Source organism: Primulina eburnea, chromosome 8 (genome assembly GCF_022965805.1).
Source record: "Primulina eburnea isolate SZY01 chromosome 8, ASM2296580v1, whole genome shotgun sequence".
Classification (NCBI taxonomy): domain Eukaryota; kingdom Viridiplantae; phylum Streptophyta; class Magnoliopsida; order Lamiales; family Gesneriaceae; genus Primulina; species Primulina eburnea.
In genome coordinates, this window is record NC_133108.1 from 18,240,080 (window position 1) to 18,816,795 (window position 576,716).

General features: G+C 39.4%; 2 protein-coding genes and 1 non-coding gene across 3 annotated transcripts; 1 reads left to right on the forward strand and 2 right to left on the reverse strand.

The window, feature by feature from the left end:
- Positions 1–341,110: 341,110 nt before the first annotated feature.
- LOC140840300 (small nucleolar RNA R71) lies at positions 341,111–341,216 on the reverse strand. Its single transcript, XR_012119886.1, has one exon. It is a non-coding gene; the product is annotated as a small nucleolar RNA R71 (small nucleolar RNA).
- Positions 341,217–438,614: 97,398 nt separating this feature from the next.
- On the reverse strand, positions 438,615–439,694 carry LOC140839069 (uncharacterized). The gene has a single exon (XM_073205702.1). The coding sequence runs from the start codon at positions 439,692–439,694 to the stop codon at positions 438,615–438,617; it is 1,080 nt and encodes a 359-aa protein (XP_073061803.1).
- A 96,542-nt stretch (positions 439,695–536,236) lies between these two features.
- LOC140837818 (rho GDP-dissociation inhibitor 1-like) lies at positions 536,237–541,966 on the forward strand. The gene is made up of 5 exons (XM_073203918.1): positions 536,237–536,575; positions 536,661–536,727; positions 541,053–541,271; positions 541,367–541,491; positions 541,608–541,966. Exons 1-5 carry the CDS (start codon positions 536,345–536,347, stop codon positions 541,683–541,685), a joined length of 720 nt encoding a protein of 239 aa, XP_073060019.1. The 5' UTR covers positions 536,237–536,344; the 3' UTR covers positions 541,686–541,966.
- The last annotated feature ends 34,750 nt before the right edge of the window (positions 541,967–576,716 follow it).

The window sequence follows — 576,716 nt, forward strand, 5'->3', positions numbered from 1 at the left end:
CAAAGTTCTATTGAGAACTTAAGTTTGTCCATCCGTTTTAGGATGACAAGTAGTAGAAAACAACAATTTTGTGCCAAGTTTAGCCCATAAAGTCTTCCAAAAGTAACTCAAGAATTTAACATCGCGACCAGAAACAATAGTCCTAGGCATGCCATGCAACCTAACGACTTCTCTAAAGAACAAATCCGCAATGTTTGAAGCATCATCGGTTTTATGACAAGCTATAAAATGTGCCATCTTAGAGAATCTATCCACAACAACAAAAATAGAATCCCTCCCCTTCTTAGTCCTAGGCAACCCCAAAATAAAGTCCATAGAAATGTCAATCCAAGTTCTTTTTAAGAATAGCACGCAAAAGTGTTCCCAAAGTTCTATTGACAACTAAAGTTTGTCCATCCGTTTGAGGATGACAAGTAGTAGAGAACAACAATTTTGTGCCAAGTTTAGCCCATAAAGTCTTCCAAAAGTAACTCAAGAATTTAACATCGCGACCATAAACAATAGTCCTAGGCATGCCATGCAACCTAACGACTTCTCTAAAGAACAAATCCGCAATGTTTGAAGCATCATCGGTTTTATGACAAGCTATAAAATGTGCCATCTTAGAGAATCTATCCACAACAACAAAAATAGAATCCCTCCCCTTCTTAGTCCTAGGCAACCCCAAAATAAAGTCCATAGAAATGTCAATCCAAGTTCTTTTAAAGAATAGCACGCAAAAGTGTTCCCAAAGTTCTATTGACAACTTAAGTTTGTCCATCCGTTTGAGGATGACAAGTAGTAGAAAACAACAATTTTGTGCCAAGTTTAGCCCATAAAGTCTTCCAAAAGTAACTCAAGAATTTAACATCGCGACCAGAAACAATAGTCCTAGGCATGCCATGCAACCTAACGACTTCTCTAAAGAACAAATCCGCAATGTTTGAAGCATCATCGGTTTTATGACAAGCTATAAAATGTGCCATCTTAGAGAATCTATCCACAACAACAAAAATAGAATCCCTCCCCTTCTTAGTCCTAGGCAACCCCAAAATAAAGTCCATAGAAATGTCAATCCAAGTTCTTTTTAAGAATAGCACGCAAAAGTGTTCCCAAAGTTCTATTGACAACTAAAGTTTGTCCATCCGTTTGAGGATGACAAGTAGTAGAAAACAACAATTTTGTGCCAAGTTTAGCCCATAAAGTCTTCCAAAAGTAACTCAAGAATTTAACATCGCGACCAGAAACAATAGTCCTAGGCATGCCATGCAACCTAACGACTTCTCTAAAGAACAAATCCGCAATGTTTGAAGCATCATCGGTTTTATGACAAGCTATAAAATGTGCCATCTTAGAGAATCTATCCACAACAACAAAAATAGAATCCCTCCCCTTCTTAGTCCTAGGCAACCCCAAAATAAAGTCCATAGAAATGTCAATCCAAGTTCTTTTAAAGAATAGCACGCAAAAGTGTTCCCAAAGTTCTATTGACAACTTCAAGTTTGTCCATCCGTTTGAGGATGACAAGTAGTAGAAAACAACAATTTTGTGCCAAGTTTAGCCCATAAAGTCTTCCAAAAGTAACGCAAGAATTTAACATCGCGACCAGAAACAATAGTCCTAGGCATGCCATGCAACCTAACGACTTCTCTAAAGAACAAATCCGCAATGTTTGAAGCATCATCGGTTTAATGACAAGCTATAAAATGTGCCATCTTAGAGAATCTATCCACAACAACAAAAATAGAATCCCTCCCCTTCTTAGTCCTAGGCAACTCCAAAATAAAGTCCATAGAAATGTCAATCCAAGTTCTTTTTAAGAATAGCACGCAAAAGTGTTCCCAAAGTTCTAGTTGAGAACTTCAGTTTGTCCATCCGTTTGAGGATGACAAGTAGTAGAAAACAACAATTTTGTGCCAAGTTTAGCCCATAAAGTCTTCCAAAAGTAACGCAAGAATTTAACATCGCGACCATAAACAATAGTCCTAGGCATGCCATGCAACCTAACGACTTCTCTAAAGAACAAATCCGCAATGTTTGAAGCATCATCGGTTTTATGACAAGCTATAAAATGTGGCATCTTAGAGAATCTATCCACAACAACAAAAATAGAATCCCTCCCCTTCTTAGTCCTAGGCAACCCCAAAATAAAGTCCATAGAAATGTCAATCCAAGTTCTTTTAAGAATAGCACGCAAAAGTGTTCCCAAAGTTCTATTGACAACTAAAGTTTGTCCATCCGTTTGAGGATGACAAGTAGTAGAAAACAACAATTTTGTGCCAAGTTTAGCCCATAAAGTCTTCCAAAAGTAACTCAAGAATTTAACATCGCGACCAGAAACAATAGTCCTAGGCATGCCATGCAACCTAACGACTTCTCTAAAGAACAAATCCGCAATGTTTGAAGCATCATCGGTTTTATGACAAGCTATAAAATGTGCCATCTTAGAGAATCTATCCACAACAACAAAAATAGAATCCCTCCCCTTCTTAGTCCTAGGCAACCCCAAAATAAAGTCCATAGAAATGTCAATCCAAGTTCTTTTAAAGAATAGCACGCAAAAGTGTTCCCAAAGTTCTATTGACAACTTCAAGTTTGTCCATCCGTTTGAGGATGACAAGTAGTAGAAAACAACAATTTTGTGCCAAGTTTAGCCCATAAAGTCTTCCAAAAGTAACGCAAGAATTTAACATCGCGACCAGAAACAAGTAGTCCTAGGCATGCCATGCAACCTAACGACTTCTCTAAAGAACAAATCCGCAATGTTTGAAGCATCATCGGTTTTATGACAAGCTATAAAATGTGCCATCTTAGAGAATCTATCCACAACAACAAAAATAGAATCCCTCCCCTTCTTAGTCCTAGGCAACCCCAAAATAAAGTCCATAGAAATGTCAATCCAAGTTCTTTTAAGAATAGCACGCAAAAGTGTTCCCAAAGTTCTATTGACAACTAAAGTTTGTCCATCCGTTTGAGGATGACAAGTAGTAGAAAACAACAATTTTGTGCCAAGTTTAGCCCATAAAGTCTTCCAAAAGTAACTCAAGAATTTAACATCGCGACCAGAAACAATAGTCCTAGGCATGCCATGCAACCTAACGACTTCTCTAAAGAACAAATCCGCAATGTTTGAAGCATCATCGGTTTTATGACAAGTTATAAAATGTGCCATCTTAGAGAATCTATCCACAACAACAAAAATAGAATCCCTCCCCTTCTTAGTCCTAGGCAACCCCAAAATAAAGTCCATAGAAATGTCAATCCAAGTTCTTTTAAGAATAGCACGCAAAAGTGTTCCCAAAGTTCTATTGACAACTTAAGTTTGTCCATCCGTTTGAGGATGACAAGTAGTAGAAAACAACAATTTTGTGCCAAGTTTAGCCCATAAAGTCTTCCAAAAGTAACTCAAGAATTTAACATCGCGACCAGAAACAATAGTCCTAGGCATGCCATGCAACCTAACGACTTCTCTAAAGAACAAATCCGCAATGTTTGAAGCATCATCGGTTTTATGACAAGCTATAAAATGTGCCATCTTAGAGAATCTATCCACAACAACAAAAATAGAATCCCTCCCCTTCTTAGTCCTAGGCAACCTGTAACGACCCATTACAGGCCCAGTGGACCGCCCATACGGCCCACTGCCAACCGACCCAAGGCTATCCCGATCTTGGGCTCCCTCTATGGGGCCTTTGTCCCTCACGGGCTTTCCATAGGCGTCGTATCGTTACTCATAGGACTCTCCACACCAGGTTGGTGGAGTGATACCTCCCCAAGTCTCGAACCCATGACCTCCTGGCTTAAGTACATTGTTCAAAGAGACTTGGTACCAATTGAGCTAGTAGCTCAATTGGTACCAGGATTGTGCCAAGTATCTATATATCCATGTGATCTTGGGTTCGATCCTGGGGAGGCACAAACTTAAGTTCATGGGCTTAAGAGTTCTATGAGTAACCCATACGACGCCTATGGAAAGCCCGTGAGTGACACCACAGGGTGGGCAAGCCCACTGGGCCTACGGGCCAAGTCACAAGATCGGGATAGCCTTGGGTCGATTGGGGCAGTGGGCCGTATGGGCGGTCCACTGGGCCTGTAATGGGTCGTTACAATAAAAGGCGCCTTTTATTGTAACGACCCATTACAGGCCCAGTGGACCGCCCATACGGCCCACTGCCCCAATCGACCCAAGGCTATCCCGATCTTGTGACTTGGCCCGTGGGCCCAGTGGGCTTGCCCACCCTGTGGTGTCACTCACGGGCTTTCCATAGGCGTCGTATGGGTTACTCATAGAACTCTTAAGCCCATGAACTTAAGTTTGTGCCTCCCCAGGATCGAACCCAAGATCACATGGATATATAGATACTTGGCACAATCCTGGTACCAATTGAGCTAGATCCTGGGGAGGCACAAACTTAAGTTCATGGGCTTAAGAGTTCTATGAGTAACCCATACGACGCCTATGGAAAGCCCGTGAGTGACACCACAGGGTGGGCAAGCCCACTGGGCCCACGGGCCAAGTCACAAGATCGGGATAGCCTTGGGTCGATTGGGGCAGTGGGCCGTATGGGCGGTCCACTGGGCCTGTAATGGGTCGTTACACAAATCGCGTCACAGCCCCGGGATAATCGAGGTAACTTCGTCACGAAATCCATGGAAATGTGATCCCATTTCCATTCAAGAATAGCTAAACTCTGAAGTAGACCTCCAGGCTTCTTTCTCTCGGCCTTCACCTGTTGGCAATTCAAGCACTTAGACACAAATTCGGCAATATCTGACTTCATCTTTAACGACCCAAGGCTATCCCGATCTTGGGCTCTGCTCTATGGGCCTTAGCCCCTCTGGAACTCTTCCCTCACGGGCTTTCCATAGGCATCGTTACTCATAAGCTACTCCAGCCCATGCACTGGAGTTTGTACCTCCCCAGGATCGAACCTAAGACCACATGGATATATAGGTACTTAGCACAATCCTGGTACCAATTGAGCTACTAGAGCAGAGCGCAAGATCGGGATAGCCTTGGGTCGTTACATCATCTGTTTCCACCAGAACTGTGTCTTCAAGTCATTGTACATCTTTCTGCCACCAGGATGAATGCTGAACCGACTACAGTGCGCTTCTGCCAAAATCTGATGTCTCAAGTCTGAAACATCTGGCACTACGAGACGGTTATTCACATACAGAACATAATCATGTACCTGATATTCAGACTGATGTCCTGATCTGACCATCTGAATTGACTTCTGTACATTCTGATATGTTCTTTGAGCTTCTTTGATTTTCATAATCAAATCTGGCTCAACTTGAATCGTGGCAAGTCTTAATGGTCTACTATCTGTGTCAAATGCTAAACCAAAAAAACAACAATCTTCAACTAAATTTGAAACACCTATCGTCGATAAGGATAGGGCACATACCTTTCGACTCAAGGCATCTGCTGCTGCATTTGACTTCCCTGGATAGTACTTGATCTTGCAATCAAAGTCTTTCAATAAATCGAGCCATCTGCGCTGTCTCATGTTCAATTCTTACTGAGAAAATAGGTACTTTAGGCTTTTATGATCCGAGTAGATCTCAAATTTCTCGCCATAAAGATAATGACGCCAAATCTTTAATGCAAATACGATAGCCGCCAATTCAAGATCATGAATGGGGTATCGAATCTCGTGTGGCTTCAGCTGTCTAGAGGCATATGCGATCACATGACCCCGCTGCATAAGAACACACCCCAGCCCTTTGTGAGATGCATCACAATATACAACGAAATCGCCAGTACCTGAAGGAATCATCAAGAGAGGTGCACTGGTCAGCCTCTTCTTGAATTCTAAGAAGCTAGACTCACAATCCTTAGACCACACAAATGGCGTATTCTTCTGTGTCAACTGGGTAATTGGCTTCGCAATGCTGGAGAAATCTTTGATGAATCGTCGATAATATCCTGCCAGACCCATGAAACTGCGTATCTCAGGCACAGAAGTCGTTCTAGGCCAACCGATCACAGCTTCAACTTTACTTGGATCTACTGTAATACCATCTCCAGATATGATATGACCCAAGAAGACAACATGTCTCAGCCAAAACTCACACTTTGACAGTTTCGCATATAATCTTTCATTTCTTAGTGTTTGCAACACAATTCTCAAATGATGGGCATGCTCATTCAGATTCTTAGAGTACACCAAAATATCATCAATAAAAACAATCACAAATTCATCTAAATACCTCTGAAAGACACGGTTCATTAGTCCCATGAACACTGCTAGCGCATTCGTTAAACCAAAAGGCAGGACAACAAACTCGTAATGTCCATACCTGGTTCGGAATGCCGTCTTCGGTATATCAACATCTCGAACTCTGAGTTGGTGATATCCCGATCGCAAATCAATCTTGGAATAGATAGATGATCCCTGCAACTGATCAAATAAGTCGTCGATACGAGGTAAAGGATATTTGTTCTTTATCGTTGCCTTGTTCAGTTGCCTGTAATCTATACAAAATCTGATAGAACCGTCTTTCTTTCGCACAAATAGCACTGGTGCGCCCCAAGGAGATACACTAGGTCTGATATATCCCTTGGCTAGAAGATGTTCTAGCTGTGCTTTCAATTCTTTCAGCTCTATCGGCGCCATTCTTTACGGAGTTCTCGAAATAGGAACGGTACCTGGAATCAGATCAATGCTAAAATCTACCTCTCGAGCTGGAGGTAACCCTGGAATCTCGTCTGGAATACATCTGCAAATTCCCGTACTACTGGCAAATCTGCCAATGCTGGGCTCGATTTCTGTAGGTCTACAGAATAAACAAGGAACCCGTCTGTTCCTTTCTGCAATAATCTACTCATAGTCAGAGCAGATACCAAGGGAATCCGAGATCTGGAACCCTTGCCGTAGAATTTCCACTCTTCTGTCATTTCAGGTCTGAATTTGACTATCTTGTGAAAACAGTCTACGGTGGCTCTGTACTTAGTCAACATGTCAATCCCAACAATACAATCAAAATCAGATAAACCAAGTACAACACAATCTAATTCAATCTCATGTCCCTCAAACTGTAGTATGCAATGTCTAACTGAAGTCACCGATATCAACCCACTTCCCAACGGAGAAGAAATAGACACTATAGTCGACAATGACTCAACAGGTAATGAATGCAATAATGCAAAACGTTCAGAGATGAATGTATGCAATGCACCTGTGTCTATCAACACATATGCAGGATAACCGCAAAGAAAACAGTTACCTGCAATAACATCATCTGGCGCATCCTGGGCTTGCTCCTTGGTCAGTGCAAACACCCTAGCCTGCTGTCTAGGAGGTTGAATCATAGTCTGGCTACCTACTGATCTCTGCTGGGACTGTGCAGATGGCGGCTGGAATGAATGTACGGACGTCTGTCTCTCAATCTGGGGCACTGATGCAGATTACCCTGTACTCCGGGATCGCTGTGCACCTCTTTGGGGACAAACTCTGGCAAAGTGTCCCTGTTGCCTGCATATGTTACATCTGCCCATCACTCCCTGAGACTGCTCAGTGGCATGCCTACCACCATAAGAACTGCAATAAACACCTGTATAATCGGTACTCTGGCCAGGAACCCTCTGTCTTGACCCACTGGAGCTCGACGAACTGCTCCCTGATTTCTTGAACTGCTTGCCCTTGGCTTTCAGAAATTCCTTCTTCCCACTACTACTGCTTCCATTATCAAATCGAGGAGGAGGTGATGGAAACTGTGTGGCAAGCGGTGGCCGTCTCTGACCTTGAACACTATAGGAAGCTCCTCGCTGCCTAATGAAGCCAGCCTCTGCTCCCTTCGCTCGATTCAGCGCCTCAGAAAAAGTGTTGGGTCGCCCCGTGTTCACTAGGGTGAAGATATCCGGATTCAAACCATTTATGAACTGATCGGCAACTGCCTCATCATTCCCTGCTACATGAGTTGCAATTCGAAGCAAGGACGAGAATTTGGCAACATACTCCTCTATCTTCCACTGGCCCTGTCTCAAGTTGGCGAATTCTGCCCCTTTATCTTTTTGGTAAGACACTGGAATGTAACGTTGATAAAATTCATCTTTAAATTAAATACCTTCCAAGTAATATCAATACCTCGATGATCTAGGGCTCGTTTTGTCGTTAGCCACCAACTCTTGGCCACTTCTTGCAATTGATGTCCAATCAGCTTCACTCTATGTTCATCTGTATAGGCAAGTGATTCAGATAACATCTGTATATCATCCAGCCAGCTTTCGCAATCCGCTGCATTCTCAGTGCCTTTCAAAGTCGGGGGTCGGAATGACTGAAACCGCTTCAACAGAATCTCCATCGGGGTAGCGGTTACGTCCATCTGGTCACCTGACGTACTCCCCTGTTCTGGCACTTGTCTTGCAGCTGGTTGCGGTATCTGTGACACCTCGACCTAATTTAATAAAATAGCAGCGGAAATTAAATTTTTCTTTGAAGGGAGGAAGGATTCAAATTACATTTCCATAAAATATTTATAATCAAAAGTAATTACATGATCATTCAAATGATATAACAAAAATACAAAATATCATTCCTATGATCATGTCCAAAATACCAACAAAATAATCATCTTCCTTCCAACTTGGTATGCATATGAGTCCGGCCCACAATCAAAGTCCTGGTCCGTCGCTCTTATCTGCATCACATGAATAAACTGAAATGAGTATAAAACTCAGCAAGTGGAACTCTTACATAGCAATGACTATAACATACTCTGTAAAACATAGCTTTGAAATCAATAAATACCATCAACTCTGAAACATGAATAATATAGCAATTGCATAAAATGAGATGGTATTTCTCTTTTCTCTGGTGGATTGATATCAATAGTATCTCTGTCTCTGTACCTATATCCCATCGATATAAATCGATAACTCTGAGGGATATAAGCCTATGGTCGTTGATCAACTAATTGCATGCAATCTCTGACTATGTATCTATCAATCCATAAATCAATTTGAATTCTCTCTTTGGCATTTAAACAAACACTTTGCAAACTCTATTCTCTTGTATTCTCTTTTTCAATAATTGAGACATAAAATGCCTCCAATATATATATAACAAGTTAATCAATACATAACCATGAATCAAATGAAGGGAATAGCACTTTAAAACCATTGAAATACCATACATATAGTATCATGTGAGCACAAAGGATGAAATTCCACTTACAACCACTTGAAACCTCCAATCTATACTCTTGGTTGAAATCCTACAACAATAAACCATAATTCACACCATCAATAACCCAATAACCAAGAACCCATGCCAATTAATCCATAAAACCAACAATATCAACAAACCCATATCACATCTCCTCCAAAACCAAGAATAAACAACACCAAAAGCTTACCTTAGCTTCCTAGCACCAAGTAGAATCTTGATCTCTCAACAATTAACCACCAAGATGCAAGAATCAAAGGTAGGAAATGAAAGAAATGAGGGAAACCCTATTCTTTAAGGAGAGAAATCGAAAATGGGAAGAAAGGAAATGAGTAAAGTGAACCAACTTATCCATTATATCACTTAAAATCTCGAAACACGTTTCTGCTGTGCGTGACCGCGGGTGCACTCTAACCTCTACAGCGGGTGCGCTAAGCTCACGGCATCACAACCAAAATTCTGAAAATGACGACCGCGGGTGCGGTCCTAACTTTACCGCGGGTGCGGTGCTAATCCACCGCGGGTGCGGTGTGTCTACGGCATTTCTACAAAAAATGATGCAATCAAGACTGCGGGTGCGCTGCTGCAAGGACCGCGGGTGCGGTGATGTCACGGCCAAAAACAACTCTTAAGCAACTAAAATCGAACCGAAACGCTGATACTAAACATCTACCAACAACCACTAGCAACAACACCACAAAACAATAATAACCAACAATACTAAAACCAATAAACACGACTCTTAACATCTAAACCAAATAACCCAATAAACATACGAAGACTTAAACCGTACCGTACACCGGGCTTGGCTATTACAGTATCCTTCTAGGCGGAATATCTGGTTATCAAACAAATTAGTACACAGGCTATACAATCTGTCTCAGCCCTCCTCTCATCATATACCTTTGATCCAGAATCGGTTCTGATTCAGTCTTGGTAATTATATGATGTAAATCAACTCAGATACAATACAACATATAATAAGGAAAGCAATAAATCATGCTAGCACATCAAAAGCAAGGAAGAAAACTCGATCTACCCCACTCATTCTATTCTCTCTCAGTCTACAGAACCTACTGCTCTGATACCACCTGTTGTGGGAACCCGGGCTCTAACTCAGTTCTTTTCAGGATTTCTCGGATCATTGTTCAAAAATACGGGTCAAAATTTTGCTTTTAACATTAAATCAGATGTTTATAACTTAAGCAAAAGATAATTCTATATTTATTTCATTACAACAAACATAATATACATGTCTTATTTTATCCATATTCTACAAACCAGTATTTAAGTAGAGTACATGTCAAAAGTACAACTACTAGTTCATCTGCTACGCCCGTGATCACCATGCTATATCCATCTCTCATCTATGTCGCGACCCTGATCCTGCCCCACCTGTTGTTATGCACACATACAGACATAACAACAGCCGGAAACTCCGGTGAGAACAAATCCCAGTATAAAACATGTATGCATGCTGATACATAATCATAAATCATGAATGAAAGAAATAATAATGGGCTCCATAGTCTATGAAACCAATCTATATCAACATGCAATTCAAATCAAATCATGTCTTGACTCGACTTGACTGTACTCTAGGGATCCCGGTGTGAATAAGACGTCACTGTCTGTCACCTACCCTCCCAATCGGGGTAATTGTACGTCTTATTCCTAGACTTCAGTCATGTCTGTATCGAATGTCTACAATCGGAGGATGTCTGCTCCTATGCGTCGATAACACCGAACGTCTAGAAGTTTGGCAAATCTGCCAATGACTTTCCTATCTCAAATGCATGAATATAAATCTATAAATGCTTAATCATATCAAACGATTTGAATATAATCTATAAACAAATCATAATCATATCAAAAGATAAACAACTAATCTAGTATGTGATTTTGTTGGGAAACTCAAACTGAATCTCATTTGAGTTGTGTCTTTCCCAAACAAAACATGAATTATACCTTCGTTGTAGTATAATCGTCGTCGTAGTCGAAGTCTTGTTCCCAAATTTACCAATACAAATCTGAAATGGCATAATCAATGTGTATTCTATCAAACTTCTACTCAATTCAACACATATATGAATTGATAATAAATCTCGATACAAATCGACGGTACAACGGCATAATCCTGCGATACCGATCAACTCACATATCAATATGCAATAACAATAACAATAACTCCTACTCTTCATCATATACATATATCGATTCTGATATTTGCATATTCCCAATTCTATACATGTTGAAAATAATATCAATAGCATAACATATCCGTTCTTCGATTCGTTTACAATTCTACGATCCTCATAATCATGGGAACACATATCTGCTGAAGAATGAAGGAAGTAAAGACACATATATGTGAATGCATGGCAAGGGACAAGTGTTATTATTTTTCAGTAAACACGTAAGACCGCGGGTGCGGTGGCTTCATCAACGTGGGTGCGCTCAACTCACGGCCTGTCTTTTAATTTTCTAAAATTGCCGACCGCGGGTGCGGTGTCATTTCTGTAATTAATTTCCAACTCTCTATGAAAGGGGATCGGTTACGGTGACCGGAAGCGCAACGGAAGTTTAAAAAATCAAATTTTTCATGTAATTTTCGGCCACCCCTCATTTCATGTAGCAAATACAAAAACACAACTATGTCATACATAGGGTGTAAGAAAATCGTACCTATCAACCTCTTGAGGTTGATGATGGCTCCAACTTAGTTGATAAACAACTAAGCTCTTCAAGGATGACAACTATCTTCAAGCTTTCCAAGTTCTTGAATCTTTCCTTCAAATTAGGCCCATCACCAACTAGGTAGATCCCCTCACATTTTGCACTAGAAAAATATGAGGATTTTTCAAAGAGAAGATAGTGTTTTCTCCAACAAATTGAAGAACACAAAATTGAAGAAAAATGGAGAGAAAAAGCTTGAGAATTTCGGCCATAGTGATGTGAGAGTGAAGTGGGAAGACTTGTCTTGGTAGTGGAAAACGTTGAGGCATAAAGTTGCATGCCATGCCTTGAAAACTCAAAAAGTAGTCTCCCAACCTTTCACCTCCCATGCATGCATATTATATGGTTTTTTAACAAATTAAAAACATGGACTAAATTTAATTATCTCAAACATATTTGAGACTAATTAAACATTACTTGAATTTACCCAAGTCCCACTAGTTAAATAATTAATTTAAATTGAGCTCTACAAGACTCAATATAATTTAATTAATTCAACACTTGAATTAATTTAATTATTTGGACTCTACTAGGTCCACTAGTGTTTAATTAATTCAACACTTAAATTAATTTAATTTATTCCATAATAATGTTTATGAACATCACAATTTTCAAATATATTATTCACTTGGCCAAATTTTAATTTAGGAACACTTCCATAAATTAAAATTTACATTTCTCTCATAGAAGTCATACTTCTATTTTTTCTTTACGCTTATAAACTCATTTATAAGCCGTTCAACACATTGAACTATTTTCTCCTTTATAGAAGTCATACTTCTAATTTTCCTTACGCTTATAAACTCCTTTATAAAACGTTCAACACATTGAACTATTTTTACTTCTCAACGGGATCTAGAAAGCTAGTACTTGTGTGGCCCTCAATGGTTCATTGATACAACTAGCCGTGGGTTCACATCTCCATGTGATTCGGACTAAACATGTCCTTATATGAGTATACCCCAATTTCTCCATTCTTACTTATCAACTCCTTGATAATAAGAACGTCAGAACTCAAGTCTGATAGTACCCAACCAATCATGTTAAACGCCTAGCAGCATCGCTTACATGATTCCCTAGGTATCAAAGGATAGTGCCTGCAAGAACCATTCAATTATGGTTAGCGTACAGTACGGTCCCTTCAACTCTTATATCCCGACCGATTCGACAACCATTGGTATATCGAGAGTTGTCAATGAATCGATACTATGTGTCATGTCGTAGTTGCATCGATGGTGTAATCTATGAAACCCCTTTCATAATTACCACCATACTCTGTCCAGAGATTTCAACCTATATACACATGAAAACACATAGGATATCCATACCCGAAGGTAAGCGGTGAATCCCCGACTACAATGAATCGACTCCTATGTGTTTCAACAGAACACCCAACCTTGCCACCTGATGACCCCATGAGAGTCGGTAAACAAGTCAAAGTGTAAATCTAGCACATAGAGTCTCAATGTTGTCCCGGGTCATAAGGACTAATGGTGTACAACCATAAACCAGGACTTTTCCACTCGATAAGTGAGAACCACTTGGAAAGTCCTTTTATGGAGGGTTGTTCAGTGCACTCTACAAGGAGCACCTATCTGCATGTTCGGACATCACAATGTCCCCTACCAATGAAACATGGTACTCACATCGCAGATACTAGTCTCGAACTCGAGCGGCCTATATCCTTCTTAGTGGCGGCTGAATCGACTAGAAACCGTTTAGAATATACAGTATTCCAAATATGAGTTTCATGATACTCATCATATGAGCATCTCATATTCTTTCTACTATTTGTATATTCAAGGGCTTTATCTATGCAACTAGCATGGGTACACAGATAAAGATTTGCCAAAATAATAATTTCAAATATTATTAAAATAAATATTGATTATACATAGAGTTTCATTGTGAACACTCGGCCAACACTTGGCTCGACGGGCACCTACTCTAACACTCTGTCCATCAACCGCGGGTGAAGTCTCTCTGGACCGCGGGTGCGGTGACCCTTCGGCATCACCTTCAAAATTTTAGAATTAATGACCGCGGGTGCAGTCCTTTTGTAGGCGCGGGTGCGGTCTTCCTTTCTTCAAAAACTCTCATTTCATGTCATGCATACTCATATCTTCCGAGTCTCATATCAATGAAGACTAATAAATCTCAAGCCTTACATTCCATTTCTATGCTTGATAAAAATGGATATTCTTGTTTATTTAGCAAATGTGTTTGCAACATTTACAAGAATGAATGTTTAATTGGTACTAGAGAACTTGAAAACGATCTCTATAACTTAAAATTGAAAGATATTCCAATAAACAATGTCCAAGCAATAACAACAACAAACAAGCGAAAGCAAGATACTCTTAATACGACACAATTATGGCATGCTCGATTAAGACATTTTTCCCTAAGAAGGATGAACAAGTTAGTGGGAGTGGGAATGTTTGATATGTCTGATATTAATGCTCTCACGACTTGTGAATCCTGTCTAAAAGGAAAGATGAACAAAATTCCCTTTAAGTGCCATGTGGAGCTAGCCAAAGGGTTATTGGATTTGATCCATACCGATGTGTGCGGTCCGCTTAGCATCACCACTAAGCATGGACATGCCTACTTCATCACCTTTACCGATGACTTTTTGAGGTATGGGTATGTGTATTTGATGAAATACAAGTCTGAAGCCTTTGAAAGGTTCAAAAAATTCAGAAGTGAAGTAGAGAAACAGTTGTAACGAAGCATCAAGTCACTTCGATCGGATCGAGGTGGTGACTATTTGAGTGCCGAGTTCCAAGAGTTTCTTAGGGAGAATGGGATTCTCTTGCAGTGGACTTCGCCTGCTACACCACAGTTGAATGGTGTTTCGGAGCGTTGTAACCGGACTTTGATGGACATGGTTCGGTTTATGATGGGGTTCACGGAGTTGCCGTCATCCTTTTGGGGATATGCGCTTGATACAGCGTCACTGTTGTTGAACAATGTCCATTCAAAGGCAGTTGACAAGACACAATATGAGATATGGATGGGTAACCCTCCCAAGTATTCTTATCTTAGAATATGGGGGTGCCCTGCTTATGTGAAGCAGGTAGTGGGAGATAAATTGGATAGTCGATCCATTTTATGTTACTTTGTGGGATATCCAAAGAATTCGGTTGGATACTACTTCTATCATCCCCAAGAAACAAAGTTGTTTTTTTCTAGGAATGCAACCTTTTTGGAAAAGAAATTTCTATTGGATAGAAAATGGGAGATGATAGAACTCGAAGAGGTTCGAGAGACACCCACAATTATAGAACCCACACTCGAAGAGCCAAGAGAGGAGATAGAAGCTCCTAGAAGATCCGAGAGAGTCTCGAGACCACCTATGAGGTATGGTCTGCTTCTTGAAGAGGGCCATGATGAGCCTAACCACGGATGTGATCCAAGGACCTTCAAGGAAGCGTTATCTGATGCCGATTCATCCAAGTGGCTTGAAGCAATGGAATTTGAGATGAATTCCATGCATTCAAACCAAGTTTGGAATCTCGTGGATCCACCTGAGGGAATTGTTCCCATAGGGTGTAAATGGATATACAAGAGGAAACTTGGGGCGGATGGGAAGGTATTCACCTTCAAAGCGCGATTGGTGGCAAAAGGATATACTCAAAGACAAGGAGTTGACTTTGAAGAAACCTTTTCTCCAGTTGCAATGTTCAAGTCCATAAGGATATTGTTAGCCATAGCTGCATGGTATGACTATGAGATATGGCAGATGGATATCAAGACAGCCTTTCTTAATGGGGATATTAAGGAAGATATTTACATGTCTCAACCTGAAGGGTTTACATCTATTGGAAGTGAGCATATGGTATGCAAACTTCAGAGATCTATTTATGGTCTAAAGCAGGCATTTAGGAGTTGGAACCTTAGATTCAAAAGTACAATCAAAGAGTTTGGTTTTACTAAGAATCCTGAGGAACCCTGTGTCTATAAGAAGGTCAGTAGGAGTGCTGTGACATTCCTGGTGTTGTATGTTGATGACATTCTACTCATTGGGAATGATGTAGGAATGTTGCAATCAACTAAGATATGGTTAGCGAATAAGTTCTCGATGCAGGACCTGGGTGAAGCATCTTTTGTATTGGGAATACAGATCTATAGAGATAGATCAAAAAGATTGATTGGTCTCACCCAATCCACATACATTGATACCATTGTGAAGCGTTTCTAGATGGATAAGTCCAAGAAAGGACATCTACCAATGTGTCATGGCGTGTCCCTATCCAACTCTATGTCTCCCAAGACTGATGCAGAGATAGCGGTGATGACAAGCATTCCTTATGCATCTGAAATTGGTAGAATCATGTATGGCATGATATCTACACGTCCTGACGTGGCTTTCGCACTAAGTGTAGTGAGTAGATATCGGTCGAACCCTGGCCTTCCACATTGGAAAGCTGTGAAAGACATCCTCAAGTATTTGAGAAGGACCAATAAGTTGTTCTTGGTCTATGGGGTGGAGAACTGAAATTGGAAGGCTATACCGACTCTAGCTTCTAAAGCGATATCGATGACTCGAAGTCAACCTCTGGGTTCGTATTCATGATCAATGGTGTTGCTGTCTCTTGGAAGAGTTCCAAGCAAGACAGTACTGCGGATTCAGTCACTGAGGCCAAATACATTGCTGCATCAGATGCAACAAAGGAGGCTGTTTGGATAAGGAATTTTGTCCAAGAGTTGGACGTCATTACTAATAGAGTTGCTCCTGTCCCCGTGTTGTGTGAAAACACGGGAGCTATAGCTCAAGCAAAGGAGCCAAGGTCTCATCAGAAATCCAAACATGTATTGAGAAAGTACCACATCCTCCGAGAGATTGTGGAAAGAAGAGAAGTGTCGATCGACAAAGTCGGCTCCGCAGATAATGTTGCTGATCCACTAACTAAGCCTTAACCTGGACCATTATTCAAGAAGAATCGCGAATCGTTGGGTTTGAAGTATATGGGTAGTTGGCTCTAGTTCGTGGGAGATTGTTAGAGTAGGTGCCCGTCGAGCCAAGTGTTGGCCGAGTGTTCACAATGAAACTCTATGCATAAACGATCTTTATTTTAATAATATTTGAAATTATTTTGGCACATCTTTATCTATATACCCATGCTTGTTGCATAGATAAAGCCCTTGAATATACAAATAATAGAATGGATATGAGATGCTCATATGATGAGTATCATGAAACTCATATTTGGAATACTGTATATTCTAAACAGTTCCTAGTCGATTCAGCCGCTGCTAAGAAGGATATAGTCCGCTCGAGTTCGAGACTAGTATCTGCGATGTGAGTACCATGTTTCATTGGTAGGGGACATTGTGATGTCCGAGCATGCAGATATGTGCTCCTTGTAGATGTTAGAGTAGGTGCACGTCGAGCCAAGTGTTGGCCGACTGTTCACGATGAAACTCTTTGTATTAAACGATCTTTATTTTAATAATATTTGAATTTATTAATTTGGCGCATCTTTATCTTTATACCCATGCGAGTTCCATAGATAAAGTTCTTGAATATACATATAGTAGAAAGAATATGAGATGCTCATATGATGAGTATCATAAAACTCATATTTGTAATACTGTATATTCTAAACGGTTCCTAGTCGATTCAGCCGCCACAAAGAAGGATATAGGCCGCTCGAGTTAGAGACTAGTATCTGCGATGTGAGTACCATGTTTCATTGGTAGGGGACATTGTGATGTCCGAGCATGCAGATAGGTGCTCCTGGTAGAGTGCACTGAACAACCCTCTATAAAGGACCTTCCAAGTGGTTCTCACTTATCGAGTGACCCGGGACAACATTGAGACTCTATGTGCTAGCGTTTCACTTTGACTTGTTTACCGACTCTTATGGGTTCATCAAGTGGCAAGGTTGGGTGTTACGGCGAAACATATAGGAGTCGATGCATTGTAGCCGGGGATTCACCGCTTACCTACGGGTATGGATATCCTATGTGTTTTTCATGTATGTGTGGGTTGAAATCTCTGATCAGAGTATGGTGGTAATTATGAAAGGGGTTTCATAGATTACACCATCGATGCAACCACAACATGACACATAGTATCGATTCATTGACAACTCTCGATAAACCAATAGTTGTCGAATCGGTCGGGATATATGAGTTGAAGGGACCGTACTGTACGCTAACCATAATTGAATGGTTCTTGCAGGCACTATCATGTGATACCTAGGGAATCACGTAAGCGATGCTGCTAGGCGTTTAACGTGATTGGTTGGGTACTATCAGACTTGAGTTCTGACGTTCTTACTATCAAGGAGTTGATAAGTAAGAATGGAGCAATTGGGGTATGCTCGAATAAGGACATGTTTAGTCCGAATCACATAGAGATGTGAACCCACGGCTAGTTGTATCAATGAACCATTGAGGGCCACACAAGTATTAGCTTTGTAAATCCCGATGAGAAGTAAAATAGTTCAATGTGTTGAACGGCTTATAAATGTGTTTATAAGTGTAAAGAAAAATAGAAGTATGACTTCTATGAGAGAAATATAAATTTTAATTTAGGGAAGTGTTCCTTAGATTAAAATTTGGCCAAGTAAATAATGTAGTTGAAAATTGTGATTTTCATAAACATTATTGAGGACTAAATTAAATTAATTCAAGTGTTGAATTAATTAAACACTAGTGGACCTAGTAGAGTCTAAATAATTAAATAATTCAAGTGTTGAATTAATTAAATTATATTGAGTCTTGTAGAGCTCAATTAAATAATTATTTAACTAGTGGGACTTGAATAAATTCAAGTAGTATTTAATTAATCTCAAATGTGTTTGAGATAATTAAAATTTAGTCCATGGTTTTTAATGTGTTAAAAATCATATTATATATGCATGATATTATAGGGTTTGCATGCTTGGGAGGTGAAGAGGTGTGGATTACTTTTTATTAAAAAATTCAAAGGCATGCAACTTTTGAGAGACAACTTTTCACAAAACCAAGGCTAGTCTCCCACACACTCCCATTCCCTCACTTGGCCGAAATTTCCCTTCCATTTTCTCTCCCATTTTTCTTTCATTTTTGTTCTTCATTTCTTGGAGAATAAAATCTTCTCTTTGAAAAATCCTTAAGTTTTTCTAGTGCAAAACTTGAGGGGGTTTGCCTTGCTAGTGGTGGGCCTTATTTCTTGAAGGAAAGAAGGAGGAGCTTGTAGATTTGCCTACCAAAGAAGAGCTTTGTTGTTTACTGTGGGGACCCGGGCTCTAAATCTTTTTCTTGGGATTAAATGGATTGTTATTCTAAAATGTGGTTCAATTTTTCGCTTTTATATTTAAATCAAAATGTACTAGACAAGCACAAGTTCTTTATTTAATTTACAACATACAAACATAAAATCTATGTCCTGTTCCGTATGTCCTCAACTAACCAGTAATAAAATACAGTACATAACAAAAGACAACTACTGGTCCGTCTGCTAGGCCCGAGATCTCCACGCTAACACGATCATCTCTGTCTCGACCCAAATCCTGCCCCACCTGTTGTTATGCACACATACAGACATAACAACAGCCGGAAAACCGGTGAGAACACATCCTAGTATAAACATGTGAACATGCATATAAATACTATAAAACATGAAACATGCTGATATGAATGTCATTCATATAAAATCATGAAATGCGAGCCTAATCATGTCTAGATGCGACTCGACTAAAACTCTAGGGATCCCGGTGTGAATAAGACGATCTATCACCTACCCTCCCAATCGGGGTGACGGTACGTCTTATTCCTAGACTTCGGCCTGATCTGTATCCACGTCTACAAAGGGGCGGTGATCTTCCCCTAAGCTGGGATAGAACCGAACATCTAGAAGTCTGCCTGATCTCCAGACTGTCCTATCTTAATGCATGAATACAAAATCTGTAAACAAGCATAATCATCTAATGCAATGTAACATGATCTGTAAACAAAGCATAATAAGAATTGAATACAAGTTCTAATAAACATCTAATGCAATGTAACATGATCTGTAAACAAAGCATAATAAGAATTGAATACAAGTTCTAATAAACATCTAATGCAATGTAACATGATCTGTAAACAAAGCATAGCGAGATTTGCATACAAGATCTATAAACAATTCTATAATAATAATACCTATATCAAGATATAAACAATAAAACTCGTATGTGGTTTTGGTTGGGAAACTCAAATGTGATCTCATTTGAGTCGTGATTCCCCAAAACAAAACATGTATTATACCTTTTCGTCGTAGAATTGCTGTTACAGTCGTGAAGATGAATCTGCAATAGAATGTCTAACACTTTCTAGGAAATGTTTCTTTAACACTTACTAATCAAATGAAATCTCGCGCCTCTATTTATAGACAATGATCGGAAGATCCGATCCACTTCGGACGCTCCGATCTGACACACTTCGGACGCTCCGAACTCACTTCGGACGTTCCGAATCCTGCATGTCTTCCACGTCTCTAGCCAACTGTCTCGGATGATCCGAACTACGATCGGTCGATCCGAACTCTGCATGCCATCCATGTGTCCAGCCACCTGGCTCGGACGCTCCGAACGCCGAACGGACGATCCGAACGCATCGGACGATCCGATCCTGGTTCGGTCCTTCCGTTCTCACCGAAATATAAATAATCCAACATTCTCGATATCGGTCAATCTAATCTCAATAGATATCATTTCTTATTTCTTATGGTTATGTACAATCTTCACAACATATCTATGAATTCGTACATGTCAATCATTGCTCTGGGCATTACATTTCTCCCCCTCTAAGACAGAAGTTCGTCCTCGAACTGAAGTAACCATACAAAGTATCTAAAACAGTTTGATAATCTAAAACTGAATACATACTCATATCATATAAATAACTCGGGGTGTTTCTGCCTCATGTTTTCTTCCGTTTCCCACGTCGCTTCCTCAATGCCATGTCGACTCCACTGAACTTTCACAAGTGGAATGGTCTTCGTTCTGAGCTGTTTGTCCTTTCGATCAAGAATCTGTATCGGTCGTTCTATATAGCTCAAGGTTTGATCAAGTTCAGCTTCGTTCGGTTGAATAACATGAGAAACATCTGGCATATATCTGCGTAACATTGATACATGAAATACGTCATGTATTCCGGATAAAGAAGGAGGAAGAGCAAGTCGATAAGCTCGATCGCCAATCTTTTCAAGAATCTCGTACGGACCAATGTATCGAGGAGATAGCTTCCCACGTTTGCCAAATCGCACAACGCCTCTAAAAGGAGAAATTTTCAAGAATACCCTATCTCCTACCTCAAATACTAACGGTCTACGTCTGATATTGGCGTACTTTGCTTGCCTATCCTGTGCTGTCTTCATTCTTTTCTGAATAACCTTTACCTTCTCAGTCATGTCACGACTCATATCTGGCCCAAGTTCTGGTACTTCTGAAACATCATCCCAATATAGCGGAGATCTGCACCTCTTGCCATACAAAGCTTCAAACGGTGCCATCTCAATGCTCGTCTGATAGCTATTATTGTACGAGAATTCGCAAAGAGGTAGGGAATCTTGCCAACTAATGCCAAAATCTAGCACGACGGCTCTCAACATATCCTCTAATGTCTGGATAGTCCGTTCTGACTGTCCGTCTGTCTGAGGATGGTAAGCAGTGCTAAGGTGTAAGGTCGTACCTAACGCCTGCTGTAAACTGTGCCAGAAGTGTGAAGTGAATCGTGGATCACGATCTGATACGATAGACTTCGGCACTCCATGCAATCTGACTACCTCACGAATATAAATCTCCGCCATCTGATCCTGTCTATACGTCATTCTATAAGGGATGAAACAAGCAGATTTGGTCAATCTGTCAATAATGACCCAAATCGCATCGCAACCTCTGGATGATCGAGGTAACTTCGTCACGAAATCCATGGAAATGTGGTCCCATTTCCATTCTGGAATGGATAAACTCTGAAGTAAACCCCCCGGCTTCTTCCTCTCGGCCTTCACCTGTTGGCAGTTCAAGCATTTAGACACAAATTCGGCAATGTCTGACTTCATTTGTTTCCACCAGAATTGGGTCTTCAAGTCATTGTACATCTTCCTGCCACCAGGATGAATGCTGAACCGACTACAATGTGCCTCTGTCAGAATCTGCTGCCTCAAATCTGCAACATCTGGCACAACTAGACGGTTATTCACGTACAACACATGATCTCGTACCTGATATTCTGATACATGCCCTGATCTGACCATTTGGATTGATCTTTGCACATTCTGATCAGTTTTTTGTGCTTCCTTAATCCTCATAATCAAATTGGGCTCAACTTGGATCGTAAAGAGTCGTAGTGGCTTACTATCTGTATCAAATTCTAATCCAGACATACAGCAATTTTCAACTAACTTGTTAACACCTATCGTCGATAAGGACAATGAACATACCTTACGACTCAAGGCATCTGCTGCTGCATTTGACTTACCTGGATAATATTTGATTTCACAGTCAAAGTCTTTCAGAAGATCTAGCCATCTTCGCTGTCGCATATTCAGTTCTGATTGCGAAAATAGGTACTTCAGGCTCTTGTGATCTGAAAATATTTCAAATTTTTCGCCATAGAGATAATGACGCCAAATCTTTAATGCAAATACGATAGCCGCCAATTCAAGATCATGAATGGGGTATCGAACTTCATGTGGCTTCAATTGTCTCGAGGCGTATGCGATCACATGACCTCGCTGCATAAGAACACATCCCAAACCTCTATGAGAAGCATCACAATATACAACAAAATCACCTGTACCTGAAGGTATCGTCAATACTGGAGCACTGGTCAGCCTTTTCTTCAATTCAACAAAGCTAGACTCACACTCCTCTGACCAAACAAATGGTGCATTCTTTTGTGTTAATTGAGTTATTGGTTTTGCAATACTGGAGAAATCTTTGATAAATCTTCTGTAGTATCCGGCTAAGCCCATGAAACTGCGTATTTCTGGTACAGAAGTCGGTCTCGACCAACTAATCACAGCTTCCACTTTACTCGGATCAACAGAAATACCATCTCCAGAAATGATATGTCCTAAGAAGACAACTCTATTCAACCAAAACTCACACTTTGACAATTTAGCATACAGTCGCTCGTTTCTCAACGTCTGCAAAACAATTCTGAGATGCTCTGCATGCTCATTTCTGTTCTTCGAATACACCAAAATGTCATCAATGAAGACAATCACAAATTCATCTAGATATCTCTGAAACACTTGGTTCATCAAGCCCATAAATACCGCAGGAGCATTTGTTAAACCAAAAGGCATGACAATAAATTCGTAATGTCCATACCTGGTTCGAAACGCTGTCTTTGGTATGTCTATATCTCGAACTCTGAGCTGATGATAACCAGAACGTAAATCAATCTTAGAATAGACCGAGGATCCCTGCAACTGATCAAATAGGTCATCGATCCTAGGCAAAGGATATTTATTCTTGATCGTTGCCTTGTTCAACTGCCGGTAATCGATACACAACCGCATCGACCCATCTTTCTTTCGCACGAACAGCACCGGAGCGCCCCAAGGAGATACACTAGGTCTGATATATCCCTTGGCTAGAAGATCTTCTAATTGTGCTTTCAATTCTTTGAGTTCGATGGGTGCCATCCTATATGGAGCTCTCGAAATAGGTACGGTACCTGGCGCAAGTTCAATGCTGAAATCTACCTCACGAACCGGAGGTAATCCTGGGATCTCATCTGGAAAAATATCTGGAAATTCCCGTACTACTGGCAGATCTGCCAATGCCGGGCTCGACTTCTGCATATCTACAGCATAAACAAAGAAACCATCCGCTCCTTTCTGTAACAGTCTGTTCATAGTAAGAGCCGAAATCAAGGGAATCCGAGATCTGGAACCCTTCCCGTAGAATTTCCACTCGTCTGTCATCTCGGGTCTGAATCTGACAATCTTGTGGAAACAATCCACGGTGGCTCTGTACTTCGTTAGCATGTCAATACCGACTATACAATCAAAATCAGCTAGACCCAACACTATACAATCTAGGTCAATCTCATGCCCCTCAAACTGTAGAATGCAATGTCTAACCGTAGTTACAGATATTAATCCACTTCCCAACGGAGAATTAATAGACACAACGTCTAACAAAGACTCAACAGGCAATGAATGCAACAATGCAAATCGTTCTGAGATGAATGTATGCGATGCACCTGTATCTATCAAGATATAAGCAGGATAACCATAAAGGAGACAGTTACCTGCTATAACATCATCTGGTGCATCTTGTGCTTGCTCCTCTGTCAACGCAAACACTTGGGCCTGTTGCCTCGGAGGTTGAGTCACAGTCTGACTACCTCGGCCTCTGGGTGGAGTCGGTGCTGGTGGAGGCTGAAAAGAGTGAACCGACGATGCCTGCCGCTCAAACTGAGGTACTGAACCGGATGCTCTTCCACTCTGGCCTTGCTGTACACCTCTCTGTGGACAGACTTTGGCAAAATGCCCCGGTTGCCTACAAATGTTGCATCGGCCTGTAACTCCTTGGCACTGTTCAGTCGCATGCCTACCTCCACAATTATTGCAATATACACCTGAAGTCCTTGAACTTTGATCAAAACCAGTCTGTCTTGATCCGCTGGAGCTGGATGAACTGCTCCCAGGTCGCTTAAACTGCTTCCCCTTCGCCTTCAACTGTTCTTTGCGTCCACTACCACTACCACCACTTTCGAATCGAGGAGGAGGAACTTGGGATGGAGGTAGTGGCGGTCTCGGACTCGGTGCAACATACGGAGCACTCCGTTGTCTAAGCAATCCTGCTTCAGCTCCTTTGGCACGATTCAATGCATCCGAGAAGTTATCGGGTCTCCAGTATTGACCAACGTAAAGATATCTGGATTCAGGCCATTTATAAACTGATCCGCCATGGCCTCGTCATTTCCTGAAACATGGGGTGCAAAACGAAGCAAAGAAGAGAATTTAGCAACGTACTCCTCAATGTTCAATGGCCCTTGCCTCAGGTTTGCGAATTCAGCGCCTTTATCTTTACGGTAGGATACAGGGAAGAATCGTTGATAAAACTCGGTCTTGAATACCTTCCAAGAAATTTCGGTACCCCGTTGCTCTAAAGCTCTCCTAATGTTCAACCACCAATTCTTTGCTATATCTTGCAATTGATGGCCAATTAGCTTGATCCTCTTCTCATCACTGTACTCCAACGAGTCGAATAGCATCTCAATATCTTCAAGCCAACTTTCGCACTCGATGGCATTCTCGGTACCTTTTAAAGTGGGAGGTCGAAAGGATTGGAATCGCTTCAGCAACGTCTCCATAGGGGTCGCCGTAACATCCATAGGATCTCCGGATGTACTCCCCTGCTCTGGCGCTGCTGGTCGTAGAGGTACGGCTGCTCTTCTAGGAGGCATATCTAATAATCCAACTGATTAGTAAACAAGATATACAACTGTCTCAGCCATCATCTAGTCAGTTACCTCTGATCTAGAATCGGTTCTGATTCAGTCAATCACATGCTGAAATTAATCAAATACCAAACAACATGTAATAAGAAAGCAATAAGCATGCTAGCACATCATCAAGCAAGGAAGAAGACTCGATCTACCCCGCTCATTCTATCCTATTTCAGTCTAACGGAACTATCGGCTCTGATACCACCTGTTGTGGGGACCCGGGCTCTAAATCTTTTTCTTGGGATTAAATGGATTGTTATTCTAAAATGTGGTTCAATTTTTCGCTTTTATATTTAAATCAAAATGTACTAGACAAGCACAAGTTCTTTATTTAATTTACAACATACAAACATAAAATCTATGTCCTGTTCCGTATGTCCTCAACTAACCAGTAATAAAATACAGTACATAACAAAAGACAACTACTGGTCCGTCTGCTAGGCCCGAGATCTCCACGCTAACACGATCATCTCTGTCTCGACCCAAATCCTGCCCCACCTGTTGTTATGCACACATACAGACATAACAACAGCCGGAAAACCGGTGAGAACACATCCCAGTATAAACATGTGAACATGCATATAAATACTATAAAACATGAAACATGCTGATATGAATGTCATTCATATAAAATCATGAAATGCGAGCCTAATCATGTCTAGATGCGACTCGACTAAAACTCTAGGGATCCCGGTGTGAATAAGACGATCTATCACCTACCCTCCCAATCGGGGTGACGGTACGTCTTATTCCTAGACTTCGGCCTGATCTGTATCCACGTCTACAAAGGGGCGGTGATCTTCCCCTAAGCTGGGATAGAACCGAACATCTAGAAGTCTGCCTGATCTCCAGACTGTCCTATCTTAATGCATGAATACAAAATCTGTAAACAAGCATAATCATCTAATGCAATGTAACATGATCTGTAAACAAAGCATAATAAGAATTGAATACAAGTTCTAATAAACATCTAATGCAATGTAACATGATCTGTAAACAAAGCATAATAAGAATTGAATACAAGTTCTAATAAACATCTAATGCAATGTAACATGATCTGTAAACAAAGCATAGCGAGATTTGCATACAAGATCTATAAACAATTCTATAATAATAATACCTATATCAAGATATAAACAATAAAACTCGTATGTGGTTTTGGTTGGGAAACTCAAATGTGATCTCATTTGAGTCGTGATTCCCCAAAACAAAACATGTATTATACCTTTTCGTCGTAGAATTGCTGTTACAGTCGTGAAGATGAATCTGCAATAGAATGTCTAACACTTTCTAGGAAATGTTTCTTTAACACTTACTAATCAAATGAAATCTCGCGCCTCTATTTATAGACAATGATCGGAAGATCCGATCCACTTTGGACGCTCCGATCTGACACACTTCGGACGCTCCGAACTCACTTCGGACGTTCCGAATCCTGCATGTCTTCCACGTCTCTAGCCAACTGTCTCGGATGATCCGAACTACGATCGGTCGATCCGAACTCTGCATGCCATCCATGTGTCCAGCCACCTGGCTCGGACGCTCCGAACGCCGAACGGACGATCCGAACGCATCGGACGATCCGATCCTGGTTCGGTCCTTCCGTTCTCACCGAAATATAAATAATCCAACATTCTCGATATCGGTCAATCTAATCTCAATAGATATCATTTCTTATTTCTTATGGTTATGTACAATCTTCACAACATATCTATGAATTCGTACATGTCAATCATTGCTCTGGGCATTACATTTACAACAAAGTTGGTGCCATTCATCAACCTTGTGAGGTTGATAGGTAAATCACTTTCTAACACCCTATGAATGAGTTCTTAGTGTTTATTGTATTTTTGCTACACAAATGTATAGGGGCCGAAAATTTTAAATTTTTATGCTTCCGTTGCTTGTTTTCGGGCTCCCTAAATCGTTCCTTACCAGTGGTATCAAGAGCTATGGTTACCATTTTGTGTAGCATAATACAATAATATTATGTTGAGATCGATTTCTAACCGCTTGAGAATTTTTGTGCATGAAAATCCATAAGGCCGAAAATTTTTGGAATCAAAACAAAAAAAAAAAATATTTTTTCGGGCAGCATGTTGCTGCCCGAGGGCTGCCCGAGCTTCCCAGAAATTTCGGGCAGCAAAGGGCAGCCCCTAAAAGTGCAGTTTTAAAATAAAAAAAAAAAATTTTTTGTTGCTGGGATCTGGCGACAGAGCTCCGGCGACGGCGATGACGGCTAGGGTTTCCAAAAGTGTTTTGGAGAATCTTAGTGTCATGGGCTTTGAGATGTTGGGTCATTGGATGGACAACATAATTTGTGAAATTTAAATGGGCCCAAATATTTTTGGTGAAAAATGGTTTTTTGGGCCCTTAAGTTTAAATATACAATTGTTGCACATATTTTCTCATAAAATAAATAATTGAAGTTGGACTTTAATTATTTATAGTAAATTGTGATTTACAAGAAATTCGATTATAAATAAATTAATTTGAAAGTAGACAAAGGAGTTTGTATACTTTGTTAATTTAATTTATAATTGTGGCGTTTAGTGATTGGATCAAGATATATAATATTGGATCAATTAATTATAGTGATAATTAATTGATGGTGTATGATATGTGATATTATGCATGAAGGATGATCAAAAGCCCAAGCCCAATTTGCTAGGTGTATGCTAGGATATTTGTGTTGAATGATTGTAATAATTATCAATTTAAAGTGGGCTTGGTTTATGGCCCGTTCCCACCCCATGAGATGTATCCCTATGTGCCATGGATATTTAATTGTAAATATTAGAATAGTGGAATATCAAGATTGGAAGATGGTGGCCTTGGTGATTATGAAGATCGAAGACATGTAATATTGGATGCTAATGTAATAATGTAGTTGCATTTGCATCCCTTGCATTTACCCTAGGATTAGACCTAGGCCCGTGTTTAGCTCACACGGGCCATTAGTATTGGGGCAATTGATCATCCTTGTACTGTTTTCTATTTATAATATATGCATGATATGTTATAAATAATGAGTATGTGCGTTATTATTATGATAATAACAAAATTGCATGAATCCGGCAAACATACGATCAAACATGGCGAGCTTTTAAAATAAAATTAATGATGAGACCTTTCAAAATTAAAAACCCTCATTTTGAATAAGATTCAAAATTAATATCAAGTCCGAAAAGGGGAATTATAAATTTGTTTATAATTTCCTTGTCTTCCATCGACAATGGATGCATGATGAACGCTACCCGTAGTCGGGGCTCGGCTCATATTATTGAGGGGGCCCTGGGTGCTGGAAAGCTGTGACATCCATTGACATAGTGATGTGAACTACGTGGAACTCCCATGATTTCGGCTCATATTATTGAGGGAACTCATGGCGACCGTCCATTAAGGTTCAATATCGATGGGTTAGGCTTGACACGTAAAGATGAACGACGTCATATTATTGGGTCCTAATCAAACGTGAGACAAAAGTATACGTAGAGGGTTGCATAGCGATGCAATTGGAAACTACCTTTTAGGAATTGTGATTGGCCGATATTATTCGGGATCACAATTCGCTAATTGGACCTTACGTACCTACTGAGGAAAGTGTTTCCCGTTTTCACTAGAGGGTAGTGAAAATGTCAAAACAGTGGGAGCGATAATTTATAAAGTAAAAGTCCAAACTTTATATCTTATTAAATATTTTAAAATAGTCATTAACATTTATCTGTTTTACTTTTCAGTACAAATCTGTGACATTGTCATCAATTCGCAACCCGTTTTCGGTTATTCTCGAAAAACACATTCTAACCGGACATAACTATATCACTTGGCTAAGAAATCTAAAGATTGTCTTAAACTCGGAGAAAATCGCATACACACTGACTGAGTCGCCCCCTGCTGAGGCTCCGACCAGCTGCACTCTTGAGGAATTGCAGACCTACAAGGATTGGTGCGACCATGACTTGAAGGCGAGGTGTTATATGCAGGCTTCGATGAACGATGAGCTGCAAAGGCGATTCGAGGATGCTAAGAATGCTGCTGACATTCATATGCACCTCAAGGAGCTCTTCGGTGAGCAAACTCGGCCTTTGAGGCATGCCACAGTAAAGGAGCTCATCACTTTACGCATGCGAGATGGGACTTCGGTCCATGAGCATGGCCTAAAGTTGATTGGGCTCGTGGACAAGCTTGTTGGCATGGATTTGATCTTTCCATCGGAGTTGACCACGGATGTGCTGCTGTTGTCGCTGCCTAGCTCTTTCGATCCTTTTGTCGTGAACTTCAATATGAACAAGCTCGAGCCCAGCCTTGAAGAGTTGGTGAACATGCTTGTGACTTTTGAGTCCACCATCAAGAAGGAGAAGCCGGTTCTTTATATGGGCTCTTCATCTGGCACGAAGACCGGTCCACCTGGGAAGGGAAAGAAGCGTTCTTTCAAGCGCCCCAAGAAGAGCGAGCCCTTGAAGAGGCAGACTCCGAGTCCCGTAGTGGCAGCCACGCCAGCCAAGGCTGAGAAGACAGTTGACATCTGTCATCACTGCAAGAAGCCTGAACATTGGAGGCGTAACTGCAGGGAATATCTTGCGCAGAAGGGTTCTGGCAAGGGTATGTTCTATATTGAAGTAAATATCTCGATTAATTCTACTTCTTGGGTATTAGATACCGGCTGTGGCTCACATCTCTGTAATGATTTGCAGGTGATGGGAAGAAGTAGGAGGCTCCGAGAGGGTGAGACCTTCCTGAGGATGGGCAATGGAGCAAGGGTTGCTGCCAAAGTCGTAGGAGATGTTTATTTAATATTGAACAATGATTTTAAGCTTGTTTTGAGAGATGTTTTGTATGTACCAGACTTGGTTAAAAACATTATTTCCATTTCTATACTTGATATTGATGGATTTTCTTGTTTATTTGGCAAAGGTGTTTGCAATATTTACAAGAATGAATGTTTAGTTGGTACGGGTGAACTTGAAAACAATCTCTACACCTTAAAATTAAAAGATATTCCATTTAACAATGTCCAAACGATAACAACAACAAATAAGCGCAAACAAGATACTCTTAATTCGGCACAATTATGGCATGCTCGATTAGGTCATATTTCCTTAAGAAGGATGAACAAGCTAGTGGGAGTTGGCATGTTTGATATGTCCGATATTAATGCTCTCACGACTTGTGAATCCTGTCTAAAAGGAAAGATGACCAAAATTCCCTTTAAGGGCCATACGGAGCGAGCCAAAGGGTTATTGAATTTGATCCATACCGACGTGTGCGGTCCACTTAGCATCACCACTAAGCATGGACATTCCTACTTCATCACCTTTACCGATGACTTTTCGAGGTATGGGTATGTGTATTTGATGAAATACAAGTCTGAAGCCTTTGAAAGGTTCAAAGAATTCAGAAGTGAAGTAGAGAAACAATTGGGACGAAGCATCAAGACACTTCGATCGGATCGAGGTGGTGAGTACTTGAGTGCCGAGTTCCAAGAGTATCTTAGAGAGAATGGGATTCTCTCGCAGTGGACTCCGCCCGCTACACCGCAGTTGAATGGTGTTTCGGAGCGTCGTAACCGGACTTTGATGGACATGGTTCGGTCTATGATGGGGTTCACGGAGTTGCCGCCATCCTTTTGGGGATATGCGCTTGAAACAGCGGCACTGTTGTTGAACAATGTCCATACAAAGGCAGTTGACAAGACTCCATATGAGATATGGATGGGTAAGCCTCCCAAGTATTCTTATCTTAGAATATGGGGGTGTCCTGCTTATGTGAAGCAGGCAGTGGGAGATAAATTGGATAGTCGATCCATTTTATGCTACTTTGTGGGATATCCAAGGAATTCAGTTGGATATTACTTCTATCATCCCCAGAAACAAAGGTGTTTGTTTCTAGGAACGCAACCTTTTTGGAAAAGGAATTTCTATTGGATAGAAAAGGCGAGATTATAGAACTCGAAGAGGTTCGAGAGACACCCACAGTTGTAGAACCCACACCCAATGAGCTAATTAAGGAGATACAAGCTCCTAGAAGATCCGAGAGGGTCTCGAGACCACCTGTGAGGTATGGTCTGCTTCTTGAAGAGGGCCATGATGAGCCTAATCTTGGATGTGATCCAAGGACCTTCAAGGAAGCGCTATCGGATGCCGATTCATCCAAGTGGCTTGAAGCAATGGAATCTGAGATGAATTCCATGCATTCAAACCAAGTGTGGAATCTTGTGAATCCACCTGAGGGAACTGTTCCCATAGGGTGTAAATGGATTTACAAGAGGAAACTTGGGGCGGATGGGAAGGTATTGACCTTCAAAGCGCGATTGGTAGCAAAAAGGTATACTCAAAGGCAAGGTGTTGACTATGAGGAAACCGTTTCTCCAGTTGCGATGTTCAAGTCCATTAGGATATTGCTAGCCATAGCTGCATGGTATGACTATGAGATATGGCAGATGGATGTGAAGACAGCCTTCCTTAATGGGGATATTAAGGAAGAAATTTACATGTCTCAACCTGAAGGGTTTATATCCATCGGAAGTGAGCATATGGTATGCAAACTTCAAAGATCTATTTATGGTCTTAAGCAGGCCTCGAGTAGCTGTAACCTCAGATTCGATAATACAATCAAAGAGTTTGGTTTTACTAAGAATCCTGAGGAACCCTGTGTGTATAAGAAGGTCAGTGGGAGTGCTGTGACATTCCTTGTTCTTTATGTTGATGACATTCTACTCATTGGGAATGATGTAGGAATGTTGCAATCAACAAAGATATGGTTAGCAAGTAAGTTCTCAATGCAGGACTTGGGTGAAGCATCTTTTGTATTGGGAATACAGATCTATAGAGATAGATCAAGAAGATTGCTTGGTCTCACCCAGTCCACATACATTGATACCATCGTGAAGCGGTTCTCGATGGATGAGTCCAAGAGAGGACATCTACCAATGTGTCATGGCGTGTCCCTATCCAAGTCTATGTCTCCCAAGACTGATGCAGAGATAGCGGCGATGACACGAATTCCGTATGCTTCGGCTATTGGTAGTATCATGTATGGGATGATATCTACACGTCCTGACGTGGCATTTGCACTAAGTGTAGTGAGTAGATATCAATCCAACCCTGGTCTTCCACACTTTGGTAGTATCATGTATGGGATGATATCTACACGTCCTGACGTGGCATTTGCACTAAGTGTAGTGAGTAGATATCAATCCAACCCTGGTCTTCCACACTGGAAAGCTGTGAAAGACATCCTCAAGTATTTGAGAAGGACCAATAAGTTGTTTTTGGTCTATGGGGGTGGAGAACTAAAATTGGAAGGCTATACCGACTCTAGCTTCCAAAGCGATGTTGATGACTCGAAGTCAACCTCCGGATTCATATTCATGCTCAATGGTGGTTTTGTCTCTTGGAAGAGTTCCAAGCAAGACAGTACTGCGGATTCCACCACTGAGGTAGAATACATTGCTGCATCGGCTGCAGCAAAGGAGGCTGTTTGGATTAGGAATTTCTTCCAAGAGTTGGGCGTCATTCCAAATGGAGTTGCTCCTATCCCGGTGATGTGCGACAACACGGGAGCCATAGCTCAGGCGAAGGAGCCAAGGTCTCATCAGAAGTCCAAACACGTATTGAGAAAGTACCACATCCTCAGAGAGATCGTGGAACGATGAGAAGTGTCGATCGACAAAGTCGGCTCCGCAGATAATGTTGCTGATCCACTAACTAAGCCTTTACCAGGACCATCATTCGAGAAGCATCGCGAATCAATGGGTCTTAAGTATATGGGTAGTTGGCTCTAGTGCAAGTGGGAGATTGTTAGAGTAGGTGCACGTCGAGCCAAGTGTTGGCCGACTGTTCACGATTGGTGGCAAAAGGATATACTCAAAGACAAGGAGTTGACTTTGAAGAAACCTTTTCTCCAGTTGCAATGTTCAAGTCCATAAGGATATTGTTAGCCATAGCTGCATGGTATGACTATGAGATATGGCAGATGGATATCAAGACAGCCTTTCTTAATGGGGATATTAAGGAAGATATTTACATGTCTCAACCTGAAGGGTTTACATCTATTGGAAGTGAGCATATGGTATGCAAACTTCAGAGATCTATTTATGGTCTAAAGCAGGCATTTAGGAGTTGGAACCTTAGATTCAAAAGTACAATCAAAGAGTTTGGTTTTACTAAGAATCCTGAGGAACCCTGTGTCTATAAGAAGGTCAGTAGGAGTGCTGTGACATTCCTGGTGTTGTATGTTGATGACATTCTACTCATTGGAAATGATGTAGGAATGTTGCAATCAACTAAGATATAGTTAGCGAATAAGTTCTCGATGCAGGACTTGGGTGAAGCATCTTTTGTATTGGGAATACAGATCTATAGAGATAGATCAAAAAGATTGATTGGTCTCACCCAATCCACATACATTGATACCATTGTGAAGCGTTTCTAGATGGATAAGTACAAGAAAGGACATCTACCAATGTGTCATGGCGTGTCCCTATCCAACTCTATGTCTCCCAAGACTGATTCAGAGATAGCGGTGATGACAAGCATTCCTTATGCATCTGAAATTGGTAGAATCATGTATGGCATGATATCTACACGTCCTGACGTGGCTTTCGCACTAAGTGTAGTGAGTAGATATCGGTCGAACCCTGGCCTTCCACATTGGAAAGCTGTGAAAGACATCCTCAAGTATTTGAGAAGGACCAATAAGTTGTTCTTGGTCTATGGGGTGGAGAACTGAAATTGGAAGGCTATACCGACTCTAGCTTCTAAAGCGATATCGATGACTCGAAGTCAACCTCTGGGTTCGTATTCATGATCAATGGTGTTGCTGTCTCTTGGAAGAGTTCCAAGCAAGACAGAACTGCGGATTCAGTCACTGAGGCCAAATACATTGCTGCATCAGATGCAGCAAAGGAGGCTGTTTGGATAAGGAATTTTGTCCAAGAGTTGGACGTCATTCCTAATAGAGTTGCTCCTGTCCCCGTGTTGTGTGAAAACACGGGAGCTATAGCTCAAGCAAAGGAGCCAAGGTCTCATCAGAAATCCAAACATGTATTGAGAAAGTACCACATCCTCCGAGAGATTGTGGAAAGAAGAGAAGTGTCGATCGACAAAGTCTGCTCCGCAGATAATGTTGCTGATCCACTGACTAAGCCTTAACCTGGACCATTATTCAAGAAGAATCGCGAATCGTTGGGTTTGAAGTATATGGGTAGTTGGCTCTAGTTCGTGGGAGATTGTTAGAGTAGGTGCCCGTCGAGCCAAGTGTTGGCCGAGTGTTCACAATGAAACTCTATGCATAAACGATCTTTATTTTAATAATATTTGAAATTATTGTTTTGGCACATCTTTATCTATATACCCATGCTTGTTGCATAGATAAAGCCCTTGAATATACAAATAATAGAATGAATATGAGATGCTCATATGATGAGTATCATGAAACTCATATTTGGAATACTGTATATTCTAAACAGTTCCTAGTCGATTCAGCCGCTGCTAAGAAGGATATAGTCCGCTCGAGTTCGAGACTAGTATCTGCGATGTGAGTACCATGTTTCATTGGTAGGGGACATTGTGATGTCCGAGCATGCAGATAGGTGCTCCTTGTAGATGTTAGAGTAGGTGCACGTCGAGCCAAGTGTTGGCCGACTGTTCACGATGAAACTCATTGTATTAAACGATCTTTATTTTAATAATATTTGAATTTATTAATTTGGCGCATCTTTATCTTTATACCCATTCGAGTTGCATAGATAAAGTCCTTGAATATACATATAGTAGAAAGAATATGAGATGCTCATATGATGAGTATCATGAAACTCATATTTGTAATACTGTATATTCTAAACGGTTCCTAGTCGATTCAGCCGCCACAAAGAAGGATATAGGCCGCTCGAGTTAGAGACTAGTATCTGCGATGTGAGTACCATGTTTCATTGGTAGGGGACATTGTGATGTCCGAGCATGCAGATAGGTGCTCCTGGTAGAGTGCACTGAACAACCCTCTATAAAGTACCTTCCAAGTGGTTCTCACTTATCGAGTGGAAAAGTCCTAGTTTATGGTTGTACACCATTAGTCCTTATGACCCGGGACAACATTGAGACTCTATGTGCTAGCGTTTCACTTTGACTTGTTTACCGACTCTTATGGGGTCATCAGGTGGCAAGGTTGGGTGTTACGGCGAAACATATAGGAGTCGATGCATTGTAGCCGGGGATTCACCGCTTACCTACGGGTATGGATATCCTATGTGTTTTTCATGTATGTGTGGGTTGAAATCTCTGATCAGAGTATGGTGGTAATTATGAAAGGGGTTTCATAGATTACACAACCGATGCAACCACAACATGACACATAGTATCGATTCATTGACAACTCTCGATAAACCAATAGTTGTCGAATCGGTCGGGATATATGAGTTGAAGGGACCGTACTGTACGCTAACCATAATTGAATGGTTCTTGCAGGCACTATCATGTGATACCTAGGGAATCACGTAAGCGATGCTGCTATCATACTTGAGTTCTGACGTTCTTACTATCAAGGAGTTGATAAGTAAGAATGGAGCAATTGGGGTATGCTCGAATAAGGACATGTTTAGTCCGAATCACATAGAGATGTGAACCCACGGCTAGTTGTATCAATGAACCATTGAGGGCCACACAAGTATTAGCTTTGTAAATCCCGATGAGAAGTAAAATAGTTCAATGTGTTGAACGGCTTATAAATGTGTTTATAAGTGTAAAGAAAAATAGAAGTATGACTTCTATGAGAGAAATATAAATTTTAATTTAGGGAAGTGTTCCTTAGATTAAAATTTGGCCAAGTAAATAATGTAGTTGAAAATTGTGATTTTCATAAACATTATTGAGGACTAAATTAAATTAATTCAAGTGTTGAATTAATTAAACACTAGTGGACCTAGTAGAGTCTAAATAATTAAATAATTCAAGTGTTGAATTAATTAAATTATATTGAGTCTTGTAGAGCTCAATTAAATAATTATTTAACTAGTGGGACTTGAATAAATTCAAGTAGTATTTAATTAATCTCAAATGTGTTTGAGATAATTAAAATTTAGTCCATGGTTTTTAATGTGTTAAAAACCATATTATATATGCATGACATGCTAGGGTTTGCATGCTTGGGAGGTGAAGAGGTGTGGATTACTTTTTATTAAAAAATTCAAAGGCATGCAACTTTTGAGAGACAACTTTTCACAAAACCAAGGCTAGTCTCCCACACACTCCCATTCCCTCACTTGGCCGAAATTTCCCTTCCATTTTCTCTCCCATTTTTCTTTCATTTTTGTTCTTCATTTCTTGGAGAATAAAATCTTCTCTTTGAAAAATCCTTAAGTTTTTCTAGTGCAAAACTTGAGGGGGTTTGCCTTGCTAGTGGTGGGCCTTATTTCTTGAAGGAAAGAAGGAGGAGCTTGTAGATTTGCCTACCAAATAAGAGCTTTGTTGTTTACAACAAAGTTGGTGCCATTCATCAACCTTGTGAGGTTGATAGGTAAATCACTTTCTAACACCCTATGAATGAGTTCTTGGTGTTTATTGTATTTTTGCTACACAAATGTATAGGGGCCGAAAATTTTAAATTTTTATGCTTCCGTTGCTTGTTTTCGGGCTCCCTAAATCGTTCCTTACAGTAGAGTGCACGGAACAACCCTCCATAAAGGACTTTCCAAGTTGTTCTCACTTATCGAGTGGAAAAGTCCTAGTTTATGGTTGTACACCATTAGTACTTATGACCCGGGACAACATTGAGACTCTATGTGCTAGAATTACACTTTCACTTGTTTACCGACTCTCATGGGGTCATCAGGTGGCAAGGTTGGGTGTTCTGTCGAAACATAAAGGATTCGATGAATTGTAGTCGGGGATTCACCGTTTACCTTCGGGTATGGATATCCTATGTGTTCTCATGTGTATGTAGGTTGAAATCTCTGATCAGAGTATGGTGGTAATTATGAAAAAGGTTTCATAGATTACACCATCGATGCAACTAGAACATGACACATAGTAACGATTCATTGAAAACTCTCGATAAACCAATGGTTGTCGAATCGGTCGGGATATATGAGTTGAAGGGACCGTACTGTACGCTAACCATAATTGAATGGTTCTTGCAGGCACTATCATTTGATATCTAGGAAATCATGTAAGCGATGCTGCTAGGCGTTTAACATGATTGGTTGGGTACTATCAGAATTGACTTCTGACGTTCTTATTATCAAGGAGTTGATAAGCGAAAATGGAGCAATTGGGGTATGCTCGTATAAGTACATGTTTAGTCCGAATCACATGGAGATGTGAACCCACGGCTATTTGTATCAATGAACCATTGAGTGTCACACAAGTGCTATCTTTCTAGATCCCATTGAGAAGTAAAATAGTTCAATGTGTTGAACGGCTTGTAAAGGAGTTTATAAGCGTAAATAAAATAGAAGTATGACTTCTATAAGGAGAGTGTAACTTTTAATTTAAGGAAGTGTTCCAAAATTAAAAGTTGGCCAAACGAGTAATGTATTTGAAAATTGTGATTTTCATATACATTATTATGGACTAAATTAAATTAATTCAAGTGTTGAATTAATTAAACACTAGTGGACCTAATAGAGTCCAAATAATTAAATTAATTCAAGTGTTGGATTAATTAAACAACATTGGACCTTGTAAAGCCCAATTAGAAATAATTATTCAACTAGTGGGCTTGAGTAAAATCAATTAAAGTTTTAAATGGACTCAAATGCGTTTGAGACATTTAAATAAAGTCCATGGGCCTTGTAATTGTTATAAGCACAAATAGAATGTGCATGGGGAGGTGAAGAGTTCGGAGACAACTTTTTCCATGTCCAAGACATGGCATGCTTTTGGGACACCACAATCTTTTTGCAAAACCAAGAAAAGTCTCCCTTCTCTCCCTTGGACCATGTTGGACGAAATTTTTGCCATATTCTCTCCATTTTTGCTTCTTCAATTGTTGAGGAAACAATACACTTCTCAAAGAAAAATACTCTAATTTTTCTAGTGCAAAATTAGAGTGGTTCTAGCTAGTTGGTGGTGGGCTTAATATTTGAGCAAGGTGGGCTCAAAGGGAAGCTTGAAGATTGTCTTGCCATTCAAGAGCTAAGGTGTTCACACCTTAGTTGGAGCCATCATCAATCTTTTATGATTGATAGGTACATTTCTATAAACACCCTATGTATGACATTTTGGTGTTTTTGTATATGCTACATCCTAGTACAAGAGGTGCTCGAATTTTTGCCTCAAAAAAATATGATTTTTCGAAAACTTTGTACCTTCTGTTGCGCTTTCGGGCACCCTAAAATCGATCCCTTTCAGTGATTTGGGGAGGAAATCGTATCTCAGGGGGGGAGAAATGTAATGCCCGAGATTTTTTTATCTATTAATCTGTGATTATTGATTTATAATTTGACGTGACTATAGATAGAAAGGATCGGACCAAGGAAAGACGAGGAAATACAAGAAGTGATGTGTGAGGACAGTACCATTCACGCACATGCGCGACATACGCACGGAAGGAGGGCGCGCAGATACGGGAGCTGCCGAGAAATTCAAGGTTGACACCAGTAGGTCTCGCGCATATGCGCCGAGGAGAGTCGCGAATATGCGCGAGGCGTGCAGCACCTAGACTTAACCCCTTGGACTTCACATGCAATATAATATGTAAATCCTTTTCATTCCTTGGAAATTGACAGAGGAAGAACGAAAATCTCTGGAGAGAAAGCTTAAGTCCTTCGAACAAGGAATTTAAAGATTACGCAAAATTCCCCTGTCTGATCTTGAATCCGAGTTCAGCACCGTGTTTCTAACGACGAGAACTTCAACTGGACGTAAGTTTTGTTATGTTCTGATATGATTTGGAAATATGATATTGAAAGAATCAGTTATGACTGATATATGGTGTTATTGATATATTAAACATCGTATAACCGAAACCAGATTGAAGAACAGATACCGTATGGAATTGTAATGATTTTCAGAGTTGATTTTATGAGATTTGATATCTAATTGTATTGTTATAGATTATGAGATGTAGAGATTGATATCTGACTTATATTGTATTGCTGGGTATATTGAGTTAGATTCAGATTGATCAGATTCGGTATTGAATTGAGCAGTATATTGATATTGTACTTCTTGATATTGTCATTGCCAGATTGAGTATTGACAGACTTTGAATTCTAGACTTGAACGTTGTCAGAACTACAACTAAAGAAAGGTATAAGTCAACGTCGAACCGGGAGAATGACTCGAGTGTTAAATACTTGAGTTTTCCTAACCACATACTTATTGTTATTGTGTGAATTTATTTGGATTGATATGCTTGTTTTATTGATTTATAGAAAGCATGTAATAGACGATTGGTCTTGTGACAGAAGGGCCAGATGGTGATGGAATCGTCACTGATCCATTGCACATTGTCACAAAATAGTGAATGGCGGAGGTGCCAATGTCTTTGATGGATAGGTCAAGACACTGGATGTTTGGTTTATATCGATGTTTGATTAGAAGTGGATTTACTTCTATTACTGAGATTCGATATAGTATGCCAATGTCTGGGAATTGGGACCTCTAAACTAGGAATGAGTCTAGTCTGAAATGTGGAATCACGAGTTCATTGACAGTGATATATTGATTATGTTTTAAGATTTTGATACATATTACTGATATGTGTTTCATGCTTTATATTGATTATATGATTACATGTTTCGTTGATTTATACTGGGATGTATTTCTCACCGGAGTTATCCGGCTGTTTTCGTGTTTGTATGTGTGCATGGAAACAGGTGGGCGGGATCAGGGTCGAGGAGATGAAGAGAGATCGTGTTTAGAGTGGAGACCACGGACTTTGTTTATAAATAGGGTCTGAGCACTTGATATGTAGTTGTTGAACCTTAGTGGTAAATGATTGTATATGGTACAAGACTTGTACTTTTCTTTTGATATGTATATCAAAATAGATTCCATTACGTTCCGCACTTGACAATTATATTTTTTAAAAAAATTAGACCCTGTTTATTATAATTGATTAAATTATTCCCAAAGATGATTAAGAAATGAATTAGAGTCCGGGTCCTCACATACTACGAGCATGTGTTATTGATTTCCAAGGTAGCTGGGAACCAAAATTACCTCTAGTGGAGTTCACCTACAACAATAGTTTCCAATCATCTATCGGGATAGCTCCTTTTGAGGCACTTTATGGAAGAAAATTTAGATCTCCTATTCATTGGGACGAGGTTGGGGAAAGAAAGGATATTGGTCCGGATGTGATTGAAGAGACTTCCGAGCTTGTAGTCAAAATTCGTGAGAGAATGAAGACTGCACAAAGCCGACAAAGAGTTATGCGGACAAAAGACGAAGGGACTTAGAGTTTGAAGTCGGCGACCATGTATATGTGAAAATAGCACCCATGAAGGGTGTTATGGAGTGTAAGGGGGAAGGACGGGATGTTGCCGAGCTTGTATGATGCGATCGTGGTAGCCTTGCATGGGAGTGTGAGCAAAGAAGATGGATTTACGTGCGAGGAGCAAAGTGGTGGAGGGCTCGTGATGCATGGGAGTGCGTGTGGAGGCCAAAGGAACATGATTCAAACATTGTGTGCATCGGCCGAGTCTGCACGGACCCCGACACGGGGTCCGTGCCCTTTACACCCCGAGATGAGCAACTACAGAGCCTACACGGACCTGAAGACGGACCCAGGCACGGGGTCCGTGCCTTGTGTTATAGGCAAAGACAGTGTCTACACGGACCCGTACACGGAGGCGAGCACGGGGTCCGTGTCCCTTGTTCCAGCTGAAATTCAGTCCCGAGTGTACACGGACCCGGACACGGAGGCACACACGGGGTCCGTGTCCTAGAGTTTTGACCGAGAAAAATTACCTTATTTAGAGTTTTGTTTTGTTAGGAAACTAGATTTCTTGATATCTTTTGATATATAGACTATGTTGAACGAATTTTTAGAAGACAATACACATATTATTTTGAGTTTATCAAATTTGTGAGATTTTTCTCTCAACTTTTCAAGGCTTTAGCTTTGTTAAATCAAATCAAACTTATCAAAGTTTATAACTTTGTGGCGTTTGTCGATCGTTCTTGTGTGGATTGTCGTAGGCGTCGTTCTTCGAAGGTTCGTATCAAATTTCGATTGTTATTCTCGTGTTTATTTGTTGCTAAACTTTTATAGTTTAGAGGTGAATAACACAACCTTACTTGATTCAAAAGATCGGGAAAAACACACGAATCTTATTATCGTAATTGAATAGAGGGTGCGATTTATTTTTAATCGTTTTTGCTATTTATTCGTACAAAAATTCACATCATTGTAGCAATTAAAATCAATTATTTATAGGTCCGTTTGAGATTTTGGAGAGGATTGGGACACTAGCTTATAGAGTGGCTTTGCCACCAACACGTTCTGGAGTTCAAAATGTGTTCCATGTTTCTATGCTGCGGAAGTACGTGTCAAACCCATTACATGTACTAAATTATGAACCACTTCAATTAACTCCAAATATGACATATGAAGAAAGGCATGTCCAGATCTTAGCAAGGCAAGAAAGAAGATTGCGAAACAAAGCCATTCCAATGGTCATGGTCAAGTGGCTGAATCACTCGGAAGATAAAGCTACTTGGGAAACCGAGAGGGACTTGAAGAGTCGCTATCCAGAATTATTCGGTAAGTTCTAATTTCGAGGACGAAATTTTATTTAAGGGGGGAGGAATTATAAGGTCCAAAATTTAAAAGACGTAATCCAACTGCATGCAAATTTAGGAAACATGAAAAATGGCTAAATAATTGATTTTAATTGCTAATTGATTATGTGACATATATGCTTATATGTTAAATAGGATTTTATTGTCATCATGCATAAATTGTATTTTTAAGGATTATCCAAGTTGCGATCGAGGAACGGAGATCGAGGGATGAAAAACGTAAAATGTTTTTATTAAATAATTATTTTTAATTGTTTAAAATATAGTTGATGGTTTTTATATTTTTTGAAAATAAGGAGTTTTTAGGTGATTTTATACGCCGGGACTTAAATTTTATCGGTGTTGGTTTTCAACAAAAATACGAACTTTTTAGTAACCCTCTTATTAAATTCACAAACTTATTTTATCAAAACCATTTTAATGATTTATTTAAATCCTAATTATGAATAATGGGCCTAAACTTTTGCTTATTAGGCCTAAAGCCTTGTTAGTAATTTAATTAGAATAAATAATATATAAAACACCCCAAAACCCTACCATGTTCGTGCCTCTCACTCTTTAAAAATTCAGAAACTCCCTCCCCTAATCTCACAGCACACACGACATCACACTTAGCATATTCAAGGAATTTTTGAAGGGTGCAAGGTAGAATCAAGCTAAGTTTTTGCTCCGTTCGTCAATGTTAATTCGTGCGTATAAAACGCAAAGCACGCCATACATCTCCTTTTCTCATCCATCATGTAGTAATTATGTTTTGAATATTTTGTGCATGAAAAGCATGAAGTTAGTTTCTGTATTTTCGGATTATTGCACTTATAAGCGTCAAAGTCATGATTTTGGATCCAATAAATTGTTCTATTCATCCAAGGGGCTGCCATGATGTTAGGATATGATCAAGAGATGTTTATACATGATTTTAAAAGGATCCTCAACTCACAAAACATGCTGCACAACAAGCAGATGGTGGAATTGGTTTTTTTGTTGTCTTAGGGTCTTTGTGAACGACTTTGATGTTTTAAGAGGAGGGCAGGCCTAGGCTTGGGTTCAGGGCTAGCCTAGGTTCTGGTTGAGTCTAGGGGAGAGTCCTAACCAAGCTAGGACTCGGCTTAGAAGGGCTGGGAGGAGTCCTTGTTTACCCCGAGAACATGAGGCAGGTTTTGCGTAGGGGTCGCGCGGCTTGCAGGGAGGGAAGGGCTCCGTCCAAGGCTCAAGGGCTGGGCTAGGGCAAGTCCTTAGGGTCCTAGGTAGGTGTACTAGATGGTGGTTTGGGTGCTGGAGTGTTGGCGTGGTCCATAAGTTCACAAATTTAGAATCCATGCAAAATAAAACTCTCGGCCAGCATAGGTGGGGAGTGGGGGGCTTCGTTTATGGTCTTGGTGTGGTTTCTAAGTGAGCTAAGGGTCCAGTATGGTACTTTAGTGGGTTGGTAAGAGTTTGGTTCGACATGGTTTGGGGGTGACTCGAGAAAATCGAAAAATGGCTCGGGGTCGAAGTTTATGTGTCATAATAAGGTTTCTAAACTAAAATAAATTGAAAAATGGCTCACGGGTTCGAGTCGTGGTTCATGGGGGCTAAAATAATATAAAAATACTAGATTTTGAATTTAGGATATTTATATTAAAGTTTGAGATTTTTCGGGATTAAAACACCGTCAAAACAATTAATTAAAGAAAAATGAAAAATTTTATTATTTAATCTAAATAAAATTATGGGAAAATTATTTTAAGGTTAAATAATTATCTTTGACATGGTAGAGTCGATGAATTCAAGAAAGGTCATAATCGAGGAATTTTACGTCTAGGGTAAAACAGTCTTTTTACATCTAAAATTAGTAAACGTCATGGCAGTGCTCTAAATGTTGTTTTTATGATATTATGATTATTTTTTAAATGTTTATGAAATTTCATAATTAAATTATGATTTTTAAATGTCTATGGTGTGACACCTCTGACCCGTTTAATTAAAATACAGAGGAATTTAAAATTTTCTTGAAGGGAGGAAGGTTTCAAAAATACATTTCCATAAAACATTTACATTCAAAATGAATACATGATCATTCAAATGATATAACAAAAATACAAAATATCATTCCTATGATCATGCCCAAAATGCCATCAAAATATCTTCTTCCTTCCTTCTCTATATGCATATGACTCCGGCCCACAATCAACGATCCGGCCCGTCGCTCTTATCTGCATCACATGAAATAACTGAAATGAGTATAAAACTCAGCAAGTGGAACTCTTACATAGCAATAGACATAGCATACTCTAAAAATCATAGCTTTAAAAACGTAAATACCATCAACTCTGAAATGTGGATAATAAAGCATAGCATAACAATAAGATGGTATTTCTCTTTTCTCTGTATTGGATTGATATCTATATAGTATCTCTGTCTCTGTACCTATATCCCATCGATATAAATCGACAACTCTGAAGGATATAAGCCTATGGTCGTTGATCAACTAATTGCATGCAATCTCTGACTATGTATCTATCAATCCATAAATCCATTTGAATTCTCTCTTTGGCATTTAAACAAACACTTTGCAGACTCTTTTCTCTTGTATTCCCTTTTCAATAATTGAGACATAAAATGCCTCAAATATACATAATAAGTGTATCAATACATAAACATGAATCGAATGAAGGGAATAACACATTAAAACCATTAAAAAGCAATACATATAGTATCATGTGAGCACAATAAATGAGATTCCACTTACAACCACTTGAAACCTTGGTTCTAAACTATTGGTTGAAATCCTACAACAATAAACCATAAATAACACAATCAACATCTCAATAATCAAAAATCCATGTCAATTAATCCATAAAACTAACACATCCATCAAACCCATATCACATCTCCCCCAAAACCAAGAATAAACAACACCAAAAGCTTACCTTAGCTTCCTAGAACAAAGAAGAACTTAGATCTCAACACAACAATCAGCCAAGATCCAAGAATCAAATGTAGGAAATCAAAGAAAATGAGAAAACCCTAGCTCCAAGGAGAGAAATATCGAAAAAAAGGGGAAAGAAGTGAGGGAAATGAAGCCAACTCATCCAATATATCACTTAAAATTTTGAAACACGCTTTTGCTGTGCGCGACCGCGGGTGCGCTCCAAACCTTACCGCGGGGGCGGTGAGCTCTCGGCATCCCACCAAATTTCTGAAAAATTACGACCGCGGGTGCGGTGCTAACATTACCGCGTGTGCGGTGCCTTCACTGCGAGTGCGGTACCAACTACACCGCGGGTGCGGTGTCTCTACGGCAATTCTACTCAAAATGCTAAAATCAAGACCGCGGGTGCGCTGCTGCAAGGACCGCGGGTGCGGTGATTTCACGGCCAAAAACAACTTCTAAAGCAACTAAAATCGAACCGAAACGCTGATACAAAACAACCACCATCAGTGAACATCAACAACACCCCAAAACAATGATAACCAACCATACTATAACCCATAATCACAACTCTTAACATCTAAATCAAATAACCAAATAACATACGAAACTTAAATCGTAGCGTACACCGGGCTAGGCTATTACAATCTCCCTTCCTTAAGGGAATTTCGTCCTCGAAATTGACGTCACTGCACGAACAACTCAGGATACTTCTCTCTCATCTCATCCTCTGATTCCCACGTGGCCTCTTCTCGATCAAATGATTCCTCCAAAGGAGTTTAACAATGCCGATCTCTTTGTTTCTCAAGACTCTAACTCTGCGGTACAAAATCTGGACTGGAATCTCTTGGTAGGTCAAATTCGGCGTCAAATCCAATGGCTCGTGGCGAAGAACATGGGAAGGATTCGCAATATACTTCCTGAGCATTGACACATAAAAAACATTATGAACTCTGTCAAGATCTGTCGGTAGGGCTAACATGTAAGCTCGAACACCAACTCTGTCCAAAATCTCAAATGGTCCAATAAACCTTGGACTCAACTTACCCTTCTTGCCAAACCGCATCACACCCTTGAGAGGTGCTATCTTCAAAAACACAAGGTCGCCAACCTCAAACTGCAACGGTCTGCGAAGCACATCTACATAGCTCTTCTGTCTCGACTGCGCTGTCTTCATCCTCTCTCGAATAACAGCGACAACATCAGCTGTCTGTTGGACCAACTCTGGACCCAACATCTTCCTCTCACCAATTTCATCCCAATACAAGGGCGATCTACACTTTCTACCATAAAGTGCTTCACACGGTGCCATGCCAATCGTCGCTTGGTAACTGTTGTTGTACGTGAACTCAACCAAAGGCAACTTAGAATCCCAGCTACCAGGATAATCGATAGTACAAGTTCTGAGCATATCCTCTAGAATCTGAATAACTCTCTCTGATTGACCGTCGCTCTAGGGATGATATGCTGTACTAAATGCTAACCGTGAACCCATAGCTCTGTGTAAACTCATCCAAAACTCTGAAGTAAATCTAGGGTCGCGATCAGACACGATCGACACAGGAACACCATGAAGTCTAACAATCTCTGCTATGTACTCCTCGGCATACTGGTTCATGGAATACGTCGTCTTGACTGGGAGAAAATGCGCTGACATTGTCAATCGATCGACAATAACCCAAATAGAGTTAAAACCCTTATGCGTTCTGGGAAGACCAGTCACGAAATCCATCGTAATATGCTCCCACTTCCATTGAGGAATCGGCAATGACAGCAATGTCCCAGCAGGTCTCTGGTGCTCAATCTTCACCTGCTGACAAGTTAGGCACTGAGAAATAAACAAAGCAATATCTTTCTTCATACCTGGCCACCAATAGAGTCTACGAAGATCCTGATACATCTTGGTGCTGCCTGGATGTATCGAATATGGCGCGGTATGTGCCTCTGTCAAAATATCTCGCCGAATATCATCACCAATAGGAACGCAAATACGGCCTCTGAAAGTCGTCAAACCATCACCATTCACTCCAAACTCTGAATTACCTCTCTCCTTTGCGCTAGCTCTCATCTCTGTCAACTGAACATCAATGGCCTGCTCTCTATGGATCCTATCCGACAAAGTAGCCCGAATAACCAACGCTGAAAAATGAGCAATGGTCCCCGGAACCATCAAAGCTATCTCCTCTCTCTGCAAGTCTAACAACAACGGCTGCTGAATCATCGAACTCAAAGAAGAACTCGACTTACGGCTCAAAGCATCCGCTACAACATTCGCTTTCCCTGGGTGGTAACTGATCGTCACATCATAGTCTTTGACAAGCGCTAACCACCGTCTCTGTCGCATGTTGAGCTCTTTCTGAGAGAACAAATACTTCAAATTCTTGTTGTCCGTGAAAATTTCACACTTTTCGCCGTACAAATAATGTCTCCAGATCTTCAGGGCGAAAACCACAACTACCAGTTCCAAATCGTGCGTAGGATAATTCTTCTCGTAGTCCTTCAACTGGCGAGAAGCATAGGCTATGACCTTTCCACGTTGCATCAGCACTGCACCAAGACCCTTCTTCGACGCATCAGTAAAAACAACAAAATCCTCAGAGCCATTGGGCAATGCAAGAACAGGAGCTGTCGTCAACTTATCCTTCAACTCTTGAAATCCACTCTGGCAATCATTGGATCACTCGAACTTCACATTCTTCCTCGTCAGATTGGTTAACGACAGGGCAATCTTGGAGAAATCTGAAATGAAACGACGATAATAACCCGCCAAACCAAGGAAACTGCGTACCTCTGATACAATGGTAGGAATAGGCCACCTCTGAATCGCCTCCATCTTCGTCGGATCAACAGCTATGCCATCCTTCGAAACAACATGGCCTAGAAAAGAAATCCGCTCCAACCAGAACTCACACTTCTTCAACTTAGCATACAGCCTCTTCTCTCGCAACAACTGAAGAACCACTCTGAGGTGCTCTGCATGAAGCTCTCTGGTCTTGGAATAGATCAAAATGTCGTCGATGAAAACAATGACGAAGCTATCCAAATACGGCTTAAACACACGGTTCATCAGATTCATGAAGACTGAAGGAGCATTGGTCAGACCAAAAGACATCACAAGAAATTCATAATGACCGTACCTGGTCCGGAACGCCGTCTTAGGGATATCAGACTCCCTAACCTTCAACTGATAATAGCCAGATCGCAGATCGATCTTCGAAAACATTGTAGCCCCATGCAGCTGATCGAACAAATCATCTATCCGTGGGAACGGATATTTATTCTTGATAGTCACTTTGTTGATCTCTCTGTAGTCGATGCAAAGACGTAATGATCCATCTTTCTTCTTGACGAAAAGAACCGGAGCTCCCCAAGGCGAAGAACTCGGCCGAATGAAACCTTTATCTAAAGATCTTGCAACTGCGTCTTCAACTCCTTCATCTCTGTTGGGGCCATTCTGTACGGAGCCTTGGAAATAGGAACCGTACCCGGAACTAGATCAATCACAAACTCCACATCTCTCTTCGGCGGCAAACCCGGCACATCATCCTCAAACACATCAGAGAACTCTCTCACAACATCAATATCATCAATATTCAACTTCAAAATCTTATCCACATCAACAATAGAAGCCAAGAACCCATCACATCCTCTAAACAACAACTTCTTAGCCTCAAGACACGAAATAAAAGGAAGGACCAGCGAAGTACCTGCACTGGCGAGCATACCTTCCCTATTGCCATCATCTGCAAATGTCACCGTCTTAGCAACGCAATCAATCACTGCACGATAGGTTGAAAGCCAATCCATACCAAGAATAATATCAAATGCAACCATTGGAATAACAATCAAGTCGACATAAACCACTCGCTCATCAATTTGAACAGAGCACGCATACACAATAGATGACGGGCACAACACATCCCCCGAAGGCAAAACAACATTGAACTGGAGGGGAAGAACAGAAGGAACTATACCCAAAGATCTCCAAAACAATTCAGACATAAAAGAATGAGTATCACCTGTATCATTAAACGTCGTAGCTACTCTGCCTGAAATTAAAATAGTGCTAGAGATCACAGAAGAATCATGGTTTATACCTTCCTTCGTCATGGTAAAGATGCGACCCTAAACCTTCTCCTTACTTGCTCCTCTTGGACAGTCTTTGGCAATATGACCTGCAGTGCCACAACGGTAACAAGTATGAGTACCAAATCTGCACTCTCCTCTATGATGTCGACTGCACTTGGGACACAAAGGCTTCTCGGGAACAAATGGGACTTCCGGTGGTTTAGGACTCGGCTCTATCTTGCGTTTCCCTTTGAAACGATCTTTTCCTCTTTGGTTCGAACCCTGGCCTCTCTGAGCAATGGACTGCTGTCTCGCTTGCCTCTCTCTGGCAATATCTTTCTCGTCCTGCTCGGCCAACAAAGCCTTAGACACAATTTCCTTGAACGTCACAGCCTTCTACATGTTGATATCTCTTCTGATCTCCGCTCGAAGACCTCTGATGAAATGAGCACCTTCTTTGTCTTTTTTGTTGGAGGCAATGTACGGGGCAAACAGACAGCCCTCCTCGAACTTCAAGATGTACTCATCAACGTTCATGCCTCCCTGACGAAGCTCCAAGAACTCAGTCACCTTACGGGCTCGAAGTGCATCAGGGAAGTACTTATCGTAGAAAAGATCGGTGAACTCTTGCCACTTCAAAGCCGGTAGATCAACACTAACCTTGGTCGCATTCCACCAAATACGTGCAGCCTTGACTAACATGAACACTGCAAAACTGATTCTGTCCTTGTCCTCGTAGTTGAGATGATCAAAGATAGCCTCGAGTGCCTTGATCCACTCTACGGCCACTAACGGATCAGTGCTTCCTGCAAATTCTGGCGGATCCATCCTCTTGAAAGCAGTAAAGATGCCATCGGTACCAACTGCTTGAGCTACTTGGCCTCTCACTTGACCTCTGCCTTGGCCTGCACCTTGCATACGAAGCAACTGCTGGATCTGCTCACTATGGACCTTGGCTTGCTCTTTCAACAACTTGCCGAACTCATCGACAACTCTAGAGGAAGAACTATCCTCACCCTCTACAGCTTTTCTCTTAGGAGGCATACTCTACAATGTGCTCACAAAATACAAATCAAAAGATAACAATGAATAGATGTAGAAGAAGACATACCCGGACAGTTGAAAGTAGACGAAGTCATATGCATTGGTCCGAAGAACGGTGCTTTGATACCACTAAATGTGACACCTCTCACCCGTTTAATTAAAATACAGCGGAATTTAAAATTTTCTTGAAGGGAGGAAGGCTTCAAAAATACATTTCCATAAAACATTTACATCCAAAATGAATACATGATCATTCAAATGATATAACAAAAATACAAAATATCATTCCTATGATCATGCCCAAAATGCCATCAAAATATCTTCTTCCTTCCTTCTCTATATGCATATGACTCTGGCCCACAATCAACGATCCGGCCCGTCGCTCTTATTTGCATCACATGAAATAACTGAAATGAGTATAAAACTCAGCAAGTGGAACTCTTACATAGCAATAGACATAGCATACTCTGAAAATAATAGTTTTAAAAACGTAAATACCATCAACTCTGAAATGTAAATAATAAAGCATAGCATAACAATAAGATGGTATTTCTCTTTTCGCTGTATTGGATTGATATCTATATAGTATCTCTGTCTCTGTACCTATATCCCATCGATATAAATCGACAACTCTGTGGGATATAAGCCTATGGTCGTTGATCAACTAATTGCATGCAATCTCTGACTATGTATCTATCAATCCATAAATCCATTTGAATTCTCTCTTTGGCATTTAAACAAACACTTTGCAGACTCTTTTCTCTTGTATTCCCTTTTCAATAATTGAGACATAAAATGTCTCCAATATACATAATAAGTGTATCAATACATAAACATGAATCGAATGAAGGGAATAACACATTAAAACCATTAAAAAGCAATACATATAGTATCATGTGAGCACAATAAATGAGATTCCACTTACAACCACTTGAAACCTTGGTTTTAAACTATTGGTTGAAATCCTACAATAAACCATAAATAACACCATCAACATCTCAATAATCAAAAACCCATGTCAATTAATCCATAAAACTAACACATCCATCAAACCCATATCACATCTCCCACAAAACCAAGAATAAACAACACCAAAAGCTTACCTTAGCTTCCTAGAACCAAGAAGAACTTAGATCTCAACACAACAATCCCCCAAGATCCAAGAATCAAAGGTATGAAATCAAAGAAAATGAGAAAACCCTAGCTCCAAGGAGAGAAATATCGAAAAAGAGGGGAAAGAAGTGAGGGAAATGAAGCCAACTCATCCAATATATCACTTAAAATCTCGAAACACGCTTTTGCTGTGCGCGACCGCGGGTGCGCTCCAAACCTTACCGCGGGTGCGGTGAGCTCTCGGCATCCCACCAAATTTCTGAAAAATTATGACCGCGGGTTCGGTGCTAACATTACCGCGGGTGCGGTACCAACTACACCGCGGGTGCGGTGTCTCTACAGCAATTCTACTCAAAATGCTAAAATCAAGACCGCGGGTGCGCTGCTGCAAGGACCGCGGGTGCGGTGATGTCACGGCCAAAAACAACCTCTAAAGCAACTAAAATTGAACCGAAACGCTGATACAAAACAACCACCATCAGTGAACATCAACAACACCACAAAACAATGATAACCAACCATAATATAACCCATAATCACAACTCTTAACATCTAAATCAAATAACCCAATAACATACGAAACTTAAATCATACCGTACACCGGGCTAGGCTATTACATATAGTATTTTTATGATTTAAGGAAGACATTTAAAAGACATGTTGCATGCTTGGTTTCAAAAACAAAGTTTTTGTTATGTTATGCATGATTTTATAAAGTGATGAAAATGTAAAACGTAGAAGAAAGTGAAGTAGTTGTGACTATAATGATGTTACATTGGAGATATCATGAGGGTTATGGCCCCAGTGGGAGCTCGACGATCGTATTTCCAGTGACACCATTGAGGATATGAGGTTTGAGGTAAGAATGAGAATATCGTGAGGGGAGAAGGCCCCAGAGGGAGCACATTTATGGGAAAAGGCCCCAGAGGGAGCCCCGACGATCGTATTTCCGTTCGATCAAGATAGGCCAAAGCTCAGTTGACGGGTGAGAGTGTCGCTAATTTCCCTGCTGTCCAGTACTGTGGTTACATGTAAATGGATCCATCGACTTTTAAGGTTTGATGAAAGTCACAATTAACGATCTGAATTCAGAAAAGAAAAAGGAAAATGTTATGATCATGAGAAAAGGTTTTATGTTATGTTTTGAGAAAAAGGAAAAGGTTAAGGTTTAGGTTATAAATGTTTAAGCTTAAAGTAGATGCATCATTATGAAAATGTTTCTATTTAAAGTTCATGCATCATAAAAAGGTTTACGAAAATATTCATGTTTGAAGTTTATGCATCTTCATGAAAATGATATTTTAAGTACAAGTATTTTCACTGTTGCATGTGGTTTTATACGTATTATTTCTTTAAAAGATTATGACGTGTTGAGTCTTTAGACTCACTAGGTGTGATGGATGCATGTGAGTTTGAGGAGGTCTTGATGGATGATTTGACTTGACTGAAGGTGCACACAACCCGAGGACCAGTGCATCCACTTTTTCCGCATTTATGATTCATGATTTAATTTAAAGATTTTAAAACTATTTATTTATACTTTTGAGATATTTTTGAGAGGTTTAGTATGGGCTATACTTTTCAAACTTATTTCTTTTTAGGTTTGGTAAAACATTTGACGATGCCCAACCAGCCCCGACCACACTCGAACCAACCTCTCATAGACCACAACCAAACCTTCCTGCACTGCCCTAGCCATGACCTTCACTAGTATACCACTGCTTCATTGCCATATCATATCAATGTAGATGATCAATGTGGTTCAACATCAGTTGAGTCCATTTTGAGTCAGCTCGACCAGTTATCCAGCACAGAGACCAAGTCCAAGGCAAATTAGCTGCTCTTCTAGCAAAGAAAACTCAAGATCGATGCAGCATTATAAAGCTTTCAAGGAAACTAGTTATTGGTATAATCATTTCTATCATGTATAAATTGACTGATACTTGATGTTGTTTAAAATGTGCTATTTTAGTAACAATTTCCCTTACACATGTTGGTGTGCTTAATGTATAATACATGGGACGCCTATTTGATAAAATAAACATTTTTTTTTATCTAGCTGATTTTTATGTGACTTAACTTTTATCTCAAGATTTGTTGCCTAAACTGCTTGAATGATACAAGATGCTAAAACATCATTAAATCGCATAAATGATTATATTTTTAAGGTGGAGCTTTTAATTCAGTTTTTGAGGGGGAGCTGTCTTATTCGTCAAACTGAAAAATGTTTTAAACTCATTTTCTAATTCAGTTTTTGAGAAGAAGTTTCCATTAATTATCCCTCGAACTGAAATATTTTTAAATGTTTTTTATTCACACAGTGGGAGAGTCCGTTTATAGAATTTTAATTATAAAAATCGCTTTAATGGTAAACCGATTTATAGGCTTTATTTCTCAACTGCTTCACATTGAGTTCATCAACAATTAATAGGCTTTACATCCAACGGTCACAATGAATGTATTGAATGACTCATATCCATAGATTTGTCCTTTCTGAATAAGTCTACATTCTTCTAACAATAGTACAATGTTGCAGTCTGATATGCAACGTTCCTACTGTTAGTTACAGTCTGCTATGTACGATTTTTCGGTTGTTGAGATAGCTGATGACGTGTCAAACTGATCAGAAGTTCTATTACTTAGACTGACAATATGAAAGATCGATCTGTAGGACTGACTTAATGCGTCCTATTCAGTTCTAACTGATAGATCAGTTGATTTTACTCATTCAATTATCTTTTTTCAGTTCGATTTTATCCGATCAATTAATTTATTAATCTTCGGTTCGGATGACTTCAGTTTTAGTTACTTCATTATATGACCTCAGTTCAGTTGGCTTCAGTTCAGCTAATCAGTTCTGCAAATTTGTCAAACTTTACACCTTTAATTATAACAATTTCCCCCTTTTTGATGTTTGACAAAAAATAGAATCCAAGAACTGATAGAATTCATTATAGATAAAGTAAAAGAACTCTTTGTAGATAAAAAAAAGTCAATGTACAGATTTGTACAAAATAAAATAAGATCTAATTGAACTGATTGCACTTCACTTCTTATCTCTTTCGTCAGCAGGTCTTTGATCAGTTGATTGACTAGTTCTTTTCTTTGACTTATCTGATTGCTCTTCTTCCCCTTTTTGTCATCACCAGTGGCAAAATTCAGAGCTAACTTGGGACAGAGCATTCAGCATATGTTCCTACATCGAATCCATCTACTATGACAAACTTGCGTGCACGAAGTGAATTCGGTTGACAAGCATGACCCGTGTCTGGAAAAGCCAGAACTATCACTCTATCTTTCTTCAGCTGATCAACAAGGTGATATCCTTTGTAACCTGCTTAATGTTCTTCATAGTATTTGTTAGAGTAGGTGCCCGTCGAGCCAAGTGTTGGCCGAGTGTTCACAATGAAACTCTATGTATAAGCAATCTTTATTTTAGTAATATTTGATATTATTATTTTGGCACATCTTTATCTGTATAACCATGCTAGTTGCATAGATAAAGCCCCTGAATATACAAATTGTAGAAAGAATATGAGATGCTCATATGATGAGTATCATGAAACTCATATTTGTAATACTGTATATTCTAAACGGTTCCTAGTCGATTCAGCCGCCACTAAGAAGGATATAGGCCGCTCGAGTTCGAGACTAGTATCTGCGATGTGAGTACCATGTTTCATTGGTAGGGGACATTGTGATGTCCGAGCATGCAGATAGGTGCTCCTGGTAGAGTGCACTGAACAACCCTCCATTAAAGGACTTTCCAAGTGGTTCTCACTTATCGAGTGGAAACATCCTAGTTTATGGTTGTACACCATTAGTCCTTATGACCCGGGACAACATTGAGACTCTATGTGCTAGAATTACACTTTGACTTGTTTACCGACTCTCATGAGGTCATCAGGTGGCAAGGTTGGGTGTTCTGTCAAAACACATAGGAGTCGATGCATTGTAGTCGGGGATTCACCGCTTACCTTCGGGTATGGATATCCTATGTGTTATCATGTGTATGTAGGTTGAAATCTGTGGCCAGAGTATGGTTGTAATTATGATAGTGGTTTCATAGATTACACCATCGATGCAACTACGACATGACACATAGTATCGATTCATTGACAACTCTCGATATACCAATGGTTGTCGAATCGGTCGGGATATATGAGTTGAAGTGACCGTACTGTACGCTAACCATAATTGAATGGTTCTTGCAGGCACTATCATTTGATACCTAGGGAATCATGTAAGCGATGCTGCTAGGCGTTTAACATGATTGGTTGGGTACTATCAGACTTGAGTTCTGACGTTCTTATTATCAAGGAGTTGATAAGTAAGAATTGAGCAATTGGGGTATGCTCATATAAGGACATGTTTAGTCCGAATCACGTGGAGATGTGAACCCACGGCTAGTTGTATCAATGAACCATTGAGGGCCACACAAGTACTAGCTTTCTAGATCCCGTTGAGAAGTAAAAATAGTTCAATGTGTTGAACGGCTTATAAAGGAGTTTATAAGCGTAAGGAAAATTAGAAGTATGACTTCTATAAAGGAGAAAATAGTTCAATGTGTTGAACGGCTTATAAATGAGTTTATAAGCGTAAAGAAAAATAGAAGTATGACTGCTATGAAAGAAATGTAAATTTTAATTTATGGAAGTGTTCCTAAATTAAAATTTGGCCAAGTGAATAATGTATTTGAAAATTGTGATTTTCATAAACATTATTATGGACTAAATTAAATTAATTCAAGTGTTGAATTAATTAAACACTAGTGGACCTAGTAGAGTCCAAATAATTAAATTAATTCAAGTGTTGAATTAATTAAATTATATTGAGTCTTGTAGAGCTCAATTTAAATTAATTATTTAACTAGTGGGACTTGGGTAAATTCAAGTAATGTTTAATTAGTCTCAAATATGTTTGAGATAATTAAATTTAGTCCATGGTTTTTATTTTGATAAAAAACCATATAATAGGCATGCATTGGAGGTGAAAGGTTGGGAGACTACTTTTTGAGTTTTCAAGGTATGGCATGCAACTTTTTGGAACACTTTTTCCCACAACCAAGGCTAGTCTCCCTTCCCCCATTCATTCATCTCCTTGGCCGAAACTTCAAGGATTTTTCTCTCAAAAATTTTCTTCTTTTGTTCTTCAATTGTTGGAGATCAAAAACACTTCTCTTTGAAAAATCCTCTTAATTTTCTAGTGCAAATTAAGAGGGGATTTACCTAGTTGGTGGTGGGCCTAATTTGAAGGAAAGATTTCAAGAACAAGGAAAGCTTGTAGAGGGTCTTGCCATTCAAGAGCTTAGTTGTTTGACAACTAAGTTGGAGCCATAATCAATCTCTTGAGATTGATAGGTATATTTCTTTAAAACACCCTATGTATGACATTTTTGTGTTTTATTGTATTTGTTGCACAAAATCTTGAGGTGGCCGAAAATGCTTGTCAAAAATTCGATTTTTAAACTTCCGTTGCGCTTCCGGCCACCGTAACCGATCCCCTTTCAAGTGGTATCCGAGCTATGGTTACGATTTTGTATAGCAAATACAAGATATTATATTGAGATTGATTTCTAAACGCATGAGAATGAAATTTGCAACAAAAATCAAGGCATGACAATGGGGAAATTCGGGCAGCATGTTGCTGCCCGTGTCGGGCAGCTCGGGCTGCCCGAGCGGCTGCCCGTTTCGGGCAGCAAGGGCAGCCCGAGGGGCTGCCCGAACAACCCCATCAATTTAATAAAAAAAAAAATTTTGTTGCCGGAATCCGGCGACGGCGATGACGACTAGGGTTTCAAAAAGTGTTTTGGATTATCAAAGTGTCATGCGCCTTGAGTTGTTGGGCCATTGGATGACTAACATATTTGTGAATTTTAAATGGGCCAAAAATGTTTGGTGAAAAATGAGTTTTTGGGCCCTTAAGTTTAAAAATTACAAAAGTTGCAAATATTTTCTCATGAAATAAATATTTTAAGTTGGACTTTAAATATTTATAGTAAATGGTGATTTACAAGAAATTCGGTTATAAATAAATTAATTGGAAAGTAGACAAAGGTGTTTGTATACTTTGTTAATTTAGTTTATAATCGTGGCGGTTAGTGATTGGATCAAGATTGTGACACCTCTACCCCGTAACATTAAAAATACGCAGCGGAAATTAAAAATTTTACTTTAAATATGGAAGGAGTTTCAAAATACACTTCTTTAAACATTTACATCCAAAATAAATACATGATCATTTAAATGACATAACAAAAACAAAACATCATTCCTATGATCATGCCATCAAAATCATCCTTCCATCGGTGTATGCATATGACCCCTGTCTCGCAGTCAACGTCCCGGGCCACCACTCTGATATGCATCACATGAAATAACTGAAATGAGAATAAATCTCAGCAAGTGGAACTCTTACATAGCAATGAACAATAAAATCTGTAAAACATAGCTTTGAAATCATAAATACCATCAACTCTGGACTGTAAACTCTGAACATGAATATCATATCAATAGCAATAGCAATAGCAATGAGATGGTATTTATCGTTACTATGGGGATTGATATCAATAGTATCTCTGTCTGTGGGTTGCTCGTATCCCAAATCGATATAAATACCGATAACTCTGAGGGATAAAAGCCTATGGACGTTGATCAACTAATATTGCATGCAATCTCTGACTATGTATTTATCAATCCGGAAACATTTGAATTCTCTGACATTTAAACATGAACTTTGAAACTCTATATTTCTCTTGTATTCCCTTTTTCAATATATATATATATGAGACAACAAATGCCCCAATAAATATAACAATTGAATCAATACATACAATGGTTCAAATGGAAGGGAATATCACATAAAACCTTTTAAACACAATACATATAACATCATGTGAGCAAAAAGGAAGGAATTCCACTTACAACCCACAAGAACACCACAAACTTAGTTCTTGATCACCACCTACAACAATAATCCAAATATAACACCAATATCAACTCCAAATCCAAGAAACCAAGCTAATAATCCATAAATCCACAAGAATAACAAACCCAACACAACTCTCAACTCGAAACCTTAAAAGAATCGCACCAAAAACTTACCTAAGCTTCCTAGCACCACGGAGAACGTTGATCTCAAGTCGAATCGCCAAATAAACGCTTGAATCGAAGATAGGAAGTGAAAGAAATGAAGAAAACCCTAAGAAATGAGAGGATTTCGAAATGAAAAGAGGAAAGAATGAAGTCAAATCCATCAAAAAGGTACTATAAATCTCGACCATACATCTACTGTTCATCACCGCGGGTGCGCCAACACAAAGGCCGCGGGTGCGCTGAGCTTTCGGCAGTCCACAAAATTCCTGAACCACAGACACCGCGGGTGCGGTCCCTGCATCACCGCGGGTGCGGTGATGCTACGGCCCTCCAACACAAAAACTGGAATAGTCGACCGCGGGTGCACTCCTTGCACTACCGTGGGTGCACTAAGGTCACGGCCAAGATCACCTCCAATGCAACTAAAATCGATCCGGAACTCTGAAACGAACAACCAACAACAACTAACACCTCAAGAACAATATACTAAACATACTATAGCCCATAAACACAACTCTAAACCTCTAATCAAATAACTCAAATGAACATACGAAACTTAAATCGTACCGTACACCGGTTTCGGCTATTACAATCTCCCCTCCTTAGAGGAATTTCGTCCGCGAAATTGACATCACTGCTCGAACAACTCAGGATACTTCTTTCTCATCTCTACCTCTGGTTCCCACGTAGCCTCTTCTATCAAATGATTCCTCCAAAGGACTTTAACGATGCCGATCTCTTTGTTCCTCAATACTCTGACTGTGCGATCCAGAATCTGAATCGGAATCTCTTGGTACGTCAAATTCAGCGTCAAGTCCAATGGCTCATGGTGAAGAACATGGGAAGGATTCGCAATATACTTCCTGAGCATCGATACGTGAAACACATTACGAACTCTGTCAAGATCTGGTGGTAGGGCTAATCTGTAGGCTCGATCACCAACTCTGTCCAATATCTCAAATGGACCAATAAACCTCGGACTCAGCTTGCCCTTCTTACCAAACCTCATCACACCCTTGAGAGGTGCTATCTTTAGAAACACGTGGTCGTCAACCTCGAACTGCAAAGGTCTACGACGAACATCTGCATAGCTCTTCTGCCTGGACTGCGCAGTCTTCATCCTCTCTCGGATCACAGCAACAACATCAGCAGTCTGTTGGACCAACTCTGGTCCCAACATCTTCCTCTCACCAACCTCATCCCAATACAAGGGAGACCTGCACTTCCTGCCATAAAGTGCCTCATACGGTGCCATGCCAATCGTCGCCTGGTAGCTATTATTATAAGTGAACTCAACCAAAGGCAACATAGAATCCCAGCTACCTGGATAGTCAATAGTACAAGCTCTGAGCATATCCTCAAGAATCTGAATGACTCTCTCTGACTGACCGTCGCTCTGAGGGTGATAAGCTGTACTAAACGCTAACCGCGAACCCATAGCTCTGTGCAAACTCTTCCAAAACTCTGAAGTAAACCTGGGGTCACGATCAGACACAATCGACACAGGCACACCATGAAGTCTAACAATCTCTGCGATATAATCCTCGGCATACTGATTCATGGAATACGTCGTCTTGACTGGAAGAAAGTGCGCTGACTTGGTCAAGCGATCAACGATAACCCAAATAGAATTGAATCCTTTCTGCACTCTGGGAAGACCAGTCACGAAATCCATTGTAATATGCTCCCACTTCCACTGAGGAATCGGCAATGATAGCAATGTCCCAGCAGGTCTCTGATGCTCGATCTTCACCTGCTGACAAGTAAGGCACTGAGAAATGAACAAAGCAACATCTTTCTTCATACCTGGCCACCAATAGAGTCGACGAAGATCCTGATACATCTTCGTACTGCCTGGATGAATCGAATATGGTGCGGTATGAGCCTCTGTCAAAATTTCCCGTCGAATATCATCGCCAACAGGAACACAAATACGGCCTCTGAAAATCACCAAACCATCACCATTCAGCCCAAACTCTGAATTCCCTCTCTCCTCTACTCTAGCTCTCAACTCTGTCAACTGGACATCGTCAGTCTGCTCTCTACGGATCCTGTCCGTCAATGTAGCCCGAATGACCAACGCTGAAAGACGAGCAATGGTCCCCGGAACCACCAATGAAATCTCCTCTCTCTGCAAATCCATCAACAACGGTCTCTGAAGCAAAGAACTCAAGGAAGAACTCGACTTGCGACTCAACGCATCTGCCACAACATTGGCCTTCCCTGGGTGATAACTAATCGTCACATCATAATCTTTGACAAGCTCTAACCACCTCCTCTGCCGCATGTTGAGCTCTCTCTGAGAAAACAAGTACTTCAAACTCTTGTGGTCTGTGAAGATCTCACACTTTTCGCCATACAAGTAATGTCTCCAAATCTTCAGGGCGAAAACCACAGCTGCCAGCTCTAAATCATGCGTCGGATAATTCCTCTCGTAATCCTTCAACTGGCGAGAAGCATAGGCAATGACCTTGCCTCGCTGCATCAGCACTGCACCAAGACCCTTCTTCGACGCATCGGTAAAGACAACAAAATCCTCTGAACCACTGGGCAATGAAAGAATAGGAGCTGTCGTCAATCTATCCTTCAACTCCTGAAATGCACTCTGGCAATCAATGGACCACTCGAACTTCACAGTCTTCCTCGTCAGATTGGACAATGGCAGGGCAATCTTGGAAAAATCTGAGATGAAACGACGATAGTAACCTGCCAAACCAAGGAAACTGCGAACCTCTGAAACAGTAGTAGGAATAGGCCACTTCTGAATCGCCTCAATCTTCGCTGGATCAATAGCAATACCATCCTTCGAAACGACATGGCCTAGAAAAGAAATCTGATCCAACCAAAACTCACACTTCTTCAACTTAGCAAACAGCCTCCTCTCTCTCAACAACTGAAGCACAACTCTGAGATGCTCTGAATGAAGCTCTCTGGTCTTGGAATAGATCAGGATATCATCGATGAAAACAATGACGAAACTATCCAAATATGGCTTGAACACTCGGTTCATCAGATCCATGAAAACTGAAGGGGCATTGGTCAGACCAAAAGACATCACGAGAAACTCATAATGACCATACCTGGTCCTGAACGCCGTCTTAGGGATATCAGACTCCCTAACCTTCAACTGATAATAGCCAGACCGAAGATCAATCTTCGAAAATACTGTAGCACCATGAAGCTTATCAAACAGATCATCTATCCGTGGCAACGGATACTTGTTCTTGACAGTCACTTTGTTAAGCTCCCTGTAGTCGATACACAGCCGCAACGACCCATCCTTCTTCTTAACGAAAAGAACCGGAGATCCCCAAGGCGAAGAACTCGGACGAATAAAACCCTTATCCAAAAGATCCTGCAACTGCGTCTTCAACTCTTTCATCTCGGTAGGGGCCATCCTGTACGGAGCCTTAGAAATAGGAACCGTACCTGGAGCTAGATCAATAACGAACTCCACATCTCTGTCCGGCGGCAAACTCGGAACATCATCCTCAAACACATCGGCAAACTCCCTCACAACATCAATATCATCAATATTTAACTTAACCATACCATCCACATCCACAATAGAAGCAAGAAACCCATCGCAACCTCTACACAATAATCTCTCAGCCTCAAGACATGAAATAAAAGGAAGGACCAGCGAAGTACCTGCACTGGCGAGCATACCTCCCCTCTGGCTATCATCTGCAAAAGTCACCGTCTTAGCAACGCAATCAATCACTGCACGATAAGTCGATAGCCAATCCATGCCAAGAATAACATCAAAGGCAACCATCGGGATGACAATCAAATCAGCAAAGACCTCACGCTCGACAATACGAACAGGGCATGCATACACAATCGATGTCGGGCACAAGACATCTCCCGAAGGCAAAACAACACTAAGATGAAGGGGAAGAACAGAAGGAACTATACCCAAAGATCTCAAAAACAATTCAGACATAAAAGAATGAGTAGCACCAGTATCAATCAAAGTAGTAGCTACCCTGCCTGAAATTAAAATAGAACTAGAGATCACAGAAGAATCATGATTAATACCTTCCTTCGTCATCGCAAAGATGCGACCCTGCACCTTCTCCTGGCTAGCTCCCTTAGGACAATCTTTGGCAATGTGGCCTGCCGTGCCACAACGATAACAAGTATTAGTGCCAAATCTGCACTCTCCACGATGAGATCTACAACACTTAGGACATAGAGGTCTCTCTGGATCATATGAAGCAACTGGAACTGACGGTGGTCTAGGACTCGAGTCCACCTTGCCTTTCCCTTTGAACCGATCTCTGCCCCTCTGACTCGAACCCTGGCCTCTCTGAGTAAAAGCCTGATGTCTCGCTTGCCTCTCTCGGTAAATGTCCTTCTCGTCCTGCTCAGCCAACAATGCCTTGGACACGATCTCCTTGAAAGTAACAGCCTTGGACATGTTGATATCTCGTCGAATCTCTGCTCTAAGGCCTCGTATGAAATGAGCGCCTTTATCTCTGTCATTGGATGCGATGTAAGGAGCAAATAGGCAACCCTCCTCGAACTTCAGAATGTACTCGCCAACATCCAAGCTCCCCTGTTGAAGCTCCAAGAACTCTGTCACCTTCCTCGCTCGAAGTGCGTCAGGGAAGTACTTGTCATAGAAAAGATCGGTAAACTCAGACCACTTCAAAGTAGAGACATCAACTCCAACTTTGGTCGCATTCCACCAAATGCGAGCAGCTTTAACCAACATGAATACAGCACAGCTGATACGGTCTCTGTCTGAATAACTGAGATGATCGAAGATCGCCTCTAAAACCTTGACCCACTCGACCGCAACTAACGGATCAGTGCTACCTGAAAACTCTGGTGGATCCATCCTCTTGAACGCAGAAAATATGGCATCAGTGCCAACAGCCTGAGCAACTTGACCTATCACTTGCCCTCTACCCTGACCTGCTCCCTGCAATCAGAGCAACTGCTGGATCTGCTCACTATGAACCTTGGCCTGCTCCTTAAGCAACTTGCCGAACTCGTCGACAACTCGGGAGGAAGAACTATCCTCACCCTCTACAGCTTTCCTCTTAGGTGGCATCTCTACTCTACAATAGCTCACAAGATACATATCAATATATATAACAATGGATAGATGCAAGAAAACATACCCGGACAGTTGACAGTAGACGAAGTCATATGCATTGGTCCGAAGAACGGGTGCTCTGATACCACTAAATGTGACACCTCTAACCCGTAACATTAAAAATACGCAGCGAAAATTAAAAATTTTACTTTAAATATGGAAGGAGTTTCAAAATACACTTCTTTAAACATTTACATCCAAAATAAATACATGATCATTTAAATGACATAACAAAAACAAAACATCATTCCTATGATCATGCCATCAAAATCATCCTTCCATCGGTGTATGCATATGACCCCTGTCTCGCAGTCAACGTCCCGGGCCACCACTCTGATATGCATCACATGAAATAACTGAAATGAGAATAAATCTCAGCAAGTGGAACTCTTACATAGCAATGAACAATAAAATCTGTAAAACATAGCTTTGAAATCATAAATACCATCAACTCTGGACTGTAAACTCTGAACATGAATATCATATCAATAGCAATAGCAATAGCAATGAGATGGTATTTATCGTTACTATGGGGATTGATATCAATAGTATCTCTGTCTGTGGGTTGCTCGTATCCCAAATCGATATAAATACCGATAACTCTGAGGGATAAAAGCCTATGGACGTTGATCAACTAATATTGCATGCAATCTCTGACTATGTATTTATCAATCCGGAAACATTTGAATTCTCTGACATTTAAACATGAACTTTGAAACTCTATATTTCTCTTGTATTCCCTTTTTCAATATATATATATATGAGACAACAAATGCCCCAATAAATATAACAATTGAATCAATACATACAATGGTTCAAATGGAAGGGAATATCACATAAAACCTTTTAAAGACAATACATATAACATCATGTGAGCAAAAAGGAAGGAATTCCACTTACAACCCACAAGAACACCACAAACTTAGTTCTTGATCACCACCTACAACAATAATCCAAATATAACACCAATATCAACTCCAAATCGAAGAAACCAAGCTAATAATCCATAAATCCACAAGAATAACAAACCCAACACAACTCTCAACTCGAAACCTTAAAATAATCGCACCAAAAACTTACCTAAGCTTCCTAGCACCACGGAGAACGTTGATCTCAAGTCGAATCGCCAAATAAACGCTTGAATCGAAGATAGGAAGTGAAAGAAATGAAGAAAACCCTAAGAAATGAGAGGATTTCGAAATGAAAAGAGGAAAGAATGAAGTCAAATCCATCAAAAAGGTACTATAAATCTCGACCATACCTCTACTGTTCATCACCGCGGGTGCGCCAACACAAAGGCCGCGGGTGCGCTGAGCTTTCGGCAGTCCACAAAATTCCTGAACCACAGACACCGCGGGTGCGGCACTGCAAGCACCGCGGGTGCGCTACACACCGCGGGTGCGGTCCCTGCATCACCGCGGGTGCGGTGATGCTACGGCCCTCCAACACAAAAACTGGAACAGTCGACCGCGGGTGCACTCCTTGCACTACCGCGGGTGCACTAAGGTCACGGCCAAGATCACCTCCAATGCAACTAAAATCGATCCGGAACTCTGAAACGAACAACCAACAACAACTAACACCTCAAGAACAATATACTAAACATACTATAGCCCATAAACACAACTCTAAACCTCTAATCAAATAACTCAAATGAACATACGAAACATAAATCGTACCGTACACCGGTTTCGGCTATTACAAAGATATATAATATTGGATCAATTAATTATTGTGATAATTAATTGATGGTGTATGATATGTGATATTATGCATGAAGGATGATCAAAAGCCCAAGCCCAATTTGTTAGGTGTATGCTAGGATATTTTGTGTTGAATGATTGTAATAATTATCAATTTATAAAGTGGGCTTGGTTTATGGTCCGTTCCCACCCCATGAGATGTATCCCTATTTTCCATGGATATTTATTTGTAAATATTAGTATAGTGGATGATCAAGATTGGAAGATGGTGGCCATGATGATTATGAAGATCGAAGACATGTAAATATTGGAAGCTTATGTAATAGTTGCATTTGCATCCCGTGCATTTCCCTAGGATTGGACCTAGGCCCGTGTTTAGCTCACACGGTCCGTTAGTATTGGGGCGATTGATCATCCTTGTTTTGTTTACTGTTTATAATATATGCATGATATGTTATAAATAATGAGTATGTGCTTTATTATTATGATAATAACAAAGTTGCATGAATCCGGCAAACATACGATCAAACATGGCGAGCTTTTTAAATAAAATTAATGATGAGACCTTTCAAAATTAAAAACCCTCATTTTGAATAAGATTCAAAATTAAAATCAAGCCCGAAAAGGGGAATTATAAATTTGTTTATAATTTCCTTGTCTTCCATCGACAATGGGTGCATGATGAACGCTACCCGTACTCGGGGCTCGGCTCATATTATTGGGGGAGCTTTGGGTGCCGGAAAGCTGTGACATCCATTGACATGGTGATGTGAACTACGTGGAACTCCCATGATTTCGGCTCATATTATTGGGGGAACTCATGGAGACCGTCCATTAAGGTTCAACATCGATGGGAAAGGCTTGACACGTGAAGATGAACGACGTCATATTATTGGGTCCTAATCAAACGTGAGACAAAAGGTTACGTAGAGGGTTGCATTGTGATGCAATTGGAAACTACCTTTTAGGAATTGTGATTGGCTGATATTATTCGGGATCATAATTCGCTAATTGGACCTTACGTACCTACTGAGGAAAGGAGTTTCCCATTTTCACTAGAGGGTAGTGAAAGATGTCAAAACAGTGGGAGCAAATATTTATAAAGTAAAGTCAAAACTTCATATCTTACTAAATATTTTAAAATAGTCATCAACATTTATCTGTTTTTACTTTTCAGTACAAATTGACAATGTCATCGATTCGCAATCCGATATCCGTAATACTCGACAAACACATATTAACTGGACCTAATTACCTCACTTGGCTAAGAAACCTGAAAATCGTCTTGAAATCGGAAAGGGTAGCATATACACTGACTGAGTCGCCCCCTGTTGAGGCTCCGACTGACTGCAATCCTGAGGAATTGCAGGCTTACAAGGAATGGTGTGACCATGACTTGATAGCCAGGTGTTATATGCTGACTTCTATGAATGATGAGCTGCAGAGGCGTTTTGAGGATGCAAAGAATGCTGTTGACATTCATAAGCACCTCAAAGAGCTCTTTGGTGAGCAAACACGGCCTCTTAGGTATGCTACCGTCAAGGAGCTGATCACTTTGCGCATGCGAGATGGGGCCTCGGTCCATGAGCATGGCTTAAAGATGATCGGGCTCGTGGACAAGCTCGTTGGCATGGATCTGATCCTGCCTTCGGAGTTGACCACCGACGTGTTGCTCTTATCGCTGCCTAGCTCATTTGATCCTTTTTTGGTGAACTTCAACATGAACAAGATGGAGCCGACCCTTGAGGAGTTGGTGAATATGCTTGTTACGTTTGAATCAACCATCAAGAAAGAGAAGTTGGTTCTTTATGTGGGTTCTTCATCTGGTACGAAGATTGATCCACATGGGAAGGGAAAGAAGAGTTCTTTCCAACGTCCCAAGAAGAACGTGCCCTTGTTGAGGCAATCTCCGAATCCCGTTGAGGCAGCCAGACCAGTTAAGGCTGACAAGACTGATGATGTATGTCATCACTGCAAGAATCCTGGACATTGGAGGCGTAACTGCAGGGAATATCTTGCCCAGAAAAGTTCTGGAAACGGTATGTTCTAAATTGAAGTAAACATTTCAATTAACTCTACTTCTTGGGTATTGGATACCGGATGTGGATCACATCTCTGTAATGTGTTACAGGAGATGGGAAGAAGTAGAAATCTTAAGGAAGGTGTGACCTTCTAGAGGATGGGCAATGGAGCAAGAGTTGCTGCCAAGGCTATTGAAGATGTTTACTTATTGTTGAACAATAGTTTTAAGTTAATTTTATGAGATGTTTTGTTTGTACCTAATTTTGTAAAAAACATTGTTTCCATTTCTATGCTGATAAAAATGGATATTCTTGTTTATTTTGCAAAAGTGTTTGCAACATTTACATGAATGAATGTTTGATTGGTACTGGTGAACTTGAAAACGATCTCTATAACTTAAAATTAAAAGATATTCCACTAAATGTCCATTCAAAGACATACACCATATGAGATATGGATGGGTAAGCCTCCTAAGTATTCTTATCTTAGAATATGGGGGTGCCCTGCTTATGAAGCAGGTAGTGGGAGATAAATTGGATTGTCGATCCATTTTATGGTACTTTGTGGGATATCCACGGAATTCAGTTGGGTATCATTTCTATCATCCCCAAGAAACAAAGGTGTTTGTTTCTTGGAATGCAACCTTTTTGGAAAAGGAATTTCTATTAGATAGAAAAGGCGAGATGATAGAACTCGAAGAGGTTCGAGAGACACCCACAATTATAGAACCCACACCCGAAGAGCCAAGAGAGGAGATACAAGCTCCTAGAAAATCCGAGAGAGTCTCGAGACCACCTATGAGGTATGGTCAGCTTCTTGAAGAGGGCCATGATGAGCCTAACCATGGATGTGATCCAAGGACCTTCAAGGAAGCGTTATCTGATGCCGATTCATCCAAATGACTTGAAGCTATGGAATCTGAGATGAATTCCATGCATCCGAACCAAGTGTGGGATCTTATAGATCCACCTAAGGGAACGGTTCCCATAGGGACTTGGGGCGGATGGGAAGGTATTGACCTTCAAGGCGCGATTGGTGGCAAAAGGATATACTCAAAGACAAGGAGTTGACTTTGAGGAAACCTTTTCACCAGTTGCAATGTTCAAGTCTATAAGGATATTGCTAGCCATAGCTGCATAATATGACTATGAGATATGGCAGATGGATGTCAAGACAGCCTTTCTTAATGGGATATTAAGGAAGAGATTTACATGTCTCAACCCAAAGGGTTTACATCTGTCAGAAGTGAGCATATGGTATGCAGACTTCATAGATCTATTTATGGTCTAAAGAAGGCATCTACGAGCTGGAACCTCATATACGACAGTACAATCAAAGAGTTTGATTTTACAAAAGAATTCTGAGGAACCCTGTGTATATAAGAAGGTCAGCGGGAGTATGGTGACATTCCTCGTGCTTTATGTTGATGACATTCTACTCATTGGGAATGATGTAGGAATGTTGCAATCAACTAAGATATGGTTAGCGAGTAAGTTCTCGATGCGGGACTTGGGTGAAGCATCTTTTGTATTGGGATTACAGATCTATTGAGAAAGATCGAAAAGATGGCTTGGTCTTACCCAGTCCACATACATTGATACCATCGTGAAGCGGTTCTCGATGGATGAGTCCATGAGAGGACATCTACCAATGTGTCATGGCATGTCCCTATCCAAGTCTGTCTCCCAAGACTGATGCAGAGATAGTGGCGATGACACGCATTCCGTATGCTTCGGCAATTGGTAGCATCATGTATGGGATGATATCTACACGTCCTGACGTGGCTTTCACACTAATTGTAGTGAGTAGATATCAATCGAACCCTGGTCTTCCACAATGGAAAGCTGTGAAAGACATCCTCAAGTAGTTGAGAAGGACCAATAAATTGTTCATGGTCTATGGGGTGGAGAACTAGAATTGGAAGGCTATACCGACTCTAGCTTCCAAAGCGATATCGATGACTCGAAGTCAACCTCTGGGTTTGTATTCATGCTCAATGGTGCTGCTATCTCTTGGAAGAGTTCCAAGCAAGACAATACTGTGGATTCCAGCACAGAGGCCGAATACATTGCTGCATCAGATGCAGCAAGGGAGGCTGTTTGGATAAGGAATTTCGTCTAAGAGTTGGACGTCATTCCTAATGGAGTTGCTCCTGTCCCGGTGTTGTGTGACAACACGGAAGATTTAGCTCAAGCAAAGGAGCCAAGGACTCATCAGAAGTCCAAACATGTATTGAGAAAGTACCACATCCTCTGTAATAGCCGAGCCCGGTGTACGGTACGGTTTAAGCTTTATTGTGTTAATTGGGTTATGTGATTAGATGATTATAGTTGTGTTTTGGGCTATAGTATTATTGGTTATTATTTATTTGAGGTGTTAGTTGGTGTTGATTGTTCGTTTCAGCGTTTCGAATCGATTTTTAGTTGTTTTGTTACTGTTCATTGCCGTGAGTAGAGTGCACCCGCGCTCTTGGAGGGCCGTGGCATCACCGCACCCGCGGCAGTGCAAGGACCGCACCCGCGGTGAGACCGCACCCGCGGTAATTGTAGCACCGCACCCGCGGTGTTCGTGCATTTGATTTATTTTGGTTGCCGTGAGCTTAGCGCACCCGCGGTGCTTGTGTGACCGCACCCGCGGTGTAAGTATGGGCGAGTTTTTAAGTCACTTTTTGTGCAGTGACCCGTTCCAGAATCACCTACTAGGCAAGAACTAAGCATGCAATTAACCTAATAACAATAATCAGAGATAACAGCGGAAAAAGTCAACAAAATAATGGTTATACAACCCAATCGAAGTCTAGAATAACTCAAAATAAAATATCCAATACAACCATATCGAATCAAAACAATACCGATAAACTAAACCAACCAGCTACTCAACGTCCTCCTCCTGCTCCTCCCGAGCTGTCCAACCTGAGGCCTGCCCCGTTGGAATGGGGTGTCCAAGAATAAACAAAACCGAGGACGTGAGCGATAAGAACGCCCAGTACAAAAGTATGAGTATACAGACCTATATGAAATGCACATGCTATGATCATGATACCGGGGTAGTCAAGAAACAGGAGTCACAAAAGGATCTCAACAATGCTCAGTCTAGAGGCGCCAAGTGGATAGTGTCGCGCGGTACACCTCTGGGTCACTGCATCCACTACAAGACAGACGTGGACCTAAAATGTCCCGGACCACCGAAGCCCTCCCGACCCGTCGGCCACTGTGTACTCTCGGTGTCCATGCGTCCACAAGACAGGGCTGAGCGGCCCCAAGATATAGCTTATCTCGAAAGAGATACAGCTCAACAGTAAAGGCTATCTCGAAGGAGATACGGCTCAACATGAAATGCAACGTGCAGTAATAACCGTGACATAATAACATGCATCATATGACATATAACAATGCAGCAAATACTCATGCAACACATATATGAATGTATACTCAACCAGGATATCTCGGATAGTACTTTCGTACCTCTATCACAGCAATCCTAGCCTTACGGAACACCGCTAATCAGGTCTAGAACAAGCCTACGCATCAAAAGCATACCCAATGAACAATACTACCATGCTCAACTAGCAAAACCAGCACTCCCTAGTACTACCAAAGGTTTAGGGTTTACCTTCGTCCGTCGACAGCCCTTTGATGTCGATTGCCTCGTAACTCAGGCGCCGCTACGCTACTACTCCTGGCAGCTCTTGGCTATCGCTCGATCAACAACTAACCCTAGAAACCTTCCAAACTCTCCAAAATGAGAGAAAACTCAAGAAATTGGCAAGTCAAAAATGAGAAATCCGAGCACTATTTATAGGCCATGTTCGGATCCTCCGAACAACACTTCGGAACGTCCGAACGCTACGTGTCCATTGGCTCTTGACAGCTCATGATCGGATCCTCCGATCATACACTTCGGACCGTCCGAACATGCACGTGTCCAGCTGCTCTTGACACCTCATGATCGGATCCACCGAACCCCCTTCGGACCTTCCGAACTCTTCGGTGCTTCCGAACCATCTTCGGTTCGTCCGATCATGACTCGGTCAAAATTACACATTAAACCTTCTTAATCACCATTACTCCGTTAATTACCCAATTTGGAATTCGGGCTACTACATTCTCCCCCCCTTAAAAAGATTTCGTCCTCGAAATCTAGGCAAGAGAATAAAACACCATTGTAATACACTGCAAATATTCTTCATTACAACTGTATAACAATTACATCCCAGGCTGATCCTGGTTCAGCGCAAAAACCTGACCTTGGGCACGAGGTCGAAGATTCGAACTACCCACTGCCTGACCCTGTCTCCTCTGCTGAACAGTCGTCTGGGATCCAGAACCAGATCCTACTCCACCTCGCAGCTGAGGACAATTCTTCTTGAGATGACCCATCTCTCCGCACTGAAAACAAGCTCCTGCTGCTAATCGGCATTGCTCCGATGGATGGTTCTTCCCACAATGCGCACAAGAATCCTTCTTCTCACCAAAGCGAACAACACCGCTAGACCTTGATCCAGATTCAGAAGAAGAAGAACCAGATTTCTTGAAAGACTGAGGTCGAGGGCTCAAAACACTCGGAGGTCTAGAAGAAAGAATAGCCCTACCACGCTGGAGACTGATCTCTGCTTGACGACACCGGTTCACCAACCCATCGTACGAAGTAGGATTATCACAGACAGTGACTCGATCAAAGATCTCCTGGTTAAGGCCCTGAAGGAAATGATCGTACTTGGCTTCAGAACTGCCACTGATATGAGGCGCAAAGGGTAACAACTCGAAGAATTTCTGCTGATACTCATCAACAGACATACTCCCCTGCTTAAGGTTCAGGAGCTCAATCGTCTTGGCCTGGCGAAGGGCTGGAGGAAAGTACAGCTGCATGAACGCTGCACGGAAATCGACCCAAGTCGCTCTACCCTGGGACTGGACTATCGGCGCAGAAGTCGATCGCCACCACTTGCGAGCACGGCCCTCGAGGAGAAAACTAAGAGTCTCCATCTTCTGCTCATCGGTGCACTGGAATGCGCGGAAACAACTCTCCATGCGCTCTAACCAATCCTCCGCATCATCGGGAGTCTCACCGCCAACTAAAGGCTTAGGCCCCATCTGAATGAAACGATGCATATCGAAACGTCTAGGACCATCCCGACGATGACGATGTTCACGGTCACGATGACGCCTACTATCGTCCTGATCACCCCATCGACCTACACTCCCCTGACTACTCCCGTCACCAAAGTGGTCAGCCATCGCTACAACATAGAATGGGGAAACTAGTAAATTGGTCAACGGAAATCCCAAAACAGAATCTATATCCCAAAATCATACGCATGCTCTGATACCATAAATGTAGTGACCCGTTCCAGAATCACCTACTAGGCAAGAACTAAGCATGCAATTAACCTAATAACAATAATCAGAGATAACAGCGGAAAAAGTCAACAAAATAATGGTTATACAACCCAATCGAAGTCTAGAATAACTCAAAATAAAATATCCAATACAACCATATCGAATCAAAACAATACCGATAAACTAAACCAACCAGCTACTCAACGTCCTCCTCCTGCTCCTCCCGAGCTGTCCAACCTGAGGCCTGCCCCGTGGGAATGGGGTGTCCAAGAATAAACAAAACCGAGGACGTGAGCGATAAGAACGCCCAGTACAAAAGTATGAGTATACAGACCTATATGAAATGCACATGCTATGATCATGATACCGGGGTAGTCAAGAAACAGGAGTCACAAAAGGATCTCAACAATGCTCAGTCTAGAGGCGCCAAGTGGATAGTGCCGCGCGGTACACCTCTGGGTCACTGCATCCACTACAAGACAGACGTGGACCTAAAATGTCCCGGACCACCGAAGCCCTCCCGACCCGTCGGCCACTGTGTACTCTCGGTGTCCATGCGTCCACAAGACAGGGCTGAGCGGCCCCAAGATATAGCTTATCTCGAAAGAGATACAGCTCAACAGTAAAGGCTATCTCGAAGGAGATACGGCTCAACATGAAATGCAACGTGCAGTAATAACCGTGACATAATAACATGCATCATATGACATATAACAATGCAGCAAATACTCATGCAACACATATATGAATGTATACTCAACCAGGATATCTCGGATAGTACTTTCGTACCTCTATCACAGCAATCCTAGCCTTACGCAACACCGCTAATCAGGTCTAGAACAAGCCTACGCATCAAAAGCATACCCAATGAACAATACTACCATGCTCAACTAGCAAAACCAGCACTCCCTAGTACTACCAAAGGTTTAGGGTTTACCTTCGTCCGTCGACAGCCCTTTGATGTCGATTGCCTCGTAACTCAGGCGCCGCTACGCTACTACTCCTGGCAGCTCTTGGCTATCGCTCGATCAACAACTAACCCTAGAAACCTTCCAAACTCTCCAAAATGAGAGAAAACTCAAGAAATTGGCAAGTCAAAAATGAGAAATCCGAGCACTATTTATAGGCCATGTTCGGATCCTCCGAACAACACTTCGGAACGTCCGAACGCTACGTGTCCATTGGCTCTTGACAGCTCATGATCGGATCCTCCGATCATACACTTCGGACCGTCCGAACATGCACGTGTCCAGCTGCTCTTGACACCTCATGATCGGATCCACCGAACCCCCTTCGGACCTTCCGAACTCTTCGGTGCTTCCGAACCATCTTCGGTCCGTCCGATCATGACTCGGTCAAAATTACACATTAAACCTTCTTAATCACCATTACTCCGTTAATTACCCAATTTGGAATTCGGGCTACTACATTTTGGGAGTTGTTGGCCATACCTTATCCTATTCCTTCTCTTCTTTACCGATTTTCCCTCCATTGGCAAGGGTTTTCATCCATTTCTTTAGCTTCCTACCTTTGATTCTTGGAGTTATTTGGATTTCCGACTTGAGATCATCGTTCTCCGTGGTATAAGGAAGCTTAGGTAAGTTTTTGGTGCGATTCTAATGAGGTTTCGAGTTAAGGGTTATTTTGGATTTGATGTTTTGATGGTTCTATGGATTATTTAGCATGGACTCTTGGATTTAGTCTTGATATTGGTGTTATTTATGGATTATTGTTGTAGGTGGTGTACCAAGAGTATAGTTGGAGGTGTTCTATTGGTTTGTAAGTGGAATTTCATCCTTTTTGCTCACATGATATTATATGTATTGTGTTTTAAAGGTTTCAAAGTGTTATTCCCTTCCATTGATCCATTGCTATGTATTCGTTTCATTGATTATCTATTGGAGGCATTGTATGTCTCACCATTGTTATAAAGGGAATACAAGATATATTATGAGATTGCGAAACGACGGCCTTAAATGCTATTGAGAATTCAAATGTTTTATTGGATTGATTAATCATAGCCATAGCATTGCATGCAATTAGATGATCATCGACCATAGGCTTTTATCCCCTCACAGTTATCGATTTATATCGATGGGATATTGGCAACCACAGTCACAGATACTATTGATATCAATCCAACCATAGAAAAGAGAAATACCATCGTTTTGCTATCTATTGCCATTGCTATTGCTACAGTTATTGCTACAGTATTCATGTTTCAGAGTCGATGGTATTTATGATTTAAAAGTCATGTTTTACAGTGTATACTATGTATCATTGCTATGTAAGAGTTCCACTTGCTGAGATTTATTCTCATTTCAGTTATTTTCATTTGATGCAGATAAGAGCGACGGACCGGGACGTTGACTGTGGATGGGGGTCATATGCATACGAAGATTGGAAGGATGATTATTTTGTACCATTTTGTAACATGATCACACTAATGATATTTTGTATTTTGTTATGTCATTGGAATGATCATGTTGTTATTTTGTAAACACTTTTATAAAATGTATCTTGAAACTCCTTCCATGTTTGAAAGAAAATTTTAAATTCCGCTGTATTTTAATTGTATCGGGTCAGGGTGTCACATTTAGTGGTATCAGAGCGGTGTTCTTCGGACCAATGCATATGACTTCGTCTACTTTCAACTGTCCGGGTATGTTTTCTTGCATCTATCTATTGTTATATATATTGATTGGTGTCTTGTGAGCAATTGTAGAGTATGCCTCCTAAGCGTAAGGCGGCAGAGGGTGAGGATAGTTCTTCCTCGAGAGTTGTCGATGAGTTCGGCAAGTTGCTTAAGGAGCAGGCTAAGGTGCATAGCGATCAGATTCAACAGTTGCTCCGATTGCAAGGAGCAGGACAGGGTCGAGGCCAAGTGAGAGGTCAAGTTGCTCAGGCTGTTGGCACTGATGCCGTCTTTTCTTCTTTTAAGAGAATGGATCCACCGGAATTCGCAGGTAGCACCGATCCTCTAGTTGCTGTCGAGTGGGTCAAGGCGCTTGAAGCTATCTTCGATCATCTCCAGTATGAGGACAAAGACAGGATTAGCTGTGCAGTGTTCATGTTGGTTAAGGCTGCCCGCATTTGGTGGAATGCTACGAAAGTTGGAGTTGATGTTGCGACACTGAAGTGGTCAGAGTTCACTGACTTGTTCTACGACAAGTATTTCCCCGACGCACTTCAAGCGAGGAAGGTTACGGAGTTCTTGGAACTTAGACAGGGGAGCTTGGATGTTGGCCAGTATATTCTGAAGTTTGAGGAAGGTTGCCTATTTGCTCCGTATATTGCTTCGAACGACAAGGACAAGGGCGCTCATTTCATTCGAGGCCTTAGAGCGGAGATTCGTCGTGATATCAACATGTCCAAAGCTGTTACTTTCAAGGAGATTGTGTCCAAAGCATTGTTGGCCGAGCAAGACGAGAAGGACATCGCCAGGGAGAGGCAAGAGAGGCACCAGGCCATTGCTCAGAGAGGCCAGGGTTCGAATCAGAGGGGCAGGGATCGTTTCAAGGGCAAGGGCAAGATGGAGCCGAGTTCTAGACCACCGCCAGTTCCATTTGATCCCGAGAAGCCACTGTGTCCAAAGTGTGGTAAGCATCATCGAGGAGAGTGCAGATTGGGCACTCATACTTGTTTTCGTTGTGGCGCGGCGGGTCACGTTGCTAGGAATTGCCCGAGGGGAGATAGCCAAGGGAAGGTGCAGGGTCGTATCTTTGCGATGACCAAGGAAGGTATTAATCGTGATTCTTCATTGATCTCTAGTACTATTTTGATTTCAGGCAGAGTAGCTACTACTTTGATTGATACTGGTGCTACTCATTCTTTTATGTCTGAATTATTTTTGAGATCTTTGGGTATAGTTCCTTCTGTTCTTCCCATTCAGCTTAATGTTGTTTTACCTTCGGGGGATGTCTTGTGCCCGACATCAATTGTCTTTGCATGCCCTGTTCGTATTGAGGAGCGAGTTGTATTCGCTGATTTGATTGTTATCCCTATGGTTGCCTTCGATGTTATTCTTGGCATGGATTGGCTTTCGACTTACCGTGCAGTTATCGATTGTGTTGCTAAGAAGGTGACTTTTGCAGATGATGGCCAGGGAGGAGCGTTCGCCAGCACAGGTACTTCGCTGGTCCTTCCTTTTATTTCTTGCTTTGAGGCTGAGAGATTGTTGTGTAGAGGTTGCGATGGGTTTCTTGCTTCTATTGTGGATGTTGATAGATTGATTAAGTTGAATGTAGATGATATTGATGTGGTGAGAGAGTTTGCTGATGTGTTTGAGGATGATGTTCCGGGTTTGCCGCCGGATAGAGATGTTGAGTTTGTGATCGATTTAGCTCCAGGTACGGTTCCTATTTCTAAGGCTCCGTACCGAATGGCCCCTACTGAGATGAAGGAGTTGAAGACTCAGTTGCAGGATCTTTTAGACAAGGGCTTTATTCGTCCGAGTTCTTCGCCTTGGGGAGCTCCGGTTCTATTTGTCAAGAAGAAGGATGGTTCTTTGCGACTGTGTATTGACTACAGGGAGCTTAACAAAGTAACTGTCAAGAACAAGTATCCGTTGCCTCGGATAGATGATTTGTTTGATCAGCTCCATGGTGCTACTGTGTTCTCGAAGATTGATCTTCGGTCTGGCTACTATCAGTTGAAGGTTAGGGAGTCTGATATCCCTAAGACAGCTTTCCGGACCAGGTACGGTCACTATGAGTTTCTTGTCATGTCTTTTGGGTTGACCAATGCCCCTTCAGTCTTCATGGATCTGATGAACCGTGTGTTCAAGCCTTATCTGGATAGCTTCGTTATTGTTTTCATCGACGATATCCTGATCTATTCCAAATCCAGAGAGCTTCATGCAGAGCATCTCAGAGTGGTGCTTCAGTTGTTGCGAGAGAAGAGGTTGTTTGCCAAGTTGAAGAAGTGTGAGTTTTGGCTAGATCAGATTTCTTTTCTAGGCCATGTGGTTTCGAGAGATGGCATTGCTGTTGATCCGTTGAAGATAGAGGCGATTCGGAGTTGGCCTATTCCTACCACTGTTTCTGAGGTACGCAGTTTCCTCGGTTTGGCGGGTTACTATCGTCGTTTCATTTCAGGTTTCTCCAAGATTGCCCTGCCATTGCCCAATCTGACGAGGAAGACTGTGAAGTTCGAGTGGTCTATCGATTGCCAGAGTGCATTTCAGGAGTTGAAGGACAGATTGACGACAGCTCCTGTTCTTTCTTTGCCCAGTGGTTCTGAGGATTTTGTGGTCTATACCGATGCGTCGAAGAGAGGCCTTGGTGCAGTGTTGATGCAGCGAGGTAAGGTCATTGCCTATGCGTCTCGCCAGTTGAAGGATTATGAGAAGAATTATCCGACGCACGATTTGGAGCTTGCAGCTGTGGTTTTCGCCCTTAAGATTTGGAGACATTATCTGTATGGCGAAAAGTGTGAGATCTTCACAGACCACAAGAGTTTGAAGTATCTGTTCTCGCAGAAAGAGCTCAATATGCGACAGAGGAGGTGGTTAGAGCTTGTCAAGGATTACGATGTGACGATCAGTTATCACCCAGGGAAGGCGAATGTTGTGGCTGATGCTTTGAGCCGCAAGTCGAGTGCTTCATTGAGTTCTTTGATTCAGAGACCATTGTTTATGGATTTGCAGAGAGAGGAGATTGATCTGGTGATTCCAGGGACCATTGCTCGCTTTTCAGCGTTAGTCATTCGATCTACTTTGACGGACAGGATCCGTAGAGAGCAGTCGACTGATGTTCAGTTGGCAGAGTTGAGAGCTAGAGCTGAGGCTAGAGGGAATTCAGAGTTTAGTCTGAATGGTGATGATTTGGTAACTTTCAGAGGCCGCATTTGTGTTCCTTCTGGCGACGATATTCGTAGAGACGTCTTGACAGAGGCTCATACCGCACCTTATTCGATTCATCCAGGCAGTACGAAGATGTATCAGGATCTTCGTCGACTCTACTGGTGGCCAGGTATGAAGAGAGATATTGCTTTGTTCATTTCTCAGTGCCTTACTTGTCAGCAGGTAAAGATTGAGCACCAGAGACCTGCTGGGACATTGCTTTCTTTGCCGATTCCTCAGTGGAAGTGGGAGCATATCACTATGGATTTCGTGACTGGTTTACCCAGGACGCAGAAGGGTTTCAATTCCATTTGGGTTATTGTTGATAGATTGACCAAGTCAGCGCATTTTCTCCCAGTCAAGACGACGTATTCGATGTCTCAGTATGCCGAGGATTACATTGCAGAGATTGTTAGACTTCATGGTGTGCCCGTGTCGATTGTGTCTGATCGTGACCCTAGATTTACCTCAGAGTTCTGGAAGAGTTTGCACAGAGCTATGGGTTCTCGATTAGCTTTCAGTACAGCTTATCATCCTCAGAGCGACGGTCAGTCAGAGAGAGTCATTCAGATTCTGGAGGATATGCTCAGAGCTTGTACTATTGACTATTCTGGTAGCTGGGATTCCAAGTTGCCTCTTGTGGAGTTCACGTACAACAATAGCTACCAGGCGACGATTGGCATGGCACCGTATGAGGCACTTTATGGCAGGAAGTGTAGATCCCCTTTGTTTTGGGATGAGGTTGGAGAGAGGAAGATGTTGGGTCCCGAGTTGGTCCAACAGACTGCCGATGTTGTTGCAGTTATCAGAGAGAGGATGAAGACTGCTCAGTCCAGACAGAAGAGCTATGCAGACGTTCGTCGTAGACCTTTGCAGTTCGAGGTTGGCGATCATGTTTTTCTGAAGATAGCACCTCTCAAGGGTGTGATGCGATTTGGCAAGAAGGGCAAGTTGAGCCCTAGATTTATTGGTCCATTCGAGATATTGGACAGAGTGGGTGACCGAGCCTACAGATTAGCCCTACCGCCCGATCTTGACAGAGTCCATAATGTGTTTCACGTATCGATGCTCAGGAAGTATGTTGCAGATCCTTCCCATGTTCTTCGCCATGAGCCATTGGACTTGACGCCGAGTCTGACTTACCATGAGATTCCGATTCAGATTCTGGATCGCACAGTTAGAGTTCTGAGGAACAAAGAGATCGGCATCGTTAAAGTCCTTTGGAGGAACCATTTGATTGAGGAGGCTACGTGGGAACCAGAGACTGAGATGAGAGAGAGGTATCCTGAGTTGTTCGTGCCATGACGTCAATTTCGAGGACGAAATTCCTCTAAGGAGGGGAGATTGTAATAGCCGAGCCCGGTGTACGGTACGGTTTAAGCTTTATTGTGTTAATTGGGTTATGTGATTAGATGATTATAGTTGTGTTTTGGGCTATAGTATTATTGGTTATTATTTATTTGAGGTGTTAGTTGGTGTTGATTGTTCGTTTCAGCGTTTCGAATCGATTTTTAGTTGTTTTGTTACTGTTCATTGCCGTGAGTAGAGTGCACCCGCGCTCTTAGATGAGTGCCCCCGCGGTGTACTATTCATGATTTTGGTTTTGGAGGGCCGTGGCATCACCGCACCCGCGGCAGTGCAAGGACCGCACCCGCGGTGAGACCGCACCCGCGGTAATTGTAGCACCGCACCCGCGGTGTTCGTGCATTTGATTTATTTTGGTTGCCGTGAGCTTAGCGCACCCGCGGTGCTTGTGTGACCGCACCCGCGGTGTAAGTATGGGCGAGTTTTTAAGTCACTTTTTGGGAGTTGTTGGCCATACCTTATCCTATTCCTTCTCTTCTTTACCGATTTTCCCTCCATTGGCAAGGGTTTTCATCCATTTCTTTAGCTTCCTACCTTTGATTCTTGGAGTTATTTGGATTTCCGACTTGAGATCATCGTTCTCCGTGGTATAAGGAAGCTTAGGTAAGTTTTTGGTGCGATTCTAATGAGGTTTCGAGTTAAGGGTTATTTTGGATTTGATGTTTTGATGGTTCTATGGATTATTTAGCATGGACTCTTGGATTTAGTCTTGATATTGGTGTTATTTATGGATTATTGTTGTAGGTGGTGTACCAAGAGTATAGTTGGAGGTGTTCTATTGGTTTGTAAGTGGAATTTCATCCTTTTTGCTCACATGATATTATATGTATTGTGTTTTAAAGGTTTCAAAGTGTTATTCCCTTCCATTGATCCATTGCTATGTATTCGTTTCATTGATTATCTATTGGAGGCATTGTATGTCTCACCATTGTTATAAAGGGAATACAAGATATATTATGAGATTGCGAAACGACGGCCTTAAATGCTATTGAGAATTCAAATGTTTTATTGGATTGATTAATCATAGCCATAGCATTGCATGCAATTAGATGATCATCGACCATAGGCTTTTATCCCCTCACAGTTATCGATTTATATCGATGGGATATTGGCAACCACAGTCACAGATACTATTGATATCAATCCAACCATAGAAAAGAGAAATACCATCGTTTTGCTATCTATTGCCATTGCTATTGCTACAGTTATTGCTACAGTATTCATGTTTCAGAGTCGATGGTATTTATGATTTAAAAGCCATGTTTTACAGTGTATACTATGTATCATTGCTATGTAAGAGTTCCACTTGCTGAGATTTATTCTCATTTCAGTTATTTTCATGTGATGCAGATAAGAGCGACGGACCGGGACGTTGACTGTGGATGGGGGTCATATGCATACGAAGATTGGAAGGATGATTATTTTGTACCATTTTGTAACATGATCACACTAATGATATTTTGTATTTTGTTATGTCATTGGAATGATCATGTTGTTATTTTGTAAACACTTTTATAAAATGTATCTTGAAACTCCTTCCATGTTTGAAAGAAAATTTTAAATTCCGCTGTATTTTAATTGTATCGGGTCAGGGTGTCACATCCTCGGAGAGATTGTGGAAAGTAGAGAAGTGTCTTTTGACATAGTCGGCTCCGCAGATAATGTTGCTGATCCACTAGCTAAGCCTTTACCTGGACCATTATTCGACAAGCATCGCGAATCAATGGGTTTAAAGCATATGGGTAGTTGGCTCTAGTGCAAGTGGGAGATTGTTAGAGTAGGTGCCCGTCGAGCCAAGTGTTGGCCGAGTGTTCACAATGAAACTCTATGTATAAGCAATCTTTATTTTAGTAATATTTGATATTATTATTTTGACACATCTTTATCTGTATACCCATGCTAATTGCATAGATAAAGCCCTTGAATATACAAATTGTAGAAACAATATGAGATGCTCATATGATGAGTATCATGAAACTCATATTTGTAATACTGTATATTCTAAACGGTTCCTAGTCGATTCAGCCGCCACTAAGAAGGATATAGGCCGCTCGAGTTAGAGACTAGTATCTGCGATGTGAGTACCATGTTTCATTGGTAAGGGCCATTGTGATGTCCGAGCATGCAGATAGGTGCTCTTGGTAGAGTGCACTGAACAACCCTCCATTAAAGGACTTTCCAAGTGGTTCTCACTTATCGAGCGGAAACGTCCTAGTTTATGGTTGTACACCATTAGTCCTTATGACCCGGGACAACATTGAGACTCTATGTGCTAGAATTACACTTTGACTTGTTTACCGACTCTCATGGGGTCATCAGGTGGCAAGGTTGGGTGTTCTGTCAAAACACATAGGAGTCGATGCATTGTAGTCGGGAATTCACTGCTTACCTTCAGGTATGGATATCCTATGTGTTATCATGTGTATGTAGGTTGAAATCTGTGGCCAGAGTATGGTTGTAATTATGAAAGGGGTTTCATAGATTACACCATCGATGCAACTACGACATGACACATAGTATCGATTCATTGACAACTCTCGATATACCAATGGTTGTCGAATCGGTCGGGATATATGAGTTGAAGGGACCGTACTGTACGCTAACCATAATTGAATGGTTCTTGCAGGCACTATCATTTGATACCTAGGGAATCATGTAAGCGATGCTGTTAGGCGTTTAACATGATTGGTTTGGTACTATCAGACTTGAGTTCTGACGTTCTTATTATCAAGGAGTTGATAAATAAGAATGGAGCAATTGGGGTATGCTCATATAAGGACATGTTTAGTCCGAATCACATGGAGATGTGAACCCACGGCTAGTTGTATCAATGAACCATTGAGGGCCACACAAGTACTAGCTTTCTAGATCCCGTTGAGAAGTAAAAATAGTTCAATGTGTTGAACGGCTTATAAAGGAGTTTATAAGCGTAAAGAAAATTAGAAGTATGACTTCTATAAAGGAGAAAATAGTTCAATGTGTTGAACGGCTTATAAATGAGTTTATAAGCGTAAAGAAAAATAGAAGTATGACTTCTATAAGAGAAATGTAAATTTTAATTTATGGAAGTGTTCCTAAATTAAAATTTGGCCAAGTGAATAATGTATTTGAAAATTGTGATTTTCATAAACATTATTATGGACTAAATTAAATTAATTCAAGTGTTGAATTAATTAAACACTAGTGGACCTAGTAGAGTCCAAATAATTAAATTAATTCAAGTGTTGAATTAATTAAATTATATTGAGTCTTGTAGAGCTCAATTTAAATTAATTATTTAACTAGTGGGACTTGGGTAAATTCAAGTAATGTTTAATTAGTCTCAAATATGTTTGAGATAATTAAATTTAGTCCCTGGTTTTTATTTTGATAAAAAACCATATAATATGCATGCATGGGAGGTGAAAGGTTGGGAGACTACTTTTTGAGTTTTCAAGGCATGGCATGCAACTTTTTGGAACACTTTTTCCCACAACCAAGGCTAGTCTCCCTTCCCCCATTCATTCATCTCCTTGGCCGAAACTTCAAGGATTTTTCTCTCAAAAATTTTCTTCTTTTGTTCTTCAATTGTTGGAGATCAAAAACACTTTTCTTTGAAAAATCCTCTTAATTTTCTAGTGCAAATTAAGAGGGGATTTACCTAGTTGGTGGTGGGCCTAATTTGAAGGAAAGATTTCAAGAACAAGGAAAGCTTGTAGAGGGTCTTGCCATTCAAGAGCTTAGTTGTTTGACAACTAAGTTGGAGCCATAATCAATCTCTTGAGATTGATAGGTATATTTCTTTAAAACACCCTATGTATGACATTTTTGTGTTTTATTGTATTTGTTGCACAAAATCTTGAGGTGGCCGAAAATTCTTGTCAAAAATTTGATTTTTAAACTTCCGTTGCGCTTGCGGCCACCGTAACTGTGAGGCCCGGAGCCGAAGAGGGCGGGGGGTGAACGCCGGTGCCATCAGTTGCACGGACAATGAGCGGCTCCTGGCAGGCTTCTAGGTGGAGGGAACATGAATGAACCGACCCACACGGGAATGAGAGGGATTCCGAGACTGTTCAATGTAATGGACTGTACAGTTGAAGAGGGCTTAAAAGATTTGATTGGTACTACTCATATCACGAAGGTGCATCTTCTTTTCAGTAGCTCATCACATAAGAACTCCAAAGTTAAGCGTGCTTGACTTGGGGCAATTTTGGGATGGGTGACCTCCTGGGAAATTTCCTAGGTGCGTGTGAGTGAGGACATAAGCACGCTGGAAAGACTCGTCTTGATACAGTGAGGACAGTCGTCGAATCTGGGGCGTTACAAGTGGTATCAGAGCCGACCTCTCTTAGTACGGTGTGGTTCGGGGACGAACCAAGCGGAAGCTGGTGGGCATGTGAGGCCCGGAGCCGAAGAGGGCGGGGGGTGAACGCCGGTGCCATCAGTTGCACGGACAATGAGCGGCTCCTGACAGGCTTCTAGGTGGAGGGAACATGAATGAACCGACCCACACGGGAATGAGAGGGATTCCGAGACTGTTCAATGTAATGGACTGTACAGTTGAAGAGGGCTTAAAAGATTTGATTGGTACTACTCATATCACGAAGGTGCATCTTCTTTTCGGTAGCTCATCACATAAGAACTCCAAAGTTAAGCGTGCTTGACTTGGGGCAATTTTGGGATGGGTGACCTCCTGGGAAATTTCCTAGGGTGCGTGTGAGTGAGGACATAAGCACGCTAGAAAGACTCGTCTTGATACAGTGAGGACAGTCGTCGAATCTGGGGTGTTACAGTAACCGATCCCCTTTCAGTATTCTCTTTGAGGAAGTCACATTTGAGCATATGCATCAGACGAGTTGATTTGATTTTAGAGACCGCTCCAGTAAAATTGTGTAGATTGGACTGAATACCTTCGATCATAATATCAGTATCAATTGGTACTTCAGGAGATAAGGATTCGGATATTTCAGGAGCTTTGCCTTTGTCCTTCTCACTGAAAGTCACCATGGCTAGGGCTTGGGATTCAGGCTCAACCTGTTGTTCCAATTCATTAATGAAGTCTTCAACTGCTTCTTCTTGAACGTCTGGAACTGAAGTGTTGAGCTAGGGAGCAGCTGAACCGGACGGCACATCAGTTTTCTTTTCCATATCAAATATTTGTTCAGAATGAACTGGGCTATGTCAGTTTATTGTTCAATCATGAAAACTGACTGAACTTCATCCTCAATATATTTCAACATAGACTCTAATGCTATTTGTGAAGAGCTTGGCTCCGCCTCCTGCTCAGCTGGTTTTGTTGATTCAAAGTTCGGCTGTATATCTGAGGCAACTGATTTGATTACTTCATCAACGTTGGCCAAAGATAATTCAGCGTCTGTATAAAGAGATTGTCCACCTGGAGAAGATCTCATAGGAGCAGATGAAGTTGAGGGTTGGGTATCTTGAGGAACATGATCTATCACTGGCTTAGAGCTTTGTTCAGCAACTTGCTCTTTGAGTTATTCTAACTGAGCTTCAGTTGTCTGAGCCTGAGCTGCTGATTTGGACTTTGGGAGTCAATTGTTATGTACAGTTGTTGATCCATCTCCCATACTTTGATCTTCATTTGCAGTGATATTTAATCTGATTCCAGCTGCTGAAATATTGCTTTGTCATCATAAGCTGTTGGACTGCTTGGATTGTAATTAAATTTTAGTTATGTGGTCACTTCAGCTAGCCTTTTCATCCATATTAAATCAAAGAAATATTCTCTTCGTTCCAAAGCTTGTGTGATTGTGATAGCTTTGACAGTCTTTAAGGCCATTGTCTCGAGAGTTATAAATTCCTTCAGAACTGACTTGTTCTTCAGCCGTCTAGCAAAGACTGCAGTTCAAAATTTTTGAAAGTCATTAAGAAACTTGGGATTAAGTGGATATATAGGATGGAATTATGTTGTCTAAGACTATATGGGTTGTGTAAGTTTGAATTACAAGGGATAGGTGTTTATACGAAAATGTTGGGTGAATTAAAAACAAAAAAGGAATTTTTTGTGTTCAATATATGTTATCAATGAACAAATATTAAGATATTTTTATTGAGTAAATAATCTAAAATCTTGATATGTTGATTTTAGAATTCAACGTATTTTAAAGGAAGTCGAATTATTAGAGTTAGTCTAACGCTAACCTGGGATAACTTATTATGTTTTATATATTATAATATTTAAGCATTAAGAATACATCATAATGCAACATTCATTTCAATGAGGAAAGTCCAATTGTCTTAGGCCTCAACAAAATCGTAAATGTGTAGAAAATAGTTATTCATGTTATTAATGCTAGAAGGGGTTTTATTATATAGGTAGACAGTCTGTTAGGATCGGTTTGAAGGGTTTAAGTATTTAGAAGGTGGTTGAATAAACACTTAGATTTTGACTCTTCTTCGAAATAATGAATCAGTTTTGTGACATACTTATATCAAGAATCTTGCTGTCAATATCAGTCATTTACTAGTTTAAGTGCGGAAATAAACTAACTAATATATTGAATACTTAAAGAATAACTGAAATAATAAACACAAGGACTTTATGGATGATCGGAGACTTCAAATGCTCTTTCGTCACCCCTTCTATCACAAGGATATGTTTCACTAAAAGACTTTGATTGATTACAGAAAATGTAAAGACCAACTTCAGTTCGGACTTAAACACTTCTAAACTGAAACTCTTAGTTTCTTACAGCTTATCAGCATACAAACTGATTATTTTTCGTAGGAAAACTGATCTTAAAAGATCGAATACAACAATGTAATGTGCTAGTATTTTTTGCTCAAATGATAGTCTGAAAGCTATGAATATATCTTTGAAGTGATAGCTTCTGTATGAATATCGTAAGTGATCGTATATAACTCAATTTCTCATTTTTTTGCAAAATTGTGGAATCTCTCTCAACTGCTTCACATTGAGTTCATCAATAATTTATATGCTTTACTTCCAACAATCATATTGAATGTATTAAATGACTCATATCCATAGATTTGTCCTTTCTGAATGAGTCTACATTCTTCTAACAATAGTACAATGTTTCAGTTTGATATGCAACGCTCCTACTGTTAGTTACAGTCTGCTGTGTATGATTTGTCGGTTGTTGAGATAATTGATGACGTGTCAAACTGATCAGATGTTCGATTAGTTAGACTGACAATATGACCGATCTGTTGGACTGACTTAATGTGTCCTATTCAATTCTATCTAATATATCAGTTGACTTTACTGATTCAATTAACTTTTTTCAATTCGATTTTATCCGATCATTTAATTTATTAATCTTCAGTTCGTATGACTTCAGCGTTAGTTACTTCAGTTATATGACCTCAGTTCAGCTAATCAGTTCTGCAAATTTGTCAAAATTTAAAACTTTAATTCTAACAATTTCCCCCATTTTGATGTTTGACAAAACATAGAATCTAAGAACTGATATAATTCATTATAGATAAAGTAAAAGAACTCTTTGTAGATAAAAAAAAAGTCAATGTACAAATTCGTACAAAATAAAATAAGATCTAATTGAACTGATTGCTCTTCACTTCTTAGCTCTTTCTTCAGCAGGTCTTTGATCAGTTGATTGACTAGTTCTTTTCTTTGACTTATCTGATTGCTCTTCTTCCCTCTTTTTTCATCAACAGTGGCAGACTTCATACTAACTTGGGATATAGCATTCAGCCTATGTTCCTACATCAAATCCATCTACTATGACAAACTTGCGTGCACGAAGTGAGTTTGGTTGACAAGCATGTCCCGATTCTGGAAAAAGCCGGAACTGTCACTCTATCTTTCTTCAGCTGATAAACAAGGAGAAATAATGTGGTGATATCCTTTGTAACCTGCTTGAGGTTCTTCATAGTATTCTCTTTGTGGAAGTCTCATTTGAGCATATGCATCAAATGAGTCAATTTGATTTCAGAGACCGCTCCAATCAAATTCTGTAGATTGGACTGAATACCTTCGATCATAATATTAGTATCAATGGATACTTCAGGAGATAAGGATTCAGATATTTCAGGAGCTTTGCCTTTGTCCTTCTCACTGAAAGTCACCATGGCTAGGTGATGTGAATCTCGATACGAATAAATAGCAAACACGATTAAACAATCGCACCCTCTATTTAATTACGATAATAAGACTCGTTTGTTTTCCCGATCTTTTGAATCAAGTAATTTGATGTGTTATTCACCTTTAAACTAGAAAAGTTTAGCAACAAATAAACACGAGAATAACAATCGAAATTTGATACGAACATTCGAAGAACGATGCCTACGACAATCCGCACAAACACGATCGACAAACGCCACCAAGTTATAAACTTTGATAAGTTTGATTTAATTTGAAAAGCTAAAGCCTTGAAAAGTTAAGAGAAAAATCTCACAAGTTTGATAAAACTCAAAATAATATGTATATTGTGTGTAATTTTTCGTCCAAATACATTATAATAAAGAAAAGATATCAAAAATCTAGTCTCCCAAAATAATAAAACTCTAGAAAAGGAAACAAATCCGCACAGAAAACATAGGACACGGACCCCGTGCAGACATCCGTAGACGGGTCCGTGTACTCTCGGGTAACAGACTTCAGCTGGAAACAATAGACACGGACCCCGTGCTTACCTCCGTGTACGGGTCCGTGTAGACACGGCCTTCGCCAATATAGTAGGGCACGGACTCCGTGCCTGGGTCCGTCTTCAGGTCCGTGCAGACACTGGTCTCGCGCATCTCCGGATGTAAAGGGCACGGACCCCATGTGCAGGTCCGTGTAAAGGTCCGTGAAGACTCGGTTGATGAAATTAATGCTTGAATCCTATTCCTTTGGCCTTCCAACATACTCCCATGCATCACGAGCCCTCCACCACTTTGCTCCTCGCACGTAAATCTATCTTCTGTGCTCATACGCCCGTTCAAGGCTACCACGATCGCATCATCCTCCCCTTCTTGAAAAGGATTTGTCCTCAAATCTTGCCCCCTTGCACAAAAACGAAGCAAGTTAGTAATAACAAGGATGATATTATCAACATACTTACCTTTAAGCTCAAGTTTGTAGGTGTTATCATTTGCTTGCTCCAATTGCACTGGAAATTTCGACACCATCGTCGCTTTTCCTAGAAACTCAACTTCACCACATAACAAATAATAAATAACACCGAATGATAAAATATCACCAAGTATCACAAATATAAGATTCCTCCCCTTCTTAGACCTAGTCAACACCAAAATAATATCCATACACATGTACGACCATAGCTCACTAGGAATAAGAAAGACTTCAATCAACTTATAGAAATCAAGCTCAGGTGCTCTCGCCCTATAGGCAACGCATTCTTTGCTATACCATTTAACATACCTCTTCATATGCACCCAACACATATAATCATGCAATTAAAAACATAACAATACGCCTCACTAACAATTATTTCATAAAATGAGCATAACAAGAACAACTAAATCTCCTTAAAATTATATTCATCATGAACATAAAAATTCTTATATTCAATCATCATCTTTCCAAATACATCATCAATCAAGTATGAATCATGCAAATAGGACACATTAAATGTACTATCCATGTATTCATTTAACTCACCACATGAATTTAATTCTAATGCACATAGGTCATTGCCATGACAAAGTGTCAATTGGACAATCTTTGAACACTCAAAAGCAGTAACATTTAAATCTAATTCATGCAATACATCTCCATCCTCAATTCTATGACACTTAGGCAACAAGATTAACTCACATTCACATCTCCTAAACATCACATTTTCAAGTTGTCCCCATAATTCTTGAAAACAAAACAACAATGAATTAAGGTAAAGAAGAAAATCATACCTCATAGTTGTTGTAGTGGCAAATAACCTTACCTCGTCGTGATTGCACTTGCATCCTCGAGGCTCAAACTTTTGGGTTCTCCCTTTGACAGGATTCACTTGTCTCCTTGTCATGATAACTCCACGATCCTGCAAATAAGAAATAGCAATGCTCGGGATTGAACCAGCGATTTCATCACAATATGGGTAAACCACTTTGTACAAAGGTACATGTAATGGTTTATGCAATAATAAACAACTCTCAACCTCACTCTTTTCACTCCTTTGGGCCATCAAATTATTTTTCTTTTCTTTTTCTTTGGCCTCTTTTTCTCTCTCTTTTTTCTTTTCTATGGTCATCTCACTCTTTTGTTCACTCTTTCTTTCGACCATATATTTTTCTTTTTCTTTTTCTAAGGCCATCTCACTCTTTTGGACACTCTTTTTTTCGGCCTCATCTCTTTTTTTCTTTTTCAATTGGTCCTCAAGTATTTGTTTTGGTGACAAAGGTAGTAATACAATTGGTTCTTTGTTTAGGACAAATGAGTACCTATTCTTGAAACCATCATGTGTTACCTTCCGATCGAATTGCCATGGTCTACCCAACAAGATATGACAAGCATGCATAGGCACCACGTCACACAAAACCTCATCCACATACTTCCCAATAGAAAAGGACACTAGAACTTGCCTATTTACTTTCACTTCCGCACAATCATTCAACCATTGAAGTCTATATGGTTGAGGGTGCTTTAGAGTAGGCAAACTCAACTTCTCCACCATCTCACAACTAGCTACGTTGGTGCAACTTCCCCCATCTATAATAACGTTGCAAACCTTTTCGTTCACAAAGCACCTAGTATGGAACAAGTTCCCCCTTTGATTGGTCTCCTCCTCCTCGACTTGGCCAATCATGATACGCCTAGTCACCAATGATTCTCCTACAACCGCCTCATATCCCTCATCGGGATCCTCCAATGCAGGAATATCATCATCACTACCCTCGCTTTGGGACTCATACTTACCATAAGCATTCAAAACCATCACCCTCTTATTAGGACATTCACTAGCAATATGACCCAACCCTTGACATCTAAAGCATTTAGTATCCCTAGAACGTTTAGAAGTAGTTTCAGATTTACCTTGGACTCCTTGCTTAGGTGTTTCTTGCTTTGTCTCAATCTTAGGCTTGGTCACCACTTTGCTATCATCACGCTTTGCTACATTTGGTCGCCAAGAAGAAGACGTACCTCCAGTTTGGTTGGTGCGGCCAACTCCACGCCTTTTGAGTTGTTGTTCCACCTTTATGGCCATTTGCACCATCTCGTCAAGGTCCAAGTAGTGCCTAAGCTCCACTTGATCTTGAATCTCCCTGTTCAAGCCACAAAGAAAACGAGTAATGGTTGCCTCACTATCCTCCTCAATATTGGCCCTAATCATGACTACCTCCATCTCCTTATAGTAGTCCTCAACACTCTTTGACCCTTGCCTCAAAGTTTGTAGCCTCTTAAACATCTCCCTATAGTAGTGATTAGGCACAAACCGCTTCCTCATGACCCTCTTCATCTCATCCCAAGACTCAATGGGTCTCTCATTATACCTCCTTCTAGTGGTCACTAATTGATCCCACCAAATGAGAGCATAGTCTAAGAATTCAACCACCGCCAACCTCACCTTCTTTTGTTCGGAGCAGTGGTGACATTCAAATACGAACTCTACCCTCTTTTCCCACTCTAGGTATGCTTCCGGGTCAGATTTCCCATGGAACGATGGAATTTTCATCTTAATGCTACCCATGTGACCATCTTCCCTAGTCTCCTCATATCTACCACGCATGGCTTCCCTTTTTCCTCTACCAAATCCTCTACCTCCTCCATTCCTACCCCAATTCTCATTTTGACTCTCATCGCCTCCCCCAGATCATACTCCTCATCATCTCTACCCAAATCCCTAGGCTTAGGTTTACCCCCACTAACACTAACCTCAAGTTTATCCAACCTCTCATGCAACGACTCCATTTGGGTCGTCATCACCCTACTAAAATCCCCAAACAACGCATCTATTTGGGCATTAGACAACCCCGAATTCGAACTACCTCCTACCTCCCTCTCCATTTAATGTCAAATTTGTACCTGCAAGAAAAGGTTAGTAGAAATAAAATAATCCTCACCCAAATGCTCACGGTCACTCCAAAGAAATTCACTCGTCTTTTCTCACAATTTTGTTTGCTCACAACAAATACTCACCGTTCACTCCAAAGAAAAGTCACTCACACTCAAGTGTATCACTCAAATTTTGAAAGCTCTCTTGGAAGTGCTCAAGCTTTGTATTCTGGGTATATCAAACAATCAAGGTTCAAACTTGTGAACAAATGCGACCGACTCACTTGGACTGTGTAGACAAGAAATTCGAATATAGGGAATATTTTTTTTTTTTGACTGTGAGAGACAATTGAATATGACTCTCTAAAGGGAATAGAACAATATACCAAAACAATTGTGTAGGCAAATTTTCGAAATTTTGTAATTTTTTTTTTTAGGCTGAGTACAACTCGAAAATCCCAAAAAAAACTGAAGAAAATCGACCTAATTTTTGAGAAACACTGTTTCACGAAAATTGAATAACGATAGAACGAAACATATCTGAAAACGATGGAAAAAAAACACAGATCTGAAATTTAACAAGATACCTTACTTGATTTCAATAAACCTATGCTCTGATACCAAATGATGTGAATCTCGATACGAATAAATAGCAAACACGATTAAACAATCGCACCCTCTATTTAATTACGATAATAAGACTCGTGTGTTTTCCCGATCTTTAGAATCAAGTAATTTGATGTGTTATTCACCTCTAAACTAGAAAAGTTTAGCAACAAATAAACAAGAGAATAACAATCGGAATTTGATACGAACCTTCGAAGAACGATGCCTACGACAATCCGCACAAGCACGATCGACAAACGCCACAAAGTTAAAAACTTTGATAAGTTTGATTTAATTTGACAAAGCTAAAGCCTTGAAAAGTTGAGAGAAAAATCTCACAAGTTTGATAAAACTCAAAATAATATGTATATTGTGTGTAATTTTTCGTCCAAATACATTATAATAAAGAAAAGATATCAAAAATCTAGTCTCTCAAAATAATAAAACTCTAGAAAAGGAAACAAATCCGCGCAGAAAACATAGGACACGGACCCCGTGCAGACATCCGCAGACGGGTCCGTGTACTCTCGGGTAACAGACTTCAGCTGGAAACAATAGACACGGACCCCGTGCTTACCTCCGTGTACGGGTCCGTGTAGACACAGCCTTCGCCAATATAGTAGGGCTCGAACTCCGTGCCTGGGTCCGTCTTCAGGTCCGTGCAGACACTGGTCTCGCGCATCTCCGGATGTAAAGGGCACGGACCCCGTGTTCAGGTCCGTGTAAAGGTCCGTGAAGACTCGGTTGATGAAATTAATGCTTGAATCTTATTCCTTTGGCCTTCTAACATACTCCCATGCATCACGAGCCCTCCACCACTTTGCTCCTCGCACGTAAATCCATCTTCTGTGCTCATACGCCCATTCAAGGCTACCACGATCGCATCACTAGGGCTTGGGATTCAGGCTCAGCTTGTTGTTCCAATTCATTAATGAAGTCTTCAACTGCTTCTTCTTGAACGTCTGGAACTAAAGTGTTGAGCTAAGGAGCAGCTGAACTGGACGGAACATCAGTTGTCTTTTCCATATCAAATATTTGTTCAGAATGAAACTGGGCTATGTCAGTTTGTTGTTCAATCATGAAAACTGACTGAACTTCATCCTCAATATATTTCAACATAGACTCTAATGCTATTTGTGAAGAGCTTGGCTCTGCCTCCTGCACAACTGGTATTGTTGATTCAAAGTTCAGCTGTATATCTGAGGCAACTGATTTGATTACTTCATCAACGTTGGCCAAAGATAATTCAACGTCTATATATAGAGATTGTCCACCTGGCAAAGATCTCATAGGAGCAGATGAAGTTGAGGGTTGGGTATCCTGAGGAACATGATCTATCACTGGCTTAGAGCTTTGTTCAGCAACTTGCTCTTAGGTTGTTCTAACTGAGCTTCAGTTGTCTGAGCCTGAGCTGCTGATTTGGACTTTGGGTGTCAATTGGTATGTACAATTGTTGATCCATCTCCCGTACTTTTATCTTCGTTTGCAGTGTTATTAGATCTGATTCCAGCTGCTGAAATACTGCCTTGTCATCATAAGTAGTTGGTCTGGTTGGATTGTAATTCAATTTCAATTATGTGGTCACTTCAGCTAGCCTTTTCATCTTTATTAAATCAAAGAAATATTCTCTTCGTCCCAAAGCTTGTGTGATTGTGATAGCTCTGACTGTCTTCAAGATCATTTTCTAGAGAAAGATAAATTCCTTTAGAACTGACTTCTTCTTCACCCGTCTAGCAAAAACTGCAGTTCAGAATTTTACCCATTCATCAAAGTCCTCTATTTTGGACTCAGCAAACTCATTTATATCACTCCATATAAGGTCGATGTGAGTCTGAATTGTGTTGGTTGGACTAGGCTCTTTAATCACCTTGTCCTATCCTTTTTAATCAGTCAAGGCATGAGAGATACTCAGCCCTGTGGTAGTTGTATCCATTCTTTCCCAAATAACCACACCTTTTGGTCATGCAACTGGTAGAACTCTCGGTCAACTGACGATGGTAGGAGGTGCACGAAAACCAATAGGCTTAAACACTTCATCAGATTCGGTGTTGATCTTTGGTGGGTGGTCAGTTGGTTTCTTCAGTTGGAGCTTTTCAGTTGATGGTGCAGTAGGAACTGATTGAATTAGTTTGGCAGCTATGGGTGTTTCAGAAATATCCATTACTCATTTCTATTAAAAATTACAATAATTTTTTTTCTTTTCTTTCTACTTCATTTGGCCGAAACACAAGCATCTAAAATATGCATATTTTGCACCATTTAAAAATAAACCAACCAACTATTATTTGAAAATCCAAAAGAATGTATTTCAAAGCATAAAGTCGTAAAACGTCAACCAACCTAAACTAACATTATTTCAAAAATAAATTTAACTATAATATACTCTTAAAACCTTTCAAAAGCATCATAAGTCATAAAATCTTTAAAGTAGCTTAAATCTTAAACATAATTTTGCGGAAAACTAGCAACGGTCTTCAGGTTGTGTGCACCTTCAGTCCAGCAAGATCAACCATCAAGACCTCCATTATTATCAAGCTCACCTGCATCAATCACACCTAGTGAGTCCATTGACAAAGAAAAACTTAATGATGATAACAAGTAATACATATATATTCACAGGAAACAGTGAAAATACTTTTACTTAAAATAGCTTTTCATGAACATAAACTTTAACGTTTACCTTTAATCATATCCTTCATATTTTCTTTCATCATATACGTATACGTTTCCATTTTTATTGAATTCAGATCATCAATTGTGACTTTAGTATTAGCTGAAAGTCGATCGATCCATCTACGTACTTGTAACGCCCCGAAAATTTAAAGGTCCACGCGAACCACATGCATATAAAATAATAAATTCTCCTGTATTTTTAATTAAATGTTTTTTTTGCATGAATTAATTATTGTTGTGCATAATTTTATGTTAAAAATATATTTTCTACATTGTTGCATTAAAATGTATTTTTAAAGGTTATTCGAGTTGCGATCGAGGAATGAAGACCGAGAGCTGAAAAATAGAAAACGTTTTTATTAAATAATATTTTTTAATTATTTAAAATATGGTTGTTGCTTTTTATTATTTTTGAAAATAAGGGGTTTTGAGGTGATTTTATACGTCGGGACGTAAATTTTATCGGTGTTGGTTTTTCCACAAAAATACGAGCTTCTTGGCAACCCGGCTATTAAATTCACAAACTTATTTACCAAAGTTATTTTTAATATCCTAATTAATACTAATGGGCCTAATTGGTTAGCTTAATAAGCCTAAGTCCTAATTAGTGAATTGATTAGTATTTAAAGTTTTAAATCACCAAAAACCCTACACGTTGCACCAAGGAAAGAATCGGCCACATCCTATTTTATTTTCTGAAAACACTCCCCTCTCCCTCACTCACGGCACACACAACACAGCTTGTAGAAGGAAAATTCGTAGGGGCAGGGAGATTCAAGCCTTGGTTTCGATCCGTTCTTCGACGTCAACGATATTCGAGCGTAGTTAACGCAAAGGCACACCTTAATCTTCCTTTTCTCATCCATCATATCATATTATGTTTTGAATTAGTGAGTGCATGAAGATCATGTTTAGTTTTTCCAGAATTTTGAATTTCAGCACTTGTAGCCTTCGAGTTCATGATTTATGATGCATAAAAAATTGTTTAAGCATGTAGGGGGCTGCTATGATGTCTAGATATGAGTAAGGAAGGCTTTTTAAGTGAATTTAATTCCTACACTCTAACACAATACACGCTGAAACCAAAAGAGAAACAAGAACAGGCTGAACCCGAGAACCTGCTGTCATGGTTTTTGGTGTTCGGTTTTCCTGAGGGAAAGGGGCGGCTTGGTCTTGGCCTGGTCTAGCACTCTGCCAAGGTCCGTCATGGGTCATGGGAAGAGTCCTAGCCAAGCAAGGACTTGAGTTAAGGGCTGGGGAAGAGTCCTAGCCATGCTAGGACTCTACCCGAGAAACATGCAGCAGGGCGTGCTGGGGTGCGCGGCTTGCAGGAAAGGGAAGGAAGGTTACAGGGCTCGTGAGTTAGGCTAGGGTGACTCAAAAGGGTCCTAGGAAGGGGCACTGGGGGTTGGCTCGGGTGCTAGGTGGACGGCTAGGTTCCTAAGGGTTCAAAACATAGAGTCCATGCAGGTGTAAAGTCTCGGCCAACATGGGGGCAAGTAGGATCTTCTCGTTTTCATGGTTTGGGGTGATGTCATGGCACACTTAGGGTCCATTAGGTTACTTTGGGATGTTAGGCAAGTTTTTGCTCGACATGGTCCAGGGGTAACTCGTAAAAATCGAAAGTTGGCTAGGGGTCGAAGATTAGGTGTCAAAATAGGGTTTCCAAAACAATGAAAATTGGAAAACGTCTCACGGGGGTCGAGTCATGGTCCATAAGGGCTAAAATAATATAAAATGAATAAATTTTGAATTTAGGAATTTTAAATTAAAGTTTGGGATTTTTCGGGATTAAAACACCGTTAAAACAATTAAGTAAAGATAATTGAAAAAGTCTAAGTTTCAAGGCAAATAAAATTATGAAAAATTTTTATGTAGGCTTAAATAATTATTTGGGACATTCTAGAGTCATAAAATCAAGAAAAAAGTCGTAATCGTAAAATGTCGAGTCTAGGGGTAAAACGGTCTTTTTACACCTAGAAATTTGTAACGGTCATGGCAGTGCCCTATGAAAGGGGATCGGTTACGGTGACCGGAAGCGCAACAGAAGTTTAAAAATCGAATTTTTATCAAAATTTTCGGCCACCACTTATAATGTGTAGCAAATACAATAAAACACAAAAATGACATTCATAGTGTGTTGAGAAATGTACCTATCAATCACAAGGATTGATGTATGGCTCCAACTAAGGTGTAAACACCTTAGCTCTTCAATGGTAGAAACTATCTTCAAGCTTCCTTTGAGCACTCCTTGCTCAATTATTAAGCCCACCACCAAACTTAAAAGATCCACCTTACACTTGCACTAGAAAATGTAGGGCATTTTTCTTTGAAAGAGATTTCTTTCCTCAACACTTGAAGAAGAAAAATGAGAGAAAAATTGGAGGAGAGAACCACAAAATTTCGGCCATAGTAGTGTAAAATGAGGGGGAAGGGAGACTAGTCTTGGTCTTGCAAAAAGCAAAAGCAAAAGTAGCATGCCAAGCCATGATATTTGAAAAAGTTGTCTCCAACCCTTCACCTCCCATGCATGCATATATTATATGGTTTTTGACAAATTAAAAACCCATGGACTTAATTTAATTATCTCAAACATTTTTGAGATAAATTAAACATTACTTGAATTTAATCAAGTCCACTAGTTAAATAATTTATTTAAATTGAGCTCTACAAGACTCAATATAATTTAATTAATTCAACACTTGAATTTATTTAACTATTTGGACTCTACTAGGTCCACTAGTGTTTAATTAATTCAACACTTGAATTAATTTAATTTAGTCCATAATAATGTTTATGAAAATCACAATTTTCAAATACATTATTCACTTAACCAACTTTTAATTTAGGAACACTTCCATAAATTAAAATTTACATTTCTCTCATAGAAGTCATACTTCTATTTTTCATTACGCTTATAAACTCATTTATAAGCCGTTCAACACATTGAACTATTTTTACTTTATAGAAGTCATACTTCTAATTTTCCTTACGCTTATAAACTCCTTTATAAGCCGTTCAACACATTGAACTATTTCTCTTCTCAACGGGATCTAGAAAGCTAGTACTTGTGTGGCCCTCAATGGTTCATTGATACGACTAGCCGTGGGTTCACATCTCCATGTGATTCGGACTAAACATGTCCTTATATGAGCATACCCCAATTGCTCCATTCTTACTTATCAACACCTTGATAACAAGAACGTCAGAACTCAAGTCTGATAGTACCCAACCAATCATGTTAAACGCCTAGCAGCATCGCTTACATGATTCCCTAGGTATCAAATGATAGTGCCTGCAAGAACCATTCAATTATGGTTAGCGTACAGTACGGTCCCTTCAACTCATATATCCCGACCGATTCGACAACCATTGGTTTATCGAGAGTTGTCAATTATTCGATACTATGTGTCATGTTGTAGTTGCATCGATGGTGTAATCTATGAAACCCCTTTCATAATTACCACCATACTCTGATCAGAGATTTCATAATACATACACATAGGATATCCATACCCGAAGGTAAGCGGTGAATCCCTACTACAATACATCGACTCCTATATGTTTCGACAAAACACCCAACCTTGCCACCTGATGACCCCTTGAGAGTCGGTAAACAAGTCAAAGTGTAATGCTAGCACATAGAGTCTCAATGTTGTCCCGGGTCATAAGGACTAATGGTGTACAACCATAAACTAGGACTTTTCCACTCGATAAGTGAGAACCACTTGGAAAGTCCTTTTATGGAGGGTTGTTCAGTGCACTTGTTGCGACTTTGATTGTTGCACTCCCAAGAGCAGGTTGTCCACAAGTAATATAATTCGGTGAGTCCGAATATCGTATCCACAGGGAAGCAAAGGTAATTACAAGTCCACTACAATGTCTTTTTGTTTTGTTTTTGTTTTTGTTTCTTTTTAATTTTAATTGTTTGAATATTTAATGGGTAAATTTTAATTGTTCAAATTTTAATTTAAGTAGTTGAGATTAAAGGATCCACTCTTAGTATTTTAATAAAGTTAACATTAACGAACAATATTGAAATTCACTTAATAAAATGGTTCCAATATATTAAATAATCATATTTATATTATGTTATATATTATTATCTTATAAGTATATAATATATACCAAAACTTATAAATGTGGCCAAGTATTTATTGTGCTATATATATATTTGTAAACACTAAATCAAGGTTCCCACTTTAAATAGTTGGTAAAACCAAACTAACATTTAAATGGTACCAAGAAAATATTATTATGATATATTTATATTGTGGGGACCCGGACGCTAATCAAGTTCTTAATCATCTTTGGGACTAATTAATCAATTATAAAACAGGGTCTAAAAATTTTTTTTTTGAAATGCGGAACGTAGTGAAATCAAACCATAAAATTTTTTTTTTAAAATGCGGAACGTAGTGAAATCAAACCATATACACATATCAGTATATAACATACACGTCCTGTATCACAAACATTTATTCAAACTAGGGTTTGACAACTACTATCAAGTGTTCAACCCTATCTCTAGTCCAAGTCCGGTGCCACCACTCTAACCACGATCTTTCTTCATCTCCTCAACCCTGTACCTGTCCCACCTGTTGTCATGTACACATACAGACAAGACAACAGCCGGATAATTCCGGTGAGAATATAATCCCAGTATAAATCAACGAAACATGCAATCATATAAACAATATAGAGCATGTAATCAGGTAACATGAATATGTATCAAAATCTGAAACATAAACAATATCTAATGAAACTGTCGACATTACTCATAATTCAGACTAGACTCAATCCTAGTCTAGGGATCCCGATTTCCAGATGTGGTATTCCTATATCGAATTCCGTAAAGGATGGAACCATAATATCTATTACTCGATATAACCAGTGCCCTGGTATTCGTATATCGAATTCCGTAATAGAAGAATTCCAATACCCTTTACTCGATATAACCAAATATGGTGTTCCTATATCGAATTTCGTAATAGATTCCATTACTCGATATAACCAAACATCCAGTGTCCTGACCTAACAGTCAAGGACTGTAGCTCTATCACTAGCATCCTATCTTGAGACATAGTGCAATGTGCCGTGGTGATACCACCACTATCCGGCACTTCTGTCACAAGATAACTTGTCTAATACCTGTCATCTAAATACAAGAGAACAAGTACATTAATCAATGTAATGCAAATATCCATGCAATAAATTAAAGTATGTGATTTAGGGAAACCCAAGTCTAAACCGACTTAAGTCCATCTCCCAATACCACATTGACTTATACCTTTCGTTGCAGTCTCGGTTTCCTGCTCAGTCGAAGTCCTGAATTCACAGTCTGTGTCGTAATCACAATATCAATAATCTCATATCAATATACCTCCCAAATCGATAACAATCTGATCAATCTGAATTTAGTTCAAAATCAACGGCATAACAGTATCATTTCACTATTCCCGTCAATACCATCTCAACATCTATCAATTACAATCTATAACCCATATCCAATATAAACTGTAATCGATTCATAATCCAAATCTGTCCGGTATAAATCAATATACCCTAAAATTCATAACAATTCCATAATCAGTCCGTTTCTTAATCTGACTTCGATTCTATGATGTCTATGATGTCAAGAACGTCATATATGAATCCCATTCAATTCTGACAATAGCATAATTTCAAAGCATGTCAAAACGTAGTAAAACTTACGTCAAGTTGTAGCCTACGTCGCTAGGAACTCGGTACCGAAGTCGGATTCAAAATCAGACGGACGGATTTCTCATAAAAGGCGTAAGGATTTTTCACTCTTTTCCCCTGACCCTTTTTCTCGATTCCTTCTTTGTTTTCTTATCAAAGAACAAACGTATATATGTATATATATACTTACGTTGCATGTTTCAGCAACGTGTCACCTTTCCATGAATCTCGGCTGGCGCTCGAGCGGTAATAAACTACCGCTCGAGCGCGGCAGTTTCTGTCCGATTACTTTCGGATTACACATTTGGCGCTCGGGCGGTCAAAAACTACCGCCCGGGCGCCACTTCTTCTGTCCAAGATGTGTTCCTATTGGACTTTGGCGCTCGAGCGGTCATTTCTTACCGCTCGGGCGCCAATGTTTCTGTCCAACAATTGCACCCTTCAAATATAATTTTATTTCGTGTCCCGATTAATCCTTTCGTAATCATATCAAATTATAAATCAATAATTACCGATTACTAGGATTAAGTTTCCGGGCATTACATTTCTCCCCCCCTAAGATACGATTTCGTCCTCGAAATCACAAGCCATCTATCATATCAACAAGGAGTATATACAGAAATGTATACGAAATTTACATCAGTGAAATAATGCTGGGAATTCTTGTCTCATATCAGACTCAGTCTCCCACGTAGCTTCTTCAACACCATGACGAGTCCATTGAACTTTCACAAGAGGAATCATCTTTGTTCTGAGCTGTTTTTCTTTACGATCGATAATCCGGATCGGCTTCTCGACATAACTCAATGTCTCATCCAGCTCAGTCTCGTCTGGTTGAATAACATGGGAATCATCAGGGAGATATTTCCGCAGCATTGATACATGAAAAACATCATGTATTCCAGATAATGAAGGCGGTAATGCTAGTCGATAGGCACGGTCTCCTATCTTCTCGAGAATCTCATAGGACCCACGTATCGTGGAGACAATTTCCCTTTCTTCCCAAATCGCACAACACCCCTGAAAGGAGAAATCTTCAGGAATACTCGGTCTCCTGCCTCAAATACCAACGGTCGTCGTCTGAGGTTGGCATATTTGGCTTGTCGGTCCTGAGCTGCCCTCATTTTGTTCTGAATCAACTTTACTTTTTCATTCATATCTCTGATCATGTCAGGTCCCGTCTCAGGAACTTCAGAGATATCATCCCAGTAAAGAGGCGATCGACATTTCTTTCCGTACAACGCTTCGAATGGAGCCATCTCAATACTTTTTTGATAGCTATTGTTGTACGAAAACTCGCAAAGAGGCAATGCATCTTGCCAATTAGTGCTAAAATCCAGCACTACAGCTCTCAGCATATCTTCTAATGTCTGGATCGTACGTTCTGACTGTCCGTCAGTTTGTGGATGATATGCGGTACTCAAATGCAACTTCGTACCAAGAGCTTGCTGTAAACTTTGCCAGAAGTGCGAAGTAAATCGAGGATCACGGTCTGAAACAATCGACTTCGGCACTCCGTGCAATCTTACCACTTCCTTGACATAGATATCGGCCATCTGATCATATCTATATGTCATCTTGTATGGAATAAAACATGCTGATTTGGTCAATCGATCAATCACGACCCAAATCGCATCACAACCTCTGGAGGATCTCGGTAGCTGTGTCACGAAATCCATGGAAATGTGATCCCATTTCCATTCAGGAATGGACAAACTCTGTAACAATCCTCCTGGTTTCTTCCTCTCAGCTTTCACCTGTTGGCAATTCAGACACTTTGATACAAATGTAGCAACGTCTGCTTTCATTTGTTTCCACCAATATTGTGTCTTCAAATCATTATACATTTTCCTGCCACCAGGATGAATGCTAAATCGACTGTTGTGTGCTTCTGTCAGTATCCGCTGTCTCAATTCTGAAACATTTGGCACAACAATACGATTATTCACATACAAGACATTGTCACGAACCTGATATTCTGACCGATGTCCAGCTTTGACCAAAGCAATCGACTTCTGCACATTCTGATCAACTCTTTGAGCCGCTTTAATTTTCAAAATCAGCTCTGGTTCCGCTTGAATAGTATATAACCTCATTGGTCTCTGATCTGTCTCAAATACTAATCCAGACAAACAGCAGTCTTCAATCAAATTCGATACACCAATCGTCGATAAGGATAGTGCACATACCTTTCGACTCAACGCATCTGCTGCTGCATTGGACTTCCCTGGATAATATTTAATCTCACAATCAAAGTCTTTCAATAAATCCAGCCATCTTCGCTGTCTCATATTCAGCTCTGATTGCGAAAACAGATATTTCAAGCTTTTGTGATCAGAATATATCTAAAATTTCTCACCGTACAGGTAATGTCGCCATATCTTTAGTGCAAAGACTATGGCTGCCAATTCAAGATCGTGAATTGGGTAACGGATCTCATGTGGTTTCAATTGTCTAGAGGCATAGGCAATGACATGCCCTCGCTGCATCAGTATACATCCCAACCCTCTATGAGATGCATCACAATAAACCACAAAATCACCAGTACTTGAAGGAATCGTCAACACAGGCGCACTGGTCAATCTCTTCTTTAACTCAAGAAAACTGGTCTCACATTCCTCAGACCAATTAAACGGAGCATTCTTCTGAGTCAACTGCGTAATCGGTTTGGCAATACTCGAAAAATCTTTAATGAATCGACGATAATATCCTGCCAAACCCATAAAACTGCGAATTTCCGGCACAGATGTAGGTCTCGGCCAAGAAATCACTGCCTCAACCTTACTGGGATCAACTGATATACCGTCTCCCGATATAATGTGACCCAAAAACACAACCTGTTTCAGCCAAAACTCGCATTTCGACAATTTAGCATACAGTTTCTCTGCCCTCAAAATTCTCAACACAGTCCTCAGATGATTAGCATGCTCAATCATATTCTTTGAATAAATCAATATATCATCAATGAATATGATAACAAAATCATCCAAGTATTTCTGAAATACGCGGTTCATCAATCCCATAAATACTGCCGGGGCATTCGTCAAACCAAATGGCATGACAATAAATTCATAATGTCCATACCTGGTTCTGAATGCTATCTTTGAGATATCAGAATCCCTGACTCTCAGTTGATGGTATCCAGATCTCAAGTCGATCTTGGAATACACAGATGAACCTTGCAACTGATCAAACAGATCATCAATACGAGGCAATGGATATTTATTCTTTACCGTTGCCTTGTTCAGTTGTCGATAGTCGATACAAAGTCTCATCGACCCATCCTTCTTTCTCACGAACAGTACTGGAGCACCCCAAGGAGATACACTCGGTCTGATGTATCCCTTGGCCAGTAAATCCTCCAACTGTTCTTTCAATTCTTTCAATTCGATTGGTGCCATCCGGTATGGAGCTCTCGAAATCGGAACTGTTCCTGGCATTAACTCTATGCTGAAGTCTATCTCCCGAATCGTAGGCAATCCAGGAATCTCGTCTGGAAAGACATCAGCAAATTCGCACACCACTGGCAAATCCGCCAATGATGGGCTCGTCTTCAGTAAATCAACTGAATATACCAGGAATCCATCCGCTCCCTTCTGCAATAATCGAGTCATATTCATTGCAGATATCAAAGGAATTCTAGCACGAGAACCCTTACCATAAAATTTCCACTCCTCAACCATCTCAGGTCTGAATCGAACTATCTTGTGGAAACAATCGACTGTAGCTCGGTACTTGGTCAACATGTCGATGCCGACAATACAATCAAAATCGGATAAACCAAGCACAATACAGTCTAATTCAATCGTATGCCCATCGTACTGCAGTATACATGATTGAACAGATTTCACTGATATCAATCCTGTCCCTAACGGAGACGTGACAGATACTACCGTAGCTAAGGACTCAACAGGCAATGAATGCATTAAAGCAAATCGCTCAGACATAAAAGTATGTGATGCACCAGTATCAATCAATACGTAAGCAGGATAACCAGAAATAAAACAGTTACCTGCAACTACATCATCGGGTGCATCCTGTGCCTGCTCCTCGGTCAAAGCAAAAACTCTGGCCTGCTGTCTCGGAGGCTGGCTCACAATCTGGCCCCCTCCTGGCCTCTGCTGTGACAGAGTAGACGGTGCTGGCTGAAAGGAATGAACGGCAGAAGATCGTCTCCCTGCCTGAGCCACGGATCCCGATGACTCAGCTGCCTGTGATCCCTGGGCACCCCTCTGGGGACACACTCGGGCAAAGTGTCCCTGCTGTTTACAGATACGACAGCTGCCAACTACTCCTCGGCACTGATCTGTGGAATGTCTCCCTCCACAAGTACCACAGTATGGTCCAGTATAACTTTGGCTCTGACCGATCTGTCTCGAGCCACTCGAACTGGACGAGGTAGTCCCTGATTTCTTGAATTGCTTTCCTCTAGCCTTCAAGAAATCCTTCTTCCCGGTACTACTGCTGCTGCCACCTTCAAATCGAGGAGATGGTTGTTGTCCCGATACTGGAACCACAAACGAAGCCTCTTTCTGCCTCATCAGGCCTGCCTCGGCTCCCTTGGCTCTGTTTAGGGCATCGGTGAAGTTGTTGGGCCTCCCAGTATTCACCAGAGTAAAAATTTCAGGATTTAGACCATTTATGAACTGGTCTGCTACGGCCTCATCATGTTCAGCTACGTGGGGAGCAAATCGGAGCAATGTCGAAAACTTAGCCACATAATCCTCAATGTTCAACTGGCCTTGTTTCAGGTTTGCAAACTCGGCTCCCTTGTCCTTCCTATAAGAAACTGGAAAGAACCGTAGATAGAATTCAGTCTTAAACACATTCCAGGTAATGGCCGTACCTCTCTGTTCCAACGCCCTTCTAGTCGTAATCCACCAGTGTTTAGCAACGTCATGCAACTGGTGTATTATCAGTTTCACCCTCTTTTCCTCAGTATACTCCAAAGAGTCAAACAGTGATTCAATGTCGTCCAACCAACTTTCACATTCCACGGAGTTCTCCGTTCCTTTCAAAGTCGGTAGATGAAATGACTGGAATCTTTTCAGCAATTTCTCCATTGCTGTAGGTGTCACATCCATGGGAGGATTCGAGGTACTCCCCTGTTCTGGCATTCTCCTCGGAGGCATATCTGATAACCAAAAGGGTTAGCAGTTCCAACAATAATCCTATTTCAAGCCTCCCTGGATCATCTTACAGCTGATCCATTCCAATAATACACAATACCATATCAATAGCAGATAAGTCAGGTAACATGTATTAAAGCAATAAACATGCTAGCAATCAAAAGCAAGGAAAGAAAATCTCATTCTACCCCGCTCACTAGCTCCTATCTCAATCTCACGGATCTATCGCTCTGATACCACCTGTTGTGGGGACCCGGACGCTAATCAAGTTCTTAATCATCTTTGGGACTAATTAATCAATTATAAAACAGGGTCTAAAAAATTTTTTTTAAAATGCGGAACGTAGTGAAATCAAACCATAAAATTTTTTTTTTAAAATGCGGAACGTAGTGAAATCAAACCATATACACATATCAGTATATAACATACACGTCCTGTATCACAAACATTTATTCAAACTAGGGTTTGACAACTACTATCAAGTGTTCAACCCTATCTCTAGTCCAAGTCCGGTGCCACCACTCTAATCACGATCTTTCTTCATCTCCTCAACCCTGTACCTGTCCCACCTGTTGTCATGTACACATATAGACAAGACAACAGCCGGATAATTCCGGTGAGAATATAATCCCAGTATAAATCAACGAAACATGCAATCATATAAACAATATAGAGCATGTAATCAGGTAACATGAATATGTATCAAAATCTGAAACATAAACAATATCAAATGAAACTGTCGACATTACTCATAATTCAGACTAGACTCAATCCTAGTCTAGGGATCCCGATTTCCAGATGTGGTATTCCTATATCGAATTCCGTAAAGGATGGAACCATAATATCTATTACTCGATATAACCAGTGCCCTGGTATTCGTATATCGAATTCCGTAATAGAAGAATTCCAATACCCTTTACTCGATATAACCAAATATGGTGTTCCTATATCGAATTCCGTAATAGATTCCATTACTCGATATAACCAAACATCCAGTGTCCTGACCTAACCGTCAAGGACTGTAGCTCTATCACTAGCATCCTATCTTGATACATAGTGCAATGTGCCGTGGTGATACCACCACTATCCGGCACTTCTGTCACAAGATAACTTGTCTAATACCTGTCATCTAAATACAAGAGAACAAGTACATTAATCAATGTAATGCAAATATCCATGCAATAAATTAAAGTATGTGATTTAGGGAAACCCAAGTCTAAACCGACTTAAGTCCATCTCCCAATACCACATTGACTTATACCTTTCGTTGCAGTCTCGGTTTCCTGCTCAGTCGAAGTCCTGAATTCACAGTCTGTGTCGTAATCACAATATCAATAATCTCATATCAATATACCTCCCAAATCGATAACAATCTGATCAATCTGAATTTAGTTCAAAATCAACGGCATAACAGTATCATTTCACTATTCCCGTCAATACCATCTCAACATCTATCAATTACAATCTATAACCCATATCCAATATAAACTGTAATCGATTCATAATCCAAATCTGTCCGGTATAAATCAATATACCCTAAAAATTCATAACAATTCCATAATCAGTCCGTTTCTTAATCTGACTTCGATTCTATGATGTCTATGATGTCAAGAACGTCATATATGAATCCCATTCAATTCTGACAATAGCATAATTTCAAAGCATGTCAAAACGTAGTAAAACTTACGTCAAGTTGTAGCCTACGTCGCTAGGAACTCGGTACCGAAGTCGGATTCAAAATCAGACGGACGGATTTCTCATAAAAGGCGTAAGGATTTTTCACTCTTTTCCCCTGACCCTTTTTCTCGATTCCTTCTTTGTTTTCTTATCAAAGAACAAACGTATATATGTATATATATACTTACGTTGCATGTTTCAGCAACGTGTCACCTTTCCATGAATCTCGGCTGGCGCTCGAGCGGTAATAAACTACCGCTCGAGCGCGGCAGTTTCTGTCCGATTACTTTCGGATTACACATTTGGCGCTCGGGCGGTCAAAAACTACCGCCCGGGCGCCACTTCTTCTGTCCAAGATGTGTTCCTATTGGACTTTGGCGCTCGAGCGGTCATTTCTTACCGCTCGGGCGCCAATGTTTCTGTCCAACAATTGCACCCTTCAAATATAATTTTATTTCGTGTCCCGATTAATCCTTTCGTAATCATATCAAATTATAAATCAATAATTACCGATTACTAGGATTAAGTTTCCGGGCATTACATTTCTCCCCCCCTAAGATACGATTTCGTCCTCGAAATCACAAGCCATCTATCATATCAACAAGGAGTATATACAGAAATGTATACGAAATTTACATCAGTGAAATAATGCTGGGAATTCTTGTCTCATATCAGACTCAGTCTCCCACGTAGCTTCTTCAACACCATGACGAGTCCATTGAACTTTCACAAGAGGAATCATCTTTGTTCTGAGCTGTTTTTCTTTACGATCGATAATCCGGATCGGCTTCTCGACATAACTCAATGTCTCATCCAGCTCAGTCTCGTCTGGTTGAATAACATGGGAATCATCAGGGAGATATTTCCGCAGCATTGATACATGAAAAACATCATGTATTCCAGATAATGAAGGCGGTAATGCTAGTCGATAGGCACGGTCTCCTATCTTCTCGAGAATCTCATAGGACCCACGTATCGTGGAGACAATTTCCCTTTCTTCCCAAATCGCACAACACCCCTGAAAGGAGAAATCTTCAGGAATACTCGGTCTCCTGCCTCAAATACCAACGGTCGTCGTCTGAGGTTGGCATATTTGGCTTGTCGGTCCTGAGCTGCCCTCATTTTGTTCTGAATCAACTTTACTTTTTCATTCATATCTCTGATCATGTCAGGTCCCGTCTCAGGAACTTCAGAGATATCATCCCAGTAAAGAGGCGATCGACATTTCTTTCCGTACAACGCTTCGAATGGAGCCATCTCAATACTTTTTTGATAGCTATTGTTGTACGAAAACTCGCAAAGAGGCAATGCATCTTGCCAATTAGTGCTAAAATCCAGCACTACAGCTCTCAGCATATCTTCTAATGTCTGGATCGTACGTTCTGACTGTCCGTCAGTTTGTGGATGATATGCGGTACTCAAATGCAACTTCGTACCAAGAGCTTGCTGTAAACTTTGCCAGAAGTGCGAAGTAAATCGAGGATCACGGTCTGAAACAATCGACTTCGGCACTCCGTGCAATCTTACCACTTCCTTGACATAGATATCGGCCATCTGATCATATCTATATGTCATCTTGTATGGAATAAAACATGCTGATTTGGTCAATCGATCAATCACGACCCAAATCGCATCACAACCTCTGGAGGATCTCGGTAGCTGTGTCACGAAATCCATGGAAATGTGATCCCATTTCCATTCAGGAATGGACAAACTCTGTAACAATCCTCCTGGTTTCTTCCTCTCAGCTTTCACCTGTTGGCAATTCAGACACTTTGATACAAATGTAGCAACGTCTGCTTTCATTTGTTTCCACCAATATTGTGTCTTCAAATCATTATACATTTTCCTGCCACCAGGATGAATGCTAAATCGACTGTTGTGTGCTTCTGTCAGTATCCGCTGTCTCAATTCTGAAACATTTGGCACAACAATACGATTATTCACATACAAGACATTGTCACGAACCTGATATTCTGACCGATGTCCAGCTTTGACCAAAGCAATCGACTTCTGCACATTCTGATCAACTCTTTGAGCCGCTTTAATTTTCAAAATCAGCTCTGGTTCCGCTTGAATAGTATATAACCTCATTGGTCTCTGATCTGTCTCAAATACTAATCCAGACAAACAGCAGTCTTCAATCAAATTCGATACACCAATCGTCGATAAGGATAGTGCACATACCTTTCGACTCAACGCATCTGCTGCTGCATTGGACTTCCCTGGATAATATTTAATCTCACAATCAAAGTCTTTCAATAAATCCAGCCATCTTCGCTGTCTCATATTCAGCTCTGATTGCGAAAACAGATATTTCAAGCTTTTGTGATCAGAATATATCTAAAATTTCTCACCGTACAGGTAATGTCGCCATATCTTTAGTGCAAAGACTATGGCTGCCAATTCAAGATCGTGAATTGGGTAACGGATCTCATGTGGTTTCAATTGTCTAGAGGCATAGGCAATGACATGCCCTCGCTGCATCAGTATACATCCCAACCCTCTATGAGATGCATCACAATAAACCACAAAATCACCAGTACTTGAAGGAATCGTCAACACAGGCGCACTGGTCAATCTCTTCTTTAACTCAAGAAAACTGGTCTCACATTCCTCAGACCAATTAAACGGAGCATTCTTCTGAGTCAACTGCGTAATCGGTTTGGCAATACTCGAAAAATCTTTAATGAATCGACGATAATATCCTGCCAAACCCATAAAACTGCGAATTTCCGGCACAGATGTAGGTCTCGGCCAAGAAATCACTGCCTCAACCTTACTGGGATCAACTGATATACCGTCTCCCGATATAATGTGACCCAAAAACACAACCTGTTTCAGCCAAAACTCGCATTTCGACAATTTAGCATACAGTTTCTCTGCCCTCAAAATTCTCAACACAGTCCTCAGATGATTAGCATGCTCAATCATATTCTTTGAATAAATCAATATATCATCAATGAATATGATAACAAAATCATCCAAGTATTTCTGAAATACGCGGTTCATCAATCCCATAAATACTGCCGGGGCATTCGTCAAACCAAATGGCATGACAATAAATTCATAATGTCCATACCTGGTTCTGAATGCTATCTTTGAGATATCAGAATCCCTGACTCTCAGTTGATGGTATCCAGATCTCAAGTCGATCTTGGAATACACAGATGAACCTTGCAACTGATCAAACAGATCATCAATACGAGGCAATGGATATTTATTCTTTACCGTTGCCTTGTTCAGTTGTCGATAGTCGATACAAAGTCTCATCGACCCATCCTTCTTTCTCACGAACAGTACTGGAGCACCCCAAGGAGATACACTCGGTCTGATGTATCCCTTGGCCAGTAAATCCTCCAACTGTTCTTTCAATTCTTTCAATTCGATTGGTGCCATCCGGTATGGAGCTCTCGAAATCGGAACTGTTCCTGGCATTAACTCTATGCTGAAGTCTATCTCCCGAATCGTAGGCAATCCAGGAATCTCGTCTGGAAAGACATCAGCAAATTCGCACACCACTGGCAAATCCGCCAATGATGGGCTCGTCTTCAGTAAATCAACTGAATATACCAGGAATCCATCCGCTCCCTTCTGCAATAATCGAGTCATATTCATTGCAGATATCAAAGGAATTCTAGCACGAGAACCCTTACCATAAAATTTCCACTCCTCAACCATCTCAGGTCTGAATCGAACTATCTTGTGGAAACAATCGACTGTAGCTCGGTACTTGGTCAACATGTCGATGCCGACAATACAATCAAAATCGGATAAACCAAGCACAATACAGTCTAATTCAATCGTATGCCCATCGTACTGCAGTATACATGATTGAACAGATTTCACTGATATCAATCCTGTCCCTAACGGAGACGTGACAGATACTACCGTAGCTAAGGACTCAACAGGCAATGAATGCATTAAAGCAAATCGCTCAGACATAAAAGTATGTGATGCACCAGTATCAATCAATACGTAAGCAGGATAACCAGAAATAAAACAGTTACCTGCAACTACATCATCGGGTGCATCCTGTGCCTGCTCCTCGGTCAAAGCAAAAACTCTGGCCTGCTGTCTCGGAGGCTGGCTCACAATCTGGCCCCCTCCTGGCCTCTGCTGTGACAGAGTAGACGGTGCTGGCTGAAAGGAATGAACGGCAGAAGATCGTCTCCCTGCCTGAGCCACGGATCCCGATGACTCAGCTGCCTGTGATCCCTGGGCACCCCTCTGGGGACACACTCGGGCAAAGTGTCCCTGCTGTTTACAGATACGACAGCTGCCAACTACTCCTCGGCACTGATCTGTGGAATGTCTCCCTCCACAAGTACCACAGTATGGTCCAGTATAACTTTGGCTCTGACCGATCTGTCTCGAGCCACTCGAACTGGACGAGGTAGTCCCTGATTTCTTGAATTGCTTTCCTCTAGCCTTCAAGAAATCCTTCTTCCCGGTACTACTGCTGCTGCCACCTTCAAATCGAGGAGATGGTTGTTGTCCCGATACTGGAACCACAAACGAAGCCTCTTTCTGCCTCATCAGGCCTGCCTCGGCTCCCTTGGCTCTGTTTAGGGCATCGGTGAAGTTGTTGGGCCTCCCAGTATTCACCAGAGTAAAAATTTCAGGATTTAGACCATTTATGAACTGGTCTGCTACGGCCTCATCATGTTCAGCTACGTGGGGAGCAAATCGGAGCAATGTCGAAAACTTAGCCACATAATCCTCAATGTTCAACTGGCCTTGTTTCAGGTTTGCAAACTCGGCTCCCTTGTCCTTCCTATAAGAAACTGGAAAGAACCGTAGATAGAATTCAGTCTTAAACACATTCCAGGTAATGGCCGTACCTCTCTGTTCCAACGCCCTTCTAGTCGTAATCCACCAGTGTTTAGCAACGTCATGCAACTGGTGTATTATCAGTTTCACCCTCTTTTCCTCAGTATACTCCAAAGAGTCAAACAGTGATTCAATGTCGTCCAACCAACTTTCACATTCCACGGAGTTCTCCGTTCCTTTCAAAGTCGGTAGATGAAATGACTGGAATCTTTTCAGCAATTTCTCCATTGCTGTAGGTGTCACATCCATGGGAGGATTCGAGGTACTCCCCTGTTCTGGCATTCTCCTCGGAGGCATATCTGATAACCAAAAGGGTTAGCAGTTCCAACAATAATCCTATTTCAAGCCTCCCTGGATCATCTTACAGCTGATCCATTCCAATAATACACAATACCATATCAATAGCAGATAAGTCAGGTAACATGTATTAAAGCAATAAACATGCTAGCAATCAAAAGCAAGGAAAGAAAATCTCATTCTACCCCGCTCACTAGCTCCTATCTCAATCTCACGGATCTATCGCTCTGATACCACCTGTTGTGGGGACCCGGACGCTAATCAAGTTCTTAATCATCTTTGGGACTAATTAATCAATTATAAAACAGGGTCTAAAAAATTTTTTTTAAAATGCGGAACGTAGTGAAATCAAACCATAAAATTTTTTTTTTAAAATGCGGAACGTAGTGAAATCAAACCATATACACATATCAGTATATAACATACACGTCCTGTATCACAAACATTTATTCAAACTAGGGTTTGACAACTACTATCAAGTGTTCAACCCTATCTCTAGTCCAAGTCCGGTGCCACCACTCTAATCACGATCTTTCTTCATCTCCTCAACCCTGTACCTGTCCCACCTGTTGTCATGTACACATATAGACAAGACAACAGCCGGATAATTCCGGTGAGAATATAATCCCAGTATAAATCAACGAAACATGCAATCATATAAACAATATAGAGCATGTAATCAGGTAACATGAATATGTATCAAAATCTGAAACATAAACAATATCAAATGAAACTGTCGACATTACTCATAATTCAGACTAGACTCAATCCTAGTCTAGGGATCCCGATTTCCAGATGTGGTATTCCTATATCGAATTCCGTAAAGGATGGAACCATAATATCTATTACTCGATATAACCAGTGCCCTGGTATTCGTATATCGAATTCCGTAATAGAAGAATTCCAATACCCTTTACTCGATATAACCAAATATGGTGTTCCTATATCGAATTCCGTAATAGATTCCATTACTCGATATAACCAAACATCCAGTGTCCTGACCTAACCGTCAAGGACTGTAGCTCTATCACTAGCATCCTATCTTGATACATAGTGCAATGTGCCGTGGTGATACCACCACTATCCGGCACTTCTGTCACAAGATAACTTGTCTAATACCTGTCATCTAAATACAAGAGAACAAGTACATTAATCAATGTAATGCAAATATCCATGCAATAAATTAAAGTATGTGATTTAGGGAAACCCAAGTCTAAACCGACTTAAGTCCATCTCCCAATACCACATTGACTTATACCTTTCGTTGCAGTCTCGGTTTCCTGCTCAGTCGAAGTCCTGAATTCACAGTCTGTGTCGTAATCACAATATCAATAATCTCATATCAATATACCTCCCAAATCGATAACAATCTGATCAATCTGAATTTAGTTCAAAATCAACGGCATAACAGTATCATTTCACTATTCCCGTCAATACCATCTCAACATCTATCAATTACAATCTATAACCCATATCCAATATAAACTGTAATCGATTCATAATCCAAATCTGTCCGGTATAAATCAATATACCCTAAAAATTCATAACAATTCCATAATCAGTCCGTTTCTTAATCTGACTTCGATTCTATGATGTCTATGATGTCAAGAACGTCATATATGAATCCCATTCAATTCTGACAATAGCATAATTTCAAAGCATGTCAAAACGTAGTAAAACTTACGTCAAGTTGTAGCCTACGTCGCTAGGAACTCGGTACCGAAGTCGGATTCAAAATCAGACGGACGGATTTCTCATAAAAGGCGTAAGGATTTTTCACTCTTTTCCCCTGACCCTTTTTCTCGATTCCTTCTTTGTTTTCTTATCAAAGAACAAACGTATATATGTATATATATACTTACGTTGCATGTTTCAGCAACGTGTCACCTTTCCATGAATCTCGGCTGGCGCTCGAGCGGTAATAAACTACCGCTCGAGCGCGGCAGTTTCTGTCCGATTACTTTCGGATTACACATTTGGCGCTCGGGCGGTCAAAAACTACCGCCCGGGCGCCACTTCTTCTGTCCAAGATGTGTTCCTATTGGACTTTGGTGCTCGAGCGGTCATTTCTTACCGCTCGGGCGCCAATGTTTCTGTCCAACAATTGCACCCTTCAAATATAATTTTATTTCGTGTCCCGATTAATCCTTTCGTAATCATATCAAATTATAAATCAATAATTACCGATTACTAGGATTAAGTTTCCGGGCATTACATATATATAGTAAATCAAGGAATCCAAGTTAAATGGTTGGTAAAACCAAACTAACATTTAAATGGTTCCAAGAATTTAATATTATAATATATTTATATATAATAACTCAAGGCATCCACTTTAAATGGTTGGTAATACCAAACTAACATTTAAATGGTTCCAAGAATTTAGTGTAACATATAGCAACAATAAATCAAAACTCCCACTTATAAGTAGGGTATAAAAATACTTAAAGAAATAAATATAACATAAACAATAAATAATGATTAAATAATATAAAGCATAGATTCTTACCTTATAATAACCTTATTATCATGCCAAGAGTTTCACCTTATCATCTCAACTTTAGGAAGTTAGCTATTCATTATTCAAAGTGTAAAACTTTGAATATGAAATTAACATGCTAATTATATTTAAATGAAGAAATAAAAGAAAAATATAGAGAGAAATATTATGAACTCAAAGATTTGTTCATAGAATGAGGGATATCTCAATACATTACAATGCACCCCTATTTATAGCCAAATTTGGGGAGACAACCACAAATAAAATATTATTTTTTACACATAAGTCTTCATTGGTGTTCCAAGAAATTAATATTATATTACACATCACTTTTGAAAATCTTCTTCTCCGAATTTGCTTCTTCACATAAAATGAAACATGTGGATAATTGAGTTGTCTAGTTGTGGTATTTTTTTCAGAATATTTGACCAAGTAATTTGAGAGATATGGTCAAAATACTAGAGCATGGTAAAACTGCCACTCCTTTGGTAACTTTAATTGTTGCTTAATTTGATCCCACTTGTGAGAGGATTTTTATCTCATGCTTGGCAACAATATTGTAGATCTTATAATCAACTTTCTACAGGTCCAAGAATCATCTTAATCCCATTTGCAACGCCAAGGTTATTCTTGTTTTATCGAACCTGTAAAAATAGTAAAAACTTATAATTACACCACAACTTATATTTTATACAATTTATTATAAAACATATAATATTTAAACATTTAATAAAACAAAAACTATATATTTATATTATAAAACATTTAATTAATGTACAATTTTTATGTTTATCACACCTCCCAACCAGCTTATTGCTAGTCCCTAGCAATTTAAGCGTTAATAGCAATACAAAACATATTGATTAATTTAAATAGAAATGTAATCAGAACTATCTAAGTGTTTAAATTAAATTTGAAAACTGTCAAAGTTATATCAAGATCATCATAATTATAATTTATGAAATAATTTGAGATGATTAATTCAAAGCTTATTTCAGGTAGTTAAATGTATACGGCCTTTAGAAATTCCTAGTAAGAGTCTCAACTCCAAATCCTCACAGGTTAATAAATGTTTCAATTTATGGCAACGATTTCTCTCATGGAGTTGGAATACAGATAAATGCTCAGAAAAATGGTTTACAGAATGCAGACAGACAAACGAGCCAAACTAATCAAAAGATAGGAAATCCATTGATTTAAAATCCAGTTGTTCTTATTATATATATTTTTTTTCCTGATTTTTTTTTTTTACATCATGGAATCAAACTAAGTTTATGCTTCTTGACCACATATTTATTTAATTTGTACAATGTATTTATCTTTCTCTTTCTTTTTTTTTTTTTTGTATTTTTATGAGAGAAAAATGGGTCGCAGCATATAACTTAAATTACATAAATCTTCAACATCTTTCTTCTTTTTTTTTTCGCTTCTTTTTTTTTTTTTTTCAGGAAATAACAATTTTTTTTTATTTTTTTTTTCTAAATAAGAACTCAAGATCTAAACAATTGATAGCCTCTCCGATGATCAATAAAGGCTCGCAAGCTGTTTTCTCAATCCTCTCCACTCACTCACAAAATATGTGTGAGTTCAAAAATTTTAGGCACTCTTATAAGGTATATCTTGGGCCATATACTTTAATACCTAATTTTATCACAATGGTTAATCACTCAAAAAGATTTCATAAATCATATTTTTATATTGATCAGAATATTAAAAATGACCTTTTTTCAAATAAAAATTTAAACATTCTTAAATAGATTAATGCATGTTCTAATTTAAATCTTTCAAATATGTAATGTATGAAATTTTTGCAAAAATTACTAAGGTACAAACAATAAACATGGTTTTATTTTAAAATAATATTTAATTTATTTTTTTAAAATTTGTTTTTTTTTTCAAATGTGTTCTCCCCCCAATCAGAATATGACATTGTCCCTAATGTCAAAATAGATATTAATAAAGAGTACATAATGAAAGAGATATCACCTGGAATTTTATTGAAGATAACAAACTGAAACAAACGCAAACCAATCCACGACTTTTGAATCAATGATCCAACTTCCTTTTCTTACTGCTTGATTGTGACCAATTGAGCTTTGTTATCATCGGATCAGGCTTATGAACAAAAGCTTCCAAATCATCAATTAATTGATTGGCAGTCGAAGCACAGATGAGCATCCGTCGTGAATTTTCTGAAATGAAATTCTGTTCCACAGCTTTATCAAGAAATGTCAATAAACTGTCATAATAATAATTGATATTCAACAAGCCCACAGGTTTATTATGGATATTAAGTTGTGCCCAAGAAACAGTGTGAAAAATTTCTTCTAATGTACCAAAACCACCTGGTAGTGCGATAAAAGCATCAGAATTTTCAATCATTTGAGTGATTCTTTCATACATAGAAGAAACTTTTAATTCCTCCCCAATCGTAACACCTGTAATATTTCCTTCAGCTAAAGCTATAGGAATAATACCCAAAACCTGACTACCTCCAAGATGAGCAGATGTTGAAACAGATCCCATGAACCCAATATTACCTCCCCCATATACCAAGTGAATTTTTCTCTCCGCCAATATCTTTCCAAGATTATTCGCTGCTTCTACAAACACTTCATTTTTTCCAGGACTCGACCCACAAAATACACAAATATTTTTCAATGTTTGTGTAGAGGATCCAGCCATGTTTTTACCTTTTTTTTTTCTGCGAAAATAGAGAGACAGATGAGAGATTTTGTAGGGGTAATATGTTATCATGACAAAACAATGGGTCACAGCTGTAAACAGAATAATAGTAAAAACAATAATGACACACATGCATATGAACAGTAGTGTGATTGTGGCTCACAATTTTCCTCTGGTTTTACGTCCAGAAACGGCTTCAACGCCTTCTATGAGTCGAGGATATGCTTCCCATCCAATTTTCTTATAAATTGGCAAACAGGGTCTTTTTTAGTCAGATTCCCAAGACTATGACGCTCATCTTGAAATTGTTTCCATAAACGGAGAAGTTCAATATGCACATGTCCACTAGAATGCGTCTCAAGAGTCAATAAGATGTTATCTAAAGACTCCTTACTCAGCCCATTCTTAATGAAATCAATTTTATCTTCTTTGTTATTGGAAACACATCCCAAAGATCTGCATCGTTTGTCACAAGTCCATCTTGCACACTTATGACAAACCCCTAAACTGTTTGCCCTTCGTTTTTTCGCATAAGTGCTTTTTCCTAATCCAGGCAAATACCGAATGAGCAATGATTGTGGAACTTCTCCTCCTAATCGGACCTTAGCTTCAATTACAAGACGAATATCTTCTGGAATTCCTTTTTGCATTAGCAATCTCAATCTTTCACACCTTCCTGCATAAATTTTTCTTAGAACATTTTCAGAAACAGAGGGAAAATATTTACAAATTTTTGAGAGAATTTCATCCATTTTGAAAAGAAAAGAAATGATTTTTTTTTTATTTTTGTATCAGCAATTGTGGGAAACTGATTTAACCGACTATGAGAGTCACGGAGTACCGTTATCCGCCATTTAACCGGGAAAATAAAAAGATTAAGGAAACCTGAAATAAAAACAAACAAAATTAAATGCAACATAAAAATTTAAGGATCAGAAAGGGAAATAAACTCTTCTTGAAAGATTTCATTTTCCAAAAATGGTTTAAGCCTTTGTCCATTCACTTTGAAAACATCACCATTTTTAGGATTTTCAATATCCACAGCTCCATAAGGATATACATGCTTTACAATATATGGGCCTGTCCGTCTTGATCGTAATTTTCCTGGGAATATGTGAAGTCGAGAATTATAAAGCAAAACTTTTTTACCAATCTCAAAAGATTTTCTAAGAATTGTTTTATCATGAAATGATTTGATTTTTGCTTTATAAATCCTCGAATGCTCATACGCGTCATTTCTGAGTTCATCAAGTTCATTAAGTTGCAATTTACGCAATTTGTTGGCATCATCCATGCTTGAATTTAAAGTTTTGATCGCCCAATAAGCTTTATGTTCCAATTCCACAGGCAAATGACAATGTTTTCCATAAACCAACCTATAGGGAGACATATTCAATGATGTTTTAAAAGATGTTCGATATGCCCACAGTGCATCATTAAGTCGCAGAGACCAATCTTTTCTATTTGAGTTAACAGTTTTTTCCAAAATTTGCTTTATCTCCCTATTAGCTAATTCAACTTGTCCATTTGTTTGAGGATGATAAGGAGTTGTTACTTTGTGAGTAATACCATATTTTTTCATTAATGAAGCAAATGGTTTATTAACAAAGTGAGTTCCCCCATCACTTATCATAGCTCGAGGAATTCCGAATCTACTAAAAATATTTTCTTTCAAAAATTTGATGACGATTTTATGATCATTTGTTCGACATGGAATTGCCTCTATCCATTTGGAAACATAATCAACTGCAATTAAAATATACAAGTATCCAAACGACGGTGGAAAAGGTCCCATAAAATCAATTCCCCAACAGTCATAGATTTCAATTTCAATGATAGGATTCAAAGGCATCATGTTTCTTTTTGAAATTGCACCCAATTTTTGACAATTTTCACAGATCTTGCAGATTTCGTGGGTGTCTTTAAACAAAGTGGGCCAATAAAATCCACACTGCAAAATTTTTGCAGCCGTTTTCTTTGAAGAAAAATGTCCTCCGCATGCTTCTGAATGACAAAATTTAATGACACTACTTACCTCATTGTCGGGTATGCAACGTCGAAAAATTTGATCTGGACAGTACTTGAACAGATACGGATCATCCCAATAAAAGTTTTTTACCTCATTCAAAAATTTTCTCTTATCTTGGAAACTCCATTGCGGTGGCATTTTTCCTGTCACAAGAAAATTTACTATGTTAGCAAACCAAGGTGTAGTAGTAACTGAAAATAGATGTTCATCAGGAAAATTATCGTTAATTGGCGTCATTTCAAAAGATGATCCTGTTACTAGTCTCGATAAATGATCGGCTACGACATTCTCGGTTCCTTTTTTATCTTTGATCACAATGTCAAATTCTTGGAGCAACAAAATCCATCGTATCAGTCGTGGCTTTGCATCCTGTTTCGTCAACAAATATCTAATAGCAGAATGATCAGTAAACACAATAGACGTTGATCCAATCAAATAAGAACGAAATTTATCTAATGCAAATATTACAGCAAATAGTTCTTTTTCAGTTGTGGAGTAATTCATTTGAGCATTGTTTAAAGTTCTACTTGCATAATATATCACATAAGGCTTACCGTTTCTTCTTTGACCCAGTACTGCACCGACTGCATAATCACTCGCGTCGCACATGATTTCAAATGGTAAAGACCAATCAGGAGGTTGCATGATAGGAGCTGATGTTAAATGTCGAATGATTTTATCAAAAGCATTTTGACATTCTTGAGTCCACTCAAATGCAGTGTCTTTTTTTAAGAGGTTACAAATGGGTTTAGAGATTAAACTAAAGTCCTTTATAAACCTCCTATAAAATACAGCATGTCCCAAAAATGAGCGAATTTCTTTAATGGTTTTTGGAGGGGGTAAATTGGCAATGACATCAACTTTTGCTTTATCAACTTCTATTCCATGAGATGACACGACATGTCCCAAAACAATTCCAGAAGTAATCATGTAATGACATTTTTCCCAATTTAAAATAAGACCTTTTTCCTCGCATCTTTTTAAAACTTTTTCCAAATTTTCAAGACAATTATCAAATGTATTCCCAAAGACAGTTAAATCATCCATGAAAATTTCCAAACAATTTTCAACCATGTCGCAAAAAATGCTTAGCATACATCTTTGATATGTTGCTAGGGCATTGCATAATCCAAATGGCATCCTTCTAAATGCAAATGTTCCAAAAGGACATGTGAATGTAGTTTTCTCTTGATCTTCGAGTGCAATGGGAATTTGATAATAGCCTGAATATCCGTCAAGAAAACAGTAGTAGGGATGACCAGCTACTCTTTCTAAAATTTGATCCAAAAATGGTAATGGAAAATGATCTTTTCTAGTGGCATCATTTAATTTTCTATAGTCAATACACATCCGCCAACTAGATGGGACTCTACTTGTTAACAATTCACCTTTTTCATTTTTTATCACTGTGATGCCAGATTTTTTTGGAACTACTTGTTTTGGACTTACCCACTTACTATCAGAAATAGGGTAGATAATCCCAACATCAAGTAGTTTGAGAACTTCAGTTTTCACAACATCTTTCATGTGTGGATTTAATCTCCTTTGTGGTTGTTGAGATGTTTTAGAATTTTCTTCTAAATGAATTTTGTGTGTGCAAATTAGTGGATTAATGCCCTTGAGATCTTTCAGTGTCCAACTAATTGCATTTTTATGTCTTTTAAGCATATCAACTAATTTACCTTCTTGATCACTTTCTAGTTTGGAAGAAATTACCACTGGATATGTTTCATCTTCTCCAAGAAATGCATACTTCAATTCTTCTGGCAAGGGTTTTAACTCCAATATGGGTGGTTCGTCTTTGTTCTCATATTTTGCATCAAATTCTTTCTCTGATCCTGGTAATGAGTGATACCTGATAAAATCCTCAAGATCAATTTCAATATTTTCTTTAACAGTTTCAATTGAACAAATATCTAATTGATCACGAGTACTCCCTTCTTGAATGTTTTCTTCCACAAGAGTTTCAATAAGATTTTCATCTTCACTTTCATCTCCTTTGTCATGTGGTTGCTTACAAAGATTAAAAACATTGAGCTCCAAGGTCATGTTACCAAATGACAACTTCATTATTCCATTCCTGCAATTTATAAGAGCATTAGAAGTTGCTAAAAATGGACGACCCAAAATTACAGGAATTGCATTACAAGCTTCGATAGATTGTGTATCTAAAACTATGAAATCGACAGGATATACAAAGTTATCAACTTGGACCAACACGTCTTCTACCATACCTCTTGGCACTTTAACAGATCTATCGGCAAGTAAAAGTGTTACCGAAGTAGGTTTTAACTCGCCTAGATTGAGTTCTTGATAAACTGAATATGGAAGTAAATTCACACTAGCTCCAAGATCAAGCAAGGCTTTTTTAATCTTTCGTTCTCCAATAATACATGAAATAGTAGGACAATCAGGGTCTTTGTATTTCAAAGTATTATTATTTTGAATGATTGCACTTACTTGTTCGGCTAAAAATACTTTCTTTTTCACATTCAATTTTCTTTTCACAGTGCACAAGTCTTTCAAAAATTTGGCATATGATGGTACCTGTTTTATTGCATCTAATAAAGGAATATTAACTTTTACTTGTTTAAAAACATCATATATATCAGAATTCAAATTTGATTTTTTTGTATTTTTCAATGCATGAGGGAATAGTGGTGACACTGTCTGTTGAACCTCCTCTTCGCAAGTTATGGGTTCCACTTCCTTACCCTTTGGAGTTGATTTATCATCATCTTCACAAGGTTCAAGAATGGATTTTTCCACAACCTTACCACTTCGAAGGGTAATAACAGATTTTACCTGATCCATCGGTTGAGTTCCAGAAGTTCCAGTTTGTGAATGATGATCCTTGGGATTAGGCAGAGGTTGTGAAGGAAATTTACCTTTCTCATGAACATTAAGTGCAGATGCAAATTTAGCAAGAGTATCTTTCAAATCTGTCATGGTTTGAGCAGTTTGAGTATTGATAGACTCTTGCTTTGCAATGAAAGAATTCAATGTATCTTCCAAATTTCTTTTCGGCGGAGGAACATAAGGTGCATAATTTTGAAAATTTTGTTGATTTTGAAAATGTGGTTGTGAAAACTGTGCAGCATTATCATTCCTCCAACTAAAATTTGGATGATTTCACCAACCTGGATTGTAATTTTGAGAAAATGGTTCAAAATTTGGCCTTTTGAAACTGTTCAAAACATTGGCTTGTTCATGGAGACATTCTTTAAAAGAGGGCAAAGTGGAACAATCTTTTGTAAAATGATCACTTGTGTCACAGATGTGACACACAATTTCTTGAACAGATTTTAATTGACCATTCTTTTTCAATTCAAGTGCCTCAACTTTTCTTGCCAAAGAGGTAAATCTAGCTTGAAGATCATGTTCATCTTTGAGAGTGTACATACCTCCACCAGATGTAGGAGATTGAATCTTGTTTGATGGTTCGATAGTACCTATAGTGTCCCAATTTTGAGCATTTGCAGCTAATGAATCGAGATACTCAATTGCCTCATTTGGATCTTTATCTTCAAATGTTCCATTACACATAAATTCAACCATTTGCCTATCTTTAGGTGTTAAGCCTTCATAAAATTGAGAAACAACTCTCCAAATTTCAAAACCATGATGTGGACAAAGATTAAGCAATTCTTTGTATCTATCCCAACACTGATAAAAAGTTTCTCCTTGTTTTTGAGTGAAAGTGATGATTTGCTTTTGAAAGAATTTGTTCTATGAGATGGAAAAAACTTTTTCAAAAATTGTTGTTGCAATTCATCCCAAGTTCGAATGGATCCCGATCTAAGATTTTGTATCCAAGTTTTAGCTTTATCTTTTAAAGAAAAAGGAAAAAGCTTAAGTCTAATGGTGTTCATGCTACAATTTAGATCATTATATGTGTTGCACACTTCTTCAAACTCTCGTAAATGCATGTATGGATTTTCAGAATCTAAGCCATGAAAGTTGGGTAAAAGTTGGATAATACCAGGCTTAAAATTGAAATGAGATGCATCAGGGGGAAAAACTAGACATGAAGGTGCACTAGTACGTGTAGGATTCATGTGATCTCTAAGTGTTCTTCGTCTATCATGATCATGGAGATTGAATTTCATCTTCATTTTCTTGGATGGGTTCTTCCGCCATGTTTTGTAAAAATAAAGGGTTATTTCGAATGAGTCGACCACTAAGTGTACGTGACCAAATGCTCATGCAAATGCAAAAGAAAAAGAAAAAAAAACACACAAAAGCAATAAAAATTCAAATAAAGAAAAATAAACCATAAACAAAATTAAATAGACTTGAAATTAAATTATACTTCCCCGGCAACGGCGCCAAAAACTTGTTCCGACTTTGATTGTTGCACTCCCAAGAGCAGGTTGTCCACAAGTAATATAATTCGGCGAGTCCAAATATCGTATCCACAGGGAAGCAAAGGGTATTACAAGTCCACTACAATGTCTTTTTGTTTTGTTTTTGTTTTTGTTTCTTTTTAATTTTAATTGTTTGAATATTTAATGGGTAAATTTTAATTGTTCAAATTTTAATTTAAGTAGTTGAGATTAAAGGATCCACTCTTGGTATTTCAATAAAGTTAACATTAACGAACAATATTGAAATCCACTTAATAAAATGGTTCCAATATATTAAATAATCATATTTATATTATGTTATATATTATTATCTTATAAGTATATAATATATACCAAAACTTATAAATGTGGTCAAGTATTTATTGTGCTATATATATATTTGTAAACACTAAATCAAGGTTCCCACTTTAAATGGTTGGTAAAACCAAACTAACATTTAAATGGTACCAAGAAAATATTATTATGATATATTTATATATAGTAAATCAAGGAATCCAAGTTAAATGGTTGGTAAAACCAAACTAACATTTAAATGGTTCCAAGAATTTAATATTATAATATATTTATATATAATAACTCAAGGCATCCACTTTAAATGGTTGGTAATACCAAACTAACATTTAAATGGCTCCAAGAATTTAGTGTAACATATAGCAACAATAAATCAAAACTCCCACTTATAAGTAGGGTATAAAAATACTTAAAGAAATAAATATAACATAAACAATAAATAATGATTAAATAATATAAAACATAGATTCTTACCTTATAATAACCTTATTATCATGCCAAGAGTTTCACCTTATCATCTCAACTTTAGGAAGTTAGCTATTCATTATTCAAAGTGTAAAACTTTGAATATGAAATTAACATGCTAATTATATTTAAATGAAGAAATAAAAGAAAAATATAGAGAGAAATATTATGAACTCAAAGATTTGTTCATAGAATGAGGGATATCTCAATACATTACAATGCATCCCTATTTATAGCCAAATTTGGGGAGACAACCACAAATAAAATATTATTTTTTACACATAAGTCTTCATTGGTGTTCCAAGAAATTAATATTATATTACACATCACTTTTGAAATTCTTCTTCTCCGAATTTGCTTCTTCACATAAAATGAAACATGTGGATAATTGAGTTGTCTAGTTGTGGTATTTTTTTCAGAATATTTGACCAAGTAATTTGAGAGATATGGTCAAAATACTAGAGCATGGTAAAACTGCCACTCCTTTGGTAACTTAAATTGTTGCTTAATTTGATCCCACTTGTGAGAGGATTTTTATCTCATGCTTGGCAACAATATTGTAGATCTTATAATCAACTTTCTACAGGTCCAAGAATCATCTTAATCTCATTTGCAACGCCAAGGTTATTCTTGTTTTATCGAACCTGTAAAAATAGTAAAAACTTATAATTACACCACATATTATATTTTATACAATTTATTATAAAACATATAATATTTAAACATTTAATAAAACAAAAACTATATATTTATATTATAAAACATTTAATTAATGTACAATTTTTATGTTTATCAGCACTCTACAAGGAGCACCTATCTGCATGTTCGGACATCACAATGTCCCCTACCAATGAAACATGGTACTCACATCGCAGATACTAGTCTCGAACTCTAGCGGCCTATATCCTTCTTAGCGGCGGCTGAATCGACTTGGAACTGTTTAGAATATACAGTATTCCAAATATGAATTTCATGATACTCATCATATGAGCATCTCATATTCTTTCTACTATTTGTATATTCAAGGTCTTTATCTATGCAACTAGCATGGGTATACAGATAAGATTTACCAAAACAATAATTTCAAATATTATTAAAATAAAGATTGCTTATACATAGAGTTTCATTGTGAACACTCGGCCAACACTTGGCTCGACGGGCACCTACTCTAACAATCTCCCACTTGCACTAGAGCCAACTACCCATATGCTTCAAACCCATTGATTCGCGATGCATCTCGAATAATGGTCCAGGTAAAGGTTTAGCTACTGGATCAGCAACATTATCTACGGAGCCGACTATGTCAAAAGACACTTCTTCCTCTTTCCACAATCTCTCCGAGGATGTGCTACTTTCTGAATACATGTTTGGACTTCTGATGAGACCTGGGCTCCTTTGCTTGAGCTATAACTCCTGTGTTGTCACACAACACCGGGACAGGAGCAACTCCATTAGGAATGACGTCCAACTCTTAGACGAAATTCCTTATCCAAACAGCCTCCCTTGCTACATCTGATGCAGCAATGTATTCGACCTCTGTTCTGGAATCCGCAGTATTGTCTTGCTTGGAACTCTTCCAAGAGACAACAGTACCATTGAGCATGAATACAAACCCAGAGGTTGACTTCGAGTCATCGATATCGCTTTGGAAGCTAGAGTCGGTATAGCCTTCCAATTTCAGTTCTCCACCCCATAGACCAAGAACAATTTATTGGTCCTTCTCAGATACTTGAGGATGTCTTTCACAGCTTTCCAGTGTGGAAGAACAGGGTTCGATTGATATATACTCACTACACTTAGTGCGAAAGCCACGTCAGGACGTGTAGATATCATCTCATACATGAAGCTACCAATCGCAGATGCATAAGAAATGCTTGTCATCGCCGCTATCTCTGCATCAGTCTTGGGAGACATAGACTTGGATAGGGACACGCCATGACACATTGGTAGATGTCCTCTCTTGGACTCATCCATCGAGAACCGCTTCACGATGGTATCAATGTATGTGGACTGGGTGAGACCAAGCAATCTTTTTGATCTATCTCTATAGATCTGTATTCCTAATACAAAAGATGCTTCACCCAAGTCCTGCATCGAGAACTTACTTGCTAACCATATCTTAGTTGATTGCAACATTCCTACATCATTCCCAATGAGTAGAATGTCATCAACATACAACACCAAGAATGTCACAGCACTCCCACTGACCTTCTTATACACACAGGGTTCCTCAGGATTCTTAGCAAAACCAAACTCTTTGATTGTACTGTCAAATCTGAGGTTCCAACTCCTAGATGCCTGCTTTAGACCATAAATATATCTTTGAAGTTTGCATACCATATGCTCACTTCCGATAGATGAAACCCTTCGGGTTGAGACATTTAAATCTCTTCCTTAATATCACCATTAAGAAAGGCTGTCTTAACATCCATCTGCCATATCTCATAGTCATATCATGCAGCTATGGCTAGCAAAATCTTTATGGACTTGAACATTGCAACTTGAGAAAAGGTTTTCTCAAAGTCAACTTCTTGTCTTTGAGTTATATCCTTTTGCCACCAATCGCGCCGTGAAGGTCAATACCTTCCCATCTGCCCCAAGTTTCCTCTTGTAAATCCATTTACACCCTATGGGAACAATTCCCTCAGGTGGATCCACGAGATTCCACACTTGGTTCGAATGCATGGAATTCATCTCAGATTCCATCGCTTCAAGCCACTTGAATGAATCGGCATCAGATAATGCTTTCTTGAAGGTCCTTGGATCATATCCATGGTTAGGCTCATCATGGCCCTCTTCAAGAAGCAGACCATACCTCATAGGTGGTCTCGAGACTCTCTCGGATCTTCTAGGAGCTTGTATCTCCTCTCTTGGCTTTTCGGGTGTGGGTTCTACAATTGTGGGTGTCTCTCGAACCTCTTCGAGCTCTATCATCTCCCATTTTCTATCTAATAGAAATTCCTTTTCCTAAAAGGTTGCATTCCTAGAAACAAACACCTTTGTTTCTTGGGGATGATAGAAGTAGTATCCAACCGAATTTTTTGGATATCCCACAAAGTAACATAAAATGGATCAACTATCCAATTTATCTCCAACTACATGCTTCACATAAGCAGGGCTCCCCATATTCTAAGATAAGAATATTTGGGAGGCTTACCCATCCATATCTCATAAGGTGTGTGCCTTTGAATGGACATTTAATGGAATATCTTTCAATTTTAAGTTATAGAGATCGTTAACAAGTTCACTAGTACCAATCAAACATTCATTCATGTAAATGTTGCAAACACCTTTGCTAAATAAACAAGAATATCCATCTTTATCAACATAGAAATGGAAACAATATTTTTCACCAAATCCGGTACAAACAAAACATCTCTTAAAATTAACTTAAAATCATTGTTCATAAGCAAGTAATGTTAGAGTAGGTGCCCGTCGAGCCAAGTGTTGGCCGAGTGTTCACAATGAAACTCTATGTATAAGCAATCTTTATTTTAATAATGTTTGAGATTATTATTATGGCACATCTTTATCTGTATACCCATGCTAGTTGCATAGATAAAGCCCTTGAATATACAAATAGTAGAAAGAATATGAGATGCTCATATGATGAGTATCATGAAACTCATATTTGTAATACTGTATATTCTAAACGGTTCCTAGTCGATTCAGCCGCCACTAAGAAGGATATAGGCCGCTAGAGTTCGAGACTAGTATCTGCGATGTGAGTACCATGTTTCATTGGTAGGGGACATTGTGATGACCGAACATGCAGATAGGTGCTCCTTGTAGAGTGCACTGAACAACCCTCCATAAAAGGACTTTCCAAGTGGTTCTCACTTATCGAGTGGAAATGTCCTAGTTTATGGTTGTACAGAATTAGTCCTTATGACCCGGGACAACATTGAGACTCTATGTGCTAGAATTACACTTTGACTTGTTTACCGACTCTCATGGGGTCATCAGGTGGCAAGGTTGGGTGTTCTGTCGAAACACATAGGAGTCGATGCATTGTAGTCGGGGATTCACCGCTTACCTTCGGGTATGGATATCCTATGTGTTATCATGTGTATGTAGGTTGAAATCTCTGGCCAGAGTATGGTGGTAACTATGAAAGGGTTTCATAGATTACACCATCGATGCAACTACGACATGACACATAGTATCGATTCATTCACAACTCTCGATAAACAAATGGTTGTCGAATCGATCGGGATATACGAGTTGAAGGGACCGTACTGTACGCTAACCATAATAGAATGGTTCTTGCAGGCACTATCATTTGATACCTAGGGAATCATGTAAGCGATGCTGCTAGGCGTTTAACATGATTGGTTGGGTACTATCAGACTTGAGTTCTGACGTTCTTATTATCAAGGAGTTGATAAGTAAGAATGGAGCAATTGGGGTATGCTCATATAAGGACATGTTTAGTCCGAATCACATGGAGATGTGAACCCACGGCTAGTTGTATCAATGAACCATTGAGGGCCACACAAGTACTAGCTTTCTAGATCCCGTTGAGAAGTAAAAATAGTTCAATGTGTTGAACGGCTTATAAAGGAGTTTATAAGCGTAAGGAAAATTAGAAGTATGACTTCTATAAAGGAGAAAAATAGTTCAATGTGTTGAACGACTTATAAATGAGTTTATAAGTGTAAAGAAAAATAGAAGTATGACTTCTATGAGAGAAATGTAAATTTTAATTTAAGGAAGTGTTCCTAAATTAAAATTGGCCAAGTGAATAATGTAATTGAAAATTGTGATTTTCATAAACATTATTATGGACTAAATTAAATTAATTCAAGTGTTGAATTAATTAAACACTAGTGGACCTAGTAGAGTCCAAATAATTAAATTAATTCAAGTGTTGAATTAATTAAATTATATTGAGTCTTGTAGAGCTCAATTTAAATTAATTATTTAACTAGTGGGACTTGGGTGAATTCAAGTAATGTTTAATTAGTCTCAAATATGTTTGAGATAATTAAAATTTAGTCCAAGGTTTTTAATTTGATTAAAAACCATATAATATGCATGCATGGGAGGTGAAAGGTTGGGAGACTACTTTTTGTGTTTTCAATGCATGGCATGCAACTTTTTGGAACATTTTTTCCCACAACCAAGGCTAGTCTTCCTTCCCTCCTCCCACACTCCTCATGGCCGAAATTTCTCACTAGATTTCTCTCCATTTTTCTTCATTTTGTGTTCTTCAATTGTTGGAGAAAAACACTCACTTCTCAAAGAAAAATGCCATACATTTTCTAGTGCAAGTGTAAGGTGGATCTACCTAGTTGGTGGTGGGCTTGATTGGAAGAAAGGAGTCCAAAAGAAAGGTGAAGCTTGTAGATTGTCTACCTTCAAGAGCTAATGTGTTTACACCTTAGTTGAAGCCATCATCAACCTCAAGAGGTTGATAATAAACGATTTTCTTACACCCTATGTTTGACATATTTGGTGTTTGTTGTATTTGTTGCACAAGATATCATGGTGGCCGAAATTTTTGAACAAAAATCGAAATTTTTGAACTTCCGTTGCGCTTCCGGTCACCGTAACCGATCCCCTTTCAAGTGGTATCAGAGCTATTGTTACGTTTTTGTGTAGCAAATACAAGATATTATGTTGAGATTGATTTCTAACCGCTTGAGATTTTTTTTGTATCAAAAATCGAGGCCATCTTGGAGCAAAATTTCGGCAGCAACATGCTGCCCATTTGGGCGCCTCGGGCTGCCCGAGGGGCTGCCCGAAACGGGCAGCAAGGGCAGCCCGAGGGGCTGCCCGAAACCCCCTCTCAAAATATATAAAAAAAAAAAATTTTTTTTTGTTGGCCGGATTGTTGGCCGGAATCCGGCGACGGAGCTCCGGCGACGGCGATGACGACTAGGGTTTTCAAAAGGTGTTTTGGAATATCAAAGTGTCATGGGCCTTGAGTTGTTGGGCCATTGGATGGCCAACACATTTGTGATTTTAAATGGGCCAAAATGTTTTTGGTGAAAAATGAGTTTTTGGGCCCTTAAGTTTAAAATTACAAAAGTTGCAAATTTTTCTCATGAAATAAATAATTTAAGTTGGACTTTAATTATTTATAGTAAATGGTGATTTACAAGAAATTCGGTTATAAATAAATTAATTTGAAAGTAGACAAAGGTGTTTGTATACTTTGTTAATTTACTTTATAATCGTGGCGGTTAGTGATTGGATCAAGATATATAATATGGGATCAATTAATTATTGTGATAATTAATTGATGGTGTATGATATGTGATATTATGCATGAAGGATGATCAAAAGCCCAAGCCCAATTTGCTAGGTGTATGCTAGGATATTTTGTGTTGAATGATTGTAATAATTATCAATTTAAAGTGGGCTTGGTTTATGGCCCGTTCCCACCCCCCATGAGATGTATCCCTATGTGCCATGGATGTTTAATTGTAAATATTAGTATAGTGGATGATCAAGATTGGAAGATGGTGGCCATGATGATTATGAAGATCGAAGACATGTAAATATTGGAAGCTTATGTAAATGTTGCATTTGCATCCCATGCATTTCCCTAGGATTGGACCTAGGCCCGTGTTTAGCTCACACGGGCCATTAGTATTGGGGCGATTGATCATCCTTGTTTGTTTACTGTTTATAATATATGCATGATATGTTATAAATAATGAGTATGTGCGTTATTATTATGATAATAACAAAGTTGCATGAATCCGGCAAACATACGATCAAACATGGCGAGCTTTTAAATAAAAAATTAATGATGAGACCTTTCAAAACTAAAAACCCTCATTTTGAATAAGATTCAAAATTAATATCAAGCCCGAAAAGTGGAATTATAAAATTGGTTATAATTTCCTTGTCTTCCATCGACAATGGGTGCATGATGAACGCTACCCGTACTCGGGGCTCGGCTCATATTATTGGGGGGGCCTTGGGTGCCGGAAAGCTGTGACATCCATTGACATGGTGATGTGAACTACGTGGAACTCCCATGACTTCGGCTCAGATAATTGGGGGAACTCATGGCGACCGTCCATTAAGGTTCAACATCGATGGGTAAGGCTTGACACGTAAAGATGAATGACGTCTATAATGGGTCCTAATCAAACGTGAGACAAAAGTTTACGTTAAGGGTTGCATTGTGATGCAATTGGGAAACTACCTTTTAGGAATTGTGATTGGCTGTATAATCGGGATCATAATTCGTTAATTGGACCTTACGTACCTACTGAGGAAAGGAGTTTCCCGTTTTCACTAGAGGGTAGTGAAAGATGTCAAAACAGTGGGAGCAAATATTTATGAAGTAAAAGTCCAAACTTCATATCTTACTAAATATTTTAAAATAGTCATCAACATTTATCTGTTTTTACTTTTCAGTACAAATTGACGATGTCATCGCTTCGCAATCCAATATCCGTAATACTCGACAAAAACATATTAACTGGACCTAATTACCTCACTTGGCTAAGAAATTTGAAAATAGTCTTGAATTCGGAAAGGGTAGCATATACACTGACTGAGTCGCCCCCTGTTGAGGCTCCGACTCACTGCAATCCTGAGGAATTGCAGGCTTACAAGGAATGGTGTGACCATGACTTGATAGCCATGTGTTATATGCTGACTTCTATGAATGATGAGCTGCAGAGGCGTTTTGAGGATGCAAAGAGTGCTGCTGACATTCTTTTGCATCTCAAGGAGCTCTTTGGTGAGCAAACACGGCCTCTTAGGCATGCTACCGTCAAGGAGCTGATCACTATGCGCATGCGAGATGGGGCCTCGGTCCATGAGCATGGCCTGAAGTTGATTGGGCTCGTGGACAAGCTCGTTGGCATGGATATGATCTTGCCTTCGGAGTTGACCACCGACGTGTTGCTGTTATCGCTGCCTAGCTCATTTGATCCTTTTGTGGTGAACTTCAACATGAACAAGCTAGAACCGACCCTTGAGGAGTTGGTGAATATGCTTGTTACGTTTGAATCCATCATCAAGAAAGAGAAGTTGGTTCTTTATGTGGGTTCTTCATCTGGTACGAAGATTGATCCACATGGAAATGGAAAGAAGCGTTCTTTCCAACGTCCCAAGAAGAACGTACCCTTGTTGAGGCAATCTCCGAATCCCGTTGTGGCAGCCACACCAGTTAGGGCTGACAAGACTAGTGATGTTTGTCATCACTGCAAGATGCCTGGACATTGGAGGCGAAATTGCAAAGAATATCTGGCCCAGAAGAGTTCTGGAAACGGTATGTTCTAAATTGAAGTAAACATTTCAAATAACTCTACTTCTTGGGTATTAGATACCGGTTATGACTCACATCTCTATATTGAGTTATAGGTGATGGGAAGAAGTAGAATGCTTAAGGAAGGTGTGACCTTCTAGAGGATGGCTATGGAGCAAGAGTTGCTGCCAAGACCTTAAGAAATGTTTACTTATTGTTGAACAATGATTTTAAGTTAATTTTAAGAGATGTTTTGTTTGTACCTTTTTGGTGAAAACATTATTTCCATTTCTATTGTGATAAAGATGGATATTCTTGTTTATTTAGCAAAGGTGTTTGCAACATTTACAAGAATGAATGTTTGATTGGTACTTGAGAACTTGAAAACGATCTCTATAACTTAAAATTGAAAGATATTCAATTAAATGTCCATTCAAAGGCAGACACCATATGAGATATGGATGGGTAAGCCTCCCAAATATTCTTATCTTAAAATATGGGAGCCCTGCTTATGTGAAGCAGGTAGTGGGAGATAAATTGGATAGTTGATCCATTTTATGTTACTTTGTGGGATATCCAAGGATTTTAGTTGGATATCACTTCTATCATCCCCAAGAAACAAAGGTGTTTGTTTCTAGGAATGCAACCTTTTTGGAAAAGGAATTTTCTATTGGATGGAAAAGGAATTTTCTATTGGATAGAAAAGGGGAGATGATAGAACTCGAAGAGGTTCGAGATACACCCACAATTATAGAACCCACACCCGAAGAGCCAAGAGAGGAGATACAGACTCCTAGAAGATCCGAGAGAGTCTCGAGACCACCTATGAGATATGGTCTGCTTCTTGAAGAGGGCCATGATGAGCCTAACCATGGATTTGATCCAAGGACCTTCAAGGAAGCGTTATCTGATGCCGATTCATCCAAATGGCTTGAAGCTATGGAATCTGAGATGAATTCCATGCATTCGAACCAAGTGTGGGATCTTATAGATCCACCTGAGGGAAAGGTTCCCATAGGGACTTGGGACGGATGGGAAGGTATTGACCTTCAAGGCGCGATTGGTGGCAAAAGGATATACTCAAAGACAAGGAGTTGACTTTGAGGAAACCTTTTCTCCAATTGCAATGTTCAAGTCCATAAGGATTTTGCTAGCCATAGCTGCATGGTATGACTATGAGATATGGCAGATGGATGTCAAGACAGACTTTCTTAATTGGGATTTTAAGAAAGTTATTTACATGTCTAAACCTGGAGGGTTTACATCTATCGGAAGTGAGCATATGGTATGCAAACTTCAGAGATCTATTTATGGTCTAAAGCAGGCATCTAGGAGTTGGAACCTTAGATTCGATAGTACAATCAAAGAGTTGATTTACTAAGAATCCTGAGGAACCCTATGTGTATAAGAAGGTCAGTGGGAGTGTTGTGACATTCCTGGTGTTATATGTTGATGACATTCAACTCCTTGGGAATGATGTAGGAATGTTGCAATCAACTAAGATATGGTTAGCGAGTAAGTTCTCGATGCAGGACTTGGGTGAAGCATCTTTTGTATTGGGAATACAGATCTATAGAGATAGATCGAGAAGATTGCTTGGTCTCACCCAGTCCACATACATTGATACGATCGTGGAGCCGTTCTCGATGGATGAGTCCAAGGGAGGACATCTACCAATGTGTCATGGTGTGTCCCTATCCAAGTCTGTCTCCCAAGACTGATGCAGAGATAGTGGCGATGACACGCATTCCGTATGCTTCGGCAATTGGTAGCATCATGTATGGGATGATATCTACACGTCTTGACGTGGCTTTCGCACTAAATGTAGTGAGTAGATATCAATCGAACCCTGGTCTTCCACACTGGAAAGCTGTGAAAGACATCCTCAAGTAGTTGAGAAGGACCAATAAATTGTTCTTGGTCTATGGGGTGGAGAACTAAAATTGGAAGGCTATAACGACTCTAGCTTCCAAAGCGATATCGATGACTCGAAGTCAACCTCTGGTTTTGTATTCATGCTCAATGGTGATGCTGTCTCTTGGAAGAGTTCCAAGCAAGACAATATTACGGATTCCAGCACAGAGGCCGAATACATTGCTGCATCAGATGCAGCAAGGGAGGCTGTTTGGATAAGGAATTTCGTCTAAGAGTTGGACGTCATTCCTAATGGAGTTGTTCCTGTCCCGGTGTTGTGTGACAACAAGGGAGCTATAGCTCAAGCAAAGGAGCCAAGGTCTCATCAGAAATCCAAACTAGTATTGAGAAAGTACCACATCCTCGGAGAGATTGTGGAAAGAGGAGAAGTGTCTTTTGACAAAGTCGGCTCCGCCGATAATGTTGTTGATCCACTAGCTATGCCTTTACCTGGACCATTATTCGACAAGCATCGCGAATCAATGGGTTTAAAGCATATGGGTAGTTGGCTCTAGTGCAAGTGGGAGATTGTTAGAGTAGGTGCCCGTCGAGCCAAGTGTTGGCCGAGTGTTCACAATGAAACTCTATGTATAAGCAATCTTTATTTTAATAATGTTTGAGATTATTATTATGGCACATCTTTATCTGTATACCCATGCTAGTTGCATAGATAAAGCCCTTGAATATACAAATAGTAGAAAGAATATGAGATGCTCATATGATGAGTATCATGAAACTCATATTTGTAATACTGTATATTCTAAACGGTTCCTAGTCGATTCAGCCGCCACTAAGAAGGATATAGGCCGCTAGAGTTCGAGACTAGTATCTGCGATGTGAGTACCATGTTTCATTGGTAGGGGACATTGTGATGTCCGAAAATGCAGATAGGTGCTCCTTGTAGAGTGCACTGAACAACCCTCCATAAAAGGACTTTCCAAGTGGTTCTCACTTATCGAGTGGAAATGTCCTAGTTTATGGTTGTACAGAATTAGTCCTTATGACCCGGGACAACATTGAGACTCTATGTGCTAGAATTACACTTTGACTTGTTTACCGACTCTCATGGGGTCATCAGGTGGCAAGGTTGGGTGTTCTGTCGAAACACAAAGGAGTCGATGCATTGTAGTCGGGGATTCATCGCTTACCTTCGGGTATGGATATCCTATGTGTTATCATGTGTATGTAGGTTGAAATCTCTGGCCAGAGTATGGTGGTAACTATGAAAGGGTTTCATAGATTACACCATCGATGCAACTACGACATGACACATAGTATCGATTCATTCACAACTCTCGATAAACCAATAGTTGTCTAATCGATCGGGATATACGAGTTGAAGGGACCGTACTGTACGCTAACCATAATAGAATGGTTCTTGCAGGCACTATCATTTGATACCTAGGGAATCATGTAAGCGATGCTGCTAGGCGTTTAACATGATTGGTTGGGTACTATCAGACTTGAGTTCTGACGTTCTTATTATCAAGGAGTTGATAAGTAAGAATGGAGCAATTGGGGTATGCTCATATAAGGACATGTTTAGTCCGAATCACATGGAGATGTGAACCCACGGCTAGTTGTATCAATGAACCATTGAGGGCCACACAAGTACTAGCTTTCTAGATCCCGTTGAGAAGTAAAAATAGTTCAATGTGTTGAACGGATTATAAAGGAGTTTATAAGCGTAAGGAAAATTAGAAGTATGACTTCTATAAAGGAGAAAAATAGTTCAATGTGTTGAACGACTTATAAATGAGTTTATAAGTGTAAAGAAAAATAGAAGTATGACTTCTATGAGAGAAATGTAAATTTTAATTTAAGGAAGTGTTCCTAAATTAAAATTGGCCAAGTAAATAATGTAATTGAAAATTGTAATTTTCATAAACATTATTATGGACTAAATTAAATTAATTCAAGTGTTGAATTAATTAAACACTAGTGGACCTAGTAGAGTCCAAATAATTAAATTAATTCAAGTGTTGAATTAATTAAATTATATTGAGTCTTGTAGAGCTCAATTTAAATTAATTATTTAACTAGTGGGACTTGGGTAAATTCAAGTAATGTTTAATTAGTCTCAAATATGTTTGAGATAATTAAAATTTAGTCCAAGGTTTTTAATTTGATTAAAAACCATATAATATGCATGCATGGGAGGTGAAAGGTTGGGAGACTACTTTTTGTGTTTTCAAGGCATGGCATGCAACTTTTTGGAACATTTTTTCCCACAACCAAGGCTAGTCTTCCTTCCCTCCTCCCACACTCCTCATGGCCGAAATTTCTCACTAGATTTCTCTCCATTTTTCTTCATTTTGTGTTCTTCAATTGTTTGAGAAAAACACTCACTTCTCAAAGAAAAATGCCATACATTTTCTAGTGCAAGTGTAAGGTGGATCTACCTAGTTGGTGGTGGGCTTGATTGGAAGAAAGGAGTCCAAAAGAAAGGTGAAGCTTGTAGATTGTCTACCTTCAAGAGCTAAGGTGTTTACACCTTAGTTGGAGCCATCATCAACCTCAAGAGGTTGATAGGTAACGATTTTCTTACACCCTATGTTTGACATATTTGGTGTTTGTTGTATTTGTTGCACAAGATATCATGGTGGCCGAAATTTTTGAACAAAAATCGAAATTTTTGAACTTCCATTGCGCTTCCGGTCACCGTAACCGATCCCCTTTCAAGTAAACATCTCCTTTGGCCTTGGCAGCAACTCTTGCTCCATTGCCCATCTTCAAGAATGTCTCACCTTCCCTAAGCCTCCTACTTCTTCCCATCACCTGTAACTCGTTACTGAGATGTGAGCCATAACCGATATCCAATACCTAAGAAGTAGAGTTAATTGAAATGTTTACTTCAATGTAGAACATACCGTTTCCAGAACTCTTCTGGGCAAGATATTATCTGCAGTTACGCATCCAATGTCCAGGCTTCTAGCAGTGATGACATACATCAACTGTGTTGTCAGCCTTAACTGGTGTGGCTGCCTCAACGGGATTCGGAGATTGACTCATCAAGGGCACGTTCTTCTTGGGACGTTGGAAGGAACGCTTCTTTCCCTTCCCATGTGGATCAATCTTCATACCAGATGAAGAACCCACATAAAGAACCAACTTCTCTTTCTTGATGGTTGATTCAAACGTAACAAGCATATTCAACAACTCCTCAAGGGTCGGCTCCATCTTGTTCATGTTGAAGTTTACCATAAAAGGATTAAATGAGCTAGGCAATGATAACAGCAACAGGTTGGTGGTCAACTCCAAGGCAAGATCAGATCCATGCCAACGAGCTTGTCCACGAGCCCAATCAACTTCAGGCCATGCTCATGGAACGAGGCCCCATCTCGCATGCGCATAGTGATCAGCTCCTTGACGGTAGCATGCCTAAGAGGTCAAGTCTGCTCACCAAAGAGCTCCTTGAGATGCAAATTAATGTCAGCAGCACTCTTTGCATCCTCAAAACGCCTCTGCAGCTCATCATTCATAGAAGTCAGAATATAACACCTGGCTATCAAGTCATGGTCAGACCATTCCTTGTAAGCCTGCAATTCCTCAGGAGTGCAGTCAGTCGGAGCCTCAACAGGGGGCGACTCAGTCAGTGTATATGCTATCATAAATATTTGCTCCCACTGTTTTGACATCTTTCACTACCCTCTAGTGAAAACGGGAAACTCCTTTCCTCAGTAGGTACATAAGGTCCAATTAGTGAATTATGATCCCGAATAATATCAGCTAATCACAATTCCTAGAAGGTAGTTTCCAATTGCATCACAATGCAACCCTCTACGTAAACTTTTGTCTCACATTTGATTAGGACCGTATAATATGACGTCGATCATCTTCACGTGTCAAGCCTTACCCATCGATGTTGAACCTTAATGGACGGTCGCCATGAGTTCCCCCAATAATATGAGCCGAAATCATGGGAGTTCCACGTAGTTCACATCACCATGTCAATGGATGTCACAGCTTTCCGGCACCCAGGGCCCCCCCAATAATATGAGCTTAGCCCCGAGTACGGGTAGCTTTCATCATGCACCCATTGTCGATGGAAGACATGGAAATTATAAACAAATTTATAATTCCCCTTTTTGGGCTTTATATTAATTTTGAATCTTATTCAAAATTAGGGTTTTAATTTTGAAAGGTCTCATCATTAATTTTATTTTAAAAGCTCGCCATGTTTGATTGTATGTTTGCCGGATTCATGCAACTTTGTTATTATCATAATAATAACGCACATACTCATTATTTATAACATATCATGCATATATTATAAACAGTAAACAAAACAAGGATGATCAATCGCCCCAATACTAATGGCCCGTGTGAGCTAAACACGGGCCTAGGTCCAATCCTAGGGAAATGCATGGGATGCAAATGCAACTATTACATTAGCTTCCAATATTTACATGTCTTCGATCTTCATAATCATCATGGCCATCATCTTCCAATCTTGATCATCAACTATACTAATATTTACAAATAAATATCACTACAACAATAAATGGCTATTATGACACTTTTTTGTAGACACTTTTAATTAAATGTTGTTATAAATACTTAATAATGATACTTGTAAAAAATTAATAATGTGTAAAATAAAAAAAAACATATTAGATTAGTTATCATGACATTTTTAATTGATGTCATCTATTATATGGAGGGAAAAAATTACTTTCCCACATCGTAAATAATCGTTAAAAAACTAAAAAAATTCACTATAAATAAGGGTGAGAATATTTAGTTTAGATAAATATTGGAGGAGGGAAAATAATCGTCTCCCTCCATATAAAAAATGACACAATTAAAAATGTCAGAATAACTAATCTAATATGTTTTTTTATTCTCACATTTATTTTATCTAATTTCCCTCATCCTATATTTATCCAACCCAAATATTCTCACATTTGTTATTGTCACTATAAATAACATACACAACACTTTTAGTTGTCATTATAAATGATTTTAACTGACATATAAATTTGTCATTATTAATATAATAACAAGGCATCTATAAATGTATTTAAATATGAGTTTTTCTGACATTTAAAATTGTCATTATATGAATTATTAGAACACGTATGAAGTTGTCATTAACATCTTATAATGATATTAAAAAATGTCAGTAAGTTTAAGACGACGTTGGAATAGATGACATTTGTTGGAGGTGTCACTAAAACTTAAATGTCACTAAATATTGAATATGATGACATTTATGAATGTCACCATAAGCATTTTTTCTTGTAGTGTATCCATGGCAAATAGGGATACATCTCATGGGGGTGGGAACGGGACATAAACCAAGCCCACTTTATAAATTGATAATAATTACAATCATTCGACACCAAATATCCTAGCATACACCTAGCAAATTGGGCTTGGACTTTTGATCATCCTTCATGCATAATATCACATATCATACACCATCAATTAATTATCACAATAATTAATTGATCCAATATTATATATCTTGATCCAATCACGAACCGCCACGATTATAAACTAAATTAACAAAGTATACAAACACCTTTGTCTACTTTCCAATTAATTAATTTATAACCGAATTTCTTATAAATCACAATTTACTATAAATAATTAAAGTCCAACTTTAATTATTTATTTTATGAGAAAATATTTGCAACTTTTGTAATTTTAAACTTAAGGGCCCAAAAACTTATTTTTCACCAAAAACATTTTGGCCCATTTAAAATTTACAAATATGTTAGCCATCTAATGGCCCAACAACTCAAGGCCCATGACACTTTGATAATCCAAAACACTTTTGGAAACCCTAGTCGTCATCGCCGTCGCCGGAGCTCCGTCGTCGGATTCCGGCTACAAAAAATAATTTTTTTTTATTTTAAAAAGGGGGGTTTCGGGCAGCCCCTTGGGCTGCCCTTGCTGCCCGTTTCGGGCAGCCCCTCGGGCATATTGGGCTGCCCCATATGGGCAGCAACAAGCTGCCGAAATGTGCCCCAAGGTGGCCTTTATTTTATTGCAAAATTTTGTTCTCATGCGGTTATAAATCGATCTCAACATAATATCTTGTAAATGCTACACAAAATCGTAACCATAGCTCGGATACCACTTGAAAGGGGATCGGTTACAGTGACCGGAAGCGCAACGGAAGTTTAAAAATCGAATTTTTATCAAAATTTTCGGCCACCCCTTATAATGTGTAGCAAATACAAAAAAACACAAAAATGTCATTCATAGTATGTTAAGAAAGGTACATATCAATCACAAGGATTGATGTATGGCTCCAACTAAGGTGTAAACACCTTAGCTCTTCAATGGTAGAAACTATCTTCAAGCTTCCTTTGAGCACTCCTTGCTCAACTATTAAGCCCACCACCAAACTTAAAAGATCCACCTTACACTTGCACTAGAAAATGTAGGGCATTTTTCTTTGAGAAGAGATTTCTTTCCTCAACACTTGAAGAAGAAAAATGAGAGAAAAATTGGAGGAGAGAACCACAAAATTTCGGCCATAGTAGTGTAAAATGAGGGGGAAGGGAGACTTGTCTTGGTCTTGTAAAAAGCAAAAGCAAAAGTAGCATGCCAAGTCTTGATATTTGAAAAAGTTGTCTCCAACCCTTCACATCTCATGCATGCATATATTATATGGTTTTTAACAAATTAAAAACCCATGGAATTAATTTATTTATCTCAAACATTTTTTAGATTAATTAAACATTACTTGAATTTACTCAAGTCCACTAGTTAAATAATTTATTTAAATTGAGCTCTACAAGACTCAATATAATTTAATTAATTCAACACTTGAATTAATTTAATTATTTGGACTCTACTAGGTCCACTAGTGTTTAATTAATTCAACACTTGAATTAATTTAATTTAGTCCATAATAATGTTTATGAAATTACAATTTTCAAATACATTATTCACTTGGCCAACTTTTAATTTAGGAACACTTCCATAAATTAAAATTTACATTTCTCTCGTAGAAGTCATACATCTATTTTTCTTTATGCTTATAAACTCATTTATAAGCCGTTCAACACATTGAACTATTTTTACTTTATAGAAGTCATACTTCTAATTTTCCTTACGCTTATAAACTCCTTTATAAGTCGTTCAACACATTGAACTATTTCTCTTCACTACGGGATCTAGAAAGCTAGTACTTGTGTGGCCCTCAATGATTCATTGATACGACTAGCCGTGGGTTCACATTTTCATGTGATTCGGACTAAACATGTCCTTATATGAGCATACCCCAAATGCTCCATTCTTACTTATCAACACCTTGATAACAAGAACGTCAGAACTCAAGTCTGATAGTACCCAACCAATCATGTTAAACGCCTAGCAGCATCGCTTACATGATTCCCTAGGTATCAAATGATAGTGCCTGCAAGAACCATTCAATTATGGTTAGCGTACAGTACGGTCCCTTCAACTAATAGATCTCGACCGATTCGACAACCATTAGTTTATCGAGAGTTGTCAATGAATCGATACTATGTGTCATGTCGTAGTTGCATCGATGGTGTAATCTATGAAACCCCTTTCATAATTACAACCATACTCTGGCCAGAGATTTTAACCTACATACACATGATAACACATAGGATATCCATACCCGAAGGTAAGCGGTGAATCCCCGACTACAATGCATCGACTCCTATGTGTTTCGACAAAACACCCAACCTTGCCACCTGATGACTCCATGAGAGTCGGTAAACAAGTCAAAGTGTAATTCTAGCACATAGAGTCTCAATGTTGTCCCGGGTCATAAGGACTAATGGTGTACAACGATAACTAGGACTTTTCCACTCGATAGGTGAGAACCACTTGGAAAGTCCTTTTATGGAGGGTTGTTCAGTGCACTCTACAAGGAGCACCTATCTGCATGTTCGGACATCACAATGTCCCCTACCAATGAAACATGGTACTCATATCGCTGATACTAATCTCGAACTCTAGCGGCCTATATCCTTCTTAGCGGCGGCTGAATCGACTAAGAACTGTTTAGAATATACAGTATTCCAAATATGAATTTCATGATACTCATCATATGAGCATCTCATATTCTTTCTACTATTTGTATATTCAAGGTCTTTATCTATGCAACTAGCATGGGTATACAGATAAGATTTACCAAAACAATAATTTCAAATATTATTAAAATAAAGATTGCTTATACATAGAGTTTCATTGTGAACACTCGGCCAACACTTGGCTCAACGGGCACCTACTCTAACACCCTAATTGCTGTTTTTATGAAAATATGATTATTTTTAAGTGTTTATGTATTGTTCATGATTAAAATATGATTTTTAAATGTCTAAGGAATTTTTTTTATTTAAAGAAGACCTTTAAAAGAGATGTTGCATGCTTGGTTTCAAAAACAAAATGTTATGTTATGCATAATTTTTATAAAGTGATGAGAATGTAAATGTTGAATGAATTGAAGTGATTGTGACTAATTCGTTAATGTTGGCGACATCGTGAGGGTTATGGTCCCAGTGGGAGCCCGACGATCGTGTTTCCATCATTGCGAATATGTGGTAATGGTTATGTGGTAACGGTTTTGTGGTAACGGTAAGAATGGGAATGTCGTGAGGGGAAAAGTCCCCAGAGGGCCATCTATGGGAAAAGGCCCTCGAGGGAACCCATACGATCGTATTTCTATTCGATCATGATAGGCCAAGTCTCAGTTGACCGGTGAGAGTGTCGCTGATGTCCCTGCCGCCCAGTACTGTGGTTATCTGTAGATGGATCCATCGATTTTCATGGCATGTTGAGGAAAGTCACAATCAATTCACATCCCTCAAAATATTTTTCCTTTTCTTTTAAAATATAAAATATCATAGATTTCCAAAAATAGCATTTTAACAGAAAAAATTGCACAGTTTTCCCATAAATCATAAAATATCATATTTTTAACAAAATCATCATAAAATATAATTTAAATCATTTAACATGCATTATGATCCTTTGGGACGCTGCCAAGCTTTTTCGTATTTCTCAAGTGCAAAATGACCGTTTTGCTCCTAGACGTAAAAATTCTCGATTTTATCTTTTTATTACTTTTAGTGACATGGGCTTATCACAAATAATTATTTTAGCTTAAATCTAATTTTCCATAATTTTTATTCAGCTAAATCTAGGCTTTCTAATTAATTCTTTAATTAACGATTCGTGAGGCGTTTAATTCCCAAATAAATTTAAAACTTAATATTTTCTTTCTAAACTTTAAACATTACCTAAACTACCCTTGTGAGCCATGAACCACATCCTTGAACCAATGGTTCCCATTTTTCTTGTTAAATTAGAAATAATAACCCTTAGCTAAACACAGCGAGCCATCTCCCTATTTACTCGAGCCACACCCAATCCACCTCGAGCCAAACCCAAGCCAACCCATCTAGGCATCCTCCTGACCAACATTGACCCTTAGAACCTAACCTAGCTTGCGCACAAGCCCAGCAACCGAGCACCAAATTCTGCGCACAAGCTCTCCCACGTGACTAGGACTCCTAGTGACCTAGGGCTCTCCTAGTCGAGCCACCATCGAGCCCACCTGAGCCTCACCAACCTTGGACAACGCCTAGAACCAACCAAGCCAAGCCCAAGACCCTGAACCCACGCACCAAGCCGCTGCAAGGAGATACAAGCTGTGCGCACTTGATGCTTCTTCCCTAGGACTCTTGTCGAACCAAGACTCCTCTAGCCCCTTAACCAGGGATCACCTCGGACCCTCACTAACCCTGGACCACCCTGGGCCATATCCTAGATGACCTAGCCCAGCCATTAACTTAGCCGCGAGTCCCTTTCCAGTAACCTCCCTTGAGCATGAATGAGGGGAGTCGTAGCTCATGAGGACTCTTCCCCAGCAACTGCGCTCGAGTCCTAGCCATGCTAGGACTCTTCCCAACCCCTAACCACGTCCAGCATGACCCCTGCCCAAGCCCTGGTTGTAATATCCCAACCTTGTATCATGTTATTGTTTATCATGTTATTATTTGGTTTGAGTGTTTAAGGAATATGGTTATTGGATATTCATGGTTTATTATGGAAATGGATATTTTATATGGTTTGATGGTTGATATTATGTGGAATGGTTATGGATTATGGTTATGTTTATTCGAATGGTAATAGAATGTTTATTGTTTTTGGTGTTATAGTTCATGATGGTTATGGAGGGGAATGAGTCATTGTTTTGATGGTTTTATGGATGATTTGAGTATGTATTTGGATGTTTAATTTCATTGTTATTGTATGGCATTGGAAGATGATGGAGTTTATGTGGATTGGTGATGGTTTTTAGGTACAGAGGCAGTTCCGAGCAGCGATTCTGGTGGCCAAGAGCGGCCCTGGCACCGCAGCGCCAACAAGGTGGCGCCGCGGCGCTAGTCGGTGTAAGTTGCTACACGGAAATGCGATTTTCATGGATGGAAAGGCTTATTTATTGATTAGTCTAGAGTCTTCTACTCAATTCCTTCTCTTTCTTCATTTCTCCATCGGTTCTTGCTATTCCTCCCTCAAATTTTCTCTCCTTCATTTCTCCACTCCAAGGTCAAGGATTTTAATGAAATTTTTAGCTTCTCCTACTAAGCTTCCAAGTTCCAGGTAAGGATTCTATCTTATGAGTTATTAAAGGTTTGAGAAGTTGAAGGTTTTTGTTGGTTTTGTTGATTCCTCAGAGTTATGGTGATGATTAATTGTTGAATTCATGTATATTGTTGTAGGAATTCTTTCAAGATCATTTTAGCAACCAAGTGCTTGTGGGTTGTAAGTAGTGGCCATCCTTTGTGCTCACATGAATTATATATGTACAAAAGTCATGTTTATTGATGTCTAGCTCCTTCCATTGTTATGTTTTTGACATATTTGTTGATATATATTCATTGATCAAAGGATTACCATTGAATTTATTGAAAAAGGAGCTAGAAGTTATTGTTGCCTACCAAGTGTTTGTCCAACGGCCTCAATAAAGTTCATTTGATTAAAGCCAATGATTGATAATAATTGCATGCATGTTATTTTCCAATTTCATGATTAAGAGTATCTCTCACAGTTTTGATATTTATATCAAAGAGATACATATCACAGGTCACAGGTCATAGAGCTATCAATTCCTTTCTTTAATTCGTGTCACGAGATACCATCTATATTGCCTTGATATTTATTGTTCATTGAAGATGGTATTATTCAGTTTTCATTGTCATTGCCATAGTTATGTTTCAAGCCAAGTCTATGTATATGTATTTGTTATTTACAGCTTTCTACTTACTGAATTATATCTCATTCTAGTTAATATCATGTGATGCAGGTGATAAGAAGGAACAAAATGGATTGTCCAAGAGAGAAGAAGTCATATTACATGATAAGGGGTAAACACTTTTGAATTGTAACACTATTTTTGGATGATGAACAATAGGTATCATGTATTTTGTACCAAATTAATCACATTTTGGTGGTGACTTTTGAATATGGTGATGATATTTTGCAAATTAATATGCTAAAGTTTGAAAATCTTTTTGTGTTAATAGTATTTAGTTTTTCCCCTTTTCAATGAAATTCTTCCGCGGATGCTATTTCTTTTAAATCTAAATGTCATGGAAAGGGGTTATTTCAATAGGTATCAGAGCAAAGTTTCTTCGGACCACATATGACTTCTTCTACTGAGGACAATCCGGTATGTTTTCGATCCCGCATCTATTGATTTTAACATTGATAAATGATTCTATTTCATTGCCATTGATATATAGTTGCTTCCTAGCTATGTTAAAATGAGCCCATGTGTAGGAAATGCCTCCCAAACAAAAAAGTACCGAAGGGGGTGATAGGACCCCTCCCACTGATAAGATTGTGAAAGTTGTTGACGAATTCAATAAGTTATTTTAAAGGACAAGCGAAGGTCCATGGCGAACATATTCAAAAGTTATTGAGCATGCAGATTCCGACCCAGAGTCGTGGACAAGGAAGAGGTCAAGGTAGAATGGAAAGCACTGAAGGTGGTTCTTATGAGTTGTTTAGGCGAATGAACCCTCCTGAATTTATTGGTGGTCCTGATCCACTAATGGCTCTTTAATGGGTCAAGTCATTGGAGGCTATCATTGATTATTTGAAGTTTAATGATAAATATAAAGTGAGTTGTGTTGTTTTTATGTAGGATAAAGCTGCTCGTATTTGGTGGGAAACTACCAAAGTTACAGTTAATGTTCGAGAACTAAAGTGGAACGAGTTCAAGGAATTATTCTATGCCAAATATTTTTCAAAGGAAGTCAAAGCCAAGGAGGTGAAATAATTTCTTGAATTGAGACAAGACTCCATGACTGTCACTGAGTACACTCTGAAATTTGAAGAAGGATGTGTTTGTTTCCTTTATTTCCGAGAATGATAAAGATAAGGGTGAACACTTTCTTCATGGTTTGAAGCCAGATATTAGAAGAGGTGTTCACATGTCAAAATTGGTCACATACCAAGACATTGTTGAGAGAGCCTTGCTTGCCGAGCATGATGAACAAGAGATTGAGAAGTAGCAACAGTTAAGAAGGCAAGATTTCCAAGAAAGATGTCAAGGGGCAAGTGCTAATGTTCGAGGTGGGCACAAGAGAAAGGGCAAGATGGAGCCGTGTGGCAAGGCTCCATTGTCTTCAGCTGATTCTGAGAGACCATTGTATCCTAAGTGTGGCAAGCCACACAAAGGAGAATGTTTGGTTGGAAGTGTCCGATGTTACAGTTGCAAGGAAATGGGGCACACAGCACAAAAGTGTCCTCTTTCTTCTACTCAAGGTAGAATTTTTGCAATGACAAAAGAAAGTGCTAATCCTCATTATTCGGTAATATCTGGTATATTTTAGTATCCGGAAAGGAAGCACTTACATTGATACCGGTGAAACTCATTCTTTTATTTCTGAAGTATTTATGAACTATTTATCTGTTGAGCCTACTGTCGTGCCTTTACAATTCAATATTGTGTTGTCTTCTGGAGATGAAATTTGTCCAACTAGTTTCCTTAAGGCATGTCCTGTACAGATGAGTACGAGATTATTGTTTGCTGATCTAACTGTTATTCCGATGATTGCTTTTGATGTTATATTGGGTATGGATTGGTTGTCTGTGAAAGGGGATCGGTTAAGGTGACCGGAAGCGCAACGGAAGTTTGAAAAACGAATTTTTGCAAGAAAATTTTCGGCCACCATGATATTGTGTGTAGCAAATACAATAAAACACCAAAATGTCATACATAGGGTGTTTAGAAATAGTTACCTATCAACCTCTTGAGGTTGATGATGGCTCCAACTTAGTTGATAAACAACTAAGATCTTCAAGGATGACAATATACAAGCTTCCCTTTGAGTCCACCTTGCTCAAATATTAAGCCCACCACCAACTAGCTAGACCCACTCTAATTTTGCACTAGAAAAATTAGAGCATTTTTCTTTGAGAAGTGTATTGTTTCCTCAAAAATTGAAGAAGAAAAAAATGGAGAGAATATCATGAAAATTTCGTTCATGGCGAGGGGAGGAGAGAAGGAGGAGAGTTTTTCCTAGTTGTGGAAAAAGTTGTGGCAAAAAATTGCATGCCAAGCCTTGGTTGTTGCAAAAGTTGTCTCACAACTCTTCACCTCCCCATGCACATTCTATTTGGGCTTGTAACAATTACAAGGCCCATGGACTTTATTTAAATGTCTCAAACACATTTGAGTCCATTTAAAACTTTACTTGATTTTACTCAAGCCCACTAGTTTAATAATTATTTCTAATTGGGCTCTATAAGGTCCAATGTTGTTTAATTGATCCAACACTTGAATTAATTTAATTATTTGGACTCTACTAGGTCCACTAGTGTTTAATTAATTCAACACTTGAATTAATTTAATTTAGTCCATAATAATGTTTATGAAAATCACAATTTTCAAATACATTACTCGTTTGGCCAACTTTTAATTTAGGAACACTTCCTCAAATTAAAAGTTACATTCTCCTTATAGAAGTCATACTTCTATTTTATTTACGCTTATAAACTCCTTTTTAAGCCGTTCAACACATTGAACTAGTTTAACTTCTCAACGGGATCTAGAAAGCTAGCACTTGTGTGGCCCTCAATGGTTCATTGGTACAACTAGCCGTGGGTCCACATCTTTATGTGATTCAGACTAAACATGTCCTTATACGAGCATACCCCAATTGCTCCATTCTTAGTTATCAACTCCTTGATAACAAGAACGTCAGAACTCAAGTCTGATAGTACCCAACCAATCATGTTAAGCGCCTAGCAGCATCGCTTACATGATTCCCTGGGTATCAAATGATAGTGCCTGCAAGAACCATTCAATTATGGTTAGTGTACAGTACGTTCCCTTCAACTCATATATCCCGACCGATTCAACAACCATTGGTATATCGAGAGTTGTCAATGAATCGATACTATGTGTCATGTTGTAGTTGCATCAATGGTGTAATCTATGAAACCCCTTTCATAATTACCACCATACTCTGATCAGAGATTTCAACCTACATACACATGAGAACAGATAGGATATCCATACCCGAAGGTAAGCGGTGAATCCCCGACTACAATGCATCGACTCCTATATGTTTCGACAAAACACCCAACCTTGCCACCTGATGACCCCTTGAGAGTCGGTAAACAAGTCAAAGTGTAACGCTAGCACATAGAGTCTCAATGTTGTCCCGGGTCGTAAGGACTAATGGTGTACAACCATAAACTAGGACTTTTCCACTCGATAAGTGAGAACCACTTGGAAAGTCCTTTATGGAGGGTTGTTCAGTGCACTCTACCAGGAGCACCTATCTGCATGCTCGGACATCACAATGTCCCCTACCAATGAAACATGGTACTCACATCGCAGATACTAGTCTCAAACTCAAGCGGCGTGTATCCTTCTTAGCGGCGGCTGAATCGACTAGGAACTGTTTAGAATATACAGTATTCCAAATATGAGTTTCATGATACTCATCATATGAGCATCTCATATTCTTTCTACTATTTGTATATTCAAGGTCTTTATCTATGCAACTAGCATGGGTATACAGATAAAAATTTGTCAAAACAATAATTTCAAATATTATTAAAATAAAGATTGCTTATACATAGAGTTTCATTGTGAACACTCGGCCAACACTTGGCTCGACGGGCACCTACTCTAACAGTCTGCCTATCATATAGTGATTGACTGTGTGGGAAAGACGGTGAAGTTTTTAACCGATGACCATGAGAGTGATACATTTGTTTGTGTAGGGTCTTCGCTGAGTATCGATGTGGTTCAGGATTATCCCGACGTATTTGCTGATGATGTGCCTGGATTACCACCTGATCGAGAGGTAGAGTTTGCTATTGAACTGATTCCAGGTACATCCCCAATTTCTAAGGCTCCGTACAGAATGGCTCCGACTGAGATGAAAGAATTGAAGGATCAATTGCAGGAACTATTAAAAAACGTGCATTTGCATTTAAAATGCTTGAATATTCAATCATCGGCGAGGGAGCGAATTTAGACGACCGGACGACGAAGAATCCTAGCTTTTCTTCCTTCCCTTAATTTCTAAAATCCTAGTGTGTGAAGAGTGTGTTTTCGGTTGATGGGGGTGGATTATGGGGTGAAAACACTTAGTTTACTTATTTATAATTTTTAATTAACATGTTAATGGGCTTGAGTTTTGGGCTTGCAAGCGTAGGAGCAATTGAGCCTACTCAATTTAGTTAAATTGAGCTCAATAACACTTTCTTATTAAATACTAAAAGTTTATAAAAATTACTTTTCAAAAATAATGCATTTGATATTTTAAAAGTCCCTTAGTTGCCCAAAACCAGCTTTCCGGGTAAAAATCAAGCTCAGCTCGTAAACACAATTCGAATTCCAACATTTTTACAAAAATTAAATCATTTTTAATCATATTTGGAAGCCTTGCAATTATTTAATGGAAAATAAATATTCTTGTCTTGGTCGTCCCTGTGTTAGAGTAGGTGCACGTCGAGCCAAGTGTTGGCCGATTGTTAACAATGAAACTCTATGTATAAACAGTCTTTATTTTAATAATATTTGAAATTATTATTTTGGCACATCTTTATCTTTATACCCATGCTAGTTGCATAGATAAAGCCCTTTAATATAAAAATAGTATAAAGAATATGAGATGCTCATATGATGAGTATCATTAAACTCATATTTGGAATACTGTATATTCTAAACAGTTCCTAGTCGATTCAGCCACCGCAAAGAAGGATATAGGCCGCTCGAGTTCGAGACTAGTATCTGCGATGTGAGTACCATGTTTCATTGGTAGGGGACATTGTGATGTCCGAGCATGCAGATAGGTGCTCCTAGTAAACTGCACTGAACAACACTCCATAAAGGACTTTCTAAGTGGTTCTCACTTATCGAGTGGAAACGTCCTAGTTTATGGTTGTACACCATTAGTCCTTATGACCCGGGACAGCATTGAGACTTTATGTGCTAGCATTACACTTTGACTTGTTTACCGACTCTCAAGGGGTCATCAGGTTCAATGAATCGATACTATGTGTCATGTCGTAGTTGCATCGATGGTGTAATCTATGAAACCCCTTTCATAATTACCACCAGACTCTGATCAGAGATTTCTACCTACATACACATGAGAACACATAGGATATCCATACCCGAAGGTAAGCGGTGAATACCCGACTACAATGCATCAACTCTTACATGTTTCGACAGAACACCAAATGTTGTCCCGGGTCATAAGGACTAATGTTGTCCCGGGTCATAAGAACTAATGGTGTACAACCATAAACTAGGACTTTTCCACTCGATAAGTGAGAACCACTTGGAAAGTCCTTTATGGAGGGTTCTTCAGTGCACTCTACCAGGAGCACCTATCTGCATGCTCGGACATCACAATGTCCCCTATCAATGAAACATGGTACTCACATCGCAGATACTAGTCTCGAACTCAAGCGGCCTATATCCTTCTTAGCGGCGGCTGAATCGACTAGGAACTGTTTAGAATATACAGTATTCCAAATATGAGTTTCATGATACTCATCATATGAGCATTTCATATTCTTTCTACTATTTGTATATTCAAGGACTTTATCTATGCAACTAGCATGGGTATACAGATAAAGATGTGCCAAGACAATAAATTCAAATATTATTAAAATAAAAACTGTTTTTACATAGAGTTTAATCATGAACCCTCGGCCAACACTTGGCTCGACGGGAACCTACTCTAACAATCTCCCACTTGCACTAGAGCCAACTACCCATATGCTTCAAACCCATCGATTCGCGATGCTTCTCGAACAATGGTCTAGGTAAAGGCTTAGTTAGCGGATCAGCAACATTATCTGCGGAGTCGACTTTGTCAATCATGACATCTCCTCTTTCCAAGATCTCTCTGAGGATGTGGTACTTTCTCAATACGTGTGTGGACTTCTGATGAGACCTCGGCTCCTTTTCTTGAGCAATGGATCCCGTGTTGTCACACAACACAGGGACAAGAGCAACTCAACTAGGAATGACGTCCAACTCTTGGACGAAATTCCTTATCCAAACAGCTTCCTTTTCTGTATCTGATGCAGCAACATATTCGGCCTTAGTGGTGGAATCCGCAGTACTGTCTTGCTTGGAACCCTTCCAAGAGAGAGCGGCACCATTGAGCATGAATACGAACCTAGAGGTTGACTTCGAGTCATCGATATCGCTTTGGAAGCTAGAGTCGGTATAGCCTTCCAATTTCAGTTCTCCACCCCATAGACCAAGAACAACTTATTGGTCCTTCTCAAATACTTGAGGATGTCTTTCACAGCTTTCCATTGTGGAAGACCAGGGTTCGATTGATATATACTCACTACACTTAGTGCGAAAGCCACGTTAGGACGTGTAGATATCATCCAATACATGGTGCTACCAATCGTAGATGCATAAAGAATGCTTGTCATCGCCGCTATCCCTGCATCAGTCTTGGGAGACAGACTTGGATAGGGACACGCCATGACACATTGGTAGATGTCCTCTCTTGGACTTATCCATCGAGAACCGCTTCACGATGGTATCAATGTATGTGGACTAGGTGAGACAAAGCAATCTTCTTGATCTATCTCTATAGATCTGTATTCCCAATACAAAAGATGCTTCACCCAAGTCCTGTATCGAGAACTTACTTGCTAACCATATCTTAGTTGATTGCAACATTCCTACATCATTCCCAATGAGTAGAATGTCATCAACATACAGCACCAGGAATGTCACAGCACTCCCACTGACCTTCTTATACACACAGGGCTCCTCAGGATTCTTAGTAAAACCAAACTCATTGATTGTACTATCGAATCTAAGGTTCCAACTCCAAGATGCCTGCTTTAGACCATAAATAGATCATTGAAGTTTGCATACCATATGCTCACTTCCGATAGATGTAAACCCTTTGGGTTGAGACATGTAAATCTCTTCATTAATATCCCCATTAAGAAATGTTGTCTTGACATCCATCTGCCATATCTCATAGTCATACCATGCAGCTATGGCTAACAATATCCTTATAGACTTTAACATTGCAACTGGAGAAAAGGTTTCCTCAAAGTCAACTCCTTGTCTTTGAGTATATCCTTTTGCCACCAATCGCGCCTTGAAGGTCATTACCTTCCCATCCGCCCCAAGTTTTCTTTTGTAAATCCATTTACACCCTATGGGAACAATTCCCTCAGGTGGATTCACGAGATTCCACACTTGGTTCGAATGCATGGAATTCATCTTAGATTCCATTGCTTCAAGCCACTTGGATGAATCGGCATCAGATAATGCTTTCTTGAAGGTCCTTGGATCACATCCATGGATAGGCTCATCATGGCCCTCTTCAAGAAGCAGACCATACCTCATTGGTGGTTTCGAGACTCTCTTGGATCTTCTAGGATCTTGTATCTCCTATCTTGGCTCTTCGGGTGTGGATTCTATAATGGTGGGTGTCTCTCGAACCTCTTCGAGTTCTATCATATCCCCTTTTCTATCCAATAGAAATTCCTTTTCCAAAAAGGTCACATTCCTAGAAACAAACACCTTTGTTTCTTGGGGATGATAGAAGTAATATCCAACAGAATTCTTTGGATATCCCACAAAGTAACATAAAATGGATTGACTATCCAATTTATCTCCCACTACCTGCTTCACATAAGCAGGGCACCACCATATTCTAAGATAAGAATATTTGGATGCTTACCCATCCATATCTCATATGGAGTATTGTCAACTGCTTTTGAATGGACATTGTTCAACAACAGTGCCGTTGTCTCAAGCGCATATCCCAAAAAGGATGGTGGCAACTCCCTGACCCCTTCATAGACCGAACCATGTCCATCAAAGTCCGGTTACGATGCTCCGAAACACCATTCAACTGTGGTGTAGCTGGCGGAGTCCACTGTGAGAGAATCCAATTCTCCCTAAGATACTCTTGGAACTCGTCACTCAAGTACTCACCACCTCGATCCGATCGAATTGTCTTGATGCTTCGTCCCAATTGCTTTTCTACTTCACTTCTGAATTCTTTGAACCTTTCAAAGGCTTCAGACTTGTATTTCATCAAATACACATACCCATACCTCGAAAAGTCATCGGTAAAGGTGATGAAGTAGGCATGTCCATGCTTAGTGGTGATGCTAAGCAGACCGCACACATCGGTATGGATCAAATCCAATAACCCTTTGGCTCGCTCCACATGGCCCTTAAACGAAATTTTGGTCATCTTTCCTTTTAGACAGGATTCACAAGTCGTGAGATCATTAATATAAGACATATAAAAAATGCCCAATCCCACTAGCTTGTTCATCCTTCTTAGGGAAATATGTCCTAATCGAGCATGCTATAATTGTGCCGAATTTAGAGTATCTTGTTTGCGCTTGTTTGTTGTTGTTATAGCTTGGACATTGTTAAGTGGAATATCTTTTAATTTTAAGGTGTAGAGATCGTTTTCAAGTTCTCGGGTACCAATTAAACATTCGTTCTTGTAAATGTTGCAAACACCTTTGTTAAATAAACAAGAAAGTCCATCTTTATCCAGCATAGAAATGGAAATAATGTTTTTCACCAAGTCTGGTACAAACAAGGTACAAACAAAACATCTCTTAAAACAAACTTAAAATCATTGTTCAAATGCAAGTAAACATCTCCTACAGGCATGGCAGCAACCCTTGCTCCATTGCCCATCCTCAAGAAGGTCTCACCTTCCCTGAGCCTCCTACTTCTTCCCATCACCTGCAAATCATTACAGAGATGTGAGCCACAGCCGGTATCCAATACCCAAGAAGTAGAGTTAATTGAAATGTTTACTTCAATGTAGAACATATCGCTTCCAGAACTCTTCTGGGCAAGATATTCCCTGCAGTTACGCCTCCAAAGTCCAGGCTTCTTGCAGTGATGACAGATGTCAACAGTCTTGTCAGCCTTCACTGGTGTGGCTGCCACAACGGGACCCGGAGTCTGCCTCTTCAAGGGCACGTTCTTCTTGGGACGTTGGAAAGAACGCTTCTTTCTCTTCCTACGTGGATCGGTCTTCGTACCAGATGAAGAACCCACATAAAGAACCGACTTCTCTTTCTTGATGGGGAACTCAAAAGTCATAAGCATGTTCACCTACTCCTCAAGGGTCGGCTCCATCTCGTTCATATGGAAATTCACCACAAAAGGATCAAACGAGCTAGGCAGTAACAAAAGCAACACGTCGGTGGTCAACTCCGAAGGCAACATCAAATCCTTGCCAACGAGCATGTCCACGAGCCCAATCAACTTTAGTCCATGCTCATGGACCGAGGCCCCATCTCGCATTCATAAAGTGATCAGCTCCTTGACCGTAGCATGCATAAGAGGCCAAGTCTGCTCACCAAAGAGCTCCTTGAGGTGCAAATGAATGTCAGCAACACACTTTGCACCCTCAAAACCCCTCTGCAGCTCATCATTCATAGAAGCCTGCATATAACACTTGGCCTTCAAGTCATGGTCACACAAATCCTTGTAGGTCTGCAATTCCTCAGGAGTGCAGTCAGTCGGAGCCTTATTAGGGGGCGACTCAGTCAGTGTATACGCAATCTTTTCCGAGTTCAAGACGATTTTCAGATTTCTTAGCCAAGTGAAGTAATTAGGTCCGGTTACTACGTGTTTTTCGAGTATGGCAGAAAGCGGATTGCGAATTGAAGACATTGTCAAATAGTACTGAAAAGTAAAAAGATAAATGTTAATGACTATTTTAAAATATTTCGTAAGATATAAAGTATGGACTTTTACTTTATAAATTTTTGCTCCCACTGTTTTGACATGTTCACTACCCTCTAGTGAAAACGAGAAACTCCTTTCCTCAGTAGGTACGTAAAGTCCAATTAGCGAATTATGATCCCGAATAATATCAGCCAATCACAATTCCTAAAAGGTAGTTTCCAATTGCATCTCAATGCAACCCTCTACGTAAAATTTTGTCTCACATTTGATTAGGACCCAATAATATGACGTCGTTCATCTTCACGTGTCAAGCCTTACCCATCGATGTTGAACCTTAATGGACGATTGCCATGAGTTCCCCCAATAATATGAGCCGAAATCATGGGAGTTCCACGTAGTTCACATCACCATGTCAATGAATGTCACAGCTTTCCGGCACCTAGGGTGTGGGGACCCGGAAGCTAATCAAGTTCTTAATCATCATTGTGACTAATTAATCAATTATAAAACAGGGTCTAAAATTTTTTTCTTTTAAAATGCGGAACGTAGTGACATAAAACATACATATATACTTCTCAGTATATAAAAGTACAAATCCTGTACCACATACATTTATTCAACTAAGGTTTAAATAGCTAATGTCAAGTGTCCAACCCTATCTCTATTCCAAGTCCGGAGCCTCCACTCTAATCACGATCTTTCCTCATCTCCTGGACCCTGATCCTGTCCCTCCTGTTGTCATGTACACATACAGACAAGACAACAGCCGGATAACTCCGGTGAGAATAAATCCCAGTATAAATCAACGAAACATGCAATCATATAAACAAATATAAAGCATGTAATCAGGTAACAGATATATGTATCAAAATCTGAAACATAAACAATCATATACTGTCGACAATGCTCATAACTCTATCATTCAGACTAGACTCAATCCTAGTCTAGGGATCCCGGTTTCCAAATGTGGTGTTCATATATCGAATTCCGTAATAGAAAGAACTCTAATCCTCTTACTCGATATAACCAAATATGGTGTTCCTATATCGAATTCCGTAATAGAAGAAATTACAATTCTATTTACTCGATATAACCAAACATCCGGTGTCCTGACCTAACCGTCATGGACTGTATCTCTATCGCTAATATCCTATCTTGAGACATCGTGCAATGTGCCCGTGGCGATCCCGCCACTGTCCGGCACTTCCGTCACAAGATTTCCACACTATCCTGTGACATCGTGCAATGTGCCCGTGGCGATCCCACCACTATCAGGCACTTCTGTCACAAGATTACTCGTCTGATATCCGCTATCTATAAATCAAGAATACAAGTATATCAGTCCAATCAATGCAAATATCAATGCAATAAAGTAAAGTATGTGATTTAGGGAAACTCAAGTCTAAACCGACTCAAGTCGATCTCCCAATATCACATTGACTTATACCTTTCTTTCATCGGTTTCTGGCTCAGTCGAATTCCTGAATTCACAGTCTGTCTGGCAATGACAATATCAATAATCTCATGTCAATATATCTTTCAAATCAATAACAATCTGATCAATCTGGATTTAATTCAAAATCAACGGCATAACGGTACAATTTCAATATCCCCGTGAATACAATATCCTCAGATCACAGTTACAATCCATAACCCATATCCAATACAATCCGTAATCAAATCACAATTCAAATCTGTCTGGTATAAATCAATATACCCCAGAAAATTCATAACAATTCTATAATCAGTCCGTTTCTCAATCTGACTTCGATTCTACGATGTCTAACATATCAAGAACATCATATGTGAATCCTATTCAATTCTGACAATATCATAATTCCAAAACATGTCAAAACGTAGTAAAACTTACGTCCAGTTGTACGAAAACTCACAAAGAGCCAATGCATCTTGCCAATTATTGCTAAAATCGAGCACCATGGCTCTCAGCATATCCTCCAGTGTCTGAATCATCCGTTCTGACTGTCCATCAGTCTGAGGATGATATGCGGTACTCAGATGTAGCTTTGTACCGAGAGCTTGCTGTAAACTTTGCCATAAGTGAGAAGTAAACCGAGGATCACGGTCTGAAACAATCGATTTCGGCACTCCATGCAATCTAACCACTTCTCGGACATAGATATCGGCCATCTGATCATATCTATACGTCATTTTGTATGGAATAAAACATGCAGATTTGGTTAATCGATCAATCATGACCCAAATCGCATCACAACCTCTGGAGGATCTCGGTTACTGTGTCACAAAATCCATGGAAATGTTATCCCATTTCCATTCAGGAATGGACAAACTCTGCAATAATCCTCCGGGTTTCTTTCTTTCAGCTTTCACCTGTTGGCAATTTAGACACCTGGCTACAAATTCAGTAACATCAGATTTCATTTGCTTCCACCAATACTGTGTATTTAAATCATTATACATTTTTCTGCCACCAGGATGAATGCTAAAACGACTGTTGTGCGCTTCTGTCAGTATTCGCTGTCTCAATTTTGAAATATTCGGCACAACAATACGATTATTCACAGACAAAACACTATTCCGAACCTGATATTCCGATTGATGACCAGCTCTGACCATTGCAATCGAATTCTGTACGTTCTGATCAACTTTCTATGCCTCTTTGATTTTCAATATCAACTCTGGTTCAATTTGAATCGAATATAATCTCAGAGGCTGACAATCTGTTTCAAAAGCTAACCCAGACAAACAGCAGTCTTGTATCAAATTCGAGACACCTATCGTCGATAAGGATAGTGCACATACCTTTTGACTCAGCGCATCTGCTGCTGCATTGGACTTTCCCGGATAGTATTTAATCTCACAATCAAAATCTTTCAATAAATCCAGCCATCTTCGTTGTCTCATATTCAACTCTGATTGCGAAAACAGATATTTCAAGCTTTTATGATCAGAATATATCTCAAATTTCTCGCCGTACAGATAATGCCGCCATATCTTCAATGCAAAGACTATGGCTGCCAATTCAAGATCATGAATTGGATAACGAGATTCATGGGGTTTCAGCTGTCTCGAGGCATAAGCAATCACATGCCCCCGCTGCATCAAAACACAACCCAATCCTCGGTGAGATGCATCACAATAAACGACAAAATCACCAGTACCTGAAGGAATCGTCAACACAGGCGCACTGTTCAATCTCTTCTTTAATTCAAGAAAGCTAGTCTCACATTCTTTAGACCAAACAAACGGAGCGTTTTTCTGAGTCAACTGTGTAATTGGTTTGGCAATACTCGAAAAATCTTTAATGAATCGGCGATAATATCCTGCCAAACCCATAAAACTGCGAATCTCCGGCACAGATGTAGGTCTCGGCCAACTCATCACGGCTTCAACCTTACTGGGATCAACTGATATACCGTCTCCCGATATAATGTGACCCAAAAACACAATTTTGTTTCAGCCAAAACTCGCATTTCGACAATTTAGCATACAGTTTCTCTGCCCTCAAAATCCTCAACACAGTCCTCAGATGATTAGCATGCTCAATCATATTCTTTGAATAAATCAATATATCATCAATGAATATGATAACAAAATCATCCAAATATTTCTGAAAGACGCGCTTAATCAATCCCATAAATACCGCCGGTGCATTCGTCAAACCAAATGACATGACAATAAATTCATAGTGTCCATACCTGGTTCTGAATGCTGTCTTAGAGATATCAGAGTCCCTGACTCTCAGTTGATGATATCCCGATCTCAAATCGATCTTGGAGTATACAGATGAACCCTGCAACTGATCAAACAAATCATCAATACGAGGCAATGGATATTTATTCTTTACCGTTGCCTTGTTCAGCTGCCGATAGTCGATACAAAGTCTCATCGACCCGTCTTTCTTCCTCACGAACAGTACTGGAGCACCCCAAGGAGATACACTCGGTCTGATATACCCCTTGGCCAGTAAATCCTCCAACTGTTCTTTCAACTCTTTCAACTCGATCGGTGCCATCCTGTATGGAGTCCTAGAAATGGGAACTGTTCCTGGCACTAACTCAATGCAGAAGTCTATCTCTCGAATCGGAGGCAATCCAGGAATCTCATCTGGAAAGACATCAGCAAACTCACACACCACTGGCAAATCCGCCAATGATGGGCTCGACTTCAGTAAATCAACTGAATATACCAGGAATCCATTCGCTCCCTTCTGCAATAATCGAGTCATATTCATTGCAGATATCAAAGGAATTCTAGCACGAGAACCCTTACCATAAAATTTCCACTCCTCAGTCATTTTAGGTCTGAATCGAAATATCTTATGGAAGCAATCGACTGTAGCTCGGTACTTGGTTAGCATATCGATACCGACAATACAATCAAAATCAGATAAACCAAGCACAATACAGTCTAACTCAATCATATTCCCATCGTACTGCAGTATACAAGATTTCACAGATTTTACTGATATCAAACATGTTCCTAACGGAGACGTGACCGATACTCGAGTGGCTAATGACTCAACAGGAAATGTGTGCATTAATGCAAATCTCTCCAAAATAAAGGTATGAGATGCACCAGTATCAATCAATACATATGCAGGATAACCAGAAATAAAACAGTTACCTGCAACTACATCGTCAGGTGCATCCTGTGCCTGCTCCTCAGTCAATGCAAAAACTCGGGCCTGCTGTCTCGGAGGCTGGCTCGCTGTCTGGCCCCCTCCTGGCCTCTGCTGTGACTGAGTAGACTGTGCTGGCTGAAAAGTATGAACGGCATATTGTCGTCTACCTGCCTGAGCCACTGATCCCGATGACTCAGCTGCCTGTGATCCTTGGGCATTCCTCTGGGGACACACTCGAGCAAAGTGTCCATGCTGTCTACAGATACGACAGCTGCCAACCACTCCTCGGCACTGCTCTGTGGAATGCCTCCCTCCACAAGCGCTACAGTACGGTCCTGTATAACTCTGGCCCTGACCGGTCTGTCTAGAGCCACTCGAACTGGACGAGCTAGTTCCAGATTTCTTGAATTGCTTCCCTCTAGCCCTCAAGAAATCCTTCTTCCTACTACTGCTGCTACCACCTTCAAATCGAGGAGGTGGTTGTTGTTCTCCCGGTACTGGAAGCACAAACGAAGCCTCTCTCTGTCTCATCAGACGTGCTTCGGCCCCCTTGGCTCTGTTCAAGGCATCGGTGAAATTGTTTGGCCTCCCGGTATTCACCAAGGTAAATATTTCTGGATTTAGGCCATTATGAACTGGTCCGCAACGGCCTCATCATGTTCAGCTACGTGGGGACCAAATCGGAGCAGTGTAGAGAACTTAGCCACATAGTTCTCAACGTTTAATTGGCCTTGTCTCAAGTTTGCAAACTCGGCTCCCTTGTCCTTCCTATAAGATACTGGAAAGAACCGTAGATAAAATTCAGACTTAAACACATTCCAGTTAATGGCCGTACCTCGTTGTTCCAATGCCCGTTTCATCGTGATCTACCAGTGTTTAGCAACATCATGCAACTGGTGTCCGATCAATTTCACCCTCTTTTCCTCAGTATATTCCAAAGATTCAAACATCGCTTCAATATCGTCCAACCAACTTTCACATTCCACGGAATTCTCCGTACCTTTCAAAGTCGGTGGATGAAATGACTTAAACCTTTTCAACAGTTTCTCCATCGGTGTAGGAGTCACATCCATGGGAGGATTCGATGTACTCCCCTGTTCTGGTATTCTTCTCGGAGGCATATCTGAAATCAAAAGGATTAGTAACCCCAAACCAAAGTTCTATTTCAGTCCTCCTCCGATCATCTTACTGCTGATCCAGAATCGGCTCTGATTCGTTCTCAATAACACATGTCTTCAAATCAAGTCAGATAAACATGTACTATAAAGCAGTAAATCATGCTAGCTATCAAAAGCAGGAAAGAAAACACATTCTACCCCGCTCACTAGCTCCTATCTCAATCTCAAGGATCTATCGCTCTGATACCACCTGTTGTGGGGACCAGACGCTAATCAAGTTCTTAATCATCATTGGGACTAATTAATCAATTATAAAACAGGGTCTAAAATTTTTTTCTTTTAAAATGCGGAACGTAGTGACATAAAACATACATATACTTCTTAGTATATAAAAGTACAAATCCTGTACCACATACATTTATTCAACTAAGGTTTAAACAGCTAATGTCAAGTGTCCAACCCTATCTCTAATCCAAGTCCGGAGCCTCCACTCTAATCACGATCTTTCCTCATCTCCTGGACCCTGATCCTGTCCCACCTGTTGTCATGTACACATACAGACAAGACAACAGCCGGATAACTCCGGTGAGAATAAATCCCAGTATAAATCAACGAAACATGCAATCATATAAACAAATATAAAGCATGTAATCAGGTAACAGATATATGTATCAAAATCTGAAACATAAACAATCATATACTGTCGACAATGCTCATAACTCTATCATTCAGACTAGACTCAATCCTAGTCTAGGGATCCCGGTTTCCAAATGTGGTGTTCATATATCGAATTCCGTAATAGAAAGAACTCTAATCCTCTTACTCGATATAACCAAATATGGTGTTCCTATATCGAATTCCGTAATAGAAGAAATTCCAATTCTATTTACTCGATATAACCAAACATCCGGTGTCCTGACCTAACCGTCATGGACTGTAGCTCTATCGCTAATATCCTATCTTGAGACATCGTGCAATGTGCCCGTGGCGATCCCGCCACTGTCCGGCACTTCCGTCCCAAGATTTCCACACTATCCTGTGACATCGTGCAATGTGCCCGTGGCGATCCCACCACTATCAGGCACTTCTGTCACAAGATTACTCGTCTGATACCCGCTATCTATAAATCAAGAAGACCAGTATATCAGTCTAATCAATGCAAATATCAATGCAATAAAGTAAATTAAGTGATTTAGGGAAACTCAAGTCTAAACCGACTCAAGTCGATCTCCCAATATCACATTGACTTATACCTTTCTTTCATCGGTTTCTGACTCAGTCGAAGTCCTGAATTCACAGTCTGTCTGGCAATGACAATATCAATAATCTCATGTCAATATATCTTTCAAATCAATAACAATCTGATCAATCTGGATTTAATTCAAAATCAACGGCATAACGGTACAATTTCAATATCCACGTCAATACAATATCCTCAGATCACAGTTACAATCCATAACCCATATCCAATACAATCCGTAATCAAATCACAATTCAAATCTATCTGGTATAAATCAATATACCCCAGAAAATTCATAACAATTCTATAATCAGTCCGTTTCTCAATCTGACTTCGATTCTACGATGTCTAACATATCAAGAATATCATATGTGAATCCTATTCAATTCTGACAATATCATAATTCCAAAACATGTCAAAACGTAGTAAAACTTACGTCCAGTTGTAGCCTACGTCGATAGGATTACAGTACTGAAGTCGGATTACAATTTGGACGGACGGATTTCGAACGATAATAATTTGAATTCCAAAAGCTAAGTTTTCCTCTCGGCTTTCGATTTCTGTTTCTGAGGAATAAATTGCATGTATTTATATATATATATATATATATATATATATATATATATATATATATACCTCGGGAATGCATCATGGCAAATGGCGCACTTTACGCGCAACACGTCTCGCGCCCGGGAGGACATAAAGTTCCGCCCGGGCGCGAAACTCTCGGCCCTGGCATTCTGTTCACTCGCGCTCGGGCGGATATAATTTACCGCCCGGGCGCGAGGTGCTCGGGTTCTTCCCTCACCCAATGGCGCTCGGGCGGTCAAAGACTTCCGCTCGGGCGCCAACCCTTCGGCCCACAATTAAATCTTCCATGTATTTTGTCCAATTCGATCTCGGAATGGCCCGGCTATTATCACACTAATTCATACTCAGTAAATTCAGATTACCATGATATAAAATCTCGGGCATTACATAGGGCCCCCCCAATAATATGAGCCGAGTCCCGAGTACAGATAGCGTTCATCATGCACCCATTGTCGATGGAAGACATGAAAATTATAAACAAATTTATAATTCCCCTTTTCGGGCTTGATATTAATTTTGAATCTTATTCAAAATGAGGGTTTTTATTTTTGAAAGGTCTCATCATTAATTTTATTTTAAAAGCTCGCCATGTTTGATCGCATGTTTGTCGGATTCATGCAACTTTGTTATTATCATAATAATAACGCACATACTCATTATTTATAAAATATCATGCATATATTATAAATAGTAAACAAAACAAAGATGATCAATCGCCCCAATACTAATGGCCCATGTGAGCTAAGCACGGGCCTAGGTCCAATCCTAGGGAAATACAAGGGATGCAAATGCAACTATTACATTAGCTTCAAAATTTACATGTCTTCGATCTTCATAATCATCATGGCCACCATCTTCCAATCTTGATCATCCACTATACTAATATTTACAAATAAATATCCATGGCAAATAGGGATACATCTCATGGGGTGGGAACGGGCTATAAATCAAGCCCACTTTAAATTTGATAATTATTACAATCATTCAACACAAAATATCCTAGCATACATCTAGGAAATAGGGCTTGGGCTTTTGATCATCCTTCATGCATAATATCACATATCATACACCATCAATTATTTATCACAATATTTAATTGATCCAATATTATATATCTTGATCCAATCACGAACCGCCACGATTATAAACTAAATTAACAAAGTATACAAACACCTTTGTCTACTTTCCAATTAATTTATTTATAACCGAATTTCTTGTAAATCACCATTTAATATAAATAATTAAAGTCCAACTTCAATTATTTATTTCATGAGAAAAATCTGCAACTTTTGTAATTTTAAACTTAAGGGCCCAAAAACCCATTTTTCTCCAAAAACATTTTGGCCCATTAAAATTCACAAATATGTTTGCCATCCAATGGCCCAACAACTCAAGGCCCATGACACTTAGATATTTCAAAACACCTTTTGAAAAACCCTAGTCGTCATCGCCGTCGCCGGAGCTCCGTCGGCGGATTCCGACAACAAATTTTTTATTATTATTTTTAAATTGGGTTGTTCGGGCAACCCCTTGGGCTACCGTTGCTGCCCGTTTCGGGCAGCCCCAAGCTGCCCGAAATGGGCAGCAACAAGCTGCCGAAATATGCACCAAAAAGCCTTGATATTGTTGCAAAATTTTGTTCTCATGCGGTTAGAAATTGCCGTCAAGATAATATTATGTATATGCTACACAAAAACTAATTCCCTTAGCTGTGATATCACTTGAAAGGGATCGATTTTAGGTGACCGAAAGCGCAACGGAAGTTCAAAATATTGATTTTCAACAAGAAAATTTCGGCCACCTATGTACTAGTGTTGTAGCTTATACAAAAACACAAACTATGACATACATAGGGTGTTTTAAAGATTTACCTATCAATCTTAGAAGATTGATGATGGCTCCAACTACGGTGTAAACACCTTAGCTCTTGAATGGCAAGACAATCTTCAAGCTTCCCACCACCAACAAGCTAGAACCACTCTATTTTTGCACTAGAAAAATTAGAGCATTTTTCTTTGAGAAGTATATTGTTTCCTCTACCAAAATGAAGAGAAAAATTGAGAGAATTGTTTATCTCATTTTCGGCCATTGCAAGGTGTATATGGGGGGAAGGGAGACTAGCCTTGGTAGGGTAAAAAGTTGTTGTTGGCATGTGTGACACATGTCTTGATTATTGAGAAAGTTGTCTCCCCAACTCTTCACCTCCCCATGCATGCTATTTATTTGATTTTTAACAATTAAAAATACATGGACTTATTTTAATTATCTCAAACATATTTGAGACTAATTAAACATTACTTGAATTCACTCAAGTCACTAGTTGAATAATTATTTTACTATTAGGCTCTACAAGACCCAATATGATTTAATTAATTCAACACTTGAATTAATTTAATTATTTGGACTCTACTAGGCCCACTAATGTTAAATTAATTCAACACTTGATTTAATTTAATTTAGTCCATAATAATGTTTATGAAAATCACAATTTTCAAATACATTATTTATTTGGCCAACTTTTAATTTAGGAACACTTCCACAAATTAAAAGTTACATTTCCCTCATAGAATTCATAGTTCTATTTTTCCTTACACTTATAAACTCATTTATATGCCGTTCAACGTTCTGAACTATTTTAACTTCTCTACGGGATCTAGAAAGCTAGTACTTGTGTGGCCCTTAATGGTTCATTCATACAACTAGCCGTGGGTTCACATCTCCATGTGATTCGAACTAAACATGTCCTTATATGAGCATACCCCAATTGCTTCATTCTTAATTATCAACTCCTTGATAATAAGAACGTCAGAACTCAAGTCTGATAGTACCCAACAAATCATGTTAAATGCCTAGCAGCATCGCTTACATGATTCCCTAGGTATCACATGATAGTGCCTGCAAGAACCATTCAATTATGGTTAGCGTACAGTACGGTCCCTTCAACTCATATATCCCGACCGATTCGACAATTATTGGTTTATCGAGAGTTGTCAATGAATCGATACTATGTGTCATGTCTTAGTTGCATCGATGGTGTAATCTATGAAACCCCTTTCATAATTACCACCATACTCTGATCAGAGATTTCAACCTACATACACATGAGAACACATAGGATATCCATACCCGAAGGTAAGCGATGAATCCCCGACTACAATGCAATGACTCCTATATGTTTCGACAGAACACCCAATCTTGCCACCTGGTGATCCCATGAGAGTCGATAAACAAGTCAAAGTGTAATTCTAGCACATAGAGTCTCAATGTTGTCCCGGGTCATAAGGACTAATGGTCTACAACCATAAACTAGGACTTTTCGACTCGATAAGTGAGAACCACTTGGAAAGTCCTTTATGGAGGGTTGTTCAGTGCATTCTACCAGAAGCACCTATCTGCATGCTCAGACATCACAATGTCCCCTACCAATGAAACATGGTACTCACATCGCAGATACTAGTCTCTAACTCGAGCGGCCTATATCCTTCTTAGCGGTGGCTGAATCGACTAGGAACTGTTTAGAATATAAAGTATTCCAAATATGAGTTTCATGATACTCATCATATGAGGATCTCATATTCTTTCTACTATTTGTAAATTTAAGGACTTTATCTATGCAACTAGCATGGGTATATAGATAAAGAAGTGCCAAGACAATAAATTCAAATATTATTAAAATAAAGACTGTTTTTACATAGAGTTTAATAATGAATCCTCGGCCAACACTTGGCTCGACGGGCACCTACTCTAACACAATTCTCCTCCAATTTTTGTTCTTCAATGGTTGAGGAAACAAAACACTTCTCAAAGAAAAATGCTCTAACTTTTCTAGTGCAAAATTAGAGTGGTTCTAGCTAGTTGGTCGTGAGCTTAATATTTGAGCAAGGTGGGCCCAAAGAGAAGCTTGAAGATTGTCTTGCCATTCAAAAGCTAAGGTGTTTACACCTTAGTTGGAGCCATCATCAATCTTTTAAAATTGATAGGTACATTTCTATAAACATCCTATGTATGAAATTTTTGGTGTTTTTGTATTTGCTACACACTAGAATTGAGATGCTCGAATTTTTTCCTTTAAAAATCGAAAATTTTGTTGCTTCCGTTGCGAATTCGAACACCTTAAAACCGATCCCTTTCACCCTGATCTCCTTTCCCTGCCTATTATCGAATATCCTGGAAAAATCCTCAATTTCATGAAACCATGCCATATAATCATTTAATCATGCAATCATACCTTTAATCATTTAATAAAAATCATGCAAGCATTTAAAATAAATTAAATAAAACAATTAAGCAATTTAAATAATCTTGCATGCATGTGGTTTACGTAGGTTCAGTTTTGCGGACGTTACATAGACGTACATCCCGGTTTTGACTTGTATGGATTTGAAACTTAACCAAACATTACTAAACTTGAACAAAAGCTTATTAACACCTCGCTAAACCCTTTTCATCCCAAATCAATCCATCTAAAACCCTCATAATTGCCATGAAAGACAACTGAATTTCTGCCCTATTTTCGAAAAACCTAATCTAACTTGCCATGCATCCCTTCGCTCCTAGGCCCCAGCCATTGTGACCAATCCCTAACCAGCAATCCTTGGACCTAAACGAAACTCATGGCAAGCTACTGGATAGAACCTAACAAGCCTAGAGGCCACAGCCACCTAAAGCTGATCGCCCCTAACCAAACGCACAAGCCTCACGTCCCGATCTCCCTTGTCTTCGACCCAGCCATCGTGCAGCCACCCTAGCCCTCAGACCACCTTCCTAGGACCGTGATTCAATCCTATGGACCCTACTGGACCGATCTTGAAGGACCTAGAACCCACAGCCCGTCAACCCGACCCCAAGGCATGCACAGCTCCCCAACCTCACGCGATCGCCCTAGCCTTCGTGCCTTTGCCATTCGCCGTTGAACCAGCCATCATGAATCCTATATAGAACCATGGCTCAGCCCTCTTAAGACCCCTATACATGCCCTAACCACAGCTTGCAGCCGCAAGCACCTAGGAAGCAAACCGCACCCTAGCTGAACCCTAGGACTCTAGGTACCCGATTTCATTCAAGCCATCAACCTTACATGTGCAGCCCTTATTTATACATCTATGTAGCCTTTAAAGTGTTACAAAAATGTCCCTTCAAGTACCCCTACCATGGAAGCCCTTTTGTGCGTCATTAGGAAGGGTTTAAAAAAATAAAACATTAGTTTTTGCATGCATAGCCATAAAAACGAAAATATAAGTAGTTCATTATATTTTCATGCAAGGATAATTAAATTCACATAATATGGTGTGAAAGATGCTTGAAGGAAAATTAAGGCGTGCCTTTGCGTTTATTACGCACGAAAACCGGCTTGCGATACGAGGAACGTTGGCGGAGATGGACCCTTGCTGATTTTCTTCAAGAAAACATGATTCCTACTTCAACTTTTCTTGTGTGTGTTTGTGTCTTGGCTGCTAGGAAGAGTCCTTGTGCTTGTGTGTGTGGTGTGCGTGAGTTGTGAGGGTTTGGGGGTGGGTTTAGGCCCCATATCCTGCTAGATTTTCACAAACATTGCTGGGGAGATGTCCAGCATTGTTTTGACTGGTTGAACAATCTTTTCATTGAAGACCTTGAAATTTGACATCTTCTCTGTTGAGTTGTTGATAAGACCAGAGCTTTTCAGCAAATAGTCGAGATGCAGTGCGAAACCATTCAAATGCTTCGTTGTTTGAACCATGTTCTTCAGGATGTTTAATAGAATTGTTGACCACTTCAAGCTTGTGCCCTTCATTATCGCAGTCATGATTTGATATTGTTCTAGTGTAAGGGTTGGGAATGATCCTGCTTTGGCGAGAATGCCTTTTGCAATGATGTCCGCCAGTAACTGGATCTCTGGCTTCAGTTCCTTCTTGGGGTCAGACACCTTAATTTTCTTACCATCAACAGATAGCAGAGTCTGCTTCTCTTCAATGTCAGCTATTGCGACCTCAAAGAAATGAGATTGACCCTTAGTTTGAAGTTGTAAGAGGGTGTTAAAGAGTTCTTCATCCACAGTCAGCATTTGGTTGTTGACGGTCATGAGAATCTGGCCATCATCAAAAACAGTGTTGTTGGCATAAACTTCTTGAATCTCCTTCGGGTAAATGACTTGGATGCCATTCCCTAAAATTTATTCATACCAACATCTTCGGTTTTCAAGAATATGTTTCGAACAGATTCATCTGAAATAGTGAGAACTGATTCGAAATCAATGGCCATAGCGTTGAGATTGAAAGAAGGGGTTTGTCTTGCCATTTGCGTAGATTCTGCCAAAAAAATGCTATGATTGTTTGAATTCTTGAGAGTTTAGAATAAAATGTAGTGAACTGAATGTAGGAGGCACGAATATATATGTTTGTCACTGTTAAAGTTTGGACATGTGGCAGTCCGAGATTATTTTGAATAAATAGCATTAACTTCATATGTAAATATAGAAAGTAAGTCAATTGAACTACTTGTAACCGAATTTCCAGTAATATTCAATGAATAATATAATTAATGAAGTAATCTTGAAAGTGACATAGCTTATTGTGGAATTTTAACTGAATGGATAATCAGTTAACATGTATGATAAGGTCATTGGGTCGAGAACTTAATGATCAGTTGGAAACGAAATCAGTTCAGTTCAAGACTAATTGATAATTGTATTGTCAATTAACTAACTATAATTCGAAGTTCCTCCTAAATTAAGAATTAAAATAAATCAATAAGCCCAAAATATTTCTGAAGTAAGAAAACTTAGTCTCGGTCAGTGGTTTCATGAAGATATCCGCTGTTTGTTGTTCTGTTGAAATGTATTCCAGTCTGATCTCCATCTTGAGAGCATGATCTCTGATAAAGTGATGTCTGACATCAATATGCTTCATCCTGGAGTGAAGAACTAGATTATATGTAATAACAATTGTCCTGGTGTTGTAAAAAAAGATTGGAGAATCATCTGCAATGACACCATAATCTCTCAAAAAAAAGATTGGAGAATCTCATCTGCGATGACACCATAATCTCTCAATTGTTATTGAATCCAGAGCAGCTGGGCACAACAGCTAGATACTCTGCTTCAGTTGTGGAGTTGCTATGAATGTTTGCTTCTTGCTGAACCAGGATATCAGTCTGTCTCTCAGAAAAACTGACATGATCCACTAGTACTTTTTTTATAAAGTTTATATCTTGCATAATCTGCATATGAATAGCCAACTAGATTGAAAGATGAGTCCTTAGCATACCATAAGCCCAAATTTTGTGTGCCTGTAAGATATGTCAATATAAGTTTGGCAGCTGAAAAATGCGATTGTTTAGGATCTTCTTGAAATCTAGCACACATGCAAACAACAAACACAATATTAAGACGAATAGCAGTTAGGTAAAGGAATGAACCTATTAAACATCTATAGATTGTCATCTCGACTGATATTCTCTCTGCATCTTTATCTAATTTAATTGATGTGCTCATGGGAGTATTTGCAGTAGAACATGTTTCCATAACAAATTTCTTAAGCCGCTCCTTCGTATATTTAGTTTGACTGATAAATTTAATCGTTTCCAATTTCTTAACTTGTAGACCAAGCAAGAATGTCATTTCACCAATCATACTCATCTCGAATTTATCCTGCATCAACTTAGAAATTTTTTCGCATAATTTAGGATTAGTTGACCCAAAAACAATGTCATCAACATAAATCTGTACAAGTATGATCTTTCTTTGTAAATTTGAACAGTGTTTTATCAACTGTTCCAACAGTAAAATCATGATCAATTAATAATTTTGATAATGTCTCATACCAAGCTCGGGGAGCTTGTTTGAGGCCATAAAATGTTTTGTTGAGATGATAAACATGATCGGAAAATAAGTGAATTACAAAACCTGGTGTGTGACACCCTGACCCGATACAATTAAAATACAGCGGAATTAAAAATTTTCTTTCAAACATGGAAGGAGTTTCAAAATACATTTTATAAAAGTGTTTACAAAATAACAACATGATCATTCCAATGACATAACAAAATACAAAATATCATTAGTGTGATCATGTTACAAAGTGGTACAAAATAATCATCCTTCCAATCTTCGTATGCATATGACCCCCATCCACAGTCAACGTCCCGGTCCGTCGCTCTTATCTGCATCACATGAAAATAACTGAAATGAGAATAAATCTCAGCAAGTGGAACTCTTACATAGCAATGATACATAGTATACACTGTAAAACATGGCTTTTAAATCATAAATACCATCGACTCTGAAACATGAATAACGTAGCAATAACTGTAGCAATAGCAATGGCAATAGATAGCAAAACGATGGTATTTCTCTTTTCTATGGTTGGATTGATATCAATAGTATCTGTGACTGTGGTTGCCAATATCCCATCGATATAAATCGATAACTGTGAGGGGATAAAAGCCTATGGTCGATGATCATCTAATTGCATGCAATGCTATGGCTATGATTAATCAATCCAATAAAACATTTGAATTCTCAATAGCATTTAAGGCCGTCGTTTCGCAATCTCATAATATTTCTTGTATTCCCTTTTTAACAATAGTGAGACATCAATGCCTCCAATAGATAATCAATGAAATCAATACATAAAAATGGATCAATGGAAGGGAATAACACTTTGAAACCTTTAAAACACAATACATATAATATCATGTGAGCAAAAAGGATGAAATTCCACTTACTACCAATAGAACACCTCAAATAAGCTCTTGGTACACCACCTACAACAATAATCCATAAATAACACCAATATCAACTCTAGATCCACAAGTACAAGCCAAATAATCCATTAAACAACTCAAACATCAAATCCAAAATAACCCTTAACTCAAAACCTCGTTAGAATCGCACCAAAAACTTACCTAAGCTTCCTTATACCACGGAGAACGATGATCTCAAGTCGGAAATCCAAATAACTCCAAGAATCAAAGGTAGGAAGCTAAAGAAATGGATGAAAACCCTTGCCAATGGAGAGAAAATCGGTAAAGAAGAGAAGGAATAGGATAAGGTATGGCCAACAACTCCCAAAAAGTGACTTAAAAACTCGCCCATACTTACACCGCGGGTGCGCCAACACAAGCACCGCGGGTGCGCCATGCTCTCGGCATACCAAAATAATTCTCATGCACGATCACCGCGGGTGCGGTGCTACAATTACCGCGGGTGCGGTGCACACCGCGGGTGCGGTCCTTGCACTGCCGCGGGTGCGGTCATGCCACGGCCCTCAAAATGCAAAATGATGAATAGTACACCGCGGGGGCACTCATCTAAGAGCGCGGGTGCACTCTACTCACGGCAATGAACAGTAACAAAACAACTAAAATCGATTCGAAACGCTGAAACGAACAATCAACACCAACTAACACCTCAAATAAATAATAACCAATAATACTATAGCCCAAAACACAACTATAAACGACTAATCATAAACCCAATTAACACAATAAAGCTTAAACCGTACCGTACACCGGGCTCGGCTATTACAATCTCCCCTCCTTAGAGGAATTTCGTCCTCGAAATTGACGTCACGGCACGAACAACTCAGGATACCTCTCTCTCATCTCAGTCTCTGGTTCCCACGTAGCCTCCTCGATCAAATGGTTCCTCCAAAGGACTTTAACGATGTCGATCTCTTTGTTCCTCAATACTCTGACAGTGCGATCCAAAATCTGGACCGGAATCTCTTGGTAAGTCAAATTCGGCGTCAAGTCCAATGGCTCGTGGCGAAGAACATGGGAAGGATCTGCAATATACTTCCTGAGCATCGATACGTGAAACACATTATGGACTCTGTCAAGATCGGGCGGTAGGGCTAATCTGTAGGCTCGGTCACCAACTCTGTCCAATATCTCGAATGGACCAATGAATCTAGGGCTCAACTTGCCCTTCTTGCCAAATCGCATCACACCCTTGAGAGGTGCTATCTTCAGAAAAACATGATCGCCAACCTCGAACTTCAAAGGTCTGCGACGAACATCTGCATAACTCTTCTGCCTCGACTGAGCAGTCTTCATCCTCTCTCTGATAACTGCAACAACATCGGCAGTCTGCTGGACCAACTCGGGACCCAACATCTTCCTCTCTCCAACCTCATCCCAAAACAAAGGGGATCTGCACTTCCTGCCATAAAGTGCCTCATACGGTGCCATGCCAATCGTCGCCTGGTAGCTATTGTTGTACGTGAACTCCACAAGTGGCAGCTTAGAATCCCAACTACCAGAATAGTCAATAGTACAAGCTCTGAGCATATCCTCCAGAATCTGAATGACTCTCTCTGACTGACCGTCGCTCTGAGGATGATAAGCTGTACTGAAAGCTAATCGAGAACCCAAAGCTCTGTGAAGACTCTTCCAAAACTCGGAGGTAAATCTAGGATCACGATCAGACACAATCGACACGGGCACACCATGAAGTCTAACAATCTCGGCAATGTAGTCCTCGGCATACTGAGACATCGAATACGTCGTCTTGACTGGGAGAAAATGAGCCGACTTGGTCAATCTATCAACAATGACCCAAATGGAATTATAACCCCTCTGAACTCTGGGCAGACCAGTCACGAAATCCATGGTGATGTGCTCCCACTTCCACTGAGGAATCGGCAAAGATAGCAATGTCCCAGCAGGTCTCTGATGCTCAATCTTAACCTGCTGACAAGTAAGGCACTGAGAAATGAACAAAGCAATATCTTTCTTCATACCTGGCCACCAGTAAAGTCGACGAAGATCCTGATACATCTTCGTACTGCCTGGATGAATCGAATAAGGTGCGGTATGAGCCTCTGTCAAGACGTCTCTACGAATATCGTCGCCAGAAGGAACACAAATACGGCCTCTGAAAGTCATCAAACCATCACCATTCAGACTAAACTCTGAATTCCCTCTAGCCTCAGCTCTAGCTCTCAACTCTGTCAACTGAACATCAGTCGACTGCTCTCTACGGATCCTGTCCGTCAAAGTAGATCGAATGACCAACGCTGAAAAGCGAGCAATGGTACCTGGAATCACTAGATCAATCTCCTCTCTCTGCAAATCCATCAACAATGGTCTCTGAATCAAAGAACTCAAAGAAGCACTCGATTTGCGGCTCAAAGCATCAGCCACCACATTCGCCTTCCCTGGGTGATAGCTGATGGTCACATCATAATCCTTGACCAGCTCTAACCACCTCCTCTGCCTCATGTTGAGCTCTTTCTGCGAGAACAAATACTTCAAACTCTTGTGGTCTGTAAAGATCTCACACTTTTCGCCATACAGATAATGTCTCCAAATCTTCAGGGCGAAAACCACAGCTGCGAGCTCCAAATCATGCGTCGGATAATTCTTCTCATAATCCTTCAACTGGCGAGACGCATAGGCAATGACCTTACCTCGCTGCATCAACACTGCACCAAGGCCTCTCTTCGACGCATCGGTATAGACAACAAAGTCCTCTGAACCACTGGGCAAAGGAAGAACAGGAGCTGTCGTCAATCTGTCCTTCAACTCCTGAAATGCACTCTGGCAATCAATAGACCACTCGAACTTCACAGTCTTCCTCGTCAGATTGGACAATGGCAGGGCAATCTTGGAGAAACCTGAAATGAAACGACGATAGTAACCTGCCAAACCAAGGAAACTGCGAACCTCTGAAACAGTGGTAGGAATAGGCCAACTCTGAATCGCCTCTATCTTCAATGGATCAACAGCAATGCCATCTCTCGAAACAACATGGCCTAGAAAAGAAATCTGATCCAGCCAAAACTCACACTTCTTCAGCTTGGCAAACAACCTCTTCTCTCGCAACAACTGAAGAACAACTCTGAGATGCTCGGCATGAAGCTCTCTGGTCTTGGAATAGATCAAGATATCGTCAATGAAGACAATGACGAAGCTATCCAGATAAGGCTTGAACACACGGTTCATCAGGTCCATGAAGACTGAAGGGGCATTGGTCAAACCAAAAGACATCACAAGAAACTCATAGTGACCATACCTGGTCCGGAAAGCTGTCTTAGGGATATCAGACTCCCTAACCTTCAACTGATAGTAGCCAGACCGAAGATCAATCTTCGAGAACACAGTGGCACCATGGAGCTGATCAAACAAATCATATATCCGAGGCAACGGATACTTGTTCTTGACAGTCACTTTGTTGAGCTCCCTGTAGTCGATACACAGCCGCAAGGAACCATCCTTCTTCTTGACAAACAGAACCGGAGCTCCCCAAGGCGAAGAACTCGGACGAATAAAGCCTTTGTCTAAAAGATCCTGCAACTGAGTCTTCAACTCCTTCATCTCGGTAGGGGCCATCCTGTACGGAGCCTTAGAGATAGGAACCGTACCTGGAGCTAAATCGATCATAAACTCAACATCCCTATCCGGCGGCAAACCCGGAACATCATCCTCAAACACATCAGCAAACTCCCTCACCACATCAATATCATCTACATTCAACTTAATCAATCTATCAACATCCACAATAGAAGCAAGAAATCCATCGCAACCTCTACACAACAATCTCTCAGCCTCAAGACAAGAAATAAAAGGAAGGACCAGCGAAGTACCTGCACTGGCGAGCGCTCCTCCCTGGCCATCATCTGCAAAAGTCACCTTCTTAGCAACACAATCGATAACTGCACGGTAAGTCGAAAGCCAATCCATGCCAAGAATAACGTCGAAAGCAACCATAGGGATAACAATCAAATCAGCGAAGACAACTCGCTCCTCAATACGAACAGGGCACGCAAAGACAATCGATGTCGGGCACAACACGTCCCCCGAAGGCAAAACAACATTAAGATGAAGGGGAAGAATAGAAGGAACTATACCCAAAGATCTCAAAAATAATTCAGACATAAAAGAATGAGTAGCACCAGTATCAATCAAAGTAGTAGCTACTCTGCCTGAAATCAAAATAGTACTAAGGATCAATGAAGATTCACGATTAATACCTTCCTTCGTCATGGAAAAGATACGACCCTGCACCTTCCCTTGGCTATCTCCCCTCGGGCAATTCCTGGCAACGTGGCCTGCCGCGCCACAACGAAAACAAGTATGAGTGCCCAATCTGCACTCTCCTCGATGATGCTTACCACACTTTGGACACTGCGGCTTCTCAGGATCATATGGAACTGGAACTGGCGGAGGTCTAGGACTCGACTCCATCTTGCCCTTGCCCTTGAAACGATCCCTGCCCCTCTGATTAGAACCCTGGCCTCTCTGAGCAATGGCCTGGTGTCTCTCTTGCCTCTCCCGGGCAATGTCCTTCTCATCCTGCTCGGCCAACAAAGCTTTGGATACAATCTCCTTGAAAGTAACAGCTTTGGACATGTTGATATCACGACGAATCTCCGCTCTAAGGCCTCGAATGAAATGAGCGCCCTTGTCCTTGTCGTTCGAAGCAATATACGGAGCAAATAGGCAACCTTCCTCAAACTTCAGAATATACTGGCCAACATCCAAGCTCCCCTGTCTAAGTTCCAAGAACTCCGTAACCTTCCTCGCTCGAAGTGCGTCGGGGAAATACTTGTCGTAGAACAAGTCAGTGAACTCTGACCACTTCAGTGTCGCAACATCAACTCCAACTTTCGTAGCATTCCACCAAATGCGGGCAGCCTTAACCAACATGAACACTGCACAGCTAATCCTGTCTTTATCCTCGTACTGGAGATGATCGAAGATAGCTTCAAGCGCCTTGACCCACTCGACAGCAACTAGAGGATCGGTGCTACCTGCGAATTCCGGTGGATCCATTCTCTTGAAAGTAGAAAAGACGGCATCAGTGCCAACGGCCTGAGCAACTTGACCTCTCACTTGGCCTCGACCCTGACCTGCTCCTTGCAATCGGAGCAACTGCTGAATCTGATCGCTATGCACCTTAGCCTGCTCCTTAAGCAACTTGCCGAACTCGTCGACAACTCTCGAGGAAGAACTATCCTCACCCTCTGCCGCCTTACGCTTAGGAGGCATACTCTACAATTGCTCACAAGACACCAATCAATAAATATAACAATGGATAGATGCAAGAAAACATACCCGGACAGTTGAAAGTAGACGAAGTCATATGCATTGGTCCGAAGAACACCGCTCTGATACCACTAAATGTGACACCCTGACCCGATACAATTAAAATACAGCGGAATTAAAAATTTTCTTTCAAACATGGAAGGAGTTTCAAAATACATTTTATAAAAGTGTTTACAAAATAACAACATGATCATTCCAATGACATAACAAAATACAAAATATCATTAGTGTGATCATGTTACAAAGTGGTACAAAATAATCATCCTTCCAATCTTCGTATGCATATGACCCCCATCCACAGTCAACGTCCCGGTCCGTCGCTCTTATCTGCATCACATGAAAATAACTGAAATGAGAATAAATCTCAGCAAGTGGAACTCTTACATAGCAATGATACATAGTATACACTGTAAAACATGGCTTTTAAATCATAAATACCATCGACTCTGAAACATGAATAACGTAGCAATAACTGTAGCAATAGCAATGACAATAGATAGCAAAACGATGGTATTTCTCTTTTCTATGGTTGGATTGATATCAATAGTATCTGTGACTGTGGTTGCCAATATCCCATCGATATAAATCGATAACTGTGAGGGGATAAAAGCCTATGGTCGATGATCATCTAATTGCATGCAATGCTATGGCTATGATTAATCAATCCAATAAAACATTTGAATTCTCAATAGCATTTAAGGCCGTCGTTTCGCAATCTCATAATATTTCTTGTATTCCCTTTTTAACAATAGTGAGACATCAATGCCTCCAATAGATAATCAATGAAATCAATACATAAAAATGGATCAATGGAAGGGAATAACACTTTGAAACCTTTAAAACACAATACATATAATATCATGTGAGCAAAAAGGATGAAATTCCACTTACTACCAATAGAACACCTCAAATAAGCTCTTGGTACACCACCTACAACAATAATCCATAAATAACACCAATATCAACTCTAGATCCACAAGTACAAGCCAAATAATCCATTAAACAACTCAAACATCAAATCCAAAATAACCCTTAACTCAAAACCTCGTTAGAATCGCACCAAAAACTTACCTAAGCTTCCTTATACCACGGAGAACGATGATCTCAAGTCGGAAATCCAAATAACTCCAAGAATCAAAGGTAGGAAGCTAAAGAAATGGATGAAAACCCTTGCCAATGGAGAGAAAATCGGTAAAGAAGAGAAGGAATAGGATAAGGTATGGCCAACAACTCCCAAAAAGTGACTTAAAAACTCGCCCATACTTACACCGCGGGTGCGCCAACACAAGCACCGCGGGTGCGCCATGCTCTCGGCATACCAAAATAATTCTCATGCACGATCACCGCGGGTGCGGTGCTACAATTACCGCGGGTGCGGTGCACACCGCGGGTGCGGTCCTTGCACTGCCGCGGGTGCGGTCATGCCACGGCCCTCAAAATGCAAAATGATGAATAGTACACCGCGGGGGCACTCATCTAAGAGCGCGGGTGCACTCTACTCACGGCAATGAACAGTAACAAAACAACTAAAATCGATTCGAAACGCTGAAACGAACAATCAACACCAACTAACACCTCAAATAAATAATAACCAATAATACTATAGCCCAAAACACAACTATAAACGACTAATCATAAACCCAATTAACACAATAAAGCTTAAACCGTACCGTACACCGGGCTCGGCTATTACATGGTGGTTGTTTGATATAAACTTCTTCTTGCAGCTGACCATTTAGGAATGCACTTTGACATCCATCTGATAGACTTTGAAAGTCTTGAAAGAGGTGTAGGCTATAAATATTATTATTTCTTCCAGTCGAGCAACTGGTGCATAAGTTTCATCATAATCAATTCCTTCCTCTTGTCTATATCCTTGTGCAGCCAACCTATCTTTGTTGCGCACAACCGAGCCATCCTCGTTTAGTTTGTTTCTGTAAATCCATTTGGTACCTATAATTTATTTCAAAAGAGGTCTTGCAACTAAACTCCAGATGTTGTTATGGGTAAACTGATTCAGCTACTCTTGCATAGCTTTTATCTAGTTTGAATCAGTTAGAGCTCCATCAGTTTTCTTTTGTTCAAATTGAGAAACAAATTCGGAGTGTAAAAATAAATAAAAAATTTGATTTCTGGTTCTTATCAAATCACATAGTTTACCGATAATCAAATCTTGTGGATTTGATTTACTCTATCTATAGTTGGAACTTGTTGGATCAGTTTGTGTCACTGTTTTAGTTTGTGACCGAACATTTATTTCAATTTAATTTGCGGCAGTTTCAATTGGTATTTGAATATCATCGCGTTATTCCACCAACTTCTTGTTAGGAACATCTTCATGTTCAACTGTTTGTGCCACGATTTCAGGTTCTGGTATTTGAAGGATTTTTCGATTAATGTGAACTTCTTCTTCACGGTCATCCTCCAACCTAATATCTGTTAAGCGATCAGTAAGCTCAACTGAATCAGTTACCAAATTCATCAAATACAACATGAATTGATTCTTATACATTTAAAGTACGCTGATTATACACTCTGCAAGCTTTGCTAACTGAAGAGCAACCAAGAAATATTCCTTCATCAGATTTAGCATCAAATGTTTTCAGGTAATTTTTGCCATTATTGTGAATAAATAATTTGCAAGCAAATATTTTGAAGTAGGACACCACGCTTTTCTGTCCATGCCAGTTCTCATACGGTGTTTTTAAATTATTTTTATTATTTATTTATCTATTCTGAGTATAACACGTAGTGTTTACCGTTTCTCCCAAAAATGTTGAGATATACCGAAATCAACAAGCATTGTTCTAGCTACTTTTTTAAATGTTCAATTTCTTCTATGAGCTACACCATTTCGCTGAGTTGTTCTAGTTGCTGAGAAATCTTGCTTAATTCCAGTATTTTCTAAAAATTGAGAAAGATGTTTATTGACAAATTCAGTCCCTTTATCTAACCTTAATTTGTTAATTCAAACTGATTTCTCATTTAGAAGTCTTTTGAAAAGCTTAATTTGTTGTTGAGTTGGATGGTTTTTTGATTTGAGAAAAATGACAAAGTAAATCTTGAAAAATTATCAACAACTACCGAGTTGTATTTAATTTTTCTAAACTCATGACAGGTATAGGATTAAACAGATCCATATGCATCAGTTTAAGCATCTGGAGGAAGATTTACTCCCTTTGTTTTTAAAAGAAGATCTTACTTGTTTACGAAACTGACATGCTGAAGAAATTTTATCTTTTGAATTATCGATCTTAGGCAGACCAGTTACAAGATCATGATTACTCAGATGAGCGATGCATTTGAAATTCAAGTGGTTTAACCTTTTATGCCATAACCAGTTCTTGGATGAATAAGAAGATACAAAACAAATTGGCTCATTTGGTTGAATAGTCCTACTTACTTTGTAAGTATTACCACATCGATTTCCTATCATAATGATATTATCAGTTGAGTTATTGACTATGCAAGTGTTCTTGTTGAACTGAACTGAGAAATTATTATCACATAAATGACTAAGGCTAATCAAGTTGTATTTTAAATTATCAACTAGTAGAATATCATCAATAATAATGTTACCATAGATAAGCTTACCCTCACCCGCAATTTTATCTTTTGAGTTGTCTCCAAAACTGATTTTTGGACCATAATACATAATCAGTTGGGATAACAAATCAGCATCTTTTGTCATGTGTCTTGAGCATCCCTGTCCAGATAACAATTTGAATCTTTTGTTGATGTACCTGTCACCTTCAATCACACAATGAATAACTTTGGTACCCACATCTATTTGAGTCCTAAATTGATTATTCCTTAGACTTGGACCAGTCTAACTGACTTTTCAATTGTTGTGTTCTGGATAGTTCTTCTCGACTTATGTGTGCTTGATGTGTTGTGTGAAGATGAAACCATGTGTGTTTTAACCTTGTTCAATTGGTTGTTTATCCGATATCTTTTTTGAACATGCTTACTGTTATAAAAATTGAAATAGCCACTCTTAGAGTTCTTGTTTTCATAGATGAACCATTTAGGTGACCAGCTTCGCAAATCATTTGAACTTGTAGGGCTATGTCTGATTCCATACTTATAATGGCCCGAAAATTCGTCTTTGAAAATTTGCGCAAAAATTAAATTTTTTTTTATTTAAAATAATTAAAATGTCTGATTCACGAAATAAACCGATAAATCAAGTTTAATGTTTAAAAATAGCAGCGGAAGAAATTATTGCTCACAAAATAACAATTTAAGAATAATCCAACAACTGATAAAATGTTTGAGCATAAAAAAATGGCAAGTGCTATAAATGAGGTCCTCGGGTTCCACTACTGCCGACCCAAGCTAGCTCACTGGTCCCCGCCCTCGGCCCCGACATCATCAGTACCTACAACAATCAAGTCTAGTGAGCCTAAAGACTCAGCATGCATATATCGTAAATAACGAGTAAATAATATAGTAAAATTGCATGGGAGTAAAATATCATGTCATGAGGCATAATGTGAAAATAACTTATCATGAGCAATTATAATACGTGCATAACTGAACTGAAAATCACAGTGAAAATGTTTGCTCCATGGAGCTCTGTAATAAAATAGCATGTCATAAATTTTCTGTGGAGATTATGGTCTACGCAAGTGGCCCTTGCACTGAACTGAACTGAACTGACCGGTAACTGGCGACCGGGTGAAATAATGAACGTCTGATCAGACTAATGCCACAGTATACTGGATGGAACTGAACTTTTCGGTAACTGGCGACCGGATAATACAATGCTCCCATGATAGTGAAATGGACACAAGCAATATCGCATAAATCTCAAAAATGAATATCTTATATTTTTATGCGCGTAATATAATTAAATGAAATAATGAAATGTCCTGTATTATTTTACCACATGGATTGGATCGTTCCCAAGCTCGCTGCGACCTAAATTTATCGTGAAAAATATATGCAAATGGTTTTGTTGACCAAACTTTGTAATTGAATCCAAAAAACGAGACAATTACGTCCAACGACTTCGTATTTAATCATGACTCCGTGCCAACTCGAACCAACACCGAACCCTCATTTAGTCATGATTAAAATACACTTAATATGATGAAGTATTGCTCCAAAAATGATAAGGCCGAAATTTTGGTGAATGGAGGCCAAACCATGAAACGCTCTTTCGAGAGTCAATTTGGCACAACGAACCGTAATTATTCGTACGCCTTCAAAAATTATCCAAATCACAAACAGCCAAAACACATGACCTTTCCAACTTGATGAGGCACTGTTCAGTCCAAGGCCATAGGCTAAAACCCAGCCAAGAACTCGAACGGGCCACTGAAATGAAGCAGCAAGTTGTTGTAACAAAAATACAGTAGCTGTGCTTTGGTTTCCTTGCGTCGTTTGCAAGGCTAATGGCCATTTGGGCTTGAACCACCGACCAGAACATCTTACCAACATCCTAAGGAATGATTTCAACCATGGATAAGGGCCCTAGGCCAGCCACAATTCGAATCACACCAGAAACAAACCATATGTCCCAACCGAGTACTAATTCTGCGCGTGGGATGTTGTTGTGGTTCTTGCTGTCATGGACCATTCCAGTGGCCATTTGGTTGACCATGGCATGATCTAGACATCCATAGGTAGGGTGTGAACCGTGGATAAGGGCCATAGGCCAACCAAGATCCACACCATTCCACAAAACCCGAAACACACTTGTTGTAAAATGAGAAGGGCCGAAAGGGAAAGGGGTTGTTCTTGTCTGTTGATTTAAAAACGATGCAACCATGGAGCAAGCCTCAAAAGGGCAACTTTGTCAAGTCTTAGACATTCTAGGTAGGTGTTCTAACCATGGCTATATGCCCCTAGGTCAGCCAAGATCAGACACTTCCCCTTGACAGAAACATGACAGAAAATCGAACACAATATGACACTCATGGGGAAGTTGCTGTCATTTCTGGATTCCTGTTGGTATGGGGCTAGAACCAATGGACAAATGTGTTCCTAAAATGTCCTAGTACATGCCTGGGAGCAGCCTTGGGAGCCTGGACACGAGCCATCCATCTGAAACACCAAAAACAAGCAAACCGTGAGGAGCACAAGGAAGGGCCGAAAATCTGCATCTTTTATTTTCAAAGTTCTTGATACATTTCGTTTATGACATGGAAATGATGATCATATAATGTTTAAAAAATTTAATATGACTTGATTGAAGAGCAAGGAAAAATATAAACATGCCTGGTTTCGTTTTGAAAAGAAAACAAACGAAACGCAACGACGCGGCACGGAGGAGACGGAGCGCTTTGCTACCTTGTTTCTTTCTCGGTTTTCTATCCTATTTCTTGCTATGAGGCTCATGTTTTTCTCTAAAAAATGGCTCTGAATTTCGGTGATGGGGGAGAGGAAATGATGGTTAGAAGAGTGAGGGGAACGGTTGCAATATAAAAAGGATGGCAAGACCAAGTCTACCTCTCATTTGAATTTGAATTGGTTTGCTATCAAAATGATTTATTGGAGAGGGAAATGGATAGGGTGTGACCGATTCTACATGTCCTCACAAGGCTAAGATAATGATCTTATATTAAATAAATGGTGGTTAATAAATGAAAGGATTATCATGCCAAGAAATAATAAAGAAAGTGTCAAAGGTGAGTTGTCAAAGAATTGTTTACTCAACTAAGGGGTGGCCGAAAATTAAATGGAGGGGGAAATATTGCTTAGATAGTAATTTTTTAAACCTTAGAGCCTTACCTATCCTTTAAATAATTTAAGGAATTAACACCTTAATTATGGGATCTAATTGAACTTATTTCCTACTTACTTCAAGTTACTAAAATAATTCCTTAAACCTCCTTTTAACTTAAATTAACTTACTAGCTAGCTAAAATAAACTTTGGGAATGATATCTTACTATTAAATTTTATCTCAAAACTCCAACTCCAGTCCGGCCTCACTGAATTAACTGAAAAGATAAAAATTAAACTACTGCATAAAATAATTAACTTTAAAGAAAAGCATTTAAATACTCATGCAATAAAATCATTTTAATTTAAAATACTAGAATTATGCATGGCTTATACGTAGTCTAATTTACGGGTTCTACAATACTTCTTAGCCTTGTTTTTATTTTCAATCGGTTGCTCAACTAGTTTACTTTGTTCTGAATGTTTATGTACCATAGATGATTTTACAAAGTGAATATACTTCTCTTTGCACATACACATCTTCGGCTTAGTATCACTGGTAGAAGATTCATCTTGGCTGTTAAAGCTTAAAAATTTTTTTATCAGTAATTGATTTCTGTAAATAATGCATTTTAGTCAATGCGACTGATGACTTATTCCAAGCTTGAATCAGATCAGTTTGTATTGAATTTTAAAGTGTTAACTGTTGAATCGCAGATTGCTTCTTACTCGTGTCAACTTTCAGCTCACCAATCTCCTTTTTAAGACTCAATAGTTCAACTGATTTATCAGTTTCAGTTTTATTGTCTTGGGGATCTGTTTGTTTTGCTTTAGGCTTCCCGTGTGAATTCAGATGAACTGAAATCAAATACCTGCTCACTGTTTGATTCTAGTTATGTATCATCAGCCATCGGACAATTTATTTCTTCTTCATCACTCGAGCTACTCGAGCTCTCTGGTTCTGAGTCATCACTATCTTTTTCTGTCCTCTTGGACTTGCTATCTTCAGCTTATAAAACTTCATGCTTCTTTTTGGATAATCTCTTATCGTCTTTAGTTCTTTTTCTCTGCTCAAAATGACTTCTTTCCTCTCTCTAATGAATGTCGACTGTCCTTATTTGGTTTAGTACAATCAACAATGAAGTGTCAAGTTCTGCAATAGTTGTAACATGCATTTGGTTCTTCCTTGGAAATATTCTTGTGAAAATGCCTTTGGAACGAGCCCTGATTATTTTTCATGAATCTCCCAAACTTCTTGATGAAAAATTACATGGCATCATTGCTCAGCTGCTTTACAGATTTCTCAGATGGACCAGTTGATTCAAGTTTCATGGTACTGAGAGCAGTTTTAACTGGTGGAGTTGATGGTTCTCCTTCTCTCGTCAGTAGTTCCAACTCCTAAGCTTTGAGATCAGCAAATAAATCGTGTAGTTCCACCTTATTCAGTTCTTTGGATTCTCTCATTGACATTGTCGTAACATCTTATTCTTTGGGAAGAGCACGAACAAATTTCAATGAAATTTCTCTATTTGAATACACTTTCCCAAGTGCATTCAGTTCATTGATGATATTGCTAACTCGTTCATCATATCCATTCATGGATTCTCCAGTCTTCATCTTGATATTATCATATTCTTGTACAGCAACTGAGAGTTTTTTCTCCTTTGTTCGCTCGTTTCCCTCACATAATTGAATCAATTTTTCTCAAATTTCTTTGGTTGTTCTGCACATCTTGATTTCTGCATCAACCTCGTCATATTATGTGTTGTGTTATTTTTATGCGTAAAACTTTATGTGTGACGTTCGTCGTTTGAGCAGAAAATGGTTTGGAACAGTTTTGAAATAATTTTTAGATATGAAAACTCGTTTTTGCTGTCTTTTTAAATATTGTGATTTTTTGGTCGTGATTCTGAGAAAACTTTCAACACAAAAATTGCAGAACTTTTTGTTACCTTCGATTGGACAGTAAATTCGAAATATTTGGATAAAAATTGAGCGAGTTATGGTGTTTTTCGTGGGACTGCTCAAGCTTTTCAGAAATAATATGTATTGATAAGTTCTTGATGTTATTTTTTGCAGGCTTCGTTGGGATCGACGGGTGATCGTTGATGCATCTAGGTATGTTTAGTATGATGTTGGGTTGGCATTTCGGTTGTCGTTTAGTGTCGATAGGCACTCGAATCCATTAGAAGTCGTAGGAAACGATTTGGTGTCAATTGTCGTGTTTCGAATTGTATGTGTCGTAGAGTGGACGTCGTGCTTTGGCGTGTTTTTACGAATTTGATTCGATGTTATGGCATACTAATATGGGTCTTGGGGTGTCGGTTCATGGTCCGTACAATCGAGTCTAGAATGATAAGCATTGCATGTATTGAATTTTCGTAGGTTTACAAGTCGCGCAGGTACACGGACCGGGACACGGACCATGGCACGGGGTCCGTGCCTTCGTTTTCTTCTTGGTGTCATTTTTGCGATCCAACACGGACCCCACACGGACCAGGGCACGGGGTCCGTGCCTTCCCTTTCCTGAACGACAAATTTCACCGCACCTACTCGGACCCGGAGCCGGACCTGGGCAAGGGGTCCGTGTCCCTTCTACTTCCCGAGTATTTCATTTGCGCACCTACATGGACCATACACGGACCCAGGCACGGGGAAATTGTACTACATATTTTTTTGGGAAACTTTATTGTGTCTTTGGAGTTTCATGTCTTGGTTTAGTATAACGATTTAAATGAGCCCAATTCCCGAATGTTTTAGAATGTCTTAAGTTTTTATGGAATTCGGTGGTGAGCATGCGTACCTACGTCTAAGTTATGCAAGTTAAGTTTTTAATTTCATGTTAGTATGTGCAGCAGTGGCCCCAAACGAAACCCAACGAATCCCTCAATGCCAAGTAAGTATCTTGACGTGCAAGAAAATATTTTCAAGTTTTTGAGGTATGCTAAATGTCTTGTGACCAATTTATGTATGAGGTTGGAAAGCGTTAATCATGAACGGGGACCAACCCACCCCGTTACATTATGAACGGGTTTAGATCGAGATTGGAAAGCGTTAAATCATGAACGGGGACCAATCTGCCCGTTAAATTATGAATGGGGATCTCATGTATGTGGCAGTGAATTTTTTCCTGTCAGCCCAGTACTATGGTTTAGTCTGATTAGACGATTTTTGTTATGTGTCACTTGCTTTGAAATATGCCTCTACGCAAAATGATGAAATTATGCATGTTAAAGTATGCTAGCATGTTTAAGAAAAGTTTATGTTGATGGCACGTCTAAGTATGTATGTACGTATATCGAGGTTTTGATATGCAAGTTCAGGTTTCAAGTATGTATGTTCTATTTTAAAGTTGCATGTGGTTTTATTACGTATTACTTGTTACTTCCAGTTATACGTGTTGAGTCTTTAGACTTACTAGACTTGATCGATGCTGGCGTGGATGTTTATGAGTGTGACACCCTAAAAACAAAGGTGCATAAATGCATTTTTAATAGTATAAATTTTATTATTTTCACTTTTAACATTTTATCATATTATTTTTCGGTACAAATTTTATTTGTCCAAAGTATCTAGAAATACATTAAAATACATCACAATACACTTAAAAATTCATCAAGCACTATAAGGTTCCCATTCCAAAATCAAATACCCAAAATATAATAAAATATTATAATTAAACTCAACATATATGTTAAGTAATTAATTACAATAATTATTAAGTTCAATATAAGATAATTAGGTTCAATGATTAGATACACGAATATAATAATATTAAATCTGGATAAACATGAGATTTTTCTATTTAATAAATAAATAAATAAAATAATAATATTAATAACGATAAACTTAAAACTCACGGCTATATATAATGCACTTCTAACCAAAAGAAAATGAAGAAAGAGAGAGAGAGCCGAGAAGAACGAAAGAAAGGGAGAGGGAAGGAGAAGAAAAGAAAAAGAGAGGAAGAAATAGAAGAAAAAGCTATACCCCTTTCCGAAAAATCCCGATAAATCACCAACTATTCACCTCATATCATAAAACAATATAGCGCTGGAGGTGACGTAAGAGGATCGACCGAAAACAAGGAAATCCAACAAAGATATTCCGCAAATCGGCAACGGTATACCGTATTCAAGCTAGGTACTTTTCGCTCATTTCTCTTATAGCTACACACCAAACTAGAGGTCGGCTTGAATAACAAAGTTGTACCTCTTGTTGCATAGATGAGGTACATACCGCCCGTCATCCAAAAATATTGCCGGAACTAAGATTTTCAGAATGCCAGAGTACCTCCGTTAGCCATACGATGATATTTAAATCTGGTATCGTTCGGTTAGGAATTTGACAAAACTTTCAATAAGAGAATTCAAGATCATAAAAATTTACACATGCTGGAAAAAAACGGGCCGCGCGTGGCCACCGGAAGGCCAGCCACGCGCCGGCACCATCGGCGCGTGTACCCCACGCGCCGCCGGAACGGCGAGTTTCCGGCAGCCGAACATTCCTGAGTATATTTTCGACTTTTTGGCCAACTTTCGTAATGTTTGGATATACCTTCTAATTAATATGAATTTTTGAAACTTAATTAAAATCAACCGGATTAAATTTTGAAAAAAAAATAATCTGAAAATGATCAGCTAGTTACTTAAAAAACTCTAACATATAAATATCATTCATAATATATTTTTAGGACTTGCTCCAGCAACTCGGATTATTAATCAAGCCTAAACTGTAAGTTAACAGGTGAGGAAATTACTATTCATTCTTCTATTAAAGCCTTTGGCATTTGGCCTGAAAATTTCAACAGCATTTATTTAATGTTCAAATATCATCCACTGTTCATTTCAATTACTGATATATTTTCTTGCATATTTATGAATGGATTGATATATCATGAATGAATGGAGTCATGGACAGCGGATTTCGGTCCGGAAATTAAGTCCACTGGACAACGTGGCTTCGGCCCGGAAAATGAGTCCAATGAACAACAGGTCAAAAGTCTCGGGTATATGTTTCATCTGAACAACGCGCACCGAATATTTCGGTCCGGAGAATGGTTCACCCGGCTCGTAAAAAGTGCTCAATTAGAGCCACCAATGTTAATTTATGGAATTTTCATTTATCTATTATTTCATTGCATATCATTCATAATATCTAAATTTTTATTCCTATTATTTCATGTATAATTATGATGAAGTGTTATTTAAAAGCCATATATTGATTTAAACTCACTAAGTCCTCAAAGACTTAACCCTCTGTTTCTTTTCGTCTATTGTAATTTCCAGACACAGGAACCCTCGAATTGGAACAACATGAGCATTTGAGAGTTGGAATGATATGTTTATAAAAGAATGTTAAACTTCCGCTGTAACATAATTGTACATATGAATGTTAAACTTCCGCTGTAAAATAATTATACATATTTGAAATAAGAATGTAAATATTTGTAGATAATCTTTAAATTATAGTAGAAAGTAATTAAATTTTTATCTACAATATCTTTCTAATAATAATAATGGTAAAAATAAAAATAGAATTTCAATAAAGAAAGATTGAAGGTAAATGTGGCACTTAGTAAGGGAATAATTATGAATTCCTAAACCGGGCGCCACAGAGGTGGTATCAGAGCCTAGGTTTCTTATAGACTAGAGTCTAGAGACAGGATCCTTAAGTTTATTATAATGTCATACATTAATTTTTATGTTTTCCTCATAATTGAAATGTCTCTTTTCCGGATGACTTAGTTTGCTTGTTCTGTTTTTATTTTTCTTGGGTATTGTAAATATTTGAAACATGTCTTGTTTATAAATAAAACTGACTGTTTACCCTCTGACATAACTATGTACATTCATTACAAGATATGTTCATATTTTATATTTATATGTTTAGAATGACGTCTTCACAAAATAGTGAAAGGGGATCGGTTACGGTGACCGGAAGCGCAACGAAAGTTTAAATTTTTGGTTTTTCATAAGAAATTTTCGGCCACCTTGATTTAATGTGTAGCAAACACAATAACAAAAAATATGACATTCATATTGTGTTTAGAAATTACCTATCAATCTCTTGAGATTGATGATGGCTCCAACTTAGTTGATATATAACTAAGCTCTTGATGGCAAGACAATCTACAAGCTTCACCTTGTTCTTGAATCTTTCCTTCAAAATTAGGCCCACCACCAACTAGCTAGAACCAATCTAATTTTGCATTAGAAAAATTAGAGTATTTTACATTGAGAAGTGTAGGCTTTCCTCAACAATTGAAGAAAGAAAAAAAAAGAGGGAGAATGAATAGTAATTTTGGCCACTATTCATGCTAGGAGAGAAGGAGAGACATTTTTTTGGTTGTGGGAAAAGTTAAAGTAAAAAGGTTGCATGCCATGCCTAGATAATAGAAAAATTTGTCTCCCAACCTTTCAACTCCCTCGCATGCCTTTCTATTTGGGTTTGTAACAATTACAAAGTCCATGGACATTTATTTAAATGTCCCAAACACATTTGAGACCATTTAACCATTGCTTGATTTTACTCAAGCCTACTAGTCTAATAATTATTTCTAATTGGGCTCTACAATTCGCAATATTGTTTAATTAATTCAACACTTGAATTAATTTAATTATTTGGACTCTACTAGGCCCACTAGTGTTTAATTAGTTCAACACTTGAATTAATTTAATTTAGTCCATAATAATGTTTATGAAAATCACAATTTTCAAATACATTATTTGTTTGGCCAACTTTTAATTTAGGAACACTTCCATAAATTAAAATTTACATTTCTCTCATAGAATTCATACTTCTAATTTTCGTTACGCTTATAAACTCCTTTATAAGCCATTCAACACATTGAACTATTTCTCTTCTCAACGGGATCTAGAAAGCTAGTACTTGTGTGGCTCTCAATGGTTCATTGATACAACTAGCCGTGGGTTCACATCTCCATGTGATTCGAACTAAACATGTCCTTATATGAGCATACCCCAATTGCTTCATTCTTAATTATCAACTCCTTGATAACAAGAACGTCAGAACTGAAGTCTGATAGTACCCAACCAATCATGTTAAACGCCTAGCAGCATCGCTTACATGATTCCCTAGGTATCAAATGATGGTGCCTGCAAGAACCATTCAATTATGGTTAGCGTACAGTACGGTCCCTTCAACTCATATATCCCGATCGATTCGACAACCATTGGTTTATCGAGAGTTGTCAATGAATCGATACTATGTGTCATGTCGTAGTTGCATCGATGGTGTAATCTATGAAATTCCTTTCATAATTACCACCATACTCTGATCAGAGATTTCAACCTACATACACATGAGAACACATAGGATATCCATACCCGAAGGTAAGCGGTGAATCTCCGACTACAATGCATCGACTCCTATATGTTTCGACAAATCACCCAATCTTGCCACCTGATGACCCCTTGAGAGTCGGTAAACAAGTCAAAGTGTAATGCTAGCACATAGAGTCTCAATGTTGTCCCGGGTCGTAAGGACTAATGGTGTACAACCATAAACCAGGACGTTTCCATTCGATAAGTGAGAACCACTTGGAAAGTCCTTTATGGAAGGTTGTTCAGTGCACTCTACCAGGAGCACCTATCTGCATGCTCGGACATCACAATGTCCCCTACCAATGAAACATGGTACTCACATCGCAGATACTAGTCTCGAACTCTAGCGGCCTATATCCTTCTTAACGACGGCTGAATCGACTAGGAACTGTTTAGAATATACAGTATTCCAAATATGAGTTTCATGATACTCATCATATGAGCATCTCATATTCTTTATACTATTTTTATATTCAAGGTCTTTATCTATGCAACTAGCATGGGTATACAGATAAAGATTTGCCAAAACAATAATTTCAAATATTATTAAAATAAAGATTGCTTATACATAGAGTTTCATTGTGAACACTCGGCCAACACTTGACTCGACGGGCACCTACTCTAACAATCTCCCACTTGCACTAGAGCCAACTACCCATATGCTTCAAACCCATTGATTCGAGCGATGCATCTCGAATAATGGTCCAGGTAAAGGCTTAGCTAGTGGATCAGCAACATTATCTGCGGAACCGACTATGTCAAAAGACACTTCTTCCTCTTTCCACAATCTCTCCGAGGATGTGGTACTTTCTCAATACATGTTTGGACTTCTCATGAGACCTTGGCTCATTTGTTTGAGCTAAAGCTCCCGTATTATCACACAACACCGGGAGAGGAGCAACTCCATTAGGAATGACGTCCAACACTTAGACGAAATTCCTTATCCAAACAGCCTCCCTCTCTTATACATTGCTGCATCTGATGCAGCAATGTATTCGGCCTCCGTGCTGGAATCCGTAGTATTGTCTTGCTTGGAACTCTTCCAAGAGACAGCAGCACCATTGATCATGAATACAAACCCAGAGGTTGACTTCGAGTCATCGATATCGCTTTGGAAGCTAGAGTCGGTATAGCCTTCCAATTTCAGTTCTCCACCCCATAGACCAAGAACAATTTATTGGTCCTTCTCACCTACTTGAGGATGTCTTTCACAGCTTTCCAATGTGGAAGACCAAGGTTCGATTGATATCTACTCACTATACTTAGTGCGAAAGCCATGTCAGGACGTGTAGATATCATAACATACATGATGCTACCAATCGCAGATGCATAAGGAATGCTTGTCATCGCCGCTATCTCTGCATCAGTCTTGAAAGAAAGACTTGGATAGGGACACTCCATGACACATTGGTAGATGTCCTCTCTTGGACTCGTCCATCGAGAACCGCTTCACGATGGTATCAATGTATGTGGACTGGGTGAGACCAAGCAATCTTCTCGATCTATCTCTATTGATCTGTATTCCCAATACAAAAGATGCTTCACCCAAGTCCTATATCGAGAACTTACTTGCTAACCATATTTTATTTGATTGCAACATTCCTACATCATTCCCAATGATTAGAATGTCATCAACATAAAACACCACAACACTCCCACTGACCTTCTTATACACACAGGGTTCCTCAGGATTCTTATCAAAACCAAACTCTTTGATTGTACTATCGAATCTGAGGTTCCAACTCCTAGATGCCTGCTTTAGACCATAAATAGATCTTTGAAGTTTGCATACCATATGGTCACTTCTGATAGATGTAAACCATCCAGGTTTGAGACATGTAAATCTCTTCCTTAATATCCCCATTAAGAAAGGCTGTCTTAACATCCATCTGCCATATCCAATAGTCATACCATGCAGCTATGGCTAGCAATATCCTTATAGACTTGAACATTGTAACTGGAGAAAAGGTTTCCTCAAAGTCAACTCCTTGTCTCTGATTATATCTTTTTGCCACCAATCGCGCTTTGAAGGTCAATACATTCCCATCCTCCCCAAGTTCCCTTTTGTAAATCCATTTACACCCTATGGGAACAATTCCCTCAGGTGGTTCCACGAGATTCCACACTTGGTTCGAATGCATGGAATTCATCTCAGATTCCATTGCTTCAAGCCACTTTGGATGAATCGGCATCAGATAATGCTTCCTTAAAGGTCCTTGGATCACATCCATGGATAGGCTCATCATGGCCCTCTTCAAGAAGCAGACCATACCTCATAGGTGGTCTCGAGACTCTCTCGGATCTTCTAGGAGCTTGTATCTTCTCACTTGGCTCTTCGGGTGTGGGTTCTATAATTGTGGGTGTCTCTCGAACCTCTTCGAGTTCTATCATCTCCCCTTTTCTATCCAATAGAAATTCCTTTTCCAAAAAGGATGCATTCCTAGAAACAAACACCTTTGTTTCTTGGGGATGATAGAAATAAAATCCAATAGAATTCCTTGGATATCCCACAAAGTAACATAAAATGGATCGACTATCTAATTTATCTCCCACTACCTGCTTCACATAAGCAGGGCTCCTTATATTCTAAGATAAGAATATTTGGGAGGCTTACCCATCCATATCTCATATGGTGTCTGCCTTTAAATGTACATTTAGTGGAATATCTTTCAATTTTAAGTTATAGAGATCGTTTTCAAGTTCACCAGTACCAATCAAACATTCATTCTTGTAAATATTGCAAACACCTTAGCAAAAGAAACAAGAATATCCATCTTTATCAACACAGAAATGGAAATAATGTTTTTTACCAATTCAGGTACAAACAAAACATCTCTTAAAATTAACTTAAAATCATTGTTCAACAGCAAGTAACATCTCCTATGGCCTTGGTAGCAACTCTTGCTCCATTGCCAACCCTCAAGAAGGTCTCACATTCCCTAAGCCTCCTACTTCTTCCCATCACCTGTAACTCATTACAGAGATGTGAGCTACAACCGCTATCCAATACCCAAGAAGTAGAGTTAATTGAAATGTTTACTTCAATATAGAACATACTAGTTCCAGAACCTTTCTGGGCAAAATATTCTCTGCAGTTACGCCTCCAATGTCCAGGCTTCTTGCAGTGATGACATTCATCAGCAGTCTTGTCAGCCTTAACTGGTATGGCTGCCACAACGGGATACAGAGATTGCCTCAACAAGGGCACGTTCTTCTTGGGACGTTGGAAAGAACGCTTCTTTCCCTTCCCATGTGGATCAATCTTCGTACCAGCTGAAGAACCCACATAAAGAACCAACTTCTCTTTCTTGATGGTTGATTCAAACGTAACAAGCATATTCACCAAATCCTCAAGGGTCGGCTCCATCTTGTTCATGTTGAAGTTCACCACAAAAGGATCAAATGAGCTAGGCAATGATAACAGCAACACGTCGCTGGTCAACTCCGAAGGCAAGATCAGATCCATGCCAACGAGCTTGTCCACTTGCCCAATCAACTTCAGGCCATGCTCATGAACCGCGGCCCCATCTCGCATGCGCAAAGTGATCAGCTCCTTGACGGTAGCATGCCTAAGAGGTCGTGTTTGCTCACCAAAGATCTCCTTGAGATGCAAATGAATGTCAGCAGCACTCTTTGCATCGTCAAAACGCCTCTGCAGCTCATCATTCATAGAAGTCAGCATATAACACCTGGCTATCAAGTCATGGTCACACCATTTCTGTAAGCATGCAATTCCTCAGGAGTGCAGTCAGTCGGAGCCTCAACAGGGGGCGACTCAGTCAGTGTATATTCTACCCTTTCCGAATTCAAGACGATTTTTAGGTTTCTTAGCCAAGTGAGGTAATTAGGTCCAGTTAATATGTGTTTTTCGAGTATTGCAGATATCGGATTGCGAATCGAAGACATTGTCAATTTGTACTGAAAAGTAAAAACAGATAAATGTTGATGACTATTTTAAAATATTTAGTAAGATATGAAGTTTGGACTTTTACTTCATAAATATTTGCTCCCACTGTTTTGACATCTTTCACTACCCTCTAGTGAAAACAGGAAACTCCTTTCCTCAGTAGTGATAAACATAAAAATTGTACATTAATTAAATGTTTTATAATATAAATATATAGTTTTTGTTTTATTAAATGTTTAAATATTATATGTTTTATAATAAATTGTATAAAATATAAGTTGTGGTGTAATTATAAGTTTTTACTATTTTTACAGGTTCGATAAAACAAGAATAACCTTGGCGTTGCAAATGGGATTAAGATGATTCTTGGACCTGTAGAAAGTTGATTATAAGATCTACAATATTGTTGCCAAGCATGAGATAAAAATCCTCTCACAAGTGGGATCAAATTAAGCAACAATTAAAGTTACCAAAGGAGTGTCAGTTTTACCATGCTCTAGTATTTTGACCATATCTCTCAAATTACTTGGTCAAATATTCTGAAAAAAATACCACAACTAGACAACTCAATTATCCACATGTTTCATTTTATGTGAAGAAGCAAATTCGGAGAAGAAGATTTTGAAAAGTGATGTGTAATATAATATTAATTTCTTGGAACACCAATGAAGACTTATGTGTAAAAAATAATATTTTATTTGTGGTTGTCTCCCCAAATTTGGCTATAAATAGGGGTGCATTGTAATGTATTGAGATATCCCTCATTCTATGAACAAATCTGTGAGTTCATAATATTTCTCTCTATATTTTTCTTTTATTTCTTCATTTAAATATAATTAGCATGTTAATTTCATATTCAAAGTTTTACACTTTGAATAATGAATAGCTAACTTCCTAAAGTTGAGATGATAAGGTGAAACTCTTGGCATGATAATAAGGTAATTATAAGGTAAGAATCTATGTTTTATATTATTTAATCATTATTTATTGTTTATGTTATATTTATTTCTTTAAGTATTTTTATACCCTACTTATAAGTGGGAGTTTTGATTTATTGTTGCTATATGTTACACTAAATTCTTGGAACCATTTAAATGTTAGTTTGGTATTACCAACCATTTAAAGTGGATGCCTTGAGTTATTATATATAAATATATTATAATATTAAATTCTTGGAACCATTTAAATGTTAGTTTGGTTTTACCAACCATTTAACTTGGATTCCTTGATTTACTATATATAAATATATCATAATAATATTTTCTTGGTACCATTTAAATGTTAGTTTGGTTTTACCAACCATTTAAAGTGGGAACCCTTGATTTAGTGTTTACAAATATATATATAGCACAATAAATACTTGACCACATTTATAAGTTTTGGTATATATTATATACTTATAAGATAATAATATATAACATAATATAAATATGATTATTTAATATATTGGAACCATTTTATTAAGTGGATTTCAATATTGTTCATTAATGTTAATTTTATTAAAATGCCAAGAGTGGATCCTTTAATCTCAACTACTTAAATTAAAATTTGAACAATTAAAATTTACCCATTAAAGATCCAATTAAAATTAAAAAGAAACAAAAACAAAAACAAAAACAAAAACAAAAAGACATTATAGTGGACTTGTAATTACCTTTGCTTCCCTGTGGATACGATATTCGGACTCACCGAATTATAATACTTGTGGACAAACCTGCTCTTGGGAGTGTAACAATCAAAGTCGCAACAAGTTTTTGGCGCCGTTGCCGGGGAAGTATAATTTAATTTCAAGTCTATTTAATTTTGTTTATGGTTTATTTTTCTTTATTTGAATTTTTATTGCTTTTGTGTTTTTTTTTCTTTTTCTTTTGCATTTGCATGAGCATTTGGTCACGTACACTTAGTGGTCGACTCATTCGAAATAACCCTTTATTTTTACAAAACATGGCGGAAGAACCCATCCAAGAAAATGAAGATGAAATTCAATCTCAACATGATCATGATAGACGAAGAACTCTTAGAGATCACATGAATCCTACACGTACTAGTGCACCTTCATGTCTAGTTTTTCCCCCTGATGCATCTCATTTCAATTTTAAGCCTGGTATTATCCAACTTTTACCCAACTTTCATGGCTTAGATTCTGAAAATCCATACATGCATTTACGAGAGTTTGAAGAAGTGTGCAACACATATAATGATCTAAATTGTAGCATGAACACCATTCGACTTAAGCTTTTTCCTTTTTCTTTAAAAGATAAAGCTAAAACTTGGCTACAAAATCTTAGATCGGGATCCATTCGAACTTGGGATGAATTGCAACAACAATTTTTGAAAAAGATTTTTCCATCTCATAGAACAAATTCTTTCAAAAGGCAAATCATCACTTTCACTCAAAAACAAGGAGAAACTTTTTATCAGTGTTGGGATAGATACAAAGAATTGCTTAATCTTTGTCCACATCATGGTTTTGAAATTTGGAGAGTTGTTTCTCAATTTTATGAAGGCTTAACACCTAAAGATAGGCAAATGGTTGAATTTATGTGTAATGGAACATTTGAAGATAAAGATCCAAACGAGGCAATTGAGTATCTCGATTCATTAGCTGAAAATGCTCAAAATTGGGACACTATAGGTACAATCGAACCATCAAACAAGATTCAATCTCCTACATCTGGTGGAGGTATGTACACTCTCAAAGATGAACATGATCTTCAAGCTAGATTTACCTCTTTGGCAAGAAAAGTTGAAGCACTTGAATTGAAAAAGAATGGTCAATTAAAATCTGTTCAAGTACTGTCCAGATCAAATTTTTCGACGTTGCATACCCGACAATGAGGTAAGTAGTGTCATTAAATTTTGTCATTCAGAAGCATGCGGAGGACATTTTTCTTCAAAGAAAACGGCTGCAAAAATTTTGCAGTGTGGATTTTATTGGCCCACTTTGTTTAAAGACACCCACGAAATCTGCAAGATCTGTGAAAATTGTCAAAAATTGGGTGCAATTTCAAAAAGAAACATGATGCCTTTGAATCCTATCATTGAAATTGAAATATTTGACTGTTGGGGAATTGATTTTATGGGACCTTTTCCACCGTCGTTTGGATACTTGTATATTTTAGTTGCAGTTGATTATGTTTCCAAATGGATAAAGGCAATTCCATGTCGAACAAATGATCATAAAATCGTCATCAAATTTTTGAAAGAAAATATTTTTAGTAGATTCGGAATTCCTCGAGCTATGATAAGTGATGGGGGAACTCACTTTGTTAATAAACCATTTGCTTCATTAATGAAAAAATATGGTATTACTCACAAAGTAACAACTCCTTATCATCCTCAAACAAATGAACAAGTTGAATTAGCTAATAGGGAGATAAAGCAAATTTTGGAAAAAACTGTTAACTCAAATAGAAAAGATTGGTCTCTGCGACTTAATGATGCACTTTGGGCATATCGAACAGCTTTTAAAACATCATTGAATATGTCTCCCTATAGGTTGGTTTATGAAAAACATTGTCATTTGCCTGTAGAATTGGAACATAAAGCTTATTGGGCGATCAAAACTTTAAATTCAAGCATGGATGATGCCAACAAATTGCGTAAATTGCAACTTAATGAACTTGATGAACTCAGAAATGATGCGTATGAGAATTCAAGGATTTATAAAGCAAAAATCAAATCATTTCATGATAAAACAATTCTTAGAAAATCTTTTGAGATTGGTAAAAAAGTTTTGCTTTATAATTCTCGACTTCACATATTCCCAGGAAAATTACGATCAAGATGGACAAGCCCATATGTTGTAAAGCATATGTATCCTTATGGAGCTGTGGATATTGAAAATCCTAAAAATGGTGATGTTTAAAGTGAATGGACAAAGGCTTAAACCATTTTTGGAAAATGAAATCTTTCAAGAAGAGTTTATTTCCCTTTCTGATCCTTAAATATTTATGTTGCATTTAATTTTGTTTGTTTTTATTTCAGGTTTCCTTAATCTTTTTATTTTCCCGGTTAAATGGCGGATAACGGTACTCCGTGACTCTCATAGTCGGTTAAATCAGTTTCCCACAATTGCTGATACAAAAATAAAAAAAAAATCATTTCTTTTCAAAATGGATGAAATTCTCTAAAAAATTTGTAAATATTTTCCCTCTGTTTCTGAAAATGTTCTAAGAAAAATTTATGCAGGAAGGTGTGAAAGATTGAGATTGCTAATGCAAAAAGGAATTCCAGAAGATATTCGTCTTGTAATTGAAGCTAAGGTCCGATTAGGAGGAGAAGTTCCACAATCATTGCTCATTCGGTATTTGCCTGGATTAGGAAAAAGCACTTATGCGAAAAAACGAAGGGCAAAAAGTTTAGGGGTTTGTCATAAGTGTGCAAGATGGACTTGTGACAAACGATGCAGATCTTTGGGATGTGTTTCCAATAACAGAGAAGATAAAATTGATTTCATTAAGAATGGGCTGAGTAAGGAGTCTTTAGATAACATCTTATTGACTCTTGAGACGCATTCTAGTGGACATGTGCATATTGAACTTCTCCGTTTATGGAAACAATTCCAAGATGAGCGTCATAGTCTTGGGAATCTGACTAAAAAAGACCATGTTTGCCAATTTATAAGAAAATTGGATGAGAAGCATATCCTCGACTCATAGAAGGCGTTGAAGCCGTTTCTGGACGTAAAACCAGAGGAAAATTGTGAGCCACAATCACACTACTGTTTATATGCATGTGTGTCATTATTGTTTTTACTATTTATTCTGTTTACAGCTGTGACCCATAGTTTTGTCATGATAACATATTACCCCTATAAAATCTCTCATCTTACTCTCTATTTTCGCAGAAAAAAAAAAGAAAGTAAAAACATGGCTGGATCCTCTGCACAAACATTTAAAAATATTTGTGTATTTTTGTAATGCCCATAACACTGAGTGATCATTCTGAATTGATAGATATGCTAGGAGCAATGTGCATAGAGATAAGAAATAAGAGATGAAGAAGTTTGGCTTGAAATGTAGAATTATTCCATTGTAATTCGAAGTCACAGTGCACCCGCAGTGCTGGTAGACACCGCACCCGCGGTACATGGACAATAGGTTGGCCAAAAAATTCCGTAGCTTCACCGCACCTGCGGTAGTATAAGACCGCACCCGTGGTGCTGAGACCGCACCCGCGGTATTTACATGACCGCACCCGCGGTCATCACTTGTAAAAAATAAAAATGCTGTCGAAGCCATAGCGCACCCGCGCTCCTTACATTACCACACCCGCGGTGATACTTCCGAGAAATCCACTCTCCTTCTAAACGTGACATGTGGCATAGTATATATACATAAAGATGCTGAGTCGACTTATTCTTCATTTCCAGCTTTCAGAAACGAGATTTCCTCCCATAAGCTTCAAGGTTTTCACGCTTTCAAGTTAGATATCTCAAGATTTAGCCATCCAAATTGTATTCCGAGTGGAGATTATTGTTTCTTGCAGCGAAAGCTTCAAAAGGGTATACTTTGTATTCAGTTCTAACATGTTTTAAGAATTTCATGTAAGGGAAATGCTATTATGATTGTAGATAGTTGTTCTGGTGAAGATTATGAGTTTGTAATCGCAAACGGAACAAAGAAATGATATCGTATGCATTTCCTATGAATTTCAGCATGTTTAGATGTAAGCGGTACCGATTGTGAGTATGGTTTTGTGTATATGATTGAGAATAAGATAGTGTTGATATTGGTTGAGATTTGGATTGACCGGTATTAAGAATATACGTCGTTATGCCGTTAAAGTCTATACCGAGATTGATTATTGATAGTGTAGGTATTGACTAGAGTTAGTAATTGATTTTGTATTTAATTATGCATTTCTATTTCAGATTCGTATTGTCAACCGTGACAGCAACTGTACGACGAAAGGTATAGTACATGTTTTGTTTGGGGAATCACGACTCAAATGAGATCACATTTGAGTTTCCCAACCAAAATCACATACTTGTTTTATTGTTTATATCTGAATATGATTATGATTGTTTATAGATTTGTTTATAGAACTTGTATGCAGATCTTGCTATGCTTTGTTTACAGATCATGTAGCATTGCATTATGCTTGTTTACAGATTTTGTATTCATGCATTAAGATAGGGCAGTCTGGAGATCAGGCAGACTACTAGATGTTCGGCGATATCTCAGCTTAGGGGAAGATCACCGCCCCTTTGTAGACGTGGATACAGATCAGGCCGAAGTCTAGGAATAAGACGTACAGCACCTCGATTGGTAGGGTAGGTGACAGCCTGTGACGTCTTATTCACAACGGGATCCCTAGAGTTCTAGTCGAGTCGAGTCTAGACATGATTAGATTCACATTGCATGATTTTATATGAATGACATTCATATTAGCATGTTTCATGTTTAGATTGTTTATATGCATGTTACATGTTTATACTGGGATTTGTTCTCACCGGTTTTCCGGCTGTTGTTATGTCTGTATGTGTGCATAACAACAGGTGGGGCAGGATCTGGGTCACGACAGAGATGAGCGATGGACATAGCGTGGTGATCTCGGGCACAGCAGAGGACTAGCGGTCTTTTATTAGTTTCGAACTATCTTTTGTTTATAGATGGTAGTAAACACTAGTTGTATATAGAATAAGACATGTATATTATGTTTGTATGTTGTAAATGAAATAAAGATGGTTGCTTGTTTAATTACATTTGATTAACTGTAAAAGCGAAAAATTGACCCACATTGTAGAATAATGATCCATTTAATCCCAAGAGAAAGAATCAGAGCCCGGGTCCCCACAACAGGTGGTATCAGAGCCGAGAGTTCCTTTAGACTGAGATAGGATAGAATGAGCGGGGTAGATTGAGTCTTCTTCCTTGCTTGATGACGTGCTAGCATGATTATTGCTTTTCTTATTACATGTTGTTGTTATTTGATTTCTTTCAGCATGTGAATGACTGAATCAGAACTGATTCTAGATCAGAGGTAACTGACTAGAGGATGGCTGAGACAGTTGTATATCTTGTATACTAATCCTTTGGGTTATTAGATATGCCTCCTAGAAGAGCAGCCGTACCTCTACGACCAGCAGCGCCAGAACAGGGGAGCACATCCGGAGATCCTATGGATGTTACGGCGACCCCTATGGAGAGTTGCTGAAGCGATTCCAATCCTTTCGACCTCCCACATTAAAAGGTACCGAGAATGCCATCGAGTGTGAAAGCTGGCTTGAGGATATTGAAATGCTATTCGATTCTTTGGAGTACAGTGACGAGAAGAGAATAAAGCTAATTGGCCATCAATTGCAAGATATATCCAAGAATTGGTGGTTGAACATTAGGAGAGCTTTAGAGCAGCGGGGTACCGAGATTACTTGGAAAGTATTCAAGACATAGTTTTATCAGCGATTCTTTCTTGTATCCTACCGTAAAGATAAAGGCGCTGAATTTGCAAACCTGAGGCAAGGGCAATTGAACATTGAAGAGTACGTTGCTAAATTTTCTTCTTTGCTTCGTTTTGCACCCCATGTTTCAGGAAATGATGAGGCCATGGCAGATCAGTTTATAAATGGCCTGAATCCAGATATCTTTACGTTGGTCAATACTGGGAGACCCGATAATTTCTCGGATGCACTGAATCGAGCCAAGGGTGCAGAAGCAGGATTGTTGAGGCAGCGGAGTGCTCCGTATGTTGCACCGAGTCCGAGACCGCCACTACCTCCATCCCAAGTTCCTCCTCCTCGATTCGAAAGCGGTGGTAGTAGTAGTGGACGCAAAGAACAGCTGAAGGCGAAGGGGAAACAGTTTAAGCGACCGGGGAGCAGTTCGTCCAGCTCCAGCGGATCAAGACAGACTGGTTTTGATCAAAGTTCAAGGACTTCAGGTGTCTACTGCAATTCTTGTGGAGGTAGGCATGCGACTGAACAGTTTGTAGGCAACCGGGGCATTTTGCCAAAGTCTGTCCCCAGAGGAGTGTACAGCAAGGCCAGAGTGGAAGAGCATCCGGTTCCGTACCTCAGTTTGAGCGGCAGGCATCATCAGTTCACTCTTTTCAGCCTCCACCGGCACAGACTCAATCCAGAGGCCGAGGTAGTCAGACTGTGACTCAACCTCCGAGGCAACAGGCCCAAGTGTTTGCATTGACAGAAGAGCAAGCACAAGATGCACCAGATGATGTTATAGCAGGTAACTGCTCTCTTTATGGTTATCCTGCTTATATTTTGATAGATACAGGTGCATCGCATACATTCATTTCAGAGCGATTTGCATTGTTGCATTCTTTGCCTGTTGAGTCTTTGCTAGATGTTGTGTCTATTAATTCTCCGTTGGGAAGTGGATTGATATCTGTAACTACGGTTAGACATTGCATTCTACAGTTTGAGGGGCATGAAATTGACCTAGAGTGTATAGTGTTGGGTCTAGCTGATTTTGACTGTATAGTCGGTATTGACATGCTAACAAAGTACAGAGCTACTGTGGATTGTTTCCACAAGATTGTCAGATTCAGACCCGAGATGACAGACGAGTGGAAATTCTACGGGAAGGGTTCCAGATCTCGGATTCCCTTGATTTCGGCTCTTACTATGAACAGATTGTTACAGAAAGGAGCGGATGGTTTCTTTATTTATGCTGTAGACATGCAGAAGACGAGCCCGACATTGGTAGATATACCAGTAGTGCGGGAATTTCCAGATATTTTTCCAGATGAAATCCCAGGATTACCTCCGGTTCGTGAAGTAGATTTCAGTATTGATCTTACACCAGGTACCGTCCCTATTTCGAGAGCTCCGTATAGGATGGCACCCATCGAACTAAAAGAATTGAAAGCACAATTAGAAGATCTTCTGGCCAAGGGATATATCAGACCTAGTGTATCTCCTTGGGGCGCTCCGGTGCTATTTGTGCGAAAGAAAGATGGTTCGATGCGATTGTGTATAGATTACAGGCAACTGAACAAGGCAACGATCAAGAATAAATATCCTTTGCCTAGGATTGATGATTTATTTGATCAGTTGCAGGGATCCTCTGTGTATTCGAAGATTGATTTACGTTCTGGGTATCATCAGCTCAGAGTTCGAGATGTAGACATACCGAAGACAGCATTTCGAACCAGGTATGGACATTACGAATTTATTGTCATGCCTTTTGGTTTAACAAATGCTCCTGCGGTATTTATGGGCCTGATGAACCAAGTGTTTCAGAGATATTTAGATGAATTTGTGATTGTCTTCATTGATGACATTTTGGTGTATTCGAAGAATAGGAATGAGCATGCAGAACATCTCAGGATTGTGTTGCAGACACTGAGAAATGAGAGATTGTATGCTAAATTGTCAAAGTGTGAGTTTTGGTTGAATCGAGTTGTCTTTTTGGGACACATTATATCTGGAGATGGTATTTCTGTGGATCTGAGTAAAGTTGAAGCTGTGATCAGTTGGTCAAGACCGACTTCTGTACCCGGAATTCGCAGTTTCATGGGCTTAGCTGGATACTACAGAAGATTTATCAAAGATTTCTCCAGCATTGCAAAGCCAATAACTCAATTGACGCAAAAGAATGCACCATTTGTTTGGTCAGAGGAGTGCGAGTCTAGCTTTCTAGAGTTGAAGAAAAGGCTGACCAGTGCTCCAGTACTGACGATACCTTCAGGTACAGGTGATTTCGTTGTATATTGTGATGCTTCTCATAGAGGTTTGGGATGTGTTCTTATGCAGCGAGGCCATGTGATCGCATACGCCTCGAGACAATTGAAGCCACACGAGATCCGATACCCCATTCATGATCTGGAATTGGCGGCTATCGTATTTGCATTAAAGATTTGGCGTCATTATCTCTACGGCGAAAAATTTGAGATCTTCTCCGATCACAAGAGCCTAAAGTACCTATTTTCTCAATCAGAACTGAACATGAGGCAGCGTAGATGGCTTGATCTTTTGAAAGATTTTGACTGTGAAATCAAATATTATCCAGGGAAGTCAAATGCAGCAGCAGATGCCTTGAGTCGTAAGGTATGTTCCTTGTCCTTATCGACGATAGGTGTTAACAAGTTAGTTGAAAATTGCTGTACATCTGGATTAGAATTTGATACAGATAGTAAGCCACTGCGACTTTTTACGATCCAAGTTGAGCCCAATTTGATTATGAGGATCAATGAAGCACAAAGAACCGATCAGAATGTGCAGAGATCGATTCAAGTGGTCAGATCAGGGCATGTATCAGAATATCAGGTACGTGATCATGTACTATACGTGAATAACCGTCTAGTTGTGCCAGATGTTGCAGCTTTGAGACAGCAGATTCTGACAGAGGCACATTGTAGTCGGTTCAGCATTCATCCGGGTGGCAGGAAGATGTACCATGACTTGAAGACACAGTTCTGGTGGAAGCAAATGAAGTCAGACATTGCCGAATTTGTGTCTAAGTGTTTGAACTGCCAACAGGTAAAAGCCGAAAGGAAGAAGCCCGGAGGTTTACTTCAGAGCTTAACCATTCCAGAATGGAAATGGGATCACATTTCCATGGATTTCGAGACGAAGTTACCTAGATCATCCAGAGGCTGTGATGCGATTTGGGTTATTATTGACAGATTGACCAAATCCGCTTGTTTCATTCCATACAGAATGACGTATAGACAGGATCAGATGGCGGAGATTTATATTCGAGAGGTAGTCAGATTACATGGAGTGCCGAAGTCTATCGTATCAGATCGTGATCCACGATTCACTTCACACTTCTGGCACAGTTTACAGCAGGCCTTAGGTACGACATTACACCTGAGTACTGCTTACCATCCTCAGACAGACGGACAGTCAGAACGGACTATCCAGACATTAGAGGATATGTTGAGAGCCGTCGTGCTAGATTTTGGCATTGGTTGGCAAGATTCTCTACCTCTTTGCGAATTCTCTTACAATAATAGCTATCAGACGAGTATCGAGATGGCACCGTTTGAAGCTTTGTATGGCAAGAAGTGCAGATCTCCGCTATACTGGGATGACGTTTCAGAAGTACCAGAACTTGGGCCAGATATGATTCGTGACATGACAGAGAAGGTGAAACTCATTCAGAAGAGGATGAAGACAGCACAAGATCGACACGCAAAGTATGCCAATATCAGACGTAGACCGTTAGTATTTGAGGCGGGAGATAGAGTATTCTTAAAGATCTCTCCATTCAGAGGCGTTGTTCGATTTGGCAAACGCGGGAAACTATCTCCTCGATACATTGGTCCTTACGAGATTCTTGAGAAGATTGGCGATCGAGCTTATCGACTTGCACTTCCTCCTTCTCTATCTGGGATACATGATGTCTTTCATGTATCAATGTTGCGTAAGTATATACTAGATGTTTCTCATGTCATTCAACCTGACGAAGCTGAACTGGATCAGACCTTGAGCTATGTGGAACAACCGATACAGATTCTTGACCGGAAGGATAAGCAGCTCAGAACGAAGATTATTCCACTTGTGAAAGTTCAGTGGAGTCGTCATGGCATCGAAGAAGCGACATGGGAAACAGAAGCGAATATGCGACAGAAACACCCCGAGTTATTTACATAATGTAAGTATTTAGTCAGTTTTTGATTTTAATACTGTCTTAAATACTTTGATTGAATTATTCAGTTCAAGGACGAACTTATATCTTAGAGGGGGAGAAATGTAATGCCCAGAACACTGAGTGATCATTTTGAATTGATAGATATGCTAGGAGCAATGTGCATAGAGATAAGAAATAAGAGATGAAGAAGTTTGGCTTGAAATGTAGAATTATGCCATTGTAATTCGAAGTCACAGTGCACCCGCAGTGCTGGTAGACACCGCACCCGCGGTACATGGACAGTAGGTTGGCCAAAAAATTCCGTAGCTTCACCGCACCTGCGGTAGAATAAGACCGCACCCGCGGTGCTGAGACCGCACCCGCGGTATTTACATGACCGCACCCGCGGTCATCACTTGTAAAAAATAAAAATGCTGTCGAAGCCATAGCGCACCCGCGCTCCTTACATTACCGCACCCGCGGTGATACTTCCGAGAAATCCACTCTCCTTCTAAACGTGACATGTGGCATAGTATATATACATAAAGATGCTGAGTCGACTTATTCTTCATTTCCAGCTTTCAGAAACGAGATTTCCTCCCATAAGCTTCAAGGTTTTCACGCTTTCAAGTTAGATATCTCAAGATTTAGCCATCCAAATTGTATTCCGAGTGGAGATTATTGTTTCTTGCAGCGAAAGCTTCAAAAGGGTATACTTTGTATTCAGTTCTAACATGTTTTAAGAATTTCATGTAAGGAAAATGCTATTATGATTGTAGATAGTTGTTCTGGTGAAGATTATGAGTTTGTAATCGCAAACGGAACAAAGAAATGATATCGTATGCATTTCCTATGAATTTCAGCATGTTTAGATGTAAGCGGTACTGATTGTGAGTATGGTTTTGTGTATATGATTGAGAATAAGATAGTGTTGATATTGGTTGAGATTTGGATTGACCGGTATTAAGAATATACGTCGTTATGCCGTTAAAGTCTATACCGAGATTGATTATTGATAGTGTAGGTATTGACTAGAGTTAGTAATTGATTGTGTATTTAATTATGCATTTCTATTTCAGATTCGTATTGTCAACCGTGACAGCAACTGTACGACGAAAGGTATAGTACATGTTTTGTTTGGGGAATCACGACTCAAATGAGATCACATTTGAGTTTCCCAACCAAAATCACATACTTGTTTTATTGTTTATATCTGAATATGATTATGATTGTTTATAGATTTGTTTATAGAACTTGTATGCAGATCTTGCTATGCTTTGTTTACAGATCATGTAGCATTGCATTATGCTTGTTTACAGATTTTGTATTCATGCATTAAGATAGGGCAGTCTGGAGATCAGGCAGACTACTAGATGTTCGGCGATATCTCAGCTTAGGGGAAGATCACCGCCCCTTTGTAGACGTGGATACAGATCAGGCCGAAGTCTAGGAATAAGACGTACAGCACCTCGATTGGTAGGGTAGGTGACAGCCAGTGACGTCTTATTCACAACGGGATCCCTAGAGTTCTAGTCGAGTCGAGTCTAGACATGATTAGATTCACATTGCATGATTTTATATGAATGACATTCATATTAGCATGTTTCATGTTTAGATTGTTTATATGCATGTTACATGTTTATACTGGGATTTGTTCTCACCGGTTTTCCGGCTGTTGTTATGTCTGTATGTGTGCATAACAACAGGTGGGGGCAGGATCTGGGTCACGACAGAGATGAGCGATGGACATAGCGTGGTGATCTCGGGCGCAGCAGAGGACTAGCGGTCTTTTATTAGTTTCGAACTATCTTTTGTTTATAGATGGTAGTAAACACTAGTTGTATATAGAATAAGACATGTATATTATGTTTGTATGTTGTAAATGAAATAAAGATGGTTGCTTGTTTAATTACATTTGATTAACTGTAAAAGCGAAAAATTGACCCACATTGTAGAATAATGATCCATTTAATCCCAAGAGAAAGAATCAGAGCCCGGGTCCCCACAATTTTGTGGGTCGAGTCCTGGAAAAAATGAAGTGTTTGTAGAAGCAGCGAATAATCTTGGAAAGATATTGGCTGAGAGAAAAATTCACTTGGTATATGGGGGAGGTAATATTGGGTTAATGGGATCTGTTTCAACATCTGCTCATCTTGGAGGTAGTCAGGTTTTGGGTATTATTCCTATAGCTTTAGCTGAAAGAAATATTACAGGTGTTACGATTGGGGAGGAATTAAAAGTTTCTTCTATGTATGAAAGAATCACTCAAATGATTGAAAATTCTGATGCTTTTATCGCACTACCAGGTGGTTTTGGTACATTAGAAGAAATTTTTCACACTGTTTCTTGGGCATAACTTAATATCCATAATAAACCTGTGGGCTTGTTGAATATCAATAATTATTTTGACAGTTTGTTGACATTTCTTGATAAAGCTGTGGAACAGAATTTCATTTCCGAAAATTCACGACGGATGCTCATCTGTGCTTCGACTGCCGATCAATTAATTGATGATTTGGAAGCTTTTGTTCATAAGCCTGATCCGATGATAACAAAGATCAATTGGTCACAATCAAGCAGTAAGAAAAGGAAGTTGGATCATTGATTCAAAAGTCGTGGATTGGTTTGCATTTGTTTCAGTTTGTTATCTTCAATAAAATTCCAGGTGATATCTCTTTCATTATGTACTCTTTATTAATAGCTATTTTGACATTAGGGACAATGTCATATTCTGATTGGGGGGAGAACACATTTTTTAAAAAAAAAAAACAAATTTTTTTTTTAAAAAAAAATTAAATATTATTTTAAAATAAAACCATGTTTATTGTTTGTACCTTAGTAATTTTTGCAAAAATGTCATACATTACATATTTGAAAGATTTAAATTAGAACATGCATTAATCTATTTAAGAATGTTTAAATTTTTATTTGAAAAAAGGTCATTTTTAATATTCTGATCAATATAAAAATATGATTTATGAAATCTTTTTGAGTGATTAACCATTGTGATAAAATTAGGTATTAAAGTATATGGCCCAAGATATACCTTATAAGAGTGCCTAAAATTTTTGAACTCACACATATTTTGTGAGTGAGTGGAGAGGATTGTGAAAACAGCTTGCGAGCCTTTATTGATCATCGAAGAGGCTATCAATTGTTTAGATCTTGAGTTCTTATTTTGAAAAAAAAAATTGATATTTCCTGAAAAAAAAAAAAAAAATAAAGAAGCGAAGAAAAAAAAAAGAAAGAAAGATGTTGAAGATTTATGTAATTTAAGTTATATGCTGCGACCCATTTTTCTCTCATAAAAATACAAAAAAAAAAAAAAAAAGAAAGAGAAAGATAAATACATTGTACAAATTAAATAAATATGTGGTCAAGAAGCATAAACTTAGTTTGATTCCATGATGTAAAAAAAAAAAAATCAGGAAAAAAAATATATATAATAAGAACAACTGGATTTTAAATCAATGGATTTCCTATCTTTTGATTAGTTTGGCTCGTTTGTCTGTCTGCATTCTGTAAACCATTTTTCTGAGCATTTATCTGTATTCCAACTCCATGAGAGAAATCGTTGCCATAAATTGAAACATTTATTAACCTGTGAGGATATGGAGTTGAGACTCTTACTAGGAATTTCTGAAGGCCGTGTACATTTAACTACCTGAAATAAGCTTTGAATTAATCATCTCAAATTATTTCATAAATTATAATTATGATGATCTTGATATAACTTTGACAATTTTCAAATTTAATTTAAACACTTAGATAGTTCTGATTACATTTCTATTTAAATTAATCAATATGTTTTGTATTGCTATTAACGCTTAAATTGCTAGGGACTAGCAATAAGCTGGTTGGGAGGTGTGATAAACATAAAAATTGTACATTAATTAAATGTTTTATAATATAAATATATAGTTTTTGTTTTATTAAATGTTTAAATATTATATGTTTTATAATAAATTGTATAAAATATAAGTTGTGGTGTAATTATAAGTTTTTACTATTTTTACAGGTTCGATAAAACAAGAATAACCTTGGCGTTGCAAATGGGATTAAGATGATTTTTGGACCTGTAGAAAGTTGATTATAAGATCTACAATATTGTTGCCAAGCATGAGATAAAAATCCTCTCACAAGTGGGATCAAATTAAGCAACAATTAAAGTTACCAAAGGAGTGACAGTTTTACCATGCTCTAGTATTTTGACCATATCTCTCAAATTACTTGGTCAAATATTCTGAAAAAAATACCACAACTAGACAACTCAATTATCCACATGTTTCATTTTATGTGAAGAAGCAAATTCGGAGAAGAAGATTTTGAAAAGTGATGTGTAATATAATATTAATTTCTTGGAACACCAATGAAGACTTATGTGTAAAAAATAATATTTTATTTGTGGTTGTCTCCCCAAATTTGGCTATAAATAGGGGTGCATTGTAATGTATTGAGATATCCCTCATTCTATGAACAAATCTTTGAGTTCATAATATTTCTCTCTATATTTTTCTTATATTTCTTCATTTAAATATAATTAGCATGTTAATTTCATATTCAAAGTTTTACACTTTGAATAATGAATAGCTAACTTCCTAAAGTTGAGATGATAAGGTGAAACTCTTGGCATGATAATAAGGTTATTATAAGGTAAGAATCTATGTTTTATATTATTTAATCATTATTTATTGTTTATGTTATATTTATTTTTTAAGTATTTTTATACCCTACTTATAAGTGAGAGTTTTGATTTATTGTTGCTATATGTTACACTAAATTCTTGGAACAATTTAAATGTTAGTTTGGTATTACCAACCATTTAAAGTGGATGCCTTGAGTTATTATATATAAATATATTATAATATTAAATTCTTGGAACCATTTAAATGTTAGTTTGGTTTTACCAACCATTTAACTTGGATTCCTTGATTTACTATATATAAATATATCATAATAATATTTTCTTGGTACCATTTAAATGTTAGTTTGGTTTTACCAACCATTTAAAGTGGGAACCTTGATTTAGTGTTTACAAATATATATATAGCACAATAAATACTTGACCACATTTATAAGTTTTGGTATATATTATATACTTATAAGATAATAATATATAACATAATATAAATATGATTATTTAATATATTGGAACCATTTTATTAAGTGGATTTCAATATTGTTCATTAATGTTAATTTTATTAAAATGCCAAGAGTGGATCCTTTAATCTCAACTACTTAAATTAAAATTTGAACAATTAAAATTTACCCATTAAAGATCCAATTAAAATTAAAAAGAAACAAAAACAAAAACAAAAACAAAAACAAAAAGACATTATAGTGGACTTGTAATTACCTTTGCTTCCCTGTGGATACGATATTCGGACTCACCGAATTATAATACTTGTGGACAAACCTGCTCTTGGGAGTGTAACAATCAAAGTCGCAACAAGTAGGTACGTAAGGTCAAATTAGCGAATTATGATCCCGAATAATATCAGCAAATCACAATTCCTAAAAGGTAGTTTCCAATTGCATCTCCATGCAACCCTCTACGTAAACTTTTGTCTCACGTTTGATTAGGACCCAATAATATGACGTCGTTCATCACGTGTCAAGCCTTACCTATCGATGTTGAACCTTAATGGACGGTCGCCATGAGTTCCCCCAATAATATGAGCCGAAATCATGGGAGTTCCACGTAGTTCACATCACCATGTCAATGGATGTCACAGATTTCCGGCACCCAGAGCCCCCCCAATAATATGAGCCGGGCCCCGAGTACGGGTAGCGTTCATCATGCACCCATTGTCGATGGAAGACATGGAAATTATAATCAAATTTATAATTCCCCTTTTCGGGCTTGATATTAATTTTGAATCTTATTCAAAATGAGGGTTTTTAATTTTGAAAGGTCTCATCATTAATTTTATTTAAAAGCTCGCCATGTTTGTGAAAGGGGATCGGTTACGGTGACCGGAAGCGCAAAGGAAGTTTAAAAATCAAAATTTTCATCAAGAAATTTCGGCCACCTCATATCTTGTGTAGCAAATACAAAAACACAAAAATGACATTCATAGTGTGTTTAGAAATGTACCTATCAATCTTAAAAGATTGATGATGGCTCCAAATTAGTTGATATACAACTAAGCTCTTCAATGTCAAGACAATCTTCAAGCTTCCTTTGAGCCCACCTTGCTCAAATATTAAGCCCACCATCAACTAGCTAGAACCACTCAAATTTTGCACTAGAAAAATTAGAGCATTTTTCTTTGAGAAGTGTATTGTTTCTCCAACAATTGAAGAACAAAAATTGGAGAGAAAAATGAGGGAGATTTCGGCCATATGGTGTATAGAGTGAAGGGGAGACTTTTCTTGGTTGTGGAAAAAGTTATTGTGTTGTCCCAAAAGCATGCCATGCCTTGGACAATGAAAAAGTTGTCTCCCAACTCTTCACCTCCCCATGCACATTCTACTTGGGCTTGTAACAATTACAAGGCCCATGGACTTGTATTTAAATGTCTCAAACACATTTGAGTCCATTTAAAGTTTACTTGATTTTACTCAAGCTCACTAGTTGAATAATTATTTCAAATTGGGCTCTACAAGGCCAATGTAGTTTAATTAATCCAACACTTGAATTAATTTAATTACTTGGACTCTACTAGGCCCACTAGTGTCTAATTAATTCAACACTTGAATTAATTTAATTTGGTCCATAATAATGTTTATGAAAATCACAATTCTCAAATACATTATTTATTTGGCCAACTTTTAATTTAGGAACACTTCCATAAATTAAAAGTTACATTTCTCTCATAGAAGTCATACTTCTATTTTTCTTTACGCTTATAAACTCATTTATAAGCCGTTCAACACATTGAACTAATTTCTCCTTTATAGAAGTCATACTTCTAATTTTCCTTTACGCTTATAAACTCATTTATAAGCCGTTCAACACATTGAACTATTTTTACTTCTCAACGGGATCTAGAAAGCCAACACTTGTGTGGCCCTCAATGGTTCATTGATACAACTAGCCGTGGGTTCACATCTCCATGTGATTCGGACTAAACATGTCCTTATATGAGCATACCCCAATTGCTCCATTCTTATTTATCAACCCCTTGATAACAAGAACGTCAGAACTCAAGTCTGATAGTACCCAACCAACCATGTTAAACGCCTAACAACATCGCTTACATGATTCCCTAGGTATCAAATGATAATGCCTGCAAGAACCATTCAATTATGGTTAGCGTACAGTACGGTCCATTCAACTCATATATCCCGACCGATTCGACAACCATTGGTTTATCGAGAGTTGTCAATGAATCGATACTATGTGTCATGTCGTAGTTGCATCGATGGTGTAATCTATGAAACCACTGTCATAATTACCACCATACTCTGGCCAGAGATTTCAACCTACATACACATGATAACACATAGGATATCCATACCCGAAGGTAAGCGGTGAATCCCCGACTACAATGCATCGACTCCTATATGTTTCGACATGACACCCAACCTTGCCACCTGATGACCCCATAAGAGTCGGTAAACAAGTTAAAGTGAAATGCTAGCACATAGAGTCTCAATGTTGTCCCGGGTCATAAGGACTAATGGTGTACAACCAAAAACTAGGACGTTTCCACTCGATAACTGAGAACCACTTGGAAAGTCCTTTAATGGAGGGTTGTTCAGTGCACTCTACCAGGAGCACCTATCTGCATGCTCGGACATCACAATGTCCCCTACCAATGAAACATGGTACTCACATCGCAGATACTAGTCTCTAACTCGAGCGGCCTATATCCTTCTTAGTGGCGGCTGAATCGACTAGGAACCGTTTAGAATATACAGTATTACAAATATGAGTTTCATGATACTCATCATATGAGCATCTCATATTCTTTCTACTATTTGTATATTCAAGGGCTTTATCTATGCAACTAGCATGGGTATACAGATAAAGATGTGCCAAAATAATAATTTCAAACATTACTAAAATAAAGTATGCTTATACATAGAGTTTCATTGTGAACACTCGCCCAACACTTGGCTCGACGGGCACCTACTCTAACAGTTTGATCGTATGTTTGCCGGATTCATGCAACTTTGTTATTATCATAATAACGCACATACTCATTATTTATAACATATCATGCATATATTATAAACAGTAACAAAACAAGGATGATCAATCGCCCCAATACTAATGGACCGTGTGAGCTAAACACAGGCCTAGGTTCAATCCTAGGGAAATGCACGAGATGCAAATGCAACTATTACATAAGCTTCCAATATTTACATGTCTTCGATCTTCATAATCATCATGGCCACCATCTTCCAATCTTGATCATCCACTATACTATATTTACAAATAAATATCCATGGCAAATAGGGATACATCTCATGGGGGTGGGAACGGGCCATAAACCAAGCGCACTTTATAAATTAATAATTATTACAATCATTCCACACAAAATATCCTAGCATACATCTAGCAAATTGGGCTTGGGCTTTTCATCATCCTTCATGCATAATATCACATATCATACACCATTAATTAATTATCACAATAATTAATTGATCCAATATTATATATCTTGATCCAATCACTAACCGCCATGATTATAAACTAAATTAACAAAGTGTGGGGACCCGGACTCTAATCATGTTCTTAATCATCTTTTTGGGATTTCATTATCAATTAAGATAAAACAGGGTCTAAAATTTTTTCTTTTTAAAATGTATCTGCGGAAGGTAATGGAATCATGCTATTATACAAATCTGTATAATAATACAAATCCTGTACAACATGCATCTAGTTCGACTAAGGTTTAACTACTACAATCAAGTAATGAAATCTATCTATATCCAAGTCCGGAATCACCACGCTAAACTCGTCTTCTCTCATCATCTTCTCGACCCCGATCTTGTCCCACCTGTTGTCATGCACACATACAAAACAAGACAACAGCAGGATACTCTGGTGAGAATAAATCCCAGTATAAAACATGGTAAGCATGTATAGAAACAATCTAAATCATAAAACATGCTATCATGATCATATTCAAAAGTAATAGATTTCATAATCTATGAAATCAAATCAAAATAAGCATGCAACTCAATTCAGATAAACATGCAATTTAAATCAAATCATATAAACATGCTATCATAACTGAAAGCAATAAACATGGGCTTCATAGTCTATGAAACCACATCTATAAACACATGCAGTTCTAGTCAAATCATGTCTAGACTCGACTCGACTAGAACTCTAGGGATCCCGGTGTGAATAAGACGTCAATGGCCGTCACCTACCCTCCCAATCGAGGTGACTGTAAATCTTATTCCTAGACTTCGGTCTGAGCTGTAACGAGTAATCTACAATAGGAGGGTGTCTGCTCCTACGTAACGATACACCGAACGTCTAGAAGTCTGACTATTTGTCAAACTTTCCTATCTCAAATGCAATGTATGACAACCTGTAAACAAAGCATGCTCATTTCAAAAGATTTGAATATAAAGTCTATAAACAAATCATAATCATATCAGAGGATAAACACTAATCCAGTATGTGATTTTATTGGGAAACTCAAATGAGATCTGGTTTGAGTTATATCTTCCCAGATATCACATGAATTATACCTTTGTCGTCCCGGTCTGACGAAGACGAAGTCTCGAAGTCAAATCTGTCCATATCAATCTGATAATGACAAATCACATAAATACAATATCAGTATATATCTCAATTCCGAATCTGTTCTGATCAATACTCAACTCGGTATTCAATCTGATCCAAGTCAACAATATAACAATGAATCTCAATCAATATCATATCTGATCAATCTAAATCAATATTGATGCTTCGACGGCATAACAATACAATCTGAATAACCCCGTCAATCTGAATATCCTAGATATAATACCAGAACTCATAATCTCAATATCGGTATATTCAAAATCAATAATATACAATTCTGATATCAAAATCTCAGTAAATATCTTTCGAAAATCATAACAATTACAGAAACAGTCTGTTCTTTAATCTGACTTCAATTCTACAATGTCTACGGTAGTAGAAACACCATATCTGAATCATATTCGATTCTAGCAACACCATAATTTCAAAACATCTCAAAACGTAACAAAACTTACGTCCTTGTGTAGCTCGTAGCGAAAGGAGCACGATACTGCTTTCGGATTCAAAATCTAGCGGACGGATTGAAATATGAAGGCGTAAGGATTTCTCGTAGTTTCCCAAGAGCTCTTCTCGTGTCTTGCAATTAAATTCTGAAGAATTGCAAAGTTTCATCCGTATATATATATCCCTTTGCATGGAATTGAAACGTGGCTGATTTCCACAAAACTTCAGCGGCGCTCGAGCGGTAATAAATCACCGCTCGGGCGCGGGACCTTCTGTCCGAGCTTAGCTAGTTATCCAATGGCGCTCGGGCGGTAAGATTCTACCGCTCGGGCGCCATACGTTCTGCCCAAATTCTATAATTATGGTGCATTGGCGCTCGGGCAGTTCTTTTCTACCGCTCGGGCGCCAGATGTTCTGTCCAACATTTTAGCTTATAATGTACCGACGCCCGGCTTCACCACTCATGTCTTATTTGGCTCCTGTGATATTTGCTAATCACAATTCTGACAACTAATCAACGTCTGATTACAGTAATTAAATCTCGGGCCTTGCACAAAGTATACAAACACCTTTGTATACTTTCCAATTAATTTATTTATAACCAAATTTCTTATAAATCACAATTTACTATAAATAATTCAAGTCCAACTTCAATTATTTATTTTATGAGAAAAATTTGCAACTTTTGTAATTTTAAACTTAAGGGCCCAAAACTTATTTTTCACCAAAAACATTTTGGCCCATTTAAAATTCACAAATATGTTAGCCATCCAATGGCCCAACAACTCAAGGCCCATGACACTTTGATATTCCAAAACACTTTTGGAAACCCTAGTCGTCATCGTCGTCGCCGGAGCTCCGTCGCCGGATTCCGGCAAAAAAAATATTTTTTTTTAAAATGTAAGGGCTGTTCGGGCAGCCCAAGGGGCTGCTCTAGCTGCCCATTTCGGGCAGCCCCTCGGTCAGCCCAAACTGCCCGAAATGGGCAGCAACTAGATGGCCCAAATCCCCCGAACCTGCCTTGATTCCATGCAAAATTTTGTTCTCATGCGGTTAGAAATCGATCTCAACATAATATCTTTTAATTGCTACACAAAATCGTAACCATAGCTCGGATACCACTTGAAAGGGGATCGGTTACGGTGACCGAAAGCGCAACGAAAGTTTAAAATTTTTGGTTTTTCATAAGAAATTTTCGGCCTCCTTGATTTAATGTGTAACAAACACAATAACACAAAATATGACATTCATATTGTGTTTAGAAATTACCTATCAATCTCTTGAGATTGATGTTGGCTCCAACTTAGTTGATATATAACTAAGCTCTTGATGGCAAGACAATCTACAACCTTCACCTTGTTCTTGAATCTTTCCTTCAAAATTAGGCCCACCACCAACTAGCTAGAACCACTCTAATTTTGCATTAGAAAAATTAGAATATTTATCATTGAGAAGTGTAGGCTTTCCTCAACAATTGAAGAAAGAAAAAAAATGAGGGAGAATGAATAGTAATTTCGGCCACTATTCATGCTAGGAGAGAAGGAGATACATTTTTTTGGTTGTGGGAAAAGTTAAAGTAAAAAGGTTGCATGTCATGCCTTGATAATAGAAAAATTTGTCTCCCAACCTTTCAACTCCCTCGCATGCCTTTCTATTTGGGTTTGTAACAATTACAAAGTCCATGGACATTTATTTAAATGTCCCAAACACATTTGAGACCATTTAACCATTGCTTGATTTTAATCAAGCCCACTAGTCTAATAATTATTTCTAATTGGGCTCTACAATTCCCAATATTGTTTAATTAATTCAACACTTGAATTAATTTAATTATTTGGACTCTACTAGGCCCACTAGTGTTTAATTAGTTCAACACTTGAATTAATTTAATTTAGTCCATAATAATGTTTATGAAAATCACAATTTTCAAATACATTATTTGTTTGGCCAAATTTTAATTTAGAAACACTTCCATAAATTAAAATTTACATTTCTCTCATAGAAGTCATACTTCTAATTTTCCTTACGCTTATAAACTCCTTTATAAGCCGTTCAACACATTGAATGTGGGGACCCGGACGCTAATCATCTTCTTAATCATCTTTTTGGGATTTAATTATCAATTAAGATAAAACAGGGTCTAAAAATTTTTCTTTTTAAATTATAACTGCGGAAGGTAATGGACTCTAAATACTATACATGTCTGTATATAAAAATACAAATTCAGTATTAAAATACAATAATGTACAACCTTCTAATATAAGGTTCACTACTAAAGTTCTAGTAGTAAAATCCAATCTACTGTAAGTCCGGAAAAACCACGCTAAACTCGTCTTCTCTTGTCATCTTCTCGACCCTGATCCAGCCCCACCTGTTTTCATGCACACATACAAAACACGACAACAGCCGGATAACTCCGGTGAGAATAAATCCCAGTATAAAACATGGTAAGCATGTATATAAACAAACTAATTCATAAAACATGCGATCATGTATAAACACAATATATTTCATAATCTATGAAATTAAGCATGCAGCTCAAATCAGATAAACATGCATATAAACAATCTAAATCATAAAACATGCTAGCACAACTGAAAGCAATAACGATGGGTCCCATGATCTAGGAGCCACATCCATATAAGCATGAAGTCCTAATCAAATCATGTCTAGACTTGACTCGATCTATAACTCTAGGGATCCCGGGGTGAATAAGACGATCTATCACCTACTCTCCAATTGGGGTGACGGTACGTCTTATTCCTAGACTTCGGCCTGATCTGTATCCGCATCTACAGTAGGGGCGGTGATCTTCCCCTAAGCTGTGATATCGCCGAACGTCTAGAAGTCTGGATGATCTCGCAGACTTTCCTATCTTAATGCATGAATACACAATCTGTAAACAAGCATAATCATCTTAATGCAATGCAACATGATCTGTAAACAAAGCATAGCAAGATTTGCATACAAGTTCTATAAACAAATCTATAAACAAGAATATAGTATGTGATTTATTGGGCAACTCAAGTGGTGATCTCAATTGAGTTGATTCTTCCCGAATATCACATGAATTATACCTTTGTCGTCCACGTCTGAGGAAGACGAAGTCTCGAAGTTCAGTCTGTCCATAAACGATCTGAAATGACAATATAAATACACTGTATCAATGTGTAACTCAAAACACAATCTGTTCTGATCAATACTCAACTCAGTACAAAATCTGATCAATATCTGAACAAAATACAATCTGATTCATATCAACAATATCACGATATAATCGAAATCATTTCTGAATCTAATCAATCTGAATCAGCTGATGTTTCAACGGTACAACAATACAATCTTGATAAACCCGTCGATGTCAACATCACAAATATCATATCAGAACTCGTAATCAATATCATATTATCATTCTTCTAATTCCAGCATATCAATATCTATCAAATGCAACTCAAGATATGCTGAGATTCATAACATAGGCATACGGTATGATTTCTTCGATCTGACTTCCCATATATACTGAATAATCTATCCAGAACACATAAAAATAATCATCTCTCTATTCTTCAATCAAGAACAATACAAATCTAGTGTTTAATCTCAATCAATATCTTCTGAAAATCATAACAGTTGTATAAAAAGTCTGTTCTTAAATCTGACGTCGATTATACAATACCTACTGTAGCAGAAACACCATATCTGAATCATATTCAATTCTGACAACACCATATTTTCAAAACACTGCAAAACGTAATAAAACTTACGTCCTTGTGTAGCTCTAGTCGAGAGGAGTTCAGAACTAAAGTCGGATATGAATTCTGATACACGAATTCTTCGAAATCACGAATTCTAGGCTTGAAGAATTTCCTCCTTCATTTTCCTTTTTCTGATTTCGTTGCTGAGGAATAGAAATCGGTTGACACCTTATATATATCTTGCATGTTAATAGACAAGTGTCCTTATTTTTCAAACCACACGTATGACCGCGGGTGCGGTAGTGCAAGGAGCGCGGGTGCGCTCATGCTTCGGCACTATCTTCATTTTCTGAATTTTGACGACCGCGGGTGCGCTATGTACAAGACCGCGGGTGCGGTGTCTTCACCGCGGGTGCGCTCTGGCTAGCACCGCGGGCGCGGTGATACTTCGGAATTTCTTGCCAACTTACTGTCCATGCACCGCGGGTGCGGTCTTGGTCGCACCGCGGGTGCGATGATGCTTCGGACTCACCTTCAAAATTTCCATTTTTAACCCTTGTAACATCTCATAATCTTATCTGCTGAATTCTACAAGTCTTGGGCATTACATTAATCTTGTCTGATCAATTCTACGACAATTCTGGGGCATTACATTTATCCCCCTCTTAGATCTGAGTTCGTCCCCGAACTCATGACAATTCAATCAAATATATTAGAAGAAATATATAACAGAGTTTAACATCCAAACTCGTTTTACTAACATCATTCTGAGGTATTTTTCGTTGATCAAACTCTGATTCTGGTCAGGAATCAGAAGTCAAGGATTATAATATCATAATCCTTCTTCAACTCGTTCTAGTCGAATCAATCCCGCATTACTGGCTATACAACACCCGTATATACCAACCTGTAATCTATAACAAAACAATACCATCTGTAGTTGTTATCCTATCTGTTTATCCCAATCCTGGACATATTCAATCTTCATCTTCCAATACCAATCGTCATCATCCGACATTGGTTTCTTAAATCTATCCACTCTGAACTATCTTGATAGCTATTGTCATACAGTAAGTTACACAATGACAATAATCTATATCAACTAGTACTAACATCCAATACCAAAGCTCTACAATTATCTGTCAATATCTGGTAATATACTCTGACTATCTGTCAATCTGTAATAAATCTGCACAAGAGAGCTTATGATATAATCTATCACAAGTACAACTTCGTCAAAATCATAATCTGATATCATCTAATTCTTGCATTCTCGTCAATCTGACTATTTCTTTGACATTGATCTATGCCATCTGGTTCTGTTTGTACGTAATCTGGTACAAACTGATAGATATAGATTGAATAATCTGTCAATCATAATCATATCATATCATAATTTAAAGAAAATGGCGGTAATTTCATTACGAAAGCCATAGAAATGTACTCCCATTTCTATTCAGAAATATACAAATTCTGTAATAATCTTCTGATTTCTATCTTTCTGGCTTCTTCTGTTAGCAATTTAGAATTGTCCGTACAATTTCTGCCAACATTTCTATACACATTCTGTTATAACTTATCTGATATGTTTATATCACGACTGTCTGTTCGAATATCATACATTCTCAACTATCTGAATGAAAACTGAATCCATAACTGTTCGGTTCTGACGTTATCGGTGAATTCAGATTCGAACCATTCTGTATAAACAAATCAGTGCATAATTATAAATTAAAGAAGAAATACCTACCTGGTATTCGGCTCTGACTACAGATATCAAAATCTGTAACCAATTCTGAAACATCTGATATCATAAAATAATAAATCTGATACAACACAAAATCACATATCTGTTAATCTGATTAATGTTCTGTTCTGGTTAGCAAAATACAATTCTGAACCCTCTGATTTCTGAACTGATGTACACTCAACTGGTTACAATAAACTGTATCAACACTGATTCACAATAACAGTAATATTACACAGATGCAGATCAGAAAGAACCTACACAGATCTAGTGAGTTTAAGAAAACTCATAAAATAACAAAATCAAGCAACTGTAAATTCTGGTTATCTGACTAATCCTCATACTGCCCAGATCAACTGCTATATCTCATCTGCAAATAAAATATGCTCCCAACAATATAAGATATCACAAATACTGATGTAGAACAATAACAGTACTCAGCAGATATATAACAATAATCGAATAAGATAATCTGTCAAATCAGACAATATACATTTCTGACATTCCTGATCTTTCTGATATCGGTGTCTTTAACTGATCACAATCTCAACTGTATGAAAATCAATCTGTATACTAACTTCAGATATCGCATATTCCGAATACAATCTGTTTCAAGCAATATTCTTATCTGAACAATTTCTGTATACAATCATTACAGTTCTCAGAATATTCAATACAATCTTCAAATATTCTATTCAGTCAATCAGATGCTACATTTATATTAAAATCTCATAGATATAACAAGCATAGAATCATCAGAACATCTCTGAACATAAAATCTATCAATTTAGAAACAGAACGGAAATATCTTCCAGAGAAATACTCAATCAACTGGATTTCTCAGCTAAGGTTCTTTTATCTGTCAATTATATCAATTCTGTCAGTCATTCTGTACTATGTTCTAATATACCAGCAATACTCGGTATTGATTCAATTCTGAAATCTACCTTTCTGATATCAAACACATCTGAAATCTTATCTAGGCAAACACCAGTCAACTATTATATTACTAGCAACTCTGTCACTGCTAGATTCGATTTCAATGGATCTATTGAATACATAAGGATACCATCTGTTCCTTTTTGTAATAATCGAGTCATAAACAGTATAATGAGCTAAGGAATTCTGGATCTAGAATCCTTACCGGAAAATCTCCGTTTATTCAGCCAGATCTGGTCTGAATCTTACCGTTTCTGGCACACATTCTACGATATTTCTGTATTTGTTTAGCATATACATGTCAATAATGCAATCCGAATCATATAACACAAGTACCTCACAATCTAGTTCAATCTCATTCTTATCTAACCGTAGTATATCATATGTCACAGACATTTCTGATATCAACATATTCCTCAACAACCAAGGAATCAATACTACAGTATACACAGATCTAACAAATATAGCATTGTTAGAGTAGGTGCACGTCGAGCCAAGTGTTGGCCGACTGTTCACAATGAAACTCTTTGTATAAACGATCTTTATTTTAATAATATTTCAATTTATTAATTTGGCGCATCTTTATCTTTATACCCATGCTTGTTGCATAGATAAAGTCCTTGAATATACAAATAGTAGAAAGAATATGAGATGCTCATATGATGATTATCATGAAACTCATATTTGGAATACTGTATATTCTAAACCGTTCCTAGTCGATTCAGCCGCCACTAAGAAGGATAAAGGCCGCTCGACTTAGAGACTAGTATCTGCGATGTGAGTACCATGTTTCATTGGTAGGGGACATTGTGATGTCCGAGCATGCAGATAGGTGCTCCTGGTAGAGTGCACTGAACAACCCTCTATAAAGGACTTTCCAAGTGGTTCTCACTTATCGAGTGGAAAAGTCCTAGTTTATGGTTGTACACCATTAGTCCTTATGACCCGGGACAACATTGAGACTCTATATGCTAGCGTTTCACTTTGACTTGTTTACCGACTCTTATGGGGTCATCAGGTGGCAAGGTTGGGTGTTACGGCGAAACATATAGGAGTCGATGCATTGTAGTCGGGGATTCACCGCTTACCTACGGGTATGGATATCCTATGTGTTTTTCATGTATGTGTGGGTTGAAATCTCTGATCAGAGTATGGTGGTAATTATGAAAGGGGTTTCATAAATTACACCATCGATGCAACCACAACATGACACATAGTATCGATTCATTGACAACTCTCGATAAACCAATAGTTGTCGAATCGGTCGGGATATATGAGTTGAAGGGACCGTACTGTACGCTAACCATAATTGAATGGTTCTTGCAGGCACTATCATGTGATACCTAGGGAATCATGTAAGAGATGCTGCTAGGCGTTTAACGTGATTGGTTGGGTACTATCAGACTTGAGTTCTGACGTTCTTACTATCAAGGAGTTGATAAGTAAGAATGGAGCAATTGGGGTATGCTCGAATAAGGACATGCTTAGTCCGAATCACATAGAGATGTGAAACCACGGCTAGTTGTATCAATGAACCATTGAGGGCCACACAAGTACTGGCTTTGTAAATCCCGATGAGAAGTAAAATAGTTCAATGTGTTGAACGGCTTATAAATGTGTTTATAAGCGTTAAGAAAAATAGAAGTATGACTTCTAAGAGAGAAATATAAATTTTAATTTATGGAAGTGTTCCTAAGATTAAAATTTGGCCAAGTAAATAATGTAGTTGAAAATTGTGATTTTCATAAACATTATTGTGGACTAAATAAAATTAATTCAAGTGTTGAATTAATTAAACACTAGTAGACCTAGTAGAGTCTAAATAATTAAATTAATTCAAGTGTTGAATTAATTAAATAATATTGAGTCTTGTAGAGCTCAATTAAAATAATTATTTAACTAGTGGGACTTGAATAAATTCAAGTAGTATTTAATTAATCTCAAATGTGTTTGAGATAATTAAAATTTAGTCTAAGGTTTTCAATGTGTTAAAAACTATATTGTATGCATGTCATTCTAGGGTTTGCATGCTTTGGGGAGGTGAAGGGTTGGAGACTAGGCATGCAACTTTTTGTTGCTTTTGAGAGTTGCTTTTCTCACAACCTAGACTAAACTTCTCTCCCTCATTGATACTCTACCTTGGCCGAAAAATTGGGGCTTTTTCTCTCAAATATTTTTCTTCTTTGTTCTTCATTTTTGTTGGAGAAACAAAAATCTTTTCATTGAAAAATCTTCTAGTTTTTCTAGTGCAAAACTAGAAGGGGTTTACCTAGCTTGTGGTGGGCCTTATTTTGGAAGGAAAGGAGGTTGAGCTTGTAGACTTGTCTTCCATTTGAAGAGCTTTGTTGTTCACAACAAAGTTGGTGCCATCATCAACTCTAAGGAGTTGATAGGTAAATTTCTACAAACATCCTATGCATGTTTTTGATTTCTTGTAAATATTGCACAAAATATATGAGGGGGCCGAAATATATGCTCTAAAATTTTAATTTTTCGCTTCCGTTGCGTTTCCGGCCTCCGTAACCGGTCCGCTTTCGAGTGGTATCCGAGCTAAGGTTACGGTTTTTGTGCTATATTTACGTAATATTGTATTGAGATCGATTTCTAACCGCTTGAGAATTTTTGGGTGCAAGATTTGAAAGGGCCGAAAATATTTTACAAAAAAAAAAAAAAAAATTTTCGGGCAGCCGAGGGGCAGCCCAAGGGGCTGCCCGAAATGTACAGATTTTAAAATAAAAAAAAAAAAAATTTTTTTTGTTGCCGGAATCCGGCGACGGCGATGACGGCTAGGGTTTCCAAAAGTGTTTTGGACAATCTTAGTGTCATGGGCCTTGAGTTGTTGGGCCATTAGATGGTCAACATAATTTTGTGAAATTTAAATGGGCCAAGCTATTTTTGGTGAAAAATGAGTTTTGGGCCCTTAAGTTTAAATTTACAATTGTTGCACATATTTTCTCATAAAATAAATAATTGAAGTAGGACTTTAATTATTTATAGTAAATTGTGATTTACAAGAAATTCGATTATAAATAAATTAATTTGAAAGTACACAAAGGTGTTTGTATACTTTGTTGATTTAATTTATAATTGTGGCGGTTAGTGATTGGATCAAGATATATAATATTGGATCAATTAATTATAGTGATAATTGATTGATGGTGTATGATATGTGATATTATGCATGAAGGATGATCAAAAGCCCAAGCCCAATTTGCTAGGTGTATGCTAGGATATTTGTGTTGTATGATTGTAATAATTATCAATTTATAAAGTGGGCTTGGTTTATGGCCCGTTCCCACCCCATGAGATGTATCCCTATGTGCCATGGATATTTAATTGTAAATATTAGAATAGGGGAAGATCAAGATTGGAAGATGGTGGCCTTGGTGATTATGAAGATCGAAGACATGTAATATTGGATGCTAATGTAATAATTTAGTTGCATTGCATCCCTGCATTTACCCTAGGATTGGACCTAGGCCCGTGTTTGGCTCACACAGGCCATTAGTTTTGGGGCGATTGATCATCCTTGTACTGTTTTCTATTTATAATATATGCATGATATGTTATAAATAATGAGTATGTGCGTTATTATTATTATAATAACAAAGTTGCATGAATCCGGCAAACAAACGATCAAACATGGCGAGCTTTTAAAATAAAATTAATGATGAGACCTTTCAAAATTAAAAACCCTCATTTTGAATAAGATTCAAAATTAATATCAAGTCCGAAAAGGGGAATTATAAATTTGTTTATAATTTCCTTGTCTTCCATCGACAATGGATGCATGATGAACGCTACCCGTACTCGGGGCTCGGCTCATATTATTGAGGGGGCCCTGGGTGCCGGAAAGCTGTGACATCCATTGACATGGTGATGTGAACTACGTGGAACTCCCATGATTTCGGCTCATATTATTGAGGGAACTCATGGCGACCGTCCATTAAGGTTCAATATCGATGGGTTAGGCTTGACACGTAAAGATGAACGACGTCATATTATTGGGTCCTAATCAAACGTGAGACAAAAGAATACGTAGAGGGTTGCATAGCGATGCAATTGGAAACTACCTTTTAGGAGTTGTGATGGCCGATATTATTCGGGATCACAATTCGCTAATTGGACCTTACGTACCTACTGAGGAAAGTGTTTCCCGTTTTCACTAGAGGGTAGTGAAAATGTCAAAACAGTGGGAGCGATTATTTATAAATTAAAAGTCCAAACTTTATATCTTATTAAATATTTTAAAATAGTCATTAACATTTATCTGTTTTACTTTTCAGTACAATCTTTGACATGTCATCAATTCGCAACCCGTTTTCGGTCATTCTCGAAAAACACATTCTAACCGGACCAAACTATATCACTTGGCTAAGAAATTTAAAGATTGTCCTAAACTCGGAGAAGATCGCATATACACTTACTGAGGCGCCCCCTGCTGAGGCTCCTATAGGCTGCACTCCTGAGGAATTGCAGACCTACAAGGATTGGTGCGACCATGACTTGAAGGCGAAGTGTTATATGCAGGCTTCGATGAACGATGAGCTGCAAAGGCGATTCGAGGATGCTAAGAATGCTGCTGACATTCATATGCACCTCAAGGAGCTCTTCGGTGAGCAGACTCGGCCTTTGAGGCATGCCACAGTGAAGGAGCTCATCACTTTACGCATGCGAGATGGGACTTCGGTCCATGAGCATGGCCTAAAGTTGATTGGGCTCGTGGACAAGCTCGTAGGCATGGATTTGATCTTGCCATCGGAGTTGACCACGGATGTGTTGCTGTTGTCACTGCCCAGCTCTTTCGATCCTTTTGTCGTGAACTTCAACATGAACAAGCTTGAGCCCAGCCTTGAAGAGTTGGTGAACATGCTTGTGACCTTTGAGTCCACGATCAAGAAGGAGAAGCAGGTTCTTTTTGTGGGCTCTTCATCTGGCACGAAGACCGGTCCACCTGGGAAGGGAAAGAAGCGTTCTTTCCAGCGTACCAAGAAGAGCGAGCCCTTGAAGAGGCAGACTTCGAGTCCCGTAGTGGCAGCCGCGCCAGTGAAGGCTGAAAAGACTGTTGACATCTGTCACCACTGCAAGAAGCCTGGACATTGGAGGCGTAACTGCAGGGAATATCTTGCGCAGAAGGGTTCTGCCAAAGGTATGTTCTTTATTGAAGTAAATATCTCGATTAACTCTACTTCTTGGGTATTGGATACCGGCTGTGGCTCACATCTCTGTAACGATTTGCAGGTGATGGGAAGAAGTAGAAGGCTCCGAGAGGGTGAGACCTTCTTAAGGATGGGCAATGGAGCAAGAGTTGCTGCCAAGGCCATAGGAGATGTTTGTTTAATTTTGAACAATGATTTTAAGTTTGTATTAAGAGATGTTTTATTTGTACCAGACTTGATTAAAAACATTATTTCCATTCCTATGCTTGATATTGATGGATATTCTTGTTTATTTGGCAAAGGTGTTTGCAATATTTACAAGAATGAATGTTTAGTTGGTACCGGTGAACTTGAAAACAATCTCTACACCTTAAAATTAAAAGATATTCCACTTAACAATGTCCAAACGATAACAACAACAAATAAGCGCAAACAAGATACTCTTAATTCGGCACAATTATGGCATGCTCGATTAGGTCATATATCCCTAAGAAGGATGAACAAGTTAGTGGGAGTTGGCATGTTTGATATGTCCGATATTAATGCTCTCACGACTTGTGAATCCTGTCTAAAAGGAAAGATGACCAAAATTCCCTTTAAGGGCCATGCGGAGCGAGCCAAAGGGTTATTGGATTTGATCCATACCGATGTGTGCGGTCCGCTTAGCATCACCACTAAGCATGGACATGCCTACTTCATCACCTTTACCGATGACCATTCGAGGTATGGGTATGTGTATTTGATGAAATACAAGTCTGAAGCCTTTGAAAGGTTCAAAGAATTCAGAAGTGAAGTAGAGAATCAATTGGGACGAAGCATCAAGACACTTCGATCGGATCGAGGTGGTGAGTACTTGAGTGCCGAGTTCCAAGAGTATCTTAGAGAGAATGGGATTCTCTCGCAGTGGACTCCGCCCGCTACACCACAGTTGAATGGTGTTTCGGAGCGTCGTAACCGGACTTTGATGGACATGGTTCGGTCTATGATGGGGTTCACGGAGTTGCCGCCATCCTTTTGGGGATATGCGCTTGAAACAGCGGCAATGTTGTTGAACAATGTCCATACAAAGGCAGTTGACAAGACTCCATATGAGATATGGATGGGTAAGCCTCCCAAGTATTCTTATCTTAGAATATGGGGGTGTCCTGCTTATGTGAAGCAGAGAGTGGGAGATAAATTGGATAGTCGATCCATTTTATGCTACTTTGTGGGATATCCAAGGAATTCAATTGGATATTACTTCTATCATCCCCAAGAAGCAAAGGTGTTTGTTTCTAGGAACGCAACTTTTTTGGAAAAGGAATTTCTATTAGATAGAAAAGGCGAGATGATAGAACTCGAAGAGGTTCGAGAGACACCCACAGTTGTAGAACCCACACCCGAGAAGCCAAGTGAGGAGATACAAGCTCCTAGAAGAACCGAGAGAGTCTCGAGACCACCTGTGAGGTATGGTCTGCTTCTTGAAGAGGGCCATGATGAGCCTAACCTTGGATGTGATCCAAGGACTTTCAAGGAAGCGTTATCGGATGCCGATTCATCCAAGTGGCTTGAAGCAATGGAATCTGAGATGAATTCCATGCATTCGAACCAAGTGTGGAATCTCGTGGATCCACCTGAGGGAATTGTTCCCATAGGGTGTAAATGGATTTACAAGAGGAAACTTGGGGCGGATGGGAAGGTATTGACCTTCAAGGCGCGATTGGTAGCAAAAAGGTATACTCAAAGGCAAGGTGTTGACTATGAGGAAACCTTTTCTCCAGTTGCGATGTTCAAGTCCATTAGGATATTGCTAGCCATAGCTGCATGGTATGACTATGAGATATGGCAGATGGATGTTAAGACAGCCTTCCTTAATGGGGATATTAAGGAAGAAATTTACATGTCTCAACCTGAGGGTTTCACATCTATCGGAAGTGAGCATATGGTATGCAAACTTCAAAGATCTATTTATGGTCTTAAGCAGGCATCGAGGAGTTGGAACCTCAGATTCGATAGTACAATCAAAGAGTTTGGTTTTACTAAGAATCCTGAGGAACCCTGTGTGTATAAGAAGGTCAGTGGGAGTGCTGTGACATTCCTTGTTCTTTATGTTGATGACATTCTACTCATTGGGAATGATGTAGGAATGTTGCAATCAACAAAGATATGGTTAGCAAGTAAGTTCTCAATGCAGGACTTGGGTGAAGCATCTTTTGTATTGGGAATACAGATCTATAGAGATAGATCAAGAAGATTGCTTGGTCTCACCCAGTCCACATACATTGATACCATCGTGAAGCGGTTCTCGATGGATGAGTCCAAGAGAGGACATCTACCAATGTGTCATGGCGTGTCCCTATCCAAGTCTATGTCTCCCAAGACTGATTCAGAGATAGCGGCGATGACACGAATTCCGTATGCTTCGGCTATTGGTAGTATTATGTATGGGATGATATCTACACGTCCTGACGTGGCATTTGCACTAAGTGTAGTGAGTAGATATCAATCCAACCCTGGTCTTCCACACTGGAAAGCTGTGAAAGACATCCTCAAGTATTTGAGAAGGACCAATAAGTTGTTTTTGGTCTATGGGGGTGGAGAACTAAAATTGGAAGGCTATACCGACTCTAGCTTCCAAAGCGATGTTGATGACTCGAAGTCAACCTCCGGATTCATATTCATGCTCAATGGTGGTGCTGTCTCTTGGAAGAGTTCCAAGCAAGACAGTACTGCGGATTCCACCACTGAGGCAGAATACATTGCTGCATCGGCTGCAGCAAAGGAGGCTGTTTGGATTAGGAATTTCGTCCAAGAGTTGGGCGTCATTCCAAATGGAGTTGCTCCTATCCCGGTGATGTGCGACAACACGGGAGCCATAGCTCAGGCGAAGGAGCCAAGGTCTCATCAGAAGTCCAAACACGTATTGAGAGAGTACCACATCCTCAGAGAGATCGTGGAAAGAGGAGATGTCGTGATTGACAAAGTCGGCTCCGCAGAAAATGTTGCTGATCCACTAACTAAGCCTTTACCAGGACCATCGTTCGAGAAGCATCTCGAATCAATGGGTCTAAAGCATATAGGTAGTTGGCTCTAGTGCAAGTGGGAGATTGTTAGAGTAGGTGCACGTCGAGCCAAGTGTTGGCCGACTGTTCACAATGAAACTCTTTGTATAAACGATCTTTATTTTAATAATATTTCAATTTATTAATTTGGCGCATCTTTATCTTTATACCCATGCTTGTTGCATAGATAAAGTCCTTGAATATACAAATAGTAGAAAGAATATGAGATGCTCATATGATGAGTATCATGAAACTCATATTTGGAATACTGTATATTCTAAACCGTTCCTAGTCGATTCAGCCGCCACTAAGAAGGATAAAGGCCGCTCGAGTTAGAGACTAGTATCTGCGATGTGAGTACCATGTTTCATTGGTAGGGGACATTGTGATGTCCGAGCATGCAGATAGGTGCTCCTGGTAGAGTGCACTGAACAACCCTCTATAAAGGACTTTCCAAGTGGTTCTCACTTATCGAGTGGAAAAGTCCTAGTTTATGGTTGTACACCATTAGTCCTTATGACCCGGGACAACATTGAGACTCTATATGCTAGCGTTTCACTTTGACTTGTTTACCGACTCTTATGGGGTCATCAGGTGGCAAGGTTGGGTGTTACGGCGAAACATATAGGAGTCGATGCATTGTAGTCGGGGATTCACCGCTTACCTACGGGTATGGATATCCTATGTGTTTTTCATGTATGTGTGGGTTGAAATCTCTGATCAGAGTATGGTGGTAATTATGAAAGGGGTTTCATAAATTACACCATCGATGCAACCACAACATGACACATAGTATCGATTCATTGACAACTCTCGATAAACCAATAGTTGTCGAATCGGTCGGGATATATGAGTTGAAGGGACCGTACTGTACGCTAACCATAATTGAATGGTTCTTGCAGGCACTATCATGTGATACCTAGGGAATCACGTAAGCGATGCTGCTAGGCGTTTAACGTGATTGGTTGGGTACTATCAGACTTGAGTTCTGACGTTCTTACTATCAAGGAGTTAATAAGTAAGAATGGAGCAATTGGGGTATGCTCGAATAAGGACATGCTTAGTCCGAATCACATAGAGATGTGAACCCACGGCTAGTTGTATCAATGAACTATTGAGGGCCACACAAGTACTGGCTTTGTAAATCCCGATGAGAAGTAAAATAGTTCAATGTGTTGAACGGCTTATAAATGTGTTTATAAGCGTTAAGAAAAATAGAAGTATGACTTCTAAGAGAGAAATATAAATTTTAATTTATGGAAGTGTTCCTAAGATTAAAATTTGGCCAAGTAAATAATGTAGTTGAAAATTGTGATTTTCATAAACATTATTGTGGACTAAATAAAATTAATTCAAGTGTTGAATTAATTAAACACTAGTAGACCTAGTAGAGTCTAAATAATTAAATTAATTCAAGTGTTGAATTAATTAAATAATATTGAGTCTTGTAGAGCTCAATTAAAATAATTATTTAACTAGTGGGACTTGAATAAATTCAAGTAGTATTTAATTAATCTCAAATGTGTTTGAGATAATTAAAATTTAGTCTAAGGTTTTTAATGTGTTAAAAACTATATTGTATGCATGTCATTCTAGGGTTTGCATGCTTTGGGGAGGTGAAGGGTTGGAGACTAGGCATGCAACTTTTTGTTGCTTTTGAGAGTTGCTTTTCTCACAACCTAGACTAAACTTCTCTCCCTCATTGATACTCTACCTTGGCCGAAAAATTGGGGCTTTTTCTCTCAAATATTTTTCTTCTTTGTTCTTCATTTTTGTTGGAGAAACAAAAATCTTTTCATTGAAAAATCTTCTAGTTTTTCTAGTGCAAAACTAGAAGGGGTTTACCTAGCTTGTGGTGGGCCTTATTTTGGAAGGAAAGGAGGTTGAGCTTGTAGACTTGTCTTCCATTTGAAAAGCTTTGTTGTTCACAACAAAGTTGGTGCCATCATCAACTCTAAGGAGTTGATAGGTAAATTTCTACAAACATCCTATGCATGTTTTTGATTTCTTGTAAATATTGCACAAAATATATGAGGGGGCCGAAATATATGCTCTAAAATTTTAATTTTTCGCTTCCGTTGCGTTTCCGGCCTCCGTAACCGGTCCGCTTTCGAGTGCACGTCGAGCCAAGTGTTGGCCGACTGTTCACAATGAAACTCTTTGTATAAACGATCTTTATTTTAATAATATTTCAATTTATTAATTTGGCGCATCTTTATCTTTATACCCATGCTTGTTGCATAGATAAAGTCCTTGAATATACAAATAGTAGAAAGAATATGAGATGCTCATATGATGAGTATCATGAAACTCATATTTGGAATACTGTATATTCTAAACCGTTCCTAGTCGATTTAGCCGCCACTAAGAAGGATAAAGGCCGCTCGAGTTAGAGACTAGTATCTGCGATGTGAGTACCATGTTTCATTGGTAGGGGACATTGTGATGTCCGAGCATGCAGATAGGTGCTCCTGGTAGAGTGCACTGAACAACCCTCTATAAAGGACTTTCCAAGTGGTTCTCACTTATCGAGTGGAAAAGTCCTAGTTTATGGTTGTACACCATTAGTCCTTATGACCCGGGACAACATTGAGACTCTATATGCTAGCGTTTCACTTTGACTTGTTTACCGACTCTTATGGGGTCATCAGGTGGCAAGGTTGGGTGTTACGGCGAAACATATAGGAGTCAATGCATTGTAGTCGGGGATTCACCGCTTACCTACGGGTATGGATATCCTATGTGTTTTTCATGTATGTGTGGGTTGAAATCTCTGATCAGAGTATGGTGGTAATTATGAAAGGGGTTTCATAAATTACACCATCGATGCAACCACAACATGACACATAGTATCGATTCATTGACAACTCTCGATAAACCAATAGTTGTCGAATCGGTCGGGATATATGAGTTGAAGGGACCGTACTGTACGCTAACCATAATTGAATGGTTCTTGCAGGCACTATCATGTGATACCTAGGGAATCACGTAAGCGATGCTGCTAGGCGTTTAACGTGATTGGTTGGGTACTATCAGACTTGAGTTCTGACGTTCTTACTATCAAGGAGTTGATAAGTAAGAATGGAGCAATTGGGGTATGCTCGAATAAGGACATGCTTAGTCCGAATCACATAGAGATGTGAACCCACGGCTAGTTGTATCAATGAACCATTGAGGGCCACACAAGTACTGGCTTTGTAAATCCCGATGAGAAGTAAAATAGTTCAATGTGTTGAACGGCTTATAAATGTGTTTATAAGCGTTAAGAAAAATAGAAGTATGACTTCTAAGAGAGAAATATAAATTTTAATTTATGGAAGTGTTCCTAAGATTAAAATTTGGCCAAGTAAATAATGTAGTTGAAAATTGTGATTTTCATAAACATTATTGTGGACTAAATAAAATTAATTCAAGTGTTGAATTAATTAAACACTAGTAGACCTAGTAGAGTCTAAATAATTAAATTAATTCAAGTGTTGAATTAATTAAATAATATTGAGTCTTGTAGAGCTCAATTAAAATAATTATTTAACTAGTGGGACTTGAATAAATTCAAGTAGTATTTAATTAATCTCAAATGTGTTTGAGATAATTAAAATTTAGTCTAAGGTTTTTAATGTGTTAAAAACTATATTGTATGCATGTCATTCTAGGGTTTGCATGCTTTGGGGAGGTGAAGGGTTGGAGACTAGGCATGCAACTTTTTGTTGCTTTTGAGAGTTGCTTTTCTCACAACCTAGACTCAACTTCTCTCCCTCATTTGATACTCTACCTTGGCCGAAAAATTGGGGCTTTTTCTCTCAAATATTTTTCTTCTTTGTTCTTCATTTTTTTTGGAGAAACAAAAATCTTTTCATTGAAAAATCTTCTAGTTTTTCTAGTGCAAAACTAGAAGGGGTTTACCTAGCTTGTGGTGGGCCTTATTTTGGAAGGAAAGGAGGTTGAGCTTGTAGACTTGTCTTCCATTTGAAGAGCTTTGTTGTTCACAACAAAGTTGGTGCCATCATCAACTCTAAGGAGTTGATAGGTAAATTTCTACAAACATCCTATGCATGTTTTGATTTCTTGTAAATATTGCACAAAATATATGAGGGGGCCGAAATATATGCTCTAAAATTTTAATTTTTCGCTTCCGTTGCGTTTCCGGCCTCCGTAACCGGTCCGCTTTCAAGTGGTATCCGAGCTAAGGTTACGGTTTTTGTGCTATATTTACGTAATATTGTATTGAGATCGATTTCTAACCGCTTGAGAATTTTTGGGTGCAAGATTTGAAAGGGCCGAAAATATTTTACAAAAAAAAAAAAAAATTTTTCGGGCAGCCGAGGGGCTGCCCGAATGGGCTGCCCGAAAATTTCGGGCAGCCGAGGGGCAGCCCAAGGGGCTGCCCGAAATGTACAGATTTTAAAATAAAAAAAAAAAAAAAATTTTTTTGTTGCCGGAATCCGGCGACGGAGCTCCGGCGACGGCGATGACGGCTAGGGTTTCCAAAAGTGTTTTGGACAATCTTAGTGTCATGGGCCTTGAGTTGTTGGGCCATTAGATGGTCAACATAATTTTGTGAAATTTAAATAGGCCAAGCTATTTTTGGTGAAAAATGAGTTTTGGGCCCTTAAGTTTAAATTTACAATTGTTGTACATATTTTCTCATAAAATAAATAATTGAAGTAGGACTTTAATTATTTATAGTAAATTGTGATTTACAAGAAATTCGATTATAAATAAATTAATTTGAAAGTACACAAAGGTGTTTGTATACTTTGTTGATTTAATTTATAATTGTGGCGGTTAGTGATTGGATCAAGATATATAATATTGGATCAATTAATTATAGTGATAATTGATTGATGGTGTATGATATGTGATATTATGCATGAAGGATGATCAAAAGCCCAAGCCCAATTTGCTAGGTGTATGCTAGGATATTTGTGTTGTATGATTGTAATAATTATCAATTTATAAAGTGGGCTTGGTTTATGGCCCGTTCCCACCCCATGAGATGTATCCCTATGTGCCATGGATATTTAATTGTAAATATTAGAATAGGGGAAGATCAAGATTGGAAGATGGTGGCCTTGGTGATTATGAAGATCGAAGATATGTAATATTGGATGCTAATGTAATAATTTAGTTGCATTGCATCCCTGCATTTACCCTAGGATTGGACCTAGGCCCGTGTTTGGCTCACACGGGCCATTAGTTTTGGGGCGATTGATCATCCTTGTACTGTTTTCTATTTATAATATATGCATGATATGTTATAAATAATGAATATGTGCGTTATTATTATTATAATAACAAAGTTGCATGAATCCGGCAAACATACGATCAAACATGGCGAGCTTTTAAAATAAAATTAATGATGAGACCTTTCAAAATTAAAAACCCTCATTTTGAATAAGATTCAAAATTAATATCAAGTCCGAAAAGGGGAATTATAAATTTGTTTATAATTTCCTTGTCTTCCATCGACAATGGATGCATGATGAACGCTACCCGTACTCGGGGCTCGGCTCATATTATTGAGGGGGCCCTGGGTGCCGGAAAGCTGTGACATCCATTGACATGGTGATGTGAACTACGTGGAACTCCCATGATTTCGGCTCATATTATTGAGGGAACTCATGGCAACCGTCCATTAAGGTTCAATATCGATGGGTTAGGCTTGACACGTAAAGATGAACGACGTCATATTATTGGGTCCTAATCAAACGTGAGACAAAAGAATACGTAGAGGATTGCATAGCGATGCAATTGGAAACTACCTTTTAGGAGTTGTGATGGCCGATATTATTCGGGATCACAATTCGCTAATTGGACCTTACGTACCTACTGAGGAAAGTGTTTCCCGTTTTCACTAGAGGGTAGTGAAAATGTCAAAACAGTGGGAGCGATTATTTATAAAGTAAAAGTCCAAACTTTATATCTTATTAAATATTTTAAAATAGTCATTAACATTTATCTGTTTTACTTTTCAGTACAATCTTTGACATGTCATCAATTCGCAACCCGTTTTCGGTCATTCTCGAAAAACACATTCTAACCGGACCAAACTATATCACTTGGCTAAGAAATTTAAAGATTGTCCTAAACTCGGAGAAGATCGCATATACACTTACTGAGGCGCCCCCTGCTGAGGCTCCTATAGGCTGCACTCCTGAGGAATTGCAGACCTACAAGGATTGGTGCGACCATGACTTGAAGGCGAAGTGTTATATGCAGGCTTCGATGAACGATGAGCTGCAAAGGCGATTCGAGGATGCTAAGAATGCTGCTGACATTCATATGCACCTCAAGGAGCTCTTCGGTGAGCAGACTCGGCCTTTGAGGCATGCCACAGTGAAGGAGCTCATCACTTTACGCATGCGAGATGGGACTTCGGTCCATGAGCATGGCCTAAAGTTGATTGGGCTCGTGGACAAGCTCGTAGGCATGGATTTGATCTTGCCATCGGAGTTGACCACGGATGTGTTGCTGTTGTCACTGCCCAGCTCTTTCGATCCTTTTGTCGTGAACTTCAACATGAACAAGCTTGAGCCCAGCCTTGAAGAGTTGGTGAACATGCTTGTGACCTTTGAGTCCACGATCAAGAAGGAGAAGCAGGTTCTTTTTGTGGGCTCTTCATCTGGCACGAAGACCGGTCCACCTGGGAAGGGAAAGAAGCGTTCTTTCCAGCGTACCAAGAAGAGCGAGCCCTTGAAGAGGCAGACTTCGAGTCCCGTAGTGGCAGCCGCGCCAGTGAAGGCTGAAAAGACTGTTGACATCTGTCACCACTGCAAGAAGCCTGGACATTGGAGGCGTAACTGCAGGGAATATCTTGCGCAGAAGGGTTCTGCCAAAGGTATGTTCTTTATTGAAGTAAATATCTCGATTAACTCTACTTCTTGGGTATTGGATACCGGCTGTGGCTCACATCTCTGTAACGATTTGCAGGTGATGGGAAGAAGTAGAAGGCTCCGAGAGGGTGAGACCTTCTTAAGGATGGGCAATGGAGCAAGAGTTGCTGCCAAGGCCATAGGAGATGTTTGTTTAATTTTGAACAATGATTTTAAGTTTGTATTAAGAGATGTTTTATTTGTACCAGACTTGATTAAAAACATTATTTCCATTCCTATGCTTGATATTGATGGATATTCTTGTTTATTTGGCAAAGGTGTTTGCAATATTTACAAGAATGAATGTTTAGTTGGTACCGGTGAACTTGAAAACAATCTCTACACCTTAAAATTAAAAGATATTCCACTTAACAATGTCCAAACGATAACAACAACAAATAAGCGCAAACAAGATACTCTTAATTCGGCACAATTATGGCATGCTCGATTAGGTCATATATCCCTAAGAAGGATGAACAAGTTAGTGGGAGTTGGCATGTTTGATATGTCCGATATTAATGCTCTCACGACTTGTGAATCCTGTCTAAAAGGAAAGATGACCAAAATTCCCTTTAAGGGCCATGCGGAGCGAGCCAAAGGGTTATTGGATTTGATCCATACCGATGTGTGCGGTCCGCTTAGCATCACCACTAAGCATGGACATGCCTACTTCATCACCTTTACCGATGACCATTCGAGGTATGGGTATGTGTATTTGATGAAATACAAGTCTGAAGCCTTTGAAAGGTTCAAAGAATTCAGAAGTGAAGTAGAGAATCAATTGGGACGAAGCATCAAGACACTTCGATCGGATCGAGGTGGTGAGTACTTGAGTGCCGAGTTCCAAGAGTATCTTAGAGAGAATGGGATTCTCTCGCAGTGGACTCCGCCCGCTACACCACAGTTGAATGGTGTTTCGGAGCGTCGTAACCGGACTTTGATGGACATGGTTCGGTCTATGATGGGGTTCACGGAGTTGCCGCCATCCTTTTGGGGATATGCGCTTGAAACAGCGGCAATGTTGTTGAACAATGTCCATACAAAGGCAGTTGACAAGACTCCATATGAGATATGGATGGGTAAGCCTCCCAAGTATTCTTATCTTAGAATATGGGGGTGTCCTGCTTATGTGAAGCAGACAGTGGGAGATAAATTGGATAGTCGATCCATTTTATGCTACTTTGTGGGATATCCAAGGAATTCAATTGGATATTACTTCTATCATCCCCAAGAAGCAAAGGTGTTTGTTTCTAGGAACGCAACTTTTTTGGAAAAGGAATTTCTATTAGATAGAAAAGGCGAGATGATAGAACTCGAAGAGGTTCGAGAGACACCCACAGTTGTAGAACCCACACCCGAGAAGCCAAGTGAGGAGATACAAGCTCCTAGAAGAACCGAGAGAGTCTCGAGACCACCTGTGAGGTATGGTCTGCTTCTTGAAGAGGGCCATGATGAGCCTAACCTTGGATGTGATCCAAGGACTTTCAAGGAAGCGTTATCGGATGCCGATTCATCCAAGTGGCTTGAAGCAATGGAATCTGAGATGAATTCCATGCATTCGAACCAAGTGTGGAATCTCGTGGATCCACCTGAGGGAATTGTTCCCATAGGGTGTAAATGGATTTACAAGAGGAAACTTGGGGCGGATGGGAAGGTATTGACCTTCAAGGCGCGATTGGTAGCAAAAGGGTATACTCAAAGGCAAGGTGTTGACTATGAGGAAACCTTTTCTCCAGTTGCGATGTTCAAGTCCATTAGGATATTGCTAGCCATAGCTGCATGGTATGACTATGAGATATGGCAGATGGATGTTAAGACAGCCTTCCTTAATGGGGATATTAAGGAAGAAATTTACATGTCTCAACCTGAGGGTTTCACATCTATCGGAAGTGAGCATATGGTATGCAAACTTCAAAGATCTATTTATGGTCTTAAGCAGGCATCGAGGAGTTGGAACCTCAGATTCGATAGTACAATCAAAGAGTTTGGTTTTACTAAGAATCCTGAGGAACCCTGTGTGTATAAGAAGGTCAGTGGGAGTGCTGTGACATTCCTTGTTCTTTATGTTGATGACATTCTACTCATTGGGAATGATGTAGGAATGTTGCAATCAACAAAGATATGGTTAGCAAGTAAGTTCTCAATGCAGGACTTGGGTGAAGCATCTTTTGTATTGGGAATACAGATCTATAGAGATAGATCAAGAAGATTGCTTGGTCTCACCCAGTCCACATACATTGATACCATCGTGAAGCGGTTCTCGATGGATGAGTCCAAGAGAGGACATCTACCAATGTGTCATGGCGTGTCCCTATCCAAGTCTATGTCTCCCAAGACTGATTCAGAGATAGCGGCGATGACACGAATTCCGTATGCTTCGGCTATTGGTAGTATTATGTATGGGATGATATCTACACGTCCTGACGTGGCATTTGCACTAAGTGTAGTGAGTAGATATCAATCCAACCCTGGTCTTCCACACTGGAAAGCTGTGAAAGACATCCTCAAGTATTTGAGAAGGACCAATAAGTTGTTTTTGGTCTATGGGGGTGGAGAACTAAAATTGGAAGGCTATACCGACTCTAGCTTCCAAAGCGATGTTGATGACTCGAAGTCAACCTCCGGATTCATATTCATGCTCAATGGTGGTGCTGTCTCTTGGAAGAGTTCCAAGCAAGACAGTACTGCGGATTCCACCACTGAGGCAGAATACATTGCTGCATCGGCTGCAGCAAAGGAGGCTGTTTGGATTAGGAATTTCGTCCAAGAGTTGGGCGTCATTCCAAATGGAGTTGCTCCTATCCCGGTGATGTGCGACAACACGGGAGCCATAGCTCAGGCGAAGGAGCCAAGGTCTCATCAGAAGTCCAAACACGTATTGAGAGAGTACCACATCCTCAGAGAGATCGTGGAAAGAGGAGATGTCGTGATTGACAAAGTCGGCTCTGCAGAAAATGTTGCTGATCCACTAACTAAGCCTTTACCAGGACCATCGTTCGAGAAGCATCGCGAATCAATGGGTCTAAAGCATATAGGTAGTTGGCTCTAGTGCAAGTGGGAGATTGTTAGAGTAGGTGCACGTCGAGCCAAGTGTTGGCCGACTGTTCACAATGAAACTCTTTGTATAAACGATCTTTATTTTAATAATATTTCAATTTATTAATTTGGCGCATCTTTATCTTTATACCCATGCTTGTTGCATAGATAAAGTCCTTGAATATACAAATAGTAGAAAGAATATGAGATGCTCATATGATGAGTATCATGAAACTCATATTTGGAATACTGTATATTCTAAACCGTTCCTAGTCGATTCAGCCGCCACTAAGAAGGATAAAGGCCGCTCGAGTTAGAGACTAGTATCTGCGATGTGAGTACCATGTTTCATTGGTAGGGGACATTGTGATGTCCGAGCATGCAGATAGGTGCTCCTGGTAGAGTGCACTGAACAACCCTCTATAAAGGACTTTCCAAGTGGTTCTCACTTATCGAGTGGAAAAGTCCTAGTTTATGGTTGTACACCATTAGTCCTTATGACCCGGGACAACATTGAGACTCTATATGCTAGCGTTTCACTTTGACTTGTTTACCGACTCTTATGGGGTCATCAGGTGGCAAGGTTGGGTGTTACGGCGAAACATATAGGAGTCGATGCATTGTAGTCGGGGATTCACCGCTTACCTACGGGTATGGATATCCTATGTGTTTTTCATGTATGTGTGGGTTGAAATCTCTGATCAGAGTATGGTGGTAATTATGAAAGGGGTTTCATAAATTACACCATCGATGCAACCACAACATGACACATAGTATCGATTCATTGACAACTCTCGATAAACCAATAGTTGTCGAATCGGTCGGGATATATGAGTTGAAGGGACCGTACTGTACGCTAACCATAATTGAATGGTTCTTGCAGGCACTATCATGTGATACCTAGGGAATCACGTAAGCGATGCTGCTAGGCGTTTAACGTGATTGGTTGGGTACTATCAGACTTGAGTTCTGACGTTCTTACTATCAAGGAGTTGATAAGTAAGAATGGAGCAATTGGGGTATGCTCGAATAAGGACATGCTTAGTCCGAATCACATAGAGATGTGAACCCACGGCTAGTTGTATCAATGAACCATTGAGGGCCACACAAGTACTGGCTTTGTAAATCCCGATGAGAAGTAAAATAGTTCAATGTGTTGAACGGCTTATAAATGTGTTTATAAGCGTTAAGAAAAATAGAAGTATGACTTCTAAGAGAGAAATATAAATTTTAATTTATGGAAGTGTTCCTAAGATTAAAATTTGGCCAAGTAAATAATGTAGTTGAAAATTGTGATTTTCATAAACATTATTGTGGACTAAATAAAATTAATTCAAGTGTTGAATTAATTAAACACTAGTAGACCTAGTAGAGTCTAAATAATTAAATTAATTCAAGTGTTGAATTAATTAAATAATATTGAGTCTTGTAGAGCTCAATTAAAATAATTATTTAACTAGTGGGACTTGAATAAATTCAAGTAGTATTTAATTAATCTCAAATGTGTTTGAGATAATTAAAATTTAGTCTAAGATTTTTAATGTGTTAAAAACTATATTGTATGCATGTCATTCTAGGGTTTGCATGCTTTGGGGAGGTGAAGGGTTGGAGACTAGGCATGCAACTTTTTGTTGCTTTTGAGAGTTGCTTTTCTCACAACCTAGACTAAACTTCTCTCCCTCATTGATACTCTACCTTGGCCGAAAAATTGGGGCTTTTTCTCTCAAATATTTTTCTTCTTTGTTCTTCATTTTTTTTGGAGAAACAAAAATCTTTTCATTGAAAAATCTTCTAGTTTTTCTAGTGCAAAACTAGAAGGGGTTTACCTAGCTTGTGGTGGGCCTTATTTTGGAAGGAAAGGAGGTTGAGCTTGTAGACTTGTCTTCCATTTGAAGAGCTTTGTTGTTCACAACAAAGTTGGTGCCATCATCAACTCTAAGGAGTTGATAGGTAAATTTCTACAAACATCCTATGCATGTTTTGATTTCTTGTAAATATTGCACAAAATATATGAGGGGGCCGAAATATATGCTCTAAAATTTTAATTTTTCGCTTCCGTTGCGTTTCCGGCCTCCGTAACCGGTCCGCTTTCAAGTATTGTTAGAGTAGGTGCACATCGAGCCAAGTGTTGGCCGACTGTTCACAATGAAACTCTTTGTATAAACGATCTTTATTTTAATAATATTTCAATTTATTAATTTGGCGCATCTTTATCTTTATACCCATGCTTGTTGCATAGATAAAGTCCTTGAATATACAAATAGTAGAAAGAATATGAGATGCTCATATGATGAGTATCATGAAACTCATATTTGGAATACTGTATATTCTAAACCGTTCCTAGTCGATTCAGCCGCCACTAAGAAGGATAAAGGCCGCTCGAGTTAGAGACTAGTATCTGCGATGTGAGTACCATGTTTCATTGGTAGGGGACATTGTGATGTCCGAGCATGCAGATAGGTGCTCCTGGTAGAGTGCACTGAACAACCCTCTATAAAGGACTTTCCAAGTGGTTCTCACTTATCGAGTGGAAAAGTCCTAGTTTATGGTTGTACACCATTAGTCCTTATGACCCGGGACAACATTGAGACTCTATATGCTAGCGTTTCACTTTGACTTGTTTACCGACTCTTATGGGGTCATCAGGTGGCAAGGTTGGGTGTTACGGCGAAACATATAGGAGTCGATGCATTGTAGTCGGGGATTCACCGCTTACCTACGGGTATGGATATCCTATGTGTTTTTCATGTATGTGTGGGTTGAAATCTCTGATCAGAGTATGGTGGTAATTATGAAAGGGGTTTCATAAATTACACCATCGATGCAACCACAACATGACACATAGTATCGATTCATTGACAACTCTCGATAAACCAATAGTTGTCGAATCGGTCGGGATATATGAGTTGAAGGGACCGTACTGTACGCTAACCATAATTGAATGGTTCTTGCAGGCACTATCATGTGATACCTAGGGAATCACGTAAGCGATGCTGCTAGGCGTTTAACGTGATTGGTTGGGTACTATCAGACTTGAGTTCTGACGTTCTTACTATCAAGGAGTTGATAAGTAAGAATGGAGCAATTGGGGTATGCTCGAATAAGGACATGCTTAGTCCGAATCACATAGAGATGTGAACCCACGGCTAGTTGTATCAATGAACCATTGAGGGCCACACAAGTACTGGCTTTGTAAATCCCGATGAGAAGTAAAATAGTTCAATGTGTTGAACGGCTTATAAATGTGTTTATAAGCGTTAAGAAAAATAGAAGTATGACTTCTAAGAGAGAAATATAAATTTTAATTTATGGAAGTGTTCCTAAGATTAAAATTTGGCCAAGTAAATAATGTAGTTGAAAATTGTGATTTTCATAAACATTATTGTGGACTAAATAAAATTAATTCAAGTGTTGAATTAATTAAACACTAGTAGACCTAGTAGAGTCTAAATAATTAAATTAATTCAAGTGTTGAATTAATTAAATAATATTGAGTCTTGTAGAGCTCAATTAAAATAATTATTTAACTAGTGGGACTTGAATAAATTCAAGTAGTATTTAATTAATCTCAAATGTGTTTGAGATAATTAAAATTTAGTCTAAGGTTTTTAATGTGTTAAAAACTATATTGTATGCATGTCATTCTAGGGTTTGCATGCTTTGGGGAGGTGAAGGGTTGGAGACTAGGCATGCAACTTTTTGTTGCTTTTGAGAGTTGCTTTTCTCACAACCTAGACTAAACTTCTCTCCCTCATTGATACTCTACCTTGGCCGAAAAATTGGGGCTTTTTCTCTCAAATATTTTTCTTCTTTGTTCTTCATTTTTGTTGGAGAAACAAAAATCTTTTCATTGAAAAATCTTCTAGTTTTTCTAGTGCAAAACTAGAAGGGGTTTACCTAGCTTGTGGTGGGCCTTATTTTGGAAGGAAAGGAGGTTGAGCTCGTAGACTTGTCTTCCATTTGAAGAGCTTTGTTGTTCACAACAAAGTTGGTGCCATCATCAACTCTAAGGAGTTGATAGGTAAATTTCTACAAACATCCTATGCATGTTTTTGATTTCTTGTAAATATTGCACAAAATATATGAGGGGGCCGAAATATATGCTCTAAAATTTTAATTTTTCGCTTCCGTTGCGTTTCCGGCCTCCGTAACCGGTCCGCTTTCGAGTGGTATCCGAGCTAAGGTTACGGTTTTTGTGCTATATTTACGTAATATTGTATTGAGATCGATTTCTAACCGCTTGAGAATTTTTGGGTGCAAGATTTGAAAGGGCCGAAAATATTTTACAAAAAAAAAAAAATTTTTTCGGGCAGCCGAGGGGCTGCCCGAATGGGCTGCCCGAAAATTTCGGGCAGCCGAGGGGCAGCCCAAGGGGCTGCCCGAAATGTACAGATTTTAAAATAAAAAAAAAAAAAATTTTTTTGTTGCCGGAATCCGGCGACGGAGCTCCGGCGACGGCGATGACGGCTAGGGTTTCCAAAAGTGTTTTGGACAATCTTAGTGTCATGGGCCTTGAGTTGTTGGGCCATTAGATGGTCAACATAATTTTGTGAAATTTAAATGGGCCAAGCTATTTTTGGTGAAAAATGAGTTTTGGGCCCTTAAGTTTAAATTTACAATTGTTGCACATATTTTCTCATAAAATAAATAATTGAAGTAGGACTTTAATTATTTATAGTAAATTGTGATTTACAAGAAATTCGATTATAAATAAATTAATTTGAAAGTACACAAAGGTGTTTGTATACTTTGTTGATTTAATTTATAATTGTGGCGGTTAGTGATTGGATCAAGAAATATAATATTGGATCAATTAATTATAGTGATAATTGATTGATGGTGTATGATATGTGATATTATGCATGAAGGATGATCAAAAGCCCAAGCCCAATTTGCTAGGTGTATGCTAGGATATTTGTGTTGTATGATTGTAATAATTATCAATTTATAAAGTGGGCTTGGTTTATGGCCCGTTCCCACCCCCATGAGATGTATCCCTATGTGCCATGGATATTTAATTGTAAATATTAGAATAGGGGAAGATCAAGATTGGAATATGGTGGCCTTGGTGATTATGAAGATCGAAGACATGTAATATTGGATGCTAATGTAATAATTTAGTTGCATTGCATCCCTGCATTTACCCTAGGATTGGACCTAGGCCCGTGTTTGGCTCACTCGGGCCATTAGTTTTGGGGCGATTGATCATCCTTGTACTGTTTTCTATTTATAATATATGCATGATATGTTATAAATAATGAGTATGTGCGTTATTATTATTATAATAACAAAGTTGCATGAATCCGGCAAACATACGATCAAACATGGCGAGCTTTTAAAATAAAATTAATGATGAGACCTTTCAAAATTAAAAACCCTCATTTTGAATAAGATTCAAAATTAATATCAAGTCCGAAAAGGGGAATTATAAATTTGTTTATAATTTCCTTGTCTTCCATCGACAATGGATGCATGATGAACGCTACCCGTACTCGGGGCTCGGCTCATATTATTGAGGGGGCCCTGGGTGCCGGAAAGCTGTGACATCCATTGACATGGTGATGTGAACTACGTGGAACTCCCATGATTTCGGCTCATATTATTGAGGGAACTCATGGCGACCGTCCATTAAGGTTCAATATCGATGGGTTAGGCTTGACACGTAAAGATGAACGACGTCATATTATTGGGTCCTAATCAAACGTGAGACAAAAGAATACGTAGAGGGTTGCATAGCGATGCAATTGGAAACTACCTTTTAGGAGTTGTGATGGCCGATATTATTCGGGATCACAATTCGCTAATTGGACCTTACGTACCTACTGAGGAAAGTGTTTCCCGTTTTCACTAGAGGGTAGTGAAAATGTCAAAACAGTGGGAGCGATTATTTATAAAGTAAAAGTCCAAACTTTATATCTTATTAAATATTTTAAAATAGTCATTAACATTTATCTGTTTTACTTTTCAGTACAATCTTTGACATGTCATCAATTCGCAACCCGTTTTCGGTCATTCTCGAAAAACACATTCTAACCGGACCAAACTATATCACTTGGCTAAGAAATTTAAAGATTGTCCTAAACTCGGAGAAGATCGCATATACACTTACTGAGGCGCCCCCTGCTGAGGCTCCTATAGGCTGCACTCCTGAGGAATTGCAGACCTACAAGGATTGGTGCGACCATGACTTGAAGGCGAAGTGTTATATGCAGGCTTCGATGAACGATGAGCTGCAAAGGCGATTCGAGGATGCTAAGAATGCTGCTGACATTCATATGCACCTCAAGGAGCTCTTCGGTGAGCAGACTCGGCCTTTGAGGCATGCCACAGTGAAGGAGCTCATCACTTTACGCATGCGAGATGGGACTTCGGTCCATGAGCATGGCCTAAAGTTGATTGGGCTCGTGGACAAGCTCGTAGGCATGGATTTGATCTTGCCATCGGAGTTGACCACGGATGTGTTGCTGTTGTCACTGCCCAGCTCTTTCGATCCTTTTGTCGTGAACTTCAACATGAACAAGCTTGAGCCCAGCCTTGAAGAGTTGGTGAACATGCTTCTGACCTTTGAGTCCACGATCAAGAAGGAGAAGCAGGTTCTTTTTGTGGGCTCTTCATCTGGCACGAAGACCGGTCCACCTGGGAAGGGAAAGAAGCGTTCTTTCCAGCGTACCAAGAAGAGCGAGCCCTTGAAGAGGCAGACTTCGAGTCCCGTAGTGGCAGCCGCGCCAGTGAAGGCTGAAAAGACTGTTGACATCTGTCACCACTGCAAGAAGCCTGGACATTGGAGGCGTAACTGCAGGGAATATCTTGCGCAGAAGGGTTCTGCCAAAGGTATGTTCTTTATTGAAGTAAATATCTCGATTAACTCTACTTCTTGGGTATTGGATACCGGCTGTGGCTCACATCTCTGTAACGATTGCAGGTGATGGGAAGAAGTAGAAGGCTCCGAGAGGGTGAGACCTTCTTAAGGATGGGCAATGGAGCAAGAGTTGCTGCCAAGGCCATAGGAGATGTTTGTTTAATTTTGAACAATGATTTTAAGTTTGTATTAAGAGATGTTTTATTTGTACCAGACTTGATTAAAAACATTATTTCCATTCCTATGCTTGATATTGATGGATATTCTTGTTTATTTGGCAAAGGTGTTTGCAATATTTACAAGAATGAATGTTTAGTTGGTACCGGTGAACTTGAAAACAATCTCTACACCTTAAAATTAAAAGATATTCCACTTAACAATGTCCAAACGATAACAACAACAAATAAGCGCAAACAAGATACTCTTAATTCGGCACAATTATGGCATGCTCGATTAGGTCATATATCCCTAAGAAGGATGAACAAGTTAGTGGGAGTTGGCATGTTTGATATGTCCGATATTAATGCTCTCACGACTTGTGAATCCTGTCTAAAAGGAAAGATGACCAAAATTCCCTTTAAGGGCCATGCGGAGCGAGCCAAAGGGTTATTGGATTTGATCCATACCGATGTGTGCGGTCCGCTTAGCATCACCACTAAGCATGGACATGCCTACTTCATCACCTTTACCGATGACCATTCGAGGTATGGGTATGTGTATTTGATGAAATACAAGTCTGAAGCCTTTGAAAGGTTCAAAGAATTCAGAAGTGAAGTAGAGAATCAATTGGGACGAAGCATCAAGACACTTCGATCGGATCGAGGTGGTGAGTACTTGAGTGCCGAGTTCCAAGAGTATCTTAGAGAGAATGGGATTCTCTCGCAGTGGACTCCGCCCGCTACACCACAGTTGAATGGTGTTTCGGAGCGTCGTAACCGGACTTTGATGGACATGGTTCGGTCTATGATGGGGTTCACGGAGTTGCCGCCATCCTTTTGGGGATATGCGCTTGAAACAGCGGCAATGTTGTTGAACAATGTCCATACAAAGGCAGTTGACAAGACTCCATATGAGATATGGATGGGTAAGCCTCCCAAGTATTCTTATCTTAGAATATGGGGGTGTCCTGCTTATGTGAAGCAGACAGTGGGAGATAAATTGGATAGTCGATCCATTTTATGCTACTTTGTGGGATATCCAAGGAATTCAATTGGATATTACTTCTATCATCCCCAAGAAGCAAAGGTGTTTGTTTCTAGGAACGCAACCTTTTTGGAAAAGGAATTTCTATTAGATAGAAAAGGCGAGATGATAGAACTCGAAGAGGTTCGAGAGACACCCACAGTTGTAGAACCCACACCCGAGAAGCCAAGTGAGGAGATACAAGCTCCTAGAAGAACCGAGAGAGTCTCGAGACCACCTGTGAGGTATGGTCTGCTTCTTGAAGAGGGCCATGATGAGCCTAACCTTGGATGTGATCCAAGGACTTTCAAGGAAGCGTTATCGGATGCCGATTCATCCAAGTGGCTTGAAGCAATGGAATCTGAGATGAATTCCATGCATTCGAACCAAGTGTGGAATCTCGTGGATCCACCTGAGGGAATTGTTCCCATAGGGTGTAAATGGATTTACAAGAGGAAACTTGGGGCGGATGGGAAGGTATTGACCTTCAAGGCGCGATTGGTAGCAAAAGGGTATACTCAAAGGCAAGGTGTTGACTATGAGGAAACCTTTTCTCCAGTTGCGATGTTCAAGTCCATTAGGATATTGCTAGCCATAGCTGCATGGTATGACTATGAGATATGGCAGATGGATGTTAAGACAGCCTTCCTTAATGGGGATATTAAGGAAGAAATTTACATGTCTCAACCTGAGGGTTTCACATCTATCGGAAGTGAGCATATGGTATGCAAACTTCAAAGATCTATTTATGGTCTTAAGCAGGCATCGAGGAGTTGGAACCTCAGATTCGATAGTACAATCAAAGAGTTTGGTTTTACTAAGAATCCTGAGGAACCCTGTGTGTATAAGAAGGTCAGTGGGAGTGCTGTGACATTCCTTGTTCTTTATGTTGATGACATTCTACTCATTGGGAATGATGTAGGAATGTTGCAATCAACAAAGATATGGTTAGCAAGTAAGTTCTCAATGCAGGACTTGGGTGAAGCATCTTTTGTATTGGGAATACAGATCTATAGAGATAGATCAAGAAGATTGCTTGGTCTCACCCAGTCCACATACATTGATACCATCGTGAAGCGGTTCTCGATGGATGAGTCCAAGAGAGGACATCTACCAATGTGTCATGGCGTGTCCCTATCCAAGTCTATGTCTCCCAAGACTGATTCAGAGATAGCGGCGATGACACGAATTCCGTATGCTTCGGCTATTGGTAGTATTATGTATGGGATGATATCTACACGTCCTGACGTGGCATTTGCACTAAGTGTAGTGAGTAGATATCAATCCAACCCTGGTCTTCCACACTGGAAAGCTGTGAAAGACATCCTCAAGTATTTGAGAAGGACCAATAAGTTGTTTTTGGTCTATGGGGGTGGAGAACTAAAATTGGAAGGCTATACCGACTCTAGCTTCCAAAGCGATGTTGATGACTCGAAGTCAACCTCCGGATTCATATTCATGCTCAATGGTGGTGCTGTCTCTTGGAAGAGTTCCAAGCAAGACAGTACTGCGGATTCCACCACTGAGGCAGAATACATTGCTGCATCGGATGCAGCAAAGGAGGCTGTTTGGATTAGGAATTTCGTCCAAGAATTGGGCGTCATTCCAAATGGAGTTGCTCCTATCCCGGTGATGTGCGACAACACGGGAGCCATAGCTCAGGCGAAGGAGCCAAGGTCTCATCAGAAGTCCAAACACGTATTGAGAAAGTACCACATCCTCAGAGAGATCGTGGAAAGAGGAGATGTCGTGATTGACAAAGTCGGCTCCGCAGAAAATGTTGCTGATCCACTAACTAAGCCTTTACCAGGACCATCGTTCGAGAAGCATCGCGAATCAATGGGTCTAAAGCATATAGGTAGTTGGCTCTAGTGCAAGTGGGAGATTGTTAGAGTAGGTGCACGTCGAGCCAAGTGTTGGCCGACTGTTCACAATGAAACTCTTTGTATAAACGATCTTTATTTTAATAATATTTCAATTTATTAATTTGGCGCATCTTTATCTTTATACCCATGCTTGTTGCATAGATAAAGTCCTTGAATATACAAATAGTAGAAAGAATATGAGATGCTCATATGATGAGTATCATGAAACTCATATTTGGAATACTGTATATTCTAAACCGTTCCTAGTCGATTCAGCCGCCACTAAGAAGGATAAAGGCCGCTCGAGTTAGAGACTAGTATCTGCGATGTGAGTACCATGTTTCATTGGTAGGGGACATTGTGATGTCCGAGCATGCAGATAGGTGCTCCTGGTAGGGTGCACTGAACAACCCTCTATAAAGGACTTTCCAAGTGGTTCTCACTTATCGAGTGGAAAAGTCCTAGTTTATGGTTGTACACCATTAGTCCTTATGACCCGGGACAACATTGAGACTCTATATGCTAGCGTTTCACTTTGACTTGTTTACCGACTCTTATGGGGTCATCAGGTGGCAAGGTTGGGTGTTACGGCGAAACATATAGGAGTCGATGCATTGTAGTCGGGGATTCACCGCTTACCTACGGGTATGGATATCCTATGTGTTTTTCATGTATGTGTGGGTTGAAATCTCTGATCAGAGTATGGTGGTAATTATGAAAGGGGTTTCATAAATTACACCATCGATGCAACCACAACATGACACATAGTATCGATTCATTGACAACTCTCGATAAACCAATAGTTGTCGAATCGGTCGGGATATATGAGTTGAAGGGACCGTACTGTACGCTAACCATAATTGAATGGTTCTTGCAGGCACTATCATGTGATACCTAGGGAATCACGTAAGCGATGCTGCTAGGCGTTTAACGTGATTGGTTGGGTACTATCAGACTTGAGTTCTGACGTTCTTACTATCAAGGAGTTGATAAGTAAGAATGGAGCAATTGGGGTATGCTCGAATAAGGACATGCTTAGTCCGAATCACATAGAGATGTGAACCCACGGCTAGTTGTATCAATGAACCATTGAGGGCCACACAAGTACTGGCTTTGTAAATCCCGATGAGAAGTAAAATAGTTCAATGTGTTGAACGGCTTATAAATGTGTTTATAAGCGTTAAGAAAAATAGAAGTATGACTTCTAAGAGAGAAATATAAATTTTAATTTATGGAAGTGTTCCTAAGATTAAAATTTGGCCAAGTAAATAATGTAGTTGAAAATTGTGATTTTCATAAACATTATTGTGGACTAAATAAAATTAATTCAAGTGTTGAATTAATTAAACACTAGTAGACCTAGTAGAGTCTAAATAATTAAATTAATTCAAGTGTTGAATTAATTAAATAATATTGAGTCTTGTAGAGCTCAATTAAAATAATTATTTAACTAGTGGGACTTGAATAAATTCAAGTAGTATTTAATTAATCTCAAATGTGTTTGAGATAATTAAAATTTAGTCTAAGGTTTTTAATGTGTTAAAAACTATATTGTATGCATGTCATTCTAGGGTTTGCATGCTTTGGGGAGGTGAAGGGTTGGAGACTAGGCATGCAACTTTTTGTTGCTTTTGAGAGTTGCTTTTCTCACAACCTAGACTAAACTTCTCTCCCTCATTGATACTCTACCTTGGCCGAAAAATTGGGGCTTTTTCTCTCAAATATTTTTCTTCTTTGTTCTTCATTTTTGTTGGAGAAACAAAAATCTTTTCATTGAAAAATCTTCTAGTTTTTCTAGTGCAAAACTAGAAGGGGTTTACCTAGCTTGTGGTGGGCCTTATTTTGGAAGGAAAGGAGGTTGAGCTTGTAGACTTGTCTTCCATTTGAAGAGCTTTGTTGTTCACAACAAAGTTGGTGCCATCATCAACTCTAAGGAGTTGATAGGTAAATTTCTACAAACATCCTATGCATGTTTTTGATTTCTTGTAAATATTGCACAAAATATATGAGGGGGCCGAAATATATGCTCTAAAATTTTAATTTTTCGCTTCCGTTGCGTTTCCGGCCTCCGTAACCGGTCCGCTTTCGAGTGGTATCCGAGCTAAGGTTACGGTTTTTGTGCTATATTTACGTAATATTGTATTGAGATCGATTTCTAACCGCTTGAGAATTTTTGGGTGCAAGATTTGAAAGGGCCGAAAATATTTTACAAAAAAAAAAAAATTTTTTCGGGCAGCCGAGGGGCTGCCCGAATGGGCTGCCCGAAAATTTCGGGCAGCCGAGGGGAAGCCCAAGGGGCTGCCCGAAATGTACAGATTTTAAAATAAAAAAAAAAAAAATTTTTTTTGTTGCCGGAATCCGGCGACGGAGCTCCGGCGACGGCGATGACGGCTAGGGTTTCCAAAAGTGTTTTGGACAATCTTAGTGTCATGGGCCTTGAGTTGTTGGGCCATTAGATGGTCAACATAATTTTGTGAAATTTAAATGGGCCAAGCTATTTTTGGTGAAAAATGAGTTTTCGGCCCTTAAGTTTAAATTTACAATTGTTGCACATATTTTCTCATAAAATAAATAATTGAAGTAGGACTTTAATTATTTATAGTAAATTGTGATTTACAAGAAATTCGATTATAAATAAATTAATTTGAAAGTACACAAAGGTGTTTGTATACTTTGTTGATTTAATTTATAATTGTGGCGGTTAGTGATTGGATCAAGATATATAATATTGGATCAATTAATTATAGTGATAATTGATTGATGGTGTATGATATGTGATATTATGCATGAAGGATGATCAAAAGCCCAAGCCCAATTTGCTAGGTGTATGCTAGGATATTTGTGTTGTATGATTGTAATAATTATCAATTTATAAAGTGGGCTTGGTTTATGGCCCGTTCCCACCCCATGAGATGTATCCCTATGTGCCATGGATATTTAATTGTAAATATTAGAATAGGGGAAGATCAAGATTGGAAGATGGTGGCCTTGGTGATTATGAAGATCGAAGACATGTAATATTGGATGCTAATGTAATAATTTAGTATCCCTGCATTTACCCTAGGATTGGACCTAGGCCCGTGTTTGGCTCACACGGGCCATTAGTTTTGGGGCGATTGATCATCCTTGTACTGTTTTCTATTTATAATATATGCATGATATGTTATAAATAATGAGTATGTGCGTTATTATAATTATAATAACAAAGTTGCATGAATCCGGCAAACATACGATCAAACATGGCGAGCTTTTAAAATAAAATTAATGATGAGACCTTTCAAAATTAAAAACCCTCATTTTGAATAAGATTCAAAATTAATATCAAGTCCGAAAAGGGGAATTATAAATTTGTTTATAATTTCCTTGTCTTCCATCGACAATGGATGCATGATGAACGCTACCCGTACTCGGGGCTCGGCTCATATTATTGAGGGGGCCCTGGGTGCCGGAAAGCTGTGACATCCATTGACATGGTGATGTGAACTACGTGGAACTCCCATGATTTCGGCTCATATTATTGAGGGAACTCATGGCGACCGTCCATTAAGGTTCAATATCGATGGGTTAGGCTTGACACGTAAAGATGAACGACGTCATATTATTGGGTCCTAATCAAACGTGAGACAAAAGAATACGTAGAGGGTTGCATAGCGATGCAATTGGAAACTACCTTTTAGGAGTTGTGATGGCCGATATTATTCGGGATCACAATTCGCTAATTGGACCTTACGTACCTACTGAGGAAAGTGTTTCCCGTTTTCACTAGAGGGTAGTGAAAATGTCAAAACAGTGGGAGCGATTATTTATAAAGTAAAAGTCCAAACTTTATATCTTATTAAATATTTTAAAATAGTCATTAACATTTATCTGTTTTACTTTTCAGTACAATCTTTGACATGTCATCAATTCGCAACCCGTTTTCGGTCATTCTCGAAAAACACATTCTAACCGGACCAAACTATATCACTTGGCTAAGAAATTTAAAGATTGTCCTAAACTCGGAGAAGATCGCATATACACTTACTGAGGCGCCCCCTGCTGAGGCTCCTATAGGCTGCACTCCTGAGGAATTGCAGACCTACAAGGATTGGTGCGACCATGACTTGAAGGCGAAGTGTTATATGCAGGCTTCGATGAACGATGAGCTGCAAAGGCGATTCGAGGATGCTAAGAATGCTGCTGACATTCATATGCACCTCAAGGAGCTCTTCGGTGAGCAGACTCGGCCTTTGAGGCATGCCACAGTGAAGGAGCTCATCACTTTACGCATGCGAGATGGGACTTCGGTCCATGAGCATGGCCTAAAGTTGATTGGGCTCGTGGACAAGCTCGTAGGCATGGATTTGATCTTGCCATCGGAGTTGACCACGGATGTGTTGCTGTTGTCACTGCCCAGCTCTTTCGATCCTTTTGTCGTGAACTTCAACATGAACAAGCTTGAGCCCAGCCTTGAAGAGTTGGTGAACATGCTTGTGACCTTTGAGTCCACGATCAAGAAGGAGAAGCAGGTTCTTTTTGTGGGTTCTTCATCTGGCACGAAGACCGGTCCACCTGGGAAGGGAAAGAAGCGTTCTTTCCAGCGTACCAAGAAGAGCGAGCCCTTGAAGAGGCAGACTTCGAGTCCCGTAGTGGCAGCCGCGCCAGTGAAGGCTGAAAAGACTGTTGACATCTGTCACCACTGCAAGAAGCCTGGACATTGGAGGCGTAACTGCAGGGAATATCTTGCGCAGAAGGGTTCTGCCAAAGGTATGTTCTTTATTGAAGTAAATATCTCGATTAACTCTACTTCTTGGGTATTGGATACCGGCTGTGGCTCACATCTCTGTAACGATTTGCAGGTGATGGGAAGAAGTAGAAGGCTCCGAGAGGGTGAGACCTTCTTAAGGATGGGCAATGGAGCAAGAGTTGCTGCCAAGGCCATAGGAGATGTTTGTTTAATTTTGAACAATGATTTTAAGTTTGTATTAAGAGATGTTTTATTTGTACCAGACTTGATTAAAAACATTATTTCCATTCCTATGCTTGATATTGATGGATATTCTTGTTTATTTGGCAAAGGTGTTTGCAATATTTACAAGAATGAATGTTTAGTTGGTACCGGTGAACTTGAAAACAATCTCTACACCTTAAAATTAAAAGATATTCCACTTAACAATGTCCAAACGATAACAACAACAAATAAGCGCAAACAAGATACTCTTAATTCGGCACAATTATGGCATGCTCGATTAGGTCATATATCCCTAAGAAGGATGAACAAGTTAGTGGGAGTTGGCATGTTTGATATGTCCGATATTAATGCTCTCACGACTTGTGAATCCTGTCTAAAAGGAAAGATGACCAAAATTCCCTTTAAGGGCCATGCGGAGCGAGCCAAAGGGTTATTGGATTTGATCCATACCGATGTGTGCGGTCCGCTTAGCATCACCACTAAGCATGGACATGCCTACTTCATCACCTTTACCGATGACCATTCGAGGTATGGGTATGTGTATTTGATGAAATACAAGTCTGAAGCCTTTGAAAGGTTCAAAGAATTCAGAAGTGAAGTAGAGAATCAATTGGGACGAAGCATCAAGACACTTCGATCGGATCGAGGTGGTGAGTACTTGAGTGCCGAGTTCCAAGAGTATCTTAGAGAGAATGGGATTCTCTCGCAGTGGACTCCGCCCGCTACACCACAGTTGAATGGTGTTTCGGAGCGTCGTAACCGGACTTTGATGGACATGGTTCGGTCTATGATGGGGTTCACGGAGTTGCCGCCATCCTTTTGGGGATATGCGCTTGAAACAGCGGCAATGTTGTTGAACAATGTCCATACAAAGGCAGTTGACAAGACTCCATATGAGATATGGATGGGTAAGCCTCCCAAGTATTCTTATCTTAGAATATGGGGGTGTCCTGCTTATGTGAAGCAGACAGTGGGAGATAAATTGGATAGTCGATCCATTTTATGCTACTTTGTGGGATATCCAAGGAATTCAATTGGATATTACTTCTATCATCCCCAAGAAGCAAAGGTGTTTGTTTCTAGAACGCAACTTTTTTGGAAAAGGAATTTCTATTAGATAGAAAAGGCGAGATGATAGAACTCGAAGAGGTTCGAGAGACACCCACAGTTGTAGAACCCACACCCGAGAAGCCAAGTGAGGAGATACAAGCTCCTAGAAGAACCGAGAGAGTCTCGAGACCACCTGTGAGGTATGGTCTGCTTCTTGAAGAGGGCCATGATGAGCCTAACCTTGGATGTGATCCAAGGACTTTCAAGGAAGCGTTATCGGATGCCGATTCATCCAAGTGGCTTGAAGCAATGGAATCTGAGATGAATTCCATGCATTCGAACCAAGTGTGGAATCTCGTGGATCCACCTGAGGGAATTGTTCCCATAGGGTGTAAATGGATTTACAAGAGGAAACTTGGGGCGGATGGGAAGGTATTGACCTTCAAGGCGCGATTGGTAGCAAAAGGGTATACTCAAAGGCAAGGTGTTGACTATGAGGAAACCTTTTCTCCAGTTGCGATGTTCAAGTCCATTAGGATATTGCTAGCCATAGCTGCATGGTATGACTATGAGATATGGCAGATGGATGTTAAGACAGCCTTCCTTAATGGGGATATTAAGGAAGAAATTTACATGTCTCAACCTGAGGGTTTCACATCTATCGGAAGTGAGCATATGGTATGCAAACTTCAAAGATCTATTTATGGTCTTAAGCAGGCATCGAGGAGTTGGAACCTCAGATTCGATAGTACAATCAAAGAGTTTGGTTTTACAAAGAATCCTGAGGAACCCTGTGTGTATAAGAAGGTCAGTGGGAGTGCTGTGACATTCCTTGTTCTTTATGTTGATGACATTCTACTCATTGGGAATGATGTAGGAATGTTGCAATCAACAAAGATATGGTTAGCAAGTAAGTTCTCAATGCAGGACTTGGGTGAAGCATCTTTTGTATTGGGAATACAGATCTATAGAGATAGATCAAGAAGATTGCTTGGTCTCACCCAGTCCACATACATTGATACCATCGTGAAGCGGTTCTCGATGGATGAGTCCAAGAGAGGACATCTACCAATGTGTCATGGCGTGTCCCTATCCAAGTCTATGTCTCCCAAGACTGATTCAGAGATAGCGGCGATGACACGAATTCCGTATGCTTCGGCTATTGGTAGTATTATGTATGGGATGATATCTACACGTCCTGACGTGGCATTTGCACTAAGTGTAGTGAGTAGATATCAATCCAACCCTGGTCTTCCACACTGGAAAGCTGTGAAAGACATCCTCAAGTATTTGAGAAGGACCAATAAGTTGTTTTTGGTCTATGGGGGTGGAGAACTAAAATTGGAAGGCTATACCGACTCTAGCTTCCAAAGCGATGTTGATGACTCGAAGTCAACCTCCGGATTCATATTCATGCTCAATGGTGGTGCTGTCTCTTGGAAGAGTTCCAAGCAAGACAGTACTGCGGATTCCACCACTGAGGCAGAATACATTGCTGCATCGGCTGCAGCAAAGGAGGCTGTTTGGATTAGGAATTTCGTCCAAGAGTTGGGCGTCATTCCAAATGGAGTTGCTCCTATCCCGGTGATGTGCGACAACACGGGAGCCATAGCTCAGGCGAAGGAGCCAAGGTCTCATCAGAAGTCCAAACACGTATTGAGAAAGTACCACATCCTCAGAGAGATCGTGGAAAGAGGAGATGTCGTGATTGACAAAGTCGGCTCCGCAGAAAATGTTGCTGATCCACTAACTAAGCCTTTACCAGGACCATCGTTCGAGAAGCATCGCGAATCAATGGGTCTAAAGCATATAGGTAGTTGGCTCTAGTGCAAGTGGGAGATTGTTAGAGTAGGTGCACGTCGAGCCAAGTGTTGGCCGACTGTTCACAATGAAACTCTTTGTATAAACGATCTTTATTTTAATAATATTTCAATTTATTAATTTGGCGCATCTTTATCTTTATACCCATGCTTGTTGCATAGATAAAGTCCTTGAATATACAAATAGTAGAAAGAATATGAGATGCTCATATGATGAGTATCATGAAACTCATATTTGGAATACTGTATATTCTAAACCGTTCCTAGTCGATTCAGCCGCCACTAAGAAGGATAAAGGCCGCTCGAGTTAGAGACTAGTATCTGCGATGTGAGTACCATGTTTCATTGGTAGGGGACATTGTGATGTCCGAGCATGCAGATAGGTGCTCCTGGTAGGGTGCACTGAACAACCCTCTATAAAGGACTTTCCAAGTGGTTCTCACTTATCGAGTGGAAAAGTCCTAGTTTATGGTTGTACACCATTAGTCCTTATGACCCGGGACAACATTGAGACTCTATATGCTAGCGTTTCACTTTGACTTGTTTACCGACTCTTATGGGGTCATCAGGTGGCAAGGTTGGGTGTTACGGCGAAACATATAGGAGTCGATGCATTGTAGTCGGGGATTCACCGCTTACCTACGGGTATGGATATCCTATGTGTTTTTCATGTATGTGTGGGTTGAAATCTCTGATCAGAGTATGGTGGTAATTATGAAAGGGGTTTCATAAATTACACCATCGATGCAACCACAACATGACACATAGTATCGATTCATTGACAACTCTCGATAAACCAATAGTTGTCGAATCGGTCTGGATATATGAGTTGAAGGGACCGTACTGTACGCTAACCATAATTGAATGGTTCTTGCAGGCACTATCATGTGATACCTAGGGAATCACGTAAGCGATGCTGCTAGGCGTTTAACGTGATTGGTTGGGTACTATCAGACTTGAGTTCTGACGTTCTTACTATCAAGGAGTTGATAAGTAAGAATGGAGCAATTGGGGTATGCTCGAATAAGGACATGCTTAGTCCGAATCACATAGAGATGTGAACCCACGGCTAGTTGTATCAATGAACCATTGAGGGCCACACAAGTACTGGCTTTGTAAATCCCGATGAGAAGTAAAATAGTTCAATGTGTTGAACGGCTTATAAATGTGTTTATAAGCTTTAAGAAAAATAGAAGTATGACTTCTAAGAGAGAAATATAAATTTTAATTTATGGAAGTGTTCCTAAGATTAAAATTTGGCCAAGTAAATAATGTAGTTGAAAATTGTGATTTTCATAAACATTATTGTGGACTAAATAAAATTAATTCAAGTGTTGAATTAATTAAACACTAGTAGACCTAGTAGAGTCTAAATAATTAAATTTATTCAAGTGTTGAATTAATTAAATAATATTGAGTCTTGTAAAGCTCAATTAAAATAATTATTTAACTAGTGGGACTTGAATAAATTCAAGTAGTATTTAATTAATCTCAAATGTGTTTGAGATAATTAAAATTTAGTCTAAGGTTTTTAATGTGTTAAAAACTATATTGTATGCATGTCATTCTAGGGTTTGCATGCTTTGGGGAGGTGAAGGGTTGGAGACTAGGCATGCAACTTTTTGTTGCTTTTGAGAGTTGCTTTTCTCACAACCTAGACTAAACTTCTCTCCCTCATTGATACTCTACCTTGGCCGAAAAATTGGGGCTTTTTCTCTCAAATATTTTTCTTCTTTGTTCTTCATTTTTGTTGGAGAAACAAAAATCTTTTCATTGAAAAATCTTCTAGTTTTTCTAGTGCAAAACTAGAAGGGGTTTACCTAGCTTGTGGTGGGCCTTATTTTGGAAGGAAAGGAGGTTGAGCTTGTAGACTTGTCTTCCATTTGAAGAGCTTTGTTGTTCACAACAAAGTTGGTGCCATCATCAACTCTAAGGAGTTGATAAGTAAATTTCTACAAACATCCTATGCATGTTTTTGATTTCTTGTAAATATTGCACAAAATATATGAGGGGGCCGAAATATATGCTCTAAAATTTTAATTTTTCGCTTCCGTTGCGTTTCCGGCCTCCGTAACCGGTCCGCTTTCGAGTATCTCCATGCTACTCAATCAAAGATACTCATAAATAATGCATTAGTACATATCAATACCTATGCATATAATCATACAAGAAATAGTACATGTTGTGAATTATGAGTTTGTTTCTCAAATAAACGATGTTCCCTAAGATCTTCGAGACCATCTCTGGGGACAAACTTTAGAAAAATGCCCCGGCTGTTTACAGATATTGCATCTACCAAGCACTCCTTGGCATTGCTCTGAGGAATGTCTCCCTCCGCAAGTCCTACAATAGACATCAGTATGGCTTGGACTCGAACCACTTGAGCTAGAGGAGCCACTTCCCAACTTCTTGAATGGCTTCTTACGAGTTTTCAGCAAATCTTGTTTCCCACTCGTACTGCCACGCTCATATCGAAGAGGGGATTGCTGTGTCTGGGGTTGCTTCACACACAGCCGTGTAAATTGTCTAATCAGACTTGCCTCAGCTCTCTTCGCTCTACTCAAGATATCCGCAAAATGGTAAGGTCGCTGCAGATTCATAAATGCAACTACCTCCGAATTCAACCCTCTGATGAACTGATTCACTATAGCTTCATCATTTCAAGCTATCTGAGGAGCAAAATGCAGTAGAGCAGCGAATTTGGCAATATATTCATCAATATTCAATTGACCTTGGCTTAAATTCTCAAACTCTGCTTTCTTGTCCTCTCGGTACGAGACTGAGAAAAATCGTCGATAAAATTCAGTTCTGAATATTTCCCACGAAATCACTGTACCTCTCTGTTCCCACATTCGTCTACTGGTAATCCACCAATTCCTGGCGGCTTCTCGTAACTGATAAGGTACCATTTTAACTCTCTGTTCATCCGTACAATCAAGTAAATCAAACAAAATCTCTATATCATCAAACCAGTTCTGACAATCTTCGGATGTCTCGGTACCACTCAGAATCGGCGGCTGCAATAATTGAAATTCTTTCATTTTTTCTTCTAGCTGGGTTTCGAATGCATACATCTGTTCAGAAGAAGTACTGCCCTTTTCTGAAAGTCTTCGAGGCGGTATATCTGATAATCAAACAGATTAGTACATAATCTATACAATCTGTCTCAGCCCTCCTCTGATCATATACCTCTGATCCAGACTCAGTTCTGATTCAGGCTTAACAATTACATGCTGCAATCAATTCAGATACAGACAACATGTAATAGGGAAAGCAATAAATCATGCTAGCACACATCATGCAAATCAACATTGACGTAAATCTCATGCTAGCAATCACATGCAAGGAAGAAAATTCAATCTACCCCGCTCATTCTCTTCTATTTCAATCTAAAGAATCTATCAGTTCTGACTATCTCAATCTAAAGGATCTATCGCTAAAGGACCCTTCAGTTCTGGAACCTAAAGCTCTGATTATCTCATCCTAAAGGATCTATCGCTCTGATACCACCTGTTGTGGGGACCCGGACGCTAATCATCTTCTTAATCAACTTTTTGGGATTTAATTATCAATTAAGATAAAACAGGGTCTAAAAATTTTTCTTTTTAAATTATAACTGCGGAAGGTAATGGACTCTAAATACTATACATGTCTGTATATAAAAATACAAATTCAGTATTAAAATACAATAATGTACAACCTTCTAATCTAAGGTTCACTACTAAAGTTCTAGTAGTAAAATCCAATCTACTGTAAGTCCGGAATCACCACGCTAAACTCGTCTTCTCTCGTCATCTTCTCGACCCTGATCCAGCCCCACCTGTTGTCCTGCACACATACAAAACACGTCAACAGCCGCATAACTCCGGTGAGAATAAATCCCAGTATAAAACATGGTAAGCATGTATATAAACAAACTAATTCATAAAACATGCGATCATGTATAAACACAATATATTTCATAATCTATGAAATTAAGCATGCAGCTCAAATCAGATACACATGCATATAAACAATCTAAATCATAAAACATGCTAGCACAACTGAAAGCAATAACGATGGGTCCCATGATCTAGGAGCCACATCCATATAAGCATGAAGTCCTAATCAAATCATGTCTAGACTTGACTCGATCTATAACTCTAGAGATCCCGGGGTGAATAAGACGATCTATCACCTACTCTCCAATCGGGGTGACGGTACGTCTTATTCCTAGACTTCGGCCTGATCTGTATCCGCATCTACAATAGGGGCGGTGATCTTCCCCTAAGCTGTGATATCGCCGAACGTCTAGAAGTCTGGATGATCTCGCAGACTTTCCTATCTTAACGCATGAATACACAATCTGTAAACAAGCATAATCATCTTAATGCAATGCAACATGATCTGTAAACAAAGCATAGCAAGATTTGCATACAAGTTCTATAAACAAATCTATCAACAAGAATATAATATGTGATTTATTGGGCAACTCAAGTGATGATCTCAATTGAGTTGTTTCTTCCCGAATATCACATGAATTATACCTTTGTCGTCCCCGTCTGAGGAAGACGAAGTCTCGAAGTTCAGTCTGTCCATATCCGATCTGAAATGACAATATAAATACACTGTATCAATGTGTAACTCAAAACACAATCTGTTCTGATCAATACTCAACTCAGTACAAAATCTGATCAATATCTGAACAAAATACAATCTGATTCATATCGACAATATCGCGATATAATCGAAATCATTTCTGAATCTAATCAATCTGAATCAGCTGATGTTTCAACGGTACAACAATACAATCTTGATAAACCCGTCGATGTCAACATCACAAATATCATATCAGAACTCGTAATCAATACCATATTATCATTCTTCTAATTCCAGCATATCAATATCTATCAAATGCAACTCAAGATATGCTGAGATTCATAACATAGGCATACGGTATGATTTCTTCGATCTGACTTCCCATATATACTGAATAATCTATCCAGAACACATAAAAATAATCATCTCTCTATTCTTCAATCAAGAACAATACAAATCTAGTGTTTAATCTCAATCAATATCTTCTGAAAATCATAACAATTGTATAAACAGTCTGTTCTTAAATCTGACGTCGATTATACAATACCTACTGTAGCAGAAACACCATATCTAAATCATATTCAATTCTGACAACACCATATTTTCAAAACACTGCAAAACGTAATAAAACTTACGTCCTTGTGTAGCTCTAGTCTAGAGGAGTTCAGAACTAAAGTCGGATATGAATTCTGATACACGAATTCTAGGCTTGAAGAATTTCCTCCTTCATTTTCCTTTTTCTGATTTCGTTGCTGAGGAATAGAAATCGGTTGACACCTTATATATATCTTGCATGTTAATAGACAAGTGTCCTTATTTTTCAAACCACACGTATGACCGCGGGTGCGGTAGTGCAAGGAGCGCGGGTGCGCTCATGCTTCGGCACTATCTTCATTTTCTGAATTTTGACGATCGCAGGTGCGCTATGTACAAGACCGCGGGTGCGGTGTCTTCACCGCGGGTGCGCTCTGGCTAGCACCGCGGGTGCGGTGATACTTCGGAATTTGTTGCCAACTTACAGTCCATGCACCGCGGGTGCGGTCTTGGTTGCACCGCGGGTGCGATGATGCTTCGGCCTCACCTTCGAAATTTCCATTTTTAACCCTTGTAACATCTCATAATCTTATCTGCTGAATTCTACAAGTCTTGGGCATTACATTAATCTTGTCTGATCAATTCTACGACAATTCTGGGGCATTACATTGAACTATTTCTCTTCTAAACGGGATCTAGAAAGCTAGTACTTGTGTGGCCCTCAATGGTTCATTGATACAACTAGCCGTGCGTTCACATCTCCATGTGATTCGGACTAAACATGTCCTTATATGAGCATACCCCAATTGCTCCATTCTTACTTATCAACTCCTTGATAACAAGAACGTCAGAACTCAAGTTTGATAATACCCAACCAATCATGTTAAACGCCTAGCAGCATCGCTTACATGATTCCCTAGGTATCAAATGATGGTGCCTGCAAGAACCATTCAATTATGGTTAGCGTACAGTACGGTCCCTTCAACTCATATATCACGATCGATTCGACAACTATTGGTTTATCGAGAGTTGTCAATGAATCGATACTATGTGTCATGTCGTAGTTGCATCGATGGTGTAATCTATGAAACCCCTTTCATAATTACCACCATACTCTGAAAAGAGATTTCAACCTACATACACATGAGAACATATAGGATATCCCGAAGGTAAGCGGTGAATCCCTAACTACAATGCATCGACTCCTTATGTTTAGACAAATCACCCAATCTTGCCACCTGATGACCCCTTGAGAGTTGGTAAATAAGTCAAAGTGTAATGCTAGCACATAGAGTCTCAATGTTGTCCCGGGTCATAAGGACTAATGGTGTACAACCATAAACCAGGACGTTTCCACTCGATAAGTGACAACCACTTGGAAAGTCCTTTATGGAGGGTTATTCAGTGCACTCTACCAGGAGCACTTATCTGCATGCTCGGACATCACAATGTCCCCTACCAATGAAACATGGTACTCACATTGCAGATACTAGTCTCGAACTCCAGCGGCCTATATCCTTCTTAACGGCGGCTGAATCGACAAGGAACTGTTTAGAATATACAATATTCCAAATATGAGTTTCATGATACTCATCATATGAGCATCTCATATTCTTTATACTATTTGTATATTCAAGGGCTTTATCTATGCAACTAGCATGGGAATACAGATAAAGATTTGCCAAAACAATAATTTCAAATATTATTAAAATAAAGATTGCTTATACATAGAGTTTCATTGTGAACATTCGGCCAACACTTGGCTCGACGGGCACCTACTCTAACAATAGTACTCAAGCCAGAATCGGACAAGACATCCCCCCTCAAGATGACCACAACTCGGCAACTGGTGGAAATTCCAGAAACGCTCAGCACAATCCCCCCCAAGAACAAAACATACAAAATATGTTTGAAATAATGCATCAATTTGTGCAGTTTTGTCAGCAAAATCAACCACGACCTCATGATCAAGCTCAAGAACATCACCTTGAGGCAAATGATCGAGCTCTTGAGAGATTTTTGAGATTCAAACAGCCAAAGTTTGAAGGAAAACCAGATGCTCGTCAAGCAGAATCTTGGCTAAGCAAAATCAACAAAATATTCTATATTCTCAAATATCCTGATGTGGGGACCCGGACGCTAATCATCTTCTTAATCATCTTTTTGGGGTTTAATTATCAATTAAGATAAAACAGGGTCTAAAAATTTTTCTTTTTAAATTATAACTGCGGAAGGTAAGGGACTCTAATTACTATACATGTCTGTATATAAAAATACAAATTCAGTATTAAAATACAATAATGTACAACCTTCTAATCTAAGTTTCACTACTAAAGTTCTAGTAGTAAAATCCAATCTACTGTAAGTCCAGAATCACCACGCTAAACTCGTCTTCTCTCGTCATCTTCTCGACCCTGATCCAGCCCCACCTGTTGTCATGCACACTTACAAAACACGACAACAGCCGGATAACTCCGGTGAGAATAAATCCCAGTATAAAATATGGTAAGCATGTATATAAACAAACTAATTCATAAAACATGCGATCATGTATAAACACAATATATTTCATAATCTATGAAATTAAGCATGCAGCTCAAATCAGATAAACATGCATATAAACAATCTAAATCATAAAACATGCTAGCACAACTGAAAGCAATAACGATGGTCCTATGATCTAGGAGCCACATCCATATAAGCATGAAGTCCTAATCAAATCATGTCTAGACTTGACTCGATCTATAACTCTAGGGATCCCGGGGTGAATAAGACGATCTATCACCTACTCTCCAATCGGGGTGACGGTACGTTTTATTCCTAGAATTCGGCCTGATCTGTATCCGCATCTACAATAGGGGCGGTGATCTTCCCCTAAGCTGTGATATCGCCGAACGTCTAGAAGTCTGGATGATCTCGCAGACTTTCCTATCTTAATGCATGAATACACAATCTGTAAACAAGCATAATCATCTTAATGCAATGCAACATGATCTGTAAACAAAGCATAGCAAGATTTGCATACAAGTTCTATAAACAAATCTATACACAAGAATATAGTATGTGATTTATTGGGCAACTCAAATGGTGATCTTAAATTGAGTTGTTTCTTCCCGAATATCACATGAATTATACCTTTGTCGTCTCCGTCTGACGAAGACGAAGTCTCGAAGTCCAGTCTGTCCATATCAAATCTGAAATGACAATATCAAATACACTGTATCAATATGTAACTCATTTCACAATCTGTTCTGATCAATACTCAACTCAGTATACAATCTGATCAATGTCTGAATAAGATACAATCCGAGTCATAACAATAATATCATAATCTAATCGAAATCATATCTGAATCTGATCAATCTAAATCAACTGATGTTTCGACGGTATAACCATACAATCTGAATAACCCCGTCAATCTGAACATCACATATATAATACTGGAACTCATAATCTGTGTCAATACAATTCATCATCTGAATACTAACACAATTCTGATATAGAATCTCAGTCAATATCTTTCAAAAATCATAACAATTATAGAAACAGTCTGTTCTTTAATCTGACTTCAATTCTATAATGTCTACGGTAATATAAACGTCATATCTGAATCACATGCAATTCTAGCAACATCATATTTTCAAAACACTGCAAAACGTAATAAAACTTACGTCCTTGTGCAGCTCTAGTCGAGCGGAGTTCAGAACTAAAGTCGGATTCGAATTCTGCTACACGGTTTCTTCACAAATCAACTTAGAAGCTCACGGAGTAAAAGTTCTCTCCACTTTCGATTTCAGTCTGAATAAAATGAAGGAAAACGAGCTGCACACGTATATATATAGTGCATGCAAAGTACAAAAACGTGGCATATTTTCCGCATTGCACATCACACCGCGGGTGCGGTCCCTGCAGCACCGCGGGTGCGCTTCAGTCTCGGCAATTCTATCTAAAATGCACAATTCATGACCGCGGGTGCGGCTCTTCCAATACCGCGGGTGCGGTCTGGCACCGCGGGTGCGGTGTATGCAAGACCGCGGGTGCGGTCTTGCTTCGCCCAAAATTCCTACCCTACTGGACTTACACCCCGGGTGCGGTGTAAACAAGGGCGCGGGTGCGGTCTTGCACGTTCTGAAAAATTATATTTTGCACCGAGCAACATCCCATAATCTTATCTGATCAATTCTACAAGTCTTGGGATATTTCATTAATCTTGTCTGATCAATTCTACGACAATTCTAGGGCATTACATTTCTCCCCCTCTTAGATCTGAGTTCGTCCCCGAACTCATGACAATTCAATCAAATATATTAGAAGAAATATATAACAGAGTTTAACATCCAAACTCGTTTTACTAACATCATTCTGAGGTATTTTTTTTTGATCAAACTCTGATTCTGGTCTGGAATCAGAAGTCAAGAATTATAATATCATTATCCTTCTTCAACTCGTTCTAGTCGAATCAATCCCGCATTACTGGCTATACAACACCCGTATATACCAACCTGTAATCTATAACAAAACAATATCATCTGTAGTTGTTATCCTATCTGTTTATCCCAATCCTGGACATATTCAATCTTCATCTTCCAATACCAATCGTCATCATCCGACATGGGTTTCTTAAATCTATCCACTCTGAACTATCTTGATAGCTATTGTCCTACAGAAAGTTACACAATGACAATAATCTATATCAACTAGTACTAACATCCAGTACCAAAGCTCTACAATTATCTGTCAATATCTGGAAATATACTCTGACTATCTGTCAATCTGTAATAAATCTGCACAAGATAGCTTATGATATAATCTATCACAAGTACAACTCCGTCAAAATCACAATCTGATATCATCTAATTCTTGCATTCTCGTCAATCTGACTATTTCTTTGACATTGATCTATGCCATCTGGTTCTGTTTGTACGTAATCTGATACAACCTGATAGATATAGATTGAATAATCTGTCACTCATAATCATATCATATCATAATCTACAGAAACTGACGGTAATTTCATTACGAAAGCCATAGAAATGTACTCCCATTTCTATTCAGAAATATACAAATTCTGTAATAATCTTCTGATTTCTATCTTTCTGGCTTCTTCTGTTAGCAATTTAGAATTGTCCGTACAATTTCTGCCAACATTTCTATACACATTCTGTTATAACTTATCTGATATGTTTATATCACGACTGTCTGTTCGAATATCATACATTCTCAACTATCTGAATGAAAACTGAATCCATAACTGTTCGGTTCTGACGTTATCGGTGAATTCAGATTCGAACCATTCTGTCTAAACAAATCAGTGCATAATTATAAATTAAAGAAGAAATACCTACCTGGTATTCGGCTCTGACTACAGATATCAAAATCTGTAACCAATTCTGAAACATCTGATATCATAAAATAATCAATCTGATACAACACAAAATCACATATCTGTTAATCTGATTAATGTTCTGTTCTGATTAGCAAAATACAATTCTGAACCCTCTGATTTCTGAACTGATGTACACTCAACTGGTTACAATAAATTGTAACAACACTGATTCACAATAACAGTAATATTACATCAGAGTCAGAATAGAAAGAACCTATACAGATCTAGTGAGTTTAAGAAAACTCATAAAATAACAAAATCAAGCAACTGTAAATTCTGGCTATCTGACCAATCCTCATACTGCCCATATCAACTGCTATATCTTATCTGCAAATAACATATGCTCCCAACAATTTAAGATATCGCACAAATACTGATGTAGAACAATAACAATACTCAACAGATATATAACAATGAGAGAATAAAATAATCAGAATAAGATAATCTGCAGATAATAAATTTCTGACATTCTGGAATTCCTGATCTTTCTGTCTTAACTATCTAAATCAATCGATCTTCAGATACTGCATATTCTGAATAAACACTGTATCCATAACTGCATACTGGATTCATACCTGACCCATTTCTGTATACAATGATCACAGTTCTCTGAATATTCAATACAATCTTCAAATATTCTATTTAGTCAATCAGATGCTACAATTATATTAAAATCTCATAGATATAACAAGCATAGAATCATCAGAACATCTCTAACTATACTGACACATGCCAAAGAGAAACACTAAATCATATGTAACTCCTGGTCAATATTCTTCTACTGATCTTTCAATTCATTCTGTATCATTCTGTACACTCAATATCATTCTGTACTGAATTCTAAAACAACATTCAGTATCTGATCTGAATTCAATTTTGAAATCTATCTTTCTGATATCAAGCAAATCTGAAATCTTATCTAGGCAAACATCAGCCAATTCGTATCTTATTGGCAAATCTGCCAATGCTAGGCTCGATGTAATAGCCGAGCCCGGTGTACTGTACGGTTTAAGCTTTATTGTGTTAATTGGGTTATGTGATTAGATGATTATAGTTGTGTTTTGGGCTATAGTATTATTGGTTATTATTTATTTGAGGTGTTAGTTGGTGTTGATTGTTCGTTTCAGCGTTTCGAATCGATTTTTAGTTGTTTTGTTACTGTTCATTGCCGTGAGTAGAGTGCACCCGCGCTCTTAGATGAGTGCCCCCGCGGTGTACTATTCATGATTTTGGTTTTGGAGGGCCGTGGCATCACCGCACCCGCGGCAGTGTAAGGACCGCACCCGCGGTGAGACCGCACCCGCGGTAATTGTAGCACCGCACCCGCGGTGTTCGTGCATGGGATTTATTTTGGTTGCCGTGAGCTTAGCGCACCCGCGGTGCTTGTGTGACCGCACCCGCGGTGTAAGTATGGGCGAGATATTTAGTACCTTTTTGATTGAGTTGACTTCATTCCATACCTTATCTTATCTTCTTTTCGAGATTTTCTCTCTTTTGGCAAGGGTTTTCATCCATTTCTTTAGCTTCCTACCTTTGATTCTTGGATCTAGTTCGATTTCCGACTTGAGATCATCGTTCTCCGTGGTATAAGGAAGCTTAGGTAAGTTTTTGGTGCGATTCTAATGAGGTTTCGAGTTAAGGGTTATTTTGGATTTGATGTTTTGATGGTTCTATGGATTATTTAGCATGGACTCTTGGATTTAGTCTTGATATTGGTGTTATTTATGGATTATTGTTGTAGGTGGTGTACCAAGAGTGTAGTTGGAGGTGTTCTATTGGTTTGTAAGTGGAATTTCATCCCTTGTGCTCACATGATATTATATGTATTGTGTTTTAAAGGTTTCAAAGTGTTATTCCCTTCCATTGATCCATTGTTATGTATTGATTTCATTGATTATCTATTGGAGGCATTGATGTCTCACTATTGTTAAAAAGAGAATACAAGAGATATTATGAGATTGCGAAACGACAGCCTTAAATGCTATTGAGAATTCAAATGTTTTATTGGATTGATTAATCATAGCCATAGCATTGCATGCAATTAGATGATCATCGACCATAGGCTTTTATCCCCTCACAGTTATCGATTTATATCGATGGGATATTGGCAACCACAGTCACAGATACTATTGATATCAATCCAACCATAGAAAAGAGAAATACCATCGTTTTGCTATCTATTGCCATTGCTATTGCTACAGTTATTACTACGTTATTCATGTTTCAGAGTCGATGGTATTTACGATTTAAAAGCCATGTTTTACAGTGTATACTATGTATCATTGCTATGTAAGAGTTCCACTTGCTGAGATTTATTCTCATTTCAGTTATTTTCATGTGATGCAGATAAGAGTGACGGACCGGGACGTTGACTGTGGATGGGGGTCATATGCATACGAAGATTGGAAGGATGATTATTTTGTACCATTTTGTAACATGATCACACTAATGATATTTTGTATTTTGTTATGTCATTGGAATGATCATGTTGTTATTTTGTAAACACTTTTATAAAATGTATTTTGAAACTCCTTCCATGTTTGAAAGAAAATTTTAAATTCCGCTGTATTTTAATTGTATCGGGTCAGGGTGTCACATTTAGTGGTATCAGAGCGGTGTTCTTCGGACCAATGCATATGACTTCGTCTACTTTCAACTGTCCGGGTATGTTTTCTTGCATCTATCCATTGTTATATTTATTGATTGGTGTCTTGTGAGCAATTGTAGAGTATGCCTCCTAAGCGTAAGGCGGCAGAGGGTGAGGATAGTTCTTCCTCGAGAGTTGTCGACGAGTTCGGCAAGTTGCTTAAGGAGCAGGCTAAGGTGCATAGCGATCAGATTCAGCAGTTGCTCCGATTGCAAGGAGCAGGACAGGGTCGAGGCCAAGTGAGAGGTCAAGTTGCTCAGGCTGTTGGCACTGATGCCGTCTTTTCTTCTTTTAAGAGAATGGATCCACCGGAATTCGCAGGTAGCACCGATCCTCTAGTTGCTGTCGAGTGGGTCAAGGCGCTTGAAGCTATCTTCGATCATCTCCAGTATGAGGACAAAGACAGGATTAGCTGTGCAGTGTTCATGTTGGTTAAGGCTGCCCGCATTTGGTGGAATGCTACGAAAGTTGGAGTTGATGTTGCGACACTGAAGTGGTCAGAGTTCACTGACTTGTTCTACGACAAGTATTTCCCCGACGCACTTCGAGCGAGGAAGGTTACGGAGTTCTTGGAACTTCGACAGGGGAGCTTGGATGTTGGCCAGTATATCCTGAAGTTTGAGGAGGGTTGCCTATTTGCTCCGTATATTGCTTCGAACGACAAGGACAAGGGCGCTCATTTCATTCGAGGTCTTAGAGCGGAGATTCGTCGTGATATCAACATGTCCAAAGCTGTTACTTTCAAGGAGATTGTGTCCAAAGCATTGTTGGCCGAGCAAGACGAGAAGGACATCGCTAGGGAGAGGCAGGAGAGACACCAGGCCATTGCTCAGAGAGGCCAGGGTTCGAATCAGAGGGGCAGGGATCGTTTCAAGGGCAAGGGCAAGATGGAGCCGAGTTCTAGACCACCGCCAGTTCCATTTGATCCCGAGAAGCCACTGTGTCCAAAGTGTGGTAAGCATCATCAAGGAGAGTGCAGATTGGGCACTCATACTTGTTTTCGTTGTGGCGCGGCGGGTCACGTTGCTAGGAATTGCCCGAGGGGAGATAGCCAAGGGAAGGTGCAGGGTCGTATCTTTGCGATGACCAAGGAAGGTATTAATCGTGATTCTTCATTGATCTCTAGTACTATTTTGATTTCAGGCAGAGTAGCTACTACTTTGATTGATACTGGTGCTACTCATTCTTTTATGTCTGAATTATTTTTGAGATCTTTGGGTATAGTTCCTTCTGTTCTTCCCATTCAGCTTAATGTTGTTTTACCTTCGGGGGATGTCTTGTGCCCGACATCAATTGTCTTTGCGTGCCCTGTTCGTATTGAGGAGCGAGTTGTATTCGCTGATTTGATTGTTATCCCTATGGTTGCCTTCGATGTTATTCTTGGCATGGATTGGCTTTCGACTTACCGTGCAGTTATCGATTGTGTTGCTAAGAAGGTGACTTTTGCAGATGATGGCCAGGGAGGAGCGCTCGCCAGCACAGGTACTTCGCTGGTCCTTCCTTTTATTTCTTGCTTTGAGGCTAAGAGATTGTTGTGTAGAGGTTGCGATGGGTTTCTTGCTTCTATTGTGGATGTTGATAGATTGATTAAGTTGAATGTAGATGATATTGATGTGGTGAGAGAGTTTGCTGATGTGTTTGAGGATGATGTTCCGGGTTTGCCGCCGGATAGAGATGTTGAGTTTGTGATCGATTTAGCTCCAGGTACGGTTCCTATTTCTAAGGCTCCGTACCGAATGGCCCCTACCGAGATGAAGGAGTTGAAGACTCAGTTGCAGGATCTTTTAGTCAAGGGCTTTATTCGTCCGAGTTCTTCTCCTTGGGGAGCTCCGGTTCTATTTGTCAAGAAGAAGGATGGTTCTTTGCGACTGTGTATCGACTACAGGGAGCTTAACAAAGTAACTGTCAAGAACAAGTATCCGTTGCCTCAGATAGATGATTTGTTTGATCAGCTCCATGGTGCTACTGTGTTCTCGAAGATTGATCTTCGGTCTGGCTACTATCAGTTGAAGGTTAGGGAGTCTGATATCCCTAAGACAGCTTTCCGGACCAGGTATGGTCACTATGAGTTTCTTGTCATGTCTTTTGGGTTGACCAATGCCCCTTCAGTCTTCATGGATCTGATGAACCGTGTGTTCAAGCCTTATCTGGATAGCTTCGTTATTGTTTTCATCGACGATATCCTGATCTATTCCAAATCCAGAGAGCTTCATGCAGAGCATCTCAGAGTGGTGCTTCAGTTGTTGCGAGAGAAGTTGTTGTTTGCCAAGTTGAAGAAGTGTGAGTTTTGGCTAGATCAGATTTCTTTCTAGGCCATGTGGTTTCGAGAGATGGCATTGCTGTTGATCCGTTGAAGATAGAGGCGATTCGGAGTTGGCCTATTCCTACCACTGTTTCTGAGGTACGCAGTTTCCTCGGTTTGGCGGGTTACTATCGTCGTTTCATTTCAGGTTTCACCAAGATTGCCCTGCCATTGTCCAATCTGACGAGGAAGACTGTGAAGTTCGAGTGGTCTATCGATTGCCAGAGTGCATTTCAGGAGTTGAAGGACAGATTGACGACAGCTCCTGTTCTTTCTTTGCCCAGTGGTTCAGAGGATTTTGTGGTCTATACCGATGCGTCGAAGAGAGGCCTTGGTGCAGTGTTGATGCAGCGAGGTAAGGTCATTGCCTATGCGTCTCGCCAGTTGAAGGATTATGAGAAGAATTATCCGACGCACGATTTGGAGCTTGCAGCTGTGGTTTTCGCCCTTAAGATTTGGAGACATTATCTGTATGGCGAAAAGTGTGAGATCTTCACAGACCACAAGAGTTTGAAGTATCTGTTCTCGCAGAAAGAGCTCAATATGCGACAGAGGAGGTGGTTAGAGCTTGTCAAGGATTACGATGTGACGATCAGTTATCACCCAGGGAAGGCGAATGTTGTGGCTGATGCTTTGAGCCGCAAGTCGAGTGCTTCATTGAGTTCTTTGATTCAGAGACCATTGTTGATGGATTTGCAGAGAGAGGAGATTGATCTGGTGATTCCAGGGACCATTGCTCGCTTTTCAGCGTTGGTCATTCGATCTACATTGACGGACAGGATCCGTAGAGAGCAGTCGACTGATGTTCAGTTGGCAGAGTTGAGAGCTAGAGCCGAGGCTAGAGGGAATTCAGAGTTTAGTCTGAATGGTGATGATTTGGTAACTTTCAGAGGCCGCATTTGTGTTCCTTCTGGCGACGATATTCGTAGAGACGTCTTGACAGAGGCTCATACCTCACCTTATTCGATTCATCCAGGCAGTACGAAGATGTATCAGGATCTTCGTCGACTCTACTGGTGGCCAGGTATGAAGAGAGATATTGCTTTGTTCATTTCTCAGTGCCTTACTTGTCAGCAGGTAAAGATTGAGCACCAGAGACCTGCTGGGACATTGATTTCTTTGCCGATTCCTCAGTGGAAGTGGGAGCATATCACTATGGATTTCGTGACTGGTTTACCCAGGACGCAGAAGGGTTTCAATTCCATTTGGGTTATTGTTGATAGATTGACCAAGTCAGCGCACTTTCTCCCAGTCAAGACGACGTATTCGATGTCTCAGTATGCCGAGGATTACATTGCAGAGATTGTTAGACTTCATGGTGTGCCCGTGTCGATTGTGTCTGATCGTGACCCTAGATTTACCTCAGAGTTCTGGAAGAGTTTGCACAGAGCTATGGGTTCTCGATTAGCTTTCAGTACAGCTTATCATCCTCAGAGCGACGGTCAGTCAGAGAGAGTCATTCAGATTCTGGAGGATATGCTCAGAGCTTGTACTATTGACTATTCTGGTAGCTGGGATTCCAAGTTGCCTCTTGTGGAATTCACGTACAACAATAGCTACCAGGCGACGATTGGCATGGCACCGTATGAGGCACTTTATGGCAGGAAGTGCAGATCCCCTTTGTTTTGGGATGAGGTTGGAGAGAGGAAGATGTTGGGTCCCGAGTTGGTCCAACAGACTGCCGATATTGTTGCAGTTATCAGAGAGAGGATGAAGACTGCTCAGTCCAGACAGAAGAGCTATGCAGACGTTCGTCGTAGACCTTTGCAGTTCGAGGTTGGCGATCATGTTTTTCTGAAGATAGCACCTCTCAAGGGTGTGATGCGATTTGGCAAGAAGGGCAAGTTGAGCCCTAGATTCATTGGTCCATTTGAGATATTGGACAGAGTGGGTGACCGAGCCTACAGATTAGCCCTACCGCCCGATCTTGACAGAGTCCATAATGTGTTTCACGTATCGATGCTCAGGAAGTATATTGCAGATCCTTCCCATGTTCTTCGCCATGAGCCATTGGACTTGACGCCGAGTCTGACTTACCATGAGATTCCGATTCAGATTCTGGATCGCACAGTTAGAGTTCTGAGGAACAAAGAGATCGGCATCGTTAAAGTCCTTTGGAGGAACCATTTGATTGAGGAGGCTACATGGGAACCAGAGACTGAGATGAGAGAGAGGTATCCTGAGTTGTTCGTGCCGTGACGTCAATTTCGAGGACGAAATTCCTCTAAGGAGGGGAGATTGTAATAGCCGAGCTCGGTGTACGGTACGGTTTAAGCTTTATTGTGTTAATTGGGTTATGTGATTAGATGATTATAGTTGTGTTTTGGGCTATAGTATTATTGGTTATTATTTATTTGAGGTGTTAGTTGGTGTTGATTGTTCGTTTCAGCGTTTCGAATCGATTTTTAGTTGTTTTGTTACTGTTCATTGCCGTGAGTAGAGTGCACCCGCGCTCTTAGATGAGTGCCCCCGCGGTGTACTATTCATGATTTTGGTTTTGGAGGGCCGTGGCATCACCGCACCCGCGGCAGTGTAAGGACCGCACCCGCGGTGAGACCGCACCCGCGGTAATTGTAGCACCGCACCCGCGGTGTTCGTGCATGGGATTTATTTTGGTTGCCGTGAGCTTAGCGCACCCGCGGTGCTTGTGTGACCGCACCCGCGGTGTAAGTATGGGCGAGATATTTAGTACCTTTTTGATTGAGTTGACTTCATTCCATACCTTATCTTATCTTCTTTTCGAGATTTTCTCTCTTTTGGCAAGGGTTTTCATCCATTTCTTTAGCTTCCTACCTTTGATTCTTGGATCTAGTTCGATTTCCGACTTGAGATCATCGTTCTCCGTGGTATAAGGAAGCTTAGGTAAGTTTTTGGTGCGATTCTAATGAGGTTTCGAGTTAAGGGTTATTTTGGATTTGATGTTTTGATGGTTCTATGGATTATTTAGCATGGACTCTTGGATTTAGTCTTGATATTGGTGTTATTTATGGATTATTGTTGTAGGTGGTGTACCAAGAGTATAGTTGGAGGTGTTCTATTGGTTTGTAAGTGGAATTTCATCCCTTGTGCTCACATGATATTATATGTATTGTGTTTTAAAGGTTTCAAAGTGTTATTCCCTTCCATTGATCCATTGTTATGTATTGATTTCATTGATTATCTATTGGAGGCATTGATGTCTCACTATTGTTAAAAAGGGAATACAAGAGATATTATGAGATTGCGAAACGACAGCCTTAAATGCTATTGAGAATTCAAATGTTTTATTGGATTGATTAATCATAGCCATAGCATTGCATGCAATTAGATGATCATCGACCATAGGCTTTTATCCCCTCACAGTTATCGATTTATATCGATGGGATATTGGCAACCACAGTCACAGATACTATTGATATCAATCCAACCATAGAAAAGAGAAATACCATCGTTTTGCTATCTATTGCCATTGCTATTGCTACAGTTATTACTACGTTATTCATGTTTCAGAGTCGATGGTATTTACGATTTAAAAGCCATGTTTTACAGTGTATACTATGTATCATTGCTATGTAAGAGTTCCACTTGCTGAGATTTATTCTCATTTCAGTTATTTTCATGTGATGCAGATAAGAGTGACGGACCGGACGTTGACTGTGGATGGGGGTCATATGCATACGAAGATTGGAAGGATGATTATTTTGTACCATTTTGTAACATGATCACACTAATGATATTTTGTATTTTGTTATGTCATTGGAATGATCATGTTGTTATTTTGTAAACACTTTTATAAAATGTATTTTGAAACTCCTTCCATGTTTGAAAGAAAATTTTAAATTCCGCTGTATTTTAATTGTATCGGGTCAGGGTGTCACACTCGATTTCAGTAGGTCTACTGAATACATAGGGATGCAATCTGCTCCTTTCTGTATTAATCGAGTCCTATACAACACAGATATCAAAGGAATTCGAAATCTAGAATCCTTACTGTGAAATCTATACACATCAGCCATATCTGGTCTGAATCTAGTACTTTCCTGACTGGAATCTATAATAGTTCTGTACTTGTTTAGCATATTAATATCAATAATGCAGTCAAATCAGAAACACAAGCACACCATACTCTATCTCTATCTCATTCTCATCTTACTGTAGTATACAATATTCTACAGAAATTTCTGATATCAACATTTCCTCAACAAGTAAGGAGATCAATACTACAGTACATACAAACCCCACAGATACATCATATATCAATGCAATTCAGTCTAAGATACTCGTAGGGAATGCAGTAGTATATATCAATACATATGCAATCGAATTATAAAGAATAGTACATGTTGTGGATTCTGGGTCTGTTTCTCAAATAAACGATGTTCCCTAAGATCTTCGAGACCATCTCTGGGGACAAACTTTAGCAAAATGCCCCAGCTGTTTACAAATATTGCATCTACCAAGCACTCCTTGGCATTGCTCTGAAGAATGTCTCCCTCCGCAAGTCCTACAATAGACATCAGTATGGCTTGTGCTGGAACCACTTGAACTGGAGGAACCACTTCCCAACTTTTTGAGTGGCTTCTTACGAGATTTCAGCAAATCTTGTTTCCCACTCGTACTGCCACGCTCATATCGAAGAGGGGATTGCTGTGTCTGGGGTTGATTCACACACAGCCGTGTCAATTGTCTAATCAGACTTGCCTCAGCTCTCTTCGCTCTACTCAAGATATCCGCAAAATGGTAAGGTCGCTGCAGATTCATAAATGCAACTACCTCCGAATTCAACCCTCTGATGAACTGATTCACTATAGCTTCATCATTTCCAGCTAAATGAGGAGCAAAATGCAGTAGAGTAGAGAATTTAGCAATATATTCATCAATATTCAATTGACCTTGGCTTAAATTCTCAAACTCTGCTTTCTTGTCCTCTCGGTACGAGACTGAGAAAAATCGTCGATAAAATTCAGTTCTGAATATTTCCCACGAAATCACTGTACCTCTCTGTTCCCACATTCTTCTACTGGTAATCCACCAATTCCTGGCGGCTTCTCGTAACTGATAAGGTACCATTTTAACTCTCTGTTCATCCGTACAATCAAGTAAATCAAACAAAATCTCTATATCATCAAACCAATTCTGACAATCTTCGGATGTCTCGGTACCCCTCAGAATCGGCGGCTGCAATAACTGAAATTCTTTCATCTTTTCTTCTAGCTGGGTTTCGAATGCATCCATCTGTTCAGAAGAAGTACTGCCCTTTTCTGAAATTCTTCGAGGCGGTATATCTAAATATCAAACAAATCAATACACAATCTATATAATCTGTCTCAGCCCTCCTCTGATAATATACCTCTGATTCAGACTCGGTTCTGATTCAGTCTTGGTAATTACACGCTGTAGCCAACTCAGATAACAAACAACATGTAATAGGGAAAGCAATAAATCATGCTAGCACACACAATGTAATTCAACATTGAAATAATTCTCATGCTAGCAATCACATGCAAGGAAAGAAAATCCAATCTACCCCGCTCATTCTCTTCTATCTCAGTCTAAAGGATCTATGGCTCTAATTATCTCATCCTAAAGGATCTATCGCTCTGATACCACCTGTTTTGGGGACCCGGACGCTAATCATCTTCTTAATCATCTTTTTGGGGTTTAATTATCAATTAAGATAAAACAGGGTCTAAAAATTTTTCTTTTTAAATTATAACTGCGGAAGGTAAGGGACTCTAATTACTATATATGTCTGTATATAAAAATTCAAATTCAGTATTAAAATACAATAATGTACAACCTTCTAATCTAAGGTTCACTACTAAAGTTCTAGTAGTAAAATCCAATCTACTGTAAGTCCGGAATCACCACGCTAAACTCGTCTTCTCTCGTCATCTTCTCGACCCTGATCCAGCCCCACCTGTTGTCATGCACACTTACAAAACACGACAACAGCCGGATAACTCCGGTGAGAATAAATCCCAGTATAAAACATGGTAAGCATGTATATAAACAAACTAATTCATAAAACATGCGATCATGTATAAACACAATATATTTCATAATCTATGAAATTAAGCATGCAGCTCAAATCAGATAAACATGCATATAAACAATCTAAATCATAAAACATGCTAGCACAACTGAAAGCAATAACGATGGTCCTATGATCTAGGAGCCACATCCATATAAGCATGAAGTCCTAATCAAATCATGTCTAGACTTGACTCGATCTATAACTCTAGGGATCCCGGGGTGAATAAGACGATCTATCACCTACTCTCCAATCGGGGTGACGGTACGTTTTATTCCTAGAATTCGGCCTGATCTGTATCCGCATCTACAATAGGGGCGGTGATCTTCCCCTAAGCTGTGATATCGCCGAACGTCTATAAGTCTGGATGATCTCGCAGACTTTCCTATCTTAATGCATGAATACACAATCTGTAAACAAGCATAATCATCTTAATGCAATGCAACATGATTTGTAAACAAAGCATAGCAAGATTTGCATACAAGTTCTATAAACAAATCTATACACAAGAATATAGTATGTGATTTATTGGGCAACTCAAATGGTGATCTTAAATTGAGTTGTTTCTTCCTGAATATCACATGAATTATACCTTTGTCGTCTCCGTCTGACGAAGACGAAGTCTCGAAGTCCAGTCTGTCCATATCAAATCTGAAATGACAATATCAAATACACTGTATCAATGTGTAACTCAATTCACAATCTGTTCTGATCAATACTCAACTCAGTATACAATCTGATCAATGTCTGAATAAGATACAATCCGAGTCATAACAATAATATCATAATCTAATCGAAATCATATCTGAATCTGATCAATCTAAATCAACTGATGTTTCGACGGTATAACCATACAATCTGAATAACCCCGTCAATCTGAACATCACATATATAATACTGGAACTCATAATCTGTGTCAATACAATTCATCATCTGAATACTAACACAATTCTGATATAGAATCTCAGTCAATATCTTTCACAAATCATAACAATTATAGAAACAGTCTGTTCTTTAATCTGACTTCAATTCTATAATGTCTACGGTAATATAAACGTCATATCTGAATCACATGCAATTCTAGCAACATCATATTTTCAAAACACTGCAAAACGTAATAAAACTTACGTCCTTGTGCAGCTCTAGTCGAGCGGAGTTCAGAACTAAAGTCGGATTCGAATTCTGCTACACGGTTTCTTCACAAATCAACTTAGAAGCTCACGGAGTAAAAGTTCTCTCCACTTTCGATTTCAGTCTGAATAAAATGAAGGAAAACGAGCTGCACACGTATATATATATAGTGCATGCAAAGTACAAAAACGTGGTATATTTTCCGCATTGCACATCAAACCGCGGGTGCGGTCCCTGCAGCACCGCGGGTGCGCTTCAGTCTCGGCAATTCTATCTAAAATGCACAATTCATGACCGCGGGTGCGGCTCTTCCAATACCGCGGGTGCGGTCTGGCACCGCGGGTGCGGTGTATGCAAGACCGCGGGTGCGGTCTTGCTTCGCTCAAAATTCCTACCGTACTAGACTTACACCGCGGGTGCGGTGTAAACAAGGGCACGGGTGCGGTCTTGCACGTTCTGAAAAATTATATTTTGCTCCGAGCAACATCCCATAATCTTATCTGATCAATTCTACAAGTCTTGGGATATTTCATTAATCTTGTCTGATCAATTCTACGACAATTCTGGGGCATTACACCTGAAGAACAAAAGGTGAATTTTTCCACTTACTTATTTGAAGAAGCAGCTCATAACTGGTGGCGACATTGGAACATAGGTGGACAAAGAATCACACCCCAAAAACGTGGGAAAATTTTCTGCAAGAGTTCGAAGGTAAATATATAATCCAAGTTATATTAAATACCCGAGAACGGGAATTTATGGATTTAGTCCAAGGTGACATGACCGTAGCTCAATATGAGGCAGAATTCCACCGTCTTGTACATTATTGTGGGGACCCGGACGCTAATCATCTTCTTAATCCTCTTTGGGGTTTAATTATCAGTTAAGATAAACAGGGTCTAAAAATTTTTCTTTTAAAATGCAGAAGGTAATGGAATCATGCTATTATACAAACCAGTATAATAATAAAAATCATGTACAACATGCATCTAGTTCAACTAAGGTTTAACTACTACAATCAAGTAACGAAACCTATCTATATCCAAGTCCGGAATCACCACTCTAATCTCGATCTCTCATCTTCTTTTTGACCCTGATCCTGCTTCATCTTTTGTCATGCACACATACAAAACAAGACAACAGCCGGATAACTCCGGTGAGATATAAATATCCCAGTATAAACAATGTATACACACAATTAACTAAATTAACATAAAGCATGAATTATATCTTATCACATGTAGCATAATAAAACAACATGTATCAATACCGGTCTGTAAATAAAACATGAATCATAATCTATGAAACATAAATTAATACGGATCTGTAAATCAAACTCTAGTCTCAATATCTAAGACTCGACTCATCTCTCATTCTAATCTAGGGATCCCGATCTAAGTTAGACTTTTGGTATGCTGTATCGAGTGTCTACAATAGACGTCGATCTACATCTAAGCTCATCGATACACCGTAAGTCTATTGTCTGAGCAGTTCTAAAAAAGACTTAGACTTGGGCATGCTATATCGAGTGTCTACAATAGAATTCGATCTACATCTAAGCTCATCGATATACCACAAGTCTAGGGTCTTAGCAGTTCTGTCCAAGACTTGGAGGTTCTGCCCTAGCTAGGCTGATCTGTCCTAGATTCAAACTCTGGCTCTGCTATCATTCAATAGACTAAACATATCAATCTGATAATCTGCAAATATCAATGCAATAACATAAAAAGTATGTGATTTAGGGAAACTCAAGTCAAACCTAACTCGAGTTGTGCAGTCCCGAATCAACATTTATTTATACCTTTGTCTTCCCGGTCTGACGAAGACGAAGTCTTGGATTCTGATATGTCCATACCCAATCTGGCAATGACAATCGTATAATTATAAAATAAGTATATAACTCAGTTCAGAATCTGTTTTGACTAATATTCAACTCAATACATAATCTGATCAATATCAATGACATAACAATGCAATCTCAATTAATATCAAATCTGATCAGATGTCAATCTGCTGATATTTCGACGGCATAAAAATACAGTCTGAATAACCCCGTCAATCTCAACATCACAGATATAATACCAGAACTCATAATCAATACTGGTATAACTCATAATCTCAACGATAACACAAATCTGATATCGAATCTCAGTCAAATCAACACCACAAATCATATGATTTCAATTATACGATGTCTACTGTATCAGAAACACCATATATGATTCCTATTCAATTCTGACAAAGTCATAATTTCAAATCATGTCTAAACGTAACAAAACATACGTCCAGTTGTAGCCTGCGTTGAAAGGAACACAGTACTGAAGTCGGATTTAAAATCTGACGGGCGGATCGTTCGTAAATCTCAAATCTCTAAGCGAAAAGGCGTAAGGATTTTCTTGAAGAATTCTCGATCATCGTTTATGCCTTCTGAGGGGATTAAGGCTTGTAATGTATATATATATATATATATATATATATATATATATATATATATATATATATATATATGTATATATACGCGTTGCATGTCAAGCTACGTGTCATCTTTTCCACTATTTTCAAGCGGCGCTCGAGCGGTAATAAATCACCGCTCGGGCGCGGGACCTTCTGTCCGAGCTTAGCTTGTTATCCAATGGCGCTCGGGCGGTAACATTCTACCGCTCGGGCGCCATACGTTCTTCCCAAACTCTATAATTATGGTGCATTGGCGCTCGGGCGGTTCTTTTCTACCGCTCGGGCGCCAGATGTTCTGTCCAACATCTTAGCTTATAATGTACCGACGCCCGGCTTCACCTCTCATGTCTTATTTGGCTCCTGTGATATTTGCTAATCACAATTTTGACAATTAATCAACGTCTGATTACAGTAATTAAATCGCGGGCATTACATTTCTCGCCCTCTTAGATCTGAGTTCGTCCTCGAACTCGCAAGTAATCAATTCAGATGTATCAGGAGAAATGTATACAGAGTTCAAATTAGAAGTTTATCTCAATGAACTATTCTGGAATCTCAATCTCATATCAGTTTCTATCTCTAAACATAGCTCTGATAAAGTCAATCTTGCAATACTGGCTATACAACATCCATATATACCAAACCACAGCTCATAACAATTCCATATCATCATCTGCTACCAAGTCTGTTTATTCCATTCAAGGATATATTAAATCTTCAACCTCGAATAACAATCGTCATCATCCGACGTTGGCATATTATGTCTATCTGATCTGAATTATCTTCATTTTTTTCTGAATTAGCTACCTTTTCTTGGTCATATCTCTGACCGTATCAGATCCTATCTTAGGTATCTCCGAGATATTATTCTTATACAAAGGAAATCTGCAGTACTCACTGTGCAATGTCTCGTTTGTAACTATCTCATTACTCACCTGATGACTATCCTTGTACCATAATTCATAAAATGACAATATATCATATCAATTAGTGCTAGCATCCAGCACTGCAGCTCTCTGGATATCTTCCAATATCTGGATAGTATCCTCTGGCTATCAATCAGTCGATGGATAATATAGGAATGAGTTCATGGTATATTTTACCACAAGTACAAACTCAAGCAAAATCACACTCTGATATATTCTACTTCTGCATTCTAGTTATTCTGACCACTTTTCTGACATCGATCTGTGTCATTTGGTCATGTTTGTATGTTATCTGGTACAAACTAATAGATATAGATTGAACAATCTGTCAGTCACAATCATATCATATCTCAATCCGGAAAGTATTACAGTGATCTCATTACGAAATTCACTGAAACATACTTCATATGTCTAGTCAGAAATATACAAATTCTGTAATAAATCTTCTGATCTCTATCTTTCTATCTTCATTTATTGGCAATTCAGATATTTCAATACAAATTCTGCCAATATTTCAGTATAAATTCTGTCATAGCTGATTTAATCTGTCTATATCACAACTATCTGTTCGAATATCATACATTCACAGTTATCAACTGAAAACTGAATTCACTACTGTGCGTTTCTGACACTATCTGTCATTTCAAATTCGAACCATTTGATATAAACAAATCAGTTAATAATATAAATGAAAGAAAAATACCTACCTGATATTCGGTTCTGACTATCAATATCAATTTCTGATGTACAATTCTGCAACATTTGACATCGCCAAATACTCATTTTCATACAGCACGAATCATGTATCTGTCACTCTGATCAATGCTCTGTTCTGGTTATCGAAACCTAGTTCTGAACATTTTGATCACATTTCTGAATCACTGAAATTCTCTAATTCAACTCTGATTCGGATTGACCTGTATATAATCTCAACGGTTCACAATGATTTGTATCAAATACGGCTGTGGAAATATAACAATACTCAAGAAAACACAGAACAACAATCGTATAAGATAACCTGCCAACTCAGACAAAAGTAAATTTCTAACATTTCTGACATTTCTGAAATTTCTGATACTTATGATCTTTCTGATATTGGTATCATTCTCAGCCACTGATCACAATCTCAACTGTGTCAAAATCAAGCAGTATACTAACTTCAGATATCGTTTATTCTGAATACAATCTGTTTCAAGCAAGATTTCTAACTGAATAATTTTCTGTATACAATGATCCCAGTTCTCAGATTATTCAATACAATCTTCAGATATTCTATTTAATCAATCAGATGCTTCCAATATATCAAAATATCATAGATACAACGAGCATGAAATCATCATAATATCTCTGAACATACTGAAACATGCCAAAGAGAAACACTAAATCAGCTGTAACTCTTGGTCGGTATTCTTCTACTGATCTTTCAATTCTTTCAATTCATTCTGTATCATTCTGTACTGAATTCTAAAACACAAACAGTACCTAGTATCGATTCAATTCTGAAATTTTATATGGACAATCATCAGCCAACTCGTACATCACTGGCAAATTTGCCAATGCTAGGCTCGATTTCAGTACGTCTACTGTATACATAAGGATACCATCTGCTCCTTTCTGTATCAATCGAGTCATAGACAATACAAATATCAAAGGAATTCTAGATCAAGAATTCTTACCAGGGAATCTCCGTTTGTCAGCCATATCTGGTCTGAATCTTACCAACTCTGAAATAATTCTACAATATCTCTGTACTTGATCATCATATCGATGTCAGTAATGCAACCAAAATTAGATAACAGTACAGCACAATCTAACTCAATCTTATTCTTATCTTACTGCGGTACATATAATATTTCACAGAAATCTCTGATATCAACATTTTTCCCAACAACCAAGGAAATCAATACTACAGTACGAACAAACCCAGCAGATACAGCATATCTCCATGCAACTCAGTCACAGATAATTATAAAGAATTCATTATTATATATCAACACATATGCGATGTACTCAAAAAAAATAGTACATGTGGTGTGTTCTGGGTCTGTTCCTCAGTCGTTGTCCTCAGACAATTCTGTTCCCTAAAATCTTCGAGAACCATTCTGGGGACAGACTCTAGCAAAGTGTCCCGGCTGTTTACAAATATTGCATCTACCAGTAACTCCCTGGCATTGCTATGTGGAATGTCTCCCTCCACAAGTCCTGCAATATACTCCAGTATAGCTCGGGCTAGAACCACTGGAGCTAGACGAGCCACTTCCTAACTTCTTGAACTGTTTCTTTTGAATTTTCAATGGTTCTTTCTTTTTACCACTGCGGCTGCCAATCTCAACTCTAGAATGCAGTTGCTGTGGATTTGGTACTGGAAGATCATACGATGCTCCCTGTTGTCCCATCAGAACTATTTCTGCTCTTTTGGCCCTATTTAATGTATCAGCAAAACTAATCGATCGTTTCACATTCACCAATGTACGTATCTCTGGATTCAATCCCTGAATGAACCGACTAGATATAGCATCATCATTTCTAGCCACAAGAGGGGCAAAACGTAGCAAGGTGAAGAACTGTGCCAAGTACTCATCAATACTCATCTGACCCTGTCTCAGGTTTGAAAACTCTTCACTTCTGTCCTCTCTATACGATACGGGGAAAAATCTTTGATAGAATTCAACCTTGAAAATTTTCCACGTAATCACTGAACAACTCTGTTCTAAGGCTCCTATGGTTAGTAACCACCATCTTCTTGCAGTCTCTTGCAACTGATTCTCAATCAACTTGATTCTACAATCATCTGTGAAATCAAGAAATTCAAATAACATTTATGTGTCCTCAAGCCAATTCTCACAATCTGCTGACGTCTCAGTACCATTCAGAATCGGCGGTTGAAACGACTGAAACCTCTTCAACTGTGTTTCCATCTGAGTTTCGGACATATCTGTCTGTTCAATTGAAGTACTACCTCTTTCCGGAATTCTTCGGGGAGGTATATCTGATTACCAAAAGCATTAGTAACCCAATACAACAAATCTGTTCTAATCTTTCTCTGATCATCTTACTGCTGATCAAGAATCAAATCTGATTCATATTCAGTGATACATAATACCAATTCCAATCAAATAATCAGGTAAACATGTATCTCAAAGCAGTAACACATAGTCTCATGCTAGCACACATGTAAGTCAACGCGATAATAAATCACATGCTAGCAATCACATGCAAGGAAAGAAATCTCATCTACCCCGCTCATTCTCTTCTATCTCAATCTAACTCAGTCTAAAGGATCTATCGCTCTGATACCACCTGTTGTGGGGACCCGGACGCTAATCATCTTCTTAATCCTCTTTGGCGTTTAATTATCAGTTAAGATAAACAGGGTCTAAAAATTTTTCTTTTAAAATGCGTAAGGTAATGGAATCATGCTATTATACAAACCAGTATAATAATACAAATCATGTACAACATGCATCTAGTTCAACTAAGGTTTAACTACTACAATCAAGTAACGAAACCTATCTATATCCAAGTCCGGAATCACCACTCTAATCTCGATCTCTCGTCTTCTTTTTGACCCTGATCCTGCCCCACCTGTTGTCATGCACACATACAAAACAAGACAACAGCCGGATAACTCCGGTGAGATATAAATATCCCAGTATAAACAATGTATACACGCAGTTAACTAAATTAACTTAAAGCATGAATTATATCTTATCACATGTAGCATAATCAAACAACATGTATCAATACCGGTCTATAAATAAAACATGAATCGTAATCTACGAAACATAAATTAATACGGATCTGTAAATCAAACTCTAGTCTCAATATCTAAGACTCGACTCATCTCTCATTCTAATCTAGGGATCCCGATCTAAGTTAGACTTTTGGTATGCTGTATCGAGTGTCTACAATAGACGTCGATCTACATCTAAGCTCATCGATACACCGTAAGTCTAGGGTCTGAGCAGTTCTGAAAAAGACTTAGACTTGGGCATGCTATATCGAGTGTCTACAATAGAATTCGATCTACATCTAAGCTCATCGATATACCACAAGTCTAGGGTCTTAGCAGTTCTGTCCAAGACTTGGCGGTTCTGCCCTAGCTAGGCTGATCTGTCCTAGATTCAAACTCTGGCTCTGCTATCATTCAATAGACTAAACATATCAATCTGATAATCTGCAAATATCAATGCAATAACATAAAAAGTATGTGATTTAGGGAAACTCAAGTCAAACCTAGCTCGAGTTGTGCAGTCCCGAATCAACATTTATTTATACTTTTGTCTTCCCGGTCTGACGAAGACGAAGTCTTGGATTCTGATATGTCCATACCCAATCTGGCAATGAAAATCGTATAATTATAAAATAAGTATATAACTCAGTTCAGAATCTGTTCTGACTAATATTCAACTCAATACATAATCTGATCAATATCAATGACATAACAATGCAATCTCAATTAATATCAAATCTGATCAGATGTCAATCTGCTGATATTTCGACGGCATAAAAATACAGTCTGAATAACCCCGTCAATCTCAACATCACAGATATAATACCAGAACTCATAATCAATACTGGTATAACTCATAATCTCAACGATAACACAAATCTGATATCGAATCTCAGTCAAATCAACACCACAAATCATAACAATTACAGAAACAATCTGTTCTTCGATCTGATTTCAATTATACGATGTCTATTGTATCAGAAACACCATATATGATTCCTATTCAATTCTGACAATGTCATAATTTCAAATCATGTCTAAACGTAACAAAACTTACGTCCAGGTGTAGCCTGCGTTGATAGGAACACAGTATTGAAGTCGGATTTAAAATCTGACGGGCGGATCGTTCGCAAATCTCAAATCTCCAGGCGAAAAGGCGTAAGGATTTTCTTGAAGAATTCTCGATCTTCGTTTATGCCTTCTGAGGGGATTTAGGCTGGTAATGTATATATATATATATACATTGTATGTCAAGCTACGTGTCATCTTTTCCACTATTTTCAAGCGGCGCTCGAGCGGTAATAAATCACCGATCGGGCGCGGGACCTTCTGTCCGAGCTTAGCTTGTTATCCAATGGCGCTCGGGCGGTAACATTCTATCGCTCGGGCGCCATACGTTCTGCCCAAATTCTATAATTATGGTGCATTGGCTCTCGGGCGGTTCTTTTCTACTGCTCGGGCGCTAGATGTTCTGTCCAACATGTTAGCTTATAATGTACCGACGCCCGGCTTCACCTCTCATGTCTTATTCGGCTCCTGTGATATTCGTTAATCACAATTTTGACAATTAATCAATGTCTGATTACAGTAATTAAATCGCGGGCATTACAATTATGCACCACATTACATGGAAGATGAGGTAAGAAAAAGAAAAAAAAATTGTTCAAGGATTAAAGCTCGATATTCGTTGGGCAACACTGTCCACAGAAGTTACTAGTTATGTTTCTACTGTTAATCAAGCCCTACGAGTGGAAGAAGACATCAAGACACTTCTTAAAAAAGAGGAAGAAGAAAAGAAAATCAGGAAGCCCGACCTTTTTGAGGATAATAACCGGAAAAGAAAATTTGAAAAGAAAACACTACCAGTCAGGCAAGGAGAAGCTGTCAAAGGAAAAGTTCCAAGAAACAACAATAAAAAGTGTGGATATTGTGGACTACCAAATCATGAAGAAGAAAAGTGCTGGAGAAAAGGTGGGAAATGTCTTATTTGCGGAAGTGAGCAACACCGTATTCAAGATTGTCCAAAAAGAACGCAAAAGACTCAACCCACAACAAAGCCAAAGATACCTGCTCGAGCCTATGCCCTCTTAGGAAACCAAGAGGAGGAAGTTGACCCCACAGCAGTCGTAGAAGGTACTGTTACCATATTATCCAGTTCTGAAAAAACTTTATTTGATCCAGGAGCTACGCATTCTTTTATCTCAACAGTTTTTGTGCATAAATTACCACTGTTACCGGAGCAGCTACCATATAGCTTTGAAATTAGCTCACCTTTAGGGACAACAATGATTACTGACATCATTTACAAAAATTGTCCCTTAAACTTCCAAGAAAAAGAAGATCTAGCAGATTTGATTGAATTACCTATCAAGAACTATGATATTATTCTTGGAATGGACTGGTTATTTAGACACCAAGCCCAGCTCAATTGCTACACAAAAGAAGTTTATTTTCAAACTTCTCATCCAATCATTTCGAAACCTAACCATACCATGGGAATAGTGTCAACAGCAGAAGCTAGGGCTCTACTAAAAGAAAATGGACAAGGATTTCTAGCTTATTTGATAAATAAGCCAAAAGATCAACTGAAGATCTCAGAAATCTCAGTTGTACAAGAATTCCCAGAGGTTTTTCCTGAAGAGATCAATACTTTACCTCCTCAGAGAGACGTAGAGTTTTCCATTGATCTAATACCTGGAGCACAACCCAGATCTAAAACTCCATACAGAATGGCACCTTCAGAGTTAAAAGAATTAAAACTTCAATTACAAGAGCTCATGGACAAAAAATACGCCCGACCTAGTACCTCGCCATGGGGTGCTCCTGTATTATTTGTCAAAAAGAAAGATGGAACTCTAAGGATGTGCATTGATTATCGAGAACTTAACAACGTTACCATCAAAAACAAATATCCTCTCCCCCATATCGAAGAATTGTTTGATGTTTTACAAGGATCTCAAGTATATTCAAAACTTGATTTGCGGAAAGGATATTACCAATTGAAGATTAAGGAGGATGACATCTCCAAAACGGCTTTTAATACCCGTTATGGACACTATGAGTTTGTGGTAATGCCATTCGGATTAACCAACGCTCCTGCAGCTTTCATGGATATGATGCATCGAATATTTCAACCATTCTTGGACAAATTCGTTGTCATATTCATAGATGACATTTAGATATTTTCAAGAAGTCATGAGGAACATGCTCAACATCTACGATTGATTCTCAAAACTTTCAAATAGCATCAATTGTATGCCAAATTCAGTAAGTGTGAATTTTGGCTAGAAAAAGTGTCATTTCTTGGCCACTTTATCTCTAAGAAAGGACTAGAAGTAGATCCTGCAAAAATAGAAGCCATATCTCGTTTGAAACAACCAATCAACATCACAGAAATCAGAAGTTTTCTCGGCTTAGCAGGATACTACCGAAGATTCATTAAAGATTTTGCGAAAATTGCTGTTCCCCTGACACAGCTAACTCGCAAAGACAACCCTTTCTTGTGGAATGATGAGTGTGAGAAAAGTTTTTGCAAATTAAAAGAAATGCTTACCAGTGCACCTGTATTAGCTTTACCAGAAGGAACAGAAGGATTTGTGGTTTACACAGATGCCTCAAAAGAAGGCTTTGGATGTGTACTGATGCAAAACGAAAAAGTTATTGCATATGCATCTAGAAAATTAAAGAATCACGAGTTAAATTATCCCACTCATGATCTGGAATTAGGAGCAATAGTGTTTGCATTAGCAAAATGGAGACACTACTTGTACAGTTCCACTTTTGATATTTATACAGACCACAAAAGCTTGAAGTATTTGTTTACTCAAAAATAGCTGAACATGAGGAAAAGAAGATGGATTGAATTTTTGGAAGATTACGATTGTTCCATTCTTTATCAATCAGGTAAAGCTAATGTAGTGGCTGATGCTTTAAGTAGAAAGATCAACATGGCTTGTTTGGGAATGAAAGAAGAAAGAGAATGGGTACACATCCATTCTCGTGGGCATTTGGCCGGATTAAGAATCGAACCTGAATTTCATACCAGAATTAAGCAAAATCAAAATTGGACCAAGAAGTTTCAAACGTACTGATACCAATTTCATCACCAATTCACAAGGAATACTATGCTATCATGACCATATTTGTGTGCCTAGCTCAATGAAAAAGGAAATAATGGAAAAATCACATCAGTCTCGGATCAGCATTCATCCAGGAGGATCTAAGATGTATCAAGAGATTACAAAACACTTCTGCTGGAAAGGAATGAAACGAGATATTGCAGATTTCATTTCACACTGCCTATCTTGCCAAATGATAAAGGCTGAACATCAAAGACCATCAGGTCTTTTGCAACCACTTCCTATACCAGAATGGAAATGAGATCAAATAACTATGGACTTTGTGATCGGATTACCCCAGATCCCAGGAGGTTTTAATAGTATATGGGTAATCGTTGATCGCTTGACCAAGTCAGCACATTTCATACCCATAAGTCACAAATATGGGGTAGAAAAACTGGCTGAACTCTATCAGAAGGAAATTATACGGTTACATGTTATTCCCACTACCATAGTATCTGATAGAGATCCGAAGTTTACGTCAAGATTATGGAAAAAACTTCAAGAATGCCTTGGTACCAAATTAAATTTTAGCACAGTAGCACATCCGCAAACCGATGGTCAGTCTGAACGAACCATTCAAATATTGGAAGACATGCTTCGCGCATGTGTGCTGGATTTTGGGGCAAACAGGGTAAAACATTTGCCTCTAGTTGAATTTTCATATAACAATAGTTATCTATCCTCAATAAAAATGGCGCCATATGAAACATTATATGGAAGAAAGTGTCGCTCTCCTCTTAACTGGGATATGGATGAATGGAGAGGCACAAAGAATGGACAAGAACGAGCAATGAGGCCTGACATTATACAAGAAGCTATCGACAAAATACAACTTATCAGGCAACAAATACAAATAGCTCAAAGTCGACAGAAGAGTTATGCAGATAAGAGGCAGAAAGATTTGAAATTTGAAGTCGGAGATTACGTATTACTAAAAGTATCACCAAGAAAAGGAATCAAGCGTACTGGAAAGAAGGGAAAGTTGCATCCTCGATTTGTTGGACCCTTTGAAGTGATAGAACGAATAGGCACTGTGGCTTATTGTCTATCTTTACAAGAAATTATCTCTGGTATACATAACGTATTCCACGTATCACAATTAAGGAAATGCAAAGTAGACTCAGCCCAATTAGTTGACCACCAACAGATAGATCTGGAGGAAAATCTAACATATGAAGAACAACCAGTGAAGATTTTGGACCAAAGAATAAAGGAACTTCGTGGTCGACCAATTCAGTTGATAAAAGTCTTGTAAAAAAACCACAACATTGAAGAAGCAACGTGGGAAACAGAGAAAGATATGAGATGTCAATATCCTCATTTATTCCAATAACTCCTAAATCTGGGGACTAGATTTTTAAAAGGAGGAAATATTGTGACACCCTAAAAACAAAGGTGCATAAATGCATTTTTAATAGTATAAATTTTATTATTTTCACTTTTAACATTTTATCACATTATTTTTCGGTACAAATTTTATTTGTCCAAAGTATCTAGAAATAAATTAAAATACATCACAATACACTTAAAATTCATCAAGCACTATGAGGTTCCCATTCCAAAATCAAATACCCAAAATATAATAAAATATTATAATTAAACTCAACATATATGTTAAGTAATTAATTACAATAATTATGTGGGGACCCGGGCTCTAATACTTTTCTTTGGGATTAAAACGGATCATTAATATAAAAAGTGGGTCAAATTTTTTGCTTTTAACATTAATGCTAATGTTATATACCTCAAGCATACACCATAGATATTAACAACATAATCTATAACAAAAGATACAAATATGTCTGGTTCCAAACCATATTCGACAACTAGTAATTAAATACAGTACATGCCAAAAGTACAACTACTAGTTCTTCTGCTATGCCCGAGATCACCACGCTATGTCCATCTCTCATCCTCTGCGTGACCCAGATCCTGCCCCACCTGTTGTTATGCACACATACAGACATAACAACAGCCGGAAAACCGGTGAGAACAAATCCCAGTATAAACATGTATACATGCATATAATCAATTAAACATGAAACATGCTATCATGAATGACATCATATGCACATGCAATGCAATGCGAATCAAACCATGTCTGGACTCGACTAGAACTCTAGGGATCCCGGTGTGAATAAGACGTCACTACCTACCCTCCAATCGGGGTAATGAACGTCTCATTCCTAGACTTCGGTCTGAGCTATATCAACGACGGCAATAAGAGTAATACCTACTCCTATGCTGAGATACACCGAAACGTCTAGCTATTTGACAATGCCTGTCAAAGACTCTCCTATCTTAGATGCAATGAATATCAATATGTAAACAAAGTATAATCATATTCATATCTGAATATCACACTGATCATGCATGCTTGAATACAATTCTGAAATCAAAGCATAAACATGTTAAAAGATTGAATATAATGCTATACACAATTCATAAACATGTTACAATATATCTAATAATACTAGTATGTGATTTTGGTTGGGAAACTCAAATAATATCTTATTTGAGTTACATCTCCCCAAACAAAACATGACTTATACCTTTCTTTGCTAAACCTTTAACGATGTCGAGGTCTCGATGTCGAAGTGAGGTAAGATGAATCTGAAATGGAATGTTGATACACAATTTATCAATTACTAATCCAAATCAACACCTATACTATCAATTCACTAGTACATTTCAACACCATCGACGGCATAACGGCGTATTTCTCGATACCGGTCAATCCAATTCTCACTAATCAACATTGTATCATTCTAAACTCATGATTATTCTCATAAACATAAGATAATACTCAGATCTTGTATAATCTTAGCTCTAAACATGCTGGAAAAGAGTAATAATCGCATCCAACATTCGTTATTCGATCCGGTTGCGTTTCTACGGTGTCAATAACTACAAGAACACATTATAACTATCACATCTTAATTTCTCCAACACATAAAATCTGAATCATGTTGGAATTCAAAGCTACTTACATCCTTTCAAAGCCTTTGATGAGAGGAACAAGAATCTCCACTTGTATCAAAGTTTGGATGTATAAATCTTGTAAAATCTAAGTTCTAAAAGGATTGAAGCTTGGAGAGGATTTCTGAGAGTTATACTTTCTTTCCTCGTTGCATCTACTGAATGAAGACATTCTATATATATATATTGTATGATTTGATACACATGGCTCATCCTTTGAAGTACACGTCTCGCGCATATGCGCGGCATTACTCGCACATGTGCGCGAGACCTACTGTCTCGACAACTTGGCAGAAATTCACACTCGCGCATATGCGCCATTAAACTCGCGCATATGCGCCAATGGTTCTGGACGCTCCGCGCATATGCGCCACTACTCTCGCGCATATGCGCCAAGGCTGCTGTACATGTCGCGCATATGCGCCACTCTTTCCGCACATATGCGCCAATGCTACTGGAATTCTCATGCATATGCGCGCATTCCTTCGCGCATATGCGCCATAGCTTCGGCCTTACTTATTCTTTTGACTATCTTTCACATCTTTATTATACATTTCCCTTTCTTTTCTAGTCCAATGAAATACATCTACAATCATCTTAATTATCAACGAATCCATCTGATTATGATAACTAAATCTTCGAGCCTTACATTTCTCCCCCTCTAAGAAATGATTTCGCCCTCGAAATCGCCCATCATTCTATCAATGAAAGCATCAAAAGTAATAGTATCAAAGTTAGATCAATACTTACATTATTGAAATAATTCGGGGTGTTTCTGTCGCATGTTGGCTTCTGTCTCCCATGTCGCTTCCTCAATGCCATGACGACTCCACTGAACTTTCACGAGTGGAATATTCTTCGTTCTGAGCTTCTTTTCTTTCCGATCAAGAATCTCGTCAGGTTGAATGACATGAGAAACATCTGGCATATACTTACGCAACATCGATACATGAAAGACATCATGTATCCCAGATAGAGAAGGAGGAAGTGCAAGTCGATAAGCTCGATCGCCAATCTTTTCAAGAATCTCGTAAGGACCAATGTATCGAGGAGATAATTTCCCGCGTTTGCCAAATCGAACAACGCCTCTGAACGGAGAAATTTTCAAGAATACTCTATCTCCCGCCTCAAATACTAACGGTCTACGTCTGATATTGGCGTACTTTGCTTGTCGATCTTGTGCTGTCTTCATCCTCTTCTGAATGAGTTTCACCTTCTCTGTCATGTCACGAATCATATCTGGCCCAAGTTCTGGTACTTCTGAAACGTCATCCCAGTATAGCGGAGATCTGCACTTCTTGCCATACAAAGCTTCAAACGGTGCCATCTCGATACTCGTCTGATAGCTATTATTGTAAGAGAATTCGCAAAGAGGTAGGGAATCTTGCCAACTAATGCCAAAATCTAGCACTACGGCTCTCAACATATCCTCTAAAGTCTGGATAGTCCGCTCTGACTGTCCGTCTGTCTGAGGATGGTAAGCAGTACTCAGGTGTAATGTCTGGAATGGCTAAACTTTGAAGTAATCCACCAGGCTTCTTTCTCTCAGCTTTCACCTGTTGGCAGTTCAAACACTTAGACACAAATTCAGCAATGTCCGACTTCATTTGCTTCCACCAGAACTGTGTCTTCAAGTCATTATACATCTTTCTGCCACCAGGATGGATGCTGAACCGACTACAATGTGCCTCTGTCAGAATCTGCTGTCTCAAATCTGCAACATCTGGCACAACTAGACGGTTATTCACGTACAACACATGATCTCGTACCTGATATTCTGATACATGCCCTGATCTGACCATTTGGATTGATTTCTGCACATTCTGATCGGTTCTTTGTGCTTTCTTGATCCTCATGATCAAATTGGGCTCAACTTGGATTGTAAAAAGTCGCAGTGGCTTACTATCTGTATCAAATTCTAATCCAGATGTACAACAATTTTCAACTAACTTGTTAACACCTATCGTCGATAAGGACAAAGAACATACCTTACGACTCAAGGCATCTGCTGCTGCATTTGACTTCCCTGGATAATATTTGATTTCACAGTCAAAATCTTTCAAAAGATCAAGCCATCTACGCTGCCTCATGTTCAGTTCTGATTGAGAAAATAGGTACTTTAGGCTCTTGTGATCGGAGAAGATCTCAAATTTTTCGCCGTAGAGATAATGACGCCAAATCTTTAATGCAAATACGATAGCCGCCAATTCCAGATCATGAATGGGGTATCGGATCTCGTGTGGCTTCAATTGTCTCGAGGCGTATGCGATCACATGGCCTCGCTGCATAAGAACACATCCCAAACCTCTATGAGAAGCATCACAATATACAACGAAATCACCCGTACCTGAAGGTATCGTCAGTACTGGAGCACTGGTCAGCCTTTTCTTCAACTCTAGAAAGCTAGACTCGCACTCCTCTGACCAAACAAATGGTGCATTCTTTTGCGTCAATTGAGTTATTGGCTTTGCAATACTGGAGAAATCTTTGATAAATCTTCTGTAGTATCCGGCTAAGCCCATGAAACTGCGTATTTCTGGTACAGAAGTCGGTCTCGACCAACTGATCACAGCTTCCACTTTACTGGGATCTACAGAAATACCATCTCCAGATATGATATGCCCCAAGAATACAACTCGATTCAACCAAAACTCACACTTTGACAATTTTGCATACAGTCGCTCGTTTCTCAGTGTCTGCAACACAATCCTGAGATGTTCTGCATGCTCATTCCTATTCATCGAATACACCAAAATATCATCGATGAAGACAATAACAAATTCATCCAGATACCTCTGAAACACTTGGTTCATCAAGCCCATAAATACCGCAGGAGCATTGGTTAAACCAAAAGGCATGACAATAAATTCGTAATGTCCATACCTGGTTCGAAATGCTGTCTTCGGTATATCTACATCTCGAACTCTGAGCTGATGATACCCAGAACGTAAATCAATCTTCGAATACACAGAGGATCCCTGCAACTGATCAAATAAGTCATCGATCCTAGGCAAAGGATATTTATTCTTGATCGTTGCCTTGTTCAATTGCCGGTAGTCTATACACAATCGCATCGAACCATCTTTCTTTCGCACGAACAGCACCGGAGCGCCCCAAGGAGATACACTAGGTCGGATATATCCCTTGGCCAGAAGATCTTATAATTGTGCTTTCAATTCTTTTAGTTCGATGGGTGCCATCCTATACGGAGTTCTCGAAATAGGGACGGTACCTGGTACAAGTTCAATGCTAAAATCTACCTCTCGAACCGGAGGTAATCCTGGGATTTCATCTAGAAAAATATCTGGAAATTCCCGTACTACTGGTATATCTGCCAACGCCGGGCTCGACTTCTGCACATCTACAGCATAAATAAAGAAACCATCTGCTCCTTTTTGTAACAATCTGTTCATAGTAAGAGCCGAAATCAAGGGAATCCGAGATCTGGAACCCTTCCCGTAGAATTTCCACTCGTCTGTCATCTCGGGTCTGAATCTGACAATCTTGTGGAAACAATCCACGGTAGCTCTGTACTTTGTTAGCATGTCAATACCAACTATACAGTCAAAATCAGCTAGACCCAATACTATACAATCTAGGTCAATCTCATGCCCCTCAAACCGTAAGATGCAACGTCTAACCGTAGTCACCGATATCAATCCACTTCCTAACGGAGAAGTAATAGACACGACATCCAGTAACGACTCAACAGGCAGAGAATGCAATAATGCAAATCGTTCTGATATGAATGTATGCGATGCACCCGTATCTATCAATATATAAGCAGGATAACCGCAAAGGAAACAGTTACCTGCAATGACATCATCTGGGGCATCCTGTGCTTGCTCTTCAGTCAAGGCAAACACCTGAGCATGTTGTCTCTGAGGCTGACTCCCTGGCTGGCCACCTCTGGCTCGAGGCTGGGTCTGTGCTGGTGGCGGCTGAAATGAGTGAACAGATGAAGCTTGCCTCTCAGGCTGAGTCACGGAGGCAGACGATCCTGCAGCCTGAAATCTCGATGCACCACTCCTCTGAGGACAGACCTTGGCATAATGCCCCTGTTGTTTGCATACGTTACACCTGCCCACTACACCTTGACATTGTTCTGTGGCATGCTTACCTCCACAAGTACTGCAATATCCACTTGCCACCTCTAGACTCTGGCCAAAACCTTTCTGTCTTGACCCACTGGAGCTCGAAGAACTGCTCCCTGCCCTCTTAAACTGTTTACCCTTTGCTTTCAACTGGTCTTTGCGTCCACTGCTGCTACCACCACTTTCGAATCGAGGAGGAGGTTGTACTGGAGGTAATGGCGGTCTTGGACTCGGAGCCACATACGGAACACTCCGTTGTCTCAGCAACCCTGCTTCAGCTCCTTTGGCACGATTCAATGCTTCAGCGAAATTATTAGGTCTCCCAGTATTGATCAGTGTAAAGACATCAGGATTTAAGCCATTTATAAACTGATCCGCCATGGCCTCATCACTACCTGAAACGTGAGGTGCAAAGCGAAGCAAAGAAGAAAATTTAGCAACGTACTCTTCAATGTTCAATTGCCCTTGCCTCAGGTTTGCAAATTCAGCGCCTTTATCTTTACGGTAGGATACAGGAAAGAATCGCTGATAGAACTCGGTCTTGAATGCTTTCCATGTAACCTCGGTGCCCCGCTGTTCTAGTACTCTCCTTATATTCACCCACCAATACTTAGCCACATCTTGTGTAATGCCCGAGAATGTAATTACCGTAATCTGGAATGATTTGGATATGATTACTGTAATCAAAGATTACTCTGAAATGATTTATAGAATTAATCGAGATGATTATAGACGGAACGGATCGGATTAGAACACATGTGAAAGGTGTAAATTGTGTGTGTAACTTAATGTGTTGGCGGACATGCGCGATCAAAATTGGCGCACATGCGCGAGAATCACAGTAGAGTTGGCGCACATGCGCGAAGACAGGCGCGCATATGCGCGACACCTACAGAAGCCTTGGCGCATATGCGCGAGTTGAGTGGCGCATATGCGCGGGAGGGCCAGAAGGGGTGGCGCATATGCGCGGAAAGAATGGCGCATATGCACGAGTAGTACTTTCGCCGAGACAGGAGGTCTCGCGCATATGCGCGAGTAGTGACCGCGCATATGCGCGAGACGTGTTGCGCGAAGGACGAGCCATGTGCTTTGCTGCATGTGAGTGTAAGTATATATATATATATATATAGCTCGTTTTCCTTCAAATTTCAGAAGAGAAATCGAGAATTGAAGGGAAAGCTTCGTTCTTAATTTTCGAAATTGATTTGCGAGCGAACCGTCTATCCAAATTGAAATCCGACTTCGGTACTGTGTTCATATCAACGCAGGCTACAACTGGACGTAAGTTTATTACGTTTAGACAAGATTTGATTTTATGATATTGTCAGAATTGCATATGATTCAGATATGGTGTTTCTGCTACCGTAGATATTGTAGAATCGAAGTCAGATTTAGAAACAGATTGTTTATGGAATTGTTATGAATTTTAGAGTCGATTTGATTGAGATTGCTATCAGAATTATGCTGTTATTCATGTTAAAGTGTACAGATACTGAAGTTATAGATTGTACTGAGATTTATTAGGAATTCTGGTATTATAATTGTGATGTTAAGACTGACGGGGTTACAAGACTGTATTGTTATGCCGTTGAAACATCAGTTGGTACAGATTAATCAGATTCAGTATTGGTTTCTGTTATCTTGTGATATGGTTGATATGAATCAGATTGTAGCTTATTCAGATATTGACCAGACAGATTTTGAATTGGATTATACATTGATACAGTGTATTGATTATTGTCATTTCAGATCAGATATGGACAAATTCGACTTCGAGACTTCGTCTTCATCGGACGGGGACGACAAAGGTATAATTCATGTGATATTTGGGAAGAACAACTCAATTGAGATCGAGTTGAGTTGCCCACTAAATCACATACTATACTCTTGTTATGTTTTTATATGATTATGCTATGATTATAGATTGTTATTCATGCATTAAGATAGGACAGTCTGGAGATCAGGCAGACTCTAGACGTTCGGCGATATCTCAGCTCTGGGGAAGATCACCGCCCCTTTGTAGATGCGGATACAGATCAGGCCGAAGTCTAGGAATAAGACGTACAGCACCTCGATTGGTAGGGTAGGTGACAGCCAGTGACGTCTTATTCACCCCGGGATCCCTAGAGTTTCAGATCGAGTCAAGTCTAGACATGATTTATTTAGGACTGCATGCTTATATAGATGTGGCTCCTAGATCATGGGACCCATCGTTATTGCTTCCAGTTGTGCTAGCATGTTTTTATGATTTAGATGGGTTATATGTATGTTTAGCTGATTTGAAGTGCATGCTTGTTGTGATTAGATTTCATAGCTTATGAAATCTAATATTTTGATTTGAGTCGTGACAGCATGTTTCATGAATTATTTTATGTATATACATGTTTACCATGTTTTATACTGAGATTTATTTCTCACCGGAGTTATCCGGCTGTCGTCTTGTTTTGTATGTGTGCATGACGACAGGTGGGGCAGGATCAGGGTCAAGAAGACAATGAGAGAAGACGAGTATAGCGTGGTGATTCCGGACTTACAGTAGACGTGATTTTATTACTTGACTTTAGTCGTGGAACTTTAGATTAGATTATTGTACTTTTAATACTGAACTGTAGTTTTATACAGATATGTATATAGTTTAAATTCCATTACCTTCCGCAGTTTTTATTTAAAACGAAAAATTTTTAGACCCTGTTTTATCTTAATTGATAATTAAATCCCAACTATGATTAAGAAAATGATTAGCGTCCGGGTCCCCACAACAGGTGGTATCAGAGCATTAGGTTCTAGAGCTGAAGGTTCCTAGAGCTGATAGTTCCTTTAGCTATAGATTCTTTAGCGATAGATCTTTTAGAGATAGAAAAGATTGAGCGGGTTAGATGAATTTTCTTTCTTTCCTTGCATGTGTGTGCTAGCATGAGATTGATTCTAATGTTAATTGACATTGTGTGCTAGCATGAGACTATGTGTTACTGCTTTAAGATACATGGCTACCTGACTATTTGATTTAAATTGGTATTATGTATTCTTGAGTATGAATCAGATCGGATTCATGATCAGCAGTAAGATGATCATGATCAGAAAAAGATTGGCACAGATTTGCAGTATTGGGTTACTAATGTTTGTGGTAATCAGATATACCTCCCCGAAGGAGTTTGGAAACAGGCAGTACATCGTATGAGCAGCCATATATACCAGAACCGCAGATAGATGTGTCAGCGACTCCGATGGAAACCAAGTTGGCAGAATTTCAGTTATTTCAGCCGCCGATTCTGAGTGGTACAGAGACGCCTGAAACATGTCAGCACTGGGTTGAGGACATAGAGATATTGTTTGATCTATTGGATTGTACAGATGACCAAAGAGTTAAATTGGTATTTCACCAATTACAAGAGGCTGCCAGAAGTTGGTGGATTACAATCAAAAGAGTATTAGCACTACGTGGTACTGTGATCACGTGGGAAGTCTTCAAGACTGAATTCTATCAAAGATTTTTCTCTGCCTCATACCGAGAAGACAAGAAAGCAGAATTTGAGAATTTAAGTCAAGGTCAATTGAATATTGATGATTATGCTGCTAAATTTTCTACTCTGTTACGTTTTGCTCCTCATATGGCTAGGAATGATGAAGCTGTAGTGAATCAATTCATTAGAGGATTGAATTCGGAGATAGTTGCATTCATGAATCTACAGCGACCCTATCACTTTGCTGATGTCTTGAGTAAAGCGAAGAGAGCAGAAGAGAGTCTGATTCGACAATTAGCAAGGTTGTGTGTGAAGCAACCCCAGACACCACAATCCCCTTCGACATTCGAACGTGGCAGTACGAGTGGAAAGCAAGATTTGCTGAAAGCTCGGAAGAAACAGTTCAAGAAGTTAGGCAGTGGTTCCTCCAGTTCCAGTGGTTCCAGTCCGAGTTATACTGGAGTCTATTGCGCTAGGTGTGGAGGGAGACATCCCACCGAACAATGCCAGGGAGTGACTGGTAGATGCAATATCTGCGGACAGCATGGGCATTTTGCTAGAGTGTGTCCTCAGAAGGGTTCCCAAAGATTCTGGGGAGCAGGACCATCGGGTGGCAATGCGTGAAAAACAGACCCAGTAGTTACAACAGGTACCCTTCTTTATGATTATATTGCATACGTATTGATATATACTAATGCAGTTGTTATGAGTATCTGTGAATAAGTAGTATGAAGATATGTTGTATCTGTTGGGTCTGTGTATACTGTAGTATTGATTCCTTGGTTGTTGAGGAATATGTTGATATCAGAGATTTCTGTGACATGATATATACTACAGTGAGGTGAACCCGGGATTGGGTTAGATTATGATGTACTTGTGTTATATGATTTCGATCTCAGTATGGATATATAATGCTAAACAAGTACTGAAATGTCGTAGCATGTGTTCCAGAAATAGTAAAAGTACGACCAGATTTAGTTGATAAATGAGGATTTTAGATTCAGAAGTCCTTAGAAAAGTTTAGGATTTAGGACTCGATTAGTACAGAAAGGAACAGATGGTATCCTTATGTATTCAGTAGATCCACTGAAATCGAGCCTAAAATTTGATAGTAATATCATAATTGACTGGTGTTTGCTTAGATAAGATGTCAGATGGGTTCTCTATCAGAAAAGAATTGAAAGAATTGACAGATTAAAGTATGGGCTAAAGAATCCAGTTGATTGTGTATTTCTTTTGAAGACATTTTAGTTCTGTTTCTAGATTGACAGATTATATGTTCAGGGGTATTTTGAAGAATTATGCTTGTTATATCTATGATTCCGGGATATATCCACAGCATCTGATTGTTTATATTGAATATTTGAAGACCGAGTTAAATATTCCGAGAACTGTGATTATTGTATACAACAATGGGTCAGGTATGGATCCGAATGCAGTTATTGATACAGGTTTATATTCAGACTATGTGGTATCAGGAATGTCAGAATTAGCAGAATGTCAGATATGTCAGAACTTTTTATCTGAATTGACAAATTATTTTATTCTGATTATCTTCTTCTTGTGTTGATTTACATCTGCTGAGTATTGTTATGATTCTAAATCAGTATTTGAGACATCTTATATTGGTTGGGAGTATATTCTATTTGCAGATAAGATATAGCAGTTGATCTGGGCAGTATGAAGATTAGTCAGCCAGCCAGAATCTATTATGTTATGAGTTTTCTTAAACTCACTAGATCTGTATAGGTTCTTTCTATTCAGAATTTGATGTTATTGGAAGTCAGAAATGTAATCAGAATGTTCAGAACTGTATTTTGTTGATCAGATCAGTATAACGGCTATGTAATTTGTGTTTTGTATAAGACCGATTATCGTGTTATATCAGAATGTTTCAGAATTGTTACAGCTTTTGGTATTGATAGTCAGAGCCGAATACCAGGTAGGTATTTCTTATTTATTTTATGTTATTAACTGGTTGTTTATACCAGATAGTTCGAAGCTGAAGCCACAGGTAGTGTCAGAAATGCACAGTAAGGGATTCAGTTTCATTCAGATGGTTCTGAATGTATGATATTCGAACAGATAGTGTTGGTATAGACAGATGAGATCAGTTTGGGGCAGCAATTTATGTTGTAAGGTTGGTAGAAATGGTACTGATATGTCAGAATAGCTAACAAAAGAAGTCAGAAAGCTAGGAATTAGAAGCTTATTACCGACTTAGTATATTTCTGAATAAGAAATGGGAGTATGGCTTTCGTTATGAAAGTACCGTCATTTCTACAGCTTATGATATAATATGACTAGGATTGACAGATTTCTCAATCTATATCTATCAAGTTGTACCAGATTACGTACAAACAGAACTAGCGGACATAGGTTGATGTTCAAGAACTAATCAGATGGATTAGAATACTGCCTTAGAGGATATCAGATTGTGCTTGTGGTGAAGTTTGCACTTGTGGTAGATTATATCATAAGTTTTTGTTTCTCTCAGACTTGTTACAGATTGACAGGTAGTCAGCGTGTAGTAGTCAGATATTGAAAGATATTGATAGAACTCTAGTGCAGAATGAATTAGGAAACCAATGTCGGATGATGACGATTGGTATTTGGAGCCGAAGATGGAATATGTCCTAATTGGAATAAACAGATGGAATAACAACTACAGGTGGTATTGCTTTGTTATGGATTGCAATTGGCATATACGGGTATTGTATAGCCAGCATATGGGTATTGTATAGCCAGTAATATAGGATTGATTCGGCTAGTGAAATGAGTTTGGATGTTAAACTCTGTTCTACAGTTCTTCTGATAGATTTGGTTTGATGATTGGTGAGTTCGGGGACGAACTCAGATCTAAGAGGGGGAGAAATGTAATGCCCGAGAATGTAATTACCGTAATCTGGAATGATTTGAATATGATTACTGTAATCAAAGATTACTCTGAAATGATTTATAGAATTAATCGAGATGATTATAGACGGAACTGATCGGATTAGAACACATGTGAAAGGTGTAAATTGTGTGTGTAACTTAATGTGTTGGCGCACATGCGCGATCAAAATTGGCGCACATGCGCGAGAATCACAGTAGAGTTGGCGCACATGCGCGAAGACAGGCGCGCATATGCGCGACACCTACAGAAGCCTTGGCGCATATGCGCGAGTTGAGTGGCGCATATGCGCGGGAGGGCCAGAAGGGGTGGCGCATATGCGCGGAAAGAATGGCGCATATGCGCGAGTAGTACTTTCACCGAGACAGGAGGTCTCGCGCATATGCGCGAGTAGTGACCGCGCATATGCGCGAGACGTGTTGCGCGAAGGACGAGCCATGTGCTTTGCTGCATGTGAGTGTAAGTATATATATATATATATATATATATATATATATATAGCTCGTTTTCCTTCAAATTTCAGAAGAGAAATCGAGAATTGAAGGGAAAGCTTCGTTCTTAATTTTCGAAATTGATTTTCGAGCGAACCGTCTATCCAAATTGAAATCCGACTTCGGTACTGTGTTCATATCAACGCAGGCTACAACTGGACGTAAGTTTATTACGTTTAGACAAGATTTGATTTTATGATATTGTCAGAATTGCATATGATTCAGATATGGTGTTTCTGCTACCGTAGATATTGTAGAATCGAAGTCAGATTTAGAAACAGATTGTTTATGGAATTTTTATGAATTTTAGAGTCGATTTGATTGAGATTGCTATCAGAATTATGCTGTTATTCATGTTAAAGTGTACAGATACTGAAGTTATAGATTGTACTGAGATTTATTAGGAATTCTGGTATTATAATTGTGATGTTAAGACTGACGGGGTTACAAGACTGTATTGTTATGCCGTTGAAACATCAGTTGGTACAGATTAATCAGATTCAGTATTGGTTTCTGTTATCTTGTGATATGGTTGATATGAATCAGATTGTAGCTTATTCAGATATTGACCAGACAGATTTTGAATTGGATTATACATTGATACAGTGTATTGATTATTGTCATTTCAGATCAGATATGGACAAATTCGACTTCGAGACTTCGTCTTCATCGGACGGGGACGACAAAGGTATAATTCATGTGATATTTGGGAAGAACAACTCAATTGAGATCGAGTTGAGTTGCCCACTAAATCACATACTATACTCTTGTTATGTTTTTATATGATTATGCTATGATTATAGATTGTTATTCATGCATTAAGATAGGACAGTCTGGAGATCAGGCAGACTCTAGACGTTCGGCGATATCTCAGCTCTGGGGAAGATCACCGCCCCTTTGTAGATGCGGATACAGATCAGGCCGAAGTCTAGGAATAAGACGTACAGCACCTCGATTGGTAGGGTAGGTGACAGCCAGTGACGTCTTATTCACCCCGGGATCCCTAGAGTTTCAGATCGAGTCAAGTCTAGACATGATTTATTTAGGACTGCATGCTTATATAGATGTGGCTCCTAGATCATGGGACCCATCGTTATTGCTTCCAGTTGTGCTAGCATGTTTTTATGATTTAGATGGGTTATATGTATGTTTAGCTGATTTGAAGTGCATGCTTGTTGTGATTAGATTTCATAGCTTATGAAATCTAATATTTTGATTTGAGTCGTGACAGCATGTTTCATGAATTATTTTATGTATATACATGTTTACCATGTTTTATACTGGGATTTATTTCTCACCGGAGTTATCCGGCTGTCGTCTTGTTTTGTATGTGTGCATGACGACAGGTGGGGCAGGATCAGGGTCAAGAAGACAATGAGAGAAGACGAGTATAGCGTGGTGATTCCGGACTTACAGTAGACGTGGTTTTATTACTTTACTTTAGTAGTGGAACTTTAGATTAGATTATTGTACTTTTAATATTGAACTGTAGTTTTATACAGATATGTATATAGTTTAAATTCCATTACCTTCCGCAGTTTTTATTTAAAACGAAAAATTTTTAGACCCTGTTTTATCTTAATTGATAATTAAATCCCAACTATGATTAAGAAAATGATTAGCGTCCGGGTCCCCACATCTTGCAGTTGATGGCCAATGAGTTTCACTCGTTTCTCGTCACTATATTCCAGAGACTCGAATAACATCTCAATGTCCTCAAGCCAACTTTCACACTCGATGGCATTCTCGGTACCTTTTAGTGTGGGAGGTCGAAAGGATTGGAATCGCTTCAGCAACGTCTCCATAGGGGTCGCCGTAACATCCATAGGATCTCCGGATGTGCTCCCCTGTTCTGGCGCTGCTGGTCGTAGAGGTACGGCTGCTCTTCTAGGAGGCATATCTAATAATCCCAAGGATTAGTATACAAGATATACAACTGTCTCAATCCTCCTCTAGTCAGTTACCTCTGATCTAGAATCGGTTCTGATTCAGTTAATCACATATTATAATCAATCAGATAACAAATAACATGTCATAAAGAAAGCAATAAACATGCTAGCACATCATAGAGCAAGGAAGAAGACTCGATCTACCCCGCTCATTCTATTCTATCTCAATCTATAGAACCTATGGCTCTGATACCACCTGTTGTGGGGACCCGGGCTCTAATACTTTTCTTTGGGATTAAAACGGATCATTAATATAAAAAGTGGGTCAAATTTTTTGCTTTTAACATTAATGCTAATGTTATATACCTCAAGCATACACCATAGATATTAACAACATAATCTATAACAAAAGATACAAATATGTCTGGTTCCAAACCATATTCGACAACTAGTAATTAAATACAGTACATGCCAAAAGTACAACTACTAGTTCTTCTGCTATGCCCGAGATCACCACGCTATGTCCATCTCTCATCCTCTGCGTGACCCAGATCCTGCCCCACCTGTTGTTATGCACACATACAGACATAACAACAGCCGGAAAACCGGTGAGAACAAATCCCAGTATAAACATGTATACATGCATATAATCAATTAAACATGAAACATGCTATCATGAATGACATCATATGCACATGCAATGCAATGCGAATCAAACCATGTCTGGACTCGACTCGACTAGAACTCTAGGGATCCCGGTGTGAATAAGACGTCACTACCTACCCTCCAATCGGGGTAATGAACGTCTCATTCCTAGACTTCGGTCTGAGCTGTATCAACGGCGGCAATAAGAGTAATACCTACTCCTATGCTGAGATACACCGAAACGTCTAGCTATTTGACAATGCCTGTCCAAGACTCTCCTATCTTAGATGCAATGAATATCAATATGTAAACAAAGTATAATCATATTCATATCTGAATATCACACTGATCATGCATGCTTGAATACAATTCTGAAATCAAAGCATAAACATGTTAAAAGATTGAATATAATGCTATACACAATTCATAAACATGTTACAATATATCTAATAATACTAGTATGTGATTTTGGTTGGGAAACTCAAATAATATCTTATTTGAGTTACATCTCCCCAAACAAAACATGACTTATACCTTTCTTTGCTAAACCTTTAACGATGTCGAGGTCTCGATGTCGAAGTGAGGTAAGATGAATCTGAAATGGAATGTTGATACACAATTTATCAATTACTAATCCAAATCAACACCTATACTATCAATTCACTAGTACATTTCAACACCATCGACGGCATAACGGCGTATTTCTCGATACCGGTCAATCCAATTCTCACTAATCAACATTGTATCATTCTAAATCATGATTATTCTCATAAACATAAGATATACTCAGATCTTGTATAATCTTAGCTCTAAACATGCTGGAAAAGAGTAATAATCGCATCCAACATCCGTTATTCGATCTGGTTGCGTTTCTACGGTGTCAATAACTACAAGAACACATTATAACTATCACATCTTAATTTCTCCAACACATAAAATCTGAATCATGTTGGAATTCAAAGCTACTTACATCCTTTCAAAGCCTTTGATGAGAGGAACAAGAATCTCCACTTGTATCAAAGTTTGGATGTATAAATCTTGTAAAATCTAAGTTCTAAAAGGATTGAAGCTTGGAGAGGATTTCTGAGAGTTATACTTTCTTTCCTCGTTGCATCTACTGAATGAAGACATTCTATATATATATTGCATGATTTGATACACATGGCTCATCCTTTGAAGTACACGTCTCGCGCATATGCGCGGCATTACTCGCGCATGTGCGCGAGACCTACTGTCTCGACAACTTGGCAGAAATTCACACTCGAGCATATGCGCCATTAAACTCGCGCATATGCGCCAATGGTTCTGGACACTCCGCGCATATGCGCCACTACTCTCGCGCATATGCGCCAAGGCTGCTGTACATGTCGCGCATATGCGCCACTCTTTCCGCGCATATGCGCCAATGCTACTGGAATTCTCATGCATATGCGCGCATTCCTTCGCGCATATGCGCCATAGCTTCGGCCTTACTTATTCTTTTGACTATCTTTCACATCTTTATTATACATTTCCCTTTCTTTTCTAGTCCAATGAAATACATCTACAATCATCTTAATTATCAACGAATCCATCTGATTATGATAACTAAATCTTCGAGCCTTACAAATTATTAAGTTCAATATGAGATAATTAGGTTCAATAATTAGATACACGAATATAATAATATTAAATCTGGATAAACATGAGATTTTTTCTATTTAATAATAAATAAATAAATAAAATAATAATATTAATAACGAGAAACTTAAAACTCACGGCTATGTATACTGCACTTCTAACCAAAAGAAAATGAAGAAAGAGAGAGAGAGATCCGAGAAGAAGGAAAGAAAGGGAGAGGGAAGGAGAAGAAAAGAAAAAGAGAGGAAGAAATAGAAGAAAAAGCTATACCCCTTTCCGAAAAATCCCGATATATCACCAACTATTCACCTCATATCATAAAACAATATAGCGCTGGAGGTGACGTAAGAGGATCGACCGAAAACAAGGAAATCCAACAAAGATATTCCGCAAATCGGCAACGGTATACCGTATTCAAGCTAGGTATTTTTCGCTCATTTCTCTTATAGCTACACACCAAACTAGAGGTCGGCTTGAATAACAAAGTTGTACCTCTTGTTGCATAGATGAGGTACATACCGCCCGTCATCCCAAACTATTGCTTAACTAAGATTTCCGGAATGCCGGAGTACCTCCGTTAGCCGTACGACGATATTTAAATCTGGTATCGTTCGGTTAGGAATTTCACAAAACTTTCAATAAGATAATTCAATATCATAAAAATTTACACGTGCTAGAAAAAAACGGGCCGCGCGTGGCCACCGGACGGCCAGCCACGCGCCGGCACCATCGGCGCGTGTACCCCACGCGCAGCTGGAACGGCGAGTTTCCGGCAGCCGAACATTCCTGAGTATATTTTCGACTTTTTGGCCAACTTTCGTAATGTTTGGATATACCTTCTAATTAATATGAATTTTTGAAACTTAATTAAAATCAACCGGATTAAATTTTGAAAAAAAAATAATCTGAAAATGATCAGCTAGTTACTTAAAAAACTCTAACATATAAATATCATTCATAATATATTTTTAGGACTTGCTCCAGCAACTCGGATTATTAATCAAGCCTAAACTGTAAGTTAACAGGTGAGAAAATTACTATTCATTCTTCTATTAAAGCCTTTGGCATTTGGCCTGGAAATTTCAATAGCATTTATTTAATGTTCAAATATCATCCACTGTTTATTTCGATTAGTGATATATTTTCTTGCATATTTATGAATTGATTGATATATCATGAATGAATGGAGTCATGGACAACGGATTTCGGTCTGGAAATTGAGTCCACTAGACAACGTGGCTTCGGCCCGGAAAATGAGTCCAATGAACAACAGGTCAAAAATCCCGGGTATATGGTTCATCTGAACAACGCGCACCGAATATTTCGGTCTGGAGAATGGTTCACCCGGCTCGTAAAAAGTGCTCAATTAGAGCCACCAATGTTAATTTATGGAATTTTCATTTATCTATTATTTCATTGCATATCATTCATAATATCTAAATTTTTATTCCTATTTTTTCATGTATAATTTTGATGAAGTGTTATTTAAAAGCCATATATTGATTTAAACTCACTAAGTCCTCAAAGACTTAACCCTCTGTTTCTTTTCGTCTATTGTAATTTCCAGACACAGGAACCCCCGAATTGGAACAACAGGAAAATAACTGAAGCTGTAATAAGAGCATTTGAGAGTTGGGATGATCTGTTTATAAATGAATGTTAAACTTCCGCTGTAACATAATTGTACATATTAATGTTAAACTTACGCTGTAAAATAATTGTACATATTTGAAATAAGAATGTAAATATTTGTAGATAATCTTTAAATTATAGTAGAAAGTAATTAAATTTTTATCTACAATAACTTTCTAATAATAATAATGGTAAAAATAAAAAAAGAATTTCAATAAAGAAAGATTGAAGGTAAATGTGGCACTTAGTAAGGGAATAATTATGAATTCCTAAACCGGGCGCCACAATGAGGAGGCTAGAGGTGGGGACCAAGGAGCAGGCTTGGATTGAGCTGGAGGTTAAACCCGAGGATGCCATGTTTTAAGTTTTATGAAAACATTCAATACTTTTGTCAAACTTTAAATTTCAAATATTTTTTTGCGACAACTTGGAGACGTACAATTTATTTCTTTTGTCGATTTTTGAATTTTTACGTTTTAATTAAGAAAATTTTTAATTCTTCCGCAAATTTTTATGTAGTAAAAAGTACGATACGTTACAATTGGTATCAGAGCCGTGTTCTTGTAAAGGGTTATGCCTACTACTAGTTGCAAGAAGCTCACGAAGTCACACCTCAAGTCTGTAAGTTTTAAAGTTTTGAATTATGTTACATAGTAAGCATTGAGTCATGATTTCAGAATGTTCACATTTTTTTTAGTTCAAAGTACGTGTATCTTATGATACTATTATTATGTTCTTGCTTGTGGGGTTTACGTGTTGGGTAAATTGTTGGAACAGTATGTCTCCTAGACGGGTGATTGACCGGGAAGAAAGGGAAGAGGGCCAAGAGCCTCGAGTTGAGGAGAGAGCCAATCCCCCACTTCCACCACCAGATATGCAGGCTTAGATGCTTGCTGGGATGACTCAATTATTCGCACAATTTGTGGGGAACCAGGCTGCAGTTGATGCAGGGGCGAAGCCCGACCTGAGTCTGTGTATGAAAGATTTAGGAGGATGAATCCGAAGTAGTTTTCGGGTACCACTGACCCGATGACAGCGGAGGGATGGATTAAGTCCATCGAGGTAATCTTTGATTTTATGGAACTGAACAATGCAGATAGGGTCAGGTGTGCCACGTTCCTTCTGACAGGGGATGCCAGACTATGGTGGGAGAGTGCGTCAATGGCAGTCAACTTGTTGGTGTTGCCTTGTAATAGATTTAAGGAGGTATTCTACTCTAAGTACTTCACTGAAGAAGTACGTTCCCGTCTAACTAGGGAGTTCATGTCGCTGCGGCGGGGAGACGACAACGTGGCAGACTTTGTCAGGAAGTTTGAGAGGGGGTGTCACTTTGTACCCCTGATAGCTAATGATTCCAAGAGTAAGCTGAGGCCTTTTTTGACACCTCGACCCGTTTACAATAAAATAGCAGCGGAATTTAAATTTTATTTTTTTTTTCAAATGGAAGGAGTTTCAAAATACATTACCATATAATGTTTAAAGGTAACTACATGATCATTCAAATGATATAAAAAAAATACAAAATATCATTCCTATGATCATGTTCCAAAATGCTTGCAAAAATAACATCTTCCTTCCAACTTCGTATGCATATGACTCCGAGCCACAATCAACGTCCTGGTCCGTCGATGTTATCTGCATCACATGAAATAACTGAAATGAGTATAAAACTCAGCAAGTGGAACTCTTACATAGCAATGATACATAGTATACTCTGTAAAACATGGCTTTGAAAACATTAAATACCATCAACTCTGAAACATGAATATCATAGCAATAACATAACAATGAGATGGTATTTCTCTTTACTATGGTGGATTGATATCAATAGTAACTCTGTCTGTGGTGCTCGTATCCCATCGATATAAATCGACAACTCTAAGGGATATAAGCCTATGGTCGTTGATCAACTAATTGCATGCAATCTCTGACTATGTATCTATCAATCCATAAAACATTTAAACTCTTTCTTTGGGACATTTCATCAAACACTTTGATATTCTTTCTCTTTTGTATTCCCTTCTCATAGTTGAGATATCAATTGCCTCCACAATATACAACAAAGGTATCAATACATAATAGTGAATCAAATGAAGGGAATAACACAATAAAACCTTTGAAACACAATACATATATAATCATGTGAGCAAAAGGGATGAAATTCCACTTACAAACCACTAGAACACCTTCACTAATCTCTTGGTTGAAATCCTACAACAATAATCCATAAATAAAACCATCAACATCTTAATAATCAAACACCCATGCTAATTAATCCATAAAACAAACATAAACAACAAACCCATATCATCTCTCCTCCAAAACCATGAAATAACTATACCAAAAGCTTACCTTAACTTCTTAGAGCAACCAAGAACCTCGATCTCAACTCGAAAATCCAACTAGAAGCTTGAATCAAAGATAGGAAGTGAAAGAAAATGAAGAAACCCTAATCTCTAGAGAGAAGAAACGAGAAGAAAGAGGAAAGAAATGAATAAAGTGAGTCAAAACATCACTTAAAATCTCGAACAGTTTACTGAAATGCGCGACCGCGGGTGCGCTCCAACCCATACCGCGGGTGCGCTAAGCTCACGGCAATCCCACCAAATTTCAGAAAATGACGACCGCGGGTGCGGTACAAACTTGACCGCGGGTGCGGTGCCTACACCGCAGGTGCGGTACACTTAACACCGTGGGTGCGGTGAGTCCACGGCATTCCTACCCAAAATGCTGAAGTCAAGACCGAGGGTGCGGTGCTGCAAGGACCGCGGGTGCGGTCTGGTCACGACCAAGAACGATACTAATGCAACTAAAATCGATCCGAAACACTGATAAAAAACAACCAACACCAACTAACAACATCAACCATGCCACAAAACAATAATACCAACTATACTATAACCCATAAACACAACTCTAAACATCTAAATCACATAACCCAATAAACATACAAAACTTAAACCGTACCGTACACCAGGCTCGGCTATTACACATTTCATGGATGGATGGCGGCCGATCTTGCGCCGTGATGTCCGAGTTGCTGGTCCTACTACTTATGCAGTCGCCGTATCTAGGGAATTGGCGGTAGAGCAGGATTTGAGGGATATCGAGTTGGACAGGCATGTCAAGAGGCCCTATCAGGCACCACTGCAACACCAGCAGCATCAGTATCAGAGACCCCAGTTTAAGAAACCGTATCAGGGGCCGCCGGGGAAGAAACCTTATCAGGGACCACCAAGAGGCAAGGGTCTGATTCAGTAGCAGGGAGCGCCTCAGAAGCTCGGAAATTTGCCGGTATGCCCTAAGTGCAACCACCAGCATTCGGCCAGTGCTTATATGGGTCAGGCAAGTGTTTTAAATGTGGAGCTATTGACCACATGCTAAAAGAGTGTCCACAGTGGAAGCAGCCAACTCAAGGCAGAGTGTTCGCCATGCATGCACAAGAGGCGAACCTAGACACGACTTTACTGACCGGTAAACTTTTCTACCTAAGCCCAGTATAACTTTGCCTTGCATGTGGAAGTTTATTTGGGATTATTAATGTGCTAGCGATATTTTGAGTAACTTGGAATATTGATTTCTTCTATGCTTAAGGTTAATGTTACTAATTTGGCATATAAGTTTGTTTTGTGCTAACGTCTCTCAGGAAATATTTTCATTAAGAGAATAGCCACTCAGGCCTTGATAGATTCAGGAGCCACCTATTCATTTATTTCGGAAACGTTCGCTAGCCACTTGGATATCAAGACCATTGGACTCGACGTGAATTATTCAATGACAGTCTCATCTGGGGAAGAATTATCAGCTACTAGTGTGGTTAGAGACATAGATCTGGAATTACACATCCACCTAGTGTATGCCGACTTGATCGTCTTACTAATGCCAGAGTTTGATATCATTCTGGGAATGGAGTGGCTAACGAGGAACAGAGTCTTGATTGATTTTCAGAAGAGATCCGTTTTAGTTAGGCTGGTGGGCATGGAGCAGTTTCTGTTTGAACCAGCCAGATGGAGAAGTTTCCCTCGCATGATATCTTATATGCAGGCTCGGAGACTTATTTCTAAGGGTTTCAGGCCTTCTTGGCCAACGTTATTTCTGTACCTGACGTGCCCACTCGGTCGGTATCAGATGTGCCAGTAGTCAGAGACTTCCCAGACATCTTTCCTGACGATGTCACAGGTCTTAAACCAGAGAGAGGTGGTGTTTGCAATTGTGCTCATGCCAGGCACAACGCCAATCTCTACGGTACCGTACCTATTAGCTCCAGCTGAGATGTTAGAACTCAAGCAATAGATTCAAGAGCTTCTTGACAAGGAATTCATCAGCCCCAGTTTCTCACCGTGGGGTGCACGAGTACTTTTTGTAAAGAAGAAGGATGGGAGTATGAGGCTGTGCATCGATTACCTAGAGTTGAACAAGGTAACGATAAAGAACAAGCACCCACTTCCTAGGATCGAAGACTTGTTTAATCAGTTGCAGGGAGCCACGGTGTTCTCTAAAATAGATCTTCAATCAGGGTATCACCAAATGAAGGTGAAATATGCAGATGTGCACAAGACATCCTTCAGGACCACGTATGGGCATTACGAGTTCTTAGTGATGCCATTCGGATTGACGAATGCTCCAGCAATTTTCATGGAACTCATGAACCGAGTATTTCAACCTTACCTTGACCAGTTCGTCATAGTGTTCATTGACGATAATCTTATTTACTCGAAAATTCACGAGGAGCACAGTCTGCACTTGATGACAGTTTCGCAGACCTTGCAGAGTCGCAAGTTATTTGCGAAGATCAGTTAGTGCGAGTTTTTGTTGGAGAAGGTGGGGTTTTTGGGTCACATTATATCTAGCGATGGGATTGAAGGGGATCCAGCAAAGGTGCCAGCAGTTAGAGATTGAGTTGAACCGAAGAATGCATCAGAGATCCGTAGTTTTCTGGGCTTAGTCGGTTACCACCGTCAATTCATTCAGGGGTTTTCTTCGATAGCACACTCACTTCACTGACGAAGAAGAATGCTAAGTTTGTTTGGAGTGATGAATGCTAGAAGAGCTTTGATACTTTGAAACAAGCTCTTATTTCGGCGCCGGTGTTAGCCATGCCAATAGGGCAAGGTGATTTTGTGCTATACACCGATGCATCTAAGCTAGGGTTAGGCGCAGTATTGATGCAGCAGGGTCGGGTTGTAGCTTATGGAAGGTGCATGACAAGAACTACCCAACTCATGACCTTGAGTTAGCAGCTGTGGTCTTCGCGTTGAAGATTTGGAAACACTACTTGTATGGCGAGAAGTGTCAGATATTCACTGATCACAAGAGTCTAAAATATTTCTTCACACAGAAAGAACTGAATATGAGACATAAACGGTGGTCGGAGTTAGTGAAATACTACGACTGCGAAATTAGCTACCACTTGGGAAAAACTAACGTTGTGGCAGATGCCTTGAGCAGAAAAGTCGCAGTTGTAGCACAGTTGTCAGCACAGAGACCACTTCAGTCTGAGATTCAGAGGTTTGGGTTAGAAGTTTATCGCAAGGGGAGAGCTCCGAGGCTGTCTAATCTGACATTCCAATCTTCCTTACTTGACTGTATTCGTACAGGTCAGCCTTCACATGAGCAGTTATAGAAATGGAGGATGAAGGATAAAGCCAAGGGTAATGTACTCTACACAGTGTCAGATGGTTTGGTGAGATACAGAGGTAGAATGTGGGTACCTAGTGTTGATTCGATGAGAGACGATATTCTGACAGAGGCACATGCATCTTCGTATTCCATCCACCCATGAGGGACCAAAATGTACAAAGACTTTCAAGTTTTGTATTGGTGGCCAGGGATGAAGAGAGACATCCGCAGATTTGTGTCTGAATGCCTCACTTGTCAACAGGTGAAGGCAGAGCATCAGGGGCCAGGAGGCATGCTTAAGCCACTCCCCATCCCAGAGTGGAAATGGGAGAATAATACAATGGACTTTGTGGTTGGTTTTCCAAAGTCATTCAAAGGGTTCAATGCCATTTGGGTTATAGTGGACCGATTCACCAAGTCGGCATTCTTGCCAGTGAAGACGACTTTCTCCACGACGTAGTATGCGGAGCTCTATATCAGGGAGATAGTTCGTTTGCACGGAATTCCAGTTACTATTGTGTCCTATAGGGACCCGAGAGCATGTATGATCGATTTCTAGGAGACTTGGGAATCGAAGATACCTCTAGTAGAGTTTACGTTCAACAACAGTTTCCAATCATCCATTGGTATGGCTCCCTACGAGGCATTGTATGGAAGGAAGTGCAGATCACAAATTCATTGGGATGAGGTTAGTGAGAGAGTAGAACTTTGTCCAGAAATAGTTCAGCAGACTGCAGATGTGGTGGTCAAGATTCGAGACAGAATGAAGACCGGCCAGAGTCGTCAGAAGAGCTATGCTGATAAGAGAAGGAGGGACCTCGAGTTTGACGTAAGTGAACACGTTTTTGTAAAGATAGCACCCATGAAGGGTGTTATGAGATTTTGGAAAAGAGGAAAGCTCAATCCGAGGTTTATTGGGCCTTTCGAGATTTTTGACAGAGTTGGGACACTAGCTTATCGTGTTGCCCTTCCGCCGAATTTGGCCGGGGTACACAATTGTTCCACGTCTCAATGCTGAGGAAGTACCTAGCGAATCCTTCACACGTGTTGAGCTACGAACCGTTGCAATTGGCTCCAAACCTGTCTTCTGAGGAGAGACCTGTCCAAATCCTAGACAGACATGAGCGGAGACTTCGGAATAAAGTGACCAAGTTGGTCAAAGTCCGGTGGCTAAATCAATCAGTAGAGGAGGTCACTTGGGAAGCCGAAGCAGACATGAGATTTCGCTACCCGGAGTTGTTTGGTAAGATTTAATTTCGAGCACGAAATTTTTATAAGTGGGGGAGGAACTGTAGTGCCCGAATTCAGTACACGTATAACCCATGCATTTATTTAATTATCAAAGCATTTATTTAAGTTTAAATTTTTTAGCCATGCATGATTTATTTAAATGCATTGTTTATAATTATTTATGTTTATGAGATGCACGTTAAAATGTTTTTTTTCGAGTTTCATGTTTCAGGTGATTATTCGAGGCGGGATCGGGGAATAGAGACCGGTGACGAGTTTGGCAATTTTTAAATGTGGTATTTTATTTTAAATTGAAGATGGAGCATTTTAAATGATATACTAAGATTTAGTTGTAAGGCCTGAGATTTTATCATTTTAATCCGAGCTTATTTAATTTATGAATTATGCAATGTGGAGTCATATTCCATGGTTTTATTATTCCATAGGATTGAAATTGAATTAAAAAGAGTTGTAAAGACCAAAATGCAAATAGTGAAGACTTCAGGGTTTAAAGTGCAATTATGGGATTTGAGGACACTTGTCTTCTCATGCACTTGGATATATATAATCTTCATTCTCTTCAGATTTTAAGAAAGAAAGAGCCGAAACCTCCAGAGAGATATCCTCAAAATACCTCAAGCCTCATTTGATAATAGAAATTCGATTTTGCAAGTACCGGCGATCCGATTTTTAATCCGAGCACAGTTTTGAAATCCCCTCGTCAACAGCTACAACTGGACGTAAGTTTTATTGAGTTTTGGTATCATTTGAAAATATGATTTTGTAGGAATTTGATATGATTCATATATGATGTTCTTGACATGTTAGACGTCATAGAATCGAAGTCAGATTGAGAAACGGACTGATTATGGAATTATTATGATTTTTTAGGGTATATTGAGTTATACCGGACAAAATTGAATTTCGATGGGATTACGGATTGTATTGATATTGGTTATGAATTGTAACTGTTATCTGGTGATGTTGTATTGACGGGGATATTGAGATTGTACCGTTATACCGTTGATTTTGAATTAAATCCAGATTAACCAGATTCAGTATTGAATTGAGAATGGAATATTGATATTAGTATTCCCGGTATGTCCTTTCAGATTTACAAAGACAGTCTTGAGTTCAGAACTGAGATTGTTTCAGACCGTGACTACAAACGAAAGGTATAAGTCAATGTGGTATTGGGAGATCGACTTGAGTCAGCTTGGACTTGAGTTTCCCTAAATGACATACTTTATTTTATTGCATTGATATTTGCATATATTGATTGATATACTTGTTCTCTTGATATAAAGATAGCAGGTATTAAAGTACTTGTTCTCTTGATATAGAGACAGCAGGTATTAGTCGAGTAATCTTATAACAGAAGTGCCTGTTAGTGGCGGGATCGCCACGGGCACATTGCACGATGTTACAGGATAGTATATTGGCGAAAGAGCCAAAGTCTGTCACCGGAGGATTGGCTATCGATGTGGATATAATTTGGGTTTCTTCTATTACTGTTGATCGATATCGTATCGGTGTGGATAGAATTGGAGCATCTTCTATTACTGGTGATCGATATTATATCGGTGTGGATAGAATTAGAGTTTCTTCTATTACTGGTGATCGATACCATATCGGTGTGGATAAAATCAGACCTTTTTCTATTTCTGGTGATCGATACCTTATCGACGTGGATAGAACTGGTGTCTTTTCTATTACTGTTGGTCGATATAGGGATGCCAACTTCTGGAAACCGGGATCCCTAGACTAGGATTGAGTCTAGTCTAAATTATGTAGCTACGAGTATTGTCGAAAGTTTGATATTAGTTATGTTTCAGATTTTGATACATATTGCTGTTACCTGTTACATGCTTTATATTTGTGTATATGATTGCATGTTTCATTGATTTATACTGGGATTATATTCTCACCGGAATTATCCGGCTGTTGTCTTGTCTGTATGTGTACATGACAACAGGTGGGACAGGTTCAGGGTCACGAAGATGAAGAGAGAGATCGTGATTAGAGTGGAGGCTCCGGACTTGGATTAGAGATAGGGTTGAACACTTGACATTAGATGTTAAACCTTAGTTGAATAAATTTATGTGGTACAGGACTTGTACTTTTATATACTGAGATGTATATATGTTTTTATGTCACTACGTTCCGCATTATTTTAAAAAAAAATTAGACCCTGTTTATTATAATTGATTAATTAATCTCAATGATGATTAAGAACATGATTAGCGTCCGGGTTCCCACAACAGGTGGTATCAGAGCGATAGATCCTTTAGACTGAGATAGGAGCTAGTGAGCGGGGTAGAATGTGTTTTCTTTCCTACTTTTGATTGCTAGCATGAATTCCTGTTTTAATTCATGTTTGCCTGAATATCTGATTTTGATATAGTATTGTGTATTATTTGCAATGGATCAGCTGTAAAATGATCCGAGGAAGATTGAAACTGATATGTGGTAGTTGGGGTTACTAATCTGTTTGATTATCAGATATGCCTCCGAGAAGAGTGCCTGAACATGGTAGTACTTCAAATCCTCTCATGGAGAAATTGTTGAAAAGGCTTCAGTCATTCCATCCACTGACTTTGAAGGGTACGGAGAGTTCCGTGGAATGTGAGAGTTGGTTGGACGATATTGAAATGATGTTCGAATCTTTGGAGTATACTGATGAGAAGAGGGTGAAACTGATCGGACATCAGTTGCATGACGTTGCCAAAAACTGGTGGATCACGACAAAACGAGCATTGGAACAATGAGGTACGGCCATTACCTGGAATATGTTTAGAACTGAATTTTATCAACGGTTCTTTCCAGTTTCATATAGGAAGGACAAGGGAGCCGAGTTCGCCAACTTGAGACAGGGCCAACTAAATATCGAGGAATACGTGGCCAAGTTCTCTACTCTGCTCCAATTTGCTCCTCATGTGGCTGAACATGATGAGACCGTTGCGGATCAGTTCATAAATGGCCTAAATCCTGAAATCTTTACCTTGGTGATACCGGGAGGCCAAACAATTTCACCGATGCCTTGAACCGAGCCAAGTGAGCCGAAGCCAGTTTAATGAGACAGAGAGAGGCTTTGTTTGTGTCTTCAGCACCGAGATCACAGCTGCCTCCACCAGCTCCCCGATTTGAGAGCGGCAGTGGTAGTGGGAAGAAAGACTTCCTGAAAGCTAAGGGGAAGAAATTCAAGAAAGCTGGAAGTAGCTCATCCAGTTCGAGTGGCTCTAGACAGACTGGTCAGGTCCAGAGTTATACAGGACCCTACTGTAGCACTTGTGGAGGGAAACATTCCACCGAGCAGTTCCGAGGAGTGTTCGGCAACTGCCGAATTTGTAAGCAGCAGGGACACTTTGCCCGAGTGTGTCCTCAGGGATCCCAAGCCGCTGAGTCGTCTGGATCAGTGGCTCCAACAGGAAGACGATATTCTGCTGTTCATTCCTTCCAGCCAGCACCGTCTACTCAGTCACAGCAGAGGCCAGGAGGGAGCCAGACAGCGAGCCAGCCTCCTAGACAGCAGGCCCAACTATTTGCTTTGACTGAGGAGCAGGCATAGGATGCACCTGATGATGTCGTGGCAGGTAACTGTTTTATTTCTGGTTATCCTGCATATGTATTGATTGATACTGGTGCATCGCATACTTTTATTTCTGAGAGATTTGCATTGAGTCATGCGTTACCTATTGAGTCATTGTCTGCGGTAGTGTCTGTCTCTTCTCCGTTAGGGACAAGTTTGATGTCAGTGAAATCTGTTAAATCTAGTATGCTGCAGTACGATGGACATACGATTGAGTTGGACTCTATTGTGCTTGGGATATCTGACTTTGATGGTATTATCGGTATCGATACGTCAACCAAGTACAGGGCTACAGTCGATTGTTTCCACAAGATTGTCCGATTCAGACCTGAAATGGCTGAGGAGTGGAAATTTTATGGTAAGGGTTCTCGTGCCAGAATTCCTTTGATATCTGCCATGAATATGACTCGATTGTTGCAAAAAGAAGAGGATGGATTCCTGGTTTATTCAGTTGATTTACTGAAATCGAGTCCATGATTGGCGGATTTGCCAGTGGTGTGTGAGTTTGCTGATGTCTTTCCAGATGAGATTCCTAGATTGCCTCCGATGCGAGAGATCGATTTCAGTATTGAATTGATGCCAGGAACAGTTCCGATTTCGAGAGCTCCATACCGAATGGCACCGATCGAGCTGAAAGAGTTGAAAGAACAGTTGGAGGATTTACTGGCCAAGGGGTATATCAGACCGAGTGTATCCCCTTGGGGTGCTCTAGTACTGTTCTAAGAAAGAAAGACGGGTCGATGAGACTTTGTATCGACTACCGGCAACTGAACAAGGCAACGGTAAAGAATAAATATCCATTGCCTCGTATTGATGATCTGTTTGATCAGTTGCAAGGTTCATCTTTGTATTCCAAGATCGATCTGAGATCTGGATACCATCAACTGAGAGTCAGGGAGTCTGATATCTCAAAGACAACATTCAGAACCAGGTATGGACACTATGAATTTATTGTCATGCCATTTGGTTTGACGAATGCACCAGCGGTATTTATGGGATTAATGAATCGAGTCTTTCACAAATATCTCGATGATTTCGTGATTATCTTCATCGATGATATTTTGATCTATTCAAAGAATGTGATGGAGCATGCCGAGCATTTAAAAACTGTGTTTAGAATTTTTAGGGCGGAGAAACTGTATGCTAAACTGTCGAAATGCGAGTTCTGGTTGAAACATGTGGTATTTCTGGGGCATATTATATCCGGAGACAGGATATCCGTTGATCCCATTAAGGTTGAGGCAGTGATTTCTTGGCCGAGACCGACATCTGTACCAGAAATACGCAGCTTTATGGGTTTGGCAGGATATTATCGCCGATTCATTAAAGATTTTTCGAGTATTGCCAAACCGATTACACAGTTGACACAGAAGAATGCTCCATTTGTTTGGTCTGAGGAATGTGAACCAGTTTTTTCTTGAATTGAAGAAAAGATTGACCAGTGCTCCTGTGTTGACGATTCCTTCAGGCACTGGTGATTTTGTTGTTTATTGTCATGCATCTCACCGAGGATTGGGCTGTGTGTTGATGCAGCGAGAACATGTTATCGCATATGCCTCGAGACAACAGAAACCACATGAATCTCGTTACCCAATTCATGATCTTGAATTGGCAGCCATAGTCTTTTCTTTGAAGATATGGCGACATTATTTGTACGGTGAGAAGTTTGAAATCTATTCTGATCATAAAATCTTGAAATATCTGTTTTCACAATCCGAGTTGAATATGAGACAGCGAAGATGGCTTGATTTATTGAAAGATTTTGATTGTGAAATCAAATACTACCCAGGAAAATCTAATGAAGCAGCTGATGCATTGAGTCGAAAGGTATGTTCTCTATCCTTATCGACTATGGGCGTTTCAAATTTAATAGAAGACTGCTGTTTGTCTGGATTAGTATTTGAGACAGATCGGAGACCTATGAGATTATATACTATGCAAGCTGAACCAGAGCTGATTTTGAAAATTAAAGCAGCTCAGAAAGTTGGTCAGAATATACAGAAGTCGATTGCTATAGTTAAAGCTGGACATCGATCGGAATATCAGGTTCAGAATGGTATTTTGTATGTGAATAATCGCCTTGTGGTGCTGAATGTTTCGGATTTAAGACAACGAATACTATCAGAAACGCACAACAGTCGTTTTAGCATTCATCCTGGTGGTAGGAAAATGTATAATGATTTGAAGACACAATATTGGTGGAAACAAATGAAATCAGATGTCACTGAATTTGTAGTCAAGTGTCGGAATTGCCAACAGGTGAAAGCTGATAGGAAGATGAAAGGGGATCGGTTACGGTGGCCGGAAACGCAACGGAAGCACAAAAATTTTCGATTTTAGCATATAAATTTCGGCCACCATGATTTTGTGTAGGAAATACAATAAAACACCAAAATGACATTCATAGTGTGTTTAGAATTAGTTACCTATCAACCTCTTAAGGTTGATGATGGCTCCAACCAAGTTGTGAACAACTTGGCTCTTGAATGGAATGAAGATCTACAAGCTTCCTTGGACTCCTTTCTTTCCTTCAAAATTAGGCCCACCACTAGCAAACTAGAACCCCTCTTATTTTGCACTAGAAAAATAAAAGGATTTTTCAAAGAGAAGTATTTTTCTTCCTCAACACTTGAAGAGAAAAATTGAGAGAAAACTTGAGAGAATGATGCTTCAATATTTCGGCCATTGTGAGCTAGAATGGGGGAAGGGAGACTTGTCTTGGACTTGCAAAAAGTAGAGACAAAAGTAGCATGCCAAGCCTTGATATTTGAAAAAGTTGTCTCCAACCCTTCACCTCCCATGCATGCATATTATATGGTTTTTTTATCAAAATAAAAAACCATGGACTAAATTTAATTATCTCAAACATATTTTAGACTAATTAAACATTACTTGAATTTACCTAAGTCCCACTAGTTAAATAATTAATTTAAATTGAGCTCTACAAGACTCAATATAATTTAATTAATTCAACACTTGAATTAATATAATTATTTGGACTCTACTAGGTCCACTAGTGTTTAATTAATTCAACACTTGAATTAATTTAATTTAGTCCATAATAATGTTTATGAAAATCACAATTTTCAAATACATTATTCAATTGGCCAACTTTTAATTTAGGAACACTTCCATAAATTAAAATTTACATTTCTCTCATAGAAGTCATACTTCTATTTTTCTTTACACTTATAAACTCATTTATAAGTTGTTCAACACATTGAACTAGTTTCTCCTTCTCAACGGGATCTAGAAAGCCAGCACTTGTGTGGCCCTCAATGGTTCATTGATACAACTAGCCGTGGGTTCACATCTCCATGTGATTCGGACTAAACATGTCCTTATATGAGCATACCCCAATTGCTCCATTCTTACTTATCAACTCCTTGATAACAAGAACGTCAGAACTCAAGTCTGATAGTACCCAACCAATCATGTTAAACGCCTAGCAGCATCGCTTACATGATTCCCTAGGTATCAAATGATAGTGCCTGCAAGAACCATTCAATTATGGTTAGCGTACAGTACGGTCCCTTCAACTCATATATCCCGACCGATTCGACAACCATTGGTTTATCGAGAGTTGTCAATGAATCGATACTATGTGTCATGCCGTAGTTGCATCGATGGTATAATCTATGAAACTCCTTTCATAATTACCACCATACTCTGATCAGAGATTTCACACTACATATACATGAAAACACATAGGATATCCATACCCGAAGGTAAGCGGTGAATCCCCGACTACAATGCATCGACTCCTATATGTTTCGACAGAACACCCAACCTTGCCACCTGATGACCCCTTGAGAGTCGGTAAACAAGTCAAAGTGCAATGCTAGCACATAGAGTCTAAATGTTGTCCCGGGTCATAAGGACTAATGGTGTACAACCATAAACTAGGACGTTTCCACTCGATAAGTGAGAACCACTTGGAAAGTCCTTTAATGGAGGGTTGTTCAGTGCACTCTTCCAGGAGCACCTATCTGCATGCTTGGACATCACAATGTGCCCTACCAATGAAACATGGTACTCACATCGTAGATACTAGTCTCTAACTCGAGCGGCCTATATCCTTCTTAGCGGCGGCAGAATCGACTAGGAACTGTTTAGAATATACAGTATTCCAAATATGAGTTTCATGATACTCATCACATGAGCATCTCATATTCTTTCTACTATTTGTATATTCAAGGACTTTATCTATGCAACTAGCATGGGTATACAGATAAAGATGTGCCAAAATAATAATTTCAAATATAATTAAAATAAAGATCGTTTATACATAGAGTTTAATTGTGAACACTCGGCCAACACTTGGCTCGACGGACACCTACTCTAACAATCTCCCACTTGCACTAGAGCCAACTACCCATATGCTTTAAACCCATTGATTCGCGATGCTTCTCGAATAATGGTCCAGGTAAAGGCTTAGTTAGTGGATCAGCAACATTATCTGCGGAGTCGACTTTGTCAATCATGACATCTCCTCTTTCCACGATCTCTCTGAGGATGTGGTACTTTCTCAATACGAGTTTGGACTTCTGATGAGACCTCGGCTCATTTGCTTGAGCAATGGCTCCCGTGTTGTCACAAAACACCGGGACAGGAGCAACTCCATTAGAAATTACGCCCAACTCTTGGACGAAATTCCTTATCCAAACTGCCTCCTTTGCTGCAGCTGATGCAGCAATGTATTCTGCCTCAGTGGTGGAATCCGCTGTACTGTCTTGCTTGGAACTCTTCCAAGAGACAGCAGCACCATTGAGCATGAATATGAATCCAGAGGTTGACTTTGAGTCATCAATATCGCTTTGGAAGCTAGAGTCGGTATAGCCTTCCAATTTTAGTTCTCCACCCCCATAGACCAAGAACAATTTATTGGTCCTCCTCAAGTACTTGAGGATGTCTTTCACAGCTTTCCAATGTGGAAGACCAGGGTTCGATTGATATCTACTCACTACACTTAGTGCAAAAGCCACGTCAGGACGTGTGGATATCATTCCATACATGATGCTACCAATTGCCGAAGCATACGGAATGTGTGTCATCGCCGCTATCTCCGCATCAGTCTTGGGAGACATAGACTTGGATAGGGTCACGCCATGACACATTGGTAGATGTCCTCTCTTGGACTCATCCATCGAGAATCGCTTCAGGATGGTATCAATGTATGTGGACTGGGTGAGACCAAGCAATCTCTTTGATCTATCTCTATAGATTTGTATTCCCAATACAAAAGATGCTTCACCCAAGTCTTGCATCGAGAACTTGCTTGCTAACCATATCTTGGTTGATTGCAACATTCCTACATCATTCCCAATGAGTAGAATGTCATCAACATACAGCACCAAGAATGTCACAGCACTCCCACTGACCTTCTTATACACACAGGGTTCCTCAGGATTCTTCGTAAAATCAAACTCTTTGATTGTACTATCGAATCTAAGGTTCCAACTCCTAGATGCCTGTTTTAGACCATAAATAGATCTCTGAAGTTTGCATACCATATGCTCACTTCCGACAGATGTAAACCCTTCGGGTTGAGACATGTAAATTTCTTCCTTAATATCCCCATTAAGAAATGCTGTCTTAACATCCATCTGCCATATCTCATAGTCATACCATGCAGCTATGGCTAGCAAAATCCTTATGGACTTGAACATTGCGACTGGAGAAAAGGTTTCTTCAAAGTCAACTCCTTGTCTTTGAGTATATCCTTTTGCTACCAATCGCGCTTTGAAGGTCAATACCTTCCCATCCGCCCCAAGTTTCCTCTTGTAAATCCATTTACACCCTATGGGAACAGTTTCCTCTGGTGGATCCACAAGATTCCACACTTGGTTCGAATACATGGAATTCATCTCAGATTCCATTGCTACAAGCCACTTGGATGAATCGGCATCAGATAACGCTTCCTTGAAGGTCCTTGGATCACATCCAAGGTTAGGCTCATCACGGCCCTCTTCAAGAAGCAGACCATACCTTATAGGTGGTCTCGAGACTCTCTCGGATCTTCTAGGAGCTTGTATCTCCTCCCTTGGCTCTTCGGGTGTGGGTTCTACAATTGTGGGTGTCCCTCGAACTTCTTCGATTTCTATCATCTCTCCTTTTCTATTCAATAGAAATTCCCTTTCCAAAAAGGTTGCATTCGTAGAAACAAATACCTTTGTTTCTTGGGGATGATAGAAGTCATATCCAACAGAATTCTTTGGATATCCCACAAAGTAACATAAAATGGATCGACTATCCAATTTATCTCCCACTACCTGCTTCACATAAGCAGGGCACCCCCATATTCTAAAATATGAATATTTGGGTGGCTTACCCATCCATATCTCATATGGTGTCTTATCAACTGCTTTTGTATGGACATTGTTCAACAACAGTGCCGCTGTCTCAAGCGCATATCCCCAAAAGGATGGCGGCAACTCCGTGAACCCCATCATAGACCGAACCATGTCCATCAAAGTCCGGTTACGACGCTCCGAAACACCATTCAACTGTGGTGTAGCGGGCGGAGTCCACTGCGAGAGAATCCCATTCTCCCTTAGATACTCTTGGAACTCGGCACTCAAGTACTCACCACCCCGATCCGATCGAAGTGTCTTGATGCTTCGTCCCAACTGATTCTCTACTTCACTTCTGAATTCTTTGAACCTTTCAAAAGCTTCAGATTTGTATTTCATCAAATACACATACCCATACCTCGAGAAATCATCGGTAAAGGGGATGAAGTAGGCATGTCCATGCTTAGTGGTGATGCTAAGCGGACCGCACACATCGGTATGGATCAAATCCAATAACCCTTTGGCTCGCTCCACATGGCCCTTAAATGGAATTTTGGTCATCTTTCCTTTTAGACAGGATTCACAAGTCGTGAGAGCATTAATATCAGACATATCAAACATGCCAACTCCCACTAGCTTGTTCATCCTTCTTAAGGAAATATGTCCTAATCGAGCATGCCATAATTGTGCCGAATTTAGAGTATCTTGTTTTCTCTTGTTTGTTGTTGTTATCGCTTGGACATTGTTTAGTGGAATATCTTTCAATTTTAAGTTATAGAGATCGTTTTCAAGTTCCCCGGTACCAACTAAACATTCATTCTTGTAAATGTTGCAAACACCTTTGCTAAATAAACAAGAAAATCCATCTTTGTCCAACATAGAAATGGAAATAATGTTTTTCACCAAGCCGGGTACAAACAAAACATCTCTCAAAATTAACTTAAAATCATTGTTCAAAAGCAAGTAAACATCTCCTACGGCCTTGGCAGCAACCCTTGCTCCATTGCCCATCCTCAAAAAGGTCTCACCTTTTCTAAGCCTTCTACTTCTTCCCATCACCTGCAAATCATTACAGAGATGTGAGCCACAGCCGGTATCCAATACCCAAGAAGTAGAGTTAATTGAAATGTTTACTTCAATATAGAACATACATTTTCCAGAACCCTTCTGGGCAAGATATTCCCTGCAGTTACGCCTCCAATGTCCAGGCTTCTTGCAGTAATGACAAACGTCAACAGTCTTGTTAGCCTTCACTGGTGTGGCTACCATAACAGGACTCGGAGCTTGCCTCTTCGAGGGCACATTCTTCTTGGGACGTTGGAAAGAACGCTTCTTTCCATTCCCACGTGGATCGGTCTTCGTACCAGATGAAGAACCCACATAAAGAACCGACTTCTCTTTCTTGATAGTGGACTCAAAAGTCACAAGCATATTCACCAACTCCTCAAGGGTCGGCTCCATCTTGTTCATATTGAAATTCACCACAAAAGGATCAAATGAGCTAGGCAGCGATAACAGCAACACGTCGGTGGTCAACTCCGAAGGCAATATCAAATCCATGCCAACAAGCTTGTCCACGAGTCCAATCATCTTTAGGCCATGCTCATGGACCGAGGCCCCATCTCGCATGCGCAAAGTGATTAGCTCCTTGACGGTAGCATGCCTAAGAGGCCGAGTCTGCTCACCAAAGAGCTCCTTGAGGTGCAAATGAATGTCAGCAGCACTCTTTGCACCCTCAAAACGCCTCTGCAGCTCATCATTCATAGAAGCCTGCATATAACACTTGGTCTTCAAGTCATGGTCACACCAATCCTTGTAGGTCTGCAATTCCTCAGGAGTGCAGTCAGTCGGAGCCTTATCAGGGGGCGACTCAGTCAGTGTATATGCAATCTTTTCCGAGTTCAAGACGATTTTCAGGTTTCTTAGCCAAGTGAGGTAGTTAGGTCCGGTTAACACATGTTTTTCGAGTATGGCAGAAAGCGGATTGCGAATTGAAGACATCGTTAAATAGTACTGAAAAGTAAACAGATAAATGTTAATGACTATTTTAAAATATTTAGTAAGATATAAAGTATGGACTTTAACTTTATAAATGTTTACTCCCACTGTTTTGACATCTTTCACTACCCTCTAGTGAAAACAGGAAACTCCTTTCCTCAGTAGGTACGTAAGGTCCAATTAGCGAATTATGATCCCGAATAATATCAGCCAATCACAATTCCTAAAATACCCCTTCCTAACTTAAAATAAAAATACCGCATTATAAAATCGCCTAAATCGTCGCCGGTCTCATTTCCTCGATCCCGCCTCGAATAATCGCCTGAGACATAAAACTCAAGGAAAACATTTTAACGTGAATCAACTAAACATATTATAATTTAAAATAATGCAAATTCATAAATCATGAATTAAAACCCAATTTAATGAAATAAACATGCATTAAAACCATTTAGAAAAATACATAAGGAATTTAATAACTTGCACACACGTGGTTCATGTGGACCTCAAATTTTCGGGACGTCACAGAATAAGACGTCACAGTCTGCCACCTACCCTCCCAATCGGGGTGACGGTATGTCTTATTCCTAGACTTCGGTCCTATCTGTATCGAATTTCTACAATCGGAGTCAATCTGCTCCTATGCGTCGATATCACCGAACATCTAGAAATTTGGCAAATTTGCCAATGACTCTCCTATCTTAGTGCTTGAATATAAATCTATAAACAAAGCATAAGCATAACAAAATATAAACAACAATCTAGTATGTGATTTTGGGAAACTCAAATCAAATCTAATTCGAGTTGTATCTTCCCGAATTCACATGAATTATACCTTCTTTTTGTTGGAATAAATCGAAGTCTCGAAGTCGGGATATCCACTCTGTCAATCTTAATCTGAAATGACAATGTATAGACGTATTCTATCAAAATACAACTCAAAGCAAGTCTTGTACAAATCATTATTAAATCTCGGTACATTTTGACGGCATAACGGCGTGATCTCGCGATACCGATCAATTCAAATCTCAACATATATCAACAAGTCATAATCTTCAACTCATAATCAGCACAATATACTCATTATCATCTTAAAATCTGCATATCTCAACTCAATACATGCTGAAAATCATAACAATGTCATATGCTATCATTTTCTGGATCCGTTTACGTTTCTATGATGTCTATGATCTCAAGAACACATAATTACAAGCATATCAGAATTTCCCCAACATTTAAACTTCCAAACATGCTAAAACTTAAAGATACTTACATCCTTTTGAAGCTTATGATGCAAGGAGCAAGAATCTATACTCGGATGGATAGATCTTGAGTAATCTCACTTCAAAGCCATGAAGAACTTGAGGATTTCTGAACTCTTTCTCGGTCCATGCTGCTGAAGTCTAAAGGAAATGAAGACACATACATATTATATTGCATGGCTGAGAGCAAGTGGCTTATTTTTCTTCCAACAAGTCACACCGCGGGTGCGCTCGGTCTTTGGCCGTGTGTGCGCTAGGCATATTTATCCATACTCAAAAATTCCAGAACAACGACCGCGGGGGCACTCTATTACACCGCGGGTGCCGTCAGCTCAGGCATCCTCTTCCAAATTTCCAAAACCGACGACCGCGGGTGCGGTCCTGTTTTCACCGCGGGTGCGCTCACCCTACTGTATCATATCTCAAATTTCAAGAGCGTCGATCGTGGGTGCGCTACATCGGGGACCGCAGGTGCGGTGAAGCTACTGTAAATCTTCCATATTTCATGAGCCAAAACCGCAGGTGCGGTCTTGTTTGAGGCGCGGGTGCGGTGCCTCCTTCATGCAACACTTCATATTTTCGTTTTATCAACCTACAATCTCGGGCATTAAACATTGTGTGCAAGAATTGTGTTGATCGGATGTCAGAAATGGAAGTCGTTGTACCGGCAAGGTTGGTTTGAATATTGGTAATTTCTTCAAACAGAGACTCAGTTTCTATAGTAATGCCAGGAGACATGGCTTCGGAAGTTTCTGGTTGCTCTCTGTTTTCTTCATTGAAGATGACCAGTGCCCCTTCAGTTGTTTCAGTTGTAGTATTGACAATTTCTGAAGTCTCTTCTGGTAAGACATCCTGTTGAGGTTGTGGAGGAGAAGTTGTCTTAGTAGCAGGGTCTGATGATGCATCAAGCGGATGATCAGTTGAGACAACAGTAACTTATGGGATATAATGCTCAACTGATGTTTCGGTTGGCTGAATGATAGAAGGCTGATCAGCTGGCACTTCTTCAGTAGCAATTGAGTGCAGCTGAGCCTCTTTATTTGGTTCAAAAACTTGTTCAGTCAAGGCGGATGACTAAAATGCTTATTCAGTTTGTTTCAAAACTGCCAGTTCAGTCACAACAACTGACTGTACTGGCTCTTCAGTTCTCAAAATTTCGTGTTCGGTTTTGGAGGGAAACTGAACTGGTTCTTCACGAGGTTGATCTGGGGCTTGAAAAACTGGTTCTTCAGCTGAGAACAACTCTTCAACTTCTTCAGTAGTGGACAGTTGAACGTTAGAGACAACTAATTTGATTACTTCATCAATGTTGGCCAATGATATTTCAACGTCTGTGTAGAGCGAAGCTTCAACAGTTGAAGACTTAGGAACATCAGTTGAATTTGATGTATCTTTAGAATCAGTCATCTGTTAAGCAGATCCTGCACTTGGATCCTTGAATGGCTGATCTGTTTGAGCTGATTCATCAGCTAGCTCATCTGAAGAAAGATCTTGGGAATTATCTCTAATAATAAGTTCTTGATCCATTTTCCATTTCTTGACATCCATTTGCAGAGATAACAAGTCCATGTCCAATTGGTCATGAACTGCGTTATCATTAAGAGCAGTTGGGCTTGTTGGATCATAGTTCTTACACGGCTGACTGATCAACTAACTCAGTTTCTTTGCCCGTATCTGATCAAAGAAATATTTCTTCCTCTCAAGTGCTTGAACCACTGTGGAAGCTTTGACCAATTTCAGAATAAGTGTTTCCAAGGCAATGAATTTCTTTAAAACTGACTTCTTTTGTAATTGCCTGGCAAACACAACAGTTCTAAATTTTACCCATTCTTCATAAGTTTTGAGTTTACCTTCAGAAAATTCGTTGACTTCCTTCCAAATGAGGTCAGTGTGCGTCTGAATGGTATTGGTTGGTCTGGTCTCTTCAACCATTTTCCCTTTGCCCTTAGAGTCAGTTAGAACATGAGAAATGCTCAGTCCTGATCTTGTCGCATCCACCTGTTCTCGAATCACTACTCCTTTAGGTCTTGCCATCGGCAGAGGAGTAGGTCTGGTGCTAGTTATAAGTGGAGCTTTAACTCTAATAAGCTTCCTCTTTCCACCAGATTCGGTGATAGACTTGTTGAGAATTGCAGACAGTGGTAACTGATCATCAGTTGACGGCTCAACTGGTATAGTTCTAAGTGGAGTAGCCTTGATAGACTGATCAGTTGCAGATTGGATTATCCTATCAGATGGGATAGTGCTCACAACTATCACCGATTTAGACTTTTTGGGCCTGGGTTACTTGGAAATTTTGGGAGATGGAGTCTCCTCAGAATCACTTTTACTGATAATAAGTTTACGTTTAAGCATCTTTTTCTGAGTCTCCATCCGAACTTTCTTAACTGATTTGGGAGCTCCTTCCATCCCAATCTCCTTCTTCACTTGAATAAACTTCTCAGGATTCATATCCAGTTTTTGCTTGGGTGGCTGGAAATTCTTGGCATTGAAGATTTTCATCTTTGATAGCTTTTCAGAATCATTAGTCACCAGTCCTTTAACTTTCAGCAAATAGCTGAGCTGCACTGCATAACCTTTGGATTGCTTAGCCGATTGAACCATATTCTTCATGATATTGAAGATAATGTTCCTCCAGTTCATCTTTCTTCTAGACATAATAGCATTCATGGCCTGAAACTTCTCAAGAGTCAGTGCGGGAAAAGATCATGCCTTTGCCAAGAGCCCCTTTGCTACAATATCATCTAGCAATTGTACTTCTAGCTTCAGTTCTTTCTTGGGATGAGATACTTTGATTTTCTGACCATCAGCAGATAGAGTAGTTTGCATCTCCTCAATATCAGATGCATTAACTTCATATAAGTTGACTAGCCCATCAATAGGCAGTTGGAAAAGGTTGCAGAAGAACTCCTCCTCAATGATCAGCAGCCGACCGTTGATAGTAGCTGCAAAAGTGCCAGCTGTAGTGACATATTCATTTGCATAGAGTTCCTGGATATCTGTGACATAGATTTCCTGGGAAGATAATCCCATAAATTGTTTCAATCCAGCTGCTTCTAGTTTTAGAAAAACATTCTTGACTCTTTCGTCTAGACTGAATCAAAGTCAATCGCCATAGCATTCATGACATGTGCTGGGATTTGGTTTGCCATTTGATTGAATAAAATCTGCGAAAAAGAGTATGCTTTGAGTAGAAATTTGCTCTGAATGCTTGAATATGTGCGTAAGAAGAAAAACTGAATTGAAGCGGGTATAGTACTGATGTAAGTGACTCATCAAATTATGGGACACGTGTTAGTCCAGGAAAATTTGAATTGAAAACATGTGTACGTGTGATAAAAACATGTATAGAATATGAATGGATTATGTGGTTCTACGTTTCAAAATATTATTCAATGAAAGACAACAATTAATGCTTCGACAGACAGTCACATCATTTAATTTAGAATATTATCCGATTTATCCATTAACTTATGGGAGAAGATCCGTTAGATCAGCAGCTGAATGACCAGTTGAAAACTTAGTCAGTTCAGTTGAAGACCAATTGACTATTGTCTTCTCAGTTAACTTCTCAAATCGATATTATCCCTCAATAAATGAAAATAAATAAGGGTAAGAGAAACTTATTCTGAATCAGTTTAGGCCAGATGACTCTTTGTCTTCCTCTTGTCTCTTCAAGTCTTGTCTATAAATTAAGATCATTTTCAGTTGGTAATGACACCTGAACTCCAATGGATTGTGAAAGTAGGACACATGTCCCTCATCCTTCATGGACGCCTCACCAAATTCAGGGATTTAAAAGTGACGCTGAAGAATACGTCTTTAGAGAGATTATGTCTGTTTCGACTACCGCTCACTACATTTAATCAAACAATGCTGGAGAGTTCCCTGCTTCTGCTAAGCACAGATCTCCTACAAGGAAGCTTAAGAGACGTGCACATGTTGATCATATATCCGAGCTAGTCAAGGATGATGTGCTGATCCACATGATGTAGTTGAAGGCATGACACACTTGCTTCAAAGAATAGAAAATGTCGAAGCCTTCAAAAATATTAGGAGTCATGACTTGTATAATTGGTTGATGTTATGGCAAGATGCCGTATGGAGTTGACTGAATGATGTTGTATGGTATCGACTTCATTCTTAATGAAATCTTGATATGTATTATTGTTTTTGTCTCTTTATCTTTTCTGCAAAACTTAACTTTCGTTAGTTGATAAATAGTTAACAAACTGAATATAAGAACTGATAAATGATTAACTGAAATCAGTTGACTTACAGTTAACAAACTGAGCATAATAACTGATAAATGATTAACTGACATCAGTTGATAAGAAAAAAAAATGACAAACTGAATGAACAACAACTGACAAAGCAGCAATACAACTGATTAAAATATATCAATTAAACCAAGTATATTGTGAAAGTGAGAAAACTTAGTCTCTGGCAATGGTTTGGTGAAGATGTCAGTAGCTTGTTGTTCAATTGACACATATTCCAGTCTGATATCTATCTTCAGAGCATGATCTCTGATGAAGTGATGCCTTACATCAATATGCACTACAAGAAAAATGATTTTCCGCAGCACGTTATCAACAGCAGTGCATTAAAAGCACGCTGCGAATCGTGCTTTTAACGGCGTGCATCAATATGTGCGCTGTTAATATTGTTGCACTTGACAGAAATAATGGCGTGCATCAAAAGCACGCTGCGGAAAGTAATATCTGCAGCGTGCATTTTTGTTTGCTGTAAATATTATATACTTTCCGCAGCGTGCTTTTAATGCGCGCCGTTAATAACATATACATTAACGGCGTGCATTAAAAGCATGCTGCGGAAAGTAATATTATATACTATCCGCAGCGTGCCGTAATGTACGCTATTAATACTCTATGCATTCACGGCTTGCATTGATAGCACGCTATGGAAAATGTTGCGAAATTTTATATTAGCGACGGTTTTAGAGAAACCGTCGCTAATTTAAATATTGCGACGGTTTTTAAAACCGTTGCTATTTAAAACCGTCGCCATTTTAAATCGGCGACGGTATAATAAAACATCGTCGCTTGTAGCGACCGTTTTTAGTAAACTGTCGCTAATTGCCGTAAATCAGCGACAATTATATTTAAACCGTCGCTCATAGTGACGGTTTGTTGGGAAACCGTCGGTAATATGCGCAAATTGTCTTTAAATATCCGATTTCCGTTCCACTTTCCTCCACACTATTTTACAACACTTAAAATTTTTCTTTCTTATACTCGATTTAAGTACATTTTTTTGTTTCAATTTTTGGTTAATTTTTTAAGTGTTTTAATTAAGATCATGAGTTTATTTATCATAGGTGTATTGTATTTTTTTAAAAAATTTACTGAATTATAAAAGTAATTTTTTTTTTACGCAGATTTTAGTGACGGTTTATAAAACCGTCGTTAAATTTAAATACCGTCGTTACAGTTGCACACAGTTGCTAAATTTAAACACCATTAGCGACGGATTTGTCACAAACCGTCGCTAATATTTAGATGTTTTTGAACACTAAAGGCGTAAATTGCACGCTGCAGATAGTATATTAATGGCGTACATATGCACGCTGTCAATAGTTTAACTATTAACAGCATACTTTGCACGCCGTTATTAGACTAAACCACATCGTAAATCGCACGCCGCCAATAGTGTCAAACTTAAGACGGCTTTCAACTTTACAGCGTGCGTCGCAGCGTGCCATGCACGCTGTGGATACCTTTCCGCGGAGCATATTGCACGCCGCGGAAACCCACTTTTCTTGCAGTGATGCTTGGTCCTTGAACGAAGAACTAGATTGTAAGTTAATGAAATCGTGCTAGTATTATCACAAAATATGAGAGATTCTTTAGTATCAACTCCATAATATTTCCACTGTTGCTGAATCCAGAGCAGTTGGGCACAACAGCTTCCAGCAACAAGGTATTCTGCTTCAGTTGTGGAAGTAGCTATGGATGTTTGCTTCTTGCTAAACCAATAGATCAGTCTGTCTCCTAGAAACAGACATGATCCACTGGTGCTTTTACAATCTAGCTTACTAATAGAGGTAATATTTACGTGTTTTTAATACATTTTGTGAGTCTAGTTTGCATCGTTTTAAGTTATTTAGAGTCTACATTCTGTCTATTTCTTCTTATTTTATTACATTGGATCACCGCTCACTTAAGTATGTTAATGTGCAGAAAAAATGGAGAAAAAGCAATTGGAAGAGAAGGATGGGGACAGAACATCTCGTGCTCGGGCGGTGAAAGTTTGACCGCCCCAGCGCGAGAGGTTGCGAAGAACACATCAGGGCAGAAGAATACGTGCTGGGGCGGTGAAACTTGACCGCCCCAGCGCGACTCAACAAGAGAAGTTTCCCATTTTATCTCTTATTCAATTTGGAAGGTGGGAGGCTGAAAGTGGAACCCTAGGCACGAAAATTGGACCATTCAGCAGCCACCAAGGAGCGAAGGAGGAGAGAAAAATCTTGGAGCAAGTGTTTGGATTCCAGAATCGAAGATTTCCGGGCACCGTTCTTCGTGTTTTTCGTCAAATCTAGTATTTCTAATTTAGTTTTATCCTTTAAACATTGTTTTCTTTATTTCTACCATGAAGTCAAGTAGCAAAACTTTATTAGTTGTTTGGGATTTAAGGGGATCCTACCCCGAACTTTGATTTAAATTAATTCACATATTGATTTCTAGTTTATTCTTGATTATACTATTGTTTTATCGTGTTGTTAAAGCATAGCTAACTTTAATAACAATTTTATATTACGAGTTAGTTCGAGAGAATAACTTGTGATAGGAACGAGTAGTATAATCCGTGGGTCTACAATTTACATAGATACATGAAATGGGATACGCGCCGATAGTCATAGTCCGGTAGGGAAAAAACTAGGGGATTTCATAGGTCGACATACAATTCACTCTTGATAAATAATTAAAGACATTTAATTACTTCATTGAGTAGAATTAGTTTGGCATAACTCAAGAAAGTGTGTTCAATTGAATAGAAAATCATGTCGGAAGCATACAATCAATATCGAATGAATTAATTAATTATGAGGGGTAAGTGAACCAATATTCCCAAAAAATTCATCTCTCATTGAGTTTTTAATCAACCATTTTAGATATTAGATTTCATTATTTAATTCCTGAATATTTTTATTTGCATGTTTATTTGATCATAGTAGTAGTAATCAACCAATCAAATTTCGTTGCTAAAGATTTAATAACTGAAAATAATAATTGTCAAATATAGTCCTCAGTGGAACGATACTCGTACTCACATACATTATACTATAACTTGACATCGTGCACTTGCGATTAATTTTTGAGCGTACAAAATCATATTTTTATTAAAGATTCCACAATGCAAGTTTTGCTCGATCAAGTTTTTGGCGTCGTTGTAGGGGACTGTTAATTCACAGTTTTATTTTTAGTTATTTTCTTTAGCATTGTTTCATTTTTATTAAATTAACACTCGATATTCTATTACAGATATTTCTTCCAGTGCATGCCAAAGTCACTTGACGTGGAGTTTGAGCAGTTAGACCCTGAAATTGAAAGAATTTTCCGCAGGAGAAGACAGCAGCAGAGACTGAAAGAACTGATGGAGAGGCAGTTGAATGATCATGAGGAGGAACATCGTGAAGATAGACATGTTGAGATGACGCGCCGCATACCAATGCTGGATTATGCCCAACCCTCTTTGGATGGAGCACGCCCCAGCATTGTGAGGCCTATTGTGCGGGCAAACCACTTCGAAATCAAACCAGCTAAAATTCAAATGATTCAGAACACAGTCCAGTTTGGAGATACTTTTAAATTTAACGGAGTTTCTGATGATGCTGTTAGACTGCGTTTATTTCCTTTCTCCTTACGTGATAAAGCTAAAGCATGATTAAATTTTCTGCCTGTAGGTTCGATCACCACATTGGAGGATATGGCAAAGGCGTTTCTCATCAAATACATTCCTCCATCTAAGACCATGAAGCTGCGGGCAGACATCACCACTTTTTCTCAATTCGAGCAGGAGTCTTTATATGAGGCGTGGGAGCGCTTCAAAGATTTATTAAGAAGATGTCCTCATCACGAACTTCCACTTGGGTTAGTCGTTCAAACCTTTTACTATGGCTTGCTTACTCCTATTCGTACTATGATAGATGCTGCTGCTTGTGGGAACCTGTTGAGAAAAACTGCTGAGGAAGAATACGAGTTAGTGGAGGAGATGGCAGCTAGCAGCTATCACCCTCAATCTGAAAGGAAAAACCAGGGAAGGAGTGCAGGAGTTCACCAGGTAACTGAACTTTCTGCTATTACTGCACAACTTGATGTCTTGAATAGGAAACTGGACGAGTTGAATATGGGTGGCACGGCTATGCGTCTTCAAGGGATATTTTGTGAAAAATACGAAGGATAAAATTATGTTAAGGACTGTCAAGATGGAAATCCATTTTATGTGCCAGAAATGGCACATGTGAATCAAGTAGGAGTCCAAAGCCGTCCTAGGAATGATCCGTATTCGAACACATATAACCCTGGATGGAGGCAACATCCCAACTTCTCATGGGGTGGTCAAAATAGTCATAATCGACCACAAGGAGGATTACCATATGGTAAACAACCGATGTACAGATCTGATCCTCTTAGAGAATAGAAATCAAATTTGGAGCAGATGATGTCTTAGTTCATCTCATCTACCGAAACTAGACTCCAAAACCAGGATGCATTGATAAAGGGGCTAGAAAATCAAATTGGACAGTTAGCGAAGTTGATAGCAAGTAGAGAACCATGCACCTTGCCAAGTAACACAGAGAGAAATCCAAAAGAGCAAGTGAAGGCCATTGAGTTGAAGAGTGGAAAAATTTTAGATTCGAGAGAAAAAGAAAAAAATCAAGTGCCGGATGAACAGACTGAGACATCTTAAGTTAAGTCTTCTAACACTAAACCAGCACCCACCGCACAATATAAAATTGTTATCCCTCCTCCTTTCCCTGCAGCACGGAAAAAAGCAAAACTTGATGCACAATTCGGGAAGTTTCTTGAGGTATTTAAAAAATTGCATATCAATATTCCTTTTGCCGATGATTTGATGCAAATGCCTAGTTATGCTAAATTTTTGAAAGATATATTAGCTAATAAGAGGAAGTTGGAGGATCACATGACGGTAAACTTAACTGAAAATTGATTTGCTTTGGTGCAAAACAAAATCCCACCGAAACAAAAAGACCCAGGGAGTTTTTCTATTCCTTGCATGATTGGTGATGTTGTTTTCCATAAAGCTTTGTGTGATCTAGGAGCATATATTAATCTTATGCCCTTATCTGTATTCAGGAAACTCGGATTAGGAGAGCCTAAGCCAACGAGGATGTCTTTACAACTAGCTCACAGATCTGTTAAGTAACCACGAGGAGTGATTCAGGATGTGCTAGTGAAAGTGGACAAATTTATTTTTCCTGCAGATTTTGTGGTATTTGACATGGAGGAGGATGTAGAGATGCCTTTGATTTTGGGGAGACCATTCCTTGCAACTGGCAAGGCACTAATTGATGTGCAAGAAGGGAAGTTGAGATTGAGAGTGGGAGAATAAGAGATTACTTTTGATGTTTTTAATGCACTTAAGCACACACTGCATTCTGATAGTTGTTATAGAATTGATGCTTTTGATGCACTTGTATCTAATTATGTGCAGGAAGCTCTTAGGGACCCTTTGGAAGTCACTCTCACTACCGAATTGAGAGAAGATGAATTGGATGCAGAGAAAGCCGAAATAGCGGTATACCTCAATGCTAACCAGCCATGGAAGAGGCCAATGAGAACGAGATTAGAGGACTTTGGAGATCGATGAGACTTAATCCCTCGGAAGTCAAGTCTAGAGAAGCCACCGACGCTTGAGCTAAAACCACTGCCTCCACACCTAAAGTACGTATACCTAAGTACCTAGGTGAGAATAACACGTTACATGTCATCATTTCTTTTTATTTGACAGATGTAATGGAGGACAAATTGCTGGAAGTCTTAAAAGCACACAAAAGTGCATTTACTTGGAAGGTAGCGGATATCAAAGGGATCAATCCATCAGTCTGCATGCACCAGATATTGATGGAAGACAAATACTCACCTCTTGTGTAACCTCAGAGAAGACTGAATCCAAAGATGCAAGAGGTGGTAAAAGCAGAAACTATCAAGCTCCTTGATGCAGGTATTATCTATCCTATATCTGATACTGCATGGGTAAGTCCTGTTCAATGTGTGCCAAAAATGGTGGGATTACTATGATCACAAATGAAAAAAATGAATTAATACCCACTAGGACAGTTACAGGATGGCGTGTGTGCATTGATTATAGGAAATTAAATGATGATACCTGAAAAGATCACTTTCCACTGCCCTTCATTTATCAAATGCTTGAGAGGTTAGTGGGTCATGAGTTTTATTAGTTTTTGGATGGGTATTCAGGGTATAACCAAATTATGATTGCGCCTGAGGACCAAGAGAAAACAACTTTCACTAGTCCTTATGGCACTTTTGCTTTTAGACGGATGCCTTTGGTTTGCGTAATGCCCTTGATACATTTCAGCGCTGCATGACTGCTATATTCCATGATATGATTGAAACTTTTCTTGAAATTTTTATGGATGACTTCTTGATATTTGGCTCTTCTTTTGATAACTGTTTGCAGAATTTGAAGGTGGTGTTGATGAGATGCGAGGAGACAAACTTAGTGCTGAATTGGGAAAAGTGCCATTTTATGGTACAAGAAGGCATAGTGTTGGGGCACAAGATATCACGCATGGGATGGAGGTGGATAAGGCAAAAGTGGAAGTTATCAAGAACTTACCACCTCCGACATCCATAAAGGGAGTTAGAAGTTTTCTGGGCCACGCCGGTTTTTATCGGCGTTTATTAAAGATTTTTCTAAAATTGCCAAACCTGTATCTTCCTTACTTATGAAATATGTGTTAGAGTAGATGCCGTGCAAGCCAACGGTTGGCTAGGGAATTTATTGACTCAAGTGAAATAAACAATCTTTATTTTAATATAATTTAACTTTTTACGGTCTTGTTATACTTTATCTGTGTACCCATGCAATCAGCATAAATAAAGTCCTTGATTATGCTTTAATACAAATGAATCGTAATTCGATGTTGAAACTCATTTGTAAACACTGCATATTCTAAATTCGTTCCTAGTCGATTCAGCCGCCTAAAACAGGGATAAAGGCCGCTTGAGCTCGAGACTAGCATCTGTGATGTTTTGTACTGCGTTTCTTGGTAAGGGCATAGAGATGTCCAAACATGCAGATGGGTAGTCATATGATGATTATACCGAACAACCCTCCCTCAAACTTTCCAAGTGGTTATCATTCATCGAGAGGATAAGTCTATGGTTATGATTGTACACCATTAGTCCTTACGACCCGGGACAACACTGAGGCTCTATATGTTAGGGCTGTGCTTTGACTCGTTTACTGGCTCCAGGAGAGTCATCAGGTGGCGAGGTTGGGTATAGTTGCGACACATATAGGAGCCAGTGCATTGTAGTCAGGGATTCACCGCTCACCTACGGGTGTGGATATCCTATTTGATCTGATGAAATAATAGTGCATAGAATCTCTGGCCAGAGTATGAGATGTACATTAGAGAAGGAGTTCTCAAATAGTACACGCGATGCCACTATTATAGTTATCACCTAGTTATCGAATTAATATGCAACCCTCGATGAACCAATGGTTGCAGATTCGATCAGGATATATGAGATGAAGGGACCGTACTGTACGTTAATCATAATCTACTGGTTCTTGCAGGCACTATCAGTGATACCTAGGGGATCATGGGGCGATGCTACTAGACGCTCTTACCATGATCCGATGGGTGCTATCAGAAATGAGTTCTGACATTCTTGATCAAGGTGTTGATGAAAAGAATGAGGCTAACTAGGGTAAGCCCGAATAAAGGATTATGTCCTGGATCACAAAGAGTTGTGAACCCACGGCTAGCTGTATCCCTGAACCGTTGAGGGTCACACATGCACTGGATCGTTTGTTCCCGTTGAGAGAATAAATTCAAGGAGTTGAATTTATTTTATAATATAGTAAATTCAAGGAGTTGAATTTATGATAATTAAATTTTGAGAAAATAAATTGAAGGAATTGAATTTATGAGATATTAAATTCAAGAAGTTGAATTTGTGAAATTTGGAGAGAATGAATTCAAGGAGTTGAATTTATAATTTAAATATTAAATTGAAATGTTGAATTTATAATATATTTAATTTATTAAGCTCAAAGGTTGAGTTTATTAAATATTAAATTATGGAGGTGATAAAATTCAAGGAGTTGAATTTATAATAATAAATACAAATGTTGAATTTATTATGGATTTAATTTATTAAACACAAAAATTGAGTTTATTAAATATTAAATTAAATATGATGGGATATATATTTAATGGGCTTGTAGGAGTACAAGTCCAACATATTAAATGATTAAAGTTCTTAATAGACTTTAATATAATTAATTAAACTAGTTTGACTAGTCCATTTAATTAACAAAGCCCATTGGATTTAATTAGGGAACCTAAATCCATAATTATGGAATTTAGGTTAAAAGTTTTTTTTTTAATATAAAAAGAAAAAAAAAAGGTAGCCTCCATGGATACCCATTGTCATTCACGTGAATGAAAATTCAAATTCCTCCAAAATAGTTTTACCATTTTTTCAAGAAAAGAGATTTGAGTCTCTCTCAAATTTTAATCTCAACGTAAAAACTTCTTTCAAATATTCTGGTGCTATTTGAAAGAGGAACAAAACTTTTGGTCGTGGACTTGATAGGAGGATCAAAGAAAGCAGATCTGAAGAAAATTCGTAGGGAATTCACCAAGAGCTATCTCCGCTAACCCCGGAATAGTTGGAGCCGTGTGAATCGTTCACCAAAAGTATAAACTCTAACGCCCTATGAATGTTTTGTTAAAATCATACGAGCGCCCAAAGCAAAACATATTTTGATTGTCAAAATAAAATAAAATTTTTAAAACTTCCGCTGTGTTTTGGGCACGTAGAAACCGAGATCCAACAGTGGTATCAGAGCCAAGGTTTTTCAAAATCGTATGATTTTGATATTGAATAATTTATTTCAAACCACACAAGAAAATTTTTCAGAAAATTAAGCACCACGAAAATTTATTTTTTCCAGATTTTGGAAAAAAAAAATTAAATCTGCCCGGAAATGTTTCGGGCAGTCCGTGCGCGCAGGGCCGCGCACGGCAGGCGCTCGCGCGCAGGCGCCGGATGCCTGCGCGCACAGAGCTAGCGCAAGCGCCGGACGCCTGCACGCGGCGTCGGCGCGCCTGTGCGCGTTCTGCGCGCACAGTGCCGCTGCCCGAAACGTTCGGGCAATGGGCGGGCGGCTGCCCGGGAGCGTTTCGGGAAGCGCGCTGAATAATGGGCGTGAATTGTTTGGGCCTAAGGTGCGATTTTCTGATTTTTCAAATTTTTGGGTAAAATTGATATTTTTGAAAATTGGTTCAATTTTTATTTTGGAAATTAATTTTTCGAAAATTAATAATTTTCTTGTGAAATAAATAATTAGAATTTGATTTTAATTATTTATGATAAAAATGAGTTTTCACAAGAAATCAATTATTATTGATTTAATTGGAAATTAAATAAAGGAGTTTATTACTTTATTAAATCTTTTAATTATTGTGGTGGTTAGTGATAAAATTATTAGATATATGATTTATCAATTAATTAAATTGTTTAATTAAATTGATGTTAATATTTGATATTAAATACATGAAGGATGATCGAGAGCCTTGACCAATGTGTTAGGTGTATGTTAGGATATTTTACTGTTTTATTCGTTTTTAATATTTGATATTATTAAAGTGGGCCTGGTTTATGGCCCGTTCCCACCCCATGAGATGTATCCCTTATGTGCCATAGCTATTTAAATGTAATTATTAGAAATAGTGGGAGATCAAGACTGGAAGATGGTGGGCCCGATGATCAAGATGAAGACATGTAAAATATTTGAAGCTCTTGTAATAATTGCATTTGCATCTCTGCATTCACCTAGGTTGGACCTGGATCCATGTATGGCTCACATGGATCTAATAGTTTTGGCGATCGATCATCCTTATTTATTGTTGAATGTCATATTATGATATATATGAGATATATAGTAGTATGCATGTATGAATATTATTAGATAATATAGTTGCATGAATTCGGCAAACATACAAACTCATGGCACACGATTTTTGAAATAAAATGATGAGACAATTTTAAAATTAAAATCTCTCATTTTGAATATGATTCAAAATTTATATCAAACCGAATAAATAAAAATTAAAAGAGTTTAATTTTTCCTTGCCTTCCATCAACCGTGGTTGCATGTTGATCGCTACCCGCGGACAGTGTCTGGCTCATATTATTGGGGAGGCCTGGACGCCGGAAAGCTGTGACTTCCACCGGACATATGTTGTGAATTGAGCGAAACTCCCATGACAACGGCTCATATTATTGGGGGAACTCATGGCGACCGTCTTCTACAATTCAACATTGATGGGTTGGTTTGACACGCGAAAATAAACGACGTCATATTATTGGGTCCTTATTAAACGTGAGGCAAAACACGCGGAGGTTGCATAGGGATGCAATTGGACTCTACCTTCTAGAAATCATAATGGGCTGATATTATTTGAGATTATAATTGGCTAATTGGACTCTACGTGCCTACTAAGGAAATACGATTTATCTTTTTCATCAGAGGGTGGTGAAAATGTCAAAATAGTAGGAGGGAGATTTATAAAATAAAATCCATATTTTATATCTTAAAATTATTTTAAAATAATCAGCATTTATTATTCTGTTTCCGTATCAGTATATGTTCGATTTCGTCACGTAATAAATTTTTATTATTAACAAGCTAATTGAATCTAATTTTGAAGACTGGTTGGGAAAATTGTTCTGAATTCAGAGAAAATGGCATATACACTAATGTCAGTCCTATTGAACTGACAAAGCATGCAAGATGGTAGGACCATAGTATACAAGCTAAAGTGTTACATGCTTGTTTCTATGTAAAATGAACTGTAGGGACATTTTGAGGAAATTTTGAATGCTATTGACATTCGAATGCACGTGCAAGAGTTGCATGGTGCATGAAACGATGCACACTATTTTAAAAGCTCATGAATACATGCATGCAAGATGGGGCTCTGGCCCATGAGCGTGGTGTACATATGATTGGGCTTATTGAAAATGTGGTAAGTCTTGAATATGTGATTCCTAACGAGTTAATTGATAACATCAATTTGTTGTCTTTCTCTTCCTCATTTGACGGGGTGATGGTGAACTTAAATTTGAATAAGATAGATGATAGCCTTGATGAGCTAGTCAATACGCTTATAACTTATAAGAAAACCATAAACATGAAATTATTGTTTTTCTTATGGGCATCTCGTCAGACGAAAATGGCCCACAAGGTAAGGGAAAGAAATGTTCTGCCTCTCACAAGAAAAACAATCTCAATAAGAGGCAAACTCTGAAAGACACTTAAAAGGCCTACAAAGCCCGATAAGTCAGAACATATTTATTTCACTGCAAGAAGTCCGGACATAAGAAATTATATGCGCCAGAAATGTTCTGGAAATGATAAGTGAATGTACGAGTAAACATGATTTCAACAACAAACAAAAGAAAGTTAGATGATCCAAATCCACACGAATATGGCACGCTAGACTAGATCATATTTCCCAAAGAAGGATGCACAAGCTAGTGGGAGAAGGCATGTTTGACTTGTCAGACATAAATTCTCTACATGCTTGTAAGTCCTGTCTAAAAGGAAAAATGACTAAGACTCCATTCAATGGAAACGTGGAACGTGCACATGGTCTACTGGATTTGATCCACACAGACGTTTGTGGCCCGCTAAGTGTTAGCACAAATTATGGGCAATCCTACTTCATTACCTTTACTGATGACCATTCGAGGTATGTGTGTGTTTATTTGATAAAACACAAATCTAAAGCATTTGAAAATTTCAAAGAATTCAGATCTAAAGTAGAAAATCAGCAAGAAAGAAGTATTAAGGCACTTCGATCTGATCGAGGTGGATAATACTTAAGTGCTGAATTTTTGGGTTATCTAAAAGAGAATGGGATTCTCTCACAGTGGACTCCACCACCAATACCACAATTGAACGGTGTTTCTGAACGTCATAAGCGAACCTTGTTGGACATGGTTCTATCAATGATGAGATTTACTGAATCGCCTACATCGTTTTGGGGCTTTGCTTTTGAAACTGCGGCAATGTTGTTGAATAATGTCTATACTAAAACAGTGGATAAAACACCATATGAGATATGGATGAGAAAAACTCCCAAATATTCTTACGAGAGAACATGGAGAAGTCTTGCTTACATGAAGCAGACAGTGGGAGAAAAATTGGATAGTAGATCCACTTTGTGCTACTTTGTAGGATATCCAAAGAATTTTGTTGGGTATTGTTTCTATCGTCCCAATGAAGCAAAAGTGTTTGTTTCAAGAAATGCCACCTTTTTGGAAAAGTAATTTCTATTAGATAGAAAAAGGCAAGATGATAGAACTTGAAGAAATTAAAGATACTCCCTCAACTATAGTAGTTGAACCTAATCTCCAACAACCAGTAGTTGAAGTACAAGCTCTTAGGAGGTCTGATAGTGTTATTAGACCACCTGCTAGATATATGCTTCTTCATGAACAAGACCGTGATGAGTCTTGTGTTGGATATGATCCAATGAACTTTAAGGAAGCAATATCTGATACTAATTCAACAAAATGGCTTGAAGCCATGCAGTCAAAAATGGACTCTATGTATTCAAACCAAATCTGGACATTGGTGGATCAACCTGATGGAATCGTTCCTATAGGGTGCAAATGGATCTACAAAAGAAAGCTTGGGGCGAAAGGGAAGGTAGTGACCTTCAAAGCAAGACTGCTTGGAAAAGGTTATACTCAAAGGCAAGGAGTTGTCTATGAGAAAACTTTTTCACCAGTTGTTATGTTTAAGTCCATTAGAATACTACTAGCCATAGCAGCATAGTATGACTATGAGATATGGCAAATGAATGTAAAGACTGCATTCCTCAATGGAGACATAAAAAAAAAAGAAATTTATATGTCTCAACCTGAAGAATACACATCAGTAGGAAGTGAGCATAAGTTATGCAAACTTCAGAGATCAATATATGGTCTCAAGCAGGAGTCAAGGAGTTGGAACCTCAGATTTGATAGCACTATCAAAGAGTTTGGTTTTGCTAAGAATCCTGAGGAACCATGTGTGTACAAGAAAGTTAGTTGGAGTGCAGTGACAGTCCTAGTACTTTACGTTGACGATATCCTGCTCATTGGGAATGATGTAGGATTTCTGAAATCAACTAAAGAATGGTTAGCCAGTAAATTCTCCATGAAAGACATGGGTGAAACATCCTACGTATTGGAAATACAAATCTGTAGAGATAGATCAAAGAGGATGCTCGGACTCACCCAAGCCACCTATATCGATACCATTATAAAACGATTCTCTATGGAAGAGTCCAAGAGAGGATACTTACCAATGTGTCATGGTATTACTCTATCTAAAGCTATGTTTCCCAAAACTGATGAAGAGATAGAGATAATGACACATATTCCATATGTGTCAGCTATTGGTAGTATCATGTATGGTATGATATCGACACGTCCTGATGTTGCTTGCGCTTTGAGTATTACAAGCAGATATCAGGCGAATCCTGGTCCAATGCGTTGGAAGGCCGTGAAAGATATTCTTAAGTACTTGAGAAGGACTAAGAATTTGTTCATGGTCTATGGGGTGGAGAATTGAAATTGAAAGGCTACACTGATTCTATCTTCTAATGTGACGTAGATGATTCGAAATCGGCCTCTAGCTTTGTATTCATTCTATATGGTGCGGCTGTCTCTCGGAAAGGTTCCAAGAAAGACACCGTTGCGGATTCCACCACTGAAGCTGAATATATATTTGAATCTGATATAGCCAAAGAGGCAGTTTGGATGAGGAATTTTGTCCAAGAGTTGGGCGTTATTCCTAATGGAGTTGATCCAGCCCGTCGTACTGCGACAACACTGGTGCCATTGCGCAAGCAAAGGAACCAAGGTCTCATCAGCGATCCAAACATGTACTCAAGAAGTTCCACATCATACGGGAGATTGTGGGAAGAGGAGACATATCAGTCTAAAGAGTCTCATCTGCAGATAATGTTGCTGATCCACTTACATAGCCCTTGCCAGGACCATTGTTTCAGAAGCATCACGACGCAATGAGATTAAAGTTAAGGGTAGTTGGCTCTTGGTCAAGTGGGAGATTGTTAGAGTAGATGCCCTGCAAGCCAATGGTTGGCTAGGAAATTTATTGACTCAAGTGAAATAAACAATCTTTATTTTAATATAATTTAACTTTTTATGGTCTTGTTATACTTTATCTGTATACCCATGCAATCAGCATAGATAAAGTCCTTGATTATGCTTTAATACAAATGAATCGTAATTCGATGTTGAAACTCATTTGTAAACACTGCATATTCTAAATTCGTTCCTAGTCGATTCAGCCGCCTAAAACAGGGATAAAGGTCGCTTGAGCTCGAGACTAGCATCTGTGATGTTGTGTATTGCGTTTCTTGGTAAGGGCACAGAGATGTCCAAACATGCAGATGTGTAGTCATATGATGCTTATACCAAACAACCCTCCCTCGGACTTTCCAAGTGGTTATCATTCGTCGAGAGGATAAGTATGTGGTTATAATTGTACACCATTAGTCCTTACGACCCAGGACAACACTGAGGCTCTATATGTTAGGGATGTGCTTTGACTCGTTTACCGGCTCCAGGAAGTCATCAGGTGGCGAGGTTGGGTACAGTTGCGACACATATAGGAGCCAGTGCATTGTAGTTGGGGATTCACCGCTCACCTACGGGTGTGGATATCCTATGTGATCTGATGAAATAATAGTGCATGAAATCTCTGGCCGGAGTATGAGATGTACATTAGAGAAGGAATTTTCAAATAGTACACGCGATGCCACTATTATAGTTATTACATAGTTATCGAATTAATATTCAACCCTCGATGAACCAATGGTTGCAGATTCGATCGGGATATATGAGATGAAGGGACCGTACTGTACGTTAATCATAATCTACTGGTTCTTGCAAGCACTATCAGTGATACCTAGGGGATCATGGGGCGATGCTACTAGATGCTCTTACCATGATCCAATGGGTGCTATCAGAAATGAGTTCTGACATTTTTGATCAAGGTGTTGATTAAAAGAATGGGGCTAACTAGGGTAAGCCCGAATAAAGGATTATGTCCTGAATCGCAAAGAGTTGTGAACCCACAGCTAGCTGTATCCCTGAACCATTGAGGGTCACACAAGCACTGGATCGTTTGTTCCCGTTGAGAGAATAAATTCAAGGAGTTGAATTTATTTTATAATATAGTAAATTCAAGGAGTTGAATTTATGAGATAGTAAATTCAAGAAGTTGAAGTTGTGAAATTTGGAGAGAATGAATTCAAGGAGTTGAATTTATAATTTAAATTTTAAATTCAAATGTTGAATTTATAATATATTTAATTTATTAAGCTCAAAGGTTGAGTTTATTAAATATTAAATTATAGAGGTGATAAAATTCAAGGAGTTGAATTTATAATAATAAATTCAAATGTTGAATTTTTTATGGATTTAATTTATTAAACTCAAGAGTTGTGTTTATTAAATATTAAATTAAATATGATGGGATATATGTTTAATGGGATTGTAGGAGTAAAAGTCCAACATATTAAATGATTAAATTTTTTAATGGACTTTAATATAATTAATTAAACTAGTTTGACTAGTCCATTTAATTAACAAAGCACATTGGATTTAATTAAGGAACCTAAATCCATAATTATGGAATTTAGGTTAAAAGCTTTTGTTTTTAATATAAAAAGAAAAAAAAAAGGTAGCCTCCATGGATACCCATTGTCATTCACGTGAATGACAATTCAAATTCCTCCAAAATAGTTTTTCCATTTTTTCAAGAAAAGAGATCTGAGTCTCTCTCAAATTTTAATCTCAACGTAAAAACTTCTTTCAAATATTCTGGTGCTATTTGAAAGAGGAACAAATCTTTTGGTCGTAGACTTGATAGGAGGATCAAAGAAAGCAGATCTGAAGAAAGTTCGTAGGGAATTCACCAAGAGCTATCTCCGCTAACCCCGGAATAGTTGGAGGCGTGTGAATCGTTCACCAAAGGTATAAACCCTAACGCCCTATGAATGTTTTGTTAAAATCATACGAGCGCCCAAAGCAAAACATAATTTGATTGTCAAAATAAAATAAAAATTTTAAAACTTCCACTGCGTTTTGGGCACGTAGAAAACCGAGATCCAACAAGATGTGCCCTTTAATTTTAAGTCTGACTGCTTACAGATGTACGAGGATTTGAAGGAGCGCTTGGTGACGGCTCTTGTCTTGGTGGCACCAGATTGGGATCTACCCTTCGAGATCATGTGCGATGCCAGTGATACTGCGGTGGGGGATGTGCTTGGCCAGTGGCAAAACAAGATATTTCATACAATTTACTACGCAAGTAAGACCCTAGATGAGGCTCAATTGAATTATGCAACAACTTAAAAGGAATTACTTGCAGTAGTGTTTGCGCTTGACAAATTTCATGCATATCTTGTTTTGTCCAAAGCCATTATTTACACAGATCACTAAGCACTGAAATATTTACTTTCTAAGAAAAATGCAAAGCCACGCCTAATTCGATGGGTTTTATTGTTGCAAGAATTTGATTTGAAAATAAAAGATAAGAAAGGTGTTGAGAATGTGACTGGAGCTTATTAGTAATGACTGTGTATATCACACTATTAATGATTGGTTTCCTGATGAGCAACTGTTTGAGGTGAAACACTGTCCTTGGTATGCAAATTTCGCTAACTTTTTTGTCCTAGGCACACAACCACCAAATCTATCGTTTCACCAACGAAATAAATTCTTCTCTGACGCCTATAGGCACTACACATATAGGTTGTTGTTTGGTAAAGCATGTCATTTACCTGTAGAGTTAGAGCATCGAGCATACTGGGCCACCAAATTGAACTTTAATTTTATTGATGCAGGTGAACGACGTCTGTTGCAAGTGGATCAGTTGGAAGAATTCCGGAATCTGACATATGATCTCGCACTGTCTTACAAAGAAAAGACAAAGAGGGCTCATGATAGGCGGATCATCGAAAGAGAATTCAAAGAAGGCGAAAATGTGCTACTCTACAACTCCCGGTTGCGATTGTTTCCCGGAAAATTGAAGTCGCGATGGTCTGGTCCATTCGTGATTTCTAAAGTTTACCCATCGGGAGCTGCAGAATTGAATGATGGAAAGGAGGGGACATTTACGGTCAATGCCCATCGACTGAAGCACTACATGGGTGGCACAGTCGAGCCACAACTTGGAATCACACGGTTCCAAGACAATCTGAACAGAAACTGACCGACAGTCAAGCTCTTGACTATAAATTGAGAACTACATCTCTTTCTCTTATCTTGCATTTAATTCGATTTTTAGTTCATTTTATTATTGTTTTACTTAAAAAAATAAAAATTAAAAATTAAAAATTTGCAATAAACAGAGGGTATTGCGCTAGAGCGGTCAAACTTGACCGCCCCAGCGCGAGCCCTTGACATGCTGGGGACAGAAGGTATCGTGTTAGGGCGGTAAAACATGACCGCCCTAGTGCGAGCCCTGTTGATTTTTGCCCGAACGCAACGCGCTTGACCGCCCCAGCGCGCCACGTTATTTAAACGCACCCTCTCCTTTCCCTTTTCATTCTGCGCGCCCCAAATTCTTCCCCACACCAAATTCTCTGAAAAAATCACCACTCACTTTCCAATTTCTCCCTCTTGATTTGCAGGTACTTAAGTTCTTCCCCCCAAAGCACTCGAACCGCCGGTGACTCCATTCTTCACGCAAATTCTAGACAACAACGCGGATTAACCTTGGCATCTCTCCACAACCACGTTCATATATTGCCCCAAAGAAATCAAAGGTAACACACGCCTCTTCCTCCTCGTCGTCTGGTACTCGAGATAAATTTGTTACTGAGGAAGCTCGACAGAGATATGGACATGCCAAAGTTCATAGGCGCCCCATTCCAGAGCGGGGGTTTGAATTATCTTCGAGGTCATTAGGTTTGATGCGTGCTATTGCGAACCGGGGATGGGAATCTTTTTGTGCGCCACCAAAGGCCGCGGTGGTTCCGCTTGTGCGAGAATTCTATGCCAACGCCGCCGAGAGAACTGATGGAGCGGCTATGGTAAGGGGTAAGCTAGTTTCTTTCGACTCAACCACGTTAAATGCATTATTAGCTACCCCTGTAGTTGATGAGTCTGATTTAGAGGCGCTAATCGCCAATCCGAATTTCGAAGTCATTTTGCCATCTATATGTTACCCGGGGGCTAGGTTGAAGTCTCCGAGTTGCTTTCTGGAAAAATATTTGTTGTTCAAACCCGCGATGTGGTATGCATTCCTATCAGAACGATTGATGCCGGTTTCACATACCAGTGACGTTCAAAAATGCCACGCCATCATGGTGTACACATTAATGGAGAGGATTCCCATTAATGTGGGACGAGTGATCTTTTCTCAGATACAGCAGTCCATACAAAGCTCGAGCATCGCCCTATTCTTTCCTACTATTATCACCAAGATGTGTGTACGAGCCGGGGTAGTTGATAATGTGAAGGATGAATTGCTACAACCAATGAGACCCATTGACGACACGTGGGTGAAGACAAAGAGAGGCAAGCATGCTATCGACTTCCCAGAGGTACCTGTGGATGAGGCAGCCGCCAACCACCCACCATTACCCCCACAGCCCCGCCGACGGTCCATTATAGATACGGTTGACGAGTTATGTGCATTTGCGGTCCATCAAGACCATAACAACACTGTCAACAGTGCACACATGGCATCATTGAGTCTCTGTACGCGGGATGGCATCACACATGGGCCTTGACACCACCACTTACCCACCACCACAGGCATTACTGCTTCCATTCCCATTCCAGTATGCTTATCCCCAGGCCGACGATGAGGAGCTTGGCGTTGTACCACCGAGGACGAAGTAGATGAGATGTGATCAGGGGAGTTCACTGTGTCCCCTTATTTTATTTTTTCCTTTGCTACTGCATGTTATTTTTGGTTCTTATTGATTGTTTCCTTCCGTCATTTGTTTTGCATTTGTCTCTATGTTCTGCATTCATAAGTTCGTTTATGCTTTTCGGTTTGTTCTTCTTTGTGCCATAGGGACATGGCACACTCTTAGTATGACGGGGTGGTCACTTAGTTGTGTCGTGCATGTGTATCAACTGATGGTGAAACAAGTAAATTGGTAGCCAATGATGATTTTGGGCTAAATGAACTGCATGTTTTTTAGTCTTATCACTTGTTATGAATCCCCCGATGAATTGAAATTTTTTTATTTATTTTTTAAGCACATTTAGTGGATTTTGATAGTGGTGTCGATGACAGTTAAGTTCAAAATAATCTGTGAGAGGAACTGGAGAATCATAACATGCGAGTAGAACTTGAATGAATATCTGTTGAAATGAGTGATTGACCAGTAGCATGAACTCGAGTAAAAAATCAAAAATATACCTCAAATATGCTTCATCCAATCGTGCATAGGACCTAAAAATTCATCTCTAGGCTAGATAAATAAACATACCCTATATTCCAAGCATAGGGAGTACGCATGAGAAAACTATGCGCCTGAAAAATAAAAAGAAATAAAATAAAAAAAATTATAAAGGGGGATGTAAGGTGTGGGGGAGCCAAAAAGGGATGAAATCCTATCCCAAGGCTAAAAAGATGGAGATATAAGGCGTTGAGGAATGTCAGAGAAAATTTCTGAAAAGTGTATAGTGAAAATGAACTACGTACTCCCAATCTGTTAGAACCACTTGAGCAATTATTGCTATTGACTCCCTACATTTTGTTGTTCAACCGAAACTCTTACCACTTTTTGTGTTTACTGGTTGGTCCCAAATGGAAACAAAACTCAGGAAAGAGAAACTTGCGTTGACTTGTTGATTCGGCGACCCACATGATTTGCGAATAAAAATATCTGAACCACAAGCTAGAAAAATCCACAGCTCACACGACCACATTTTTTGGAAAAATACAAATGTTTTGTGATGTTTTGAATAATTGGATGTGGTTCACAAACCCGCTGAGGCAGGAAATGTCAGTTTGCTACTTCGCCATCCGTCTAGTTATTTTAATATTTCAGTTTGTGTCTGTTTCATGTTTTGTTTGTGGTCTGTAACCAATTTTGCTTGAGGGCAAGCAAAAGGTTAGTATGAGGGGGTTGATAGAGGTAATATTTACATGTTTTTAATACATTGTGTGAGTCTAGTTTTTATTGTTTTAAGTTATTTAGAGTCTACATTCTGTCTATTTCTTCTTATTTTATTACATTGGATCACCGCTCACTTAAGTATGTTAATGTGGAGAAAAAATGGAAAAAAGTAATTGGAAGAGAAGGATGGGGACAGAACATCTCGCGCTAGAGCGGTGAAATTTTACCGCCCCAGCGCGAGAGGCAGAATAGCCGGGACAGAAAACCATGTGCTAGGGCAGTAAATTTTGACTGCGCCAGCGCGAGAGGTTGCGAAGAACACATCAGGGCAGAAGACTACGCGTTGGGGCGGTGATACTTGACCGAAGAATACGTGCTGGGGCGGTGATACTTGACCGCCCCAGCGCGACTCAACAAGGGAAGTTTTCCATTTTATCTCTTATTCAATTTGGAAGGTGGGAGGCTGAAAGAGGAACCCTAGGCACGAAAATTGGACCATTCAGCAGCCACCAAGGAGCGAAGGAGGAGAAAAAAGCTTGGAGCAAGTGTTTGGATTCCAGAATCGAAGATTTCCGGGAACCTTTCTTCGTGTTTTTTGTCAAATCTAGTATTTCTAATTTAGTTTTTATCCTTTAAACATTGTTTTCTTTATTTCTAACATGAATTCAAGTAACTCAACTTTATTATTTGTTTGGGATTTAAGGGGATCCTACCCCGAACTTTGATTTAAATTAATTCACATTTCGATTTCTGGTTTATTCTTGATAATACTATTGTTTTATCGTGTTGTTAAAGCGTAGCTAACTTTAATAACAATTTTGTATTACGCGTGAGTTCGAGAGAATAACTTGTGATAGGAACGAGTAGTATAATCCGTAGGTCTACATGTAACGTACCGTAGTACTTTTCATACTCAAAATTTGCGTAAAAATTAAAAATTTTTTAAACATAAAATAACATTCAAAGTTTGTCAAAAAAAAAAAATATATCTCAACCAAGTCCCCCATAAAAAATGGTTGTTCCAAATAACCACAATAAAAGTTGCTCACGAAAGGTTTGCTTAAAGTATTTCCATCAAAATATGAAATCAGAGTAATTTAACATTTGCGTAAAAACTTAAACTTTGCGGTCCTCGGGTTAGCCACCCGCTCAGTCCAAGCCTGCCCCTTAGTCGCCACCTCCGGTCTCCTCATCAACATACTCACCTGCATCGATCAAGTCTAGTGAGTCTAAAGACTCAACACGTATAAACTAGAATAACGAGTACTACGTAATAAAATCGCATGAAACTTTAAAATAGGACGTACATAACTTGAAACTTGAACTTGCGTAATAAACTTGAACATATATACGTACATAACTAGACGTGCCATCAACATAAAATTTCATAAACATACTGCATACTTGAACATACATAGCTTCATCATTTTGCGTAGAGGATGTTTCAAAGCAAGTGACCCATAACATAATAAATGCTTGATCAGACAAACCACAGTATTGGACTGACAGGGACGTATCCACTGCCACATACATGAGATCCCCGTTCATAATTTAACGGGCTGGTTGGTCCCTGATCATAATTTAACGCTTTCCAACCACGATCTAACCCGTTCATAATTTAACGGGGTGGAGAGGTCCTCGGCCACGTTCACCGACTTCCAAACCCATTCAATTTGGTCACAAGACATTTAGCATACCTCAAAACTTAAAATATTTTATTGCACGTCAAACATACTTACTTGGCGTTGAGGGATTCGTTGGACGTCGATCGGGTCATTGCTGCAACATACTAACCTGACATGCCATACTTAATTTGCATAACTTAGACGTAGAAATCATACTTACTATCAAGCTCAATCTTTCCTTAGGACATTCTACACTTTCCCATGGCTCGACCTTGTAAATCATTGTACTAAACCATGACATCGAACCTCAAACATGTTATAGTACTTTTCCCAAAATATGAAGGACACGGACCCCGTGCCTACATCCGTGTAGGGGTCCGTGTAGACTCGGGTGAAAAGGTTCGGAAAGAAGGGTGGACATGAATTTGGCATAACGATCAAACCCTATGACCACTATTGAATACAAGGGCCTAACGGCGCTAACCAACCCGTTGAATATCAACCCAACATCATAACAATCATACCTAAGAGCAGCAACGAACGCCCGTCGATTCCCAACGAAGCTTGCAACCATAAAACTTGAAGAACACATCAATATCATAAGTTTTCTGAAAATGCAGTTTTAGCAGTCGCGCGAAAAACGCCATGACTCCCTCAATTTTTATCCAAATAACTTGAATTTTATATCAAATCGAAGGCATCGAAAAGTTATACATTTTTCACGTTGAAAGTTTTCTCAAAATCTTGACCCAAAAATCGCAGTATTTGAAAAGACAGCAAAAAACGTGAATTTGGTGATCCAAAAATCGTTTCAAACTTGATCTAAACACGATTGCTCAAACTTCTACGCATCACACATGTATTTTTCGCATAAATAACAACACAACGCATAATATGACAAGATCGATGCATCAAGAACAGAATATACGTGCATTTTGATAATAAACGTTACCGAACCGGCGATATCGAAGCGGAGACGGCGCGAGGCATGATCCGGGACGATGGTGGCTCGATTTTCTTTGAAAGAAACCAACGAAACTTTGCTGGCAATTCATGGGGAGGGGGCGGCTGCTCTAGGGACTAAGAATCCTAATATTTCTCTTCTCAAAAATATAAAAACTGAATTGAAAACTTGTTTTTGTGTGTTGGCCGCTATTTTGTGTGTGTAAAAGTGTGTGTGCGTGGGTTTTTGTGTTTAATTAGGGAATTAAATGGCTTAATTACACAATTAAAAATATTAATTAAAAGTGCTAATAAAAAGGCTAATTGGAATGTTAAACCTCACCACAAGCCAAGCCCCTAATTTAAAATAACAAGCACACTTGCTAAACTTTAAAAGTTTTAAAATTCTAAACTCACTCAAATAAATAACTTAGGCTTTAAAATGCTAAAAGCTAATAAGTTATTTAAAATGCCTCATCCTCAACTTAAAATAAAATACCATCCTTTAAATTGCCGAAAATCATCACCGGGTCTTTTCCTCACTCCTGCCTTGAATAATCGCCTGAAATATGAAACTCGGAATATATTTTAACGCGCATCACCTAAACATAAATAATTTAAAACAATGCATTCAAATAAATCATGCATGGCTTAAAACTCATTTTAAAATGAATTAAATGATTTACGCGTTAAATAAATGCATGGGTTATACGTGTACTGAATTTGGGCACTACAGTTCCTCCCCCACTTATAAAAAATTTCGTCCTCGAAATTAAATCTTATCGAATAACTCCGGGTAGCGAAGTCTCATATCTGCTTCGGCTTCCCAAGTGGCTTCCTCCACTGATTGATTTTGCCACCGGACGTTGACCAACTTGGTCACCTTGTTCCGGAGTCTGCGCTCTTGCTTGTCTAGGATTTGGACTGGTTTCTCCTCATAAGATAGGTCTGGAGCAAGCTGCAACGGCTCATAACTCAGAATATGCGAAGGATTAGCTAGGTATTTCCTTAGCATCGAGACATGGAACACATTGTGCACCCCGGCCAGATTCGGCGGAAGGGGAACACGATAGGCTAGTGTCCCAATTCTGTCCAAAATCTCAAACGGTCCAATAAACCTCGGACTCAGCTTGCCTCTCTTCCCAAATCTCATCACCCCCTTCATAGGTGCTATCTTGACGAAAACGTGATCACCCCCGGCAAACTCGAGATCTCTCCTTCTCTTATCAGCATAACTCTTTTGGCGGCTTTGGGCGGTCTTCATTCTGTCCCGAATCTTGGCTACTACAGCTGTGGTCTGCTGAACTATTTCTGGACCAAGTTCTGCTCTCTCACCAACTTCATCCCAATGAACTGGTGACCTGCACTTCCTTCCATACAACGCCTCATAGGGAGCCATACCAATGGATGCTTGGAAACTGTTGTGGTATGTGAACTCCACTAGAGGTAGCTTAGACTCCCAACTTCCTTGAAAATCAATCATACAGGCCCTTAGCAAATCCTCCAAAATCTGAATCACTCGCTCAGACTGGCCATCTGTCTGCGGGTGAAAGGCTGTACTGAACAGCAACTTTGTCCCCATGGCTGCATGTAAGCTCTTCCAGAAAGACGATGTGAATCTCGGGTCCCTGTCGGACACAATTGAAACTGGGAATCCATGCAAACAGACTATCTACTTGATATAAAGCTCTGCATACTGTGTCATGAAAAAAGTCGTCTTCACTGGAAAAAAGTGCGCTGACTTAGTGAGTTGATCCACTATAACCCAAATAGCATTAAATCCTCTGACTGATCTGGGCAACCCAATGACGAAGTCCATAGTGATGTTCTCCCATTTCAACTCTGGGATGGGGAGTGGCTTAACCAATCCCGCTGGCCTCTTATGTTCTGCCTTCACCTGCTGACAAGTGAGAAATTCAGACACAAACCTGCAGATGTCTCTCTTCATCCCTGGCCACCAATGCAGAATCTCTAGGTCCTTATTTAGTGTGTGTAAAAGTGTGTGTGCGTGGGTTTTTGTGTTTAATTAGGGAATTAAATGGCTTAATTACACAATTAAAAATATTAATTAAAAGTGCTAATAAAAAGAATAATTGGAATGTTAAACCTCACCACAAGCCAAGTCCCTAATTTAAAATAACAAGCACACTTGCTAAACTTTAAAAGTTTTAAAATTCTAAACTCACTCAAATAAATAACTTAGGCTTTAAAATGCTAAAAGCTAATAAGTTATTTAAAATGCCTCATCCTCAACTTAAAATAAAATACCATCCTTTAAATTGCCAAAAATCGTCACCGGGTCTTTTCCACACTCCCGCCTCGAATAATCGCCTGAAATATGAAACTCGGAAGATATTTTAACGCGCATCACCTAAACATAAATAATTTAAAACAATGCATTCAAATAAATCATGCATGGCTTAAAACTCATATTAAAATGAATTAATGATTTACTCGTTAAATAAATGCATGGGTTATACGTGTACTGAATTTGGACACTACACTAGAATTTACATAGATACATGAAATTGGATACCCGTCGATAGTCATAGTCCGGTTGGGCAAAAACTAGGTGATTTTATAGTTCGAAATGCGATTCACTCTTGATAAATAATTAAAGACATTTAATTACTTCATTGAGTAGATATAGTTTGGCATAACTCGAGAGAGTGTTCAATTGAATAGGAAATCCTGTCGGAATCATACAATCAATATCGAACGAATTAATTAATTAACGAGGGGTAGGTGAACCGATATTCCCAACAAATTCATCTCTCATTGAATTTTTAATCAACCATTTTATATATTAGATTTCATTATTTAATTCATGAATATTTTTATTTGATCATAGTAGTAGTAATAAACCAATCAAACTTCGTTGCTAAAGATGTAATAACTGAAAATAATAATGTAAAATACAGTCCTCAGTGGAACGGTACTTGTACTCACGTACATTATACTATTACTTGACATCGTGCACTTGCGATTAATTTTTGACCATCCAAAATCATATTTTTATTAAGTATTCCATAGTGCAAGTTTTGCTCGATCACTTACATCCTGCATAATCTGCATCTGAATATCCAACCAAATTGAAAGAAGAGTTTTTAGCGTACCATAATCCCACATTTTGAGTGCCTTTTAGATATTTTAAAATTATTTTGGCAACAGAAGAATGTGATTGCTTAGGATTTGCTTGAAATCAAGCGCACATGCAAACATCAAATATAATATCAGGACGACTAGAAGTTAGATACAATAATGAACATATTAAACCTCTGTAGAGTGTCATCTCAACTGATATTCCCCCTTGAACATTGTCCAATTTGACTGATGAACTCATTGGAGTGCTTGCAGCTGATGTGGGGACCCGGACGCTAATCATTTTATTAATCATTTTTGGGATTTAATTATCAATTAAGATAACAAGGTCTAAAAATTTTTCTTTTTAAAATTAAATTGCGGAACGTAATAGAATTTAACTAATATACATCTCAGTATAAAAGTACAATAATGTACAACAATCATTCAACTAGACTAAGGTTCAACTACTAGATTTCAAGTGTTAAAACCATATCTACAACAAGTCCGGAATCACCACTCTGACTTGTCCTCTCTCATCGTCTTCTTGACCCCGATCCTGTCCCACCTGTTGTCATGCACACATACAAACAAGACAACATCCGGATAACTCCGGTTATAATAAATCCCAGTATAAATAATGTAGACATGCAATCGTATAACTGATATAAAAGCATGAATTAAATCTTATCACATGTAGCATAATCGAACAACATATATCGTTACGAAACTGTAAATAAAACATGAATCGTAATCTACGAAACATAAATCAATACAGATCTATAAATCAAGTTCTTGACTCGACATATAAGACTCGACTCATCTCTCATTCTAATCTATAGATCCCGGTGAATAAGAACGTAACAAGTCTCCCATCTAATACTACCAGTCGCGGTGGCGGTACGTTCTTATTTCTGGACTTTGGTCTAGTCTATATCGAATAATCTACAATAAGAACAATGTATGTATCTTAAGCATATCGATATACCAAACGTCCAGTGCTGTAATGCCCGGAACACTGATTGATATTTTTGAATTAATAGATATGTTATGAATATTGTATATAGAAATCAGATGTGGGAAATGAAGAAGTTTGGCATGAAACCTAGAATTTTGAAGGAATGGCCGAAGCCATACCGCACCTGCACTGCATTTCCTACCGTCCCCGCGGTGCATGGGCAGAAAATGAGAGTTTTTATTCGAGGCAATACCACACCCGCGGTGCTAGAAGGACCGCACCCGCGGTGCATGACCAGTAGGGTGGCAAGTTTTACAAAATCAAGACCGCACCCGTGTGGGGACCCGGGCTCTAACTCAATTCTATCTGGGATTAAATAGATCTGTGAGAAAATGTGGGTCAAATTTTCGCTTTTTAACATTAAATCAAATATCATTAATAAGCATAATCTTTCTTTATTAATTTACATCATACATAATGTACAAACATGATACACGTGTCTCGTCTTAATACATCAATCCAACTAGTGTATAGTTTAATACAAACCATAAATACAAATACTACAAGTCTAGTAAGAGCCACTAGTCATCATCTGCGCCCGTAGTCACCACGCTATCTCGTACTCATCTCTGTCGTGACCCAGATCCTGCCCCACCTGTTGTTATGCACACATACAGACATAACATGTGAAACCTCTATCCCGTAACAATAAAAATACGCAGCAGAAATAAAATTTTCTTTAAAATATGGAAGGAGTTTCAAAATACATTTCATAAAAATGTTTACAAAATAAATACATGATCATTCAAATGATATACAAAATACAAAATAATCATTCTTATGATCATGTCCCAAAATGATACAAAATAATCTTCCTTCCAACGGTGTATGCATATGACCCCCATCCACGATCACTGTCCTGGTCGGTCACTCTTATCTGCATCACATGAAAATAACTGAAATGAGAATAAATCTCAGCAAGTGGAACTCTAACATAGCAATGATACCATATACTCTGTAAAACATGACTTTGAAATCATAAATACCATCAACTCTGAAACATGAATAATATAGCAATAACTGTAGCAATAGCAATAGATAGCAATACGATGGTTTTTCTCTTTTCTCTGTTTGGATTGATATCAATAGTATCTCTGACTATGGTTGCAAATATCCCATCGATATAAATCGATTACTGTGAGGGATAAAAGCCTATGGTTGTTGATCAACTAATTGCATGCAATGCTCTGACTATGATTCAATCAATCCAATAAAACATTTGAACTCTGAATAGCATTTAAAGCCGTCGTTTCACAATCTCTTATTTTCTATTGTATTCCCTTTTAACAATAGTGAGACATCAATGCCTCCAATAGATAATCAATGGGATCAATACATAACAATGAATCAATTGAAGGGAATATCACTTTAAAATCTTTAAAACACAATACATATAACATCATGTGAGCAAAAGGATGAAATTCCACTTACAAACCAATAGAACACCTCCAAACTATACTCTTGGTACACCACCTACAACAATAATCCATAAATAACACCAATATCAACTCTAAATCCAAAAACTCAAGTCAAACAATCCATTAAACCAACAATAACAACACCCTATAACATCTCATAACCAAAACCATGATAGAACTCAACCAAAAACTTACCTAAGCTTCCTTATACCACGGAGAACCTCGATCTCAAGTCGGAAATCCAAACAAATCCAAGAATCAAAGGTAGGAAGCAATTGAAATGGAAGAAAACCCTTGGAAAAGGAGAGAAAACGAGTTGGAAGGGAAAAGATAAGGGAAAGTATGGCCAACCACTCCCAAAAACTAACTAAATATCTCGCCCATACCTTCACCGCGGGTGCGCTGCCACAAGCACCGCGGGTGCGCTAAGCTCACGGCACAACAAAATAAAATCCATGCACGATGATCGAGGGTGCGGTGCTGCTAATACCGCGGGTGCGGTCTCTACCGCGGGTGCGGTCCTTGCACTGCCGCGGGTGCGGTGATGCTACGGCCTTCCAAATCCAAAATGATGAATAGTACACCGCGGGGGCACTCCTCTAAGAGCGCGGGTGCACTCAAGCCACGGCAATGAACAGTACTCAATCAACAAAAAATCGATCCGAAATGATGAAACGAACAATCAACACCAACTAACACCTCAATAAAACAATAACCAATAATACTATGGCCCAAAACACAACTCTAAACATCTAATCACATAACCCAAATAAACATAAAAAACTTAAACCGTACCGTACACCGGGCTCGGCTATTACAATCTCCCCTCCTTAGAGGAATTTCGTCCGCGAAATTGACGTCACTGCACGAACAACTCAGGATACTTCTCTCTCATCTCATCCTCTGGTTCCCACGTGGCCTCCTCGATCAAATGGTTCCTCCAAAGGACTTTAACAATGCCGATCTCTTTGTTCCTCAATACTCTAACTGTGCGATCCAAAATCTGGACCGGAATCTCTTGGTACGTCAAAATCGGCGTCAAGTCCAATGGCTCGTGGTGAATGACATGGGAAGGATCTGCAATATACTTCCTGAGCATCGATACGTGAAACACATTATGGACTCTGTCAAGATCGGGCGGTAGGGCTAATCTGTAAGCTCTGTCACCAACTCTGTCCAAGATCTCGAATGGACCAATAAACCTCGGACTTAACTTGCCCTTCTTGCCAAACCTCATCACACCCTTGAGAGGTGCAATCTTAAGGAACACATGGTCGCCAACCTCGAACTGCAAAGGTCTACGACGAACATTTGCATAGCTCTTCTGTCTCGACTGCGCAATCTTCATCCTCTCTCGGATCACAGCAACAACATCAGCAGTCTGCTGGACCAACTCTGGTCCCAGCATCTTCCTCTCGCCAACCTCATCCCAAAATAAAGGCGATCTGCACTTCCTGCATAAAGTGCCTCATACGGTGCCATCCCAATCGACGCCTGGTAGCTATTGTTGTACGTGAACTCCACAAGTGGCAATTTAGAATCACAGCTACCAGAATAATCAATAGTACAAGCTCTGAGCATATCCTCAAGAATCTGAATGACTCTCTCTGACTGACCGTCGCTCTGAGGGTGATTTGCTGTACTGAACGCTAACCGTGATCCCATAGCTCTGTGCAAACTCTTCCAAAACTCTGAAGTAAATCTAGGATCACGATCAGACACAATCGACACAGGCACACCATGAAATCTAACAATCTCTGCAATATAATCCTCGGCATACTGATTCATGGAGTACGTCGTCTTGACTGGAAGAAAGTGCGCTGACTTGGTCAACCTATCAACAATGACCCAAATAGAATTATAACCTTTCTGCACTCTGGGAAGGCCAGTCACGAAATCCATCGTAATGTGCTCCCACTTCCACTGAGGAATCGGCAAAGATAGCAATGTCCCAGCAGGTCTCTGGTGCTCAATCTTCACCTGCTGACAAGTAAGGCACTGAGAAATGAACAAAGCAATATCTTTCTTCATACCTGACCACCAGTAGAGTCGACGAAGATCCTGATACATCTTCGTACTGCCTGGATGAATAGAATATGGCGCGGTATGAGCCTCTTTCAGAATGTCTCGTCGAATATCATCGCCAATAGGAACACAAATACGACCTCTGAAGGTCACCAAACCATCAACATTCGAACCAAACTCTGAGTTACCTCTCTCCTCAGCTCTAGCTCTCAACTCTGACAACTGCAAATCAGTCGCCTGCTCTCTACGGATCCTGTCCGTCAAAGTAGTCCGAATGACCAATGCTGAAAGGCGAGCAATGGTTCCCGGAACTACCAAAGAAATATCCTCTCGATGCAAGTCCATCAACAATGGCCTCTGAATCAAAGAATTCAAAGAAGCACTCGATTTACGACTCAACGCATCTGCCACAACGTTCGCCTTCCCTGGGTGGTAACTGATAGTCACATCATAATCTTTGACAAGCTCTAACCACCTCCTCTGTTGCATATTGAGCTCTTTCTGCGAAAACAGATACTTCAAACTCTTGTGGTCTGTGAAGATCTCACACTTTTCGCCATACAAGTAATGTCTCCAAATCTTCAGGGAGAAAACCACAGCTGCTAGCTCCAAATCATGCGTCGGATAATTCTTCTCATAGTCTTTCAACTGGCGAGAAGCATAGGCAATAACCTTACCTCGCTGCATCAGCACTGCACCCAGGCCTCTCTTCGACGCATTGGTAAAGACAACAAAATCCTCAGAACCACTGGGCAATGAAAGAACAGGAGCTGTCGTCAATCTATCCTTCAACTCCTGAAATGCACTCTGGCAATCAAAAGACCACTCGAACTTCACAGTATTCCTCGTCAGATTGGACAATGGCAGGGCAATCTTGGAAAAATCTGAAATGAAACGACGATAGTAACCCGCCAAACCAAGGAAACTGCGTACCTCAGAGACAGTAGTAGGAATAGGCCAATTCTGAATCGCCTCTATGTTCAATGGATCAACAGCAATGCCATCCCTCGAAACAACATGGCCTAGGAAAGAAATCTGATCCAGCCAAAACTCACACTTCTTCAGCTTGGCAAACAACCTCTTCTCTCGCAACAACTGAAGAACCACTCTGAGATGCTCTGCATGAAGCTCTCTGGTCTTGGAATAGATCAAGATATCGTCGATAAAGACAATGACGAAGCTATCAAGATAAGGCTTGAACACACGGTTCATCAGATCCATAAAGACTGAAGGGGCATTGGTCAGACCAAAAGACATAACCATAAACTCATAGTGACCGTACCTGGTCCAGAACGCTGTCTTAGGGATATCGAACTCCCTAACCTTCAACTGATAGTAGCCAGACCTAAGATCAATCTTCGAAAAGACAGTGGCACCATGGAGCTGGTCAAATAGGTCGTCAATCCGTGGCAACGGATACTTGTTCTTGACAGTCACTTTGTTGAGCTCCCTGTAGTCGATACACAGTCGCAAAGAACCATCCTTCTTCTTGACAAAAAGGACTGGAACTCCCCAAGGCGAAGAACTCGGTCGAATGAAACCCTTGTCCACTAGATACTGCAATTGCGCCTTCAACTCCTTCATCCCGGTAGGGGCCATCCTGTACGGAGCCTTAGAAATAGGAACCGTACCTGGAGCTAGATCAATAACGAACTCAACATCTCTGTCCGGCGGCAAACCCGGAACATCATCCTCAAACACATCAGCAAACTCCCTCACAACATCAATATCATCTAAATTCAACTTAACCAGTCTATCCACATCCACAATAGAAGCCAGAAACACATCACAACCTCTACACATCAACTTCTCAGCCTCAAGACAAGAAATAAAAGGAAGGACCAGCGAAGTACCTGTGCTGGCGAGAACTCCTCCCTGGCCATCATCTGCAAAAGTCACCTTCTTAGCAACACAATCGATAACTGCACGGTAAGTCGAAAGCCAATCCATGCCAAGAATAACATCAAAGGCAACCATCGGGATGACAATAAAATCAGCAAAACCCTCCCTATCCACAATACGAACGGGGCAATCAAACACAATCGATGTCGGGCACAACACGTCCCCCGAAGACAAAACAACACTAAGCTGGAGGGGAAGAACAGAAGGAACTATACCCAAAGATCTCAAAAACAATTCAGACATAAAAGAATGAGTAGCACCAGTATCTATCAAAGTCGTAGCTACTCTTCCTGAAATCAAAATAGTACTAGAGATCAATGAAGAATCATGATTAATACCTTCCTTGGTCATCGTAAAGATACGACCCTGCACCTTCCCTTGGCTAGCTCCTCGTGGACAATCTCTGGCAACGTGGCCTGCCGTGCCACAACGATAACAGGAATGAGTGCCATATCTGCACTCTCCTCGATGATGCTTGCCACACTTCGGACACAGTGGCTTCTCGGGATCAACTGGAACTGACGGTGGTCTAGGACTCGACTCTATCTTGCCCTTGCCCTTGAAACGATCCCTGCCCCTCTGATTTGAACTCTGGCCTCTCTGAGTAACAGCTTGGTGCCTCTCCTGCCTCTCTCTGGCGATGTCCTTCTCGTCCTGCTCGGCCAACAAAGCCTTGGACACGATCTCCTTGAAAATAACAGCCTTGGACATGTTGATATCACGACGAATCTCAGCTCTAAGGCCTCGAATGAAATGAGCGCCTTTATCTTTGTCATTGGAAGCAATGTAAGGAGCAAACAAGCAACCCTCCTCAAACTTCAGAATATACTGACCGACATCCAAGCTCCCCTGTCGAAGCTCCAAGAACTCCGTAACCTTCCTCGCTCGAAGTGCATCAGGAAAGTACTTGTCGTAGAACAAGTCTGTGAACTCTGACCACTTCAATGTCGCAACAGTCACACCAACCTTGGTTGCATTCCACCAAATGTGGGCAGCCTTAACCAACATGAAAACGGCACAACTGATCCTGTCTTTGTCCTCGTACTGGAGATGATCGAAGATCGCCTCTAAAGCCTTGACCCACTCGACAGCAACTAAAGGATCGGTGCTACCTGTGAATTCCGGTGGATCCATCCTCTTGAAAGCAGAAAAGACGGCATCAGTGCCAACAACCTGAGCAACTGGAACTCTACCTTGGCCTCTACCCTGTCCAGTACCTTGCATACGAATGAGCTGCTGAATCTGCTCGCTATGCCTCTTAGCCTGCTCCTTAAGCAACTTGCCGAACTCGTCGACAACTCTAGAGGAAGAACTATCATCACCCTCTACTGCTTTCCTCTTAGGTGGCATACTCTACAATTGCTCACAAGACACCAATCAATATATAACAATGAATAGATAGATGCAAAGAAAACATACCCGGACAGTTGAAAGTAGACGAAGTCATATGCATTGGTCCGAAGAACACCGCTCTGATACCACTAAATGTGACACCTCTATCCCGTAACAATAAAAATACGCAGCGGAAATAAAATTTTCTTTAAAATATGGAAGGAGTTTCAAAATACATTTCATAAAAATGTTTACAAAATAAATACATGATCATTCAAATGATATACAAAATACAAAATAATCATTCTTATGATCATGTCCCAAAATGATACAAAATAATCTTCCTTCCAACGGTGTATGCATATGACCCCCATCCACGATCACTGTTCTGGTCGGTCACTCTTATCTGCATCACATGAAAATAACTGAAATGAGAATAAATCTCAGCAAGTGGAACTCTAACATAGAAATGATGCCATATACTCTGTAAAACATGACTTTGAAATCATAAATACCATCAACTCTGAAACATGAATAATATAGCAATAACTGTAGCAATAGCAATAGCAATAGCAATAGATAGCAATACGATGGTATTTCTCTTTTCTCTGTTTGGATTGATATCAATAGTATCTCTGACTGTGGTTGCAAATATCCCATCGATATAAATCGATAACTGTGAGGGATAAAAGCCTATGGTTGTTGATCAACTAATTGCATGCAATGCTCTGACTATGATTCAATCAATCCAATAAAACATTTGAACTCTGAATAGCATTTAAAGTCGTCGTTTCACAATCTCTTATTTTCTATTGTATTCCCTTTTAACAATAGTGAGACATCAATGCCTCCAATAGATAATCAATGGGATCAATACATAACAATGAATCAATTGAAGGGAATATCACTTTAAAATCTTTAAAACACAATACATATAACATCATGTGAGCAAAGGGATGAAATTCCACTTACAAACCAATAGAACACCTCCAAACTATACTCTTGGTACACCACCTACAACAATAATCCATAAATAACACCAATATCAACTCTAAATCCAAAAACTCAAGTCAAACAATCCATTAAACCAACAATAACAACACCCTATAACATCTCATAACCAAAACCATGATAGAACTCAACCAAAAACTTACCTAAGCTTCCTTATACCACGGAGAACCTCGATCTCAAGTCGGAAATCCAAACAAATCCAAGAATCAAAGGTAGGAAGCAATTGAAATGGAAGAAAACCCTTGGAAAAGGAGAGAAAACGAGTTGGAAGGGAAAAGATAAGGGAAAGTATGGCCAACCACTCCCAAAAAGTAACTAAATATCTCGCCCATACCCTCACCGCGGGTGCGCTGGCACAAGCACCACGAGTGCGCTAAGCTCACGGCACAACAAAATAAAATCCATGCACGATGACCGCGGGTGCGGTGCTGCTAATACCGCGGGTGCGGGCCTTGCACTGCCGCGGGTGCGGTGATGCCACGGCCTTCCAAATCCAAAATGATGAATAGTACACCGCGGGGGCACTCCTCTAAGAGCGCGGGTGCACTCAAGCCACGGCAATGAACAGTACTCAATCAACAAAAAATCGATCCGAAATGATGAAACGAACAATCAACACCAACTAACACCTCAATAAAACAATAACCAATAATACTATGGCCCAAAACACAACTCTAAACATCTAATCACATAACCCAAATAAACATACAAAACTTAAACCGTACCGTACACCGGGCTCGGCTATTACATAACAACAGCCGGAAACTCCGGTGAGAACAATCCCAGTATAAAACATGTATACATGCATATGCATACTAAAATCATAAAACACAATATCATGCATGTGATCTAAATCATAGGTTCCATAGTCTATGAAACCAGCATATGTGAGCATGCAATGCAAATCAACTCATGTCTTGACTCTACTCTAGGGATCCCAGGATGAATAAGACGTCACTGTCTGTTACCTACCCTCCTAATCGGGGTAACTGTACGTCTTACTCCTAGACTTCGGTCGTGTCTGTATCGAATGTCTACAATCGGAGAAAGTCTGCTCCTATACGTCGATACCCAGAACGTCTAGTTTTGACAACTCTGTCAATGACTCTCCTATCTCAATGCTTGAATATAAATCTATAGACACAGCATTATCATATCAGGAGATTTCCATATAATCTATAAACAATTCAAAACATATCAAAAACATAAACAATAAATCTAGTATGTGATTTGGTTGGGAAACTCTAATCAAATCTGATTCGAGTCGTGTCTTCCCTACAATCACATGAATTATACCTTTCTTTTAGTTTGTAGAATCTGAGTCTCGTATTCTTGATATCGAATCTGAAATGGCAATGTTGATATACATTTTTCAATCTCTAACTCAATCAAGATATATATACAATCTATAATTAGTCTTGACACAATTGGATAGCATAACGACGTGTTCTCGCGGTACCAACCAATCCAAATCTTAGCATTTATCAATACATCATAATCTTTGATTCATAATCCATATATTCTACTCATTAGCATCACAAAATCTGTAGAAATTCCTATACACATATGCTGGAAATTCATAGCAATAGCGTATGATACCCGATAATCATTCCGTTTGCAAAGATACGATGCTCATAACCTCAAGAACACATATTATACATCATATCAGAATTTCTCCAACACCAAAACTTCAAACCATGCTGGAATTTAAAGAAACTTACATCCTTTGATAGCCCTTGATGCAAGGAGCCCAAATCTCTACTTGGATCAAAGTTTAGATGTATATTTCTTGTACAAGCTCAAGTATAAAATAGAAGAATTCAAGTTCTTCTCTCGGTTCCTTCTGCTGGAATGGAAAGAGAATGAGTCAAGTTCGAACTATATATATATATATATATCATGCCATGTGTCAGCTGAATAAAAGATGGTGGATTTCTCGCATGCAACACCGCGGGTGCGGTCATCTTGCACCGCGGGTGCGCTCATGCTTCGGCAGCTCTTTTATTTTCTAAAATCATCGACCGCGGGTGCGGTCCTTCTCGCACCGCGGGTGTGGTATTGCTTCGAATAAAATTTCCTACCCTACTGGACATCGACCGCGGGTGTGGTCCTGTTCTTACCGCGGGTGCGGTCTTGCTTCGTAAAAATGTGCAACTTTCTGTCCATGCTACCGCGGGTGCGGTGTCTTCCCTTACCGCGGGTGCGGTGTGGTTTTGTCCTCACCTTATTCAAAACTCTCATTTCATGTCATGCATTCTCATATATTCCGAGTCTCACGTCAATAAAGATTAATAAATCAAATCTCAAACCCTATATCATGCATACTCATATTTTCCGAGTATTTTGTCAATGAAGACTATTAATCTCGAGCCTTACATTTCTCCTCCTCTAAGAAATGATTTCGTCCTCGAAATCGCAGGCAATCTATCAAAGCATACATGAAAAAGTAATATAATCATGACTGAAAATTTACTTACATTATGTAAATAACTCGGGATGTTTCTGTCTCATCTCTACTTCTGTCTCCCAAGTCGCTTCTTCGATGCCATGTCGACTCAATTTGACTTTCACTAACGGTATAGTCTTCGTTCTGAGCTTCTTTTCTTTCCGATCAAGAATCTGTATCGGTTGCTCAACATAGCTCAAGGTCTGATCCAGCTCGGCTTCATCAGGGTGAATGACATGAGAGGTATCTGGCATATATCTACGCAGCATCGATACATGAAAGACGTCATGTATCCCGGATAAAGAAGGAGGAAGAGCAAGTCGATAGGCTCGGTCGCCAATTTTCTCAAGAATCTCGTAAGGACCGATATATCTAGGAGACAACTTCCCACGCTTGCCAAATCTGACAACGCCTCTGAAAGGGGAGATCTTCAGGAATACTCTGTCTCCTGCTTCAAATACCAACGTTCTACGTCTGATATTGGCATATTTTGCTTGTCTATCCTGTGCCGTCTTCATTCTTTTCTGAATGATCTTCACCTTTGCAGTCATCTCACGTATCATATCAGGCCCAAGTTCTGGTACCTCAGATATATCATCCCAGTACAACGGAGATCTGCACTTCTTGCCATACAAAGCCTCAAACGGTGCCATCTCGATGCTCGTCTGATAGCTGTTGTTGTATGAGAATTCGCAAAGAGGTAGGGAATATTGCCAACTAGTGCCAAAATCTAGCACTACGGCTCTCAACATATCCTCTAAAGTCTGGATAGTCCGATCTGACTGTCCGTCTGTCTGGGGATGATATGCAGTACTCAATTGTAAAGTCGTACCCAAAGCCTGCTGCAAACTGTGCCAAAAGTGTGAAGTGAATCGTGGATCACGATCTGATACGATAGACTTCGGCACTCCATGTAATTTGACTACCTCTCTGACATACAACTCTGCCATCTGATCATGACCTATGTCGTTTTGTATGGAATAAAGCAAGCTGATTTGGTCAATCGATCAATAATGACCCAAATCGCATCACAGCCCCGGGAAGAACGAGGTAACTTCGTCACGAAATCTATGGAAATGTGATCCCATTTCCATTCTGGAATAGATAAACTCTGAAATAAACCTCCGGGCTTCTTTCTCTCAGCCTTCACCTGTTGGCAATTTAAGCACTTAGACCCATATTCTGCGATATCTGTCTTCATCTGTTTCCACCAGAATTGTGTATTCAAATGGTTGTACATCTTTCTGCCACCAGGATGAATGCTAAACCGACTACAGTGCGCTTCCGACAATATCTGTTGTTTCAAATCTGAAACATCTGGCACTACAAGACGGTTATTCACGTATAGTACATGATCACGTACTTGATATTCTGATATATGCCCTGATCTGACCATATCAGTCGATTTCTGCACGTTTGGATTAATTATTTGTGCTTCTTTGATTCTCATAATCAAATCTGGCTCAACTTGAATCAAAGAAAGTAGCAATGGTCTACTGCCTGTATCAAATGTCAATCCAGACAAACAGCAATTTTCAACTAAATTCGAAACCCCTATCGTCGACAAGGATAAAGCACAAATCTTTCGACTCAAGGCGTCTGCTGCTGCATTTGACTTTCCCGGATAGTACTTGATCTCACAATCAAAGTCTTTCAACAAATCGAGCCATCTGCGCTGTCTCATGTTCAATTCTGATTGAGAGAATAGGTATTTCAAGCTCTTGTGATCGGAGTAGATCTCAAATTTCTCGCCATACAAATAATGACGCCAAATCTTCAGTGCAAATACGATAGCCGCCAATTCAAGATCATGAATTGGGTATCGAGTCTCGTGTGGCTTCAGCTGTCTAGAGGCATATGCTATCACGTGTCCTCGTTGCATAAGAATACATCCCAGCCCTCTGTGTGATGCATCACAATAGACAACGAACTCACCTGTACCTGAAGGAATCATCAAGACAGTTGCACTGGTTAGCCTCTTCTTCAAATCTAGAAAGCTAGACTCGCAATCTTCAGACCACACAAATGGCGCATTCTTTTGTGTCAACTAGGTAATTGGTTTTGCAATACTGGAGAAATCTTTAATAAATCGTCTATAGTATCCTGCTAATCCCATGAAACTGCGTATCTCTGGCACAGAAGTCGGTCTCGGCCAGCTAAAAACAGCTTCAACTTTACTCGGATCAACAGAAATACCATCTCCAGATATGATATGACCCAAGAAGACCACCTGTCTTAGCCAAAACTGTGACACCCTGACCCGTAACGATAAAAATACAGCGGAATTTAAAATTTTCTTTCAAATGGAAGGAGTTTCAAAATACATTTCATAAAAATGTTTACAAAATAAATACATGATGATTCAAATGATATACAAAATGCAAAACAATCATTTCTATGATAATGTCCCAAAATGATAACAAAATAATCTTCCTTCCAAACTTCGTATGCATATGACCTCCGACCACAGTCAACGTCTTGGTCCGTCGCTCTTATCTGCATCACATGAAAATAACTGAAATGAGTATAAAAACTCAGCAAGTTGAACTCTACATAGCAATGATATATAGTATACTCTGTAAAACATGACTTTGAAATCATAAATACCATCAACTCTGAAACATGAATACTATAGCAATAACTGTAGCAATAACATAGCAATAGGATAGTAATACGATGGTATTCTCTTTTCTCTGGTTGGATTGATATCAATAGTATCTCTGACTGTGGTTGCTCGTATCCCAAATCGATTATAAACCGATAACTCTGAGGGATATAAGCCTATGGGCGTTGATCAACTAATTGCATGCAATGCTCTGACTATGATTCAATCAATCCAATAAAACATTTGAATTCTCAATAGCATTTAAACAATCACTTTGGAAACTATATCTTTTCTCTTGTATTCCCTTTTCAATAAATGAGACATACAATGCCTCCAATAGATAATCAATGGAATTAATACATAACAATGAATCAATTGAAGGGAATAACACTTTGAAACCTTTGAAATACAATACATATAACATCATGTGAGCAAAGGGATGAAATTCCACTTACAAACCAATAGAACTCCTCCAAACTATACTCTTGAACACCACCTACAACAATAATCCATAAATAACACCAATATCAACTCTATATCCAAAAATACAAGTCAAATAATCCATTAAACCAACAACAACATCAACCTATAGCATCTCAACTCCAAAAACCATGATAGAACTCAACCAAAAACTTACCTAAGCTTCCCAGCACCAAGGAGAACGTCGATCTCAACTCGAAAATCCAAACAAATCCAAGAATCAAAGGTAGGAAGCAATTGAAATGGGAGAAAACCCTTGCTAGAAGAGATAAATCTCGAAAATGAGGGAAAGATAAGGATAAGGTATGGCCAACAACTCCAAAAAGTAACTTAAAAACTCGCCCATACCTAGACCGCGGGTGCGACAACACAAGGTCCGCGGGTGCGCTGAGCTCACGGCAATCCACAAAAATCCTGAACCACTTACACCGCGGGTGCGGCGCTGCAAGCACCGCGGGTGCGGACCCTGCATCACTGCGGGTGCGGTAATGCTACGGCCCTCCAACTCTAAAATCAAGAACAGTCGACCGCGGGTGCACTCCTTGCACTACTGCGGGTGCACTATGGTCACGGCAATGAACAAAATTCAACCATCCAAAATCGATCCGAAACTCTGAAACGAACAACCAACAACCACTAACACCTCAAGAGCAATAATAACCAATAATACTATGGCCCAAAACACAACTCTAAACATCTAATCATAAAACCCAATAAACACATAAAGCTTAAACCGTACCGTACACCGGGCTCGGCTATTACAATCTCCCCTCCTTAGAGGAATTTCGTCCGCGAAATTGACGTCACTGCACGAACAACTCAGGATACTTCACTCTCATCTCAACCTCTGGTTCCCACGTAGCTTCCTCGATCAAATGGTTCCTCCAAAGGACTTTAACAATGCCGATCTCTTTGTTCCTCAATACTCTAACTGTGCGATCCAAAATCTGGACTGGAATCTCTTGATACGTCAAATTCGGCGTCAAGTCCAATGGCTCGTGGTGAAGAACATGGGAAGGATTCGCAATATACTTCCTGAGCATCGATACATGAAAAAAATTGTGAACTCTGTCAAGATCTGGCGGTAGGGCTAATCTGTAGGCTCTGTCACCAACTCTGTCCAAGATCTCAAAAGGGCCAATAAACCTCGGGCTCAACTTGCCCTTCTTGCCAAATCTCATCACACCCTTGAGAGGTGCTATCTTCAAGAACACGTGATCACCAACCTCGAACTGCAACGGCCTACGCCGAACATCTGCATAGCTCTTCTGTCTCGACTGAGCAATCTTCATTCTCTCACGGATAACAGCAACAACATCAGCTGTCTGTTGGACCAACTCGGGACCCAACATCTTCCTCTCTCCAACCTCATCCCAATACAAAGGAGATCTGCACTTCCTGCCATAAAGTGCCTCATACGGTGCCATCCCAATCGTCGCTTGGTAGCTATTGTTGTACGTGAACTCCACAAGAGGCAATTTAGAATCCCAGCTACCTGGATAATCGATAGTACAAGCTCTGAGCATATCCTCAAAAATCTGAATGACTCTTTCTGACTGACCGTCGCTCTGAGGGTGATAAGCTGTACTGAACGCTAACCGCGAACCCATAGCTCTGTGCAAACTCTTCCAAAACTCTGAAGTAAACCTGGGGTCACGATCAGACACAATCGACACAGGGACACCGTGAAGTCTAACAATCTCTGCTACATACTCCTCAGCATACTGATTCAGGGAGTACGTCGTCTTGACTGGAAGAAAGTGCGCTGACTTGGTCAATCGATCAACGATAACCCAAATGGAGTTAAAACCCTTCTGCGTCCTGGGAAGACCAGTCACGAAATCCATCGTAATATGCTCCCACTTCCACTGAGGAATCGGCAATGACAACAATGTCCCAGCAGGTCTCTGGTGCTCAATCTTCACCTGCTGACAAGTAAGGCACTGAGAAATGAACAAAGCAACATCTTTCTTCATACCTGGCCACCAATAGAGTCGACGAAGATCCTGGAACATCTTCGTACTGCCTGGATGAATAGAATATGGCGCGGTATGAGCCTCTGTCAAGATATCCCGCCGAATACCATCGCCAATAGGAACACAAATACGGCCTCTGAAAGTCACCAAACCATCACCATTCGAACCAAACTCTGAGTTCCCTCTCTCCTCTTCTCTAGCTCTCAACTCTGTCAACTGAACATCAGTCGACTGCTCTCTACGGATCCTGTCCGTCAATGTAGCCCGAATAACCAACGCTGAAAGGCGAGCAATGGTTCCCGGAACTACCAAAGAAATATCCTCTCGATGCAAGTCCATCAACAACGGCCTCTGAATCAAGGAACTCAAGGAAGAACTCGACTTCCGGCTCAAAGCATCAGCCACAACATTCGCCTTCCCTGGGTGGTAACTAATCGTCACATCATAATCTTTGACAAGCTCTAACCACCTCCTCTGTCGCATATTGAGCTCTTTCTGGGAAAACAGATACTTCAAACTCTTGTGGTCTTTGAAGATCTCACACTTTTCGCCATACAAGTAATGTCTCCAAATCTTCAGGGCGAAAACCACAGCTGCCAGCTCTAAATCGCGCGTCGGATAATTCTTCTCATAGTCTTTCAACTGGCGAGAAGCATAGGCAATGACCTTACCTCGCTGCATCAGCACTGCACCAAGGCCTCTCTTCGACGCATCGGTATAGACAACGAAATCCTCTGAACCACTGGGCAATGAAAGAATAGGAGATGTCGTCAATCTATCCTTCAACTCCTGAAATGCACTCTGGCAATCAATGGACCACTCGAACTTCACAGTCTTCCTCGTCAGATTGGACAATGGCAGGGAAATCTTGGAAAAATCTGAAATGAAACGACGATAGTAACCCGCCAAACCAAGGAAACTGCGTACCTCTGAGACAGTGTTTGGAATAGGCCAATTCTGAATCGCCTCTATCTTCAACGGATCAACAGCAATGCCATCCTTCGAAACAACATGGCCTAGAAAAGAAATCTGATCCAGCCAAAACTCACACTTCTTCAACTTGGCAAACAGTCTCTTCTCTCGCAACAACTGAAAACAACTCTGAGATGCTCTGCATGAAGCTCTCTGGTCTTGGAATAGATCAAGATATCATCGATAAAGACAATAACAAAACTATCCAGATAAGGCTTGAACACACGGTTCATCAGATCCATAAAGACTGAAGGAGCATTGGTCAAGCCAAAAGACATAACCATAAACTCAAAATGACCGTACCTGGTCCGGAACGCTGTCTTAGGGATATCAGACTCCCTAACCTTCAACTGATAGTAGCCAGACCGAAGATCAATCTTCGAGAATACAGTAGCACCATGGAGCTGATCAAACAAATCATCTATCCGTGGCAACAGATACTTGTTCTTGACAGTCACTTTGTTGAGCTCCCTGTAGTCGATACACAGTCGCAAAGAACCATCCTTCTTCTTAACGAATAGAACCGGAGCTCCCCAAGGCGAAGAACTCGGACGAATAAAACCCTTGTCTAAAAGATCCTGCAACTGCGTCTTCAACTCCTTCATCTCAGTAGGGGCCATCCTGTACGGAGCCTTAGAAATAGGAACCGTACCTGGAGCTAAATCGATCGAAAAATCAACATCTCTATCCGGCGGCAAACCCGGAACATCATCCTCAAACACATCAGCAAACTCCCTCACAACATCAATATCATCAATATTCAACTTAACCAGTCTATCCACATCCACAATAGAAGCCAGAAACACATCACAACCACTACACATCAACTTCTCAGCCTCAAGACAAGAAATAAAAGGAAGGACCAGCGAAGTACCTGTGCTGGCGAGAACACCTCCCTGGCCATCATCTGCAAAAGTCACCTTCTTAGCAACACAATCGATAACTGCACGGTAAGTCGAAAGCCAATCCATGCCAAGAATAACATCAAAGGCAACCATAGGGATAACAATCAAATCAGCGAAGACAACTCGCTCCTCAATATGAACAGGGCACGCAAACACAATCGATGTCGGGCACAACACGTCCCCCGAAGGCAAAACAACACTAAGCTGGAGGGGAAGAACAGAAGGAACTATACCCAAAGATCTCAAAAACAATTCAGACATAAAAGAATGAGTAGCACCAGTATCTATCAAAGTCGTAGCTACTCTGCCTGAAATCAAAATAGTACTAGAGATCAATGAAGAATCATGATTAATACCTTCCTTAGTCATCGTAAAGATACGACCCTGCACCTTCCCTTGGCTAGCTCCTCGTGGACAATCTCTGGCAACGTGACCTGCTGTGCCACAACGATAGCAAGAATGAGTGCCAAATCTACACTCTCCTCGATGATGCTTGCCACACTTAGGACACAGTGGCTTCTCGGGATCAACTGGAACTGGCGGTGGTCTAGGACTCGACTCCATCTTGCCCTTGCCCCTCTGATTCGAGCCCTGGCCTCTCTGAGCAACAGCTTGGTGTCTCTCTTGCCTCTCTCTAGTGATGTCCTTCTCATCCTGCTCGGCCAACAGTGCCTTAGACACAATCTCCTTGAAAGTCACGGCCTTGGACATGTTGATGTCACGACGAATCTCAGCTCTAAGGCCTCGAATGAAATGAGCGCCTTTATCTTTGTCATTGGAAGCAATGTAAGGAGCAAACACGCAACCCTCCTCAAACTTCAGAATATACTCACCAACATCCAAGCTCCCCTGTCGAAGCTCCAAGAACTCCGTAACCTTCCTCGCTCGAAGTGCATCGGGGAAATACTTGTCATAGAACAAGTCTGTGAACTCTGACCACTTCAATGACGCAACAGTCACACCAACCTTCGTCGCGTTCCACCAAATGCGGGCAGCCTTAACCAACATGAAAACTGCACAACTGATCCTGTCTTTGTCCTCGTACTGGAGATGATCGAATATAGCTTCAAGCGCCTTGACCCACTCGACAGCCACTAAAGGATCAGTGCTACCTGCGAATTCCGGTGGATCCATCCTCTTGAAAGCAGAAAAGACGGCATCAGTGCCAACTGCCTGAGCTACTGGAACTCTACCTTGGCCTCTACCCTGTCCTGTTCCTTGCAATCGAAGCAGCTGCTGAATCTGCTCACTATGAACTTTAGCCTGCTCCTTAAGCAACTTGCCGAACTCATCGACAACTCTAGAGGAAGAACTATCCTCACCCTCTACTGCTTTCCTCTTAGGTGGCATACTCTACAATTGCTCACAAGACACCAATCAATAGATAACAATGAATAAATAGATGCAAAGAAAACATACCCGGACAGTTGAAAGTAGACGAAGTCATATGCATTGGTCCGAAGAACCGGTACTCTGATACCACTAAATGTGACACCCTGACCCGTAACGATAAAAATACAGCGGAATTTAAAATTTTCTTTCAAATGGAAGGAGTTTCAAAATACATTTCATAAAAATGTTTACAAAATAAATACATGATCATTCAAATGATATACAAAATGCAAAACAATCATTTCTAAGATCATGTCCCAAAATTATAACAAAATAATCTTCCTTCCAAACTTCGTATGCATATGACCTCCGACCACAGTCAACGTCTTGGTCCGTCGCTCTTATCTGCATCACATGAAAATAACTGAAATGAGTATAAAAACTCAGCAAGTGGAACTCTACATAGCAATGATATATAGTATACTCTGTAAAACATGACTTTGAAATCATAAATACTCAACTCTGAAACATGATTACTATAGCAATAACTGTAGCAATAACATAGCAATAGGATAGTAATACGATGGTATTCTCTTTTCTCTGGTTGGATTGATATCAATAGTATCTCTGACTGTGGTTGCTCGTATCCCAAATCGATTATAAACCGATAACTCTGAGGGGTATAAGCCTATGGGCGTTGATCAACTAATTGCATGCAATGCTCTTACTATGATTCAATCAATCCAATAAAACATTTGAATTCTCAATAGCATTTAAACAATCACTTTGGAAACTATATCTTTTCTCTTGTATTCCCTTTTCAATAAATGAGACATACAATGCCTCCAATAGATAATCAATGGAATTAATACATAACAATGAATCAATTGAAGGGAATAACACTTTGAAACCTTTGAAATACAATACATATAACATCATGTGAGCAAAAGGATGAAATTCCACTTACAAACCAATAGAACTCCTCCAAACTATACTCTTGAACACCACCTACAACAATAATCCATAAATAACACCAATATCAACTCTATATCCAAAAATACAAGTCAAATAATCCATTAAACCAACAACAACATCAACCTATAGCATCTCAACTCCAAAAACCATGATAGAACTCAACCAAAAACTTACCTAAGCTTCCCAGCACCAAGGAGAACGTCGATCTCAACTCGAAAATCCAAACAAATCCAAGAATCAAAGGTAGGAAGCAATTGAAATGGGAGAAAACCCTTGCTAGAAGAGAGAAATCTCGAAAATGAGGGAAAGATAAGGATAAGGTATGGCCAACAACTCCAAAAAGTTGAAAGCGGACCGGTTACGGTGGCCGGAAAACGCAACGGAAGCAAAAATTCGAAATTTTGAGGCAAATATTTCGGCCACCATGTTTTTCTTGTGCAATATTTACAAAAACAAACCATACATAGGATGTTAGAAATATCATTACCTATCAACCTCTTGAGGTTGATGTATGGCACCAACTTTGTTGTAAACAACAAAGCTCTTCAAGGTTGAAGATCTACAAGCCTCCAACTCCCTTTCCTTCAAAATAAGGCCCACCAACAACTAGATAAATCCCCTCTTAATTTGCACTAGAAAATTAAGAGGATTTTTCAAAGAGAAGTGTGTGTGTTCTTAAACAAATCAAGAACACAAAATGGAGAGAAAAACTTGAGAGAAAAGTGAGAAGAGGTTTCGGCCATGAGCATGTGGAGGGGAGGGAAGAAATGAGTTAATTCCCTTGCCTTGGTTGTGAGAAAAGCAAAAAACAAAAGGTGCATGCCTTGCATTATTTTAATAAAAAGTAATCTCCAATCCTTCACCTCCCATGCATGCATATAATATAGTTTTTAATCAAATTAAAAACTTTGGACTAAATTTAATTATCTCAAACATATTTGAGACTAATTAAACATTACTTGAATTTACCCAAGTCCCACTAGTTAAATAATTATTTTAATTGAGCTCTACAAGACTCAATATTATTTAATTAATCCAACACTTGAATTAATTTAATTATTTGGACTCTACTAGGTCCACTAGTGTCTAATTAATTCAACACATGAATTAATTTAATTTAGTCCATAATAATGTTTATGAAAATCACAATTTTCAAATACATTATCCACTTGGCCAAATTTTAATTTAGGAACACTTCCATAAATTAAAATTTATATTTCTCTCATAGAAGTCATTCTTTTATATTTCTTTACACTTATAAACACATTTATAAGCCGTTCAACACTTTGAACTATTTCTCCTTTATAGAAGTCATACTTCTAATTTTACTTTACGCTTATAAACTCCTTTATAAGCCGTTCAACACATTGAACTATTTTACTTCTCATCGGGATTTACAAAGCTAGCACTTGTGTGGCCCTCAATGGTTCATTGATACAACTAGCCGTGGGTTCACATCTCCATGCGATTCGGACTAAACATGTCCTTATATGAGCATACCCCAATTGCTCCATTCTTACTTATCAACTCCTTGATAGTAAGAACGTCAGAACTCAAGTCTGATAGTACCCAACCAATCACGTTAAACGCCTAGCAGCATCGCTTACGTGATTCCCTAGGTATCACATGATAGTGCCTGCAAGAACCATTCAATTATGGTTAGCGTACAGTACGGTCCCTTCAACTCATATATCCCGATCGATTCGACAACCATTGGTTTATCGAGAGTTGTCAATGAATCGATACTATGTGTCATGTCGTAGTTGCATCAATGGTGTAATCTATGAAACCCCTTTCATAATTACAACCATACTCTGGCCAGAGATTTCAACCTACATACACATGATAACACATAGGATATCCATACCCGAAGGTAAGCGGTGAATCCCCGACTACAATGCATCGACTCCTATGTGTTTCGACAGAACACCCAACCTTGCCACCTGATGACCCCATGAGAGTCGGTAAACAAGTCAAAGTGTAATTCTAGCACATAGAGTCTCAATGTTGTCCCGGGTCATAAGGACTAATTCTGTACAACCATAAACCAGGACTTTTCCACTCGATAAGTGAGAACCACTTGGAAAGTCCTTTTATGGAGGGTTGTTCAGTGCACTCTACAAGGAGCACCTATCTGCATGTTCGGACATCACAATGTCCCCTACCAATGAAACATGGTACTCACATCGCAGATACTAGTCTCTAACTCGAGCGGCCTATATCCTTCTTAGTGGCGGCTGAATCGACTAGGAACCGTTTAGAATATACAGTATTACAAATATGAGTTTCATGATACTCATCATATGAGCATCTCATATTCTTTCTACTATTTGTATATTCAAGGGCTTTATCTATGCAACTAGCATGGGTATACAGATAAAGATTTGCCAAAATAATAATTTCAAATATTATTAAAATAAAGATTGCTTATACATAGAGTTTCATTGTGAACACTCGGCCAACACTTGGCTCGACGGGCACCTACTCTAACAATCTCCCACTTGCACTAGAGCCAACTACCTATATGCTTAAAACCCATTGATTCGCGATGCTTGTCGAATAATGGTCCAGGTAAAGGCTTAGCTAGTGGATCAACAACATAATCTGCGGAGCCGACTTTGTCAATAGACACTTCTCTTCTTTCCACAATCTCTCCGAGGATGTGGTACTTTCTCAATACTAGTTTGGATTTCTGATGAGAACTTGGCTCCTCTGCTTGAGCTAAAGCTCCCGTGTTGTCACACAACACCGGGACAGGAGCAACTCCATTAGGAATGACGTCCAACTCTTAGACGAAATTCCTTATCCAAACAGCCTCTCTTGCTGCTTCTGATGCAGCAATGTATTCGGCCTCTGTGCTGGAATCCGCAGTATTGTCTTGCTTGGAACTCTTCCAAGAGACAGCAGCACCGTTGAGCATGAATACAAAACTAGAGGTTGACTTCGAGTTATCGATATCGCTTTGGAAGCTAGTGTCGGTATAGCCTTCCAATTTCAGTTCTCTACCCCATAGACCAAGAACAACTTATTGGTCCTTCTCAACTACTTGAGGATGTCTTTCACAGCTTTCAGGTGTGGAAGACCAGGGTTCGATTGATATCCTTTCACTACACATAGTGCAAACGCCACGTCAGGACGTGTAGATATCATCTCATACATGATGTTACCAATTGCCGAAGCATACGGAATGCGTGTCATCGCCACTATCTCTGCATCTGTCTTGGGAGACAGACTTGGATAGGGACACGCCATGACACATTGGTAGATGTCCTCTCTTGGACTCATCCATCGAGAACCGCTTCACGATGGTATCAATGTATGTGGACTGGGTGAGACCAAGCCATCTTTTCGATCTATCTCTATAGATCTGTATCCCAATACAAAAGATGCTTCACCCAAGTCCTGCATCGAGAACTTACTCGCTAACCATATCTTAGTTGATTGCAACATTCCTACATCATTCCCAATGAGTAGAATGTCATCAACATAAAGCACCAGGAATGTCACAACACTCCCACTGACCTTCTTATACACACAGGGTTCCTCATGATTCTTAGTAAATCAAACTCTTTGATTGTACTATCGAATCTAAGGTTCCAACTCCTTGATGCCTGCTTTAGATCATAAATAGATCTTTGAAGTTTGCATACGATATGCTCACTTCCGATAGATGTAAACCATTCAGGTTGAGACATGTAAATCACTTTCTTAAAATCCCCATTAAGAAAGACTGTCTTAACATCCATCTGCCATATCTCATAGTCATACCATGCAGCTATGGCTAGCAAAATCCTTATGAACTTGAACATTGCGACTGGGAAAAGGTTTCCTCAAAGTCAACTCCTTGTCTTTGAGTACATCCTTTTGCCACCAATCGCGCCTTGAAGGTCAATACCTTCCCATCCGCCCCAAGTCCCTATGGGAACAGTTCCCTCAGTTGGATCCACAAGATCCTACACTTGGTTCGAATGCATGGAATTCAACTCAGATTCCATTGCTTCAAGCCACTTGGATGAATCGGCATCAGATAACGCTTCCTTGAAGGTCCTTGGATCACATCCATGGTTAGGCTCATCATGGCCTTCTTCAAGAAGCTGACCATACCTCATAGGTGGTCTCGAGACTTTCTCGTATCTGCTAGGAGCTTGTATCTCCTCTCTTGGCTCATCGGGTGTGGGTTCTATAATTGTGGGTTTCTCTCGAACCTCTTCGAGTTCTATCATCTGCCTTTTCTATCCAATAGAAAATCCATTTCCAAAAAGGTTGCATTCCTAGAAACAAACACCTTTGTTTCTTGGGGATGATAGAAATAATATCCAACTTAATTCCTTGGATATCCCACAAAGTAACATAAAATGGATCAACAATCCAATTTATCTCCCACTTACCTGCTTCACATAAGCAGGGCTCCCATATTCTAAGATAAGAATATTTGGGAGGCTTACCCATCCATATCTCATATGGTGTCTGCCTTTGAATGGACATTTAAAGGAATATCTTTCAATTTTAAGTTATAGAGATTGTTTTCAAGTTCTCAAGTACCAATTAAACATTCATTCTTGTAAATGTTGCAAACACCTTTGCTAAATAAACAAGAATATCCATCTTTATCACCATAGAAATGGAAACAATGTTTTTACAAAATTAGGTACAAACAAAACATCTCATAAAATTAACTTAAACTTTTGTTCAATAAATAAGTAAACATCCTCAATAGCCTTGGCAGCAACTCTTGCTCCATTGCCCATCCTCAAGAAGGTCACACCTTCCTTAAGCTTCCTACTTCTTCCCATCACCTATAACCCATTACAGAGATGTGAGTCACAACCGGTATCTAATACCCAAGAAGTAGAGTTAATTGAAATGTTTACTTAAATTTAGAACATACCGTTTCCAGAACACTTCTGGGCCAGATATTCCCTGCAATTTCGCTTCCAATGTCCAGGCTTCTTGCAGTGATGACAAACATCACCAGTCTTGTCAGCCTTAACTGGTCTGGCTGCCACAACGGGATTCGGAGATTGCCTCAACAAGGGCACGTTCTTCTCGGGACGTTGAAAAGAACTCTTCTTTCCCTTCCCATGTGGATCAATCTTCGTACCAGATGAAGAACCCACATAAAGAACCAACTTCTCTTTCTTGATGGTGGATTCAAACGTAACAAGCATGTTCACCAACTCCTCAAGGGTCGGTTCCATCTTGTTCATGTTGAAGTTCACCACAAAAGGATCAAATGAGCTAGGCAACGATAACAGCAATACGTCGGTGGTCAACTCCGAAGGCAAGATCAGATCCATGCCAACGAGCTTGTCCACGAGCCCGATCACCTTTAGGCCATGCTCATGGACCGAGGCCCCATCTCGCATGCGCAAAGTGATCAGCTCCTTGACGGTAGCATGCCTTAGAGGTCGTGTTTGCTCACCAAAGAGCTCTTTGAGATGCAAATGAATGTCAGCAGCACTCTTTGCATCCTCAAAACGCCTCTGTAGCTCATCGTTCATAGAAGTCAGCATATAACACCTGGCTATCAAGTCATGGTCACACCATTCCTTGTAAGCCTGCAATTCCTCAGGAGTGCAGTCAGTCGGAGCCTCAACAGGGGGCGACTGAGTCAGTGTATATGTTACCCTTTCCGAATTCAAGACTATTTTCAAATTTCTTAGCCAAGTGAGGTAATTAGGTCCAGTTAATATGTGTTTGTCGAGTATTACAGATATCGAATTGCGCATCGAAGACATTGTCGATTTGTACTGAAAAGTAAAAAAAATAAATGTTGATGACTATTTTAAATATTTAGTAAGATATGAAGTTTGGACTTTTACTTCATAAATATTTGCTCCCACTGTTTTGACATCTTTCACTACCCTCTAGTGAAAACGGGAAACTCCTTTCCTCAGTAGGTACGTAAGGTCCAATTAGCGAATTGTGATCCCGAATAATATCAGCCAATCACAATTCCTAAAAGGTAGTTTCCAATTGCATCACAATGCAACCCTCTACGTAAACTTTTGTCTCACGTTTGATTAGGACCCAATAATATGACGTCGTTCATCTTTACGTGTCAAGCCTAACCCATCGATATTGAACCTTAATGGACGGTCGCCATGAGTTCCCTCAATAATATGAGCCGAAATCATGGGAGTTCCACGTAGTTCACATCACTATGTCAATGGATGTCACAGCTTTCCGGCACTCGAGGCTCCCCCAATAATATGAGCCGAGCCCCGAGTACGGGTAGCGTTCATCATGCACCCATTGTCGATGGAAGACAAGGAAATTATAAACAAATTTATAATTCCCCTTTTCGGGCTTGATATTTATTTTGAATCTTATTCAAAATGAGGGTTTTTTTAATTTTGAAAGGTCTCATCATTAATTTTATTTTAAAAGCTCGCCATGTTTGATCGTATGTTTGCCGGATTCATGCAACTTTGTTATTATAATAATAACGTACATACTCATTATTTATAACATATCATGCATATATTATAAATAGAAAACAGTACAAGGATGATCAATTGCCCCAACTCTAATGGCCCGTGTGAGCCAAACACGGGCCTAGGTCCAATCCTAGGGTAAATGCACGGGATGCAATGCAACTAAATTATTACATTAGCATCCAATATTACATGTCTTCGATCTTCATAATCACCAAGGCCACCATCTTCCAATCTTGATCTTCACCTATTCTAATATTTACAATTAAATATCCATGGCACATAGGGATACATCTCATGGGGGGTGGGAACGGGCCATAAACCAAGCCCACTTTAAATTGATAATTATTACAATCATACAACACAAATATCCTAGCATACACCTAGCAAATTGGGCTTGGGCTTTTGATCATCCTTCATGCATAATATCACATATCATACACCATCAATTAATTATCACTATAATTAATTGATCCAATATTATATATCTTGATTCAATCACTAACCGCCACAATTAAAAATTAAATTAACAAAGTATACAAACACCTTTGTCTACTTTCAAATTAATTTATTTATAATCGAATTTCTTGTAAATCACAATTTACTATAAATAATTAAAGTCATACTTCAATTATTTATTTTATGAGAAAATATGTGCAACAATTGTAAATTTAAACTTAAGGGCCCAAAACCCATTTTTCACAAAAATACTTTGGCCCATTTAAATTTCACAAATAATGTTGTCCATCCAATGGCCCAACATCTCAAGGCCCATGACACTAAGATTGTCCAAAACACTTTTGGAAACCCTAGCCGTCATCGCCGTCGCCGGAGCTCCGTCGCCGGATTCCGGTAACACAAAAAAATTTTTTTTTTTTTATTTTAAAAACTGCACATTTCGGGCAGCCCCTTGGGCTGCCCCTCGGCTGCCCGAAATTTTCGGGCAGCCCCTTCGGGCAGCCCCTCGGCTGCCCGGAAAAACTATTTTTTTTTTTGTTTCTCAAATTTTCGGCCCTATCATTTTCTTGCACAAAAAATCTCAAACGGTTAGAAATCGATCTCAACATAATATTATGCAAATATTACACAAAAACCATAACCTTAGCTCGGATGCCACTTGAAAGCGGACCGGTTACGGTGGCCGGAAAACGAAACGGAAGAAAAAATTCGAAATTTTGAGGCAAATATTTCGGCCACCATGTTTTTCTTGTGCAATATTTACAAAAACAAACCATACATAGGATGTTAGAAATATCATTACCTATCAACCTCTTGAGGTTGATGTATGGCACCAACTTTGTTGTAAACAACAAAGCTCTTCAAGGTTGAAGATCTACAAGCCTCCAACTCCCTTTCCTTCAAAATAAGGCCCACCACCAACTAGATAAATCCCCTCTTAATTTGCACTAGAAAATTAAGAGGATTTTTCAAAGAGAAGTGTGTGTGTTCTTAAACAAATCAAGAACACAAAATGGAGAGAAAAACTTGAGAGAAAAGTGAGAAGAGGTTTCGGCCATGAGCATGTGGAGGGGAGGGAAGAAATGAGTTAATTCCCTTGCCTTGGTTGTGAGAAAAGCAAAAAACAAAAGGTGCATGCCTTGCATTATTTTAATAAAAAGTAATCTCCAACCCTTCACCTCCCATGCATGCATATAATATAGTTTTTAATCAAATTAAAAACTTTGGACTAAATTTAATTATCTCAAACATATTTGAGACTAATTAAACATTACTTGAATTTACCCAAGTCCCACTAGTTAAATAATTATTTTAATTGAGCTCTACAAGACTCAATATTATTTAATTAATCCAACACTTGAATTAATTTAATTATTTGGACTCTACTAGGTCCACTAGTGTCTAATTAATTCAACACATGAATTAATTTAATTTAGTCCATAATAATGTTTATGAAAATCACAATTTTCAAATACATTATCCACTTGGCCAAATTTTAATTTAGGAACACTTCCATAAATTAAAATTTATATTTCTCTCATAGAAGTCATACTTCTATATTTCTTTACACTTATAAACACATTTATAAGCCGTTCAACACTTTGAACTATTTTATCCTTTATAGAAGTCATACTTCTAATTTTACTTTACGCTTATAAACTCCTTTATAAGCCGTTCAACACATTGAACTATTTTACTTCTCATCGGGATTTACAAAGCTAGCACTTGTGTGGCCCTCAATGGTTCATTGATACAACTAGCCGTGGGTTCACATCTCCATGCGATTCGGACTAAACATGTCCTTATATGAGCATACCCCAATTGCTCCATTCTTACTTATCAACTCCTTGATAGTAAGAACGTCAGAACTCAAGTCTGATAGTACCCAACCAATCACGTTAAACGCCTAGCAGCATCGCTTACGTGATTCCCTAGGTATCACATGATAGTGCCTGCAAGAACCATTCAATTATGGTTAGCGTACAGTACGGTCCCTTCAACTCATATATCCCGATCGATTCGACAACCATTGGTTTATCGAGAGTTGTCAATGAATCGATACTATGTGTCATGTCGTAGTTGCATCAATGGTGTAATCTATGAAACCCCTTTCATAATTACAACCATACTCTGGCCAGAGATTTCAACCTACATACACATGATAACACATAGGATATCCATACCCGAAGGTAAGCGGTGAATCCCCGACTACAATGCATCGACTCCTATGTGTTTCGACAGAACACCCAACCTTGCCACCTGATGACCCCATGAGAGTCGGTAAACAAGTCAAAGTGTAATTCTAGCACATAGAGTCTCAATGTTGTCCCGGGTCATAAGGACTAATTCTGTACAACCATAAACCAGGACTTTTCCACTCGATAAGTGAGAACCACTTGGAAAGTCCTTTTATGGAGGGTTGTTCAGTGCACTCTACAAGGAGCACCTATCTGCATGTTCGGACATCACAATGTCCCCTACCAATGAAACATGGTACTCACATCGCAGATACTAGTCTCTAACTCGAGCGGCCTATATCCTTCTTAGTGGCGGCTGAATCGACTAGGAACCGTTTAGAATATATAGTATTACAAATATGAGTTTCATGATACTCATCATATGAGCATCTCATATTCTTTCTACTATTTGTATATTCAAGGGCTTTATCTATGCAACTAGCATGGGTGTACAGATAAAGATTTGCCAAAATAATAATTTCAAATATTATTAAAATAAAGATTGCTTATACATAGAGTTTCATTGTGAACACTCGGCCAACACTTGGCTCGACGGGCACCTACTCTAACAAAAGTAACTTAAAAACTCGCCCATACCTAGACCGCGGGTGCGACAACACAAGGTCCACTGGTGCGCTGAGCTCACGGCAATCCACAAAAATCCTGAACCACTTACACCGCGGGTGCGGTGTACACCGTGGGTGCGGTCCCTGCATCACCGCGGGTGCGGTCATGCTACGGCCCTCCAACTCTAAAATCAAGAACAGTCGACCGCGGGTGCTGTGGGGACCCGGACGCTAATCAAGTTCTTAATCATCGTTGGAACTAATTAATCAATTATAAAACAGGGTCTAAATTTTTTTTTTAAAATACAAAGCGGAAACGTAATGTAATTTACTCAAATTACATATTAAACATGAATATACATCTCAGTATAAAAGTACAAGTCCGGTATAACACACATTTATTCAACTAGGGTTTAACAGTTAATATCAAGTGTCTAACCCTATTTCTAAACCAAGTCCGGAATCACCACGCTATCTGTCTTCTCTCATCCTCTTCTTGACCCTGAACCTGTCCCACCTGTTGTCATGCACACATACAAAACAAGACAACAGCCGGATAACTCCGGTGAGATATGAATATCCCAGTATAAACAATGTAAACATGCAATCATATAAAAACATATATAAAAGCATATAAGCAATAATCATAACATGTATCAAATCAGAACATGCAGCCATATCAAGAATAACTCTTATTCTAAACATGTACCATCATCAGGAACATAATCAACATCAAATAATATAAATCAATATCAAGCAATGAATCACACTCAGACTCAACCTCAACTCAAACAACGTGTCGTCTCAGACTCGACTCAACTTTAAACTAGGGATCCCGATGTCTGGATATAGGTAATTATATCGAATCTCAGTCGATAGGAATGAATCAATTCCTAAACGGCATTGATATAATTATTATCTCCAGTGTCTGGGCGAATCAGCCGCAGAATTGACGCCTCAGTCAATAACCTGACGAATCAGCCAGTAATTAGACGAATCAGCCAATAACCAGACGAATCAGCCTGTAATTAAGCGAATCAGCTTAAGTTTAGACGAATCAGTCTATAACCCGACGAATCAGCCGGTGACTAGGCGAATCAGCCTATGACTCAACGACTCAGAAATCAATACATACAGTCAGTATCTAAGCAAATCAATCAATGACTAGCGAATCAGCAGTCCTTACATGCAGTGGCTATAAATCAATAGACTACAATCATCAATCTCATCAATTACAAGAATCAATGTAATAAACTACGTATGTGATTTAGGGAAACTCGAGTCAAACCTTCCTCGAGTTGTGCAATCCCAACACAACATTAATTTATACCTTTCTTCCGTCAGTTTCTGGCTCAGTCGAAGTCCTGAATTCAAAGCCTGTCTGGTACTGACAATATCAATAATCTCATATCAATATACTAGTCAATTCCATAAAATCTGATCAATCTGGAATTAATTCAAAATCAACGGTATAACGGTACAATTCCAATATCCCCGTCTATACCAATTCACCAGATAATAGTTACAATCTATAACCCATATCCAATACATTCTATAATCAATCCATAATCCAAATCTGTCCGATATCAACCGATTATAATCAGAAATTCATAACAATTCCATAATCAGTCTATTTCTTAATCTGACTTCGATTCTATGATGTCTATCATGTCAAGAACATCATATATGAATCCTATTTAATTCTGACAATAGCATAATTTCAAAGCATGTCAAAACGTAGCAACACTTATGTCAAGTTGTAGCCTATATCTATAGGATTACCGTACCGAAGTCGGATTACAATTTGGACAGACGGATTGATCGCACGATTGAATTTGAATCACAAAAGCTAAATTCTCCCGAAGATTTCGTTTCCTTCTTCGATTTCCTTTCTGAAGAAATGATTTTGCATGTATATATATATATATTTATATATATATATATATATATATATACACGAACATGCATAAGGCCGAGTGGCACACCCAACGTGCAACACGTCTCGCGCATATGCGCGACATCAACTCGCGCATATGCGCCAGACCTACTGGTCTGCACATCGGCAGCTCGCGCATATGCGCGCTTATTCTCGCGCATGTGCGCCAAACACTCTGGAGGTGTCGCGCATATGCGCGACTCTGACCGCGCATGTGCGCCCAACATGCTGTCTCGGTAATCATGCTACAGGCCTCTTCGCGCATATGCGCGCATTCACCCGCGCATATGCGCGAAACCTACTGCCTGCTGCGCGCATGTGCGCGCATTGGTTCGCGCATGTGCGTGGTAGCTTCTCACACATATACACACTTTTCACACGCACTTTTATTTCGTGTCTCGGTTAATCCTTTCATAATCATATCAAATTATATTTCCATAATTACAGATTACTAGGATTAAATTCTCAGGCATTACAGGTGCACTCCTTGCACTACCGCGGGTGCACTATGGCCACGGCAATGAACAAAATTCAACCATCCAAAATCGATCCGAAACTCTGAAACGAACAACCAACAACCACTAACACCTCAAGAGCAATAATAACCAATAATACTATGGCCCAAAACACAACTCTAAACATCTAATCATAAAACCCAATAAACACATAAAGCTTAAACCGTACCGTACACCGGGCTCGGCTATCACAAAAACTCACACTTGGACAATTTAGCTTATAATCTTTCATTTCTCAGTGTTTGCAACACAATTCTCAAATGATTGGCATGCTCATTTAAATTCTTAGAGTATACCAAGATATCATCAATAAACACAATCACAAACTCATCCAAGTACTTCTGAAAAATGCGGTTCATCAAACTCATAAACACCGCGGGAACATTCGTTAAACCAAAAGGCATGACAACAAACTCATAATGTCCATACCTGGTTCAGAATGTTGTCTTCGGTATATCAACATCTTGAACTCTGAGTTGATGATATCTCGATCGCAAGTCAATCTTGGAATAAATAGATGATCCCTGCAACTGATCAAAGAAGTCGTCTATTCTAGGCAAAGGATATTTGTTCTTTATCGTTGCCTTGTTCAGTTGCCTGTAATCTATACACAATCTCATAGAGCCGTCTTTCTTCCGTACAAATAGCACCGGAGCACCCCAAGGAGACACACTCGGTCTAATTTATCCCTTGGCAAGAAGATCTTCTAACTGTGCTTTCAACTCTTTCAACTCTATCGGTGCCATTCGATGAGGAGCTCTCGAAATAGGGACGGTACCTGGAATCAGATCAATGCTAAAATCTACCTCTCGAGCTAAAGGTAACCCTGGAATCTCATCCGGAAACACATCTGCAAACTCCCACACTACTGGAAAATCTGCCAATGCCGGGCTTGATTTCTGAAGGTCTACAGAATAAATAAGGAACCCTTCTGCTCCTTTCTGTAACAATCTACTCATAGCCAGAGCAGATACTAAGGGAATCCGAGATCTGGAACCCTTACCATAGAATTTCCATTCCTCTGTCATCTCAGGTCTGAATCTGACAATCTTGTGGAAACAGTCTACGGTAGCTCTGTACTTAGTCAACATGTCAATTCCGACAATGCTATCAAAATCAAATAGACCAAGTACAACACAATCTAAATCGATCTCATGCCCCTCAAACTGTAGTATGCAATGTCTTATTGAAGTCACAGATATCAACTCACTTCCCAACGGAGAAGAAATAGATACTACAATAGACATTGACTCAACAGGCAAGGATCGCAACAATGCAAAACGTTCTGATATGAATGTATGTGATGCACCTGTATCTATCAACACATATGCAGGATAACCGCAAAGAAAACAGTTACCTGCAATCACGTCGTCTGGCGCATCTTGTGCCTGCTCCTCTGTCAATGCAAACACCTGAGCCTGTTGTCGGGGAGGTTGGCTCACCGTCTGGCCACCTCTGGCTCTAGGCTGGGACTGTGTAGGCGTGGGCTGGAAGGAATGGACAGACGAAGCTTGCCTCTTGGGTTGAGATACTGAAGCTGATGACCCTGCACTCTGAAATCTCTGGGCACCTTTTTGGGGACAAACTCTGGCGAAGTGTCCCGGCTGTCTGCAATAGTTACATCTGCCCATCACTCCCTGGCACTGCTCCGTGGCATGCCTACCTCCACACGCACTGCAATAAACACCACTGTACTCTGAACTTTGACCCTGACCTCTCTGTCGGGATCCGCTGGAGCTCGACGAACTGCTCCCAGCTCTCTTAAACTGCTTCCCCTTAGCCTTCAAAAACTCTTTCTTGCCATTCCCGCTTCCACTATCATATCGAGGAGGAGGTGGTGGAAACTGTACGGCGGCCGGTGGCGTCGGTCTCTGACCCGAAACACTATAGGAAGCTCCCCGCTGTCTGATCAAACCAGCCTCTGCTCCCTTTGCTCGGTTCAGCGCCTCAGAAAAGGTATTAGGTCGCCCCGTATTCACTAGAGTAAAGATGTCCGGATTCAAACCGTTTATGAATTGATCAGCAACTGCCTCGTCATTCCCTGTTACATGTGGTTCAAATCGAAGCAAGGAAGAGAATTTGGCAACATACTCCTCGATGTTCCATTGCCCCTGTCTTAAATTGGCGAACTCCCCCCTTTGTCTTTTCGGTATGATACTGGAAAGAAACGTTGATAAAATTCATCTTTAAAAACTTTTCAAGTAATATCAATACCTCGATGGTCTAGGGGTCGTTTCGCCATTAGCCACCAACTCTTGGCCACCTCTTGCAATTGATGTCCGATCAGTTTCACTCGACGTTCGTCTGAGTAGGCAAGTGATTCAAAGAGCATTTCTATATCATCCAGCCAACTCTCGCAATCCGCTGCATTCTCAGTGCCTTTCAACGTTGGGGGTCGGAACGACTGAAACCGCTTCAACAGAGTCTGCATTGGTGTAGCGGTCACGTCCATCTGAGTGCCTGAAGTACTCCCCTGTTCTGGCACTTGTCCGGCAGCTGGCTGTGGTACTCTTCTAGGCGGCATATCTGAATATCAAACAAATTAGTGTACAGTCTATACCATCTGTCTCAGTCCTCCTCTGATCATATACCTCTGATCGAGAATCAGTTCTGATCCAGGCTTGACAATTATATGCTGTAAATCAAATCATATAATACAACAACACATAATATAGAAAGCAATAAATCATGCTAGCACATCAAGAGCAAGGAATATGACTCGATCTACCCCGCTTATTCTTGTCTATCTCAGTCTACAAAACCTACAGCTCTGATACCACCTGTTGTGGGGACCTGGGCTCTAACTCAATTCTATCTGGGATTAAATGGATCTGTGAGAAAATGTGGGTCAAATTTTCGCTTTTTAACATTAAATCAAATGTCATTATTAAGCATAATCTTTCTTTATTAATTTACATCATACATAATGTACAAACATGATAAACGTGTCTCGTCTTAATACATCAATCCAACTAGTGTATAGTTTAATACAAACCATAAATACAAATACTACAAGTCTAGTAAGAGCCACTAGTCATCATCTGCGCCCGTAGTCACCACGCTATCTCGTACTCATCTCTGTCGTGACCCAGATCCTGCCCCACCTGTTGTTATGCACACATACACACATAACAACAGCCGGAAACTCCGGTAAGAACACATCCCAGTATAAAACATGTATACATGCATATGCATAATAAAATCATAAAACACAATATCATGCATGTGATCTAAATCATAGGTTCCATAGTCTATGAAACCAACATATATAAGCATGCAATGCAAATCAACTCATGTCTTGACTCTACTCTAGGGATCCCGGGGTGAATAAGACGTCACTGTCTGTTACCTACCCTCCCAATCGGGGTAACTGTACGTCTTACTCCTAGACTTCGGTCGTGTCTATATCGAATGTCTACAATCGGAGAAAGTCTGCTCCTAGGCGTCGATACACCGAACATCTAGTTTTGACAAATCTTTCAATGACTCTCCTATCTCAATGCTTGAATATAAATCTATAAACACAGCATTATCATATCAGGAGATTTCAATATAATCTGTAAACAATTCAAAACATATCAAAACATAAACAATAAATCTAGTATGTGATTTGGTTGGGAAACTCTAATCAAGTCGGATTCGAGTCGTGTCTTCCCTACAATCACATGAATTATACCTTTCTTGTAGTTCGTAGAAGTCTGAGTCTCGTATTCTTGATATCGAATATGAAATGGCAATGTTGATATACATTTTTCAATCTCTCACTCAATCAAGATATATATACAATCTATAATCAGTCTTGACACAATTGGATAGCATAACGACGTGTTCTCGCGGTACCAACCAATCCAAATCTTAGCATTTATCAATACATCATAATCTTTGATTCATAATCCATATATTCTACTCATTAGCATCACAAAATCTGTAGAAATTCCTATACACATATGCTGGATATTCATAGCAATAGCGTATGATACCCGATAATCATTCCGTTTGCAAATATACGATGCTCATAACCTCAAGAACACATATTATACATCATATCAAAATTTCTCCAACACCAAAACTTCAAACCATGCTGGAATTTAAAGAAACTTACATCCTTTGATAGCCCTTGATGCAAGGAGCCCAAATCTCTACTTGGATCAAAGTTTAGATGTAAATTTCTTGTACAAGCTCAAGTATAAAATTGAAGAATTCAAGTTCTTCTCTCGGTTCCTTCTGCTGGAATGGAAAGAGAATGAGTCAAGTTCGAACTATATATATATCATGCCATGTGTCAGCTGAAGAAAAGATGGTGGATTTCTCGCATGCAACACCGCGGGTGCGGTCCTCTTGCACCGCGGGTGCGCTCATGCTTCGGCAGCTCTTTTATTTTCTAAAATCATCGACCGCGGGTGCGGTACATATCAGACCGCGGGTGTGGTCACACCACCGCGGGTGCGGTCCTTCTCGCACCGCGGGTCCTTCTCGCACCGCGGGTGCGGTCTTTCTTCGAATAAAATTTCCTACCCTACTGGACATCGACCGCGGGTGCGGTCCTGTTCTTACCGCGGGTGCGGTCTTGCTTTGTAAAAATGTGCAACTTTCTGTCCATGCTACCGCGGGTGCGGTGTCTTCCCTTACCGCAGGTGCGGTGTGGTTTCGTCCTCACCTTATTCAAAACTCTCATTTCATGTCATGCATTCTTATATATTCCGAGTCTCACGTCAATAAAGATTAATAAATCAAATCTCAAACCCTATATCATGCATACTCATATTTTCCGAGTATTTTGTCAATGAAGACTATTAATCTCGAGCCTTACAAATCTCAGTAATATAATCATATCTGTACGTCTTCATGTACGGGCTAGCACTTGCAGAATGGGTCAGTCTGTCACTCCTAACTCAATCAATGCTCAATCCCGAGAGCAATGCGGTAGCTTCATCACAATATCCCTGGAAATGTAATCCTATTTCCATTCAGGAATCGATAAGCTATACAACCAATCTCATGATTTCTTTCTTTCTGTCTTCACCTGTCGGCAATTCAGACATTTCAATACAAACTTTGCCACATTTGTCTCATCTATTTCTATCAAGATGAATGCTAAATCAATTATTGTGTACTTCTGTAACGTCCCGAAAATTTAAAGGTCCACGCGAACCACATGCATGCAATTATTAAATTCTTTTGTATTTTAATTAAATATTTTAATTGCATGAATTAATTATGTTTGGCGTACTTGCATATTTAAAATATATTTTTCTACATGATTGCATAAAAAATTGTATTTTTAGGAATATTCAAGTGACGATCGAGGAATGGGGACCGAGGGCTGAAAATAGAAAATATTTTTAACTATTTAAAATATGGTCGATGCTTTTTAGTATTTTTGAAAATAAAGGGTTTTGAGGTGATTTTATACGTCGAGACGTAAATTTTATCGGTGTTGGTTTTTCAACTAAAATACGAGCTTTTTGACAACTCGAATAATAAATTCACATATTTAATCAAGAAAAACTTTGTTAATATTTTATTTAAATCTTAATTAGACTAATGGGCCTAATTTAAATGGCTTGTTAGGCCTAAGGCCTACTTAGCAAACAAATTAGTGTTTAATGTATTAATTAAATTGAAAACCCTATTCTAGAAACAAAATCAATCGGCCACCTAGTTTTAAAAATTGAAAACTCTCCCCACCCCTCTCTCAAACCTCACGGCACACACACTCACAATTTGGCAAGGATTTTCGAAGGGTGCAAGCAAGAACAAGCCAAGGTTCGCGTCCCGTTCTTCGTCGTCAACGGATATTCGAGCGTATTTAACGCAAAGGCACGCCATACATCTCCTTTTCTCATCCATCATGTCATATTATAGTTTTAAAAATGGTGTGCATGAAAATCATGAAAGTTGTTTTGTTATTTTCGGGTTACTGCACATGCACGTATCTAATCCATGAATTTTGATCAAAAATCTTGTGCTATTCATGTTAAAGGGTTGCCATGATGTTAGGTATTGTTCAAGTAAAGTTTTACATGATCTAAGAGTCCTAGGGACACACCACGCACACGGAAACCACAACCAAAACAAACTGAATCAGAAAGTTGTTGTCATGGGGTAAGGGGATCGAGTTCCTTGTGGGAGGGGGTTGGAGGGTCACGGCTTGGGCTAGGGCTCTGTCAGGGGATGGTTCGATCAAGGGAAGAGTCCTAGCCACGCTAGGACTCGAGTCAGGAGGGCTGGGGAGGAGTCCTAGCTTGCTAGGACTCCTACCCGAGAAGCACAAGGATTAGCGTAGGTGTTGCTGTGGTGCAGGGAAGAGAGGGGCTCGGCCAGGGGGTCTGGGCTGGGCTAGGTTAGGTCCTTAGAGTCCTAAGATGGTGCTTGATGGACTGGTTCAAGGGGTGGCTCAATAGGTATAGGACTAGCATTAGAAAACGTGAGGAAGGTGCAATGGCAGCAAGGAGTTGCGGGAGGTAGCTGTCAAAACTTCAGAAGTTCGCTGCTGGGTTTGGGGGCTTTGGCTCGTCTGGGTCGAGCCTGGGCGTGGTCCGGGTATGGCTAGGGTCAGGTGGGACTCGGTGGTTAAGGGCTGGAAGGGTCCTAGAGTCACTAGGAGTTTATATATAAGAATTCATCCTTGCTCGCTAGTTTGGGAGGGTTTCCAGAAGATAATTGAGTGGGCTAGGGCTGGTTTTTTCGGGTTTAGCTTGCACAGTAGGGTCCCTAGATGGGTTGGCTAGGTTTTGGCTCAAAGTAGCTCGGGCGTGGCTCGAGTAAATTGAGAGATGGCTCGGTGTGTTCGAGTGAGGGTCATATTTCGAAAATAAGAAGGAAAAGTTGATCCAAGGGTCCACGGGGGTGGCTCACGACTTGGAAGGGTAGGATAAATCATAAAAATGCCATGTTAATAATTTTGGGTCAAAATAACGAGTTTTGGATTTATTCGGAATTTAATCGCCGTACGAAACGTCAATTAGTGAGTTAATTGAAAAGCCTAGTTTTATGCCTTATAAAATTATGAAAAATTAGTGTTAAGCTTAAATAATTATTAGAAGTCTAAGTTTTTAATTTAGGAATTATATATGAAAGTTTGGTTTAATTCGGGATTAAAACACATTAAAACGTTATGTTTAAAGATAAAATTAAAAGTCCTCGATTTAAGCTAAATAAAAATATGAGAAAATTCTTCTAGGCTTACATAATTATTTGGGACATGTTAGAGTCATGAAATCAAGAAAAAAAAGTCGAAAACGTAAAATGTCGAGTCCACGGGTAAAACGGTCTTTTTACACCGAGAAATTAGTAAAGGTCATGGCAGTGCCCGAAATGCTGTTTTTATGATATTATGATTATTTCTAAATGTTTATGAAATGTTCATGATTAAATTATGATTTTTAAATGTCTATTTGATATTTATGATTGAGGGAAGACATTTAAAATACATGTTACATGCTTGGTTTCAAAAATGAAAAATGTTATGTTATTCATGATTTTTATAAAGTGATGCGAATGAAAATGTTGAAGGAAGTGAAATGATTGTGACTAATTCGTTAATGATGGCGACGTCGTGAGGGTTTGGTCCCAGTGGGAGCCCGACGATCGTGTTTGCATTGTTGCGAATATGAGGTTATGAGGTTTGAGGTAAGAATGGGAATGTCGTGAGGGGAGAAAGCCCCAGAGGGAGCCCATTTATGGGAAAAGGCCCCAGAGGGAGCCCCGACGATCATATTTCTATTCGATCATGTTAGGCCAGGGCCCAGTTGACTGGTGAGAGTGTTGCTGGTGTCCCCCGCCGCCCAGTACTGAGGTTTCACGTAGATGGATCCATCGTCATGTCATTTCATGTCAGGAAAGTCACAATTAACGATATGAATTCAACTAAAGATAAAAGAAAATGTTTATGATCATGTTAAATGCTCATGTCACGTTGAGGAAAAAAAAAAGTTAAGGATTTATTTATGCATGTCATGAGAATGTTTATGTTTAAAGTTTTATGCATCATGAAAATGTTTATGAAAATGTTTATGTTTAAACTTATGCATCTTTATGAAAACGATATTTTAAGTACAAGTATTTTTCACCGTTATATGTTGATTGTATTATGTATTACTCGTTATAAAGATTATGGTGTGTTGAGTCTTTAGACTCACTAGGTGTGATGGATGTAGGTGGTTCTGAGGGAGGACTTGACGGGTGATACTACTGGACTGAAGGTGCACACAACCCGAGGACCAGCGCTTCTATTATTCCGCATTTACGACTTTTGACTCATGATTTATGTTAAAGATTTTAAGACTATTTATTTATGCTTTTTGAGAGATATTTGAGAGGTTTAGTATGGGCTATACTTTTCAAATTATTGCTTTTTAGGTTTGGTCAAACAACAGACGTTTATGCTTTGCGAATATTTCACTTGAATTTTTAAATGCTAGTTGGTTGATGTTTTATTTAAAAAGGGCAAAATATTTTATAAAAATATTTTAAGGTGTATATTGAGTTGGCCGAATTATTTAAAAAAAAAAATTCTAGTACTTTTAAAGCAATAATAAGGGCAGGACGTTTCAACTTCTGACAACATCAGTCATTTCAAACTCGAAATATCTGGCACAATCCATCGGTTATTCACACACAATGCAGTATCACATACCTGATATTCTGATCGATACTCTGCTCTGACTACTGATATCAAGTTCTGCCCATTCTGATCAACTTTCTGAACTGTTTTATTCACAAAATCAGCTCTGGTTCGGCTTGGACGGTATTGAATCTCAACTGTATACGATCTGTATCATATGCTGCTCCCAGAAAATAACAATCCTCAATCAGATTTAAACAACAGTCATATATAATAGCCTGCTAAAATCATACAACTTTAAGTTTCTGACACTGATGTCGATCTTGGCCAACTAATCGCGGTCTCAACTGTGCTAGAATCAATCGGTATACTATCTTTGAATATCAACTACCCTGAATACAATCTGTCTCAGTCAAGATGCACAATTCAACAGTTTCTGTATATAACTTTCCAGTCCCCAGAATATTTAATACAATACTCAGATATTCAACAAAATCAGTCATAATCTTCGAATATACCAGAATATTATAGATCAATTAATCAGAAAATCATCAAAATATTCTGAACACAGAGTTTATCAACTCGCCAACATAGCTGATACATCTCTAACGAGAAACACTCAATCAGATGTAACTCTCGGTTAGTAATCTTCTAACTGGTCTTTCAAGTTTTTCCATTCAATCAGTAATATCTGTCCAGCGTTTCAAAAATCAGAATTGTACCTGATACGCAATCAATACTGAAATCTATCTTTCTGACTGGAAGAAATTCTGAAATCCCATCTGAGAAAACATCAGTAATTTCATATACCACTAGCAATTCGGCCATTGATAGGCTCGATTTCAGTAAATCAACTGAATAGACAAGGAATCTCTCCGCTCCTTTTTATAACAATCGAGTCCGCAATCTCACCCATATCCAAGGAATCCTAATCTAAAATCCTTACCGTAAAATTTCTGGTCATCAGCCATATCCGGTCTGAATTCCACTATCTGTTGGAAATAATCAACGGTAATTCTGTACTTGGCCAACATATCAGTCCCCATAATGTAATCACATTCAGATAACCCAAGTACTGTATCATCTAACTCAATCTCATATCCGTCATACTGTAGCATACCATGTCTAACAGATATCACTAATACAAAACCTCTCCCTAACAGAAAAGAGATCAATACTACAGCATATAATAACTCAATACTCAAAGCATATATCAATGCAATTAATTTAAGAATAATCGTATGGAATGCATTAGTATTATCAATACATATGCAAAATAACCATACAATAAATAAGTACCTGCCACTACCTCATCAGGTGTGTCTTGGCCCTGGTTGTGCTTGAGAAGTCGTTGGCGGTTGGAAAGAGTGAACAACAGGTGATTGTCTATCAGGCGGTGCCACTGGTTCAGATGGTTCTGCTCCCTGAGATAGTAAAGTAGAAAATTTTGCCACATTTTCTTCAATATTCATCTGTCCCTGTGTCAAGTTGGCAAAATCTGTACTCTTATCTTGTCGGTACGATACTGGAAGAAATCTTTTATGAAACTCAGCTTTAAAGATTTTCCAAGGCTATTCATCTGTCCCTGTATCCTGCTGTTCCAAGGCTTCCTTGGTTGCGATCCACCAATTCTTTACGACTTCATATAACTAATGCCCAATCATTATAACTCGGCGTTCATCGGGGTAATCAAGTGAATCAAATAGCACTTAAAAATCATTCAACCAACTCTCACAGTCATCAGATGTCTCAGTACGCTTCAGAATCGGCGGTTGAAATGACTGAAACCTCTTCACCATTGATTCCATTGGAGTTTCTTACACATCCATCTGATAAACCGAAGTACCACCTGATTCTGGAATTCTTCGAGGAGGTATATCTGATTACCAAAAGAATTAGTAACCAAATACAACAAACCTGTTTCAGTCCTCCTCTGATCATCTTACTGCTGATCAAGAATCGGTTCTGATTCATTCTCAATAATACATGTGATTAATCAAATCAGATAATCAAATAAACATGTATTTCAAAGCAATAAAACATGCTAGCAATCAAAAGCAGGAAAGAAAACTTGATCTACCCCGCTCACTAGATCCTATCTCAGTCTAAAGGATCTATCGCTCTGATACCACCTGTTGTGGGGACCCGGATGCTAATCATGTTCTTAATCAACATTGGGACAAATTAATCAATTATAATAAACACGGTCTAATTTTTTTTTTAATACAGAATTAATTGCAGAACGTAATGGAATATATTCGTTTATATACATCGAAACCAAAGTACAAATCACGTACCATATACAATCTTTTAACAATAAGGTTTAACAACTATAATTCAAGTGCTCAAACCCTATCTAGTTCCAATTCCGTAGTCTCCACTCTAATCACGATCTCTATTCATTTCCTCGACCCTGAACATGTCCCACCTGTTGTCTTGCACACATACAAACACGACAACAGTCGGATAAATCCGGTGAGAAATAAATCCCAGTATAAATCAACGAAACATGCAGTTATATAAATAATGTAAAAGCATGTAACAAATATCAATAAAATGTAACAAAATCTGAATTATAATCAATATAAAATCGCCAATCAGACTAGTGACTCCACGTCTCAGACTAGACTCAATCCTAGTCTAAGGTTCCCGGTTTCCAGATGTTGGTATTCCTATATCGAACATCAGTAATTGAAGAAAATCCGATTTTATCTACTTCGATATAACCTAACATCCGGTGTCTTGACCTATCCGTCACAGACTTTGGCGCTATCACTAATTCACAATCTTGTGACAATGTGCAATGTGTCAGTGACGATTCCATCACAATCGACACTTATGTCACAAGATCACTCGTCTAATACTCGTCTAATTCCTGCTTTCTATAAATCCATAGAACAAGCATATCAAATCAAATCAATGAACACAATAACAATAAGTATGTGATTTAGGGAAACTCAAGTATATCATACTCGAGTTGATCTCCCGGTACCACATTGACTTATACCTTTGTCTTCTCGACCTGACGAAGTCGAAGTGTCGAAGTCAAATCTGTCCATATCAAATCTGAAATGACAATATCGAATATACTGTGTCAGTATACAACTCAATTCAAGACTTGCTCTGATCAATACTAAAATCAAGACATAATCTGATCAATGTCAACTATACAATGATACAATCTCAATCAAACAAATCTGATTAATATCAATCTTCTGATGTTTCGAAGACATAACAATACAATCTCAATAACCCTGTCAATTTCAACATCACAATATAATTACACGGCTCAGAATCAATATCAGTACAACCCATAATCTTAACAATAACAGATCATAATCTCACATCTGCACAATCTCGCAATACCGGTAATACAATATCGGTATATACAAATCAACAACTCATCTGATCCAAATCTGAATAATATCGATATACCCAGCAATACAGTATAAATCAGATATAGATCCCAACATCTCATAATCAATAACAATACAATTCTGATATCAAATCTCAATTAAATCTACTTTGAAAATCATAACAATTCTATATGGTATATGTTCTTCGATCCGGTTTCGATTATACAATGTCTGATATCGCAAGAACAACATATATGGATCATATCTGATTCTAGCAGTATCATAATTTCAAATAATATCGAAACGTAATAAAACTTACGGCCTGTTGTAGCTGTCGTCGCTAGGAACAGAGTACTGAAGTCAGATTCAAAATCAGGCGGGCGGATCGAAATCTCAAAGCGTAACGATTTCAGAAATTCTTTCTCGGTTCTTTTCTCTGATTCTTCTTTTTCCTTTTGAAAGAATGAATTGTATATAATATATATATATTTATATATAAATATAAATATATATACACACGTTGCATGTAAGGGGCAAGTGGCTTATTTTTCAAACTGCACGTCTCGTGCTCGGGCGGACATAAAGTTCTGCCCAGGCGCGGAACTCTCGGCCCTCGCAATTAAACAATCGCGCTCGGGCGGACATAAAGTTCCGCCTGGGTGCACAAACTTCGGCTCTCTTCTTTAAAACAGGGGCGCTTGGGTGGAAAAACACGTCCGCCCGGGCATGCAACATTCGGCCCAAATCTTGTGCTTTTCATATGCTTTGCCCAAATCTGATCTCGGAATGGCCCGACTATAATCACTTAAATTCATAATCAATAAATCATCTCAGATTAAAATAATCAAATTCTCGGGCATTACAATTACATAGACCGAATGGAATTCGTTTATATGTACATGTCCTATAAGGACATGTAAAAGTGGTTTTCTCCTGATCTTCAGGGTCAATAGGAATTTTCATATAACTCGAATAACCATCCAGGAAACAGTAAAAACAATTTCCAGCTAACCTTTCCAGCATTTGATCAATAAATGGGAGGGGGAAATGGTCTTTACGGGTGGCGTCATTAAGTTTTCTATAATCGACGCAAACACGCCACCCTGTAACAGTCTTGGTAGGAATTAACTCATTGTTTTCATTCTTTAATACAGTGATCCCACCTTTTTTAGGAACAACTTGTACTGGACTTACCCACCTACAATATGAGGCCCGGGGCCGAAGAGGGCAAGGGTGATCGCCAGTGCCATGAGGTGGCACGGACAATGAGCGGCTCCTGGCAGGCTTCTTGGTGGAGGGAATATGACTGAACCGTTCTTACACCGGAAGGAGAGGGATTCCGAGACTGTTCAATGTAATGGTGCAAGGCTCAAGATTCATTAGTCTTCATTAATATGATACTCAAAGATATGAGAATGCATGACATGCAATGAGAGGAGAAAAGGCATGAAAAATTAGAGTTTTGAGTACAAGATAGACCGCAACCGCGCCTAGAGCAGTAGTGCACCCGCGGTCATTAAATAGGAATTTATGAAGGTGAGGCCGAAACCACACCGCACCTGCGGTCCAGGAGCCACCGCACCCGCGGTGCATGGACAGAAAGTTGGGGCAATTTTCCGTAGCATCACCGCACCCGCGGTGCTAGAAGGATCGCACCCGCGGTGCAGATACAGTGGGGTGACCGCACCCGCGGTACAACCAGGACCGCACCCGCGGTCGATGATTTTAGAAAAATAGATGTGCTGCCGAAGCTTGAGCGCACCCGCGCTGCTGGAGCTACCGCACCCGCGGTGCTGCATGCGAGAAACCCACCTTTGCTTCCCAAGACGACACATGGCATGGTATATATATAGAACTCGAAGATGAGTCATTCTTCCTCATTTCTTGCAGCTAGAGAACCGAGAGAGCAAGAGGTTTAATGTCTTCCTTCCATCTTTATCATTTGGTTGTGCAAGATTTAGCCATCCAAACTTGAATCCAAGCGTAGATTATTGCTCCCCTCTTCAAGGGCTACAAGAGGATGTAAGTATCTTTCAGTTTCAGCATGTTTGGAAGATTACATGTTGGGGAAATTCTGATATGCTTGTAAATGTGTGTTCTTGGGCTCATTGACATGGTAGAATCGTAAACGGTTTAATTATCAGATATCGTATGCGATTAATATGAGATTCCAGCATGTACTATGTGAGAATTATACATATTTTAGTATATGTATGGATGTCTTGATGAGATTATGAATTGATTTGGATTTATTATGATGTTATTGAGTTATCGGTATCGAAGAAATACATTGTTATGCTGTCGATTCATACCGAGACTGATTATTGAATTGTACAAGACTTGATGGGAGTTGCTTTGAATGATATATTGATAGAAAACATCATTACATTGTCATTTCAGATTAGAATTAACAGAGTTGACATTCCAACTTCGAGACCTTGACTACGACGACAAGAAAGGTATAATTCATGTGATTGTAGGGAAGATACGACTCGAATCAGATTTGATTGGAGTTTCCCAACAAAATCACATACTAGATTCATTATTATATCTTTTGATACGTTTTGAATTGTTTATAGATTATATTCAAATTTCCTGATATGATAATGCTGTGTTTATAGATTTATATTCAAGCATTGAGATAGGAGAGTCATTGACAGATTTGTCAAAACTAGACGTTCGGTGTATCGACGCATAGGAGCAGACTTCCTCCGATTGTAGACATTTGATACAGACACGACAGAAGTCTAGGAGTAAGACGTACCGTTACCCCGATTGGGAGGGTAGGTAACAGACAGTGACGTCTTATTCACCCCGGGATCCCTAGAGTAGAGTCGAGTTGAGTCAAGACATGATTTGATTTGCATTGTGTGACACCTCTATCCCGTAACAATAAAATAATACAGCGGAATTTAAAATTTTCTTACACTGGAAGGAGTTCAAAATACATTTCATAAAAATGTTTACAAAATAAATAGATGATCATTCAAATGATTTAACAAAAATACAAAACCATCATTCCTATGATCATGTCCCAAAAATACTTGCAAAACAACATCCTTCCAATCTTCGTATGCATATGACCTCTGACCACAGTCAACGTCCTGGTCCGTCGCTCTTATCTGCATCACATGAAAATAACTGAAATGAGTATAAAAACTCAGCAAGTGGAACTCTTACATAGCAATGATATATAGTATACTCTGTAAAACATGACTTTGAAATCATAAATACCATCAACTCTGAAACATGAATACTGTAGCAATAACTGTAGCAATAGCATAGCAATAAGATAGCAATACGATGGTATTTCTCTTTACTCTGGTTGGATTGATATCAATAGTATCTCTGACTGTGGTGCTCGTATCCCAAATCGATTATAAACCGATAACTCTGAGTGATATAAGCCTATGGGCGTTGATCAACTAATTGCATGCAATGCTCTGACTATGATTAAATCAATCCAATAAAACATTTGAATTCTCAATAGCATTTAAACAATCACTTTGGAAACTATATCTTTTCTCTTGTATTCCCTTTTCAATAAATGAGACATACAATGCCTCCAATAGATAATCAATGAAATCAATACATAACAATGGATCAATTGAAGGGAATAACACTTTGAAACCTTTGAAATACAATACATATAACATCATGTGAGCAAAAGGATGAAATTCCACTTACAACCCAATAGAACACCTCAACTTAGCTCTTGATTCACCACCTATAACAATAATCCAAATATAACACCAACATCACTCAATATCCAAGAATCCATGCTAAATAATCCATAAATCCACAAAAACAACAAACCCAAGTCAACTCTTAACTCAAAACCTTAAAAGAATCGCACCAAAAACTTACCTAAGCTTCCCAGCACTAAGGAGAACGTCGATCTCAACTCGAATCGCCAAAAAGAAGCTTGGATTGAAGATAGGAAATGAAAGAAATGGAAGAAAACCCTATAAGGTAGAGAGAAAAGTCGAAATGAAGGGGAAGAAATAAGTAAAGTGATGGCCAACCATTCCAAAAAGCACTAAATATCTCGGCCATACCTCCACCGCAGGTGCGCCAACACAAGGACCGCGGGTGCGCTGAGCTCTCGGCAATCTACAATTATCATGGTACACGAACACCGCGGGTGCGGCGTTGCAAGCACCGCGGGTGCGGTCATCACCGCGGGTGCGGTCCTTGCACTACCGCGGGTGCGGTCCTGCTACGACTTCCCAACTCCAAATTCATGAATAGTACACCGCGGGGGCACTCCTCTAAGAGCGCGGGTGCACTCTTGTCACGGCAATGATCAAAATTCAACCAACCAAAATCGATCTGAAACTCTGAAACGAACAACCAACAACAACTAACACCTCAAGAACAATAATAACCAATAATACTATGGCCCAAAACACAACTCTAAACATCTAATCACATAACCCAAATAAATACGAAACTTAAACCGTACCATACACCGGGCTCGGCTATTACAATCTCCCCTCCTTACAGGAATTTCGTCCGCGAAATTGACGTCACTGCACGAATAACTCAGGATACTTCTCTCTCATCTCATCCTCTGGTTCCCACGTAGCCTCTTCGATCAAATGGTTCCTCCAAAAAACTTTTACAATGTCGATCTCTTTGTTCCTCAAAACTCTGACGGACCGTCACTCTGAGGGTGATAAGCTGTACTAAACGCTAACCGCGAACCCATAGCTCTGTGCAAACTCTTCCAAAACTCTGAAGTAAATCTAGGGTCACGACCAATCACGATCGATACAGGAACAGAAATACGACCTCTGAAAGTCACCAAACCATCACCATACACTCTAAACTCTAAGGTACCTCTCTCCTCTGCTCTAGCTCTCATCTCTATCAACTGAACCTCGTCAGTCTGCTCTCTACGGATCCTGTCCGCCAATGTAGCCCTAATAACCAACGCTGATAAACGAGCAATAGTCCTCGGAACCATCAAAGCAATCACAAACTCCCCATCTCTGTCCGGAGGCAAACCCGGCACATCATTCTCAAACACATCAACAAACTCTTTCACCACATCAATATCATCAATATTCAACTCAACCATACTATCCACATCAACAATAGAAGCCAAAAACCCATCACAACCTCTACACAGCAATCTCTCAGCCTCAAAACATGAAATAAAAGGAAGGACCAGCGAAGTACCTGCACTGGCGAGCATACCTCCCCTATCGTCATCATCTTCCTTGGTCATCGAAAAGATACGACCCTGCACTTTCTCCTGGCTAGCTCCTCGAGGACAATCTCTGGCAACGTGGCCTGCCGTGCCACAACGATAACAAGAATAAGTGCCATATCTGCACTCTCCCCAATGGTGTCTGCCGCACTTGGGACAAAACGGCTTCTCGAGATCAGATGGGACTGTTGGTGGTTTAGGACTCAGATCCATCTTGTCTTTCCCTTTGAATCGATCTCCACCTTGCTGACTCGAACTCTGGCTCCTCTGAGCACTAGCCTGATGTCTCGCTTGCCTCTCCCGGGCAATGTCCTTCTCATCCTGCTCGGCCAACAAAGCCTTGGACACGATCTCCTTGAAAGTCACAGCCTTCGACATGTTGATATCCCGTCTAATCTCCGCTCTAAGGCCTCGAATGAAATGAGCACCTTTATCCTTGTCGTTGGAAGCAACATATGGAGCAAACAAGCAACCCTCCTCAAACTTCAGAATATACTCACCAACATCCATGCTCCCCTGTCGAAGCTCCAAGAACTCTGTCACCTTCCTCGCTCGAAGTGCGTCGGGGAAATACTTGTCATAGAACAACTCTGTAAACTCTGTCCACTTCAGTGTCGAGACATCAACTCCAACTTTGGTCGCATTCCACCAGATGCGAGCAGCTTTAACCAACATGAAAACAGCACAACTGATATGGTCTCTGTCCTCGTAGTGGAGATGATCGAAGATCGCCTCTAAAGCCTTGATCCACTCTACAGCAACTAAAGGATCGGTGCTCCCTGAAAACTCTGGCGGATCCATCCTCTTAAAAGCAGAAAATATGGCATCAGTGCCAACAACCTGAGCAACCTGCCCTCTACCTTGACCTCTGCCCTGACCTGCTCCTTGCAATCGGAGCAACTGCTGAATCTGCTCACTATGGACCTTGGCCTGCTCTCTCAGTAACTTGCCGAACTCATCGACAACTCTCGAGAAAGAACTATCCTCACCCTCTACTGCTTTCCTCTTAGGTGGCATCCTCTACTCTACAATGTGCTCACAAAAGACATATCAATATATAACAATGGATAGATGCAAGAAAACATACCCGGACAGTTGACAGTAGACGAAGTCATATGCATTGGTCCGAAGAACACCGCTCTGATACCACTAAATGTGACACCTCTATCCCGTAACAATAAAATAATACAGCGGAATTTAAAATTTTCTTACACTGGAAGGAGTTCAAAATACATTTCATAAAAATGTTTACAAAATAAATACATGATCATTCAAATGATTTAACAAAAATACAAAACAATCATTCCTATGATCATGTCCCAAAAATACTTGAAAAACAACATCCTTCCAATCTTCGTATGCATATGACCTCTGACCACAGTCAACGTCCTGGTCCGTCGCTCTTATCTGCATCACATGAAAATAACTGAAATGAGTATAAAAAATCAGCAAGTGGAACTCTTACATAGCAATGATACATAGTATACTCTGTAAAACATGACTTTGAAATCATAAATACCATCAACTCTGAAACATGAATACTGTAGCAATAACTGTAGCAATAGCATAGCAATAAGATAGCAATACGATGGTATTTCTCTTTACTCTGGTTGGATTGATATCAATAGTATCTCTGACTGTGGTGCTCGTATCCCAAATCGATTATAAACCGATAACTCTGAGGGATATAAGCCTATGGGCGTTGATCAACTAATTGCATGCAATGCTCTGACTATGATTAAATCAATCCAATAAAACATTTGAATTCTCAATAGCATTTAAACAATCACTTTGGAAACTATATCTTTTCTCTTGTATTCCCTTTTCAATAAATGAGACATACAATGCCTCCAATAGATAATCAATGAAATCAATAATAACAATGGATCAATTGAAGGGAATAACACTTTGAAACCTTTGAAATACAATACATAGAACATCATGTGAGCAAAAGGATGAAATTCCACTTACAACCCAATAGAACACCTCAACTTAGCTCTTGATTCACCACCTATAACAATAATCCAAATATAACACCAACATCAACTCAATATCCAAGAATCCATGCTAAATAATACATAAATCCACAAAAACAACAAACCCAAGTCAACTCTTAACTCAAAACCTTAAAAGAATCGCACCAAAAACTTACCTAAGCTTCCCAGCACTAAGGAGAACGTCGATCTCAACTCGAATCGCCAAAAAGAAGCTTGGATTGAAGATAGGAAATGAAAGAAATGGAAGAAAACCCTATAAGGTAGAGAGAAAAGTCGAAATGAAGGGGAAGAAATAAGTAAAGTGATGGCCAACCACTCCAAAAAGCACTAAATATCTCGGCCATACCTCCACCGCGGGTGCGCCAACACAAGGACCGCGGGTGCGCTGAGCTCTCGGCAATCTACAATTATCATGGTACACGAACACCGCGGGTGCGACGTTGCAAGCACCGCGGGTGCGGTCATCACCGCGGGTGCGGTCCTTGCACTACCGCGGGTGCGGTCCTGCTACGACTTCCCAACTCCAAAATCATGAATAGTACACTGCTGGTGCACTCTTGTCACGGCAATGATCAAAATTCAACCAACCAAAATCGATCCGAAACTCTGAAACGAACAACCAACAACAACTAACACCTCAAGAACAATAATAACCAATAATACTATGGCCCAAAACACAACTCTAAACATCTAATTACATAACCCAAATAAATACGAAACTTAAACCGTACCTTACACCGGGCTCGGCTATTACACATTGCATGCTTATATAGATTGATTTCATAGACTATGGAATCCTTTATTATTGCTTTCATGCATGATTCATGATTTTATGTTAGCATGTATACATGTTTTATACTGGGATTTGTTCTCACCGGAGTTTCCGGCTGTTGTAATGTCTGTATGTGTGCATAACAACAGGTGGGGCAGGATCTGGGTCACGACAGAGATGAGTTCGAGATAGCGTGGTGACTACGGGCGCAGAAGATGACTAGTGGCTGTATTTAGACTTAGACTACTTGTATTTTGGTATTGTGTATTAAACACTAGTTTGGAGTGATATGTTAGGACAAGACTCGTGTATTATGTTTGTACATTATGTGTGTTGTAAATTAATAAAGAAAGATTATGCTTAGTAATAACATTTGATTTAATGTTAAAAAGCGAAAATTTGACGACACATTTTCTCACAGATCCATTTAATCCCAGATAGAATTGAGTTAGAGCTCGGGTCCCCACAACAGGTGGTATCAGAGCAGTAGGTTCTGTAGACTGAGATAGAATAGAATGAGCGGGATAGATCGAGTCATCTTACTTGCTTTTGATGTGCTAGCATGATTTATTGCCTTCCTTATTATGTGTTGTATTGTATCTGAGTTGATTTACAACATATAATTGCCAAGACTGAATCAGAACCGATTCTGGATCAGAGGAATATGATCAGAGGAGGGCTGAGACAGCTTGGATAGACTGTGTACTAACCTGTTTGAATATCAGATATGCCGCCTAGAAGGATACCGCAACCAGCTGTAGGACAAGTGCCAGAACAGGGGAGTACGTCAGGTACTCAGATGGACGTAACCGCTACTCCGATGGTGACTCTGTTGAAGCGGTTTCAGTCGTTCCGAACCCCAACTTTAAAAGGCACTGAGAATGCAGCGGATTGCGAAAGCTGGCTGGATGATATAGAAATGTTATTTGAATCACTTGCCTATTCAGATGAATGCCGAGTAAAGCTGATTGGGCATCAATTGCAAGAGGTGGCCAAGAGTTGGTGGCTAACGGCGAAATGAGCAATAAAACATCGAGGTATTGATATTACTTGGAAAGTTTTTAAAGATGAATTTTATCAACGTTTCTTTCCAGTATCATACCGAAAGGACAAAGGAGCAGAGTTCGCCAATTTGAGGTAGGGCCAGTGGAACATAGAGGAGTATGTCGCCAAATTCAGGTCACGAGGCAGTTGCTTATCAATTCATAAATGGTTTGAATCCGGATATCTTCACCTTGGTGAATACGGGGCCACCTAACACCTTTTCTGAGGCGCTAAACCGAGCAAAGGGAGCAGAGGCTGGTTTGATCAAACAGCGAGGAGCTTCCTATAGTGTTCAGGGTCAGAGACCGACGCCACCGCCGGCCGTACAGTTTCCACTACCTCCTCCTCGATATGATAGTGGAAGCAGTAGTGGCAAGAAGGAGTTTTTGAAGGCTAAGGGTAAACAGTTTAAGAGAACTGGGAGCAGTTCGTCGAGCTCCAGTGGATCCCGTCAGAGAGGTCAGGGTCAGAGTTCAGAGTACAGTGGTGTTTATTGCAGTTCGTGTGGTGGTAGGCATGCCACTGAGCAGTGCCAGGGAGTGATGGGCAGATGTAACTATTGCAGACAGCCAGGACACTTCGCCAGAGTTTGTCCCCAAAAAGGTGCCCAGAGATTTCAGAGTGCAGGGGTCATCAGCTTCAGTAGCTCAGCCCGAGAGGCAAGCTTCGTCTGTCCATTCCTTCCAGCCCACGCCTACACAGTCCCAGCCTAGAGCCAGAGGTGGCCAAACAGTGAGCCAACCTCCCAGACAACAAGCTCAGGTATTTGCATTGACAGAGGAGCAGGCACAGGATGCACCAGATGACGTGATTGCAGGTAACTGTTTTCTTTGCGGTTATTCTGCTTATGTGTTGATAGATACAGGTGCATCGCATACATTTATATCAGAACGTTTAGCATTGACACATGCATTGCCTGTCGAGTCCTTGTCCACTGTAGTGTCCATTTTTTCTCCGTTGGGAAGTGGTCTTAAATCTGTGACTTCAGTTAGACACTGTATACTACAGTTTGAGGGACATGAGATTGATTTGGAATGTGTTGTACTTGGTTTATCTGATTTTGATTGCATTGTCGGAATTGACATGTTGACTAAGTACAGAGCTACCGTGGATTGCTTCCACAAGATTGTCAGATTCAGACCCGAAATGACAGAGGAGCGGAAATTCTATGGTAAGAGTTCCAGATCTCGGATTCCCTTAGTATCTGCTCTGACTATGAGTAGATTGTTGCAGAAAGGAGCAGAAGAGTTCCTTGTTTATTCGGTAGACCTACAGAAATCGAGCCCGGCATTGGCAGATTTGCCAGTAGTACGGGAGTTTGAAGATGTATTCCCAGACGAAATTCCAGGGTTACCTCCAGTTCGAGAGGTTGATTTTAGCATTGATCTGATTCCAGGTACCGTTCCTATTTCGAGAGCTCCGTATAGGATGGCACCGATAGAACTGAAAGAACTGAAAGCACAACTAGAAGATCTTCTAGCCAAGGTATATATTAGACCTAGTGTATCTCCTTCGGGCGCACCAGTGCTGTTTGTGCGAAAGAAAGATGGATCGATGAGATTATGTATCGATTACAGGCAACTGAATAAGGCAACGATAAAGAACAAATATCCTTTGCCTAGAATCGACGATTTATTTGATCAGTTGCAGGGATATTCCATATATTCCAAGATTGATTTGCGATTGAGATATCATCAACTCAGAGTTCGAGATGTTGATATACGGAAGACAGCATTCCGGACCAGGTATGGACACTACAAATTTGTTGTCATGCCTTTTGGTTTAGCGAATGCTCCAGCGGTGTTTATGAGTTTGATGAACCGCATTTTTCAGAGGTACTTGGATGAGTTTGTGATTGTCTTTATTGATGATATTCTGGTGTACTCTAAGAATCTGAATGAGCATGCCAATCATTTGAGAATTGTGTTGCAACACTGAGAAATAAAAAATTATATGCTAAGCTGTCAAAATGTGAGTTTTTGCTGAGACAGGTTGTCTTCTTGGGTCATATTATATCTGGAGATGGTATTTATGTTGATCCGAGTAAAGTTGAGGCTGTGATCAGTTGGCCTAGACCGACTTCTGTGCCAGAGATACACAGTTTCATGGGTCTAGCAGGGTACTATAGAAGATTCATCAAAGATTTCTCCAGTATTGCGAAACCAATTACCCAGTTGACACAGAAGAATACGCCATTTGTGTGGTCTGAAGATTGTGAGTCTAGCTTCTTAGAATTGAAGAAGAGGCTGACCAGTGCACCTGACTTGATGATTCCTTCAGGTACGGGTGATTTCGTTGTATATTGTGATGCATCTCACAGAGGACCGGGTGTGTTCTTATGGAGCGAGGTCATGTGATTGCTTACGCCTCAAGACAGCTGAAGACTCATGAGACTCGATACCCAATTCATGATCTTGAATGGGCGGCTATCGTATTTGCATTAAAGATTTGTCGTCATTATCTGTATGGTGAGAAATTTGAGATCTACTCCGATCACAAGAGCCTAAAATACCTTTTTTTTCAATCTGAGTTGAACATGAGACAGCGTAGATGGCTCGATTTGTTGAAAGATTTTGATTGCGAAATCAAGCACTATCCAGGGAAGTCAAATGCAGCAGCAGACGCCTTGAGTCGAAAGGTTTGTGCTTTATCTTTATCGACGATAGGTGTTTCGAATTTAGTTGAAGATTGCTGTTTGTCTGGATTAGCATTTGATACAGGTAGTAGACCACTACGACTTGCTTCGATTCAAGTTGAGCCAGACTTGATTATGAGGATCAAAGAAGAACAGAGAATTGATCCAAATGTTCAGAAATCGATTGATATGGTCAGATCAGGGCATATATCAGAATATCAGGTACATGATTTTGTACTGTATGTGAATAACCGTCTTGTAGTGCCAGATGTTTCAGAGTTGAAACAACAGATTATGTCAGAAGCGCACTGTAGTCGGTACAGCATTCACCCTGGGGGCAGAAAGATGTACGACTTGAAGACACAGTTCTGGTGGAAACAGATGAAGACAGACATTGCAGAATTTGTGTCTAAGTGCTTAAACTGCCAACAGGTGAAGGCTGAAAGAAAGAAGCCCGGAGGTTTACTTCAAAGTTTGTCCATTCCAGAATGCAAATGGGATCACATTTCCATGGATTTCATGACGAAGTTACCTCGATCATCTCGGGGCTGTGACGCGATTTGGGTCATTATTGACAGATTAAACAAATCAGCGTGTTTTATTCCATACCGAATGACATACCGACACGATCAAATGGCAGATTTGTATGTCAGAGAGGTTGTAAGATTGCATGGTGTGCCGAAGTCTATCGTATCAGATCGTGATTCACGATTCACTTCGTACTTTTAACACAGTTTGCAGCAGGCCTTAGGTACGACTTTACACCTAAGCATTGCTTATCATCCCCAGACAGATGGACAGTCAGAGCGGACTATCCAGACTTTAGAGGACATGCTGAGACATGTAATACTAGATTTTGGTACTAGTTGGCAAGATTCACTGCCACTATGTGAATTCTCGTACAACAACAGCTATCAGACAAGTATCGAGATGGCACCGTTTGAAGCTTTGTATGGCAAGAAGTGAAGATCTCCGTTGTACTGGGATGATGTATCTGAGGTACCAGAACTTGGGCCTGATATGATACGTGAGATGATTGAGAAGTTGAAGATCATTCAGAAAATAATGAAGACGTCACAGGATAGACAAGCCAAATACGCCAATGTTAGACGTAGGTCGTTAGTATTCGAACAAGGAGACAGAGTGTTTCTAAAGATTTCTCCTTTCAGAGGCGTTGTCAGATTTGGCAAGCGTGGAAAGTTGTCTCCGAGATACATCGGTCCTTACGAGATTCTTAAGAAGATTGGCGATCGAGCATATCGACTTGCTCTTCCTCCTTCTTTATCCGGGATACATGACGTTTTTCATGTATCGATGTTGCGTAGATATATGCCAGATATTTCCCATGTCATTCACCCTGACGAAGCTGAGTTGGATCAGACTTTGAGTTATGTTGAACAACCGATACAGATTCTTGATCGGAAAGAGAAACAACTCAGAACGAAGACTATTCCGCTAGTGAAAGTTCAGTGGAGTCGTCATGGCATCGAAGAAGCAACTTGGGAGACAGAATCAGAGATGAGACAGAAACATCCCGATTTATTCATATGATGTAAGTAAATATTCAGTTTTGATTATGTTTCTTATGTTCATGCTTTGATAAATTGCCTGCGATTTCGAGGACAAAATCATTTCTTAGAGGGGGAGAAATGTAAGGCTCGCGATTCATTAGTCTTCATTAATATGATACTCAAAGATATGAGAATGCATGACATGCAATGAGAGGAGAAAAGGCATGAGAAATTAGAGTTTTGAGTACAAGATAGACCGCACCCGCGCCTAGAGCAGGAGTGCACCCGCGGTCATTAAATAGGAATTTATGAAGGTGAGGCCGAAACCACACCGCACCCGCGGTCCAGGAGCCACTGCACCCGCGGTGCATGGACAGAAAGTTGGGGCAATTTTCCGTAGCATCACCGCACCCGCGGTGCTAGAAGGATCGCACCCGCGGTGCAGATACAGTGGGGTGACCGCACCCGCGGTACAACCAGGACCGCACCCGCGGTCGATGATTTTAGAAAAATAAAAGTGCTGCCGAAGCTTGAGCGCACCCGCGCTGCTGGAGCTACCGCAACCGCGGTGCTGCATGCGAGAAACCCACCTTTGCTTCCCAAGACGACACATGGCATGGTATATATATAGAACTCGAAGATGAGTCATTCTTCCTCATTTCTTGCAGCTAGAGAACCGAGAGAGCAAGGGGTTTCAAGTCTTCCTTCCATCTTTATCATTTGGTTGTGCAAGATTTAGCCATCCAAACTTGAATCCAAGCGTAGATTATTGCTCCCCTCTTCAAGGGCTACAAGAGGATGTAAGTATCTTTCAGTTTCAACATGTTTGGAAGATTACATGTTGGGGAAATTCTGATATGCTTGTAAATGTGTGTTCTTGGGCTCATTGACATGGTAGAATCGTAAACGGTTTAATTATTAGATATCGTATGCGATTAATATGAGATTCCAGCATGTACTATGTGAGAATTATACAGATTTTAGTATATGTATGGATGTCTTGATGAGGTTATGAATTGATTTGGATTGATTATGATGTTATTGAGTTATCGGTATCGAAGAAATACACCGTTATTGTTAGAGTAGGTGCCCGTCGAGCCAAGTGTTGGCCGAGTGTTCACAATGAAACTCTATGTATAAACGATCTTTATTTTAATAATATTTGAAATTATTATTTTGGCACTTCTTTATCTGTATACCCATGCTAGTTGCATAGATAAAGTCCTTGAATATACAAATAGTAGAAAGAATATGAGATGCTCATATGATGAGTATCATGAAACTCATATTTGGAATACTGTATATTCTAAACAGTTCCTAGTCGATTCAGCCGCCGCTAAGAAGGATATAGGCCGCTCGAGTTAGAGAATAGTATTTGCGATGTGAGTACCATGTTTCATTGGTAAGCGACATTGTGATGTCCGAACATGCAGATAGGTGCTCCTTGTAAAATGCATTGAACAACCCTCCATAAAGGACTTTCCAAGTGGTTCTCACTTATCGAGTGGAAAAGTCATAGTTTATGGTTGTACACCATTAGTCCTTATGACCCGGGACAACATTGAGACTCTATGTGCTAGAAATACACTTTGGCTTGTTTACCGACTCTCATGGGGTCATCAGGTGGCAAGGTTGGGTGTTCTGTCGAAACATATAGGAGTCGATGCTTTGTAGTCGGGGATTCAGTGCTTACCTTTAGGTATGGATATCCTATGTGTTCTCATGTGTACGTAGATTGAAATCTCTGATCAGAGTATGGTGGTAATTATGAAAGGGGTTTCATAGATTACACCATCGATGCAACTACGACATGACACATAGTATCGATTCATTTACAACTCTCGATAAACCAATGGTTGTCGAATCGGTCGAGATATATGAGTTGAAGGGACCGTACTGTACGCTAACCATAATTGAATGGTTCTTTCAGGCACTATCATTTGATACCTAGGGAATTATGTAAGCGATGTTGCTAGGCGTTTAACATGGTTGGTTGGGTACTATCAGACTTGAGTTCTGACGTTCTTGTTATCAAGGGGTTGATAAGTAAGAATGGAGCAATTGGGGTATGCTCATATAAGGACATGTTTAGTCCGAATCACATGGAGATGTGAACCCACGGCTAGTTGTATCAATGAACCATTGAGGGCCACACAAGTGCTGCCTTCTAGATCCCGTTGAGAAGTAAAAATAGTTCAATGTGTTGAACGGCTTATAAAGGAGTTTATAAGCGTAAGAAAAAAAATGGAAGTATGACTTCTATGAGAGAAATGTAAATTTTAATTTATGGAAGTGTTCCTAGATTAAAAGTTGGCCAAATAAATAATGTATTTGAAAATTGTGATTTTCATAAACATTATTTTGGACTAAATTAAATTAATTCAAGTGTTGAATTAATTAAACACTAGTGGACCTAGTAGAGTCCAAATAATCAAATTAATTCAAGTGTTGAATTAATTAAATCATATTGGGTCTTGTAGAGCCCAATATTAAAATAATTATTCAACTAGTGACTTGAGTAAATTCAAGTAATGTTTAATTAGTCTCAAATATGTTTGAGATAATTAAAAATAAGTCCATGGATTTTTAATTGTTAAAAATCAAATAAGACTTGCATGCATGGGAGGTGAAGAGTTGGGAGACAACTTTCTCAATATTCAAGTCATGTGTCACACATGCCAACAACACCTTTTTACACTACCAAGGCTAGTCTCCCTTCCCCCCATTCAAGACTTGAGATGGCCGAAACATGCAAGAATAATTCTCCAAGTTTTCTCTCAATTTTCTTCTTCAAGAGTTGAGGAAAGAAAACACTTCTCAAAGAAAAATGCTCTAATTTTTCTAGTGCAAAATTAGAGTGGATCTAGCTTGTTGGTGGTGGGCTTAATATTTGAGCAAGGCGGGCTCAAAGGGAAGCTTGTAGAAGTTCAACCTTTCAAGAGCCAAGTTGTTTACATCTTGGTTGGAGCCATCATTGTGGGGACCCAGATGCTAATCAAGTTCTTAATCATTATTGGGACTAATTAATCAATTATAAAACAAGGTCTAAATTTTTTTTTAAAATACAAAGCGGAAACGTAATGTAATTTAATCAAATTACATATTAAACATGAACATACAAATCTTGTGTTATCTACAAGAGTTCAACTAGGTCCAACTACATATCAGTGCTGAATCCTATGTTGCTTCGAAGCCCGGATCTCCACGCTATCTAATCTTCTCTCATCCTCTTCTTGACCCTGATCCAGCCCCACCTGTTGTCATGCACACATACAAAACAAGACAACAGCCGGATAACTCCGGTGAGATATAAATATCCCAGTATAAACAATGTAAACATGCAGTCATATAAAAGCATATACGAAAGCATATAAGAATTATTCATAACATGTCTCAAATCAGAAACATAAATCCATATCAAACATTCTATAATCATGAATGGTATAAACAATGTAATCAACATGTCATATCAGACTCAACTCAATCGACGCGTCGTCTCAGACTCGACTCCACTGACGCGTCGTCTCAGACTCGACTCAACTCTAACCTAGGGATCCCGATGTCTGGATATAGGTAATTATATCGAATCTCAGTCGATAGGAATGAATCAATTCCTAAACGGCATCGATATAATTAATATCTCCAGTGTCTGGGCGAATCAGCCGTAGAATTGACGACTCAGTCAATAACCCGACGAATCAGCCGGTAATTAGGCGAATCAGCCAATAATCAGACAACTCAGCCTGTAATTAAGCGAATCAGCTTAAGTTTAGACGAATCAGTCAATCACCAGACGAATCAGCCGGTGACTAGGCGAATCAGCCTATGACTCAACGACTCAGTAATCAATACATGCAGTCAGTATCTAAGCAAATCAATCAATGACTAGCGAATCAGCTGTCATTACATGCAGTGGCTATAAATCAATAGACAACAATCATAAGTCTCATCAATTGCAAATGTCAATGCAATAAATGAAAGTATGTGATTTAGGGAGACTCGAGTCAAACCTCACTCGAGTTGTGCAATCCCTACACAACATTAATTTATACCTTTCTTTCTGATACCCTGGCTCTGTCGAAGTCTCGAACCCCAAGCCTGTCAATGCTCAGTCTGACAATAATAATATCGAGGGTATGATATCAATACACCACTCAATCAATACTGGATATAATCAGAATTCAATCAAATTCTGTTTCAACAACCTAACGACATAATCTCAATATATCCAGTCATATCATATCAATCAGATATCACTTCCAATATCTCATAATCGATGATAATTACATTCTGATATCAAGTCGACTCCAAAACTATTCCGAAAATCATAACAATTCCATAATCAGTCTGTTTCTTAATCTGACTTCGATTCTATAATGTCTAATATGTCAAGAACAACATAAATGAGTTCCATTCAATTCTGACAATATCATAATTTCAACGCATGTCAAAACGTAGTAACACTTACGTCCAGTTGTAGCCTACGTTGCTAGGAACTCGATACCGAAGTCGGATTCAAAATCAGACGGACGGATTTCTCGCAAAAGGCGTAAGGATTTTCTCCTTTCTTCTTCAGACCCTTTTTCAGATTGTCTAATGCTTTTTCGAAGGGATTCCATGCTATATATATATCAGTGCATGCATATCATGAGGTGTCCTCATTTTCGCACAACACGTCGCACCGCGGGTGCGGTAGGTGTAAGACCGCGGGTGCGCTCAAGCTTCGACAATCTTATCTATTCTGAAATTGAACGACCGCGGGTGCGGTCTTGTTTGCACCGCGGGTGCGGTCCTCCACCGCGGGTGCGGTCTTGTTCGCCCCGCGGGCGCGGTCCTGCTTCGATAAAACTGACCAAGTTTCTGTCCATGCACCGCGGGTGCGGTACATGCAAGGGCGCGGGTGCAGTGTTGCTTCGGCAACACATTCTAAAATTCAGAATAAATGGCCAACCATTATCTTAAATCGTGTCTCAGTTGCCCCTTTCGTAATCACGTTAAATTATACATCAATAATCCTTAATTAACAGTGATTAATTCTCGGGCATTACAATCATCAACCTCAAGAGGTTGATAGGTAACGATTTCTCAACACACTATGTATGACATTTTTGTGTTTTTGTATATGCTACACCTAGTACTAGAGGTGGCCGAAATTTTCCATGTGTTTTTTTCGAAAATTTTGTTGCTTCCGTTGCGTTTTCGGTCACCTAAAATCGATCCCTTTCAGTTATGTTGTCGATTCATACCGAGACTGATTATTGAATTGTACAAGACTTGATGGGAGTTGCTTTGAATGATATATTGATAGAAAGAATCATTACATTGTCATTTCAGATTAGAATTAACAGAGTTGACATTCCGACTTCGAGACCTTGACTACGACGACAAGAAAGGTATAATTCATGTGATTGTAGGGAAGATACGACTCGAATAAGATTTGATTGGAGTTTCCCAGCAAAATCACATACTAGATTCATTATTATATCTTTTGACACTTTTTGAATTGTTTATAGATTATATTCAAATCTCCTGATATGATAATGCTGTGTTTATAGATTTATATTCAAGCATTGAGATAGGAGATTCATTGACAGATTTGTCAAAACTATACGTTCGGTGTATCGACGCATAGGAGCATACTTCCTCCGATTGTAGACATTCGATACAGACACGACCGAAGTCTAGGAGTAAGACGTACCGTTACCCCGATTGGGAGGGTAGGTAACAGACAGTGACGTCTTATTCACCCCGGGATCCCTAGAGTAGAGTCGAGTTGAGTCAAGACATGATTTGATTTGCATTGCATGCTTATATAGATTGATTTCATAGACTATGGAATCCTTTATTATTGCTTTCATGCATGATTCATGATTTTATGTTAGCATGTATACATGTTTGATGCTGGGATTTGTTCTCACCGGAGTTTCCGGTTGTTGTTATGTCTGTATGTGTGCATAACAACAGGTGGGGCAGGATCTGGGTCACGACAGAGATGAGTTCGAGATAGCGTGGTGACTACGGGCGTAGAAGATGACTAGTGGCTGTATTTAGACTTAGACTACTTGTATTTTGGTATTGTGTATTAAACACTAGTTTGGAGTGATATGTTAGGACAAGACTCGTGTATTATGTTTGTACATTATGTGTGTTGTAAATTAATAAAGAAAGATTGTGCTTAGTAATAACATTTGATTTAATGTTAAAAAGCGAAAATTTGACGACACATTTTCTCACAGATCCATTTAATCCCGGATAGAATAGAGTTAGAGTCCGGGTCCCCACAACAGGACTGTACAGTTGAAGAGGGCTTAAAAGATTTGATTGGTACTACTCATATCACGAAGGTGCATCTTCTTTTCGGTAGCTCATCACATAAGAACTCTAAAGTTAAGCGTGCTTGACTTGGGGCAATTTTGGGATGGGTGACCTCCTGGGAAGTTTCCCAGAGTGCGTGAGTGAGGACATAAGCACGCTAGAAAGACCCGTCTTGATACAATGAGGACAGTCATCGAATCTGGGGCGTTACAGTGGTATCAGAGCCGACCTCTCCGAGTATGGTGTGGTTCGGGGACGAACCAAGCGGAAGCTGGTGGGCATGTGAGGCCCGGGGCCGAAGAGGGCGGGGGGTGATCGCCGGTGCCATAAGGTGGCACGGACAATGAGCGGCTCCTGGCAAGCTTCTAGGTGGAGGGAACATGAATGAACCGTTCTTACACCGAAAGGAGAGGGATTCCGAGACTGTTCAATGTAATGGATTGTACAGTTGAAGAGGGCTTAAAAGATTTGATTGGTACTACTCATATCACGAAGGTGCATTTTCTTTTCGGTAGCTCATCACATAAGAACTCTAAAGTTAAGCGTGTTTGACTTGGGGCAATTTTAGTATGGGTGACCTCCTGGGAAGTTTCTCAGGGTGCATGTGAGTGAGGACATAAGCACGCTGGAAAAACCCGTATTGATACAGTGAGGACAGTCATCGAATCTGGGGCGTTACATACTATTAGAAATCGGGTAAATAATACCTGCGTCCGGTAGCTTTATCACCTCTTTCTTTACCACCTCTTGCATAGCTCGGTTCAAACGCCTTTTAGGTTGGGTAGATGTTTTGTGATCAGCCTCCATCAGAATTTTGTGCATGCACATGGAACTGATCCCTTTGATGTCTGTTATACTCCAACCTATGGCTTTGATATTATCTCGCAGAACTCGCAACAGCTTCTCTTCTTCCATACCTGTCAAAGTAGAGGACACTATCACTGGCAATTTATCATTATCAAGCAAAAATAGATATTTTAAGTGCGAAAGAAGAGGTTTCATTTCTAGGATTGGGATTTCTTCGATGGATGACTTTAAAGGTCTTGGGACATGCCCAAGCTCCCCAATCCTAGAGTTTACCGTTTTTGAGATTGGTCTGCCTGCTTCCAAATAATGAATGCATTCGTCCAGCTCTTTATTTCCCAATTCTTGCGGGCATGAATGGGTCAAACAGACCGCTAAAGGATCCTCACCAAGTAGTCCCTGCAAACCATACTCAACAAACTTGTCAGTAGCATCAATTTTAAAATAATCAGATGTATCATTGGGGTATTTGATGGACTGGAAAACATTAAAAACTACACTCTCATCATTCAATCTCAACACCAACTCACCCTTGTGTACATCTATCAGAGCTTTCCCAGTGGTTGAAAATGGTCTTCCTAAAATAAGAGGAATCTCACGATCCTCTTCCATATCCAACACCACAAGGTCTACTGGGAAAATGAACTTGTCAACTTTTACTAAGACATCTTCTACAACTCCCCTAGGATATTTAATAGATCTATCAGCTAATTGTAGGGAAATTGTAGTAAGTCGAACTTCACCAATTCCTAGCTTCTCAAAACATGAATAAGTCATTAAATTAATGCTTGCACCTAAATCACACAAAGCTTTACCAAAAAATGAAGTTCCTATGGTACAAGGGATAGAGAAGCTACCTGGGTCCTTAGCTTTTGGAGGCAACTTATTTTGTAAAATTTCAGAAAATTCCTCCAAAAGCTTCACTGTCTCAAAATCCACTAGTTTCCTCATGTTTGATAAAATTTCCTTAAGAAATTTTGCATAGGAAGGCATTTGAGCTAAAGCCTATGCAAACGGGATATTTATGTGCAGCTTTTTGAAAATTTCCAGGAATTTTGAAAATTGATTATCCAGTTCCAGTTGCTTTGCTCATTGGGGGAACGGGAGTGAATTAATATCAACAGTGGGATTTGAGTTTAGAGGCTTACCTGTTTTCCTTGCCTCCTCGGGCTCTTGCTTGGATGACCCCTTTTCTTTCACATTTTTCTCTACATCAACTATTTTTTGTTTCAGGGGAGATGTCACTGTGACTGCATTGACACCCTTTGGATTCTTTTCCGTGTCACTATGTAGTGAACCCGGAGCTCGTGTAGCTATTTGTGTCGCCAACTGCCCTAGTTGAGTTTCCACTCTTTGCATCATTGCATCATGATTTTGCCATCTCATCTCGTTCCCGGCTATGTACTTGGCAAGCATATCCTCAAGATTCGACTTGCTATCCTGTGGCTTGAAACCGGGTGGCATCGAAGGTCAAGTACCTTGCGGAGGTTTATGAAAGGGATCGATGTTAGGTGACCGAAAGCGCACCGGAAACAACAAAAATTTCGGAAATCTTATTTTCTAGCATGAAATATTCGGCCACCTTGTGTACAAGTGTTTAACATATACAAAAACACAATATGACATTCATAGGGAGTTTTAGAAAATATACCTATCAATCACAATGGATTGATGATGGCTCCAACTTAGTTGTCAAACAACTAAGCTCTTCAAAGGATGACAATCTACAAGCTTCACCTTGTTCTTGAATCTTTCCTTCAAAATTAGGTCCACCACCAACAAGCTAGAACCACTCTAATTTTGCACTAGAAAATTTAGAGCATTTTTCATTGAGAAGTGTAGGCTTTCCTCAACAATTGAAGAAGCAAAAATGGAGAATTTTTTGGCTTCAATTTTCGTCCAACATGGTTGTAGGAGAGACGGAGGAGTGTTTTTCTTTGTTGTGGAAAAAGTAGTCTCAAAAAGTTGCATGCCAAGTCTTGGTTATACAAAAAGTTGTCTCCCAACCTTTCACCTCCCTTGCATGCCTTTCTATTTGGGTTTTGTAACAATTACAAAGCCCATGGACTTTTATTTAAATGTCTCAAACACATTTGAGACCATTTAACATTTACTTGATTTTACTCAAGCCCACTAGTTTAATAATTATTTCTAATTGGGCTCTACAAGAGCCAATATTGTTTAATTAATTCAACACTTGAATTAATTTAATTACTTGGACTCTACTAGGTCCACTAGTGTTTAATTAATTCAACACTTTAATTAATTTAATTTAGTCCATAATAATGTTTATGAAAATCACAATTTTCAAATACATTACTCGTTTGGCCAACTTTTAATTTAGGAACACTTCCTCAAATTAAAAGTTACATTCTCCTTATAGAAGTCATACTTCTATTTTTATTTACGCTTATAAACTCCTTTATAAGTCGTTAAACACATTGAACAATTTTTACTTCTCAGCGGGATCTAGAAAGTTAGCACTTGTATGACCCTCAATGGTTCATTGATACTACTAGCCGTGGGTTCACATCTCCATGTGATTCGGACTAAACATGTCCTTATTTGAGCATACCCCAATTGCTCCATTCTTACTTATCTACTCCTTGATAACAAGAACGTCAGAACTCAAGTCAGATAGTACCCAACCAATCATGTTAAACGCCTAGCAGCATCGCTTACATGATTCCCTAGGTATCAAATGATTGAGCCTGCAAGAACCATTCAATTATGGTTAGCGTACAGTATGGTCCCTTCAACTCATATATCCCGACCGATTCGACAACCATTGGTTTATCGAGAGTTGTCAATGAATCGATACTATGTGTCATGTCGTAGTCGCATCGACGATGTAATCTATGAAACCCCTTTCATAATTACCACCATACTCTGATCAGAGATTTCAACCTACATACACATGAGAACACATAGGATATCCATACCCGAAGGTAAGCGGTGAATCCCCGACTACAATGCATCGACTCCTATATGTTTCTACAAAACACCCAACCTTGCCACCTGATGACCCCATGAGAGTCGGTAAACAAGTCAAAGTGTAATTCTAGCACATAGAGTCTCAATGTTGTCCCGGGTCATAAGGACTAATGGTGTACAACCATAAACCAGGACGTTTCCACTCGATAAGTGAGAAGCACTTGGAAAGTCCTTTATGGAGGGTTGTTCAGTGCACTCCACCAGGACCACCTATCTGCATGCTCGGACATCACAATTTCCCCTACCAATGAAACATGGTAATCACATTGCAGATAGTAGTCTCGAACTCTAGCGGCCTATATCCTTCTTAGCGGCGGCTGAATCGACTAGGAACTGTTTAGAATATAAAGTATTCCAAATATGAGTTTCATGATACTCATCATATGAGCATCTCATATTCTTTCTACTATTCATATATTCAAGGGCTTTATCTATGCAACAAGCATGGGTATACAGATAAAGATTTGCCAAAAAAATAATTTCAAATATTATTAAAATAAAGATTGCTTATACATAGAGTTTCATTGTGAACACTCGGCCAATACTTGGATCGACGGGCACTTACTATAACAATCTCCCACTTGCACTAGATCCAACTACCCATATGCTTCAAACCCATTGATTCGCGATGCATCTCGAATAATGGTCCAGGTAAAGGCTTAGCTAGTGGATCAGCAACATTATCTATGGAGCCGACTATGTCAATCGACACTTCTCCACTTTCCACAATCTCTCGGAGGATGTGGTACTTTCTCAATACATGTTTGGACTTCTGATGATACCTTGGCTCCTTTGCTTGAGCTAGAGCTCCCGTGTTGTCACACAACACTGGGACAGGAGCAACTCCATTCGGAATGACGTCCAACTCTTGGACGAAATTCCTTATCCAAACATCCTCCTTTGCTGCATCTGATGCAGCAATGTATTCGGCCTCTGTGCTGGAATCCATAGTACTGTCTTGCTTGGAACCCTTCCAAAAGACAGCAGCACCATTGAGCATGAATATAAACCCAGAGGTTGACTTCGAGTCATCGATATCGCTTTGGAAGCTAGAGTCAGTATAGCCTTCCAATTTCAGTTCTCCACCCCATAGACCAAGAACAACTTATTGGTCTTTCTCAAATACTTGAGGATGTCTTTCACAGCTATCCAGTGTGGAAGACCAGGGTTCGATTGATATCTACTCACTACACTTAGTGCGAAAGCCACATCAGAACGTGTAGATATCATCCCATACATGATGCTACCAATCGCAGATGCATAAGGAATGCTTGTCATCGCCGCTATCTCTACATCAGTCTTTGGGAGACATAGACTTGGATAGGGACACACCATGACACATTGGTAGATGTCCTCTCTTGGACTCATCCATCGAGAACTGCTTCACGATGGTATCAATGTATGTGGACTAGGTGATACCAAGCAATCCTTTTGATATATCTCTATAGATCTGTATTCACAATACAAAAGATGCTTCACCCAAGTCCTGCATCGAGAACTTACTCGCTAACCATATCTTAGTTGATTGCAACATCCCTACATCATTCCCAATGAGTAGAATGTCATCAACATACAGCACCAGGAATGTCACAACACTCTCACTGACCTTCTTATACACACAGGGTTCCTCAGGATTCTTAGTAAAACCAAACTCTTTGATTGTACTATTGAATCTAAGGTTCCAACTCCTAGATGCCTGCTTTAGACCATAAATAGATCTCTGAAGTTTGCATACCATATGCTCACTTCCGACAGATGTAAACCCTTCGGGTTGAGACATGTAAATCTCTTCTGTAATATCCCCATTAAGAAAGACTGTCTTGGCATCCATCTGCCATATCTCAAAGTCATACCATACAGCAATGGCTAGCAATATCCTTATAGACTTGAACATTGCAATTGGAGAAAAGGTTTCCTCAAAGTCAACTCCTTGTCTTTGAGTATATCCTTTTGCCACCAATCGCGCCTTGAAGGTCAAAACCTTCCCATCCGCCCCAAGTTTCCTCTTGTAAATCCATTTACACCTTATGGGAACAATTCCCTCAGGTGGATCCACGATATTCCACACTGGGTTCGAATGCATGGAATTCATCTTAGATTCCATAGCTTCAAGCCACTTGGATGAATCGGCATCAGATAACGCTTCCTTGAAGGTCCTTGGATCATATCCATGAATAGGCTCATCATGACCCTCTTCAAGAAGCAGACCATACCTCATAGGTGCTCTCGAGATTCTCTCGGATCTTCTAGGAGCTTGTATCTACTCTCTTGGCACCTCGGCTGTGGGTTCTACAACTATGGATGTCTATCGAACCTCTTCGAGTTCTATCATCTCGCCTTTTCTATCTAATAGAAATTCCTTTTCCAAAAAGGTTGCATTCCTAGAAACAAACACCTTTGTTTCTTGGGGACGATAGAAATAAAATCCAACAGAATTCATTGGAAATCCCACAAAGTAACATAAAATAAATCGACTACTTAATTTATCTCCCACTACCTGCTTCACATAAGCAGGGCTCCCCATATTCTAAGATAAGAATATTTGGGAGGCTTCTCCATCCATATCTCATATGGTGTCTGCCTTTGAATGGACATTTAATGGAATATCTTTCAATTTTAAGTTATAGAGATCGTTTTCAAGTTCATCAATACCAATCAAACATTCATTCATGTAAATGTTGCAAACACCTTTGCAAAATAAACAATAATATCCATTTTTATCATCATAGAAATGGAAACAATGTTTTTCACAAAATTGGGTACAAACAAAACATCTCATAAAATTAACTTAAAACTATTGTTCAACAATAAGTAAACATCTTCAATAGCCTTGGCAGCAACACTTGCTCCATTGTCCATCCTCTAGAAGGTCACGCCTTCCTTAAGTCTCCTAGTTCTTCCCATCCCCTGTAACTCATTACAGATATGTGAGTCACAGCCGGTATCCAATACCCAAGAAGTAGAGTTAATTGAAATGTTTACTTCAATTTAGAACATACCGTTTCCAGAACTCTTCTGGGCAAGATATTCCCTGCAGTTACGCCTCCAATGTCAAGGCTTCTTGCAGTGATGACATACATCACTAGTCTTGTCAGCCTTAACTGCTGTGGTTGCCACGACGGGATTTGGAGATTGCCTCATCAAGGGCACGTTCTTGTTGGGACGTTGGAAAGAACTCTTCTTTCCCTTCCCATGTGGATCAATCTTCGTACCAGATGAAGAACCCACATAAAGATCCAGCTTCTCTTTCTTGATGGTGGATTCAAACGTAACAAGCATGTTCACCAACTCCTCAAGGGTCGGTTCCATCTTTTTCATGTTGAAGTTCACCACAAAAGGATCAAATGAGCTAGGCAGCGATAACAGCAACACGTCGGTGGTCAACTCCGAAGGCAAGATCAGATCCATGCCAACGAGCTTGTCCACGAGCCCAATCAACTTCAGGCCATGCTCATGGACCGAGGCCCCATCTCGCATGCGCAAAGTGATCAGCTCCTTGACGGTATCATGCCTAAGAGGTCGTGTTTGCTCACCAAAGAGCTCCTTGAGATGCAAATGAATGTCAGCAGCACTCTTTGCATCCTCAAAACGCCTCTGCAGCTCATCATTCATATAAGTCAGCATATAACACCTGGTTATCAAGTCATGGTCACACCATTCCTTTTAAGCCTCCAATTCCTCAGGAGCGCAGTCAGTAGGAGCCTCAACAGGGGGCGATTCAGTCAGTGTATATGCTACCCTTTCCGAATTCAAGCCGATTTTCTAGTTTCTTAGCCAAGTGAGGTAATTAGGTCCAGTTAATATGTGTTTGTCGAGTATTGCAGATATCGGATTGCGAATCGAAGGCATTGTCAATTTATACTGAAAATTAAAAACAGATAAATTTTGATGACTATTATAAAATATTTAGTAAGATATGAAGTTTGGACTTTTACTTCATAAATATTTGCTCTTAATGTTTTGACATCTTTCACTACCCTCTAGTGAAAACGAAAAACTCCTTTCCTCAGTAGGTACGTAAGGTCCAATTAGCGAATTATGATTACGAATAATATCAGCCAATCGCAATTCCTAAAAGGTAGTTTCTAATTGCATCACAATGCAACCCTCTACGTAAACTTTTGTCTCACGTTTGATTAGGACCCAATAATATGATGTCGTTCATCTTCATGTGTCAAGCCTTACCCATCGATGTTGAACCTTAATGGACGGTCGCCATGAGTTCCCCCAATAATATGAGCCGAAATCATGGGAGTTTCACGTAGTTCACATCACCATGTAAATGGATGTCACAGCTTTCCGGCACCCTAGGCCCCCCCAATAATATGAGCCGAGCCCCGAGTACGGATAGCGTTCATCATGCACCCATTGTCGATGGAAGACATGGAAATTATAAACAAATTTATAATTCCCCTTTTCGGGATTGATATTAATTTTGAATCTTATTCAAAATGAGGGTTTTTAATTTTGAAAGGTCTCGTCATTAATTTTATTTAAAAGCTCGCCATGTTTGATCGTATGTTTGCCGGATTCATGCAACTTTGTTATTATCATAATAATAACGCACATACTCATTATTTATAACATATCATGCATATATTATAAACTGTAAACAAAACAAAGATGATCAATTGCCCCAATACTAATGGCACGTGTGAGCTAAACACGGGCCTAGGTCCAATCCTAGGGTAATGCAAGGGATGCAAATGCAACTATTACATTAGCTTCCAATATTAACATGTCTTCGATATTCATAATCATCATGGCCACCATCTTCCAATCTTGATCATCCACTATACTAATATTTACAAATAAATATCCATGGCAAATAGGGATACATCTCATGGGGGTGGAACGGGCCATAAACCAAGCCCACTTTAAATTTGATAATTATTACAATCATTCAACACAAAATATCCTAGCATACACCTAGCAAATTGAGCTTGGGCTTTTGATCATCCTTCATGCATAATATCACATATCATACACCATCAATTAATTATCACAATAATTAATTGATCCAATAATATATATCTTGATCCAATCACTAAACGCCACGATTATAAACTAAATTAACAAAGTACACAAACACCTTTTCTACTTTCTAATTAATTTATTTGTAACCGAATTTCTTGTAAATCACCATTTACTATAAATAACTAAAGTCCAACTTCAATTATTTATTTTATGAGAAAATATTTGCAACTTTTGTAAATTTAACTTAAGGGCCCAAAAAATCATTTTTCAACAAAAACATTTTGGTTCATTTAAAATTCACAAATATGTTAGCCATCCAATGGCCCAACAACTCAAGGCCCATGACACTTTGATAATCCAAAACACTTTTGGAAACCATAGTCGTCATCGCCGTCGCCGGAGCTCCGTAGCTGGATTCCGGCCAACATGCACAAAAATTTTTTTTTTTATTAAATTTTCGAAGGGGGCTGTTCGGGCAGCCCAGGGCTGCCCTTGCTGCCCCTTTCGGCCAGCCCCTCGGGCAGCCCAATCTGCGCGAAATGGGCAGCAACTTGCTGCCCAAAATCCTCCCCATTTTGGCCTTGAATACGTTGCAACAAATCATCTCATGCGGTTAGAAATCGACCTCAATATAATATTATGTATTTGCTACACCAAAATTTGTAACCATAGCTCGGATACCACTTGAAAGGGATCGATTTTATGTGACCGAAAGCGCAACGGAAGCAACAAAAATTTTGGAAATCTTATTTTCTAGCATGAAATTTTCGGCCACCTTGTGTACTAGTGATTAACGTATAAAAAACACAATATGACATTCATAGGGTGTTTTAGAAAATATACCTATCAATCACAATGGATTGATGATCGCTCCAACTTAGTTGTCAAACAACTAAGCTCTTCAAAGGATGACAATCTACAAGCTTCACCTTGTTCTTGAAACTTTCCTTCAAAATTAGGTCCACCACCAACAAGCTAGAACCACTCTAATTTTGCAATAGAAAATTAGAGCATTTTTCATTGAGAAGTGTAGGATTTCCTTCAACAATTGAAGAAGCAAAAATGGAGAATTTTTTGGCTGCAATTTTCGTCCAACATGGTTGTAGGAGAGAGGGAGGAGTGTTTTTCTTGGTTGTGGAAAAAGTAGTCTCAAAAAGTTGCATGCCAAGCCTTGGTTATACAAAAATTTGTCTCCCAACCTTTCACCTCCCTTGCATGCCTTTCTATTTGAGTTTTGTAACAATTACAAAGCCCATGGACTTTTATTTAAATGTCTCAAACACATTTGAGACCATTTAACATTTACTTGATTTTACTCAAGCCCACTAGTTTAATAATTATTTCTAATTGGGCTCTACAAGAGCCAATATTGTTTAATTAATTCAACACTTGAATTAATTTAATTACTTGGACTCTACTAGGTCCACTAGTGTTTAATTAATTCAACACTTGAATTAATTTAATTTAGTCCATAATAATGTTTATGAAAATCACAATTTTCAAATACATTACTCGTTTGGCCAACTTTTAATTTAGGAAAACTTCCTCAAATTAAAAGTTACATTCTCCTTATAGAAGTCATACTTCTATTTTTATTTACGCTTATAAACTCATTTATAAGCCGTTCAACACATTGAACTATTTTTACTTCTCAGCGGGATCTAGAAAGTTAGCACTTTTGTGACCCTCAATGGTTCATTGATACAACTAGTCATGGGTTCACATCTCCATGTGATTCGGACTAAACATGTCCTTATTTGAGCATACCCCAATTGCTCCATTCTTACTTATCAACTCATTGATAACAAGAACGCCAGAACTCAAGTCCGATAGTACCCAACCAATCATGTTAAACGCCTAGCAGCATCGCTTACATGATTCCATAGGTATCAAATGATAGTGCCTGCAAGAACCATTCAATTATGGTTAGCGTACAGTCATTGGTTTATCGAGAGTTGAAAATGAATCGATACTATGTGTCATGTCGTAGTTGCATCGATTGTGTAATCTATGAAACCCCTTTCATAATTACCACCATACTTTGAACAGAGATTTCAACCTACATACACATGAGAACACATAGGATATCCATACCCGAAGGTAAGCGGTGAATCCCCGACTACAATGCATCGACTCCTATATGTTTCGACAGAACACCCAACCTTGCCACCTAATGACCCCATGAGAGTCGGTAAACAAGTCAAAGTGTAATTCTAGCACATAGAGTCTCAATGTTGTCCCGGGTCATAAGGGCTAATGGTGTACAACCATAAACCAGGACGTTTCCACTTGATCAGTGAGAACCACTTGGAAAGTCCTTAATGGTGGGTTGTTCAGTGCACTCTACCAGGAGCACCTATCTGCATGCTCGGACATCACAATGTCCCCTACCAATGAAACATGGTACTCACATCGCAGATACTAGTCTCGAACTCTAGCGGCCTATATCCTTCTTAGTGGCGGCTGAATCGACTAGGAACTGTTTAAAATATACAGTATTCCAAATATGAGTTTCATGATACTCATCATATGAGCATCTCATATTCTTTCTACTATTTGTATATTCAAGGGCTTTATCTATGCAACTAGCATGGGTATACAGATAAAGATTTGCCAAAACAATAATTTCAAATATTATTAAAATAAAGATTGCTTATACATAGAGTTTCATTGTGAACACTCGGCCAACACTTGGCTGGACGGGCACCTACTCTAACAGTTTAGGTGGTTGCTGAGGAGGTTTTTGCTGTGTAGGATGCTGTGGAGGATTAAAATGTGGTTGCTCAACAGAATGTCTTGATTGCCTCCACCCAAAACTTGGGTGATTCCTCCACCCTGGGTTATATGAGAAACTATATGGGTTATATGGTTGTTGGCCTTGATTCCCCACATAGTTCATTGAGTCCCCTCCAAACCACTGTATTCCCCCGCAAGACATATCTGGCATGAGTTGCATATCGCTAGATGATCCACCAACTGTCTCAGAATTCCCTTGAATTTGATGCACTAGCTTGACTGGTAATGATTTATTTGCTTGTAACTGTGCCATCTGATGTGTCAATCCATCAAGCTTTGTTGTGATCGCTGTCATGGCATCCATCTCAAGTAATCCGACTCTATTCTCCCTTCGATTGTCTTGCCAACCTACATTGCTTTCTGCCATATTAGATATGATTTCAAGCGCTGTGGTTGGCGTTTTCCAGTATAAGCTACCGTTGGCCGCTGCATCAAGCATAGATCTCACAGGTGGATCCACCCCATAGTAAAACGTCTCAACCTGTTGGCCTATCGAAAAACCATGTCTTGGGCACATTCTCAACATCTTTTTAAACCTTTCCCATGCTGAGTTCAACGATTCCCCATCTCTCTGTCTAAATGATGTGATTTCATTTCTCAACTGTGTAATCTTGGTAGGGGGAAAATACCTGTGCATGAAGACCTCGACTAACTCATATCTTTTTGTAATAGTTACGGCTGGCAGGTCTCGAAGCCACTCCATGGCTTCTCCTTGCAAGGAGAATGGAAACAGTCTGAGTCGAATGGCATCAGTACTCACCCCATTGCACTTGATTGTATCACAGATTGACAGAAAGTTCTCAAGATGTGCATCGGGATCTTCAGATGGTGATCCTCCGAATTTCACTTGAATTAGAATCATCTGGATGACGGCTGGCTTCAGTTCAAATGTATTCGCTTGAATTGTAGGGCGGACAATACTAGAACCATAACCTCCAAACGCTGGTCGATGAAGCTCCATCAAAGTACGATTATCCTCTTCCCCGGCCATATCTTAAAATTCTGGTTTAAATTCTATTTCAGATTCTTCCTCAGATTCGAATTCAAGGGCCAAGTTGTTGTTGTTTCGAGCTCTACGGATGCGGCGGAGAGTGCTTTCAATCTCGAGATCAAGTGGTACTAGATTTTCGACGCCTTGAGCACGGCTCATATAACACGAGCTAGACTCCTGCAATCAAAATTCCAGTGCACAATTTAAGCTCCAAAGAAAGCAAAATTTTGAAATAAGATTAATTAAAATGCTCGAAATTTAAAAATTAACAAAAAGAACTAATAAATAAATTCCTAGTCTCAAATAAATAATTTATCCTAATATTAAACAAATAGTCCTCGTGTAAGGCCCGAGATTTTATCATTTTAATCCGAGATTATTTAATTTATGAATTTTGGGAATGTTGAGTCATATTGCATAGTTTTACAATTTCATAGGATTGAAATTGAATTAAAAAGAGTCGTGAGGACCAAATTGCAAATAGTGAAGATTTCAGGGGCTAAAATGCAATTAATGGGATTTGAGTGGGACACTTGTCTTTGCCATGCATTTGGACGTGTATTTCCTCATTCAATTCAGAATTTTCAGCCAAGAAACCGAGACCCTCCATGGCTAACATCCTCAAGCTTCCTTGTATCTTAGAAAATTGGTTGTGCAAGATCCGGCCATCCGATTTTTAATCCGAGCACAGTTTGAGATACCCTCGTCAAGAGCTACACAAGGACGTAAGTTTTATTAAGTTTTATCTTGATTCAAAAATATGATGTTGGAGAAATTGTGATTTGATTATTATTATGTGTTCTGGGAATACTGGTAATCGTAGAAACGAAATCGGATCGAAAAACAGACTGTTTATGCGATTATTATCATTTTTCAGATTATATTTGAATGAAATGATACAGATTTGAGATTGTGGCATTATGATGGTATTGGTTGAGATTGTGAGTTGCTAAGATTGGTTATTGCCGTTATGCCGTCGACATGTACTGAAATTGAGTATTCATCAGATTGAGTTCTGAATTGAAGGAAATGTCGATATTGTTCTTCTCGATTATGTCATTTCAGATTTATATTGACAGCTTTGGATTCAAGACTTCAACTTCGTCAGACCGAGACTACGAACGAAAGGTATAAGTCAATGTCGAACTAGGGAGAATGACTCGAGTTAGATATAACTTGTGTTTCCCTAAACCACATACTTCTTTGCTATTGTTTTCAGTTCCATCAATTCATTGAATTGATATGCTTGTTCTATTGATTTATAGAAAGCATGTATTAGACGAGTTATCTTGTGACATAGGTGCCAGATAGTGATGGAATCGTCACTTGCACATTGCACATTGTCACAGGATAGTGATTTGGCGATAGTGCCAGAGTCTGTAATGGATGTGTCAAGACACTAGATGTTTGGTTATATCGAAGTGGATAGAATTGGAGTTTCTTCTATTACTGATGTTCGATATTGAATACCAACGTCTGGAAACCGGGATCCCTAGACTAGGATTGAGTTTAGTCTGAGACGTGGACTCACGAGTCTGATTGAAAGTTTTATATTGATTATGTTTTCATATTTTGATACATATTACTGTTATCTGTTTCATGCTTTATATTGTTTATATGATTGCATGTTTCATTGATTTATACTGGGACGTATATCTCACCGGAGTTATCCGGCTATTGTCGTGTTTGTATGTGTGCATGGCAATAGGTGGGACAGGTTCAGGGTCAAGGAGATGAAAAGAGATCGTGATTAGAGTGGAGACTACGGACTTTGATTAGAGATAGGGTTTAAACACTTGATATGTAGTCGTTAAACCTTAGTTTTGGAATGATTGTATATAGTACAAGACTTGTACTTTAATACTGATATGTATGTTAGAATGTATTCCATTATGTTCCGCATTGAATATTGTATTTTAAAAATAAAAAAATTTAGACCCCATTTATTATAACTGATAAAATTGTCCCAATGATGATTAAGAACATGATTAGCGTCCCGGGTCCCCACAACAGGTGGTATCAGAGCGATAGATCCTTTAGACTGAGATAGGAGCTAGTGAGCAGGGTAGATTGAGTTTTATTTCCTTTCTTTTGATTACTAGCATGATTTAATGCTTTAATACATGTTTACCTGATTATCTGATTTTGATATGTTAATGTGTATTATTGAGAATGGATCAGAACTGATTCTTGATCAGAGGTAAGATGATCAGAAAGGGACTGAGACAGATTTGTCAATTGTGAATGCTAACCTTTTTGATAATCAGATATGTCTCCCGGAAGAATAGCAGAACCGGGTAGTACTTCGAATCTTCCCATGGATGTGACAGCAACCCCAATGGAAACATTGTTGAAGAGATTTCAGTCATTTCATCCACCTACACTGAAGGGTACTAAGACAGCAGTGGATTGTGAGAGTTGGCTGGAAGACATTGAGATGTTGTTTGAGTCTTTAGATTATACTGATGAGCGGAGAGTGAAACTGATAGGGCACCAGTTGCATGATGTTGCAAAGAACTGGTGGATTACAACCAAGCAAGCATTGGAGCATCGAGGTACTGTTATTACCTAGAATGTGTTTAGAACTGAATTTTATCAAAGTTTCTTTCCAGTTTTGTACAGGAAGGATAAGGGAGCAGAGTTTGCGAACTTGAGAGAGGGTCAGCTGAATATCGAGGAATTTGTGGCCAAGTTCTCTACACTGCTACGATTTTCTCCACATGTGGCCGAAAATGACGAAGATGTTGCGGACCAGTTCATTAATGGCCTGAATCCTGAAATCTTTACCTTGGTAAACACTGGGAGACCGAACAACTTTACTGATGCCTTTAACAGAGCGAAGGGAGTCGAAGCCGGTCTGATGAGACAGAGAGGAGCTTCATTTGTGCCTTCAGCACTGAGACCACAGCAACCACCTGCTCGATTTGAGAGTGGTAGCAGTAGTGATGGAAAGAAGGAATTCCTGAAAGCGAGAGGAAAGTAGTTTAAAAGATCTGGAAGTAGTTAATCTAGTTCTATTGGCTCGAGACAGACCGGTCAGGGCCAGAGTTATACAGGACCTTATTGCAATACTTGTGGAGGGAAGCATTCCACTTAGCAGTTCCGAGGAGTGTTTGGCATGTCGCATTTGTAGACAGCAGGGACACTTTGCTAGAGTTTGTCCCCCAAGAGATTCTCAGAGATCCCAGGGTGCCGATGTAATAGCCAAGCCTTGTGAACGGTACGGTTTAAAATTTCGTATGTTTGTTGACTATTTGGTTAAGTTTAAGTATAGTTTTGATGTTAAGGGTTGTGATTTATGGTTTATAGTATTGTTGGTTGTACTTGTTATGTGGTTTTATTGTAGCGCTGTTGCGATTTTATTCATGGTAATTAGCATGTTGAGCCAATTGGTATGAGGTCAATTGGGGTGGTTAGATAAGACATAGAGGTTCAAATTTCTTGTTGGGAATGTTGTCGAATTGTGAAGAGAAGTGGTGTTGTGATTCGATTTTTATTGCATAGAGTTTGTTGTTGGCTACAGAGGTGACCGCACCCGCGGTCAGATAGCTACCTCCCCCGCGGTACTTGGACAGTGGGGTGACCGCACCCCCGGTCGTTTGAGCACCGCACCCGAGGTGGATTGGCAGAGGCAGCACCGCACCCGCGGTCAGTTTTGTAGCGCACCTGTGGTCGACGTTTTGAGATTTTTGGATGTTGTCCAGTACATGCAGCGCACCCGCGGTCGATGAATAGTGTAAGTGTGTTTCCGAGATTAAGTGTTATAAATGCAAGAATTGGTCTCATTTTTTCTCATTCTCTACTCTCATCTCGGTTTGCAGCTCAAGGGGTGAGCTAGGGTTCAATTTTCTTTCATTTCTTTGATTCAAGCTTGTTGGTGTTTTATTGTGGAGAGAACAAGGTTATTTTGGGTTCAAGAAGCTAAGGTAAGCTTGTGGTTTAATTATTTTTTGGATTTGGTGTTGGGGAGAAATCATGGCTTTGTTGATTATTTTGGTTTTATGGATTAAATGTTATGGGTTTGTGATTATTGAGTTGTTGATGGTGAAATATATGGTTTATTATTGTAGGATTTGTACCAAGGGAATAGAATCAAGCTTTTTGTTGGTAGTAAGTGGAATTCATTTCCTTGTGCTCACATGATAACATATGTATGGTGTTTCAATGGTTTTAACATGTTATTCCCTTCCATTTCATTCACTCTATGTATTAATACACTTTGTTGTATATTAGAGGCAATTCATGTCTCAATTATGTTAAAGGGAATACAAAAGAAAATAGTATGCAAAGTGTTTGGTTTAATGCCTAAAACAGAGTTCAAATGATTTATTGGATTGATAGATACATAATCAGAGATTGCATGCAATTAGTTGATCAAAGACCATAGGCTTATATCCCAATAGAGTATCGATTTATATCGATGGGATATAGGTACAGAGACATAGATACTATCTAGATATCAATCCATCAGAGAAAAGAGAAATAACATCGTTATTTCTATTCATGCTATGATATTTATGTTTCAAGAGTTGATGGTATTCAATGTTTTCAAAGTTATGTTTTTCAGAGTTTGATATGTATTCATTGCTATGTAAGAGTTCCACTTACAGAGTTTTATACTCATTTCAGTTATTTCATGTGATGCAGATAAGAGCGACGAGCCGGGACGTTGATTGGAGCCAGGGTCATATGCATAAGAGAAGGAAGGAAGAAGACTATTTTGATAGCATTTTGGACATGATCACAAAAATGATATTTTGTATTTTGTTGAATCATTTTATTGATCATGTATATACTTTTGAATATATATTAAAGTGTATTTTGAATCCTTCTTCCCTTCAAGTAAAATTTTAAATTCCGCTGTGTTATTTTATTAACCGGTCAGAGGTGTTACATTTAGTGGTATCAGAGCACCATTCTTCGGACCAATGCATATGACTTTGTCTACTTTCAACTGTCCTAGTATGTCTTCTTCTACATCTATTTATTGTTATTGGTTGATATGTATTATGTGAGCACATTGTAGGAGTAATGCCTCCTAAGAGAAAGGCTTCAGAGGGTGAGGGTAGTTCTTCATCAAGAGTTGTCGACGAGTTCGGCAAGTTACTGAAAGAGCAAGCCAAGGTCCATATTGAGCAGATCCAACAGTTGCTACGTTTGCAAGGTACAGGCCAAGGTAGAGGACAAGGGGGAGGCAAAGTGGCACAAGCAGTTGGAACTGATGTGATCTTTACTGCTTTAAAGAGAATGGATCCACCGGAATTTGCAGGAGGTAATGATCCATTGGTGGCCGTAGATTGGATCAAAGCACTTGAAGGCGATTTTCGATCATCTCAACTATGAAGACAAGGTGACTGAGTTTTTAGAGCTTCGTCAAGGAGGTATGAATGTCGACGAGTACATTTTGAAGTTCGAGGAGGGCTGTCTGTTTACCCTGTATATTGCCTCCAATGACAAAGACAAGGGTGCTCACTTCATTAGAGGCCTTTGAGCAGAGATCAGGAGGGACATCAATATGTCTAAGGCGGTGACATATAAAGAGATTGTGGCTAAAGCCTTGTTAGCTGAGCAAGACGAGAAAGACATTTCCAGAGAGAGACAGGCAAGGCAGCAGGCTATTTCTCAAATGGGTCAGGGTTCGAGTCAAAGAGAAAAGGGCAATTTTAAGGGGAAAGGCAAGATGGAACCGAGTTCTAAAGCACCGACAGTTCCATTTGATCCAGAGAAGCCGTTGTGTCCCAAGTGCGGTAGGCATCATCGGGCAGAGTGCAGATTTGGTACTCATAATTGCTATCGATGTGGCACGGCAGGCCATATTGCCAAGGACTGTCCGAGAGGCTCGAGTATAGAGAAGGTGCAGGGTCGCATCTTCACCATGACGATGGAAGGTATAAACCGTGATTCTTCTGTGATCTCTAGCACTATTTTAATTTCAGGCAGAGTAGTTAAGACATTGATTGATACAGGTGCTACTCATTCTTTTATGTCTTAACTATTTTTTATATCTTCAGGTTTAGTTCCTTCTATTCTTCCCCTCCAGTTTAATGTTGTATTGCCTTCGGGAGATGTGTTGTGCCCGACATCTATTGTGTATGCGTGCTCTGTTCAAATTTATGAGCAAGTGGTTTATGCTGATTTGATTGTTATTCCGATGGTTGCGTTTGATATTATACTTGGCATGGATTGGCTATCGACCTATCGTGCAGTGATTGATTGCGTTGCTAAGACGGTGAAATTTACAGATGATGGCAATGGGGAAGATATGCTCGCCAGTGCAGGTACTTCGCTGGTCCTTCCTTTTATTTCGTGTCTTGAGGCTAAGAAGTTGTTGTGTAGAGGTTGTGATGGGTTTTTGGCTTCGATTGTTGATATGGATAGAATGGTTAAGTTGAATATCGATGATATTGATGTGGTAAGAGATTTCCCTGATGTATTTGAGGATGATGTTCCGGGTTTACCGCCGGACAGACATGTAGAGTTTGTGATTGATCTAGTTCCGAGTACGGTTCCTATTTCTAAGGCTCCGTATGGAATGGCCCCTTTAGAGATGAAAGTGTTGAAGACGCGGTTGCAGGATTTATTGGATAAGGGTTTTATTCGACCGAGTTCTTTGCCTTGGGGAGCTCCGGTTCTTTTCGTCAAGAAGAAATATGGGTCTTTGCGGCTTTGCATTGATTATAGAGAGATGAACAAAGTGACTATCAAGAATAAATATCCGTTGCCACAAATAGACGATCTTTTTGATCAACTGCAGGGGGCTACCGTGTTTTCAAAGATTGATCTGCAATCTGGTTATTATCAGTTGAAGGTTAGGGAGTCTGATATCCCTAAGACGGCGTTACGGTCATTATGAATTTCTTGTGATGTCTTTAGGTCTGACTAATGCTCCTTCAGTCTTCATGGATCTTATGAACCGAGTGTTCAAGCCGTATTTGGATAGCTTCGTCATTATTTTCATCGATGACATATTGATTTATTCCAAGACCAGAGAGCTTCATTCAGAGCACCTCAGAGTTGTTCTTCAGTTGCTGAGAGAGAAGAGGTTGTACACTAAGTTGAAGAAATATGATTTTTGGTTGGAGCAGATTTCTTTCTTAGGCCATGTTGTCTCGAAGGATGGTATAGTTGTTGATCCAGTGAAAATAGATGCGATACAGAAGTGGCCTATTCCTACCACTGTATCAGAGGTGCGCAGTTTTCTTGGTTTGACGGGTTATTATCGTCGTTTTATTGCAGACTTTTCTAAGATTGCCCTGCCATTAACCAATCTGACGAGGAAGACTGTGAAGTTTGAGTGGTCCAATGATTGTCAATGTGGATTTCAAGAATTGAAAGATAGGTTGACGACAGCTCCTGTACTTGCATTGCCTAGTGGTTTAGAGGACTTTGTTGTTTACACCGATGCGTCGAAGAAAGGTCTCAGTGCAGTGCTTATGCAACGTGGGAAAGTTATAGCTTATGCTTCTCGCCAGTTGAAAGATTACGAGAAGAATTATCCTACGCATGATCTGGAGCTGGCAGCTGTGGTTTTCCCCCTGAAAATCTGGAGACATTATTTATATGGCGAAATGTGTGAGTTTTTCACGGACCACAAGAGTTTAAAGTACTTGTTTTCTCAGAAAGAACTCAATATGGGCCAGAGACGGTGGTTAGAGCTTGTCAAGGATTATGATGTGACGATTAGTTACCACCCTTGGAAAGCGAATGTTGTAGAAAATGCATTGAGCCGTAAGTCAAGTTCTTCTTTGAGTCCGATGATTCAGCAGCCGTTGTTGTTAGACTTGCAACAAGAGTAGATAGCTTTGGTAGTCCCAGGAACCATTGCTCGTTTTTCAGCGTTGGTCATTCGGGCTACATTGACGGACAGGATCCGTAGAGAGCAGGTCAATGATTTACAGTTGACAGAGTTGAGAGCCAGAGCAGAGGAGAGAGGTTATTCAGAGTTTGGGTTGTATGGAGATGGTTTGATGACATTTAGAGGACGTATATGTATTACTGTTGGTGATGATATTCGGCAAGACGTCTTGACAGAGGCACATACCGCGCCATATTCGATACATCCAAGCAACACCAAGATGTATCAGGATCATCGTAGACTCTATTGATGGCCAGGTATGAAGAAAGATATTGCCATGTTTATTTCTCAGTGCCTAACTTGTCAGCAAGTGAAAATCGAGCACCAGAGACATTGCTATCATTGCCGATTCCTCAATGGAAATGGGAGCATATTACGATGGACTTCGTGACTGGTTTTCCCAGAACACAGAAAGGTTTTAACTCTATTTGGGTTATTGCTGATTGGTTGACCAAGTCAGCGCATTTTCTTCCAGTCAAGACGACGTATTCCATGAACCAGTATGCCGAAGAGTACATAGCAGAGATTGTGAGACTTCATGGTGTTACTATGTCGATCGTGTCTGATCGTGACCCTAGATTTACTTCGGAGTTTTGGAAGAGTTTGCAGAGCTATGGGTTCACGGTTAGCATTCAGTACAGCTTATCACCCCCAGAGCAACGGTCAATCAGAGAGAGTTATTCAGATTTTAGAGGATATGCTCAGAGCTTGTACTATTGATTATCCTGGTAGCTGGGATTCCAAATTGCCTCTTGTTTAGTTCACGTATAATAATAGCTACCAAGCGACGATTGGCATGGCACCGTATAAAGCACTTTATGGGAGAAAGTTTAGATCGCCCTTGTATTGTGACGAGATTGGCGAGAGGAAGATGTTTGGTCCAGAGTTGGTCCAACAGACAGCTGATGTTGCTGCTGTCATTCGAGAGAGGATGAAGATAGTGCAGTCAAGACAGAATAGTTATGTTGATGTGCATCGTAGGCCGTTAAAGTTTGAGGTTGGTGATCATGTGTTTTTGAAGATAGCACCTCTTAAGGGTGTGATGCGGTTTGGCAAGAAGGGAAAGTTGAGTCCGAGATTTATTGGCCCATTTGAGATCTTGGACAGAGTCGGTGATCGAGCTTACAGGTTAGCCCTACCGCCAGATCTTGACAGAGTTCATAATGTTTTTCATGTCTCCATGCTCACGAAGTATATTGCGAATCCTTCCCATGTTCTTCACCACAAGCCATTGGATTTGACGCCGAATTTGACGTACCAAGAGATTCCAGTTCAGATTCTGGATCGCAAAGTTAAAGTATTGAGAAACAAAGAGATCGGCATTGTTAAAGTCCTTTGGAGGAATCATTTGATTGAAGAAGCCACGTGGGAACCAGAGGATAAAATGAAAGAGAAGTATCCTGAGTTGTTTGCGCAGTGACGTCAATTTCAGAGTATTTTGAACTCGCATAAAAATCGTAAAATAACATGGGCGGTCCTCGGGTTTAGCCTGCCGCTCAGTCCAAGCCTGCCCCTTGGTCACCACCTCCTGTCTCCCCAACATAGTCACCTGCATCGATCAAGTCTAGTGAGTCTAAAGACTCAACACGTATAAACTGGAATAACGAGTACTACATAATAAAATCACATGCAACTTTAAAATAGGACATACATAACTTGAAACTTGAACTTGCGTATTAAAACTTGAACATACGTACATACATACTTCGACGTGCCATAACTTAGACTTTTCATAAACATGCTGCATACTTGAACATACTTGCACATACATAACTTCATCATTTTTGCGTAGAGGATGTTTCAAAGCAAGTGACCCATACATAATAAACGCCTGATCAGACAAACCGCAGTACTGGGCTGACAGGGACGTATCCATTGCCACATACATGAGATCCCCGTTCATAATTTAACGGAGTGGGGAGGTCCTCGGACACGTTCACCGACTTCCAAACCCATTCAATTTGGTCACAAGACATTTAGCATACCTCAAAACTTAAAATATTTTCTTGCACGTCAAACATACTTACTTGGCATTGAGGGATTCGTTGGACTTCGACTCGGGCCGTCGCTGCTGCACATACTAACATGAATCTGCATACTTAACTTTCATAGCTTAGACGTATCAATCATACTTACTTACAAGTTCATTCAATTCCTTAGGACGTTCTAAAATTCCCATGACTCGACCTCGTAAATCATTGTACTAAACCATGACGTCAAACCTCAAAGCATACTATAAGATTTTCCCCAAAATATGAAGGACACGGACCCCGTGCCTACATCCGTGTAGGGGTCCGTGTAGACTCGGGTAAAAGGGTTCGGAAAGAAGGGTGGACACGGACCCCGTGCCAGGGTCCGGGTGGAGGTCCGTGTAGACTCTGGAAAAAGGCTCCGAAAAGAATCAAAAGCACGGACCCCGTGTCAGGGTTCGGGTGGAGGTCCGTGTAGACTCTGTAATGGCGCACCAAGAGAAAAACAAAGACACGGACCCCGTGCCAGGGTCCGTGCTTGGGTCCGTGTACCTGCGGGACAAACGAAGCTACGAAAATTCTGTACATGCTTTGCTCAATTTTCTAGACTCGGTTGCACGGACTATGAAACGACACCCCGAGACCCATCCTATCATGCCCTAACATCAAACCATAAACGTACAACCACGCAACGCAACAATGTTCCCCTACGACACATCCAATTCAAAACATATATAGCAATTGACACTAATTCGTTACCTACGACTTCTAATGCGTGTGAGTGCCTATCGACACTAGGCGACGCATCAATTGACATCCTATTATCATAATAATCATACCTAGACGCAGCAACGATCACCCGTCGATCCCCAACGCAGCCTGCAACAAAGAAACTTCAAGAACACAATATTCGTAAAAGTCGCAGTTTGAGCAGTCCCACGAAAAACGCCATAACTCGCTCAATTGTTATCCAAAAATTTCGAATCATATATCAAATCGAAGGTATTGAAAAGTTCTAAAACTTTGTAGTTGAAAGTTTTCTCAAAATTCCAGTAGAAAAATCGCAGTTTTGATACGAACAGAAAAATCAAAAATCCCAGATCTGAAAAGTGTTTCAAAAGTGATTCCAACGTAGTTGCTCAAACTTTTACGCATCATACACATAGTTTTACACAAAAATAACAACGCACGCATAATATGACATGGTCGATGCATCAAGAACAAAATATACGTGCCTTTTCGATATTTAAAAGTACCGTAACGACGACACCGACGCGGGAAAGAAGCGAGGTTGATCCGGGACGACTTGCGGCTCGACTTTCTTGCAATAAAACTCTCGAAAATTTGCTAGAAGATGGAGAGGGAGGGGGCGGCTGCTCTCTAGAAATAACCCTAGGTTTTCACTCTTTCAAAATAATAAAACTGAATGTGTGTGTGTTATACGGTATTTAGTGTGTGTTTGTGTGTGTGAGTGTGGGTGTGTAAACATGTGTGTGTGCGTGTGTTAAAGAGTAGATTAGGGAATGATTTTTGCTTAATTAAAATCATTAGCAATTAATTAAAAATACTATCTATCCTCTCAACTAATAAAAAGCCCTTAGTGAATTGTACAAGTGCTAGACTTTTAAAAGTTTAAAACTCCCAAAATTACTAAATACGTGATTTAAGCTTAAAATGCTAAAACTCAATAAATTATTTAAACGCCCCATTCCTGACTTAAAATAAAGAACCACATAAAATTTCCAAAATCGTCACCGGTCTCTTCCTCGATCCCGCCTCGAATAATCGCCTGAAATATGAAACTCGAAAGACATTTTAACGTGCATCACAATGAACATGAATAATTTAAATAATGCATTTTTCATAATCTATGCATGGCTAAAACTCATTTAAAATTAATTAAATGATTTAACAATTTAAGTAAATGCATGGGTTATACGTGTATTGAATTTGGGCACTACAGTTTCTCTCCCACTTATAAAGATTTCGTCCTCGAAATTAAGTCTTACCGAACAACTCCGGGTAGCGAAGTCTCATGTCGGCCTCTGACTCCCAAGTGGCTTCTTCCACTGATTGGTTTAGCCACCGGACTTTAACCAACTTAGTCGTCTTGTTCTGAAGTCTGCGCTCCTGTCTGTCTAGGATTTGGACTGGTCTCTCCTCATAAGACAGGTCTGAAGCCAACTGCAATGGTTCATAACTTAGAATGTGCGAAGGATTAGCCAAATATTTCTTCAGCATTGAGACGTGGAACACATTGTGTACCCCGGCCAGATTTGGCGGAAGGGCAACACGATAGGCTAGTGTCCCAACTCTGTCCAAAATCTCAAACGGCCCAATAAACCTCGGACTCAACTTGCCTCTCTTTCCAAATCTCATAACACCCTTCATAGGTGCTATCTTAACGAATACGTGATCACCAACGGCAAATTCGAGATCTCTCCTCCTCTTATCAGCATAACTCTTCTGACGACTTTGGGCGGTCTTCATTCTGTCACGAATCTTGGCCACTACGTCTGCAATCTGCTGAACTATTTCTGGACCAAGTTCTGCCCTCTCACCAACTTCATCCCAATGAACTGGTGATCTGCACTTCCTTCCATACAACGCCTCATAGGGGGCCATACCAATAGATGCTTGGAAGCTGTTGTTGTACGTGAACTCCACTAGAGGTAGTCTAGACTCCCAAGTTCCTTGAAAATCAATCATGCACGCTCTCAGCAAATCCTCTAAAATCTGAATCACTCGCTCAGACTGGCCATCTGTCTGCAGGTGAAAAGCTGTACTGAAAAGCAACTTCGTCCCCATGGCTGCATGTAAGCTCTTCCAGAAGGACGATGTGAATCTCGGGTCCCTGTCGGACACAATTGAAACTGGGAACCCATGCAACCGGACTATCTCCCGAATATATAGCTCCACGTACTGCGTCATGGAGAAAGTCGTCTTCACTGGCAAAAAGTGTGCTGTCTTAGTGAGTCGGTAAACTATAACCCAAATAGAATTCGATCCTCGGACTGACCTCGGCAACCCAACCACAAAATCCATAGTAATGTTCTCCCACTTCCACTCAGGGTGGGGAGTGGCTTAACCAATCCTGCTGGCCTCAGATGTTCAGCTTTTACTTGCTGGCAAGTGAGACATTCGGACACGAACCTGCGGATGTCTCGCTTCATCCCTGGCCACCAATACAAAAGCTGGAGATCCTTATACATCTTGGTACCTCCTGGATGGATAGAATACGGAGATGCGTGTGCCTCTGTCAAAATATCTTGTCTATCGAGTCACTACTAGGCACCCACATTCTACCTCTGTACCTCACTATCCCATCTGACACTGTATGAAGAACACTGCCTTTGGCCTCATCTCTCAATCTCCATTTCTGTAGCTGCTCGTCTGAAGACTGTCCTGCCCGGATACGGTCTAGCATATCAGATTTGACTGTCAGATTAGACAGCTTAGGAGCTCTGCCCTCACGATAAATCTCTGGACCAAACTTCTGAATCTCAGATTGAAGAGGTTTCTGCACTGACAACTGAGCTACAACTGCCACTTTCCTGCTCAATGCGTCCGCGACAACATTGGCCTTTCCCGGATGGTAGCTAATTTCGCAGTCGTAATCCTTCACAAGTTCCAACCATCGTCTTTGTCTCATATTCAACTCCTTCTGCGTGAAGAAATATTTGAGACTCTTGTGGTCGGTGAAAATCTGACATTTCTCGCCGTATAGGTAATGTCTCCAAATTTTCAGTGTGAAGACAACAGCGGCTAACTCTAGGTCGTGAGTCGGATAGTTCTTCTCGTGCACTTTCAGTTGCCTGGAAGCATAGGCTATGACCCGACCCTGCTGCATCAATACTGCGCCTAACCCGAGCTTAGATGCATCGGTATATAACACAAAGTCTCCTTGCCCGGATGGCATGGCTAGCACTGGCGCTGAAATAAGAGCTTGCTTCAACGTATCGAAGCTCTTCTGGCATTCGTCGCTCCACACAAATTTAGCATTCTTCTTGGTGAGTGACGTTAGTGGCACCGCTATGGATGAAAATCTTCGAATGAACTTACGGTAGTATCCGGCCAAACCCAGAAAGCTGCGGATTTCTGAAGCGTTCTTAAGTTCAACCCAATCTCTAACCGTTGCTACCTTAGATGGATCCAATTCAATTCCACTGCTAGATACAATATGCCCCAAAAACGCTACCTTCTCCAACCAAAATTCACACTTACTGAACTTCGCATATAACTTGCGACTCTGCAAGGTCTGTAAAACTGTTCTCAAGTGCTGGCTGTGCTCCTCATGGCTCTTCGAGTATATAAGAATATCGTCAATGAATACTATGACGAATTGATCGAGGAATGGCTGAAATACTCGGTTCATGAGATCCATGAAAATTGCTGGAGCATTAGTCAATCCAAACGGCATCACTAAGAATTCATAATGCCCATACCGGGTCCTGAAAGCTGTCTTGTGGACATCTGCATCCTTCACTTTTAGCTGATGGTACCCTGATCGAAGATCTATCTTAGAGAACACCGTAGCTCCCTGTAATTGATCAAAAAAGTCTTCGATTCTAGGCAACGGGTACTTATTCTTGTTCGTTACCTTGTTCAGTTCGCGGTAATCGATGCACAGTCTCAGGCTTCCGTCTTTCTTTTTCACAAAAAGTACCGGTGCGCCCCACGGTGAGAAACTCGGGCGGATAAACTCCTTGTCTAAGAGCTCCTGAATCTGCTGCTTGAGTTCTAACATTTCCGCTGGAGCTAATCTGTACGGTGCCTTAGAGATTGGCCCTGTGCCTGGCATGAGATCAATAGCAAACTCCACCTCTCTATCTGGTGGAAGACCTGAAACATCGTCTGGGAAGACGTCTGGGAATTCACTGACTACTGGCACTTCAGCTAGAGATGGAGTAGGCGCATCAGGTGCTGAAATAATACTAGCCAAGAAGGCCTGGCACCCCTTGGAAATCAGTCTCCTCGCCTGCATGCACGAAATCATGCGAGGGAAACTTCTCCATCTGTCTGGCTCAAAAAGAAACTGCTCCATACCCAACGGTCTGACTAGTACTGATCTCTTCTGAAAGTCGATAAGAACTCTGTTCTTATTCAGCCAGTCCATTCCCAATATGATGTCGAATTCTGGCATCGGCAATAGGATTAAATCTGCATACACTAAGTGGCCATGCAGTTCTAGATCGATATCTCTGACCATACTGGTAGCTAACAGCTCTTCCCCTGATGGGTCTGTCACTGAAAAGTTCACGTCTAGGCCAATGAACTTGAGGTCCAAATGGTTGGCAAAAGTCTCCGATATGAAGGAGTGAGTGGCTCCTGAGTCTATCAGTGCGGTTGTGGATAGTCTCTTAATAAAAATTCTTCCTGAGAAGCGTTAGCACAACACAAACTAACTTATATCCCAAAAATCTTACCAACACTCTCGAGCATAAAAGAACCCAATACTCAAGGTGCACAAAATATTACTAGCATACTAATAATTCCAAACAAAATCCACATGCACGGCAAAGAAATACTGAGCTTAGGTAGAAAAGTTTACCGGTTAGTAATGTTGTGTCTGGGTTCGCCTCTTGTGCATGCATGGCGAACACTCTTCCTTGGGTCGGCTGCTTCCACTGTGGGCACTCTTTCAACATGTGGTCCGTAGCTCCACATTTAAAACATTTTCCGAATCCCCATAAGCACTGTCCGGGATACTGGCGATTGCACTTCTGGCACACTGGAAAGATAGCGGGCTTCTGAGGCGCCCCTTGCTGCTGAATTGGACCCATGCCCTTTGGCGGTCCTGGATAAGGCTTTTTCCCAGGCGGCCCCTGAAACGGCCTCTTAAACTGGGATCTCTGCTGTTGTTGTTGTTGGTGTTGCGGTGGTGCCTGATAGGGCCTCTTGCCCTGTCGGTCCGCCTCTATATCCCTCAGATCCTGTTCTGCCGCCAAAGCCCTAGAAACTGCAACTGCGTATGTAGAGGGTCCAGCTACTCTCACATCGCGGCGTAGGATCGGCTGTAACCCATTCAGAAAATGCCTTAACTTTGCTTGGGCATCGTTTGCAATGAGGGGTACAGAGTAACACCCCCTCTCAAACTTCCTAACAAACTCTGCCACGCTACTACCTCCCTGACGCAGCGTCATAAACTCACTGGTGAGTCTGGATCTTACCTCCTCAGTGAAATATTTGGCGTAGAACGCCTCTTTGAATCCATTCCACGACAGACTCTGCAAGTTTGCTGCCACCGATGCACTCTCCCACCACAGTCTAGCATCCCCTGACAGCAAGAATATAGCACATCTGACCCTGTCAGCGTCCATCAGCTCCATGAAGTCGAATATTACTTCGATGGACTTGATCCATCCCTCAGCTACCATCGGGTCAGGGTTACCCGAAAACTCCTTCGGACTCATCCTCCGGAATCGCTCATATACCGCCTCTGTCCTAGGCCTCTCCTCGGGGCCTGCAGTAGTCTGGTTCCTCGCAAACTGTGCGAAGAACTGCGTCATGCCTGCAAGCATCTGAGCCTGCATGTCTGAAGGTGGTGGTGGCGGATTGGCTCTTTCCTCCTCTCGGTGCTCCATGTCCTCAGTCCTTGCTTCCTGGTTAACCATACGTCTAGGAGGCATACTGTTCCAATAATTTACCCACCACGTAAACCCAACATGCATGAACATAAACCAATATCTTAAGATGCAAGTAATTCAAACTTAAAACATGCACATACTGAAATCATAACTTAATGCTTACTACATAACATAAATTTGAAACTTTAAAACTTACAGACTTGAGGTGTGACTTCCTGAGCTTCTTGCGACTGTCAATAGGCGTAACCCTTTAAAAGAACACCGCTCTGATACCAACTGTAACGAACCGTACTCTTACTACTTAAAATTTGCGGAAGAATTTAAAATTTTCTTTAAACTAAAAGGAATGCGGAAATGAAATCAAATACGGTCGTCACTACATCCTTCGTCAATAAAAATGTTTGAAATCGACATCACCAATAAAATTTGCTAAAAAGAAACACTTGCTCCAAAAGTCTTGAAATGAAACATAACATCAGAGTATTTTGAACTCGCATAAAAATCGTAAAATAACATGGGCGGTCCTCGGGTTTAGCCTGCCGCTCAGTCCAAGCCTGCCCCTTGGTCACCACCTCCTGTCTCCCCAACATAGTCACCTGCATCGATCAAGTCTAGTGAGTCTAAAAACTCAACACGTATAAACTGGAATAACGAGTACTACATAATAAAATCACATGAAACTTTAAAATAGGACATACATAACTTGAAACTTGAACTTGCGTATTAAAACTTGAACATACGTACATACATACTTCGACGTGCCATAACTTAGACTTTTCATAAACATGCTGCATACTTGAACATACTTGCACATACATAACTTCATCATTTTTGCGTAGAGGATGTTTCAAAGCAAGTGACCCATACATAATAAACGCCTGATCAGACAAACCGCAGTACTGGGCTGACAGGGACGTATCTACTGCCACATACATGAGATCCCCGTTCATAATTTAACGGGCTGGTTGGTCCCCGTTCATAATTTAACGCTTTACAACCATGATCTAACCCGTTCATAATTTAACGGGGTGGAGAGGTCCTCGGCCACGTTCACCGACTTCCAAACCCATTCAATTTGGTCACAAGACATTTAGCATACCTCAAAACTTAAAATATTTTCTTGCACGTCAAACATACTTACTTGGCATTGAGAGATTCGTTGGACTTCGACTCGGGCCGTCGCTGCTGCACATACTAACATGAATCTGCATACTTAACTTGCATAGCTTAGACGTATCAATCATACTTACTTACAAGTTCATTCAATTCCTTAGGACGTTCTAAATTTCCCATGACTCGACCTCGTAAATCATTGTACTAAACCATGACGTCAAACCTCAAAACATACTATAAGATTTTCCCCAAAATATGAAGGACACGGACCCCGTGCCTGCATCAGTGTAGGGGTCCGTGTAGACTCGGGTAAAAGGGTTCGGAAAGAAGGGTGGACACGGACCCCGTGCCAGGGTCCGGGTGGAGGTCCGTGTAGACTCTGGAAAAAGGCTCCGAAAAGAATCAAAAGCACGGACCCCATGTCAGGGTCCGGGTGGAGGTCCGTGTAGACTCTGTAATGGCGGACCAAGAGAAAAACAAAGACACGGACCCCGTGCCAGGGTCCGTGCTTGGGTCCGTGTACCTGCGGGACAAACGAAGCTACGAAAAATCTGTACATGCTTTGCTCAAATTTCTAGAATCGGTTGCACGGACTATGAAACGACACCCCGAGACCCATCCTATCATGCCCTAACATCAAACCATAAACGTACAACCACCCAAGGCAACTATGTTCCCCTACGACACATCCAATTCAAAACATAGCAATTGACACCAATTCGTTACCTACGACTTCTAGTGCGTGTGAGTGCCTATTGACACTAGGCGACGCATCAATTGACATCCTATCATCATAATAATCATACCTAGATGCAGCAACGATCACCCGTCGATCCCCAACGCAGCTTGCAACAAAGAAACTTCAAGAACACAATTTTCGTAAAAGTTGCAGTTTGAGCAGTCCCACGAAAAACGCCATAACTCGCTCAATTTTTATCCAAAAATTTCGAATCATATATCAAATCGAAGGTATTGAAAATTTCTACAACTTTGTAGTTGAAAGTTTTCTCAAACTCCCAGTAGAAAAATCGCAGTTTTGATACGAACAGAAAAATCGAAAATCCCAGATCTGAAAAGTGTTTCAAAAGTGATCTCAACGTAGTTGCTCAAACCTTTACGCATCATACACATATTTTTACGCAAAAATAACAACGCACGCATAATATGACATGGTCGATGCATCAAGAACAGAATATACGTGCCTTTTCGATATTTAAAAATACCGTAACGACGACACCGACGCGGGAAAGAAGCGAGGTTGATCCGGGACGACTTGCGGCTCGACTTTCTTGCAATAAAACTCTCGAAAATTTGCTAGAAGATGGAGAGGGAGGGGGCGGCTGCTCTCTAGAAATAACCATAGGTTTTCACTCTTTCAAAATAATAAAACTGAATGTGTGTGTGTTATACGGAATTTAGTGTGTGTTTGTGTGTGTGAGTGTGGGTGTGTAAACATGTGTGTGTGCGTGTGTTAAAGAGTAGATTAGGGAATGATTTTTGCTTAATTAAAATCATTAGCAATTAATTAAAAATACTAACTATCCTCTCAACTAATAAAAAGCCCTTAGTGAATTGTACAAGTGCTAGACTTTTAAAAGTTTAAAACTCCCAAAATTACTAAATACGTGATTTAAGCTTAAAATGCTAAAACTAAATAAATTATTTAAACGCCCCATTCCTGACTTAAAATAAAGTACCACATAAAATTTCCAAAATCTTTACCGGTCTCTTCCTCGATCCCGCCTCGAATAATCGCCTGAAATATGAAACTCGAAAGACATTTTAACGTGCATCACAATGAACATGAATAATTTAAAATAATGCATTTTTCATAATCTATGCATGACTAAAACTCATTTAAAATTAATTAAATGATTTAACAATTTAAGTAAATGCATGGGTTATACGTGTATTTAATTTGGGCACTACAGTAAGCGTGTTTTCGAGATTAAGTGTAATAAATGCAAGAGTTGGTCTCATTTTCTCTCATTCTCTACTCTCATCTCGGTTTGCAGCTCAAGGGGTGAGCTAGGGTTCCATTTTCTTTCTTTCCTTTCTTTGATTCAAGCTTTTTGTTGTTTTATTGTGGAGAGAACATGGTTATTTTGGGTTCAAGAAGCTAAGGTAAGCTTGTGGTTTAGTTATTCTTTGGATTTGGTGTTGGGGAGAAATCATGGGTTTGTTGATTATGTTGGTTTTATGGATTTAGTGTTATGGGTTTGTGATTATTGAGTTGTTGATGGTGCAATATATGGTTTATTGTTGTAGGATTTGTACCAAGGGAATAGAATCAATCTTCTTGTTGGTAGTAAGTGGAATTCATTTCCTTGTGCTCACATGATAATATATGTATGGTGTTTCAATGGTTTAACATGTTATTCCCTTCCATTTCATTCATGCTATGTATTAATACACTTTGTTGTATATTAGAGGAAATTTATGTCTCAATTATGTTAAAGGGAATACAAAAGAAAAGAGTATGCAAAGTGTTTGGTTCAATGCCTAAAATAGAGTTCAAATGATTTATTGGATTGATAGATACATAGTCAGAGATTGCATGCAATTAGTTGATCAACGACCATAGGCTTATATCCCAACAGAGTATCGATTTATATCGATGGGATATAGGTACAGAGACAGAGATACTGTCTAGATATCAATCCATCAGAGAAAAGAGAAATACCATCGTTATTGCTATTCATGCTATTATGTTTCAAGAGTTGATGGTATTCAATGTTTTCAAAGTTATGTTTTTCGGAGTTTGATATGTATTCATTGCTATATAAGAGTTCCACTTGCTGAGTTTTATACTCATTTCAGTTATTTTATGTGATGCAGATAAGTGCGACGAGCCGGGACCTTGATTGGAACCGGGGTCATATGCATAAGAGAAGGAAGGAAGAAGACTATTTTGATAGCATTTTGGACATGATCACAAAAATGATATTTTGTATTTTGTTGAATCATTTTATTGATCATGTATATACTTTTGAATATATATTGAAATGTATTTTGAATCCTTCTTCCCTTCAAGTAAAATTTTAAATTTTGATGTGTTATTTTATTAACCAGTCAGAGGTGTTACAGCCGAGTCATTTGGATCAGTAGCTGAGACTGGTAGACGACCAGCTGCAGTTCATTCATTTCAGCCAGCACCATCACGTCACAGCAGAGACCAGGAGGAAGCCAGGCCAGAGTTTTTGCTTTGACTGAGGAGCAGGCACAGGACGCATCTGATGAAATTGTTGTTGGTAACTGTTTTATTTCTAGTTATCCTACATATGTATTGATAGATACTGGTGCATCGCACACATTCATATCTGAGCGATTTGCATTGAGTCATGCATTGCCTGTGTAGAACCGTAATTAGACTACATATAAGCCATGCATAATTCTAGTATTTTAAATTAAAATGATTTTATTGCATGAATATTTAAATGCTTTTCTTTAAAGTTAATTGTTTTATGCAGTAGTTTAATTTTTATCTTTTCAGTTAATTCAGTGGCCGGACTGGAGTTGGAGTTTTGAGATAAAATTTAAGATTAAGAAATCATTCCCAGAATTTATTTTAGCTAGCAAATAAGTTAATTTAAGTTAAAAGGATGTTTAAGGGATTTTTTTAGTAACTTGAGGTGAGTAGGAAATAAGTTCATTTAGGTTCCATAATTAATGTGTTAATTCACTAAATTATCCCAGGATTGCATGCTCTACTCAGTATTATTTTTGGAAATTTTAGTTAGAAAAACTTTGGGCTCTACATGTATATAAGTTTAGTTCTTGTAACTATTTGGGTTCAACTTAGACTTCCAACTTTCAGGGAGAATCTTTATAGCGGGGTCAGCTACGAAAGCCCTGATAGATTCAGGGGCTACTCATTCCTTTATTTCGGATACCTTCACTAATTTCCACAAGGTCAAGACCGTGGGGCTAGATGTAGCCTATTCAGTAGTATTGTCGTCTGGTGAGGAGATGGCAGCTACCAATGTGATCCGAGACATAGATCTTGAGCTTCATGGCAATCTTGTTTATGCGGATCTTATCGTACTGCCGATGCCAGAGTTTGACATCATTCTAGGGATGGATTGGCTATTGCGGAACAGAGTTTTGATTGACTTCCAGCGGAGATCTGTTCTAGTCCGACCGTCTGGAATGACGCAGTTCTTATTCAAGCCAGACAGGTACTTTCCTCTACCGTGCATTATTCCTTATGTCCAGGCTAGGAAGCTTATGCATAGAGGGTGTCGGGCGTTTCTAGCGACCTTTGTATCTGTCCCCGAGGCACCCAGTCAGTCAGCCGCAGATGTTCCTATTGTTAAAGAATTTCCTAGACGTTTTTCTGTAAGACGTCTCTGGTATACCACCCGAGCGAGAGGTGGAGTTTTCTATTGAGCTTATGCCAGGTACGGCTCCGATCTCCAAAGCGCCGTACCGACTAGCACCGACAGAGATGGCAGAGCTTAAGAAGCAGATTTAGGAACTTCTGGACAAGGAGTTCAGTCGCCCGAGTTTTTCACCATGGGGCGCGTCAGTCTTGTTTGTGAAGAAGAAGGATGGCTCTATGAGGCTTTGCATCGACTATCGGGAGTTGAACAGGGTTACAGTGAAGAAAAAGTACCCACTTCCGCGGATTGAGGATCTATTTGATCAGTTGCAGGGAGCTTCGGTATTCTCCAAGATAGATCTGCGTTCCGGTTATCACCAGTTGAGGGTGAAAGATGCTGATGTTTCCAAGACTGCTTTTAGGACTCGTTATGGTCACTATGAGTTCCTTGTGATGCCGTTCGGTTTGACGAATGCGCCAGCAATCTTCATGGATCTCACGAATCGCGTATTTCAGCCGTATATTGATCAGTTTGTGATAGTATTCATAGACGACGTTCTCGTCTACTCCAAGAATCAGGAGGATCACAGCTGACATCTGACCACAGTGTTGCAGACCTTGCGGAAGCATAAGTTATTCGCAAAGTTCAGTAACTGCGAATTCTGGTTAGAGAAGGTGGCGTTCTTAGGCCACATTGTTTCTAGCAGTGGTATTTAGGTAGACCTAGCGAAAGTTGCCGCAGTCAGAGATTGGGTTGTGCCGCAGAATGCATCAGAGATCCGCAGTTTTCTTGGACTAGCAGAATATTATCGGAAGTTCATTAAGGGATTCTCCTCTATTGCCGTTCCACTCACATCATTGACCAAGAAGAATGCTAAATTTTTGTGGAGCGAGGAGTGTCAGAAGAGCTTCGATACCTTGAAGCAAGCTCTTATCTCAGCACAAGTTTTGGCCATGCCGTCAGGGCCCAGAGATTTTGTGTCGTATACCGATGCTTTGAAGCTCGGTCTTGGCGCAGTATTGATGCAGCATGGGAAGGTTATAGCGTATGCTTCTAGATAGTTGAAAACTCATGAGAAGAATTTCTCTACCCATGATCTAGGGTTGGCTGCCGTAGTTTTTGCCTTGAATATTTGGAGGCATTATCTGGATGGAGAGAAGTGCCAGATCTTTACCAACCACAAGAGCCTCAAGTATTTCTTTACGCAGAAGGAGCTGAACATGCGTCAGAGGCGTTGGTTGGAGCTTGTGAAAGATTATGACTTTGACATTAGCTACCACCCGTGTAAAGCTAATGTAGTTGCGGATGAATTGAGCAGAAATGTCGCAGTGGTGGCTCATTTGACAGTTTCGAGACCTCTTCAGACTGAGATGCAGAGGTTTGGTCAAGAGACTTATCCTCGAGGTAGAATTCCTCGTCTATCTACCTTGACTATTCAGTCCTCTCTTCTAGACCGTATTCGCAGTGGTCAGTCAGCAGATGAGCAGTTGGCAAAGTGGAAGGAGACAGATGAGGCCAAGAGCAGTGTCTTGTATTCAGTCAGCGACAGTATTATGAGATACCGAGACAGGATGTGGGTTCCTAGTAGTGGTTCTATCCGAGCAGATATTCTATCAGAGCCCACATGTCGCCGTACTCTATTCATCCCAGGAGCACGAAGATGTACCAAGATCTTCAGTCATTGTATTGGTGGCCTGGGATTATGAAAGATATCAGACGATTTGTATCCGAGTGTTTGACTTGTCAGTTAGTGAAGGCGGAGCATCAGAGACCAGCAGGTTTGCTCAAGCCTCTTCTCATTCTCGAGTGGAGGTGGGAGAATGTTACCATGGACTTCGTGACCGGTTTCCCGAAGTCAGTCAGAGGATCAAATGCCATCTGGGTGATTTTAGATCGTCTTACCAAATCAGCGCACTTCTTGCCCATTAAGACGACTTTCACCATGATTCAGTATGCAGAGTTGTATATCCGGGAGATAATCAGACTTCATGGTATCCCAGTTTCTATCGTATCTGATAGAGACCCCAGATTCACTTACGCATTCTGGAAGAGTTTGCATTCGGCAGTGGGTACGAAGTTGCTGTTTAGCACAGCTTTCCATCCGCAGACAGATGGGCAGTCAGAGCGAGTTATTCAGATTTTCAAGGATATTCTCCGTGCTTGTGTGATTGATTTCTCTGGGAGTTGGGAGTCGAACTTGCCATTGGTAGAGTTCACCTATAACAACAGCTTCCAGTCGTCTATTGGTATGGCTCCCTATGAAGCACTATATGGCTGCAAGTGTAGATCTTCTGTTCATTGGGATGAAGTAGGAGAGAGATCAGAGTTGGGTCTGGAGATTATTCAGCAGGCTGCCGATGTAGTAGTCAAGATCCGTGATAGGATGAGGACTGCTCAAAGTCGACAAAAAAGTTATGCAGATTAGAAGAGGAGAGACCTAGAGTTTGCCGTTGGCGACCAAGTCTTTGTGAAGGTAGCACCTATGAAGGGTGTCATGCGGTTTGGTAAGAAAGGGAAGCTCAGTCCGAGATTCATTGGACAATTTGAGATCCTCGACAGAGTTGGGATGTTAGGTTATCGTGTGGCTCTTCCGCCGAATCTGGCCAGAGTACACAATGTGTTCCACGTCTCTATGCTGAGGAAGTACATGGCAAATCCTTCGCATGTCTTGAACTTTGAGCCGTTGCAGCTTCTCCGAACCTGTCTTATGAGGAGAGACCAGTGCAGATCTTAGACAGACAGGAGAAGAAGCTTCGGAACAAGCTAGTTAAGCGAGTGAAAGTCAAATGGCTCAATCATTCAGAGGAGGAAGCTACATGGGAGTCTGAGCCAGAGATGAGGAGTCGTTACCCCGAGTTATTCGGTGAGTTTTAATTTCTAGGACAAAATTTCTTTTAAGGAGGGGAGAGTTGTAGAACCGTAATCAGACTACGTATAAGCCATGAATAATTCTAGTATTCTAAATTAAAATGATTTTATTGCATGAGTATTTAAATGCTTTTCTTTAAAGTTAATTGTTTTATGCAGTAGTTTAATTTTTATCTTTTCAGTTAATTCAGTGAGGCCGAACTGGAGTTGGAGTTTGAGATAAAATTTAAGATTAAGAAATCATTCCCAGAAATTTATTTTAGCTAGCAAATAAGTTAATTTAAGTTAAAAGGAGGTTTAAGGGATTTTTTTAGTAATTTGAGGTAAGTAGGAAATAAGTTCATTTAGGTTCCATAATTAATGTGTTAATTCACTAAATTATTTAAAGGATAGGTAAGGCTCTAAAGGTTTAAAAATACACTAACTAAACAATATTTGCCCTCCATTTATTAGAGTAATTTCGACCACCCCCCTTGGTGAGATAACAATTCCTTGACAACACACCACCTTTGACCCTTTCCATGTTATTTATTAGTAGAATAATCCTTTCATTTTGATCACCATTTAATTAATAATCAACCTATATCTAGCCATGTTGAATCGGTCATTTGCACCCCATCTATCCCTCCAAAAATCATTTTGATATCAACCATTTCAAATTCAAAAGAGAGGTAGACTTGGTCTTGCCATCCCTCTTATATTGCAACCCCTTCCCCTCACTCTCCTAACCATCATTTCCTCTCCCCTTGCACCAAAAATTTGAGAGCATTTTCGTGAGCCTCATAGCTTGAGTAAGAGAGAGAATAATTGAGTAGAAGGAAGATCAATTAGATCACTCTGTCTCCTCCGCGCCGCGTCGTCGTTTGTTCGTTTTCTTTTCAAAATGAAACCAAGGCATGTTTATATTTTTCCTTGCTCTTCAATCAAGTAATATTAACATTTTAAACATTATATGATCATCATTTCCATGGCATAACCGAAATATATCAAGAACTTTTCAAAAATAAAAGATGTAGATTTTCGGCCCTTCCTTGTGCTCCTCACGGTTCACTGGTTATTGGTGTTTCAGGTGGATGGCTCGTGTCCAGGCTCCTAAAGCTGCATCTATACATGTACTAGGAAATGTTAGGATCATTTTGGTCCATTAGTTCAAGCCCCATAGAAGCTAGAAATCATAAATGACAGCAACTCCCCAAGCATGCCCTTTATGTGATCGATTTTATCATGTTGCTGTCAAAAGGAAATGGATCTGATCTTGGCTGCCCTAAGGGCTATAGCCATGGTTAGAACCTCTCCTTGTGATGTCTAATATGTGACCAAGTCGCCTTTTCGAGGCTTGGTCCATGGTGGAATCGGTTTTAAATGAAACAAACAAGAACAGCCCCCTTTTCGGCCCTTCATTTTCTTTACAACAAGTGTAGTTCGATCTTGTGTAGTGATGTGGATCTTGGTTGGCCTCTGGCCCTTAGCTACGGTTCACACCCTACCTCTTGATGTCTAGATCGTGCCATGGTCAATCAAATGGCCACTGGAACGACACGAGACAGCAAGCAAAGCAAAACACCACACACACGCTCTCGGGTGGGACTTTTCGGTCGGTTGCATGGCGTGGTTCGAATTGTGGCTGGACTAGGGCCCGCCCTTAGACATGGTTCAAATTATTCTTTAAAATGTGGGGAAGAGGTTTTGGTCTGTGGTTCAAGCCCCAATGGCCGGTAGTCTCGAAAACGACACAAGGAAGCGAAGGCACGGCTGCTGTATTTTTGTGGACAACAGGTGGTGCGTTGGTTCAGAGGCTCGTTCGAGTTCTTGACTGGCTTCTAGCCTATGGCCTTGGACTAGACATTGCCTCATCGAGTTAGGAAGGTCATGTTTTTGGCCATTTGTGATTCGGATCAGTTTTGAGGTCGTACGAGAATTAACGGTTCGATGTGCCAAATTGACTCTCGAAAGAGTGTTTCATGTTTTGGCCTCCATTCACCAAAATTTCGACTTGCATCATTTTAGGAGCATTATTTCATCATTTTAAGTGTATTTTAATCATGACTAAATGATGGTTCGGTGTTGGTTCGGGTTGGCACGGAGTCATGATTAAATACGAAGTCGTTGGGCGTAATTGTCTCGTTCTTTTGGATTCAATCACAAAGTTTGGTCAAGAAATTCATTTGCATATTTTTCATGATAAATTTAGGTCGCAGCGAGCCTGGGAACGATCTAATCCATGTGGTAAAATAACACAGGGTATTTCATTATGCCATTTAATTATATTACGTGCATAAAAATAAAATATTCATTTTTGAGATTTATGCGATATTGCTTGTGGCCATTTCACTATCATGGGATTATTATTTCGTCTGGTCGCCAGTTACCGGTCAGTTCAGTTCTGTTCCACCCAATATATTGTGGCATTAGTCTTATCAGACGTTCATTACTTCACCTGGTCGCCAGTTACCGGTCAGTTCAGTTCAGTTCAGTGCAGGGGCCACTTGCGTAGAACATAATCTCAACAGAAAATTTATGACATGTTATTTTATGACAGGGCTCCAAGGAGCAAACATTTTCACTATGATTTTCATTTCAGTTATGCATGTATTATAATTGCTCATGATAAGATATTTTCACGTTATGCCTCATGATATGATATTTTTACTCATATGCAATTTTATTATATTATTTACTCGTTATTTACGATATATGCATGCTGAGTATTTAGACTCACTATACTTGATTGTTGTATGTACTGATGAGGTCGGGACCGAGGACGGGGACCAGTGAGCTAGCTTGGGTCGGCAGTAGTGGAACTTGAGGACCTCATTTTAGCATTTATCATTTCTATACTCAAAATTTTATTTTTGTTGGATTATTCTTAAATTGTTATTTTGCAACCAAATATTTACTTCCGCTGCTATTTTGAATATTAAACTTTATCTATCAGTTGAACTTTGAATGAGGCATTTTAATTATTTAAAGAAAATTTTAATTTTTTCCGCAAATTTTCAAACACGAATTTTCGGGCCATTATAGCCTGTTGAGTCCCTATCTGCTGTAGTATCTGTCTCTTCTCCTTTGGGGACTGGTTTGATCGTGTATACTACAGTATGATGGTCGTGAGATTGAGTTAGATCGAATTGTACTTGGGTTGTCTGATTTTGACTGTATTATCGGTATTGATATGTTGACCAAGTACAGAGCTACCGTTGACTGTTTCCACAAGATTGTACGATTTAGACCTGACATGGCTGAGGAGTGGAAATTTTATGGTAAGGGTTTCTAGAGATAGAATTCCTTTGATATCTGCTATGAATATGAATCGATTATTGCAGAAAGGAACGGATGGATTCCTTGTCTATTCAGTTGATTTACTGAAATCGAGTCCATCATTGGCGGACTTGCCATTGGTGTGTGAGTTTGCTGATGTCTTCCCAGATGAAATTCTTGGTTTGCCTCCGATTTGAGAGATAGACTTCAGCATTGAGTTGATGCCAGGTACAGTTCCGATTTCGAGGGGTCCGTACAGAATGGCACCGATTGAGTTGAAAGAGTTGAAAGAAAAGTTGGAGGATTTACTGGCCAAGGGTTATATCAGACCAAGTGTGTCTCCTTGGGGTGCTCAAGTCTTGTTTGTGAGAAAGAAATACGGTTCGATGAGAATCTGTATCGACTACCGGCAACTGAACAAAGCAACGGTAAAGAATAAACACCCTTTGCTCCGTATTGATGATTTGTTTGATCAGTTGCAGGGTTCTTCAGTATATTCCAAGATCGATCTGAGATCTGGATATCATCAATTGAGAGTCAGGGATTCCGATATCTCGAAGACAGCATTCCGAACCAGGTATGGACACTATGAATTTATTGTCATGCCATTTTGTTTAACTAATGCTCCAGCTGTGTTTATGTGGTTGATGAGCCGTATATTTCAGAGATATCTGGATGATTTCGTTATCACATTCATTGATGATATTTTGATTTATTCGAAGAATATGATTGAGCACGCAGAGCATTTAAGAACTGTGTTGAGAGTTCTGAGGGCTGAGAAAGTGTATGCTAAACTGTCGAAATGTGAGTTTTGGTTGAGACATGTTGTATTTCTGGGGAATATTATATTCAGAGACGGTATATCAGTGGATCCCAATAAGTTTGAAGCCGTGATTTCTTGGCCGAGACGGATATCAGTGCCGGAGATTCGTAGTTTTATGGGTTTTGCAGGATATTACCGTCAATATATAAAAGATTTTTCTAGCATCGCCAAACCGATTACACAGTTGACTCAAAAGAATGCTCCATTTATATGGTCTGAAGAATGTGAGACCAGCTTTCTTGAATTGAAGAAAAGACTAACTAGTGCACCGATATTGACTATTCCATCAGGTACTGGTGATTTTGTTGTATATTGTGACGCTTGTCACAGAGGATTGGGTTGTGTGTTGTTGCAGCGAGGGCATGTCATTGCCGTTGCTTCGGGACAGTTGAAGCCACATGAGACTCACTATCCAATTCAAGAACTTGAATTGGCGGCCATTGGCTTTGCATTGAAGATTTGGCGACATTACCTGTACGGTGAGAAATTCGAAATCTATTCTGATCATAAAAGCTTGAAATATCTGTTTTCACAAACTGAATTGAATATGAGGCAACGAAGATGTCTTGATTTACTAAAGAATTTCGATTGTGAAATCAAGTATTATCCAGGGAAATCCAATGCAGCAGCTGATGCACTGAGTCGAAAGGTATGTTCTTTATCCTTGTCGACGTTTGGTGCTTCCAATTTGATAGAAGATTGTTGTTTGTCTGGATTAGCCTTTGAAACAGATTGTCAGCCTCTGAGATTGTGTGCTATTCAAGCGGAACCAGAACTGATATTGAGAATCAAAGAGGCACAGAAAATTGATCAGAATGTGCAGAATTCGATTGCCATGGTCAGAGCTGGACATCAATCAGAATATCAGGTTTGTGACGATGTTTTGTATGTGAATAATCGTATTGTTGTGCCGAATGTTTCAGATTGGAGACAGCGGATACTAGCTGAAGTGCACAGCAGTCATTTTTAGCATTCATCCTGGTGGCAGAAAAATGTATAATGATTTGAAGACACAGTACTGGTGGAAACAAATGAAATCTGATGTTACTAAATTTGTAGCCAAGTGTCTGAATTGCCAACAGGTGAAGGCAGAAAGAAAGAAACCAGGAGGATTGTTACAGAGTTTATCCATTCCTGAATGGAAATGGGATCACATTTCCATGGATTTTGTGACGCTGTTACCGAGATCCTCCAGAGGTTGTGATGCGATTTGGGTTGTGATTGACAGATTGACCAAATCAACATGCTTTATTCCATACCAGATGACGTACAGATATGACCAGATGGCTGAGATTTATGTCAGAGAAGTGGTCAGATTGCACAGAGTGCCGAAGTCGATTGTATCAGTGTAATAGCCGAGCCCGGTGTACGGTACGGTTTAAGTTTGTATGTTTATTTGGGTTATTTGATTAGATGTTTAGAGTTGTGTTTATGGGCTATAGTATGTTTGGTTATTATTGTCTTGAGGTGTTAGTTGGTATTGATTGTTCGTTTCAACGTTTCGGATCGATTTTAGTTGCTTGGAAGTTGTTCATTGCCGTGACCACAGTGCACCCGCGCTCTAGTAGGAGTGCCCCCGCGGTGTACTATTCATGATTTTATAGTTGGAGAGCCGTGGCATCACCGCACCCGCGGTGGTGTTGAGACCACACCCGCGGTAGAGACCGCACCCGCGGTGTGTGCAGCGCCGCACCCGCGGTCCGAGTTTTTCAGAAATTGGTGGATTGCCGAGAGCTTAGCGCACCCGCGGTGCTTGTTTGAGCGCACCCGCGGTCATGCATTATTGAGGTATGGGCGAGATATTTAGTAGCTTTTTGGATAAGTTGACTTCACTTTTCCCTTCTTCTTTCCTCTCAATCTCGTTTTTCTCTCTTCAAGAAAGGGTTTTCCTCCATTTCTTTTATTTCCTACCTTTGATTCTTGGTTCTAGTTCGATTTACGAGTAGAGATCGAAGTTCTCCTTGGTGCTAGGAAGCTAAGGTAAGCTTTTGGTTGTGTTATCTCTTGGTTTTGGAGAAGAGATGTTATAGGTTTGATGTATTTGTTGGATTTATGGATTTATTGGCTTGAGTTCTTGGATATGGAGTTGATGTTGGTGTTATTTATGGATTATTGTTGTAGTTGGTGTATCAAGAGCATAGATTGAGGTGTTCTTGTGGTTTGTAAGTGGAATTTCATCCCTTGTGCTCACATGATAGTATATGTATTGTGTTTCAAAGGTTTTATTGTGATATTCCCTTCCATTTGATCCATAGTATGTATTGATTCAATTGTTATATATATTGGAGGCATTTGATATCTCAATTGTTCAAAGGGAATACAAAGAGTATAGACTTCAAAGTTATTGATTAAATGCCAAGAGAGAGTTTCAAATGTTTTATTGGATTGATAGATACATAGTCAGAGATTGCATGCAATTATTTGATCAACGACCATAGGCTTATATCCCTCAGAGTTATCGGTTTATATCGATTGGGATACGAGCACCACAGACAGAGTTACTATTGATATCAATCCAACCAGAGTAAAGAGAAATATCATCTCATTGTTATTGTTATTCTATGATATTCATGTTTCAGAGTTGATGGTATTTAATGATTTCAAAGCTATGTTTTACAGAGTATGATATGTTCATTGCTATGTAAGAGTTCCACTTGCTGAGTTTTATACTCATTTCAGTTATTTTCATGTGATGCAGATAAGAGTGACGGGCCAGGACGTTGACTGTGGATGGGAGTCATATGCATACGAAGATTGGAAGGAAGTAGTTTGTTTTGCAAGAAATGTTTTGTACATGATCATTAAAATGATGTTTTGTATTTTGATGTATCATTTAGTTGATCATGTTAATACTTTTGATGATATTTGGAAATGTATTTTGAAACTCCTTCCATTTGCAAGAAAATTTTAAATTCCGATGTATTTTTAATTGTAACGGGTCAGGGTGTCACATTTAGTGGTATCAGAGCACCGTTCTTCGGACCAATGCATATGACTTCGTCTACTTTCAACTGTCCGGGTATGTTTTCTTTGCATCTAACCATTGTTATCTATTGATTGGTGTTTTGTGAGCACATTGTAGAGTATGCCACCTAAGAGGAAAGCAGTAGAGGGTGAGGATAGTTCTTCCTCGAGAGTTGTCGACGAGTTCGGCAAGTTGCTTAAGGAGCAGGCCAAAGTCCACAATGAGCAGATTCAGCAGCTGCTTCGATTGCAAGGAACAAGACAAGGTAGAGGACAAGTGAGAGGCCAAGTAGCTCAGGCAGTTGGCACTGATGCCGTCTTTTCTGCTTTCAAGAGAATGGATCCACCGGAATTCGCAGGTAGCACTGATCCTTTAGTTGCAGTGGAGTGGATCAAGGCTCTAGAGGCGATCTTCGATCATCTCCAGTACGAAGATAAAGACAGGATCAGCTGTGCAGTATTCATGTTGGTAAATGCTGCACGTATCTGGTGGAATGCCACGAAGGTTGGTGTTGATGTTTCAGTGTTGAAGTGGTCAGAGTTTACTGATTTGTTCTATGACAAGTACTTCCCAGACGCCCTTCGAGCTAGGAAGGTGACAGAGTTTCTGGAGCTTCGACAAGGGAGATTGAACGTTGATGAGTACATTCTCAAATTCGAGAAGGGTTGTTTGTTTGCCCGTATATTGCTTCCAACGACAAGGACAAAGGCGCTCACTTCATTCGAGGCCTTAGAGCAGAGATTCGGAGGGACATTAACATGTCCAAGGCTGTGACTTTCAAAGAGATCGTGTCGAAGGTGTTGTTGGCCGAGCAGGACGAGAAAGATATCGCCAGGGAGAGGCAAGAGAGGCATCAAGCTGTTATTCAGAGAGGCCAGGGCTCGAATCAGATAGGCAAGGATCGTTTCAAAGGGAAGGGCAAGATAGAGCCGAGTCCTAGACCACCGCCAATACCAGTTGATCCCGAGAAGCCGCTGTGTCCTAAGTGCAGCAGACATCATAGAGGAGAGTGCAGATTTGGCACTCATTCTTGTTATCGTTGTGGCACGGCAGGCCACATTGCCAGAGATTGTCCGAAGGGAGCGAGCAAGGATAAAGTGCAGGGTCGCATCTTTTCGATGACCAAGGAAGGTATTAATCATGATTCTTCTGTGATCTCTAGCACTATTTTGATTTCAGGCAGAGTAGCTACGACTTTGATTGATACTGGTGCTACTCATTCTTTTATGTCTGAATTGTTTTTGAGATCGTTGGGTATAGTTCCTTCTATTCTTCCCCTCCAGCTTAATTTTGTTTTGCCTTCGGGGGACGTGTTGTGCCCGACATCTATTGTTTATGCATGCCCTGTTCATATTGAGGAGCGAGTTGTTTTTGCTGATTTGATTGTTATCCCGATGGTTGCCTTTGATGTCATTCTTGGCATGGATTGGCTGTCGACCTATCGTGCTGTTATTGATTGCGTTGCTAAGACGGTGACCTTTGCAGATGATAGCATTAAGGGAGGAGTTCTCGCCAGTGCAGGTACTTCGCTGGTCCTTCCTTTTATTTCTTGTCTTGAGGCTGAGAAGTTGATGTGTAGAGGTTGTGATGTGTTTCTGGCTTCGATTGTGGATGTGGATAGATTGATTAAGTTGAATATTGATGATATTGATGTTGTGAGTGAGTTTTCTGATGTGTTTGAGGATGATGTGCCGGGTTTGCCGCCGGATAGAGATGTTGAGTTTGTTATTGATCTAGCTCCAGGTACGGTTCCTATTTCTAAGGCTCCGTACCGAATAGCCCCTACTGAGATGAAGGAGTTGAAGACGCAGTTGCAGGATCTTTTGGACAAGGGTTTTATTCGTCCGAGTTCTTCGCCTTGGGGAGCTCCGGTTCTTTTCGTTAAAAAGAAAGATGGGTCTTTGCGGCTGTGTATCGACTATAGGGAGCTCAAAAAAGTGACGATCAAGAACAAGTATCCGTTGCCAAGGATTGACGATCTATTTGACCAACTTCATGGTGCTACTGTATTTTCAAAGATTGATCTTCGGTCTGGCTACTATCAGTTAAAGGTTAGGGAGTCCGATATCCCTAAGACAGCGTTCCGGACCAGGTATGGTCACTATGAGTTTCTTTTGATGTCTTTTGGTCTGACCAATGCTCCTTCAGTTTTCATGGACCTGATGAACCGTGTGTTCAAGCCGTATTTGGATAGCTTCGTCATTGTCTTCATCGACGACATCTTGATCTATTCCAAGACCAGAGAGCTTCATGTAGAGCATCTCAGAGTTGTTCTTCGTTTGTTGAGGGAGAAGAGGTTGTATGCTAAGTTGAAGAAGTGTGAATTTTGGTTGGATCGGATTTCTTTTCTAGGCCATGTTGTTTCGAAAGATGGCATAGCTGTTGATCCAGTGAAGATAGAGGCAGTTCAGAAGTGGCCTATTCCTACTACTGTTTCAGAGGTACGCAGTTTCCTTGGTTTGGCGGGTTATTACCGTCGTTTCATTTCAGATTTCTCCAAGATTGCCTTGCCATCGACCAATTTGACGAGGAAGACTGTGAAGTTCGAGTGGTCCATTGATTGCCAGAGTGCATTTCAAGAGTTGAAGGATAGATTGACGACAGCTCCTGTTCTTTCTTTGCCCAGTGGTTCAGAGGATTTTGTTGTCTATACCGATGCGTCGAAGAAAGGCCTTGGTGCAGTGTTGATGCAGCGAGGTAAGGTTATAGCCTATGCTTCTCGCCAGTTGAAAGATTATGAGAAGAATTATCCGACGCATGATTTGGAGCTAGCAGCTGTGGTTTTCGCCTTGAAGATTTGGAGACATTATTTGTATGGCGAAAAGTGTGAGATCTTCACAGACCACAAGATTTTGAAGTATCTGTTTTCCCAGAAAGAGCTCAATATGCGGCAGAGGAGGTGGTTAGAGCTTGTCAAAGACTATGATGTGACTATTTGTAATGCTCGAGGAATTTATCCCGTTAATTCGAAATGAGTTAGCGATGATTATTATAATCTATTGGTGATAATCGATTTGATTATAGACGAAACAGATCGGACCGAGAAAGAAGCAAAATAGGTTTAAATGTGTGTGCAAGGAAGTGATTGGCACACATGCACGTTGAGGTGCGCGAGGCATGCGCGAGAATTGCAGAACCTGTCGCGCATATGCGCGACTTGCCTGCGCGCATATGCGTGGAACCTCCAGAGCCCTCGGCGCACATGCGCGGTAGAGTGTCGCGCATATGCGCGAGGGAGTGCCGAGACACACGCGCCAGGAATGGTGTCTCGCGCATATGCTCCGATGATTGTCGCGCATATGCGCGAGACGTGCTGCGTGAAGAAGCGAGACACGTTGCTTTATACATGCATGATATATATATATATGTGTACATCACCGATTCTCCATTCAGCTTTGGAGAGGATTTGGGGAAGAAGCTTTGTTCTCACTTTTTGAAATCGATGTACGAGCAAAATGTTTATTTGAATTGAAATCCGACTTCGGTACTGTGTTCCTATCAACGCAGGCTACAACTGGACGTAAGTTTTGCTACGTTTTGACATGATTTGAAATTATAATATTGTCAGAATTGAATGGAACTCATATATGTTGTTCTTGACATATTAGACATCATAGAATCGAAGTCAGATTAAGGAACGGACTGATTATGGAATTGTTATGATTTTCGGAGTAGTTTTTGAGTCGAGTTGATATCAGAATTGAGTTGTTATTGAATAGGAGATATTAGAATTAATATCTGATCAATATGGTATTGTTGGGTATATTGATATTATACCGTTATGCCATCGATATCGAATTAGGTTAAATATTGAGCAGAACAGATTTGATTCGAGTGGTGTATTGATATTATACTCCTCGATATTGTTCTTGTCAGATTGAGTATTGACAGGCTTCGAGTTCGAGACTTCGACAGAGCCAGGGTATCAGAAAGAAATGTATAAATTAATGTTGAGTTGGGATTGCACAACTCGAGTGAGGTTTGACTCGAGTTTCCCTAAATCACATACTTAGTTTATTACATTGATTCTTGTAATTGATGAGATTGATGTTTGTTGTCTATTGATTTATAGACACTGCATGTAATGACTGCTGATTTGCTAGTCATTGATTGATTTGCTTAGATACTGACTGTATGTATTGATTACTGAGTCGTTGAGTCATAGGCTGATTCGCCTAGTCACCGGCTGATTCGTCGGGTTATTGACTGATTCGTCCATTATAGGGTGATTCGCCTAGTCACCGGCTGATTCGTCTGGTGATTGACTGATTCGTCTAAACTTAAGCTGATTCGCTTAATTACAGGCTGAGTTGTCTGATTATTGGCTGATTCGCCTAATTACCGGCTGATTCGTCGGGTTATTGACTGAGTCGTCAATTCTGCAGCTGATTCGCCCAGACACTGATATATGAATTATATCGATGCCGTTTAGGGATTGATTCATTCCTATCGACTGAGATTCGATATAATTACCTATATCCAGACATCGGGATCCCTAGGATAGAGTTGAGTCGAGTCTGAGACGACGCGTCAGAGGAGTTGAGTCTGAGACGACGCGTCGGTTGAGTTGAGTCTGATATGACATGTTGATTTACCTTGTTTATGCCATTCATGATTATTGAATGTTTGAAATGAATTTATGTTTCTGATTTGAGACATGTTATGAATACTTCTTATATGCTTTTGTATATGCTTTTATATGACTGCATGTTTATATTGTTTATACTGGGATATTTATATCTCACCGGAGTTATCCGGCTGTTGTCTTGTTTCGTATGTGTGCATGACAACAGGTGGGGCTGGATCAGGGTCAAGAAGAGGATGAGAGAAGATTAGATAGCGTGGAGATCCGGGCTTCGAAGCAACATAGGATTCAGCACTGATATGTAGTTGAACCTAGTTGAATTCTTGTAGATAACGCAAGATTTGTATGTTTATGTTTAATATGTAATTTGAGTAAATTACATTACGTTTCCGCTTTGTATTTTAAAAAAAAATAAAATTTAGACTCTGTTTTATAATTGATTAATTAGTCCCAAATATGATTAAGAACTTGATTAGCGTCCGGGTCCCCACACTATTAGTTACCACCCGGGGAAGGCGAACGTTGTGGCTGACGCTTTGAGCCGTAAGTCGAGTTCTTCCTTGAGTTCTTTGATTCAGAGACCATTGTTGATGGATTTGCAGAGAGAGGAGATTTCTTTGGTAGTTCCGGGGACCATTGCTCGCTTTTCAGCGTTGGTCATTCGGGCTACATTGACGGACAGGATCCGTAGAGAGCAGACTGTTGATGTTCAGTTGACAGAGTTGAGAGCTAGAGCAGAGGAGAGAGGTAACTCAGAGTTTGCGATGAATGGTGATGGTTTGGTGACTTTCAGAGGCCGTATTTGTGTTCCCGTTGGTGATGATATTCGGCGAGACGTCTTGACAGAGGCTCATACCGCGCCATATTCGATACATCCAGGCAGCACCAAGATGTATCAGGATCTTCGTCGACTTTACTGGTGGCCAAGTATGAAGAAAGATATTGCCGTATTTATCTCTCAGTGCCTAACTTGTCAGCAGGTGAAGATTGAGCACCAGAGACCTGCTGGGACATTGCTATCTTTGCCGATTCCTCAGTGGAAGTGGGAGCATATTACGATGGATTTCGTGACTGGTCTTCCTAGGACGCAGAAGGGTTTCAATTCCATTTGGGTTATCGTTGATCGATTGACCAAGTCAGCGCACTTTCTTCCAGTCAAGACGACGTATTCCATGAATCAGTATGCCGAGGATTACATAGCGGATGTTTGTTAGACTTCACGGTGTCCCTGTGTCGATTGTTTCTGATCGTGACCCTAGATTTACTTCAGAGTTTTGGAAGAGTTTGCACAGAGCTATGGGTTCACGGTTAGCGTTCAGTACAGCTTATCACCCTCAGAGCGACGGTCAGTCAGAGAGAGTCATTCAGATTCTTGAGGATATGCTCAGAGCTTGTACTATTGATTATTCTGGTAGCTGGGATTCTAAGTTGCCTCTTGTGGAGTTCACGTACAACAATAGCTACCAAACGACGATTGGCATGGCACCGTATGAGGCACTTTATGGCAGGAAGTGTAGATCTCCCTTGCATTGGGATGAGGTTGGTGAGAGGAAGATGTTGGGACCAGAGTTGGTCCAACAGACGGCCGATATTGTTGCGGTTATCCGTGAGAGGATGAAAACTGCGCAGTCGAGACAGAAGAGTTATGCGGATGTTCGTCGCAGACCGTTGAAGTTTGAGGTTGGCGACCATGTGTTCTTGAAGATTACACCTCTCAAGGGTGTGATGCGGTTTGGCAAGAAGGGTAAGTTGAGTCCGAGGTTTATTGGTCCCTTTGAGATCTTGGACAGAGTTGGTGATCGAGCCTACAGATTAGCCCTACCGCCAGATCTTGATAGAGTTCATAATGTTTTTCACGTATCGATGCTCAGGAAGTATATTGCGAATCCTTCCCATGTTCTTCACCACGAGCCATTGGACTTGACGCCGAATTTGACCTACCAAGAGATTCCGGTCCAGATTTTGGATCGCAAAGTTAGAGTTTTGAGAAACAAAGAGATCGGCATCGTTAAAGTCCTTTGGAGGAATCATTTGATCGAAGAGGCTACGTGGGAACCAGAGGATGAGATGAGAGAGAAGTATCCTGAGTTGTTCGTGCAGTGACGTCAATTTCGAGGACGAAATTCCCTTAAGGAGGGGAGATTGTAATAGCCGAGCGGTGTACGGTACGGTTTAAGTTTGTATGTTTATTTGGGTTATTTGATTAGATGTTTAGAGTTGTGTTTATGGGCAATAGTATGTTTGGTTATTATTGTCTTAAGGTGTTAGTTGGTATTGATTGTTCGTTTCAACGTTTCGGATCGATTTTAGTTGCTTGGAAGTTGTTCATTGCCGTGACCAGAGTGCACCCACGCTCTAGTAGGAGTGCCCTCGCGGTGTACTATTCATGATTTTAGAGTTGGAGAGCCGTGGCATCACCACACCCGCGGTGGTGTTGAGACCGCACCCGCGGTGTGTGCAGCGCCGCACCCGCGGTCCGAGTATTTCAGAAATTGGTGGATTGCCGAGAGCTTAGCACACCCGCGGTGCTTGTTTGAGCGCACCCGCGGTCATGCATTATTGAGGTATGGGCGAGATATTTAGTAGCTTTTTGGATAAGTTGACTTCACTTTTCCCTTCTTCTTTCCTCTCAATCTCGTTTTTCTCTCTTCAAGCAAGGGTTTTCCTCCATTTCTTTCATTTCCTACCTTTGATTCTTGGTTCTAGTTCGATTTTCGAGTAGAGATCGAAGTTCTCCTTGGTGCTAGGAAGCTAAGGTAAGCTTTTGGTTGTGTTATCTCTTGGTTTTGGAGAAGAGATGTTATAGGTTTGATGTATTTGTTGGATTTATGGATTTATTGGCTCGAGTTCTTGGATATGGAGTTGATGTTGGTGTTATTTATGGATTATTGTTGTAGGTGGTGTATCAAGAGCATAGATTGAGGTGTTCTTGTGGTTTGTAAGTGGAATTTCATCCCTTGTGCTCACATGATAGTATATGTATTGTGTTTCAAAGGTTTTATTGTGATATTCCCTTCCATTTGATCCATAGTATGTATTGATTCAATTGTTATATATATTGGAGGCATTTGATGTCTCAATTGTTCAAAGGGAATACAAAGAGTATAGACTTCAAAGTTATTGATTAAATGTCAAGAGAGAGTTTCAAATGTTTTATTGATTTGATAGATACATAGTCAGAGATTGCATGCAATTAGTTGATCAAGGACCATAGGCTTATATCCCTCAGAGTTATCGGTTTATATCGATTGGGATACGAGCACCACAGACAGAGTTACTATTGATATCAATCCAACCAGAGTAAAGAGAAATACCATCTCATTGTTATTGCTATTGCTATGATATTCATGTTTCAGAGTTGATGGTATTTAATGATTTCAAAGCTATGTTTTACAGAGTATGATATGTTCATTGAGGAAGCTACCTGGGAGACTGAATCAGATATGATACAGGAATTCCCAAAGTTATTTCACTGATGTGATTTTTTATTTTAGATTCTGTTATATCTTCTTATCTTATGTGATTTTATTGCCAGCGATTTCGAGGACGAAATCATGTCTCAGAGGGGGAGAATTGTAAGGCCCGAGATTTTATCATTTTAATCCGAGATTATTTAATTTATGAATTTTTGGAATGTTGGGTCATATTCCATGGTTTTACAATTTCATAAGATTGAAATTGAATTAAAAAGAGTTGTGAGGACCAAATTGCAAATAGTGAAGATTTCAGGGGCTACAGTGCAATTAATGGGATTTGAGTGGGACACTTGTCTTTGCCATGCATTTGGACGTGTATTTCCTCATTCAATTCAGAATTTTCTGCCAAGAAACCGAGACCCTCCATGGCTAACATCCTCAAGCTTCCTTGTATCTTAGAAAATTGGTTGTGCAAGATCCGGCCATCCGATTTTTAATCCGAGCACAGTTTTGAGATCCCCTCGTCAAGAGCTACACAAGGACGTAAGTTTTATTAAGTTTTATCTTGATTCGAAAATATGATGTTGGAGAAATTTTGATTTGAATATTATTATGTGTTCTGGGAATACTGGTAATCGTAGAAACGAAATCGGATCGAAAAACAGACTGTTTATGCGATTATTATCATTTTTCAGATTATATTTGAATGAAATGATACGGATTTGAGATTGTGGCATTATGATGGTATTGATTGAGATTGTGAGTTGCTAAGATTGGTTATTGATATTGAGTTGCCGAGGGTATACCGAGTTTATACCGTTATGCCGTCGACATGTACTGAAATTGTGTATTGATTAGATTGAGTTTTGGATTGAAGGAAATGTTGTTATTGTTCTTCTCGATAAAGTCATTTCAGATTTATATTGACAGCTTCGGATTCAAGACTTCAACTTCGTCAGACCGAGACTACGAACGAAAGGTATAAGCCAATGTCGAACCAGGGAGAATGACTCGAGTTAGATATAACTTGAGTTTCCCTAAACCACATACTTATTTGCTATTGTTTTCAGTTCTTTGAATTCATTGAATTGATATGCTTGTTCTATTGATTTATAGAAAGCATGTATTAGACGAGTCATCTTGTGACATAGGTGCCAGATAGTGATGGAATCGTAACTGGCACATTGCACATTGTCACAGGATAGTGATTTGGCGATAGTGCCAGAGTCTGTGACGGATAGGTCAAGGCAACGGATGTTTGGTTTTATCGAAGTGGATAGAATTGGAGTTTCTTCTATTACTGATGTTCGATATTGAATACCAACGTCTGGAAACCGGGATCCCTAGACTAGGATTGAGTCTAGTCTGAGACGTGGAGTCTCAAGTCTGATTGAAAGTTTTATATTGATTATGTTTTCAGATTTTGATACATATTATTGTTATATGTTTCATGCTTTATATTGTTTATACGATTGCATGTTTCGTTGATTTATACTGGGATGTATATCTCACCGGAGTTATCTGGCAGTGCATGGCAACAGGTGGGACAAGTTCAGGGTCGAGGAGATGAAGAGAGATCGTGATTAGAGTGGAGACTACGGACTTTGATTAGAGATAGGGTTTAAACAATTGATATGTAGTCGTTAAACCTTAGTTTTGGAATGATTGTATATAGTACAAGACTTGTACTTTAATACTGATATGTATGTTAGAATGTATTCCATTACGTTCCGCATTTAATATTGTATTTTAAAAAGAAAAAAAAATTAGACCCTATTTATTATAACTGATTAAATTGTCCCAATGATGATTAAGAACATAATTAGCGTCCGGGTCTCCACACCCCAGCAACGGCGCCAAAAACTTGACCGAAGATTTCGGTTGGGAAAAATTTTAGCAAGCGGTCTAGGTCAAGTTATAGTAAATGGACGACACGTCCAAGTATCGATCTCATAGAGACTATTATTTAAATACTAAGATTTAAATTATTCGATTTAATCTAGGCAAAAAGACAAAGTGATTGATGATAATTTAAACTAGTAAAATTAAATTAGAATATGTTAAATTAATAACCAAGATCGAATTTTCAGGACAGGTTTAAACTTGGGATATTTTCAAATTTAAATAAAATGATCGGGAACGCACAACGGTCCAAACTTTGATTTTTGTCACGAAATGAATTAATTAATCACAGATTATTCGATGTCACGATGAAATTCCCTGAAGTAACTATAAATCTATTTCTAGAATTTATAATCTTATTTTTGTTTAACAGTCCAATTATTTCTAATTGAATTTAATCAAACAAAAACGCATTATTCAACGATGGAATCACAGTTTTCGCCTAAAATCGCACATTGAAACCGAATACTATTTCTAGTCGATTTAATCGTGTGTTGATTAATATTTTTGAAGCTAAATTTAATCTATTCTCTTTCGAGTCAAGATCAAACAACAAACATGCAAATAATTGGCCAAATTAAAAGACGAAAATTACGCAAACATTAATCAATAACATAAATTAATTCGTAAATCAAATAATCCAGTGAATGAACAACATCAAAAGTTTGTCCCTATCGTGGTCCCGATCACAAGAAAACCACTCCATAAATTCAAAACTAGAATCAAATCTAATATTCGAATTCATGAATGGAAATAAGAAAATAAGAGAAGATAAAATCTCAGCGATGGTGCGCGGATCTTGCGTGTGAATTGCGCGGTTTTCCTCTCGAATCTCCCAAGCTGTCGCCGTCTTCAAGAGTCTCAAAGCTCTCGCCTTTTTTTTTTTTCTCCAAGTCGGCTAGTACGTAAAAATTCAATAACCCTTTTAGTCTATGTTTTTTTTGCCTTTTATTTCTCTCCCCAATTCACAAAAAAATCTTCGCCAAAATCTGATTCTGATCTCAAGGGCACGGACCCCGTGCATGCATCAGGAAAGGGGTCCGTGTAGACTCTGCCTAAAATTTCTTCCGGAACACTGGACAGGTACCCCGTGTAGAGGTCCGTGTACACACTGGATTTTTCTTCTCTCGAGGATAGCTGACATGGACCCTGGGTACAGGTCCGGCAGTGTGGGGACCCGGACGCTAATCACGTTCTAAATCATAATTACGACTAATTAACCAATTAGTATAAACAGGGTCTAATTTTTTTTTTAAATTATATAGTGGAAACGTAATGTAATTAAATTCAAATTACATATTAAACATAACATACAATTATTGTATAATCTACAATAATCCGACTAGGTTCAACTACAAGTCAGTGCTGATTCCTAAGTTGCTTCAAAGCCCGGATCTCCACGCTATCTAGTCCAGCCTCGTACTCTTCTTGACCCTGATCCTAGCCCACCTGTTGCCATGCACACATACAAACAAGACAACAGCCGGATAACTCCGGTGAGATATAAATATCCCAGTATAAATCATGTATATATGCCATCATATAAACAATATAAAAGCATATAACAGAAAATCCTATCATATATCAAAATCATGATATAAATCCATTACAAGAATAAATCATATTCTATACATGTACCCTGATCAGGAACATAATTCAATATCAAGAATAAATTCTATTCTAGGCATGTACCAATATCAGGAACATCATTCAACATCCATCAATATCAATCGATATAACTGTCACTCCAACTCGTGACTCTATATTTTAGACTAGACTCAATCCTAGCCTAGGGATCCCGGTTTCCAGACATTGTCATTCCATATCGACCAACAGTAATAGAAAAAACTCCAGTTCTATCCACGTCGATATAGCATCGATCACCAGTAATAGAAGAAGCTCTGTTTCTATCCACATCAGTATAGTATCGATCACCAGTAATAGAAGAAACTCCAATTCTATCCACATCGATATAACATCGATCAACAGTAATAGAAGAAGTTATGATTCTATCCACATCGATACAGTACTGATCACCAGTAATAGAAGGAGCTATAATTCTATCCACATCGATAGCCAAATATCCAGTGACAGACTATGGCACTTCCGCCAATACAATATCTCATGACATCGTGCAATGTGCCCGTGATGATCCCACCACTATCAGGCACTTCTGTCATAAGACTATTCATCTAATACCTGTTATCTATAATTCAAGAGAACAAGTATATCACTCAACTCAATGCAAATATCAATGCAATAAAGTAAGGTATGTGATTTAGGGAAACTCGAATCAAACCTCACTCGAGTTGTGCAATCCCAACTCAACATTAATTTATACCTTTATCTTCTCGCTCAGAAGAAGAAGAAGAAGAAGAAGTCCCGACTCTATCTCGGTCCATTCCCAATGTCCAGTTGTAGCCTACGTTTATAGGAACACGGTGCTGTACTCGGATTCAAAATCAGACGGCCGGATTTTCTCACAACCTCAATTTCACCCGAAGCTTCCCTCGGTTTTCTTCTTTTAATTCTGAATAAACGTTTGTATGTATATATATAAATATACACATCGCACCTTAAGAGACAAGTGGCATATTTTCGTTCTGCATGCTTGGCGCATATGCGCGCCCAAGATCCGCGCATATGCACCGGAAGCTGTATTCGGCTACTGGAGTGTTCGCGCATATGCACGAGACCTATTGCCTCGTGCCGTCGAACACTCGCGCATATGCGCGCCTTCCACCGCGCATGTGCGTCAACTTCTCTGCCAAGCTCGCGCATGTGCGCCAACTTCTCTTCCAAGCTCGCGCATGTGCGCCATTCACATCGCGCATATGCGCCGAGCACTTCCTCAGGCTACTGGACGTTCCGCGCATGTGCGCGCATTCAAGCCGCGCATGTGCGCGCATGGTTCTGTCTTCCTCGCGCATGTGCGCCCATACAAGTCGCGCATATGCGCGGGGATTCTTCCTTACACCTCGTGTCAAATCTTCATTCGACTCTCCCGGTCTGATCCGTTCCGTTTAAAATTACCTTGATGCATCAATAAATCATTCCAGATTAATTTCATATTACGGTAATTACACCCAAATCATTTCAGGTTACGGTAATCAAATTCTCGGGCCTTACATTTCTCCCCCTCTAAGATATGATTTCGTCCCCGAAATCACAACAATCTACTCTTACTGTACCGATAATCATATCAGATCTCAAATCAGATACAAGAAGGAGATATACAGAATATGCAATAAGTTCATATCAATCACATCACTCGTGATAAAATCAATCACACACTATTGGCTATACCACATCCGTATATACCAATCACCAACTCCTAACAATCAATATCCCAGTCAGAGTTATACTTAATCTTCGGTTTCAACTACCAACAGTCATCATCCGACGTTAGTATATTAATCTATGTATTCTGAGCTATCCTCGATTTCTTCTGAATTAGTTTCATTTTTCTTATCAGATTTCTGATCTTATCAAATCTGATCTCAGGTATTATCGCAATATTATCCTCATTCAAAGGAAATCTGCAGTTCTCATGGTACAATACCTCGACTAAAACTATTTCGATACTCATCTGATAGCTATTATTGTACCATAATTCACAAGTGACAATGAATCATGTCAATTAGTGCTAAAATCCAGCACTACATTTCCTGGATATCCTCCAGTATCAGGATAGTTCACTCCGACTATCCGTCCATCTATAAATTATAGATGAAAAATCATGTCATACACTCAGCCAAAAGTATAAAATCAAACGAAAATCACAGTCTGATAGAATCAACTTTGGCATTCAATACAATTTGGCTCCCGTTTCTGACATACCTCTCAGTCGTCTGGTCATATTTGTAAGTCATCCTGTACAATATAACCTATGCAGATTTAAACAATCGTTCAATCATAGCCACTATCTTGGCAAGATTACAGTAGTGTCAACACACAATCCATAGAAATGTACTCCCATTTCTATTTAGAAATCAATAATCAAGATCAGTAATTTAAAAGTTTCTATCTGTCTGTCTTCATCTGTCAGCGATTTAGACATTTCAATACAAATTCTGACATAACTGATTCCATCTGTTTACTTCAAAACTGTCTATTCGAATTATCACACATTTCCTGTTACCAGAATAGTACTGAATCTACTACTGTGTGCATCTGACAATACCTTGTCATTTCAAATTCGAATATCCGAGACAAACAAATCAGGTGATAATATAAATTAAAGAAAAATACCTACCTGGTATTCGGTTCTGACTATCAAGATCAAATTCTGAACAGTCTGATCAAACTTCTGAATCGCTGAATTTTCAAAACCAGTTCTGACTCGACTGAACTGTATATAAACTCAACGGTTCATATCAATCGGTATCAAACACGGATTCAGAATGATAACAATATCAGATCAGATTCAGAATATCAATACACAATACTGATTTAATAACTGCATAGAATGCAATTTCTGACATTTCGAAAATTCTGCCATATTCAATGTCGTTCTCAGCCACTGATCATGGTCTCACTGTGCTACAATCAATCAGTATACCATCTGCAGATATCACAGACTCTGATCCCGATTCATATCCGAACACTTCTGTATATAACAATCTCAGTTCCCAGAATATTCAATATAAATTTTAACTGTGCGATTCAATCAATCATACGCTGCGAATATATCAAAATATTATAGATAAAACGAGCATATATCATGAGAATATCTCTGAATATCGGATTTATCAACCCATAATTGGAACTGAAATACTTTACAGAGAAACATATAATCAGATGTAACTCTAACTCTTCAATCTTTCAACTGATATCTCAATTTTCTCAATTCAATCAATATCAGTCTATAAGAAATTCTAAAAGGAAACCAATACCTGGAATCAAATCAAGGCTGAAATCATTCTCCCTGATACAGGACAAACCTGAAATCTCATCTGCCAGACTATAGCAAACTTCCTGCTACTAGTAAATCCATTCATGATAGGCTCATCTTCAGTCATCAACTGAATACATAAGGAATTACTCCATTCCTTTCGATAATCATCGAATTTTATATAATACGGATATCAAGGAATTCAAAATCAAGAATCCTTACCGTATATCATTCATTATTTGGCCATTTCAAGTCCAAATCTTACCATTTCCTGGCAAGACTCTATAATAGCTCTGTACTTGTTCGATATATCAATATCATTCATGCAGTCATCATCAGACAATACCAGTACAAGCTAGTCTAATACAATCTTATTCTCAACTTACTGCAGTATATGATATATCACAGAATATCACTAATATCAATTCCTTTCTCCAAAAGGTATAAAAGTCAATACTACAGTAACACAGACCCAACAGGTACGACATATATCAATGCAACTCAGTCAAAGATAATCGCAAGGAATGCATTAGTATACATCAATACATATGCAACATAATCATAAAAGACCAGTACCTGTCACTGTATCATCAAGTGTGTCATGGGTCTGTTTCTCGATCACCACCCCAGATGATCCTGCTCCCTGAAATCTTCGGGCACCTTTCTGTGGACAGACTCTAGCAAAGTGTCCTTGCTATTTACAGAAGTTGCACCGACCAGTCACTCCGTGGCATAGCTCCGGGGAATGTCTCCCACCGCAATTCCTGCAATAAACTCCAGTATAATTCGGACTAGAGCCACTGGAGCTAGATGAACCGCTCCCAAACTTCTTGAATTGCTTCTTTTGAACTTTCAACTTCTCTTTCTTTCCACCACTGCTACTGCCAATCTCGATTCTGGAAGGCAGTTGTTGTGGTATCGGTGTTGGAAGAACATATGAAGCTTCATTTTGTCTCATTAGAACGGTTTCTGCTCTTCTGGCTCGATTCAGAGTATCAGTAAAATTACTCGGTTGTTTCACAGTTACCAAGGTGCGTATTTCTGGATTCAAGCCCTTGATAAACTGATCAGCTACAGCTGTATCATTTCTAGCCACTTGCGGACCAAACTTTAACAAGGTGAAGAAATGGGCCAAATATTCATCAATCTTCAATGGACCCTGCCTCAAATTTGCAAATTCTGCACTTTTGTCCTCTCGATATGATAGAGGTACAAACCTTTGATAAAATTCAACTTTGAAAAGTTTCCACGTAATCGTGAAACCACGCTGTGCTATGGCTTCCCGGGTTATCAGCCACCAACTCCTAGCGACTTCCCGTAGTTGATTCCCAACCAATTTAATTCTGCACTCATCTGTGAATCCCAGAAATTCAAACATCATTTCAATCTCCTCCAGCCAAGTCTCACAATCAGCTGGTGCCTCAACACCCCTCAAAATCGGTGGTTGAAACGACTGAAACCTTATCATCTGTGTTTCCATCAGAGTTTCAGACACATCCATCTGATCATACGATGTACTACCCCTTTCTGGAATCCTTCTAGGAGGAATATCTGATAATCACATATGTTAGTAGTAACAGGAGACAAATCCGTCTCAATCCCAATCCTGATCAGCTTATCTCTGATCAAGAATTGGTTCTGATCCAGTTCCAAATAATACATATTACCAAATCAACTCAGATATTCAGGTAACATGTAGCTTAATATACAGTAAAAACATACTGAAATCTTAGCATATACAATGTAATTTCAACATTATATTCAATCATATGCCATATAAATCCAGGCAGTAAAGCGTAATATCATGCTAGCATACAAAATGTAATTCCACATGATAATCAATCACATGCTAGCAATCACATGCAAGGAAAGAAAACTCATTCTACCCCGCTCACTCTTCTCTATCTCAGTGCTAAGGAACCTAAAGTTCAACGACCTACAGCTCTGATACCACCTGTTGTGGGGACCCGGACGTTAATCACGTTCTAAATCATAATCACGACTAATTAATCAATTAGTATAAACAGGGTCTAATTTTTTTTTAAAATTATACAGCGGAAACGTAACGTAATTAAATTCAAATTACATATTAAACATAACATACAATTATTGTTTAATCTACAATAATCCGACTAGGTTCAACTACAAGTCAGTGCTGAATCCTAAGTTGCTTCAAAGTCCGGATCTCCATGCTATCTAGTCCAGCCTCGTACTCTTCTTGACCCTGATCCTAGCCCACCTGTTGCCATGCACACATACAAACAAGACAACAGCCGGATAACTCCGGTGAGATATAAATATCCCAGTATAAATCATGTATATATGCCATCATATAAACAATATAAAAGCATATAACAGAAAATCCTATCATATATCAAAATCATGATATAAATCCATTAAAAGAATAAATCATATTCTATACATGTACCCTGATCAAGAACATAATTCAATATCAAGAATAAATTCTATTCTAGGCATGTACCAATATCAGGAACATCATTCAACATCCATCAATATCAATCGATATAACTGTCACTCCAACTCGTGACTCTACATTTTAGACTAGACTCAATCCTAGCCTAGGGATCCCGGTTTCCAGACATTGGCATTCCATATCGACCAACAGTAATAGAAAAGACTCCAGTTCTATCCACGTCGATATAGCATCGATCACCAGTAATAGAAGAAGCTCTGTTTCTATCCACATCAGTATAGTATCGATCACCAGTAATAGAAGAAACTCCAATTCTATCCACATCGATATAACATCGATCAACAGTAATAGAAGAAGTTATGATTCTATCCACATCGATACAGTACTGATCACCAGTAATAGAAGGAGCTATAATTCTATCCACATCGATAGCCAATTATCCAGTGACAGACTATGGCACTTCCGCCAATACAATATCTCATGACATCGTGCAATGTGCCCGTGATGATCCCACCACTATTAGGCACTTCTGTCACAAGACTATTCATCTAATACCTGTTATCTATAATTTAAGAGAACAAGTATATCACTCAACTCAATGCAAATATCAATGCAATAAAGTAAAGTATGTGATTTAGGGAAACTCGAGTCAAACCTCACTCGAGTTGTGCAATCCCAACTCATCATTAATTTATACCTTTATCTTCTCGCTCAGAAGAAGAAGAAGAACTCCCGACTCTATCTCGGTCCATTCCCAATGTCCAGTTGTAGCCTACGTTGATAGGAACACGGTGCTGTACTCGGATTCAAAATCAGACGGCCGGATTTTCTCACAACCTCAATTTCACCCGAAGCTTCCCTCGGTTTTCTTCTTTTAATTCTGAATAAACATTTGTATGTATCTATATATATATATACACATCGCACCTTACAAGACAAGTGGCATATTCTCGTTCTGCATGCTTGGCGCATATGCGCGCCCAAGATCCGCGCATATGCGCCGGAAGCTGTATTCGGCTACTGGAGTGTTCGCGCATATGCGCGCAAATCGTCGCGCATATGCGCGAGACCTACTGCCTCGTGCCGTCGATCACTCGCGCAAATGCGCGCCTTCCACCGCGCATGTGCGCCAACTTCTCTGCCAAGCTCGCGCATGTGCGCCATTCACATCGCGCATATGCGCCGAGCACTTCCTCAGGCTACTGGACGTTCCGCGCATGTGCGCGCATTCAAGCCGCGCATGTGCGCGCATGGTTCTGTCTTCCTCGCGCATGTGCGCCCATACAATTCGCGCATATGCGCGGGGATTCTTCCTTACACCTCGTGTCAAATCTTCATTCGACTCTCCCGGTCTGATCCGTTCCGTTTATAATTACCTTGATGCATCAATAAATCATTCCAGATTAATTTCATATTACGGTAATTACACCCAAATCATTTCAGGTTATGGTAATCAAATTCTCGGGCCTTACAGGCAGGGGGTCCTGTGTAGGCTCGGTCGATGTCTTCCTTCGGCTTCCGAGGTACGGACCCTTACACGGGGTCCGTGTATGGGTCCGGGTGTTCTCTTTGTGCTATTTTTTCGGGTATTTATGACATGACATTGCGAAGCTTAACTTTTTTTTCTTTTCTTTGGCTTTTATCATCTTTTAGTCAAACCTGCAAATAGCAATAATAACACGAATTAAGCGCAAAACTCGGAATAAAAATGCCAGATAAGCACGAATACGACAAAATAAAGTCCCTAAAACGCTATATGATTCGTGATTATCAGTGATGATGAAACAGTATGATTTGTATCCTTTTTCAACTGACTATTCTTTTGATATTGTTTCTTAACTGGCTTACAATTGTAATAATTGTAATAACCATTCCTTGAGTACTAATTTTTGTGGCTGAATCGTTTAGTGACCAGTTTCTTGTATCAGTTGAACTCTCAGAGCTATATCCAATTCCATACCGTTTGTCATTGTTCTTAATTTCACTCAATTGAACAGATGGTCTACTAGGTTCTGAGAATTCATTTACCATAGTTGATTTTACAAAGATAATGTACTTTTCTTTGTTTTTATTCAACTTTTGTTGAGCATCACTTGCAGAATTTTCATCATGATTGTTAAAACTTAAACCAGTTTTATCATCAACTGATATTTGTGAATTCTGCAGTCAATGCAAATGAAGACTTGTTCCAAGCTTGAATCAGTTCAGTATGTTTTGAAATTTCGGTTTTTAACTGACATATCAAAGCTTAATTTTCAATCATTTCAGCTTTTTGCTGTGCAATCTCCCTTTTTAGGCTCAACAGTTCAACCAACTCACCAGTTTCTGTTTTGTTGTCAGTGGGATCAGTTTGCTCAGTCCTAACCTTCTGAAATGATCGAGCAAGTTTGTGATGCTCATTTACCATGTCATGCAATGTTGTAATGAGTTCCTCACGAGTGAAATCAGTAGAGCTGATGTCAAATACATGTTCACTTGCTGACTCTAGTTTAGCATCATCTCCCATTAAGCACTTGACTTCCTCTTCATCATCACTTGAACTGCTTGGGCTTTCTGGTTTTGACTCATCACTTTCAGTTTCAGCCCAATTAGATTTTCTTTCTTCAGCCAAAAGCACTTCATGCTTCTTTTTGAATGATTTCTTGTCATCCTTGGTCCTTCTTTTGTACTCATAGGGCTTCTTTCCCTTTTCGGTTGATACTCGACTGTCCTTCTTTGGCTTAGGACAGTCTGCTATGAAATGACCAGATTTGGCACAGTTGTAGCAAACATAGGATTCTTCTTTGGATTTGCTCTTCTGATATTGCTTCTGAAATTTTCCTTGATTCCTCCTCATAAACATTCCAAATTTCTTGACAAACAATGACATAGCATCATTGCTCAGTTGATAAGCAGATTTGTCAACTGAACCAGTTGGTTCCAGTATTACAGCAGTTGTGCAGTTGGTATAGAAGGTTCTCCTTCTCTGGTTTGTAGTTCAAACACGTAAGCCTTTAGATCTCAAACAGGTCATGAAGTTTGATCTTGTTAAGATCCTTTAACTCTCTCATTACCATGGTCTTGACATCTCATTCTTTGGGAAGACCTCTGACCACCTTCAATGCCACTTCTTTGTTTGAATACAATTTTCTAAGTGCATTTATCTAATTGATTATACCATTGATCCTATCATCATAATCATGCATGGATTCACGAGCTTTCATCTTGATGTTATCAAATTTCTGACCAACAACTGATAGCTTGTTCTCTTTTGTTTGCTCGTTTCCTTCACACAGTTTGACCAATTTTTCCCAAATCTCTTTGTCAGTTTTGCACATCTTGATTTTGCTGAAAATGACTTTATCCAGCGTTTTATATAAGATATCCTTAGCCACATTGTCTAGGTTGGCTTTCCTTTTATCCTTAGTTGTCCATTCCTCTACGGGATTTTCTATGCAATGTGTTTCCCCGTCAGTAATGACAACTGCTGTATTTGCTTTTAGAATCTTCATAGGACCATCAGTGATGACATACCACATGTCATCATATTGTTCAGCTAAATAAGCCTGCATTCTGATTTTCCAGTCGTCAAAATATTCTCTGGAAAACATTGGTATTTTGTTGAATGAAGACATGTTGATCAGTTTGTGAATAAGAGTATTCTGAGACAAGATTCAATAGCTCTGACACCACTTGTTAGGATCGGTTGATAGGTTGAAATGTGTTTAGAAGGGGGGTTCAATAAACACTCACGAATTTTATAACCTTTTCGAATGAAGTATCAGTTCTGTAACAAACTAAAACTTAGGAATCTTGTCAGTTAACTGATAACAATTGCGAAAATAAACTGACTGAAAGATAGAATAAATAACTGAAGTAATAACACAAAGATTTATGGATGTTTGGAGAATGAAATAACTCCTACGTCACCCCTTCTATCACAAGGATAAGATATGCACTAAAAGACTTTGATCGATACAAAGAATGTACAGACCCACTTCAGTTTGGACTTAAAACTGCCAAAACTGAAACTCTTAGTTTACTAAATATTTCTCAGTTCTTTGACTGAACTTAGCACAACCGATCTAATTAAGATCAAAATAAACAATACAGCGATATGTGCTTCTAAGCTCGAAAGGTAAACTCAAATGCTACAAATAAATCATATAAGTGTGAGCTTTTAGATTCTTGAGTAAGAGCTATGAATTCAGCAGAGTATCAGCAAGCTTAAGAATTAGATAAATCGATTGGTTCAAGATTAAATTACTCAGTTGCTCTTCCCACCTATTTATATGCTTCTCTTCAACGGTAACATTAAATAATATTTGAATCTTTATATCTGTTGATTGCAACGTCAATATTCTTCTGACATTCGTACACTGTAAACTCGAAATACGGCGTTACACTATGAGTTGCATTATGATTTTGAAGAACCTAAAGGGGGGGTGAATAGGTTCTTTTAGGCCCTTTAGCGTTTTTAAAACGAGTTTGCAAAAATTGCAAGCGGAAGACTTGAGGGACAATCACAAATAAAATGAATGCGTAAAGTAAGTGCGTAAAATAAATGCGTAGTAAAGTAAATGCGTAAAGTAAAGAGGGATAGAGATGTTTATGGAAGTTCGACGAAGAATCGTCTACGTCTCCCCTTCTCGATGAGGATCGAGGTATCACTATATCGACTTGGCTTTAGGAGCTCCAAGCTAGCTTTTACAACCACGCCTCGATGCGTCTACTTGGCCTTGAGGGCTCCAAGGATAGCCACGAACTTTACAACCCACTCGAGAGTATTACTTTCACTCTTTTTCTACAACTCTTTTGATATTACAACTCTTTTAATCAACGCACACAAGAGATAGTAGAAAGCTTTGTAAGAGACAAGAGAGTGGAGTGGGATATATGAAAATGCATCCTCAAAGGCCTATTTATACTAGTCTTGGACGCCAAGGTTCGGATCTTCTGTTTATGCTTCGGAACGTCCGATGTGATTGAAATCAATTTCCGTAATTTTGGGATGACTTCGGATCGTCCGTTCTTGACTTCGTAGGGTCCGAACATGCGCTTCGGATGGACCGATCAAACTTCGTATCTTCCGAACAGTTCTTTCAGACAGTGTGTGAACAGCTTCGGAAGGTCCGAACTCAAGTTCGTACCGTCCGAACATTCCCGCGTTTCCGGAGATTTGAAATCTTCAACACTTCGTAGCGTCCGAAATGTCCTTCGTAGCGTCCGAAATCTTACTCGATCAATCAGTCATATCAATTTGTCTCCGCATTGAAGTGATTTGATTGCTTGTGTTCGGAACGTCCGATCACGTCTTCGGAATGTCCGAACGCTCTCCTCGCAGCTTCCGAACAGCTTCTATTTTGCTTCTGAATTGCACAATTTCGGACCGTCCGAACCGAATGTCGGATCTTCCGAACGTAACCTGTTCTTAATTTCCTGCATGCCTCAATATAAAACATTAGTACATTTTTAATCCAAGTTTTGGTATCATCAAAACAAAAACTTTGGGATATGTTACAGCATTAAAAACATTAATCTCATCCTCGAGATTTGTATGCGTTTAAGGCGTAACAATCTCCCCCTTTTTGATGATCACAAAACTTGGTTAAAAATTGAGATAACAATAATCAACATAATCGAAATGTTATTAAATAACTCCCCCTTAATCAAATAACAAGTCTAAGAGGTTGAATTAAGGCGAATTTATTTAATAACCAATTAACAGCAATTTTAACCAAATAAATTCTCCCCCTTTTTGTGATAAGCAAAAAGACATAAGTATAAAGAGAGACAAATAAACAGGTAAAATATCCACTAATAAATGCAAGTCTTTTATACAATGATGCATAAAGATAAAATAAACAAAAATAACAAAAAACATAATCTAAGAATCCGCATCCCGCGACTCTCTATGTCTCCTCATCTCAGCCTCGATGGAATCCAGACGCGAAGAAGTCTCGGTATGATGGCGCTCTAAGGTAGACTCTAAAAGAGAAAAACGAGTGTCGAAACGAGTCTCCAATCGCTCGAGATACTCGAAAATCCGATCGTAGGGTCCAGAGGGAGCAGGCGGAGTGAAGCCATGAGGAAGGTCATCCATGGTCATCAAAGGAGTGCTAATAGGGTCGGGAACACGCTGATGGGATGAAGAGGGAATATCAACCGAAGGAGTAGGAGTGGTACCCGTAGTAGGGGGACCAGCGGGAAATCCTCTCGTCTGAACGTGAGGAGGAAGGAGACCGAAGGGAACATGAAAGTGTTCGGTCGGACGATAGGACGCAAAGATGCGATCCTTGTCGATGACCCAAGAGGATAAGACGGGATTCCAAGAGAGTCCCATCTTAACAACAGTATCATGGTCGATAGTCTCGCGAGGAGAAATAGATAAGGATTCTTCATCTGTAAAGTCAATGCCCAGATGGGCTAGAATCCGGTTAATGAACCGGCCAAATGGAAAAGAGACGCGAGTAGAAGAAGCCGCGTACTCCATGGCGTACATAAGAAAACGGGGAAGGTTAAAAGGACGCTGGGAGACTAAATAATAGAGAATGTACAGATCGAGATATTTGCAAGTGGAGAGGTCTCCACTGCGAGGAACAATAGAAGAAGTGATGAGCTTCAGAACAAGCTGAAGCTGAGGAGAAAGGTCCTTCGCATGAGGACGGTCATCGGCAGGAGTAGGCGGACGACCGAAGATGGTGGTCAAGGCAGTGACTCGATCAAAAGTGGGGTCATTCTCAGTCCAAGACTGAGAAAAGAACTCACTCGGTCCGTCTCGAGGAAGATCGAACCAAGTGGAGAGGTCGGCGGTAGAAAAAGAAATGAACCGACCCTGAACAATGGTAACAACACGAGTGTCATCACCACCAAGAACTAGGGAAAAATTCGCATAGAACTGATGTATGAGAGAGGGGTAGATGAGATCGGGTACGGAAGGTAGAAAGAAGTTTCCCCAACGTTGAGACTCAATAAGAGTAATCAACGTAAAGAAATTTGCACGAAGATAATCGGTGTGAAGGGTACGACCAGGCAGAATGTTACGGGTTTCGAATTCAGGTGGGATAGGACGAGGGTTGGGTGGTTGGGTAAGATCATGATGAAAGGCACCGTGACAAGGGCGAACATTTCGGCCAGCTACGTTACGGCGCGGAGGCATAGTGAGTAGTGAGTGTTTTGTGAGGGGAAAGAAAGAAGGAGTGAATGAGCAAATAAATCAGAGGATCCGAACGCCTATTTATAGGCCATGTTCGGACGGTCCGAACATGAGTTCGGAAGGTCCGGAATTTGAACGGATCGGTTATCTGGCAGTCAGTTCGGACGATCCGATTCACAATCGGACAATCCGATCATAGAACGGAGGCTACGAAGCGTAAACGGAGAGTCCGAAGTCTGACAATCAGGCATGGGAAGGCGCGAACATTTAATGACATCGGAAGGGGGTTTGGACGATCCGATGTGTGTTCGGATGGTCCGAAGAGTGAATCGGAGGTTCTGGAACCTATGGTCAGGTTCGGACGATCCGAACAGGTTCGGTGGATCCGAGGTGAAACGGAGCATCCGAATAGGAGCGGTGATTCCGAAGTAGCCAAGATGAGGAACACCTAAAATTTAAAATATTTAGCACATAAATGAATGTTGAGCCATAATTATGGATAAATACAATTAATTTGTATTATCCGACATTATAATGCTCACATTAATAATACTCCCCCTCAATTTAACAAATATGTACGAGAGTATTCGACTAGTGTTTACAACTCAATCATGCCAAGTTGACCACGCAAACGAGTAAAAGTAGATTCATCTAGTGGTTTTGTAAAAATATCAGCAATTTGATTCTTGGTGTCAACATAGTGAAGTTCAACATCATTTTGCTCAATGTGATCACGAATGAAATGATGTCGAATGTCAATATGTTTAGTACGAGAATGTTGAACTGGATTCTTTGTTAGACATATGGTGCTTGTATTATCACAAAATATTGGAATTTTTGAAAAAGTAACACCATAGTCGAGTAATTGATACTTCATCCAAAGAATTTGTGCACAACAACTACCGGCAGCCATATACTCGGCCTCGGTCGTTGAAAGTGCAACACAGTTTTGCTTTTTAGAAAACCATGACACCAAGCAATTTCCCAAAAAGAAACAAGTACCACTAGTGCTCTTTCTATCCACCTTATATCCTCCAAAGTCGGCATCACAGTAAGCTTTTAAATCGAAAAATGAGTTCTTAGAATACCATAATCCGAGATTTGGAGTATTTGAAAGATATTTGAAAATGCGTTTTAAGGCGAATAAGTGTGATTCCTTTGGACATGATTGAAATCGTGCACACAAGCAAACACTAAACATAATGTCAGGTCTACTAGCAGTCGCATAGAGTAGGGAGCCAATCATGCTACGAAATAACTTTTGGTCAACAGGTTTACCTCCCTCATCTTTGTCGAGTCTGGCTGTCGTGCTCATAGGTGTGGATGAGGCTTTGGAAGACTCCATCCCAGACTTTTTTAGCATCTCCTTGATGTACTTTCCTTGGTTGACAAAGAAACCATCCTTGCATTGCTTGATTTGGAGACCAAGGAAGTAGTTGAGTTCGCCCATCATGCTCATCTCAAAGTGATCCTGCATAAGCTTAGAAAAATCTCTACACAAGTGTTCATTAGTAGCACCAAAAATAATATCATCTACATATATTTGTACTATCAGCAAATCATTATTTTTAGTCAAGGTAAATAAGGTAATATCAACTTTACCCCTACAAAAACCATTAGACAGCAAAAAGGTAGATAATTTCTCATACCAAGCTCTAGGAGCTTGTTTCAAACCATACAAAGCCTTATCAAGTTTATACACATAATCAGATAAGTGCACATCTTCAAAACCAATAGGTTGCTCAACATACACTTCTTCTTTCAAATCACCATTAAGAAAAGCACTTTTAACATCCATTTGAAACAATTTAAAGTCTCTAGAGCAAGCAAAAGCAAGTAGCATGCGAATGGATTCTAGTCTAGCAACAGGGGCATAAGTCTCATCATAATCAATTCCCTCTTCTTGACTATATCCTTTAGCTACTAGCCTAGCTTTATTTCTAGTGATTGTACCATGCTCATCTAACTTGTTCCTAAATACCCATTTAGTTCCTATGACAGGTCTATCAGTGGGTCTAGGTACAAGATTCCAAACTTTATTCCTTCTAAATTCATTTAGTTCATCTTGCATAGCAATAATCCAAGAATCATCAAGTAAAGCTTCTTCTATGTTCTTAGGCTCTATGTGAGAAAGAAAAGCAAGATAATTGCACATATTAGAAGAGCGAGTAGATACTCCCTTCGATGGGCTACCAATGATGAGGTCCATGGGATGATCCTTGTGTGTAGTCCACTCCTTCGGAAGAGGTGCGTCCTCTTGATCTTTAGGAACATTATCTAGGCTTGTGGACTCCAACTTTTCGCCAAGGATATCTATATCATCATCATCAGAAACAACAGGTCTAGGCAAGCAAGGGTTAGTTTCATCAAATATGACATGAATAGATTCTTCAACTAGTAAAGTACGTTTATTAAAGACTCTATATGCTTTGCTAGAAGTAGAGTAACCAAGAAAGATACCTTTGTCCGATTTAGCATCGAACTTACCCAGGTTGTCCTTACCATTGTTGTGGATGAAGCATTTTGATCCAAAAGCGCGGAAGTAAGAAATGTTAGGCTTTCTCCCTCTCCATAGTTCGTATGGAGTTTTCTTGAGAATTGGCCTTATTGATACGCGATTGATGATGTAACAAGCAGAACTCATTGCTTCAGCCCAAAAATATTTTGGTAGAGAATGCTCACATAGCATGGTCCTTGCAATCTCTACTAGGGTCCTATTCTTCCTCTCAACGACACCGTTTTGTTGAGGAGTTCTAGGACAAGAAAAGTTGTGACCAATGCCTTTGCTTTGACAAAAAATTGAAAAATTTTCATTTTGAAATTCCGTTCCGTGGTCACTACGGATTTGTTTGATCAAAAGATTTTTCTCATTTTCAACCTTTTTGACAAAAATTTTGAAATGATCAAAGGCATCATTTTTGTGGGCTAAAAACAATGTCCAAGTAAAACGTGAAAAATCATCTACAATGACAAAAGCATAAGATTTTCCTCCTAGACTAGTTGTCCTCGAGGGACCACATAAATCTAGGTGAAGTAATTCAAGGGGCATAGAAGTGGATACAAAATTTTTATTTTTAAAAGATTCCTTTGTGTGTTTACCAAGTTGACAAGCATCACAAAAAGAATCTAATTTTAAATTCAGCTTTGGCATTCCGGAAACTAGGTCAAGTTTTAAAAGTTTTTCTATGGTGCTCATCCCAACATGACCAAGTCGTCTATGCCAAAGAATGTTGTCATCAACATTTAATGTTACAAGGCTTTTTATTTTTGAAAAAGATGAAATCTTTAAATCGACCTTGTAAACATTTTCACTTCTATAACCTTTGAAACTAATGGTTTTGTCAGTTGTGAGTGATACAGTGCAATCGTGTGGTGTGAATTTGACTTCATAACCCCTATCGCACAATTGACTAATGCTTAGGAGGTTATGTTTAAGCCCTTTCACAAGAAGTACATCATCAATAATAGTAGAGTTAGATATACCGATTGAGCCGATGCCTTCTATGATCCCTTTGCTGTTGTCTCCGAAGATCACCGATCCCTTTTCTTTTGGTCGAATGGATTGTAGCAACTTCTTTTCTCCCGTCATGTGTCGAGAGCATCCACTGTCAAGATACCAAGTGCTCGATGACTTGTCTCCCCTTTGTCCCTACAAGGTTGAGATACAGTTTGATAGTTGGTACCCGTTTCTTTGGGTCCTTTGGGGTTAGTAGTAGTTGGGGATTTGGGGATCCATTTCCAATAACTATTCTTGTTGTGTTGGTGTCTAAGTTTCTTGCATTTAGGTCTTATGTGGCCTATCTTACAACAGTAAGTACATGTTGGTGGTGTTCTTGGTTTTGCCTTTGCGATAAGACTAGCGAAGTTGACTGATTTCTTTTCATATCCTAGACCTCCTTTGTCGAAGTTACACCTTTGCATGCTCAAGAGGTTTTCTAGTTTACCGCTACTCACATTGAACTTGTTGAAGGCTTTCTCTAAGTCTCTTAGGTTTGTCTTGAGCTTAGTGTTGTCATGCATCCTAGCTTCTAGTTCAGTTTTAAGTTGCTTATTCTCATTTCTAAGTGACTTAGCCTTATTGTACATACTAGTGTAAGCGGAGAGTAATTCATCGTAAGAGGGTACCTCGTCGTCATCCGAGTCGGTCAGATGATCTTCCTTCGCCATGAAGCATAGGGTAGACTCCTCTTCGTTGTCGCTGTCGCTCCACGTGGCTAGAAGGGCCTTTTTCTTGTCTTTGCCGGCCTTCTTCTTGGAGGGACACTCGTTTGCATAGTGACCCTTTTGTTGACAGTTGTAGCAGGTCACTTCCTTCTCAAATTTTTTGTCTTTCTTGTTGAAGTTGGAACTCCGCATGAATCTTTTGAACTTTCTAGTGAGGAGTGCCATTTCTTCATCGTTGCTATCTTCAAGTTGACTGGTCAAGGCGATCCCTTTCGCCTTTACTTTGTCGTCATCTTTCTTTGTCTCCTTCCGGGTAGATACTTCAAGTTCATGGGTCTTTAGGGTCCCATGAAGTTGATCAAGGTCGTAGGATGCCGCATCTCCCTTGTTGGATTCAATGATAGCCGTGCGCTTTGCATCCCATTCCGCCGGTAATGCTCGAAGGGCTCTCCTCCACACTTGTTTAGTTGGGTAGTTCTCACCAAGTTGGGCAAGCTCATTGATGATTTGGGTGAGCCGCCGGAACATGGTGTCGATATCCTCCTTGGGTTCTGTGACACCCTGACCTCTTTTAAAATAAATACGCAGCAGAAATAAAATTTTTCTTTTCAAAATATACGGAAGGAGTTTCAAAATACATTTCATCAAATATCTTTACAAAATAAATACATGATCATTTAAATGACATAACAAAAACCAAAATATCATTCCTATGATCATGCCAAAATCCTCCTTCCAACGGTGTATGCATATGACCCCCGATCTACAGTCAACGTCCCGAGGCACCACTCTGATCTGCATCACATGAAAATAACTGAAATGAGAATAAATCTCAGCAAGTGGAACTCTTACATAACAATGATACATAGTATACTCTGTAAAACATGACTTTGAAATCATAAATACCATCAACTCTGAAACATGAATACTGTAGCAATAACTGTAGCAATAGCAATAGCAATAGATAGCAATACGATGGTATTTCTCTTTTGCTCTGGGGATTGATATCAATAGTATCTCTGCTCTAGGGTTGCTCGTATCCCAAATCGATATAAATACCGATAACTCTGAGGGATATAAGCCTCTGGGCGATGATCATCTAATATTGCATGCAATCTCTGACTATGTATTTATCAATCCGAAAACATTTAAACTCTTCTCTGGTTTTAACAATCACTTTGAACTCTATATATCTCTTTGTATTCCCTTTAATCAATAATGAGACATCAATGCCTCCAATACATATAACAATACATACTATGGATCAAATGAAAGGGAATAACACAATAAACTCTTTGAAACACATACATATAAAATCATGTGAGCAAAAGGAATGAATTTCCACTTACAAACCACAACAAACACCTCAACTTAGCTCTTGATCACCACCTACAACAAATAATCCACAAATAACACCAATATCAACTAAATATCCAAGATACAAGCTAAATAATCCATAAATCCACTTAAACAACCAATCTAAACAACTCTTAATTTACAACCTTAACAGAATCGCACCAAAAACTTACCCAAGCTTCCTAGCACCAAGGAGAACGTCGAACTCAAGTCGAAATTCCAAACAAACGCTTGAATCGAAGATAGGAAGTGAAAGAAATGACCAAAAACCCTAAAAATGGAGAGAAATGTCGAGAATGAAGGAGAGAAGAAAGGAAAAGCATGGCCAACCACTCCAAAAAGTAGCTTAAAAACTCGACCATACCTTCACCGCGGGTGCGCCAACACAAGGACCGCGGGTGCGCTATGGTTACGGCAATCTCAAAAATTCTGGAACACGAACAGCGCGGGAGCGGCGACGCAAGCAGCGCGGGTGCGGTCTCTACCGCAGGGGCGGTCTCTACAACGCCGCGGGTGCGGTGTGCTCACGGCACTCAAACTCCAAAAATAGCACAGTGCACCGCGGGGGCACTCCTCTAAGAGCGCGGGTGCACTCTACTCACGGCAAAACACTATTCCAAAGCAACTAAAATCGAACCGAAACGCTGAAACGAACAACCAACAACAACTAATACCTCAAATAAATAATAACCAATAATACTAAAGCCCAAAACACAACTATAATCATCTAATCAAATATCCCAAATAACAAACAAAACTTAAATCGTACCGTACACCGGGCTCGGCTATTACAATCTCCCCCCCTTAAGGGAATTTCGTCCGCGAAATTGACGTCACGGCACGAACAACTCAGGATACTTCTCTCTCATCTCATCCTCTGGTTCCCACGTAGCCTCCTCTATCAAATGGTTCCTCCAAAGAACTTTGACAATGCCGATCTCTTTGTTCCTCAGAACTCTAACTGTGCGATCCAAAATCTGAATCGGAATCTCTTGATACGTCAAATTCGGCGTCAAGTCCAATGGCTCGTGGCGAAGAACATGGGAAGGATCTGCAACATACTTCCTGAGCATCGATACGTGAAACACATTATGAACTCTGTCAAGATCTGGAGGTAGGGCTAATCTGTAGGCTCTGTCACCAACTCTGTCCAAAATCTCGAATGGACCAATAAATCTAGGACTCAACTTGCCCTTCTTACCAAATCTCATCACACCCTTGAGAGGTGCTATCTTCAGAAATACATGGTCGCCAACCTCGAACTGCAAAGGTCTACGACGAACATCTGCATAGCTCTTCTGTCTGGACTGGGCAGTCTTCATCCTTTCTCTGATAACAGCAACAACATCAGCAGTCTGCTGGACCAACTCTGGTCCCAACATCTTCCTCTCACCAACCTCGTCCCAATACAAGGGAGATCTGCACTTCCTGCCATAAAGTGCCTCATACGGTGCCATGCCAATCGTCGCCTGGTAGCTATTATTATAAGTGAACTCAACCAAAGGCAACAAAGAATCCCAGCTACCTGGAAAGTCTATAGTACACGCTCTGAGCATATCCTCAAGAATCTGAATGACTCTCTCTGACTGACCATCACTCTGAGGATGATAGGCTGTACTGAATGTTAACCGCGAACCCATAGCTCTGTGCAAACTCTTCCAAAACTCTGAAGTAAATCTAGGGTCACGATCAGACACGATCGACACAGGGACACCATGAAGTCTGACAATCTCTGCAATGTAGTCCTTGGCATACTGATTCATCGAATACGTCGTCTTGACTGGAAGAAAATGCGCTGACTTAGTCAATCGATCAACGATAACCCAAATAGAATTGAAACCTCTCTGCACTCTGGGAAGACCAGTCACGAAATCCATCGTAATATGCTCCCACTTCCACTGAGGAATCGGCAACGACAACAATGTCCCAGCAGGTCTCTGGTGCTCAATCTTCACCTGCTGACAAGTAAGACACTGAGAAATGAACACGGCAACATCCTTCTTCATACCTGGCCACCAGTAGAGTCGACGAAGATCCTGATACATCTTCGTACTGCCTGGATGAATCGAATAAGGTGCGGTATGAGCCTCTGTCAGAATATCTCTACGAATATCGTCACCAGAAGGAACACAAATACGACCTCTGAAAGTCACCAAACCATCACCATTCAAGGCGAACTCTGAATTACCTCTAATCTCTGCTCTATCTCTCAACTCTGTCAACTGAACATCAGTCGACTGCTCTCTACGAATCCTGTCCGTCAAAGAAGATCGAAGAACCAACGCTGAAAGACGAGCAATGGTGCCTGGAATCACCAGATCAATCTCCTCTCTCTGCAAATCCATCAGCAACGGTCTCTGAACCAAAGAACTCAATGAAGCACTCGACTTACGACTCAAAGCATCAGCCACAACATTCGCCTTCCCTGGGTGATAACTGATAGTTACATCGTAATCCTTGACAAGCTCTAACCACCTCCTCTGCCGCATATTGAGCTCTTTCTGCGAAAACAGATACTTCAAACTCTTGTGGTCTGTGAAAATCTCACACTTTTCGCCATACAAGTAGTGTCTCCAAATCTTCAGGGCGAAAACCACAGCTGCCAACTCTAAATCATGCGTCGGATAATTCTTCTCATAATCCTTCAACTGGCGAGAAGCATAGGCAATGACCTTACCTCTCTGCATCAACACTGCACCGAGACCCTTCTTCGACGCATCAGTATAGACAACAAAGTCCTCTGAACCACAAGGCAAAGAAAGAACAGGAGCCGTCGTCAATCTATCCTTCAACTCCTGAAATGCACTCTGGCAATCTAAAGACCACTCGAACTTCACAGTCTTCCTTGTCAGATTGGACAATGGCAGGGCAATCTTGGAAAAATCCAAAATGAAACGACGATAAAAACCCGCCAAACCAAGGAAACTGCGCACCTCTGAAACAGTCGTAGGAATAGGCCACTTCTGAATCGCCTCTATCTTCATCGGATCAACAGCAATGCCATCCCTCGAAACGACATGGCCTAGGAAAGAAATCTGATCCAGCCAAAACTCACACTTCTTTAACTTGGCAAACAACCTCCGCTCTCTCAGCAACTGGAGCACAACTCTGAGATGCTCTGAATGAAGCTCTCTGGTCTTGGAATAGATCAAGATATCGTCGATAAAGACAATGACGAAGCTATCCAAATACGGCTTGAACACACGGTTCATCAGGTCCATGAAAACAGAAGGGGCATTGGTCAAACCAAAAGACATCACGAGAAACTCAAAGTGACCATACCTGGTCCTGAAAGCCGTCTTAGGGATATCGGACTCCCTAACCTTCAATTGATAGTAGCCAGACCGAAGATCAATCTTCGAGAAAACAGTGGCACCCTGAAGTTGGTCAAACAAATCATCTATCCGAGGCAACGGATACTTGTTCTTGATCGTCACTTTGTTAAGCTCCCTGTAGTCGATACACAGACGCAAAGAACCATCCTTCTTCTTAACAAATAGAACCGGAGCTCCCCAAGGCGAAGAACTCGGACGAATGAAACCCTTATCTAGAAGATCCTGCAACTGCGTCTTCAACTCTTTCATCTCGGTAGGAGCCATCCTATACGGAGCCTTAGAAATAGGAACCGTACCTGGAGCAAGATCAATGACAAACTCTACATCTCTATCCGGCGGCAAACCCGGAACATCATCCTCAAACACATCCGCAAACTCCCTCACCACATCAATATCATCAATATTCAACTTAATCAGTCTATCCATATCCACAACAGATGCTAGAAAAACATCACAACCTCTACACAAAAGCCTCTCAGCATCAAGACACGAAATAAAAGGAAGGACCAGCGAAGTACCTGAGCTGGCGAGAACTCCTCCCTGGTCATCATCTTCCTTAGTCATCGAAAAGATACGACCCTGCACCTTCTCCTGGCTAGCTCCCCTAGGACAATCTCTGGAAATATGGCCTGGTATGCCACAACGATAGCAAGAACGAGAGCCAAATCTACACTCTCCACGATGGGGTCTGCTACACTTGGGACACAAAGATCTCTCAGAATCAGACGGAGCAACTGGCGCTGACGGTGGCCTAGGACTCTGATCCACCTTGCCCTTCCCCTTGAATCGATCTCTGCCACGCTGACCTGAACTCTGGCCTCTCTGCATACTAGCCTGGTGCCTCGCCTGCCTCTCCCTGGCGATATCCTTCTCGTCCTGCTCTGCTAGCAACGCCTTGGACACAATCTCCTTGAAAGTAACAGCCTTGGACATATTGATGTCACGCCTGATCTCCGCTCTAAGGCCTCGAATGAAGTGAGCGCCTTTATCTTTATCACTGGTAGCAATGTACGGAGCAAATAGGCAACCCTCCTCGAACTTGAGAATATACTCATCCACGTTCAAGCTCCCCTGACGAAGCTCCAAGAACTCTGTGACCTTCCTCGCTCGCAGTGCATCAGGAAAGTACTTGTCGTAGAAAAGCTCAGTAAACTCAGACCACTTCAAAGTAGAAACATCAATGCCAACCTTGGTCGCATTCCACCACAAACGTGCAGCTTTAACCAGCATAAAAACAGCACAACTGATACGATCTCTGTCCTCATAGTGGAGATGATCAAAAATCGCCTCCAAAGCCTTGACCCACTCTACTGCAGCTAAAGGATCGGAGCTGCCTGGAAACTCGGGTGGATCCATCCTCTTAAACGCAGAAAAGATAGCATCAGAACCAACTGCTACTGGAGCAACCTGCCCCCTACCTTGGTCTCTGCCCTGGCCTGCTCCTTGCAGTCTAAGCAACTGCTGGATCTGCTCACTGTGAACCTTAGCCTGCTCCTTCAGTAACTTGCCGAACTCGTCGACAACTCTCGAGGACGAACTATCCTCTCCCTCTGACGCCTTACGCTTAGGAGGCATCCTCTACTCTACAATGCTCACAAGACACCAATCAATACATAACAATAGATAGATGCAAAGAAAACATACCCGGACAGTTGAAAGTAGACGAAGTCATATGCATTGGTCCGAAGAACACCGCTCTGATACCACTAAAATGTGACACCCTGACCTCTTTTAAAATAAATACGCAGCAGAAATAAAATTTTTCTTTTCAAAATATACGGAAGGAGTTTCAAAATACATTTCATCAAATATCTTTACAAAATAAATACATGATCATTTAAATGACATAACAAAAACCAAAATATCATTCCTATGATCATGCCAAAATCCTCCTTCCAACGGTGTATGCATATGACCCCCGATCTACAGTCAACGTCCCGAGGCACCACTCTGATCTGCATCACATGAAAATAACTGAAATGAGAATAAATCTCAGCAAGTGGAACTCTTACATAACAATGATACATAGTATACTCTGTAAAACATGACTTTGAAATCATAAATACCATCAACTCTGAAACATGAATACTGTAGCAATAACTGTAGCAATAGCAATAGCAATAGATAGCAATACGATGGTATTTCTCTTTTGCTCTGGGGATTGATATCAATAGTATCTCTGCTCTGGGGTTACTCGTATCCCAAATCGATATAAATACCGATAACTCTGAGGGATATAAGCCTCTGGGCGATGATCATCTAATATTGCATGCAATCTCTGACTATGTATTTATCAATCCGAAAACATTTAAACTCTTCTCTGGTTTTAACAATCACTTTGAACTCTATATATCTCTTTGTATTCCCTTTAATCAATAATGAGACATCAATGCCTCCAATACATATAACAATACATACTATGGATCAAATGAAAGGGAATAACACAATAAACTCTTTGAAACACATACATATAAAATCATGTGAGCAAAAGGAATGAATTTCCACTTACAAACCACAACAAACACCTCAACTTAGCTCTTGATCACCACCTACAACAAATAATCCACAAATAACACCAATATCAACTAAATATCCAAGATTACAAGCTAAATAATCCATAAATCCACTTAAACAACCAATCTAAACAACTCTTAATTTACAACCTTAACAGAATCGCACCAAAAACTTACCCAAGCTTCCTAGCACCAAGGAGAACGTCGAACTCAAGTCGAAATTCCAAACAAACGCTTGAATCGAAGATAGGAAGTGAAAGAAATGACCAAAAACCCTAAAAATGGAGAGAAATGTCGAGAATGAAGGAGAGAAGAAAGGAAAAGCATGGCCAACCACTCCAAAAAGTAGCTTAAAAACTCGACCATACCTTCACCGCGGGTGCGCCAACACAAGGACCGCGGGTGCGCTATGGTTACGGCAATCTCAAAAATTCTGGAACACGAACAGCGCGGGAGCGGCGACGCAAGCAGCGCGGGTGCGGTCTCTACCGCAGGGGCGGTCTCTACAACGCCGCGGGTGCGGTGTGCTCACGGCACTCAAACTCCAAAAATAGCACAGTGCACCGCGGGGGCACTCCTCTAAGAGCGCGGGTGCACTCTACTCACGGCAAAACACTATTCCAAAGCAACTAAAATCGAACCGAAACGCTGAAACGAACAACCAACAACAACTAATACCTCAAATAAATAATAACCAATAATACTAAAGCCCAAAACACAACTATAATCATCTAATCAAATATCCCAAATAACAAACAAAACTTAAATCGTACCGTACACCGGGCTCGGCTATTACAGGTTCCATCTCAAAGGTCTCGTACTTGAGTTGGAGAAGGTCTATCTTCGTTTCTTTGACTTGATTGGTTCCCTCGTGGCAAATCTCCAATTTGTCCCAAATCTCTTTGGCGGAGGTACAAGCCGAGATTCGGTTGTATTCATTCATATCTAGAGAACAATGAAGAATATTCATAGCTTTAGCATTTTGAGAGATAAGTTTCATATCGTCCTTGGTGAAGTCATCCATTCCCTTAGGAATTTCCTTATTATCCACCGTTTTCATGGGGATATAGGGACCTTTCACCGTTATTTTCCAAAGGTCGTAATCGACGGATTGGATGTATAGAGATATTCTATTTTTCCAATATCCGTAATTAGTACCATTGAAAAGAGGGGGACGATTTGTGGATTGTCCTTGGGCATACTCGCTTGCTAGATTGGCCATTAAAAAGATTTTGAAAAATCTTGCTCTGATACCACTTGAAGAACCTAAAGGGGGGGTGAATAGGTTCTTTTAGGCCCTTTAGCGTTTTTAAAACGAGTTTGCAAAAATTGCAAGCGGAAGACTTGAGGGACAATCACAAATAAAATGAATGCGTAAAGTAAGTGCGTAAAATAAATGCGTAGTAAAGTAAATGCGTAAAGTAAAGAGGGATAGAGATGTTTATGGAAGTTCGACGAAGAATCGTCTACGTCTCCCCTTCTCGATGAGGATCGAGGTATCACTATATCGACTTGGCTTTAGGAGCTCCAAGCTAGCTTTTACAACCACGCCTCGATGCGTCTACTTGGCCTTGAGGGCTCCAAGGATAGCCACGAACTTTACAACCCACTCGAGAGTATTACTTTCACTCTTTTTCTACAACTCTTTTGATATTACAACTCTTTTAATCAACGCACACAAGAGATAGTAGAAAGCTTTGTAAGAGACAAGAGAGTGGAGTGGGATATATGAAAATGCATCCTCAAAGGCCTATTTATACTAGTCTTGGACGCCAAGGTTCGGATCTTCTGTTTATGCTTCGGAACGTCCGATGTGATTGAAATCAATTTCCGTAATTTTGGGATGACTTCGGATCGTCCGTTCTTGACTTCGTAGGGTCCGAACATGCGCTTCGGATGGACCGATCAAACTTCGTATCTTCCGAACAGTTCTTTCAGACAGTGTGTGAACAGCTTCGGAAGGTCCGAACTCAAGTTCGTACCGTCCGAACATTCCCGCGTTTCCGGAGATTTGAAATCTTCAACACTTCGTAGCGTCCGAAATGTCCTTCGTAGCGTCCGAAATCTTACTCGATCAATCAGTCATATCAATTTGTCTCCGCATTGAAGTGATTTGATTGCTTGTGTTCGGAACGTCCGATCACGTCTTCGGAACGTCCGAACGCTCTCCTCGCAGCTTCCGAACAGCTTCTATTTTGCTTCTGAATTGCACAATTTCGGACCGTCCGAACCGAATGTCGGATCTTCCGAACGTAACCTGTTCTTAATTTCCTGCATGCCTCAATATAAAACATTAGTACATTTTTAATCCAAGTTTTGGTATCATCAAAACAAAAACTTTGGGATATGTTACAGCATTAAAAACATTAATCTCATCCTCGAGATTTGTATGCGTTTAAGGCGTAACAGATTTGTACTGTGTCGGTTGAATGTACTTTTCAACTGATGACGTGTACAGCTGAATGATTAGCTGATGAGCTCACAACTGAATATGTCAACTGATCAGTTTTCAACTGATCAGTCAGTTGTTTTCGAAAGTTCAGTTCAGCTGGTTTTAGTTGCCTTCGATAAATTGCGCATTAATCTTCAGTTAGGCAACTGTCAGCTGATTTGAGTAATTCAGTTACTACAGTTTTCTTGATCATTTAGTCCAATAAGTTAATCATTTAGTTGTCAAACAACCGAAATTCAGTTTCCAACAAATCACATGCATGAAAATTATTAAATTGCTAAAATATTTTATTAAATGATTTTGAATGCATGAATGATATATTTTTGAGTGACTAAAAGATTATTAATTGGGTAAATTTTCTTGATTTCATAATTAAAAGATTTTCAGACGAATATTGATGGTTGGCCGATGACGGAGGAACGAAGACGATTAAGGTTTAAGGATTTAAAAGCTTAATTTATATTTTTAGTTAAAAAAGTTTTTATTTTAAATAATATAAGAATTATGGCATTTTTAAGATCAAATTTAAATTTATTAATGGGAGCAAGGAATTTTATGTAATTTCTAAGAGATTTTATTTTATATTTTTTTAATTTGAGATCTAATGATTTTATAAATCTTAATGGGCCTAATTTATTAAATTAAAAACGAGGGTTAATTAAGCCCACTAATTAAGTGTTTGGGAAACCTTTTTTAATCCCTTTTAAAAAGAGTCCTACGCACACATCAAAACACCTAAACACCTACACACACACTGTAATGCTCGAAAATTTGATTATTGTAATCTAAGATGATTTATTGATTATGAATGGATGTTATTATAGCTGGGCCATTTCGAGATAAGATTGGGACTAAGTACATGAAACCATTAATGTAGGGCCGAAGGTGTAGCGCCCTGGCGGAAGTGTTTGTCCGCTCGAGCGCCCTGGCTTAAGAGGAGAAAGCCGAGAGTTCCGCGCCCAGGCGGAAGTTTATGTCCGCTCGAGCGCGATTGTTTTATGGGCGAGGGCCGAGAGTTCCGCACCCGGGCGGAACTTTATGTCCGCCCGAGCGCGAGATGTGCTGAGTGGAGATTAAGCCACTTGCCTTCAAACTTGCAATATATATATATATATATATATATATATATATATATATATATATATATATATATATATATATATATATATATAAGCATGCAAACTCTTCAGAATCGAGAAAGGAAACGATAGAATTGAGAAAAGTTTCAGAAAAGTTGTAGAGAATCCTTACGCCTTTTCTGAGAAATCCGTCCGTCTGATTTTAAATCCGACTTCAGTATTGAGTTCCTATCAACGCAGGCTACAACTGGACGTAAGTTTTGCTACGTTTAGACATGTTTTGAATTTATGATATTTTCTAAACTGAATAGGATTCATATATGATGTTCTTGTCATATTAAACATCATAGAATCGAAGTCAGATTAAAGAACGGACTGGTTATGTAATTGTTATGATTTTTGGAATCGATTTGACTGAGATTTCATATCAGATTTGTATTGTTTTTGAGATTATGACTGGTATTGATATTGATTACGAAGTCTGGTATTATATCTGTGATGTTTGGACTGACGGGGTTATTGAGACAGTATCGTTATGCCGTCAAAACATCAGTTAATTGATATCGATCAGATTTGGTATTGATTTGGATTGTATTATGGTACCGTATGTCGATTGACATTGATCAGATTGTATTGTGATTGAGTATTGATCGGAACAGGTATTGAATTGAGTTGATTATTGATATTATACCTATTCGATTGTGATTACCAGATTTGGGAATGGACCGAGATAGAGTCGGGACTTCTTCTTCGTCTTCTGAGCGAGAAGATAAAGGTATAAATTAATATTGAGTGGGGATTGCACAACTCGAGTGAGGTTTGGACTCGAGTTTCCCTAAATCACATACTTTACTTTATTGCATTGATATTTGCATGTATTTGATTGATATACTTGTTCTCTTGATATATAGATAGCAGGTATTAGATTACTTGTTCTCTTGTGATATAGACAACAGGTATTCGTTGAGTAATCTTGTGACAGAAGTGCCTGATCGTGGCGGGATCGCCACGGGCACATTGCACGATGTCATAAGATAGTGTATTGGCGGTGGTGCCAAAGTCTGTCACTGGATGTTTGGTTATCGATGTGGATAGATTGATAGCTTCTTCTATTACTGTTGATTGATATTATATCGATGTGGATAGATGTATAGCCTCTCCTATTACTGGTGATTGATATCATATCGATGTGGATAGATTCATAGTTCCTACTATTACTGTTGATCGATGTTATATCGATGTGGATAGAATCGGAGCTTGTTCTATTACTGGTGATCGATATCATATCAATGTGGATAGGATCAGGGCTTCTTCTATTACTGGTGATCGATATCATATCAATGTGGATAGAATCAGGGCTTCTTCTATTACTGTTGATCGATACCATGTCGATGTGGATAGGAGTTCTCCTATTACTGTTGATCGATATAGAATGCCAACTTCTGGAAACCGGGATCCCTAGGCTAGGATTGAGTCTAGTCTAAAACGTAGAATCACGAGTCTGAGTAACAGTGATATTGATTTAGATTTATTGATGTTGATTTATGTTCCTGATGATGGTACATGTTTAGAATAGAATTATTCGTGATATTGATTATGTTCCTGATAGTGGTACATGTTTAGAATAGGAATGGTTCTTGATATTGAATCATGTTCTGATCTTGATACATGTTATGATTATTTGTTATATGCTTTTATATGATTTATATGACTGCATGTATACATGATTTATACTGGGATATTTATATCTCACCGGAGTTATCCGGCTGTTGTCTTGTTTCTATGTGTGCATGGCAACAGGTGAGATCGGATCAGGGTCAAGAAGAGAACGAAGCTGGACTAGATAGCGTGGAGATCCGGGCTTCAGAAGCAACTTAGGTTTCAGTACTGATATGTAGTTGAACCTAGTTGAAATTATTGTAGATAACGCAATAATTGTATATTTATGTTTAATATGTAATTTGAATTTAATTACACTATGTTTCCGCTGTGTAGTTTAAAAAAAAAATTTAGACCCTGTTTATTTCAAATGTTTAAATATTCCTAAAGACGATTAAGGAATGAATTAGCTGTTTATTTCAAATGTTTAAATATTCCTAAAGACGATTAAGGAATGAATTAGCGTCCGGGTCCCCACAACAGGTGGTATCAGAGCTGTAGGTCCTTGAACTGTAGGTTCCTTAGCACTGAGATAGAGGATAGTGAGCGGGGTAGAATGTGTTTTCTTTCCTGCTTTTGATTGTTAGCATGTGATTTAGTATACTGTTGACTTACGTTGTGTATGCTAGCATGCTAAGTATGATTTACTGTTTTTAAAGGTATGTTACCTGAATATTTGGATTGATTTGGTAATATATCCAATTTGAAAATGAATCAAAACCAATTCTTGATCAGAGGTAAGCTGATCAGAAAGGGACTGAGATTGATTTATCTCATGTGATACTAACCTTTGTATAAGCAGATATACCTCCTAGACGAATTCCGGAAAGGGGTAGTACTTCGACTGAGCAGATAGATGTATCAGAAACTCAGATGGAAGTAAAGTTGGCAGAATTTCAGTTATTGCAACCGCCAATTCTGAGTGGTACTGAGACGCCTGAGGATTGTGAGAACTGGTTTGAGGACATAGAAATACTGTTCAATTTACTTGGTTGTACAGATGAACAGAAAGTTAAATTGGTGCCTAACCAGTTACGAGAAGCCGCCAGGAGTTGGTGGATTATAAGTAAAAGAATATTATAACATCAAGGTATAGTAATTTCGTGGGAAATACTCAAAACTGAATTTTATCGAAGATTTTTCTCAGCTTCTTACCGAGAGGACAAGAAAGAAGAATTTGAGACAAGACCAATTGAATATTGAAGAATATGTTGATAATTCTCTACTCTACTGCGTTTTGCTCCTCAGATAGCTGGGAATGATGAAGCTGTAGCGAATCAGTTCATCCGAGGATTGAACTCAGAGATAGTTGCATTGATGAGTATGCAGCGACCGTACCATTTTGCTGATGCCTTGAGTAAAGCGAAGAGAGCGGAGGCAAGTTTGATTAGACAACTAAAAAGGGTGTGTGCGATGCAACCCCAGACACAGTAATCCCCTCTTCGATTTGATCGCGGCAGCACGAGTGGGAAGAAAGAACAACTGAAAGCTCGAAAGAAGCAGTTTAAGAAGTTAGGAATTGGACCGAGTGGTTCATCTAGCTCTAGTGGTTCTAGTTCGAGTTATATTGGAGTTCACTGTAGAACGTGCGGAGGGAGACATCCCACAGAGCAATGCCAGGGAGTGACTGGTAGCTGCCGTATTTGCCGATAGGTTGGGCACTTTGCTAGAGTCTGCCCACAGAGAGGTTCCCGGAGATTTCAGGGGATTGAATCATCTGGCGGGGGTGATCGAGGAACAGACCCAGGACACTCTTGATGAAATAGTGACATGTACTGATCTTTTATGATCATGTTGCATATGTATTGATATATACATTAATGCATTCTCTACGATTATCTTTGACTGAGTTGCATTGATATGCGTTGTACCTGTTGGGTCTGTATATATTGTAGTATTAATGTCTTTACCTTTTTGGGGAAAAGATTTGATATTGGAGATTTCTGTAAAATATTGTATACTACAGTAAGTGAGAATGAGATTGAATTAAATTAGATTGTACTTGTATTGTCTGATGATGACTGCATGATTGATATTGATATATCGAACAAGTACAGAGCTATTATAAATTCCTAGGAGATAGTAAGATTCGGACCTGAAATGGCCGAAGAATAAATAACATACGGTAAGGATCCTTGATTTTGAGTTCCTTTGACATCCGTATTATTTATGATTCGATGATTATCAAAAAGGAATGAAATAATTCCTTATATATATATATTCAGTTGATTACTGAAATTGAGCATATCAGACACTGAATTGTCAGTAGCAGAAGACTTGCTATAATCTTTCAGATTCATTTTGCTTTGTATCAGGAAGATTGATTACAACTTTGATTCTATACCAGGTACTGGTTTGATTTTAAAATTCTATATAGAATGATACTGATTGAATTGAAAAGACTTGAATTGTCAGTTAAAAGATTTATAGCCTGAGAGTTAGAGTTACATCTGATTATATGTTTCTCTATGAGATATTTCAGTTGGTTATGAGTTGATGACTCCTGTATTCAGAGGTATTCTGATGATTTTATGCCGTTTATCTATGATATTTTGATATACTCGGGGCATATGAATGATTGAATTAAATATCTTGTATGGAATATTCTGAGAACTGAAATTGTTGTTACCGAATTGTTCGACTATGAATCTTGACTGCAACAGATTGTATTCAGAGTCTATGATATCTGAAGATTGTATACTGACTTGATTATAGCGCAGTTGAGACCGTGATCAGTGGCTGAGAACGACACCGATATCTGAAAATGGCAGAACTTCAGAAACGTCAGAGATTGAGTTTTATGCGGTTATTAAAACAGTATTGTGTATTGATATTTTGAATCTGATTTGATATTACTATCATTCTGTGAATCCATATTTGATACAGATTGTTGTATATTATTGCGATTATATACAGTTCAACCGAATCTGAGCATTGAATCGAACATCAGGTAGGTACTACTGTTATATATAACTTGTTGTACTGAATGGTTCGAATCTGAAACGATAGACATGATCAGAAGTGCACCATGGTCGATTCAGTATTCATCCTAGTAGCAGAAAAAGTATGAACGTACGGTTTTGTTATGAATAAATGCGATCAGTTGTGGCAGGATATGTACTGAAATGTCTGAATTGCCAACAATTGAAGACAGGAAGATGGAAACCAGGAAATTAGTTATCTTGATTGTCGATTCTTAAATAGAAATGGGAGTACATTTCCATGAATTGTGTGATGACACTACTAAAATCTTTCCTAGATTGTGTTGGGATATGATTATGATTGACAGATTGCTTGAATCTGCCTTTATGATGTTGTACAGAATGACGTACAGAAACAATCAGATAACTGGGATTTATGTTAAAATTGGAGGTCAGATTGTATTGAATGCCAAAGTTGACTATATTATACCAAGATTTATGGTTGATTTTATACTTTTGGTAGTGTATGCAATTAACTCTTTCTTTTGTCAACTATAAATTGAAGGATAGCCGGAGAGAACTATCCTGATACTGGAGGATATCCCGGAACTGTGGTGTTGGATTTTAGCACTAGTTGACATGATTGATTTTCATTTATGACTTATTGTACAATAATAGCTATTAGATGAGTATCGAAATAGCTTTAGTCGAGATATTGTACCGTGAAAATTGTGGTATTCCTTTGTATGGGGATGGTATTGTGATAATACCTGAGCTTAGATTTGATAAGATCAGAAATCTGATAAAGAAAATGAAGATAGCTCAGAATAGACAGATTAAATAAGCCAACGTCGGACGATGACTGTTGATATTTGAAGCCGAAGATTGAATAGATCCTTGATTTGAATTAACAGAGGATGATACTGATTTATTATGAAGCTATTGATTGGTATATACGGATGTTGTATAGCCATTGTTTTGAGATTGATTCTATCACGAGCTATTTCACTGCTATGGGGTTATTGTGACTTTTGATATATCTCTTCCTTGTAGTTGATTTGGTATCTGATATGATTACCTGTGTTACACGAGTTGATTGCTTGTGATTTCGGGGACGAAATCATATCTTAGAGGGGGAGAAATGTAATGCCCGAAAATTTGATTATTGTAATCTGAGATGATTTATTGATTATGAATGGATGTGATTATAGCTGGGCCATTTCGAGATAAGATTGGGACTAAGTACATGAAACCATTAATGTAGGGCCGAAGGTGTAGCACCCGGGCGGAAGTGTTTGTCCGCTCGAGCGCCCTGGCTTAAGAGGAGAAAGCCGAGAGTTCCGCGCCCAGGCGGAAGTTTATGTCCGCTCGAGCGCGATTGTTTTATGGGCGAGGGCCGAGAGTTCCGCACCCGGGCGGAACTTTATGTCCGCCCGAGCGCGAGACGTGCTGAGTGGAGATTAAGTCACTTGCCTTCAAACTTGCAATATATATATATATATATATATATATATATATATATATATATATATATATATATATATATATATATATATATATAAGCATGCAAACTCTTCAGAATCGAGAAAGGAAACGATAGAATTGAGAAAAGTTTCAGAAAAGTTGTAGAGAATCCTTACGTCTTTTCTGAGAAATCCGTCCGTCTGATTTTAAATCCGACTTCAGTATTGAGTTCCTATCAACGCAGGCTACAACTGGACGTAAGTTTTGCTACGTTTAGACATGTTTTTAATTTATGATATTGTCTAAACTGAATAGGATTCATATATGATGTTCTTGTCATATTAAACATCATAGAATCGAAGTCAGATTAAAGAACGGACTGGTTATGTAATTGTTATGATTTTTGGAATCGATTTGACTGAGATTTCATATCAGATTTGTATTGTTTTTGAGATTATGACTGGTATTGATATTGATTACGAAGTCTGGTATTATATCTGTGATGTTTGGACTGACGGGGTTATTGAGACAGTATCGTTATGCCGTCAAAACATCAGTTAATTGATATCGATCAGATTTGGTATTGATTTGGATTGTATTATGGTACCGTATGTCGATTGACATTGATCAGATTGTATTGTGATTAAGTATTGATCGGAACAGGTATTGAATTGAGTTGATTATTGATATTATACCTATTCGATTGTGATTACCAGATTTGGGAATGGACCGAGATAGAGTCGGGACTTCTTCTTCGTCTTCTGAGCGAGAAGATAAAGGTATAAATTAATGTTGAGTGGGGATTGCACAACTCGAGTGAGGTTTGGACTCGAGTTTCCCTAAATCACATACTTTACTTTATTGCATTGATATTTGCATGTATTTGATTGATATACTTGTTCTCTTGATATATAGATAGCAGGTATTAGATTACTTGTTCTCTTGAGATATAGACAACAGGTATTCGTTGAGTAATCTTGTGACAGAAGTGCCTGATCATGGCGGGATCGCCACAGGCACATTGCACGATGTCATAAGATAGTGTATTGGCGGTGGTGCCAAAGTCTGTCACTGGATGTTTGGTTATCGATGTGGATAGATTGATAGCTTCTTCTATTACTGTTGATTGATATTATATCGATGTAGATAGATGTATAGCCTCTCCTATTACTGGTGATTGATATCATATCGATGTGGATAGATTCATAGTTCCTACTATTACTGTTGATCGATGTTATATCGATGTGGATAGAATCGGAGCTTGTTCTATTACTGGTGATCGATATCATATCAATGCGGATAGGATCAGGGCTTCTTCTATTACTGGTGATCGATATCATATCAATGTGGATAGAATCAAGGCTTCTTATATTACTGTTGATCGATACCATGTCGATGTGGATAGGAGTTCTCCTATGACTGTTGATCGATATAGAATCCCAACTTCTGGAAACCGGGATCCCTAGGCTAGGATTGAGTCTAGTCTAAAACGTAGAATCACGAGTCTGAGTAACAGTGATATTGATTTAGATTTATTGATGTTGATTTATGTTCCTGATGATGGTACATGTTTAGAATAGAATTATTCGTGATATTGATTATGTTCCTGATAGTGGTACATGTTTAGAATAGGAATGGTTCTTGATATTGAATCATGTTCTGATCTTGATACATGTTATGATTATTTGTTATATGCTTTTATATGATTTATATGACTGCATGTATACATGATTTATATTGGGATATTTATATCTCACCGGAGTTATCCGGCTGTTGTCTTGTTTGTATGTGTGCATGGCAACAGGTGAGATAGGATCAGGGTCAAGAAGAGAACGAAGCTGGACTAGATAGCGTGGAGATCCGGGCTTCAGAAGCAACTTAGGTTTCAGTACTGATATGTAGTTGAACCTAGTTGAAATTATTGTAGATAACGCAATAATTGTATATTTATGTTTAATATGTAATTTGAATTTAATTACATTATGTTTCCGCTGTGTAGTTTAAAAAAAAAAATTAGACCCTGTTTATTTCAAATGTTTAAATATTCCTAAAGACGATTAAGGAATGAATTAGTTGTTTATTTCAAATGTTTAAATATTCCTAAAGACGATTAAGGAATGAATTAGCGTCCGGGTCCCCACACACACACACAAAAATTCACGTGAGAATTGAAAGTGAAGTGCACGACCGAAACCTTGGGACCTTGGCCAAGGGAGTTTTGACAATTTTTTTCTCCATAATTTTTCGAATTTCTTCCTCGTTCTTCCTTCCAACAAGGATCACCTGACTCTCTTGCATCCCAAAGTGAATTTTGGTGGGGTTTTGACAAGAAATTACAATAGAAAAAGAGTAGAAGTTGTCTTTCATTCGTCACCAATGTTCCACCGCTTCAACATTCGTATTTCGAGCGTTTTAAACTCAAAGGCAAATTTCTAAAGATTCGTTTTTTGCAACATTCAAATCATAATATTTGTGTTTTATGTTTTGAAGCATGAAATTTATATTGATCAAATTATTTAACATTTTGGCGATTATTTTCAAATTTTTGACGTTTATACACATATATGAGACGTGTTATGAATTCTAAGGGATCGCTGCCAATACGAGGCATTTATGGATTGTAAAAAGTGTCGTTTAAGTGGTAAACCAAGGCTAGACTGTAGCAAAGGACGTGTATGGTTGAGGCTTGAAAGCTAGGGTTTTCCTTGCATGTTTTGGGATGTTTCCATCGGCTAAGTTTTAGTGTGCGAAGGGGCTGGTGCAGCTGGTAAAAGGCTGGTCCAATAGAGTCTGTGGGGTTGAGGAGGGTGGCTGGTGGTCTAGAAGTGGTCTGGTCCAAGGTGGCTCGAGGGTGGTTCGAGAGTTTTAGGTCCGCGGCTTAGTTTGAGAGAAATAGGTTCAAAAATGGCTAGGAAAAGAGATGGGGCTCAAACCGTGGTTCAAGGGGGTTGGTTTGTGGTTCACATGGGTATTTTAGGGATGAAAAGTTTAAAATTTTGAAAGAAAATATTAAGTTTTGAATTTATTCGGGTTCAAAGCGCTTATTGGTTTAGTTATAAAGTCATAAAATCAAAAGGCTCGGGTTTATGCCTCAGAAAAATATTTTAAGTCATATTTAAGCTTATATGATGTTATGGGATAAGTTCGAGTCAAGAAAAATGAGAAAAAGTCAAAATCGAGAAGTTTGGAGTCCAGGGGTAAAATGGTCATTTTACGTTCCAAGTAGTTAGAAAGATCTGACAGTGTCCTGAAAAATCATAATATATGCTAAATGATATTTTGAAATTTTTATGATGAAAATATGATATTTTTATGATATATGTAAATGTTGTATGATTTTCCTGACAAATTGTAGGACCGAGTGCTTACCGCTTTACCAAAAGCTATAGCTAGTCGTAATGGTGCAACTCAAATATTTTAAACCTCACAGCAGCTCAAGCACCATGGTTCTACTGTTCTACCAAGCAGGGGCAATTATTGCACTCAACAATCTCCCTCCCTATAATTGCACTCCATGTAATCAATGGAAATCGAAAACATGGCCTTTGCTCTGATACAAATTGTAGGACCGAGCGCTTGCCGCTTTACCAAAACCTATAGCTGGTGGTAATGGTGGTAAGCACTCGGTCCTATACAAATGCTATTTAACGACTTTTGAAAAAAACCATGTTTTATAAATAAAAGGAAAATAAAAAAATTTGAAGGATGTGAATTGACTATGATACAATGGATATGATTTAGGATATCGTGAGGGAAAATGCCCAAGATAGAGCCCATTTACGGGAGAAGGCCCCAGAGAGAGTCTGACGATCGTATTTCCATATTTGGCTACGGCCCAGTGACGATAGTTGTTGACGTGTTGCCCCCAGGTACTTGGTATATATAGACTGATCAATCGACCACATGATGACATGATAAAGGATAATAAATTTCAAGAATCAAACTTCACCAAGAATGTTATACGATGATGAAAGGATTTATGATGTAATGATTTATATATGCTTATGAGTTTTTATGCTAGCTTATTTTGTTAAAAGATTTATTTTAAAACTGTATGTGTCTATATATATGTTATTAGTTATGTATGGTTATAACGTCCTAAGTCATTAAACTCACTAGGTTTGGATGGTTGCAGGGGATGGTGATTTTGAGGGAGGTTCTGACGTTTGAATGGATCGGGCCCGACAGTACACTTCCGATAAAATTTTATTTTCCACATTAGCTTAATATTTATAGTTTTGAAGTAAAGATTATGAGAATTTTTTTTATTAGATATTATATTCTTTATTTTGAAGTCCGATTTTTGGATTATTTTAAAAATTGACATACGATTTTGTAGTTGACGATTTATAGATCTTTATGTATTTGAGGTTTTTAAATATTAGTTTTTATGTTAAATGATCTTGATTACCTATAAAAAAATAATAATCTTATTTTAAAGTATAAAAAAGAATGGAAGTTTTAAAAAGAAATAAAAAATAAAGTGGAGTTAATCTCTTGACCAGAGTAGTTAAAGAGAACAAATGCACTGCCATATTTCAAAAAGTTTTGGGATGCATTTATGTGATGGGGACGCAAAAGAGTTGTCAGACCCCTAGAAAAAATGAGTGGATGGGAAAGCGAAGACCGCCCTTGAGTTGGCCCCGGAAGAAAGTATAATAGCCCTTTTGAGGAAGGTCGGGTCGATCGCTTGATGGGATACTGAGAAGGAATGGAGCCAGGTTCCCGACGATCAGCCTTGGCCCCAAGCAGGGTGATGAAACTCTGGTCTGGAACCAAGGGTGTGTCACTTTGGAATTTGGAATAAGTTGGGATGCTAGTGTTGGATCTCAGTTTTCTCGTGCCCAAAACGCAGCGGAAGTTTAAAATTTTTATTTTATTTTGACAATCAAAATATATTTGTTTGAGCACTCGTATGGTTTTATGAATAAATATTCATAGGGCGTTAGAATATTATACTTTTGGTGAATTAATCACACGGCTCCAATTATTCCGGGTTTAGCGGAATAGCTCTTGATGAAATCCCTACGAACTTTCTTCAAAAGCTCCTTTGTTTATTCTTCTAATCAGGTCCACGACTAGATCGTTTGATCTTCTTCCAAATTGCACTAGTAAATTTGGAAGAAGTTTTAACGTTGGAGAGAAAAATAAGAGAGACGGCTCAAACCTAAAGGAAGTTCAAAGTGGCCGAAATTTTGAGGCTTTGTAGAGGGATTTTTCGAAAATCACGAGTCTGTATGGAGGCTAGAGTTAAGTCTCCTACTTAAATAAAACCTCCATAACCCTAATTACCATAATATAATAGTTGGGCCTATTTAATTAACATTAATAGGCTTGGTAAAATAATTAGACTGATCCAACTAGTTTAATTAATTAATCATAGTCCAATAAACTTTAATTAATTAATATGTTAGACTTGTACTCCTACAAGCCCATTTAAATATACTTCTCACTATATTTAATTTAATATTTATTAAATTCAACTTTTGAGTTTAATAAATTAAATCAATTATAAATTCAACTCCTTGAATTTTATCACCTCCAAAATTAAATATTTAATAAACTCAACATTTTAATTTAACAAATTAAATTATAAAATTTTATAAATTTATCTCCTCGAATTTATTCTCTCAAAATTTAATTATCATAAATTCAACTTTTTTAATTTACTATAATATTGTATAAATTCAACTTTTTGAATTTATTCTCTCAACGTGAACGTGTGACCCTCAATGGTTCAGGGATACAGCTAGCCGTGAGTTCACAACTCCTTGTGATTCAGAATAAAAATTATTCTTATTCGGGCTTACCCTAGTTGGCCCCATTCTTTTCATCAAAACCTTGATCAAAAATGTCAGAACACATTTCTGATTGCACCCATCGGATCATGGTAAGAGCGTCTAGTAGCATCGCCCCATGATCCCCTAGGTATCACTGATACTGCCTACAATAACCAGTCGATTATGATCAACTTTCAGTACGGTCCCTTCATCTCATATATCCCGATCGAATCTGCAACCATTGGTTCATCGAGGGTTTCATATTAATTCGATAACTATGTGTGACATATAATAGTGGCATCATGCGTACTATTGGAGAATTCCTTCTCCAACAAACATATCATACTCTAGACAGAGATTCCATGCACTATTATTACATCAGATCACATAGGATATCCGCACTCATAGGCGAGCGGTGAATCCCCGACTACAATGCACTGGCTCCTATATGTAGGGATGTAAACGAACCAAACCGTTCATGAGCTATTCGAAGCTCGATTCGATAAAAGCTCGTTGAATAAGGCTCGTTAAGATAAACAAACCAAACTCAAACTTTACAGTATTCGGCTCGTTAGCTCGTGAACATGTTCGTTGGTAAGTTCATAAGTAATCTTTTAAATGAAAAAATAATAGTTTTGATATTTGATTTATTTATTGTGCATATTATTTATGAAATATATAGGAAAATCTATTAAATTTATTTATTATAATAAATTTACAAATTTTAATAAGAATAATATATTTTTCTTTAAATATATAATTTACTTTTTAATTAATTAATAAAAATTTAAATGTATAATTCATATTTATTAAGCTTGTTTAAGCTCGATAAAAGTTTGAATAAGCTCGTGAACCATGCATATATTCATTAAATAAAGCTCGAGCTCGGCTCGATTATGAACGAACCAAGCTCAAACATTCAAGAGTTCGGCTCGGCTCGGCTCGACTTGATTACATCCTTACCTATATGTGTCGCAACTGTACCCAACCTCGCTACCTGATGACTCTCCTGGAGCCGGTAAACGAGTCAAAACACAGCCCTAGCATATATAGTCTCAGTGTTGTCCCGGATCGTAAGGACTAATGGTGTACAATCATAACCACGGACTTATCCTCTCGATGAAGGATAACTACTTGGAATGTACGAGGGAGGGTTGTTCGGTATAATCATCATATGACTACCCATCTGCATGTTTGGACATCTCCATGCCCTTACCAAGAAACGCAGTACACAATATCACAGATGATAGTCTCGAGCTCAAGCGACCTTTATCCCTGTTTTAGGCAGCTGAATCGACTAGGAACGAATTTAAAATATGCAGTGTTTACAAATGAGTTTCAACATCGAATTACGATTCATTTGTATTAAAGCAAAATCAAGGACTTTATCTATGCTGCTTGCATGGGTATACAGATAAAGTATAATGAAACAAAAAAAAAATAAATTATATTAAAATAAAGATTGTTTATTACACTTGAGTCAATAAATTCCCCAGCCAACAGTTGGCTGACAGGGCATCTTCTCTAACAATCTCCCACTTGCCCTAGAGCCAACTACCCATAAAATTTAATCTAATTGCTTCGAGATGCTTTTCAAGCAATGGTCCTGGCAAGGGCTTTGTAAGTGGATCAGCAACATTATCTGCAGAGGAGACTCTTTTGACTGATATATTTCCTCTTCCCACAATCTCCCGGATGATGTGGAACTTCCTCGGTATATATTTGGATCTTTGATGAGACCTTGGTTCATTTGCTTGTGCAACGACACCAGAGTTGTCGCAGTACACCGGGACTGGATCAACTCCATTAGGAATAACGCCCAACTCTTGGACAAAATTCATAATCCAAACTGCCTCTTTGGCTGCAACAGATGCAACAATGTATTCAGCTTCAGTGGTGGAATCCGCAATGGTGTCTTTCTTGGAACATTTCCAAGAGACAACTGCACCATTAAGCATGAATACAAAGCCAAAGGTCGATTTCGAATCATCTACGTCACATTGTGAGCTATAATCAGTGTAACCTTCCAATTTCAATTCTCCACCCCCATAGACCATGAACAAGTTCTTAGCCCTTCTCCAGTACTTAATAATATCTTCCACGACCTTCCAATGCATTGGACCAGGGTTCGCCTGATATCTGCTTTTAACACACACAGCGTAAGCAGCATCAGGACGCGTCGATATCATACCATACATGATACTACCAATGGCTGACGCATATGGAATATGTGTCATCATCTCTATCTCTTCATCTATTTTGGGACACAGAGCCTTAGATAGAGTAATAACATGACACATTGGTAAGTATCCTCTCTTTGAATCTTCTATATAGAATTGCAACCGAATGGTAACGATATAAGTGGCTTGGGTGAGTCCCAGTATCCTCTTTGATCAATCTCTATAGATTTGTATTCTCAATACAAAAGATTCTTCACTCATATCTTTCATGGAGAATTTACTTGCGAACCATACTTTAGTTGATTGCAGTAATCCTACATCATTCCCAATGAGCAGTATATCATCAACATAAAGTATTAGGAATGTCACTTCACTCCAACTAACTTTCTTGTACACGCATGGTTCCTCAGGATTTTAGCGAAACCAAACTCTTTGATAGTGCTATCAAATCTGAGGTTGCAACTCCTTGACGCCTGCTTGAGACTATATATTAATCTCTGAAGTTTTCATACCTTATGCTCACTTTCTACTGATGTGTATCTCTCAGGTTGAGACATATAAATTTCTTCTTTGATGTCTCCATTGAGGAATGCAGTCTCTACATCCATTTGTCATATCTCATAGTCATACCATACTGCTATGGCTAGTAGTATTCTAATGGACTTAAACATAGCAACTGGTGAAAAAGTGTCCTCATAGTCAACTCATTGCCTTTGAGTATAACCTTTTGCAACTAGTCTTGCTTTGAAGGTCACTACCTTCCCATCTGCCCCAAGCTTTCTTTTGTAGATCCATTTGCATCTTATGAGAACGATTCTATCAGGTGGATCCACTAATGTCCATACTTGGTTTGAATAGATAGAGTCCATTTCTGAGTACATGGCTTCAAGCCATTTGGTTGAATCAGTATCAGATATTGTTTCTTTGAAATTCATTGGATCACATCCAACACAAGACTCATCATGGCCTTGTTCATGAAGAAGCGTATATCTTGCAGGTGGTCTATTAACCCTATCAGGCCTTCTAGGAACTTGTACTTCAACTATTTGTTATTAGGAATGGGTTCAACTTCTATAGTTGAGGAAGTATCTTGAATTTTTTCAAGTTCTATCATCTTGCCTTTTCTATCTAATAGAAATTCCCTTTTCAAAAAGGTGGCATTTCTTGAACAAACACTTTTGCTTCATTAGGATGATAGAAATAAGTTCCAACAGAATTCTTTGAATATCCTACAAAGTAGCACAAAGAGGATCGACTATCCAATTTGTCTCTCATTGTCTGCTTTATGTAAGCAAGACATCCTCATATTCTCATGTAATAATATTTGAGAGTTTTTCCCATCCATATCTCATATGGTGTTTTATCCACAGTTTTAGTATGGACATTATTCAACAATATTGTCACAGTTTCAAGCGTAAAGCCCCAAAACATTGCAAGCAATTCAGTGAATCCCATCATGGATCAAACCATGTCCATCAGGGTTCGATTACGACGTTTAGAAACACCATTCAATTGTGGTGTTGCTGGTGGAGTCCACTGTGAGAGAATCTCATTCTCTCTTAGATAACCCAAAAATTTAGCACTTAATTATTCTCCACCTCGATCAGATCTAAGTGCTTTAATACTTCTTTCTAGCTGATTTGTTACTTCAAATATGAATTCTTTGAACTTTTCAAATGTTTCATATTTGTGTCTCATCAAATAAACATACACATACCTCAAATGGTCATTACTAAAGGTAATGAAGTAGGATTGCTCATATTTTGTGCTGACACTTAGCGGGCCACAAATGTCTGTCTTGATCAAATCCAGTAGACCATGGGCACGTTCCACGTTTCCATCGAATGGAGTCTTAGTCATTTTTTCCTTTTAGACAGGACTTACAAGCAGGTAGAGAATTTATTTCTGAAAAGTCAACATACCTTCTCCCACTAGCTCGTGCATCCTTCTTTTGGAAATATGACCTAGTCTAGCGTGCCATATTTGTGCGGATTTGGATCATCTAATTTTCTTTTGTTTGTTGTTGAAATCCAATTTACTTTAAACATTCACTTATCATTTCCAAAACTTTTTTGGCCCAGATAATTTCTTATATCCATTCATCTTGCAGTGAAACAAATATGTTCTTACTTATCGGGCTTTGTGGGCTCTTTAAGTGTTCTTCGGAGTTTGCCTCTTATTGGGTTTGTTTTTCCTTGTGAGCGGCAGAACATTTCTTTCCCTATCTTGTGGGCCATTTTTCGTTCCTAACAAGAAGCCCAACTAGGAAACATCATTTTCCTATTTTATTGTAGCTTCATAAGTCATAAGCATGTTGACTAGCTCTTCAAGGCTATCATCAATCTTATTCAAATTGAAGTTAACCATAAACCCCTCAAATGAGAAAGATAATGACAACAAATTGATGTCATGAAGTAACTCGTTAGGAATCACCTATTCCAGGCTCACCACTTTCTCATTAAACCCAATCATATGTACACCACGCTCATGGGCCATATGCCCATCTTTCATTTGTGTAGTCATGAGCTTTTAAAAGTGATGTGCATCACTGTACGAGTTTCATGCACCATGCAACTCTTGCATGTGTATTCAAATGTCAGTAGCATTAGACATTTCCTCAAACTATCCCTACAATTCATTTGACATAGAAGCAAGCACATTACACTTTAACTTGCACACTATGGTCCCACCATCTTGCATGATTTGTCAATTCAGCACGACTGATATTAGTGCGCATGTCATTTTCTCCGAATTTAGAACAATTTTCCAACCAGTAATGAAAATTAGATTCGGTTAGCTTGTTAATAACAAATATGGATTACGTGACGAAATCGAAAATATACTGATATGGAAACAGAATAATGGTTGTTATTATTTTAAAATATTTTAAGATATAAAATATAGATTTTTATTTTATAAATTCTCTCCCACTATTTTGACATTTTCGCCACCCTCTGATGAAAAGGGGAAATCGTATTTCCTTATTGGGCATGTAGAGTCCAATTAGCTAATTTAAATCCCGAATAATATCAGCAAATTATAATTTCTAAAAGGTAGAATCTAATTGCATCCCTATGCAACCTCCGCGTGTTTTGCCTCACATTTAATAAGGACCCAATAATATGACGCCGTTTATTTTCGCGTGTCAAACCGACCCATCAATATTGAATTGTAGTGGACGGTCGCCATGAGTTCCCCCAATAATATAAGCCGAATTCGTGGGAGTTCCACTCAATTCACATCATATTTCCGGTGGAAGTCACAGCTTTCCGGCGTGCAAGGAAAAATTAAACTCTTTTAATTTTTACTTTTACGGTTTGATATAAATTTTGAATCATATTCAAAATGAGGGATTTTAATTTTAAAATTGTCTAATCTTTTTAATTTTAAAATCACGTGCCACGAGTTTATATGTTTGCCGGATTCATGCAACTATATTATTTAATAATATACATACATGCATTCTACTATATATTGCATATATCATAATATGACATTCAACAATAAATAAAGATGATCGATCGCCAACACTATTAGATCCATGTGAGTAAACATGGATCCAGGTCCAAAACCTAGGTGAATGCAGGGATCCAAATGCAACTATTACAAGTGCTTCCAATATTTTACATATCTTCATCTTGAGCATCGGGTCCACCATCTTCCAGTCTTGATCTCTCACTATTTCTAATAATTACATTTAAATAGCCATGACACATAAGAGATACATCTCATGGGGGTGGGAACATGCCATAAACCAGGCCACTTTAATAATATCAAATATTAACAAAACGAATAAAACAGTAAAATATCATAACATACACCTAATACATTGGTCAAGGCTCTCGATCATACTTCAAGCATTTAATATCAAATATTAATATCAATTTAATTAATTGATAAATCATATATCTAATAATTTTATCACTAACCACCACAATTATTAAAGAATTTAATAAATTAAATAAACACCTTTATTTAATTTCCAATTAAATCAATAATAATTGATTTCTTGTAAAACTCAATTTTATCATAAATAATTAAAATCATATTCTAATTATTTATTTACAAGAAAATTAATTTTCCAAAAGAAAAATTGAACCAATTTTCAAAAATATCAATTTTGCCCAAAAATTTGAAAAATCAGAAAATTGCACATAGGCCCAAACAATTCAAGCCCATCATCCAGCACTGATCCCGAGACACTCCCGGGAAGCCGCCCGCCTGCTGCAGTTACGTTTCAAGCAGTCACAGCAACCCTGTGCGCGCAATGCGGCAGCACGCCGTGCGCGCAGCGTGTCGACGTTCCGCACGCCGCACGCGCGGTGCGCAGGGTGCGGCGCGTGCAGCCCTGAGCAGGGGATCTACCTGGAACAGTTCCGGGCATATCCGAATATTTTATTTTATTTTTTAAAATTTCTTGAAAAAATAATTTTTATGGTGCTACAATTTAATGGAAAAATTTTCTTGTGTGGTTAGAAACAAATTATTCAATATCAAAAACCATACAATTTAGAAAAAACCTTGGCTCTGATACCACTGTTGGATGGAATCTCGGTTTTCTCGTGCCCAAAACGCAGCATAAGTTTGAAATTTTTATTTTGTTTTGACAATCAAAATATATATGTTTGAGAACTCATCTGGTTTTATGAATAAATATTCATAGGGCGTTAAAATATAATACCTTTGGTGAATTAATCACACGGCTCCAACTATTCCGAGTCTAGCGGAATAGCTCTTGATGAAATCCCTACGAACTTTCTTCAAAAGCTCCTTTGTTTATTCTTTTAATCAGGTCCACGAATAGATCGTTTGATCCTCTTCCAAATTGCACCAGTAAATTTGGAAGAAGTTTTAACGTTGGAAAGAAAAATAAGAGAGACAGCTCGGCCCTAAAGGAAATTCAAGGTGGCCGAAATTTTGAGGCTTGGTAGAGGGATTTTTCAAAAATCACAAGTGTGTATGGAGGCTAGAGTTAAGTCTCCTACTTAAATAAAACCCCCATAACCCTAATTACAACAGTATAATAATTGGGCCTATTAAATTAACATTAATGTGCTTGGTAAATTAATTAGACTGATCCAACTAGTTTAATTAATTAATCAAAGTCCATTAAACTTTAATTATTTAGTATGTTAGGCTTATACTCCTACAAGCCCATTTAAATATACTTCCCACTATATTTAATTTAATATATATTAAATTCAAATTTTGAGTTTAATAAATTAAATCCATTATAAATTCAACATTTGAATTTATTATAAATTCAACTCCATGAATTTTATCACCTCCAAAATTTAATATTTAATAAACTCAATCTTTGAGTTTAACAAATTATCAAATTTTATAAATACAACTCCTTGATTTTATTTTCTAAAAATTTAATTATCATAAATTCAAATTTTTGAATTTACTATAATAATGTATAAATTCAAATTCTTGAATTTATTCTATCAACGTGAACAAATGATCAAGTGCTTGTGTGACCCTCAATGGTTCAGAGATACAGCTAGCCGTTGGTTCACAACTCCTTGTGATTCAGAATAAAATTTATTCTTATTCGGGCTTACCGTAGTTAGCCACATTTTTTCATCAACACCTTGATCAAGAATGTCAGAACACATTTCTGATTGCACCCATCGGATCATGGTAAGAGCGTCTAGTAGCATCGCCCCATGATCCCCAAGGTATCACTGATAGTGGCTACAAGAACCAGTCGATTATGATTAACATACAATAACGTCCCTTCATTTCATATATCTCCATCGAATCTGCAATCATTGGTTCATCGAGGGTTGCATATTAATTCGATAACTATGTGACACATATAATAGTGGCATCACGCGTACTATTGGAGAACTCCTTCTCCAACATACATCTCATACTCTGGCCAGAGATTCCATGCACTACTATTACATCAGATTACATAGGATATCCGCACCCGTAGGTGAGCGGTGAATCCTCGACTACAATGCACTGGCTCCTATATGTGTCGCAACTGTACCCAACCTCGCCACCTGATGACTCTCCTGGAGCCGGTAAACGAGTCAAAGCACAGCCCTAGCATATAGAGTCTCAGTGTTGTCCCGGGTCGTAAGGATTAATGGTGTACAATCATAACCACGAACTTATCCTCTCGATGAATGATAACCACTTGGAAAGTGCAAGGGAGGGTTGTTCGGTATAATCATCATATGACTGTCCATCTAAATGTTTGGACATCTCCTTGCCCTTACCAAGAAACACATTACACAACATCACAAATGCTAGTCTCGATGTAGAACCCGTAACTTAGACTATGTATAAGACATGCATAATTCTAGTATTTAAATTTAAAATGATTTTTATTGCATGAGTATTTAAATTTAATTATTTTATTATTTTATGCAGTCGTTTAAATTTAATCATTTCAGTTAATTCAGTGAGGCCGGACTGGAGTTGGAGTTTTAAGATAGAATTTAAGATTCAGAAAACTTTTCCAGAATTTATTTTAGCTAGCTAGTAAGTTAATTTAAGTTAATAAGGAAGTATAAGGAATTATTTAAGTTACTTGAGGCGAGTAAGAAATAAGTTCATGTATGTTCCATAATTAAGGGGTTAGTTCACTAAATTAATTAGGGATAGGTAAGGCTCGTATTAAAATTTATCAACTAAACAATATTTCCTTCCATTTATTAGATGAATTTTCGGCCCCCTTAGAATATTAAGCAATTCAATGGCCAACTAACCCTTTGACCCATTCTTTGTTGTTTTAGCATGCTAATATTTTTAATTATTGAGCAACCTTAATTAATTAACTAATAAGCATTATCCTAGTCTAGATAGCATGAGGAATTCGGTCACCACATTCTAGAGTCATCCAATAATCATTTGTTAGCAAACCAAATTCAAAATTTGAAAAGGTGGAGACTTGGTCTTGATTTTTTTCCCTATATTTTGCACACATCTCCCTCACTCCCCTAACCAATATTTCTCCTCTCCATCATCGAAATCCAGAGCCATTTCAGTGTTAAAAATCGTGAGAATTCAGTGAGAGTAAGGACAGAAAAATCAAGAGCAAGGTAGCAAGAAAAGAAAGCGCTCCACCTCCTCCGCGCCGTATCGTCTCATTCTTTCGTTTTAATATATGCATGCCTCGTTTCGTCTCATTCTTTCGTTTTTCATTCAAACGAAACTAGGCATGCATATATTCTTCCTTGACTCTTCAATCAAGTCCTACTATCATTATTTTTATGTTTCATGATCATCATTTCATGCAAAAACCGAAACATAGCAAGAAATTTTCAGAAAAATCACACATGCAAATTTCGACTTTCATGATGCTCTTCACGGGTTCTCTTGTTTCGATGTTTCAGGTGGATGGTTCGACTCCAGGCTCACTAAGCTACATCTAGACACATACTAGGGTGTGTCAAGACCATGTTGGTCAATTCAAACAAGCCCCATGCATGATAGAATTCGAATTTGACAGCAACTCTTCAATCTTGGCCATTTGAGTTTTCGAAAAATCTGTTGTGTGCTGTCAAGGGGATGGATCTGATCTGGCTGCCACAAGGCATATAGCCATGGTGAGATCCCTTCCCTAGCATGTCTAAGACGTGACTAAGTTTCCCTTTTTGTGGATTGGTCCATGGTGAATCGGTTTTTACAAAATAACTCAAGAACAGCCCCTTCCCCATTTCGGCTCTTCATTTGTACAGCATGTGTGCTTTGCATTTTGGTGGATTGGTGTGGATCTTGTTTAGCCTATGGACCTTAGCCACCGTTCATACCATACCCCAAGATGTCTAGATCGTGCCATGGTCAACCAAATGGCCACTGGAAAGGTCCATGACAGCAAACGAAGCAAAACGCCCCAAGCGCAAAGATTACGTTCTCGGCTAGGAGTGTGGTCTTGTTTCTGGTGTGGTTCGGATTGTGGCTGGCCTAGGGCCCTTAGCCATGGTTCAAACCATTCCTTGGGATGTTGGTAAGAGTCTCTGGTCGGTGGTTCAAGCCCCAATGGCCGGTAGTCTCGAAAACGACACAAGAAAAGCAAATGTGCAGCTGCTGTAATTTTGACAACAAGCGTGCTGTTGTTCTCAGGCGTCGTTTGAGTTCTTGTTTTGCTTTTATCCTATGGCCTTGAACTGGACAATGCCTCATCGAGTTAGTAAGGTCATGTTTTTGGCCGTTTGTGATTCGGATCATTTTTGAGGTCATACGAGAATTTACGGTGCGATGTGCCAAATTGACTCTCGAAAGAGCGTTTCATGTTTTGGCCTCCATTCACCTAAAATTCGACTTGCATAATTTTAGGAGCATTAATTCATCATTTTAAACGTATTTTAATCATGACTATATGATGTTTCAGTGTTGGCTCGGGTTGGTTCGGAGTCATAATTAAATACGAAGTCGTTCGGTGTAATTGTCACATTTTCGAATGTTATTGCATAGTTTGGTCCCATAAATCTATTGCATATTTTTCATGGCATATTTAGGTTGCAGCGAGCCTGGGAGCGATCCAATCCAAGCAGTAAATTATTACAGGATATTTAATTGTGCCATTTCATTATATTACGTGCATAAAAATATAAAATGTTCATTTTTGAGATTATGCAATATTGCTTGTGGTCATTTCACTATCATGGGATTATTGCTAAATCCGGTCGCCAGTTACCGGTCCGGTCGTCAGTTACCGGTCAGTTCAGTTTGTACCACCCAGTATACTGTGGCATAGTCTGATCAGACGTTTACTATTTTACCCGGTCGCCAGTTACCGGTCATGGGAGCATTTTATTATCCGGTCGCCAGTTATCGGTCAGTTTCAGTGCAGGGGCCACTCGCGTAGACCACAATCTCAACAGAAAATTTATTACAGGCTATTTCAGTACAAGGCTCCAAGGAGCAAACATTTTCACTATGACTTTCAGTTCAGTTATGCACGTATTATAATCGCTCATGATATGTTATTTTCACATTGTGCCTCATGACATGATATTTTTACTCCCATGAAATTTCTACTATATTTACTCGTTATTTAAGATATATGTATGTTGAGTCTTTAGACTCACTAGACTTGATTATTGTAGGTACTGATGATGTCGGGGCCGAGGGCGGGGACCAGTGAGCTAGCTTGGGTCGGCAGTAGTGGAACTCGAGGACCTCATTTTAGCATTTACCATTTTTAGGCTCAAACAGTTTATCCGTTGTTGGATTATTCTTAAATTATTCTTTTGCTAACAAATAATTTCTTCCGCTGCTATTTTAAACATTTAAACTTTAGTTAACGGACTATTTTATGAACGAGGCATTTTACTTACTTTACAAAGAAAATTTTTAATTTTTCCGCAAATATTCAAAAACGAATTTTCGGGCCGTTGTACTCGAGCTCAAGCGACCTTTATCCCTATTTTAGGCGGCTGAATTGACTAAGAATGAATTTAGAATATGTAGTGTTTACAAATGAGTTTCAACATCGAATCACGATTCATTTGTATTAAAACATAATCAAGTACTTTATCTATGCTACTTGCATGGGTATACAGATAAAGTATTACGAAACCAAAAAAAAAATTATATTAAAATAAAAATTGTTTATTATACTTGAGTCAAAAATTCTCCGGCCAACGATGGACTCACAGGACATCTACTCTAACAGCTAGTACGATCTTGAGAGGGGTAGGGTCAGGGACTGGGGAAGAAGGACTCGAGGTATGGTTAACGAGGTTTTGGTCAGATATCTCATCTCGAGAATCTGAGGCAGAGGAAGAGCGAGCAGCGAGGGAGTTCGGTTGCTATTAAATCCATTTCTCAAAGCCCGGTCATTCCCTCGCGGGCACTACTCGCAAAAAGAGATCCCTACCTCGAGAAATCAACACTGACTCTACACAATTTTCCCGAATGTCAGTCAAATAACTTTTAACATGTCTAAAATAATCTACCTTTTGTTATTTTGATTGGCTCATATTTGTGAACTTAACTCTGTGGGATACGTATTTCTACAAGAAAATACAAATCCAAAATGGAAACATATAAATGACTAAAAACCTTGAATCAGACCAATTTTCTCGCCTTGGGTTGCTTTTAAAACCAATTCAGACTGTGATTGGCTCAAAACCAATCAAAGCATTCGTTTTGTTATGGTTAGGTTTTAAAGTTTGATTCGATTTTTGAACACCTCTAATTTTAATTACTATAAGTCTTATTGATTATTATTAGTATTAACTAAAAAATTAGTAACAGAAGTAAAATCCTACGCCATTGTTAATGATAAAATACTTGTATTAAAACATAATTTTTGTTTCAAGAAAATTAGTTTCCGTTAATTCAAATATTTTTTGTCCTTATTTCAAAAACAAAATTGACGTTTTTCTAATAAATCGAAATAAAAATCTTTTGTGATCAAGGGCATCAGTAGGAGTGTAGGACTGATTTTAATACAGGGACAAGGTCTTTGCTTCCCACAGCTAGCAGTAGGAAATCAAAAATTAGAGTCATCCATGGCCACATTTATCTCTCGACCAGGAAAACTCAGAAAGGAGAAGAGACCTCTAGACATACGCTGCTATTGATGCATCAGCTGCCATTGAATTTTCTGCTTTCTATGACAGAAAAGACGTCACAATATTGATCTTAAGAGGGTTCTTTATTTTGTGTTATATAATTTGGTTTTTTTTTCAATTATTATTGCTTTTGATAACTAATAAAGAAGAGGAGTAGGTCTCATATGAGATCATCTCACGGATCTGTGAGACGGGTCAATCCTGCTCATATTCACAATAAAAAGTAATACTTTTAGCTTAAAAAGTAATACTTTTTTATAGATTATCCAAATAAAAATCCGTCTTACAAAATACGACCTGTGAGACCGTTTCACACAAGTTTTTGCCAAAGAGAGTGGGTTTAATGTGAGACCGTCTCACGGATCATAATCTGTGAGACGGGTCAATCCTACCCATATTCACAATAAAAAATAGGGAAAAACTTGTATGAGACGGTCACACGGGTCATATTTGTGAGATGGATCTTTTATTTGGGTCATCCATGAAAAAGTATTAATTTTTATGATAAAAATATTACTTTTTATTGTGAATATGAGTAGGATTGACCCGTCCCACAGATTAAGATCCGTGAGACGGTCTCACATGAGACGGTCTCACACTCTAAAAAATAATACTCTTAGCATAAAAAGTAATACTTTTTCATAGGTAACCCAAATAAGAGATCCGTCTCACAAATACGATCCGTGAGACCGTCTAACACAAATTTTTGTCATCAATAAAAGTTAAAAAAGTTCTGCTTCCATTCAAAGAACTAACATTTCTCAAAAACTATTAGGAGTTCCGCTATTCTTGCCTTGGATTTTTCTTCATAATATATTCCAAAATCAGCATTAATTAGTCAGTAACCCATAATAAATCCATTTTCACCAAAAAAAAAAATTAAAATTTATCTCAGTATTTTGTTTCATGCACATTTAATCGGATCACCACATGTTAATTGAAGACGTATTCCTATCGTTATTAACGTTCCACCTCCCTTTCTCCTTCAACTCAAAATAATCATTACAATGGATGAAAGTATGGTCACATGAAAACCCTGAATTCTTAGGAGTTCAAATTTCAAATTTATTTTTGGGGAGATGGGATCTCAAGGAAACAAAGGAGAAATGAATGTGAATCATCATTCAGAGAGCGAGACTGAGAGAAACAGTAGTGCAGGGCATGATCTGGATATGGCGTCCGACTCGGAATCGGGGATGATTAGCAGGCAGGCTAGTGAAGCTTCTTGCTATGCAACCGAGGAAGATGAAGAATTGTCGCTTCATTTGGGGCCCAAGTGGAGTATCAAAGAGCACCTTGAGAAAGATAAGGTCAATATTCTACTATCTATTTGTTTTGTTTTGCGGTTTCTCTTTCGGTTTTTTGCAAGTTTTATAGCTTCTTATAAAAATCTAGGATGATGAGAGCTTGAGAAGGTGGAAAGAACAACTTCTAGGGGGTTTGGATGCTGATGCTGTTCAAGGTATTTGAAAATTTTTCCCTTGCAAATTCACGCTATATAAAGTTGGCTTTTATTACTTGTTTGATTGGCTTTGTCCCACAAATTTTGAAGTGAGTATTGGAGTACGACTGTACGACTCATTTGTAATAAATTTATAAAATCTTTTTGTTGGATCTCGGTTTTCTCGTGTCTAAAACGCACCGTAAGTTTTAAAATTTTATTTTTATTTTGACAATCAAAATAATTGTTTGAGCACTCGTATGGTTTTATAATTAAACATTCACAGGGAGTTTAATAATATACATTTGGTGAATAGATCACTAGGCTCCAACTATTCCGGGGTTAGCGGAGATAGCTCTTGATGAATCCCTACGAACTTTCTTCAAGAACTCCTTCTATTAAGTCCACGACCAGAAGATTTGTTCCTCTTTCAAATAGCACTAGAATATTTGAAAGAAGTTTTTACGTTGAGATCAAAAATTTTGAGAGATGACTCAAATCTCTTTTCTTGAAGAGTGGCCAAAATATTTGGAGGATTTTTAAGAAACTCTCGTGAATCACAATTGGAAGACTTGGAGGCTAGGTCAATTTTTCCTTTTTATTTATTTAAAAACAATAGCTTTGACTTAAATTACATAATTAATATTAATGGACTTGATTAATTAATTGGGGTAGTCCAACTAGTTCAATCAATTAATCAAAGCCCATTAATAACTTTAATTATTTAATATGTTGGACTTGTACTCTTATAATCTCATTAAACATATTCCCACTATATTTAATTTAATATTTAATAAACTCAACTTTTAAGTTTAATAAATTAAATCAATTATAAATTCAACATTTGAATTTAATATTTAAATTATAAATTCAACTACTTGAATTTATTTTCTCAAAATTAAATTATCATAAATTCTACTCCTTGATTTTACTATATCATAAATATAAATTCAACTACTTGAATTTATTCTCTCAACGGGAACAAACGATCCAGTGCTTGTATGACCCTCAATGGTTCAGGGATACAGCTAGCAGTGGGTTCACAACTCTTTGTGATTCAGAATAATATTTATTCTTATTCGGGCTTACCCTAGTTAGCCCCATTCTTTTCATCAATACCTTGATCAAGAATGTCAGAACTCATTTCTGATTGCACCCATTGGATAATGGTAAGAGCGGTTAGTAGCATCACCCCATTATCCCCTAGGTATCACTGATAGTGCGTGCAAGAACCAGTCGATTATGATTAGCGTACAATACGATCCCTTCATCTCATATATCCCGATCGAATCTGCAACCATTGGTTCACCGAGGGTTGCATAATAATTCGATATCTATGTGATAACTATAATAGTGGCATCGCATGTACTATTTGAGAACTCCTTCTCTAACGTACATCTCATACTCTGGCCAGAGATTCCACGCACTATTATTTCATCAAATCACACAGGATATCCACACCCGTAGGTGAACGGTGAATCCCCGACTACAATTCACTGGCTCCTATATGTGTCGCAACTGTACCCAACCTCGCCAGCCGATGACTCTCCTGGGGCCGGTAAATGAGTCAAAACACAGCCCTAGCATATAGAGCCTCAGTGTTGTCCCGGTTCGTAAGGACTAATGGTGTAAAATCATAACCGCAGACTTATCCTCTCGATTAATGATAACCACTTGGAATGTCCGAGTGAGGGTTGTTCGGTATAATCATCATATGACTACCCATTTGAATGTTTGGACATCTCCATGCCCATACCAAGAAACGCAGTACACAACATCACATATGCTAGTCTCGAGGTCAGGCGACCTTTATCCATGTTTTAGACGGCTGAATCGACTAGGAACGAATTTAGAATATGCAGTATTTACAAATGAGTTTCAACATCGAATTACGATTCATTTGTACTAAAGCATAATCAAGGATTTTATCTATGCTAATTGCATGAGTATACAGATAAAGTATAACGAAACCATTAAAAGTTAAATTATATTAAAATAAAGATTGTCTATTTCACTTGAGTCAATAAATTTCCTAGCCAACCGTTGGCTTGCAGGGCATCTACTCTCACACTTACAACATTATTATATAACTTAGATTTTGAAACATTTCAAACATATTGTTTTCAGTGAAGGTGCCGTATGTTATCTTGTTGGATCTGTTTTCTACACGCCCAAACGCAGCGAAAGTTTTAAAATTTTTATTTTATTTTGAAAAACAAAATAATTTTTCTTTAGGCACTCGTATGATTTAACAAAACAAACATAGGATGTTAGAAAAATATACCTTTGTGAATTTAATTCATTGGACACCAACCGATCCGGTATTACAGATCTGGCTCTTGATGATTCCCTACGAACTTTTTTCAAAGAAATCCTCCTATCAAGTCAACGACTAGATTGTATGTTCCTCTTCTAATTTGCACTAGAAAAACCAAATGGCCGAAATTCTCTTTCTTTTGGAGGTGGAGGCTCACGAAATTGATGTTGTGGTGGCTAGGTTAAGAGATTTGCATGTATTATTTATAATAAAATAATAACCTAATTACATAATTAACATTAATGGGCTTGATTTAATTAATTGGGCTAGTCCAACTAGTTTAATTAATTTAATCAAAGCCCATCAAAACTTTAATTATTTATTATGTTGGACTTGTACTCCTACAAGCCCATTAAACAAGCTACCCACCAATTTTTAATTAATTAATAAACCCAACTTTTGAGCTTAATAAATTAAATACATTATAAATTCAACACTTGAATTTATTATTTAAAATATAAATTCAACTCCTTGAATTTTTATCACCTCTAAAATTTAATATTTAATAAACCCAACATTTGAGTTTAATAAATTAAATTCTTAAATTTTATAAATTCAACTTGAATTTATTCTCTCAAAATTTAATTATCATAAATTCAACTCCTTGAATTAACTATATAATATAAATTCAACTTCTTGAATTTATTCTCTCAGCGAGAACATACGATCCAGTACTTGTGTGACCCTCAATGGTTCAGGGATACAGCTAGCCGTGGGTTCATAACTCTTTGTGATTCAGAATAGCATTTATTCTTATTCGGGCTTACCCTAGTTAGCTCTATTCTTTTCATCAACACCTTGATCAAAAATGTCAAAACTCATTTCTGATTGCACCCATCGGATCATGGCAAGAGTGTCTAGTACCATCGCCCCATGATCCCCTAGGTATCACTGATAGTGCCTGCAAGAACCAGTCGATTATGATTAGCGTACAGTAAGGTCTCTTCATCTCATATATCTCGATCGAATCTGCAACCATTGGTTCATCGAGGGTTGCATAATAATTCGATAACTATGTGATAACTATAATAGTGGCATCGCGTGTACTATTTGGAGAAATCCTTCTCCAACGTACATCTCGTACTCTGGCCAGAGATTCCATGCACTATTATTTCATTAGATCACATAGGATATCCACACCCATAGGTGAGTGGTGAATCCCCGACTACAATACACTGGCTCCTATATGTGTCGCAACTGTACCCAACCTCGCCACCTGATGACTCTCCTGGAGCCGGTAAACGAGTCAAAGCACAGCCCTAGCATATAGAGCCTCAGTCTTGTCCCGGGTCGTAAGGACTAATGGTGTACAATTATAATCACGGACTTATCCTTTCGATGAATGATAACCACTTGGAAAGTCCGAGGGAGGGTTGTTCGGTATAATCATCATATGACTACCCATCTGCATGTTTGGACATCTCTATGCCCTTACTAAGAAACGCAGTACACAACATCACAGATGCTAGTCTCGAGCTCAAGCAACCTTTATCCATGTTTTAGGCTGCTGAATCGACTAGGAACGAATTTAGATCATACAGTATTTACAAACGAGTTTCAACATCGAATTACGATTCATTTGTATTAAAGTATAATCAAGGTCTTTATCTATGTTTGATAACATGGGTATACAGATAAAGAAATAACAAACCATGAAATAATGAATTATATTAAAATAAAGATTGTTTATTACACTTGAGTCAATAAAATCCCTAGCCAACAGTTGGCTTGCAGGGCATCTACTCTAACATATCTCATGCAAAAAATTGTCATACCATAAAAGAAAATATTCGGGTGTAGCATATAACTTAGATTTTGAAACATTTCAAACATATTGTTTTCAGTGAAGGTGCCGTATGTTATCTCATGCAAAAAATTGTCATACCATAAAATAAAATATTCGGGTGTAGCATATCGTTAAATTGTGGAATACACGCGTATACACAATCTACATCTATTGCACACGATTTAATGCCATTATATACATGATTATAACTTATAAAACTTATTAAAAATCGTAAATTCATAGAGAATGAAGAACCAGATGTAAAAATCTTGAGCCTCACAATCGTGTCAGAGGGTAGACCTGATATTGTGCTTTCGATACCGAAGAATGGAAACCCGAAAGGATTGTGGTTTACACTAAAAGAAGGAAGTCGTTACCACCTCAGATTTTCTGTCAAAGTCAGCAATGATATCGTGTGTGGCTTAAAGTACACTAATACCGTGTGGAAGACCGGAATCAAAGGTTCGTTATCTAGCTAGAGCTGATCTATTTTAATCGACCACTATGTACAATCTAAATACCAATGTGGTCGATCAAAAGCTAAATTGTGTGTGCAGTTTATAGCTCGAAACAGATGTTGGGGACCTTTAGTCCTCAGTCGGATACCTACACCCAGGAAATGCCAGAAGAGACGACTCCATCTGGAATCTTTGCTAGAGGGTCTTATACAGCAAGAACTAAAGTATTCTTTTTTCGACTTTTTAAAATTTTTATCAAGAGAAAATTGTAATTTTAAACTGTACATTTGTCTTTTGCTATTTCGGTTCTCTTATTTATTTTTATCATGTATTGGTTCAGTTTGTTGATGACGATAACAAATGCTATTTGGAGATCAACTACACATTTGACATCCAGAGAGATTGGCCCTCAAATTAGGCTGTGCTGGCATTTCTCAAGGGCAATTCAAGTTCACCCACAACGCAAAATTAATAATGGGCATTTTTTTGTTCTCTTTTTCGAATTTTATTTGTCTTCGATTGTTATTAGCGTGTTGAGAGTTTTATATTCTAGGTTACTTGTTTTAGTTTGATATTCATATTTATACATTAACCTAGAGCAAATTACGATAAAATAATCAACAATAACAAACATATAGTAACCATAAGTAGGGCCACCTTATTAGTGAACGAAAAATCCGTATTAGTTGGGTTTACTCCGTTGGATTTCATGGTATTAGTTTTCACTTATGTAGATTAGGGAATCTCGTCAAAAACAAATTCAATCATTAGAAGAATTTCAAGAATAGGTGAACTGATATCCTATAATTGTTTATTTGTTATTTTATAATTTATCTCAAATATAACAATCACTGGCTAAATATAGTGGTGATCATGTGATTGTCGACAAAAATAATGCATGAATGACTTAATATATGTTATCTGTGCCATTGGTAAAATTCTGATTTTTATATGGGTGCCCATCATATATAAAAATAATAAATATATACATGGAAACAAAAATTCTAATGTAAATCAATCATAAAAATATATTGTCCGAGAGTTCGAAGCTATGGTTATTGTATCAAACATAAAAATAAATTGACCATAATGTAATATCATTATTGTTTAAGTATCGTTTTCTCGCACCAAAGACGTAACAGAAGTTTTAAAATTTTTGTTTTGACGTTCAAAATGTTCTTGGGGATCGTACGATTTAAAATCATTCATATGACATTTAGAAAATATACTTTTGTGTTTTACACACTGGACATCAAACTATTCAGGATTTTAAGCGAAGATAGTCCTTATATTTCCCTGTGAAAAATCCACTGGAATCATCTACCTTCTTTAATCTCCTGAATCAGGTTCACGATCAGAAATTGAGTTTTTTGTATAGATCACACTAGAGATCTAAATGAAATTTGTGTCAAGATTGGATCGCCTGAATTTCAAAAATCCGACGGCGGTGTTGCAACGACGGCACGGTGGAAGGAAGTGACAAAAAAAATTTCTTCAATTAATTAGCAATTAAGCTAACTTCGTCAACTTATAAACTCTTTATAAGCCTACATGTTTGATCTCCATCAAACTACAATTATCAAAATTCAACTCCTTGAATTTGACTATCTCAACAGGAGCACAAAATCTAATACTTGTGTGACTCTCAAAGGTTCGAGATACAGCTAGTTGTGGGTTCACAACTTCATGTGATTCAGAATAACATTTATTTTTATTCGGGCTTTCCCTAATTAACCTTATTTTTTTCGTCAACCCCTAGATCAACAATGTCATAACTCAAATCCAATTGCACTAATCAAATTATGACAAGAGCATCTAGTAGCATCGCCACATGATCCCCTAGATATCACTGATAGTTCTTGCCTGAACTTTAAGTTATGGTTTGCGTACAGTACGATCCCTTCAATTCATATATCTCAATCGAATCATCAACCATTGATATATCGATAAATGAAAATTAATGTGATAACGATGTGATATATCTTTGAGTAATAATAGTAACATCGTATGTGCAACTAAGAAAACATCTTCTCTAAAGCACATGTCTTGCTCTGGTCAGAGACTCCTTACACTATTAACTAATCAGATCACATAGGATATTTTCATCCATAGGCAAGTAGTGAATCCACTACTACAATGCATTGAGTCTTACGTATTTTGAAACTACACCCAACCTTGCCACCTTATGACCCTCAATGGAGACGGTAAATCGATCAAAGTGCAAGCTTGTACGTAAAGCCTCTATTTTGTCCCGGGTCAAAGAACTTATGGTTTACGACTATAACAACAGACTATTCAACTCGATAAGTGATAATCACTTGGAAAGTTTGAAAGAGGGTTGTTCAGTGCATCATCAAAGGATCATCTATCTGTATGAATGAACATCTTCATACTCTTACCAATGAAACATGACATTTATATCACAGATGCTAGTCTCAAGCTCAAACGACATTTATCAATATTTTAGGCGGCTCAATCGACTAGGAACCTGTTTAGAATATATGATACATTTCCTAATAAGTTTCATCTACTTACGTTGAGAGACATAAATCATGATACCTATAGTATATTCAAGGACTTTATCTATATAGCTTGAAAAGGTATACAGATAAAGTATATGCAACAATTAGATAAAATTGTAAAATATTATTAAAATAAAGATTGTTTTACATAAAAGTCAATAAATATCAAGCCACAAGTTGACTCGTTGGGTACCTAATCTAACAATATCTCACTTGACCTATAGCCAACTAGCCATATATTTCGTACTCATTGCTTTACGATGCTTATAAAACAATGATATTGACAGAGGCTTCGTCAGTGGGTTAACAACGTTATCTGTAGCAACGCCTCTCTTTATTGATATGTCTAATATTCTCATAATTTTCCGGATTATGTAGAACTTCCTCAGTATATATTTGGATTTCTTCTGTGAAACGTGAAAGGTGATCGGTTATGGTGACCGGAAGCGCAACGGAAGTCAAAAATTTTTATTTTTCATGCTAAAATTTCGGCCACCATGTTTTTTGTGCAACAAATACAATTAAAACACAATATGACATTCATAGGGTGTTTTAGAATTTTACCTATCAACCTCTTGAGGTTGATGAATGGCACCAACTAAAGTGTAAACACTTTAGCTCTTGAGTGGATGAATATCTACAAGCTCACCTCCTTTCATTCAAGAATTAGGCCCACCACTAGCTAGGTAAATCCCTTCTTGTTTTGCACTAGAAAAACAAGAAGATTTTTCAAAGAGAAGATAGTGTTTTCAACAAATTGAAGAACACAAAAGTGAAAGAAAAGTTTGAGAGAAAAAGCTTAGAAGTTTCGGCCAAGTGAGTTAGAATGAGGGAGGGAAGAGTTGTCTTGGTAGTGCAAAAAGTTGTCTTGCATGCCATGCAATTTTTTAATCAAAAGTATTCTACAACCCTTCACCTCCCAAGCATGCAAACCCTAGTGGGCTTGTCACTTTTACAAGGCCCGTGGACTTTTTAATTGTCTCAAACATATTTGAGCCCAATTAGATTTTACTTGATTTTACTCAAGCCCACTAGTTAAATAATTATTTCAAATTGGGCTCTACAAGGCCCAATATTATTTAATTAATCCAACACTTGAATTAATTTAATTATTTGGACTCTACTAGGCCCCACTAGTGTTTAATTAATTCAACACTTGAATTAATTTAGTTAAGTCCATAATAATGTTTATGAAAATCACAATTTTCAAATACATTATTCACTTGGCCAAATTTTAATTTAGGAACACTTCCATTAATTAAAATTTATATTTCTCTCATAGAAGTCATACTTCTATTTTCCTTTGCGCTTATAAACTCATTTATAAGCCGTACAACACATTGAACTATTTTACTTCTCATCGAGATTTAGAAAGCAAGTACTTGTGTGGCCCTCAATGGTTCATTGATACAACTAGCCGTGGGTTCACATCTCCATGTGATTCGGACTAAACATGTCCTTATTCGAGCATACCCCAATCGCTCCATTCTAACTTATCAACTCTTTGATAATAAGAACGTCAGAACTCAAGTCTGATAGAACCCAACCAATCATGTTAAACGCCTAGCAGCATCGCTTACATGATTCCCTAGGTATCAAATGATAGTGCCTGCAAGAACCATTCAATTATGGTTAGCGTACAGTACTGTAGTGACCCGTTCCAGAATCACCTACTAATCAGAACTTAAGCATGCAAAATTAACATTTAAAACTGAATCAGGTAAACAGCGGAAAAACAGTAATACAACCCAATCGAATCTGTAAGTACAAAATACTTAAACAACCAGATCGAACTAAATTCTAAGAACAAATACCAATAACTACAAGTCAACCTCTGCCAGCTCCCTGTCCACTCCCTCCTGGACCGCCCAAGCTGAGACCTGCCCCATCGAATAGGGTGTCCAAAACAGAGATAAACCGAGGACGTGAGCATAAAACGCTCAGCACCGAAAGCATGAGTATACAAGACTATGACATGCATGTATGCAAAATGTACTGGATACCAGGATCTGGGTATATCGAAATACTGCTCAGGTAAATGACGTCAAGGTATGTAGCACTCTGCGCCGTCGCACCAGGAGGTGGCTCCCATACCAAAATAAACCTGTGGATATACCGGTGACCTGACCACCGTCGGCCAACGGGGTCCAACCATCCACAACAAACGAGGGCTGAGCACCCTCTCAACAGGCTATCTCAAAAATAGTCAGGCTCAACATGATTATGCAAATGCCGCATAATAAACCATGCATCATATGACAGATAATAATGCAACATATAAACATGCAACACATAGTAAAGCATACTCAATCCTGCTATCTCGGATAGTACTTCCGTACCTCAAATCAGTAGATCCTAGCAATCAGCCCTAGAATCAAGCCTGCGTCCGTAGTCAGCCCACTGATGCCGCTAGCTCCCAACTAAAGCACAGCTCCGCTACAAGACTAGTAGCTCCCCGCTAGTGCCTAATCCTCGGGAAAAGACTAGAAACCCATCAGAAACGACTAAAACGCTCTGGAACACTCGGAATTGGCGAGTAAAAAGTGAAGCCTCGCGCCTCTATTTATAGACAACGATCGGACGATCCGATCCTCTTCGGACGATCCGATCCACTTCGGACGATCCGAACCCTGTACCCTTCGGACCTTCCGAACCCTTATCGGACGATCCGAACCCTGCATGTCTTCCACGTGTCCAGACACCTGTCTTCGGACGATCCGAACCCTGATCGGACGATCCGAACTCTGCATGTCTTCCACGTGTCCAGCCACCTGTCTTCGGACGATCCGAACCCTCTTCGGACGATCCGAACCCTATTCGGACGATCCGAACCCGGTTCGGTCCTTCCGATCCCACCGAAATATAATTAATCCAATAATTAACTCAAATTAGGCATCGGGATACTACATTCTCCCCCTCTAAAAAGGATTTCGTCCGCGAAATCGAGTCTGAAGAATGACAATTCTGAACAACAATACATTCAACTTAAGAATGAATTACAACTGAAAGCACAACTGAAATTACAATCATAACTGAAAATACTACAACTAGAACATCTCTGGATGCTCTGACCGCATGCGACTCTCTAGTTCCCAAGTAGCTTCTTCAGTACCTCGGCGCTGCCACTGCACTAAGACAAGAGGAATAGTCTTATTCCGCAGTACCTTATCCTTTCGGTCTAAGATCGAAACCGGTCTTTCTACAAAAGACAAATCCGGATTCAGCCGAACTTCTGTTGGATGCAAAACATGAGACTCATCCGCTACGTATCGTCTCAACAAGGACACATGAAACACATTGTGAACACTAGACAGATACGGTGGCAAAGCTAATCTGTAGGCCAAGTCTCCCACACATTCTAAGATCTCAAAAGGACCAATGAATCTCGGAGATAGCTTACCCTTGAGTCCAAATCTCAGAATCCTCCGAAAAGGTGATACCTTGAGAAACACTTTCTCGCCTGCATCAAAATGAAGAGGTCTGCGCTTGGTGTTCGCATAACTCGCTTGTCGATCCTGAGCAGTCTTAATCCGCTGTTTGATCACAAGAACTTTGTCCATGGCCTGCTGAATCAATTCTGGACCCTCGACCTGTCGTTCTCCGACTTCCTCCCAGAACAGAGGAGTACGACAACGTCGACCATACAATGCTTCAAACGGAGACATACCAATACTCCTATGAAAACTGTTGTTGTATGCAAACTCTATCAGTGGCAGATGATCCTGCCAAGCTGGCCCGAAATCCATCACACAAGATCTCAACATATCCTCAAGAGTACGAATAGTCCTCTCTGACTGACCGTCAGTCTCTGGGTGATATGCAGTACTCAAACTCAAGGTAGTGCCCAAAGCTTGCTGAAAGCTGCCCCAAAATCTAGACGTAAATCGAGGATCTCTGTCACTAACGATACTCACGGACACACCATGAAACCGTACAATCTCCTGAATGTACAACCGTGCCATCCGATCGAAAGTGAAATCTCTGTTATACGGAAGAAAATGGGCAGACTTAGTAAGTCGATCCACTACCACCCAGATAGCATCTCTATTCCCCACAGACATAGGCAAGTGAGTCACGAAGTCCATCGTGATATGCTCCCACTTCCACTCCGGAATAGGAAGATTCTGCAACAAACCTCCAGGTCGTCGATACTCAGCCTTCACCTGCTGACAGACAAGGCACTTGGATACATACTGATAAACATTACGTTTCATACCTTTCCACCAAAATCGAGTCCTCAAATCCTTATACATCTTGTTGCTCCCTGGATGAACACTCAACTTGCTACGATGAGCCTGGGACAAAATCTCCTCCCTCAAAGTGTCATCTTCCGGTACAACAACACGACCAGATAAGCACAAAAGACCCTCGGACTGATAGTGGAAACCAGAAGTATTATCTCCATCAGCCAACCGAGCTAATTTCTGAACCTTAGAATCAGACATCTGAGCATCTCTAATCCGAGAATACAAAACTGGCTCGGACAAAATAGTAGCTATACGGATACTCTCTGTCCCCTTCCGATGCTTACAATTGAATCCCATCGAACAGAAATCCTGAATAATCCCAGATACAGCACAAGTCTGAAGAGCAGATAATCTCACATTGCGACTAAGAGCATCGGCCGTGAGATTCGCAGATCCTGGATGATACTTGATCTCACAATCGTAATCTTTGAGTAGATCCATCCAACGACGCTGACGCATGTTCAACTCAGCCTGAGTGAACAGATACTTCAAACTCTTATGATCAGTGAAGATCTCAAATCGCTCACCATACAGATAATGGCGCCAGATTTTCAAAGCAAAAAACGATCGCTGCTAATTCCAGATCATGAACAGGATAGTTTTCCTCATGAGGCTTTAACTGTCTCGACGCATAAGCAATCACATGCTCATTCTGCATCAGAACACACCCTAGTCCATGTAAAGAGGCATCGGTGTAAACACTGAAACCACCAGATCCAGACGATAAAGCCAAAACAGGCGCAGATGTCAAACGTCTGCGAAGTTCCAAGAAACTCTCTTCGCACTCTGATGTCCATTCAAATGAAACATCTTTCCGAGTGAGCTGAGTGAGTGGCTTAGCAATCTGAGAGAAGTTGACAATGAAACGGCGATAATACCCAGCCAATCCCAGAAAACTGCGGATCTCGGCTACTGTCGTCGGACGCGACCAGTTCAATACCGCTTCCACCTTGCTTGGGTCAACTGAAACTCCCTTGCTAGAAATGACATGACCAAGGAATACAACCCTGTCAATCCAAAACTCACATTTACTCAACTTCGCATAAAGCTGATTCTCGCGAAGTGTCTGTAAAATAATCCTTAAGTGTTGTACGTGTTCTTGCTGATCATGCGAATAGATTAAGATATCATCTATAAACACCACAACAAACTTATCCAAGAAATCCCGAAATACCCGATTCATCAGGTCCATAAAAACTGCTGGTGCATTCGTCACCCCAAAAGGCATAACCAGAAACTCATAATGCCCATACCGGGTCCTGAATGCAGTCTTCGATATATCTCCCTGATGAACTCGAAGCTGATGATAACCAGACCTTAAATCAATCTTGGAATACACAGAGGTACCTTGCAGTTGATCAAATAAATCATCAATCCGTGGCAACGGATACTTATTCTTTATCGTAGCACGATTCAACTGCCGATAATCTATGCAGAGCCGCATAGAACCATCCTTCTTTTTGACAAAAAGAACTGGTGCTCCCCACGGGGACACACTGGGTCGAATATACCCCTTGTCAAGAAGATCCTGCAACTGCTGTTTCAATTCTTGCATTTCCGATGGAGCTAAACGATAAGGAGCTCTAGAGATTGGTGCCGTGCCTGGCACTAAATCAATGCCGAAATCCACATCCCGAACGGGAGGAAAACCAGGAATCTCCTCGGGAAAAACATCCGGAAAATCGCAAACCACTGGAATGTCACTGATACCGACACTAACTGCGGACGAATCAATAGCATAGATAAGGTAGCCTTCCCCGCCCGACTCTAAAGCACGACAGGCTTTCAGAGCAGAAACCACAGGCATTGGGGGTCGCGCTCCCTCTCCATAGAAAAACCAACTGTCGCCCTCAACTGGACGAAACTGCACAAACTTCTGATAACAGTCCACAGTAGCTCTAAACACAGTCAGCACATCTATTCCCAGAATGCAATCAAAATCCTCCATCGCAAGAATCATCAAATTAGCAGTTAAAACATTACCCTCAAACTCTAGAGGACAACCCAAAACTAGACGTTTAGCTAGCACCGAATGACCCATCGGCGTGGAAACAGATACCACAACGTCCAAAGAAGTGAAAGGTAACTTATGACGCTTAGCAAATCTCGCAGATATGAATGAATGCGATGCACCAGTATCAATGAGAACGTAAGCAGGTAATCCACATAATAAAAACACACCTGCGATAACTCTCTCGTTCTCCTCAGCCGCCTGATCCTGGTTAAGAGCAAAGACCTGCCCTTGAGTACGCGGTCGGAGGTTAGAACCCTGAGTAGACTGTCCCTGCTGTGGCCTTTGATGAACTGAAGCCTGAGAACCAGATCCTGATCCTCCGCCCGTCTGTGGACAATCTCTCTTCATGTGGCCCAACTCACCGCACTTGTAACAAGCACCCGCAACCTTGCGACAACGTTCCGTCGGATGATCCTTCCCGCAGTGCTGACACGGGCCCCTCTTCTTCCCAAAATGGTGAACTCCTCCAGATCCAGAGGAAGAAGAAGTAGATCCAGCTTTCTTGAATGCTTGGGCGCGGGGACCCAAAGAACTAGTAGGACGAGCAGACTGCATGGCTCGACCTCTCAGCAAACTGCCCTCAGCCTGGCGACAACGATTCACAAGGCCCTCATACGATGTCGGATCATCGCAGACAACAACCCTATCATAAATCTCCTGATTGAGGCCCTGAAGAAAATGGTTATACTTGGCACTAGCATTGTCACTGACATGCGGAACATACGGAAGCAACTCAAAGAACTTCTGCTGATACTCATCAACAGACAAACTTCCCTGCTTCAGATTGATCAACTCAATCGCCTTGGTCTGCAGAAGAGCTGGCGGAAAGTAAAGCAACATGAAAGCGGCTCGGAAATCGGCCCAAAGAACTCGACCCTGTCGCTGAACTATCGGTGCAGAGGTAGACCTCCACCACTTGCGCGCACCACCCTCCAGCAAGAAATCAAGGGTATCAATCTGCTGCTCCGCCGAGCACTGAAAAGTCTTGAAGCAGCTCTCCATCCTCTCGAGCCAGTTCTCCGCAACATCCGAGGTCTCACCGCCTGAAAGAGGTTTCGGCCCCATCTGCAAGAACCGATGCATACTAAAACTCCGAGGCTCATTACGACGGTGTTGACGACGTTCTCGATGCTCTCGACGACGCTCCCGATCGTCGCGGTCTCCCCAGCGTCCAACGCTGCCATGACTACTAGCATCGTCGTCAAAACCAGACATCTCTTAGCTACAAAAGTTACCAGAGATTAAACCCAAAAGAACAGTTCTAAATCCCAAAATCTTAATGCATGCTCTGATACCATAAATGTAGTGACCCGTTCCAGAATCACCTACTAATCAGAACTTAAGCATGCAAAATTAACATTTAAAACTGAATCAGGTAAACAGCGGAAAAACAGTAACACAACCCAATCGAATCTGTAAGTACAAAATACTTAAACAACCAGATCGAACTAAATTCTAAGAACAAATACCAATAACTACAAGTCAACCTCTGCCAGCTCCCTGTCCACTCCCTCCTGGACCGCCCAAGCTGAGACCTGCCCCATCGAATAGGGTGTCCAAAACAGAGATAAACCGAGGACGTGAGCATAAAACGCTCAGCACCGAAAGCATGAGTATACAAGACTATGACATGCATGTATGCAAAATGTACTGGATACCAGGATCTGGGTATATCGAAATACTGCTCAGGTAAATGACGTCAAGGTATGTAGCACTCTGCGCCGTCGCACCAGGAGGTGGCTCCCATACCAAAATAAACCTGTGGATATACCGGTGACCTGACCACCGTCGGCCAACGGGGTCCAACCATCCACAACAAACGAGGGCTGAGCACCCTCTCAACAGGCTATCTCAAAAATAGTCAGGCTCAACATGATTATGCAAATGCCGCATAATAAACCATGCATCATATGACAGATAATAATGCAACATATAAACATGCAACACATAGTAAAGCATACTCAATCCTACTATCTCGGATAGTACTTCCGTACCTCAAATCAGTAGATCCTAGCAATCAGCCCTAGAATCAAGCCTGCGTCCGTAGTCAGCCCACTGATGCCGCTAGCTCCCAACTAAAGCACAGTTCCGCTACAAGACTAGTAGCTCCCCGCTAGTGCCTAATCCTCGGGAAAAGACTAGAAACCCATCAGAAACGACTAAAACGCTCTGGAACACTCGGAATTGGCGAGTAAAAAGTGAAGCCTCGCGCCTCTATTTATAGACAACGATCGGACGATCCGATCCTCTTCGGACGATCCGATCCACTTCGGACGATCCGAACCCTGTACCCTTCGGACCTTCCGAACCCTTATCGGACTATCCGAACCCTGCATGTCTTCCACGTGTCCAGACACCTGTCTTCGGACGATCCGAACCCTGATCGGACGATCCGAACTCTGCATGTCTTCCACGTGTCCAGCCACCTGTCTTCGGACGATCCGAACCCTCTTCGGACGATCCGAACCCTATTCGGACGATCCGAACCCGGTTCGGTCCTTCCGATCCCACCGAAATATAATTAATCCAATAATTAACTCAAATTAGGCATCGGGATACTACAAGTACGGTCCCTTCAACTCATATATCTCGACCGATTTGACAACCATTGGTTTATCGAGAGTTGTCAATGAATCGATACTATGTGTCATGTCGTAGTTGCATCGATGGTGTAATCTATGAAACCCCTTTCATAATTACCACCATACTCTGATCAGAGATTTCAACCTACATACACATGATAACACATAGGATATCCATACCTGAAGGTAAGCGGTGAGTCCCCGACTACAATGCATCGACTCCTATATGTTTCGACAGAACACCCAACCTTGCCACTTGATGACCCCATGAGAGTCGGTAAACAAGTCAAAGTGTAATTCTAGCACATAGAGTCTCAATGTTGTCCCGGGTCATAAGGACTAATGGTGTACAACCATAAACTAGGACTTTTCCACTCGATAAGTGAGAACCACTTGGAAAGTCCTTTTATGGAGGGTTGTTCAGTGCACTCTCTACAAGGAGCACCTATCTGCATGTTCGGATATCACAATGTCCCCTACCAATGAAACATGGTACTCACATCGCAGATACTAGTCTCTAACTCGAGTGGCCGATATCCTTCTTAGGGGCGGCTGAATCGACTAGAAACCGTTTAGAATATACAGTATTACAAATATGAGTTTCATGATACTCATCATATGAGCATCTCATATTCTTTCTACTATTTGTATATTCAAGGTATTTATCTATACAACTAGCATGGGTATACAGATAAAGATTTGCCAAAACAATAATTTCAAATATTATTAAAATAAAGACTGTTTATACATAGAGTTTAATCATGAACCCTCGGCCAACACTTGGCTCGACGGGCACCTACTCTAACAATCTCCCACTTGCACTAGAGCCAACTACCCATATGCTTCAAACCCATCGATTCGCGATGCTTCTCGAACAATGGTCCAGGTAAAGGCTTAGTTATCGGATCAGCAACATTATCTGCGGAGCCCACTTTGTCAATCGTGACATCTCCTCTCTCCACGATCTCTCTGAGGATGTGGTACTTTCTCAATACGTGTTTGGACTTCTGATGAGACCTTGACTCCTTTGCTTGAGCAATGGCTCCCATGTTGTCACAAAACATCGGGACAGGAGCAACTCCGTTAGGAATGACGCCCAACTCTTGGACAAAATTCCTTATCCAAATTGTCCCTTTGCTGCAGCTGATGCAGCAATATATTCTGCCTCAGTGGTGGAATCCGCAGTGCTGTCTTGCTTGGAACTCTTCCAAGAGACAGCAGCACCATTGAGCATGAATATGAATCCAGAGGTTGACTTCGAGTCATCAATATCGCTTTGGAAACTAGAGTCGGTATAGCCATCCAATTTCAGTTCTCCACCCCCATAGACCAAGAACAATTTATTGGTCCTTCTCAAATACTTGAGGATGTCTTTCACAGCTTTCCAGTGTGGAAGACCAGGGTTGGATTGATATCTACTCACTACACTTAGTGCAAAAGCCACGTCAGGACGTGTAGATATCATCCCATACATGATGCTACCAATTGCAGATGCATAAGGAATGCTGGTCATCACCGCTATCTCTGCATCAGTCTTGGGAGACATAGACTTGGATAGGGACACGCCATGACACATTGGTAGATGTCCTCTCTTGGACTCATCCATCGAGAACCGCTTCACGATGGTATCAATGTATGTGGACTGGGTGAGACCAAGCAATCTTTTTGATCTATCTCTATAGATCTGTATTCCTAATACAAAAGATGCTTCACCCAAGTCCTGCATCGAGAACTTACTCGCTAACCATATCTTAGTTGATTGCAACATTCCTACATCATTCCCAATGAGTAGAATGTCATCAACATACAACACCAGGAATGTCACAGCACTCCCACTAACCTTCTTATACACACAGGGTTCCTCAGGATTCTTAGCAAAACCAAACTCTTTGATTGTACTATCGAATCTGAGGTTCCAACTCCTAGATGCCTGCTTTAGACCATAAATAGATCTTTGAAGTTTGCATACCATATGCTCACTTTCGATAGATGTAAACCCTTCGGGTTGAGACATGTAAATCTCTTCCTTAATATCCCCATTAAGAAAGGCTGTCTTAACATCCATCTGCCATATCTCATAGTCATACCATGCATGTAGTATCCCGATGCCTAATTTGAGTTAATTATTGGATTAATTGTATTTCGGTGGGATCGGAAGGACCGAACCGGGTTCGGATCGTCCGAAGTTGGTTCGGATCGTCCGAAGTGGGTTCGGATGGACCGTTCTGTTCGGAGTCAGACGAGTCATGTCATGTCAGAGTTCGGATCGTCCGATCAGGGTTCGGATCGTCCGAAGACAGGTGGCTGGACACGTGGAAGACATGCAGAGTTCGGATCTTCCGAAGTGGATCGGATCTTCCGAAGTGCACCGGATCGGATCTTCCGAAGTGGATCGGATCTTCCGATCGTTGTCTATAAATAGAAGCGCGAGGCTTCACTTTTCACTCGCCAATTCCGAGAGTTCCAGAGCGTTTTAGTCGTTTCTGATGGGTTTCTAGTCTTTTCCCGAGGTTCGGGCACTAGCGGGGAGCTACTGGTTTTGTAGCGGAGCTGTGCTCTAGTTGGGGGCTAGCGGCATCAGTGGGCTGACTACGGACGCAGGTATAGTTCTGGGTTCCCTTTGAGATTTGGGAATATCTATTAGTCTAGTTAAGGCTTTTAGATGTGGTTTAGTGATATGGTATCACTTGGATTGTAGGCTTGATTCTAGGGCTGATTGCTAGGATCTACTGGTTTGAGGTACGAAAGTACTATCCGAGATAGCAGGATTGAGTATGCTTTACTATGTGTTGCATGTTTATATGTTGCATTATTATCTGTCATATGATGCATGGTTTATTATGCGGCATTTGCATAATCATGTTGAGCCTGATTATCTTTGAGATAGCCTGTTGAGAGGGTGCTCAGCCCTCGTTTGTTGTGGATGGTTGGACCCCGTTGGCCGACGGTGGTCAGGTCACCGGTATATCCACAGGTTTATTTTGGTATGGGAGCCACCTCCTGGTGCGACGGCGCAGAGTGCTACATACCTTGACGTCATTTACCTGAGCAGTATTTCGATATACCCAGATCCTGGTATCCAGTACATTTTGCATACATGCATGTCATAGTCTTGTATACTCATGCTTTCGGTGCTGAGCGTTTTATGCTCACGTCCTCGGTTTATCTCTGTTTTGGACACCCTATTCGATGGGGCAGGTCTCAGGTTGGACGGTCCAGGAGGGAGTGGACAGGGAGCTGGCAGAGGTTGACCTGTAGTTGTTGGTATTTGTTCTTGGTATTTAGTTCGATCTGGTTGTTTAAGTATTTTGTACTTACAGATTCGATTGGGTTGTATTACTGTTTTTCCGCTGTTTACCTGATTCAGTTTTAAATGTTAATTTTGCATGCTTAAGTTCTGATTAGTAGGTGATTCTGGAACGGGTCACTACATTTATGGTATCAGAGCATGCATTAAGATTTTGGGATTTAGAATTGTTCTTTTGGGTTTAATCTCGGGTAACTTTTGTAGCTAGAATGTCTGGTTTTGACGACGATGCTAGTAGTCATGGCAGCATTGGACGCTGGGGAGACCGCGACGATCGGGAGCGTCGTCGAGAGCATCGAGAACGTCGTCAACACCGTCGTGATGAGCCTCGGAGTTTTAGTATGCATCGGTTCTTGCAGATGGGGCCGAAACCTCTTTCGGGCGGTGAGACTCCGGATGTTGCGGAGAACTGGCTTGAGAGGATGGAGAGCTGCTTCAAGACTTTTCAGTGCTCGGCGGAGCAGCAGATTGATACCCTTGATTTCTTGCTGGAGGGTGGTGCGCGCAAGTGGTGGAGGTCTACCACTGCACCGATAGTTCAGCGACAGGGTCGAGTTCTTTGGGCCGATTTCCGAGCCGCTTTCATGTTGCTTTACTTTCCGCCAGCTCTTCTGCAGACCAAGGCGATTGAGCTGATCAATCTGAAGCAGGGAAGTTTGTCTGTTGATGAGTATCAGCAGAAGTTCTTTGAGTTGCTTCCATATGTTCCGCATGTCAGTGACAATGCTATGGCCAAGTATAACCATTTTCTTCAGGGCCTCAATCAGGAGATTTATGATCGGGTTGTTGTCTGCGATGATCCGACATCGTATGAGGGCCTTGTAAATCGTTGTCGCCAGGCTGAGGGCAGTTTGTTGTGAGGTCGAGCCATGCAGTCTGCTCGTCCTACTAGTTCTTTGGGTCCCCGCGCCCAAGCATTTAAGAAGGCTGGATCTACTTCTTCTTCCTCTGGATCTGGAGGATTTTGATTGCATTCTGGGAATAGATGTGCTGACTGTGTTTAGAGCTACTGTGGACTGTTATCAGAAGTTTGTGCAGTTTCGTCCAGTTGAGGGCGACAGTTGGTTTTTCTATGGAGAGGGAGCGCGACCCCCGATGCCTGTGGTTTCTGCTCTGAAAGCCTGTCGTGCTTTAGAGTCGGGCGGGGAAGGCTACCTTATCTATGCTATTGATTCGTCCGCAGATAGTGTCGGTATCAGTGACATTCCAGTGGTTTGCGATTTTCCGGATGTTTTTCCCGAGGAGATTCCTGGTTTTCCTCCCGTTCGGGAAGTGGATTTCGGCATTGATTTAGTGCCAGGCACGGCACCAATCTCTAGAGCTCCTTATCGTTTAGCTCCATCGGAGATGCAAGAATTGAAACAGCAGTTGCAGGATCTTCTTGACAAGGGGTATATTCGACCCAGTGTGTCCCCGTGGGGAGCACCAGTTCTTTTTGTCAAAAAGAAGGATGGTTCTATGCGGCTCTGCATAGATTATTGGCAGTTGAATCGTGCTACGATAAAGAATAAGTATCCGTTGCCACGGATTGATGATTTATTTGATCAACTGCAAGGTACCTCTGTGTATTCCAAGATTGATTTAAGGTCTGGTTATCATCAGCTTCGAGTTCATCAGGGAGATATATTGAAGACTGCATTCAGGACCAGGTATGGGCATTATGAGTTTCTGGTTATGCCTTTTGGGGTGACGAATGCACCAGCAGTTTTTATGGATCTGATGAATCGGGTTTTTCGGGAATTCTTGGATAAGTTTGTTGTGGTGTTTATAGATGATATCTTAATCTATTCGCATGATCAGCAAGAACACGCACAACACTTAAGGATTATTTTACAGACACTTCGCGAGAATCAGCTTTATGCGAAGTTGAGTAAATGTGAGTTTTGGATTGACAGGGTTGTATTCCTTGGTCATGTCATTTCTAGCGAGGGAGTTTCAGTTGACCCGAGCAAGGTGGAAGCGGTATTGAACTGGTCGCGTCCGACGACAGTAGCCGAGATCCGCAGTTTTCTGGGATTGGCTGGGTATTATCGCCGTTTCATTGTCAACTTCTCTCAGACTGCTAAGCCACTCACTCAGCTCACTCGGAAAGATGCTTCATTTGAATGGACATCAGAGTGCGAAGAGAGTTTCTTGGAACTTCGCAGACGTTTGACATCTGCGCCTGTTTTGGCTTTACCGTCTGGATCTGGTGGTTTCAGTGTTTACACCGATGCCTCTTTACAGGGACTAGGGTGTGTTCTGATGCAGAATGAGCATGTGATTGCTTATGCGTCGAGACAGTTAAAGCCTCATGAGGAAAACTATCCTGTTCATGATCTGGAATTAGCAGCGATCGTTTTTGCTTTGAAAATCTGGCGCCATTATCTGTATGATGAGCGATTTGAGATCTTCACTGATCATAAGAGTTTGAAGTATCTGTTCACTCAGGCTGAGTTGAACATGCGTCAGCGTCGTTGGATGGATCTACTCAAGGATTATGATTGTGAGATCAAGTATCATCCAGGATCTGCGAATCTCACGGCCGATGCTCTTAGTCGCAAGGTGAGGTTATCTGCTCTTCAGACTTGTGCTGTATCTGGGATTATTCAGGATTTCTGTTCGATGGGATTCAATTGTAAGCATCGGAAGGGAACAGAGAGTATCCGTATAGCTACTATTTTGTCCGAGCCTGTAGTAGCCCGAATGCCGAATTGGGTAATTAACGGATTAATGGTGATTAATCATGATCGGAAGGTCCGAAGATGGTTCGGAAGCACCGAAGAGTTCGGAAGGTCCGAAGTGAGATCGGAGGATCCGATCATTAGGTGTCAAGAGTTGATCGACACGTGGGAGTTCGGACGTTCCGAAGTGTAGGTTCGGTGGATCCGATCATGAGGTGTCAAGAGCAGCTGGACACGTGCATGTTCGGACGGTCCGAAGTGTATGATCGGAGGATCCGATCATGAGCTGTCAAGAGCCAGTGGACACGTAGCGTTCGGACGTTCCGAAGTGGTGTTCGGAGGATCCGAACATGGCCTATAAATAGTGGTCGGATTTCCTCATTTTGACTCGCCAATTCAGAGAGTTCCATAGCATTTCAGTCGTTTCTGACAGGTTCTAGTCTTGTTCCGAGATTTGGGCACTAGCGGGGAGCTGCTGGTCTTGTAGCAGAGCTGTGCTCTAGTTGGGAGCTAGCGGCATCAGCGGGCTAGCGACGGACGAAGGTTTGGAATTTTATCAGTATTTATCTCAGGATTATCTAGTTAAGTCTGGTAGATAAGTTTAGTGATGGTTTTCACTTGATGAATAGGCTTGGATTAGACCTGTTGTCTGGTTGTTCCAGTGGATTAGGATTGCTGTGATAGAGGTACGAAAGTACTATCCGAGATATCCTGGTTGAGTATACATTCATATATGTGTTGCATGATTATGTGGTGCATTGATATATGTCATATGATGCATGCTATTATGTCACGTTTATTACTGCACGTTGCATTTCATGTTGAGCCGTATCTCCTTCGAGATAGCCTTTGCTGTTGAGCTGTATCTCTTTCGAGATAAGCTATATCTTGGGGCCGCTCAGCCCTGTCTTGTGGACGCATGGACACCGAGAGTACACAGTGGCCGACGGGTCGGGAGGGCTTCGGTGGTCCGGGACATTTTAGGTCCACGTCTGTCTTGTAGTGGATGCAGTGACCCAGAGGTTGGACCGCGCGGCACTATCCACTTGGCGCCTCTAGACTGAGCATTGTTGAGATCCTTTTGTGATTCCTGTTTCTTGACTACCCCGGTATCATGATCATAGCATGTGCATTTCTTATAGGTCTGTATACTCATACTTTTGTACTGGGCGTTCTTATCGCTCACGTCCTCGGTTTTGTTTATCTTGGACACCCCATTCCCTCGGGGCAGGTCTCAGGTTGGATGGTTCCGGAGGAGCAGGAGGAGGACGTTGAGTAGCCGGTTGGTTTAGTTTCGGTATCATTTGATTCGATATGGTTGTACCAGATATTCTTTACCTTATTTTGAGTTGTTCTAGAGTTCGTTTGGGTTGTATAACTATCATTTGTTAGTTGTTTCCGCTATTATCTCTGATTAGTAATTATTAAGTTAATTGCATGCTTAGTTTTCAATTAGTAGGTGATTCTGGAACGAGTCACTACAGAGCCAGTTTTGTATTCTCGGATTAGAGATGCTCAGATGTCTGATTCTAAGGTTCAGAAATTAGCTCGGTTGGCTGATAGAGATAATACTTCTGGATTCCACTATCAGTCCGAGGGTCTTTTGTGCTTATCTGGTCGTGTTGTTGTACCGGAAGATGACACTTTGAGGGAAGAGATTTTGTCCCAGGCTCATCGTAGCAAGTTGAGTGTTCATCCGGGGAGCAACAAGATGTATAAGGATTTGAGGACTCGATTTTGGTGGAAAGGTATGAAACGTAATGTTTATCAGTATGTCTCCAAGTGCCTTGTCTGTCAGCAGGTGAAGGCTGAGTATCGACGACCTGGAGGTTTGTTGCAGAATCTTCCTATTCCGGAGTGGAAGTGGGAGCATATCACGATGGACTTCGTGACTCACTTGCCTATGTCTGCGGGGAATAGAGATGCTATCTGGGTGGTAGTGGATCGGCTTACTAAGTCTGCCCATTTTCTTCCGTATAACAGAGATTTCACTTTCGATCGGATGGCACGGTTGTACATTCAGGAGATTGTACGGTTTCATGGTGTGCCCGTGAGTATCGTTAGTGACAGAGATCCTCGTTTTACATCTAGATTTTGGGGCAGCTTTCAGCAAGCTTTGGGCACTACCTTGAGTTTGAGTACTGCATATCACCCAGAGACTGACGGTCAGTCAGAGAGGACTATTCGTACTCTTGAGGATATGTTGAGATCTTGTGTGATGGATTTCGGGCCAGCTTGGCAGGATCATCTGCCACTGTTAGAGTTTGCATACAACAACAGTTTTCATAGGAGTATTGGTATGTCTCCGTTTGAAGCATTTTATGGTCGACGTTGTCGTACTCCTCTGTTCTGGGAGGAAGTCGGAGAACGACAGGTCGAGGGTCCAGAATTGATTCAGCAGGCCATGGACAAAGTTCTTGTGATCAAACAGCGGATTAAGACTGCTCAGGATCGACAAGCGAGTTATGCGAACACCAAGCGCAGACCTCTTCATTTTGATGCAGGCGAGAAAGTGTTTCTCAAGGTATCACCTTTTCGGAGGATTCTGAGATTTGGACTCAAGGGTAAGCTATCTCCGAGATTCATTGGTCCTTTTGAGATCTTAGAATGTGTGGGAGATTTGGCCTACAGATTAGCTTTGCCACCGTATCTGTCTAGTGTTCACAATGTGTTTCATGTGTCCTTGTTGAGACGATACGTAGCGGATGAGTCTCATGTTTTGCATCCGACAGAAGTTCAGCTGAATCCGGATTTGTCTTTTGTGGAAAGACCGGTTTCGATCTTAGACCGGAAGGATAAGGTACTGCGGAATAAGACTATTCCTCTTGTCTTAGTGCAGTGGCAGCGCCGAGGTACTGAAGAAGCTACTTGGGAACTAGAGAGTCGCATGCGGTCAGAGCATCCAGAATTGTTCTAGTTGTAGTATTTTCAGTTATGATTATAATTTCAGTCGTACTTCAGTTGTAATTCATTCTTAAGTTGAATGTATTGTTGTTCAGAATTGTCATTCTTCAGACCCGATTTCGCGGACGAAATCCTTTTTAGAGGGGGAGAATGTAGTATCCCGATGCCTAATTTGAGTTAATTATTGGATTAATTGTATTTCGGTGGGATCGGAAGGACCGAACCGGGTTCGGATCGTCCGAAGTTGGTTCGGATCGTCCGAAGTGGGTTCGGATGGACCGTTCTGTTCAGAGTCAGACGAGTCATGTCATGTCAGAGTTCGGATCGTCCGATCAGGGTTCGGATCGTCCGAAGACAGGTGGCTGGACACGTGGAAGACATGCAGAGTTCGGATCTTCCGAAGTGGATCGGATCTTCCGAAGTGCACCGGATCGGATCTTCCGAAGTGGATCGGATCTTCCGATCGTTGTCTATAAATAGAAGCGCGAGGCTTCACTTTTCACTCGCCAATTCCGAGAGTTCCAGAGCGTTTTAGTCGTTTCTGATGGGTTTCTAGTCTTTTCCCGAGGTTCGGGCACTAGCGGGGAGCTACTGGTTTTGTAGCGGAGCTGTGCTCTAGTTGGGGGCTAGCGGCATCAGTGGGCTGACTACGGACGCAGGTATAGTTCTGGGTTCCCTTTGAGATTTGGGAGTATCTATTAGTCTAGTTAAGGCTTTTAGATGTGGTTTAGTGATATGGTATCACTTGGATTGTAGGCTTGATTCTAGGGCTGATTGCTAGGATCTACTGGTTTGAGGTACGAAAGTACTATCCGAGATAGCAGGATTGAGTATGCTTTACTATGTGTTGCATGTTTATATGTTGCATTATTATCTGTCATATGATGCATGGTTTATTATGCGGCATTTGCATAATCATGTTGAGCCTGATTATCTTTGAGATAGCCTGTTGAGAGGGTGCTCAGCCCTCGTTTGTTGTGGATGGTTGGACCCCGTTGGCCGACGGTGGTCAGGTCACCGGTATATCCACAGGTTTATTTTGGTATGGGAGCCACCTCCTGGTGCGACGGCGCAGAGTGCTACATACCTTGACGTCATTTACCTGAGCAGTATTTCGATATACCCAGATCCTGGTATCCAGTACATTTTGCATACATGCATGTCATAGTCTTGTATACTCATGCTTTCGGTGCTGAGCGTTTTATGCTCACGTCCTCGGTTTATCTCTGTTTTGGACACCCTATTCGATGGGGCAGGTCTCAGGTTGGACGGTCCAGGAGAGAGTGGACAGGGAGCTGGCAGAGGTTGACCTGTAGTTGTTGGTATTTGTTCTTGGTATTTAGTTCGATCTGGTTGTTTAAGTATTTTGTACTTACAGATTCGATTGGGTTGTATTACTGTTTTTCCGCTGTTTACCTGATTCAGTTTTAAATTTTAATTTTGCATGCTTAAGTTCTGATTAGTAGGTGATTCTGGAACGGGTCACTACAATGCAGCTATGGCTAGCAAAATCCTTATGGACTTGAACATTGCAACTGGAGAAAAGGTTTCCTCAAAGTCAACTCCTTGTTTTTGAGTATATCCTTTTGCTACCAATCGCGCATTGAAGGTCAATACCTTCCCATCAGCCCCAAGTTTCCTCTTGTAAATCCATTTACACCCTATGGAAACAATTCCCTTAGGTGGATCCACGAGATTCCACACTTGGTTCGAATGCATGGAATTCATCTCAGATTCCATCGCTTCAAGCCACTTGGATGAATCGGCATCAGATAACGCTTCCTTGAAGGTCCTTGGATCACATCCATGGTTAGGCTCATCATGGCCCTCTTCAAGAAGCAGACCATACCTCATAGGTGGTCTCGAGACTCTCTCGGATCTTCTAGTGAGTCTATTAACTTAGCAAACCACAACCACAATAGAAAGTACTACATATACAATCACATGCAACCTTGAAAATAATTTTACTTAAAATAACATTTCATGAACGTGCATAAACATAAACATTTTCCTTTCATCATATACATTTTACTTTTCATCACATACATTGAAACGTCTTGCCCTTTTTATTGCTTTAAAAGTACTAGAATTTTTTTTAAATAACACTCAATTTTCGACCATATACATTTTCCACATGAAAATAATTTTATAAAATATTTTACCCTTTTAAAATAAAATACCAACCATCTAGCATTTTAAAAATCAAGTGCAATAGCAATAAAATGAAATCGTCAACTGTTTTACCAAACCTAAAAAGCAATAAGTTTGAAAAGTATAGCCCATACTAAACCTCTCAAAAATCTCTCAAGAAGCATAAATAAATAGTTTTAAAATCTTTAACGTAAATCTTGAGTCATAAATCATAATGCGGAAAAAGTAGAAGCGCTGGTCCTCGGGTTGTGTGCGCCATTAGTCCAGTCAAATCATCCATCAAGTCATCCCTCAACCTCACCTGCATCCATCACACCTAATGAGTCTAAAGACTCAACACACCATAATCTTTATAACAAATAATACGTATAAAATCGCATGCAACAGTGAAAATACTTTTAGGTAAAAATAACATTTCATGACATGCATAAATGACCCTTAATCTTTTTCCTTTATTTTCTCCTTATCATGACATAAAACATTTTAACATGATCATAAACATTTTCCTTTTCCTTTTCCTTTGTTGATGTAACGCCCTGAAAATTTGAAGGTCCACGCGAACCACATTCATGCAATTATTAAATTCTCTTGTATTTTAATTAAATGTTTTCATTGCATGAATTAATTATATTGTGCATATTTGCATGTTTAAAATATTATTTTTACTACATTGTTGCATTAAAATGTATTTTTAAAGGTTATTCGAGTTACGATCGAGGAACGGAGACCGAGGGCTGAAAAAAGAGAAAAAGTTTTTATTACATGATTGTTCTTAATTATTTGAAATTTGGGTGATGCTTTTTATTGTTTTTGAAAATAAGGGGTTTTTGAGGTGAATTTATACGCCGGGACGTAAATTTTATCGATGTCAGATTTTCAACAAAACTACGAATGTTTTGGCAACCAGACTAATAAATTCACAAACTTATTTAAGAAAAACTATTTTTAAAATTCTAATTAAGCACTAATGGGCCTAAATTACCTACTTAATGGGCCTAAGCCTAATTAGTGATAAACTAGACTATAAAATATGTTAAACCCCACCCTTAACTGTGGGGACCCGGACGCTAATCAAGTTCTTAATCATCATTGGGACTAATTAATCAATTAGAAACAGGGTCTTAAAATTTTTCTTTTAATATACAAAGCGGAAACGTAATGTAATTCAATTCAAATTACATATTAAACATAAACATACACATCCCGTATGATCTACAAGTATTCAACTAGGTTCAACTACTACAATCAAGTAATAAAACCTATCTATGTCCAAGTCCGGAATCACCACGCTAATCTCGATCTTTCTTCACCTCTGTGACCCTGAACCTGCCCCACCTGTTGTCATGCACATATACAAACAAGACAACAGCCGGATAACTCCGGTGAGATATGAATATCCCAGTATAAACAATGTACACATGCAATCATATAAAAACATATACGAAAGCACATAAGGATTATTCATAACATGTCTCAAATCAGAAAAATAAATCCATATCCAACATTCAATAATCATGAATGGTATAAACAATGTAAATCAACATGTCATATCTGACTCAACTCAACCGACGCGTCGTCTCAGACTCGACTCAACTCTATCCTAGGGATCCCGATGTCTGAATAATGATAATATACCGAATCTCAGTCGATAGGAATGACTCAATCCCTAAACGGCATCGATATAATTCATATATTCAGTGTCTGGGCGAATCAGCCACAGAATTGACGACTCAGTCAATAACCCGACGAATCAGCCGGTGACTAGACGAATCAGCCAGTCATTAGGCGAATCAGCCAAAACCAGACGAATCAGCCTGTAATTAAGCGAATCAGCTTAAGTTTAGACGAATCAGTCAAAATATAGCGAATCAGCTATAATTAGGCGAATCAGCCAATAAATAGACGAATCAGTCTATAACCAGACGAATCAACCGGTGACTAGGCGAATCAGCCTATGACTCACGACTCAGTAATCAATACATGCATTCAGTATCTAAACCATTCAGTCAATGACTAGCGAATCAGTAGTCATCTCATGCAGTAGCTATAATCAATAGGCTACAAATATCAATCTTATCATACAGTAGCTATAAATCAATAAGCTACAATCATAAGTCTTATCAATTGCAAATATCAATGCAATAAATAAAAGTATGTGATTTAGGGAAACTCGAGTCAAACCTCACTCGAGTTGTGCAATCCCAACTCAACATTAATTTATACCTTTCTTGCTGTCGTTCTGATACAATCAAAGTCTTGATTTAAAGTCTGTCACTGATCAATGTCCAGTTGTAGCCTGTGTTGATAGGAACACAGTACCGCAGTCGGATTCAAAATCAGACGGACGGATTTCTCGTAAATCACAAATCTATGCGTCGAACCCTTTCTTTCACACACACAGGAACAAGCTGGAACAGAAAATTTGATGTTGAGAGATCAAGGGGCTCGGTTCTATGGGATTTTTGGCTTGGCTTGGGTTTGGTTGGGACCAGAGCTTGGCTAAGGTCCGTGAGGAGTCAAGGGAAGAGTCCTAGACGTGCTAGGACTCGAGACAAGAGGCTGGAAAGGAATCCTAGCAAGCTAGGACTCCAACCCGTGACCTTCAAGGAGAGAACAACACAGGTTCAGCAGCTAGTGCAGGGCTTGTGGGCTCGGCCAAGGGGTCTGGGCTGGGCTAGGTTAGGTCCTTAGGGTCCTAAGAAGGTGCACAAGGGGTTGGTTGAAGGCATGGTTCGGTGGTCAAGTGGCTAAGGAAGAAAACATGGAGTCCTAGTCTAGGTGGGTTTCTCGGCCATGCTTGTGCTGAAGTGGGGCTACGGTTTTCATGCCTGGGGATGAGTCCTATGGGTTCTAAGGGTGCAGGAGGGTTCCTAGAGAGGCTGGTCCTAAGTTGGTGCAGGGTGGCTCAATGGGTCTCGAGCCAAACACAAAAAATGAGAGGTATAAGCTCTTGGCAGCAAGTATGCGGGAGGTTGCTGTCAAGCTTCAGTGGGTTGCTGCTCGCGTCCAGGGGCTTGGGTTGGTCTGGGCTTGGTTTGGGTGTGGTCAGTGAAGGTTAGGGATAGGTGGGCTTGGTGGTGGCCCGGCTGGGAGAGTCCTAGTTGGGTTAGGAGTCCTAGATTTTCAAAAGTCACACACACACAAACGTGCAGAAACATGGGCGAGTTCCAGGGGGTTTTTGAGCGGGCCAGGGCTGGTGTTTTGGGCTGGGCTTGGTCAGGAGGGTCCCTAGGTGGGTTGGTTAGGTTTTGGCTCAAGGTGGCTCGGGCGTGGCTCGAGTAAATTAGGAGTTGGCTCGTGTGATTCGGTTATGTGTCAAAAAAAAATTAAAGAACAAAAATTGAATCCATGGGCCCACGGGTGTGGCTCATGAATTGGAAGGGTAGAATAAATCATAAAAAGGCTATGTGTAAAATTTGGGAACAAAATAACGAGTTTTGGATTTATTCGAGATTTAATCGCCGCACGAAACACTAATTAACGAGTTAATTGAAACACCTAGTTTTATGCTTCATAAAATTATGAAAAATTAGGTTTAAGCTTAAATAATTATTATAAGTCTAATATTTTTGAAAATTTTATATTAAGGTTTGGTTTAATTCGGGATTAAAACGTATTAATATGTCTTATTTAAAGATTAATTTAAAAGTCCTCGATTTATGCTAAATAAAAATACGAGAAAATTCATTTAGGCTTAAATAATTATTTGGGACATTTTAGAGTCAATGGATTTAAGAAACAATGTCAAAAACGGGAAATTTTACATCTAGGGGTAAAACGGTCTTTTTACACCTAAAAATTAGTAAACGTCATGACAGTGATCTAAATGTTGTTTTATATGCTAATATGATTATTTTCAATGATTATGGATGTTTATATGTTAATATGTCAATTTTAAATATTTATGGATTTTTAATATGTTAATATGTTTAATGTTTTATGATTTAATATGCTAAAACTTTTATTTTAAATGTTTATGATTTAAATATTTATTTTAAACTTTTATGATGTTAAAATGTTTATTTTAAAAATTTTCATGGATGTTTATGATTTTTAATATGTTAAGTTATGATTTTTAAATATCTATGATTTTTATGATTTAAATATGGACATTTAAAACACATGTTGCTTTCTTGGTTTCAAAATAAAATTGATATTATGCATGTTTTTATTAAGTGATGATAACATGTTGAAGGACGTGAAGGGATTGTGACTACTACATGTTGGAAATATCGTGAGGGTTATGGTCCCAGTGGGAGCCCGACTGAAACGTCTGCCCTTTTTCGTTTTCTTAAAAAGTGCTAGAATTTTTTTTTTTTTAAATCTGACATAACATCGGCCGAACCACAAAATATTTTTGACATCATTTTAAAAATAAACATCCAACTGCCATTTAAAAATCTAAAGAAAAGTATTTTAAAGCATAAATCGTCAAACATTTTACCAACCTAAAAACATTATTTGAAAAGTATAGCCCATACTATAACCTCTCAAAAATATCTCATAATATAAATAAAAGACGTAAAAATATCTTTAACATTACTTAAAATCATAAATAATAACTAGTGCGGAAAACTAGCGTCGGTCCTCGGGTTATGTGCACCTTCAGTCCAGTCAAGTCAACCATCAAGACCTCCATTATCATATTCATAATCAATATAACCTGCATCAATCACACCTAGTGAGTCTAAAGACTCAACACGTCATATTCTTGATAACGAGTAATACATAATACAGTTAACATATAACATTGAAAAATACTTGTACTTAAAAATATCGTTTTCATGAAGATGCATAAACTTAAAACATAACATTTTCGTAAACATTTTCATGATGCATAAAAACATTTTCGTAAAAACATTCACATATTGTGTCTTGCGATTTTGTGCATGTTTGTGGCTTATTTTAGGACTCTAACCTCATGTAAAACAATGTCTAAACATGTCCTGATCATGGCAGCCCCTTTAACACATATAAAACATGATTTTGGAAATTAAAAACACCAATTTAGAACACATGAACATGTAGTTACGAAAATTTAACTTGGTGCTATGTTTTTTCTAAAAAAATCATGCATAAACAAATACTATGGTGTGATGATGTTTTGAAGGAAAGAATAGGCGTGCCTTTGCGTAATTTACGCACGAATAGACGTCGACGATTTGTGAAGAACGGAGCAAGACCTTGGCTAGACTTTTCCCTTGCAATTTCTCTTTGAAACTTTCGAAGTTTCCTTTCAAATTGTGGAAGTGGGTGCCGTGTGATGTTGGAAGAGTTTTGATTTGCTAACAGGGGTGTGAGGCGTGAGTCTTACCAATTAATGGGGAGGGGTTAACATATTTTATACTTAATTAATCACTAATAAAGCTTAGGCCCATTAATAAATCTAATTAAGCCCATTAGTGTTTAATTAAGATTTTAAAAATAATTTTGTTTAGGAAAGTTTGTGAATTTATTAGCCGGGTTGGTAATACGTTTGTATTTTTGTTGAAAAACCAACACCGATAAAATTTACGTCCCGACGTATAAAATCACCTCAAAACCTCTTATTTTTCAAAATAGGAAAAAACATCCCCCTTAACTTAAATAATTAAAAACAATTATTTAATAAAAATATTTTCTATTTTTCAGCCCTCGGTCTCCGTTCCTCAATCGCAACTCGAAAAACCTTTAAAAATTACATTTTAATGCAACCATGTAGAAAATATATTTTTAAACATGCAAATATGCAAAACATAATTAATTCATGCAATTAAAACCATTAATTGAAATGCACAAGGAATTTAATAATTTGCGCATGTGGTTTGCGTGGATCTTTAAATTTTCGGGGCGTTACAATCTTCCCCCCTTAAATTGAATTTCGTCCTCGAAATTCGCTTATCCTTAATAACCCAAAGTTCAGACTTAATTCTAGTATCCCAATTAAATTTTCCTTCTAAATCCTTATTTGCAATTTCGCAACTTAAAACGACCCATTATGACTTAATGTTGTTACTATTATAACCCCAAATTTCAATTTTTCTTATGATTCCCAATATTAAAAAGATGGATGACCATACTTATCTTATATTTTTTCTCTTATATTATACCCAAAATATTAATCAACCTAACAATTTCAATCTTAAAGTCCCAAACGCATCTGCTAACGCTTAGATTTTTCAAGCCTAATATCGGTTCATCCTTAAAAAAAAACCCTTGATTAACATTCCTTATAACGTTATAACTTAAGATATCTCAAGGTTCCAAATATTCTTAAAAGTCTAAATCCTCATAATTCTTATCATTTAAACCATCAAATTATCGCTTATTGCTAAATTAGTCCCCAATTTCTTTAATATTTGAAAAATAAATTCTTAATTTCCTCAAAAATTTATCTTAATTGGTCCTAAATTTCAAAAATTCTATAGTTAACCCATAAATTCTCGGTATTCTTAATTTTCTTCTACAGTTTTCCCATGACATATTTTCAATAAACTTAAATTTATTTACCCAAAAATAAATTTCTATAACCAATCTCACCTTCCGTCAAAACTTAAAATCCCAAATATCATTGCAGTCTTCAGATCATTATTCCTTACGTCTAATTCCCAAAAATTTCATCATATTCACGATTAACTTATGACCCAAAAAGTAGAACGTCAATACTAAAACCCAAAAATCAACATCGTCCAATTCCACCACAAAGCCAACATGCGTTAAAAAAAATAATAATAATAATTTTCCATTTCACATCGTAACACGTATAAAAATTCCAAAACATATAAATCACATATCCTCATTAGGTTATTAAACATGTAACGTAAACATATGATTCATATAATTATGCAGGTAACTTCATAGAAACATATACAGCATTTAAACTTACAAGTTTGAGGCTTGACGACTAATCTTCCCAGCGCTGAAGGTGGCACAACCCTTTACAGAACCATTGCTCGGATACCAACTGAAATGTCTGCCCTTTTTCGTTTTCTTAAAAAGTGCTAGAATTTTTTTTTTTTAAACCTCACATAGCATCGGCCGAACCACAAAATATTTTTGACATCATTTTAAAAATAAACATCCAACTGCCATTTAAAAATCTAAAGAAAAGTATTTTAAAGCATAAATCGTCAAACATTTTACCAACCTAAAAATATTATTTGAAAAGTATAGCCCATACTATAACCTCTCAAAAATATCTCATAATATAAATAAAAGACGTAAAAATATCTTTAACATTACTTAAAATTATAAATAATAACTAGTGCGGAAAACTAGCGTCGGTCCTCGGGTTATGTGCACCTTCAGTCCAGTCAAGTCAACCATCAAGACCTCCATTATCATATTCTTAATCAATATAACCTGCATCAATCACACCTAGTGAGTCTAAAGACTCAACACGTCATATTCTTGATAACGAGTAATACATAATACAGTTAACATATAACAGTGAAAAATACTTGTACTTAAAAATATCGTTTTCATGAAGATGCATAAACTTAAAACATAACATTTTCGTAAACATTTTCATGATGCATAAAAACATTTTCATAAAAACATTCACATATTCATATTCATATTCGTATTCATATTCATATGCATATCCATATTCGTATTCATGTTCATGTTCATGTTCGTGTTTGTTGAATTCAGATCGTGATTGTGACTCGTATTCTTAATCTTAATGGGCGATGGATCCATCTAGAAAACCACAGTACTGGGCGGCGGGGACACCAGCAACACTCTCACCGGCCAACTGGGCCTTGGCCTACGTATTAACATATTCGTATTCGTATCCGTATCCGTATCCAAGGAAACACGATCGTCGGGCTCCCACTGGGACCATAACCCTCACGACATTTCCAACATATTCAGTAGTCACAATCTCTTCACATCCTTCAACATGTTATCATCACTTAATAAAAATCATGTATGTACATATCGTTTTATTTTTGAAACCAAGTATGCAACATATCTTTTAAATGTCAAAGATTAATCCATAAAAATCCATGAACATTTAACATAAACGTTTTAACATATAAAAATCATAAAAAAACATAAACGTTTTTAAAATCAACATCATGAAACTCTTAAACATTTCAAGTAATCATATTAACACATAAAACAGCATTCAGGGAACTGCCATGACGTTTACTAATTTTTAGGTGTAAAAAGACTGTTTTACCCCTGGACGTATAATTTTTCCGTTTTTGACTTTTTCTTAATTTCATTGACTCTAACATGTCCCAAATAATTATTTAAGCTTACATGAATTTTCTCATATTTTTATTTAGCTTAATTCGATGACTTTTAAATTAATCTTTAAATGTGACGTATTAATGCGTTTTAATCCCGAATTAAACCAAACCTTAATATAAAATTCCCAAATTAAAAACTTAGACTTATAATAATTACTTAAGTTTAAATATAATTTTTCATAATTTTATAAAGCATAAAACTAGGCTTTTCAATTAACTCGTTAATTAGCGTTTTGTGCGGTGATTAAATCCCGAATAAATCCAAAACTCGTTATTTCGATCCCAAATTTTAAACATAGCATTTTTAATATTTATTCTACCCTTTCAAGTCATGAGCCACCCCCGTGGACCCTTGGATCAATTTTTAGTTCTAAAAATCTCGTTTTTGACCCCTTAACCGAACTCACCGAGCCATCTCCTAATTTACCCGAGCCACGCCCGAGCCACCTTGAACCAAAACCTAGCCAACTCACCTAGGGACCCTACTGTGCAAGCCCAGCCCGAAAAACCCGCCTTGGCCGGCCCAAAACACTTCTGAACGTGGCCCAAAACCTGCACGTGTTGTGTGCGTGCTGTCCTAGCTAGATAAGGTTTCTAGTTGCCTTAGGACTCATCAATCCCCTAACCACTTGACCACCCTTGACCCTAACTGACCCCAGAACAGTCCCAGACCCGAGCCACCCCCAGCCCGAGCCCCTGAACCAAGCAGCAAGGTGCTGTACATGGACAGCACCTGCGCGTTTCTTACATACACTCTCGGGCAGGAGTCCTTGTCAACAAGGACTCCTCCCAGCCCACTTAGCTCGAGTCCTAGCATAGCTAGGACTCTTTCCTTGACCCCTCTACGACCCTGGCTAGCCCTGGACAGAAGCCATGACCAAGCCAAGCCATAGGAACCCAAAACCGAATCCCTTGTTTCCCATGACAGCAAGTTGCTGTACCAGCTTGTGTCTTGCGATTTTGTGCATGTTTGTGGCTTATTTTAGGACTCTAACCTCATGTAAAACAATGTCTAAACATGTCCTGATCATGGCAGCCCCTTTAACACATATAAAACATGATTTTGGAAATTAAAAACACCAATTTAGAACACATGAACATGTAGTTACGAAAATTTAACTTGGTGCTATGTTTTTTCTAAAAAAAATCATGCATAAACAAATACTATGGTGTGATGATGTTTTGAAGGAAAGAATAGGCGTGCCTTTGCGTAATTTACGCACGAATAGACGTCGACGATTTGTGAAGAACGGAGCAAGACCTTGGCTAGACTTTTCCCTTGCAATTTCTCTTTGAAACTTTCGAAGTTTCCTTTCAAATTGTGGAAGTGGGTGCCGTGTGATGTTGGAAGAGTTTTGATTTGCTAACAGGGGTGTGAGGCGTGAGTCTTACCAATTAATGGGGAGGGGTTAACATATTTTATACTTAATTAATCACTAATAAAGCTTAGGCCCATTAATAAATCTAATTAAGCCCATTAGTGTTTAATTAAGATTTTAAAAATAATTTTGTTTAGGAAAGTTTGTGAATTTATTAGCCGGGTTGGTAATACGTTTGTATTTTTGTTGAAAAACCAACACCGATAAAATTTACGTCCCGACGTATAAAATCACCTCAAAACCTCTTATTTTTCAAAATAGGAAAAAACATCCCCCTTAACTTAAATAATTAAAAACAATTATTTAATAAAAATATTTTCTATTTTTCAGCCCTCGGTCTCCGTTCCTCAATCGCAACTCGAAAAACCTTTAAAAATTACATTTTAATGCAACCATGTAGAAAATATATTTTTAAACATGCAAATATGCAAAACATAATTAATTCATGCAATTAAAACCATTAATTGAAATGCACAAGGAATTTAATAATTTGCGCATGTGGTTTGCGTGGATCTTTAAATTTTAGGGGCGTTACAATCTTCCCCCCTTAAATTGAATTTCGTCCTCGAAATTCGCTTATCCTTAATAACCCAAAGTTCAGACTTAATTCTAGTATCCCAATTAAATTTTCCTTCTAAATCCTTATTTGCAATTTCGCAACTTAAAACAACCCATTATGACTTAATGCTGTTACTATTATAACCCCAAATTTCAATTTTTCTTATGATTCCCAATATTAAAAAGATGGATGACCATACTTATCTTATATTTTTTCTCTTATATTATACCCAAAATATTAATCAACCTAACAATTTCAATCTTAAAGTCCCAAACGCATCTGCTAACGCTTAGATTTTTCAAGCCTAATATCGGTTCATCCTTAAAAAAAAAACCCTTGATTAACATTCCTTATAACGTTATAACTTAAGATATCTCAAGGTTCCAAATATTCTTAAAAGTCTAAATCCTCATAATTCTTATCATTTAAACCATCAAATTATCGCTTATTGCTAAATTAGTCCCCAATTTCTTTAATATTTGAAAAATAAATTCTTAATTTCCTCAAAAATTTATCTTAATTGGTCCTAAATTTCAAAAATTCTATAGTTAACCCATAAATTCTCGGTATTCTTAATTTTCTTCTACAGTTTTCCCATGACATATTTTCAATAAACTTAAACTTATTTACCCAAAAATAAATTTCTATAACCAATCTCACCTTCCGTCAAAACTTAAAATCCCAAATATCATTGCAGTCTTCAGATCATTATTCCTTACATCTAATTCCCAAAAATTTCATCATATTCACGATTAACTTATGACCCAAAAAGTAGAACGTCAATACTAAAACCCAAAAATCAACATCGTCCAATTCCACCATAAAGCCAGCATGCGTTAAAAAAAATAATAATAATAATTTTCCATTTCATATCGTAACACGTATAAAAATTCCAAAGCATATAAATCACATATCCTCATTAGGTTATTAAACATGTAACGTAAACATATGATTCATATAATTATGCAGGTAACTTCATAGAAACATATACAGCATTTAAACTTACAAGTTTGAGGCTTGACGACTAATCTTCCCGGCGCTGAAAGTGGCACAACCCTTTACAGAACCATTGCTCGGATACCAACTGAAACGTCTGCCCTTTTTCGTTTTCTTAAAAAGTGCTAGAAATTTTTTTTTTTAAACCTCACATAGCATCGGCCGAACCACAAAATATTTTTGACATCATTTTAAAAATAAACATCCAACTGCCATTTAAAAATCTAAAGAAAAGTATTTTAAAGCATAAATCGTCAAACATTTTACCAACCTAAAAACATTATTTGAAAAGTATAGCCCATACTATAACCTCTCAAAAATATCTCATAATATAAATAAAAGACGTAAAAATATCTTTAACATTACTTAAAATTATAAATAATAACTAGTGCGGAAAACTAGCGTCGGTCCTCGGGTTATGTTCACCTTCAGTCCAGTCAAGTCAACCATCAAGACCTCCATTATCATATTCTTAATCAATATAACCTGCATCAATCACACCTAGTGAGTCTAAAGACTCAACACGTCATATTCTTGATAACGAGTAATACATAATACAGTTAACATATAACAGTGAAAAATACTTGTACTTAAAAATATCGTTTTCATGAAGATGCATAAACTTAAAACATAACATTTTCGTAAACATTTTCATGATGCATAAAAACATTTTCGTAAAAACATTCACATATTCATATTCATATTCGTATTCATATTCATATGCATATCCATATTCGTATTCATGTTCATATTCATGTTCGTGTTTGTTGAATTCAGATCGTGATTGTGACTCGTATTCTTAATCTTAATGGGCGATGGATCCATCTAGAAAACCACAGTACTGGGCGACGGGGACACCAGCAACACTCTCACCGGCCAACTGGGCCTTGGCCTACGTATTAACATATTCGTATTCGTATCCGTATCCGTATCCAAGGAAACACGATCGTCGGGCTCCCACTGGGACCATAACCCTCACGACATTTCCAACATATTCAGTAGTCACAATCTCTTCACATCCTTCAACATGTTATCATCACTTAATAAAAATCATGTATGTACATATCGTTTTATTTTTGAAACCAAGTATGCAACATATCTTTTAAATGTCAAAGATTAATCCATAAAAATCCATGAACATTTAACATAAACGTTTTAACATATAAAAATCATAAAAAAACATAAACGTTTTTAAAATCAACATCATGAAACTCTTAAACATTTCAAGTAATCATATTAACACATAAAACAGCATTCAGGGAACTGCCATGACGTTTACTAATTTTTAGGTGTAAAAAGACTGTTTTACCCCTGGACGTATAATTTTTCCGTTTTTGACTTTTTCTTAATTTCATTGACTCTAACATGTCCCAAATAATTATTTAAGCTTACATGAATTTTCTCATATTTTTATTTAGCTTAATTCGATGACTTTTAAATTAATCTTTAAATGTGACGTATTAATGCGTTTTAATCCCGAATTAAACCAAACCTTAATATAAAATTCCCAAATTAAAAACTTAGACTTATAATAATTACTTAAGTTTAAATATAATTTTTCATAATTTTATAAAGCATAAAACTAGGCTTTTCAATTAACTCGTTAATTAGTGTTTTGTGCGGTGATTAAATCCCGAATAAATCCAAAACTCGTTATTTCGATCCCAAATTTTAAACATAGCATTTTTATTATTTATTCTACCCTTTCAAGTCATGAGCCACCCCCGTGGACCCTTGGATCTATTTTTAGTTCTAAAAATCTCGTTTTGACCCCTTAACCGAACACACCGAGCCATCTCCTAATTTACCCGAGCCACGCCCGAGCCACCTTGAACCAAAACCTAGCCAACTCACCTAGGGACCCTACTGTGCAAGCCCAGCCCGAAAA

What these genes read in the sequence shown, in the direction of transcription:
- LOC140837818 (XM_073203918.1), top strand. Translation starts at nt 536,345, where the DNA reads ATGGGATCTCAAGGAAACAAAGGAGAAATGAATGTGAATCATCATTCA. An exon ending in AGCACCTTGAGAAAGATAAG is followed by an intron (nt 536,576 to 536,660) that starts GTCAATATTCTA and finishes ATAAAAATCTAG; the next exon opens with GATGATGAGAGCTTGAGAAG. An exon ending in CTTATACAGCAAGAACTAAA is followed by an intron (nt 541,492 to 541,607) that starts GTATTCTTTTTT and finishes GTATTGGTTCAG; the next exon opens with TTTGTTGATGACGATAACAA.
- LOC140839069 (XM_073205702.1), bottom strand. Translation starts at nt 439,694, where the DNA reads ATGGCCGGGGAAGAGGATAATCGTACTTTGATGGAGCTTCATCGACCA.